The sequence below is a fragment of the Chlamydotis macqueenii genome, chromosome 18 (genome assembly GCF_036417535.1).
Source record: "Chlamydotis macqueenii isolate bChlMac1 chromosome 18, bChlMac1.mat, whole genome shotgun sequence".
NCBI classification, from domain to species: Eukaryota; Metazoa; Chordata; class Aves; order Otidiformes; family Otididae; genus Chlamydotis; species Chlamydotis macqueenii.
In genome coordinates this window covers 575,548-1,056,842 of record NC_141573.1, presented here as the reverse complement: position 1 = coordinate 1,056,842, position 481,295 = coordinate 575,548, and the positions used below count along the sequence as shown (strand labels likewise).

The following is a 481,295-nucleotide window of genomic DNA, read 5'->3' as shown; positions in this document are numbered from 1 at the left end:
CAGGACAGTGTCCTTGGTCTCATTAGCAACAACTCATCAGGGTGTTTATCAACATTCTTCACACCTGAAATCCAAAACACATCAGCTACTGAGAGGAAAATTAACTCCATCCCTGCCGAAACCAGGACACAGCCTGAAAACCAGGGAGACCTCCCGGGCTCCTTTTGACATTTCTGAGGCTGCTGTGCCATTTCTATGAGTGATAAAACTGCAGGAGTCTGCAGTGAGGAAATAGTGCCTGCACAAGCAGCTGCTCACTGCCCCCAGCCCACGGGGTGCGTTCCTGCTTCCCCCAGCCGGCACAGCCACGGGACCGGCGCCGCAGAGACCCCTTCACCTCAGCAGAGCAGGGGCTGCTCCTGCGACAGATCCTGAGACCTGGCTGGGATGACATAATCCATCTGCTAAATACATGTTATTTGTTAACGCACGATGAAAAGGGCATAACATTTAGTTTCAGCAAATCTGTTATTAGGAATTTGTGAACTGACCACAGCCAGTAAATATCAAGTGAAAAAATGTATCTGCACTTTATCAGATCTCTGAGTACACGTCACAAATATCCTTTTACAAAGGACACACGCTGCAGGTCAGCGGGGATCAGTCTCCATTTGAATTCCTAATTTTGCAAGTTTTGATGGAGATCAGAATGAATTGATTTGTTCAAAAATAGCGCTGCCAAGCACTTGGCCCTGGTGGCATCTGCTCTCCGCTAATGAAAACCTTCAGGGTGGTGGTCACGGGCTCTCTGAACTCCTTTCATTTCACTCCATAGTGCAGTGTCAGGTCCTGGGTTCTTTCATGACAGACAAAATTCGGCAGCTTTTACTCAAGCAAAATGTTTCTTCACGTCAATGGGCCACGGCGAGCCCCACACCACTGGAGTATAGAATTTGACTACGTATGTGCTTCTCCTGCTGGGCTTGTGTGGGCTTTCTGAATGTTCTGATTTATTTATTGATAATGTTTCGTTCATATTTCTACAGTATCACAGGCTCTTAAGACCTCCAGTGATGGAGACTACATAACTTCTCCAGGCCATGTGCCCTTGATAGCTAACTTCCATCTTAAAATTAAAGCAGGTGCTTCATTCCCACCCTCAGTGGGCAGAGAAAACAGCTCATTTCTCCATACTGAAGTGAAACGAAATCTTTTTAGATGTCTCCAGTGTGTCCAAACCTTTCTTAATTCCAGTTTCATCCTCTGACATGCTCTAGGCACACTCAGCTTTGGTCTGAGAAGCCAGCCAGCGTGCCTCCTAATCGCTCACCCAAGCCAGCAGCGGGAGTCGCCGAGGCAGCTCCCAGCCCCAGACGGTCTCTAGAATGCCCTGCTCCTCCCGTGCTGGCAGCGGGCCCTTGGTACCTCATCTCGACATCCAGTTTGCTGTCATTTCATCTAGGCCTCGTTTGCTGGACCAGCGCACGCGCCGTGTGATTTTGTGTGCTAGCCAGGTAGGTGTCTGTGCCTAAGCAAGGCGTCTGGCCTTCCCTTGGAGTGGATAAAGATCTCGTCAGGTCAATCACTACAGCTTAGCAGCGCAAGTCATCTGAAGAAACGCAGGGTGAGGCCAGCTGCGTCCCAGGCTTGGTTGGCTGCGTTGACTAGGTCTCTGCCTGCCAAACAAGCGCAACATGACTGTGTTCAGTCTGGAATGCCAGTTATGTTTTAGTGCTCTGAAAATACGACTGGGAGTCCCACAGTCAAATGTCCGGTTGATTTATTCTCCTCTGCATTTCAACACCACAGAAGCTTTCACTGCGAGTGCAGGGAGAAGCTCCAGCTCTGCTCCCTTTCGCGGTGTTTAGCAGGTTTGGTTTTGTTTCCTGCACTCCCACATCTGCTTGCCCACAGGCTGAATTCTTCCCTTTGAATTTTTTGTGGCACTGATTGCCCAGCTGGCTTTGCACCCCCTGAAACGCAGACACACTGGTGCTCGCAGGCATACCTTCACCTACCGTACTGCGTGGTGGGAGCTTACTGGCTTTGGGATCACTGTGTTCCCATCCTGGTTTGTAAAGCTGAGCCCTGGCTTAGCAAATCCCTTCTCAATTGAAGGGGCATTGTAAAACCCTTGTTCCTAGGGAACCTAGGGAGTGGAAACACCACGCCAAGTAAGGCACATTAGGTGATGTCCTGAAAACCAAAACACAGAAGGATTATCTTCCAGAAACACACTTGGACAAATTCTTCCACCTGTCACTCTTTCTAATGAAAAATTCTCCTATCTCAGTCTCCATCAGCGTCCTTTGTTTTGCCTTATTCAGCCAGCTAATTCTAATTCCACTCTTGGGTGGGAAGAAAGAAAGGTATGAAAAAAAATAACGTTATTCAGGAATATCAAGAGAGATTTTATCTTTAATTTTCATTAATCAAATTCACAGGTCATCCAACGAGCCGAAGTCAGATGCAAGGGTCTGTGCCCCTAACCGAAGGGCTGCCTTTCCTCAGGCTTCGGGAGGAGGTGTGCGTCCCTACGCCTGTGCGTGTGCACACGTACCGTCCCCGACGCCGCCTCGCAGCCAGGCATCATGTGTACAGCCGTGGCGGGCTGTTGGAAGCATTTAGGAGCTAACAACAAGGTTTGTTTTAACGCTTCCGTCAGGCGAGCTTTATATCCTACAGACAGTAGGTTAAATATTTATTAGGAAGAATATCTATTTTTAACTAAGTGTGATTTCAGTTCCATTATTTATGCACGTACAGCACAGAGGCTTCCGCATGTGTCTACTTGCAGTAAATGTGACTCGCAGGCTCGAGGCTGGAACCGGGAACTGGAGCCTCGGGAGGAAGGGATCGGGAGGCAGGTGAGAAGGGGTGGCTGATATTACGCGCCAAATCCAATAGACGTCAAAAAATGATTCATAAAATTGACTCTCGATCTTGTAAAAGAATCCCAGTGACCTCCCTCTGCGAGAATGAGACCTGATGAGCCTATTCCCAGCACCGCCGAGCTCTTCCCAGCTCGCTTCCTCGAAACACCTGCGGGCGGGGAGCACGCAGGCGTACAGGCACTGCCCAGCGCTGCTGAGGAGCAGCAGTTGTAGCGTGAAAACTGTCAGATGGGGTTTGACAGAGCCCTGCCCGCCTGCTGCCAAAGGCGTCCTGGACCAGTATCCTCCCGCCAGCGCCGCTGCAGCGCCTGCTGTCCAGGCAGAGCCCCCAGCCCGGGGAGCGGGGCCGTGGCTGGGAGGAACGGACAATCTGAGGCTTTCCCCTGCCCAGCTGAGAGCCAGCTTGAGAAGACTGAGGACAGAAGATGAATCAAACTTGAAGGAGAGGAGACCACCATGGGACTGTTGAGTCTTTTTCCAACGCCTTTTCCTTCCAGAGAGGGGAACGCACATCCGTACGGACGCAGTCCCGCCACTCTGCTCATCACCAGGCCCAGCTGCCCCACGGCTTCTGCAGAGCGGCCACCGCTCTACCCTGTCACACAGGCACAAGTGTCCCTCTGAAAATCCTTTGCCATCTGCACTTGAGCATGCCGCTGTGACACAGAGGAAACTGGCAGCCGCTTCCTTCAAGGGGATGCAGGTGGGACCTAGGAATATGACAGGGATTCTTCTTCTCACCTTGAAAAGGCCAGAATAAATACTAGGTCAAAAATCTCTCCTTGCCCTTTTAGTCGATGAAATGCTTTGGCATCAGGGGAAATTTTTCACCAACGAAAAGGAAAGAGAGGAGGAAGAGGTGATGCAGCACTTCAAAGCAGAAAATTTGGGAGTTGTATCTTTTTTCTTTGCCACCGCTGAATCTATAAAAGGGCAAGTTTCTTGACAAATCAGTAGCTGTGGAGTTCAGTTAATGAGTGTATTTAACATCCTTGGATAAAGGCAGTAAAGAAGTTAGCAGTAATTTAGACAGTGAAGCAATAGCTGCATTTCAGCCCAAAGGTGGCTTCAGTTCACTGACAAACGTAAAGATTCCTGTGTTCCTGCTTGCACAGGGGAGACTGTGATGACTCCGAAGACCGACGAAAATGGGTTACTTAATGGAGATGTTTTTCTCATAAAGCCTGAGTGAGGCTGCACTCAATACGTTGGGGGATACGATAGATTAGATAGTTTGTAGAAGCCGTTAATAGAGTTCTCAAACCACTTTGCTATCCATCTCAGTGAGAGGCGTTACATAAACGTAAACTCATTTGTTATCATTATCTCCCTCTGTCTCTGCAATCGGGATAATTTGCAGGGTTATCAGGCTATGTGTGTTTAAAAACACAGGATAGATGTCACCTCAGGAGATGTTCACCGGTTTTCTCATTATTAAGAGCAGCAATGTTTCCTTAAACACTCAGTGGCTGCCGTAGATCCGTATCAGCTCCGGCTGGGCAGCAGACCCACCCCGCCACGCTGGGAACAGCAGCCCGTGAGCTCTGCCAGCTCCCTCTGAGCCCGTCGGCAGCCTTCAGCCCAAACGCCCTGTTTTCTGGCATAGCTTTCTGCCGCTCCCTCGCCAAGCTCGGCATTCCCTTCAGCCAGAGCTGAGCTGGCTGATAAGCAGCAACCCAGCATTTTACTGGGAGTTCTCGTCCTGCCTTCTCCGGGGCTTGGGAAGGCGAAGGTCATTTCACGGAGCAGCCTTTGGAGGTGTCTGCACAATGGCGTGGAGATGGCTTCAGAATCAGAACCACTACGGTTTGAACTCTTGATGGGCAATAAAAGAGACGTGGATCCAACCAAAGGAAACCCTGAACAGGAAAGGGCAGCCTGGGCTGGCCCCTGTAGCGTTAACCACTAACATCGTTTTGGATGGAGAAAACCAAAAATCTCTTCCTACACCTAAGAAATGTAATTATCCTTGGAATCGGCACGTTTCTCTAGGTCTCTTTTCACCATTCCCACAAAATACATCAGCAGGAACCTTTTCCTTATACCCAGGATATGTCAAAGTCAAATTCCTGATACGGAGTGACACAGTGGTCAACATCTATTTTCTAAGTCTTGGTGGGTTTCGTGGCTGATACGTTAGCTGCTGAAATTCAGCAGGTTTCTAAGAAATAACATGGTTAGTCTTATCATAATTAATGGAAGTGAGATGAACACACAGACAAAGTTCTCTTCCTGTCACTTAGACTGGGGAGCATCCATAGAGCTGCAAAGTAAAGGCTTTTCTACGTGGTAAAATAAGCACTACATAAATATAAAGTGTGAATTTATAGTGCACTAATGAGTTCCCATTAAACTGCTGATTGAACAGTTAGGATGTGGCAAGCATGAGAAGCTTCCTCCACTTCCAAAGCCCATGCCAAGAGTTTCTGTCCTTGGAAGCAGTGTGGCAGAGCCAGCATATTCTGGAGTCACCATTTAATTTAATTTAGTGAAGAAAAGCCCTGAGAAGGAACAGCATAAGGCAACCAGCCCCACAGACCGCATGCTGACAACACCGTCATCAGACACAAGTGAGGCAGGGCAGCGCTGGTGTTCTCGCGTCCGGATGGCGCTGCGGTGGAGGTGCAGAACGCTGTAACAATAAAAGAAACGTGCACTGCTCTGGGCTTGGAGGAGCCCAGGGTTTTTGCAAGCCCGTCATTCACCTCTGAAAGAGACGGTGTGTCAGGGCCTCCACTGCCATCGCAGTCCCGGTTTTGAGCGGGCCGGGAAGGCCTTCTGCTGAGCTCCTGCCATTCCTCGCATCTTCACCTCACAAGTGCCAGCTCCACGTAGCAGCCAAAACGTCTCCAGCTCCGCTTGCTGCCTGGAAGTGGCTTCTATGCCATTCCAGTTACACGACTATCTGTGCGGCTTCTTAAGCCTCAAATCTCAAACAAGAATCAATAACACACCCAGCCCTCACGGCAGCCTTGCCAGCAAAGAGTCTCGGGTGCCCTGAGAGCCCTCTCCCCACTAAGTGCTTCGCTTTAGGTAAGGGTCAGCCCTCACAGCAGGCGAGTGCAATGAATTCCTCTTGCATTACAGCATTTTCCTCTACCCTGTCCTTAAAACCTTGCTGTGTTTTAACCTCGAACCATCACAAACACAAACACAGATGGGCTTTGGCACAGACAATCACATCTCTCACCCACCCCGAAGGACCAGAGCCTTCCTCCCTCCAGGGAAGCTCTGCCTCTCCGAGACCTCGCCGGCTCCGCTCCAGCTTCTCCCAGTTTGGGAGCAGGGGCCAGCACAGAGCTCCCAGCTCCCCGATCCAGGGCTTGCACCCACGCCTGCACTGGCACGCGTATCTGCCCGACCCAGACCAGCCGTACGCTCTCGGACCCCCCTCCAGACTGGTCCTGCCGTACATCCATCCTCCCTTCAACCCCGTCCCAAAGGTGTGCACCCAGCCTCCACAGACATTCACGGAATGGAGCGGAGAGCGTGGGAGAAAGAGAGCAAGAGACTGTGCAAAATAATAAATAACCACGGAAGAAACTGGGGCACCAACAGCGTGGCTGGCTTTTGATGTTTCCCTCTCATCCTGCCCTGCCGTTTCTCCCATGAAAAGGGAACGCTGCAAGGTGGGAAGAAGCACCAGAGCAACAGGGACACAGGGCTGCTTCTATTCAGAAGCGCTAGCAGGATTACAGATAAATATTGAAGCTATCAAAGAAGCTTAAGGGATTTAGGAACCCACTCCCCATTATTATCCTCTGTGGGGGGAGGGGAAGCGATCTTTTGCAGCGACCTACAGCAAACACCAGGATGGTGCTGACTTCCGAAACACCCCGCTCTGGCTACAAATATCCCCTCCTTTGTTGGACGGGGGGAAAAAATGGGAAATGGGGCATTTTATAATAAACAGAGTCACAGTCTGTCCCTTGTGGGTTCCTTCAGTGAGAGGCAAAACACACGGACAGCGCTGCGCTCCCGGGCTGGACCGACCCTGTGACAGAGCCGGGCTGCAGGCAGGGGCAGCGGGTCCAGTCCCAGCGCCGGGCAGGACGGGGGTCCGCGTCCCAATGGGGAACTCGGCCCCGTCACACAGCTGGCACCCAGCTTTCTCTTACTTTTCTCTTCTCCCAGGTAAATCCTGAGGAAGCTGAAAAATGACCTGAGGGCTGGTCTGGAAGGGAAAGCTGTTGGTTCTTCTGACGCGTGCGTGCGCGCAGAGAGGGGTGGAAGTTCCTGCACAAATCAATTCTGAAACGGGGAGGCGGATGTGGGATGTTTTGAACCTGCCTCCATTCAAACCCGCCGCTAAAGCGTCACAACAGCACTCCATTAACAAAACACGATGGCAGCCTGCTCCTCCTCCATCTCCCCGTTCCTGCCGTAGCACAACCTCTCTGATGGCAAGGAGATTTTTAACGTGCACCAGCGTAACGGTGGAGAAGGGGGTGTGTGATCTCTGCAAAGGCACTGGCACCCTCTCCTCACAGCTGATTCCCCAGGAGCCTGCACAAGTCCCAGAGCAGCTCCTGCCCCGCGGCCCCGGGGCACAGCACGTGTTGCTCTGGTTCTGGGCCCCTCGCAGCTTCCTGCCTTCTCCCGCACAAGCTGAACCCCGCTCGGTGCGTGTGGCTGGAGCGGGGGGCACTGAGAACGGGGCAAGGCCTTTCTTGTGCTCACGTGAGGCTGCTAACTAGAGACACCGGTTAATGCCCAATTTTATACCTAGAGAAGCCTCTCGGAGCCGGCAGGAGCCCACCAGGACCCGCTCGAGCCCGAGCTGCCCCCTCTCCCAGCCCAGCCATCGGGTGCCCGCGCAGGGAGCATCGCCGGGGTACCGAGCCCCTTCTGCAGCGCTCCCTGCAATTCAGCTCATGCAAGACCAGTCCTCAGGCAGCCAAAATGGTTTCCCTGCTACACTTTTAAGGGAAAGCTGCAGTTTTAAACCACAAATTAAATTTTTAATGAAACTTCATAACTGTTGTACCCAAATGTAATGTAATATTGATAGGAACTGTGCATCCAGCTAGCATGAGATTGCCCTAGAAAGCTTTTTAGGATGTTATGCAATATATAGCTAAATTAATTATTTGTAATGAAAGGACCTGTGTCCCTACAGCATCACTGAGACCTACTAGTACAAAGAACACGCTCCTCATTCTCACTGGATGTAAATGTCAGGCAATTTAGAGGGAAACTGACTTTTGAGATGGGAACAACGAAAAAAACGGAAGGAAAAATGGGGAGAGACTGAGTGTGTGTGAGAGAGAGAGGGAGAGGAACAGAGGGAGAGATCTGCAAAGAAGGACTGCAGCAAAATGCAGCAAATTTCCAAACTCCAGTCCAAAGTGTTTGTCTGTTACAGAAGGGAATACTCCACCTTACACACGCTGTACTGGTGCTGGCTACACACCGTGCTCAAGCTGCTCTAACGACAGCTCTACATTTCAGAAGGCATTAAAAAAAAAGGATTTTGCCTATGCACTATTCTGCAAACTTGACCACGGAGCAGCCCCGAGATGTGCGCTGGTCTCATCTGGCTGCCCCAGGCAAAGGGGCAAAGGGCCCTGGAAAGGGTCCCGCGCTCTCCGCACACGGGCTCCGCGCCCGCAGCGCCGCTGTAGCGTGCCCAGGGAGCCTGTCCGTGCTGTAGTCTCCCTGAGAACGAGCCCTCATATTGAAAACCCCCAACAAAACAGCCTCACAGCCACTGCCGCGCCCTGCTTTCAGCATGGCGGGGCTGGGGGCGTAGGCAGGGGCTGGAGCGCACGATCCCCCCGGGACCTCAGCGACAGCACGGGCACAACCAGCAGCTCAGCTGCCTACCGGCCTGCTGCACAAACAAACGGAGCCAGGTTTCTCGGTCGGCAAAGTCTACCCCGTTGCCATTTCCCATCGCAAAGCTGTCTCCATCCCATAATGGATCACACTGTTCCCACTCTGCAGAGGAGACTGAAACGCGGCATCAGCACTGCCCCACAGGAGATGTTTGCTGCACAGCGGCACAAACGGGAGAGGAAGCTTCCACTCCCTGCTCCCGAGGGCTCCGGCTCCTGGGATTAAAGAGATTTGTCCACTGAAACCCCATCCTTTACGCACTGGTAACGCCGCTGTTCCCACACGAGGCTGAGCTCTGAACAGGTCGGACACGCACAGCTCGCCCCTGCGCTGGGCTGTGGCGGAGGGCACTGGGAGCGGGGCTCTGGGTCCCGCTGGGAGCACCCTGGGCTGTCCGAAAGGATTCCCGTCCATCACAAATACAAATGTGCCCGCTGGCTCCTGTCCAGAACCAAATCGTCTCCAAGGGTCCCTGAGAGCTGTGCTCAGCTCTTTTCGGCTCCGGAGCCATAAATCAGCTAGCTACGGAGCACGCTTTGGAAGAGGCGAGAGAAGAGTTAAAAATAACAGGGGTTCCATTATTCCATTATACCCGAACAGCTCCTAAATCTGCACAAGCAATAACGGATCCTGCTGCATGATTCAGTGATTCTGGGAAAGCTGAAATCTTGATCGTATTTTCTAGCTCTTTCTTTGCGTGAGGAGAGACGGGGGTTATTTTGCTTATCTGTTGCAGCGCAGCTTTGCTGGTTTCCCACCTAGGTGTTTATTCGGTCTCCATCACCATAGTATCGGCGCGTTTGTTTTATTGCACCTGTCACCTCGGTCTCATCTCACATAATGTACTGTGGATGACAAAAGATTCCTAGTTAAATTTGTTCAGTGACATGAACGGCTTTGTCAATACCGTGCGGCTGTTAGCAGAAGTGGGTACCAATTCAGCTGCCTCTCAGACCAGTTCCACACTGGTGTAACTGAACTGCCTGCAGTAACATTATTTCTGGTTTGCGTTCCTGCCGGTGGCAGAAGAATGAGACCTACAGTCTCTTCAGCCTTTTCCACAGCATCCCTTTTCTCAAAACAAAACAGAACAGCGAAACAAACCAGAACCAACCTCAAAACCAAACCAGCACAGAGGGGAGACTGGTCTGCCCAGTAGAACGCATCCTGCCTGCCCTGCTCCTTGACTCCTCTCTGCTCCGCTCCCATTGCACTCAAACGCTGCACAGCACAGAGAACGAACGGGAGGAAAAGTACCCAGGGCAAAGCAACCGGGAGGGGAGAACCCAGTGGAAATGCAGATGTTCCCCAGAATTTCCCGAGGCAAAGCTTGCAGCACCAGAGGTGAGCTCCTCACGGCTGCGGGGGCTGTGAACCGCTGCGCGGGGGCAGGCTCCGCGGTGCAAACCAGGAGCCTCAGGAAGGCTGTAAGTAAGGAGCCGGCGGACCCCGCAGGCAATGGGACATGTTTGGCGGCAGCCAGCGACAAAAGCAGCGCAGGACCCTAGCGAAGGCACTACTCCAGCGCGGAGCTCCGGCTCACCGCCATGCTTCTTCGCTACTTTTGTCCCAGCACTGCCCTGGAGAACTGGGGGTCTGCCACCCCCAACATCCTCTTTCTGCTGCGCCCGATGACAACCCCAAGCCTCTGGGTTTGGCCACAACCTGCTGTTTTAACCGCAACCCGCCGAGCACTGCCGGACGAGGGAAGGGGCCTCCCAAAGGCGGCCGGGACGGCTTTGAGGAGACGCCTCACGCCAAGGCGGCGTGCCACGGAACGCGGGGCTGCGTTAACGCCTGCCACGGAAAAGTACCAAAGCGCCTCACGGCCACCGGCCCTGCCGCGAGCAGCTCCAGCTGCTCCGGCCCCGGAGAGGGCTCGCCGGGCCACACCGCAGGGGAGACAACAGGACCGTGGAGTGGCCGTGCTTCATCTTTGGCGGCTCCACGGACCAACCGCCTTTGTATTTTACTGACCCGCTTAACTAACCAAAATTAATTGCTTCATATTTCACAGGATAACTGGGCATTATGCAAACCCTCCGGCCGTACGGACCGCTGCGGCGCAGGGCGGGGAGAGCAGGTGGTGAACCCAGCTGAGGGGACAAACTCACCTGCGCTGCCACCAGAGACGCGGTTCCCGAGGCTGGCGGCTGGCTAACCCCCCGCAGCTCCGCGCTGCCCGACGCCGTCCGACCCCAGGCAGGGCAGCCAAGGACCAAACCAGGAGGCAGGAGAGCCCCGGGGAGCCCCGCCGGCGCGGGCCGCTTGGCCAAGGGGAGGCTGCGGGCAGCCGGCGCAGGGAGAAGCCACGCACTGGCTTCTCCAGGAGCGACAAGAAATTGGCCTGGGATGAAGAGCTGAAGGGAGACAAGCGGCGATTCTGTGGCCACCAGCTACCTCCACCAAGGACACAGCCAACGCTACCTGGGGAATTTTATTTTTTTATTGTCCTGATGCAAAAGAAGGAAGAAAGGCAGCAATCGCTCTCCTGTGCCCACCGCACCGCTGTGCGGCTCCTCACCCCGAGGACACGCAGCGCTCACCGGGGGCCAGCAGCCCCGCACCCCCCGGCTGCCGGCATCCCGCGCCAGCCTGAGCATCGCCCTGCCCCGCGCGCACCCGCGTCCTCCCACGCAGCGCGCTGCAGCCCGCGCTCCCCGCCGCGGGGGCTGCGCTGCTCGGGGCAGGGGATGCCCGGGGTGGGGGGAGGGACCAGCCCCGCGCCCCCCGTGCCGGCACCGAGCCCGCGAGGCGGCTGCTACCGGGCGGCGGGGCCGGACAGCACCCGGACCGCCACGGGCGCGGACCCACGGAGAGCGCGGGGCGGCCCCTTCCACGCACCACCCCCCGCGGCCACCCCGCGCACACCTGCACACGCACGCACACCCCGCGCACCTGCACGCGCGCTCACACGCACACGCGGCCCCCCCCCCCCCCCGCACGCCCCCTCCTCCGCTGCGCGATCGCTCCCACGCCCCCGCGCGCATCCCCCCCCGCACACACGCGCACACTCGCGCCCCCCCCCCCCCCCTCCCCACGCCGTCCCCCCGTGCGCGGGGCCGGGATTCCACGCGCCGTGACGTCAGGGCCGCGCGGCCCCGCCCGGGCGCTATAAGAGGGGCCGCGTGCCGCAGTGGGGCCCGGCGGAGCGCGCGCAGCGGCCCCAGCCCAGCGCAGCCATGGCCGCGGGGCCGCCCGGCAGCCGCCTCCCCCTCCTCGTCCTCCTCTTCCTCCTGCTGCTGCCGCTGCTCTGCCTGCGCGGCCGCGGGCAGGGCCTGGGCCCCACGCGCTTCATCTGCACCTCGGTGCCCGCCGACGGCGACGTCTGCGCGGCCCCCGCGGCGGGCAGCGGCTCGGCCGAGGAGCTGCGGAGCGCCGTGCTGCAGCTGCGGGAAACGGTGCTGCAGCAGAAGGAGACCATCATGAACCAGAAGGAGACGATCCGCGAGCTGACGGCCAAGCTGGGCCGCTGCGAGAGCCAGAGCGCGCTGGAGGCGCTGCCCGGCGAGCCCAAGGGCGGCGGGGCCGGCAGGAAGCCCGGCTTCTCCAAAAACACCATGGGCGACCTGTCGCGGGCACCCGCGGCCGAGACCCTCAGCCAGCTGGGACAGACGCTGCAGTCCCTGAAAACCCAGCTGGAGAACCTCGAGGTAGGGGCTCCGTCCCGCCCCTGCCCCGGGTGGGGAGGGGGGAGCCCCTGGAGCGCCTGTCCCGAGTGGAGAGACCCCCTGGACCCCTGCCCCGGGGCGAGGGTGGCTCTGGAGCCGCTGTCCCCGGGCTCTGGAGACCCTGCCCCGAACAGAGAGACCTGCGGGAGCCGCTGCCCCGGGGTGCGGGTGGCTCTGGAGCCGCTGCCCCGGGGTACGGTGGGGGCTGGAGCCCCTGCCCCGGGATGGGGAGTGGCCCTGGAGCCACTGCCCACAGCCGCTGGACCCCCTGCCCCGAGTGGGGGAAGCCCGTGGAGCCCCAGCCCCGGGGTGAGGGGAGCCCCTGGAGCGGCTGTCTCGGGACCCCGGAGCCGCTGTCCCGGGGCGGGATGCGGGGGAACCCCTAGAGCCGCTGTCCCGGGATGGGGGGTGGCCCTGGAGCCGCAGCCCGCGGAGCCCCAGCCCCGAATCGGGGAGCCCGCCAGCCCCAGCCCGGAGCGGAGCGCGGGAGCCCGGCCGGCCGGTAACAGCGCGCTGCCGTGCTCGCCCCTCGCAGCAGTTCAGCAGGATGAACTCCTCCGGCCAGACCAACAACCTGAAGGACATCCTGCAGAACAAAATCGACGACCTGGAGAGGCAGGTGCTGTCCCGCGTGAACAGCCTGGAGGAAGGGAAATTCAACCCCAAGAACGAGTCCGAGGAGCGCGGGAAGATCGAGAGCACCCTCACGTCGCTGCACCAGCGCATCAGCGACCTGGAGAAAGGTACCGGGCGCTCCCCGGCCAGCCCCCGGTCCCGGACCCCCCCTCAGCCGAGCCCGTCCCGTTTGCCACCCTCGGAGCTGTCCCATTCCCCCAGCCTTTGCCGGCCGGTGCCCGCGGGCTGGGAGCCGGGATGCCGCGGGCGCTGCCCTGTGCTGGGGATTAGGGAGCCGCGCGGTGCCGGAGGGATTTGCTCCTCGCTGCCGTCCCGAGGTTACATAATGGGGTGGGGAGGGGGGGACCCCCCCAAGTGGGCAGAGAGGGGGTCCAGCCGGAGCCCACCGCCCCTCCGCCCTCGCAGGGCAGAAGGACAACCGGCCCCCGGACAGGTTCCAGCTCACCTTCCCGCTGCGCACCAACTACATGTACGCCAAGGTGAAGAAGAGCCTGCCCGAGATGTACGCCTTCAGCGTCTGCATGTGGATGAAGTCCAGCGCCTCCCCCGGCATGGGCACCCCCTTCTCCTACGCTGTGCCCGGGCAGGCTAACGAGCTGGTGCTCATCGAGTGGGGCAACAACCCCATGGAGATCCTCATCAACGACAAGGTACGGCGCTGGGGAGGGGGCGGGCGGGGGGCGGCCTGGGGGAGCCCTGCGCCCACCGCCCTGGCCCGCCGCCCTGCAGGTGGCCAAACTGCCCTTCGTCATCAACGACGGCAAGTGGCACCACATCTGCGTCACCTGGACCACCCGGGACGGCGTCTGGGAAGCCTACCAGGACGGCACGCAGACCGGCAGCGGCGAGAACCTGGCGCCCTACCACCCCATCAAACCCCAGGGGGTCCTGGTCCTGGGCCAGGAGCAGGTAAGAGCTGGGGAGGGGGCAAGTTTCGGAGGGGACCCCGCTCAGCCGGGCACACCCGAGGGGACGGATGGAGCCGTGTGCCCGCTGTGACGGCGCCTCCTCCTCCTCCGCAGGACACGCTGGGCGGCGGGTTCGACGCCACGCAGGCCTTCGTGGGGGAGCTGGCCCACTTCAACGTGTGGGACAGGAAGCTGAGCCCCGGGGAGGTGTACGGCCTGGCCACCTGCAGCACCAAGGCGCTGGCGGGCAACGTCATCGCCTGGGCCGAGGCCAACATCGACATCTACGGCGGGGCCACCAAGTGGACTTTCGAAGCCTGTCGCCAGCTCAACTAGGGCCACAGACAAGCAAGAGAAACCCCTCATAGGGTTCTTTTCTTTCTGGGTTTTTTTTGTTTTCTCCTTTTTTTTTTTTTTTTTTTGCGCAAAACCAACTGAGAGCGAAGCCACCCGTCTTATCCCGAGGAGCAGGGATGCCCCCGCAGCAGGGCGCCCGCCCCCGGAGCCCCACGACCCTCCGGTTTCTGTCTTGCCAACGTCCTTCAACGCCTGCGTGCCTTGGCCTGGCGCGGCTGCGCCCCGTCCCACCGCCTCCCCCCTGCTGGGGCAGCCCCGCTCCGGCCCCGCTTTCCCCGGGCACCTGCGCCTTAAAAGGCTGCAGGGCCCGGACTGGAGCCCCCCCCTCAGGGCTCCTCTCTCTCCAGCCTGAAGCCCCCCAGGAGGGTGATGCCCCCGGAGCCAGGGGAGGGTTGCAGCATCCCCCCGCCGGCTGCACTGTAGCAGCCGGGGCTCTGAGGAGGGGGTGACTTCCCCCTTTCCCACCCCTCCAGCTAAGGGACCCCCTCTTCCCTGGCCGTCGCCGCTCCCGAGCACCACAGCCATAGCCCCCGGCTGCGGTGGGCACCGGGACAGCGGAGCGGGACCCCCGCCAGCCCCGCTCCCCGACCTGCCGCACTCAGGTATGTCCCCCGGCCCCGCCGCCTGCAGCCCCCCGAGGCCTCCTACGCGCCGTAGCTGGTGAAAAATAGCCTTTACCGTCCCCTGGAAGTTTAGCTACCACCGAAATGTCTGAAGCCTTTCTGCTTTTGATAATACACTACGTTGTTTCTCTTACTGTAAAGGGAAGTTTATTACCAAGAAAAAGGGTATTTTTATGAAGATAAAAAAATATATAAATTTAAGCAGTGCTCCCTGAGGAAAAAAAGTACTTTGAGATTCTGCAGGAAAAAGAGATAAAGAAGCATATTTTGAAATAATAGATGCATTTTGTATGGTTTCCTTTTCTAAACTCCTGGTTTGTACTACAGATTGCAGAAATCACCCCCCAGCCCGCCCCACCGACCCCCGAGGGCCGCCCTGGGCGGCGGTGCGGGACGCGGCAGAGAATTCACGGGGGGCCCCAGAGCCCCCCCGACCGACTCCAGAGATGCGGCAGAGACGCGCAGAGCGGGGGGGCCCGCGCGGAGCCACGGCCGCCCCGGCCAGGAGCACAGCGCTGGCCCAGCCACCGGCCGGGCAGAGCAGCCCGCGCAGCGACACGCGCGCCCCCAGCCCGAGATCCTTCGTACGAACTGTGGCTCAGGGCAGCATATTTTAAACCGTGCTCTTTTTAAAAAACAAAAAACAAAACCCCATGGTGAGTTAATTTAAGTTCCTCCGCAGAACCTGTTCACATCAGCGAAGCGACAAGCACAACCTGCTGAGACGACAGCCACTGCGCCGGTCTGACCCGTGGCCCCAGGTGCATCGATTTGCCAAAAAACAAAGGGTGTGATGTCAACACAATGTATATAGTGTATAGTAGGGGAGAGAATAAATGTCTCTTGATCTGTCATTATTTTGCTAACCAAAGCTGTACATTTTTCCTACTACGTGCTCTGTCTCTGGGTTTTGAATGGGTTACGATATACTACGCATCCCGTCCGCAGCGGCCGTTCTGACAATGCACTGTTTCTACTGATACTCATGCTTTTTCCATTTTATTGCCAAGATGACATGAATTGTTGACTTTATTTTTACACAATAAAGAGTGAAGAAAGACAGCGGCTTCTCTTCGTGCTGTGTCAGTTCCCCGAGCAGCCGGCGCTCGGGAGCCGATCCTTCTCCACGGGAAGGTTTTTGCCTGCATAAAGCAGGAATCTCTGCTCACTTCCCTCGGAGCCTTGGCTCTGCTTGCCAGGCTCTCTCCTCCTCCTGTCACATTGGACTGCATCTTTCCCTGGTTTATGCAACGCCAACGTACAATTTTCCCCCCCCCCAAGCCACAGGCTGGCAGCGGAGGGGACAAGGATGTGCCGCAGCCCGCGGTGCCCCGTGCCCCTCAGCTCTCCATCGCAAACGTTCCCAGTGCAGGCAGGAGCCGCGCTCGGGGCGTTTCGCTCATGCTTCGCCGAGCCAGGCTGGGCTCGAGCGCCGTTCCTGGAAGGATGGCTCCAGAGGGCCGATCCGAGCGCAGGGGTGACACCGGGCAGCTGGCTCGGAGGGTGGCCTGGCTGCCTGCCACCGGCGCGGCACGGGGGCCTGGCAGCGCAGGGCTGCGCCTCGCAGGGCGGCTCACGCTGTTCCTCAGCCGTTGCTACAAATTCCCGCTTGTTACACATCCGCTGCACAACGGACTTGCCAGAGGAATCGCTTTTAGCGCCAAAGATGCAAGCAGGAAAACCGTTATTTACTCCTTGTAACCAGCCAGAAACAATTCCCCCCCACGCATCCACCCGTAACTCCCGGCATCCCTATGCAGCGGGGAGCGGGTGCCGCGCGGGCCCTGGCCAGCACTGCTTGGGCACCCACAGCCCTCGCTGACTTCGGCGCTCCCCTCCCCTCCTCTGTAAGAGCGGGGACGTGGTGGCACAGCCCGGACGGACGCAGCTGGCCTAGCTCAGCGAAGCCCGAGCCGCTGCCGCGCTCATGGCCGGTGAAGTCTCAGCTCCCGGGGCTGGCGAGGGCCGTGCGGAGGCAGCCACGGCCGCTTCTGCTGCATCTTCCCATCTACGGCCAACGGCAGCCTCTGCTAACAGCGGCCCTCACCTGTCCCTGCCACCTCCCGTGCCTCCGGCCGCCTGGAACAGCCGCCCCGGGGTCCCTCTCCTTCACCCAGCGCCTCCCACCCTAAGAAGGCCCCATTTCCTCAGGAGGGTTTGCTGCTCCGGGTGCTTTCAGGCTGTCTCCAGTCATTGTAACAGAGCTGAGCGGGGCGAGGGACAGAGGGAGGACGCTTCGAGCCAAACCGCAGGGCTCAGCTCCGGGGTCCCAGCACGTTTTCCCACACCGCCAGCCACAGGCGGCAGTGGGACGATGAGAACCGGGCACCCTTGGCAGGGGCTGGGTGGCACGGGGATTCCTCCCGGGGCAAGAGGTGAAACGACACGTGGAAGCTGGTTTGGGGCAACTTGCTGAGCCCTGCAGGGGACAGGCCGAGCGTCGCGTGCCAGCCGTCTGTCACTGGTGCAGGCGATGAGCACACAGGCCATGAGCGCGCAGGCGATGAGCGAGGGCGCCTGGACCAAGGCGGGGAGGTGGGCGCGGGCAGCACGCGGGCACAGGAGCACGGGCAGGGGCGCGGTGCCAGAAGGGGCGTTGGGGAGAACGGCACAACCAGGCGTTTCCCCTCCCCGATTCCCCGCATCCCCCCCGGTGCATGGGTGATTCAGATCAGCATCCCGCAGCCCTAAAGGCAGCAAAACTGCAGCGCTCCAGCCAGAAATCCCCCTCCGCGAAATCCCCCTCCGTGCACTCCCCCCCCAGCTCCATCCCCTCCCCCCGCCCCCGAAAACCAGCTGCTCCCAGGCCGGGCTGCCCGGCTCCGTGTCACCGGGAGCAGCCGACGCCTTTCCGCGGGGACGCTGCTTTCCCCCGGGGACCGGGGGGCAACTCCCGCACTGTCCTCAGCCCCCCCAGCCCCGGGCGGGCCCTGCCGCCTGCGCAGCCCCCCCGGGTGCCGAAACAGAGCCGCAGCACCCACCCGCGGCCGCGGGAGAGGGAAACGGTGCCTGCGGCTTGCGCTGCACCACGATTTAAACCGCGATAAAAAAATTACACTAACAGGCGCTGCTTTTTATTTTTTTTTTTTTCCCTGCCGGTAGCTGGGAACCGCGGCTGCGATTCACGCGGGGCTGCCTCGCTCCCCGGGCCGGCCGGGATGAGAGCGGGGTGGGATGCGGGTGGCGGCCGAGCGGGCTGGAGCCGCAGGAGCCGAGAGCTCTGCGCGGAGGCAGGGGTGACAAACCTGCCGGCTGTCACCTCCCGGGCTCCCTGGGGCAGCAGGGGGACCCCAATCTCTCAGCCCCACAGAACCGGTGGGCGTCGAAGCCCCCACGTCGGGCAGCGGGGCAGAGCAGCCCTGGGGCCACCCCTGTCCGGGCGGCTCAGCACACAGCGGCAGCCCCGGGTCCCAGCAGCGATGGCAGCAGCAGCGAGGGGCGACCCGAGCAGCACCGGCCCATCGGTGCGACCCACCGGCCCCGGCACCTCGCCCCGCGGCCAGGGCCTGCTGCCGGGGCTGGACGCTGAACGGCACCGGCCCTGCCTCGCGACGCTGGCGACAGCCGGCCTGGCATCCCCTGCAAGCGCAGGGACGAGCCGGAGCGTCACCCGCACCAGCGCCGAGCGCGCTAAATCCCGGAGGCTTTTAGAGCAGCGGAGCAGATGGAGATCTTGGGCTGCGTGAGGACAGGCCCCGCGGCTCGGGAGATGGCTCAGAAATATTGACGGGGGCGAGGGAGAGTTCTTAAGGGCAGGATACAGCTGGGATTTACAGCTCTGATCCGACTTCTCGCCGGTGACTCACATGGAAGAGAAACCACTCTCGCGTGGGGGCATTTTGCTCCCTGTTCTCCCCGCTCCTCAGGCACAGGTCAGCTCCACCAAGGGCTTTCAAGAGGTGAGGGGAGGTGATGGGCTGGGCGAAAAATTAAATCAGCTGAGTTTTATAGCAAAACATCCACGAAAAACAGACATAGCACATCCCGAGATGGCCTCTCCCGCATCCCTGCCCGGCGCGGGAGGGCCCGGAAGCACGCATCCCTCCCGGCAGGGAACGGAGCTGCCTGCAGCACCGGGTCCAGAAACATCCCCGAGCATCATCACCTGCAGCGCCAAAGGCACGCCGGGCACGTCATAACACGCACTCAGATTAATTAGTAGCAAGTGTGTCACGCTGCATGCCTGGTCTGCGCCGGCACACCGGGAGCACATGGCTCCATGAGACCCGGATTAAATACGGATGAGACGCGGAGCAGGGAGCTGGTGCGCTGCGAGCAAAGCCCCCAGGAGCAGCGAGGGGGGCTCAGCTCCAAGCCTGCGGCAGGGAAGCGATAGAAGCGTTGGCGCACGCCTACAGAAAACACTCTTTGTCTTCCTTTCACAGAAATTGGGGATGATGGGGAGTGGGGGACAAGGGGGGCCCAGGCTGAAGCATCCTGCCCAGCACAGCTCCTGGCTGGGCTCTGGAGCACTGGCACCAACCTTCCCACTTCAGGGAGCCTTGCAGCGCCGGGGGCTCGGGCAGCGGCTCCAACCTGCACCTAAACACCCTGAGCAGGGGGCCGGGGGCTCGGCCGGCACTGAGCACCGCTGCGGCCGCTCGCAGAGGGTCCCTGCCGCAGCGGGGGCTGCTGAACGCAGGCTCGGGGTCCCCCAAGGTCACGGCTGTGAGCGAGCAACTTGCAGGCTGCACAGCGAGGCACGGGAGGAGGAAGAGCGCGGGGAGGCAGGCAGCCAAGCGCTGTGTTCCAGGGCAATGGGCAGGGCTGCGAGGATTTCCCGACTTGGGGAGGGAAAGCATGGGACCCCTGGCAGCGACAGGGCAGGAGGAGGAGCGGGGCCTGGGACCCACAGGGCACCCAGGGCTGTGGGTGCTGCAGCCGAGCTGCGCGGCTGCTGCGGGAGCACGGGAACCGGCTGGGTCACCGCGGGCGGCTGGATGCGACCCCGGGCACGAAGTCAAGGCCGACAGACCGTTCCGGTCACAGGTGTGAGTCATGGCTGTGACACAGCATCCCTCAAATGCCACTCAGGAGCCTTCACTGGCAGAGCATCGTCTCCCCACACCTCCACAGCGCGGCCGCGGCGCTGCCCGGGGACCCTTTCCAGGCGCAGTTGAGGAAGGGGCTTCCTCGAGCCCTTTCTCCCCGCACAAAACCCAACCAGACCTGGCCAGGGCCCGCAGAAGCGGAGCCGAGATGCCCTGGCTGGTGCACGTGGGCAGGCACGGAGCACGGCCCCAGCCCATCATTCCTGCGCTGCAGGGCCGGAGGAACGCGAAATCGGTTTAGCACAGCGAGACAAGCCTCTGGCCAGACCGCGTGTTTTCCCAGGACCTCGCAGAGACTGCTCCTGCAGCAGAAGTAACGAGTCTGTAACACGAAAATCTCCCCTAACACAACAGCTCTGAGGCCCCGGAGCGAGCCAGGCACGGCTCCTGGCACAGCCGCGCCAGCTCGGACCTCAGCCAGGCTGCAAACCCCCCCGCGGTCCCCGGGCGCTGGGGCTGCGAGCTCCTGCCCACCCCTGTGCTGCGCAGCCGGCAGGTGCCTGGCGGGCACGCGCCCGGAAAGGGCAGCGTCGTCGTCCCACGGTAGCGGGTCAGCGGCTGCGCTGGGAACAGCTCGGCACGGAAATAGTTCGGAGCAGCAGAGGGGAGGCAGCCGCGACCCCGGCAGCAGCGGGATGGAGCAGGGAGGTCAGGGAGGGCTGTTTGCACGGGATGATTCAAACCGGGAGACCCCGGCACCGCTCACCCCCCAGCCCGTCCCTGGCAGCTCGGGCTCCAGCGTACCCCGCGTGCTGGCAGCCGGCTCACCCCGAGACTGGGAGAGCCGAGAGGCACGGGAGGAGAAGCGGCCGAGCTACATCCCACAGAGATCCGGGTTCACCTCCCGGCCATCACCCGTGTCCGGGCAGCCCTTCCATCAGCTCAGCGACGGGCTCGCCCTCCAGTCCCGTTGGCTGAAGACAAGCAGGTCTCCTTGTCCCCTAACCCAGGACACTGGCACGCTGGGGTCACCAGGAGGGGGGAGCTGCAAGCGGCCCCCACGCCGGGTGGGAGGATCGCTCCTCCTGCCAGCCCTGCTGCATCCCGCCCCGAGGGTTCGGTTTAAAGAAATTTTGGAAGAACCCTGATAATTCTGGATCTTTCCGAGCCGCTGCCTCCCCGCTGCCAGCTGCAGGAGAGCTCTGCTCTCCCGGGGGGTCCCACAAACGTTCCCCCTCTTACAAATTGCTTTTGGCCACACGCGTCACAACCCCACCAGTGCCAAAACCCGCAGGGCCAGGACCCCCCAAGGCTGCGGCAGACGTACATATCCCCTTTACACGGCACTTTGCATCTCTCTGCTGAGCGTTTCGGAGCAGAGTTTGCTTTTTGCACCCCGCAGCTCCCTCCAAAGCGGCCCTTCCCCAGCCAGGGCTGACAGCGGGCGTCCCCCAGCAGCGGTGAGACCCCGTCCCACCCCCACGGAGGGCAGGGAGCTGCTGGTGAAGTGGGGCTGGCCCCGCCATCTCGCCTTCTCAGAATATTTTTGCAACCTTTTCCCAGGCTCCTCCTTCTGCGATTTTCCCAGCTGCTGCTGAATGCCGCCTTGGCGGAGCCGAGCTGATTTCCTCCGTCTTTCCCACCCGTCCCTGATGGCTTACGGAGGGGCAGGGATCTCAGCCTCCACCGAGGAGTTTTGGGGGGATGCTCCTCTGGCTGGGGATCCCAGGAGGGATCCCAGCCCCATCCCGGGGGCGCGGAGGGGAAGAACAACTCATTTCCCACCGGAGGGTCCCCGACCGAGCACCGCTCCAGCACGGGAGAGGCTGCCGGTGAGCACGGAGAGGAAGGAGCTGATTAAAAATAGATGCAGCATCTCACTAATTACGCTGCGTAATTAGCATTTGTTTTCTGCTTAGCTGAAACCCGCAGGGAGCAGAGCTGCTGAGTATCTTGTTTGGCCCAGCTTGGGTACCAGAGCCTCATCTCATGGATGGGGGAGCTACGGCGGGGTCACGGCCCACCCTGCGCTGCCCTGGCACCCCCAGCCCCGGGCGGCGCGGGTCCCCGCGCCGCCCGGGGCTGGGGGTACCAGGGCAGCACAGGCCGGGGGTCCCCACGCACCCTCTCCCACATTTACCCCCCCGTCAGCCCATCCGCACGCGGGATGTAAAGCAACAGATGACGAGATCCACGGCGGTGCTGGAAATCAGGTCAGCGACAGCCTGCGGCAGATTTTAACATTTATCATCCCGGCGAGGCTCTTCTGCAACTCCGCGACGGCACCGGGCAGCCCCGCGAAGGGGGGGTGCAAAGGCCTGGAGCACCCCACAAATCGGGGAGAGGAGGGATGCGGAGGGGTACAGCACGCCGCTGACTCAGCGCTTTGTGAAAGCTGGGGACCAGCGGCTTCCCGCACCCCTGGCACCTGCGCACCCTCCTGCCCACCTGGCCTCTCACCCCCGTAACTCCAACAGGGTGGGCGAACCCCTAAGGGGACGCGGCTGTGCCGATTTATTCCCTCCCAAGAGGGGAGCAGGACCCCCGACTTCCCTGCAGAGCCCAGAGCGACTGCGCCCCGCGCCCAGCCCACCCCAGCGCCATCCTACGCCCAGAGACCGGGCTGGTTTGTTCTGCCGATGCTGGATTTGGGATGGGTGGTGCTGCACAACTGGCAGCACTTTCTGCTCCATCCTTCTCCCCCCAGACCACCCGTACGTCGGTGCTACTGATCTTCCCGAGCTCTGTGCAGGCACCCAGGCCTGGGAGAGGAGCCCCCCGCACCAGCCCCCCCAGCACCGCGCTGCCTGCTTGCGCCCAGCTCCCGCAGCCGGTCCCGAGGTGCTGGATCTCCCCCAGGGACGAGCGGGGCTGCCCGGCTCATCTCCAGCGGCAGCAGGGCTCTCTGGAGCCAAACGTGCCCCCAGCCCCCTTGCGCTGGGTTTGGCGCCGGCCAGCCCCGGCCGCCACGCTGTCCTTCGCCCCGCGCGCCTCGCACAGCCATCGCGCGCCCCACATCCAGGGCCCTTCCGAGGGCACTGTCCCCCCGCGTGCTGCCGCAGCGGCTCTGCCCTCGTCACCCAAGGGCTTTTGCGATTTAGGGAGCAGCTTTTGCACCCTTGGCCGCTTCCCTCGCTGCCGGCGCCACAGCCGCGCGCTCCAAGCGCAGCTTGGCAGAGCCCGGGGAAGGCGGCAGGAGAGCAGCGAGCGGCGCGGCGGGGGGAGGTTATTTTCAGCGAAACGAAATCTGTCCGCCTTCGGCTGGCAGGAGAGAGGAGGCTCGGGCCGGCTGCAGGGATGGCTTCCAGCCCAGCCCGACCGCGCGGCTTCGGCCCCCGTGCCCACCCCGGGCTGCGGAGAGGAGCCCCAGGAGGGGCTGCGACGTTATCCTGGGGGGGCTGGGATCTCCCCGGCCCCCCTGCTGCCCCACTGGCCGCTGCCAGCCCCACCGCCAGCGCCGTCGCAGCGGCGTCAGTCCCACACAATAACCACAGCTCGTTAACTGGACGCCAATTTACTGCAAACAAAGAGAAGCCAGGTGACATTTACCTAGCAAACTAATTGATATCCAAGTAATTTGTTGGAGAAACCTTGTTATGTGCCAGCTGGGTTTCCCAAACCCTCCCAGCCCCGCTCGTTACAAACAAGGTTTGTGTGTTAATCAGAGCTTTAATCACACAGCTACGCACCATGATTTGGAGCGCGTTACAAAGCTACCGGATTTATCACAGGCTTTCAGATCCTAAACGCTCTCTTAAGAATTTGTTTGGTATTTTATTAGCGGGCGATAACGCGCTTCGTGAAGGCGACGGACTTTTCTCTTTCAAGCCATGTCACGGCACAGAGCCGGGTCTCAGCGCCGCCTCTCCTCCCCCCCGCCGCCGTCCCGCGCCCCTCGCCACGGGCACCCCGCGCGCCCTCCGGACGAGCCACCGGCCCGGCTGCTCGCATCCCGCAAACCAGCGCGCGGCACGAGGGACGGCTCCGGGCAAACATCAGCCCGGAGATGCCGGTGCCCCTGGCAGAGCGCGGGCGGCAGTCCCTGCCTTCACCAGGGCCTCCCGTGCACAGGGTTTCTCAGGAGTGCTCGATAAATATAACATTAAACAACAAAAAAAATCAATGCGCTAGCTCACAAGCACCAGCAGTGAAGTGTGAACAGCTGGGGGTTTGCAGACAGAGGCACAACGCGCCAGGCAGCGAGTCCAAGAAAAGCAAGAAAAAGCACGTTCCTAAGGAAACATTCCGCATCCAGCCCCCGAGTCGGGAACCCAACCAAGAACTAATTACGGGCTGGATTTACAGCCTTCGTTTGGAATTCTTAAGGCTGATCAGGCCTCTGGAACGGGGACAGACGCGCTCCGAGCATGCCCTTGCGGAAGGAAGCCGCCACGCGTGGGGACCCGCGGAGCACCCGTGCGCAGGGCCCGGGGGGCTGCACCCCCAGGAGAGCAGCCAGCCCCCTTCGCCACCCCACCCTCCGTGAGCCCGGCGCCACGCGACACGGCTCAGTGCCGCGCCTGCTCAGCAGCGACGGCTCCTCGGCCCCCGACAAACCCGGCCGGCAGCCCGAGGTGGAGCGGGCGCCATCTCACATCCCGCTGCCGGTCTCCCGTGTGGGGCAGCCGCCACCCCCTCCCCATCACCTCTCGGGGGGCACGGGCTGGGCCCGGCTCTGCTCAGACACGGCCCCAAAAAGGGGAGACCTCCGCGCGCCACAGACCTGCCGCCTTCTTGGGGCTCAGCCCTGTACGAGCTGCTCCATCACCTTAATGACCCAGCTCATCATTATCTCATTTGCTATTAATTTGGATGTCAAGAGAAATTCCACTCGTTTGCTTTTAATTAATATGGCCTTAAAATAAAACCGGGGGTTGGCAGGGCTCTGGTAAGAGGTGTCTGCATCAGCATGGGAGAGGATCAGCCGAGACCAACACCGGGAAGAGGGCTGGGGTGGAGAACCGTTCCTAGGACAAAAGGAGACGACGGCGAGGGAACAGCGATGCTTCCCAACCTGCCCTGCTCCCTCGGCACGCACAGGCACTGTCCGCCAGCGCCCACCATCGCACCCGGGGCGCTGGAGGCTGCCGGGTGCCCCGACAGGGCTCAGCCGCCCCAGGGAGCACCAACACTGAAAACACCCGGGGGCGCAACCAGGGCCTGAAGCCGAGGAACAGCCCCCCTCCTGCGCGGGACCAGAAGGCGTAGAGCCAACCGCACGCAGCTGCCCTGACCAGCTCTGCACGAGCCCAGCGCGCTGGAACCGGGAGGGGAAGGCAGCCCAGCTGCTTGGTGAACCTTCAGCTTTGGACCAGCAGACACCGGACACACCAGGCTGTCCCGAGCAAGGGCCTCCAGACCCCCCGACCGCCCACAGCTCCATCCCGTGTCCCCACGGGGGTCAGGACCTCACCCGAGAGAGCAGTTGGCCAACAGAGCCTTTGCAAAGGCTACCGGCCACCCAGCCTTCCCGTGGCGGGGCGCATCCAGGCCGCTCCAGCACCGTGACGGCAGCTACCAGCGCTGCCGCGTTTGTTACCACGCGCGCATCCAAACTGCTTCCGGGGAGCCTCCTTCACTCTGCAACACACAGTTAAAGGCGAGGAAGGGGCCGGAGTGAGCCCCTCTCTGGGTGGGAGGCTTTTGGGGCTGGGCAGGAGGCGTCTGGGGAGCCGGCTGGCAGGGAAAGCGGCTTGCGAAGCGCGACGTGTAGTGGCAGGGGCCCTGTAGCCCACGGGCGCGCGCTGCGCTGGACGGCTTGATGCTACCACTCTACAGACGGAGCCGGTCTGGGAAGCATGAGGGAAACCACCCCTCCTAAATCCACCTGACCAGGACACGCCAAAAGGGAAGATGAATGAGCATGTGGGGATGGGGAGGGGGGGAAATCCCAACAAAATCACTTTCCCTGTCCTCAGCAAGAGCATCCCGAATCGCAAGCCTTGAGTCACCGGAGCTCCGTCCTCGCAACGCAAACGGTCCCGGCAGCACCTAGCCTATGGCAAGCTCCAGACACAGAGGTGGGAATTCATCTCACCCAGCTTTAGGCGTCTGTGACTGAGCTGCTCATCCAGACTCCCTCAGTAATGTGGCTGGCTGAGGTCACGGCGAGGAGGCTCCGCGTGGGGTGGCTCGGGTTTAATTAAGCCAGCGCGGGCTGTGTCTGCGGACGAGCCCAAGGCGGGGCAGCCAGAAAGGGCTCGCCAACACGTGCACCTCAGCGGGGCGAGTGCCTCCCTCCGGCCTCCGCGCCAGCCGAGCCAAGAAACGGTTCCTGCTTTAATTACCGGCTTCCCGGGGGAAGGAGGTGGCCGCAGGGCAGCGGCTGGGAGCCCTGGGGGGACACGCAGCCCCCTCCTCGCCTCGTGGCTCAGAAAGCCACGGGGCCACGTGTCCCGCACGCAGATGCGGCGCATGGGAGGCTGCGCGGGCCAGGCAGACCCAAGCGTTCCCAAGGACAGGCCGTTCTCCAGCGCTTTCCTCCTCAGACATCCCCCCAGGCGCGCGCTGCACGCCCCCAGCACGCAGCAGGAACCATTCTGCAGAGCTGTCTGGGTGCCACGTCTCTCACAGAGCACGGAGCTCCAAACCCCCACGGCATATCCCAGCGGGATGGGCCACGGAGCGGCGACCGGAGCAGCGCGGGGGGATGCTCCTGCTACAGCCCGGCCCCACCTGGCAGCACCAGCTGATCGGGACGGCAGCAGAGGTGGCAGATTAGTTTAATCAAAGGCAGCCAGCCTTAATCCATCCTCCAGGCACGCAGCCGGGGGAGGGCTGTGTTGCAGCACACTATTTCGCTGTAGCGAGAAGCTGAAGAACCACCCCAAAAACCTCCTTCTCACAGAGCCCTCACTGTAGCCACAAGCGAGGAGTCAGCCTCCTTCCTCCACCTCTCCACCTCCTTCCGCTTTGCTTTCACTCCATTCTACTTCTTCCTCCCATCCGTGTCCCAGACTTTTGCCAGCGCCGCGTTACTGACGTTTAGCGATCGGCAGCGGGGAACAGCTCTGCCCCAGCTCGCAGCCCTTGGTGCCCGGGAGGCACCGCTGCACGGCCACAGCCCTGCTCCGCGCGCCAGGCCAAGGCTTTCTACCAGTCAGCAGCAGATTGTTGGGAACGGGAGAACACATACGTAACACCCGACAAAGCTCATTCCCAGCAAACAGAGAGTTAAAAAGGAGGAGATGTGTATGGGTTCACTTAGGAAGGACACCCAGGCGCTGGTCTCCGAGTTTCCGTTCGGAGGAGGGCTCATGCAGTACAAAGCGATTTTCCCTTCCCTAGTTTCTAAGCCAATTAGACAAAGACCAAGTTAATCCCTTATTGTGTTCAGAGAGCCACGGGTAGACACCAAACACAGAGATTAGTCCGTTTGTTTAACGCCGCCCCAGGTTTCGGCAGCCAAGAGCACACCGCGCAGAACAGGCAAATCCCAAACCGCGGCAGGGCAGAGCCCTCGGCTCCCGCGGGGTCCCACGGCCAGGCAGCGCCCGTCCCCCACCCACGGCCCGTGACGGGGACTTCAGTCCAAAGCCACCTGATCTCAGGGGTTTCCCTGCACCGGGAACACGAGGAGCGCAGAGCCAGGTCAGCTCACGCAGAGGGAAGTGGCAGTGGACAGCGATGCCGGGGGAAGAAGTGCCACAAGATACTTTTTTTTTTTTTTTAAGTGTTATCTTTTCCCACTCCAGCGAGGCAGGCTGCAGAGCCGGCCTGGCACGCTCCAAAAACCCAGAGCCCAGCAGGAGGAGGCCAGAGCCAGCTGCAGACCCAGTGCAGCCGGCGCCTCACAGTCCGGCCGAGAAACCGGGCTCAGCGCAGCCCAGCTCACGTCTCCCGCTGCAGAACCTCACCGACCAGCACGCCCCAACCCTCGCGGGGTCAAACACCAACCAGGAGCACACGAAATCACCAACACATCGAAAGAGCTTAAAACCACAGACACTCACCCGCTTCCGCTGCACGGCCGGGTCAGGAGCAGCTCCGGTCCCTGCTGCTGAGGAAACTCCTCTGGCAGAGCAACCCAGAGCAGGAGCTGCTGCTCCCCCCGACCCCTCCTCCAGCACAGCTGAGACACATTTGCAGCGGGAGTGGAGTGACCCGGAGTTGGGGCTGCTCCCGTGAGTGGCACCCAGCACAGCCCAGGCCAAGGCCACCAGCAGAACGGGACGGATCCCTCGGGTGTTCTGCCCGTGAGACCCAAGAGCAGCCGCCCCCCGCCCGCAGCGCGTCCTGCGTGCCTCCGTTTGTGAGGGGCTCTAGAAGACCCCGGCCCCACAGTTCCGTGGAGCTGCTGGGGTTGGAACGCGGAATGGTTGAAACGTTTGGTGCCGACAGCGGCACATGGCTCGTGGGCAGAGCTGGGAAAGGTCCCAGACCAGTTCCTCCCAGTAAGAGCTCATTAATACCTCTGCCCCTACCAGCTGGGGGGTCCCGCAGGGCTCGCCCCAAGTCGAACGGTTTTGGCAGAAAGGGAGCGGAGGGTGTTTGTGCTCAGAGCCGCGGGCGCCCAGCCGCGCGCTGAGGCAGAGAGCGCAGGAGGTGTTTTAGGGGCCGTGGGGGTCCCTGCCCAGCAGACCCTGGTGTGCAGACAGCTGTGCGCTGTGAGCCCCTGCTCGTTAAAGCCAGAGCTTCGCACTGCAGGGCCAGCGGGCCACTGCTGCCAAGTACATGGCTAACACTCCTCCCTCACAAGAAGTCGCTGCCGCGGTCCCTTCCCCATCACACCCGGCAGCAGGGAAGCGGCGTTTTGGCTGGGCTAGTGGGGTGCGGGCCCAGCTGGCCATGAGCTCCCGCTGCCTCCCAGACAGCTCTGGGTGCTGTCACAGGGGATGAGGGAGGTGGCACCGCCAGGGGCGGCAGCTCCCACGGCATTCAGCTGTGTCGCTGGTGTCGCACGCTGGCAGGCAGCGCAATCCTGGGGTTGCTTTTCAGGAGGCTCCGTCTCCATGCCGTTCCCATGAGATGGGGACATGGCAGGGTCAGAAGAGGTGCTGCCTCTGTGGCGTTGGGTGTGAGGTGAGAAGGTTGTCCTCATGTCCCTTCGGCCTGGGAGAGCTGCCCACCAGCCTCCCGCACCCCTGTTCCCTGCCAAAACCAGTGTCAGACACAAAACCAGATGCCTCCTCTTACCCTGGCCTGCCAGGCAGCCCCTCTGATCCCACGCACATCACCAAGATCAAAGAAGCACGCTTTCACTGCGACGTTTTTCCCTTCCCAGTCTCTGTCCACCCACATAACAAACTCCCGCGTGAAAACGGCTTTGAGGCTTCCCAGGAGACAGCAGGCTCCTTCCCGGGGCTTGAAAACCGCAGCTGCTTCTGGCTTTGTCTTTTAAAACCTATCAAGGGCTTTTTGGGGAAGCACCCTGTCAGCACCTGCCCCCCTCTTCAACACTCCTGAGGACCAGCCCAAGAATGCTCCCCACACTGGCCCAGGGGAGCCAAGTTTGGTGCTCCCCCCCTTGTTCCCAGCCGGGGGTCAGGGCACAGCGCTGGAGCAGGAACCAGCCCAGACTCCGATCCAGCAGACGCTGCACAGACGTGAACGGGGCTGAATGTCCTCTGCACCCACGGCAGCGCCGAGACTGAGGTGGTGGCGAGAAAAGAGCAACAAAAGCTGGAAGATAAATTTATGCAAAAGTGAAGTGCTTGGCAGGATCCAGAACAGGAGCCCTGACCGGAGCACCCCTCTCCTGTCCCAGGAAGACATCCTTTTTCCTCTTCAGGCTGGAATCTTGCATAGCCATGGTTTTAAAACTAACATACCAGTTTTGGCTGTGTACAAGAACTCAGGTATCTGCTCCAATTCTCTTTGGAAATGGTCAGCAATAACCTGCCGGATACAACCCGGAACCTGCACCTCTGCAGGAAAAGCTTGAGCCCTGCAAATTGGCCAAGACCTGCTGTATTGATTCAGGGATAAACCTGTTTGTTCCGTGCTCTGCTGCTAACGCAAAGCTTCACAAACGGCTGAACGGCCGGGTGCTGGTCCAAGGGTACTGGGCACAGAGAGCTTCCTCCTGACCTGACACGAGTGCTCCCCGTCCACTCAGGCTGCAAAAACTCCAGCCTGGGACCTGGCCATCCTGACTGATTTGTGTATGAGGAAGGAGCTCCCTCCCCATTCCCCTGGATGTGAAATTCTCCTTTCCCCCAAGGTGACCCTTCCTTCAGGAAGAGCTGGTCCGTACTGTGAGCACCCTGCCTCAGCCGCTGCGGAGAGGGTGACAGCGACACCAAGCCAGTCTGGGTACCATAACGCCCTTCCCTCTGAATCGTGCTTCAGCACAACACAGAACAAGTTCCCAAAAAACCGGCAACACCAGAGCACCATGTGCCCGGCACAGATAATGACCAGCACACAGGCACCGAGGTCAGGTAGCTGCTGCGTGGCACCAAGGCAGCAGGCATGCCGAAGCCACTGACACCAAACAGACAAAGCTGCTCAGGTACCGGAGCTGAGACCTCCGAGCTTCTTCCAAAATCCGCAGCAGACTGTTGGCTCCGTCCCTTCTCGTGAGTCACACGCCCACCTGAAACACAGTGTCCTCTGCGCGTCTGTCAGGACCAGCCGGAGCTGCGCACTGGGCTTCTGTTCCCCGGCGATGTGCAGTGAATGGGAGAGGACAGGCTGCAGGGACCGCGTGGAAGCTGTTCCAAAAACGACAAGGGAAGTCTCTGTACCACAGAGGGGTGGTGGGAGCCAAAGGCCAGCTCTGGAGTTTGTTTATAACTACCTTAGGTGCCACAGCATCTCTTTGTAAATTACCTCCCACAACTGCCCAAGTACTCAAGGAAGTTGCTGCAAACTTACAAGCTTGCTTACACAAATATTTTTACAATGCTTAAAAATTAACCCTGAGAAATATGCTCTGAACAGCATCCACGAAAAGAAGCTGGTCTGCCTGCCCACCAGAACCACGCACAGCGGCTGGCACTGTCCTGACCGACTCGGCCTGGCGCTGCTCTCCCCTGGGGTGGCACTCGGCTGTTGACTTCGACAGCACCACAGTCTCGCTGGAGGAGAGGATCCAGTGAAGAGCAGCCCTGCAGCTTCTCCTGGCATCAGTCTAGTCATCCAGTTCAGCCTCCTTTCTTCCACTAGGAAGGAAAACAAGGAAAAGTCACAGACTTAAAAAAAGTAGAAACCAAGAAAATCAAATAACTGCGTCATTTGGAAATAAGGGGCTCCGACACAGGTTTTGGGATGTATGATCACCAATGGAATGAGTTTGGTTCTTCTGTCGCACAGACATCTAAACCAGCCAGCCTTTGGGCAAGCTCTAGCATCCGCCGTGGCAGGAAGGAGTGAGAGGCATTAGAGATGAAGGTCCAGCACAAACGGGGGACACAGCCTGGCACTGTACAGGGCTACTCGTGTGGCCTGGCCACGCTGCGCAACTGCCACAAGAGCAGAGAAAGGCCCTTCACTGCTTCTGGCTGCGTGACTCAAAGAGGAGCTGAGCAGAGCACACTCAGCTGCACCAGGCAGGTGTCCTAAGGGATCCATACGAGCTGCCTCACTCGGTGTAATTCATTCTTCTCTGCTGCCACCGCTACTTCACTCCTTCTGGTCCACCAGGACCCTCAGGGCAGAGTGGGCTTCGAGTCCTGACACACTTCATTCACCCCGAGCAGCCCTTCAGGCAGGGCTATCGCTAGCTGGTATCCGTCCAGGCTGGAACTGGTGTGGGTCTGAGGGAACCCAGCAACAGACTCTTGTGAACTACGCTGGAGAGGCAGCGCGGCCACCGCACAAGGAACTCCTGTGCCTCTGTGGACTTACTACGGATTTACACCGGTAACAGAGCAGCCGCTGGCCTACATTATGTAAGAGTGAGGGAGTGTGACCCTCCCCTTGCTTTCTGGGGGCAGAAACCAGCTCCCTGCGGGATATTTCTGTTCACCCTCATGTCACACCTGTAGGCGTTAGCGCTCTGCTTATCGCAGACACCGGAAACGGACAAAATCCCCAACGACCTTCTCCAGCCTAGGACACAGTGCTCCGCAGAAAAAACGTGTGAAGTAGCATGGCTACAACCACCAGAAATCACCCTTTATGGAGGCAGCACATGTCCTGATGTCACTCGAGCTCACCTTGTTACCCCGCCTGTCCCTTTAATGCCATTACTGAAGATCATTACATGAGCAGATCCCCTTGGAGAGGCAGCTCTTGGGCTGCCCACACACCTACCTCTCCATCCCAGAAGAGACGACCTCCAGCGGTGAACACAGCTGCTTCCGAATATACTCCCTCGATCTAATGTCAGCCTGGAATTAAGGAGGAAAATGAGTGAAAATGGATGGACCAGCCGCTTGGTGTCTCCCCTTTGTGACCTCAGCCTGCCCCTGCGTGCCCTGCGGTCAGGAGATCACAACCAGCTCCTGTACGGCTGCGTTGCAAAGGAACCTGCGTGCTTCTTTCCTGGTTTGGTTTCTGCGCCTCACTGCAAGCTGCTTGGGAGAACAAAGACTTACAATGAAGAAACAGAGGTTCCTGGACCAAACAGCCTTACTGGAGCACAGTCCATGTCAGCAGCAGACCTGACATTCGCTGAACCTTTACTTCTCACAGGAGTACGCAGGCAAGACACCGGGCACAGACAGCTCCTGCCAGCCGGTGCCTAGGGTCTGCTCAGCCCCGACCCACCCCCAGCACGGCAGGATGAACAGCCAAAGCCAGACCCAGACTGGGCCTCAGCAAATCCCAGCTGCAGCTGAGTGCAATCAGCCACCACCAAGGGCCCCATGGGACCCAGAGGACGAACCAGCACAGGCTTCCAGCTCACGCTGCAGTGCTCCGAGCATTCTCCCAGCAAGCACTAACCCAGCTGGAATCCCTCACCTCCCGGCTACGCTGAACAGCTCCTAAGATGCCCTCCTCATCATCCAGGGATGTGACAGGCCAGCAAGGGCTTCCAGAGGCTTAGTGAGGAGAGGTGCTCACTGGCAAAGGGAGCTGCTCAGGTGATGGGCTGCTTTTCCGTTTTGCCCTGCCTGTGCACCAGAACTGCGACCGCCCTTTGACGAACCCTGGCAGCAAAGCCAGCACAGACCTGGGAGTCCGGGAGTGCTCTAGTGCTCCCGTCCTCTGAACCAACCCAAATGACTTCTTCCACATGCAGGCACCTTCAAATGCAATGCAGGAAAATGTAACGAGCAGCTAAGCTCCTTCACAGGCCTTTCCCAGCAGCAGCTCGTCACTGTGTGACAGGAGATGAAAGACTTGTTAGAAACTGGAGGGCAGGGTAAGCCTTCCTTCCTTCCAGAGGAGATATTCCAAAAAGCAAACCAGCTCTCCCATTGAACCAACAGATGCTGCTCCACCACCCTCACTCCACACAAGGCTTGCATGCCGTGACCGCATGCAGCTCTCCACAGCGCTGAGGAGTTCTGCACATCAGCAAAATGCTCACAAAGATGCCCAAAACAAATGGCCCCCCTTCAGCCCAGGACTCTGCCCACTTTTCTATTTCTTGGGATTTTCTTCACCCATGTTGCTCACAGCCATCAAATCCCTTCAGCCTCCACTGACGTACAAAAGCAGTACGTCCCTTGGCCCCAGAAAGCTGCTGGGAGTGCCAAAACCATATGGATGTGAACGCAGATCTCTGCAGCACTGCAAGGCCATTTAGCGTGAGACAGCAGCTCACGGATCCCTCCTCGGAAGGCGAGGAAACACTGCAGCTTTGTACTGACTTGTTCCAGGGCAGCAAAGTGCCCCACGGACTCTGCCATAGCCTTCCCGGTATCGTCCGTGCAGCATGAGCTGCGTCCCAGGACTGTGGTAAGAGGGACTCCACTGGCACTGGAAGCAGGAGCAGGCTGCAGCCTCCAGGCTCACAGCACTCCAGATCATCCATGGTCTTTACAGCTGTGACACTGGGATGTTCCCAGAGGATTAGCTTTTCTGAGAAATGGGACTCTGCCCCCCGTAGGAAGCTGCAGATTGAGACAAGGAAAGGGCTGTGAAGAGCTGGGCAATGTGGCAATCCAGCAGGCAAGTCCTCAAGAGGACATGGGATGAGAAGAGAGAAGCTGGCACTGCACACTCCTGTTCCCATCCCTTTCCCTCCTCCGTCCAGCAGCTGTACGACGCAGCAGCGTCTGCTGCACATCCTTTTCCCTCGGCAAGAGCCTGGCTCACCCTGCCCGTGTGCCTGACGGGCTGGCTGTGCGACGGTGATCACGCAGCTACAGCGGGTAAAAACCGCCACTAAGAGCGAACAGAGACAAGACACAAACACATCCTTGGTTCTATCGCTTCTTGGCTGCAGCTGCAAGGCAAGCGGCTGACACGCCTTCCACACTGTTCCACCTCATGAGTCCAAAGACAAAGCTGCCACGGAAGACAGCGCCGGGCCATATCCACGCTCTGGGCTCTGCTTTCCAGTACCAAAATCAAAAGGACTAATGTTGAAACTCTGCCAAATTAATGGTTTACTGCCCCCCCCTCGTTTGCAATTGAGCTTGGAGCCAAATCTCATCAAACCCATCCTCATGCAAGCATCCAGTTCCTGCCTTCCTCTTCTGCCAGTCTCTCCTGTGACAGGAGCCCTCCTGAGCTCACCAGAACTGGACTGCTGTGTCTTGTCAGCAATGCAGGACAGCACGTCGGCAGACTGGGGCAAGGAGAACACCAACGGAAATCCCAAGAGCTACAGAAAGCGTTGCTGGACATTTGCTGCATGTTCTTGTTCCCCAGAAGTGTTACTGTCCAGCTTCCCAGTGCAGAAGACTCTTAGGTGCTATCACAAGCACGCAGATCTTGGGCTCCTGGGCGACTTTGAGAACTGGCAGTTGATTTTTACATTCCCTCAAAGTTTTTTTTTCTGTTTTAGAAGCTTCCTTTCTCAAAAACACTGCTTCGCTGTGACATTTTAGAACAGCTGCTGAGCCCCACCTCAAAGGCAGAGTGTCTCTCTCCACTTAAAAAGCAGTGTGTGACCTTCCCAGCTGGAAAAGCTTCACAGCAGATGATGATCATGCCAATAAAGTGGGTTAACGCATCCCCAGTGGCTGTCCTTGAAGCATCTGCTACTCTCATCGCTGTTCCACTTCTGAAGAGTCTCTCCGGTACCTCAAGAAGCTCCCCGCCACCCCTCCATCCCAGTCAGACCTCTCGGGTGGAGGCTGTGCCTGCTTACTGCTGGAAACGCGGCTCCACAACTGCTTAACAATTCTGCAAGCTCGAGAAGGAAAAATAGTTACATAAGGGTGGTTTGTTTGGGAGATTTTTTTCCCCTTCTCTCTATAATTGGACAGTTTCATAACTGAACTGACAAATAACTTTGATCACTCTTCAGGATGAGAGATTACGTGATGTATTTTATAACAAGGGAAGGAGGTTGTTCAGCAGAGTCCCTACTGGGAGACCAGGGTAGCAAGAGTCAGATCTACAAACTGTTTTTCGAGGGAAGAAAAACCCCTACCACATTCTGCTGATGACATAAGCTAATGCTTGATTAGGTGGCAAGGTACTGGCCAGTCCTCACTCCTAACGCAGTGCTGAGAGACAGCTTAACCCCGCGTATTAACCAGAGGCTAATCAATAAGATGGATAACTGTCCCGTAATAATCCTCACAGAGTGTTTCTATTTTCAGAGGGGCCTAGTGCTGGCATTAGGGTCTGGAACTGTTGCCTCGCCTATTTTCTGAGAGGCAGTGGTGATCCCTGTGCACACAGCAAGCTTGCAGTGGAGGGCACACCTGAAGGGAGTCAGGGTTTCAAGGCATTAGCTACTGATTGCCCTGCTGGGCAGGAGGAGCTCTTCACGCAGAGGAGAGGGTTGACGGTTTATTTTTCAGTTCTCCAACGGGCAAGTGTTTAATATTTCACACGAAGTGAACTGCAGAAATCCAGGCAGGCCTGCTTCTGCCCTTCTCGGTGGGCTGGAGCAAGCCCAGGCTGTCCCAGCAGCCGCAGCCTGAGCCAGCAGGAACCAGCCGGGCGAGGGGCCAGCTGGAGCTGAGAGGATCAGGGAGTAAGCGGGAGGCTGGTGTGCAGCCAGCCAGGAACCCGAAACAGCCAGCGTGGAAGAATCAGTCCCAGTGCAATCCCTGTCAGCTGCAGAGTGCAAAAAGCTTCTGTTCCCCCGCTGCGCATGGGAATCCGGGGTCTGAGCAGGCTTGGAGCGTGGGCGAACGCCGGAGAGGAGTTCTGACCTCTGCCAAAGCAGGCAAGGGCAGCGGCTCTCGGGAGGGCTTGGTATTGTTCCAGTGCCACTCAGTTTAAATACTTTGCTTATTATTCTGGGATGACAGCTCCCGCCTACCTCAATCCCTGCCTGGGTAGCTCCAAATGACCTGCAGAAGAACCTCAAAATTTCACAAGCTGGCTAGGCAGAGAGATCACCCCCATGCAAGCAAAATTCTCCCAGATCGCCCTTGCGCTCACACGTGGAACGAGGACTAAGTGGGATGTAAATACTGATTGTAGGTGATAATGAACTTCCCTCCGCTTTCTCTGAAAGATCACTTCTCTCACCTGCATCACAGACACAGCTCCTCTGGCAGCACGACCACCCCGTGGGCTGAATGCAAACCAGACTCTGATCACTGCCTAGACAGGGCTGCACGCCCAAGCAGCCCAACACACCGCGTACAGGCTGGCCAGCCGTGCCTCTAGGAAAGCAGAGGGTTCAGGCTCCCACGGCAGTTGCAGAGCACCACACGCGCTGCAGCATGCCTTCCTACAAGCCACAAACACAGCCTCGGGAAGCTCTCTTAAGAGCAATATACTTCTAGGGCTACCAGAACTTACAAACGAAGAGCTAACGATCCAGAACTCTTCCATGACACTGGGAAAGCCAGAAGCACATCACCCATCAGGTTTGCAAGCTTGTCCTGGGGACACACCATAGCACAAAGGCCATGGAAGTCACCCAGGGCAGGACTCCCCACAGCCTTCCACCTCCTGACTCCAGCTTTAGGCGCTCAAGAGCTGAGGCCTCCAGCCCTGCCCTGTGACAAGATCTGTGAGCTACCACCCAGAGGAACTGCAACAGGGAGAAGTCCCAGGGAATGGGACTGCCATCCCTCTACCTCCACAGCAAACACACTCCCTTTTGGATTTTTAATCTCTCTGTAAGGCAAGTGACAATTCATTCCATCACTTTATTTAAAGGTCGCGGTTAGAGAACTGGAAGAGTCTCAGAATATAGACAAATACCGGGGATAGCTGGAAATGAAATTAGGGTGAGGAAAAGCTCCAAGACACCTTTTTGTTTCCGAAGGGAATGCTTTTCCCCTTTCCTCTGAACACGCCGAACTGCAGAGCTAGCTCAGAGCTCTGCGGAGGCATCTGTCCCTTCTGGAAGAGATTGCATAAGATCTCTCAGCCTACTCCCGTCTGGCAGGGAGTGGTTTATGAGAGCAGAAACTCCAGCTCTGGTATGGACACGTCTAGGTTTGTTTTGCTCTAAGGTGTTAGATTTTTGCCTGGTTTGTAACTATAATACTCTGTTTTCAGCAAACGCTGCAGTACCAGAGAGAAGCTCCTGCGTGCAGAGACCGTGTAACAGCCCTCAGCAGCATCACCTCGGTGCTGCTCCGAGGAGCTGCAGAGCAAAGGTGGCCAGACACCTGACGAGCGCGGCGGTGTAGCAATGCGAACGGCGTGTTCCAGGGCTACGCTACGCACACGGACATCTGAACGGGCCCTGCTCCCGGGGCAACCGCTGGGTCTGGCCTGCCTGAGCCACCAACAGCAGGGTGACCCTGAGAGAAGGGAAGCACTTGTCAGGCTGGAAGTCCCAGCGGCTTTACGCTTCTCTAGATCCTTTCCTCAAGCCCTGCTGCGATTTAATTAGTCTGACGCTGAGCCTCGGTGGCAGCTGCGGCTCCTGACAGTGATCCAGTGCTGTCACCTACCGGCTGGCTGCCGCCCAGAGCCTGCAGCTCCTTGCAGTGGCAGGGAAAAGCCCAGAGGAGCAGCACTGCGGTCTGTGCTAGGCTCAAAGCGCCCAGGAAAACGGCATTTCCAGCTCCTGTATATTAACAGAAGTTCCCTGCAGAAAGGAGCCAAGAAATCAGTCAGGCTGGGTCTGCAGAAAGGGCTGTGTGTGCTTCCGGGCACTGCGTCAGAAGAACAAGCGAGGAGGAAGGAAGGATCGGTTAGCACCACGTAAACACCACCACAGCGGGCTGGGGAGAGCAGGCCAGCAAGAAGGGTGCCAGCTGCAAAACTGCCAGTTGCAGATGGATGGCAAGCTGAGGCTCTGAAACATCGCCACAGGCTTGGCATCCACAGCTCCCTCCAGTGCCTGCTTCCCTGCTCCAGGCCTGCCTTCCCCTCCCTCAGCTCCCCTGCTTTGGTACCTGCCGGATGGGCTCCGGGATCCGGTACCTGCAGCAGGACTTGACTAGGCGCACGGCTGTCTCCAGGCAAACCCTGTGACCCACAGAGACGTAAAGCGGCTTACAGCTGTTGTTGTAGCTACGCAGGACCTGCACATTCAGAAACAAGAAAGACCAACCACTTAAAAGGCTTATTTTAACAGATACAGAGTGGCAGATGAATTATAAGCCAGCCAGCTGCCTTCAGAAGGTGGGATGGTGGCTGTATTGGGTAACTCCTGGGCTTCTTGGCCCTCTACTTCCCAGTACCTCCTCCCAGGAACTGTTTGCCCTTTTGGATGCATGGCCCTTCCCCAAACGCCTCACACTGCTCTGGGAAGTGTGAGACTTGCTAATGCAGACTATGTTGAAATAACACCAGACGCAGGAAGTTTCTTACATCTGCCTGTTTCCTGCGCAGCGCTCTTCAGAGTCAGATGATCTCCTACCGCATGCTGGTAAGCTGCGCCAGAACTGGCACCTCTCCTCCGCAAACGGGGGTGCTGCGGCGTGGCACCTCAGACCCCATAGCCATGGACATAAATACATCCAGCACCTGAACTGTCAACTCCTTCCACAGATGTCTGAGCTCACAGGAAGGGGAAAGCAGTGTTGCTGGTCACCTGCGCGTCTCCCTGAACTAGTATCAGGGACAGCCCCACTACAGAGACATCCTCCAGCACTCTCAGCTACACAAAGCTGGAAGACTCGCTGGCCAGGCGACCAGGACGCTCCCCGCAGCTTACCATGGCCAGGACTTTCCCAGAGGTGCCTGTCAGAGGGAACGCATCTCCTTCCCTCCGCAGGGAACGAATCTAGGGATAAACAGACACAAGGGCAGTTGGTTAGAAAGTACCCGTATGCGGCTGTCCCAGCTCTCCTGGGATATTAAAGAGAGGAAATAAGTTCCCAGCCCAGCCTAACCTGCTCTCTGTGCAGCTCATCCCTGACCAAGCCATCCACCTGCAGGAGGTTCTTGGCCACTCCAATGCACGGTAGATCTGTCAGGACTCCGAGGTGACAGGCCACACCAAATCCTGCCAACAAGAAGTCCCTGTAGCTGCAGGCCACCAAAGAACAGGAATCTCAAGCAGCAGCAGGGGCACCCCGGAGAGCAGAGCTCTCCAGTAAAGTCCTACCTCTGGGATGGAGCAGGCCATTCCCATCGACAAGAAGAACCTGAAAAATTCAAAAATGACATTTGCATTTCCTGTGCACTGCGAGCCACTAAAATAGGCAAACAGTGATGCTGGCCCTGTGAGGAAGAAGTCTGTTTCAGTCCTTTTACTTCTCTCTTTCAGGGTACTCCTGAGGTGCTGTCTACCCCTGACTAAAGGGTCGGTGCCCCAGCAGCAGGAGCTCTCAGTGGCTGGCCGTGCTCTTCACTGATGCTGCACAGAGTGGGACTCCCCCTGCCAAGGGAGGCCTGGCTGTTTTGGCTCAGCATCCCTGGTCCCTAAGGAAAGGGGAACAGCGGCTTCAACACAGCTTTGACACCGCACTTTCCACCCCACCAGGGGAAGCCAGCCAGACCGTGCGTTCTCAGGAAAGGGAGCAATGCTTTTCAGCAGCTCTCTGCGCCCTCATGACGCCTCAACTCAGGACAAAGAAATACGCCGCACCTGGGGTTTGAGCCTGGGCTCCTCCTGCTGAAGTCTCTGAAGAGCTTCCACCAGGAAAGGGACCTCTCGGAAGGCTAAGAATCCCGCCACGTACGGGGTGCTCACGGCCACCATCCGGCAATCCTCGTACAGCACCTGGCAGCAGTGGGACAGTGCAGACGCAATCACCTCCAGGACTTTGCCAGTTAGTTCTTGACTGATTCAGAGGCATCTCCTCTGCTTTATGCCCCCTAATATCAACTTTTTAAAAATACTCTGCTTCTGGATCTCTTCCACAAAGCCAAGGCCATTGAGTTGTGTCAGTCTGTCACTCAGTGAGAGGACGTGGACAATGGACTGCTGAGAGAAGAGGGCTGGATGTCACCTACCATACCCAGCTGGAGAGTGAAGTCCTTGAAACAAAATTAGGGCAGCTATTCAAACAGACAGCGGGGCGCCTCAGAGTTCACCGGATCAGCGCACGACCAAAGGGTGTCTGTCCCTGCGCAGGGACAGGCCACAGGAAACCCTGCACAACAGGACAGTAAAACCATTGCGCAGGGCAAGTCAAGAATCAAGGCAGGATTTGAAATTCAGTTGACAAAAATCCCAGCGGTCAATATCAAACTTTATTTCTCTGTTTGTTACGGGTTTTATAGTTAAAGATATTTTTATATCATTTTAAAAGCTGGGAAAGAGACCAAAAATGTTTATTAATTCAAGTAAAATGGGTGTGGGATGTGGGATTCATGGCGGTTTTGAAAATGCCTTTCTATGTCACATCCCATGTCATTAGCTGATTCCCAGCAAGAACTCCCAAACAAGACCTCTGCTGTTTGAGAGCTACAAATGCTGTAGCTTCCTCTCTTGATCAGCGCTGAGTAGCAATGGTCCTTTCTGTCTCCTTCTGGGTAGCGGCCAAGACTGACTATTTCCAATACACACGTGCACCAGCTAAAAATCTTCTGTGCCTGACCACGGGCTGCCTCAGCACGGCATTTTCTCATTTGCCACCTAACCCGAACGCACACTAAAGCCACCTCTCCACGCCTCCTAAGTTCCCAGTAATCCTACGATCTTCTCGCAACTGGGAACAGTTCGCATCTCATCTTCCCAAACCTAAACCTGCGTCTAAACCTTGACAAGCACTTTGTTTGTTGTTCTTGCAGGACACGTGAGCGCAGGCGTTGTTGAACGTGCGTGTGAGAACTCACCGAGGTGTGGCACGTAACGGCCTGCGTGTCAGCTTTCTGTAAAACCGCCCGCGTCAGTGCCCCCCGGGCACGGCCCTGAGCGCACCGTCCTGTGCCGTCCCGTGCCGTTACCTCCAGAGCGGGGTAGCTGAGAACAACCAGCGACGCGCAGGCGCTGCTGTCATCTCCTTTGATGTACGATAAATCCACGCCTCCCACTCTCGCCAGTCCCGTAAAACTCGAATCTTTCTGCCACTCCTCGGTGTCCTCCTCAACCACGCTGGCTTTCAGCCGGGCCTGCTCGCTAGCGAAACACCACAGGGCGCGGTGAAACGGGTGCCCCTGCCCCCCCGGCTCCGGGCCCTGCTCCCTCCCGGGCAGCGCCCCACGGCCAGCAGGCACGGGGGGAGCCCGCGGCCCCCACTGCGGGGGCAGGGCAGCGGGGGGCTCTTCTCGAAGGGCGCCGTGACTTGCGGGGGCGCGGGAACCCCTCCGCTTTCTCCAAAAAGGGCGCAGCTGCCCTCCCTTTGTGCCTGTCCGCACGGGGGCGGGCGCGGACGCCGGGCCTGGCTCAGTAGCGACAAGGCAGGGAAAAGGGGGCGCCGCCGCGGCTAGCCCGGTACCGAGCGGGGAGAAGGGGGGATCCCCGCCGGGCCCACCCCGCCCGGAACCCACAGCGGCCCCGCGGTTGCCATGGCCACGGTGCCCCACCCTCCACCGCGGCGCATGCGCAGGGCGCGCCGCGCCGTTACCGTTCCCAGCGGCGGAGCGTGGCGTCCGGCGGCGCCTCCGCGCAACGCCCCGCCATGGCGCCGCGCCGGAAGCCCGTGTCACCCCCGCACCGCGCCCCCCCCGGGAACGCGGGCGGAGAGCGGCCGTTCCGGGCGCGGCAGCGAGAAGGCGCTTTGTTGGGGAGGGGCTGCCGGGGCCGGAGAGGGGCCTGGCCCGGGACAGGGCAGCAGCGTGCGGTTAAGGCCGCACCCCGGTGGGGGTGGGCGGTTTTCCAGCTTGGTCCCGGTTGTGCGGTACGGGAGCAGCAGGGAAGGGACAGCTGGGAGAAGGAGCCTGCTCGGCTGCGCAGGGACAATAATGCCCAGAGAAATGGGGACAGGAAAAACAAACAAACAAACAAAAAAAACCCAGAAAAAACAACAACCAAAAAAAAAAAAAGACAAAAAAACCCAACAACCACAAAAAAAAAGCACCTTTACCAGCACTAAGGAATGATGCTTTTTTTTTGTAGAAAAAAAAAATCCTTCATCGTTATCAGGTGGCTTTGGGGTTGTTTTCTGGGTTTTTTTTAATGATGCCTTTAAGAGTCTCTGCTTGTATGTGCAGCCTTCTGTTCCTCCACCATCCTTCTGGTGCATGAAAGCATCTCATATTTACATCATAGTTTAATACTAAAGTTAGTAAAAAAACCCCTCAAAGCCCAAGAACAAGCCCCAAAACCCAATGCCTCGAGGCTCCAGCATCTCCCCCACGCCGCGTGTTCGTGGCACTAACGCCCTGCGTGTCAGCGATGGTGTGCCGGTGCTCCTAGCTCTCCCTGTGCTCTCTTTTGAAGAGAGCGGCTGCTTTCCAGGTAGCAGTAGCGTGAGAGAGGAGGATCTCATCTGGGAACAGCTCTTGCAGCTCTGTAGCTAGCTCAGAGTCTTTTGCATCCAGGTAAGGAATGAGCGATTCCTTCAGGCTGGAAAACAAAGAGCAAAAGTAGTATTAATAGACGGTGTACAGCAAACACAGATGCCACAGAGTATTTTGTGTGGTAAACAGTATACAGAGCTTTAATATGTGTCTTTGTAATGAGAAGCATTAAACAGCCGTCAGATTTACAGAGAGGCTGAAGAACCCAGAAAGGGGATGCTGCAGGTCAGAACCAAGCCCTTGGGGCCGAGCTGTGCGTGTGGAAAGCTGAGTGGGCTCATCTGGGTGACTGCAGAAGGGCTCGTGTTTATCTTCACTATTCATGAACAGCAGCTCCTGGTGTATTCTAGCAGCGTTCCCAAAATAGCTTGTGTAAAATGAGGAAGAGTCACACATGCCAGAAGCAGGCAGTGTCTCTTAGAACCAGCTGCATGTTCGTCATGTTGATGGTTGTGCTCCGCGTGCGGCAGGGCAGCGGTCTGCCAAGGGAACTGCTGCCGTCACATGCATTTTCAGAGGCAGAGAAGCTTAAGTCAGTAACAACAACTGTGGGCTGGTTTGGGCTGCGTAACACTTACCTCCACGTGGGTTTGAATTCATCCACAGCTTGGACACGTCTCAGCTGCAGGATGATCATTTCATGGAGTTCCTGCAGGAATGTTTCCAGCCTCGAGTGGACAAGGAAGGTGTTGAGGAGCTTGGCAATGTCTGGACTGAGCTCAGCTTTGTAGACTGTACTGATGTCTGCAAAAGGATCCTGAAAATGCAGTGAAGGGGAGGAAAAAAAAAAAAAAAATCAAAAAACAACCAACCATACACATTTGAGCAACTTCATTTAGAGAAGAAACAGCTGATCAGACACTGGTTACCAGTGCACCTTACCCTTTTAAGGCACAGAAGCTGCTCAGATTTGCGGGTGGAGAGGAGCTGCCATAGGGCTATGTTGTGCTTCAGGTGGCACCGCCTAAGGGCCTGAAAGAAAAACACACATGGAGTGAAACGGGAGATAACGGATGTTCTTGGGAACCCGTCCACACCCTGCCCTGCCCGTGGCAGAACTGCAGAGGAGCACAAGTGCAGGGTTCAGCAGGGAGTTCTTCGAGCCCTTTTAACCCGGGTGTAGAAGCCCATCTGCAATAGGCTTCTCTTTCCCTCTTCCCCATTTTGCCTCCAGTAATCCATCTTTTTGGTATCACGAAAAGGAGTGGGAAAGTGATAGGGCTACTTGTCACAGATACTCGTCATAACACAGCGCCTCTGCCCCCTGTCAGTAAAGGGCCTCTCTTCCCACATCATGAGGAGATAAAACCTTCCCCTGTCACTGCTTTTGAGAGGTAACGGGACAGTTTCAATCCTGCTCAGCACCAGGCAAGCCACTGTCACTGAAAGCTGACTCATGACTTCATGGTTGGACAATCTTGGAGGTCTTTTCCAACCGTAAAGATTCTCTGAATTGAAAGTTCTCCCTTTTCTCAGTTTTAGCATTGGAACTAATTATGCTGACACTCGGAGAATTCACCTTCCTGGTTCTGACAGAAGAGCTCGGATCTGCAAAGAAGAGTTCGACCTTCTGCACATCCTACACCTGTCCTTTCTGTAGGGTTTTGCAAGAACCTGCTGACATCACAAGCTATTAGATGCCCCCACCTTGCAAACACCAGTTGCTTGGGAAGTGAGAACTGTTTCCCCCCCTGCTGTTGAATATTGTGGGGAGGGAATTCCATCACGTTCCTTTTCAAGCTGAACTTTTGCTGGGCATGGATGTAGAATAAACCAGTGCAGATTTTATCCTGTAAGAATAAGAGCTTTGCTCTCAGGACGCACCTGCAGGACATGAGGGTTTGTCTGATCACCCATCTGCAGAACTTTCTCGATGTAGTCAGTCAGAAGCATTTCAGCGTTCTCTCCAGCCATGGCCAGGAATCCCAAGGTAATTTCAGTGACAGATAGTGCATCACAGACATCACTATAAGACTGTAGTTCCCCGCTGATCATGTTCATCACAGAACTGGGGAGAGCACTCTGAAAACCAAGAAGTCAGAGCAGTTGCTAATATTAGTTTAGAGCCATTCCTTATTGCTGCTCAGGTTGCTGAAGTCATGGAAGATGGCAGAGCCCCAGACTTAGGAAACTGAAAATTCTTTCCTTCCTAAATCCTGACTGACAAAAGAAGGACAGCTTGCACATACTCAAGGCATGCCGAGAGATTAGCAGACAAACCTTCAGAGCAGGTGAACAAGGCAAGGGACAGAAGACAAGCCTGACATTTCTTGGGATGTCAGGGGTCACATGCTTGCCCTGTTTCCTCCAATGCAAAAAACCCACCTGATCCAGCTTATTCCTGACATCATTAAACAGCTGTTCGTAATTCCGATCATGTCTGTACACGAGGGTAGGTATTCCCTGTCAGGAGAGAAGCCCATGGTAACCTTTGGTGACACTGCTAACCCTGCGACAGTGCGTGCCTAGCTGCAGCAAGCACTGCAGGGCTCCAACCCCAGCCAAGAAGCTGTCTGCAGAAAACACAGCTAGCTGCTTTCTCCTACTGTTAGGGTGATGAGTGGTTTCCCCTGCAGGAACTTGCTGATGACTTGCTGCTGGATCCTCTCCAGATCGAAGTCCTGCAATGTTTCCCCTCCCTTCTCCATGCTGTACTGGCAGTTGGACAAGATCAGAGGAATCAGGTCTCTCTCAACCTCATAACTGATCAAGTGCAGGTCAGCCACTTCTGACGGACTGATCAAGTATCTGCAGAAGAGAAAACAGTCTCCGTGTAAAGCGAGAAGCCTTGATGAAGCAGGGAAAGCTGATTGTGTGGTAGCAGGTAATACAACAGAGCTCAAAAAAAATGCCTAGCTGGAATAGCAACATACCTGTCATCTTCCTTGATGTGTTTGTTCACTGAGTGGACAAAGTCATTGTGCAGACTAATGAGATAACTGGCTAAGGCTGTGGAGCAGAGGCCCAGCCCCTGGCGACGTGGCAGGAGGACTTCAAGATTGCTGTCCAGGGTCAGATCAGCATCACAGTAGCCTTTAGGAAGCTTAATTTCCCCTGAAATAAAAAGCAGAGAAGACTGCTCGAGGTGGTCCAGATGCAGCCCAGATGAGCACACATCTCCTGAGCTGACCCAGGTCAAGAGAAAGTACAGAACCTGAAAAAAGCAGCACTCTTTCCATCACTTATAAGCGCTACAGGGAGCAAGTTCAGGTAAGAATACTACAAAAGGGAAACACCTAGATCTTCTTAAACCTTTAATGGCCAAGGCCAGTTTTGAGGATGTCTCAGCATCACTGGTGGGAGAAACTTGAACCGTTGAAGGGTGGAAGCAGAGGAGCGTTGTCTGACAGCTGGCAAGCTCTTGCTTCCATCACTCTCAGAATGGTGCTGGGAAACAAAGGTACTCACCATTGGTGTCCAGCGAGCTTCTCAGCTTGTTCCAAACAGACAGAAACACATTCACTCTCCTCTGGAACAGGTCCCTCATCACATCTGAAGAATAAGACAGATGAACCCTTGAAACACCTTTTACTGGCAACACCATGAAACACCATGAAACTTTCAAAGTACACCACTGAACTCTAGGCAACTACTCCAACAGATCAAGAGAGACTCAACAGACATTAAACAGTTCTCTAATGTTATCAAACTGGTCATTTGCTCTGATTGTTTATATTCTTCCATTATTGACTGCTATTGGCCCAGGCTGTAGGGCTGGATGGATTGTTGGTCTGGTTCAGCATGACTTAGGTACTTCTCCACAAGTATTTAAAAACATAAGTAATTGCACTTAAGTACAATTGAAGGGGTTGACACAAAATGTCTGTATGCTGCTCCCAAATGGAAGTGGAAGACATCTGCCCACCCCTTAGGCAGGCCCTGCTCTAGGGTAGAGCTTAAAAATTCAACATACCCACTGCTGCATTCAGGGATTTATCTTGCCTATTTCTGAGCAGAGTTCCCACCCCTTGTGAAAAATCTTCCTGTACTTAATTGTCTTTAAAGCCATCTGATGACTTTTCCAAGCATAACTCCAGGGTAGGGTCTCCGATTCATTTGGATGGGAGTTAAAAGGAAAATAGGAAGGCTTAAGATTGCAAGCTTGAGAGAAGTTTTCACCTTCGTTTTCAACTGGACTATCCAGTGCTCTTTATTTCACTAATTACAGTTTTGGCAGAGGCTTCTCACCTGAGAGGGGTTCGTTGAGGAAGTCTCTGATTGAGCAGTGCTTGGCATCAGCGGTGTTCTGAAATCGCCTCACCAGGTCTCTCTGCAGAGCCAGAATCTCTGGTAAGAATTTAACCAGCCTCAGTTCTGTTTCCTGGAAAAGGAAAGGGGGCCTGTGAGTGAGGCTGTCCTTGGACAAACCAGTTTTGAATGCTTTTATGGAATTACTATTTAAATGTTTAAAAGAAAGAAATATTTTACACATGCAGTCCTCAAGATTACAGAAAGTTATACGAATAAAGACACTATATAATCAAACAGTGGTTTGGTCCTGGGCAACTGGCTCTAGGCAACCCTGCCTGAGCAGGGGGTTGGACCAGATGATCTCCACAGGTCCCTTCCACCCTCAACAGTCTGTGATTCTGTGAGGTGATCTCTGAACATTGCAGTCTCTCATCCCTCTGTTACACTCACCTTCTGCAGAAACTTCCAGAGAAGAGGGACAGTGTCCTTGGCATTCTTTTGCTGGACTACATGGCCTAGGTTCTCCACTGAAATCCTCTTTCGGCAGGTCCACATCTTGGAGTGATGTATGTGACTGTCCTTTGGCAGCTGGGACAGGAAAGTGGCCGGGTCGCCATACACTATTTTCACTACAGGATTGGAAGAAATTCTCTCATCCTCTTGTATTTGTCTATTTAACTTCAGAAGCTTTTTATCCAAATCCTGCATTAAAAAAAAAAAAAAAAAAAACAAAAGAAAAGAAAAAACAAAACTAAAATGAACTTTCAGAATTGGCAGTGTCCTTCACCATGGCACGTTGAACCTCTGCTAGAGTATATTTCCCTAATATCTTGACAAACAATTGACACAGAAATATGTCAAAGAACTCCTAGGGAAGGCATGTAAAACACTCACTGCAATACAGCTGTTTATACCATAGAGTTATTTGTTGTTCTCCAGCTCATCCAACTCACGGGTCTTCCATTCTTGAGGAGATGTACATGGGGGGGAGGGCAGGAAAGGCAGACAGGATTCATTGGGGCAACCATATGCTCACTTGGACAAATACTTTCAGCTGAGCTAAGCCATTTCTGCTTTTCCAGCTATAAAAAGTCATCATAGCACAGTCTCAGACACTCATTTTCACAGGCAGAATGAGGTTGTCTGGCTCTTACAAATTACAGCTAACCTGAAGTTGTGTCACAGATGGCTTTGGCTTTAGGAATAGCTGGGTGAAAAGTGTAGCACAGATATTACAGCAGATCAGATTTCCAAATCAGTGGATTTTGAACTGCTCAACTACGGAAATTTTATACCACAAGTTTCTCACCTCCAACTCAGGAACAATAATTGTATTTGCAACAATTTCTTCCCATTTGTTTCTCTTCTCCTTGGTGGACATCACATCAAACTGACCTGGCCCTGCAACAGGAGTATTTAGTCTTACACCTGCAATATTTCAGTTAAAAGAAAGCACAGATTCCCTAAGCTTCCAGATGTGGCATCCTTGCAAGTTAGATCACACACAGCGTGGGCTACTGTGCTTTGAGTAGCACCTCTGCTTGTGAAGGCTCTCTCAATGTGTCATGAGGTTATTTATCCAATAATTCCTTTTCTGAATTCTGCACCAAACCTTGCATACCCCACATACTCAATGGAAAGAGAAGTAAGCAGCCAAAAATTCTTCACTCCCTACAGCAAGAAACAAGCCTCAAATTTCTAAATCTTCCTCATCAGCTCAGCAACTGCCTGTTGGGAATGGTCTGTTAGCAGAGAAACTAAAGCACTGCTGCCCTTGAAATGCTGGTACAGCTTGCAGAGGTGATATTGCAGGTGGTTTTCCTTACACAGGCCTGGGTGCTGGTGGGGGTCCTTGAGGAGGCTGCTGAGTACAAGATGAAGGATGTTGATAGTCTCATCCACACTCTTCCCCAAAATTTTTGTCAGCTGTGCCAAGTCCTCTCGAATATGCTGCTGCAGGAAACTCCCTGGGTTGTGCACCGGTGGCTTGATAATCTTTTGCAGTGACTGAAGAGAAACAAAAGGGAAGAATGAGCCAGTAACGCCCAGTTCAAGCACAGGGCATACAGAGCTACAGTCTTACCAGAAAGTCTCAGCTCCATCCTCCAGGATTCCTGCCGCTTCAACCCGTAAAGGGTTGCATGCATGCATGCAAGTGCATGGAGGAACCAAAGTCACTCCTGGGCAAGGAGGGAAGTAAATTTGGGTCTCGCATCTTGAAAGACTGCCCTAGTTACTTGGCAGTGTGACGAAAAGGGCCAGCACCAAATAAAGGTTTCACTGCGTTTCATGTGGCCACTTGGAATTGTTATTGGAAGATACCTGAGGATCTTTTATGGCTCCCAGCAACATTGCCAAATGTGTAAGCAAGCGGATCAGAACGAAGACAGCTGGGGACATGGCCCGATCGGACACTCCCATTGTTTTTCTGTGTTGTGCGTCTCCCAGTATGTGGCCAGTTTGAGTTCTGTCTTCACGACTCCTGTTGGAAAGTCTATATATAGTATTTTTTTTACCGTGACAAAAAACACACAAGAGATATCTTTGATACCCACTAATGTCTTTCTCACCCATAGGTTCTTTGAATCCCATAAAGGCTGCCAATTAAAAATGCTACAGGGGAATGAGGACTTCCAGTAAGTTTTGTATAGAAATAAGCCAATTTTCTTGTTTTATTGGCTGATTACTCTTCCTTGGGCATCTCCTCCTAACACTTTTTCTATGAAAGAGGCAATATGCAGCCCTGTAGGGCAAGATTAGCCAAGCTCTGTGCTGGACAGAGAAGCCACTGCTGTTAAAATTAGTAACTTTAACATTCTTATACAAGGGCTGCAAGTGCTGATCCAGAGCATCGAGGAGGAGGGAGCACAAGTTACAGTTACCAGAGCTCTGGAGCTAAGGGAATCCCCACAGAGCACCCTTCAGGGAGCAGCACAAAGTGGTTGGTACCTTTTCCCCTGAAAGCATGATGGGCAAGTACTACATCGTTTAGCGCTGAACAGGTTAATGAATCAAAGCATACCGGAATTCTTGAAAGCCAGGCAATGGTTTATGCTGTTGCCCTCCAACCAGGGCACCACAGTCAAGACAGCGGCTGGTTTCCATGGGGCTGCCACACTAGCAAAAAGCAAAATGAGAACACTCAACTCCAGAGTAAGAGCCTCTCCAGCAGAGGAAGAGAATGAAACAAAAATCCAAGCTGTAAATGTTTAATTTGAAAACTGCTCTATACTGGGCAAAAGACCTCTGCCTCTCTTGCTTCCTAGATTTATGCTATAAACTCTTAGAGCTATTCTAAATTTTACATGACAATGGCAAAATGATTACTAATACAGAGAACTTAAAAATGAACTGCTGTGCAATAGAACATAAAAATCAGTAAATAAGCCAGTTTATTATTGAAAACACCACCTGCTTAAAACCCCACCAATCCCATATTCTTACCTCTCCTACGGTGCAGGGGTGACCGTTTGGACATGCTATCAAGAAAGAGAAACAAACAGGACAGTATTACAAGACAGATTTATAAAGCCCCTGTTACTTTCTTTCATAGGGATCATCACCTTGGAGCAAGAAATATGTTTCAAGATCTAATCAAAAGCACTGACAGTCCCAAAGCTCAAAGGAGCAGTAGGCCCACATAGGAACCCAAGGAATTTTTTCAGTGCTTCTCTCCTTGTGCAAGAAGGAATGGAAGCCTGAAAAATTCTGCTACTGAGCACCAAATGGGCTGGTAGGCATGAACGCTCCCAGCCCCTGGTTCCTCGTCTGCAGTGAGATCCTGCTGTGGAAAGCAGAGAACCAAAAGTCGGCCAGGAAGGTGGCGAAGTGGTCCTCTTCTGCTCACACCATTTGAACATTGTCAGAAGTAACAGGACAGGTCTTCTGTACCCTCAAACTTTGTAAACAGCTATAAACTTGAGACTAAACAGAAGCTCAACGCACTTTAGTGCATTACCCACACAAACCGTAGCTACAAATCTTAACGTACAAAGGATAACTCATGCTGAGAAAAGCAGTGTGTTTGTCTTCACATTTGGAAGAATTTCATTCAAAGCCCAAGGATTCCTTTTCAATTTCTTTCACAGCCAGTCAGGAGCACTTACTGTACCAGCGCAGAGTGGCCACTCCTTCCCAGCCCCTTGCCTGAGCCATTATATCTTCTGGCATTGTAGGCAGAAAAGAGTGCTATGGAGGAAAAAGGAAAAAGAGTGACAGATGAATATATAAATCTGTTCATTCCTGAAGCAGTTGCTCACTAGTTCCTTACTCATGATGGGGAGCAAGAGACACCTGAAAGCAGAGGTCATGCAGATGGTGCACATGCACATTTTCTAATTCTGCCTTTGAAAACCCACTCTTAAGAACTGTCAATATTGTTAAGCTTTGCATGTGCACTCTCTAGACATCCTGAACCAGATTCCTCCTGGGGTGGCCTGATGTACCCTGGTGTCTACCAGCACATTTCCTTACACCCTGGATAGCCAGAAGTAGAGCAGCAGATCCCTCCACCCCGACTCAGCCTAGGGCTCCATGGGTCATTATCCTCTAGCGCACACAGGTCTCCACAGTATGAGCTGCCAACTGCTTTCAGACTGGCTCACTCAAATATCAGCAAAGGATACAAGAAAGAACAATCGATATGCTGAATTGCTATCTGAGTTGAACCTCTGTACCTCCATCGTCTGCGGGCGGAATGCCAGATTCCTCAGGGGCTGCAGGATGGGGTTCTGCCCGCACAGCAAGACAGCTGCGGTGTGGACAGCCATTTCGATTAGTGCTCCATTGTGGCTGAAGCTTTGAGGATCCACTGTCAGAGACAGCAGTGCATTCGTCACAAGAGAAGCTGCAAATTGCTGCAGATCTGGAGAATTCAGGACTTGGGAGTTCTGAATGAACTTAGCCATAGCATCTGTTTGCTGAAAACACATATTTAAAAGAAATAAAATCAGCACAATATTGCCCACCAAACTGAAGAGGACCACCAGCTCGTTCCCATGCTGCGTTGCCCACACTTTGAAAACATCTTCAGTCTGCTCAGATCAGGACATAACCATATTTGGGGCAGAAGGACGAAAGGCTCTTCCACCAATGATTCACATCTCATGCATCCTTATCAATGAGACATGTTTGTCACGAGCATCCAAAGCGAAATCTCTTACCTGCTGTTTGGGATGAAGATTTGAGTCACTAACTCCATAGAGGGCAGTGACCTCTCTGAAAATAGCCAGGAGCAGATGGACAGCTTGTACAGCTGGGGAGCTGCTACGTGCCTGGAAAAGAAGAACTGATGAAATGGCACAGAAGAGGCTACAGTTGTCACAGCTGAAGTTTGACAAGGTTTCAGCTGGTTACTGGATGTGCAGGCTTCAGCAGGTCTGTGGTAAAGCTTTCCCCACAAATGAAGGGGTACAGTGCAGAAATGCCTGTTCAAGCCACAAGTAAATGAGTAATCTGACAGCACTCAAGCTGATGGAGGGTTTTACATCAGAAACCTCTCAAGTATTTTATTCTTCTCACATCCAGTCGGAACTGCAGTCTCACTAGGCAGCAACCCATACATGCCTTCCTTCAAACCAAATCAACACACAAGGGAAAAAAAAATAAATCACAACCAGGGTACAATATGGTACTGAGACATTCACAGGCACATCGTTTGCAAACTTACTTCTGAAGATTTTCAAACACAAGATACACATTGGAAAAAGGTTACATTTACACAGAAATCACCTGTTGATTTCTGCATGGCAAGACACAAGGCTAGGGAGATATGGGCAGGCAGGGAGGGGGCATAAAGCTGCTTTGACTATCTGCATGCTCTCCAGTCGGTTGGCTACAAGGTGCCCGTACTGCTCACTGTAAAACAAACCGCTGCAATATATTACCAGGGGAGAAAAGCAAGGGCAAGGTAACGAACAGAAATAACCTCAGAGTTACGTAAAGAAAAACAAACATAGGTGCATCTGCCAGGAGAAGCCACAGTAATGTTCAAGGAAAGGCAAGCCAGGCATCTCCACTGGAAGAGCACTGTCAACAAGAACACAAAGCTTCAACACCAGCCATCCAGAACCCACAACAGGATTATGGTGAGGAGAACGTGCCCTACCTTCTCTGCCTCTAGGAGACCCTCAGTCTTGCACTCAATCATGGCTTTCCCCACAGCATCTCGCAGGACTCTGTAATTCTCGCCACATGCCAGGTAACGGTCAATGTGATTGGACTGGCTGTTCCGGACCTACAAAGGGAAAAGGCCATGGTGAGCACTGTGGATATTAACCAGCCACTGGACAAGGCAGACTCTCCTCTTCCTCCCATGAATTGTGGCATTTCAGCCTTGGCAAGAGACAGTAGGCAGGCATGGCAACCCAAATGGCTTTTCACTGCCCCAAGAGACTCCATTCCATAGAGAGCAAGGATAAGTGATCTCCACAACCGCTCCCACTGTGGTGAGTCCTCCAAGAGCCACGCAATGGTAGAAGCATCCCCCAAGCAGCACAAACAGAAGACTAAGAGGAAACCAGAGCCATCTCCAAAGAGAGACCTCTTTACCTGTTGCAGAACTTCCACTGGAAACACCCAGTTAAACCGTGCCTCCGTTACAAGCTTCTGAGTAAATTCCATCCCATACTGACTAGTAATTTTCCGGACTAGGTAAACACGATGCCAGTTGTTCTTGGTGAGGCTACAGAACATTCTCACATTTGCCAGGTAACGCTGCTTCTCCTCTACCTGGTCTTGCTCTGGATCAGAAAAAAAAAGGGGAAAAAAAAGGCAAAATTACATCCTACCTTGTAAAACTTTTCTGTCAGCACTAGCTGCAGCACCAAGCTCCTTTTACTATACTGACTAATTACACATGAGAGAACTTGAGAGCACTCTCTTCCTCAGAAGCTTATCTAGAGTGTTTCCTCAACTGGATTCCAGATAATGATTCATTTCTTTGACAGAGGATGACATAACTCTACTTCCATTTCCTTCTCTCAGGGTCAAGTTTTCCTATTTACTGGTAGTTTATTCCCAGAGCTCTTCCATCTTGCTTGAGTGGTACTCCATTGTCTTAACTGCCAATGTGATGGTGCTCCCTAAGAACGATCTCCTGGGATGCATTCTGCTAGCCTGACATCCTTGATGCAAGGGCCAGACACTGACGTCCCCTGGAATCAGTTACGTTACCGATCTTCATGGACTGTGTAAGTATCTGAGACTCTCCACACACTGTTCTCCTTTATTGGGTCAGCAAATCAGCTCAAAATTCATTTTACTTATTTATTTTGAAGTATCTCTTCATCCTTTTTAGCCGCACAGAGCTCTCATTCGTATAAACAATAAGCCTTACAGCAGTTGTGTATCTGAAGCATCATTTATGCTTTACTCATTTATTCATTAAAGTTCAATTTAGTTGGTCCTAAAGAAAATTTCATTCTTAGCACCTGGAAGATAAAATATATCTCCTTCCAAAGGTGCAACTGCTACGTGACTACACCCGAGGGGTCACTGGCAGAGCCTTGCTACTACTTATAGAGCATTGCTAACACATGGTACAGAGTACAAATAACAACTGACACTCCCGATGAAAGAGAAAGTAAAAAGCCTGATGCACTCATTCTTGGCCACGCATCAAAACATGTTCTGGCACACCACAAGTGCACTGACTGTGCCCAGTCCATCTCCCATGGTGACTTTGCTCCATATGCAGCATTTCTATTCAACAGCAGAGCAATCACACTCACCTGTGGGCTCAAGCAAGTCAAAGAGCAGCTCTGCAGCCCTACTCAGGTACAAGCGAACCTTGGCCACTGCCTGCAGGTATTCAACGGATGACTCCTGAGGAGCTTCCTGACTGTTCATTGGGAGATAGCTCTCTGGAAAGCCTCTGTCTCCAGGCAGATGGTTTATATCCTTATATCCGAGGCTGCCCTCAGACTTTTCACACATGGAATCCTAAAGATAGGCCAGAACATTGCATGAGTGGCACAAACACTTCAATCAGATGTCCCATGCATTGGCACTTTATATCTCCAATGCGTCCACGCTGCAGTAAGCACACTAAACTTCCATGTCTCTAGTGGCACCCTCCACCCCAGAACCTCCCTGTGATCTCTCTGGTGCTCATCCTAAACCTCTGCCACGCCACCAAACTCCTTCAGCAATGCACCCAAGCCCTGTCCCGTATCCCCTAAGCATGCAGCTGATCAAGAGAGTTATGAGCATGCTGAGCAGCCATAGATATGCTGAAACACACACCACATGCTCCAGGATGCCAAGCTCCACCTGTCTTTCCCTTTGCAAGAATGCAAATTTTCATCTTATCTACAAAATCACCATTTTAATGAAAACTATATGAAATGAAACCTCTACCCTGCAGTCAAATTTGTTTGAAGTTGTCCAAAGCATTCAAAGTTATGCAAGGGAAGGAAAGGGAACAATCCAAACAGCACAATAATCTAAAGTTCTGCAAGCAAAAAAGTGACTGAAAACAAGAAAGCAGTCCAGTAGTGGACTACCGCAGCTAGAAATCCCTCTGCTTGCTGTGCTCCTGTGTCAGAGTCTGAGTCTTACTGGGCCTCACTTAACACTTAGACACCTGTCCAAGGTGTCCAGGAGAAAGAACAATTTAGGTAATGCTGCAAACACACACAAGCCTTTCTCAAAAAGCAAGGCTGGAGAGCAGGTTCTGACCAGAGGATTTGGTAGAAACTTCCCTCTTGAGCTTTCTAGTTGGGCAGCTAGTTAAGGGCACGGGAAACTTGCGTAAAATTACAAAAAAATTTCTGTTCCTGATTTTTTTTTTATTCCTGAAACAGTTTTATTGCCCAGCTTTTACCTACCCAGCACTCTTACCTCTAAGCAGTTGACAAAAAGCAAGTAGAGTTCTTTTTTATCATTTTTCTCTAGGATCTTGTTGTGCTCTACCTGGGACAGGTAGTGTTGCACATCCTTTTTCACTTCATTGAAGCTACAGGAGAGAGAAACACTCCCTTACCACAACAGCAACTACTTGTCTTCTAAACCATGACTGAACTACTGGTTACGTCCATGCGACAGGCTGGGGTCAACTCTGCATCCATCTGGAAGATGGAAAAGCAGTTGTGCCATGTTTTGCCAGACGTCATCTAGCTTCAGTCTGAGCTAGGCTTTTATCATCAACAATGCCAAATTAGCATTTCTAGGGCGTAAGTCATCTGATCTGTTTGAAGCATCTGTTTTAGGAGATGCTCACACTTGAGAAATGGCTTTGTGTGCACTGACTGCAAAGAGAGGCTGGAGGAGCTAGCGTGAATGAAGATATCTGTGTAAGCACACAAAACATCATTCCTCATTAAATGTCTGTGGCTGAGGAGTATCGCTTCGCTGATCTAGAGCGCATCAATTAGCCAGCTATCTTTAGGTTACCCAAGCCACCCATGTTCAGCACAGGTTTAGGTTAAGAATAGCTAGGTAAACCTTGGCACAGACTGGTCAGGTACTTCAACACAAGCTACATGCAAGCCAGCCAAATTGCGTGACTAATGCAGAGGCACAGGATGAACTTCACCTGTAACGATTCAAATTCAATGAATAGCAGGGAAGTGAGGAGAACAATCAGATCAGTTTGATGAGGTCATGAAAAACAAAGCTGAACCACTCCCTAGTGTAACAGCCATCAGTTGTCTGACTGTGCTCACCTGTACTTCAAGAGGAGCTTCAGCATTACTGAGCGGATAATCGGAGTTTCATCCACTTCATCGTTAAATGGGGACAGAAATTTTGTGTAGATAGCAGGGTGATCTGTGGAGATAAGAAAAATACAAGTTTAGCAGGTGAGAGAATGTGGCAAGAGAATCAGCTCCACAAGGCTGAGCATCAGGATGAAGGGAGCTCACCTGAACCCTTCAGAAGGCTTCTGTGGACAAACAGCAGACTAAGGAGCTCTTGGATCACCTCTGCCTCAGGGGGTTCATTGTCCTTGAAACACATGGTAGTGATCACATCTATGAAGAAATTATTGCATCTCTGCCGGAACAGGGCATTTCTCGCTATGGCATCTCTATGGGAAGGGTGGAAAGCATGGGGACAATGTTGAAATACAGAATCATTGAAATAATGGATGAAGCAAAGCAGATACAGGCAAAAGTCACCAAGGTGACACTTTCCAGCTTCCCAAAAGGCTGCATTTGTGCAACACTTCAGTAGTGTTGTTTGCAGGGGCTGTATCACATTCACAACTAAGATCACAAGAGGCAGTATGATGTCAGACACATTTACTGAGAGTTTTTTGCTAAGCTATCACAAAGCAATCCAAGGTTACAAGCAGTTCCCTCGTCCAGTTCAGCCACTGACAGTGCTTTAGCTTTACAGGGTTTTGTAACTACAGTTTTCTTATGGGGCCAAGGCTATTTCTTCCCTACTTTTGAAACAATAAAGAGAAAGTGGACAGGACCCGTTCCAGTTCCTGAAAGAGCAGAGCAGAGTTCCCTTCACCCATTCTGCTCCTGTTGTCAACTTCAGAGTCGCCAATCAGAATTTCCTCATACAAGCAGCCCCACTGCAATGCGTCCACCTTGGACAGGGTGGAGTACCTGAGCTCCACGGAGACATTTAGAGGAACATCCGCCATGGCAACTCTGCAGTATGGACAATGCATCTGTGCTGGTATTAGCCACGTTCTGATGCACTTCTGACAGAACACATGGTAGCAAGGCAGGCAGACTGGATCCTTTGGCTCTCCCAGGCAGATCAGACATGACTTCAGGCCATATCTGTAATTCAGAAACAGCAATGAGCACGTCTGCTCCAATGTTGTCTTACCAAAAGCCTTCAATAAGATGTTCACCTGCAACTAGACCAAGAGGAGGTCATGTAAGACCTGCCGGCTAACTGCTTAGGCTTTAGGGTGCAAAATGAAATGGAATTTATTGTTCTTCATTTGGCTTTCATTACATCGTGTGCAGCACTGCCTTACGCTGGCAACATATGCAACATTCCTACTAGAGCCTGCGACTTGTCTCAATGTCACTACCTGTAGAGCCTGTTGCCGACTTCGTCCTTACACTGGCACAGTAGTTTCATCACTGAAACAAAAGTTGGATGAGTCTTCATGTCTGAATCGTGCTGAAAACACTGCAGAGGAAAAGGACAAAGCTAAATGACTCAGCTTTAATATCCGAGACAAAAATTGACATGATCAGCAGAAGCAAACAGGGAAGAGGTGAAATCACATCTTTGCTTACCTTGGCAAGAAGCAAAGTATATTTTTTCACTAAATTCTCAAATTCTGGCATCAGAGTGTTGATGCCAACCAACACGTGTTCTACAAACAGAGACATGGCGAAAACCCGGTTCCAGCAGACTCTGTGGGAAGGAAAGTTTGATTTTAAAAAGTACCATTATGAGCTGAGAGCATGGACGGCAGTGCAGTGTCAGGTCAGTCCAATGATCTCACTGCTTTTCATGCTCTTCACTACAGCATTTGTGCACTTCTCATGCAACTTCTTGCTTTGCCCTCTGGTTATCAGCCCTGGCTTTTTGTCAAGGACGCAGCACATGCCAGCAGCTAACAGTAAGCTTATGGCAGAGGAGCCTGTCCTGTGACAGCACTGCAGCAGAATTAAGACAACTGCAAAGACCTTCTCATGCCTCTAACTTCTGTATCAAAGAAGTAACTAAAAAAAATTATTCAACATGGTTAAACTAAAGGTCTGTTAGAAACTCACAGTCTTTATGTACATGGGATGAAGTGGGGAGACATTGCTGGTTAACAGGAATCTAATGGGAGTTTTAAATAACTCCTGAACCCAGCTGGAATGCACTGGGTGATAGTGCCAGATTTACAGGAGAATCTACATGAGATGAGGGGGAAAAAAAAAAATCTGGTTCTTGATCACGTACCACAGCTTGGTACGTGACTGAGCCTAGCAGGATCCTGGGAGGGTTTGCAACGTTTTTGAGAAGAGCAGCATCAAATTAGCTGTCAGCCTGCACTAATATTCTTATCAGTACAGGTCTTTTGCCTTGCAAGATTGTGAGCAGATCTGTGGTACATACTCAAGTTCTTTTAGCAGCTGATGGCACCGACTCCCACTCCGCTGTAATTTCTTCTCTTTACAAAGAAATTCAATGGGCATACGAAGATTCTTCACTTTCTGCAGCCACACCTCTGGAGGGGCCGTCTGCACTTGATTCTCCAGCTCTTCAGCACATATGATTGCAGCTAACACATCTAAAACCTAGAAACACACAGGGTGTAAGCATAACGCAACAGTTGCTCTCCATCTGGTTTGCTACAGCACGTGTTGTACTGAATAGTGTTAGTGTTCCACTCGATTACCAAGCTCTGTAATTCTCATGCTCGTGGCTCAGATCATTAGCACACCCTGTTAACCAATACGAAAGCAGAGCAAACTATTTTAAATCCTGCTAGTAACAATGGTAACATAGCAGATTATTCCTAATGCTGAGGATCCTAACTGAGCTTGTGCTGCCCACTTTACTGCTGCTGAAACCAAAAGAAGACAGAACACTAGCTAATTCAGTGAAGACAGAGCTCTCTGCTAGGGCTGAGGATCACAAAATGCCTGGCAGTGACTCTACCATCTCTGTATGCGGTATTCCATATCCTTCCTGGTTAATAAGGTAGTCAACCACACCGGGGTGCACGGCCAGAATCCTGGAAAAGTTCTGCAGGCGGCTCTTGAACTGATTGTATCCAACGTGGACCCAAGGCAAGGATGGCACTGTCTCCCCTCTTCGCAGAGACGTTGCCTTCCGTTGCTCTATGCAGGATACGAACGCAATTCGCAGACACTGAAAGTTTAGAAGAAAGTTAAAATCAAAATTAAAGAACTTTTATAATTCATTTTGTACTTGAAATCCTGGCAAAATTCTCTGAAAGAAGAGAATGAGTACTTTACAAAGACAGCCTTAAATGATGTGTCAATTTTTATAGGTGCTCCTCTGGAAGTGCTTTTCTAAGTAAGGTCTCAGCAATTTCAGCCACCATTCAGTGCCAAGCACATCTGCTTTGTGGCTATCTTGCTATTAGTCTGTCTCGGGGGGAATTTTGTCTGAGAAGGCAAGACTGATACAGAAGGACACCTTCACAGGCATCATGCTCTTCATCCAAACGGTTTCCAGCCCTTGTTCCAGACACTGACCTGCAGCTCCTCTAGGGAGGACACACCAATGGCCAAGACAATAAAGTCTGTGATATAGCACTGGAAGATCATCTGCCTTTCTTCCTCAGTCAGAGCAGAGATAAATTTTCCCAGTGCAGTTTTCTGGAAGATATCCACAAACTTCTCAGCTTGGTCTGGAAAATGAGAATGCAGAGAAAAGCTGAATATGAGGAGGAGGCTGGGTTTGACACAGCTTCTGTCCCAGAGAAACTGACACCTAATTAATCACCGATCCATGCAGCACTCCTTCATTCAGAGCACTAGCAAGGGGTTCAAGGGCAGGCCTTCCCAGCCCAGGCACCAGTGCCGCATTTACAGAATTTCATCCTGTCGTTAACTCTTGGCAGTTCCACAGCATTTTGAATGCAAGGGCACAGAATAGGTGAGAAAGACCAATAGCGAGAAGCACAAAGAAAAGCTAGTTGCACAAAGCTCTGCTGGCTCACAAGAGCACAGAAGGATTGCAGGTGACTCCAGATCACAGAAAAGTAGAGGCATGGTAGCGACCAACCAGAGTTTACAGGGCAGGTGGTCGGAGATGCTTTGCATCATGAGCTCAAGCCAGGCTCTCACCTTCAGTGTTTTGGATGTATTGAGCTTCCAACCACATCTCATCCAAGTACTCCTTTATCCTCCAGCTGAAGGGCATCTCATTCCCAGCATCAGCAGACACCATCATGTTGTTCTGCACCAGAATTATCTCTGGCTGAGAGCTAGGAGATTAAAAGGTCATTAATACACTGGGCTTTTGCCTGGGAAACACATTCAGACAACAGAGGCAGGAAGCTGCAGAAAGCAAGAACCCAGAAGGGGATGAGGGAAGGGGAAAGAACCAAAGGACTCGTTAACCCGTGTAGCGTTACGACTCAGTAATCGTTCCCTGGCAAAAGCGCTGTAATGACAGGACACGGGGGGTTCAAGGGCTGGGTAAGAAGTGTGAGCACACCAAGAGCTAGAGAGCAAAGCCCAGGAGCACTGGGGATAAGGTAGGAAGAACACATTTCTGAAGTCACCAAGAACTGCCCTGCTGCCTTCGGCACAACACGGGGGAGCAAGCAACAGTATTAACCTCCGCTGTGGATTTAAAGCCAGGGCTGGATTGGTTTCCGTGCAGCCAGCCCAGCCCTCCAGCTGCTCTCTCCAGTGGCTCACCTGTTCGTACCCACACGGTAAGGGACAGTCAGAAGTTTTGTATCACTGAAGATGAACATCCACAGGTTTGTCACCCACTCAGCTGCCGGCCTGGCCAACAGCTCCAGATTGCCATTTCTGTCTACGACAGCAATCAGGAGAGCCAGGAATGGAGTGATCACGTTCTGGACTCGTTTCCACAAGGTGTGCCTTTGGGGGCAGAGAGAGACCAAGAAACCCAGAGGGAAGGTGAGCAACGGTATCTGCAAATCAGGTGGTGGTTGTCCTGAAAAACTGCTGACATTTGCGTGTGAAAAAGTAATAATTCTGCCTTTAATGGGGAAAAACCACCACCAAATAAAAATCCTACACTTCTCTCACTCACGGCTGGCCTGTAATCCCACTGTTGCGCTCAAAGCCCTTGTGCATGTGCATTCCTGTCCCAGTACAGCCCATTTAGCTGTAAGTCACCCTCCCTCAGGAACCAGGAGAGGAAAAAACTGCTTTCAGAGAGTTTCCAGCACAGGCTGGAGTTTGACACTGCAAATATTCAGATTACACAGAACTGCTGTCTCTGCTGCACAGCTGCCATTTGCAGACTTTTCTTGGAAGCCTGCAGGTTATGAGATCTTGCTGCGGTCCTCACCTGAAGGTGCCTGCCTCCTGGAGAGCATTGAGGTTCAAAGCCTCCCGAAGCACCCAGTTTTTTGGGTGAAGGGAATTTTCTTCTTGCTTCTTCAAAAGGTAGCAGAGACGAGCCTTTGTTATCTTCAGGAAAGAGGCTAGAAAACAACAGGGAACTTGCATTTTCTCTTCTGTTGGCATTGGCTCCAAATCCAACTATCACACCAAGCGCAGCATTTTACAATTGTTTCAATAATCAGGCAACCAGGGATAAAACAGACACCAGAGCTAGCGAAGCCAGAGAAAAAGTCACGACCTGAGCTTCAGGAAAAGCCCTACAGCCAAAGGAGTGACAGACTGGAGCACAGACATACACATTCTTGGGAGATTGCGAGGGAGATCCACCTTGTTTACCCTACAGCAAGGACCACTGACCCTTGGGTCCCCAGGGAATTAACTTACATGGTTTGGTGGTCCCCTAGATGCTCAGGGACACTGCCCACTACCTGCTGCAGCCAAGGAACACGTACCTTTCAAGTCATCCTCTTTGGAAAGAAGGCCAAGGAGAATCTTAATTCGCTTTCTGCTTCGGCTAAGATCTTCATTTTGGTCCTGTAGCATCCCCACAGCACTTTGTACACAGGTCCTCAGGAGAACAGTGGTGTCCAGGATTTCACCCTTCCCAGGAACAGCGTGCAACATTACTCTCCAGTTTTACACCCTTGCCCCCAACACATCCATCTTAAAACGATTATAATGCTCTCTAGAAAGTACCCCCTGCATCCCCTCTCCCAGTTTTCTTCTCATCTCAGGCTGCAAATTGAAGTTATTTTTTTGCTATCAAGTACATGATGCAACTTCTGTGGCCCTTTCAAACTGGCATGCAACACAGCATTTGTATTGGTAAGACTCTTAGAGGGGGGAAAATTCAGCAGTTCAGGGCAAAAAGTAGAAATTATAAACATGACTAGGGAAAATATGCCCTCCCTGGGAGATGCTTAGGCACTAGAGGGGCAAAAGCCAGGTGCAGTCACCATCATGTGGTGCATTCTCCAGCTCATGCTGTCAGGGGAACACGAGCCAGTCTTAGCATGGCTGCAGCACAGCAAAGTCCACAGCCAACTCCAGCACAGCTTCAAACACACGCCCCAGTCAGAAAGGACAAACAGCTGGAGCGGCAGGCTCAGAATCACAGTTCTCAGCCTTAGGGTGTAGAAAGACAAGAGAAGCTTTTAAAATTTATTTTTAAAAATTAGGAGTATGAAAGGACTAAGGAATTAGAGGGTCCTTAGAATGGTTTACTTCTTTAGTGATACTGATTGAGCAGTGGGAGGAGGAATTTGTGTCTGATAATTAACATTCACGATGCAAATAATATTCCTGATGGATTTCAAGTGAACGGGGATGCAAAAGGTGTGTTGCACTTATGGATGACAAAGAGCAGGGAGCCACATTGACAGCTGAGAAACAAACAAATGTGTTCTGAACTGACCTCATAGTGCTCTGCTTCTGGCACTGGTGCTTCAGCAGCCACCTCATTTTCCTCCTGTTCTTCTCCATTCACAGGCAGAGCTGCAACTAAGGTGTAGAATTTTTATTAGAAAGAAGTAGTATGCTTCTGCATCAGTTAGATAAGAGTTTATTTAGCAACTGCATCCCAGAGCAGCAGAACATCTGTCAGAGACCCATTATCGCCTGCATGAGTAGCTGAGATCCACCTCTCTAAACACAGCTACAGCTGCGAGGGCTGTCAGGCTTCCTGCAGCAAGAACTGGAAGAAATGACACTCAGAGCCAACGCGCTAAGCTCTGCTAGAATCTTATTTGGCAGTATGGTGAAAGGAAAAAGTGTAAGAAAACATTGAGTGGAAAGAAAAAGTCTTTTTAACCTTCCTATAGGCTTAGGTGAACAGATCTATATTCACACCAGTGACCTATTCTCTGGAGTGACTCCCTGTCAGTGGTCTCTGCCATACAGCATCTGCTGCCTCCTGAGCAGAGACAGAGCACTCGGGGTGCTGAGCAGTGCAAATACCACATTTTTGTCAAAAGAAAATGACCCGAAGTTACAGTAATGAACTGAATAGACATATAAGCTGGTAGCCATGTGGTGATTCCCACAAAAAAAACCAAAAAAAAAACCAAAAAAACCCCCAGATGTTGAGCAAGGAAAATCATTAGATATGTTGTACCAGGCGTAAGTTCCACTAGCACGAAGTCTGGGACTGCATCTCCCCTCTTCCCCACTGGCTTATCAACACCACCGGCTGGCACAGCCGGCATGCCGCTCACCTTTGGCTTTACCTGAATCCTCACAGAATATCTGGCTGATGGTGAGGTTCTGCAGGGCAGTCATATCGGAGATCATGTCTTTGGATCTGCGGAGATCATCTATATGCACTGACTGCCACAGTCCTAAAGACAGAGGGGGAAAAAAAAAAACAAACAAAAATCATTTCATGCCTGCAGTACCGCACGTTCTAGAAGAGCTTCCCAAGATCTCCCAGCACCTGTGGGCTAGCAGTTCGCATTCAGAGCTCGCTTGCTCTCACTTCTTGATGCAGAAAGGGAAAGAGCAATTCACTTTGAACATGCTAATGCACACAACCCAGACTGATGGGATGTGTGCACTACCCGGGCTTTGAGGCTCTTCCAACCCCACACACACAGCAGCAACCTTGCTGCTGAAAGCAGAACATGTAAGCACGTACTTAGGAACCCACTGGAGGACGAGGCTCTGAGCAACCTGATCTAGTTGGAGATGTCCCTGCGCCTTGCAAGGGGGTTGGACTAGAAGACCTTGAAGGTCCCTTCCAACCCAAACCATTCTGTGATTCTATGGTGTGCATTTGCTGCTCCCCAGCTGACTAGAAGAGGACTCATCTGTCAGTGGGCAAGGCAAGGTGCTCTCACAGAGGAGACTAGGAGTCCAAGGTACTGACTCCCCAGGGGCAGTCCTTGTGGGTGAGGGGAGCAGCTCTGGCAACCCTCAGGACACACTGATTCCAGATTTTAAGCATTAAATAGGAAGGTGAACAAGAGAAACGTTGCTCTGGTACGTTTGCCTGAAGCCAGCTGTAGAGCAAGGAGCCACAATGGCCAGACCTACCTCCATGGAATCCCACGTAGGATGTTCCTCCTTCCACCCGGGAAAGCTTCATAATAAAATAAACAAAGACAGAGACTTCTCCCAGGTCCACCTTGTTGATTTCATTAACAACAGTGTATCTGCAACAAAGAGAAAACGCTGTAGAAGATGAAAGAGACAATGGCCACAAAATCTTTCCCCTGTCAGAGGGCACATTTTTTCCCTGTACAGACAAGTGACTCGCTCACCCCTTCCTCCCAGCTGACTGTGCTGAGCCCACCACCTCTAGCTATGCCTTGAATGACACCCCTGATCCTCAGCTCTTCAGGACTTCTGCAGCTGATGGCAAGAACTCAACTTCAAAGAGGATTACCTTCTCATTTGATTCATCTTAGTTTATTTTGAGTTAGGAATTATTATTTTAAATACAATTAGTGCTTCTCAATTCATTCTACCACAGAATAAACAAAGGATCACATTCCTGGTTCTGAAACCCCCAGACCAGCACTAATAATCAAACCGGGGTGAGGCATCACCAAGCAGAACAGCTAGCTGGAAACCCGTCACACGTGACTTACTTGGCTGAGGCGATGAGCTGGGCATTTTGAGAGCCATCTGCAAAGTCTGTCTGAATAATAAGGACTTTATTTCCTGATGTGCCATCAAGGAAATCTCTAAAGAGTGAAAGGAGATTTAAAAGAAGTCACTAGGTATAAAAAGAAAACATTAAAGACCGTAGAAGGAGTCGCTCCATATTAGCTTTGGCTGCTGTCGGCAGAGGAGAAATTAAAGCACCCATTCTATAGGGATGGAATAACGTCAACACCCAACCTCAGCATAATGGAGCTAACACAGCTTGCACCCAGCCCACTATCCAGCACAGCATAGCCTCTTGGCTCCATTTTCCGGATCACTCTGGATGTTCTGCCCACACACCTTCCCCTTGGACAGCGGCCCGTTCAGAGTTCAGAGCAGGACAATGCAGAACCAGACTCACCGGATGCCCTTCAGGAACGAGTACTCTGTGTCAAACTGCTGCAGGAACAGGATTTGAGGCCTTTGCGCTTTACCCTGCACTTCTCTCTCCAGGCAAGCAGCGTCAGCGCTGGTGAGCAGCCTCGAGAAGGTGGTGACCTGGGAGTGCGAGATGCAGCTTGGTCCTTCGCTCGGGAATGCAGCAGGAAGGCAGCAGAGCCTTACTCATCTGTGCTCCCAGACGCTGCTGCTCACCTGCTGCAGAGCTGGCTGCACCCCACAAACAACCGTTTATTTGGCCTGCCCGTAGGCAAAGGGCCAACACGGGCTGTTACAGCAACCCAGGGCCACCGCTGGCCAGCTGGACACAATCTCTGGTGCTGCCAGAGACAGGGCAGTGGGACAGCCAAGGCTTTGAGAAACTTCTTGCGAACCCCTGTAGCGGTCCTTCCCTGCAGTGCTCTCCGGGAGCGGCAAGGAGAGGGAGGAATTCTCCAGACAATCTCAGCTGAAAGTCTTTAGCTTTGGTACTAGGCAAAGGTAAACCAGAGGTATTCCTGTTAAAGGCCCACGAAATCTCTGGCTGTCTGTGGCTTAGCTGGGTTAAAATCTTTGGTATCTTTAAGACTAGAGGCACAGAGGCAAAGAAATGAGAGTTCAAAGGCTCCTGACAACTTTTTCTGCAGCCAGTCGCGTGTTCCGCTGGCTGCGCATGTGGAGACAGAACTACTTTCAAAGTAAAGAAATGCATCAGCTGCCCAAAAACCCCTGCTTGCCAGGGAGCATCACACCCTGCTTTACACGTAGCAGGGGTATTCGGTTCTTCAGGGTGCAAGAACACGCTTGCTGAAACACCCAGCCCTGCACATCTGGGCACCAAGTGGCAAGGCTGTCTTCAGGTTTACTTGGGTGCAGCCGTAACGCAGCCCTAGCAGCGGAAACTAGAAATCTCAGTGGAAGTGCGGAGAGTTTTGAGAGGACTCTGACTCACCTCTGTAAAGGCCGTTTGGTACCCAGCCCCCACGTGGACGTGAGCTCGGAGGAAGTCTGCAAAGGACGTGTGTTGTTGCTGCTTGAAATATACATTGGCCAGAGAATCTGCCATGAACACACGCACCGAGTTGCAGAAGCGGATGACGGAGTCCGGAGTGGCGCAGTTCAGCAGTGCCAGCTGGGCGTCTCTCTTCACGCAGGACATGAGTTCATTAGGAGGACACAGCGGCTTCAGCCTTTCCGTGGTCTGCAGGACCACCGAGGCGCAGGTGTTGGAGTGGTAGCCTACAAACACATCAGAAGGGCTGTATTTCTGGTTGCTTATGAAGTGCTCTTCTGTACTGACTGCAGTGAACTCATGCACCCACTTCTTCAGCATTTCCACGGTTTCCCTTTGCCCCTTGTCCAGGACAGTACTGATATCCAGGTAGTGCTTTTCCAGCCTGTTGATCAGTGGGATGGGAAAATGCTTATATACCACATCTTTCTCCTCGATGACTATCAAACGGAACTTCGGATGCACTCGGCACTTCACTCGGTGCGTGCCCAGTCCCAAGTCAACATACTTCTGGCCAGCAAGGTACACGTAGTATTGATTGAGGGCATCATAGAGGCTTTCATAAAGGTTTTGCAAGTTGAGGAGCACAACCATCTGGCCAGTTTCCATGCAGACCTTCACACGGTTGATGTTCCTGCATATCTGGGTATACTCTTGGTCCTTAGGGAAACTGGAGCCAAAGATAACTTCTGGCTGTTGTCGGGCAGTAAAAAAAGCTTGCTGGAGGATCTGCAGTGCTGCGTAATTCTCAGTCAAAACAAGCAGGTACCTGCAATCACCATCCTGACCAGCGCTGTAAATGTTTTGTCGTATCAGCTCAACTGTACTGATATCACGAGCATGTATTTCTCCTTTTTCTGGTAACTGTGAGGTGAATATTTTCAAGGCATTGACATCATCTTTGCCACCGAAGTTACGAAGAACAACTTCAGCTATGTCTTGAGATGTCGGCTCACTTTTGGAGCTTTTAGCTAAGGCAAAAAACATCTTTATGAGGCTGTAGTAGTCCCGCAGGCCAAAGAACTCCCTGTCTTGGGCCTTGCAAATGTTTTCATATGCATCTGCAAAGCGACAAAAATACGGTTCAACCTTCTGCAAAGCGCCTTGTGCTGAGCCACAAATCCCCTTCGCACTTTCTATGAGCTCTTCTTTGCTGGGGTCACCACGCGAGACAAAAATGCCTCGATTCATTTTAGCGGGGTCCAAAGCCCAGTTGGAAATCCCGATGAAGCCAACCTTTTTGTGAGGAAGGGGGACATCATCTATGCAGCCATCTTCCAAAAGCGGATGCAAAGTCTTCAAGGGCATTTTGGGAGAGTCTTCTGCCAGCCCAATCTCATCCAAAACCACCACTGAAACATACTCCTCCAAGTTCTTTCCTTCCTGGAATCGAGCACAGTGCTTGAAAGTGCTTATGATTCCCTCTGGAGTGGAGAGAGGGCTGCACTGAAAAGACACTAGATGGATCTGCTTCAGGTCCTTGAACAAATCTGAATGAGCTGCTTGGCCCTGCATAGCATCAGCCACAATGGTTTTCGCAAGGGATTTGGAGCTCCCAGGCTTCCCAACAAGAAAAAGAGGGATTTTCAACTCAATGCAGATGACCATCATAAAGACATTTTCCTTCAAGGCCAAGTTTCTTGCTATGGTATCTCGGAGGTGCACACCACTCAGGAATAACTCCTGCATCAGGGAGATTTCTTCCAGAATCTTTTTCTGGGTATCATAAGGTTTTGGAAGGACCTGGCTGATAGCACTCCTATATGCCTCCTTCTTTTCCAAGGACGCGTGGTAGCAGACCCCGACTGCCAGCACTAAGGACCAGATAACGCTGTTTCTCTCAACAGTGCTCTTTGAAGCTCTCTTCTTGGCAAGGTACCTCTCCAGCTCTCTCAGCAGTAGGTTACTGCGCTCGTGAAACCACTTGAAAACTTCCATGCAGCGTTCCACATCCCGCAGGCTGACGAAGCTGCACTCGTCGTCCCTCCGCCTCATGTATTGCTGGGAAGCAAAGAGCACTTCTGTAATTACCTCCGCCTCAAACTGCGTCATGGGGACGTGCTCAGTAACCCTCTGCACAATCTGCTGTATGTACATTTTTTCAGTTAAGTCGTTCAGCTGCCCAAAATCCCACACTAATGGGATCATGCTGGGTGGGAGCGCGTGGACCCGGTACACAAGCTGTCTCAGTGGAATAGATCCAAGCTTATCCTTTGTCTCATCTGCTTTGACACGGTAGCCCAATCCAGCTAATTCCAGGCGTTGAATCATCTTTGGAGAGTGCTTGCGATAAGGGTTGCAAGCTGCTATGATCTGCAAGCCAGAGCAAGAGACCAAAGGCTTCCCCTGTACTGTGTGGTCACACAGAACTTCCTTGATGCTGCTTACAGCCTCCGTTGTGTTGGCTTCATCAAAAAAGAGGACTGTGTCCAAGCCGTGCTGCTCCTTATTGGTTTTAGCAAGGGCTTCTGCTTCTCTGATCCTAGCATAGATCATCTCTGCAGTAGTACCTCCATGAACTTTTACAAGCTTCATGTTCTCTACCTCTACATAGCTTCTGCGTAACTGGCACAGAAACTTTATAAGTCGGGTTTTCCCACAGCCTGTTTCTCCCATGATGACAACTGGGATGTTGCACCTGAATCGCATCTCGATAGCCAAGATTTTTAGCACATTATCTGTTGTGAGTTCATATGTCTCATCAGGGTCTGTTACCCAGGAAAATCCCAGAACCATGCAAAGCTTCTCTAGCTTCTCATGACGAGGCAACTGATCAAATGGTATATTGAAGGGAACTCGTTGGAGTAACAAGCCATTGTACAACTGTGAGGTCATGACATTTCTCTTGATGATGTTACCATTCAAAGGATTAATGGCATCGACACCACCATGGCTATTGGGCTGAAAGTGGAAACCAATGAATGTCATGGACACACGATCTTCATTGAAAAACAAATATGGATGAGGCTCAGACTCCCATTTTTTCCGAATGCGGAAAGGAAGAAGATCTTCTTCTGCAACATTCTCCAGGTTGAAGGACTGCCTTCCTGAACTTTGATCAGAAATGTTTAGGGAGGGTGTTGCAAAATCCCTTGCCATTAAAATCATGAAGGTAACAACAAAGTTTTTGAAACCTTGCAAAGTGTCCTGGACAAAGTCAGGGTTGCAAAAGACAGAAGCTTCACAATCTTTCAACTGGACATTAAGAAACCATGTGAAGTTTCGGAGTTCTGACCAGGAGGGATCTGTGACCCCGCAGTGCAGGAGGAACTGCTGCAGGCATTCTGCCGGGCTCCCTTCCACAGAGTGCGCTTCATAACAGAATGTGTCCAGATTGTACCCCTGGTCAAATCTTTTCAGATACTGGAAAGGTCTCTGGAAAGCCTCACTGCAGAATTCCTCCTCGTCCATCCCTGGGTCTGAAACATCCCCAGACTGGTTCCCAAGTGTCTCCATTTCTAGTACTTCCTTGGGAGACTTGCACATTACTTTAGGGAACACGTCAAAGAAATTATACTTCTGGCTGGATGAAATCTGGAGTAGAGGAAAAGAAAATGTGTCATCACAAAGCTGCAGCCCTGATCTTCTTCAGTTTATTTAATCTGTTCTTAACAGTATTCTTGCCCAAAAATCAGAGACCTTACTAAATAACAGCAGCTAGCTATACAACCATGACTTTTTCCCCCCTGTGCATCACTTCTTCCACTTAAAAGTGCATCAAAACAATTCATCCTATTTCCTCCTACAATCGTCTTCCTGTAACATGAGTCTTCTGTTACCTCCAGATCCTTCTCAGTGCTACCTCGAGGAAAGAGAAAACTAAACCCAAGACACTGTTATTTATCCCCATCACTTCTACACTCTGTTCTTACAGCCGCATATAAACATCCTAGTACTTTCAAACACGCAAAGTAACATGACAAAGATTAGATTTTGCATTTTTACATTTCCTGCAAGTGTTACAGTGGGGCCAGTGAGGCCTTCAGAAACTACCAGCTCAGGAAAACCACAACAGGTATCATTTACTATCTAGTTTTAACAGCACTTCGTACAACACCAGGGACACTACTTGGTAAGGGAGATGCACAGTACACCCTAACACAAGCAGGAACTGCTATGCTATGTTTACAGTTACAGTCTTTACAATTCACGTGCAGTTATATACAAACGTATGTGCCGAATGACTGAGAAATTCAAAGAAATCAAGTATTGCTGTGTACATACATGTCTTGCTGTTTTCTTTGGCGCTGGTGACACCTCAAGAATTTCAATGATATACAAATGGCACTTCTGTCGCAGCCACATATTCCCATTACTATCTGTCAGATACTGCAAAACTAACAGCTTGAACAGAAACTCCGGAATTCCACTTTGTACCTGTCACAAGAAAAGACACAAATGCATTTCCTCTTGATTTACTCATAACTTCCAGAATCACAGAACAGCCGAGGGTAGAAGGGATCTCTGGAGATCACCCTGTCCAACCCCCCCTGCTCAAAGCCCCCCTACACCAGGTTGCCCAAGACCACGTCCTGTCAGGTGTTTAGTATCACCAGGGCTGGAGACTCTACAGCTTCTGTGGGCAACCTGTTCCGGAGTTCAAACACCTTGATGGTAAAGAGTTCTTTATGCTACTCACTGACACAACAATTAGAAAACACATCCTAGTGACGTGGCTTACTAAAACAAAAGCTTTAAAGAAACAACTTCTGCAAGGATCCACACAGAACGTCTAGGACAAGGCACCTGTGGGAGGGATATACTTACTGAAGAGGTGATATCAAAATGGAATATCATGGGCTTTCTCTGGTGTTTTCTCTTCAGAAAAGGCAGAAGAGATTTTAGCACTTTATCTTCATCCACTTCTGGTTCAATTAGTCTGATGGTTTTCAAAAGTTTTGTATAGTCAGGCTGCTCTGCTTGCAGTCTCTCATGTAGCCTCTTCACATACAGAGATTTCCCTGTTACCAGAAAAGACACCAAAAGAATTAAAGCCATCAGCATTGAATACATCCTATTACAGTCATGATAGAAAGAAGGAAGCCCAATGCTTAAGTACCCTATCATCTGAGGCCTCTGAACCTTCCTAAAAGACATTCCAGAAGAAGGAAGCCTAAATCTGGTTAGAGCAGCTGCAATCTAGAACCAAAGCTGCTGCTGCTGCTGGCTGTCATTATCTACACGGCTTGTTCTGCTCAGACTACCTGAGAAAGGCTTTACTTTTTATTATAACTTGAATCTATTCTATGTGCTTGTTTCTAAGTCAAAACATGGGGAGAAAAAAAAATGGTTGTTGCCAAATATAAAAGCACCTTCAAGTTTGCTATCTTATCCTGTAGAAACTAATTTTGCTAGTGCTCAGGCAATGCTAATGACTTGGGTGTGGTGTTTGCGGCTGGCTGTAGTCCGCGTCTGCTGTTCCCCAGACTAACACGGGAATGGAAAGGCTGTCTCACGTCCCCAGCTACACACCATCACGCTCTCAGCTGTATGTAGTGCCGGAGCTGGCTGTGGTAGGTCCGCTCCACAACTGCTTCCCAGTTATGGGTGTCTGGGTAAAGCTGTCTCTTCCAACTTTTTGAAAGCCCCAAACCCAACCTCAACAGTATGAAGGGTTCATAATGCAACGAAAAAGGGTTTGTACAGCTTTCCAGACTGAAGCTAGGGTAACAGCCATTCACAGATAACGCCCAAGAGCTGCCCTGGATTTCTGAAGTTTGACAAAGGATGCAATTTGTTACCAAAACTGTTTTGGATTTTCCCCACTAATCCCTGGAAAATAATGTAGCACACTTTTCCTTTTGAGCCTGGCCTTTTCCGTTGGGGTGGTACTCTATCAAAGCCCAAGAACAGCTGTGGCAAGGAAAGAGCAAGGTCTGATGCAGGCACTAGGAGTACTTCAGACTCAAAGTTTACAGAAGAAACACGCACAGCTGGACAGCCAAAGCACTTACTGGACTACCAGTCTCTAGCAGGGACAACAGCTAAGGAACAGGGTAAGCACACAGCTGACACAGCAGCTCCCTCCCAGTATTTTTTCAGTGATTTGCAGCTCGGGAGCTCCGGTGTTAGAGACAGCATCTTTGTGTTTAATAGCCCTTGATGGATGTTTCTCTTAGGACTACATCTAATAACTTCCTAAGCCTGTGTAAAGCTCTGCATTCCACAGTTTAACTGAGCACTGTTTAAAGAACCACCTTCTTCTGTTTGCTTCTCAGCCTGCCAAGTAGTTTCACTTAATGCCCTCCAGCTTTTTGCATTAAGAGACAGCCAAAAATCATCTCCTGTGCAAGGAAAACAGGCAGGCTTTACAACCCCTGCCCCTCTCACATACATTTTCCTGCAGGCATACTTTGACCTCAGGAGGTCAGATTCATCTTATCCAGCAGGAGCTATCTAGTTTACGTTAATTATCTAAGTCAGCAGAAAGAGACAGGTGTCAGGTTAACAAGATGAACCATCTTTAGAGATGCCTGTCTCAGGATGAGCTGTCCTTACAGCTTCCGCCTCACTCCGCTGACTGTAGTCTGAATCATTCTTTTTGACTAGATGCTTATGAACTGGACAGAAAATTTGGCAAGGTGAATCCCACTCCAGATTTTAACATTCAGCAGACCCCGCTTTGCATGTGACATCTTACCCACGCCAGCTCTTTTGGAGGACACAATCCCAACACACATGTTTTCCTTGAACACAGAGGCAGCTGAGTTTGAAGGCTGAGCAACTCTGAAGTGCTGCTGAAGGTATTGCTGGATTTCAGCTAGCGGCCTCTGGGGTATCATGTGCGCTTTGTACTGGCTGAAGACAGACGGGATGTAGCTGTGCTCCCTCTCGCAGTTGCACAGAATGACTAGGCGATAGGTGTTTTTGTAGTGCTGCAGGTGCTGGAACAGCTCCTCTGCTCTGCAGCTGACATCATAACTCAGCTCATCTGCATACAGCATGGTGTAAATTTTCTCTTCTCTGCCACACGGAATGAGGCATCTCCTGAGGAAGAGCCCCACTTGCTCAGAAGTGGTCTGAGGAGTGCACAGGAGAACTTCATCGAAAGTGGGAAGGGGCTGGTTGGGGCTGTTCATGTAAATAGCCAGAGCGGACGTGAGCACCTCAGAGCGAGGGCACGTGATGAGGTTGGGCTGACCAACACACAGAAGATCCTGTGGAAAGTCTCGTGTGACATGCTCTCTCTCCCAGCTGGCCAGATTCTTCAGCCACTCACCAAGCGTATCAATATCCAGGCAGTTCGGAAGGAAGGAGCCCATGTTGCTCATGTAGCACTCCCAGATGCACTCCAGCTGTGCAGTCAGGTCCTTCTCCCCATCCAGCATCACTTGGAAGTCAGAAATAGCCTTCCTTGAGCTGGGAGGCACCTCGCTCCTGGAGGCTCTCAGGACATCCTGCTTGGTGCAGTTGTGTTTTAGGAATGAAAGCATCATCAGGGCGTCCTGGCTGGGCATCTCCTGTCCCAGTTCTGTGCACAAATAGACCAGCTGCTCAGCAGTGTAGTAGTTCAGGTAGAAATGCTGGAATCGTTTTTCATACATGAAACTTTTCCAACTCTCCAGGAAACTCTCCATCGTTTTGCAGAGGCCTAGAAGCACAGTTGTCATATCTCCTTGCCCTTCTAGCACTGGGATCGGTCCCACAGAGAAGTCTATAAGAACACACGATTCTCTTCTGGGTGAACAATACACATGGGCAAGCCAGGAGCGGAAGAGCATGTTCCCAGCTGAATAAAGGTCTATAAAGGCCTGTGCAAGTCTTTGGACATTGGAAAAGATCTGTGGGAGGGTAGAGGAGAGAATTAAAAAAAAAAAAATCTAAGCTGATTTACTAAGACAAGTCCCGGTCATGAAAGCACAGGAAAGACTTTCAATGAAAATAAAGGCTTTGGTCCCCAGCCAGCTGTGTCAGGCCTTGTACAGGAATAAAAGACACTGTGGCTTTTTAACAGAGGTATCCCCAAGAAGCCAGTAAGGAATCCCCAGCTTGCTATAAAAGCACAGCAACCGTCCCAGCCAGGAGCATCCCTAGTGCAGCCAGAGGATGAGGGTATCAGTCCACTGTCCAGTCTCCAGCTTAGTTCCACCTTAACAGGGAACCAAAGAGGTAGGAACAACCCTCTGCCTGCTACCAGCCATGCCCAGCAACTCAGCTGTAAACCAGTCTTAAAAGCTGACATTCAAGGCAAAATCCAACCCCAGTCTCAACATCAGTAACACACTGGGTTTGAAATCTGACCTCAGAGAACTTTTCCACCTCCAAGCCTTGCTCTCCCTTTGTCGACATGAGCATCAGTTTGTTCTGCAGTTCACGGAGCTCTGCCAGAGAGTATTTCCGTGATGCCTCGTTATCCCCAGAGCTCCCCGGGAGAGTGAAGCGCAGGACGTTGTCCAAAGAAACCTGCCAGAGAATAAGTCATTAGCACCGACGCGCACTGAGGTTCTACTCCTGAAGCAGTGTTATTGCCCAGCCAGGGGAGCCCTTAGGAGGGAGCAGCCCCCTAAAAGGAACTCCGCAGAGCGGGAGAAGAGCTACAGCACATTTCTGACAGTTACCGACATGCCAGCAGTGTTGTCTGCAGGAGGGGAGGGAAAGCCAAACAGGCTCACCTTCTGGCCATCGCTTGGTGCTCTGAGAACATATATTCCTCTGCTGTTGATGGCGGCTGCCAGCGACAGTGACGACAGCTCCACAGACCCATGGCTCTCTTTCACTGTTTTCAGCCACTCTAAGTGTTGAGCTGAAGCACGCTATGGGAAGAGAAGACATGGCATTGCCCTGATCACTCTGACTTGGCACTTCTTTCCAGGATTACATCTGTCTTGAGGACAAACAGCTTGGGCCGGCATAAGAGTTTCAGGATGGGGAAGGAAGAAAGGAGTGAACGCTGGCCACAGCCTGATCTTTCTGTACAGCTGTTCTTTACCAACACCATGGGAGCTGAACAGAGCCCACAGTGCTTCAATGCCTCTTGCTATAGAGACATGCCCTGCTGCAAAGAATAAGACAGTTCTCAGCCATCTGCCTTCCCACTTTTGCACCATCCTTCAAACTCTTGCAAGAGCGAAGCTACACCATGTCACACTTGAAAGCCTCAGCAGTACTCTGGAGAAATCCACACTACACCAGTCGCTGCAGGGAACTTTTGTGCCACAGAAACATAAGATATTTTCCTTCCAATAACAAGAGTTGCTGTGACGTCCCCACACAAGTGCAATTTGCCCTGGGCAGTCAATCTTCCAGTCACTCCTGGAAGGCAGAAACACCAGAGAATGCAGAGAGGACCTGCTCCAGCAAAACTCACCAGTTTCTTGGGAAGATTCTCATCACTGTCCAGGGCTCGCCACAGCTTGTCCAAGCAGTGCACAAAGTCCTGAAACCCTGACTCTGGCCTAAGCTCATAGAGCAGGGAAGAGTAGCCATGCACAGTGTCATGGAAACACGCCACGCGGTCCACATCCATGTCATTCTCCCCAGCAGAGATGGATGCCAAGTCTACAAATACCTTCAGCTCATTTATATCTTAAATGAGATAAACACATGAATGAACAACAAATGAGGCAGCTTTCATGCAATTCCACATCACCACCTTTTACAAGAGATGCAGAAACCATGCCTTTGAACAGCATCTCCTGTGCAACTTCCCTCCTCCCGTCCTGCCAGCAAAACTTTACTAGGTGGCTCATCCACACCCGTGGCCTCCTCGGCCCTGGCTTTTCTCCGTGGTGCCGTGAACAGCGGATTCACAGCCAGGATGGAAGCAATGCAAAGGGTGTGTGCCCCTGCGTGTGTAAGACAGTTGAGCTGGCAGACACACAACTAACCAGACCGTTGCCATCCTGTTAAACGGACGGCCTCTGTTCTCGTAAACAACTGGTCTGAACTGAACAGTATCAGCTATTACAGCCCTGCAAATCAAGCCCAGCTATCAGGCACGGTAGGTACTGGGTGCTGCATGAGACTACAGTGGCATGAACATGTTTGAAGGGACTATGTCATAGCATTCCACACCAAAACCCATTAAGAGATGCTTGTAACTACGAATACCAGAAGCAGTGAAGGCATAAAGCAGATGGGCCAGGGATGCAGCATTCCTCCTGCCCCTACGCAAACTGGCATCCCTTCCAGTACTACCTGCCCAATTCCTAGGTGAGCAGTACACACCTTTGAGTGCTTCTCTGACCCAGCAGACAAACTCCTTCTGCTGGGCTAGCTCCCTCAGACACCCACGACGGTTCACAGTGATCCCCTGCAGCAGTCTCTTGGCACACATAAGCTCAGGGCTGATGGAGTCCAGCTTTTGTGTCTTGTATGATTCAAGCTTTTCTGTCTACAAAGCAAGTGATACAAACATTCAGTCTGGAAATCAGAAATACAACCTGCTCTCTAGCAAGTAAAGGAAAGCCCTCTGCAAAGCCACACCCCAAACAGGGCAATACCATCTTCTTTTAAGAAAGACTACACAAAACCACTTTGTTTGAACACTGAAGTTTTTATCTCAAATAAGCATTTTGGGACAGGGAACGGCTCTTGACAGACTGGGATAGACTTGTGGGAAGGTTCAGATTTACCCAAGCTTTCTAGCCAACACCCTGGCAGTACAGAGCTGAAGTGGATACTTACTATGTCCAACAAGTTTTCCAGGATACTGAAGTCACCAGAGAGGTTTAAACTTTCTTTGACATTGGCAATGATCTTTGCAGCATCAAAAGTTAAATGCATTTCATGGTATTGCTGGATCTGCTGAAATCGCTGATCAATCCAGTCTCTGTCTTCTCCAGGACTAAGCTTACATATGGTATTTAATTCAGCTTTGATATCTTCAGGATGATTTGTGAATTCCCGAAAAATTTTATCAACTGCAGAAAGCGTGAGACTTCCAGATCTGAGATCATCATATAACCTTTCATAGCTCACAAAACAAGGGGAGATTATACTCCTGAAAATATTATCAAGGTCCAGTGCAGGAACAATGTCCTCCTCTTCCTCCTCCTCCTCCTCTTCTGAACTTTCATACTCCCCTCTTGCCTTCCACGCTGCTTCCTCCCAGAACTGCTGGAAGATCAGGCTGTCCTTAAAAACGTGCATTTTCTGGGCAAATTCTTTCAGCTTTGGGCTCAAGCTGTAGTAGGTCTGTAGGGGTCTCTTTCCCACACTCACAACTGTATTTAGTCTTTTTGAGCCAAGATCTTCCAAGTGTTGAAATTCCACTTCACCTACATCCACTTTAAAACAGAGAGAGAGGTCACGGATCAGCTGCCCAGCCCGTGTCCAGCTTACTCCATCTAATCCGCCAAGTCGCAAAATGCCATTGGTCATGTGGACCCCTACAAACATCGTTTGAGGCATACGCGCTCATTTGATCCCTCACATTGTTATCTGACATAAAATGATTAGGCAATATAATTTTAGAACAATACAATTTTTGAAAATTGTAGAAATATTAGGCAGGTTTTGCTCTCCATATAACTGCAGTCACACAGGCTAGATTTCATGTCATCTATTAATCCTTAGAGAGAACTGATTTTAGGATTGTCAGGAAAATTTATTATTCTGTTTGTTGAAAGTTAGCATATCTGGGGTGACTAAGAGGGATGGTAGAACAAAGGTAGGCCTCAAGGATGGAGTGTAAAACAAGCCCTGAGCCAGTCCTTCGGAGGCAGAGAAGATCAAGGACACCCATGACCTGTTCTCAAGACCACAGATGGAGATTTTAAGGAAGGTTCAACCAGCAGATTTGAGAAGGGGATGCTCTGACGACCCCCGGGACCACCAGACAACCCTCGACTCAAAAGACTGAGCATGTGCAAGTGGGTGGGGCACATGGTAACGATTTCTAGGAAAACTGACGATTATGTATCAACATTCTGGGAACTGCTGATGATTATGTATGAAATTACTGAATATATGCCATCTGGGTTTTCAGACCGACACGCACGCTAGGTGGAGCGATGCCCCGCGCATCCTGTGCTGCAATAAAGAATGCCTGCTTCTTAATGCTACGTTGGTGTTAAGGAGTTTGATTCCCAATTTCGGTGACAAAATGCTCTAGGTTTACTTTCCCCACCCCTCCTCACCCTTGCTGTGGTTTAGAATAAAATCTGTTTACAAAGCCTAGTTGTTTTCAAAGAAAGTTATGTTTTTTCTGGAGCTGCCACTTTCAAATTACCCCCCAGAACACTACCTTTCACAGACGCCTGCACCTTCCTACACATGCTCAGAAAGGTTCCTACTGCTTTCTGCTCTTTTCTGAGAAGCGTCACTTCTTCGCGCCTCCTCTGCAGCAATTCTTTCAGTTCTCTCTGGGATAGTTCTCTGTCTTCATATACCAGCTGCTGGTGCTCTGAAAGAAAACTCACCTGTAGTCACAAGGCAGACACGTCCCACCCCCTGCACCCATAACTCAGCTTTGGGATTACAGAGCCAAACACCACAGTGAAATGCGGACAACACAAAGTGGAGCCAGGAGCTCCGTATAAAGGATGGACAAGGGCAGCACCTTATTAGCATTACGAATCACTAAAGTAGGTTAACAGAGCAGGCCATCGATCACTACAGTGATGCCACAAGCCACCTTTGAATGGTGCTCTTACTTATCTCCCAGATACAGGTGAACTGCTTTTCATGCTGGAAAATCTCTTCCAGATGTTTCACAAGGATAGACCCTTTCCGGATGGCATCGGCGACGCTCATAAACACAGAGTCTGCTGTGGCCATTACATTCTTTGCTTCATCTGTAAGTTTTTCGAGGAGCTTTCTGTTTGTTCCTGTTTCAAAACCAAAGCAGGTAAAACCCAGATCAGCCCTGCATCACAAAAACTAGGCAGAATCTGTAACTACTCAGTGTTGCACTACAGAGCCCTTCGATTTCCCATTCGAATCCCTACCCAAAAGCCTGTGAACTCATCACACCACCCTCCAACCCCTCGTGTTTTTTCAAAGAGAAACAGCTAGTATCTCAGTTCTAGCAATTCAGAAACCTTCCCACGGAGAGCCTGTACCCAAAACCTGTGGAGGAAACACAAGCCATTTTAATCCATTCACACGACATACACTTTTACATTTTTGTGTAGCAATAACTTCTTAGAACTCCTGAGAAAAAAAGTTATGTTCTACAAATCCACATAGGTTCAGCAGTCTGGTACAAATCCTGAAGTGACTGCAGTGGATTAGCCCAAGAGGAACACTAGCTCGCTCACCCTTAGCCAGGCTGAATACCTCCAGCTTTGAGATAGGGAATAAAACAAAGCAGGACAGATTTTATGTATTTGTTTGCTGTTCTGCAAAGTGGGAGAGGCAAGGCAGAGAACAGCTTCTCACAGACTCCTATAAATATAACAGACATACCATTAAAGCCAAACATAAGTTTCATGTCAGGCCACGTAAGCATGTGGTGCAAAACCTCATCAAAATTATCCTCAGACTGCCCACTCTTGACTGGCCACGACTTCACAATAATAGTTGATACGAGATGGCTGAACTGGCCCATGTTGCTGAAAGGTATCTTCTCAAGGAGATTGCTCTGGGTCTGCACAAGGCATACAAGACAGAGGGGAGGAAGGCATCAGTGTTTTGGATTACACTGCATTTATCTTTGTCTTGGGATCAGGCACTGAGGTCAAGAAGTCACACTTCCCGTGCTGAGACATAGTCCATAAAAGCCGTGTGATACAACTGACACCAGAAGCCATGATGGCAAAAGCGTTACAAGTATTTTTCATGGACTCTTCAAGTGGATCCTAATTTCCTGATTTCTTCTCAACGTTTGGGTTTTTTTTTTTTTGTTGGTTTAACAATCTTAAACAACGCACAGCAACTCAAGCAATAAGAGACTGAATGTGCAACTCTCCACCACAATGCACATCCCTAGTCTATGCAACTTTTCCTGCCCGGAGGGACAATACAATACCTGGCAAGCCGCGGTTACCGCCTCTGTGGCACAGTTACAGAAACACCAGTCAATGGAAGGGTCAAGGTGTGTAAGTCGGCTGTGCTGACAGCAGTAGGCTAAGATTTGGTTAACTGGGGGCTCCTGTGGGGCAAAAGGGAGATTTCTTATCAACTTAAAAGTTTCCAAAGTGTTTCTTCTGAAAGCATGGAGTGCTGCTATTATTAACACAGTAAAAGAATCTAAGTCTAAAAATTTAAGTTTCCCAGAGGAGCCAAGTGTCAGCCCATTTATCAGGGCCTGGAAGAGAGATGAAACACAAATAAACGCTTGGAAAAATATTTCAGATTGTTTCAGTCTAAAATGCATGATTAGTTAATGTGCATCTCTCCAAGCCAAGCTCACGCCAGGAAATACTTGTTTCCTGATTACAGCACAAAAAGCAATGGCTTAAAGCATTTTGCAACTGATGTAGAAAGGAGTTGAGAAGATATACAAGTTCAATTTAGAAGGGACCTACACAGCATCTGCGTTTGAGAGCCTGGACAACACAATTCCTGCACAATGAAAAGAGACAAGCACCAACTTTGCCTCCGTAAGTCCTTGGGTGCTTACTTTGCACCCACTGTTTCTTAAAACTACAGGGGTGGTAACTGCTCAAAACGTGCAATTTCCTCTAAAGCACCAGGACATCAGTCACTGCTAGAAACAAAGCAGCGCTGCAGCCAGGCTAGCAGGCTGCTGGAGCCTCTGATGCCAAGAACACAGCGCGGTACAGTTTCATGTCCAATTTTTAAGCCTTCAGAACACGGTTTACAACAGCAATGGCAATTTTTATGAGCAAGCCACAGTGTTTTCACATGCCCATTCAGGCTCTAGAAGCTACGCTCTAAGCACAGCAGAAGACTACCTATCTGCTCTGAACCTGGCCCACTGGCACGCAGCGACTGCCCGTAGTCCCCCCTACCTCCTGAATTCTCCTCTCCAGATCTGCAAGTAAAGTCTTCTTCCACTTCTCAGTGAACTGTTCGTCTGGAAAGCTGATCTTCACAAATTCATCCCAGGCCTGCATGTGAGAAGCAAACAAACTCAAAACACTAACTGTTGAGATTTAACATTCAAATAAGGAAATTAAATGAAGTATGCTGAGGAGAGCCTTCAGGCAGTCCGCAGTCCTTTCAGATGTTTCCATCCAGAAGAAAAAGAGCACTCAGAGCTGCAAAAGGCAGCTCCTAAGCCCAAACAGTGTCAAAATGTTCCAGTTGCTAAAGGAGACATCTGGATTAACTACTTCCACCTTGATGCTGGAAACTGTTCCAGGGAGGACTGGGACCAGAGTTAGTCTGTGAGGAGCTGCTCTGTGCTTTGCTTGCTGGAAGCCCTGAAGGACAGCCAGTAAGACATACAGGGCGAGCAAGACAACAGCTCCAGCTAAACACCATCAAGGGGCAGCTCCTCATCCCAGCAATGCCTCTTGGAACAGCTGAGAAAAATGAAAAATAAGGTGAGTTGAGCAGCACCAGTGATAGCCCTTTGCTTTTCAGCCCAATAATGTTTAAAACAATGCAGCTTCTCAGCTTTCGTCTGAACTGCCTGTCCCCATCTCATTCCTTATCCAGTCACAGCAGGTACCGTTGCCAGAAGAGAGCCATTAGACTCAAGACTATATGGTTAATCTATGGTAAAACACCTTTTTATTCATATTATTAGACGATGACAAACCTTAAGTTCTGAATAAAAAGTGAAAGTCACAAGCTCCAGGTGTTCTTTCAATAACTTCTGGTTTAAAGCATTCCTGAACCAGGTTTGAGTGTCTCTCAGAGCTTCACTGAATACTTTTACCACTGGAACTTCCTGCACAGCATCTCTTGGAACCTGCCGCATGCACAGGAGAAGGGAAAAAAAAACCAAACAAAAAAATACAGTTCAAGCAGGAGAGCAACATACAACTGACTTAAATAAATATTTCTAAAAGAGAAGGCCTAAATGCATCAAATGCACAAACATGGCCAGCAACAGAGACCCACAACTACCTGAATAAAGGACAGAGGGAGGCTGGGAAAATGCAGTGCTTACAAATAGTTTGCCCTTAAAAACACTTATTCCAGGAAGTACAGACAACATATGTTTAAAGGGAAAAAAAACCCAGACATAAAACAAAACCCACGACAGCCAACCTAGGCACTTGACCTTGTTTTCCATAAAAAAGAATCAAAATCATTAAATTATTTCACAACTTTTTGGAAGTACCACAATCCTGGTTAACGTAAAGTATTAAGTTGTCTAAACTGAGAATGGATATGATCTAAAACCAGCTTGTTGTACCATATTTGTAATACTTCTAGATACACCTTGCTCATATTAACCCGTGAATGGTTCCTGGGTACTCACTGCTGTGGCCTGAAGTTCGGCAATCTTCGAAACAATTGTGGCAGAAGTGGCAGGAATCGTGAACCACTCCACCCGCCTCGCCACCTTGCAGGCCCTCTTGTGCAGCTTGAGGCAACAGTCCAAGCAGGACTGCCAAGAGCGAGCTTCCAGAGCTCTGAAGGGCAGGAATAAAGAGGAATAATTTATTTTCTGCTCAAAGGGAAAAAAAAAAACCAAACAACTACAACACTCCACCAAATTCAATGCAGTGTGGTAACTAACCATCCCTTCCTCGGATGGATTTAAAAAAAAAAAAAAAAACTGCTATCTGACAGAGCGATAGAAATACACGATTCTTTTATTCACACAGATGTCAGCACACATTCCAGCTACAAGCATGAGCCCACCCCACAGGCATGGTGTGAACAAAAAGGATGACGCTCTCACAGAAGTGCACCTCAGTTACCTGGTCTGTTTCTCATCCAAGCTACACAGCAGCGTCTTTAGAAGATTCTCTACTACCTAAGAACGAAAAGACAGAAATATTAAACTGTGGAAGGAATTTTACAGACTGGTTTCTCATTAGCTGAGGGAACTCTGTGAAACAGGGAATTCCATATTCTTCCATGGCTTCTCCAATGCTTTTATAAATATGCTATAAAATTGCAAAGATTATGTGCTGGATGTCAGAGTCAACATACAGGTGGCTATTATTTGTACAAACAAGGCCTACAATTCTTATCACTTAGGGGTCTCAAATGCATTATTATCAGTTGCAATGTAAGTTCCTGTTGTCTTCACACAAATACAAGTGTTTTGACAACAGGCAGGAAAATCTCTCAAACCAGCACCACGTTGCCCAAACCCCCAAGAGGTGTGCAAAAAAAAAAAAAAAAAAAAAATAGTTTCTGGCAGCCACCTAAGGATCTCAGCATTGAAACATTTGCCATCAGTGACAAAGAGCAAATCCAGACAAGCAGACCTTTCTCTCATCAATGCCAACAACACTTTTTGGTACAGGCTCTCAGCTCCTCTTAGGAGTCTCCTACTTCACAGCATCTATTTGTGCTTTTAGCTTAATTTTAAGCTCTTTGTGCTCTGACTTGCTACCAACCACATTCCCTTAGTGACAGTCAGTTCTGCTAAAAGGCACACTACAAGCTCAATTTCAGCCTTTATCCTTTAGCTGGATAAAGCTGCCAGAAGACAAACCTTAGAACTGCTCCACGAAAGGTCAATGGTCTCTAATCTGTAACAAACACCTTGAAGAGTAGCTAACAAACCGCTGGAGAAGTCTTCTATAAATTCAGCCAGACTATCCAGGGGCAGCACACAGATCCAGGACTTGACCAGAGACCTATCAAGTTCCATCAAGTATTTCTTCTCTTTCATTAGTTGCAGTAGGATCCCCCTGGATGGAAGACAAAACAAAATCTTCAAATTTCCAAGGTACAAAATGCTAAAAGCTTGTTCAGCCCACAGAGGGCCCTTATTCTCAGTCCTGTGCTTTTTTCATTTACAGCTGAAGATCGGTAGAAGACCTCAAGACCCAGTAATTAGAGAAGCAGTGTCAAACTACTGAGCAGAAGCACTCAAGGAAAATAAACTCCAAGTCTTGCTCAGATTCTGCACAATATACCATGAGCTGCTTTAACTCACAGCAGGCACCACCAACCACGCAAGCTGCTCCACAGCCTGCAGAACCAAGGGTTGTTTGCATCTGAAAGGTAACACAGTGCACAGTTTTGCTATACACCATATCTATGAGCAACCAACATGTCTGTGTTCATATACCCCACATATCCGCCATCAACATGCTACGCTTCTTATTTCCTAAAAACAAGAGTTAGAAAATAAAGATCTAAAGGTGAGCACCACCAGCTACAACGTCAAGGCACCAGATATAACTAATAATTTTGGAAAACTCACATCTCTTTCTTCTTCCTTGTTTCAGCAAATGGAAGCCCTTCGAGCCCCGCCCAGGTATCTTCTTCCATTGGCACGTAGTCATACTGCCAAGGAGCAAAGAAACGCAGAAGAGGAAGGATCCACACCCACTGGGCTACTTGCTCATCAATGCATATCTGGCACAAGTTTGTCAGGTGAACCTTCAAACTAAGAAAAAAAAAAAAAAGAAAACCAAAACTAAGACAAACACACACAGTACAATACAGAACAGCTTGAATGTCCAGGGGGTGGGGGAGGAGGGAAGGCTACATCTCAATCTCACTTGTGCACCTTCAAATAACTTCTGGCTCAGTCTTATCTTTCCTGAAGAGTGTATACGGTAAAAGTTTAAGGCTCAGCCTTCTCAGCCTCCTTGGTCGGGCTGACGTACTACCAAGGTCTCCAGTGAAATTTAATAGCTGCAGCTGTGCACGTGAAAAACTAGAAATTCAAGTGCCAGATAAGCAGCTAGGTAGCAGTCTAATAAGCAGGCACTCTGAGGAAACAGCAACAAAAGACATGTGCAATGATGCACGTCACAGGAGATACGGAGAATCAAAACATGGCATCACGTAAACTGAAAGGAGTAAATGCATGATGATCCTGGTCACTGGAGTTTTTAAGTATGAATAGCAAACAGGTAAGAAGCTAGAAACTGCTTGACAGAAAAGGACCACAAATAAGAATTTTATGTATAAAGAGAAGGTAACAGTTTTAACTCAATCTACTACTCTGGCAACAGCGCCAAGCTGCAATAAGGGAAATCCTGTTTGGACAAACATAAAACATCGGTCACATCTAAGCTAGGTGACTGTAAGAGGGCCCCAGAGAGGCTGTGCAATCTTCATCCCTGGACTTCTTCAGAACTCGACTGCAATCTTACCTGGATGTTAGCTCTGCTGTGAGCAGGAGGTTGGAACCTCCAAAGATCCCTTCAAATCTGATTTTTTCCTGATTCCCTGACACTAGAGAGCTGAATTCCTTATTGCTTTATCACAGGCCACTACACTTGTAGCAAAACCAGACCAGTTAGTTACCTTGTAAGTGTTCCAGTAACATACATACCTAGTAAATGCTGCAAAAGCCTTTTTGATATGATTAATTTCATCCAGTATGGCTTCTGGTGACACCTCATCCAAGCACAAGAGGCTACACAGATCAGCCAGATCACTTTTCAGTGCTGGCAGCTGGAGCATTTCAACCACTGTGAGAACGGTGAGCCCCAGAGCTAGTTTACTTTTTACCACTACGTCCTTCTGGGATGCTTTTGCACCTTCTGGTGTAAGGAAAGGAAGAGCTATTTTCCTCATGTATTTCAGCAGCAAATCATTCACCTAGGACAAAGAAGGGAAGAAACAAACCAACAACAGCGTTAGCTCCCCAACTAGTCTTTTTCTTCTGAAGTCACTCCTTCTGCCAGTTACAGTGAGGACGTTCAATAGCCCTGTACACCCCCCCCCCAAGCACCATGGCGGCACTTGAATCCAAGCAGACATGGTACTGACCACCACCAGAACATCAGGTGTCGTACCCCAGTACCTGTGATGGTTTGATGCCTCTCTTTGTGCTCCCAGCTCCCACCGCTCAGCTACTGCTGCACCTTCCCATGAGGAGCATCAAGGGACCAGGGCAGATCTCAGGAAGAGAACGGGTGAGCTGAGCAGTTCTACGCTGAACTCTGCCTTAGGTCACCATCACACACTGCGAGCAGACTCCAGCTTCCCAGGGGACTCAGGCTCGGTTGGGAGCCAGCGAAAGGAGAGAGTTTCTGTCCTTACCCGCAGCCCCCAAAGCTACCCTGAAACCACATCCAGGGAGTCCATGGCACTGTGGTGCTTGGTGGCACCAAAATCACCCTTCTGAAAACCAGCAGTGACATGAAACGCACGTGGGCTCTGCTCAGCTGGGTGGCTATGCCATCTTGTGGCCTCTCCCAGGAGGAGGGAGGCTGCAGAGAGTTGGAAACAGCTCTGACATCAGTCCTCAGCCCCAAAAAAAGACAACATGACATTTCTCCTACATTTCATAATTATGCCAGGTAGGAAATTTAGGACTCCAGAAGCCCTGTCTGCATCACTGCTTAGGAAAAAAAAGCAGCTGGAAGATGAAGAGTGTATAGAGGTTGGTGACAGAGTGACTTGCCAGGCTTCGGAAATTAATATCCAGGCACAAAACTCAAGTAAGAAGTCACCACATCACAGCTCTGCTGCTGATCGATATGGGATATTCACAACGGCAGCTAACTGCACAAGTGTGACTGAAGTCCCCAAGGCAGCCGGTGGCAGTCACCCCAAAAGGATCCCTGCTGGTTCTGTCACACCTGAACTTTTTGACTGGAAAAGCAAAATTAAGCTAACAAGGTCAACAGCAAAATTAAAGTTTAAACTTACATTTTAAGTTCTGTGTTTAGTAACTGTATGTCTGTTTTCTAGGATCTGTTAAAAGAAAACATTACCTGTTGTACGCCAAAGTTTAACTCTGTCCATGGCATTTCCCTGCCATCATACACCCATGGGTTTACGGTAACGTAATAAAACTGCCTCAGCTGGAAGAGGAAGTTTCTCAGGTTGTCAGGACTCCAGGTTCCAAGAATGCTGAAGATATTTTCTAACATAATATTTGCAGCTATTATCTTCCCCTTCACCACATCTTTGTTTTTATCAAGAGAAAATATCTTCCGAATGTTTTGTATTACAGAAGGCTCTGCACACACAATATCATCGTACTGATGCCACTCTAGAATAAGCAACACAGAAAAACAATCATTGGAGAAACAAACACATTTGCTCATGCCTTCACTCTTTCGGCTGCCAAAGAAACATCCCCACTGCCCCATGAAGCTTCCAGCTTCACACAGTGCTGTCTAGTAATACTGCTAGTCCATGGGAACTCAGAGATCATCCCACCAAAAAGCCACAGATCATCCCAACACGCAGACCCAGCCAGAAAGCTCACCTCCATTGCTGAGCAAGTTGTCTCTTATGCATAAGCAGCGATTCACATGATTATTTGCTACTGAGCGCTTGTAAATAAACTCATACTTCCCTCCATCACAGACAACCCAATATTTGTAAGGAATGTGTTTATTGATATTTTCTTTTGCAAGAATTACAGTGCCTTCAATGAGGTATCCGTGTTCTTCTAGCTGCCTAGGAAACAAAAACACAAAGGCAGGCAAAAGGACATGTCAGCTGATCTATGTACTTCATTTGTCATGCATGACTCTTTTTTAATAGAAATGGCAATTATTCTTTCAAGATCAAAATTTTACACTAGTTATCTCCGCTATGAAGATCCTTTGTAGCAATACCCGCCTATGGACATACAGCTGCAGCCCTACATCTTAAATGAGGTACCACACGGCATCCTGTTCCCCAGAGCCAAACCCCTCCTGCACCCGTGTGACTCAGGAGCATACTCACTTGGTGCAGTGCAGCTCACAAACGTTGTCCCTCCAGTGTGCGTAGGAAGAAATGCCTCCAGCCCTGATGAACACTTTGTCGGTCTCAGGGTTTAGCTTGAAGTCTTTGGACAATATTGCATGGAAATACACTGTAACTCCGTCACTTCGTCTCACAGAACTACAAGAAAGAATTAGAAAGAAAACAGATAATTTAATTTTTACTTTTTTTTTTAATATATAAATTGCACAGATCATGTATACACAACAAATATGACTTGAGCCACTAGCTTACTGGATGCAAGACCCATAAGCTCTGTCAGCACTTCACTCAAACTGATGCTACATAGGCGGCCTAGTGTAAAGCCCGGTGAAAAAAAGGAAAAATGGGTTCCTAAAGGCAGCAAGAAATGCTCTGGCCACATGTGTGTGGCAGGCATGATTGACGTGTGAAGCACATGTTGCTTGTGTGAGTAAGAAGTAAGAGGGCAATCTCTTTTTCTTCGTTCACCAGATACTCAAAAAGGTTCAAGTACCAAGCGTACCCCACTACCCGGCACATGAGCTGTGCTACAACTCCCAGTTAGATATTGGGTCTCTTTTGCATGAGCAGTAGTTTAACTCGGTTTTAAGGCAATTCTATTTCCACATATCCAAGATACACGCAGACCTAACCGTCGTGCTTCAATCCCCTGCCTCAGTCTGGAGTCCTCTAGTCCTCCTCACACCAAACCCTGTAAGTGGAGAACGCCGGGGAGCAGCAGCGGTGTTCCCACCTTTCTTTAATCTTATCCACGGGTTCCTGGTTCCTTTCTTGCTTTTTGTCCTTGTGACTGTCTCTTACAGCTGAAGCATAATCCTTTCTAGCAACCTCAGGTTCTTTAGTCTGACTTCTCTTCTCAGTTACTTCACGCACTTTCTCACTCGGGGTCGTCTTTTTCTCCTTTGTGTCTTCATTCTGCGATAGGAAGACAGGCAATGCCCAATTAAACAGCAGACTACGGAAGCACATCTGCAGAAATAACAGATATCCCTTCAGATGCCTGGGAATACCCAGAAATCATAGTAATACCAGCTAGCTTCATACTTCTGGAAATACTAATGCCTCACTAGGGAAGCGATCGCTTAAGGAAAATAATTCATGGACTGCAAGAGGAATTCAATCAACAAATATTGACCTGACAAGAAGTCAGGTCAATAAGTCATCAGTCGCCAGAAGACAGAGTGTTAAAAATATATATATATATATAGTATATATATATATATATATATATATATAAGCAACAGCAACTTACACCTTAACAGGTCTGTCTGTGAGTGGAGCATGGACACCTACAAAGCATGAAGATCTCCTCATCAGAGGAGATCCAACAGAGCTCACCGGAAGAGCTGCCCGGAGAAGAGGCAAGCTCACAGACCTTGGATAACTGAGCAACCACTCAGTGAGAGCGCTCTGCTAGAACCGACACACACAAGAGCAAAGCTCAGAACCCTTCACTGTGTTCCCTGCTCTCTCCCCCTAGCACCAGCCCCCTGCTCGTCAGCTTCACGCACAGCACAAACAAGGCCCAGTTACAGAGGGGAACTCGGCCCAACTCAGCCAAACACCCACCGGAGTTCACTCACACGCTTACCGTGGAAGTCGAACAGCTCACCGCCCGCCCCGTGTCTTCTTTATCCTTCCCAGCCTGCGAGCTTTGGACCACAGGTGGAGTCTTTGTGTCTTGGCTTTGACGTTCAGCACAAGGAGCTGCAGGCTCACTTTCAGTCGCCCCCGTACCAGGAGACAACCCACGGGAAACGCTCGCTCTCTCCCCTGTTGAGGCCAGTTTCTCACTGCTACCCGAGGACTGGGAATCTGGTCTGGTTTCTGGAGGCTGGCCAGTGTCAGGGGCACGACTGCCCCTTTCCACGTTACTCCTGACGGCTTCTCTGCACTCTGTGGTACTCCCGCCCCCCACCTGCTCCTCTGGGGCTGCAGAGCTTGGAGGTGGGGCTGTCACATTTTCCGCACTGCTCTGCTTTGGTGGGGTCATCACACCCACGCTGCTGTGGCTGCCTTCGGCAACCACTTCCAGACTTCCAGCTTCCGTTCCCAAGTGACCCAATGCCCTGTCACTTTCATGTGTGCCTCCGCTGTCACCAGCAAATACATCAGCACCCGGTTTGGTGACTTCACTCCCCGGGGTTTGGATTTCTTGTGGAACAGCACATGTACCAGGCAATTCTGTGGTTCGAGCTGGTGCTGGGCTTTCAGGAGGCAGAGAATCCTGCTGCCCAGAGCTGGAAGGACCTTTCTTTCTTCTTTTCCTCCTCCTTTTCTATGAGGGGAAAAAACAAAAGGGAACACCACAATGTCTGTTTATTCACTGGCAAAGAGAAACTCTTTGTCACCTCCTCCATTGCACCTCGTACCAACATCTTCCTGCTACGCTGGGTCAATGGGGAATGATCAGCAAGAAAAGGGACAAGACCAGCTGCCACCTTCTATAGTAGGTGAAATGCAAGTAACTCTTGAGAACTCTGCAGTTTTAATATTCAAGACTTTCCCAGCAGGAACACAGAGCAGCGCTGAGCACGATGCTCTTTAACAAGACCAGACCAATTACTAAGGTCAATTCTGTACTGTTTCCCTCAACGCAGCAAAGGTGCTGTTAGGGGGAGCTGCACCACTCAGCACATGAGCGCTCCATGTACGCAACACTTAACGTCAGCAGATACATCTACGCTTTGCCTAGGAACACAGCCTGCATCCGGATGCTGCTGCTGGCTAAAGGGATTCGTGGCCATGCAGCCCAGCTGATGCAGCTTTACAAGAAAGCAGCAAGTTACCAGCCACTCCCGCTCCTCAGCACTGACAACCCTCAGCACTGACAACCCAGCACTTACCCTCTTCCGTGACTTCTCAGAAGAATCAGCAGCCATGCACTGAGGTGCAGTCTCTAAGGAAACACTTGGAGCTGTTACATTCTCCAGCAGCGATGCTTCCTCTTCCTCCTCCTCCTCCTCCTGTGTTTCTGTAGAGGAAGGAGGCCCACCTGCAGCGCATTCAGGTGTGGTCTCAGCAGTACTGATCAGAGCTCTTGCATTCTCCATCAGCGATCCTCCCTCCTCCTCCTTTGTTTCAGTGTTGGAAGAAGGCTCACCAGCACCTTCTTCTTTCACATCTCCTCCAGGCTCTGCTTCTGTATCAGGGACTGGAGCGAGCTTCTCATCTCTTCTTTCTGCAATGGGGTTCATTGTTAAGTCAGCGAGTCAGGAAAGAAAACAGTTCTCAGCTTCTGGTGAGCAAGCAGGGTCCGCTACTGGCTAAATGTATCAGCCAAACACACAGGAGCCGCTTTGTTGTTCGCTGTTCGCAGCTACCACTAGCCACAACACTATCCTCCCTAGCGCAGCCTCCTTCCCTCTCCAAGGCCCCTGCAGACAGTAACAGAATAACTGAGATAAGGCAGCGCTGTACTGAGGTACTGATCTGTCCCTACCCTCCCTCCAGCTAACACGCTACTGGCCCAAGCAGCAGGTGCTGGGAACCACAACTGCCTGACGAAACGCTCAAGGGCCCCTGAGATGTGCAGCGACAGTACAGCAGCACTTTCCCAGCTTTCTGGACTGGCTGCGTGACATCTACCACGCAGCTGAGTGTTGTGTCCAGGAAGACATTGGAAACTCCCTTTTTATCCTCAACAGTTTTCTCCAGTCCTTAAAACCTGTGAAGAGGCAGCTCAGATCTGTATCAGGCATCAGAGCACATCTCTACCTTCTGCAGACCTGTTTCACAGGCTCTTCAGCACTGCCTCTGCCCCAATTTTGAGAGCTTTTAACCTCTTTGAGCGTAGAGCAACCACACCAAGACACACTGATTTCCTCTGGACATTTTTGGGAGCAGCAGTACAAAAATCACAGTGAAGGTAGCTCACAGCCCCTTTGAGTATTATAGTGCAAAGGCTGCATCGTGCTTAATGACAGCAGATTGTTTTGTACCTGAAGCAGGCACCCTTTCCAATAGTGTTTCACATCAAATTTACTATTATACCATTATCTGAAGAGTTTAAACTCTTCCCTGAGCTTTTCCTGCTCCTCAGTGACTCTGCTGACAAGGCTCAACCTGCAGACATTTACCTGGTGGAACTCCCTGGTCCCTCAGACAGGGAGCATATTTAACCCACTAGAGTACTACAACTCCTTCCACCACCTTTAATCATTGCCAGAAGCGGGGACAAAGCTTTTGGACCACCAGAACAGATGCTTTGGATGTTTTTCCTACAGCATTTAAGAGCTGGAGATCCTGGGTTTGTTACCTTGCCACTCTGGATTGCAGAGGGCTTTCCTCAGAACTGCTCCTGTCAGAACTACAGCAGCCTGACTCTGATTTAGTGTATTCTTTTAGATTCCTACTTCTTCATATGAACAAACCAAAAGCAATTCTGGTGGCCCAGGTCGTTCTCTCTTTAACCAAATAAAGGATTAGAAAATGTTTCCCCCAGTGTAACTGCATTAATTGTGTATTTCATTCTGTTACTCTTCGTAGAGACAGAATTAGCGTGTTGTCAAACAGAAATTAAGGGAGTGAATTCTAAGCCTAGCAATAAGCTGAAGATAGGAAATTCTGGTTCAAGAGGGATTAGACCAGTCTTTGTAATACAACATTCCATGAAACTGGCACCAGTTCACTGGCGAAACATAAACTAGTTCAACACCGGAGATCTGAGCGCAGAGAATGTGTGTAGGAGGGGTCAGCGACTGACTCGCTTCTCCCTGCATCTCCCACCAGCCACTGCAAGCGAGGAAAACTCCGTTTCTGGCCAGCAGTGCAAGGGAAGGCTGGGACAAGGGCAGCACGTAATGACCGGGCCAGAGCAGAGCTGCCCAGAGCTGCACGAGCACCGGGGCAAAGAGCAGAACCGGGGGACGCCGGCAGCCTGGGGTCACCGCGCAGCCCCAGGGCACGCCAGCAGCCTGCTCCAGCCAGCCCCCCGCACCGCGTCCCCAGCTCCCCCTCACCGCACCCGCCTACCTGCATCCTCGTCCCCGGCGAGGGGAGCCAGCCGCGCCTCGCACCTGCTGCACGAACCGGGAGAGCCATCCCCAGAAACACAGCGGCACGCGCCGCGCCGCATGTCCGCCAGCCGCTAGCTCTGCGGTAAGCTTTTCGGAGCCGGGGAGGGAAAGAAGGACGGGGCAGAAGGAGAAACACAAGCGTTAGCGCGAAGTAACCAACCCGCCCCAACGGCCTCCTCCCGGCTCGGGCTGGCGTCCAGGGAGCAAACCCCGAGGCCCAGCAGCAAGGCCCGCAGCCGGGCCCGCCGTCCCGCAGCCGCACCAGCTCACGGGGAGGGGAGCGGGAAACCACAAACCCTTCGAAAAATAAACAAATAAAAATTGCTACACTACTCTGCACAGCGCTTTGTAAAATTAAAGGCGTTTGGGAACGCACCAGACCCGGCAGGGCAGCACGGCCCAGCGGGCCCGGACCGAGCCATACCCCGACGCCAAGGGCGGGCTCCCGGACAGGGCCTAGCCCCGGAGGTCCGCAGGGTGCGGGTGCGGGTGCGGGTGCGGGTGCGGGTCTCGCCGGGAGCGGGGGGGCGGTGCGGGGGCGGGCGGAGCGGAGGCCGCAGCCTCCCCTGCACCGCCCGAGGCGCGGGCGGGGCTGGCCCTTGGGCGGAGCCTATATGCAAATGAGGTTCTAACTCCCGCCTCTCCCGGGTGGATGGACCAATGGCGTGGCGAAGGGAAGGCGGAATGCAAATGAGGCCCGTGAGCGGCGGGCCAGCGGGCAGGGGGCGGGGCTGCCTGCGGCGCCCAGCCTGCGCGGGGGGGGGCCGGGGGCACCGGCGGGGGGGTGAGGGATGACCATGGGGGTCCCGGCTGCAGCGGGAGGAGAGAGGAGGGGCGCGCCGGGGGGTTGGGGCGCACCGGGGGGGGGCTGCAGCGGGGCCCAGAGCCCGGCAGGCGAGGCCCCCTCCGCCCCGCCCCGCCCGCACCGGAGCCCCCCGCAAGCCCATGCCCCGTGTCCCGGCCCGGCCCGCAGCGCTGCCCCGCCGCCCCCGGCAACGCAACTCACCGCCGGGCCGGGGACCGGCACCCGCAGCACCCGCCCCGCCGAGCCGCCCGGCAAAGTTTCGCTTTTCCGCCGAGCCGCCAAGTTTCGTTTCTGGGACGTCACCGCCTCCGCCCCCACCCCGCGCCCCCCACCCCGCTCCCGGGCCGGCCGGGCCGGCGGTGCTCAGCAGCTCCCAGCCGTCCAGCAAAGCCCCCTCTCTTTCCCACTTTTGGCTGGTGGGCTGGAGCCATAGCGACCCCCCAGCGCTGCCTGCTGCAGGAACCGTCACGAACGGACTGCCGCGGCTGCTGGAGCGGGGGCCGCGGGCTGCTGCTAAACCCAAACGACCCTTCTGCCAAACGCCTGTGGCCCCCGGACAGCGCAGGGACACGGGACAGGGCCGTGCTGGAAGAACGCATCCTCCTGCGGGGTCCAAGCGCCGGAAGTGGGGATGCTACCGTCACCCCGTCCCGCATCCAGCCGGGACCGAGCTGAAGACCTGAGCTTCACTAGCACTCACACGCTCGCTCGCACACGCAGGCCTGAGCACACACGTTATTTACACACGACTGGCCCTTTTTACCCCCGTACCTCTTTTCCCAGTCCTGCTGCTCCCAGCGTCCCCGGGCAGGGGGTTACCCGAGCCCCCTCCTGCCGCCGTCCCGCCGAGCTGCTCTCGGGGCGCGCAGGGCTGCAGCCACCTGCCACGCGAGACGTGAGGAGAAACGGGTCGAATCCGCTCCGGCTCTGCGCTGGTCGCTCCTTGGCCGGGGAGATGGATGGACAGCTGGACGGACGGGAAGAGAGGGCACGTCTGGCCTTCCAGTTCTGCAAAAGCTTATCTGCTACCGGTGCAGCAGGGAACTGGTCACCCCGTGCTGCTCGGCTGCGCAAACAAACGCTCCTCCAGCCGCGGGACCTGCTGGCCCCGGCAGCTTTGTGGCTCCCGGCACCTCTGCTGCCGCTGCAAACCCTTCGACGGCTTTGGCAGGAGGAGCTGTGCCCGAGCGCGCCTCCGGGCGCTGTGCAATTGGGCAGCCTGAGCCTGGTTTCGGTTTCTTTTCCTCGGTTTGCTCAGCAGCGCCCAGAAATTAGAGCCTAATTTTTCCTTCCCACACAAAAAGAAAAAGCTTTCCCCAAAGGACGGCAGGGATCACGCTGACTCATTCGCAATTACTGCTTTATTACGCCCTCCTTACGGCGGTATCAGCCAGGGGCGGGTCAGGAAAACTGCTTTCTCCGGAGCCGTGCCCCACAGCCCCACTGCCCGACAGCTCCGTTGCTTCTGGCACCCATTTCACAGCACGGCTGGCATCACCGCGCCTGGCCCCTCGGGTGCCAGGAGTCGGGCGAGGGATCCGTACGAAGGTAAATCACCAACGCTTTTCCTCTCCCAGCAGCACGAGGTGGGGAGCTGCTCCTCGGGCTTGGAGGGCAGCGCCAGCACCCTTGGAACTCGCTTTGGCAAGAGTATGCTCTGCGTCAGAGTTCAGGAATAAAAAAAAAGTCTCCAGAACTAAAACAGCTGATTTAAAAAGACAGTAGATTCGAGGATGGGGAAGGCCTGGAGGAGGAATGGCTTTTTCCTGGTGACCGTCACAGGGAACGGTTTTGCCCCACTACTCCCTACCGCGGACCATCTGCCCTTGGCCTTGTTCTGCCCTCCTGTGCGTGGGACACGGGACAGTCCCAGCCCCGCCGGGCCTCCCACCCCCGCAGCTGCCCAGGAGGCAGGACCGGGACAGGCGGCTCCATGGAGGCTGCTGGTCGGATGTCAGCAGGGTGTTGGTCGGATGTCAGCAGGGTGTTACAGATGCCACTCTGCGTGGCACAGGACGTACAGCCCCGGCGTGACTGCAGGCGAGAAGGCAGCGAGGAGAGGCTGCCCCTGAGGTGGTCCCGGCGGCTCCTCTGCTCACTGGATGAGCCCCGTGGGCAGCAGCGAGCCCTCGCTGGCGCTGGCGAAGGGGGTTGCCCCGCCGACCCCCGGCTCCGCTCCTCCGCACCGCTCTGAGCCAGGCAGGGGGAGACGCAGGACAGCAAGTTAAGCCAAGGCTTGCCACGGACCCCCGATGCCAGGGTGACCCCACTCTCCGGAGGGGCTTCTGCTCGCCTTCCCAGGAGCCAGGCCCCCGCAGCCCCCGCGCTGCAGCTTTGGGGCCGGAGGAAGGCCAGACTCGCAGGCTCGTCTTCCAGAGCCCCACTCAGCGGCAGCCTGGGGCACCCCAGCCCCGGAGACCGCCGGGGCAGCCCAGAGCCTCACCTGCCTCCTCCCGGCTGGGGAAGTGCTGGAATCCTTCTAAGTCTGCAGACAGCAGGACTTGGAGAACGGGGTCCTGAGGGCAGAGAAACCCGGGCTGGGGGAGGCTGCTGCCGGCCACTTCCCGTCTCTCTGGTGCTGTGAGCCCCCCGCCAGCCCGGGGCAGAGGATGCAGCCCTTCCCCGCCGCCCCGCATCCCACAGTCGGGCTCAGATGCCGCAGCCTCCACCTCTCTGAGGGGAAGGGGCCACCAGAAGAGGCAGCAGCTGCCCCATGGGCGCAGAGCCTCCCCGGGGAGCCGAGCTGCCGGCTGGCACGGGGAGAGGGAGCGGGTCCCGGCAAAGGGCCAGCCGAGGCGGCGTCCCACGTACCTGCAGGCTGCAGAAGGCCAGCGAGAGGCCGTGCTTGCGCAGCTCCTGCAGCAGCTCTGCCAGCCCCACCACCACCGTGTAATCGATGCTACTGATGTGGCGACAGTCCAGGATGATGGAGCGTGGTGGAGATGCTGCTGGAAGAAGAGCAAACGTACAATCACATCCCTGACAAGTCCAGAAGGACATAGCCCTTAGACCCAGAGCCACAGCTGGAAAGGGTGAGACAGCCTTGGGCGGTGGTCCCCACCACAGGGAAGCTGCGCTGGCTCTGCTTGCACCCACAGCTCGCAGGGCCAGGCAGCACTTGCCACCCGCCCCCAAGAAGTGATCCAGGTGGGCACCGGGTTACAGCCGGCCCCCAGGACAAGGCAGCGGGCCGGGGGGCACCGTACCTGCCAGAGCCTGGCTGCACACGGCGTCCCGGAGGCACTCGACGGCTGGGAAGTGCAGGCTGCTGCCCGGCTGCACGAGGAGCACGTCCCCCTCCAGCACCTGCACAAGACCCCGGAGAAGGGGGACAAGTCACGGGGAGCCCGAGGCTGTGACCATCCCCAGGCGGGGACAATTGCCCGTGTGACAAAGCAAAGCGCCATCCTTCCTGCTGGCAGGGGACACGCAGGAGCCCGCATCCCTCAGGGAAAGCCTCCTCCTGCACACACCCCGGCGTCGGCAGGAACAGGGACAGCAATGCCTCCCTCTCCTGCTCTCAGCTCCGGGGATGCCCCTTTCCTCACGCTCCATGAAAGGGGTCCCAGCAGGCTGGGGACACGGGGTAGGGTGGGAGCAGGACAGAAGCATCCTGCCCCCCAATGCCTCGCTGCCCCTGCAGAGCCCTGTCCCACCCCCCCGCTCCCTGGCGAGCCCAGCTGGCCCCGCTGCATCCCAGGGAGGTGTGGATCCCACCTTTATTGGGGGCCTGGCGATGGAGTAGAGGAGGAGCATCCCTGAGACCAGCACCCCGGCCACGATGCCATACTGGACCTCCCAGAAGCAGAGCAGGAATGTCACGCAGAGGGGCACAAGGTCCAGCCCTGCAAGAGACAGGACCCAGCTCAGCTGCGCCTTGTCCGCGCACCACAGGGCCCTCCGGGACAGCGCCCGCTCTTCAGGGAGAGCCGGGTTGTGTCGGGGGATCGGCCGCCCCCAGCTCCTGCCCTCACTCTTAACCCGCCAGAGCGTCCTGAAGATCCCAGCATCGAACATGGGGACCACGGCCGAGATGATGACGGCGGCCAGCGCCGCTTTGGGGATGTAGTAGAAGAGCGAGGTGAGGTACGCCAGAGACAGCAGGACCAGGGCGCCTGCGGGAGATGGGGAGCACCTGAGCCACGGGGCCCCCACCGCCGGGGTGCTGGGGGGAGCAGATGCTGGGCACGGGGCCTGAGGAGCAACCCACGGTGGGGTGGGGGGCTCTACCTGTGACGAGCCCTCCTGCCGGGGTGCAGACGCCCGATTGCGCGTTCACCGCTGTCCTGAAATGCAAAGGAACACGCTGTCCCGGGCTGCACCGGGGCTGGCAGGGCCCGCAGCTGCTGCCCCACCCGCTGCCCACCCAGGAAAACCACCCACCCTGTCAGACCCCACCAGGGAGAAACACGAACAAGCCCGGACGGCAGGGCACACGTGGTGGGAGGGAAGGTTGCCACAGGACCCCTCCCAAGGTGGGCAGCTGGGGACCAGGACACGAGCTCAGGGTCCACACAACCTTCCACCCAAGATCTTGCAGAGCCCCCTCACCGCACAGCCCCAGCGAGCGTCCTGCGGGCTGGGGCTCCGCTCCCCCTCCTGCTACCCACCGGCCAAAGCTGCCCGTGATGGGATACGACGACACGAAGGAGCCCAGGATGTTGGCGAAGCCTGCAGTGGGGAAGGAGAGGGGCTGGGGATGCAGCAGCTACGGGAGGCACTGCCAGGGCTGCAGGGCTGCTCCGTGCCCCGTCATCACCTCCTCCGTCCCCAGGCTGGTACCCAGGGCCGGACCAGTGCCTGTCCAGCCCTGTGAGCCGGGCTCAGGCTGCTCTGGAAATTGCTAAGCTGTGAGAAAGGCTGGGGGGGCACCATGCAAGATAAGAAAAGGTAAAACTGCAGGAAATGTAGGACTGCTGAGCTGGGGATCTCTGGGAGCTCAGGGGCTGCGGGACACACGGATCCCCAGCCCCCCCCTGCCCACTGCGAGCGGCCTCTTACCCATCGCCAGCAGCTCCTGGTTGGGGTCAATCCTGTAACCGTTCTGCGAGGCTGAAAGGAGACAAGCGGCATTGCCCAGAGCTTCCCGCAGGCACAACCTGCCATGCACGCGGAGCGGGGCCGGCAGTGCCCGGGACAGCTGTGGGACCCCGTTCCAGCACCCACCCCATCCTAGCACCCCCCAAACAGCCCAATACAATTCCCAGCTCCTGCGCAAACTCCATCATGCAAACGCAGGACCCCCCAGCCCCCTCCCCAGTCAGAGATGGGGCAGCCGCCTGGCTGGGGGAAGGGGGTCAGCAGCACCCGCAGGACCCCTCCTGCCAGCCCACACAGTGAACTGGGCTCAGCACGGGCAGCCCAGTCCCTCCCACCGCCCCCATGGGAACAGTAACGTCCCCCACACCCCAAGCCCCCTGCAGAGACCCCTCCTGCGGGCGCAGGCGCGGGAGCCTGGCGCAGCCGTACCAAAAGCCTTGGCAATCGCAACGGTCTCCAGCAGGCCCATGAGTGGGACCACGGCCAGCCCGACCCCCATGTCCTGGGAGGGAAGGACACAGTGAGCATGGAGGGACGAGGGCTGCCCCGCAGCAGAGCCTCCTCCTGCTGCGTGGGGAGCCAGCAAACGCAGGAGCCAACAGCCCGCGGGGAGCCCAGCCTCCGCCGGCCAGCCTGGCACCCACCTCCACCATGCTCCCGAAGGGGACGGTGCCGTTGGGTGCAGCCACGGAGAAGCGCGGCAGCCGGAAGGCAGGGAGGCCCTGGGGGATGCTGCCGGTGAGCGTGAGTGGCTGGGAGCCCGTCACCTGGAAGGAGTAAGCAACCAGGCCAGCAAACAGGACTACGAGGGCATTGCGTGCTGCAGCGGAAAGAGCGACCGTGAAAACCCGCCTGGAGCCCAGGGTGGCAGGAGGGACCGCAGGAGGCGGGTACCCAGGCTGCCAAGGGCTTGCGAGCCTTAGGAGGGGGCATGCACAGCAGCAGGACCATCCCTGGGACTTTGTCCTCCCCGACCCACCTCCAGGTCTCAGCTCCTGCTGACCTGGGCTTTACCAGTTTTGGGCTGTCTCTTCCCTGCCCAGAAGAGACGGGACCCCAGGAGGGACGGTGACGGGAGGGGAGAGGGCAGGGATGGCCAACGCACCCGTGGCAGAGGTCCAGACGATCAGGTAGCTGACCCTGGCAGCCAGCGGCTCCGCACGGGCCGCTCGAGGCAGGCGGCTCCTCATGGCCCGGAGCCCTGCCAGCACGGCCAGGCAGGCCAGCCCCAGGATGGTGTCCCCAGCCCTGCAACACGGCACCACAGCGTCAGCCCAGACATGCTGCTGGGCACAGGAGAGCTGCTGCAAAGCCCCGCGGGAGGAAGAGCGCGTGCCCGGGCATGCACAGCGGCTGGCAGGAACGCTGCCGGCACCTCCGCACCACCGCAAAAACGCGTCGCCTCCCTGGGGGCAGCAGGCGAGGCAGGAGGGGGTGTCCCCAAGCCAACGGTACAACGCTGATGGGTTTCTGGGCTCTCCATAAACAGGGAGGAAGGTCCCCTGTGACAGGCAGAATCCGTGCGGCAGGATCTGCCTTCTCCTGCGCCCGCTGCTGCCCCTCACAGCCAGGCAGGGAGGTCTTCTACCGGCTCTGACGAAGCTGACCCTGCTGTGTATGAAATCCAGGCTGCGGCGCAGACCCCGAGCCATGGGTGCAGCTAACAGGAGCAGGCGGGGGGCACAGGCATGCCTGAGCTGCCTCTGGGGCTGTCAAAAATTGGAGGAGGATGCATGACACAGGCAGTCCCAAGGATGTGCCTCGGGCTGGCAAAGCCCTGGTGTACCTAACCGGGAGCAGAAAACTGGACAAGCATCCCCCATCCTTCCCCTTCGGCAGCTTGGGAGCCCATGCCCTCCCTCATCTTCAAATTTCCAGCTCCAGCAGAAATGGCTGAGAAGAAGCACTTGTGTCACAGCCCTGGGCAGGGACCGAGAAACCGGTCCAAGGTGTGACCAAAGAGACGGGGAGCGAAGCAGCAGAGCCCACACCCCACAGCTGCAGGGGGACGGAGCAGCGCTGGCACGAGGACGGTGCTGACCTGGTCTCCCCGATCCTCCGCAGCGTCTCATACACCTGCAGGAAAAACTGCCGAGGGATCCCCTGCAGCCCCAGGATGTTCTGTGCAGGAAGACAAAGCCTGGTGAGAGCCCGGCACAGCCCCAGCTGCCGGGAGCACGGGGGCTCAGCCCTGCCCGGGACCCCGGCAGAGCTCCTCGGTGACCCCGCCATGTTCCCACAGCCCTTTCCCTGCTTGGCTCCGTGCAGGCTCAGAGACACCGGGAGCAGCGGCAAGGGCCCAGCGCCTTCGCAGCAGCCCCTGCTGCGACCGCAGCCATTAGCCAACACCGGCCCGCTGGTTCCTCGCCCAGCCTGACACCATCTCCCAGTCTCTGATTTTGGTTAACCACAAAGGAAGCGTTGCAGCCCCAGAGGAGCCAGAGGGCCCTCAGGTCCCCGAGATACCAGCGAGGGACCAGCGGAGCCACAAACCCATTGTGCCTCCCGTCGCTGCAAACCCACCCTGCCGAGAGAATCACCCAGCACCTCCTGCAAGTGACCAAACCACACGTCCTGGTTTCACTGGTGTCCTCCAGCACCTGGTCACGGGCAGAGGGGCTCAGCTTGGTCTGCTCAGAGCAGAGCGCTCAGGGACGCACTAGAGCCGCTGGCAGGGGGACCCGTGCCCCTTTGGGGCTCCCTCCTCTCACACCGAGCACATCGCCCAGCCCGGTGCTGAACATCCCGGCTCTGCAGCTCACCCGGCTCCAGGAGGGCACGGGCAAGGCGTCAGACCCTACCTTCACCTGGTTGAAGCTAATGGTGATGGAAGCAGCCGATGTAAACCCTTTAATGACCGGGCAGGAAATGAAGTCCAGAAGGAAACCTGCGCGGGACAGGGGGCACTAACCACGCTGCTGGCCCCGACGGGGAGCACAGGGCGTTTGCACGCACACAGAGCTGTCACAAGCCGTAGCAGGACAACCCCAGTGTTTCGGAGAGCACGGGGGGGGACACACAACTATGGGATGTACAGTGATATTCTAACAAATACAACCATGCGTGGCAGCAGCGTCTCACCGAGGTGCAGGAGCCCCATGGCCAGCTGGATGCAGCCGCAGAGGAAGGCGAGCAGGATAGCATAGACAGGCTCGTGGAAGGCGTAAGAGGAGACCAGCAGCGACATGATGGCAGTGGGACCCAGCGTCACGTCCTTGGCGGTGCCCAGGAAGCAGTAGACAAAGCAGCCCATGAAGGAAGAGTAGAGGCCGTACTGTGCGGGGACAACAGCAGCCCTGGCACCGCGCCGGCAGCCGGGAGAGGCCAGACACCTCCCGGCTGAGCGGGGCTGGGCTGCCGTCGGGTCCTCCCGGAGCCCGCAGCCCGCAGCCTCCTGCCCCGGGAGACGGGCACAGCCCGGGCCGGGGGGCTGCCACCCACCTGGAGGGGCAGCCCGGCCACCTCGGCGTAAGCCAGGCCCTGCGGCACGGCGGTGAGCCCCACGGTCAGGCCGGCCAGCAGGTCCAGCTGCAGCCAGGCCAGGGAATAGCGCGGGAGCCAGCGCAGGACCGGCAGCCTCCTCCGCACCCTCGCCCAGAGCCGGGCACCCGGCGCCGGCATGGCCGGGACAGCGAACCCCCGCCCGGCCGCCTCCAGCCCCCTCCGGCCCCGGCCCGGCCCGCGGGGTGCGGGGCTGCCGGCGGTGCGGGGCTGTGCGGGAGCCGCCGGGGCCGCCCCGTTCCCTGCCGCGGCGGCCGGCAGCTCCGCCCGGGCCGGATCTGAGCCGCGGGGGCCGCCTCATGTGACCGGGGCAGAGGAGGAGCCGGGGCGGCCGGAGGAGCCGCCGAGCGCCGCCGCAGCTGCCGGTTCCGGTGGCGCTGCCGGTGCCATGGGGCTCTGGGCGCTGGCGCTGCTGCTGGGGGCGCTCCGCATCGGCGGGACGCCGGCCCGCAACGTCCTGCTCCTCCTGGGTGAGCGCCGGTGCCGGTCCCGGCTCCGCGCCCGCCGCCCCCAGCCCTGGGCGCGTCCCGTGGGCAGGGGAGCGCCCCGGGGGTCCCGCTGTGCCCCCGCTGCTGGGACGGTCACCGCAGCCCAGGGATGCCCCGGTGTCGTCGGTGTCCCCTGGGCTTTGCCCCCCCGCGTGGTTCGGGACACGCCGGGGGTCGGGCCCGGTGCTGCGGGGCTCACCCCGCACCCCTCCCGCTGCAGCAGATGACGGCGGCTTTGAGAGCGGCGCCTACAACAACTCGGCCATCCGGACACCCAACCTGGACGCGCTGGCCCGGCGCAGCGTGGTCTTCCAGAACGCCTTCGCCTCCGTCAGCAGCTGCTCGCCCAGCCGCGCCAGCATCCTCACCGGCTTACCCCAGGTAGGGGCACCCGCGCCGCCGGGCTGGGGGCTGCCGCTCTGCGGTGGGCGCTCGGAGCCAGCGCGGTTACAGCACGGTCACGGGACGCGGCCATCCCCCCGTGCCCACCGACCCACGCTCTCCCCTGCCCCCCGACCCGATTCCCATGCTGCTGTTTTGGGAGCAGGCTGGCAGCCATTGCCCAATGCCTTGTGTCCCCCCGCCTGCAGCACCAGAACGGGATGTACGGCCTGCACCAGGACGTGCACCACTTCAACTCCTTCGACAGCGTGCGGAGCTTGCCCCAGCTGCTCAGCCAAGCAGGCGTCCGGACAGGTAGGGAGCCAGGGCAAGTGACACGGGTGGGGGGACCCCCCGCTCCATGCACCGAACCCCTTTGGGCACAAGAGCCTGACGGGTGGCCCGCCTGCGAGCTAGGCAGCGCCGACGGAACCCGTGCCCATGCTGCGTGCACCTGGGCTTCACTTTGTCCCCCCCAGCTGCTGCCCTTCCGTCCTCGTTACACGTCACTTTCACGTCTGTTCCTCGTCCCGCGCCTCCCTGCTTCCCAGGCTCTCACAAGGCTCGTGCTTGACCCAAACTTCCACCCGGGCCGTTTGGCTGCTCTGTGGGGCAGCGTGGTCCCCGGCTGTCCCATTTCCCAACCAGATGTGCAGGAGCCTCTGCAACCCGCAGAAGCATTTGGAGAAGCCAGCAGCATCCTTCACTCTCAGCAGCATTTGCTGAGCGCAGCCGGTGCTGCGGCAGATGAGCTGCAGCAGCCCCCAGCGAGGATTCGGCAGCAGCAGCCAGCGTCCTGCCCCCGCGCCCCGCTGCTCCTGGCACACCGCGGGTCTGCATTTTGCAGGGATAATTGGGAAGAAGCACGTTGGGCCCGAGGCTGTCTACCCCTTCGACTTCGCCTACACAGAGGAGAACAGTTCGGTCTTGCAGGTTGGGAGAAACATCACTCGCATCAAAGCGCTCGTCCGGCGGTTCCTGCGCAGCCAGGACGAGAGGTGAGACGGACCCCACAGCCCTGGGGCAGGCTGCGAGGGGGCACGGAGAGGAGATGGAAACCGGCTTCACTGAAGATATGTCTCCATGTCCCAGCTGGTCAGAAATAGGAAGGGACACTTTGTCTCTGGGCCAGCCCAGATCCAGCAGCCCAGATTAGGTGGGAGTCCTCCCGCCGACCCCGGCTCAGCCCTGCACAGCCCAGGGAAGGTCTCGGAGAGCGCAGGCAGCCCTTTGCTACAGAACCTCCACTCTTTCCATCTCCAGGCCTTTCTTCCTCTACGTGGCCTTCCACGACCCGCACCGCTGCGGGCACTCCCAGCCCCAATATGGGGCCTTCTGTGAGAAATTCGGCAACGGAGAGAGCGGCATGGGCTGGATCCCCGACTGGAAGCCACAGCTCTACCGGCCGGAGCAAGTGCAGGTGGGAGCCCGTGGGGCCGCGTGGGGCTACAGGGGGCTGCGCGGGGCCGTATGGGGGCTGCGTGGGGCTATAGGGGGCTACGTGGGGCTATAGGGGGCTGCATGGTGCTATAGGGGGCTGCGCAGGGCTGTATGGGGGCTGCAGGCAACTGAGCCTCCGCCAGAGCCAGGGGGGCAGGGGACTGGCCCCCACCTCAGTCGCTGCCATCAAGGTTATGGGGCGAGAGCTGGCGAAGGCCACCCCAGCGCACCCGCAACCTCCTTCCCCATGGCTGCCACGCACCACTTTCCCTTTCTCCGTTTAGGTCCCCCACTTCGTTCCAGACACGCCGGCCGCGCGGGCGGACCTGACAGCCCAGTACACGACCATCGGGCGCATGGACCAAGGTAGGGGCCGCGGGGGCCAGGCTGGCACCGGTGAGCGCTGTGGTCCCTCCCGCCCCGCCTCAGCTCTGCCCCTCCGTCCGCAGGGATCGGGCTGGTCCTGGAGGAGCTGCGGCGTGCCGGCTTCCAGAACAGCACGCTGGTGATCTACACCTCCGACAACGGCATCCCCTTCCCCAGCGGCAGGACCAACCTCTACCGGTCGGGCACCGCCGAGCCCCTGCTGATCTCCTCCCCCGAGCACAGCGAGCGCTGGGGACAGGTCAGCCAGGCCTTCGCCTCCCTCCTGGGTAAGAGCCCGCGACCCCCCGGAGGGAGCAGAGGGGCGCAGAGCTGTGCTGGCGGGGCGTGAGCTGGTCTCCACCCTCCCCACGCCAAAACTCGGGGTCCTGTCCCAGGAGACAGCCTGCAGCCCTCGGCATTGGCACGGCCGGCCCCGGGAAGGGAGAGGAGGCACAACGGAGCAGCAGGGTCCCCTGCAGGGACGTCATCCCCGGGCTCAGCTTGGCAGCTCGTCCCAGGACCCCCCGCAGCCCACGCGGCCGCAGACCCCGGGGACCTTTCTGCCCCTCTCAGGGGCTGAGTTTCCTCCCACAGGCACCAGCCCATCCTCTCGCCCTTTCCTTCCCCTCCAGATCTCACGCCGACCATTTTGGACTGGTTCTCCATCCCCTACCCTTCCTACAGCATCTTTGGCACGAAGCGGGTGCAGCTCACCGGGAAGTCTCTCCTGCCGGCGCTGGAGGCGGAGCAGCCCTGGGCCAGCGCCTTCAGCAGCCAGAGCCACCACGAGGTGACCATGTTCTACCCCATGCGAGCCGTCCAGCACCAGCAGTTCCGCCTCATCCACAACCTCAACTACAAGATGCCCTTTCCCATCGACCAGGACTTCTACGTCTCGCCCACTTTCCAAGACTTGCTCAACCGCACCAGGGCCGGGCAGCCGACGCGCTGGAACAAGACCCTGCACCAGTACTACTACAGGGACCGCTGGGAGCTCTTCGACTGCAGCCGCGACCCCGCCGAGAGCCAGAACCTGGCCACTAACCCCCGCTACGCCGCCGTCTTCCAGCAGCTCCGCGCGCAGCTCCTGAAGTGGCAGTGGGACACGGGTGACCCCTGGGTGTGCGCCCCCGACGCCGTCCTGGAGGAGAAGCCGAGCCCCCAGTGCCGGCCGCTGCACAACGAGCTGTGAGCGTCTGCCGTCCCCCACTGCCGTGGGACGGTCATATCGCAGCCGCCGCCTGGCCCTGGAGCATCCGGGGATCCTCGTGCCTTTATTTTCAGCCAGAGGAGCCGCGGGGCCAAGCTGCTCCCCAATAAAGCCTCTGGAGGAGCGGTCTCCGTGTTCCCCTGGAGCTGAGCACGTCCCTGCCAGCTCCCGGCGCCGCGGTCTCCGTGCAGCCCTGCCCGCTGCCAGCCCTGCCGCGGAGGGGCAGCTGCGCACCCCCGGGGGAAAAGGGGCCAGCGGGTGCCAGCGAGGGGTACGGTTTCATTTAGCAAAACACACAAAGTGCCCAGAGTCCCCGAGGTGCCCAGGCCCAGGGGTGACGGTGTCTGCTCCTTCCCTGCACGGCAGAGGCTCGACCAGAGCTGCACGCTGGGGGCCAGGGCTGGCGGCCCCCGCGGGGCTCGGAGCCAGCAGGACAGAGGGGCCGAGGGGCTCTGCGGCACGGCCGGGGCCGCGGGAGTGGCCAGGGGTCCCCCAGCGCTCTGGGAAATGGGGTGAAGCGTGCACGGGGCGCAGGCGATCCTGCTGGAACGAGCAGGGGGGTCCCAGCCGGGGGGCGAGGGCTGAGCCAGGGCTCGGCAGCACGTTTTGGGACAGGCAGCGGCAGAGAGGGGCACGGACAGGGCCGAGGGCTGCTCCCAGCGAACAGCAGCTTTATTCACCGCAGTGCTCCCCCACCCCTCTGCGCGGAACCCCCTCCCCAAAGCACAGCCAGGAGACCCCTCGCAGTCCCTCCACGGGTTACCAGCTCCACACGTTAACGGCTTTGCTGTCTCACGAGGCACTTGGGTCTTTTTTTCCCCCATTTTGGAGGAGATGAGAGTTTCCCATCCCCGGGGGTTGTGCAAGCCACCGACGCGCGTGCGGTGCACGCATCCCCGGTGAAGGGAAGCCCAGGCCCAGCAGCCGCGCTGCGTGGGAAGAGCAGCAGCAGCGCTGGTTCTACACAGGACGGGACGGATTCGGCCCCAGCGCCGGAGGGAGCAGCATCGCCTCTCCCCGCCGAGTCCCGGGTCCAGCGCGGGCTCAGGACCAAGTGATCACAAACGGCTCCCACATCGGCAGCGACACGGGGACCCTCAGCACCTGAGGGGCAGAAGGAAGGGTCAGCACGGTGAGAACGGGCCGGGACGGAGCCCAGGGGGTGTCAGCGCCGAGGGGGTGGCCTGCCCCCCCGGGGTATACACAGAGACCCCCCCAGAAGGGGGCCCATAGCAGGCAGCCCCAGGAGGACCGTGCCATCGCTGGGGCCAAACCCTGCCGGCCCCTTCCCAGCCGGCAGCTGCCCCCACCGCCGCCCCCTCCCGCAGCAAGGACAAGCACTCGCCTGGGTGTCGCTGCGGTAGGAGAAGTCGCCCACGAGGGCACCGTTGGCCAGGACCTGCTGGGGAGGGCTGGTGACGCCCAGCACGGTCACGGCCTCCAGCAGGACCCCGTCGAGGTGGGCGCTGGCCCGCAGGAGCTGGCTGAGCACGGCACCCTGCGGGGACAGGGGGCTGTCACCTCACGCCCCCAGCTCCCAGCCACCCTGCACGCACCCAGGGCTCCTCGGCGCGCCCTGCCCAACGCGCTGCCCGTCTGCGGGGCACCGAGCCCGGGGGGACGGGTGGTCTGTGCCCACTGGAGAGGGGCAAAGCCCCTTATTGGAGGGATGGGGCTGGAGAGCATCCGCCGCCGTGCGGCACTGCGGGTGCAAGAAGAGAGCAGCCAGCTCCTCAGCGCAGCCTCACCCCTCCTAAGGGGGCTGCTGGGGGGTACAGCCCCCACGGGACCCCAGCACCCACCAGCGCACAGCTGGCGCTCAGCCTGGCTCTTTCGGCAAGCGCAGCATGGCTGCACCAAGGGCCGCGTGCCCCAGGGCCACCGGCACCGCGTGTGGCAGCGAACCCCCCTGCGCGGATGCCCCCTGCCAGCAGCCCCCCCTCGCTCACGCGTGTGGCCAGGAAGAGGATCTCGGTGTAGTCGCCCTTCTCAAAGGTCTGCCAGCTCTCCCCGTCGTCCCAGAACAAGTCTCCCCTGGCGAAGCCGTCCGGCGTCAGCGCCACGACCAAGGCCATCCCCTTCTCGCGGGACTCGGCAGTGCTGAACGCAGGCTCCTGGGGCGCGGGGTCAGGCGCAGCTCCCCGCGCTGCCGGGACCGCTTGCCCCCAGCCCCGGCTGAGCACCACCGGCTCGTTGGGCGATGTCCCGTCTGCCGGTGACTGTGCTGCAGCCCCAGGCACTTCACTGCAGTGTGGAGGAGACTCACCTGCAAGGGCAGGATGTGTCCTGCGCGGACATGGACGTTAATGGTGTCCAGGGGAGCCGGCAAGAGGATCCACTGCCCTTTGCTGCGGATGGTGGAGTCCTAAACGACAACAAAGACAGGGAGGCACAGGGTGCAGCGCACCCAAGGGCGTCCCAGCCCAGCGCCGCGGCCCTTGGACGGCCCTGAGCGAAGGCAGGCGAGGCACCAGTCCTGAACGCAGCCCTCGGGGGCCGGTGCCAGCGGTGGGGTGCAGGAACGCAGGCAGGGCCCCGCAGGGAACCCCCCCGAGCGCCCCGCAGCACGGCGGGCGAGCACCCACCCCCGCGAGGCTGTACCACGTCCCCCTCGGGAAGTAGCCGCTGACTTTGGTCTTTCCTGCCTCCAGCACAGGGGTGACGAGCAGCCCCCCGCCCCACAGCAGCTGGCGGTCCACGGCCCAGGTGTTGGGGTCCTCGGGGAACCTGGGGAAGGACGGGGAGGGGCAGCGCCAGGGAAACCCTGCACCCACCTCCCGCTGAGCCCGGCGGGGACCGGCACCCATCGGCCGCGGCACTCATCAGCACTCACTCGAGGAAGAGGGGCCGCGCCACCGTCTCGCCGGCAGTGTGAGCCCGGTGGAAGAGGGTGTAGAGGAAGGGCAGGAGGGCGTAGCGGAGGCGGAGGGCGTTCCTCATGGCGGCCTGGGCGGCCGGGCTGAAGGCGTAGGGCTCCTGCGGCTGCCAGGGAGAAGCCGACGGGGGATGCTCGGAGCACGCGGGGAGGACGCCGGGCGCCTTTTGGGGAGGTGGGATGGACTCCCCCCCTGCCCGCTGCCCGGTGGGGCAAGGGGCCCCCGGCGCTCACCCGGGCGCCGTGGTCATTGTGATTCCTCATGAAGGGGTAGAAGGCGCCCAGCTGGGTCCAGCGCACGCACAGCTCCTCGGAGGTGTCGCCCAAGAAGCCGCAGATGTCGGCACCCACCAGCGGTACCCCGAAGAGGTTGAAGAGCAGCACCTCTGCAGAGGGAGCGCAGAGAGCATGGGGGCTCCGCGGCACCGGGGGCAGGGAGCCCACGGAGAAGCCCCTGGCGGCGGGGGAGGCGCAGGGGGAAAGTGGGGGCAGATGTGGCCCCAGCGCCCCGCAGCCTACCTGGTATGGAGTAATACAGCTGCTCCCAGTCGCTGCCGACGTCCCCTGTCCAGTGCCCCGCATAGCGCCCGTGCCCAGCAAACGTGGAGCGTGAGATGACGAAGGGGCGCTTGCCCCGGACCCTCAGCAGTGCGCTGCGGGCAGGGTGGGGTCAGCTCAGCACCGCCCGGCCGGGGAGGGGGCTCAGCCCCCTGCCAGCGCAGAGGTGGCACGTGCAGGGGCAGGCGCCCAGCGCCATCTCGCCCACGGCGCAGGTGACACGGGACAGCGCTCAGGACACAATCCCGCAGCCCAGGACCCAGCACGGCCGTACCGCACCAGCTCCAGCACCGGGCTGGCAGCAGCAGGCACGCACTGCACTATAAACCAAACCCTCCCCCACCCCCCGATGCCCCCCATGCCCAAACTGCCCACCGCCGCAGCACGAGGAGGGGTCACTCTCCTGGCTCCCACATCCCCTCCCAGGCTTACTCGTGGGAGGCGATGGCCTCGGTGAGCCCGTACAGGCTGTGCAGGTTGTAGTGGGAGGACAGGTACTGCTGACTGGAGGCACAAATGGTCCCGGCTCGGAGCCGTCCCCCAAACACACCTGCACGGGCGAGGGTGAGCTTGGAGCCCGCTCCGTCCCGGAGCATCTCCCCGGCTCCTCCCGGGGATCCCGCAGCCCCGGGCAGAGGCTGGTACCCGCTCCCCGTACCTGGCACGTAGGGGGGCTGCTCCAGGCTGTTGTTGGGGCAGCCGTCCTGGGAGCCCTCCACAAAGCTGGATGGCTCGTTCATGTCCTGGGCAGGGCAGGGGAGGGTAGTGAATGGATGCCCTCACTGCCGCACTGGGACCCAGTGGAAGTGCAGGGCAGGGGCTGGGGAGCCGCAGCCGACAGCTCTGCAGGGACCACTCACAATCCACATGCCATCGAAGGGCACTTGCTCGTGGAAGTCCTTCACCATGTCATGCCACCACTTGTGAGTCTCTGGGTTGGTGAAGTCCGGGAAGGCTATCGGGCCCGGCCACACCTGCGGGAGGGAGGGAGGCAGCCACAGGCAAAGCCCCCCTGTTCCTGACCACTGCACCCCACGCATCCCACCAGGGCCACCCCCTCCAGCTCTTGGGGTCCTGCTCCCACAGCCCCAGTCAAGCCCCAGGCTGCTCCCCGCACACACCTTCCCAATCAGGGGTTGCCCCGTGGCGTTTCGGATGAACACCCCTCTCTTCAGCCCCTCGTCGTAGGGCTTGTAGGTGCCAGGAGGCCCCGAGCTGCTGATCCCGGGATCCTGGTGGGGCACAAAGCCGGGGCTTCACCAGCGGGGACAGGAACTGGCCTCCCCTGCCTTCCTCGGAGGAGGCTCCATCACCACCCTTGGGGGCAGCCGGAGACCCTGGCGCCAGCCCACCCATGCGGGAGCCGCGGCGCGGCCGGGGGCGTCACTCACCACGATCATGATGTACCTCAGCCCGCGGCGGTGGAAGTCCTGCACCATCTCCGGGTAGTCCTTAAAGCTTTTCTTGTTGTAGGTGAAATCCCTCTTGGCGTCCATGTAATCGATGTCGTTCCACTGCACGTCCTGTGGACCACAGCACTGTGCTCGCAGAGGAGCAGGGACCCCCGCCCCACGGAGGGGTCCCCATCAGCCCCCATGGCCGCTTTCGGGCAGAGGCTCCGGGGAGCAGCCGGGACCTACCAGGGGGAAGCGGGCTGCCGTCATGTTGGCCACGACCTGCCGGGTGATGTCGGTGGAGGAGTAGCCCCAGCGGCAGAGGTGGAAGCCCAGGCCCCAGTACGGGGGCATGAAGGGGAACCCTGGAAGCCGGGAGGGCGGGTGCTTGCCAGGCGGGCACAGGGACAGCCCAGCATAGCGCTGCCCCGCCGCCCCGCTCTGCCACGCCGTGCCGCTCGCAGCATCCCAGCAAAGCCATCCCGGGAGCGTCCACGCCCCCCACGCCTGGCTCGGCCCTACCGACAACGTCCAGGTACTGCCGCACCACGCTCTTGGGGTCGGGGCCCAGGAAGACGTAGAAGTCCAGGATCCCACCCGTCGTGCGCCAGGTCAGGGCGGGGCTGGGCTGCAGGAGCACGTCTGGGGAAGCACGAGTGCCGGGGGAACAAGCTGAGGAGGGGGACGGGGGCGAAGCCCGCACCCAGCGCCTCCACCAGACTCACCCATCGCGTTGCTGTTCAGCAGAAAGACGCCATGAGCCGAACCACCGTCCTCCATCCCCAGGTAGAAAGGGTGGGAGCCGTAGAGGTTGACCTGGGGCTGCAGCAGAGCACAGCGCGGTGCTGGCGAGGCTCCGCTGGAGACCCTGGCACAGCACCCACCCGCCCACCCGCCAGCCCCTAACCGCCAGCCAGAAGCGCCGTCACAGCTCGGGGTGCAAACCCAGGGCCTGCAAGCGTCGATGAGCCGTCTCCCTTTCCCCCAGCCCCGCTCCGTACCGCGGGCGCCATGTCCCGGTTCCAGAGGGTGACCCTGGTCCACGCCGTGTCAAGGACCAGCGGCGTCAGGTGCTCCCCCAGCCCAGAAATGAAACGGGAGGGCAGGGAGGTGGAGATCTGCAGGAACTGGTCTGCGAAGAAGAGGGGCGCGACGGTGGTGTTCAGCCTGCCAGGGAGAAAGGGAGAGTGGGGCAAACAGCCCCGGCACTGCCCAGCGGCCGGGGAGGAGGGGGCTCCGAGCTGGAGGACCCCCGGCCCTGCGTGGGGACACGGGTGCTCATCGCCACGGGAAACAAAACCAGGTTTCGTCTGAGCTCCGGGATCCTTGCTTCCCTTTCCAGCCCCCGAACTGCAGGGGGGGTGAAGGCAAAGCCCCCGCACCCCGTTCCCACACCCAGCGTCCCCCGCCGCACCCCTGCTCCCGTCCCGCCCATCACCGGGGCGCCAGGTCCCGCTCCCAGCCCCGATCCCCCCGGGAAGGCGAGCAGAGCCGGCACCCGGCCCGGGGCAGGACGGGCACTCACAGCACCCGCCCGCCGCGCTGCCGGTAGACGACGAGGCCGAAGGGGTCCTGGTTGACCCGCACCCCGTAGAGCGCGGGGGCTGCGCGGCCGCCCGCCCGCGGCCGGGCCAGGGGCACCTCGTAGCGCTGCCGAGCCGGGTCCCGCAGCTGCGGGGCAGAGATGGGGGAGGTCGGTTAGGGTGCGGGGGACCGGGGGACCGGGGCGGGGGCCGGGCCGCACCGTGAAGCGCAGGCGGGTGGGGGTCTCCAGCCCCACGTCCAGGCGCAGGCTGTCCACCGCCCCCGGCAGGAAGCTGGCGGCGACGCGGCGGAGCTGGGCGCTGTAGCCGGTGGCGGTGACCGTCAGGTTCTCCGCCCGGTAGCTGCGGTAGCCGCGGGGGAAGAAGCACCCGGGCGGGCCGGGGCCGGGGCCGGCGGGCGCGTAGCAGCAGCCCCGCGCCTCGCAGCCCGCCCGCGCCAGCAGCCGCTCGGGGCCGCAGTCGAAGCGGTCGCCCGGGGGCACCTGGCAGCCGGCGGCCCCGGGGCCGCTCGCCGCGGCGGGGACCAGCAGCGCCAGCAGCGCGGCGACAGCGACCCGCGGCCCCGGCCCCGGCATGGCCCCGCCGGCCCGGCCGCCCGGCAGCCGCGGCGCGCCCGGGCCCCGTCGCGCTGCTGCCGTCTGTGGGGCGGGCCCGGCCCCGGCCCCGCGCCTCCCCCTCCCCGGAGCGGGCCCGGCCCCGGAGCTTCCGGAACAGGCGGGGGGAGAGCGGGGCCCGAAAGCCAAGGCTGCACCTGCCGCTAAGCGCAGGGCGGCCCGCCTCTTGCAGCAAAGGTGAAGCGTAAAAAGAAACAAACCACAGAAGGTTGCAACGCCACGTCTTTAATAAATACCACACCGCACACACGCCCACATTTGTTCACTTACGCAGCCGAGAACAGGCCCAGAGGGCTCGGTGTGCTGTGACTGTCAGGCCTCCTGCGAGCCCAGCCTGGATTCCAGGCACTGACCGAGCCACTGCAGGGCCCTGCGGTGCTGGGGATGCTCCTGCCCGACCCGCTGGACAATGGCGCTCACGGCCCGGAGCCGGTCCTGCAGTTTCTGCTGCTCGCGTCGCCAGGCTCCTTCGGTGCGGCACAGGGGAGAGTACTTCCCTTCCTTCAGCGCCTCCAGATGCTTCTGGCGGGTCTGGTAGGCCACAATCTCCAAAAGGTTCTGAGAAAAGCAACAACGGGAATTGCTGTGACAGCAGACTGCACACAGAGAACAACGAAATCGACGCGGTTGTTACAGGTGCTGTAACAAGGAAATCCACGCGGTTCCTGTCCCAGGTGCTGTAACCACCGTGTTTTGAAGTGGAAGGGACAGTGCTATGCACGCCCCATGGTAACAGCCAAACAGCACCCCCATTCCGAGTGTTGCAGAGGTCCCGTAGTGTCACAGAATTCCATAAATCAGAGAAATACCCACGCATACAAGGCAACTCTTGCCAGGACAGAGTTTCACCAACTTAAAAACTTCGCAGGAGGTCACTCAAGACCTTGGGCCGGCTCTCAAACTGGTAACATGCCCACGGGTGGCCGGCCAGCGCTCACAAAGGACAGGTGTCAGGTATTTTCAAGATACAAACAACATCCCCCTGGCTGGCGTTTCCAGTGAGTGCCGCCTCACTGAGCGCAACTGCAGCGTCAGCTCAGGACCACTGTGAGCCCTCAAACTGCGCTCACTGAACTTCAAGTGTTGCTAAAACTACACAGCAAGCGCGCCCAGGTCAGGACGGAGGTGAGACAAAGGGACAGGGAGCTGGCAACAGAAGCAAGGTTCCAGCAGGTTCCAGCAGGTTCCATTTGGCTCCCCGGCAGCAAGGAAGCGGAAGCGCTCACCCATCGTTTCTTGTTCCGAAGCCATTCTGCGTCTGAATCGAGGTCATGGAACTCAGCCTGCAGTCTGCACAGTTCCTGCTGCTTTTCCGAGAAGGAGGCACTAAGGGACGCTTGGGTGCTCTCCAGCTCCAGGATGGTTTTGTTGCAGTCTTGAGTGTTCTAGCAGATGGAGAGAAGGAAAGGGCAGATTTCGGTTCTTTGGTTCAGCTGCATTCCCGGCCATCTTCCCAGACCTGCTGTTGGTTTTTTTTTTAACATGTATAGAGCTTCCAAAGCCCGCCCCCTGTGCAATGCCATACCTGTGCAGGGTCTGTGTTCGGACACCCCATCACAGCCATCACAAGGCAAATTCAGGCTACCTGAACTCTCGCTGCCCTGCTTTACTTGCTCACCTTCTGAGTTTCGCTGATCTTCTTTCTTAGCTCCTGTTTCTTGCGGTGGAAGTCACTCTTGGTGAGATGTTTCTTATCTGTTCTGTTCTGGCCCTCTCCACGAATTGCTATTGCCTCTCTACGAGAAACAGATGCCTCCATATCACGAATCATCTTCTCCTGCTGCTTCATTAGCTGGCCATAGCGGACCTGCCATTTGTCAAGATATAAAATAGGCTGAAAATAATGAATGCTTACAAACGGCATCTAACTGAAGTCTTCTGTGCGGCACATCCTATCAACATAAACCAGATACACGTGAGCCTTGGCAAGCCAGATTTGCTCTAAATCCACAGCTAGTTTGCCCTGTGTGGATCTGGAAGGCAGAGGGCTGGATTATCAACTCGGCTAAAGTCATCTTCAAAATGTTTCACTGGAACTGATAAGCAATAGCCAAAGCCAAAGAGCAGAGGTGTCCTGGGAATGAAAGGGAAGAGCTGCTTTGCCAGAAGACAGATCTAAGCAGTGATTAAGATGATGCAATATTTAGCAATCAACATTCCTTTGCTTATAAATCGAGGTCACAGAATAAGGTGGCAGACATACCACATTTTAAGTAGATTTCTCAGGTATATCCAGATTCTGCTGCAGCCTACGACACAGCACGCCCAGGAACAGATAAAGTGCACGCGTGCTGGATGTACTTAATTGAACCTAGCTGCAGGGTGGTAAGATTTCCAGTCTGCTATGGCCTTGAAGATGCTATTTCTCCAGCCTCTTTCTCATCTCCTGCCTTATGATTCAGCAGCTCCAAAGCCAAATATGTTGTGTGCAGCTTCCCCTCCTCAGTCCTCTTCCCAGTGGCTTACCTGCATCCTATGAATCTCTGCTCTCATGGCTTGGATTTCGCCTTGTCCTGCCTCAGAATCCACCGCTGCGCGCATCTCTTTTGTCAGCTGGATCTTTTTCTCCCACAGCATGATTTGATGCCTTCAGTGACAGAAAGGGAAAACAGCACCCTTGTAAACACCAGAGAGGATGCTCTCTCCCTCTGCATCAGTGGCAGCGTGCTCCCGCGATCGATTCTGAACAGAGCTGAATGGTTCAGCAGAAACTAAGAATTTGCATACAGGACGTTCAATAGGGCAGCAACAGAGCTGCGTGAAATCAGACAGGAAGCTCCGCAATTTAGAAAATGGCGTGATGACTGTAAAAACAAGCAAGCCCAGACTGACAGGGGCTGATGGACCCTGATTAATTTCCCAGTGCAGCATACTTGCTCTGAGTTACTGGTAGAGAAGATAGCATGCAGAGTCTTCCCATACAGATCTTGGCAACATCCAGCACAAGCATACTGGAATCGTGAAATCCTCTCAGCTCTTGCTGGTTCCAGAGACAGCTAAAGCACCTTTCAGTTTCTGCATTTAAAAATTCATTAAACTCGCTTTTATCTTTCCAAGGACAGAAGCACACTTGCTGGTGCTGGTTCAGTTTGATAACTGGAGAAGAAAAGTAACATGGACACATATACAAAAGTTCAAAGACTGTGGCACAAAGCAAGAATCTCTCTGGTACCTACTCTGCTTCCACCAGGCTGTTCAGGAGTCTTTCCTTCTCCTCAGTCAGTTGACTGTGCTTCTCCTGCATCTCAACTGCTTCTTTTTCTGCTGCCTAGATTGGAGAAGCACAAACCAATACAACATTGTCAGACTGAGAAAGATGGGTCACTATTTGCCTCCAATCTCCATGGGAAGTTGAGACCTGGAAATGAGATGTCAAGCCTCTGTACCTTGAGAGAGCGTACAAACTCGTTCTCTGTGATCATGTTGCCATATTGCAGCTCCTCGAAGCTGCTGTTGTTCTTGTTGATCAACACATTCAACTTTATCAAGTCATTGGACATGTTCCTCATGTGACGTTCGATGTCTCTCTGTTCTTTTATTTCCTGCTGAATTTCATCTACAGATGAAAGGAAAAAAAGTCTTAAAATTCCCAGGAGCACTGGGTGGAGTGCAGGCCAGGTGTGACAAACTGCTATTAGACCAGACAACAGTGCATGCAGAGCCACCTGTCCCCCACATACCCAGCCAAAACATTTTTCCACAAGCCCAAAAATCAAACGAGGTTTTGAAGGAGATTACTGTGAGAAGAGTTGGTTTCGGCTAAGGGAAGTACTATCATTGGCAGGGACATTTACCTACCGACTACTTGCAAACCTTATTTAAGAAGTGTAACACGTGACATGGTCACTTTGAGTTCGACTGTGTCAGTTAAGGCAGCAGGATTGATTGTTACAGGAAATAACAACATGCAAAACAGCAGAAGGTGCCTGGCCCTTGGCCCCCGAGGCCCGGACGGAGACCATCTGCATTACTGCTCACATATATACCGGAGCACCGAGGGCATGCTTTGGTGAAGGTCTAGCATTACCCGTCTGTAAGCCTTCCCTCCCTTTTTTCTCCGTTCCTTGATGAACACTTGAAGAACGAGTTAGGGAATGACTTACTCTCAGTACGCACTTTCCTCTGCTGCATTATTGTGATCTGTTTCTTTAACATATCCAAGGAGCCCATTTGTTCCTCCTGCTCGTGTGTTAACTTGACCAGCTCTTTCTGCAGAGTGAGCCAGTACTTCTGTAGCGTCATCACCTCAGAATTCTGTTCTTCTATCTGCTTGGTCAGCCTGTTGATCTCAATTTCCAATGGTGCCAATTCTTGCCCCTGTAGGAGGGCAAAGCTTGGGATTAATCAGGCAGAAGATGCCGGAGCACTTGTTTATAGCATCATTGCAAAAGGCTGGTCCAGCCGCTGAGATGCCTACTAAATACTTCCACTATCCTGTTATTTTGCCAGTCAGTTACCTTCTGCCTCCATTTCCCGTGAGTTCGACGGGACTAATCGTTCCTGGCCTCACGGGAATAAATGCAACGGAGGCCCGAAAAGTTCTCTGGGGTGGGAGGGCCCTGTCAGCTCTTACAACAGGTACCTTGGGACACCCAAATGTTTGCAAAGCGTATACCACAGCAATCATTTTTGCACTGGTATCCATAAAGGTCTTACAGCTCTCAGCGCTAGGGATCATCTGGGCACGATCTGAATGGGGACAGCCATCAAGCGACTTCAGTCACTCTGCATGTTCCATTCTCCCCTCGTCAGTCTTTGCAGGTTTTATAAGGAGATCCTATTTACTCCCAGAGTATTGATGTCATTCAACATTCTCATCAGGTGTAGGCATCTCCCTGCAGAAATCTGTGCCAGGCACACCCTCATTCCACAGTTCCCTGATGCCAGCTCCTCTTTGCATGCGTTAAGAACAGTTTGTCAAATGTGAACATTCACATTAACTAGTGCAGCTTTTAAATCACAATACTGATGTCTGAGAGTTGTAACTATCCAGCACTTATGCAGTTACATTTACCGAGGGCATCTGTGGTCACCACAAAGAACAAAATCAAGTTTGGGATTGAAATGTAAACGTCCGTACCCCCTGCTGAGAAAGCATCATCTCCAGTCTCTTGTTGCACTGGCTGATGAGCCCATCCTTGCTCTCGGTCAGGACTCTGCACTTCGCAATCTCACTTTCCTGGCAGCTGATCAGATCATGGACATTTTTTATTTCCTTGTCCAGCTCACACAGTGTTTTCTGGAGAATTGTCAGCCTGCAGTTGGTATGAGTTGCATTCAGAATAACCTGGGCCAAATCATTCTCAACCTTGGAAGAATGCAGCTCCTAGGAATATCAACAGACAGAAGACAAATCACTGTAACCTACAGCAACTTACTGATTTGTAATGCTCACTTATCAAAGCACAGGAATCGGGGGATTTAGATTCTCCTCAGGTCTCCCAGGTCTGTACGAGTAGCTGTGAGCAAGCTACTGACTCTCTCTGTACCTTTGTTTCTCCATCTATTGACAGAGATAGATAGCAAAATTTACCTCTGCCATAAGGCTGTTGAAAAGCCTCAAGGACCCTAAATGTCCCAAAACCCCTTAGGAGACCACACCCATCACTTCTGTAATTATCTTCCCTGCCTGGATGTCTCTAGTTACCTGGCTAACCGTAGCAGGACTTTCTCCACCACACCTGACTAACACATCCCTCGCCTGACCACCAGACTAGCCAGAAAGTGGGGCTGTGCCCTTTGTTTGAGTGCAGTATGAATGCAGCCAGGCAATTTCCAAGAGCCTGTCTGCTACTTCTGCAGAGCCTGGACCAACTGCGAGAGGTACGCTTTGGTCTTTTCCAAGTCCGTGGTCTCTGCACTACATTCTACTGTGCGACACAGATGTTAATAGGAGTCAACGTGGAGTATCCCCTCGTTTGTGTATCTGTCAGAAAGCGAGGTGGAGGGGCCTCGCACAATGAACACCAACCCTAGATACTATCCTGTATCTTGTTGCTTTTCTGTCTGTACCAGTTATACACTCCCAAAGAGAGCAATCATGCCATAAAGAACTCTGGTCTGGTTTGACTGTTCCCTGGACGTAATCCTTACTCAGAACCTGAGAGCATACCTACATCACATTCCATGATGCAGTACAGAGATACGCTTAGTTTCCTGCAGAGTACCGAAGTACTACTTATCCACTGTCTTCCTCCAATTCATAAGAACTGGGAATTCTTTGTAGTAAATACTCCCAGGATTCATCATTCTGCCCCATTTTTAAGTAAAGAAAGAATAGTATGTTATGTGTCAGGCCTTTTTGGCCAAACTCTCTCACATACACCAGAATCCTGCAATAAGATCACGGGAAGAATCAAACTGGAGTCGCAAACTCAGCAGACCTTCAATTGCTGACCTGAAAACTAGAATGAAGACACTGACGAAACACACTTGAGAAACACTGCTCTAGGCGGTTTCCTTCCCCTGCCCTCCCAAACGGGAGAAGTACCATACCAGATCTGTTTTCCTCCTACGAAGTTTTGCAGCCAGCTGTGAGAACTGCTTTGTGGCTTTGCTGGACATCATCTGGTCCTGAAGCTTTGCCATGATTTCATTCTCCAACCGCTCTTTGACATCAGTTCCTTTCTCTATATCCCTACTGATGGACTGCAGCTCATTCAGATGAGCAGCTTGATTCTAAAAAGTAGGGAAGACAGGGACAGGATCAATACAACTGCTTGGGGAAGGGTATTAAATGCCCGTGTCCATTTCAAAAAGATTCTTCTTCCAAGGACTCTTCTCACCATCTTGGTCCTGTTGAAGGCCTGCTCTGTCTCATGGAGAACGCGAGTATAGGTGCCAGATTCAACCTTCAAGGCCTCCTGCCTTGAAAGGCACTGGGCAATCAGTTTCTTTGTTGTGTTGGCATCATTCTGTGCACGGCTCAGGAGGGTGACAAGTAGCTCGTTCTTCTCCTCCTCTTTCCTGATGGACTTTCTACAGTCATGGATGTCTGTTTCTAGCGACTTGAGGTCATGTCTGCATTTGCTGGAGAGGCAGAGGATGGAAAATCACCACAGGGATTGACTCGTGTGCTGAGCAGTCGTCTACAAATTCCTCTTTTCAAACATGCTGTTGCAGCAATGACTGACCAGGAAGACAGATCTCTACAAATGCTAGTCCGCTGTGACAGTGCAGAGCCACCAGAAGATGGATGGAGACATTAAGATTTAAAGGGAAATGTTAATTCCTCCTTTCAGTCCTGTCCCCACCACCCCATTTCTTACCAGGATGCCACCATATGGCACATTGTTTGTCCTCAGCGAATCAGTCAATCTTTAAGACTCCAGACCAAATAAACACTTCCCTCGGCAACAATAGGAAGGTCTTCCTGAAGATTTCTAAAGGGATCACAAAACCCTAACCAAAAGTGATAGATAAATCCTTCCTGATGTCTAGCTCTTTGGATTGAGAGAGGTTGCAAAGGTGAAGGATCGTTTTTAAAAAAATAAAATATGAATAGAAAAACTCTAAACAGCTTTAAAAAACCCACACATTTCGAGGGCGAGTTGTGTTTTGGATAAAAAAAAATAGCAACAAAGAACTGTGCTTCTTATCCTTTAACCTTCTTATGTGCTTTAGAGCAGTACACTTGTTCTGCCTGACATATCCTGCAAATACAGTAATAATCCTGACAGAAGACATACTGCCCCTTCCAGAACCCCTCCTGTCCAAACTATCTGAGGTCTCTCCCAGGACTGTCTTCAGACACCACACCTCAGCAACTCTTGTGTGGCAATATAAGCCTCGTCTCTTTGCTTCATTCCAGCCAAGCTGCTATTCCAGTGGTTCATCAATCGCTTCTTCTCCATGTTAACAGCCTGTACCTCCATACAAGCCTAGGGAAGAGAGAATTGGTAGACAGGATGAATCTATGTTGTGTTGAAAAACCAAATTAACATTACAATGCAGTATTTTTTTCTGTTCATGCCATGCTGGGCAGGAACAGCTTCACCTAACGTGTCTTTGGTTTACAGTCACACCAGACCACAGAGCACAGGTCTGAAACAAAAAAAAAACACTGAGAAGGTGGGGGAGGAAGTTATTTACAGGCAATTCTTAAGGACAAAGGAGAAAAAAAGTCTTCGTTCCTCCAAACAGGAACAAACCATACAGCTCTGGCCTACATTGTACCTACCATGCGAGCACGAGCCAAAGGGGTTAGTCTTTCCAGAGGGAAATATTAACCAGCAGCTAAAAAAGCACCCTCCTACCTCATTTACTGCTTGCCGAGTTACTTTTGTGTCTTCTGCCTGGGCCACAAGCTGAGCTTCAAACAGAGCAATCTGTTCTTGTAGTTCGTAGGCTTTTCTTGTTAAGCGGTCTAGTAGAAGATCCTAGAGAGTCAGAGCCAAACAGGTCAGGATGAGCAACATAATCTCAGCCTTAACCAACTGTGTTCTGCCAGCATAACATAGGCTAGAAAAGGAATTAAGTTGGCAACTGGATTAGATTTGATTCCTCCTGAAACTTCTCCATTCATATATAAATGACTCATTAATGTGGCAGTGACAACTTTCAAAAGCAGTGAAACCTTCGTTGCTGATTTTTTATTATTCCACTAGCAGTAGTAAATTGAGACGTCAGATCTGCAGCAGCACTCATTCCTGTCAGCATGGATTGTACGGTGCCACCTCTCCAGCAGCTGGGAATCTTAATAATTTATGTTTCAAAATCCTTTGTTAAAAAACATCTAAATCCATTTGATTTCAACCGTTTGCATGCAATTCTGCATTAATAACCGGTTTGTGTCCTGCTGCAAGCAGCAGGCAGCAGAGGGAGCTCCAGCACACCAACTGCCGCAGTTCAATTTCAAAGTTCACTTTTCACTGTGAAACTCACTGTGACTCAATAATTCTCGAGACTTGAACACACGATACTTCTGCACTAAATATCTTCCTGCTCCTACACCCCTTTTGCTTGAGTGAAGAGTGATTTACTATGATAAGGCTAGTCAAAAACCTTTGGCCAGTACATGCCACTATCTTAGTGGTGGGGATTCTTCTCATTTTCAGACAAGCCTAATTTGGAGGGGGTTTGTTTTGGAGTTTTTTTCCAGTTATTTGAGAAACATATCCCCACACATCTTCCACGGTTCAGTCACTACAAGTTCTGACAAGGCAGCGTGTCCTCCAAGACTCACCACTAACTGTCACCTGTATTCATTTATTTATGTATTTGAAAGCTGTTTTACTTGATACCTGTTTTTTCTTTTCCACCTCAGCCTGGACCTTCTCTGCCTCAGCCTTCTTCATCGACTGTTTCATGAGTAAGATATTATGACGCATCTCCTCGTCCATATTCTGCATGTAGAAGAGACGCAAGGCCAGGTTTTCAGCCTGGGTCTGCATTGCAGAAACTGGAGAGGCAGGAAAAAAAAATATTCACAGAAAAGTATGTTTGCAGGACATGCTTTAAGCAAAGATTAAAGGGAAAGAAATATAGAAGCACCCAAAGCAAAACCTGCACACCTACCAGCTAAATCAGCCCTCCCTGAAATAAGAATTTACATCAGCTTTGGAGTATAGCTCCACAAGCAAAGCTAAATTCTTGGTAAGCGATTCCTTGATTCCCAGCACACAGAAACCCAGGAAATCAAAGAAGGGGCCTCAGGAAGCTGTGAATCCACCTCTCTGCCCCAAAACAGAACTGTCTCTTTCTCAGTCTGAGAATGCTTCTCTAATTTTTTCAATAACCTGCAAAAACTTTGTAGGCAATTTATTTTAATGCTTAGCTATCCTTGCTGTTGAAATTGTTTTACTGTTTCTTATCCTGCAACACAAAAAGAACGAGTGAAGTCCATTTCCTTGGCTGGAATGCGCTGCCGCATGGCTGGTGCTCTCATCCTCCTGGATGTCCCTAATGACCTCCAGCCTTTGCAAGCTCATCGCACCCTTACAGAGACACAGGGAAACATAACAGAGCTGCGGGAATTTTCCTCCTGCTAAGTCACTGAACAGCCCACCTGCCAGAACCATTTGTTTTAGCCCTAAAGACCTTCTTAGAAGTACAACATGGCAACATGGTCTTAGAAACAATATGAATTATATGGCAACAAACATCTGTGAAAGTTTTCAATGAGCACATTATTCCTGACGAATTTTACTGTATTTTTCAATACAATGCCTGACTTATTTCCTGTTTCTAGTACTATGTAAAGAAATGAATTTGAATATATTACAAGGACTGCCTCAGTCACCTTTCTTGCGTTCATCATCTGTGTTCTGACGTATTTTCTTGTGAGTCAGCCTGAGGCCCTCCAGTTCCTCATCCAGCTGCCGACGCGCTGCGGCCATCTGAGAATGGCGGTCATGGCTCTTCTCCAGTTCCATCTGCAGATGGGCCAGCTGCTCCTGTGCTCCATAAAGAATCACCCCAAGCTCTTCTCTCTGCACTTTGCTCTTTTTCGTTGCTGTCCTCTGCAAACACAAGAGGAAATCAGCTAGCTCACTTCAGCCCAGACAGGGATGGGCTTCTGTGGGAAGGCAAAGAAAGAATGTCATATACCAGTTCCTGAAGCTCTAGGTTCACTTTTTCCATCTGCTTAGTAAGGTAATTCTTCAGGGCAGCCTGGAATCTTCTCATGAGAGGCTGTAAAGAAGTATGATGTAGATAAACTTTAACATACTTGTGTAAATAAATTATGAAAAAACCTTACTGCTACTCCCACTACTAAACAAAACGTATCTTCTGCCACAGACACTTGCGTTCTGATTTTAGCTACACTCACTGTAGCAAGTGAGAAGAGTTACGTAGCGGGTGTTTGTTGACAGCAGAAGGTGACCACTGAGAATATTTGAAAGTCAGAAACATGTCAGAAGAGCTACATCTGAGAACCCATCCGCTCACTCTTCTCTGTCAGGAGTACTGACGAGTACCAGATTTACCCACTACACTGCTCGCTTCTGAACCTGCAACCTTGAGGCTAATACTGAGGGGGTACACACATTCAGGAGTCAGTACTTCTGCAGAAGCTATTTTTAAACATGTAGTTTTAGCATACAGCTAAGCCACTGCTTACAATTTACCTTGCATAAGCCACTGCTTACAATTTACCTCACATATTTTCTACAAATAAAATGGCAAGTCTACAAAGAAGAATGACAAGATTCGAGGACTTCTCACATGTTCTGGATCCAAGACAACCAGTTCTTTTTCTTCTATGGTTTCTTCACTTCTTCCACTTATTTCATGTTCCCCAGCTCCACGCGGTTGGCATTCCTTTTCCCATCTTTGGTCACCATGCTCACTAGCAAGCTGATCAAACCGCTCAAAGGCAGACTCTGAATAGAGAGAAATGGGTTCTCTAATGTTACCTGGACCCCATCCCCCCAAAAAAAGAAAAAGGCTTAGATTTCATCATATTGTGCCTCCAGTTGGATTAACAATGACCAGAAAGGGAGAAAACTAGAAACTGTGCTTGATAGAGGGTATCAAGGATTGTACTCTTGATAAGGAACTGAACGATACCTGACTCTGTGCGGCTGCTCAACCCCTCTGACAACGCAGGTGCCTGCAGAGGAGCTCCTGAAGATGTGTGGGAAGGGTTTCCTCTGTCTGTCACTGGCTGCTCCATGTCACCCAATTCAGGAGGACAACTGTCAAATTCTACTTTGTCCAAGGAAGTCCCAGGAGATTTTTCCTGAAACAAAACCCATCACCTGAAATAGCTTTTCAATCTAACTTCATTTGCCCCTGAAAATCCGCTTATTTTTGTCATCATGAGACATGAATAATGCAGACAAAAAAAAATCAAGTGCACAGCTATACTGGCTAAGTTGTGGCACTCCCGATTAAAAAAACCCTACACATATAGAGCACAACAAAGGAACCTCTCCAGTTTTGTCAGAACTTTTGTGTACTTCTTGCTTGACCAGTTAGCTTTTCTCTGTTCCAATTCTGTGTTTGTTTGCAGCAAAATACTGCACCAGAAGAACATGAAGTTAGTGGTCATATGTTCTGGGAATGAGTGTATACATGTTATAACAGTGCCTCACTTCTGCAGGACCAGCCAACAGCTCTGTCGCTCCACAGACCTCTCTTCCTGCTGGAGGAAACGTCTCTTCTTGGTCCTCTGGCGGAACAGACTCTTCCTCTTCATTGTCGTTCCGGGCCTCTGCCTCTGCGGCCTCGCGTACAACGCAGGCGAGAAGCAGAACAGCAGCATTATACCGGGCTCTGTACTTTGTTTAACCTGAACACTACAGTGTTGTAACTCTGCTTTTTGTCACAGGGCACAGAAGTTTAATCCCATTCGCAAAAACGGTCACCCAGCTAGCACCAAGAGAGTAAAGATCCTGACAAAAATTCTACATACCACTTTTAATTTCACGTGTCTTTCTAGCTCACATCATTTTTTTAAATGCTCTTAGGGATTTATTAAAGAAAGTCTTCCAGCCTGCACTACATGTAGCCAAATTATTCACTTCTTTCTTTTTAAGATACACTGTTTTATTCCATATCATCATTTCCCAAATTAAAATATTGTGCAGTATCAATGGAAGAAAAGAAACTTATCACCAACAAACCTTAAAAAAAGAGCTTGAGTACGTGCATCTGTGAAATGGGAATAACTTCCTTTTTAGAGTGTCTGCAACAGAAATGTGCTAAGAACTGAGAGAAACACATATTTCAAGATGCTGCTGATGCACAGGACAGTAACTAAATTTACTTTTTAGTGGCTTTTTTTTTAATATGTGGGGCAGGACTGCAATAATTGCTCGCTTGTTTTACTTTTTCCTACAGAAGCTGCTTCCATGAAGGCACCGCTCAGTAAGGAACGCAGGGAACGCGCTGCCCTGTGAACGTTTCAAAGCAAATCACCTCCATAGCCAGATGCGACGGAACTCGGATCACATCCTGCTCAGCGGGGCCCAGTTCCACCCCCGATCCCTCTGCTGCGGCGCCGGGGGCCTCCTCCATGGTGCGGGGCCTAGGGCCGGCCTGTGCCTGCGTCAGGAGAGAGGGTCGGCACCAGCGCCCGGCTGCCCGGGCCCCTCCGCCGCGGGGCTGGGCACGGGCACGGGCACGGGCACGGGCACGGGCACGGGCACACACGGGACTGGGGCGGTGGCGGTACCGGGCCGGGCGGTACCGGGCCGCGGCCCAGCCCCGCACTCACCCGCCGCCGGCCGCAGCATCTTCCCGTTGCCAGGCGACGCGTCAACACCCGGTCACGTGAGCGCTGCGGGCCGCACCACCTCAGCCCGCGAAGGGGGACTCGGGCCGCACCACCTCAGCCCATGGGCGGGGGGGGCCGGGCCGCACCACCTCAGGCCAGGCTCCCTCAGGCCGCCGGGCCCGGGCGAGGCCCGCGGCGTCCCGACCGCGCCAGGCCCGGTGCGCGGCAGCAGGTAACGGCGCCGGAGCCCGGGCGGGGCGTGCTGGAGGCGGGGGCGGGTGGTTTCTCGTTGCCCTTCCCCCGCGGAGGCGGCCCCGCCTGAGGCGGCTGCCGGGCCGCCCCGGGTCCGGCCGGCGGCGGGCGGGGCGGGGCGGGGCGGGGCCGCGGGCGGGCACACCCCCGCCGGGCCGGGCCGGGCGGAGCGGGGCGGCGGCAGCGGCCCCCACGCAGGGCCCGGGGGGGTGGGGGGGGGGCGGTGGCAGCGGTTCGGAGCCCGCCCGCCGCCGGCCCGGTCTGTCCAGCCGCCAGAAGTTTCCCCGGACTCGTCTCTTACCGGTAAAAGCGCCGGGGCCGCGCGGGGCGCCGGTCGCCACGGGCGCGTTGGGCGGCGTGTAACGCCGGGGCCCGGGCCGGGCCTGTGGGCGGCGGCGGGGCCCCGCTGACCTCTGCAGCCGCTGCCCCGGGCCCGCTGCTCGTCACGCGTGTGCCCGTCACAGGGGCGAGGCACCCGGTACCCGCCCGGCACACTGGAGATGGATTTTTTTTTTTTTTTTTTTTTTTAATCCCGCTCTTTGTCTTCGCTTCCGCCGGAGCCCCCCGGGAGGGTCGCGCGGAGTTGTTGAACTTCGTCTGCCGCTGGTTTGGAGCGAGCGGCTCCGTGCAGGCCGGGGTGGTTTTGTGATTGCCGTGCTCTGGGGCAGGCGCTTGTCCCTCCGGTCGCCCCGGTGTCCGGGGGCGACGCCTGCGGGCCCGTTTGCCGGGGGACGGCGGGGATCCTCGGCCGTTGTTCGATGTGCGGCCCTCGGGCGCCGCGGGGCGGGGGGGCCGCGCTGATGTGTTGCTCGCTGCGTTGCCAGCGCTCTGTGAAATAACTGCTTCTTCCCCTCCGGGGTCTGCCCGTCTGCTCTGCTCTCGGGCTGGTAGCTTGGCTCGCAAAGGTGTTATGTTCTAGGTGGCCGCTCGGAATAGGAAGTAATGACAATGAAAGATCTTTTAGGAGAAAATAGCAGAAATGTTAAGACCGGCTGTGCCAAGACAGCTGAGGGTAAAAATGTCAGGCTTGCTGCTTCTTTTGCAGAAGCCTCCTTTAGGTTTGTAGGCTTCGAGGAGCTTGTTCTCACTCTGGTGTAATTTGGCTAAAACCAGAGAAGTCTCCGTGAGCTGCTTTCCTAACCCTGTATTGGATTTGCTGGGTACCTGGGTTTATTCTGCGTGTCTCGCTGCGTGGTTGGCGTAACGCCGGAGAGCCGGGATGGCGCAGAGTGTTGCTTCCTCTGTCGGGCTGGCGAGAACGGAGGGGGCACGGCCCTGCCCGGTGGAAAGGAGACTATTTCAAAGTGTCAGAGCGTGGCAGAGCCGCGTGGTCTGACGTCTGTCGCATTAAGAAAAGACTTTGTGATAAGTTCATCAATTCAGCTGTGAAACCAGGCTCCTGGGATTTTTTAGCTCCTGAGCTTTAGGGATGTAGTACTGTGAGGGTTATCAGGCCACGGCTACAGGACGTTGGAAATAAAAAGCCATGAAAATCTTACCTACTGCACAAGCACTACAGTTAAGTAATATGAAATTATGTTTAACCCTGGGATGGAGGGACATGTGGCACAAATAATTTCTCAGCACTAAAGCGTGTGTTGCGGTTTGACTTTTAGTGCTGGAGGGGTGGTAAGCTTTTTGTTTGCTTTTTTATGCCTGAGCAGGTGTGGCTGGGAGCAGCTGGAGCCTCTGATGACAGCATTTCATTTCCCTTTTTATCTCTGAGTCACAAACTTGCAGTATTTAGTCTCTTGTCCCTTTTTTACCTTCTCAGCTGAGATGCATCTGAGCAAAATCTGTTCCACTGAAGTGACTGGAATTGGAGTTGTGTGCGTGTCGGGATTTCAGCCGGCGCTGGTGACTGCTGGTACTTTCCCTTTGCTCTGTACTCTGTGGGCCGCTGCTGCACCGGCAGGTCAGGAATGAAAGACTTTTTGGTGACCTACATAATTCTCCCCATGAAATGGGATGACTTCAGAATGGCTCCCTATGGTAAACTTTTTTCCTTGATTTGGTTAGGTCAACTTAAATAGCTGCAGCTAATAGCTAGTAGTTTTGAAAGCGCTTTTTTCCCCCCCACCTAACGTGGAGGCATCGCCATACAAAGGGAGGGTCGTTACAAGGGCTCTCATGTATACACAGAGAAGTATAGATCAAGTGAGTGACCAGCTGGGGGTTGCACAGAAAATCCAGTCAGAGGACTGGAAAGAAGCTCCGAGTCCAGACTCCTGGGCTCCTGTACTACATCTCTGGTCGCTCTGCTTCCAGCACGCTCTAACCCGTACTTGAGCTACCAGAGATCGAAACCTGGCATTTGCTCTTCCCAAGGGGAGGAAGAGGCAGGGACTTCTGTGGTGTTTGAGACCTCCCCAGTCCAGTGGCTCTGTACTCCTTAAATATGTTAAGACCAAATTGAAGTTATTAGGGGCAACAAAGAAAAAAAGCCTGTTGCATTTTTCTTACTTAAGGCGTTTCATGCTTAAATTTGGTGCCGATGTTTGACAGCGTGTGTTTCTGCGCTGTGCCCAGACGTACTGCAGGTCTCATGTTTCGCTTCAAGAGCCCTGTAGCTTGGCCTATTTTGCTTGTAAAGCTATTAAATTCTTGCACAGCAGATTTGCCCCTGGAGCCACAGGACGCACTGCCAGGCACCGAGTGCTCAGCGGAGCGGCTTGTGGGCTGCAGCCGATCCCGCGCGGCAGGTTGTCCTGTGTCTGTGAGCTAAACTGATTGTGAGAGGAGCCCTGTTCCCCTGCATGCTCGTGAACCGCCCTGGTGTCAGCGTGCGCCGCACAGAGCGGGAGTAATGCGCTGGAGCCCGTGTCAGCCTGTGCAGGAGTCCTGCGTTGCCCTCCTTTGCCGGAATACAGGAATCTTGTGCAAGCGGAGGCAGCAACATTTGGTCCAGCAGCGTCTGCCAAGGTGAGGGTGCAATCTGCCAAGCCAAACCGGATTTTGTTGTTTATTGGTTTGTGAGAACGGGAAGGGCATTTCTACGGGAGGCCAGCAGCCGGTGTTATTTGAGATGCTGCTGGCTGGAACTGGTCAGGCTCTCGTGAAGAGGCTCCTGGGGTGATTTCAGGAGTTGGCTCCTGGCACGTTTCGGAGTTCCCGTGTAGCTGAGAAGTGCTGGCATTGACTGGGAGAGCAGCCAGGGGCTGTGCGAACAGACTCAATAGCTGCAGCAAAGATTTTTAGTGGCGACAGTTGATGTGTGGGAGAAGAAAATGTATGTGTGCTTAATCAATATTGGCACTCAGCAAGAGCTTATCAGCTTCTGGAGAGCCGGGTTGTCTCTGCCACACTGAAAAGAATCCCTTCAGATCAGGGGATAAATAGAAAATTAATATGGAAAATATGGGTTTTTTGCATGGTGCTAATTTAATGCTGACTTAGCTGTAGGACGGTTCCTGCCTGCCCGCCCAAGCCTGCACAAGAGGCAGCAGCACTGCCTGCTTCTCTTTGTGACCCAGGCCCCGTGGACTGCGTGTGCAGACGTCCTACAGAGAATGCAGCAAACCCTGCAGACTTTTTGTTACTTGCTGGTTTGTGTTGTGTGAACTCCTGCCTTCTGGGAAGGAGAGGCACCGTCACAAGCTGTGTTTCAGAGACTTTTGGGGATGTATGAGTAGACTAGAGGACCTTCAGAGGGCCAGGCCATCATCTGGTCCTAGCTGGGACCGACTGCCTGTCTGTTTCTGTGGCCTGCCTTTGCAACCTCGCAGTGGTGGCAATGGCTTCTTCAGGTTGCCCTGTTCTGGCACACCATCACCCCCGCCATCAGAATGACTAAACTAGATATTCCTTGCCACATTTTAACTGCCATACAACTTCTCCTGTCCTCCATAGACGGCTCTTCCATTTCTCAGCAGTGACAGTTCACATGTATGGACCCTTTTAATGCATTTCCCTTTCTTTAATCTTCCCCTGGCCATCTCTTTCCATGCCCTGTATCACTCTTGTCACTCTCCCTGGAACTGTCCAGTGACTTGCATCTGTTTTTCCTTAATGCTGCAGCCAAAGCTTCACAGAATTCCCCAGCCTGTGACAACGGTGAAAGGATTAATTTGAGCCTTGCTGATTATACTTATATATCCCACTGTATTTGGCTGTTTGTTTGCAGCATCATAGTGGACTCTAATTTCTGTTGCACAGCTCTTCTGCGAGACAAATGCAACCGACTAAACTTCTGTGCTGGCAGGACATCATATTTTTTTACCCCTTGTCTTTTTTGTTGTTGTTTCCTCTTCCCAGCCAGCATATGCCTGTGCGTACCTGCGGCGCGGTCCACCTGCGCGTCAAGGCAGTGCTGAAGCAGCAGGTGTTCTGCGGCATCAAAGCGATATTTCCCTTTAAATTCCTCCTCTTTCCAGGGAGCCGCTTTTGATCTTTTACCTGTTGCTTTGCTCTTTCTCTGCTAGGTAAAAGCTAATTAAATGTTGTCTCAGAGCAGACCTGCACCTCTGCCTCCATTCCTGAGAGCCCCTGGAGAGCTGCAGCAGGACATCACACAAGCTCCTGTTTCATACGTGCATCTCCATCTGCTGTCGTTAGTAGGAAAAGCTCGCTTGTGCTTTCTGAGAAGGCATTCCCTGGTCCACAGCCCCAGCCACCCGATACCGGGTTCCTCCTTTGCCTGTGCAGGTTTTCTGCTTTTAGAGTTCTGATGAAATAGCTGACGTAGCTAAAGGTCTGGAGATCCAGGCTGGTTTCAGTCTTGACAGCAACGAGGCATGGCTGAGCAGAGCGTGCTGCCCACAAAATGTGGGAACAGATGACCCCTCTCCAGGTGTGCCGGAGGCTCAGGGCCTCCAATGCCGTACAGGTTGCTCCACATTGCTGCTTCGGACTGCCTCAATGCTGTGTTGAAACGGCGTGTTGTAACTTGGTGGTGGGAAGGAGAAATTGCAGCAGTTTACTATCCGTATTCTTGCAGGGTGCAATGAGAGGAAAGGTGACTTGGCAGATTACCTTCTCCAAGGTGTAAGCCAGAGCCTGAAACAGTACTGTGTTTTTTGGCAGTCCAGACAAGAACAAGCATATGGCTCCACTGGTGTTTGGTTTTTTCGGCTGAGACGTGACGATACATGTTGTATTTGGTGCTAGAAGGAGACAGGAGTCCGAAGGACTTGTGAAGTAATTATCTGAGCCTGAACACTTGCTGGGCACAGTGCATACCAGGGCTGAGGCTTCTCCGTCAAATTCCAGCAAACCCTGAAACGCAGAAACTGCTTATACTGTGACTGAAGCTGACAAATCTAGCAATTGGCAGTTAAAGCAATAGTTTGTCCTTTAACGAGGGCTCTGTTAACTACTCGGCAGTCTCATTTGAAATCTTGCGTATGTAAAACTCTGTCGGAATTGGGACAGCTATTTTCTTTCCCTGCAGGTTTGACTCTGCTCTTTGAGGAGCACTGCTTTCCGTTCGCGCTTTCTGCCTTCTTGCTTCCTTGTTTGCCCAGCGATACCATTAAACCTGTGTTCAAAGAAACTGGGGCTATGCGATGTTTGACGGTGCTGGCCTTAGGCCCCTACGTGTTTCCTGCATGCACTGCCCCTGACAGTACAAGCCAGGGCTGCCTGCTTTGTTTCTTGTTTCCAGCTACCCCTGTTGCACGCTCTGCAGACGGTGGCGTGGGAGCTGAGCTGGTGTCTCCACGCGCTGCCCCTGGACCTGGCACCGTGGCACTGTGTGGTGCGTGCTAGGTCGAGCTGGCCTGTTCACGAGCAAGTAAGGCCGTGTAAATACAATGGAACAAAACTTGGCGTTTCCTCTCCTTGTGTGCTTCTGGCATAACAGAAGCTGCCGTGCCTCTGATGGTCTGCTTCGCAGGCAGGGACAGCAGCAGGTAGAGCCTGCTCTGTGGTGAATGGTCTTGTGCTATCTGCGGGATTGCTTCGTGCAAGACCCACCATCAAGTCTTCTTCCTGATCTGTCTGCTTAAGAGTTTGTAGCTTGCGGGACCTCTCTGGATTCACTGTAGGCTCCTCATCAACAGCCCCGATGAGGAGCACATCTCACTTGAGCACAGAGCTTACTTGCTGGTTAGCTGGGGATCACACTGCTTTGGAGTCTGCCCACTTTGTTGAACAGGGGTTTCTTGCCAGTTACCTCAGAAAAAAAAAGCTCCGTTTAACTATTACTGCTCAAAAAAACCCAAACCAAAACAAAAAAAACCCCAACCCAAGCCCCTTAAACACACAGCAGGATTGTGCCAGGAATTGGTAAGCACATGGTGAACTTGTTTAGATTAATGGGTTTTTGGAGATCAGTGGTTACTGTGGATGAAGCAGCAGCCGCTTGTTTAATGTCATGGTCTCAGCAGTTTTTCCGTGCTGGAGGAATCCTCCAGGGTCTACTCTGACTCTCTTTGACATCCCCAGGACAGCGATACATCGGGCAGCTCTGCGTCGCTGAGCTATTCCCTTAATGGGCAATTTTCACTGACAACCATTACTTTTCAGTTTCCTCCCCACAGTAACCATTGAAATGTGATTTTTTTGCTGCCTTCATATTTCTTTGTTGCAGAGAAAAACATCCCAGGATTCGGTACTTCAGCATCTCTAAAACGTAGAGGTGATGTTACAGATCCAGAGCATTTTGAGGCTCTTGCTTGAGTTGTAGGATTGATGCAGCGGTGGATGGGAGACCTCTTCCGTCTCAGACAGTGGTCTGTACGTGCTGTGCTGTCATTATATTTGTTCTAACACTGTTCTTTCCCCCTTCTTGGCAGATCTTCTGAATTTGTCTCCTGATTAAAGCTGATAGATAATGGAAACATTTCCTTGGCGATGTCTCTGGGGCGACTCCTCCGACGTGCCTCCTCAAAAGCTTCAGACCTCCTGACCTTGAATGCTGGTAGCGGCAGCAGTTCATCTTCCATATTTGATGGGGAGATTATCTACTCCAAGAACAATGTCTGTGTTCACCCACCTGAGCTGCTGCAAGGCGTCGGGGAGCATCATCCAGGTAACGGGGTGCTGCAGACACTGCTCGCTCACTCTTTTTCTCTCACTTGGGGTGTGTGTTTGTATCGAATTCTACATCTTGGGCTCTAAAGAATGAAGAGGTGCCAGTGAGGGACGGGGCAAGGCGTTCTTATGGAGGACTAAGGAAAGCCATCCAGAAGCTGATCTATTGGCTCTCCTTTTAGTAGGAAAATTGGTGATGTTTCTCCTTTCTTTTCTCGTCTAGCGTGGATTTACCTGTTTTAGTAAGTCCTTTGTATTGCCAGAAGATGGGCAGTTGTCATCTGAGGACAGTAACTTCTGTTGCTCTTTCAAATGTGTGTGTTGTTCAGGAAGGCCAAGTATCATCTTGTAACTGTCATTGCTAGAGTGGCCTCGCAACCACTGGGAAAGGGAAAAGAAAGAAAACCTGATTGTGGCTGCGTGCACTGGAGTAAAGGAAGATAAATACTGCCCTGTGCCTTTATTCTCATCTGTTACTGCACTCTTTCATGTTTTCATCAAAGAGAGCTGTGGCTACTGGCTTAGCTTCACAAAACTAATTATTCTGTGAACATTGACCTACGCTTTCCTTCTTGTGTGTGTCAATTTTTTTTTTTTCTGTTGGCTTTCTGTGAAAATTGTAGTGCTTTAGATACACTACGGTAAATATTCTTGAGAAAGAAATGTTTAGCTGGCACTTTAAATTGTTTAACAAACAGTAGAAGTTTTTCATCTGGCAACATATTTCAGCATTTACTCCTGATTAGTAATCCATCCAGGAAGTTGAAGTATTTGCATGTCATTTCTATGTCCGCTTAGGCCAGAGGGAATTCAGACTATTCAAAAGCCATATGCAGACTTGAAATTATTTGTAAATACCGATTAATGTTGAGCACTCCACAATTCGTTTGGCAGAACTCTCTCCTGGTAAATAAGAGTTTATTTTGCCCATATGTAATAGTGGCCAGGGAAGGGCAGATTTCAGGCTTACGCAGTTTCCTAAGAATAAATCTGTGGCATAACCGGTTGCTCCTTTGCTCTCTCAAAGGCTATCTGTGCCTGTACATGGAGAAGGATGAGCTGCTCGGAACCACGCTTATCCTTGCCTGGGTGCCAAACTCCCGCATTCAGAGGCAGGATGAAGAAGCCCTGCGCTACGTCACTCCTGAGAGCTCCCCTGTCCGTAAAGCTCCCCGCAAACGTGGCCGCCACGCTCAGGGTTTCGGCATTGTCCGGCAGACTTCCCCCACCGAGCAGAGAGGGGCGGTGATCCTGAAAGGAGAAGACATCTTGACTGTGTCACAGCCTGTGAAAGACGGGGCTTACATCAGCTCCCCCTCTTCGGAAGGGGAGAAGCTCTCCCAGTGCTGCCCCGCGGCAGACGGCACCCAGCAGTCCCCCCAGCCTGCCCGCAGTGACTCAGGAATCCTATCGACAGTCAGCTCTCAGGAGGAGCAGAACAGGTCGGAGCTGTCGGTGGAGGGGATGGAGGAAGGTCTGGACTGCAGGCCAGAGCCAGGGGAGGACGAGGGCTCCTTGGAGCTGTCTCCTGATGATGTGAGCAGGGACAGTACTTTTGACTCTGACTCTGACGCCTTCTCTTCCCCCTTCTGCCTCTCTCCCATTAGCGAAGCTCTCGGGAAAAGCAGTAGCTCTGTGTTTCTGGATAACGAAAGCAGGTGAGTGCATCCTTTTCTCTAGCTTCTGGGTGAATAACTGGGGTGCTGGTTGCTGAGCTTGGAGATGCTGAAGGACACTGAGAAGCATCACAGTGGCACTGAGCTGAATATCCTGTCTTGCTTCAGACACCTGTATAATGTACAGGACATTGTTTGCGGCCGGTCCTGCTTCTGCTCGGTGAACCCTGGCCCAGAACATTCAGGGTTGTGTATGTACAGTCTTTCAGGTGAACTGTTTGAGCCCTGGGAGCAGCAGTACTGCATTAAAAAGGTCCTTTGTTGGTCTGATTGGCTCTGCTGAGGAGATGAGCTAGTTATGACTTGTGGAGAGCCACATCAAAGTGTCTGACTTCCTCTGAGCCCTGGGTGCCTCTCTGCAAGGCACCGTGTTGACATGGAGTCTGCGCGTATGAGCTTGTGTTGCTGGTGTTCGGATCACGGTCCCACTTAACACATAGAAATATTAATTCTTACGTGGGGAATCTGGATGTTTTAGTCAGTGCTGGTGTATCTAAATGCCAGCGTTTCTCAATGGTGTCTGCAGTAGACTCTTTGTAGGGAAAGAGGGCACCTTGGCCACGGAATCAGGAACAGCGGGATACCTGTGCCGCTCGCTGTATTGATCTGCAGTGTTTGTGGGTTTCTGCTCTGTGCAGCGCCTCACTCCTTTCCATCTTGGGGAGGACGGGTGTGCTGCGTTCATGCAGCACCATGGGGCTGATTTTAAGGATATAGCTTAACTTTGAAACTGCGCCTGAAATTAGGAGAAACGAGTTCTCCTTTGTGGTGTCAGCAATGGACAGACCACATTAAGACTTGACATCCGAAGAGATTTTGCCTCTTTATTTTATGGGCTAATCTCGAGCCCAGAGAATGCCAGTAAGAACGAGGTTTATGAAGGAAGTACTCTAATTGATTCAGCTCTCTCTGGATATTTTAAAACACTTCAGTGCGGTGATCTCGGATTTTGTATCAGCTTTGCATTTGATATGTGTCCTAGCAGTATGCTTCTAATTAACTGCAAGCCCACAGGGGTTTCTGGGCTTGAGCTCTGCAGCAGCGGGGTGGCAGTGGTTCGAGCAGCGCATTGGCCAGGCCAGCACCGCTGTCCTGTCCGGTCCCATTCCATCCTGTTCTTCCCATCCCATCCTGTCACACCGCAGCTCTCCTCTGGCTGCAGCGGGGCATTGCAGAGCAGCTGCGGAGTGGCCAGCATGGGCCTTTGGCTTCCAGATTGTGCTGAACAACCTCAGTTTGGCAGCGTCCCTTGTAGCCCTCTAAATGTGATGCCCAACAGTCTTTCTTGACAACTGTTGATAGGAACTAAGACGGCTTTGGAAACTACAGAAATGTCGTGAAACACACCTTGACAACATTTAACAGAGAGGCCCTTGAATGACAACGTTTCGTTCCGAATACCTGACTTTGTTGTTGGCTCCCAGGCAGTTTGTCGCACTCGGATGCTGTTCTAGCACTGGGCTGCTGCTTGGCGGTCGAGCCTTTAGTTGCGTGCGCTTTCAGAGAATGTCGTGGTGGTTTAGAAGTTTCTTGGCCTCGGCTTAAAAAAAACAGAAAACCCCCAAATCCACTGCAACCAAAGCCTCTGTTTGTTTAAAGTGTGTAAATTTTTTTTTTCTTGAAGCAGCACTGACAATCCGTGTGTTTGACCTGTCTCTGTCACTCTGAAAAAGGTTTGAGGGGCAGGGTGTCAGCATTTTTTGGTAAATAAAATATAATTAAAATGCTTCTGTGAACATTTCTGCGTTCCAGCAGTAAGATTCTTAAAAGAAAACGCAGTGTGCGTGGGAGCTGTGGCCTCAGCTGCGGGCCAGCTCACCCACACACCCTGAGGAGGGGGTCATTATCCCTTCACTTAGTGGTCAGAGGTGGGAGTAGCGAGGGAGACCTTCCGAATAATGTCATGATTGCTGAAAACCAGGAGATTGGGAAACCCCAGTCCTTGACCTGGGCCACAGGACCATGTGCCGCCCAAGGCGTGCGGCTTCGCACCCGACGGCGCGCCCGGGACAGCGGCTGGGGCAGAAGGGTGCCGGCACGGCGCGCGGGCCCCGCAGGCCGGCAGGGAACCTTGTGGTTTAACTGCTCTGCAGCACTCGCGCTCCGAGCCGCTAAGAGCGGCGGGGAAGGAAGGAAATACAGTTTATTGCGTCTGCACTGCCTCGCCTGTGAATTCGTGCAGCGTTTCCCCGGGTTCTGGCGGCCGGGCTCGGGCGAGCCCTCTGCCGGCATTCCTCACCTGCTGCCCTGGCCACGCAGGGACTGCAGACGCGCTGCCTGTCGCCCTAGCAGACTTCTTCTGCTTTTTTTTTTTTCTGCTTTTTTTTTTTTTTTTTCTTTTTTTCACGTTAACTCCCCTGGCACAAGCTTGAAAGCCTCATACAGTGCATGCAGCACTCCTAACTCACAGCAGATTACTAAAACAGACCTTGCATTGTTTGGGACTTCAAACTCGAAAGGCTTTTGTCCAGTGTGTCCACTTTTTATGCCAATTTGTTCTTCCCTATAGAGCCCCCTTGCATGATATCTTACAAATTATTTGAGTCAGAGATTTTTTGTAGAATACTTTGCAAAAGTCTTGTCAAAAAGCATTCTCTTATTTCCTGTGTTCATCCCAGCGTTTTGGGGGGCGGGGGATGCTATTTCAGAAGTCACTATAAGCATGAGAATAGCTTCCTTGTTTCTTTTGTTGGTTTGTTGTTTTTTTGTTGGTTGTTTTTTTTTTTTTTTCCTGCTGGCTGCTTCCCATCTGAGCCAGAATTGGAGTGCGAACAGAGTTTGTGCTGCTGGCAGATTGTTTCAGTTCTCTTCCCTCCCTACCCCCCGGTCACCACCCCCTCCCTGCAAAGAGGAACGAATGTTTCTGGTTATTTCCTTCTGCATTGGGGAGCTGTTGTAAAGGGAACTCTCCTTTTCCCCGGGGTTGTTTCGGAAACTGAAGCAATGCATTGTATGGGTGTTTCAGTCCAGCCATCTTTCGGTGCAAATAGGTATCATCAGAAATGGAAAAATGTGACGCTGTGGAAGAATTAGGACATACATGGAGGCGTGGATCAGATGAGATCAGGTGCTCAGCTAGCTACTTGCCGAAATACCCGTATGACCAGGAGCCACAGCTCCCATGTGCCCCTTGGAGCATCCTCTGAGAAGGTGGCCTGGCCTCCTGGGCAGAAGGCAGCCAACAGACACGTACCCGTGTGCGCAGGACAGGGAGGAAGAAGGGAGGAAGGCTTGGAAGCAGTTGAGTTGCACAACGAGTCAGTCAGTTTAAGGCAACAACTCGCCTTGTAGGGCACAAGGAAATAAAAATGTATCCATTGTTTTTTGGTTTTTTCCCTCTTTGCTTCTCAGTTTGAAAGGCTGCCAGGGATCCCATGCAGCGATCCATGCTGTCCTCCCATTTGCAGAATTCCTCAGGCACGGAGCTAGGGGAGTGTCCCATCACCAGCATACGCTTTCTTGCTTCGCTTTTTAGACAAGCCTGGCGCTCTGCATAGAGCACGCAGCTCTGGTGGAAAGGTGGCTTTGCTCTCTCGGTTTCTGTGTCCTTGTTAACTCGGGGAGCCCTTTCTGCCCATCGGATGTGGCTCCTGCAGGGAGGGAGCTAATGTGAGAAATGCCTCTGTTGATAGCGGCTTTGTCACTGACTGCATTTCTGCAGGGAAGGAGGGATACTGGAAATAAAATCATTCCATTCTGTTCCTTTTCTCCCGTCACCGTTGTTTGCTGTCTGTCGGGAACCATTTGCCTTGTGGTCTGAAGGGCACTAATTCAGGACAACTGTACTCTGTACCCAGCTTTGGTTTGCTGCTGCCCTGCTAAATTACTCAGCTTCCATTTTCCCCATCAGTAAAGTGAAACTAAAAGCCTTCTGTGACATCCTGGCGACCAAATAGCATCTGACACCTATATAATGTCTTTCAACTGATGCTCCTGAAGTTATTTTAACTGACCGTGACATCAGATCTATACCAATCGGTTGTGGAAGCACTTAGTGCTCTCTAAGTGGGGTTTGGCTTGGGTTTGTTGGGGTTTTTTTGTGCTGTGCCAGAGCGATCCCTGGTTAACAGCAGCTTTCCCTAGCAGTAGGTGGTAGGGCTGCTAAAGGCTTTTCGCTTCGGTAATAAACTGCACTTGCCGTTACCTGCCTAGCACCGTACAAGAACGCTGAAGAGGACAAATAAATGCTGGCACTGGTTCCTTCACTAACTTCAGGTTGGGAAGTTGGTTGATACAGTCAGAATTTGGACTGAGAAGCCTCGGTGGTGGAATTATACAAGTGGAGTTGGGGCAACATCTGGCCGGAGGCTGGAGCTGCAAACAGTCCCGCAGGTGACGGAACAGACGCCAGCTCGCACTTCCAGAGCACTTGCTTTGAAGGACAGGCAGAAGCGATGAGACCAATGTGGTCATGGATATCCATGCAAGAAGGAAACGTCTTTCATAAGAAGGTGATAATTTTAGCAGCCAGTAATAAAAATAATAAAGCATTGTCGTAACGGAGCTAAGTGATGGTACAGTTCCCATGTTCTTCAGCAGACGTGAATTCACGTAACAGAACTATTACAGACGGTCTAGGCAAAGCACACACCACAAGGAGAAACTCCTTTGGCATGGCAGTTGATGCAATTTTTACAGATGTGTTGCACATCCTGTTGTTAAGCCTCTTCCCAGGGAGCTAATCAGTAAATTGCCTTCTCGCGAGGGAGCGGAGGCGCAGCGTTACGGAGGGTGGCAGCAGCTGCAGGAGCAGCCGTAACAGAGCGTACGGTGTTGCATCATGTTGTTTTGGCAGCTCACCTGAAAGGCTTAGTGCTGTTCAGACCTCTGCAGAATAAACAGGAGGCAGAATTATAGGGGAAATGAGCTGAAATTAGTGTGAACTGGCAGGAGCCCTGGAGTCGTCAAGAGGCTGGGAATTCATCGCTGTTGTAACAGAAGTGATTATGTTCTTAGAACCAGGGGAATTGCTCACAGGCTTCCAACTCTCCTGTAACTTCTTGCAGCATCTTGTGTCATGCCATCTTCTGAGGACTTCAGCCTTGGGGCTGAGCGCATGGGGTGCCTCGCCGCCTCTGGGTCAGGCTCCGCTTCCCCAGGCCTTGCCTGAACTAGCGCAATTTATGATGTAAGACACTGAAGCGCCTACTTCCAGTTATACCCAAACCCATGCCCAGGAAATAAGTATTCCTAAATCCTTGTTCCATCAGAGGGATGGTGTTTTTTCCCTTGAGCTGGGGGTAGGTGTAAACTTCATCTAAGGCAGGACTTGAGGTGGTCTGCACGGAGCCAGGTACCGGGAAGAGGAGCCGGCCTCAGCCGTTTGCTGTCAGCCGTGCCGTGCGATCAGTTAAAGTTGTTCCTGGCTGCAAAGCTGAGCAGGTTGGGCAGATCCAAGAGACTGCAGAGGCATACGGCTCTATCTTGCTTTATATAAATATTTGAACAGCAAGAACATTAATTATAGCAGGTTTGTTTTTTCCCTCGATTGGTTCACTGCCAGATTTCTGTGCAAGAAAACAGTGACAGCTAACTCGAGATCGGGAACTGCAGCTAGCGGGATCGTGGAGCTATTAATTTGGGATTTCAGGGGAGGGATAGCCGAGTGACGAGAGCAGGTGACACCTGAGAAGGAGATCCCACGGCCGCGCAAACGGGAGCGGTGGAGGAGCGGAGAGGAACCGCTCCCCCCGCCGCCCCGAGGTGTCTGGGGCGCCAGGCGTTGTTCGGGTCTGGTTAGGAGGACGGGGAAGCTCCGAGCGCAGGCTTCGGGCAGCGCCCGCGGAAAGGGGCCGCGGGGCCGGGCGGGGGGCGCGGCGCGGCCGCCAGGGGGCGGGCTCTGCCCAGCGGCGCCGCTCGGCCCGGCCCCGGGGGCACAGCGGCCGCGGTAGAGCGGCGGGGCCTTCCCCTCCCCGCCCGGCCCCGGGGGCACAGCGGCCGCGGTAGAGCGGCGGGGCCTTCCCCTCCCCGCCCCGGCCCCGGGGGCACAGCGGCCGCGGTAGAGCGGCGGGGCCCTCCCCTCCCCGCCCCGGCCCCGGGGGCACAGCGGCCGCGGTAGAGCGGCGGGGCCCTCCCCTCCCCGCCCCGGCCCCGTGCCGCCTCGGCGGGGCGGCCGTGGCTCCGTCCCTGCCCTTGGTCTGTGGCACCGCCGCGAAGCCACGAGTGAGGGAAGATGACAGCGCGGGCTTGCCCGAGGGGCTTCCTAAGGGAGCACGGGGCTCCGCTTCCCGAGCGGGCAGTGGGTCTGGGTGGAAAGCTGGCGTGACAGAGCGGCCCGGTGGCAGGAGCACGGCGGGAGCGGGGTGAAACACAACCGTGGCCGTTTTCTCCGGGAGGCACTGCGATAAAGTGCCTTTTCCCAGGATATTCTTGCGTCTCTTCTGTTACTTATTTATACCATCGGAACGCCCAGAAATGCTAATTGCGAGTGCAGATAAATGGTGCTGGCAGGTGTCCATAGCTTTGTGAGGGAAGAATTGCGTTAACTGGATCAAAATGAAGAGCATGGCCCTTTCAGAAGTACAACAGTATATGCAAATAAATCTGCATGGCCGCTGTCTCCTTGGCTCGATCCTGGCAATTATAAGAGCATTAAGCATTTACAATAACTCTGAAACATGCTCTTAGCTCTCCTCTTTCCTCTCCCTTTTCTGCTACTCGAAGAAAGCTCTCCCCTTGGGAAATGCGCATTGTATTGTGGAAACAGCGAAATTCTCTCTGGGCGGCGCGGGCTCCGCTGACGCTGGGTCAGCAGCAGCGCGGAGTCCGGGGAGCTGGTTAACTTTGTCTGTCGGTAGAGTCCCCCTGAAATTCCCAGTTCATTGCTTAGAGCCAAGAATATAAGAACAAAGGTAATCTTCAGGGCTTTCAAGGGACCAGGGTTTTGAAGGCTTGATTGTAATTAGCATAATTAGTGTAGAATTTTATTTTTGCATGGATAGAACTGAAAGAAAAAAAAGCAAAATAATCCATTGATTTTAAATATAAAATAAACACTGGTAAGAAAGGTCCCCTTTTCCAGTCTGGAATAGGCTGAAAAGCAAACATTCTTTTTCGGGCTTTGCTGAGAAATCACTTTTTCCATCTAAGGAATTTCTTTTTTAAGTGTTGCATTTCGATTGATTTATTAATGAGCTAAAGCCTAGGCATGAGGTGCCCCTTCTCTGTGTGGATTGTAAAAATCTGCCATTCAGCTTTTGGAATATTTTCCTTCCTTAAAATGAAGGTAACATTTGCATCACTGAGCAGCGTACGCTCGGCTTTAAATGATTTGTTGAGTTTGGCTCCTCGGGAGCTGTGTGTATTTTATTCATAAGCATCGAACTGCTAATTCTGTCCCCGCTACCTCACTGCAACAAGAAGTCACAGAGAAAAGCCTTGCTTGGGCTTCACCTGAGTAGCCTCTACCTGCCTCACAGTCTCATCTGTGAAAACCAGATTGCTTGTCTTTTAACTGAAGGTGCATGTGTGTCACACTCCAGGCTTTGATCGGGTAAAAGAGATTAAAACACACATTAATTCACTACAAACTTCTGATTATTTTTTTTCCTCTTCCCATTTACATTCAAGATACTTAACTCAAGAATTCTCCGTTTATTTTGTTTTCCTTTGGTTTGATTCACAGCAGTTGGGGGAGCCCTTTGGAGGTGAGCAGGGCTGTTTTTCTAATGCCCCCTCTTGTTGGCTAGATCGCTCGGCGTCCCTTCGGGCCGCGAGGGCTTGGAGGAATGAACCGGGAGCAACAAAGCCCGCAGTGTAGTGAGGCTCCTCGCTCAGCTGCGGCCCTCCTCGGCCGAGCGGGGCAGGAAGGCAGCACCCAGCCCCGCTGCAGAGCTGGGTCGTCCCGGGGCGCCGGCCGCACAGCTTGGCTTTTGTCCGCCACGATTTGGGGTGAGGACCCGGCGGCAGAGGCGGATGCTGCCCGTTCTGCCTGCGCTGGGCGGTGGTGTGCGCTGGGAAGGCGGGCAGGGGCTGTGCCGGCGGATTGCGGTAGCCCCATAAAGCATAACAAATTGTTTTGATCTTTATTTCTCAAGGACAAACCAATTACACCTATCAGAAGGCAAAGCTGCATAATCGAGTTTCCTTGAGTCCCTCGTTCCGTCGTGTTAAAATGTTTTATTTGCCAGGCTCGTGCTGGCAGGGTCGGTGTGAACTCAGAGCCCCGTCCCCGATCGTGAACTCGCTCTTACAGCCCAAGGTCAGGGGGTGAATGCCGGAGCTGCTGCCCTCCCCGCAGCGCGTGCCGTGAGGTGCCGGTGCATAGATGGCTGGTAACCGCAAACCTCCTTCTGCTCTTTTCCTGGACGGCGGGAAGGAGGGGTTCCAACGCTTTTAAGATGTAAACAGCTTGTTCTTTGAATATTGCTAATGACATTAGCTACACGAAGAGTGACTAACAATAACGCGCTGAGTTTTAGTGCTGTGGAATCTGCTTCCTGATGCCGAGCATGAAAGGATACAATTATTTTTCATAACCTTTTATTTTCCCTTTACGGCAAGCTAAGCAAAGCAAGTTTGTCAGAGGCAGAGTGCTCCTAATTTGGTCTCCAGTGACCTCTGCAGCCGTGATTGGCAGCCCGGTGTCAGGAAGGAACTTGTGCCTGTGAGATAGAAATGAGCAGAACAAATGCTGTAGGACAGCTTGGGCTCCCTGGAGGACACAGGCGAAAAAAGGTGAAAGAAGTGCAATTACAGGAGGTTTTCAGCACAGAAAGTTAATTAGCTACTAAATAGCATTTAGTGCAGTTCAACGTGGGGAAATTTATGTTTTGAAAGCAAACAGATCAATGGAAAGCCTGTGGAACAAGCTTTTGGAAAGTCCGTGTTGACATTTGCGTACTTTGTACCGTAACGTCCCGGGCAGTTGTTCCCAGGTTTCCCTAACAAATAGGAGGAATTGTTAGATTTGTTTCCATGCGTGTTTCCAGATATATAGGTATGCTTCCATGCGAGGATGCTTTGACATTTGATTTCGTTCGTTTCTGGTTAGGCATTCATCCGGACATCTAACACCTTTTTCCCTTTTTACCAAGGTTGCTGTAAATCAGCTCTGTTCAGGCTCTCTGAGACAAAGGAACTTCAAGTTCCAAATGTTTTCAGCCAAAGGGTGAATTGAACACAGTTCTTAACCTGGTTACTCGTCTGTGCTGATCCGATGCAAGGGGCTGGTGCTACTGCAGTGTTTCCCTGCCAGCGTCTGGCTCTGCGTGGCCACGCTCCTCTGGAAGCTGGTCCCATCCCGCGTGTCCTTCCAGTCCTTCTCTGCAGCGCGACTTGGAACGACCACAAATATTTCAACAAATTGTTTAATCCCAAATTACCAGTCTTTTTCTTTGGCACTTCCTGTGTACGTCGCTGAAGTCGGCGTGTTTCACAACTCATCATATATGTTTATTGTCAAGGACACTTTTTGAAATCAGAACAATAGATCCGGGCTCCAGCTGCGCGATGTTACCTCACCTTGTACAGTCACTGCACTAAATTTTTAGGCGTTTCAGTATAGCTTTGAACTTTTATTGATGGATTATTTGTTTGAAGCTATCATCTGTCTTAGATGCTTGAGGCAGTGGATGCTGCCATGAGCTATTTCACCTTGCTGGAAAGAAGAGGATCCTAGAAGGTCAGTGCCTGTGGGGAACAGTGGAGAAACAGCGAAATGCTAACCCCAGGGGAGGAAAAGGGGCATGTAATTCCCATTACATGGATGCTCATACATTATGATGATACTTATTGTTTGTAAATGATGCTTCATAAGGCAGTGTGCGGGACAGCCCGGGCTGTTATTAGGGAAGGCGTGCGATGGTGATGGAGAGCCAGCTGAGGAGGGGTTGGCTCTTGCAGGGGGCTCGCTGGGAATCGGGTGGTGTGCGCTGACAGCTTAGGTAAGTGCCACGTCACGGCTATAGTCTTCAGCCCCTTTCCCTCTTTTAATTACATTTGTCACATCGTGTTGTAAAATGAGTTATTAGATCTTTGTTGCTGAAATAGTCTTCCCGTGTAGTTGGTGCAGGTCTCTACCCTGGCTCTGCGCAGAAATAATGATCGGTTTGATCTCTCTTTGTGCTCTAGGTGTGTACAAGTGCTTTGACCGAAAGGGCAGGTGCCATTGCGACATTACTGCACGACCAAAGCCTCTCTTGCGGAGTGGGGCTGGCCTGCCCGGACCGGGCGTGCGAGAGGGTTCCCGTGCGGTGGAGGAGGAGGGTGGCTGCCTTGCGCAAGCGCTTGCTGTCGTAGGGGCTGCAAAAGCTCGAGGAATGTAGATAGGGTTGATTGCTGTAGCTGGTTGTTGAGTGGAGAAAATACATCACCACCTGGTCTTGCTCACCAGCAGGAATGAGAGTAATGGGATGTCAGTAAGGGGAAAAGGCTTAAGTGGAATCATGAGTATGTCCCTGGGTTTCCTGCCTCAAGTTTTGCTAATCCTCCTTATTTTTTTTTCCTGTCCCTTTTGTTCCCATGGGCCATTGCACTTGTTCTCTTGGTTTGCTGAGCAGTGCTGTATACTAGCTGGCGCTTTGTTTTTCCTGGATCCCACAACCCAAAGTCTCTCTGGAATGTTCCTCCAGCTATTTGCCTTGCAGTGCTTCAGCTCCCTGCTTTTGCAGGGCACTCTGGTACAAATCCCTCAGCTAACAGGTAGAATAGTTTGACTTTGAGAAATAATAAGTTGGAGAATTCTTCCTTTGCATCTGTGTATCTTGTGTGCATATTTAGAGGACTACCCAAAATCGACCAAATTAGCATTGATCATACTACTTGTTGTTACTTAAGTACAGAATTATCTCAATATTAACATTATTTTTTGAAGTAGTCCAACTGATTGGAATATTTCCTTTTTTTTTTCTCCCCAATCAATACATACAGGAAAAAGTAATGTTAAATACAGTGAGTGGTTTTTTCTTCATTTCCAGTGTCTAAGTATGCACCGGTTTAGAAGGTGGTACTGCACCTAGGCTCTGTATGAACGTATGTGTGTATCAGCCTCTCCAAAGGGCATGGGCTGCACAGATGTCTCTCTCAGATTTCATCTTCTACATCAGTGAAAACACTGGAATTTCGCTGGGCTGCACACTCAGGCACCGTGCTTAGACTGGCTGGCTTTTGGCTCTCCAGAAGGGGTCAACCCACTTACACGCGTTGCTTCAGGTTGCTTCCCCGTGGGCTGGACGCGTGTGCAGGCCTTTAGCTAGTGGCTAAATGTGAACTGCAAACATTTGTCCTGAAGAAGCATTTCCAGAAAACAGAACATTGCCAGCTCCTTTGTGACTGGGCTCTCCAGCCGCTGAGTTTTCGGTAGCTACTTGTGTATCTGGAGCAGGTTTTGGTTACGTAGCAGGAGGAACTGCGGCTGGCAATAGCATTCTGTGCTGAGGAGCTACACCATTCCGGGATCAAAGCGAGCCTGCCCCACTCTCCTGGTAACTGTCGTTTCTTGGCAGTCGTCTCTCTGCCGCTGGTCGTTTGAGATGGTGCTTTTGGAGAATGGGCACGTTGGCTCCTGTGACGAGGGAACCGCAGGACGATGATCCTCGCAGCCAACCCATCTTCCAGCCCTTCGTCCTACTGACCAGTTCATCTTTGCAAGAGTTTCAGCAAATTGGTTGCCACTGCTCAGTATTTGAGCTAGTTTGAGTCATCTCTTCCAGGAAAATCCTGTGTAACCAGCTGTGGCTATTATGAAGTGTTGCTCCATAAATACCAGCTGCTTACAGCAAGCAGTCCAGCACAAGTGTCAGGACTCCTGTTACTTCTGCGTTAACATGAGATACCGAATGTTGTAGGAAAGTGTGACATTTTGCAGCTTTTTCAGAAAGTAATGCTTGATTTTTCACAAAGGTCAGTACAATTTTCACAGAAAAATTCACAAGGTGCCAGTGATGGTGTGTAGCTGCGCTCATGAGACTGGAAGTGTCCCAGTAAAAAGCTGCTGACGTTCCTCTTTGACTGAGGAACCCTCACATGATCCCCGCTCACATGGTGATATTGCTGTGTCGCTTCTAAGGCCTCAACGTCTGCATGGCTTGAATGTAAGTTTTGCTTTGGTGCTCTGTTTCAGAAAAATCGAGCAGCAGAACTTCATGAACAGAGTAGTGAAGCCGCTCGTTTAGCTGCAACAGGCTTCGTCTCATCTACATAACGCTGCAGAACTGGAGAAGGAGGCTTGGGGATTTATTCCCCGTGCGTGTGGGAGCGAAGGTTTTGAGTCATACATTTGAACTGGGCGGCTCGCAGGGGCTCAGTTAAAAATTTAACCCACAAGTAGCTGGGATGTCCGGAGACCTGTCCATTGGGATGCAGTGACCTGAACCACGGGTAGATGCTGCAAGTAAGGCTTGTCCCGCTGGCAGAGGCACTGTAGCCAGGCTTGGAAGGCATACTGATGTGGTGTGCTGCAGATGCATGCTGAGTGTGTGATTTTCAGCGTTCAGTGCCTACATTGTTAGATAAGCGGATTAGAAAACATTGCATAAAGTGACATTGCAGGGGGCTGTCTTTATACCTGCTCCTGGCCTTGTCTTGCAAACCCTGATTTCACAGCAGAACCCATTCAGAGCTTGCGCTGAGATTGTTCACATCTATTGGCCTGTTTAAGAATCAAGGGGTCACAGTTTCAGATTCACTTCATTCTCAAAGTAGTGATATTTTTCTTTTGGGATCAGGGCTGGTGACGGGCATGTGGGGTGTTTTAATCTAAACTCAGTTTACTCTTAAACATAAATATCTGGGGTACAGTGAGCTCCTAGCGCACTGGGAAACGGTTGGGTTCACTTTCTCTGCTCTGTGGTGACTGAAAGAGCTCGTGTGTAATGTCCCGCTCCTTAACTCCGCGAAGTTTCGAGTTTGCAAGTGAAACCATTTGTCTGAAGTTTACACACATGAATCCAGGCTCGTCAGGTCCACTTGCAAAGGCATAATGGGAAACTTGAGTTCAGGGAAAATTCTTTGAATTTTACTGGTCACAGAGGGAATTTGCCAGATGAGATCCCTCGTCCGTACTGCTGTCTGACTGCCCTCACTCCCCCTGTCCCGGCCGGGCGCAGAGCCGCTGAGCCGCGTGCTGAGGAGCTTGCTTGAGCTGTGGGGCAAAAAGTCTCTTCCTTTGGAAGTTACTCAGCGAGTGCCGCTGGAGCTGCTGCAGCAGCCTGTCGAGCTCCTGCGCTTCTGCAGGCGTGTTTTTCCAACAGCCCAACGTATTCCATCCCAAGAGGCCATCAGTCCCAGAGGTGCGCAGGAGTCCTGCAGCTTCGGGCTCTGCGGTGTGGTCTGCAGGGCAGGCAGGTGCCAAAGCTGGTCTCTGTGCTGCGGTGAAGGAGCAGGGGATGGGCCGTTCCGTGGAGGAGTCTGGGCTGTTCCCACGCTGCGCTTCTCAGTTTTGCCTTCTCAAAAGTCACTGTTTTGAGGAACGGTTTTGGCTCTCCCCAGTTCTGTGTGCAATTTAGGAACAGATCAAAAATAGGATCGTTTGTTGAGACAGTAGGGAGTTAATTTAAATAAAATAATTTAACCTCTCACGTGGGCTGTCGGTTAGTGACTCCTTAGACCTGCACTGCATTCCAGTTTCAGAGCTCTGTCAAAGGATTTTTAGCGTGAGCATCTGCGGTTATTGCATGTAACTGCAGTTATCTTTGGCTGATGTCTTGCGGGGCTTTCTTCCTCCACGCTCTTGTCTGCAGGGACACGTGTGACAATCGCCTGACCTGCTCCACCAGCTCTGCCTCCAGCCTCGACACCAGTGCCCAGTTCCAGGAGAATAATGGGCAAATGCAGAGCACCAGATGGGACGAACAGCAGAGAGTATTTGCCCTGGAGCAGGTCTGTGGTGTCTTTAGAGTGGACCTGGGTCAAATGAGATCCCTTCGCCTCTTCTTTAGGTAATGTACTACTGTGTGTGATATCTGTGTGTGCTCTGGGTCGGGGTGTGCCAGGCTCTGGAGGCAGATGGCTTCTGCAGTCCTCCTTGGAATTCTTTCCCTAATGGTTGTCTCCAGGAAAGCAAGTGTCAGCCTTCCCCAGGAGAGCCTCTGAGTTACGGTTATGGGGCCTAAAAGGATTTTTTTTCCTTAGTAAGGTAAAAGAAGGGTGCCATTACCAGGCCTGAGCAGAGCTTCTTGGGGAAAATGGTCACTATGGCCATGTCGTAGAGTCATAGAATATCTCCGGTTGGAAGGGACCCATGAAGACTGTCAAGTCCCAGAGCTGTAAAATTACTTCCATGCCCTATTTTAAGGACAACTTGATGCTACACTTCTTTTTAATTTGCTTTCCTCTCTCTGTCATCTGATGCTCCGCCTCCCTGCTGGGCCCCTCGTTATCCTGGGCAAGAAATGCAGGTTGTTCTCTCCCATTTTGTCCCACAGCGATGAGGCATGCACCTGTGGACAACTGGTTGTTGCGAGCAGGGAGAGCCAGTACAAGATCTTCCATTTTCACCATGGTGGCCTGGATAAACTGTCGGAGGTGTTTCAGCAGTGGAAGTACTGCACAGAGACCCATCTCAAGGAGCAGGTACCTGAGCAAGGCTAATGGGGCAAAGAGGGTCTTTCCAGCAGGTGTTTTGCACTTTGGTTTTTAGCCTGGGGAGTGTGTTGGAGAAATGAAGCTATGAGTTCATGTCACCAAGTCAGGCAGAAGGCTATAATGTGTTGGATGTTGCTTAGGATGCAACTGCGAGTTGGACACGAGATCCCTTTTGTAGATGCTTTTCCTCCTCCGTTCCTGCTCTGCCTGTGGAATACGGGGGAAGGTAATCCAGAAGACCTGCTTAGGTGGTTATTCTGCTAGACGTGGTAACCCGACAGGTCAGCACGGTGCTTTAGGCATGTGAGGTGGCTGGGAAGTCTCCAGTGGTAGGTCTGAAATTCTGTCAGAGTCTTTCATCCATTTTGTGAAGGGTAGCACACTGCATTGGAAAATGTTTTGACAAGGCATCTTGCCATATTTTGTTCAATCTACATACAACTGTGATAAGAGCTCTTTAATTATCTGTTTAAGATACTGTATGCGCTTATTAGAAACAGTGATTTTTAAATTTCCATCCTTCCCACAGAGCCCCCTGCTGCTTTTCTTATTATGGTCGCATGGGCTCACTTTTTGCATTGAACAACCTTTGATTTTTAAATTAAATGTCAGCTGCAGTCTTGCACTGGGATCATGAGTGCCCTTAGAGAGCCTGGCAGTGCGGTTCCCTGCTTGCCTAACAGCAATCCCTTTGTATATGGCCAATCATATGTAATTTATTGCAGGCATTCCTGGCAGGGTGAAGTTTTGCTGTAAGCAGCATTAATTCAGTTTCAGGTCAGGGATAAGATTGGGGGAGGAATGGAAACAATTTTTTTTAAGACGAAGCTGTTTTGTGGTACTCAGATTTTTAATTATTCTAATCACTCTTACTATTGTAATGGCTGGAATTAAAAAAAAAACCTCCCCAAATGCAGTGCCTCAGTGCTTAATCCTACGCAAACCATGCAAAAAGGTTTTTCTGCTCTGAAAATTGCTTGGTTTCATACTCGGCTGCTATCTCTGGCTCCTTCCTCCAGTTTTTTTGTTTTGTTTTCCCCGGTTCAGCAGCTCAGTGATGAGAAAACGTGTATGCAGTTCTCCATCCGCCGTCCCAAGCTGCCCTCCTCGGAAACCCACCCGGAGGAGAACACGTACAAGCGTCTCGATGTGGCTGCCTGGCTCCATCACCTGAATGAATCCGGACAGGTGGAAGAGGAGTACAAGCTGCAGAAGGTGAGGGGGTGGCTGCTGCGGTTTTGGTACTTTCTCTCCTGCCGTGGAGTTCGAGTCCCCAGGTGGAAGCTGCAAGGGTTTGCTTTCGTGCTGAGGGCAAGAACTGGGCGTTTGAGAGTATAAAGACCAGCGCAGTGCTTGGCTGGCGTAGCGCTTGGCTGGAGATCTTGTGGGGCTGCAGAGGAGGCTGATCTGTAGAGCATCTCCCTGACTGAGGAGGGCGAGCTGTCCAGCTTCTGCTGCCAGTTGGAACGGGGACACCAGAGTGCCCAGTGCTAGACATCTTTGCAAAATGTAGTGTGAACAAATCAAAGAAAGAAAAATTGAGATTACTGTATGCAATAATGCAGGGCTTGCAGGGGAGCGCAGGGTCCAGGTCCTGAGAGAGAAGTTTGCAGTGAAATGCAGTGTCTCCAAGATTGGGGATTAAGCCGTGACATGAGAACGACACGTTAATCATAGAGCCTCTCCAGGGGGGGTTATTGACATTGAAATGAGCCCGATTTGTGTCTCGTCTGGGAATAGAAGGCCAGCACTTTCCCTCTAAACATGTGCAAATTGCAGGAGCTTGAATCAGGGCGTCACTTGTCAGGAAAGAACTGCAAAGCCACCGAAGCACAGTAGTGGGCAGTTCCTTGTTGCTGTTTTGGGGAGTGTTAGAACTGTACCAGTCATAACTTCTGCTCCTTCTTCCAGGCCATTTTCTTTGGTGGGATTGATATTTCCATCCGTGGGGAGGTGTGGCCCTTCCTGCTGCACTACTACAGCTACGAGTCCACCTCTGAAGAGAGGGAGGCACTGAGGCTGCAGAAGAGGAAAGAGTACTTTGAGATCCAGGAGAAAAGGTAACAGACCAGCCTCATCCTCGCCTGCTCCTCTCTCCTCAGGGCTGAGGTCGCAGTGATGCCGCTGGTGACGTACGGAGTCCCTGCCTCCTCCGCTGATTGCAGTAGAGAAGTGAGAGGGGCAGCAAGGGAGGTGTACCAGGCAGAGCTGACCTCTTGAGGGGCTGGAGCTGATACCATCTAGCTCATGTACCTTACCTGGGCTCTTGAACAGGCCCATCAGTGCCACGCAGGGAAGCCTGTCTCACAGGCACAACTACAAGCTCAGCGTGCTTGGTTTGGAACCCTGACGGTGAAAATGGGATCTTATGTTTCTGTATAAATACAGCTGGATGTAAAAACGGGGAGGAGGGAGGGATATCTAGTTTGAGGAAGTTATAACTGCAAGAAATGTGCGTTGTAAACTCGTTGTGGGTACATTTGCGTGGAGAGTAACAGTAGTAGTATTAATTGGAAAACAATTGAAACAGAGTGGGAGGTTGTGGTGTGCCACCGTCAAGGAGCAGTGGAGAGCAGAGTCCAACTGCTTCTGAAGTGGAGTTTATTACAGAAAACACATCATGTCATCCCATTTATTACCCAGGAGGCTCCTTCTCATAATCCATTGGGACAGAAAATCTGCTGTTCTGGACAGGTCGGCTTGTCTGTGTTTCAGGTGATGACAAAACTCTGTACAGTAATAGTTTTTCTCTGAAATAAGGCTTTTTAGTGCTTGTGGCAATCATATTCCTCTCTTGCCACACACCCCTGTGCCGCTCTATTTTCAGGCTTTCGATGACTGCAGATGAACAGAAGGAGTTTTGGCGTAAAGTACAGTTCACGGTAGATAAAGACGTCGTGAGGACTGACCGCAGCAATCAGTTCTTTCGAGGGGAGGACAACCCAAATGTGGAAACTATGAGGTGAAGTGTCTGATTCTAGCGTCCCAAACAACTTATCCTACTGAATGTATAGAAAACTCGGAAAGCACCCCTGGCCCAGGCTACCTGGGTCGCTGCCTTGGGAATACTGAAGAGCACCGTGCATACAGTGGCTGGTACCAAGGGATGCAGAAACAAGGACTTCTTCCCCAGAGCTTTCACTGCGGCTTTAGCCACTGACTTCTTGATACACTAGCCGTGCTCCCGTCGCCTAGCTTCCCTGCGCACAGAAGAGGTGTGAGCCTCCTGCGGCTGTGGGAGGGTCCTGGGTGCTACAGCAGAGTTGTGGGCAGTCGCTTGAGTCTCTGGTTCTCCTGACGGGGTGGAGGATGAGCACACCAGAGTCTCCTTCATGGGTGTGTGACTTGTAAATGTGTGCCTACGAAACTGCTGGATTTAATCTGATAGTGTGGCTTGGAGCCTCATGGATGTGTAGGCATCAGCTCTCCTTTCCCGTGGGCCCCTCATTTCTGTCCTCTCCATCTTTCAAATTCTCATTTTCTTTTTATATTTTAGTGTCTGTGTATGCAAATCTTCTGCAGTTCGTTTCACTGGACTGATGTTTGCAGCAGGGTTTATCTGTATGTGTTGAAGCACCTTACAGCAGGGTCGTGTGTCTGAGATGAACTGTGCTGCTTGCTCCCACTGCACCGCTCCCGGTGGGCTGGCCTGCAGCTGGAAAACAGGAGCCTGAGGAGTTCCGTTCAAATCCATTGGGACTTGGGCTCCTGCGTGCTGTTCAGAGCTCTTCCTGCCCGTCCAGGAGCCTCTCTGGATTGACACAAAATGTTGTAATCCTAGAAAATAAGCGTTCCAGTTGGGCATAGCGTTACTGTATCTTTGTTATGCTCCTAGATACAGTTCTTTTAGGCAAAGCGATTCTGAGGGATGCAACATGCTGCACAGGTGCTCAGAAGTTCACAAGCCTCCGGGTGCAATTGCACATTAATCTTCTAGACGGCAGGAGTAATCTGTTGCTCTTTGCACTTTGCCTGACTCAGCCTGTATGGTGGGAGGTGGGTAGAAGGGAAGGGGCGCTGCGCTCAGCAGTGACTGCCCTCTCCGTGTCTCACCTCTCCGTGTGTGGCTCTTCTCCAGGAGGATCCTGCTGAACTATGCAGTGTTTAACCCAACAATTGGATACTCCCAGGGGATGTCCGACCTGGTTGCCCCACTCCTGGCAGAGGTCCTAGATGAGTCGGATACTTTCTGGTGCTTCGTAGGACTGATGCAGAACACGATCTTCGTCAGCTCACCCCGGGATGAGGATATGGAGAAGCAGCTGGTGAGGCTGCATGCTGAGCTCCCTTCTGCCCTGTCTTTAGCTTCTCCTCTCCCCAGTCAAACCAGAAGAATGCCATAAAGCAGTTCTCTAGGCTGTTGGGTTCCAGCATGCCGAATTACACCCCAAAGCCACAAAATACCTGGTGGATAAAATTGATCCTGGGTGATTTGGGCACTCCAGAGGCAGTTATAGCCAATAAATTGTCAAAGTTACTTTGGCTAAGGGGTGCTGATTCAATTAACCTTTTATGATTAAACCTGAGCAACCTGATCTAGTCAGGGATGTCCCTGCTCCTTGCAGGGGGGTTGGACTAGATGACCTCTGGAGGTCCCTTCCAACCCTAACCATTCTATGATTCTATGATCAGATATATCTAGGATGCTGCTTGCTTTGTCTTTGCACTTCTCTCGGGCACTGAAGACTCTGATTCCTTTTTGTCCTGATTCTGGGGCATTTGGTGTGAGTGAGGCAGAGGAGTTGATTGAGCTGCGGCCCTCTTTGTGCGTTTTTTTTTTTTTAAGGTTTTAATATTATTAATAGATGTTTAAGGTTTTGTCCAAGTGAAAAGCCTTCTATATCTGAGAGTTTCTTAAAATGAGGTGATCTTGTTTAAAATTGGGAACTTTTTAGGTTTTAACATGCATGTCAGTTGTGTTCTGGCTAAGATCCTGAAAAATCCATTCTAAAAGTGAACAATTCTGTCTGGGTCATGGTGGCACCAATTTAAAGTGGTAAACTTGTGGTGGGAGGCTGCTGGTGAGGTGCGGTTAGTTATTGTACAGATTTATGCACTGTAACATGCCTGTACAGCCAGGCTTTCCCAAATCGCTTCCGTATTGCTCAGCCTCTACTGGAATGAAACATTGCCAGCGATAGTGATGTCTTTTCTTTTCTCTAGGTTTTTAAGGCTCTGGCTACTTTCCTCCGCCTGCACTTCTCCCCTTCTTTCTTTTCACAGTGTAGCTGTCATGGGATTTTATTTTCAGCCTCCATCCTTTCTTGTGAAATAGCTGCCGTGGCCTGTGAGCTCTGGCCTCTAACGACAGATCCAAGCGTGCTCCTGGCTGTGCTGTAATAAACAGGCCGTAAAGCTGGAGCTTTGTGTGAGAGAGGAGAACCGCAGCCAGCTCTGCGGGACCCCGGGTCTGGCACGCGGTGGGGGGCTCCCCGGGGCGGCAGGTGAGGGCGGTGCGAGCCCTTGCGCGTGAGGCAGTGGCTCAGCTCCGAGCATCTTTTCCAGATGTACCTGCGAGAGCTGCTACGGCTCATGCACCCGCGCTTCTACCAGCACCTTTCTTCCTTGGGAGAGGATGGCCTGCAGATGCTGTTCTGTCACCGTTGGATCCTCCTCTGTTTTAAGCGTGAATTTCCAGATGCTGAGGCTTTGCGCATGTGGGAAGCGTGCTGGGCTCACTATCAGGTTAGACCCCTGGAGAGGGGCGCAGCGCGCGCTGGGCAGCAGCAGTCCTCCTTTGCTGAGTCCTCACCGTCTCAGCAAGTGCTGCAGAATTTTCATAAAGGCACTTAGTAGCACAGTCTCCAAAACACGTGAGTGTTACAGAGGGTGTGTAACCGTCGATGAGATTTATCTGTGTGGCAGGGGCATGGACACCTGCCTCTCCTACTCGAGGATGTCCAGGCTTCAAAAGGAGGTTTTTCAGAAAGTGTTGAACATCAACTTCTGAAGTTCAGGCTTCTCTTAAACAGCTGGAAAATGTCTTCCCCAAAATCACTAGTCTGATTTGAAAGCTATGGTCCAACCCTTGTTCCTGCACTCTAAAGGCAAGAAACTTTGATTCAATATCCACCAGTAACTCACTTCTGAGTATCACTAGGCAAAACTGGAAGGAGCACAAAATCTCTGCTAAGGACATGCCTGTGGAGGGTGGGGAGGTTAAGTCAGACGTCTGCCTCCACCTGCTGTACCCCAGCCCCTCTTTTCTCATTGCAGACCGACTATTTCCACCTCTTCATCTGTGTGGCCATCGTGGTGATTTATGGGGACGATGTCATTGAACAGCAGCTGGCCACTGACCAGATGCTGCTGCATTTCGGCAACCTGGCTATGCACATGAACGGAGAACTTGTCCTCAGGAAGGTGAGTGCCCGTGTGCTGATGTGGGCTGAGTCTCGGGTCCAGGAGATGAGTCAGAGCATTGAGAAAATCAAACTGATGCTTCCGTCTTCCGCAAGGCCTTTATCTCCCTGCCTGTCTGGAGCCTGGGAGGGCAGGATGCTGCCGTTTGCCTGGAAACAGGTTTTGCAGAAGTAAGAGGTAGCTGTAGAGTGCTTAGAAGGTAATGGTATGGTTGGGATAAACCTCGTACATCCTGAGGGAAATGGCAGACAGAGCTGTTCATCTTCGAGCCACAGTCCCCAGCCCATCTCGGGCTGGGAGCGACTGCAGGCCGTGGGATGTGCTGCAGCGTGCGGCGGCTCCTGCGACCTGCGGTGTCCCCAGTGCCTCGTTTAGCCTTGAGGTTTGTGTTCAGGAGGGATGATGCTTTGCTGAAGCTTCAGCCATTCTAAGGTGGCCAAACAGGAGAGTGAGGCAGGCTACCCCTGCTCTCTGTGTTTGTCCTCTAGCGAGGAGTGGATGACTTTGTCTCTCTCTCCCCTCTAGGCGAGGAGTCTGCTCTATCAGTTCCACCTGTTACCCCGCATCCCCTGCAGCCTGCATGACCTCTGCAAGCTGTGTGGGACAGGAATGTGGGACAGCGGCTTCATCCCTGCTGTGGAGTGCTCTGGCCATCACCCAGAGTCGGAGAGCTGCCCGTACGGTGGGCTGGCGGAAGTGTCTTCTCCTAAACCAGGAAGCGAAGGCAAGAGAAGCTTGAAAACACGCGACGTCTTTGCTTTCCGAAAATAGCTGCAGAGGAACAGGGTGTGACAGCGGAAGAGGGAAGGGCAGGAAGGATGTGCATAGGAAAAATGTTGAAGACAAAAATGGAGGAATAGCTCATCAAGACTCCTGAGAAAGCTGAGAGGTGAAGGATGGATGAGGAATGAAATCACTCCTCAGGGCGAGCAAATTCCAGTGCACTGGTGGTGGAACCCGAACGAAATGCATCAAACCAGAACAGTGTTTGCACGTGTTTGGATTTGATTTTGTTAGAAACATGAAGCTTTTCTAGGTCTTAACAAGGACTTTTTATTCTGCCTCTGGGATTGGACTGGTTAGCAACCAGGACTTCGTTCCTGGCTGATGAGAAATGAGAACAGTAAAGAGAGCCAGGTACAACCAGTGCTTGTGGGTCAGGTGGGAGGAGCAGAGCCGTGGCGAGAGCTCCTGCGATGTCCCTTCATCCAGAGCATACCAGACACACGCACTCTCTGCTTCAGCCAAAACCTGCAGCTTAGTGGCTTCTCTCTAAAGCCATAAAGACCATTTTGATTACAATCTGCCAAAAATAAAACTGCAAACTACTGGGATTGCAGGGAAGGTGTCTGCTTTCTTTGTTGGCAAGGAAGAACTGGTCACCTAAAGGTCTCGTATCTCGCCTTGTCTTTTTTATATGCTATACTGGCTGGCATGATTTTTTTACGTTTGTACAGAAAGTGTACAGCCACAGGTCTTAAAGCACCGCTTTCCTGGAGTCAGGATATTTCTCAGACAACTTTCAAAGTTTACTTCTTCATGAAATTGCAGCAAAGCTGTTTCTTTACGCTAACAGCTACAGACTTGAGACACTTGTTTATGCCAGTCTGTTGTTCCCAGGATCTTTCCCGATGTGTTCCCTTTGGCTCTTCCCAGTTACTGGATATTCCCCGTCCTGACCTGCCTTTGCCATAGGCTGTGGCACGTGCACTCTGTGTGGGTTAGGCTCTCCAGCTGGTGCCCGTAGTGCACCCTCTTCCCCATCCCAAAGTGACAATGCAATTGGGTTTGTTGCAGTCATTTTTGCTGAGCTCAGTCTCTGATAAAGGTTTCCCTTTAAGTATTTTTGAAAGGACAGCATGTTTCTCCTCTTGTCTCCTATAAAATTTGCCACCTAGAAGTGGAGCTGGGGCCTCGAGCACAGCCGTGTTGCCAAATGTCCTTACCAAATTCAGTGGCATCCAAAGGTGTGTCCTGAGCCAGCGTTTGTGCCAAACAGAGCCCGGCGAGTAGTTTCCTCGTGAGAATGGAAAAGGACACGAGATGACAGTGGGTTGTGCCAGCTCTGCTGCGTCCCTCTGCATGGTGTAGGAGTCTTGCAGCCTTTTCTGGTTGTCTTGCTCCCTCTCACTTCAACCACGCTGCTTCTCTTACACAGCTGTGTCTTGGTCTGGCGGGGGGAAGTCCATGCTCACTTCCCAGCTTTGCCCGTCAGGCACGTTTGTCCTGTTAGCAGCACGTGTGGAAAACCCCGTGTCCTCGTGCACAGTGCTGCGGCGGGTTCCTGCGCCCGACAAGCAAATTTCTCTAAAAATCTTTCTGCAAGGCCTTACCCGCAGCCTGCTCTGGAGCCCGCATCCCCCATACCTGCTGGAAAGTGAGGCTGGCAACTGGGATGCTTTGTGTGAAACCAACAAAAACCAAGCCCACGCTGCACTCGCAAGGGGAAGAAGACCTGACCCTATGCAGGCACCATGCCAGAGACTGGCTGTTGCGTGGCAGAAGGGCGGTTTGGCTCCTGATTCGTGTGCCTTTAATTAGGAGGATGAAAACCTTCCCCTTGATGAGAGCAGGGGTGAACCCTGCTGCAGTATCACGCCTCCAGAGCAGCCCAGCGTCAAGAGGCGCCAAGGCTGCGGGTGTGTGCTGGGGTTGTAGGGGGTGACACCTCGTGTCAGGGCTGGTGGCTGCGTTGCTGTGAAGCAGGGGTTTCTTTGAGATTGATGATGTTTCAGTGAATAATAAAAGTTTGTGTGAGGCATTCGTGTGGTGCATTGCTGTACAGGCTGGGGGCTGCACCTTGTGCTGGGGGAGCAGCGCTTGGCCAGACACCGTCTCCGCGGACTGAGCCGCTCCTGTTGCAGCAGCACCAAGAGGCGCGTCGGTCGCTCCCCGACCAGAAGATCCAGAGCTGGTTTTGCTGCAGCAGTTGTTCCCGGCCAGTAGAAGACAATGGGAAGAGATTAAGTAGATAATTTTTAGCATTATTTTCCCGCTATTAAAGTGTCATTCAGCAATGTGGAAATCACTCAGGATTTGTTCTGTTAAAGACGACGCACTGCAGTTTTCCAGCAAATGGCAAAAGCTGTTGTTTCTGTTTGAAGCGGCGCTGAGCTGCGTGGGAGCACGTTGCCGGGACCAGCGTGCCTGCCGCCCCTCGGCCAGCTCTCCTGCGCCTGCTGTCCCCGCGGGTTCACTGCCTGTGGGAGATTTCAGGCGTCTCTACTGCAGCAGCCCTTGTGCTCACCATCAGGAGGTCCCCAGCTCCTGTCGTACCCTGACCTCCGCGTCGCTATCGTCGGAGAAATAGAGACAGAGCCCATAACCCGGCTGCTCCCCATTTAGCAGCGGTGGTCACGTCCCAGGTGGCTGGATTCCAGTCTCAGTCTGTTCATTAACTCCCAGTGCCATTTTTAAATTCACACTGGATATCCACAAACTTCCCCGCTGGTTTTGGGTGGAAGGAGGGGACAGGAGGGTGCGTGCAGCCACGCGGGAGCCCTCTGCCAGCAGCTGGGGTAGGGTCACAGCGACCTCAGGATTCCTCTGAGGGACGGAAAGGCAAAAAGCCAAGTGTTGGACAGGCCAGCAGGTTTCCAGAGTCCTTCTGACCTGTCCCCGAGATCTCCTTTCCCTTTGTGACACTCTTTGTCATCTGAAAAAAAACCAAGGAACAAAAAAGAAGCGAGGCTTCTGGCCCCTGCGAAGTAGTAAAGTGGATCCGAGAAACAATGACCCTCATGCGGCTGCTCTCCTGAATTGCTGCCCTGTTCATTGAATTAGCTGCAGCTGAGCAGCCAAAAATAGACCCTCGCAAAGGTAAATAGTCAGCATAAGCCTCTTTAGACTCAGCCCTGAGCTGACACATCCTTCTGCCTGCTGCTGCTGGGGGAAGGGGAGCAGGGGAAGCAGGAAAAAAAGAAAACTGAGTCCTCGCTCCTGGCAGTAACACTACGCTTCGTAATGCCAGCGGGGAACGCGATCGCCTGCATCTGGCAAGCCGAGGAGACCGGGGTGAGCCACACAGCCTGACGCCTCCCGGGATGGGGAGCGGGCCGTGCCAGCCCAGGTCCCGTCCCGCAAGGCCTGGGCTGCGTGGGCACGTGGAGGGGGTCGATGAAACGGCTTCGTTTGGCCCCAGCATTGGGCATTAACCACGCGGGCGGCCGAGGTGGCTGGGGCGGCGCCGGGCAGGGAGCAGCGGTGTGCGGCCAAACCGGAGTCTCCCACGCTGGGGGAAAATTCGCCTTTGTGAACTGGAGCAGAGAGGGGCTGGGTTAGCCTGGCCTGGCCGCCCGGCACGGGCTGTGTTTGGCCGTGGCTCTGGCCGCGGTGTTCCGGGGACGCTGTCTGTGCGATGAACAATTACAGTTCACAGGAACAAAGAGCCTCACCTGAGTCATTCCAAGCACCAAAGAATTCAAAAACCAACTTGGCTTGTCCCCGTGGGCTGGCTGGTTAATCCCCGTGTCGCTCCGCTTGGCTCGTAAAAACAGACCAGTCAGGCCGGCTGAGGTTCCCGGTCACGTCCCGCTCCGGGGCGCTGGCCCAGCCCGGCCCTGCTTGTGCTGGGCGCTCTGGGGAACGCTCCGCACGCCCTTTGTTTCTCCCATCTAAACGTTTAGAAACACGGCGCACGGTGTGGTTTCACATCACCTGGCGAGAACGGCCGAGGCTGGGGGCAGGCCCCCGCAGAGCCCAGCGGGAGCTGTGCCCGTGCTGCCGGCCTGGCCTTGCCGCGGGCTCGCGGTGGCTCTGCGGTGAGGAGCTCCCCTGCGCGCGGCCGGGCTGGTGCTGCCCATCCCGGGGCCACCGAGCTGGGAAAACCTCCTGCGGCAGCGCGTGGCACAGCCCCGTGCCCGGCCCTTTCCCCGCCTGAGTCGCACCCCAAAAGCTGCCAGCCCCCCTTCGCCCTCTCCCTGTCGGCTGCTCCAGAACCAGATTGCTCCAGCTGTGAGGCTGGAAATTTAGAGGAAGCTCCTTAAATATTTTTGTGGCCAATTTTATTGCAGCCTGCGCTTCAGCCAAGAGCTGCAACATCATCCAAGTACCCAAAAATCGCTGCTCGTTGAATTGAGTTCATTTCTTCTTCTAGCTATGAAAAGCAACTCTCTCTTAGGTCGAGCTTAAAAGGGGCTTTGAAAAATGGTTCTGCTGTGAAGGTCTGGGCTCTCCCGCTGCAAAACCCCTCCAGGTCACCGAGCTGAGCTCTGGCCTCACTTTGGGCCGTGCCCACTGCCGAGCTGGGCTTTTTACCGTGTCCCACATCCCTCTCGGCGGGCGTGTGGGGTCCTGCTTCACTTCCCTCCTCCCTAGACTGGAGTTTTCTAAGAAAAAAGCAGGATCTTTTCAGAGCTTGTCTCCTGCCCGCGCCTCGCAGCCCATGGCCATCACCACTGCTCCTGGCCACCGCTGTTGCCATGCGGCTCCCCGCCCGCGGCCGATCTGACCCAGGGCAGAAGGAAGCCGAGCAGAGCGCGAGGATGATCCCCTGAGGTGTTCAGCCAGGGAATCCGGCTCTGCCTCACGTTTCTCAGGCTTTCTGCCTTCGAAAAACAATTTTTAGGCAATTTTGACGCTGTAGTCTGGAAACTGCAGTGGTCAAGTGGTACGTGTGATCCTTTTAACTGTTGAAATCCAGTGTCCAAGCCTGCAGCAGGGGCTCCGTGACGGCTCATGGCCTCACAGCCAGCTTCAAACCAGTTAAAAAAAGGCCAAATTTTTCAGTTTAAAAATACTTATTCTGCTGAACCTGTCTGGAGCCATTTGCCTTGATGTGCCCATAGGGCTCCTTTCTGGCAGCGCGAGGTCTGCAGGACAGCGGCCGCCCACCCCGGACGGCCAGGCCAGTTCACGGCGGGGCGAGGGGATGCTGCGGCGGCTGCGCTGGGTGCTGGGGCAGAGCCGGGGCTCACGGCGGCGCAGAGCACCCCGGGGTGCCGCAGTGCCCAGCCCTGGGCTCCTCCACCCAGCGAGCCGGGTATTTTGAGACCCATCTGAAGGTTTGGAGAGGCTCCGCCAGCCTGGTTTCGTAACCTGCCGGGCGGAGAGCCGTGCGTGTTTGGATGCTGCCAGGTTTAATGAGAAAAGGTTTGGGTAATGTTGCCGTGAAGCGAGCGTTGGTAACGAACCCAGCAGGCTGGTTTGGTTCTGGGGTGAGATGCTGGAACGCACCGAGCCCTCGCCTGGGCCGCGTGCGGGAGGTGCGCTGCAGGCTCGCCTGGGCAGGGCCGGGACAGCGCCTGTGGACCCGCTTCGCTGTAACACCCCTCACCGGTCCGGGGGGCAACGCCAGCCTTGTGCTCAGCCCAGAGGAGTTAAATAAATGTCACGCTTGGCGCTGACGAAGGAAATACGGCTGATGGAGCGGTCGGTGCTGGAGAGATGCTCCGGTGGGTTCTGGCCGCCCGGGACCCTGGGCTCCCCAGCAGCCAGGCGCAGGGAGCGGGGCTTGCAGAGGGGGGCAGGGGCCACGCCGGGGTCTCCCCCGCGGTGGCGGGGTGTGCTGCGCCCCGGGCAGGGGGACCCCTGCCCACCCTCCTGGCCTTGGTGGTTTGTCTAGCCCATCGCTGTCTGCAAACTGCTGCCGTTCAAACCGATGTGCTGCAGCTCACCTGTAAAACAAAGACCCAGCCGGTCTCCTGGGAAGGGAATATCGAAGGGGGTGGGGTTTTTCCTCTCTTTCCCCTTGGAAGCCCGTTCTGTTCTGTTGGGCAGGCTGGCGTCTCTGCAAATAAGTAAATAAATAGAGCCAGCCATGGCGCGATGGTACAAAAAGCAGAAAACCAAAGCGAAATCAAAGTGCATCCTCCTGTTAAAGTCCCCGGGGCCACGACGCGCGAGTGTGAACACACGGGTTGGGGTTTGTTTTCACACCGGGACCTGCTCCGCCTCATTGTTGCTCTGGCTGCACCACGAAATATGCTCGTTTTGCTGGTCTGGGAGGGCTGGAGGCGCACCCAACGAGATGGTGGCAACGCTACTACAGGTGCTTTTTCTAAGCCGAAGTAGCCAAGCAACTGTCCTTGCGCGGGGCCTTCTCGACAAAGGTGAGTTGCCGTTAGGGAACTGGGGTCTGTCTGCAGCCCGGCTGGACGCGCGGAGCCGTCCGTGTCCGCTGGGGCCCGCGGCCGACCCCGCGACGCCAGGCCTGCTCCGAAACCACCGCAGTGAGCACGGCGACAGCTCCGGCAAGCCGGGAAAAGAGACCTGCTGTCAGCTGGCACCTTTACTGGTGCTTTTTGCCAACCAGAAGAGATTCTCGGGGCACCCCTGACCCTCCCCGGCGCCCAGATAGACCGGGTCTCTGTGAATTCAGCCGGTCAGTCCCTGCCAAAGCTCCTGCTTCACACGGGAAGGCAGCAGCAGGGACTTGGAGAAGGAGCAGCCTGAAGACTCTTCCTGGGATTTTTTATTTTCTTTGGCTTGGGTTTGTCTTTCAGGAGCCACAAACAAGTTAAGCTGCTTCTGTCTGCGGCCGGTGCTTGACTAACCTTGGCGATGGCAGAAGTGGCCGGGGAGGTGGCTCGGCCGGCGGAGCTGGACGCCCGCTGCTCCCCAGAGGTTTCCCAGGTGGTTCCAGCGCGGGAGAGGCCAGCGTCCCGCAGAGGCGTGCAGGGCTATGTCCCGCCCGTGCCGAGCCAGGATTGTATCTTGCCTTTCGCAGGCTTACACAACACACAAAAATAGTCTAAAAACCTAATCTCAAAAGCGACCATCCTGGGAGCAGCACTGCAAGCGCGTCCCTCGAGACTCAGCCCGGCGGCTGCCAGCCCCATCGACCCCAGTTTGCCCAGGGACCACAGCCCACTGTGGGCAGAGCCCTCAAATCCCATCCTTGGCCACCATGATGCTCTTCACAAGCCCCGAAACAGCCGGTCCCGGCCAGCCCACGCGCTCAGGCTCTGCAGCCGCAGCGTTGGCCAGGTCTGTGGCCACTCGCATTCCCACAGCTCCTTCCTCCCGCCGCGGATGGAGGCAGAGAGCCCTTTGGCCACGGCTCGTGCCGGGGAGTGAGGGCACCCGCCGGGAGGGCTGCCCAGCCCGAGCCAGCTCCAGCAGCCGGGTCCCGGCTCCGCAAACCCAACTCCCACGTATTGCATGGGAGGGTGGGCACTGAAAGACTTCCAGCGGTGACTGGAAACCCTGGCAACAGCCCAAACACCAGCTGGCCTTCAGGCCCCCGCCAAGGCGATGAACCCGCCCCAACGCCTGCGCTGCAGCGGCGAGCGCTGGGAAGGTGCTGGGTGATTGGCAGCCACCGTGCTGCCGGCTCTCCCGGGGGATCGGGGCCAGCGGGGAGAGCGCGCCCCGGCCCCTGGAGCAGCCCCCGGCCCCGGCTTGGGACGGCGGTACCGCCAGCAGCTTGCGAGGGTGCGCAGGGATGCGGCACAGCCAGGAGCAGGCTGGGAAAGGGGTCCCACACCAAGGTTGCAGAAGAGCTGGGGGCTCCGAGCAGCTTCCCCAAACTGGAAAACGCTACGTCCCCTCCTGCAGGTGTGTGGGAAGGGGGTCAGGCCCGGCTGCCGCAGCCAGAGGGTTGCAGCCACCATGACAAAATTTGCCAGCAGCGCACGTCCGGGAGCAAGCAGCCTGGGTGCTCAGCCGTGGCTCCTCGCAGCTCGGCTGCTGGGCGGAAGGGGTTAAGGAGCTGCCAGAGCGAGTGAGACCAGGGAATTCAGCTGCTGACGCAGGTAGGAGATCTGCAGGGGAAGCATCCCTGCGCAGACACCACAGCGTCACCCGCACCGCCTCAGCGTCACCCTCACGGCTCCCTGCGCCGCTTTGGAGCAGAAGCAGCACACGGGGAGCGTGCGATGGGCTCAGCTCCACGGACGGGCCAGATTGGGGGCTCTCCCTGGGCTGCCACCCCGCAGGGCGCTGCCCGGGTCGCCTGGGACCACCCTGGAGTGCCCACCCCTCTCCTTGCTGCGGCAAGGCTGACCCGGCCCTTCTCCTGCGGCTGGAAGGATGCTCCATGGCACCTGGACCTCATGGCCATCGCGGAGGCGCGGGGCCGAGCCAGAGCCCCACTGGGAGGGTGGGCGCCGCGGGGCTATCACTGAGGGTCCGCACACCCTGACCTTTCTGGTCTTGAAAAATCACTTGTCAGCACTTCGGGTAATAAAAGGACTCGGAACAAGCAAGGCTGAAATTGGTGACACGGGAAGGAGCGGCCACCCAAGACCTGGCACTCTCGGGCTGTTCCCCTGCACAGGACAGGAGGGGACGGGGGGGGGGGCCGTGGGACCCCATCACTTGGCTTCTGCCGGGCTTCACAGGCAACAAATGTGAGAGGAAGAGGCAGTGCTTCTGCCATGGCTGGCCGGGGGGAGCAAGGAGGGGAGAAGGGCGACCTGGGAGGGGATACGCCCCACAGAAAGCGGGGGGCAGAGGGTACACTGCCCCCCAGGCCCCTGCAAATGCCTGGAGCAAGCCCCAAGCTTCCCAGAGCTGGGATGGCCCCCGAGAACCCTCCGGGGACGGGGGGGTCCCCTGAAACAGGGGCAGTTTCCCTCGCGGGTGCATCGCCGCTGGCATATGGGGCAGCAGCTGATGCGGGGCCACGGAGCCGGCGTCACCGGGGTGCCTGTGCATCTAGCTCAGGGCTCGGAGAGCAGGACCGAGCAAGGGGCTGCTTGCACCGAGCCCCGGCCAAGGCCACCCGCTGCCCCTCCAGCAGCCGACTGGGAAGTCAGGCCCGATGGAAAAATAATGGGATAATCGATGGCCCATTGTTGCTGGGCTTAATTTAGTGGTTAGGCAGGGAACGAACAGTGCGAACGTACCTAAGTACAGACGCCAAGGAGAGAGATGAATCAGCCCCGTGCGCTCTGCAGCCCAGGGTGCGAGCGGGCGCAGGCAGCCGGTGCCACCCGCACCTGCCAGCCCCGGGGTGCAGCCCCCAGACCCCCTGGCAGCCTCCCTGGGGTGCAGGGCGGTGGCATTAACGGGGATTTACTTTGCTTTGCCTAATGCCAGGTCTAAAATGGCTGCAGCTGGGCTTAGTGTTACACGCCTGCACTGCCAAAAAAATGCCTTGCAAGCTGCAGCAGGAGCAGGGAAGCTACTGGGAGTGCTGGGACGGAGGCCTGAGGGCTCAGGAAGGGCACGGCTGCCACCGCAGCCCGGGAACACTGGCAGCACTGTCCTGGGACACCCTTCCAGCCATTGCCCAAACCAACCCGAAAGGCCCTGGTAAGCGCCATTTAGGGAAAGTGCCCCGCACCCGTCCCCCTCGCCGGCTGGAAGCACGTCCCAGCGCGCCGCCCCAGCTTTCCAGCCTTCACGCTTCACCCCACTGCTCGGCAGCACCCACCCCGGTCCCTGGGGAATCGCCCTTCCTTCTCACTGTTCACCATCCTCACATCCCGCCGGGCTGGCTCGCAGCCCACCCTGGCTGGCCAGTGGCACCGCGGCACATTTGGGCTTTCCTCAGAAATCAGTCGCTGCTCTGGGACGGGGCTGTTACCTGCCCACCGCTGCCGTTCGCTCTGGGCTCTGGTCAGAGTTCCAGTCCCTGCCGGTAAGGACGTCCCTGGGGTCAGCCCGAGCAAGTCCCCAGAGGGAATGAGTCCTCCTGCAACACCCCAAAAACTCCCTGCCCCCATCATTGCTCTCTGGAGCTGGCTGGTTTGACTGCATTTACCACACAACTGCTGGACCTCAGCTCACCGAACACCTCCCAGCTCTGCTCCTCAGCTGGGTCACAGAAAGGCCTACATCAGCTCGGTTCAGCCGAAACGCTTGCATGGAGATCACCATCCCCGTTCTGCCACCCCAATGCATAATGAGCTCTCACGCTCACTGCTCCTTCCCCTCTGCCTCCGCTCCTGCCCCACCATCTCCCCTTCGAGACTCCTCCAAGCCCAGTGAGCATCCCCCAGGATGGATAAGCAGCGCAGCTTCAGCCTGGATTTTGTTTCAGTGCTTTCTGCCCATGCCTGTCTCTTCTGGTCCCTCTGGTTCCTGTGTCTCAGCATCTGCAACACCTCCTGCGTTAGTCTGAGCTGCAAACACCCTCCCTGTGCCGCTGCCTCTCCGGGAAGGATGGCATCTTATCTCGGATAAGAGCAGGGCTGGCTGCCCCGCGCTGGGGAGGGCCCTTCAGACTGAGCCAGCAAGTCTCTTCCCGGGGCTGGGTGACCGGCCGGGGCACGGCTGCGGCTCTGGCTGTGCCCACGCAGGACCAGCTGGATGCGCTCGCCAGCACCGTGGGCACCCATGGGTGCTGGGGTGGGGGCCTGCCCCCCTTTCCCAGGGCCGGCAACATACAGGCTGTTCTGCAGGGCAGCAACGGGCTGTAGGGGGCTCAGAGCATCCCCTCCTCGGGGCAGCCCCACAGCCCCGGCCCCCATCCCCCAGCCCCAATTCCCGGTGGGCGGCAGCTCCCTGGGACGCCCCCAGCGCGGCGGCCCCGATGCCGCGGGCGCAGCGCCAGCGCCCTCCCCACGCTGCCTTTTATGGCCCTGCTGCAGCCGCGGCCCAAACATGGGCTGCGGGAGCGGCGGGGCCGGGAGCCTCCCGGGATGCCCCGGCCGGACCCCAGCCCGGGCGGCCGCGCTCGGGGGGGCTGGGGCTGGGGCTGGGCGGCGAGGCGCCCCGTGTCGGCAGCACCCCGCTTCCCCGGGCGTCCCCGGGCCCCCTGCAGCTCTGCATCCCTGTCCCTGCGCCCCACGCAGCCCCCACTCCTGCCCCGGACCGCCCTGCATCCCTGCCTCATGCTGCGCCCCGTGCCAGTCACTTCGCACCTCCCGTCCCTGCCAAGCCCCGCGGTCCCCACGGCCCTGCCGCGCCCCAGACCCACGCGGGACAGCTGGCAGCGGGCCGGGGCGGAGGCGCAGCCCCGGTTTTGCTCCCAGCGCTGCGGGGCAATGAGCTGCCAGGGGCAGAGCGAGGGGATGGGCGGCACCCCCTCCCGCCTGGCACCCGGGCGAGCTGGGCTCCCCGCCGGAGGAAGGGGTGTTCCCCGCCGAGCGATACGGGTGTGTCGACACCAAATGACTCGGCTGTCCCCACAGCGTCAGCCCCGAGAGCAGGCTGCTGCCTCTCGTCGCGAGGCTCCAGCAGCTCCCCACCTGTTTCACATCCAGCCAGGCCTGAGCTGAGCCCGAGCTCCACCACAGCTCATCACAGGCTGGGACACGTGTGAGACCTCGCCGGTCAGCGCTGGCTGTGCCGGGGCTCAGAAACTCAGCATGGGCTCAGCACGGACGTCGGGGCAGAAAAGGGAGCGGGAGGGGGGCAGGTGGGTGCGGCTGGGCAAGGGAGGGTCTGGGGCTGCGCCTGGGCTCTTCGCTGTCCCGTCCAGCGTGAGCCACACGAGGAGGCTGCGTTTGCTGTATTCCTGGCTGCGGGCAGTAAATCCCCGGGGACTAGGACGGTGGCTGTGCTTTTAATGACAGAGCTCCATGAATCAGCGTTGCAGGCGCCCGCACCCCCGCGATCCCGTCTGCCTGCCCGGATCATCCGCACCGGCACAGCCCCTGAAACCCAGGCTGAAGCCGCAGCCCTTCCCTCCGGCAGCACTCACCCGTGCCCTCTGTGCTCCCACACAGGGCCCAAGCTGCATTGCTTGGCTCATTTTGCATATTTTCCTGACTTTTCCTGGCTGCTGGAAGCCTGAGAGCGTCGCAGCCCCGAGAGCCTGGTGTCGGGGGTTTATCCCAGCAAGAGGCGGGGGTTTATCCCATCGTTCCCCCTGCTTGGTCACAGGGGAGCGATGCGGCCCTGACCTCAGCCTGCGCTGCCAACCTGGATGCTCACATCCTTCCAGCGTAACACTGTGCAGGGAAACCCAACAGCTGGAACTTGAAATTGTCCCGGTTGTGACCAGGAACAGAGAGCATGTTTCCAGCAAGAGCTCCTGACCTCTCCCGCAGGGCTGGCGGAGCTCCCCACTGCAGAGAGTTCCTCTCTGAAGGTCCGTGGCCAACCAAAAAACCTCTCCGCTGCCCAGCTGGGTGAGGGGCTGTGCGGAGTGAGACGGGAGGGAGCACTGTGCTCCCTTGGGTCCTCAGCACCTGGCTCCCCAGGCACCATGGGGGTGTTTTGGCACCAGCCTGGGCCGCCCCGGCACGTGGGCTGCCCTCGGATGGCACAGTGACGTGGTGCGAGCATGCGCACATGGCAATGGGAGCTGTCCCAAAGGGCAGCCCGCGTGTCCGTGGGTCAGCGGACCCTCATGCGCACCCCAGAACAAGCACAATGTACAAAATCCAGAAGAGCCCTGCGTTGGAGAAATGCACTTGGGGTGAAGTTCAACCCCCCATCCATGGCCGGGGCGCTGCCGGCTCTGGCGAGGGGCGTGCGGGGAGATGTCCAGTGCCAGGCGGCTGCGGGAGAGCCGCAGAGCTGCTGCACGTGTTTGCCCAGGAAGCGAAGCATCTCTCACGCTGCCCGAGAGACAGCTGGAGTTCCCAGAACCTGCTCAGCATCCCCAGGGGAAACCAGACAGCGAGCAGCAGCGTAAAAATAGCTGCCCAGGGCACACGCACTCGCCCGAGAGAAGGGGAAGTGAGAAGGAAGATGCTCTGCAGCTTTCCAAGGAACAGCCCCCAGCCCAGCCGCGGCCTGGCCCCGCACAAGGAGGGACCTCTCCACCCTTCGCCCTGTCCCTTCACCCACTGACCACTCTGCCGGGACGTGCCAAGGTCGCTCCTTGCCCCTTCCCGTTAAAATATCCCGGTGAATGACAAGCAAAAGGAGGAGACGCAGTGGAGAGGTTCCCCTGCCCAGGGAGACCCGTGATGGGGGTCTCGGGCTGCAGGGGTGGGATGGGAGCACCCTGCTCTCACCGCGCTGCTCTGCCACTCTCCCGTCTGTGAATTGCAAAGTCTCTCCTGCAACGCCTTCACCTGAACATCCAGAGTGAAAACGCACCCGAGGGTCGGGCACCGGCACCCACAGAGCCCAGGACAACGGCACCGCGAGACAGGAGCGCTCTGCCCGGCGGGGGTGGCGCAGGATCCCAGGAGTCCAATTTGGGTCCCTTAGCAATCGCTGGGCTGAGAATAACCAAACACAGGCAGCCCAAGGAGGGGCAGAGGCTGCAGGACCTAGTCTAACCAGTCAGCGACCAGTCTGTGTCCCCCCAGCAGCGCTCACGCAGCTCCTGCGTGGCTGCTCCCAGTCACCTACGCTCGGCCTCGTTCAACACACACGCAGCGGACCCCCAGATCATCTGCCTTTTGGTGTAAGGAATTGACACGCCGTGCAAATCACATCCAGGCCCAGGGTGGAGCTTTCTGCCTCAGGGGAGTGCCCCGCGCTGGGTGCGGGTGGGTGCTGAATCCCGCGGGTCGGCAGGGGCGGGCCCCCACGCTGCGTGATGCACGGCCGGCCGCTGCCGTGGATTGAGGCCACCGACCCTCCGGGCTTCTGCCCCACAAACACAGATGGGCTCCCACCCCCAGGCGGACGTCTCCGCTTCCTAATGGGTTTAATGGAGTTTGGCTCGGGTCGGGCTAAGCAGCTTTATAGCGGCGAGCTCTCCGGTGACAGCGTAACGCACAGAGGGCAGGCAGCATGGCCAGTAAATCTTTCCAAAACCTTGGAAAACATAAACACTTGGTGTAATCCGCTGAGAGGATGAAGTGTTTGGGCAGTTGGGTTGGTGACATCGTCTTGCGATCAGCCACGGGCTCCGGCTAAACCTGTCGAGGCGATGCTCGCCGCGCGGCGCGGGCGGAAGGAAGCCAGCCGGAGGGAAGGGCTGCTGGGGCGCCGCACGCTGCCTCGGCTCAGGTGCAGGGAGGATGGAAACTGCCTGACCACAGAGCCGCGCACACTTCCTCCCTCAGCCTGCACCCAGCAGCCCCGCGCACGCGGGCGAGGCTCCCCACCTCGCCACTCGGGTGTGAACCGGCAGCGCCCTTTCGAAACCGAGACGCCTCTGCCGAACGCTGCATTGTGCGGCCACTGGACGCCAGCGGTGCATCTGCTGGAGGGGAGAGGCACGGAGGCCACCGCCCCTCACTCCCGTGCAGCGGCATGCAGTCGAGTTCTGGCTGCCGGATCCGTCCCAGCAGCTCCCACCTTGCTCCCGAGGGAATTATGTGCCTGGAACAAGAATCCCGTAGCCAGTCATGTAAGGAGAGACACAAGAGTGCAGCCCTGAACCCGCCTGCTGCACAGCCACAACGCCGCGTGCCGGCTGCCCCATGTTTGCCACTGGCCCGGACCCTGCAGCCCTGGGGACCCTGGAAGGCCCCTGGGTGTTTCTCAGCCCCCGGAGCTGCAGAGTCCGAAGGTCCCCGTCACCGGCTGTGCAGAGGTGGTCGGCAGCTCCGCAGGGCTCAGCTCTGCCGTGCTCGGGAAGGGCTGGGCAATTTGCCACGACCACCAGCGCTCTGCCGTGTGCCGTTCCCGGACCGGGACACGTGCCGACAAGGCCCTCGCCTGCTCCTCTTCCTGCAGCTGCCCCAGCACAAACCAGTAATTATCACTTCTGTCTGTGGGCAATGACCAGTCTCATCTCCGTCCTGGGGAGGGGAGGCTGGGGCGCCAGTTTGGGCCAGTGCCACAAGGTGTTTAATGGCTCTGCCGGAGGAACTGGTCCTGGCACGGGGTGGGAGCCGCAGCCGCGGCTCATTGGTGCTGGGTGCTACACGAACGCTACCGGGTGCCCACAGGAGCAGAGCCCCTGCGTGGTGCGGAGCACCGGTGGAAGCTCTGCTGCCAGGGGCCCGCGTGGTTCTCACCGCACCCATCCTGGTACCGGACGGCTGCAGCTTTCCCCGCTTCCCTTTCTCTCCCTCCTTCCCCCATCCCATACGCCGGGAGCCCCTCTCCATGGGGCTGCCTGTCACCCTGCCTGCCCAGGTGCAGGCATGCTCTCCTCAGCTGCAATCATAGCAAATCAATCAATCAATCAATCAATCGACCTCTGTGCTTAAATAGCTTGGCAGGAGCAGCTCAGCCCCCTCTGCAGCTGGGGGGGGCCTGGCTGAGACATCCCCTCAGGAAGAGTTATTGTGTGGGTGGGAGCCGGGAGAGTTTGTGCGTGGGACGGGGTGGCCGGGCTGTGCATCTGGGCTTGCTGTGCCCCGGAAAGCCCAGCTTGAAGCCCTTTTTCCAGCAGCTTGGCCCAAACCCTGCCCAAGAGGGAGAAGCAGGACCAAGCGCCTGAAGGGTGAGTGGGGAGGGATGGGCGCGGGACCCTCGCCGCTCTGGGGGGCGGGTGTGTGGGTCAGCGAGCAGCCCGCTGTGGGGTGAGCGGGGGCCAGCGCTGGCATCCCCGTGGGCACGGGCAGACCACGCTGGCTGTGCAGCAATGTGAGGTGGAGGATCGGGTTCTGCTGGCGTGTGTTACTGCTGGGGCTCAGGTTTATCTCCCAAGGATGTTGCTGGGACTGGTTTTCCCTGTGCTTAATGTTCTCTGAGAGTTGGTGCTTTTAAAAGAAACTTCAGGCAGAGCTGCTCCGATCTTCCTGAATTAGTGAAATGTCAAGGTAACACTGCTGTGGTTTCTAACTGCAGCCCTTCCAGCAGCGCTGGGTCCCTGGAGCAGACCTGAGAAGCTCTGGCTGAAACGCTTCCCCGGAAGCTCCTGTTAAACTGTCCGGCAGCGCAGCCGCGTCGTCCGCCCTTATCCTGCCATCAGATTGCGCAGGGCAAACCCTGCGCCTGTGACTCCTCTGTGTGGCCAAAACTTTGTACGAGATAAAAATCTCAGATTGCCTTCCTAGAAAGGGATAAGGACCCCGGAGGTGTGTGCTTTGACTCACTTGGTCAGGAGCAGTTTGGTGGTTTTGCTCATTAAGGAGCGCAATCCCAGGCTTCTGTTTGCTGGGATGGTGGCGGCGTCTGCCCGGAGCCTTTTGTCCTTGCCCCTTCGGTGGGAAACGCGCTGCAGCGTCTCAGCCTGGCCCCTAAAAAAAAGGGGAATTTCTTGCTCCTCTCTTGAGTGTGTTGGAGTCACGTAGGGGAAAGTCTCTCTGGAAGCCCTGGGAAGCCGCAGAGGATAATTTCTTCCCAGTGCCTCCATGGATGGCATTTCCAAACCGCCACCCAACCTGCTCTCCATGGCGAGGTGTCCCGCAGCCTCCAACTGTGCCCGGCCCTCGGCAGCGGGCGCGGGGCAGGCGGCAGCGCAGCTCCCCTCTACCTGGGGAATGGAGGGGGAGAGGGGAGGGAAGGGAACCCCACAGCCCCCTCCAGGCCCGGGCTGGGGCCAGCCGCAGCCGCTCTGGCCTCCGGTTCGTGTGTGGGACTGAGGTGTTCCCTGCGCGGCTGTTGTTGCAGAGGAACCTTTGTTCAATGTGTTTTACTTGGGGGTTTGTGTCCAAAATTAAGTCTGACTCCAGCAGCTTCTTGTTTGATTTTGCGGAGGGGCTTGAAAGTTGAGCTGTCTGTGGCCTGCAGCGTGTTGGCACTGTTTATTTTTTGATGGAAGTTTTTTCTGATTCCAGTGGATGGAGAAGACGGGAAAAGCTTCCACAAAACGTCTCAATCCTTTCACAAGTTGGGCAGCTGAGCGGCTCCTCGCTGCTGCCACCAGCAGATCGCAGCCTCGCCGGGAGACATGCGCAGACCCGTTTCTGATGGAGAAAATCTCCTAATTACGCTCGGCAGCCAAGGAACAGCATCGGCTTAGGCGATAAGAGGGGGAAGAGAGTGCAGCCCTCCCCAGGGCTGCTGGAGGAGCCGAGGGGGATGGCAGAGAAGGTACGCGGCAGGGGGAGGCAGATGATGTGCACCAGGGAAGAGATTCCCATCTCCCTCTGCTCCCACCAGGCAAGGAGATGCTTCCCGTGTGGGAATGCTGAAACACTTCCCCAGTGCCCGCTGCCTGGTGACCCAGCAGCCTGCGTCCCTCAAGGGATGCAGGGCGGGCAGGACCCACTCCCACAGGCGGTGTCACGGGAGGAGGGTCACAACCAGTGCCCAAGGGACTTCAGTGCCTCTTCCCGCTGAATTTCTCCTGGCTTTAAGAAGATTAAAGACAGATGGTCTCCCAGGCTCCCTCGCTGGCACCCGCGCTTGAGGCTGGGGGTGAAGGCACAGCGGGGAAAGGCCCTGCGGAAGGGGGGTTATTCCCCTCTGAGTCCTCGAGGGATGGTATCCTTTGGGAATCTGCTGTTGGGTGCTGCCCCCCTGGCTGCGCTGGCTGCAGCTTGACAGAGCCGGGCTCTGGGTTGAGGGGAGCCCAGCCATGGCCCCAAAACGATCGCTCTGGGTGATGGTGCCATGTGTACCCAATGTCTTGGCCCCTCCATTGCCCACACGAGAGCAGGCTGCCCTGTGCTCGGTTAAACCGCTGTGGAAGCGTCCCGCGTGCTCCTGACAGAGCCTTGTTCGTGGGGATGTCGCACGCAGCCTCCTCTGGCTTGTGCTGACAGTAGCACCAGATGAGAATTTTACTGTTGCGGCTCCGCGTGCGCTGGCAGCAACTGCAGCGACGCACTTGTGAAGCCGTTTGAATTTCCACGATGACCCAGTTCGGGGCGGTTTTGCCTCTGGATTTTCCCACTGCGGCTGCCCGTGGGTGAGTGGTGGCAGCTCCAGACCCCGCTGCTGTGCTCAGGATTGAGGCCGCCACACTCGCCACACGCCAACAGCCCCGGCCCCGAGTGCATGACTCTTTACGGCGCTTTCCTGAGCGTCACGAAATGCTGGGCATGCCGTACGCTGGTTGTCCTCCTGCAGCAGAGCGTCTGCAAACACTCCCGTGTGCTCCATGGTCCTGCGTGTTGTACCGAGAGCTCCGCAGGGTAACGGGTTTGTTGCAAAGGGGGGTTTGGGGCTCTAAAGGCGGTTACGCTGGGGGCAGGGCACGTGTGGCTGCGGCTGCTGGAGCGAAGGTGGTGGGGATGCTCCGGGGGTTTCCAGTGGATGTGCTGGAGAAAACTGCAGCCCAGCTTCCAGCGGAGCGGACTCTGCCCTCGCCGTTTTAGAACAGCCCCGGCCAGCAGTCACTGAGCTCCTCAGCACCAGCGCCGGGTTTGAGCAGCGAGGCAAAGGGGCAGCTTGTATTTAGGAGGAGACAATAATTGCAAGTCAGATTTGCTTGTTCAATAGTCTATTGACAGATTTGCCTTGGCAACCTGGAACAGAGTTTCATTGTTTGCATCTTACCTCATGGCATCCTATTGATTGGGTGGGTGGGTTTTGGTTTTGTGGGTTTGCTTTTTCTTTTATTTTTTTTTTCCCCAGGCCTACCTACTCATCCTTTCCTTGTCCTTCTCCGGCACGCTGTTGACCTCAGCAAGGGCTATATTACAATCTGGTTTTCAGACTGGCCCCAACTTCAAACACGGTGCAGAGCTGACAAAAGCAGAAGGGCGAATCCCGGAGCCCAGCCGGCCAAGGCTGCAGGCGGCCAGGTAGGGATGAACGGGGCCCGCGCCCTCCCCCTCTGTCCAAGGACACCTCCTGCGAGAGAGTGGCAAAGTTCGTGCCTGGCCGCCCGCGAGAGCGGCCTTGAAGGAAATGCTGTAACTACGCACGAATTAACTTTCTGTTACTATTTGGCGCTTTGCCCCACGTGCTCCTGGCCTGTTTGGGCTCCAGCGGGAACGCCTGGCCCTGCCAGGGCAGAGTGGGGGAAAAGCCAAGCACCCACACCACAGCCTCGCAGTCTTTGTGCTGGAATTGGAGGGTTACAGCAGGAAAAGAATTGCTGGTTTGAATTGCTAATAATGATCCAGACTAATGAGCAACATCAGAAATGATGGCATGCGTAATCAGCGCTGCCTGATAGCAAACATGCTGCTGGCGTACGAGGCGCGGGGAACACGGAGCATCTTGTGCTTTGGAGGGGCAGAACCTGTCCCGAGCCAGGCACTGCCACAGAGCTGGCTCTGTCTCCGGGGTACTAACTCTGTAAATAATGACGAAAAGAATTAAATAATGCTGAAACCTAGACAGACATCAGCTCGGGGTAGTCAGAGGGAACATGGCCAGCAAGTATTTGAGGGGAAATTGCCTTGGTGCGCTTCCTAGCACCTGCAGGAAGCCCATCTGTCTCTGGCTGTTAGAGGTTTTGTCTTACAGCTGCACCCCGGATCCTGCCACTCAGGATCGGGCCCCTTTGGGGGCCCAGGGGCCTGGAGCCCCACACTGGCTCTGCCCCGCGCCTGGGCCGGGATGGGGCCCCGCTGCCGGAGGAGCAGTGTGCTGCCAGCCATGCTTTGCAGAGGAAGAGGAATCCGCAGTTCTGCACAGGTGTGTGGCGGGGGCATGACGCCCGCAGAATGCGGATCTGCACCTCGAACAGGCACAGCACAAAGTGCGCGGTGTCAGACAACTGCCAGCCGGGCTGTAAAAGGCAGGTTGGTGCCCATTTATTTTGGTTGGGAACCTTTTTTTTTCTTCCCCCTAATCCCTGTGATATGCCCCGACCAGTCGGGAAGGGGCAGCAGTTTCCTGCTCTCCTTATTTAGGATCCCTGATGTGGTTCAAATAAGGTGTCCCCTTTCGAATCAACAAAGGGAAAGATGTGTCGGTTCACGAACTGCCGTCTGAGCAAGGTAAGAGACAGAAAATCACCACCATTACCCTCATTACTGCAAATCATGTGCAATCAGCCCAGTAACAGAAAGCAGGCGAGCATCCTGCAGAACGGTACAGGACAGGGGCTGGTGCTGAGCTGCGGGAGCCAGGCAACGATTAAAACGCTTTTAATAGTGGTTTCCAGTGTTGCTTTCACTTTTTTTTTTTAAATACATATTATATTTTATCAATGGCCTCTCATACTGCTTCCTGAGGCAGGTTCTACAAGGATGCCAAGGATGTCTGGCCACACTTTAAAATTAGATATATATATAAAATATACACATGCAGCTGGGCACCCCTGCCTGCCCTCCCTGCCGTGCCGGGGAAAGCCGAGCCTTCCCGGCCGGGCTGGGCGTGCTCGGCAGCTGTACCCGGATCGGGGGAAATCGCACCAAATCCTGCTCGTCCCCGGGCATTTAGTTGCATCGCGAGCACTAGCGGTTTGTGCTCGGCTTGTCTCCTCTGGCAACAGGAGAAGCTGGAAATGTCAAAGGGGAGGGTTAACAAACTCTGCTGGCATAAATTTCAATGAATGTATGTTTCTTAGGAAAACCGCTAAGTTAAAAAAAAATTTAAAAAATTAAATCTTCCTGTCTGTGCTTTCTTTCGGCTGCTGCTCACAATGGATAATAATTCTTACATTAAGCCCCTTCGGCCCTCCAGGGAAATCAAAATTGTAATATCAGTTTGCTTTTTATTGGCTCGGCTCTGCCATCGCGGCGGCTCCGTCTTTGTTCCGGTCTCGGGCGCGGTGACATTCGGCGGGACCGGCCCCGGGGGGCGCGGGGAGCGTCCTGGGGGTCCGGCCACCCCACCCCCGGCCAAGGAGCCGCTCCGAGCCCCGGTATTGCTCGGGCTCGGCCCCACCGCTCCCGCACCCCCTCCCCAAAGTTGCCGGCGGCCCCGGGCACGGAGGGTCCTGGCCTCCCGGGGAGCGGCCGCCCCGTCCGTGGGCCCGGGGAGGTGGATGGTGGGGGGGCCGCGGCGCCAGGACCCCCGCACGCCCCGGCCCTCGGGAGGCCTCGCTGCGCACCGGGCGCGGTGGCTCCGATCCTGCCCGGGCCGGGGTTCCCCTCCGCGGCGGGGACTGGGGGGCACAGCCCGGCACCCGCAGGGACCGAGCTCGGCCAGCCCCGGGACCCCTGGGAGGGTCAGGGAGAAGCACGCGTGTCCGAGGTCCCGCGGCGGCGGGGAAGGCCCGGTGGTGCCCGCCCCCACGGAAGGTGCCCGGCTCGGCGCGGCCGCGGTGGCCCCGCTCCACCTGCCCGGGGGAAGGTCGCTTTTCGTTCCGGCACCGCCGCGTTTCCTGGGGCAGAACGCGGAAGGGCTGCGGAAAGTCGCCCACTGCTAACACAGGGACCGGCGCGGACACGCGTGGGCCTCTGCCATCCGCTCAAACGCGAAGCGAGGGCGCGGAGCCGCCCGCCCCGGGCTCTCCCCGGTCCCCGCCGCCGTTTACAGCTTCCGGCACCGGGCGAGAGAAGCTCGCTGCCACCTGCCCCGGGCCCCGGGCTCACTCCCCGGGCGCTCCGGCCATTTTGCAATACGGGTGGGCGGCGGGGGTCCCCGCCGCTGCGTGCCCCCGGGCCGCAGGGACCCGCCGAGCAGCGGGGCGAGGGCCCCCCCGTGCCCCCTCCCCCGCGCCCGCCGCGGGCCCGGCCCCACGCGAGGAGGCGGTGGCGGCGGGCCGGGCCGTGCGGGGGGTGGCACCTCCGACCCCGTGAGCCCAGGGCAGCGCAGCCCCCCCGAGGGCTCGCCCTCCGCCCCGACCCCCTCCCGTCGCCTGACCCCCTTCCCCGGGCGGCGCACCTGCCCCGCGGGCTCTGCCGCCCCCCGCCGGCCGTGGGGGCCCGTGCTGAGTCACGCGTGGGGCCGAGGGGGGGGCGGGCTGCTCGCGCCCCCCGCCTCGCTGCCCCCCGCCCCCTCCCCGGCAGGTCTGCGCCAATCCCCCGGCCCCGCCGTTGACGGGCAGCCGGGCCCGGGAGGCGCCGCCTCCCTGACGTCTCGCTCCGGGATTTGCACGGGTGGCGGTGCCGCGGCCGCCGCCGCTCAGTGTCTGCGGGGTCGGCGGCGGGAGCTGCTGGAGCCCCAGCCCGGCCCGGCCGCAGCGGCGGAGCCCCGGCCCCTCCCGGGCGCAGCATGGAGCTGCCGGCGGTGGGGGAACACGTCTTCGCGGTGGAGAGCATCGAGAAGAAGCGGATCCGAAAGGTGCGGGGGGCGGCGGGCGGGCGGGCGGGCGGGGGGCGGCCGGGCGGGCGGCGGGTCCAGCTGATGCCGTGTCTTTGCCTCCCGCGCTCCGCAGGGCAGAGTCGAGTACCTGGTGAAATGGAGGGGGTGGTCGCCCAAGTGAGTACCGAGCGGGGACGGGGCCGGGGGCCGGGGACGGGGCGGCCCGGGATGGGCCCCGGTCGGGGCGGGCGGGCGGCGGCGGGGCCCGGCGGCAGCGGGAGCCGAGCAGGCGGCGGCTGATGTGCACCAGAAAATGGCTCCTTCCCCCCTTCCCTCCTCGGGAGCCGGGCTCCATATTGCAGAACCGAGCGGGGAAAGGAGGAGGAGGAGGAGGCGGGGGGGCCGTGGAGGAGGAGGAGGGGTGGGGGGGAAATAACCGCAAAAATCACCCGCGCCGCCCCGCAGCCCCCGAGAGCCGCCCGCGGAGGCGGAGGTACCGGCCGCTGCGGAGTATTCGGGGTTCGCATGACAGCGGGGGGGGGGGGTGCGGGGAGCACGGGAAGGGGGGGCCGCGCCGCTGTTCCGGACTGGGCGGCCCGGTCCCTCCCCCGCGCCGCGGCCGCTTTCCCGGGTTCGGGAGAGGGGGTTTGGCAGATCCCATCGCGGCATGCCTAGAATTCCTCCGGAATAATCACCGCGAGGGATAAACAGGGCCGTCCCCGTGCTCCCCCCCACCCCAGCCCATCCCCCTCCCCCGGACCCCCGCCCCGGGCGGGCCCGGTGCTGCGGGGCACCCCCGCCCGGGAGCACGGCCCGTTCGCGGCGGGGCCCGCGGCTGACGGCCGCTCTGCTCCCCTCCCGCAAGATACAACACGTGGGAGCCGGAGGAGAACATCCTGGACCCCCGCCTGCTCATCGCCTTCCAGAACAGGTGAGCGGGGGGCGCGGGGGGGGGCGGCGGGCGCCCCGCGCCCCTCTCGCCAATTGCAGATGCGTCACGGGGCCGGGGGCCGCGGCGTGGGGCGGGACGGGCCCGGGCCCGGGCCCGGGCTGGGGGGCGCGGCCCCGGCGGGGCGGGCGGTGCGGGGCCGTCGGGCGACGCCTCCGGTTCAAGGTCCCCACGCCGCGCCCCCCCCACGCCGCGCTCTCCCCCCCCCGCCCCACGCCGCGCCTTGCGCTCCTGCCTGCCCGGGGATTCGATGCCTGCGAGTGGAGGAGGCGGCGCTGCTGCTGCTGCGCTTGGACGGGCTTTTGCTTTTTTTTTTTTTTTTCTACCCTTTTTTTTTTTTTTTCCGTGCATTTATTTCCTGTAGTATTTTGGCGCAAACTGTAAACTTCAGCCCCTCGCTGCAGCAAGGGGAGGTGGGAGCGGGGAAGTGGCCTCGCCAGGCGCCCGCTGCCTCAGCGGGTCAGCCGTGCTCCCGTCCCATTGCCTCCTGCGGGACCCCCGGCCTGCGGCTACACACCTGCGGGCCCCCACTTCCCCCCTCGCGCCAGCTCGCTGCACCCGTGTAGGGTCGTCGGCACCACAGGAGCACCCACACGTGGGGCGCAGGCGGGGGGCACACCAAGGGTCCGCGTGCCAGCGCTCGGGCTTCGCCGTGACTCTGTGTTCCCGCAGGGAGCGGCAGGAGCAGCTGATGGGATACCGCAAGCGGGGGCCCAAGCCGAAGCCACTGGTCGTGCAGGTGAGTGCGCGGTGAAGCCAGCCCCGTGCCTCCCGGCAGCCTGTTTGCGGCGCGGCCGCGTCCCCAGGGAGCCGCTTTCAGCAGGTTTCATCATGCTGAGGAGCCATGTGCGCAGCCCGGGCGCTTCGCGGTGCCCCAGGGACCCCCAGGCCCCAGCACTGAGCTCATCGGGCGGTCCCAGCCCCTCCGGGCCGGCCCGCTGCGCCCACGGCCGGGCGGCATTAGCAGGCTGCTCGCGGGCTCGGCCGCGGCGGTCCTGTTTGGCCCCCGTTCCCAGACAGCTGATTGAAGGGTGCTTTTCTTCTTTTCATTGCTTCATTAATCTGGAGCAATGCACGCCCTGTAAGCGGGAGCGGGCTGGGGCCGCCGGCTCGAGGACGCGGCATCCCGTAAGGAGAGCCGCCGGAGGGGCGGGGGTTTTGCCGGAGCCTTCGGCACCTGCCGGAGCACCGGCACCTGCTTCTCGTACCCTGGCTGACCTCAGCCCCTGGTTTTGTGTTGCAGCTTCCCTCCTTCGCCCGCCGCTCCAACATCCTGACGGGGCTGCAGGACCCTGCCGTGGACAACAGGCCGAAGCTGGACCTCGGCTCCTCCGGCAAGAGCCAGCCGCACCAGTACGAGCTCAACAGCAAGAAGCACCACCAGTACCAGCCCAACGGGAAGGAGAGCAGCGTGAAGCACCAGTCCCACAGCAAGGGCAAGTATTACTACCAGCTGAACAGCAAGAAGCACCACCACTACCAGCCGGACCCCAAGATGTATGAGCCCCACTACCAGCCCAGCAGCAAGGAGCCGCAGGGCCAGGCCTGCTTGGACAGTACCAAGAGCCCCCTGGTCGCCCACCCAGACAAGTGGGCTCATGGCACGGCCAAAAACCTGCTGGGGCCGGTCAAGAACCTCGCTGCGGAGAGCAAGAACGGGGCAGAGAAGAACCTGTCCAGTGGTACCGGCCCTCCGCCCCGGGACAGGGTGACCAGCAATGGCCTCGGGGGCAAGATGAAGATCGTCAAGAACAAGAACAAGAACGGGCGCATTGTGATCGTCATGAGCAAGTACATGGAGAACGGGATGCAGGCGGTGAAGATCAAGTCCGGGGAGCCGCCCCGGAAGCGGGCTGCGGAGGAGAGGACTCCTAAGAAGGGTGGGGAGGAACAGCTGGAGGCTTGGAGGAAGCCGGGGGAGGAGAGGGTGGCGGGCAGCAACGCCCTGAGCAAAGCAGAGGGCGAGGGCCGGCAGCCCCCCGCGGAGCTGGAGGAAGGTCCCCGAAAGACTCCCCTGGCCAAGGAGCCGCCCCTTCCTCCGGCGGAGCAGCCCCTGCAGCTCACCACCAAGCCGGACCTCGTGCCCTGGTCCCTGGGTCCCGTCTGCGAGCACAGCCCTTCCTCCATGGGACTGAACCTCTCCAGCCCTGGCTCGCGGAAGCGCTGCCTGTCAGAGCCGCATGCGGAGCGGGAGCCGGGCAAGAAGCGCCTGACCTCCCGCAGCATCAGCGCCCCCACCTGCCTCAGCCCCCCGGCCCCGGAGCGGCCGGAGCCGCCCGCCCAGCCGGAGGTCATCCTGCTGGATTCGGACCTGGACGAGCCCATAGACTTGCGCTGCGTGAAACCGCGGGCGGAGGGCGAGCTGGCCCTGGCGCAGGTGAAGCCGGAGGTGCCTCCGACGCCGTCCGAGACGCCGACCGCCGAGCCTTCGCAGCCCCGGGAGGCCGTGGAGGAGGAGGAGGAGGCTGAGTCCCTGCAGGAATTCAAGCCCTTCTTTGGGAATATAATTATCACGGACGTGACCGCGAACTGCCTGACCGTGACCTTCAAGGAGTACGTGACGGTGTGAGGTGGGACGGCGGCTGCTCCCCGTGGGAGCTGCCTGCCCGTCCTGGGGCCGCCGGCCCCACAGCCTCCCTCTAAGGTACTGGTGCCCCTTCCCCGGAGCCCGCGTGCCCCCTGCCCGCGCCGCGGCGGCCCAGCCTGCCCTCTCCGCCGAGGGGACGCCGGGACGGGGCCGGGCACGGCGGCTGCCCCTGCCACGCGGGGTGTCCCGCGCCACTGCCCTTGCCCCGCGATGGGGCCTGCCCTGGACCTGCGGGTGCGGGGAGAGGCGAGGACGGGACCCGCCAGTTACTCAGAGTTATAGTATTATATTTTAACAGTGCTAACTTGTCAAGTGATTCTTGCTCCCGTTTGTACGTGGTGTTCTTGAAATGTATTGTTTGAGCTGAAAGCTGGTCGCCCTCCGGCCACGCTAATATATTTATTTGTAGGTATTTATATAATGAAATATAAAGCCTAGATTTATGGAGTCCCTAGATCACCTTATAAACTATATGAAACGACTATTTTCTGTTCTCCTTTTTAACCATTCAGCATTTGTTAGTCTCGTCCCCTTGCCCTCCTTACGGCCCGCAGGACCATCCCCGGTATATATTTTTTGATACTGTACACATGTGGTGTTTCTATGTGCAAAAAAAAAAATCGTTATCTAAAGCTAAACAAGCTATTATAGAAATTGCTGCTATTAGAAATGTCTAAACTATAAGCTTCCAATTATTAATTGCTTGAATGTAAATATTAAATGGAGATGTTCAAAGTGCATTTGGTGTTCTGCAGCTAGCGTAGATCGGATTGCAAAGCCCGGCTGCTGGGAGGTGGAGCGCGAGCCCTTCCTGGTCCCAGGGCTGCGTCACGGGGGCAGAAATGTATCCCGCGATCGTCGCAAAGGACTATAAACCGTTACCAAAACTACCGGGGTCGGAGTGCCTTTGTTACTGCGCACGGACGGCATCCCTGCCGCGCAGGCTGTGGCTGGGGACCCCGGCACAGGCGCTTGCAGGTTACGGCCGGCTCCCAGACACGGCGTGCTGAATGCAGTTCTGGCGTTCCCCCAAAAGCGCAGACGAGAGCGTGCCGCCTGCGGCGCGTGAGGGCACCCCGGCTTCTGGTGTGGGCGCACGAGGCCCTGGGAGCCGGTGCTTCGGTGTTTCCCTCTCCCCGCGGCGCTGAGGCAGGGCTGGGCTTCTGCAGACTGCGATGGGAAAGCCGGACGGCTCCTGGGAACGCGGGCTGGGAAGGTGGCTGCCATGAAGGGACGGCTGCCAGTTCTCAGCCCGATGCTGCTGCCCCTCTGGCGTTATCCCTGCCTGGGGATGGTGGTGATTAGACAAGGAGTTGAACTTCTCCAGAAAGCAGGATGGTCCAAATTCCACAAAAAAGCCTGCAGGCATCTCTGAACTAGATTAATAATTGCTGGAGTCCGCTGGAAATACAGCGCGGGGCTGATTCCTTACAAAATGGCTCACGCAAAGGTGGTGACCTCGCAGCGTGCCCGTGGAGCCCGTCTGCGCACGGCTGAGATGCAGCACCCCGTCCCTGCTCCCCTGGGATTCCCTGGGGCGTTCCCGGAGTGGCGCGCTCCCCCAGCCGCTGCCCTCTGGATCAGGCGCTTGCCCAGCTGGCGCCGCTGCCAGCCCTCCTCGTCTTGGGCTTTTCTTCAAGTGGATTTCCAGAAAAGATCTTACTATTGATGGCACGTTAACGTGTACGGACAAGAGCCTCGAGCTGTGAGGAGCAGCAGTTGGTCTGGGTCAGGCGGACCCTGCGGTTGTGCTGGAGCTGCCCGTGGCCGCGGGCGCGTCGCCCCCGCCGTGTGCGAGACCCAGGGGGTGGGCAGCACCCTGCCGGTGTGGGCAAGGCCAAGGCCGGCAGCTGCGTTCATCCCTCGCGTCGGCTGGGGCTCCATAGCCGATGGATGCTCATGCGATGTGTTCAGTGCCGGTGACCCTCACCTGTCTGCGCGGGACCCCAGAATCTGATCGTACGTGCGCGGAGAGCGAGTGGAAGGAGGTGAGCTGTGATGAACGTTGCCATGTTGCCTGTTGGCTGTGCTGAACCTCGAGGGTTTTGATTGACGCCGCGTGCCGGCGGGGCTGCGCAAGGGACAGTGGAGGCAGCGGCGGCCGAGGGTGCTGGAGCGCAGGTGACCCCCAGCCCCGGCCGGGGGATGCGCAGGGGTGGTTCGGTGGGAACCGTTTTCCTGCTGTCCCAGGCTTAGCTGGCAGAGCAGACAATCAGAAATGATGCATTTCCCTTGATTAATTAAGCTAATGGTTATCTGAAAACAAAAATGGCATGGAAGAGGAGACGCATGCTCAGAATGCAAAATGTGATTTATGAAAGGGGAAGTGCCGCTCGACAGACAGCGCCGGAGCTCGCAGGCGCGGGGCTGGGCAGGCGGCTCGCGCCGGGGCAGCACGGCCACGGCAGGAGAACTTTCTCTTGGGCCAGACGCAGGGCGCCGGAACCGGCGGGGTTTCTCGCTGGCAGCACTATGTGCCTGTTAAACGCGGGCCCCCGGCCCGCACCTGAGCATCGCTGGCGCTGGCGCGAGCCGGGCAGGCAGCGTACTGCTCCGGTCTGTAGGTGAGCGAGGCTGGCGGCAGTTAAGAACCGCGTGCAGGTTTGCAGCGAGCTCAGCCCATTAACGTTTTTACAAAGGGCCTGTGCTGCGTTGCCCGTTTTTAAGGAAGCAGCGCTGCTCTGCACGCGTGCTTGCTGAGCCTCCTTTCCCCACGCCCACCGCTGCTCTGTAGAAGCACCTGAAATCTTCTCTCTGCTGGCAGTCGCTGCGGTTGGTTTGAGGCGCCGTTTCCCGGAAACCGCATCGCCAGATATTTCTTATTTTAAGTGTTCGATCGTGTTTATCAGCGCTCCAGCAGCTTCCTGCGCAGCGAAAGGTGCGGTGGTAGTCGCTGGTTTAAAAGACGCACCCTGCCCCTGCCCTGCGCCAATTGGCTGGGCGCGCTCCGGCGTGCGGGGCGTGAGTTACTCGTTCCGCGCTCTCCCCGTGTGAAGTGCAGCAGACCTAAGTGCCTGTTACTGAGCAAATGAACGTGAAGTCTGCTATGGCTTCCAGCGGTTATCAAAGCGGTCCAGGACGAGATGGAGCGTCGCCGGGCTCCATTAGGAAGACAGGCGCGCGCTGCGTTTAATGTGTTTCCCAGGAATGCGTTAACCTCTGCTTGCTTTGGATTGATTCCAGAGAAACATTTGCTGATTTAAAAAGAGAATCTGTGTTTGTGGGTTAGCTCTTACAAAAGGGCCTGATGCACCCACCTGTACGTGGCCGTGCGGAGGGGAGGGACCGCAAGTTTCTGCGGTAAAGCTGCTCCCAGGTTCTCCCCCTCCAGCCGTGGTGTTAGCGGTGCCTGCACCAGTGCTGGGTTTGAGTCTGGCCACCAGCCCTCCCTCGCTGAGCTCCGTGGCCAGCCATCGCGGTTTCGGCAGGCGTCGGCGCGGTCCCCGCTGCGTGCGGGGCGAGAGGTGACAGAAACGCCGTCCCAGGGGACGGCCGCAGGGCAGCCGCCAGCGTGGGCCCTGAGGCACGGTAGGAGAGGTTGCATCCCTGGGGGGAGGATGCAGTGAAGGAGAAGGATGTTAAATAAACGCACGACACAGAGCTGATGTCTTGTAACCAAGTCCCAGTCCTTGCCTCGCGGGGACTGGGAGACTTCCAGGTCCAAACTGGGAATGGGAGAGGAGCTGCTCTCTGGCGAAGGGCAGACAGTGTAAGCAGCCGTATGCAGTGAGGAAGAGGAGGATTTCCCCAGCAGCCGGGGCGCTCCGTGCTTTTGCTCGTACATGGGTGGGGACAGCTCCTCCAGGCAGTCACTCGCAGGCGTTTTGGGGGGGGTTTTCCTTATTTTTCCCATTCTTCCCTGTCATTTTGCTGTGCGACATCGGGAGCTGGCGGTGTGACTTTGCTGAATGCAGTGGCCTCAGCACCTCTTCCCGGTTGGAGACGGCAGCAACAAGGTAAAGCATTCATGGGCGTGTTGGGGGATAAAAAAGAAAGAAAAAAGCCTGCTGTTCAGGCTGCGTTTTTCCAGGCCCGACCCCTTGAGCATGGCGGGGGCTGTACAGCTCGGCCGCTCTCATGTTGGCTGCACCGAACCGTTTTCACCAAACCTGTATCCGGTGGGACTGGTCCAGCAGCAGAGGCCTGCCACAGAGGGGTTTTGCTGGATTTTTGGTGGGACCGGTGTTCCTCTGTGTGGGAGGGAGAGACCAGGGCACAGCTCCCCGCCAAACTGGGGCAGCTGGGCGGGGGGGGGGCAAGGGGGCTTCCCCCAGTTCTGCTCCATCCCCTCGCCCCCTCGCTTCCCCCGTCCCGCGAGGCTGCCTCTGGTTTGAACAGGGGAAAATGGCGGGCGGTGGGAAATCCTCGGTCTCCGCCGCAGATAAGGTCATTTGGATTCAGCCCAGATTCGTGCGAGATCTGTGTCAGGAGGAGACGACCGCAAGGACACTGCTCTGTTTGCGTTTTCACCAGAAGAGGAAAAAGGCTCTGCAGGGCTGGGCACAGTCCAGAGCATCTCCAGGCGCTTCCAGCGCCTCGGCAAGCGGCTCCGGAGGGTCCTCAGCCTGCAGGAAACCCCCTGCCTGCCCCTCAGCCAGGGAGAACCCGGCTAAACGCCAAACGAAGCAGCTCGCATGGGCACGAGGTGGCTGCCACCAGCGACGTCTGACCCAGCCGCGGCTCTGCGGCGTAGCCAGCCTTGGGCAGCATCGGTGCGGTGAGGAGGAACGGGTGCGTCAGCAGGACGTTGGATGGAGGAGATGGGGGCTCAGCGCCTGGGCCCCAGGGAGGGACCCCCAATTGCTGCCAGCAGTGACAGGGGAGGGGGACGGGGGTGGATGACAGGGGAGGGAGATGGGGCAGAGGGGCTGTGGTGGCTGTGGCCGGCGCTGTGCCAGCGCTGTGCTGGTGGGAGCCGGACCTGTGCCGGCATGCGGGCTCCCGTGGGTGCTGAAGGGGCGTTACTGCGTGAGCGACCTTTGGGTGCAGACGGGAGAGAAAGGAGGCTCTCGTAACACTGAGAGTCAGGGGCAGCGCAGGTGAGGGCTGCAGGCGGCCGGGGTCCCCTCTGCCGCGCTGGGACCTGCCTGTGCCGCCCGTCGAGGGCGAGAGCCCGGGCTCAGCGGGGAGCGATTTGCTGGCAGCTCCTGAAGTCGTTTCTCAGAGGGAGCTGTCAGTGCAGCTGACACCTTGATGGAGTTTAAAGCAAACTGCAAACACAAAGATTTATTTTTATCAGAGGAGCAGGCACATAAAACACGCCGTGCAAGGCGGTGCAGCCTGGCAGGAAGCACCCTGAATCCCAGGAGCCGTGACTTCGGCATACCGAGCCGTGTGCCGGCCCCACTGATGGCAGCCCCGTGGGGTTTGAGGGTGGGGAGAGAAGGAAACTTAATCACCAACTGCCAGACCCTCCAGCATCTCCGTCAAACACCAGGACCCTTTCGTGAGGGATGGCACTGGCACCCGCTGGGACGATGGATCCTGACCCAGCCGAGTCGCGGGGCAGAGCTGCGACGGTGCATTTGATGGTGGATGTACAGCCGGTGCTGAGCAGAAGTTCTTGCGCCAACATAACACCGCATCTCCCGGTCTCCTGGGAAAGCCGCGGGAAGCTCTGTCTTCATCGGCAGTGGGGACGAGCCTGGGGTGCACAACGTGAGCAGCGGTGCTGTTTGGTGAGAGGAGCCGCAGCTGGGTCTTCGCAACGGAGCAGCTGCCCCTGCCGGGGGTCGGCCCGGAGAAGGGCTCCGGGTCACTCGGCGTTGCCTCTCGCGCAGATGCAGTGCAGGGACGGTGTTGCTTTCTGTTAGGAAGCACAGGACTAGGAAAACCAGGATAACCCCAGCCTCAAAGGTTGCCTCTCGGCTGGAGCCGAAGGTGGAAAATTGCAGCCCAGGAGCTGTGAGCAGCAGAGGCCGGGGTGGAAAGTCGGGACTCGGCATTTCACAGCCGGGCGAGGGCAGGGGGCAAACCCCAGCTCGGGGATGGCCGGGTGGGACCAGGCTGGGCCAGCCCTGACTGGGGTGATGTTCCACCCATGTGTCACCTACATGGGCCTCGCCACACCAGCGTCACGGCAGGATCAGGCCCCAGTTGCTTCAGGGGGTGACAGAGCAGCCCTGGGGCTGGGGACAGAGCCCACCCCCCAAAATGTCCATGCATGGCTGCAGGCATGGACTCGCCCCCCAAAAAAAGGGATGGCACCTCTGCACCCAGAGGGGTGTGCAGGGACAGCTGGAAAATGCCCTTGGGGTGAGCCTGGGCATCGTGGTTGCGGAAAATGGGGGGTTTGGAGGAGTTCCCCCCCCTTCCCTCTTGGCATCGAATTCCTGCGAGGTTTTCCCTCCTCTTGGCACCAAATCCCTGGCTCCCTGCACTGGCATCTCCATCTCCTGCACCCGGGGGGATCCCGCTCGCGCCCACGCTACTGCCACAGAGGGGAGGACGCCCACGAGCTCACGGAGCTGTTCAGAGCTCACAGACACAGGGACTTGAGAGAAGAAATCATTTATATTTTGGTTTTAAAAAAATAAATAAATAAAATGGAGCAGCAGATTCTTTTAAGCAAATAAAAACTTTGGGGAGGGAAGGTTTGTTCGTATCAGGGAGCCACCGAAGCCTCTCAAAGCACTAACTAAACGGTAATTTTCACATCTGCTAGTAAATGTTAATTTTCACATATGTTAGTAATTGCACATGGCGTGAAAAACGCGGGATGAGCCCTTGGCCCTGAGCGTGCCCATCCATTTGCAGCACGGCGCGCTGGGCTGGTGTTCTAACATCATGAACGGGATTTTTCAGGCGCAGCCCTCTGCGTGCGCTGGGCCCGGCTGCGTCCCCGTGGCCTGGCCCGTGAGGTCACCGGATGACACAGGGTGACCCCGCTGCGGGCTGTACGGGGGCGACAGGGGACCCGGTGGGGTGATGTGTGGGGTTGGAGGGCTCAGCCCGACCCCGAGCCCTTTGTAACCTGGGGTGGGCAGAGCCTCCCTGCATGAGAAACCCCTCGCTCGCCCCACACTAGCTGCTTTCGTCGTCTTCTCCAAGTTTGTACCCCCACAACCCAAGCAGCCCCACTTCCCAGCGTTGGGTGCTCTGCTTCTCAAAGATGCTTCCACCCCCAGGACTCAGACATCGCTCCCCGCCAACCCGACGAGGGGCCGCCGGTCTCACCGCCCCATTTCCCCAGTTTGTGCTGCCAGCAGCGGTCGGTGGCTCAGCAGCCGCGGCGAGCGGGGATGAGCATTATCGCAGGAATTCCTTCCATCCCTCGCCCGAGCGTGTGACAAATAACTCCTGGCTGTGACATTGTCTGCTCTGCTCTCGGACTGGCAGGCTTTTTTTTTTCTTTCTCTTTCCCCGGAAAGGCAATTTTACCTTTGCCTCGTGTATCTCCATCCCCAGAATTTTTTTTGCGTGGCATCATGCTGTGTGCCCGGGGACCGTGGTCCATGGCGGGCAGTGGCACAGAGAGGCCGTGAATGCGGGGTCGGGGACTGGGGGCCGGGGGAGCGGTCGGCTCGGAGCCCCCGGGCCGCGAAGGGACGCGGTAACAGGAGCGGTGCGGTGCGGCGGGGAACCAGCCGTTCGTCGCGGGGCGGGGGATGCGCACCGGGGAGGGTGGGTCCCGCCGCGCCCCCCCCGCCCTTCTTCCGCAGAGGGGCCCGGGAGAGGGGCGGGGAAGCGGCCCGGGGGGCCCGGCCAGGCGCTGCTGCGGGGGTTGTGGGGTCGCTCCGTGCCCGCATCCATCTCTCTGCGGGGAGGGTCCGGGCTGGGGGTGCCCCGGTGCAAACCGCCGGGACAGGGGCCGTCCGTGGGGACGGGGACCGAGGATGGGAAGGATTCCCCGTGATTGTTCGGGAAATGCGGGGCGGGGCAGGCTGGCGGTGCTGCCTCGCTGCGTGGCACTGGCGAGCCCGCTCTCGCGTGTCGCAGCCTCCAGTGGCCCCGCGGACACCAGAACGTCGGAGAGGAGGCGGGGGGACACGGGGGACGTGGGGAGGGCGGGGGATGGTGCTCAGCGGACGGTTGGGGACACTTTGATCAGCCCGCAAAGCCCCGCACGGGGAAGGGATTCGGGGGCTCAGCCCGGCGGTCACCAGCGGGACGGGGACACTGCTTGGCATCGCCCTGAGATTTGCTGCCGTTCACACGGCGGGACTGAAACACGCGAGGGGTGCAACCCACAGCCCGTGGGGCAGGGGCGGGCAGTGGGTGACGATGCTGTGTGTGTCGTTCCCCCCCCCAAATCTTACACCCTCCGCCCCCGACATTTTCCGCACTCCTCCGATCCGCCTTTGCCGGCGGTGGCTTCTATGAAGATGAATTTTTCCTCACCAGGGCGCTCGGCCGTTCCGCCGGCAGCCGTGCCCGCACCGCACACCCACACCTCGGAGTGCGGGGCAGGCGGCTGCGGCGTGGGGCTGCCCCTTCCCTTCTTGGGTGCTCCCACGCGCGGCCGCAGCGCTGTGTGTCCCCGCGATGCGTGTCCAAGGGTCAGATGCCAACCGCGGGGAAGCGGAGCCCCCCCCTCCCCCACGCCCGAGGTCCCGCGTTGGGACTCGCAGAGCTGTTTGCAGCGGGATCATGGGGAGGGGAGAGCGGGGACGCGGGGAGGGCGGAGGTAACGGGGCGGAGGGGATCCCTCGGGAGGAGCTGGCGTGGCCCGTGAGCGCCCAGTGCCGGGGCAGGACGGCCCCCCCCCGCAAACAGCGGGCCCGGGAACACCGGCGGCAGGAAACGTCCCGCGGCCCCGGCAGCAGCGAGGGGAAAACGAAACGGGGGCGAGAAAAGGGCGGAGGGCCGAAAGCCCCCGCGGGCGGGGCGGGGGCGGCCCGGCGGGGCAGGGGGTGCCCGGCGCGGTGCCCACACCCGCACTGCAGCAGCGGCGGAGCGGGGCCGGGCCGGCGGGCTCGGCTCTCGGCGCGGTGCTGCATTGCAGCACTGCAGGAGCCCCCTCCCTCCCCGCTCCCTTCTTCTCCCTCCGCCGCCTCTCGGCTCCGCAGGCCGCGGATCGGCTCCTCCGCGCTGCGCTTCCAGTCACACTGGGCATCTGCCCCACCGTGCCGCAGCCGAGACCCCTCCCCGCCGCCCCGCGACCCGGGAATGCAGCCGTGGGGGCGGGGGACACGCACCCGCTCCGCTGTGTCCCCTGGTTGGTGTCTGTCGCCGGTGTTCTTCAACCCCCGCGCACGTGGAGGGACCAGCCCGCCCCGTCGGGGCATCCGCCGTCCTGCCCGCCCTGCCCCACGCCCCCCGCACGGCCCCGCTACTCGGCCCGGCCGCCCCCTCCGCCCCCTCCCACGCCGAGTTGCCCGCGCTGTCCGCCCTGCTGAGCCCACCCGGCCGCGCGTGGGCGACGCACTGCCCCACGCCGTCCCCGCGGGCTTCCCGCGAGGGCGTTTGGGCTGGTCCCGCGGGGAGCCGGGACTGAGACCAGGACCGGGCAGGGGTGAAGGGTGCTGTACCGGGCGACCCGGCCCCGGGGCGGCCCCTCCCCGACGATACGGTCCCCTTCGGCCGTCGGGGCACATGCGCTGCCCGTGGGGCGAGCGGAGGGAGCCGAGCAGCCCCGCGACCCCGGCCCGTTGGGAAGGGAGGCTGGTGGCCGCGCTCCGGGCTCCATCGGCTAGGGACGGCAGCGCGGAGACCGCTGCCGGCCCCGCGTGACGGGGTCCTGCGTGGACCCAGACACCCACGACCCGCGGCTGCTGCCTGCTCGGGGCGCGAAGGGGGAGCGGGGAGATCCCAGTGGGAAGGAGCCGCCGGCGGCCGGGCGTCCCGGGACCTGCCCCGCCGCTGGGTGCGGGGGCGGAGGGGTGCGGGACCCCGGGCCGGGGGTTGGGGGGCCGCCCCCCCGCCCCGTCACAACGGGGGCCCGTTCCCAAGGCTCCCGCTCTTGTCTCTGCTTTGGGAAAACGCCAGCACGGTAACAAAATGGCGGGGAAAAGGGTGGGATTGTCACGGCGAGCCCTGCCGCGCGGCCCCGCCGGCCCCCGGCATCGTCCGGACGGGCCCGGGGGCTCCGTGCCGGCGGCAGGAGCGGGGCGGGGGGCCCCCCCCCGGGGCTGTGCCGCCGCCCGGTCCCGCCGCCCCGCAAAGCTCCGGTGGAGCCGCAGCTGCAGAAAATGGCTGCTCGGCGGAGCCCGCTGAATCCTGCCATGGCGGGGGGGAACGACCGGGGGGCACGGCACGGCAGCAGCGGGACACCCCCCCCCACCCCGGGGAGCCCCGAGACAGCCGGGGCGGGGGGCGGCCCGAGCCCCTCGGGGCGGCGGGACCGGTGCGGAGCGTCCCCGGCGGGGCCTCACCTGCGGCGCGGGGGGGGCGACGGAGGGCAGCCCGCCCCGATCGCTCCCCGCCCGCCGCGGCCCCGGGACGGTGCGGACCGGCAGTCCCCCCAACCACATGCCCCCCGAGACGGTGGACCCTCCGGTGCCCGCCTAGCCGGAGACGCCTCGCAGCCGCTTCCGCAGCGCCTGGATTGAAATAGAGTAAAAATAAAATAAATATAAAATAAAACCGGGGCGGGGGACGCGGTTCGGCCACGGCGAAGCCGCAACGAAAACTCGGCCCCGCGGCCCCGCGCCGTCCCGCCGCTCCCCGCCCGCCACGGCGGCGGCTCCCTGGTGCCTGCCCGTGGGGCCGGAGCGGGCACGCGTGGGTGCGCGGCGGGTGACCGAGCTGCCCTTTTCTCCTCGCGCACCCGGAGGTGCGCTCGGGTTTTTGTGGATGTCCGCGGAGCGAGGAGACGTCCCAAAAAACGCGAGTGTGAGAGCTGGGCTGGGGTGATGCTTCCCCCACGGGAGAGCCGCCGCGGAGGGGATCGGGGGGGCTGGACACGGGACGGGGCTTTGCCGTGGCCCCGCCGCGCACGGTGCGAAGGGCGCCGGTGCCTCCCGGAAACCCCCCGCCCGGCGCAGCCCGTGCACCTCTGCGGGAGCAGGAGGGGCCCGGCCACGCGGGGTTTCCGCACGCCGGGGTGCGGCAGGGCACAGCGAAGCCCCCTGGTCCGTGTGCCCCGCATCGGGGTCACCCGTGTCCGTGCATCTCCCCTTGCCCACGCATGGTCCCGTGTCGCGGCTCGGCGGAGCAAGGGGCCCACCCCGTCCCGCCGCCTCTCCTGGCTCCCGGCCCCGCGGGGACCCTCCCGCCCCGCCGCGAGTGGGACGGGCGCGGTTTCCTCCGTGACCCGCGTTGCGGGGACAAGGCAGGACCGTCGTTCCCGCCGCACTTCGGAAGCTCCGTGGGCACCCGCGGTGCCGTTGGTGCCCACGGAAGACGTCGCAGAGCGCGGCGGGGCGGCCCGACCGGGACCCACGGGGCGGGGCGGCGAGGCAGCAGCAGGGGTTGGGCGGGGCAGGGGGTCCCGGGGTGTGTGTGTGTGTGGGAGGGCGTCCCGTCGGGGGTGACGCCTGGGAGCGGGGGTCTCCGCTCCCCCGGGGACCTTGGCCTCGCGGGGGGGCGAGCGCGGGGCCGTTCCGCTCGTGAGAGCCGGTTGCTGCGATACCGACGGGCCAATGAGCGCTCACCAGCTCACCGCGGGCTCTGGCGCCGCTTCCTTATATGGTGCGCGCCGTCCGCGGGGCGCCGCGCTCATAGCCATATATGGGCATGGACCTAAATACAGCCCCTACCTTGGGCGGGGCGGGCGGGGCCGCGGCTGCGGGACGGGGCGGGGGGCGGGGGGGAGCGGGGGCTGGCGCTGCTCGCCCCGCCGGGCCGGCCCCCGCCGCGGATGCCTCCCCCCGCCCCGGGGGAAGCGGCCGCCGGTCGTTAGGTGAAATGTAAATGGACCGCGTTTCACCTCTAATTGCTTTTGTTAAAAACGGCGCGGCGGGGCGGGGGCGGGGCCGGTCCCGTCGCGCCCTGTATCGTCTGTCACGTCCCAGCTGAGATCTTCCCCCCCCCCCCAGGCCGGGACTGGGCACTGCGGTCGGTCTCGCCCCGTCGAGTGGTCGCTGTCCACTCGTGGCGCTCCCGCGGCCGCGGCAGCCGCGAGGGAGCAGATCCGTCCTGGCGGGCCCAGCGGCGCCGTTAGACGGGGCGGGGGGGAGGGGCGTGGGGGGTGCCGAAACACCCAGCGCCCGGGCCCCCCGCTGCGAACCGCTGGTGTCTGTGTTCCTGCGAAGACCCGGCAAATTCAGAAACCCCGCAAACAAAAGCTCCTTTGTGCCGAGCGCCCGCAGCCGGGTGCGGGGCGATAAAGCGGCGCCCCCCGCCCCGCCGCGCCCCTGGGAGCGGCACTTGCGACATGGGGCGGGGGGAGGGGGCTGCGCGGCGGCGAGGGGGGCGGCTTGGGGGGCCACGGGCGGCTCTCGGTGCGTGTCGGCACAGCTGGAGACGCGAGGTCGGTACTTTTCCGTGGGCGCTCCCCGCAGGAAGACGTCCCACCGCCTCCCGCTCTGCCTCGCCAGGTCCTGCTGGGGATCGTCCACCAGTGGCTGCGGAGACACGCGTGGGGCGGCTCCCACGCCCAACGCCGACGCGGGAGACTCCTCGACGGTTCGCGGGTGCCTGCTCCGGCGGAGGACGGTGGCTGCGCTCCCCCGTGGGGACGGCGGAGGGGAGACGCCCCCGCCCCCCCCCCCCCCCGGTTCTCCGCGGGCGCTCCCCACTGCTGAAGCCCGGGTGCGCGGGGTCGGCGGAGCCCACCGTGGGGCGGTCACAGGCCGCGCGGCCGCCGCCGCCATTTCCAGGAGGACGATGCCACCTATGGAAAGCACCTGGAATTCGTCCGGGCGGCGGGGCCAGGACGGGGGGGCCTCGCCGTTCCCCGCGACGCCCTGGGGACGAGTCCGGGCTGCTCGGCGGGGCGGGACGCGGGTGAGGGATCCCGGACGTGGAGGCTCCACGGAGCGTGTCCCGCGTCCCACGCCGCGGCTCCATCCCGGAGCGAGAGCAGCGCCGGGCACCCGGACGGGGCGGCATGGGGGGGGCTTCTACAGGAGGAAGGCGAGGGGAGCGCGGACGGGCCCGCACCCGCGTAGATCCGGGCCCGGCCGCCGTCCTCGGGGGCGCCCCCCTGGTCCTGCCTGTCCCGGCACAGCCCCCTCCGCGCTCCTGCTGGGTCCGGTCGCGCCGAGCTCCCCTCCGCGGCCCCGCGGGTCCCAGGGAAGGGGCCGCAGCCCTTCCCGTGCCCCACGGGGGTCCGCGGACCTAAGCCCTGCCCCCCGCCCGCCCTGGGCTCCGGAGCCGCCGAGGAAGCCCTGCCCGGGACGGAATTCGATGTCCAGCGCTTCCACAAGGAAAAACTTCCTCGCAGGGGATTCCTATGCTGGTGGGAGTGGGTAGGAGTGGCCCCGCGGGGCCCCTTCCTCCACTGGCTGCAGCCTCGGCGGCACCGTGGGACGCCACGGATCGGGGCCCACGGGGAAGAGGTGGGAAACGCGGTCCCGCGGCAGCGACCCCACGCGTGACCAAAGCTCCACGTACGGCCCCGTCTCCAGGCCCGAGGGGGGCCAGTCCTGCCCCGGCGGCCCCATCCCGCGTGGGGTGCAGGTGCCGGTCGTTGCCTCCCCGCTTCGCCCTGAGCTGCTAGGAAACGCGTGGGCCCCCCACGCGTTTTCGGGGGCCAGACCGACCCCAGCCCAGGGCCGGGGGTGCTGCGGACTCCCCGGGTCCGCGCCCGTTCTGCCAGGACCACCCGGCACCGCCCCGGGGAGGGGGTCGTGAATCTGTCCCGGGGCTCCTCCCGGCTCCGTTCCGCCGCCGGTGGAGGGAATCCTTATCCCGGCCGGGAACGGGATCGGGTTGGGAGCCAGGCTGGACCCAAGCCATCCCGTGCGTAGGTATGCGGAGAGGGGGGAGCGGCACGCTGGCCGGAGCGCACGGGAAACCGCGGGGATGCGCCCGGCTGTGGCGCGGGGCCCGATGGTGCCGGCGGTTGGGTTGCGGCTAGCTCCTCCCCGCCCCGACGTCGGCCCCCGCCCCCGCGGCGCTCGGACACGCGTGGCCGCCCCGCCGCCCCCACGCGCGTCCCTGGGAGGCGCCGTAGCCTCCCGGTTTCGTTGCAAAGTTCGCTAGCCGTGGAAGCCCCCCCGCACAGCACGAAACGAGGAAGGGGAGCCGGGCGCTCTGCCCCGCGGCGGCCCGCTGAGCCTCGACGAGCTCATCGCACCGGTCCGGGCCGGAGGAGCGCAGATCCGGTGGACCGCAGGCGGATTTGGGGACAAATGGGCGGAAACGGGGTTTGCCGCGGCGGCGCACGCCCTCGCCGGGCCGGAGCCGACCCCGGGGCCGCACCGACCCCCGAGATCCCGGGACCCCACGGCAGCGCTGGGGCCGGCGGGGACGAGAGGCTCCCCCCAAGTCGAGAGTCCGGGGGGCTCCCGGGCCGCTTCTGCCGTTGGCCTCGGGAGGGCAGAGGGCGGCACGTGCCCGCGCCCGGGCTCCACTCCGCTCCCGGTGCTCCGGCCGGACGGTAGGCGCCCACGCCGCGCCCCTGGCCCCGAGCGAGGGGTCCCGGACCCCTCCGGTAACGGCGGGACCTGCCCGGGGAGAGGGAGGGCGGTCCCGCCCGCCGCTGACTCGTTCTATGGCGCCGGGCGGCTCCGGCCACGTTTCTCCTCCCAGGCCGAGACCCCCACGAGCGACCGCGGCCTCGGCTTGCCCACGGCCCGCGGGCCCCGGCCGGACCCCCCCACGTAGCGGCCGGCGCTCCCCGCCACTTTCCCCGCGCAGTTCTCGTTTGCGTCTTCCTGCCCCCCCCCCCGTCCTCCTCCCGCGCGTGTCCCGCGTGGGTCACGGTGAGGGATGTAGCGATTCCCTCTGCGACGGACCCGCACCCTCTCCGCCCCCACGCGTGGCCATGGGGCTCTGCAAAGCCGCGTAGCTCCACGCAGGCGGCGGGGCAGAAGCGGCTGCGCAGCCGAGAGCTCGGGTGCGGGGTAGCTGCAGGGAGGCTCGGCCCCGGGACCGCGCTCCCCTGCGACACCGGCAGCCGAGGTGCGGGGTAAACACCCAGTTCCTGCCGCACGTCCACGGCCACGGAGCTGGGCTCCGCTCGGCCCCGCGTGGACGCTGCCCCGGGGGCCCTGAGCCGCGGGCGAGGCGGGGGGGCAGCATCGTCGGGGCCCGGAAGGACAATCTGCCCCCCCGTCCCGTCCCGGCCCCTCGCCCCCCGGCCGGGCTCCGCTCGCCCCTGGGTCTCTCTCCCGCGTGACACCTTCCCAGGAGCGGGAACTCGGCCGCCGCGTCCACGCCGATTCACGAGCTGCCCCTCGACCTGCCTTAATTAGTAACGATTAATTCGGCATTAACGAAAAACTTCCCGGGACGCCGCTCGCCGGGGGCCGGGAGGGGGCGGGGGGGACGATCCCCCCCGCCTGGCCCCGCCGCACCCACGCCAGGCCACGCATGCCACGCAAAACCCGCCGGGACGGAGGAGTGGTGCTGGAAGCCCGCAGGAGCCGCCGGGTGGAAATGTCCCGCCTCCACCCGTGAGCGCGGTTTCCCCTCGGACAGCGGCGGCGGGAGGAGGGTTTTGCCCACAGACACCCGACCCACGCGCTCCACGAGTTCCCCGTGGGGTCGCGGAGCTCCAGACCTCGGTGCTGCCCGCGGGGGCTCAAGATCCCCACCCGTGTGCCCCCACTGCAGCGGAGCCGTGTTCCCCGCGGGACTGGGCAGGGTCCGCGGCGGCAGGCGAGAGCCCCGTTGAGCCAGCGATCCCCGCGACGGGGACAACGCCGGGGTCCTTCGGTCTCGGTGTACCCCGATGCCCGTGGGTCCCCCCGGGCCGCGTAGCCCCCGCACCGAGCAGGCGCATGGGGGAGATGGTGGCCCAGCCGCGCTGGCCTCGCCGGCCCCGCCACGCGTGACCTGGCGCCCCCCTCGTGGGCAATCCGCAGCCAGACCGGAGCCCCAGGGCGAGGCAGCCGCGGTCGCGTTTACAAGAGAGGAGGCGCAGACAGATCCTCGGAGCCCCGCCCACTGTGGGGTCTCCCACGCGTGAGCGCGGGAGCCGCCGAGGCCCACTCCCACTTGGCTGAGAGCTTCTTAGCGGAGGAGAGCGGCGGGGGGAGAGGGGGCAGGTCCACGAGAGGCCTCGCCTGGCCTTGTCCCGCGTGGGCGGGGCGGCAGAAGCCCCCTCAGCACCGGGCCGTGGTGCGGCGAGTCCCACTCGCGCGACAGCCCCGGGTGGCGCTGCTGACCCGGGACTCGGCAGTGGAGTCCCCCCGGAGCCTCCCCCGACGGCAGCGGGCGGGGGAATCCGTCTCTCGTGACCTCTGTGGCTGTTCCCCGTGGCTCCTCCACGCCCGTGTCTCGGTCTCTCGTGGCTGCCTCGGGGCAGGAGAAGGCGACGGCTCCCGGGCGGGATGCGGGGAGGTGGGGCGAGCGGCAGAGCCGGGGAGAGGATCCGGTACCGGCTGGCAGCCTCGCGGTGCCACCCGCACACCCACGCCACTTCGCTGACAGGTGGCGCGGGAGGAGCAGGGACCAAATCCCGCATGGGGAGCGGAGCTGGGGGCTGCCGGCGCGGGAAAGCGGAGGCCGCTGAGCCCCGCTGCGCCCGCGCCGTCGGGAGGAATTCCCCCCACTCAGGGACCGCGTGTCTCCTCGGGCACCTCCTCGCCACCGTGGGCCGAGCCGCTCCTGGTCGTGCGTGACCGCTGCCGCCTGTGACCCCGATCCCTTTGTCCGGGCCGGGCCGCAGAGCGCGGGGAGCGGCCCCCCCCCGCCCGCCCCGTCCAGGCGCTGCCCCCGACCCGCGCCGCCTTTGTGTTCCGCGCCCCCCGGAGCCGGGCGGGGCGTGTGCGGGGGGGGGGGGGTGGGCGTGGCGGGGCGTGGCATCCCCCCGCGCGCGCCCCCCGCTTTGAGCCCCGCCCCGCGCTCATCGGGACGCGGCTCACGTCGGGGGGGGCGGGGCGGCGGCGCGAGCCAATGCGGCGCGGGCGGAATATTCCATCCGGCTCCGCCGGCAGCGAGCGCGGGGGGAGACGGGGGGGGGGGGGGGGGCGGCGGCGCTGACGTCAGCGGGCGGAGTATTATGGTCTGGGCTGCGCTGGCGGCTGCCTGTGTGCTGCGAGCGGCCCCGTAAACATGGAGCTCTCGGCCGTCGGGGAGCGCGTCTTCGCGGCCGAGGCCCTGCTCAAGCGCCGCATCCGCAAAGTAGGTGTCTCCCCTCGCTCCCTGCACCCCCCCACGCGGCCCCACGCGCCCTCCCCGGCCCCGCCACCGCCCCGCCACCGCCCCCCCGGCCCCACCGGCCCCGGCCCGGTTGCGGCTGGGGGCGGCTCTTTCTCCCCGCCGCATGCCCGGGCGTGCTCCGCCGCCTCCGCACCCCCTCCCTTTCGTTTGATGTTTTAATAAATCGCTATTATTTATTCTCGTCGCATCCCCCCCCCCCCCCCGACCCCCCCGCGCTCCCCTTCCCCTCCCCCCGCGTGTTTTTGCAGCGCGCGCGCGTGTTGCACGCGTGGAATCGCGGGTGTACCTTTGTGGCGGGCGTCTGTGGCCCTTTCCCCTCGGCGCGTCGCTTCACGCCCCTCCTGCCCCGCTTCCCCCCGCAGGGCCGCATGGAGTACCTGGTGAAGTGGAAGGGCTGGTCTCAGAAGTAAGTGGGCCGTTTGGCGGGGGGGGCTGCGGCGGGGGGCTGCGGGGGGATGGGGCTGCGCCCCGCGCTCCCTTTGTACCGGGGGGCGCGACTCGGGTCCCTCCCTCTGGGCCCCGTATTTTTGTTTTGTTTTAATTTATTTTATTTTGTTATTGTTTATTCTCCCTGGCCCCTCATGCTGTTCCCGCTCCGCCCCCAGGTACAGCACCTGGGAACCCGAGGAAAACATTCTGGATGCCCGGCTGCTGGCGGCCTTCGAGGAGAGGTACAGGGCCTTTGCTGGCCGTAGGCCTCGCGCTTGTAAATCTCGTGCTGTCTTGTGGCTATGCTGAATTGAAGCTCTGGTTTTTTTAACACCTCTAGGGAGCGAGAAATGGAGCTATACGGGCCCAAAAAGCGAGGCCCCAAGCCCAAAACCTTCCTGCTAAAGGTAAGGAGGCCAAAGCCCCGCACGTGCCGGTGCCGGCCAGGGCCGCGTCCCGTGGCGGGGAGTGTGGGTCCCTCTCCGGCCCCCACGGGGGACGCTCCTCGCGAAGGTGGCCCCTCGTCTCGCGGGTTGCAATTATGCAGCCGGCTGGTGGGATAATGAAGTCACCGGTTGATTTCTCTTCTCTGCAGGCCCAGGCGAAAGCGAAAGCCAAAACCTACGAGTTCCGCAGCGATTCTTCCAGGGGGATCCGGGTGCCGTATCCCGGCCGCTCCCCCCAGGAGCTGGGCTCCACGTCCCGGGCCAGGGAAGGACTCAGAAACATGGCCCTGGCTCCCCAGAGCAGCTCCAGCACCAGCACCCCCAAGGGAGACAGCATCCGCGACCGCGTGATCCGCATGGAGGAGAAACCCGGGGAGACCCCCAAAAAGAGGGGCCCCAAGCCCCGGAAGGAGCTGTACAAGGACCTGGCGGAGACTCTGGATGCCTCCAAGAGGAAACTGGGGGACCCTGGGGACAAGGTGGGGGACTACCTGAAGGCCAGGAAGATGGAGGAGGCGACGGGGGCGGCCAAGTTTGGCTCGGGACACAGCGTCATCCAGCTGGCCAGGCGGCAGGACCCCGACCTGCCCGGCGCCCTGCCCGGCCCCAACCGCGCCGAGGTGGGTGCCAAGCTGGGGGCTGCCGAGACCTACCCTCCCCGGCTGGCCAAGCACCGGGCTGACTTTCTGGACGCCAAGGGGCAGGGGGGGCTGGACCCCGGCGGGCCCAAGCTTCTGCACAGCTCCGTTAGCTCGGGCTCCGTGGGCAGCCTGTACCGCGACGGCGTGGGGGGCCAGGCGGGGCGACCCTCCCTCATCGCCAGGATCCCCGTCTCCAGGATCCTGGGGGACCCCGAGGAGGAGTCCTGGAGCCCCTCTCTCAACAACCTGGAGAAGGTGGTGGTGACTGACGTGACCTCTAACTTTTTGACCGTCACCATCAAGGAGAGCAGCACGGACCAAGGATTCTTTAAAGAGAAGCGATGAGTTTGCTGGAGGTGGTGCTGGGGTTTTCTTCGGTCAGATCCAGACAAAAGCTTGGTTAGAGCTTGGTGGGCCTTCATTTTTTTTTTTTTTCTAATTTTTTTTTTGTTTTGGTTTTTTTTGGCCTGGAGAGAATTTAGAAACTGCCCTAAATTCATGAATTCACTTTTTTAAAAATTTTTTTTAATTTTTTTTTATTTTTTTCCCCACGTCTTACATTTCGTTGGAAAGATTATCTCTAGAGTTATATTTTCTATTAGATGTAAATATGTTATTTAAGAAAAAATGCTTATATATATATATATCTATATATATATATTTCAACTCTGAGTTGTTTTATTTAAATGGAGACAACAGTGACTGCTCAGTTGCTCTTAGAAAGGACAATAAAACTGAGAACTAACAGAGTTCACGCATCTGTGGCAGGAGCCGGTGTACATAACGAGCGATGTTCATAGCTGATTATGTTCTGGGTTTTTTTAACTATTATTTTTCATATGACGCCATGGACGGTGGAGGGGGGAAGCGTTCCTCCCTCGGAGGGCGAAGCGCCCTGGTTTCTTGGTTGCGGTCTAAGGTGTTGCTTGTACAATCAAGTGTGCTGTGTCCAGGACTGCCGCCCGCGGCGGCCGCAGCGAGCACTCGGATTTACAGTGTTGTTGGGGAGGGGGCGTTTCCAGTCTGAGGGGGAAAAAAAAAAATGTTGCTACAAAGTCGGGGCAGGGAAAAGCAGAAACCCATAAAAAGGCTAAAACTGTTCTCGCGGAGTATTGACTTGAATCACCTTTTCTTGCGCAGGAAGGGGAGGTTTGTGTGCCAGGTTCCTGAGGGGGTGATACTGAAATGCACTTTAGTAGAGTTGTAGCAGCTGTGGGAGACGGGACTGAGCTGAGAGTCTGTTTTCATTTTTGTCTGGTCGCTTGATTCTGTTCCCCCACCCACTTGAAAAAAACAAAACAAAACAAAACCCCAACAAACCCCCCCTCTGTTTACATTCCTGAAATGCCAGAGAGGTTTGGGAGGGTAGCATGTCGCTGCCCATATTTAGATGCTTTATCCTGCTATAGAAAGTGGATGATGATTTTTTTTTTTTTTTTTTTTTTTTTTTCCTTCCCCCAAACACGGTTGACTTCAGCGTGTTGGAAGACTCCAGATAAAGTGTTCTGTAATACCCACATCTCTGACAAATCCCAGAGCCACCTTTATGCGTTCAGAGACAATAAATATTTCCCTCTTCTTACGCTAGTTAAACAATAGCCAAGAGGCAAAATATTCCCGCGCGCCAGCAGCCCTGCTGATGCGGACGCCTTTTTGCGTTTCCTTGCCTGCGTTATTTCTCCTGGCTCTGGGGGTCCCTGCCCTTTCGCTGCCCGGGCTGGAGCAGGGTGCGGCCGACGGGTTTCTGGGCGGTGGGGGCGCGGCCCCCCGCTCTGCTGGCTCCTTCTGCCCCAGCTCGGTTGCAGCCGCGGCGGGCGGGGAGCGGGACCTTGGCCCGTGCTGTGTTTGCAGTTGAGGTGGAGCAGCGTCCCCGTCCTGACGCCTCGCTCTGAGCATCTCTCTGGGTTGGAAAGCACAAACGCGTCCGGCAGCGCCCGCGGTCAGGCTGGGCCGGCTCGCCCCCGTCCCTCGCCGCTGCTCTGGCCCAGCTGCCCGAGGCTCCGCGTTCGGCACGCGGGGAAGGGGCTGGGGCAGCCCTCTGCTCATGGGCCGGCTGTGCCTGGTCCCTTTCCCCGTCCTTCTTTTGGGACCTCTGTCAGATGGCCTGGCGGGAGGACGGTGGATTGGCTGTACGGGAGGAGCCGTGCCTGTCAGTTCTGGGTTTTTTTGTTGTTTCTATTTTGTTTTTCTTTTTTTTTTTTCTTTCTTTATTTTATTTTATTTTAATTTTTTTTTTAAGGCATACTTTGTAAAATTGAGATTTTAAACTTGGTTTGTACGAAGAGCCAATGTGCTGGCTTCGGTGCCAGGGTGGCGGGAGCTGAGGCTGGAGGGTGCCTCCCCTTGCGAAGGAGCCAGAGCCGCGCTCCTGCCCCGCTGGCGTGCTGTCGGGGCTCCGCGTGCTGCGCTCCAGCCCTGTGTATATGTGTGCGTCCTGACACACGTATGTGGCGCAAAAATACATGTGGGTGTATATGTGTGTATGTATATAGCGACGTATATACCGAGTGCGTGTGCGTGGGGGTGCGTGTGCGTGTGAATTATTTAAATCTAAGACTTGTACAAAACTGATTTGGCTAAATCTCAGTCTCAGAAGTGAAGCTTAACTACGTGTCTTCTGCCAGCCGTGAATGTCCATATGAGACCTGCTTTTTATGTCAGTTTAAATATATACTTTGTAAATAGAAACGTGTCTGCCTTCCCTTTCTGGGGCCCGGGAGCACGGTGGGGTGGGCACTGGGGCCTCGACGGGGTGGGTGGTTCCGCGTTTCCCGTCACCCCTCCGCGAAAGCGGCCCGGGAGCCTCGGCCGTGCGGGGCAGGGGCCAAGCCCCCGATGGGGCAGGGGGAGCTCGGGGCGCCCCCGGGCACAGGTGCCGCCGGGCCGGGCCGCGCCGCCGGGGGTCCCGCGGTGCCCGGACGGGGCTGCGGCAGGCTCGGCTCCGCTCCGAGACAGAGCCCCGGGGTCACGGCTTCGCCCCCGGGAAGGTGCCCGGTTAGCGGGCCGGGCCCCGGCGCTGCGCCCTTCCGACGGGGCGCGCAGGGGTGGGGGTCCCTGCCGCCCCTGCCCGCCGAGCCCGGCCTTTGTGTTCAAATCCGCCCCGGCCGCGCAGGATGGGCAGGGGGGTGGTGGTTTTGGTGGGTTTCCCCGAGCGGTGGCCTCATTAACCTCCTTTCTCCGCTCCCGCGGGTGAAAGGCGCGGACCCCGCATTGTGGGAGCTGTCAGCGCGGGCGCGGAGAACCAGCGTCGAGGCGGAGCGGGGACAGGGCCGCACAATGGCGGCTTTCTCCCCCGGCCCGGCGGGGGGGCCGCTCGCACGGGGGCCCTGGCGCGGCGGCGGCGGCGGGGGGACCGGCTGGCAGAGCCCCAGGCCGCGGCCCGCAGCACCCGACCCCCCCTTCCTGTGCCGGGACCCCCCGCCCCGGGGCTCGGCTCCCTACCGACGGCAGCCCCGACGGCGAAGCCCCGGGGGCCGCTTGCCCCTCTCCGCGGTCGCCGGGCCCGGGAGCCGCCGCTGCCCGCGGCCCCCAGCGCTCCCCCCCCAGACCGGCCCGGGGCCGCAGGTGGGGGCGGCCGGGCGGGGCGGTGTTAAAAGGAGGCACCTGGGACCTTTCCGTTACCTGAGGCAAGCGCAGCGGAGCCCGGCGGACCGGTAGGAGCTGGGACCGGGGAGGGTCGCGTCCTGCCCGGACCGTCGAGGTGGGGGCGGAGGGTCTCCGGGTCCCCCCAGCCTCGCCCCTCCCGGGGGCCCGGCTGTAGCCCGAGGCGGGGGTGGGAGTACGGCGCCCCGGGGGCGGGGGGAACGCGGTTTCGCAAAGCGGCGGCAGCGCCGGGCCCAGGCCGTGCCCGGGAGTGGGGAGCTGGGCTCCCCCCGGAGCAGTGACCACACCAGGCGGAAAAGTTTAAAAAAATATTTATTGATACACTAAAAAAGAGCAGTGAAAAACTTATACAAAACCAAAACCCAACCCAGAACCCACCCGCAATAACCATCTCCTAGTGTTTTCCGGCAAATAAATTAAAAGCAGCCTGGAGGTGGGGGGGCTCCGCGGGCGCCAGTGTCCAGAACCGGGGAGAACGCCCGCGCCGCTCGGGGAGGGGACCCCCGCCTGGGGGGCTGGGCCCCCCTGCTCCACAAAGCCCGCGCGCTTTCCCAGGGCAACAACATCTCCGACTTTTGTTCTCGGAAAATAAAAGCAAACAAACAGCTGTAGTTTAAAGCAATTATAAGTGTCATACAGGAACGATTTGGCTCTCTCTTTAATTAAAACATACAAATCAGAGCAGTGACTGGCACAAGTTACAAGAACAATTGTTTGCTTTCACCCATCCCTCAATTTCTGTCAGTAAAATCCTTCTCCCTGGCTCTGGAGCCCTTCACACCCAGCTCAGAAACTCAGAGCGAACCGAACGCCCTGAGCCATCCCCCTCCCTCCACAAACTCCAGGTTTTTGTTTTTTTTTTTTTTGGTAGAAAAAAATATATATAAAAATAGACTAAGTTCTAGGGAAGATGGCTGAATTGGCCACCTCTTCCAGTCCAATGGAAAACAACAAGTATACTTAACCAGATTATGCCTGGAGAAAATATCCATTCAATACACAAATGCTGCAGGACTTTCCACATCGGAAACCCCTTAGAAAATGCCAAGTGACAAACCGTTAATTGGCTGTTTGACACACAGCTGAACACTCAACCCATAGCAGCAAACTTAAAAAAAAAAAAAAAAAAAAAAAAAGGAGGAAAAAAGAGAAAAAAAAAAAAGGTAGACCTTGAATACTAATGGCACTGACTGGTGAGCAGGGTCCGCAGCGGCGCTCAGCCTGACCACAAAAGACGGCAGTGAATCACTCGCGGACTGTGCCTTTGGGAGGCAAACCCCACCGCAGCCGCGCGCGCGCACCCCAGCGCGGCCGGGAGAGCGATCCTGCAACGCGAGGTGGGGAAGGGGATGGGAAGGAGCGCAGGATGAGAGGAAGGTCAGAAAAACTTCTGGATTATCATTGTCACCATCCACAGACCTTTGGAATTGAACAGCGGGTGAGCAAAAGGCACAATAGCGAGTGGCGACGGCAGGGCCCTGCCACCACCGGGAGGGGACACGCTGGGGCCAGGCAAGCGATGGAGCACAGCCGCTCGCCATGGGACGCGTGTTCCCTGCCAGTCTTTGCCCGGCCGGGAGGCAGGAGCAGGCCCCCGCGCGGAGAAACACATTTGAGCCTCGAGGGGGCTCTGGAGGAAGCAGGAGGCGGGTGCAGTGCCCACTGCCGTGGTTCATCTCCTGCACCCTCTGCGACGCGTGGTGCCCAAACCCTTCTCAGAGCATCCTTGGAGCTTCTCCCCCTTAGGGACGCCAGCTCCGCATCCTATTGCTCTGGGCGAGAGCATCCTCGCTGGGCTGGCTCGCTCCGGGTGAGCATCCCTTGGGTACCCTCTGCGCTGCAGCAGGGCTCCACATGGCGGCTGAGCATCCCGCTGGGGACCAGGGCACCTTGGTGTCACGGCCGTCCCTGGGACCCTGCCACCAGCCCGCTTTGCATAGGCACAAACCCGTCACGGAACCGGCGTGGCAGACAGGGCTGAGACGAGGACGGTCGGAAAGGCACATTGTCGTTGAGTTTGGATTTGCAAAGGCCAAGTGGCAAACATTTGGTGTGCAGGGAAGAGCGTCACCCTGTGCTCCCTGATTCCTTGATTCTTCTCCCAAAACGCTCAGAACCCCAGCACAAAAGCAGAGACTGTGCCCGAGCATCCGTTCCTGCCGGCGCAGGCTCACGTTTCCTCAGACTGCTCAGAGCAATGGTGGCTTGTTTGGCAAAGTTAAAGACGAAAAGGTGAACAACCCAGACTGGGACATTTTGGCCTCGTGGAGCTCGACGGAATCACCCCCACAGCCATCGCTCCCGCCTCTCCCTGGGCCCTTTGCCCGGCAGAGCCCGCGCAGGGCTCCTGCTGCCAGGCGTTGACATGCTGCTCTCAGCTCTGTAATGCAACGACCTCAACGCCACGGCCGAGAGGGCGGCTGGGGATCCGATCCAAAAGCCGAGCACCCCTGGAGCGTGCCCCAGCGGAGGCTGCTGCGTGGGACCCTCCACCTGTCCCTCGAACAACCGGGCAGCGCGTGCAGCCGCGCCAGCGTGTCGTTTCACCTGAGAACCGTGGTGCCAGAGGCGGCCAACACAACTGCCGTGGGCTGATGTGGTGGGGGGTCAGCAGTACCTGTGCCCCCAGTTTGGTCCCTTTCTCTCTGCGCTCCCGTGTGTGACGACGGGGCAAGTGTCCCCGCCTGCGGCAGATCAGTCCCCTCGATGGGTGACCCCCGAGCCGTGCCTGTCCATGCCGCCCCCAGCAGCCACTCTGGAGATGCTGGCGGGACAGCGCTTTGGGATGCCTCCTCCCCACACACCCAGACCTGGCAGACGGCGACGGCAGGCTTCCGATCTGCTCTGGGAAAGGAGTTCAGCATTAACGGAACTGGAACGACCTCGAACGCTACTAAACTCTGCCTGAACTCCTGCTGCCAATTTTGCCTTGTAACAGTAACCTACAGGGAGAAAGGCCTCCGTACAAAAGCCATTATCGGTTGCCATCAGAAGCCAAAACGAACGCCCCGGCTGCTGGCACAGGATGGTGAAATGAAGGTGACCGGCTGCCGCAGGCCCTCAGGAACAGCGGAGTGAGACACGCGCTGCCTGGCCCTGCGCCGTCTCCCTCTCTGCTCCAGACCACCCGAGCAGGGTCCCCGACCAGCTCCTGACCCTGCGGCTGGAGGAAGCCGTGGGTGATCAGCGCCATTCAAACCCGGGGAACGCTCACTCGCCCCCGGCGCTGCTGTTCGGCCAAACTCCAGCAGCGACCCCGCGGATGCCTGGCAGTCCGAGTGCCAACCCGCCTGCCACCGGGAGGATCCGCGTGTTCTGCAAGGCTTCAAAAACATCCCCCAGCCCGGACCCTGTGAGAGCCTGGCGCTGCTGCGCGGGAGGGGAGAGGCTGCTGATGCTGGGGCAAGGTGGAGGAGCAGCGCTGGGGATCCCTGGGAAGCACAACGATTCGGGCTTCGCTTTCCTCTGAAAGTCAAGTCACTGCGAAGAAGCCAGCGGCTCTCGCCAAGGCAGGACCTGCCCTGGGCGGTGAGGAGATGCCCGCTGCCCGCCTCCCTCGCTCTGAGAGCGGCACCTTCGCCCGACTCATCAGTGGCACCCAGGATTCAGCCTTCCCTAGACTGGGTGTATTCCCCTCCCTCAAAAGGAGAAAAAAAAAAAAAAAAAAGGATTCTTTCTTAATTAAAAATGTAAACAATATTTCCCTATCGGCTGGAAACCACGACAGAAGCGTTGTGGATTTCACCGTCATTGGACGTGACCTTGCCCAGGGGGGTGCTGGGCTGAGCGTACCCTGAAAAGCCCCCAGATGCAGCCACTCCCCAGCAGCCCCCCGGGGCTGGGAGCAGCGGCTGCCTCATTTGGATTGATTTGCGGTTCCCCTCGGCTCACAGACAGATTCACGGGAGCCCAGAGGAAAGAAAAGGCTCTTTTCCTCTCCCTAGCGTACGCCTGGCCCATCGCAGCTCCGCGCCCTCTCCCTGCTGCCAGAGCGCCGCGGACCTTGCAATCTGCCGCGTGATGCTGGAGAGCAAAGAAACCCGCGCGGAGAGAAGCCTGGCTCTAAACCTGCCAGCCCGCCCAGCCGGCAGCACCGGCACCCCTGCTCCCGGAGAATGGCAGCGGCCTCCTCCGCTTGGGGCACCGGCTCCGGAGAGGATGGAGGAAAGCCGGGAGGGATCCACCAAACCGCTGGCCGTTCAGAGCGGGTTTCACCGCGTCTTCCTCGAGCCTCTCCGGACACGAGTCCCAGCAGGTCTCATGTGTTCGTTTGAAGAAAGAAAAACCTGATGGAAGGACTGGGCAAAGCTGAGGGAGAGGCTGAAGGACCCTTCTCCCTCCTCGTGTGCTCCCGGGCTCAGTATTGCCGGAGGTTGAAGAACCCGACGCTGGTGGGGGACTCCTTGACCGTCACTGTGATCAGGTTAGCAGTGACATCGGTGACGAAGACGTGCTCGATCAGGCTGCGGGTGGGTTTCCAGTCTTGGCTGGTCTGGATAGAGACAGACATATTCTGGCCCATGCCTGGGAAGGAAGCCGAATCCCGGTCCGAATCCGAGCTGGTCTCATCGCCCGTGCTCACTTCGGAAAGGGCGGCCGCCTTGCGGCTCTCCGCGACTGCATGCCCCTCCTGTGTGCCGGCTGTGCTGCTTTTGGCCGAGTCTCTGTCGCCTGCCCGGTGGTGTGCCTGCTTCTCGCTCTTGCCACCATCTCCCCCCGAGAGCGTGCCAGCGCCGGCAGCATTCAACCCGGCACCCGCCGTGCTGCCCTTCACGCTGGTGGCACCCGCGCTCGCCGCCGTGCTGCCGCCGGAGCCTTTGGACAGGGCGCTGCAAAGGTGGCGAGGGAGGCTGCTCCCGCCGGGCACACCTGGCCCGTTTTTGACGCTCTGCAGGTTCAGAGCTTGGAGGTTCAGCTCCTGACTGGAGGCCGGCTGGCTGCCGGCTCCGGACGAGCTTGCCGGCATCTTGCCACCGTTGTGCAGCGTTTGGCCTCCCGCGGCAAACCCCAATTTCTGGTCCCCTCCAGCACCGCTGCTAGGAGCCTTGGCAGTCTTGGGTCCCTGCGTACTCGGCCCAAGCTCCCCGGATCCCTTCTGGTTCCTCATTTTTAAGTCCAGCCCTAAGCTGCTCTTACCGGAGGCCTGGGACTTCAGCGCCAGCCGGCTCAGGGGCGAGGTCTCTGCCAAGTTCTGGCTCTGGGACATCCGGTTCATGTAGTGCACGATGGAGCTCTGCCAGCTGATGGCCCGGTTCGGGCTCGCGGAGCCACTCTTCATCATGTTGGGCAGGCTTTCTGCCGACGAAGCCCCCGAGCCGAGCCCAGCCAAGGCGCCCGGCGCGTCCTTCAGCACAGCCATGCCCGAGCCCTGCGAGCCATGCTGGGGCTGCAGCTTCCCCATCAGCTTGGCGCTACCGCCCGCCTCCTTCCGGGACGTTTTCAGCACCTTTGGCAGGTTCACAGTCCTTCGAGCCGCTTTCTGCTCTGGGGGAAGAGGTTTCCGCCCACGCTTCTTCCTGGAAGCGTCCTTCATGTCGGGCTTCGCCACCAGGATCTGAGCCTTCTTCTGCGGCACCGGGTGAGTCTCTCTGCCACGGGGACCTCTCTTTGCTTCCAGGTCACTCTCGTCCTCTTCATCAGAGGAGGAGGAAGAGGAGGATGTGGAGGAAGAGGAGCTACTTGACTTAGATTTTGCAGGCATCTCTGGTTCCTGCGAAGCAATGAAGACAGACGGGGAAAGAGTCAACACAGACTTTCAAAGAACCGTTATGAGCACTGCAAATCCCCAGCGGTGCCTGGCCAGGTGCCTTGGGCACACAGGGGCGCTTTCCCCATGTTAGCTGATCTGCTCGTCCTCTACTTCAAAATGTGTCAGAGAGCACAGGACAAACCCGACCAGGCTCAAATACCAGGCGGGACCCTGATCTTCTGCCTCCTCCTACGCCATCGCGGTGACGACGAGACATCCTCCTCGCAGGCATCCCCATCGACCCACCCAGCTCCAGCATCTTCCAAGCCCTCACCCGGGCTCTGCAGGCGTCACTGTGTCCCCACCGCCCTCCAGAGCCCCAGCATCCACCACACCCTGCGCTGCTGCCTCCGAAGAGCAGAGCCCCTCCAGCGCCATCGTGGCCATGGATTTCCACCACCACTCACCACGTGTTTCCTGGGCCTGCCCCTAGGCCGCTTCCCCCTCTTCCGATTCTGCACTTCTTTTTCATGTTCCCTGAAAAAGCAACGATTAAGGACAATGTTTGCAGGGAAGAAAAAAAAAATCTACCCAACATCACCCTGGTCCCTTTCCCTCTCATTAAACCCCTTTGCCCGGGATGCTGTAGGCTCAGCTCCTGTCCCGGCGCCTGAGCAGCGGCTGGGAGGGCTCCTTATCGTCCTCTGACGATCTTACAGGCTCCCAGCACATCACCTTCTCAACTCACGCTGTTAGGGCACAGCACACTGAAATGCAGTCAGAGCCTCAGGAACCAAACAGAAACCAGGGACTGGTGCGGTTCAGCCTCCCCCACGTGGCACCCGGACCCCTTACCCTGCGGGACTGGCACCGGGCACTGGGAGGCTCAAGCCATGGATGCGATTCAGTGCAAGAAAAAGAACCACAAAGTGAGGGAAGGGTTGTAAGAACAGCGGCCTCGGAACGCAGGCAGCTGTCGGGACACGGGGGTATACAGCCAGCTCAGCAGCAGGCGCCTGCCCCGATTTACTGGAGGAGAGGGGAAAGAGAACCTCCCTTGCATCCAGCATGGCACTGAACTGCAGGGGTGGCTGAAAGAGCCACCAAACTGCTCCCAGGGCCAAAATCCTTTGCCATGCGGGTCCTTCCCGCTGATTCTCCCAATCCCGGTCTCTTTGTCCCACTGGTGCCGGTCACAGGCCTTCCAGAGGGAGGCACTGGGTTTTGTAAAGCCGCTCCTGAGAGCGGCTCTCTGCTCTGCTGGCGCCCGGGGGAACTGAGACGCCGGGCAGTGACGGGAGTTTGTCCCTGCGTGTCCCGCTAACATCCCACAGCAAGCAGCGGCCGGCGATGGGCCACACGGCGTTACCCATCCGGGCTCTTCCCGCGGTCAGATTTGCAGTGACCGTCCGGGGAATGGTTTCAGGTCCCTATGCTGTCTTGCAGTCCTCTGTTTAAAAAAGCCAGCGTTAAGCTGTAATACTTATGGTTAATTAAACACCGTGCCGTCTGCGCTAGCCACCAGATTCCATTCTTGAAAAAATGGATCCAGAAATGAGCTCTAATTAAATCCTATCATAAACTTTAATGATTTTTATTAATATGGAGCCAAAATATCTGGCAGCGCTGTGTGTACCGTAGCCAGCTGGCTACTTTTGCACCTCGGTGCGTGACTCCGGGTGCGTACGAGCTGCAGAACGACTGCTGGCCCCGCTCAGCCTGGGCAGTAGCCCTGGCCCTGACAGACGACACCATTTTCTCCCACACTTCCTCGCCCACTCATTGCTGTGCCCTCCAGTACAGCTTGGTGCCCCCCGAGCCCACCGTTGCCCCCCCGATGGGACCCAGAGCCAAAGGTCTGGGCCGGGCGCTGCCGCGTTCCGGTCACACGACCAGGGCGCGCAGCGGGCCCGGGATTCTTGGTGTTTGTGCGGGGCGAGGTGTGCTAGGTGGCCCTGAGCCCTGGGGGCGAACAAAAGGGCCGGCCTCGGCCTGCCGCCCCGCCGCGCGGCCGGTTCGACGTGAAGGGACTTTCTCGGTCGCCCGCAGACCTCCCGCGTTTGCTCACTTCTTTTGGAAGGCGAGGAGCAGCCTCGGGTCGAGGATGTTCTCCTCGGGCTCCCAGCTGTTGTGCCTGCAAAAGAGAGGGACGGGGCAGAAGCGGGGGCCGGCACCCCCCCGCCTCCGCCACCGGCGGGTTCACCGGAGGACAAACGGGGCACCCCCGGACCCGGGGGGGGGGGTCGGAGAAGTGAGGCGAGCCCCGCACATCCCGGGGGGTCCGGATTCGGATCAGGGGAAGGGTGCCGGGGGGTTGGGGGGCTCCGGCGGGGGCGGGGGGGGGAGCGGAGCCCCACGCGGCGGCGGGGAGGGCCGGGCCGCGCTTATTTGTAAACAAAAGGAGCGGCCCGACCCGAACAAAAGCGGGCGGCAGCTGGGTGTCCCGCACCGCCCCGCAGCGCGCCCCGCACCCCCGCTCACTTGGAGGACCAGCCCCGCCACTTGACCAGGTACTCCAGCTTGCCCTGCGGAGAGAGACGGGGAGAGGGGCGTTAGGGGGGCGCGGGACGGGGGGCGCGGGGCGCGGGCGCGGCGGGTCCCACCTTGCGGAGCCGCTTGCTGAGGATGCACTCGGCGGCGAAGACCTGCTCGCCCACGCTGCTCAGCTCCTCCATGGCCCCGGCCCCGCGCACGCACGCACAAGGGGAGCCCCCCGCGCCCCCCCCCATCCCATCCCAGCCCCGCGCGCGCGCGCGCCCCCGGCGCGAGGTGGGGCGGGGAGGAGGGGTGGGGATGTGGGGAGGGTGGGGAGAGCTCCCCAAATTCCCCGCTGGCCAATGGGGAGCGGAGGGCGGGGCGCGGCGCGGGGGGGAGGCATTGTCTGCTCGCGACCCCGCCCCTTCCTGCCCGCGCCGGGGGGCGGAGGGGGGGCGGCTGCTGCCCGGCCCGAGCGGGGACAATGGGGCCGAGGCCGGTGCTTTGTTCCCTCGGGGCGCGGGGCCGGCGCGGGCTGCGGGACTCGGCAGCGTGGGAGGGGCTCGGCAGCGTGGGGAGGGGGGGTAGCGGCTGCGGGATGCGGAATTCAGTAGCGTGGAGGGGGGGCGGCTGCAGCATGCGAGACTCGGCAGCGTCGGGGGGATCCCGACAATGTGGAGGGGGTCCGGCTGCGGAACGCGGGGCTCGGCAGCGTGCGGGGGGCTCGGCTGCGGGGTGCAGTGCCCCCCAGCCCGGCCCTGCGGGGCTCGGTGCCGGCACGGTTCCCGCAGTCCCCCGCCCGCGCAGCTGGGGTCCCTGCCGGGGACAAAGCAGCTCCCGGGGGCCGGCCCGGGGCCGGGGGGCAGCCCCCACGCAGCCCCCGGGGGTCGGAGCGGACGGCAGCGGCGCGGTTTTGGTTCTGACCCGGTTTGTTGTGACGGAATAAAGTGTGTTTCGTTGTGTTAATAACCATCGCGCGGTGCCGGCTCACGCGCTCAGCGCCAGGTACAGCCCGGCCCGCCGTCGCCGCCACGCCACCGGACGCGCGGTGGCACCGAACGTGTGGCGGTACCGGCTACGCCGCGGCACCGCGCGCCGTCGGGGCGTGAAGGCGGCGTGAGGAGCTTCCCCAGCGCGGCGGTGGGCGTGGAGCGCCGGAATATGGTGCTTCGCAGGCACGGAAGGAGATGAGTCAGCACCGCGGGGAGTTCGCAGCCGCGGGCCCGCAGCCCGCCGTTAGCCGTGCCGCAGCCGGAGCGAGGTGAATTCCCGCAGCCCCGGCGCCCGCAGCGCGCAGCGACCGAGCGGGAGCCGGACGGGCGATGGGGCCCCCTGCGCGGGGCCTCGCGCGAACCCCGGCGGTGCCGTGTCCGGTAAGCGATGCCGGGCTCAGAGCGGCGTTCTGAGCTGCGGGCTGGCGGCCGCCTCGCTGCTGGGGAGCCCCTGCATGAGGGAAGGGGAAAGCAGCGGCTTCGCCACCGGCGCGGGGCTGGTTGGGGTCCGCAGCACGCTGCGTGTGCCTGGGGTGCCGGGTCAGTGCTGGGTAGCTGCCCGAGGTCGAGCGCTATCACGGTTTATCGTTTTATATTTTACAATCACCGCGGTTGTTCGCTGGCCAGGAGGACTGTTAGAAGCAGGTTTTTTTTTTTTTTTTAACCAAAGGTGACAGAGAAAGGCAACCCGGCTCTGCACTTTTTCTTTCTTTTGTTGACCTTTTGTCTGCTCTGCTCTTTGCGTGCAGCGCATCTTAAATTTTAGTAAAAAAACGTGGGTGACTTTCCGTCCCAGCGTCATGAGCCGTGTGCGCGCACAATACGGCATTCACGGCGGTGAGCGAGTGACCAGCGTGCGGGGCGAGCAGCGCGTGGGGCTCTGGCTCACGGGTGCTGAGCGATCAACACCCTGGGAAACAAGCCCCGCTTTGGAGAAGGTTGGGTGCACTGACCTGCCCGCTGTCCCTTGGTGCCGGTGTTCCCGAGCATCCTGTGAGGATGCAGGCGTGGAACGGCTGACCCCCGTTTCTTTAACGCTGTTCTAATTCCTGCTCACGCCTCCGTGCCAACAGGGACCCGAGTCCCCTCCGCCTGTCTGGGGGAAAAGGGCTGTGCTGCTCCAGGGACTGGAATTCTCCTTTATATCCCCGGGGATTTACTGGGAACCAGTCCTGGTCAGCACCTGGGCCACGGCGGGCTCCGTGCTTTCTGCCAGTTCTCCCCAGTTTGGAGGTGCTGGTTATTTCACGCAGTTTGGAAGCTGTGTGCGCTGGCCGGGGCAGAGCGGGTGTTTCCTTGGCGTGCTGAGCGCACCAAGGCCTGGCTGTCGTCCATTCCGGGGTGGCAGCTTCCTCAGGCTGAGCGCAGGTTTCCCATTATTTGATGTCTTTAATGGACCCCTGTGCTTAAATGAAAACTCTCCCTTTTTCTCAGAAAAGAGAAAGGAAAAGCAAGAAAATAAATCACTCTAAGTATTAAAAAAAGCCTGAACTCATGGCTTTGAAGATTTACGAAAACAGGAAGTGAATTAAAAAATCCTACATTTGTTTATATGTTAAAATCTCGTGAGCTGTTACGCTGCCATTCAGATCTTTTGCCCTTGGGCTCAGCAGTAGCACAAGGATCTTGCGGGAAGCATGGCTGCCTGCCCCTTCCCGGTGCCGGCCCAGCATTGCCTGGCTTTCCCCTTGGCATTTCGGGATGTTTAGTGACGGGGAAAAAAAATTAAATTGTCCGTGAGTGCCGTTGGCCACTGCCTCTCTGCCTTCTGCTGCTGGCTCCGGCTGCCCCGGGAAGGGCAGGGACGGCGTCATCCCATGAGGGACCGAGGGCACGGAGGGCTGGGGCTGTGAAGGGAAAGCCCGGGGCACTTACAGGTCCTGGCGCAGTGCGATGTCCACTTGGTGCTGAGGGGATCGGCCCAGCGACGGCTCTTCCCTGGGCACTGCCGGCCGGAGCCACGGCCGAGGCTGCGGCACAGCTCCCTGGGCAGGGGCAGGAGGGGACGCCCGCCCGCGGCTGCTGGAGCTGTGTCTCTGCCTGTGAACGCCTTGGGGCTGAACTCCGCGCTCTCCATCCCTGATGTCACCTTCCCAGAGAAACTTGGGAACGCACGGTAACTAGCTTGGCTACGGGAGAGCTGGAGAGGGGCTTTTGACAAGGGCCTGTAGTGACAGGACGGGGGAATGGCCTTAAACTGGGAGAGGAAAGGTTTAGATGGGATGGAAGGGAGAAACCCTTCCCTGTGAGGGAGGTGAGGCTGTGGATGCCCCATTCCTGGCAGTGTTCAAGGCCAGGTCGGACGGGGCTGTGGGTGACTTGGTCTGGTGGAAAGTGTCCCTGCCCGGAGTGGGGGGCTGGAACGTGGTGGTCTTTAAGGTCCCTTCCAGCCCAAACTGTTCCGTGATTCCCCAGATCCGGCTGAGCTACGTGACAGTGGAGACAATAAACCCAGCAGCTGCTGAGAAAACCTTTGACATCTTAAAAATGAGACTCAGACTCCTGAGCTGAGCTGGTGGAATGCAATTTTGTAGCTCTTCCCAAGTATGCCAGGCATCCCAGGAATGCCAGGTATCCTGCGTTAGCAGGGGGCTGTTGGAGGAAGGTGTTCACCCCGAGACCAGGCCTTCTCGATGAAACCAGGGATGCTTCCGGCGGGACAGACGGTTTGGACCACGCGCGTCAGGCAGGGCTGCGGGACCGGGAGCTTCGTACCGGCAGCGGGGGACATGTCCGCTCCCCAGGCACTCGCAGGGCAAAGAGCCCTGGCTGCGGGGGTGCAGGGTGGGAGTCAGGGCTGTGGCTGCTTCCCCGGGGCGCTCGGCCTCTGCCGTTGTGCCTGGACCCACCAGGAAGAAGGAGCACAGGATGGGTGCCCGGCGCTTCCCTCCAGCGCTGTGGGCTCGCGGCTTTCCGGGCTCAGGGTTGACAGTGCTAAGGCTTGCAGGACGGAGCGACCAGCGAGCGCCGTGTCCGGGCCCGTGGCTGCGGGCGGGAATTGCGGGGGCATGCGCCATCCCCAGACCGTGCAGTTTGAGAGGCGGCAGTTTTCCTGCAAACCGGGTGTGCCATAAATAAGTACACGTACGTGTGTGTTTGCTGTTCGGTTTCCATCTTGGAGCAGCTGGGACCCCTGGGTAGCAGGCGTCTTTCTAGTGTGGGAAAAAGAAAGGGAAGCAAATGGTGTGGAAACGCATAGCAAATTGGGATGCAATGCAGAGCGGGGCTCTCCCTGCTGCGTGACCCCCAGCCCCGGAGGGGGCGGTGGGCAATGAATTGCTCGGGAATGGGAGGGCGGGGGGAGCGCGGCGCTCGGCGGAGCGGGGATCTCGGCTGAGCCCAGCGTGCGTGGGGCTGCGACTGCGTCCACCAGCACAAACCAGTGCTGGGTTTGCCAGCAGGGCCAGGCAGGGCTTTGTCTGTCGGGCAAACGTTTGGTGGAAGTTGTGGCGAAAGATGTGACGGGAAGGGCTGGGAAAGGACAGGCAAAATTTGACAGGGGCTCCTGGATTCCAGGGTTCGCCTAGGGAGAGGCTGGGGCGGAGGCTGGCCCGGGCTGGGGAGCAGGGGGTGGGCAGCCGGTTGGGGCTGTCACAGCTCTGCGTGTCTGTGGCGTTAAACCTCCGCCGTCGTTCCGGGGCTGCGTTGTCAAAGGGAGGGAAGGACAGGAAGGTTTAGGGCCGAGTGTGATGTCTCCGGGGCATCACTTGGAGCTGCCCCCATGCCCCGCCGGTGCCGGGCTCTCCCGGGGGCACCGGGCGGTGAGAGTGGCTCGGGAGCCGCTGCCTGCCGGGACTGCAGCGGCTGGAGCAGGAGCAAGGGCCGGTGCTGGCAGATTTGTCAGACGTGGGTGATGAGCGCTGCGGGCTCTGACTGCCAGGGCCTCGGGGACAGCAGCTCCGCAACCGAGCCGGCCGCCCCGTCCGTAAAACGGGCCCAGTTGTGCTGCCTGGTGCGGAAAGCCCCAAGGTCGCCAGCGGGGTCAGCGGGACAGTTGTGATGCGCTATTATTATTAATATTATTTTAGATAGTATTTGCGGTGCTGACCCATGGGGGTCCCCGTGCAGAGCCTCCGTGGTGTCTGCTGCCAGGCTGACCCCCCCACCCCCAGCACCGTTTCAAGCCAAACATTTTCTTCCTGTTTTTCGGAGTGGAGCATGCGTCTCTTGTTTCATCTGGTTGGGTGATGCAGGGAAGGCAGCGCGAGCGGGTCTCTATGGCAACATGTTTATGGAGCCCCTGAGCTGAGGCACAGGGCTGGGGGAGGCACTTCAGTGTCTGGGCTGGGGTCCGGGGCAGCCGCCACGCCAACGCCCGGCTGGATGGGCAGGGACCCGGGCTGCGGGACGGGGGTGGCCTGCTCCCCGCCCCCTGAGCCCCAGCCTGGCTGAGGGGTCCTGGGCTGTTCCCTGCAGAGAGAAGTTTGGCCTCGTACGAGGGCCTTTCACGGCCTTTCATCAGCCCCGCTGCGGAGCGAGGACCGGACAGGTGGCACAAGCCAGCACCAGCTCTGCGTGGCCCTGGGCTCGGGGACCGCGGGGCTGGGTGTTTGCTTTGAGCTGGGGCATCCTGGCCGTGCCACTGCCGTGTCCCCTGTCTCTCCAAAACACATCAAGGATGAATGTCCCGCTCCAAGAGCTCCCAGGGGCTGAGGCAGGGCTGCAGATGGGTTGAGTCTCACGAGTGCTGCTGTGGAGCAGCGCAGCCAGGGCCCATCCTGCCTGCGGGTTTTGAGCTCGGGGGCAGGTAGGGGGGTATTTCCCATTTTTCTGACAGCCACAAGGGACAGAAAATTTTGGTCAGACAAGTAGAACGGTGCTCAGGGCACCCAGGGCTCTCAGGGCAGGGGCTGGAAGCACTGGTTGACTTTGGGATCCCTCCGAGGCGCCGGGGTCGGGTGGCTGCCGCTGCCGGAGCAGAGCCGGTTCTCCCAGCACTGCCGCAGCCAGCCCAGCCCTGCAGCCGGCAGAAACGAGCTGGGTGAGAGCACAGCAGCGTTTGCAGGAGGCTCCCTCAGAACTCGGGTACGCTTTTAATTGCTTTAGGTGCTCAACAGGTGTTCACTGTCCCAAACGGAGCCGGAGTTGTGCCTCGAGCAGGCGGGGAAGTCGGGGTAGCCTCGTCCAGGTCAGGCTGGGCATTGGTGCCAGCTTCCACAGCAGCACATCCCGGTGTGCGCCCCAAGGCTTGGGACAGGCATCCCCCCTCGGGACTTGGTCATTCTGCAGGAGCGTGGATCAGTAATTTGGGGACGTTTGGGGAGCTCTGTACAATTCTCTGAAGCTGGGACTGGTTGTCTTCACGAGATGCGTCCTTCTTCATCTGGCCATGCATTTCTGGTAGAGCTGCCTGGAACTCGGAGCTGCCAAAACAGGAGAGCACAGCGCTGCTGTTACACATTTCACCTGCATGCAGCCTGTGGATATCGGTTTGGGGAGCGCAGTGCTGGAAAAGCCAGGAAATTAAATTGAGAATTACTTGTCCTGATGGGTCTCCAGGCAGATATGCACAGTGAGGGCAAGCAAAAAACTTATGTCCTTATTTCTCTTGCAGTCGCACCCAGGCACACGCAGAGCCACAAGTGATGAAGCGTTCACCCCGATGCTGACGCAGCCGCCCTCCTGCCCAGAGCCAGCTGCATGCTGGGGCCAGAACACGGCGGGATGGTTGGGCAGTGGGGGGCAGGAGGCTGGAGAGGTGCCCAGCCCCTCTTTCCAGCCCAGCAAATGCCCTGGGTGGTGTCAGCGCTTGACCCGGGCGGTGAAAACCCAGGGTCCCTCAGCTTGGGGTGCGCGGGGTCCACTGTGCCCCGCCGGGAGCGGCTGGTGGGTGATGCTCAGTGCAGGGCATCTTGGACCGAGAGCAGATGCGGCGCGTGCGTGCGTGGACGAGAGCGGTTCCAGGGATCTGGGTGAGCCGGTTACCTGCGGGTTAGGGTGTTCCTCCCCGGCATCCCAGAACCAGAGCGATTCCCAGCATCGCCAGCAGCTGCTTGGCAGGAGGGCAAAGAGTGCTCGACCCTGCAGCGTAGGGAGAAGGAGGTCAGCGGCGCCCTTCCCCGGGCAGCCCGGGGTGCGGGGGCTGTGCGGGGGATCCGCCCGCGGTGACGCTGTGCAGGTCTCAGCGAACCGGGGTTGGGGGGGGGTGCGGGGACCTTGGCTTTGCCCTCGGGCGCGTTCGGACACCGCTACAGTGAGGCCCTCCCGGCTGCCGAGTGCGGGGGCTGGGAGCTGCGGGGGGGCGGGGGGGGGGCGGCGCAGCGGGCGGGGGTCGGGGACACGGGGTGGGGGGGTGCCGGGCGGTGGCGGGAGGGGTTGCGGGCGGCTACCGCCAGGTGTCGCTGTTCCCGCGAGAATCCCGGTGGTCGCGGCGCTCTGGGCGCTCCCGGCGGTGCCGGTGGTCGCGGTGGTCTCGGCGGTGCCGGGCTCACGCAGCATGGCCTTGGTGGGCTCCAGGGAGCCGTCGTGGGGCTCGGGGGTGATGGCCAGCAGTTGGCAGAGCAGCGCGTAGACGTGGACGCTCTCGAAGGGCTCGACCTCCAGGCCGCGGCGGAAGGCTGGCCCCGCGGCGCGGAAGATGGTTTTCATGTTCATGGCCGCGTTGTCAAAGCCGTGCTCGCCTTTGTTGAACTGCACCTTGTATCGCTGAAAGAGAGAGAGCCCCTGGGTGCCCCCGGCCCCGGCAGCGCTGCCGGCTGCCCCCGTGCCCCGGCGCCCCGCTGCCGCCCGCCCGCCCCAGGGTTGATGGTCTGTTGGGTGTCGTTGGGGTGTTGAATTGATCTAAGGATGTCAAACTTCGCCGGAGTGGAGGGTGCTGCTCGGACGCGGCTCTCGAGCAGTTGCACCTTGCAGGCTCCGTCCCTAAACGGCAGCACACCCGAATTTTGTTGTGCTGAGGAGCTTCGCGAGGGAAAGCTGCTTGCTGGCTTTGGCTTCGGGCTTTCCCTGAGTGCCAGGCTAGCAGCGGATCCTGCAGCCAATAGTTTGTGTTCACTCAGTTCCTGCTCCAAGACCTCTGGACCGCTTTTCATCTTGACAGCGGAGAAGGTCTTTACACAAAGAGCTGGAATTTCCAACTGTTTGTAGGGAGACCAGTCAACATGAGGGCTGGGTAGGTACTGGGGTGCCACGAGAAGGGCAGGAGGAGAGAGGCAGATCCCCAAAAGACAGCGAGAGATGTCCGCGCGTATGTCTTACCCCATGGATCACGTATCCTGGATCGCCGTACAGCAGGAGTGGGGTGATCCGGGGATGGTTGGCGTAGTGGAATCTCTTCGGAAAGTCTTCTTTCTTGTACACGTGTAAGTTTGGGTGGGCATTTTTTAGGACCGAATACACGTGCTCTAATTTTCCCTCTTTTGGCACCAGTAGTCCATTTGGTCCGTAATCTAAGAGTTCGAACTGGATATCTTGGAACGTGAAGTTCTCTACTGTCCTGATGTGAATCTCGTTGGTCTTTATGACCGTCTCCATGCCATGGTCGGACGTGATGATGAGGTTGAGCTTTGATTCCAAGCCGCTTTCCCGGATACGCTGCCTCAAGTAACCGATGGTTCTGTCCACCTGCTTGATCATGTTCTTCCTCTGCGTGGATTCAGGGCCGTACTTGTGTCCTGCCGAGTCCGGCTCCCCGAAGTAGAGGGCGATGAAGTCCAGGTTGTTCACCGTGAACCATTCCATGGCGGTGTCAATGTTCTCTCTCCAGTTGGTTTCATTGCTGTAGTTGAACAAGAGGGGCTCCACCAACTTCATGTTCACTTCTTCCCCTTGATACTTTGCTCTTCCTCCGGGGAAATAGATAGAGCCCGTCTTCAAACCCTGTTAGTGGAGACATGGCGTAAACTCACCTGCCCTCGCTCTGCAGTGTCTCTCCGTCCGTCAGTGCAAATACATACCGATGCGGTTAGGTCATTCAGCCCCCTGATGTCTACCTCTGCCTCTAATGAGGCTTTCTTACTCATTGCCAATTAAAAGTGATTAATGGAAAGCACTGTCCTTCCCAGAACTCCTGCACGCTGGTTTTCTCACTGTGTCGGTGACACTAGTTACAACTGTGGGAACAGAGACCCGTTTGTACCTTGCACGGACCGTCCGGCTCTTGACCGTCACGACGTGAGGGTGCGTTTTACTGCAATCATGAGCGCTCACCCTGGAGTCAGCGGGGCTGGTTTGGCAGGTGAATACAGGCAAAAGTATTTATCTTGGGCCAGGTCTCGGGTCCTGCCTCAAAGCCAGGTTCAAAGCCTGCTGGGACAGCCTTGCTCAGTGAAGAGGGGACCAGCTCCTGCCGCTGCCGCCCAAACGGTCCTGGGTGAGGCTGCGGGACTGGGGTTTGTGCCTTGGAGCGCACGAACGCTCATGAGCTCGCTAAGGAATCCCAGGAAAAGGATAACCTGTTTTACTAATGTCTCAATGAAGCTGAAATGCATCTATTATTTTTTGGTATTTTTAACAGAATGATCGTAATTATTCCTGCCCATGTGGGGGGATTTCATTTTTTTTCTGGTCTAATTAGCCGGTCGGTTGCAGTGATGCTGTTAGCTCGTGGCCACTAGAGATCGTGGCTTGCGCATGGCTTTCGCCACAGCCGTGCAGGCAGGAGGGGTCTGGGGGGTGTGCGGGTGGGAGGGGGCCGCGGCACTGGCCTGTCGCTGCGCGGTGATCCAGATGGGCAGGCTGCCGTTGTCCCACCAGCTGTCCACGCCTTGCGTGCTGTGGTAGGGCAGCTTCTGGCCCGTGCTGGTGTTGAACCACATGTTGTGAATCACGCCGTGGTTCTCCAGGTACCTCCCTGTCAGGAGAGAGGGGCAAGGTGGGGGTCAGCGGGGCTGCGGCCAGGGGGGGTCTTGGCCCCGTGCTGGCCGTGGGCTGGCCCCGGGTCAGTGAGGAGCTTCTCCCCCTCGTGCCCCGTCCCAGCTCTCCCTTTGCCTCCCGCCTCCCCCCGCCCCGCACATGTGGGTTCCCAGGGCAGGGAGCGAGATGCTGGGGGGATGCTGGCTCCTCAGGCGGGTGGGGTGATCCCAGGGACACCCCGTTACCCCACATTTAACCAATTGCTTTGGTGTTCCGCTTTCTCTGCTGTTCACAACCGATGAGGCCAGCGCGCAGCAGGAGTTCCCGTTAGGAGTGAAGGACTCGCACGTTTTACTGTCACGTCCCATGCTGGTTTTGTTATTCTGGTCCTGAAGACTGCACAGTAACTTCTGCACAATATCCTGTCCTCCGCTGTACTGACAGCGCCTCCCTGCCTCTTCTCGCCAGCAGATTTCATTAGCATGTCCCACTCTTTTATGCCAAGGTTGTGAATGCAAATCTTAAATAAGGTTGGCTCCAAAATCGATTCTCCAGGAATTCCCCTGGTGCCCTCCCTCCATCTTGACAATCTCCTCTCAGCATCACCTGCCGTCCTCTTCCCTGCAGCCCACGTTGGAGAATCTGTACTAATCTTCGTCTTCTCCGTCTTAACTAATGATTTCCTGCGTGGCACCGTATCAAATACATTCCTAAGTCCAGAATCCCCCTCGTCTAAAAAATCATTTATCTTATCGAAGGAGGCTATCGGGTGGGTCTGCTGCGGTTCACCTCTGATAGATACGGGCTCAGGTCTGTCCCTCTCTGCAGCTGTTGCCTTGTCTCTCACTGACCGGGGACTCTGGATTAGGAGAATATTGTATGGGATGTTATTTTGTGTCTGTGCCTGTGTAATTACATTTGTTTGCAATGTTGAAGTTGTGCTGTACTCAAATATGTACACAGATTAGAGGCTATCGATGTCCGTCACCTCTCCAGTGTAAATAATGCGGGTGTGCTAATAAAACCAGGGAGGATGCTGCTGTGAGACGCTAATTTGTGCCGGAACTTAGCACTAGTGAATAAAGTAAAGGAAGCCTTCGGCTGCATGAACTGTACTTTAATCTTTGTTTTGTGATAGGGAAGGATAAGTAAACTTTAATTGCAGGCTATCCTGTAACAAAAGAGAAGGAAATGTCTCGAGACACTGACAAAAAGCTGCGAGAGCAGACCGGGAGGAGACCCCAGAGCCTGCGAGCAGGGCTGGGTGAGCACAAGTGCCATCAGGGAATCAGGGACCTACAGAGACGCGAAATCCAGCGACAACCGACAGGCACCCAGCCCGAGCTGCGGATCGCGTGCACTGGGAATAAATCTATACAAAAGGGTTGATCTGGTCTGTTATTCAAGCGGAACGTAGGGATGAGCCCTGTTGGGGTGGCCTCTGCGTCACTCCTACCATGGTCTGGGTGGTGGCTGCACAATTCCTATAACACCTGGTGCGTTTACCTCTGGTAAATGCGGGTTCGGTTCCACCCCTTCCTGCAGCTATTGCCTGGTCTCTGTTCTAAAGCTTCGTGTGCTGCTGAGGCTGGGTGGCTGCGTGACTCCGTGACCTTCGCTGGCGCCTAAGCCTTAAATTTGCCCTTCCCCAGCCTGCCCCCCGTGCTCGGGGCCGGCGGGCACTCACCGGTCAGCAGTGTGAAGTGGCATGGGCTGGTGATGGTGATAAAGGCAGGAGTCATGTACCGCGCCTTCACCCCCTCCGCAGCCATGGCGTCCAGGTTGGGGGTGTCCACATCCTGGTCGTAGTTCCACCGAAAGCCGTCGAAGGACACCAAGAGGAGTTTGTTGCGGCTGGATACCTGCCGCACGGGGACGCATCCCGCTAAAGAGAGGGCAGCAAACAGGAACGCCGGTGAAGTGAACATCTTCACACCCTTGAACCGAGTGCCCCAGACATCCCGGGAGCTCGCATTAATACCTATGGGCTGGGACTAAGGTCAGCCCTTATCTAATCTCGCAGTTGCTGAGCAGGTGCATGGCACTTCGTATCAGACTGAGCCCCTCTGGTTTTTGTCTAAGCTGAAGCTTAGATTTCCTTCGGAGACAAACACCAAATCTGCCTCCTCCATCGCTGGTGTCCAATGGTATTTCAGAACCCGTGACTGGGAAGAGTTGCTCATGGAGGCTCCTTGCGCAGGCAGCCTGTGCCCCTGCACTGCCCCGTCCCCCAGCGCCACCCTCCACCCCGTGCTGGCTCCCTGCAGCCCGTTGCGGTGTTCCTGCCGCACTCCTGGCTTTTGGGACCCTGCCCTTTGGTCAGCAGCTCCGCTTCAAAAGGCAACTCAGCCCCTCCCAAGGCCGCCCGTCCTCCTCGAGAGGGGTGCTCAGAGGCTCAGAGAGGAGCTCGATTTCCCTGAGGTTCCCGAGTGTGGCTCTGGAGCTACGTGCTGGGGAAGGAGTCTCTGTCCTGGATCCTGGCTGTGCCAGAAACCCCCAGAGATGCGCCAGAGGATGAGTCCAGCGTGGAAGCCCCATGTCCCACCAGCCTGGCTCTCGCTGCTCGGGCTGTGCTGCTCGCAGATGGGTGATCCTCATCCGCTCGTACGCGGCTGAGCTTCTCCATATCAGCATCCCACTTTATCAATATCTGTTGGTTTTATGACTTCTTTGGGGTTTAATCATTGCTGACGACACATTTCTCAGCAAAATGGAGTTTAAGGCTTTTGTAGCCTTATCTAACAGAGGCTGACTGGGTTCCCCAGGGTCTGAACTCTCAACCTTTGTGTCATTGCTCATCTCCCTCTGCTCAGGTTCCACATTTATTCCTTGGTGCTTTGCTTCCTAGTTGTCCAGCCATCCCCTCCCTTGCTGAGCATGGCCGTCTCCAGTGCTTCCCCAGTCCTGTCTGGGGTCACTCCTTGGCTGGACAGACGAGTCTCATGCATGTGCCATGGTTCACCCTTCCTGGCCCACGACAGTTTCTGTGTAAACCTGAGCATCCCCGTGTATTCCCATCGGGACGGATTCCTCAGGATGCATCAAGTCTCAGCCGCCTCTTCCCCCGTGCTTGTGTTTCCGAGGTGTGACATGGGAGAATGGCACAAGGACACTACGGGAGGATCCCCGCTGGAGATCTCACAGCCGACACAAGCCAGGAGCGCAGCCTTGGGCGCTCTGTTTGTACAGGGGAAACGAGCCCACGCTGTGGCGGGATGGAGCCCGCTGGGCCCCGGGCTGAGCCCTCCTCCTGCTAACGGAGAGCAAGAGGTGGGCGTTGGTCTGACGGCAGCCCAAGGGGAAATCCCTTTGCTGGGAGCTGGGGCTGTGGGGCTGCGTGGGGCTGTGCTGGGTTTGGCCAGGCTGGAGTGGAGCGGTTGCTCTGCTGGGGTCACGTCTGTCCGTCGCAGTAGCTGCTGCGTGTCTGGGGAGCGGAGAGGAGCTGCTGCCGGGCAGCGCGCTCTGCCAGCCCCGGCACTGCATGTCGCTCCGGAACCGTTCTGTTGTCAGCATTTGCTGCCCTGGGTCTGATTCTGTCCTTTCAGCGAGGACAGAGGGGCCTGCCAGGCACCGAGGGTTTAAAGGGCTCCCATGATAAAGATGTTATTGCCTGCCAAGCTCAGGGAACATCCTAAATACCCGGCGTTGTTCTGCAATGGGTCGCTGAGTCCCCATGCCACTGCTCACGGCACAGGGGAAGGTCCCGATAACTTATCACATTCATCAGCTCTGCTGGGAGGGAAGAGGCTGGAGAGGAGGAAGCACTGCTCTAATCTCGGAGGAATATTTAATAGCAGGAGTGTCCCAAGGCCCATTTTGATATTCGGTATCTGAGGAGCATGAGGCACAGATAAAGAACACCACCTTTGGCCACCCTGCCTGGGGACGCTGCCGATCTCCAGTTAAAAAGGCTGATGCGGTTGATCCCGCACCAGGGGAAGGGGCTGGAAAGTAGAAATGGCGAGCACAGAGACGTCATCCAGCAGTGGCACTGCCTTGTTTGTCTGAGATGTGCTGCTCGGGGGCCCAGCCTGTTTCCAGCCTTTGCAAAACCCGATGTGCTGAGCACCCTTGGGTGAAACCCCAGCTTCCCTGTGGCGTGTGAATGGGCATGGGCAGCGCTGGGCAGCTGTGGGGCTTGCTGCTGGGGGAGCAGTGTGGTCAGGCAGGGGCCGGGCAATTTTTCCTCTTTGTTTTCTTATTTTCAAATGGAAAATCAAATTGCAAATTCCTCAAGGGTGCCACTTGAATTTCAGTGGGGAATGTCATGCTGTGCCACACATGCGGTGGCTCGGCTCCAGGTGGGATCAGGGAGCCGTTGATGCCTGGGCAGGGCTCTCCAGGTGAGGCTGGACCGAGAGTGATTGGGCACTTTATAAAAGCCCTCCAGCCCCCAGGTGCCCCTCTGGTGCTGCCCTGCATGAGTGCAGTGGGAGGAAGTGCTGGGACGTGGAAGGACGGCGGGGACCTGGGCCTGAGCTCCCTCGGGAGAGGTAGGATGGGGAAGGTGTCTCTGGGTGGCGGGGGGTGGGCGGCTGCTTCCCCTGCAGAAAGGCTGAGCTGCGGCTTTGGGGCTGCCCAGGGACCCCCGTCCCAGGTGTGCGTTGGAGGGGTCGCTGCCGGCTGGAGGTGGTGTGCGGGACGGGCCGCAGAGGATGAGCGGCTGGGCAGGCAGCGCGGGTTTTGCTCGCCTGGCCGTCCCGGCCGGGGTGGCTCCGCGCTGCGGATGGGTTGCGCTGTCCCACCGCGTACGCAGCCCACGGGGACGGGAAAAGGGGAGCGAGAAGGGCGAGGGGAGAATGGACCCGGCAGCCGGCGGTGCCCGGCTCTGCTCTCCGCGCGGAGCCTGCCCGCACCGGTGCGGGGTGGCTCAGGCTCGGTGAACGCCTGTGGCGCCTCTCGTGCCTCCTTTGCATCGCTGCCCGGGGTGCGAGGCCCCGAGGAGCTCCTTGCCATCGCCGATATATCCCGCACCGGGGCCTTGCGGCTGGCGTCCCGGCGCTGCTCCGGGAGGGGCTCCGCACCCTGCAGCTGGGGGGGTGCGGGGCCTCGGGTGGCGCGGGGAAGCTGCTGGGGGCCGGGTGCGCCCGGGCCGGTCGGGGGTGTCGGTGGGCGCGGGAGCTCCGCGGTGTCACCGCAGCTCCGACCCCCGAGCTCCGCAACCCCCCCCGCCACCAACCCCGCGGCCGTGCGCCGCGCGGGGCCGCCAGGTGGCGCTGTTCAGCCGGGGCCGGGCGGGGCAGCGGCGGTGCTGGGGAGGTGGGGGATGTCCGTTCCCCCCCCCGGGATCTGTGTGTCCCCCCGGGGTCTGCTTGGTTTGCCGTCACCGGCCGGGACGGGCAGTTTGTCAGCGGACCCTTCGCGGGGCTGCCGCGCTGGGAGCGGGAGGCTGAGCTGGCCCGGTCCACCCACGCGCACGTGGCACAGCACTGAGACCCCCCCCAGCCCACGCGTGGGTCGCAGGGCAGCCGTCCCCGCTCGGTCTGGGAAGGGGGATGTGCAGGGTGGGGGCACAGCCCCTGTTCCTGGGCTTGGGGCTGGGATTTCAGCCCCGGTGGGGGAAGGGAGCCCACCCCCGGAGGGAGCTCTGGGGACAGCTGCTTTCCTCCTCGGCACGGGCGCGTACAAAAACTCTGCCTGAAGCACAACCCCAGGCTCTAACGCTCCGGAGACACTGTTGGCTGTGGGCATGGGCCCCCCAGACCTCTGTGTTGCTCCTCTGCTGGCTCCGCTCGGACCGGGCCCTGGCCATTGGGTTTCTGCAGGCGTGGGCAGGGGAGCAGCAAGCGTCAGGATTGAGGGTGACAGCCTTGGGGGACATGTGAAGGGAGTGGGGAGCTGGAGCAGTTGGAGTTGGGCGCTGGGCTCAGGGCTCAATGCCAGGCTTTTTGGCAGGACATGGCCTGGGCTTCTCTTTCTGCTCCCTGCTGGGGTCCGGGCCCCGAGGATGGAGCAGGCTCAGCCCTGTCTCTCATGGCTCTGCTCTCCACCGGGAACCCTTCCTCTGCTGCTCGGTTAAACCCGCATCGACCGTGCCATCGGAGCCCGGGGCTCCTTCTCAGCTTTCTCAGCTAATGGCCGTGTCTGCCTCCCATTGATCCCCAGCTCCGAGCTCATTGATTAAGTACATTTCTTATTACACTTAGTGGTATTTCACTCTTTTCTGTGCTTACCCTGTGCCAGATGCTCACCCCGTGCTTCTGCCTGCCCAGGGGAGAATTCCTCTGGTCGGAGAATTGCCCTGCCCTCGCCACCACCACTGCCCTCCGCCCGGCTGGCCCAGCTCTGCCTTCCCCGCCTGCACTGGCTGGGGCAATCCCTCTGCCATCCTGCTCTTTGTCCCCTGTTGCCCCTCCTTGCAGGGCTGGTTTTTCTCCCAGCAAAGCAGCCACAGTTCCCAGTGCCCTGGGAGGGCTGGGATCCTCCTGGGATGCCCTGTCCCGTACCCTGCCTCCGCGTGCTCCTGCTGCGTCTCACAGATGCAACTGGAGCAGCCCGGCGCTGCCAGCAGCCGCGGTGAGAGGCCCCAGCCAGGGCGCAGTGCTTGGCTTTGCCCCCCGCACACCCTCACGCTCGGCACGCGCTGTGTGCTGCCTCGCTCTGCGCCTCACCTCCCTTCAACTCTCCCGCATGCATCATTCAAAAGCCGTAACATTATTGGGCATAAAATATTTACTTAACTGAGCTTTTTGCAAATATTCCCCTCCATTATTTTTCTTCCTTTTGGAAGCCCACACTGCTTCTCCTGTTCTCTCAAATGGCTTCTCTTAAATAATACAGCAATAACATACGAGCACCCAGTAGCCTTTTTCTTTCTCTTGAAATATCCATAAATACAACGGTGTCACTGATCCCTTTTGGCAACACCAGGGCCGTGGCACAGGAGCACTGGCAGCATGGGCCCAGCCTGCTGCTGGGAGAGGGACAGGAAGGGGCTCAGTAAGGGAGCGTAACTACGTGAGGAGGCCTGACATGATGCGGAGTGTTAATTGTTAATATTAATTAAGAAATGGGCCTTTTGGAAGGGATGGCTGAAGCTTAGCAGAGGGAGTGTAGGGCTGAGCACTCCCAGTCTGCTCCCAGCTAGGATACTGGGCCAGCTGCTCAGAGCAGAATTCCCGACAGCGGCGGAGCAGCTGGCCCGGCCTGTGGCGTGGGGACACCGAGCCCATCCCGCTGCGGGCAGCAGCCCCGGTGCTCCCCAGCAGCCCGTGAAGAATGGGACAGAGTCTTTGAGCAGCTTGGGGCGGCCGGAAAGGGAGGGCGTTTGCTCAGCAGTAGGTGTGCGTGTCGGGTGGTCAGCGTGTCTGCCCCGCGTGGGAAGCTGTCCGGCTGCGTGGCCGCAGCTTTCCTTGCCGTGGGCTGGCGCTGGGTGACGGGGGGGCTCTCCCCACAGAGGGTGCTGTCGGGGCCTGAGCTGTGGGCTGTGCTGTGCCCTGTTTGGGGCTGCAGCTCCCAGGCGTGGGGTGTGCCGTGCCTGATGCGGGGGTGGGTCCCAGGCACGGGGGTCTGGCTCCCCGTTCGCGGGCCCTGCCAGGCCTCCCCGTGCGGGTGGGCTCGCGGCTGCGGGGCGCGCCGTGCCCGTGCGGGGGGGCGCTGGCCGGCGGCTGCGGGGTGGGCGGGGCGTGGGGCGCCCCCGCCCGTGGGTCCGGCCGGCGCTGTCCGCGGTGCTGACGGCGGCGGGGCCCGGGGCCGCCGCGCGCTCCGGCTGCGCGCTCCCGCGGGCACCCCCGTAGACAGGTCCGACCCCATTGCGCTCTGCCCAGAGCCCTCCCCCCCCCCCCTTTTAGCCCCCCGTGAAGGAGAGGAGAGCGCGGGGGGCAGGCGCAGAGGCCGCAAAGGCTCGGTGCTGGTCTGTGGTGCTGGCCAAGCGTGCGTGGGGTGCTTGGGCTTTCCCTTCTCTCTGGCAAGGTGTAGAGTCATCTCAGAGGCAGGAGAGCTGCAAACGGCAGGAAAAAGCCATGTGGAGAGCACTGCTGGAGTAAGGAAAAAATAATCAAAGGCCACTGTTCCCTTACACATGTGTTGTCATTGTCCTCGCGTGATCTGTGTCTCTGGGGTCTCTCTGCCTACAAAGAAACAAGGAGTGGAATAAAATGCGCTGGGAGGAGGACACGGGGCTGTACCTGGAGTTGTCGCCCACCCAGGAGAACCGGGCTAGCGAGCTGTGGGTTGAGTGTCGTGCCTGCCTGCAGCAATCGCGTTGGCTGAGGGAGCTTCCGCGTAAAGCTGATCGGGCAGGGGGACGGGAGAGCCGCGCTGTGCGAGTGGCTGGGTGGCAAAATGGCAGAGGAATGTCACTGAGTCCGAGTAACAGAGATAAGAGCACATCCTTAACTACAAAAGCACAAAGCTGGCCTTTAATTTAATACTTCCTACTCAGGAAAAGAGACCTCGCAGTTGCCGAGGGTAGTTCTGTGAAAATGTCATCTCCGTGCCCAGCGTCAGCCAAACGAGGCAAATTGCTTGTTAGTCGTTATTAGGAAAGAGACTGAAAACAAAGCAGCAGCAGCAGCGCGCCAAGGTGCGATAGCTGTGTCGCACTGCAAATGCTGCGTGCGGTTCTGGTTGCCCAATCACAAAAAGCAGGTGGTTGAACTAGAAAAGGTAAAGAAAAGGACGGCGAGGCTGATCACAGGCGCAGAGCAGTGTCTGTGTGAGGAGAGACTGATTGACTGGGATGGCTGGGTTAGGAGAGGGACACAGAGGGGTACAGGACAGAGCTCTGCCAATTCAGGTGCGGTGTAAAGGTGAGAACAGGAAATGAATATTCGCTATTTCTTATAAATGGTGTCAAGAGAAACAATTGGGTAACAGGTTTAAACGTAAATGAAGAAAAGGTTTTTCTCTTTCTCATGCAGTGTTTAATTGTGCTGTGGAGCTGGGTGGTTCAGAGACCCGCAGCCCCTGGCCCAGGCAGTGATCAGACAAGTTCGCCGACGACTGATGCGTTAGCAGTGATGAAGCGTGGTGGTGCGGATGCGGCATCCAGCATGGGCAGCTGCTGGCGGCCTGGCAGAGGGGTGGGAGGGGGCCGCCTGGCAGTGGCTGTGGCTCACGACAGAGCCTGCGCACGCATCCTGTGAGCCAGTGCCCTGCTCTGCCCCCGCCACCGGGACCCCTCCGCCTGCACCCAGCTGGCCTCCCCTCCTCTCTGGGGGTGGGAGGGTTGGATGTGCGGGCTGGGTTTGGCCCCTGGGCAGTGCAGAGGTGCTGGGATGGAGCCTGAGGTGGCTCTGCCCTGGGCTGTGCGGCCGGGGCCGGGCTATGGGCAGCTCCAGTGCATGCAGCCGTTGCTCGTCGCAGTGTTTCCCCGCTACCGCCGAGCGAACAGACCTTTCCTCGTAATGCCGGCAAATCCCCATTCCTGAGGAGCCGTTAATTGATTTCCCTTTCCATCGAGCCTCCTGCCCGCGGCTGCGCTGACGCTTGCCTGCCCGCGTGCTCCCTGCCTGCGCTCCCAGTCAGCGGCTGCGACAGGCAGAGCCTGAAATTATTGATAAACACTCATTGGGGCTGGAGCCTGGGAAATTGCCAGCAGCCCCAGCGGATTTCTCTCTTGCCAGCATCATTTTTCTTGATGACAGCACGTTCTGAAGTTTGTTGGGGAGGGGGCAGGGCCTCCTGGTAACTTTTTTTCAGTTTTATGCGTCGGTTGTTAAAAGATCCCTGCATAGACCGAGAGAGGAGGGGCTGGGGCACGAGTGCCTGCGGTTCTCTGCCCCTCAGCCTGTCCCCAGAGCGCTGGGCTGGGCTGATCCTGCTCGGAGCTTTGCCCAGGTCTGCATCCCCCACTGTGGGTCACGCGTAGTGCCTCCACGGGCTTGGCACTCCCGGATGGGGACGCGCTGTTACCCCGTGCCAGGGCACGCAGATGGGCAAGGCCACCGGACCGTGGTTGGAGCAGGGCAGGGGCCAGCGTGGGCGCAGTGGCTGGGGCAGGACAGCACAGCCCTTTTCTGAGCCGGGACGTCCGTGTCGCGAGAGCGGGGCCGGAGGGCAAACATCAGCTCCAGCGTCTCCCACCACCCAGCCCCTCCAGACTGGTGCGGCTTTGCCTGGGCGGTGCTCTGTGCCCGGCTTACGCAGCGCAGACAAACGGCGTGCGGCGCGCTGGGTCTCTAGCTGTTGCTCTTTCTAGAGCTTGGAGCGTTTTTCTCTCTGCTAGGTCTGCTAATTAGTGGGAGGTTGTGGATGAGGGACAGAGGGAAATGTCCTTCTGTGGCTCTGGCACTGGAAATAATTGAGCCATTTTTCACCTATGGCCAATCTAATTCTGTCCACATCTTGATTTTTCTCTTAATAGCTTGGGGATGCTGCTGGCAGCCGTGGGACTCGCAGCCATGTCCAAGCTTTTCAGTAATCGCCTGGATTTTGTGCTCTCATGCTAACCGGTTACTGGTGGTTGCTTAGTTTTTGCTCAGGCTCCCCCAGGGATGGGGAAGGAGCTAATTTTGGCCACGCTGCCTTCTCCTCCGCACCGATCCCCCTCAGCCCCTCTCGCAGGGCAGCCAAGCGGGACGGTGCACTGGTGTGGCCCCTCCGCAGCCAGGGGCTGCGCGTCCCCGGAGCCGTTGCTCAGGCTCCCATCCCGTCCCGTTCCCGCTCTGCCCTGACTGCAGGCAGCATTCCTGGCTCCGTTTGGGCAGGGACTCCTGTCGTCCCCAGACCCTGGCCTTGGTGCACATCCCGTGGCGGGCCATGATGGCCAGCGGCTCCTTGGGCTACCGTGGCACGGGGTTAGCGCAGACCTGCGCTTGGGGCGGCTTCGTGGCAGCGGCTGATCTTGCTCCGTGCCTAATGAGTGTGTTCCTGCGCTCCCAAACCAGCAAATACCCCATTACAGTTGTCATGGAAATTAGAAAGTGTGTCTGCTCGAGTTTCCTTGGCACAGGGCTCCTGTTCCCAGCGGTTCGTACATCGGAGAGCCTCTCGCCGCGCTGGTGTGGGAGCAGCTCTCATGAGGCGGCCGGGGCACTGTGGGCAGCCGCCGCGCCCCTCGCCGTGCTGCCGGGAAGGTGAAGATGTTCACGGCGAACTGGAAGGTGCAATTTATCAATGCTCATCCCCAGAGGCTCGGGGCCTGCCAGGCACCAAAAAATCCCGTACACCACAAAGAGGGTGCTGCTGCCTCTTTTGGGATTTTTTTTTTTTTGGGCCATTTTATTTTTCTGAGAGTGCCGGAGCACTGCGAGGTGAATGGTGGGGCAGCAGCGTGGGAGCTGCCCCCGGGCACGGGAGGTCTCAGGGCTGCGGGATGATGGGCGCAGCTCGCCCTGCCCTGCCTTACGGAAATCGCCCCACCGCCTGCGCGTTTGGAGGCTGCAGCGTGCGCAGGGGCCCAGATGCTTCCCCGGCTTCACCCTGCCCTCCGTGACTGTCCCTCCGCATGGCGTGCATGCCTTTGTGTGCAGATTTGATGGTTTTCTTCTTCAGAACATTTTCTTTTCCCAGTGTTTACGGGCCATGGGATTGGAAGTGAAGCATCTACTTCGTTGCTGTCAGGCAAGGAAATGGGTTATAAAGCTACTGAGGGGAAAAATAGATCACTGTGGGGTAAATGCTGGGGAGCAGGGCTGGAGGAGAGGGAGAGGGAGCGGGGCTGGGAAGAGATGGAGGAGGAGGAAGGGATCGGCAGGCAGCCGAGGGAGCTGGCTCAGGAGGGGACGTGGGGGCTCTGCTTGCCCCAGGCTGAGACAGCACCTTCTGTGCCGGGCATCTCTCCTGGCGCTGGGGAGACGCTGCCCAGAAGGGAAGGGATCATGCGCGGAGCACCCCGAGGCTGCCGGAGTGCTTTGCAGGGGGGAAATTGGGAGAAGGGAGCCTTCCCTGTCCTCCCCTCCTCCCCATCCCGGAGCCTCCTGGCTGCTGCCGCTCCGGTTCCAGGCTCTTAGCTGGCGACTCTCCTCGTCTGCGCCGCTTTCGCGTTCCCTCGCTCTCCCAGTCTAACCCTCCACCATGTCATCCCTGTTGCACGGCTCCTCCCTCTCCCCGTGCGCCTCATCCCTGCAGCCAGGACTCGCGTTCCCGTCTTTAGTCTCAGTGCCGTACATAAAAGCGCTCTGATGGCCGTGGCGTGACAGCAGAGACAGAACTTAATTTCACAGCACTTTTGCATAATACTTCATAAAACTGAGCAAATTTGCTGGAGCCCAAATCCATCTCATTATGCGGAGTCACTGAAAGGGAGGCTTTTACATTGCGGGGCTCGTGCTCAGCTGGGGGATGGCACCAGAGAAGAGGAAAATAATTAATTAGGTGCTGCTCTGGATCTTTGATCCTGCCTTGCCAGGCACGTTAAATAAAATGCCTGGCTCGTGAGCAAGCGCTACTCAGAGCCCTGTTTGTCTGACCCCCCTTGGAAAACGTGCAGCGAGGCTGAGGGGTGCGTGGGGAGATCCCCGGCCCGGGTCTGTGCCCCAGGAGCGGGGCAGGAGCAGTGGGCTGCGGTCACAGGGTGCTGGGGATGGGATGGGGGAGCAGCCAGCTTCTCCAGAGCCCCACTGCTGTCCCCAGTGCTCCCAGAGACCCTGCCCGGCTGGGAGAGGCTTCGAGGCGCGGAGCCGTGCCCGCTGCCGTGTGCCGGGGTCCCTCCGGCTGCCCCCATCCTGCTGCATCCCTCACGTCCGAGTCTGCCCTGCGCAGGCGGCTGCAGTCCGTCTCTCTGTGTTTGTGAGCGAGCTTGAGCTCTGTGTGGCGTTTGTATTTTTCGAGTAATGTGATTTGTGAGATGTAAGGGCTGAGGATCCAGCTGTGCCAGGCGGGTGAGTGGGCTCGGGGTGCACTGGGTGAAGGGGTCCCAGGGCTGGGGCTGCACTTGAGTTTATTGAAATAAAGCTTGGCTTTATTCACCGGTGTCCCCAGTGTCCCAGGATGGGAACGAACCCTGGCCGGGACTCCTGTGCCCTGATCCCCGGGCCGTGCTGCTGCTCCGTGGCAGGGCAGTGCGATGTCCTCAGCGGCAGCTGCGGTGCCAGGCGGGTGGGTTAAACATGCGCCCACAAAGCAATCCTGCAGAGGAGAGAGCTGGCTTCCCCTTGCGCTGTTAATTAATCTTCAAGCCAATGAGGATGCTCTCATCTGGTCTTTACTTAATCCATAACCCAGAAATCCTCAAATTATGTCATTTGTTCAATACAGATGAAATTAATTACTCTGGGAAACAGGCAACAAGTTGCACTTCTGATGCCCCTGATTGCATAATCAAATCTACAAAGTGCTTTCCCGCAGCCGTGGTGGCAGCGGTGGGGCCGCCTGCAGCAGGCACGGAATAGCCAGCGGCATCCGCTGTCAATGGCACGGGAAGGTGATGACCGAGCCAGGCTGCGGGTCTTGGCAGGAGCAGGGCGGCCGTTGCACCCACTGCCGCTCTCCCCGCAGAGCAAAGCCGCCGAGGAGCCTCCGCCAAGGCCCTGACCACCCCACCCGCCTTGGCCCCGCTGCCCCTCCTGCGCCTGCCGCCAGCCTCCCTCTTCTCCATCACTGGGGCAAGAAGCAGGGTTCCTGGGGGGTGCAGAGGGATGTGCCCCTTCCCTGGGTGCCTTTGGGGGAGCTCCTGGTCAGGCTGGACCAGAAGAGCTGGGTGCTGAGTAACGGCGACGTACTCTTCCTCGGGGTTGCCGCGGGGCGGGAGAGCTGGGGCGCGAGCGGCGCAGGCTGCGGCAGCGCGGTGCCGACCCCGTGGGTGCCAGCCCTGCACCCCGGGGGTCTCTGCAGTGCAGGGGGTGGGCAGGCCAGGCGTCACACCCAGGGACACCGCACCCCATTTTTCTGGCTGGGGGTTGGCAGGGCAGCCCCAGCCCTTGCCGGTGGGCTGGCTCTGGCGGGTCGCTTTTCGGGAGGGAAAGCGTTGCTGCATGCGGCTAGGGCCGGTACCAGCTTACACAGCGCTAACGAAAAACCCGCACTGGTTGTTTGCTAAAACGGCAGTAATGAATTGAAAAGTGTTACCAGCTGCTCGGGGCAGCTATTCAGCCCAGCTCTCCAGCTCCGTGGGGCTGCCGGACGCAGCCCAATCTGTCCAGAGGAGATAGAAATGTGATTCTCTCTGCCCTATCAATTTAAATAAATTAACTATTAGATTAGCTGCACTTAAAACAAAACAAAAAATCAATCCCACCAGCCTCGACTGCTATTAAACTGTGTTTTGCACCAGTAAACCTGTAATTGCCAGAGGGGAGCAGCCTGGTGCGGGGCGCTGGGGCTGGGCTCCCCGGCAGGAGGAAGGGTGGGGGGGCACAGCCGGGGGGCGGCCTGGCTGCCCAGAGCCCTTCTGCCCCGGCTGCTACAGCGGGGCCTGAGGCGACCTGTGGGCGAGCTCCCCCCAGCGCCTGGGCTCACGCGGGCGCCTCGCTCCCGGCCTGTGAGAGGTGCCGAGGGATTGCCACTGTGGGATCACCAGCAGGGATGCAGGCTGGGATGGCGGCAGGGATGCAGGCTGGGATGGAGGCAGGAGGCTGGGATGCAGGCTGGCATCCTTGTGGGGAGCTGGGGAGGGCCAGAGTCCCGGGAGGGAGGGCAGGTTTCCGAAGCAGTGTTTCAGACGTGGCTGTTCCCTTTTTTTTTCCCTGCTGAAGCTGCTGCCTTGTGCAAACCTGCTCAAGCTCTTCGGATAAATTAGCATCTAGGGGATTTTTTTTCTTCTACGTTTTGTGCAGTTGGCAGTTGCATAAGAGGGAGGAACAGAGGAGCCAAGCAGCAGATTGCGTTGTAGAGAAGCACGGAGCTGCTGTCTCCCTGCTGCTGACAGATCTCACGCGTTCAGCTGGATGCAGCGCACGCGATCTGGGCATAGCTGGGATTGTCTGGGCGAGTGTGCGCAGGATGGGGGGACGTATGGGTGGCGGGGAGCTCTTCCCGGCATGGCTGCTCATCTCCCGGCTGGGGCTCGTGCTCCCAGTTTGCGGGATGGCCAGGCCCAGCGGCTGCTGCCAGCCCAGCCCGGTTGCTCCAGGAGCTGGTGGCAGCCAGGCCCTTGCCAGCTGCTGCTCCCCCTGCCTCTTCTCCGGCTCTCCCGGGGCATCGGGAAGCCCCTATGCTGGGGGGCTCTCGAGGTGCGCCTGTGCCGGAGCCGGGGAGGCTGCGGGGCTTCCCAGCGGGTGCCCTTCCTGGCAGCAGGAGGAGGAGGGTACCGGTATCCACTCCGCTGCTCTCTCCCTGACCTGACCCCATCGATTTGTACCGATCGAGTCTGACAGACGTGTGAAGCGATCAATGCACCTGCACTCTGCAGCTGGATGTGGGAGACAGGGGATGGGGGTGCAGGATTTAACCCTTCCCGTCCCCACTGTGGGTCCTGCGCCCCCTCGGCTGGGGGATCCTGCTCAGGTGGAGGCCGGGCCGCGTGTCCTGTGTCCTGTCACTGCCCCAGGACAGACGGGTGGCTGCAGCGGCATCACCCCGAGAGCCTGATCATACCCCGAGCTTGGCCGGGACGGCAGGGCAAACACCTGCATGGAGCGGTCCTCGGCAGGCGGAGAGGCCGTTCTCAGGACCTGGTGACGCCGTGGCTCCTGGCGAGCGCAGAGCTGCAGGCGGGCACGGCTGTGTATCGCAGTCTGTTTTCAGTGCGACGTGAACTGGGTGTCCCGCGTGGAGTGCTCGCTGTGTGTGCGCAGCAGCCTGAGGCACAACTGTGGCTCGGGCAGGGCCACGGAGCGAGCTCAGGTACCGGATCCACGGGGCTTGGCCGGGAGAGGGGCTTGCGCCAGGACGTGACCGTGCACGGGTGGAAGGGAGCAGGTCTCCAGCCCGGGTCCCTTGAGAGGAGGTGGGGAACTGGCCACCGCATTTCCCTCCTCCGTCCCAGAGCGATGGGAGACCCCTCCAACGGGCAGGGGTAACGAAGCGGGTCCAGGAAAACTGAGAGCAAAGCCGTGTCCAAGGGGCGCGAGGCCGTGGCCGGGGGGAAGCGCTGCCTGCGTGCTCCCCATGCTCGGCAGCATCCTCGTCAGATGCTGCGGGAGCAAAGGCACAGAAGTCCCCCTGGCTCTGTTACGGCGATGGAGATGGAGCCTCCTGTAGCGGGGAAAGGCTCCTCAGCTGCGCTACCAGGCTGGGATCTGATGGGGAAGATGAAAAGCATCACTCTCCTCCACAGCGCTCACTTGCGCTCTGTCAGACCTGCCACAATTAGGAAAATTCACGTGGAAGCCTCGTTTATAAAGGACCGAAACAAGAGAAAACGTTTGGCCCGGAAGGAGGCAGAGAAGGAATTTAAGCCGCCTCTCATCTTTCATCATTTGCCTTCTCCTGCTCCTGTCTTGGCAGCCCCAGTATTTTGCTTTGTCTCCTTCAGGTGACTAATCATTAGACTAATTAGTTGCTAATCAATGTTTAATTAAAACTTAGTGGTTAATTACTGGTGGTGCTACTGTAGGTTGGATATGAGAAGTTATGAAAATGTTTTTAAGGGCGGTTTGTAGGCAGCTGGCCCCTCGCCCCTGCCTCCGCTGTGTCCCTTGGCCGGGGTCCCCTCCCCGGGGGGCTGCTCTCCCAGGGACGGGGCTGCGTGCGCGACGCATTCGTACGGCGCTGCTGCTGCCCTGTATGAGCGTTGGGATGCCGCTGGGCATCCTGGCAAAGCCACGCACAGCGGGGGAGCTACCGTTCCGGGGGTTTTCCGCGCACAGTCCCGTTGAAAAGAGCCGGTTAAATGTCCCCCCAGCCATGGATCTGTAGGGCACCCAGGTGTGCCGCTGCCTCCAGGTACCCGCTGGTTTCGTTCCATGGCAGGGAGCCTGCGTCTGCTCGTCAGCTCCGCAGGGACCCCCGGGAGAAGCTCCCGGCCTCTGCGCTCAGTGCGTCCCTTATCCCTCCCCTGCAAACCAGCACCTCTTCCCGGGACCGCTGTCCCCAGCTGGGTCCCTGTCACCCGGCCGGCGCAGCGATGGGTGCTGAGGGGCGGCTCCAGAGCTCTGCAGGACCGGGGAGTCCCAGATGCTGCCAGGACGATGTCCCCGTCCCGGGCTGTCCCTGGGCGATGCCCCCTCGTGCCCCCGGCTGCAGGCCGGGACCTGCCTCGCTCCCCACTGTGCCATTTAGGGCCAGGCGATGTACTCTGCCCTGCCGGGGCGCAGGGAGGGTGCTGCGGGGTGCGGAAGGCGAGACTGCGGGTGCTGTATGTGTTTGCTTGCTTGATGCCACTGCATCTGAGGTTTTGTGTGTCTTCTTCTCAGAGAAAGCTGCTGACAACGGCCCAGGGTTTCGGTAGTGTGGCTGGTGACAACGCCGGAAAGGGAGCTATGTTTAGAAATAATTGCTTTGTCTTTTGCAGAGGTACTGGTGCTTCCATGCTGGCAGTTGCAGGAATTTGCTGAAGGCATTGGTGACATAAATACAGAAGCAGAATTATTGCTACTCATAATCGCTTTCATGTGTGAGAGAGATACACGTTACCAGGGCAGGGAGAGGAGAAGGGAACCAGGGAGCAGAGGGGCCGGAGCTCTGGGGTCCCCAGCACAAGGCTGACCCCTCCTCGGGCTCTGCCCTGGGGGCCTGAGACCCTGCGGCTGCGGGGCCGGGGGCTTCGCTGTGCCGCTCTGCCGAGCGATGCTGGCTCTGCCGAGGCTCCGGGGACGGCGGGGGTCAGTCGGAGCAGGGACCCACAGCGCCTGGGCTGCCAAACTGCACCTTGCCTGTAGCTGGGTTTGGCCCGAGGGAAGGTGGAGAGGGGCTTGGGGGGCTGGAGGGGTCCCCATCCCGGCAGAGACCTGGCCCCATCATTGGCCGAGTGGCACACGGGGCCAGCACTGGGGGGCCATCCAGGCTCCACGTTGGACAGAGGCACAAACTGGGGGGATTTAAGATGTCACAATGTTCTGGCTGTTAAAATGGGACGAGCAGGTACGGCCCCACGCGGATGCGGGTGCTCACCGGGGAGCAGCAGCTGCGCGATGAAGCGGCCGTGGATGGGATCCTCGCGCAGAGGAGCCGGCAGAGCCCCTCGGGAGCCTGCTCCTCTCTGGATCGTGGAGCTGCTGCTCCGCCGGGAGCACCCGGGGACACGGCCGCGGCTCCAGCGCCGCTCTGCTTTCCCGCTGTTTGTTTCTCCGCGGCTCCGGCAGCGTGGTTCCTCGCAGGCAGCGTCCTCCCCCGTCCCTGCCTGTCCCTCAGCGGCGGGGCTGGCTGCGCAGTGTAAACTCAGTGTTGGGAAGGAACAAGGCCATTCATGCTTTCAGATATTAAATTCTACGCAGAATATTAAATAATTTCCTCTTCAGTGATCCCAGTAAATTTAATTAGCTCTTCTTCCCCTGATAGAGTTGTCTCCGTGATCCTGAAGCGCTGCGTTTGGAGTGAAGGGGAGCTCGGCTCCCGCTGAAAGCGCTGCCTCCCTGCAGCGGGCACGTGGTGGCCACGGCTGGAGGCCAGCGGCCCTCGGTTGCCGCTGCGCTCAGGTTCCTCCCGCCGCCTCCCCGTTCCGTGCCGGGGCTGCGTTGGAGCGGGATCCCGGCTGCGGCGGTGGGGAGGATGGGACGGGCGCAGGCGCTCCTGGCAGCCTGGCTCGGGGACGCTGGCTGGGGCAGGTTCTGCGGATGGAGTCGTCGGAGGACGGCGTGAGCGTCCCTGCCCGGAGAGTGAGGGTCTGGGGAGGGGAGGAACCTGCTCCTGGCGAGCCGGGGCTGGGGAAAACCAGCGGGGATTGGGTGACTTGTCCAGAGCCTTTCTGTGGCCGCTTCAGAGCCCGGTCCCAGGGGAGGGATGGAGGGAAGTCACCCAGGTGCTTGGCTTTCAGTAGGGATGTTTGCTGCTGAGGATTTGGTTGGGTTGGATTTTTTTTTGTGTGTGTTTTGTTTGATTTTTACAACTTTTAGAACCTCAGAGCAAAAAAAGGGAAAAAACCAAATCTCTTCCTGATGGAGGTGGCTAAGAGCAAGTTACAGACGTGTCCCTGGCACGGTTCATTAGCTGCTGTGACACACTGAGAGCTATGAGCGGTGCGGTACCAGCAGATCAATCCAGAGCTTAATCTGAGACAGAACGTGGCGGGGTCAGATCACGCAACACGCTGCTGAACGCTTCTGCCCAGCCGAGGCAGAGCCGCTCGTCTCTCCCGGCGCTCCTCCTGCCTGCTGTGCAAACCGCGAAATAAAGAAATAAACAAGGGCCTGATTTACTGATGATTAATTTGCATAATTAGTGCTGTGTCAAATCACCTCGCTGAGGTGCGAGGCGCGCTTCGCTCGGGGTGTTTGCATGGACACCTTTCCAGGTTTGCCCGGGCTCGCCCGATTTCACCTTTAACAGCCTGGTCAGGACGGAGCGCCCGTGCTGGTGGGATGGCACAGGGTGGGGATGGGAGCTGAGAGCCGGGGGCTGGAGGGCGAAACCCCTGCCAGCCTTCACGTGCCTCGTCCTGCTGTGGGAGCAAATGCTCTTCCATGGAAATACGTGCCGTCGCGGGTGGCTGCGGTCCCGCGGCCGGGAACGAGCTCTGCCCTGCAGTCCCTGCCGCACGCCAGCTCCTCGGGGGCGAGGAAATCCCAGTAGCGAGGAAATCCTGCTGGGCAGGGTCCTGGGCTCCGCGTGCAGGGGTGGCCTCAGCCCCCTGCCCACCTGCTCCTGGAAGAGGGGAAGAGGCTGCGTGACACCCGTGGGTGCGGCGTTGCAGTGCAGACGTGAACGCGTTTGGCATTTAAAACGCACTGCGTGTGCCCCCGGCTGCCCGCCCCCATGCCGTCTCCCCCGCCGTGGCTATCAGATTGTTCTCCTGAGCTTGGCATCGCTTTAGCGATCGACTTATGCGGTGCAATGTTCCCTGATTTAATAAGTTCGTTAGGATAATAGAGGTTCGGGATTTTGCTGTTAATGTGCAGTGACAATTATGTTCTAGATTTGCTCATTAGGTTGCATAACTCAGCTATGAAATATATCGTAAATTATATTTTAAAAAGCATTATTTCAGAGCGCATTAGTGTGGGTCTCCCTTCGCCTCTCTCCAGCGCTGAGCGCGTTCATGACCAGACGTGCCTTCAGCTCCGCGCTGGCTATTGCACGTTCCGCTTCAGGTTTTTTGGGTCAGGGCATCTGACACTTGCCGGAAAAAAAAAAAATAATCTGGGTCCTGCCATGTCATCCCCCCGTCTCCATCACCACAGCCAAGGACGGCGCAGGTACCCGGTGTTCCGGCAGCGCTCTGGGGAACGCTCCAGCTGGCCCCGCGCCCCCGGCCCTGGTCGTGCCGAGGGCTCCCTGCCACCCGCACCGGCAGGACATGCGGGGCTCGAGCTGCCGGCGCTGCGTCAGAGCTGAATGCGCTGCTGCCGTCCCCTCTTTGGGCAGGACCAGACCTCGTTTGGGCATCTCGGAGGCGAGGGGGCCCAGGAGCCCCAGCCGAGGCCTTGGAGGGGCCTGTGTCCCGCGCCTCCTCCTGACACAAGTGCCCGTTGCTCCTCTGAGGTGATTTCTGCGGATGGGGCCGGGCTGCTCGGCACTGTTCTCGCTGGAGGGAGGCATGGGGACCAGTCCGTGGGGATCCCTGGGCACCGGGGTCTTGCTCCGCGTCCTGCTTACGGCGCCTGCCTTCAGGAAAATCCCCTGCCAGAGCCGCAACAAGACTTGTCTCTTTGCTCCAGCCACAGTTAGGAGAAGGAAAACCTTGTTGTCGTTAAGGATAAAAATAAAAAAGCAGCAGTAATTTAGCAGGCACGGCTTCCTCCAAAGGCAGGCTCTAAATGGCAAACAGGCTGTGAAATAAGCGAAGAAAAACAGAGAAAAATAAATATTTTTTTTTTCCAGGTTAATATTTGTTCCCCCTGGTTCCCCTAAAAGCCTTGTCAAAGGCAGGGGGTTGTGGACTTGTGCTTTTCTAACGGCTTCCCTTCCCTCACCGTCGCTCTCGCGCGCTCTGCCATTATCTCCCGTCTGCTCCTCCTCTTCCTCCTCTCCCGCGGCCGGGTTCAGCTGCTCGCCCTCCTGGAGACCCACAGGCGCGTTTCCCGGGTGGGTTCCCCTCCCGGCGTTTCCCGGCACGGACGCGAGCCCCGCTGCCAGGCTGGGGTCTTTTCATGCCGGGCAGCGCGTGGCCGCCTGGCAATCCCGCAGCGTCACCTCCGCTCCGCTCCCCTCCTGGTTGGCAGGGCTGCACCTCCCGAGCGGGCACCAGTTTGCGTTTCTGGGAGCAGATGTCGGCAGGGACCCGGATGGCAGGCTCGAAACGCGGAGAGGATTCTGCCGAGCTGCGCTCTCCTGCGTTCCCCGTTCCTCCTTCTCCAGATCTGCTGCCTAAAGCGCCGCCAGCCTCAGCGAAGCGTGAGAGCGGAGCGCAGCGGGGCGTAGCGCGGAGCCTTCCTGGCTGAGCGCTGCCTTTGTCTGGCAGCTCCCGAGGAGAAGGGCTGCTGCCGCTCGACAGCGTGGCCGGGCGCGGGCGCTTGCTGCTGCCGGGAGGGCTAAAAATACCCCCGCGTGTCATCCGAAGGGGATGTCGAGATGGATGAGGTGCTCTGGCGTGTCTCGCAGCCCTCGCTCGCGTTGCGGCTCTGCGTAACCCTGATGGTTTTCTGCAGCGTTCCTCAGGGCCCTTGGGGGGAAAGTGAAAGTGGGGGGGGGCAGGGGGAGCGTGCCCGTTCCCGGGGGCTGCACTGGGCTCTGTGGGATCTGGCTAAGCCTTGTTGATGGACCCTGTGCCAGGTTCACAGTGAGCGAGGCTTCAACAGGCTGTGGGTGTTCAGGAGAGCTTGGCGGGGGGGGTGTCACTGTAGATTTGACTGTTGGGAGCCACAAATGGATCACGTCAGCCCGAAAAGGGTGCTGAGCCCCTTGCGGTAACACTGGCAGGGAGCAGTTTGCCGCCGCTGTGCTGTGTGACTTTGGGGGGCTCGGGCGCAGGGGACGCGGCACTGCCAGGGCAGCTCACAACCGTTTTGGAGAGATGGCATCTCCGAGCCAGGGAGGAAGGGCAGCGCGAGGGGATGTCCAATGATGGGCAGGATGCGACAACGCCGGCCTGCGCCGCCTTCCTGGGTGAGAGAGAGCTCAGAGGCCCGCTTTTGTGTAATGCTCGGGGAAGGGCTCTTGCTTCCAGCTGGGAGCACTGGGATTGCTGCCCGGAGGCCTTACACCAGATTTAGAGAGAAGGAAGGGCGAGGGGCTGACACCCGGGGAGCCGTCGCGAATCCGGGGCATGCGGCAGACCTGTGTCCCGCGGCTCTCCTGCGCTGCCTTGGGTTTCCCAGCGTTTGCAATGGGGAATGGAAACCTCCTTCCTCGAGTGGGTGTCCCACCCAGCCGTGGGGTGTCCCACCCAGCGCTGGGATCACCGAGGGCTCTGCTCCTTGCCCGTCCGCAGGGGGATGGAGGGAAGGCCCTTGGGGCCGCTCCCTGCCCACTCGTGGGCAGCAGCCAGCGTGGGAAAAGCCCCCCGCGGCTGCGGAGTGCTGGTTTTCGGGGGAGAGTAGGGGAGGGAGAAGCTGCCTTTTTTCCGGAGGAGAGGTGGGAGCGTGTGCCGGGCGGGGGGCCGCCTCACCGGGGTGGGGCCACGCCCTGAGCCCCTCGGGGGTTGCGGGTCCTGGGCACCGGGCGAGCGTGGGAGCGGGAGGAGATGCGCGTCCTGAGCGTGGGGCGAGGGCTGAGCGCGCGTCTCGGGTGAGAGCGGAGGGGGTGCAGTGCGGGTCTCAGGGGGAGTGCGGGCTGAGCGTGGAGCGGGAGGTGGGGTCCGGCCTCAGGCAGCCCCCCCCCCACTCGGGTCTCCCCGGCAGCCCCACGGCGGGGGTCGGAGGGGCGCGGGGGGGAGGACCGCGGGCGGGGGGCGGGCGCGGCGGGGCGGCACCGGGGCGGGGGCGGCCGCACGCGCCCCCTCCCCTCCACCCCCGCGGCAGCCGGGAGCGGGCGCGATCGCGCGGCGGCTTCGGGGGCGGCGGCGGCGGCGCGGGCGCAGCCGCGTGCGAGGCTGCCCGGCCCCGCGAGCCCGGCCCCGCCGCCTCCTCCTGCCGCCCCCCGGCCGCCGCCGCTCGGGAGATGCCGCTGGGCGGGCGGGGACCCGCGGCTGCCCTGCGCCTCCGCCGCGGCGGGGACCTCTGAGCGCGTGAGTCACTGGGGATGGGGGGGGGCGGGCGGGCACCGCGGCATCCCCGCATCCCCGCCCGGCGGCACCGGGAGCGGGGAGCGGCGGAGGAGTCTGCTCCGGGGGGGCGGGGGGCCGTGGGCAGCTGTCCCGATGCGCTCCGGGATGGGGTTTGGGCTCGGCGGGCGGCGCCGCTCTGGGAGCCTGAGCTCGGGTCCGGTAACGGAGCCCACCCGTTAACGGCGGGGGGGGGGGCGGCGTTCGGCTTTGCTGCGAGGGCGTTCCGGCACAACTTCTCATTAAGTTTGCGTTATAGGTTCTTAACAGATGTCTTAATTAGGTGCTGTTGTTAGCAGGGACGCTGCGCTAATTAAAATCACAGCCTCCAGGTGAAGGTAAATGGTGAGAAGAAGTTGGGCGCGGTGGCGTCTGGATTAATGAGGAGGAGGAGGAGAGGCTCCCGCTGGGGCTGGGGGCGAAGCCGTGGGGCCGAGCGCGGCCCCGCTGCCCACGGGCGGAGCCGGGCGGTTTTCCTGGGTTCCCCCCACCCTTGCCTGTTCCAGGAGTTCCCTCGCGAGACGCGCTGGCCGTGCCGCCGCGGTAGGGACTCGCTGCATGGGGACGGCGAAGGCCTTTGGGGTTTGTTTGTGATGCGGGTGGCAGCACCCAGCGCCGTTATCCCAGCGCCGTTGCCCGTCGGTGTGGGTGCCAGGAGCCCACAGCGTGCCCTGCGAGCGCTTCCAGGGAGATGCCCGGCTTCCAGCCTGAAATCAGCAAACGCGGCCGGGGATCCGGCAGCAGCCGCGCTGCTGAGGCATGGGGCATCGGGACGGGCAGCGGGGCGGCAGGGGCTGGGGGCGCGGAGCTGCCCCTCGCGCTGGAGCAGCCTGGGGAGGCTTTGCTGGCGCCTGTGCATGCGCGGGCGGAGGGATGAGTGGGGAGGCAGAGATTTCTCAGCTTCTCACTCCACTAAGCATGACATTCACATCACCGACTGTTTTCGGTTGCCTTTCGTGAGGGTTTCGAAGTCACTGGCTGCCTCTGCGGAAGCTGGGCAGGGGGGCTCAGTCCTGGGGGGCGCAGCCTGGGGCGGCCCCCGGTCTCTGTGTGCTGCAAGGTCGGGGAAAGCCTTCCTCTTTTTTTCCCCCTGCCAGTTCTGCCTAGCGTTCTCCGGGGTGTCTGGGGCTGGCGGTTCGTCGTGCAGTGCTGCCAGGACACATTCACCACCCCGATGTCATCCGCGTTCCGGTGGCGCCCGAAGGCTGCGGCCGGGCCGGAGGCCTCGCTGTGCGGGTGCTGCACAGGCACCGGGGAAGGCAATCCGTCCCCCAGAGAGATTCCTGGTCTCAGGCTGAAGCGGTTGAGGCGTGGTAAAGCCTCACAAAGCGAGATGTGAAGGCTGTGTTCCTGGGTAATAGATGCAGCGAGAGCCTGGGGTTGATAATTTTTGCGGAGGGACGGTTGCAGCGGGTTGGGGCTGTCAGGGCTGCCCAGAGCTGGCGTCGTTGGGAACTCGTTCTCGGCTCCGGGAGCTGTGGCGAGGCTGCTGGTTGTTTCACAGAAAATACAGGAGTGTGGGTTTTGATGTTGGTTCTTCCCCCCCCCGCCGCCCGACCCCTTCTCCTTTGAAGCAATCTGTGGGATGTCCAGCACCACAGAGCCTCGGCACAGGCGTGCACGAGGGCTCTGCGGCAGCGCTGGGTGACCCTCGGCTGCTCTTGGGGCTCGGCTGGGGCTCACATGGGATGTGACCGCTGTCGCTGAGGGCCGAGCCCCAGGCACCCGAAGGGGCACAGAGGGAGTGGGACGGGACGGAAAAGCCCCTAGCCCGGCCATCTCACCTGTCCCTCCATCCTGCGGTTTCGGACCCACGTGGGGACAGATGCCACAGAACCAGAGGAGCTGCCACTGCCAGACCTCTCCCTGGGAGCCGGCTCGGTGTGGGGCAGCGCCGTCGGGGCGCGAGGCTGGAGTCACTCGTGGGCACCCCCGTGCTTGGGCGCAGGGCTGCTGCGGTGCCCGGCCCTTCCCCTCCCGCCGCTCCTGAGCGAGAGGGGCCCAGGCAGGGTGGGGGGCGTTAGGATGTTTTAGGATGCTGCCCCTTGCTCTGGGTCATGCTGCCTTTGGAAAACTGGCTCCTCAAGCCTTTGTTTCCCAAACGCGGCCAGTCAGACGAACTCCATATGTTCCCCGCATACGCAGTCCCTTTTTGGCGAGGGCTGGCAGTTCTCCTCCTTTTCAAGATCTGGGGCCTCTTTCCCAGCCGCGCTCCTGTCTCTGTCTCCTGTCACTAGAACGCGTCGTCCTCAATCTCTCGTCCACGTCCCGGTGGCAGGACGGCCGCGCAGCCTGCGCGCTGGTGGGGCTGATCTCGCCGCGCTGGCAGCTGATGCTTGGCCACCCCGTCCTGCGCTGCAGGTTTCTCCTCTCTGCCCTGGCTGGGACGGTTTTGCTTGTTTGCTGCGGTGCCCGAGAGGGATCCCCAGGGAGCGCAGGAGCGGGGCTGGGGTACGTGGGGCTGGGCATGGGCGTGCGGGGGGACACACGTGTCCCCACCAGACTCGCATCTCGAGCAGCTCGTCCAGCACGGGCCATTTTTGCTCATTCAGTGTCTAAATGAAGGGTTTGAAGCGTGTGCATTTACTAAATTAGTTTGTCGTCACAATTTTTCAAATGGATCAGCTGACTGTGGATGAATGCCTCTGAAGGTTATTGAGATAATAAACAGCGTGGGGGAAGTTCCTTAATTTATTTGAGTTCTCTTTTAATTTATGGTCTTATGGGGTGAGAGTACGCTGAGTAATTAGTTCTTGTGAACGATTTGCTCTTTTCAAACGACGGTGGATGTGGAAGGGGAGCCAGTGGTGAGGTCTGAGACGGAGCTCGGTGGAGGCGGCGTGGCCGTGGACGCGCGCAGCGGGCGTCGCATGGCGCTGGGAGCCTGGGGCTGCTCGGGCGTCCCCGTGGAGCAGTCAGCCGGGGGGCGGGCGGTGGGTTGGTCGGCAGCATCTCCCCTTTTTGCCCATCTGGAACGAGAAGGTGGGGAGGCTGAGGCGCCTTTCCCGAGGCGGCGGGGTGAGCCGGTGTCGCAGCCGGGTTGGAAGCGATGCGCGGAGCCGCCTGCTTTTGGATGGGCCTGAGCGCCTTTTGCCCATCGGCGACGAGTGCAGCAAAGGGGGAAGGGGATGTGTTTTCACGTGTGTGGGCTCACGGCGCGTGGTGACCCTCTGCCACCCCAGCCCCTCTCCTGCCCCGCTGTTTGCAGTCGGCTCCGGCCGCTCCTGGGGGAGCACCTGCACCCCGAGCTGCAAGCTCAGGCGCCTTCTCCTGCCGGGATGCTGGGCTGGGATGCTCGGGGCTGCTTGCAGCAGCTGCTTTTCCCACTCCTGCCTTGTGCCGTACGGGCAGGTGCTGGTGTCCCTGCTGTTCCAGGGCTTTCTGCTGGGATCATCTGAGGTATTTCGGGATGTGCGTTCTTGCAGATTAATTGACAGACTGAGATACCAGATGAGGAAGCAAAATTTTATTCTCTGTTATTTCATTATTTATTGAGATTAATTTTTTTTTTGAACTTTATTTTTAATAAACCAGTCTGAAGCTAGCTCTCTGCTTTGCTCAGCTCGTGCTCGGATGCTCCAGGCATCGTTGTGTCTCCCCAATGAGACAGGATTGAACTTCTCATGGGTAGAAATGAGCACACGAGCGCGGGATCCCTTTTCGTGTTCCGTTATCTGATGCGTGCGCGTCTCGGTGACACAGCGGGATCTGTGCAATTTTAAATTCCTCTCTGTGTCACTCCCCACGTCCCGGTCCTGCCAGCCGTGCTGGCCCAGGCTCCCTCTCGGGCTGCGTTCCCCTCTGTGGCTCCAGCCGTGTTCCCTGGCCAGCGTGGCCGGAGAGCCGTTAGTTTATTTCCAGCCGTGGCACGCGGCCCTGCGATAGACCCCGACCCGGGGAGTGCGGGGGGAACCGGGCTGTGGCAGCTCCACAGCTCTGATGCTGTGGAGGTTTTTTTCCCCCGGAGTTATTTTTTGGCTTTAGTGCTCAAAAACTGAAGCTGTTTCTGCTACTGGGAGCTTCCCAGGTGGAGAGTGGCGCTGGTGCTCAGTCCGGCATCGCTCTGGGGGCTCCGAGGGGGGGTCCTGCAGCGGCAGGGAGGGGGTCCGGAGGGTTGGGGTGCTGAGAGAAGTGGTTTCTCCAAGTGCTTTGCTGTTGCTTTTTCCCGAGCATCGCAGGAACCCTGTGCTGGTGTGGGCCCTGCCGGGCTGCCTGGGGATGCGGGAGGTGCGTGAAAATGGGATTTAGAGGAGCCGGACTCGGTGGGGTTCGAGCGGGACCACAGGCGCTCCCCGGGGCAGCCCGATGGGTGCGGGGTGTCTCCCAGCTGAGAATCGGGGCGCTGGCCCGAGCTCTGCGGTCTGCTGGACCCCGAGGAGCCGGCGAGCAGGGCGTGAGCGTGGCCGGGGAACCCAGGATCAGGGGACCAGGGGCAGGGAAACCGGGATCAGCGGACCAGGGGCAGGCACTGCAGCCGGGATTTATGGAAGTGATACAACAATGGGCTCACCTCCTCTGCCGCTGGGAGAGAGTGTTTTCCTCCTGTCGGATCGATAAACAATTAATTCTAAAGCAGGGAGCCAGAGAAAAAGGGAGAGTTTTCCAGATTTCTAAACTCTTAATCAAGCTCTGGGTGAAACACAGATGTGAGAATCGGAGATAAAATCTCGACCGTGCTAGCTGGTTTCTCAGTTCCTGGAGCACAGACGATACTTCCTTCGCTGAGTAAATCCACTTGAAGATACAGAACTTGTTTCTAGATATCTATGCTTCCAGCGTGTTCAACGTAGCTTTACTTAATAATCTGCTTCAAAATGCTCGCTTTCCCCCTACATTTTAATTGAATATTAATTTCCATTCAGAATCAGCTTGAATTAAATGAGTTTAAGAACGCAGTAAATAATACACATAATTCACTTCGTCTTAGCATGAACTGTGAAAATAAAGCATCCAAGTGCCTGTTTAAACCTGCACGCGGCGCACCCTTCTCGTTGGCAGAAGGCCCAGCATCCTCTTGTCCAGTGTGACGTCTCGCGAGTTGGCCAGTAAGAAAGAAAAATTCGTTTTAGGCCGGCAACCACAGTCCAGATGGACGCACGCTAATGTGCTGGGGGCTTTCAGCGCCGTGCTGGGGGTTTGCGCCGCGGCGGCAGTGCGGGCTGGGGTTGGCCACGCTGAGAGGGTGCGGGCAGGGGCTGGGGTGGGCGGCAGCCGGCTTCTCCCTGCCCCACATCCCCGGGGCGGACGGAGGGCGCCCAGGGCAGGACGGGCCCCAGAGCGCTCCCTGCTCCCCACCCTGTGTTTGGGGGGCCTGGGTCAGTGTCAGCGCTGCCGCTGCGTTCGGGAGGCTCTGGCAGTGCATGGCGCGCGGGTGTGCTGGTGGCGTGGCGGCGATGCTGGTGGGGGTCTCCCCATGCCCCCCGCGCGAGATGGGGTGCAGCAGAGGAGCCGTGCGGGCAGGCCTTGTTGGGGGGGGGGGGGGGGGTCTCGCAGGCGAATCCGCCTGGGAAGGTGCCTGGTGGGTGTGCAAATCCCGGTGTGGAGAGGCCCTGAACTGCTGTACACACAGCCAGGTTTTTAAATAAAGCTATCTCCAGTATATTGCAGCAGTAATTAGGAATCCTGAGCTGACTGCATCTCGATCTTTATAGCAGCAGAGCTGATAAAGCATGATTCAGGGACCTCGTTATCTTTTTTTAAAGAAGTTTTTATTTAACTTCCGTGAAGTTGCCATGGTTACTCCTGTGCATGGCTTCCCTGCCTCCTCTCGCCTTAAGTGCAGCTGCTGGTGTTGAGGATTCAAACATCTCTGTTCGGAGCAGCCCTGGCCTCCCCCGCCACCGCCATCCCAGCCGTGCTTGCAGGGGGAGAGGCTGCGGTGCAGGAGCCCCGTCCCGTGCCGACCCCGGGAACGGCGTTCTCGGCTCCTTCAGCCCCCCCCGAAGCAGATCGGGGACCGGGGGCGTGCTGGTCGGGCACTTCTCTTGCAGGGGACGTGCCACTGTGGCCCCCCCATCACTGTGCAGCCCCCGCGTGCCGCGGGACGGTTTTCCGCCGGGGCAGAGGGCTGCTGCGCCACGGGCCGTCGGTGACGGGAATTAACGGGCTCGCAGCGTGCGAGGTCCCTGTGGTGTGCCGCAGACACGCACCGCTGTGCATCCGTGCAGCCTGGGACGTTCCCCGCTGCGTGACACGAGGCACCTGTGGGGTGCGGGGGCTGACTACCCGGCCTGAGAGGGACAGGAGGGGAAGGTGGCGAGAGGTGCTGGGCGCAGGGACTGGCACACCGGGGTCCTGGCTCGCTCTGTGTTTTGGGTGACGGGGCCTCGATGTCTGGGAGCTGACAGGGGTTTAACGAGCCCCAGTGAGCCCTCTCCCCGTCCTGCGCTGGGCAGCTGGGGGTGCAGGGCAGGGAGCCGGGTGGGTGTGAGATCAGCCCATTTCCATGGCGATGGCTGTGGTGTGAGAGAGCGACGGGAGATGTTTTGCGATAGCGCATCTGGAGCCAGGCAAGCCCTAGGAGCTGGGGAGCTGAGGAGGCAGAACCCTGCACCCTGACCGGCCATGGGGCTGGGCGCTGGTTGGGACACAGGAGGGCAGGGAGCCTCCGGAAGGGAAACCAACATCCGACCAGTTGTGTTCGATGGGAACGAGAAGCCGTGCTGCCGCCTCCTCCTGCCAGCGAAGGGCTTTGGTTTCTGCTGGCAGGGGCATTTGGGTCTCGTTGCCGCTCCGTCCCCTGTGCTGCTTCCCGTCCCCGCGGTGCCGGGCAGGTGACCAGCAGCCCCGCGCCGGGCTGGGGACGCCGGCCAGCCAGGGCAGGGCTGATCTCTGTCCTCATTATGTCTGTCAAAGTTTTGTCAAGCTTCCCCTCCTGCTCCTCTCGGCATTTTTAAGCAGCGGAGGGTGGGAGGCTGCGTGGGAGGTGAAGCTGCACCAGAAATAATTCTGCGCGTTCGGGGGTGCGCGCGGCGCTGCGGGAAGGCACCTCTCCCCGGCAGCCCCGCTGCTGGCCTGCCGGCGGCTCGCCCGCGTCCAGGAGTCCCCGGGATGAAGTGAGCAGCTTTTGTTTGTTTGTCTCCCCTTCCCCCCCCCCCTTTATTTCTCTTCTCCCTTCTCTGTTTTCCTTCCCGATGAAAGATTTTCTTGCGGTGTCAAGGCAATGTGACCTGGTTCCGTAATAAAGAGGAGGCTTATTAGAATTAAAGCCCAACAGTGTTAAAAAAGCAATCTTTGCAAGATTGAGGCCATGGGGGAATTGTAAATTCTCCGCAAAGACCTCATTTAAAGCCTGGTATGGAAACACATGCGCGCGCGCACCGAAGCCTGGCTGCACGAGGGGACATCTGGTTTTGAGGTGAATTTAGGGTGGGTGAGGGTGCGGAGCGGCACCCAGGTCCTGTTGGATGTGCGCGGGGTCTTCCCGTTGGACGGGCGTGCTGGCAGCTGCGCTCGCTGCTCGGCCGGGGTGGCTCCGTGAATGACTTGGGTTTGGGTTTCTTTTCCTTGTTCCTTCTGGGATGCGCTCCCCACAGCCCCCGCCCTCCTCCCGCATCTCTGCTCCCGCTGCCCCCACAGCAGTTTCCCTCGGGGTGCAGTGGGTGCTGGCCTGGTGCCGGGCCGGGGTGTCCCTCCCGGGGGGCCATGTGGACCCCATGGCCCGGCGCTTGTGGTGGGTGCTGTCCCCGTGCCTGTGCACGGGGCTCGCCGTGCTCCCAGCGCAGACCAGTGCCCATGGCACGGCTGCGGCTTTGGCCTCGTCCTGCACGGAGCGCGTTGCCTCCCGCCTGCCTCTTTGGGAGCATCGATGGGAATTCTGGTCCGTGCCCGCAGAGCTGCCAAGCGCCTTGCGGTGCCTGGGGAGAAGGGCTGCAGTGGGGTGACCCCGCTGCCCTCGGCAGCTTCCCTCTCTCCCTCCTCCTCCTGGGTTTTTCTCCGGGGACGGCTCCGGGGAGCGTGCGGAGGAGCGGTCGGAAGGCCCCGGAGCTCCCGCTGTCCGTGAGCAGCGGTCCGTGCCGTTCCCCGCGGTGGTCTGTTGTCGTCGTTTGCCGTTATCTGTCTCATTACAAGGTGTGCTCTCCTGGCGGGGAGCGGGGCTCCTTCTCCGGCGCTCAGAGCCGCGCACGCCTGCGGTGCGGTAGCAACGAGGGCATCGCAAGCAGCAAAAGGCAGGGCTGCGACGTGAGGGTCCATCAGCCATCCTGCCCGGGCTCGGCGCCGCGGAGCCCACGCTGCCCGGCCGGCGCGAGGGACAAGTGCCCGGGTGCAGTGTCGCTGCTCTGCTGCCGCCTGAGCAGACAAACGGTGTTTGGAGCCTGTGGTGCATGTGGACCCGCGCTGGTGTCCCGCATGGCTGCACCCCGCTGCGTGGCCATAGCCCGCTCTGTGGCCGTACACTCATCCCGTGCCGGGAGGAGCAGGGTGGCTGGGCTCTGAGCGTTGAGGCCGGTGGCACGGCTGAGAGCTCCTCGGAGACGCTACTCGGCGTGGTGCGCGCTGTAACCGGGATCTCTGCACAGCGCACGCTGTCGCCTGGGTTTGCTCTACCCTGCAGCCCCCGGCTCTGACGGGGGGATGAGGAAACTCCTGCTCCAGCCTCCGAAGCCCGTGGCTGCTCTTTTGCTCCTGAAATTGCCTGGAGCCGCAGGGTTCAGGGGACGCTCAGACGTCACGCAGGCCAGAACTTGCGGGCTGCTCCCTCCTCCTGCTTTGGCCCTCGTGCGATGCGCTGGCGGTCTGGTCTGTGTCTGGAGCTGCGTTTGTCCTGAGGCGTGACTCAGAATTTGGGGTGTACGGTGGGATTGGGGCAGACAGGCTTCACGAGCATCCTGGTCCTCTCCTGTCCTCTGGATCCGCTGCGAAGACCCCGAGGAGCAGCCGGGGGGTTGCAGAGGGGTTTCTTCCCAAAGGGGTCCGAGCAGACCCCTGCCCGGGGCAGGGCTGGCGCTGCCAACTCTCCCTAGCGCGCCGTTGATTTAATGTCTCACCTTGGAGCCTTTTTGTGCGGAGCCTGCCTGAGCTCGTCTGACGTTTCGCTCCTGAGTTGATGTGGGTTGGGGGAGAGCTGGGTGCTAGACTGGGCGGTCGGCAAGGGAAGCCATCGCTGGGAGGCCATCGGTGTGGGTTCAGCTTTGGGCTGGGAGGTAGGGTAATCACCATCCTTCATTTTGGAGAGGTAAGAAACAAGTCAGCTTCTCTGTAGATGGTTACAGCTGCAGCAGGAATGGCTTCCACCTCAGCCATGGGCGCGCATCCCCGCAGTGTGGGAAGGTGCAAAGCCGGAGGAGCGAGCCGGCTGCGGCAGAGCGCGCTGGGGCAAAGGAAGCTGTGGGGGTGTGAGCCACAGAGCTGGGCACTGCACCCGGTTTCCTTCCCGGCTGGGACGACCCTGCCCTGGGTCCGGCTCCCTCCCTTGCTCCCGCGGCTGCAGGGTGCTGGAGCCAGTTGAGGTGGGCGACGGGCGCCTGGGCTGGGGGGAGCCAATGGGGGAGGCAAACCCCCCTGGCTTCCCGGGAACCTGGATCGGGACCTGTCCCGGGATGGGGTGGGACAGGACAGGAGGGGGCCCAGCCGCTGCTGGGCTCTCTTTGCACAGCATCCCCCGCTTTCCCGGCCTCCGTGGCAGGAGCCGCAGAGCATCCCCAGGCCTGCTGACAGCCGCGCTCGCCAGGCGTCCTCCTGCCGCCCGCGCACGCCCACGCGCAGCCAGCGATAAAAGGCTCAGCCCCGTCAACAAGGGGGAGAGGAGGAGTGATGAAATGGAAATGGGGCAGCGGTCTGCGGCGGGGGAGCGCGGGTGCGAAGCCTGAACCAGCCGAGCTGAGCTGGTGGGGCTGGTGCAGCTGGTGCGCTGCCTGCGCGCTGCCTCTGGCCGCGGTGGGGAGATGCTCGCGGGCCAATGGGGAGGAGAAATCTGTTTGGGACTCGCTGAGCGGAAGGCCTCTCTTCCCTTTTGTTTGTACCTTTTTTTTTTTTCTCTGTATCTGAATGCTTCATTTTCCAGAAGCTGTCATTTTACATAAACCTCTCGGCGAGGTACATCCATTCCCACTGCCAAAATCTCCATATCAAACACTTGTAACATGCCGCTGAACTGACAGCCGTGACTGTACGCGCTCCGTGCCTTTACAAAGGGATGCTGCGTCGCTGAAGGATATAAATACACGCATTGAAATGACGCGCAGCGCTCTTGCTCTCCCCTGCTCTCTTGCTGCCCAGTTAAAATTTATCTGCAGCCTGGGCGCAGGGGCCCGTGGCCCTCCCGGCAGCACCGCTGCGCCCGCCCGCGCCAGGGCGGGCGGAGGGGACACGGGGCGGGCGGCTGGCGTGCCGCGCAGCGTGCCGCTGCAGTGGGCGCGGGGCTTGGGGCTTGCACGGGGAGTGGGGTGCAGGCGGGCAGCGGCGTCCCTGGCGCTGTGGGAGGGAGGCAGGAGCCCCCGCGCAGCGATGCCTGCAGCCACGGGGTGCGCGGAGCCGTTGCTGGTGCGGGGCCCTGGAGCTGGGCACTTGGTGCTGCGCAGGATGCAGGATGCTCGCAGGATGCAGGGTGCTCACAGGATGCTTCTGCCTGTCCGGCAAGGGGTTGAGCTGCTTGTGCTGAGGGGAGGGGCGGGGGCACCAGCAGTGAGGAAACTGCTGGCCGAGCTGGAGTGGGAAGGGCTCCTCCATCCCAGCAAAGCACCCGAGTTTGCCTTTTTTTTTTTTTTAAAAAAAAAAGAAGGAGCCAATGGAAAGGTACCGAGGGAGCCTGGCACCCCGGGCAGCGCTGCGCAGGGCTGGTAACACGCGTGCAGCTGCAGTGGGGTCAGGAGCCCGTGGGCAGGCTGTGCCCCGGGTCCCGGGAATCGTTTTCCAGCCTGGATGCAGCTCTGTCTGCATTTTCCGCCTCGAGCGGCTACCGGCTGGAGCGCGGCCGAGCTGGGTGTGTGAGCACAGGCGGTTGCTCTGGGATGTGGCCCGTCCCCACCTGGTGTGCCCTGAGCCCCCTTGTTGGGCGAGGGGCGGCTCCACTGCAGTCGGGGTCCCGTGCCGGTGGGGCTGAGGGGAAGGTGCGCGGGGGCTGATGCTGAGCCTGCGCCAGGGGCTGCGTTGCCCCAGCTGCGCGTGGAGGGGGTGCGAGTGCAGCCGGATGCCCCACGGTGCGCGAGCGGAGCGGTGGGTGGGAGGCCTCCCCTCTGCCTCGCGTCTGCGGCCCCTTCCAGCCAGGATGAATCCGCCTTTCCCAAGGACCCGCAGGCGATCTGCTGCCACCGAGGCCTGGGGTCTCTGGGGAGAAGCTGGGGAGCCGTGGAGGGCGAGGACGGCGGCGGTGCCAGCTGCCGTGCCATCTGCTGCCCTCGCTGGCGGATGGGCACGGACCTCGTGTCCCCAGACTGTTCTTAGAGGAGAGGAGAGCGCCCGGCTGGCAGCGCTCCTGGGAGCCCGTGACCCGGGCAGCGCCGGGGGGCTGTTGTGCCCCCCGTGGGCTCAGGGCAGGCCCCACACTGAGCCCTTGTCCCATTTGGGAGGGACCCATGTGGGTTTGGCCACTGGCTCTGGCCCGTGGCTCAGCCCTGCGTTCCCTGAGGGAGCAGCAACCGTTCATCCCGGCGCTGGGACGGGCGCGTGGCCGAAGGCTGTGTGGGTTGGTGGATGGCTGCTTGGGGTGCGCCCGGCTGTAAAACCAGGCGAGCCCCTGGAAGGATTGGATCTGGCTCTGCGCTCGCGTGGGTGGCTGGCGTGGCGCTGCTCCGCTGCCGGGGACGTTCCCGGTCTCTGATGTCCCAGGAAGGGGACAAACCGTGGTGCGGGTTGAGACGGGGCCCTTGGGTCCGTGGGTGTGGGGCAGGGTCCCCTGGGCCCTCGAAGCCCTCAGGGTGCTGTGAGTCCTGGGGGCTGGCTGAGGGGTGAAACCCCAGCCCCGCTCCCCTCTCCTCGCCGCTGTGGTGCGTGGGCTGGCGGGTGGGTGAGTGCGGTGGGCGGCCGTGCCGGTGTTGCCCGTGCCCCCTCTCTCGGTTCGGTGCCCACTCTCCCGCTGCGGAGCGCGGCTGGGCGCCTCGGGGCTGCCTTCCCTCTTCCCCGCTTTGTCGGAGGCTTTTCCCGTGCTGCCCGGAGCGCTGGGTTGGGGGGTGGGCTCCTGCCGTGAGCCGCGGAGGGGGGACAGTCTCTGCAGGCAAAGTTCACGAGCGTTCATCATGGGCGAGGGGAAGTTTTTGTAGGTGCTGGTTGACTGCCTGCCTCTGATGTGACACGGCGAGATAAAATATGAGCGGCTGCGTTCTTTGACTTAAAACTTAATTAAAACTATATATCAAAAACGTGAGACCCTAGGCTTAATAAAACCTGATAAAATTATACTAATACACTTCAATTTCAGTCCAAGGCTCCCTGATGGAAGAGCGTGAGAGGCCGACCCCATAACTAGATTGGAAACACCTCCTGTGCAATATTTATGGTGCTGTCCTGCCTGAGATGCACGGCCCCTGAGGAAGGCTGGCACCGTGATGAAGAGGAGCTGTCAGCCCAGCGTGTGTGTAAATAGGAGAGGGCAGGACCGTGCAGCCTGCTCCTGGCATGGGGAGCGACGCTGGGGATGCTGTTCCCCCCGCGCGCCGCCATGCCCTGGGGACGCTCGCCCAGCCTTTCCCTGCTGGCGCCACGTCCCCAGAATTTCACTTTCAGGCGGAAATGTCCTGGGTTTGTGCCGGGGCAGGTGCCACGCAGGGCCGTTGGGTGGGTTTGGGGTTACCCACGGGGCTTGGCATGGCTCAGCCGGCAGCAGGGCTGCCTTGCCGGGGCGACACGGGCGCGGGCTGCTGGGCGCTGGCGGCGAGGGCAGAGTGGAAGGAGAAGGGACAGGTGTCTGCGTGCCGGTGCCCACCTCCTGCCCGTCCCTGCCCACCCCACTCCCCCGGCTTTGCCCCCGGTTTGCCCCCTTGCGCCGTCCCGCTCCCAGCCCCGCGCCGGACGGCGGTGCGCGGCAGAGCTGTATTTTCAGAGGCTGCGGGGGATGTGGCGTGTGTAAAATTAGCCCTGCCTTGTTAGTCCTTTTCAGGCTAATTCGGAGCGAAATGCCTTAGCGGTGGTGGGCTGATTCTATCAGGAGAACAAGAGCTAATTAAATCCGCTCTGACCATCAAGCGGTGAATTATTTATACCCAGACAGATGCAATCTCATCTGTGGCATCCAGCCCCTCTGAACTCGCGTCCTCCCTGGTCGGGGCCAGGAGCAGATTAAACGTGCGGGGGGACGGAGGGGGCAGCCGCAGGGTGGAGGGGCAGAGCAAGGGTGGCCAGGGAAGGCAAATTTGTGTTCCCCGCTGGTGCCAGCGCTGCGGCCGGACCCCGCTGTGGGCACTGTGGCCGCTGGCCGTGCCTGGGAGCTGGGGCTGCGAGGGTTATGTTCTCCACAGGGATTTGGTTTTGGTTATGTGACCCGCTGCCTGGTTAGCTCATCCTCAGTCTCGGTGCTAACGGGAGCTTTGCCTGCCTAAAGGCTGCAGTTCGGGCTAATTGCTATTGAGCCGCCATCCCGCTCCTTCCCTCGGATCGAAGGGAAAGTGAAAAATCATTAGCTGGTCCTTCAGGGGGCTGTAAAGGATTCCGGCAGCCTGGGAAACAGCTCCGGCTGGGTTGGGTAGAACGGCACGTTAAGAGTTATCCAGCCATTATTTCCATGAGAGGAACGAACTGCAGAGCTGCCAGGATGGCGCGTAGTGTGCTGGCCCTCGCCCTCCCGGGGAGGGACACCTCCATCCCTTCCCTGGGCGGGCGCGGCGTTGGGACGGCCGGTTTGGCGGCGGAGAGCTTGGCACCCAGAGCCCCCCGGTTCCGCGGCGGCCGGGGCGGAGCAGCCAGGGACGCACTGGGACTCAGCGGGTCCGTAGCGGGATTCGCGGGGCTGGGTTTGTGTTTTCTGGCCATGGTTCCCCGCGGGCAGGGGCGCAGCCCGGAGTGCCCAGAGCAGCCTGCGGTCCGGTTTGCGTGAGCGCTCGGTGGCTTTGCGCTGGTACTTTCCCCAACAAATCTGTTTTTCCGTGATACTGAAGGTAGACACGCTGACAGAAGGTTTGCCAGCGTTACGCGTCGCAAAGCCCCCTCGGCGGGCGCGAGCGGCAGCGCGCTCCGCTCCTCTCCAGCTGCACCGTGGTGTGGGACGGCTGAGCCCAAACGGTGTTGGCGTGCGTGCCAGTGACTGATCTCCGTAGCAGGGGAGGGAACTCCTGTTATGAATCAGGCTCATAACTCTCGGCGTGCGCGTTTCCAGGCCCTGCTGAACTATTAATCCTGCTGGCTCCCTGGCGCGGGGAGGACGGCGCGGGAAATGTCACCTTGCGGCGGGAGAGCTGTGATACGCGGCCAAGCCGGCCGGCTCCATCTCGGAGGCGGCTCCCGGTCTCCAGATCACCCCGACGGACCATGTGGCCTCGCAATTGATTTAAAAAGGGAAAAAAACCAACAAAGGCAACTGCTTAGCTCTGGCTCCGCTGCTGCTGAGAGGACAGATTTGCCTGCTGGCAGCTCGCTGCCGTTGAATGGCTGAGCTGCGCGGTGTGGGCTGTGGATTTAGGATCAGCCTGGCCGCACTGGAGAAGGCACGCGGCGCTGAGCCCAGATGGATGTGTGGTTGGGACGGGGCCCGGGGGAGCTGACGCGCTCTTTTTGGTGGTGGCAGAAGCGGGGATGGAGAAGCCCTCGCCGGGAGCAGATGACCTTGCAGAGGGCAAGGAGCTCCTCCAAACGCCTCTGTCCGCGCGCGGGCGGCTTGGCCGGGTCCCCTCCCGGCTGTGCGCAAGGGGGATTCGCCGGGCGGGGGTATGTGCACTGTGGGTGCCACCGGCAGAGAGGCTGGAAGGGGAGCAGGAGAGGCGAGCCCGGGGTTCGGCTCAGGGGCTGGTTAAACAGGTTCCTCTCGGAGGAAGGAATTGGGAATTTCCCTCTGGGTTTGGTGAAGTTGGCTGGAAAGGACCACGGGCTGCGCGTGTGGCAGCGCTGGGGGTGAGGGGCTTGGACGCGCTGGGCGCTGAGGCTGCAGCGTCCCCATAACCCGCGGTGCTGCAGCCGCGCAGCACGGCCTGCAAAGCCACTGCTGAGCCCGGCGGGCGAGCTCCCGGCTTCCTCAGTGCCCCTTCCCCGTGGCGAGGGTGCTGCTCTGGGCACCGGGGCGGCTCACCGGGATGGCCAGCAAAGCCACCGCCGTCCTCCTCCCCACTGGGCGGCTCCGGGAGAGGAGCCTTGCTTGACCTGAATGTTCCAGAGTCCGGGAGCAGCTTCCAGTCTGCAGATATCCCTTCACAGCCCCAAAACTGCCGCAAAAATCCTCACTGCTCCCGCAGGCAGCAGCACGCGTGGCCCTGGTGTCCGTGGGGATGGTGCAGCAGCGAGGTAGTGAGCCGGAGCTGCTCCTGCCCCGCCGATAGCCAGCGAGGAGAGGGACGTGAGTTTTTGGTTGTGGCTCCCGGGGATCGCTTATGCGTTGAGCAGGCAGAAAATGAAGCAGGAGGAAGGCGTCTGCTCGGCGTGGGGCGGGATGCCGCATGCTCACAGCGCGGGGATGCGCCCGCGGTCCCAGCGCCGCCAGCTCCCGTCTCCCTGGCCCACGGACGCTGCGGAGCACAGGCAGCGGGTGGAGTCCGGCCCGGCAGCGCTAACACAGTTCAGGAAACGCGAGTGTTTTAATTATTTTTAATTTTTATTTTCCATTTTTGACTTTGTTCCCCAACCCCTCTGTCGCGCTCCTTGCTAAGCTGTTAAATCACTCCGTTTATTTAGCGCGAGCGTTGCTGAGAGCTCATTTTTATCTCGGTGAAAACCAGGCTTGCTCATGGGCACATAATGAAATTGTATAAATACACCCTTAGCCGGGAATCTAATTTATTTTTCCTGTTCATTATGGGGTAGAAGGCCATTATGAGATGTATAACTTTTTTTTTCCCAGTGCTGGAATTGAAAGGCTGGTGCGGGCTCTTTTTATACCGATGATTTTGTCCTGATTCAATTTGAAGCTGGTTAGAGCTCAAATACTGTGGCATAATTGACAAAGATCGGTGTGGGCTGTAATGCTAATGTCTGCGGCTCCGGCAGCAGTGCTGGGCGAAGGCGGCTCGGAAACCGCGGCCGGGCCGTGGCGTGCTTGGGACGGGCGCGAGGAGCGGGACGGAGCCGCCGGCAGCAGCGCGTCCGCCGGCATCCCGTCCGAGGCACGGGAGCGCGGAGCTCGGCTCACCCCGTGCCTCGCGGTCGGCAGGACGTGAGTGTCCGTTTGTCCGTCAGCGGGGTTGATTTTTGACGGCTATAAAGCCGTGTTTATAGAGCTATAATTAAGCGGGGCCATTTAGCAGGCGGCGCTCAGTGCCGAGCGGATTTACGGCGTGGCTCAGCCGCTGCGGTGCTGTATTTCACCATGGAGTGCAGCGGGTTTTTCTGCGTTCTGCCATTGTGTTCGCTTGACAGTGATCAGGATAATGGGGGTTTCCGGGGTCGCGCTGCCAAGCTAAGGAAACGGCAATTACGGTCCCGCCGCAGGATCAGCTTAATTGCATCCACTCACAAGCGGCGCAAGCCCCCGTGCCCGGGAGCAGCTGTGGGGTGAGCCCCGTGCCCGCCGGCCCCGTCCTGCGCCGGTCCGGTAGCCAGGAGAAGGCGGGGAAGGGAAGGGCATCTCCCGTGCGGGCACGTGGCGTTGCTGCGGGGGCACGAGGCTTCCCGGACAGGTGCGCGCCTTTCCCCCGCGCCCGGGAGCTCCGCAGGCGGAGCGGGAGCCGGGAGTGAGGAGAGCAGAGGGCGAAAGCGGCAGCGGGGAACCTGCGGCGGAGCAATTAGAGCCGACCTTGGCCTGCGCTCGTCAGCCTTTGCTTTGAATGCTTCCCCAGCGGCTTTCCTGAGATCTAGCGATTCGCCGGCTCGGCCGTTCGCCGTCCTGAGTTGCAGTGGGGTTTTGCGGAGCGGAGAACAGAAACGCGGCGAAGGCAAGGGAAGAGCCTTTCCGGAGCATGGGGAACATCCGTGCCCTTCCGTGGGCAGGTCCCGTCCCTCGGCCGGGCGCGGGGAGCAGCTGGGGTGCCGGGAGGGAAGCGGCCCTGCCGGAGCCGGGAGGGTGGGATGCGTGTCCGAATGCGTGTAGTGCTGCGTGTCCCTCTGCGTGACACCGCTCCCTCGCCTGCTGACCTGGAAGCAGTGGAGTGTCACACGAGGCTCGCGGATGCGTTGCCATGAGCGCAGCGACCCCGTCTCTCTTCACAGGCAGAGAGCGGGTTGGGAGAGGGCAGTCTGCCTTGCTTTTGCCCTTGCTACGCGCTCTTTCCCAGCTAACTGCAGGAATCAGACGGGCTTTTGCCGACTAAGAGGTGTTAAACGGCTCTAAATACTCTTCACGCCGCAGTATCTCCACCACAGCGTTTAATCGAGTGCCACAGCAGTGCCTATAAATAAATGCAATATGCCTGCGCTGGCGCCCTCCTACCGCAGCTCGCGGCTCGCAGGCGTCGACGAGGGGCTGGTGCGCAGCCGCCGTGGGAAGCGCCGGGTGCCCGGGGTGTCAGTGCCGCAGGGTGCCCCCACCGCGCGGTCCCCTCCCTGGCTGTGCGCGGGGCTGTCCCCATCGGCACCCCCGGCCAGGCTGGGCTGTGAGCGCGGGTGGGCGCTGCGCGGTGCCGGGGACCCCCCTGTGCTGGGCAGCCCACCGGGTCCCTCTCATTGCCAGGGAGCCTTGGGGCCTGGCTGCGCCAGCGGAGGTCCCTAAATAGGATGCTCAGGTTCGTTGTTTGGCTGCCTCTTCAGCGCTGATGAGCCACTCTGAGGTTGCTATTTAAAATCCTAATTGCTTTAATCAGCTCGCCTCGAGCTGCGGCTCAGCCAGCACAGGCCAGGGCCTGAGAGCCCTCCTGCTCCCCTTCCGCCGCAGCCCCCACGCGCTCCGGGCGCAGCTGTGGCCTGGGCACCATGCGGGGACCCGGCATCCCCCATCGCGGCACCCTGCAGCTCTGCGCGGGCATGTGTGGTGGGATGGCGGCGGGACAGCTGGGTGGGATGGCGGCGGGACGGCTGGTTGGGATGGCAGCGGGATAGCTAGTTAGGATGGCGGTGGGATGGCTGCAGAGCTGAGTGCGGGTCTCCGGGGGAAGGGGAGGACGAGGACTGTGATAGATGAGGAGAAGAGGAGCTGCTGTTACCATGGGCTGAAAGATGCCAACTCTTTCACGAGCTGGGAATTCGCTGGGTCCTCTCTCCTTTATCGCCATTCCTTCCCTTCCAGGGTAGCATCCTCCTGTCCGGTGGGACTGAAGATGCTCCCCCGTCCTGCTCCCCCTTCCCACGCAGCGTGCGGCCAGACCCCAGGAGAAGGAGGACGTGACCCAGCCCGTGGCTGCAGCTTTGTGCTTGCAGCTTCTCTCACGGCAGAGGTGGCAGCGGGTGGGCTGCAGCCAGCCCCCTCCCCAGGTTTGGTGCCCTCCAGCCCCCTCCTGCGTCTGGCTTGGTTCCTCGGGGTGTTCCTCTGTCGCTGGCCGGCTGCGGGGCGCGGGGGCAGAGCTGTCCCGGGGCTGCGCCCACAGCCGGGCTCGCTGGCACGGATGGCAGAGCGCCGGCTTAAAATAGCGCGGCGCTTCCCCGGCCGGGGAGCCTTGCGGCAGGAGCGCGCGGTGGGAAGGCGCCCACGCCGCTGTGCCGAGGAGGAGGAGGAGGAGGGTGCCAGCTGATCACACCTGACACCGGCTGGGCTGGGCAGGAGATGAGGAGACCCCAATCTGGGGGTGCAGCGCTGCCGCCCGGGGGCCCCCTTCCCGCCTCCGTTGCCCTCTGCGGTTCTCTCCGTTGCTGCGCAGGGTGGTCCCCAGGGAAGCGCCCCTTCCTTGACTCGAGGTTTGCGGCTGCGGGAGGCCGGGCTGAGCGGGAGAGACATCTCTGCCCCGTGCCAGGAGGGACAGATGAGGGACGGGCGCGGGGTGCTCAGCGCTAGCAGGGCCGCGACCTGCAGGCGGGCTGGGAGGAAATGAGCAGGAAGCTGCCCGCTGCGGCCGGCGATGCCCGCTTCCCCGCCGGGGCTGGCGACCTCTCCGCCGCGGCTCCTCCGTCCTTGCCAAGCCTGGCAGCATGGAAGGCGTTCGCGAGGGGATGGTGCCGGCACCCCAGGCGCGAGTGCCAGCTCTCGGGGCCAGGCTGCCCCTCGCCTTCTGTCGCGCCGTAACTTGGCTTCTCCGCGGCCGTGTGTCCCGCTGCAGCCCCTCTGCCAGCGCCAAGTAAATCCCCAGTCCTCGTCCCGCCAGGCTGGGGCGTGTGGCTGTGCCAGCCCCTGGATGAATCCCTGCGGGGTGCCGGTGGCCGTGGGGAGCTGGCTCCTCGCCTCCCCTCATGCCGGCTTTGGGGACACAGCGGTGACCCCCAGCCCTGGGAGTGCCCTTGGTGCCTCCCTCGTCCGGCACCGCGGCGGGCAGCCTTCACGTCGCCAGGCTGCCTAGTGATGAGCAGTGCCGGCGCTGGATGGGCGGCGTGCGGCAGCGGCCCCGGGGCTGCGTTGTCCCGGGATGTCCCTGGGTGAGCCGAGGACCTCGGGCAGTGGAGCGTACAACTCGCAGCAGGTCCCGGGAGGGAGGACATCGCCGCCGTCACTCAAGGACATCCCTTCTCAATTAAATCCCGGCATGGCCTGAACAAATGGGCTGCTGAGATCAAAGGGTTCTTTTGTTTTCCCACTTTTTTTCCGAAATCATTGAAAAGATGCATTGGAGGGAGAGTGTTGTGTTTGGCTTCCGTTTGCCTGGTGAGGAGGAGAAACTTCCATTAAATTCGTGTGAAGGCGTTTGCCTGCGTTACTGTAGAAGTGGTGGAGCATTTGTGAGCGTTGGCTGTGGGGTGACGGCCCTGGGGGACTGCGGCAGCTGGGGCTGAGCCCATCGGTGCGGGATTGCCCACGGGGTCCGGGGGGGGGGGCCCTGCCTGGCCACGTGCTGGGGCTGGAGCCCACGCGTCCCCCAACTCTGCATCGGGCTCCGCGGGGATTGATGGTGTCTTTAAAGCGTCAGGCTGGCCCGTGGCTGGCCCCGCTGCTGGCTGGGATTTATGGTGGAATCTGCCTCAGCGAAGGTTTTATCGCAGCCGTGCAGCAGCTGAGCGTGCGCTGGGGGCGCCGGGCGGGGACTGGCCTTGTTTACTGCGGGTGAGCGAGGGTCTGCTCTCGCCATCATCGTTACTGATGGGGGTTGCTCTCCTGGGGACCCCTCGGGCGGGGGCTGGTGCAGGTGGAAGGGGCGAAGCGCTGCTGTGGGCGGTGGAACCCGGAGCCGGGTCTGCGGAGGAGGCCAGCTCTGCCCCAGGCTGTGGGGTCTGCCGGGCTGTGACCCCCACAGCTGGGTGGGCGCTGGGGCTGTGCTGGGCCGGTGGTTATCCGCTGCTGCTGCTGCCGCATTCGCCGTGGCATCTTCTGCCGATGGCTGGGTGGTCGCGCGTGGCCTGTGCCGTGCGGGTCCCTCCCGTGGGCATCCTCGCTACCCAGCGCCGGCTCCCTGCTGTTGCTCTGGCTGTCGTCCCAGCTTTGCGCTCTCCCCCCGCACCCTCGGCGAGCGCTGGACCCCCAGGAGATGGGAGGGCACGCTGGGGCAGAGAGCCCATGCAGCACCGTGGGGGTGTACACCGCGTCGGAGTGGCCGTGTCGGCAGCGGGCTCGTGGGACTGCGCGGGGTGGGAGTCCCACGCTCAGCGGTGGCAGCCCCAGCTCTGCTGCGGGGCGGTCGGCTGCGCTTTCGGAGGTGTGGGGCACAGGGCTGTTCGGCCGTGTGCCACCCCGGGGTCCGGCTGCGGCCCCCGCAGCTGTCCCGGCGCAGAGCCGCCCGCGGGGGCTGCGACGCGCGGGCCTGGCCTCCCCCTGCTCCCTCTGCCACGGGTCCGTCTGGTGAGAAATCGATCCCTTTGCCACCAGCGCGTCTCCTCTCTCCCTTTAAATGGTGTCACTCTTCTGTTCCCTGGCCTCGCTCATGGATTTTTATATAATCACTACAGTGCACTTTTAAAGAGCGATAGATCACGTTCATTGCTTTTCCCCGTGATTAATTTCCCATAATAGTCCTCTCTAACGCCGAGGCAGAGAGAGCAGAGAGAAGAAAACCCCCACATTATCCACTTCGCGCTCGGAGTATAAATGAATTAGATTTAATTTTTGTTTAATTGTTTCCATAGCTCAGCCTCTGCTAACTTTGCAGAATAATTTATTTTGCAGTCTTGGGGAGAAGAAGGGAAGAAAGTCCCTGCGGGCGGGCGGCCCGCCGGTGGGTGGTGGTTAATCACGGCCCACAGCCTGGTCTGCCTGTGACGGCCGGCGTGGCGATGGGCGCGCTCCCACCGGCGGCTCCCTTCGCGCGCCCCGGGTCGATTGCGGTGTGGCTGCGTGCGGGTGAGCAACGCGGGGTCCGAAGCCGCGGGCGAGCTGGGGACGTGGGATGTTCTCACGCGTTCTCACATCCAAAAAGCGCGGGAGCCCCGGCCGAGGAGCTGCTGGGCTTGGGAAGGGGGGCGGCTGGGCGGCAGTGGGACCCGCGGCCCGGGAAAATGGCCCCGCGGCCAGCGCGCCAGCCCCGTCCTCCCCTCCGCTGCAGCCTGGTCCTGTCCCGGTCCTGTCCTGGTGGGAGCGTGGGAAGAGCAGCGGGGCCGGAGCCGCTGCACGTCCCGCTCGCCCAGCTCGCGCATTAATCACAGGCTGCGGGGCATCGGCCCCTGCTTGGCATGCGCCGGCGGTGCCGAGGTGAGAGTGGGAGCTCGGAGAGGCTCTGCTGATCCGCTCCCTCGGAGACGGGCTACCTTCGGCCTGTTAATCAGCTGCAGTAATTACAATCCCAACTTTACACGTGGAATGTTAATTAAAGGATGGGGCGTGGGGACCCGCCGGCTGGCAGCGAGGGGTCGGGCCAGGCTGGGGGCTGTGGGGGTAACCCCTGCACCCCTGGGCTCCTCTGCATCTCCCAGCAGCCGGGGACAATGCCGGGCGCTGGCGATGCCGGGCAGGGGCCCAGCTGGCTGCGGCTGCCGGCAGGTACCACTGCGTCTGCCCTGTGGCTCCGGGATGGCGGCTGCTGGGGTTTCTGACCCGGGACCGCCGCGGTGACTTTGCGTGGCAGGATGCTGTGGGGAGGCAGGATTTTGCAGATGGAGGTGCGCTCTCTGTCCCGCACTGGAACCCGCGCTGCTCTTGCTGCGGCTTCAGCCGCTGGCGGGCTGCTCGAGCCGCCGGGTGCCGGCGTGTGGGCAGCTGAAGCTCCAGGTGCTGCCCATCCTGCCCCCGTCCCTGCCTCTGCGCAGCCCCGTGCCACGGCGCTTTGGGAAGCGTCGGTCCGACCGACGTGGGGCTGCGGTTGTCCCGTCCCCGTCCCCGAGGAACACGTGGTGTGCCGTCAGCCTGCGGCCCCTCTGGCTCGGCTGCGTCCTGCCCTTGGCTGCGCTCGCCTGCCATGGGGGGCCGGGAAGCCCCACGCTGCTGGGGTTTTGGAGGGGGTGACGCGAGTCCCCAGGGTGGCTGGGAGCCCGGGCGCGAGGCGAGCGCAGATCCCGGGCTGAGTGCCCGCGAGCCTGTGGAGGTGATGGGTGCCCCTCGCTCGGCCCTGCCGCGTGCCCGGGCTTCGTTAGGTGCAAGCGTTTCACAGAGGAGGGAGAGGGGGAGACCCTTGCTGGGTGCTGCGGAGGGGGGATCGGCCCCTGCGATGGCCGGCGGCTCATTAGAACCCCGGCCAGCAGCAGGGGGGGAGCGGCACGGAGCGATCTGCGGGCGGTGGTGCCCTGGATTACTGCTACGCGCGGCTGGAGCGGAGCGGAGCAGAGGCGTGAGCTGAGAGGAATGACAAAGAGGGGAAGGGGAGGAAGGAGCCCTGGAGGAGGAGGAGGCGGCGGGGGGAGGCTGGATCCGTGCCGCAGGCAGCGCGGGGTGCTCCAGCAGCGATGCTGCGCTGTCCCGGCATCTGCCTGGTCCCCCTCCCTGCTCAGGGATCCGGTGTCCCAATGTGTGCCTGTGGCCTGGGGTGCCCGGCCCTTGGCAGCCCCCTCCCCTCGGTCCCGAGGCTGCTGGGCTCCTTTCCCATCTCGTTGTTGTTTTTCCCGTGGAGGAGCGAACTGGCCGGGTCCCTCGGATCTCTCTCTGCCGCTTTCCCATGGGATCTTAACCCGGTTCACTAAAGCCTTCTGTCTTTCCTCCACGCCAGTCGTAAATCTGGGGCTTGTCTGGCCGGGTCTGGGCTGTTGCTGGTCTTCAGCTGATCCGGCTTCTCACCATGAGGAATGCTTCTCCTGGCATTTCTAGCTCCCTCCCATCACCGGCGGCGTTGGAAAGGGCAGGGGGGAGGACGCCTGCGCTGCGGCAGCCGGCTCCGAAGGCAGTGCCGGGAGCCGCATCCGCGTGGCGGCCGGGAGGGCTGGCGAGGTGCGGAGCTCTGCGCAGCACCGGCACTTGGGTGGGTCCAGGGGGTGCCACCGTCCCGCCTGCCCGGCCCGGAGCCTTGGCCGCCGAGGAGCCTCGGCAGCATGAACACCACGCCAAGGTAAGGAAAAACAGGCTGGTGCTTCCCGGAGCAGAGCACTGTGCCGGACGGGCTGGCCTTCCGCCGCCATGGCGGAGGTGGGCACCGGAGCCGGCCACGCGCCCGCGTTTCACCGGTGCGGCCGACTCGTGTGGTGTTGGGCTGCGGCTGGCGGGTGAGCCCAAGCTGCTGTAGCTCTCGCAGGAGCGGTGCTGGCAGTGGGCATCGCTCCGGGAGGAGGCGTGTTGTGTATTCACTCTCCAGTTTGGGACCAAGGGTGGTCCCTCAGGGTCTCGCTGGCCCGGAACAGCAGGGCTGCCGCCGGCGTAGGACAGAGCGTCAGTGTGGTCGGAGCTGCTGGTGTGCCGGGGCCGAGCGCAGCTGCCATCCCATGGGGCAGCTGAGGGACAGGAGCGCAGCTGGAGCCAGCACGAGGGATTCCCCTGCTCCCTGGTGCCTGGCCCCGTGGGGTTTCCAGCAGCTGATCGCGGGGAAGCTGCTTTAAAATACAGCCAGTGAGCAGGGGATGGCGAGGGACGGGGTCTGAGATCCCTAAGGAGAGGAGGAGGGGGATGGCAGGGCTCTCCCGCTGGTGGGCTGGTGCCGTGGGGTGGCTGGGACGGGAGCCGCGGCAGAACACGACTCTGTGACCTGGGCAGTCCCCCTCTCCAGAGGCTTCCATGCAGCGTGAGATTTTCCATCCCATTTGTTTTGGGGATTAATTGGAGTGTTTCTCCTCCCTCCCTCCTCGCCCGTTACACACAGCTGCACATGGGCTTTAGGGTCGTGCCTATTTACAGCAGTTTTATTTACATTACTGGGTGTTTGTTTTAGGAAAACCAGCAGAAATCCTGTGAAAGCAAATGTTCTGTGCCCCACAACCGCCACCGCTGCCCCGTGGGATGACGGCTCCGGGGCGGGTGCCCGGACAGCCCCTGCCCGGCTGCCCCTTGCCCACCGCAGTGGGTACGGAGAGCTGCAGCGCAGGCATCCACGGCCTCCAGCGTCCCTCGGGTACCGGCCGTGAGGCTTCGCTGCGCAAGGAGCAGCACTCTGAGGCGGGCAGGTGGGCTCGGAGGGTTTTGACGCCCCGGCAGCAGCAGGAGCGGCTGCGCACGCTTGCGGGGACAAACCCCGTCCTGGCGCGGGGCTGCCGCTGAAACCTCCTCGGCCGGGGCGGGCGATGGGGTCCATTCATCAGGAGGGGACGGGGGAGAGCGTTTAAGAAGAAGAAAGAGGAAGGGGAGGAGGCAGTATAATTATTTTCTCAAACGGCTCGGAGCTGCTGGGTGCCTTTGCAGTTCCCTTTGTGTTCCCGTGGGTCAGGCTGGGCAGAGCCGGCCCCGAGCGGCGCGGCGCGGCCGCCTTTGTTGGCGTGTCTGCGGTCTCGGTTATTAGACGGGATATGGAGACCCAAACCTCAGATCTTCTGTGCGGCTGGTGGGGGAAATAAGCAGAGCTGCCTTATCGCACTCATTTAACTGGTTAATACGTCTTCAGAGCAAATAACGCAGGCTGGGGGCGAGCGCTTAACCAGCCTCATTACCACCGTGCGTTTAGCAGCTCGGAGGAAGATAATACCTTTCAGGTTTGACCCAATTTTAGTTTTTGTTGTCATAACCATGGAAAATCGACCTTCAGAGACCCTCAGCAGTGAGCCTGAATAGGAAGTGATTTGCAGCAACAGTGCTGTGCGGAATACTTAATGGGCTTGTGCGGAAAAACAGCCTGCAGCCCTGGTCCTGGCATCCCCTGCCCCGCAGCGGGCGCTGCCCGCACGGGACGGGCTCCGTGGCGGCTCGGCGGTACCGCCGCCTCACCGTGCGCTGCCGTGCTTCCCTCCCCGCAGGGTGAGCCGGAGCGCGGCTGAGTGGGCCGCCGGTGCCAGAGCCGCTCGCCGTGGTGCTGTGGGACATTGGGGGCTGTCGCTGCTGTCTGTTCCAGAGAGCTTGGGGGGTGCCCATGCCAGATCTCAGGCTCGGTGGGAGCCGTGCCGCAGCCCCTGGGGTTCACAGGGCCGTCCCAGAGGACTGGGCACCCGCAGCCCTGCCTGGGCCCCCGCTCCGAACGCAGGAGGTGGGTGGTGAAGCATCCCGGCCACTCACGGCCGCTGAGCGTCAGGGGACGAACCACAGGGCAGCGGGTGATGTTCCTGACTGCAAAATGTAAAACAAAACTGCAGGAGAATTGTAGAGCTGTGGACCCCGGGGCGCTCGTGCCCCACACGCTGCCTTCCCGGCTGGCGGGGGCCGGGGGCGGCTGATGGATCCCCTCTGGCTCCCGCCCCACGGCTCCGGCGGCCCTTCCCGGGATTGTTTTCTCCATCCTTTTGTTCAAGATGGTTTCTCCTTCCATTCCTTGCCTGTCTTTCCCCTCTTTCCCGGCTCTTTATCTGATAGCGATGCACCTCTGCTGCAGCAGGGCTCTTTCCGAAGGCTGCGATGGCTCCTGTTCTGTGCCGCTGGGCTAGGAAGGGCGAACGCTCCGAGTGGGACGCGTCCTGCTCCCCACGTGCCTCAGGTTTCCTCCCCGCCTCGCTCCTAACGAGCACTGCCCTTCCGGCTCGCTCCCTCACGCAGCCTGTTCCAGGCTTCTCATGTGCCGCGTGCGCTCCGTGAGCCGCGTGCACCCCGCGAGCACCCCAGCGCTTGTGCTCTCAGCCGATGGACGGCCTGGCCTTGGCCGCCCTTCCCTCTCCCCGCCGCCACTTGCGGGAGCTCGGAGCTGCCAGCCCGGAGCTTTTCTGCAAGTCCCCTTCGTCCGCCCGGTTTGCACCGTGGGAGGCGGTGATGGCCCTGATGCCGCGCCGGCAGCGTTCCCACGGGTGAGATGTCACCCGCGCCCGGCGGGGGTGGTTCCCGTCCCTTTGGTTTTGTCTGTGGCAGGCAGAGACTTTCCCAGCTCGGCAGCGAGGGTGCGTGGGACCTTCCTCTCGCTCAGACGAGGAGGAGGGTGGCAGGGAGGTGACAAGCCTTCCTCCCCTTTCCCCGAGGCAGCTCTGCCACCCAAGCTGTGCTGCTGCTGCCGTGCGTGGGTGGTCCCACGGCGCGGGATGCAGCTGACAGTGGAGCACGGGGAGGGGATGATGCCCACAGGTGCCAGCGGTGGGTGGCTGGGCTGGTGCCAGCCCCCAGCGCAGCCCCAGGGGCCGGGGGGCTCTGCCCACTCCCACGGGGGTCTGAGCTGGAGCGGCGCCGCAGCCCGTGGGGTTGGCGGTGCTGCAGGGATGCTGCAGCAGGGACGTGCTCGTCTCCCTCCCGCCCCGTGGCTGTGCTGGCGCGGGGGCATGAAGGGGCGGCTGATATTAGATTGCTTTAATTCTGCTGTTTTGCAGCTGAAGGAGAAGCTGCTCCCTCAGCGCCAGAGTTGAAACTCTTTAGCCTTCCTCTGTGTCCCCTCCGTGGCCGCGGATGCCTCCAGGTGTGACGTAAGTGAGATTCGGGGAAAAGCATCTTCTGCTCAGCGTCCAAATCCCATTTCCCAGAGCTGTGTTCTGCTGCGCCGGTGCCGGGCTTGGCCCGGATCAGCGGGAAGCAGCTCCTGGTCGGGGCTGGCGCAGGAGCTGCATCTCGGGCCGCGCAGGCCCGGGGCGCTGCCTCAGCGCGGATCCTGCTGAAGCGTCCCCATGCTCCCCCTCCTCCGCAACTGAGGGAGAACCATTGCGGGTGTTCCCATCACAGCCCCGCGGCTGTCCCCCCCGGCACTGCCCTGCTGAGGGGGTCTCTCCATCGCCCCACTGCTGCAGTGAGGTCCCACAGCGCCGGGCTGGGGCCAGGGCTGAGCATCCCCCTGGCAGCATCCCCGGTGTGGGGCTCAGCCTCCCGAAAATGGGTCCTGTGCCCCCGCCCGCAGCAGCAGCCGCCGCGTTGGGCGTGGGAGTGCGGATGCTGCGGGCAGCTGCACTTATCGTTCCTCTCCTCCCCGGGCGCTGCTGGCTTTGGTAGAGCCTCAGCCCCCCGGGTCAGTGTGTAGATGTAGTCGCGATGTTTTGCTGGGCAGTGGAAGCCCGGTGGCTCCTGGGGGAGATGCCCCGTGGGGGTCGGCGGTCGCTCCCCCACCTCTCCGGGGCTGGACCGCTCTCCGGGGCCAGGGCTGGAGTGGGGCCGCTGCCGCCAGCGAGCGTTGTGCCGGGTCCCCGTGCGCACGTGGGTTTGCTTTTGAAAACAGAAGGTGTTGAAGAAATGTGACTCCGTTCCTCTTGGTTTGGGGACACTGTTGGGTTTTCCCTGTGTTTACTGGGTCCCTCACGCTCCCTGGGGTTTTTCGGTCTCGGGTGAACCCGGCAGCGTGAGCGTGGGAGCCGTAGCTAAATGGGTTCATGCTCAAAATACGGTGTGGGGAGGAAATCCGGGCTGCTGCCTCCAGTTCTGCCCAGCGCTGGGCTGGGGTCTGGGGGGAGTGGGCTCTTGGGAGCCCCCGGGGAAAGGGACTGGAGAGAAGTCAGGCTTAGGCAGGAGCTGCCATTTCAGGGATTTCTGGGTGAAGATTTTCACCCTGTGTGGTGTGGGAGCTCACAGGAGCTGGTTCTTGTGCTTAGCCCTCGCGCCGAGCCCCTCGCAGGCTTCAATGCGGCTCGTGCCTCGGGTGCCGGAGGTGCCGGGCTTGCCGGCTGCCTTTCCGGGGGCCGTGGGGTGCCTGGTGCTGCCTTAGGCCATGGGGACGTGCCCGTCCCGCCTGCCCGCTCTGTTCAGCGGCCGCCTGGCGTGGCGAGAAGGCTGGGGGCTGTGGCGGGGGAGCGGAGGGGAGCGTGTGCGTGGTTAGACAGGCCCTCGGGAGCCGGGACGGCTGGATCCCCCCTGAGCCCCTGGTAACCCAGAAAGAACCCGAGGTGGAGAGAAGAGGGGCTGCGAGGGCAGCTGCCGTCGGGAGAGGCCAGTGGAGGGGCTCCTGCACCCGGGGTCGGGGGTCCGGCCGGCTGGGAGCATGGGGCTGTGCGGAGCTGAGCTCTGGCTCTGCGCCGAGCGGGAGCAGAGGGCTAATGAGGCGGAAGGGGAATTCCAGCGAGTTTGGGGAGGCTGGGGAACTCCTGTGCCGCTCACGCTCTCTGGGGGCTTTCTGTAGTCTCTCCACAGCGGCGGTGACGGGTTCCTGTCGCGGGGAGGGTGCCTGCTCCTGGCCACGTGCTTGGCGTGCCTGGGTGCCGCGGCAGAGCCTGACAGCCACACCCCAGAGCCTCAGGCACCGGTCCCGGCGTGTCCGTGCGCTCCAGCTCCTGGGGCCGGGGGCAGGCGTGGGGTCAGGGATGCTGGAGCCCACAGACTGGAGATGGGTATCACCATCTTCCTCCGCACCCTCCCCTGGCCAGCCCCTCGGGCTGCCATCGGCGGCGTGCCGGCTCTCCGGCCCCTTCCCAGGGCTGCTACGCTGCTGGGAAGCGGCATCCCCGGCTGGGTGCTGCGCTGCTTCGCCTATTGGGATGCTGCTGGACGGGTGTTTGGGGAATGCTGCTGGCTTCCCTAGGGATTGCTCCGGACCCAGCCCGGGGGCTCCCGGCTCCCTTTCCGCTTCCCTCTTGGTTTTGGCTGGTTGGAAGGCGGGAGAGCGATTCGTGAGCCACAACACTGCGGGTATTTTTTTTTTTTTCTTTCCTGTTCTCCTTGGTTTTTAATGAGCCAACCTTGGGGGACCTTGAGAGCCGCTCCTGCAGCTTTGCTGTGACTTATCTCCCGGCCTCTGCCCCCTATTCCACCGAGGGGATAAATCTCGGCTCCCGGCGCGGAGCCCATCCCGCCGCGCGGTGCGGGCGTCGTAACTCACGGCGGGCGGGGAGGCTGGTGGCGGAGGTCACAGGGTGGACGTCGGCGCTGTGATGGATGGGCTGCCTGGTGGGGAGCGGGGAGAGAAGTCCCGTTACGATGGGGACAGGCTGTGGAATTATCTCCCATTCAGTCTGGGCTGGGGAAAACCAAACCAGACCCTCTGAGAGCGATGTGGGCCTGCGGGCTGCTCTGAGGAACCTCTGGGGGGACACGGGTGGGTCGGAGGTATTTCAGGGTATTTTTTCCCTTTAGAAGAAGCCTTGGCTTTTCCTCGTCTTCATCTGAGGCCAGGGCTTGTGCTCGCCGGGGAGGCGGGGCAGCCTCAGCGTCTGGCATTGGTGTGCGGACTGGGATGTGGTCCTGCTGGGGACCCCTGAGCCAGGGACCCCCTTGCAGCCCAGCCCTGTTCCCTGGGGCCGGACACGCTTCCCCCCGTCCCAGGGCTTTGCCGAGGGCAGGGTCGGGCAGCTGGCCCGCGCCGCAAAGCTGCTCTGCGGCCGTGAGAGAGTTGTGCTGTGAGGGGAGTGGGACAAGCAGCGCGTGTGTCCCTGGCAGCCGCGGCGTTCCGAGGCGCCGAGCTCTGCCGCGTCCTCCTCCGTTATTAGCGGTGGTGCCTACACAGGGACGGCACTGGAGCCTCTCCCTCTCCCTTGCAGGCTGAGCGGCTGCTGCTGTGAGACCCCAGCTCTTCCCGACGGCTCCGAGGGACGGACGCCAGCGTGAGCTCCCGCCTGCGACCACGGCACGAGGCGCCTGCTTTTGGCCCCCGCGTACGTCGCTCCCATTGAGCAGCCCAGGTAAGCGGGGGCGCGGAGATGGATTTTGGTGGAGGGTGCAGCTGCTGCTTCCCGCGGGCCGTGCCTGGGGCTGCCCGTGATTCAGCCCATCGTGTGCTTCGCACCAGCGCTGGGCACAGACCCCGGGCCCGCCCGCGGCGGCACAGGTGCCCGGGGTCCAGGCTCTCGGGGGACACCACGCGAGCGTGGCGCGCGCACGGCCCTGCGTGCCACAGCCCGGCCGAACACACCGACACCCGGCTCTTGGTGCAGACCGTGCTGCAAAAACACGCTGCGGCTGCCCGTGCGGTTCCGTTTGGTCTGGTTTGACCGCGGCCCCTTCAGTCCGTGTTACGAGGATGGAAAGCCCGCCTTGTGCTGACACCAGCCTGCATGGAGAGCTTGCGCCGGCCTGACGAGCGGTTAAACATGGCAAAGGCAGCCCGACTTTCTCCTCCAGCCCTCGGCCGGTTTCCTCCCAGCACTGCAGGTACCCGAAGGCGCGGCGGCTGTCGGAGGGGCTGCGGCAGTTCTGTCACCGCTGTGCTTTTGGCCAGGCCACGCGGCGCCGTCTGCCGCCGCATGCATCTCCCGGTGCGCTGCCCTGCCGGCTGCTGCTCCCGGGGGACCCCAGCGCTGGGACCGCTCTTCCCCCGGCTGGCGTGAGCGGAGCGGGTGTCGGGAGCCGCGCGTGGCCGGCCGGCTCAGCGCACCGCAGTGTCCCGGCACGGGGAGCCGCGCGTCCCTGCCTCGCGGTGCGGCTCGCTGCACGCCAGCTCCTCTGCTTGGCCCCGGCCCCGGTGCCTGCTCAGAAATCATCAAAGAGGGAGCGGGATTTGGAGAATCCTTGTCCCTGGGCTGGGGCAGAGGTCGTCCCGCGCTGGGGATTAGAGACGCCTCGCCTCTGCGAAGAGGCTGTGCAGATGGATTTCCCCAGCTGCATTAATCAGTTTGAAGGCAGCGAAGGCAGCCGAGCTCTGCGGATCACCTTGAAGCTTTTTTTTTTTTGTCTTTTAGAAAACTTTGGGTGGATGTTATTGCTCATGAAAGCAAGGGGCTGATCATGCTGGGAAGGAGCAGGCGTAGTGTGGGCTGGCACTATTATGCAAGCTTCCCACACGCTGCTCTGCCAGCGTGCTCCATTCCAGAACAACAGCACGCGCCCGCTGCCAGCCCCGCGCCCGCCCCCGGGTCTGCCGGAGCACCGCGGTCCCGCTCTGCCCACGGCGCCCTTGCCGCTGGCCCAGCCGCCGCTGCCCGCGCCGCGCAACCCGCCTCGGACGCAGGGCGAGGGGCGTGAGCCCTGCGAGCTCCTCCTTGCAGTGTTATGGGGCACGTACGGGTTTGGGGGCTGGGGCTGCGCCACTTTTTGCGGGGTCTGCGGTCAGGCTGTTACCCGGCAGTGATGCGCGTCGTGCCCGCGTGCAGGGAGCAAGGTGCGGGGCCGGGGGTGATGTGCCTGGTCTGGCCGGGCTGGTGTGGCTCCTGCTGCTGCTCTGCGTGCTTGGGAAGGGGTGGGGTCACCACCGAGCCCCTTCCCCAGCCGTATTTTCTCCTTGCTGCTTTCTCCTCTGCCCGTAAACCCCCTTGTCCCACGAGCTGTCTCCACTGGGGTCTCGCGTCTTGCCGGCCGTGACCCTCCAACAGCGGTGCTGGTCCCAGCTCGCCGGGGTGGTGGGGAGCTGCCCGGAGCACGCGCTGCTGCGGAGCCCCCGCGACGAGGCTCCCCGTCATCCCAGCCCCGCTGGAGCCCCCCGGGAGGAGGGCGCTCCTGGGAGGAAGGCTTGAAGATGAGCAGCGGAGAAACATGTGAGAGGGGAGCCCTGGAGGCGCTTGCGTTCCAGCGAGTGGGAGTGCGAGAGCCGCTCAGACATGAAAGGCTGCATGGCTCTGTCCCCAAAGTCGTGGCGAGGAGGAGGAGGACGGGGGGTGCACGGCTGCACGGGGAGGTCATCCCGGGAACGCCTGGCGCCGGGATCCCCGCTCCCCCCCCTGCTCCAAGCGAGTAAATTAGGTCACACTTGAAAGTCAGTTTCTTGGCTGTGGATTTAATTTAGCTTTTCCAGGCTAGTTATCGTATAATAAATTCCAGGAGATTTATAGAAAACATGCCCAGGGAGGCTTAGCCAGCGTGTAACGAGATTTGTGCCTATTTCCCACTGTCGAGCAGCTCCAGCCAGCGCGGTGCTGCTGGCAGACACGCGGGCAGGGCGGCAGCCCCCAGGAGGGTCATCGCTCCCCGGGGCGCGGGAGGGTCCCGAACGCAGCCATCCTCTGCCCCGGCTCCCCGGCAGCACCAGCCGCTGCCGTACATCGCCTGGGCGTGGGTGCGTTCCCCGCCGTTAAACACTTGTCCTCACGCCTTTGCTTGACCTGAGTGATGTCGAGCAGGAGCCTGTCCTGGCGCTGCTGGCACGCGAGCCACGGGCAGGCGATGCCGCTGGTGCTGTGAGGACTCAGCAGCCCTGGGCTGAGTGCCAGAGCGGAGCGGTGGGGGCTCGGGGGCCACCGGACGCCTTTCTGTGGGGATGTCCCCCCCAGAGAGCCTCGCATCCTCTCTCCCCGTGCTCCCCCGGGGCGCAGGCAGCCGTGATTCGGAGCTGAAATCTGCGGCTCCTCGCTCTCGCCGCTGCTGGAGGCGGGTTTCCACCGAGGAGGGAGAAGCGCCCGGGCTTGCAGTGATTTATGGTGCTTGCGGCAGCCGAGCGGCTGGGAGAGCGCTGGCTCGGCGCAGAGGGCACTGCCGCCGCGCTCCCCGCTCTGCCGCTCGCTGCTAGCGCTGCCCAATTAGTGTCTTATTAGTCACCGCGCGTGTTGAGACATTAGGAACAATTAAGGGTGAGAAGAGTTTCCAGATGTAGCAGCAAGCGCTGGAGCTGGGAGCTGGCTGCTCCGCTATGGGAAGGATCTCCTGGCACGGTGGGGCTCGCTGTGGGGCCGTGGGGACCGGCCCGTGGGTGCTGGGGCCGCCGTGGGGTCCCGGGGCTGCCAAGGTGCAGGCGGCTGGCGAGCGACCCCTCTGTGGTGATGCCTGCCTGTGCCGTCAGCAGAGCTGGGGTAGCGCCACGGGGGTTTGGGGGTGAACGCGGGAAATGGCTACTGGGGTGCTCGCTGCCGGGGGAACGGCCGGGCACTGCTCCTACCCCCGTGGCAGAGGCAGCCGTGCTGCGCCGCGTACGGGACGCACCTCCGAGCACCGCTCAAGCACCTTGGACGCGCTCCCCGATGTTAAGTTTGCGAATGAACTCAAGTCAAATATTTATTTATTGGCTGGGCATGAGTCAGAGTCGCTCTGCGCGGCGCCCAGCCGTCGCTGGCAGCCCCGCGCCATGCTGTGCCTTTCCTGGCGAGAAAACAGGGCTGGGAAGGTGCCTGGCTGCGAGTGGCTACGAAAACGCATCTGGGATGCGGTGTGTGGGGGCCAACTGCCTCGGTACAGACAGCGCCCGCATTGTGACGCCCTGAAGCGCGGGAGAAGTAGTACAAGCAGGGACGAATGTGACTTCATAGCTCGAGTGCGAGTGACTCTGGCTCTCCGTCGATCGTTCCCGGGCACCCTGGCAGATCTCGTCGGCTCCTGGGGGCTCTGGGAGCGGAGGCTCTGCTTCTGGGCGCTGCTTGCCCAGGGCTGTGCCGCCGGTGCGAGGGGCAGGGGTCCAGGGATGCTGTGGTCCCCACCAGTTGCAGCCAGGGCCGAGCGAGTGCCGCGAGATGCTGGTGTGCAGCCGGGGCGGAGGAGAGGAGGGCGGTGGCCTTCGGCGTGCTGGCATCATTTCTCTCCCGCTCTCTGCGGGGCGAGGAGCGGTGCTTGGACAGATGGTGTTTGCGAGTGACCTTGCGGCTCGGAGCGATTCCCTCGGCTGCCGGGCAACGGTGGGAGCCACGGGAAGCGAGCAGCGGTGCTGCAACCTGCTCTCGCCGGTGGGGCTCTGTCAGGGAGCCAGGGCTGGGCAGGGATGCGGGGTGAGCGGGGACGGAGCCAGAGCCCCGCGACCGGGACGCGGTGGCTGCAGGGAAACGAAACGTGCGCCGCAATCCCCGCTCCCCTCGGCCGCGGGAAGAGCGCGGCGCGGCTGGTGAGGCTCTTCTGGCGCTCCCTGACAGCTCCTCTGGCCCGCGCCCCATCGCCTTCGCCTCGGCAGCGAAATCACTGCTCTTGCTCTTGTTTGGGAAGAGCCTGGGCTTTCTCTGGGAGCCGAGGCAGTGGCGCCTGCGGTCAGGGAAGCCCCCGCGCTGCTGCCGTGGCTGGTGCTGTGGGACGGCATTGCGGCTTGCACTGACCCCCGGGAGGAGCAGGGGTCGTGGGGAGGCATGGAGAGGGAGGCCGGGTTGTGCCCGGGAGGGCTGAGCCGCTTGGCGAGGGATCTGGGTGCTGGCAGGGGCGCTGAGCCCAACGGGCAGGGAGGGACGGTGCTGTGCTCCCTCAGCGCTGGGATGCGTCCGCAGCGGCCAGGTGAGTCCCCCGCTCTGCTCTGCCTTGGCCCCAACCCAGCAGCTGGGGTGGGATGTGTCCCCCGTGAGAAACGGGGCTTTCTGTTCCCCGGGAGTGTGACGTGGGGTTCACTGTCCCCCACCATCTCCGATATGGCGGGGGGCCAGGTCTGGTGTCCCCGCTCGACGCACAGCCCCGCAGCCGGCGGAGCAGCAGCGCGCAGAGCCCGGGGCTGGGCCGTTCAGCCGCTGCTCGCCGTGGTCCCCGCTGCGGGAGGTCAGGCTCCACCCCGGCCCGCTGACCCCCAAAATTAGAGGGAACAGCATCTGAAGGTCAGTGTTCCCTGCGACAGTGCTGCGTCGGCCAGCCAGCAGCTGGAGCTGGCTGGGGATGCAGAGGTAGAAGGTTTTGCAAGATGAAGTTTGTCTCCCAGCTGCGCTCCGGGACGGCGATCCTGAGAGAGGAGCCCTCAGCGTGGACAAGCTGGCGCTCCGAGGGTCGCCTTTGCTGCCGAAGCGGAGCCGCTCCGGGGTGGGCCCTAGCACGCTGCTCTGGCACCCGTGCCGCTACCCGCCAGCTGCGCAAGGCTGCAGCACGAGGTGTCCTAAATTGAGGCAGGAACAAGGAGATCTTGGCACCCGCCCGGAGCATCGTTTGCATTCCGGCACAGCTCCGTGCTGCGAGGGAGGCGGGGGCCCGGAGCGCCTCGGGGTGAGCAGCACGGCCGGCTCGCTGACTCCGGCTGTGGGAGCATCCCTTGGGAGCGCCGCGGAGGGAGCTGTGTCTCGGGGATCGCCACGCTCCAGGTTTCTTGATTTTGTGCTTCTCTGCTCAAGTTTGCATCCGAGTTTGCCATCCAAGATTGGTTCCTCTGCTTCAAAATGGGAATTGCTGTCTCTCTTTGGCGGCCGGTGCCCCCAAGGGAAGATGCTCCAGGTGCCGTCCCAGCTCACGGAGCCCGTGGGCTGCCGGGGCTTTGGGCGAGGAGGGGACCGGGCCGTGTGTCCCCGGGGGCTGCCCAGGCGCTGCTGGCGTGGGTTTCTCCAGACCTTTCCCTGCAGCTCCCGTAACCTCTGCCGGTAAGCCGCGGCGGGGCCGTTGCTATGCTTGCTGGGGACGGCGAGCATCTCGCCTGCCTGTAGGATGGACCACAAGCACCAGCCCTGCTGGGCGATTCCCAGCTGGATTGAAGCTGGGATTCGATTCCCAGCTGGTCCGTCGCGGTGTCCCACAGGGCAAGGCGCTGCTGGCCCCTGCCCGGGCTGCGTGGAGCGGGCAGCTCCTGCCTGGCAGCCTGCTCTGCCGCGTGATGGGGACTGTGCCCCTCGGCGTGCCCCGCGCCCACGGCAATGCCGCCCCCGGGGGACAGGGCTGGCTGCGATCGGGGGGCTCTGCCCAGGACGGGGCAGGCTGGGAGGACGGGCCGGGCCCTGCTGCGTCCCCTGCCCCGCACGGCGGGTGCTGCCGGGGAAGGCCGGGCGCTGCGGGCGCTCGGATGTGGCGCATCGCCCGCAGCCGCGGGTGCCGGGCTGCCCTGCAGCATCTGAGCAGCTCCGGTTACTTAACATGCAGCAAGTGTTGTACTCGGAGAAATTTAGACGTAATTTTTTTGTGCTTGCATGTAAATGTGGGTAGGTGCTGTCCTGATTGATGGCAATTAGCATTTTCTAACGGTAACAGATGTTCAGATTGCCAGGAGGCTGGTACCTAACGCCCACGCCGCCATCTGTTCCGCTGGGCACGGCCTGGGGAGCGGCACCAGCGCCGCGGACCTGCGAGTCCGTGGTGGGGTGGATTCAACTGTGTTGTGCAAGGGTTGGGGGTTTTTAATTTTTTTTTTTTACTGGGGGAAAATAATAATAATAATAAAGACGTTTTCAGGTTTATAAATAGTACACTGTTTATTATGGGATGGAGGCTCTCCATCTGATCATCAGGCTGGGTTTCTGCGCAGAGCTGAGGAACAGCACGCGGGGCCAGGGCGCTGGCCCGCGCTTCTCCAGGGCCGCGGTGGGACGGGGCTCCGGGGCGGCAGCAGGTGACCCTGCCGTTCCCTGCCCGCTCCCCGCGGGGCCCATGTTCCCATTGCTGCTGAGGTCTCCCCCAGTCTCCAGCTGGGCTATGGGTCGCACAGGACGAACTCTTTCTATCCCGCCCGTGCCCCGGGGCAGCGCCCAGTCCCCCGCAGCCCCGTCCCGCTGCTCCATCCCAGCGCCTCTCCTGCGGCGGCGTCCGGCCGCGTGGATCGGCCCCAGCGCGGCGTTGTGCTGCTTCCTCCTGGAAATCCCTGCCGGGCGGCCTGGAGACGCGCTGGCTTTTTCCGCAGATGCAGGCGACGGTGACTCACAGTCAGCTCCTAACTGAGTAATGCACCTAGATGCTTCTCTGGGTGCTTTTCCAGGTTAGAGCAGCGATTCTCGCCTGGTCCTTATGTTCGGCGGTTTGAACTTTGCGCTGTTCGGTCCCGAGCTCTGCCGGCCCCCGGGGCTGGCCCCTCTCCCCCTCAATGCCCCCCGCTCGCTGCGGGGGTGCCGGCCAAGCCGCTGGCGTTCCCCCGCCGAAGGAAGACGCCGGCTCGCGCGGGCAGGAGCTGCCTTTGGTAAGGCAATGCTGCCTCGTGCTGTTCTTCACGCGTTTCCACCCTGGTTTCGCTGAGCTGCTCTGCATGCCGGGAGCTCTGGGGTCTCCCCCTGCTCTGGCTCCGTGCTGCTAGTTGTTCAGCGGGTTTTCAGGCAGCACCCAGGTTAGTTTTATCTCTGCTCATCCATGCTGTGTAGCAGCCTCACTTTTTCCTGTATTATCTTTTTATTTGCGTAACTAATGAACCTGTTATTACTTTCCCGCAGCGTCCCGTCCAGCCCCCGCAGTCCTCGTCCAGCCCCCGCAGTCCTCGCCCTGCCCCGTGCGCCTAGCACTCGAGGTTTTCGTGCCGTGGCCGCCTGCCCCCGTTCCTCGCAGGCTCCCTCCCCTCAGCCTGGGCTCTGCCGGCGCAGTTATTTATCCGCTCGGTTCTGCTGGCCTCACAGCTGCAGGCTGCTGCCTCTCGGGTCCCCTCCTCCTCGCTCCTGGAGCTGGCCCTAACGTGCAGATGTGTTTTTGTTTGATTTTGTGTTATTTAGGCTGTCCCGACAGGCAGCCACGCGAGCCGGGGTCGCTTTCTGCAGCCGTTCCCCCCGTTGCGCGTCCGTGGCAGGAGGCTCTGTGCGGCAGCGTGCCCGGAGACGTCGGGCTGCAGAGGGGTGCGGGCGATGCCCGGCATCGCCAGCTGCAAACCGCCAGAGAGGCGTGGAAAGGTCGCTGCTGGAAGCCGCGCTGCCCGTCAGGGGAGAAGCTGCAAGACAAATGGACGCAAAATGCTGAAAAACTCAGAGATGGGATTTGCAAAACCTGAGCTTTTTTCCCTTAAATTGTGCATGACGTCAAGACCATCCCCAGGTGATGTGGCAGCGGGAGCTCTGCTCGCCGGCGTGCGCCGCTGCGGCGCGGGGGCATCCGGGAGGCGACACGGGGCTTTGGGGAGCCAGCGCGTGCTTCCCCGCGGCCAGGCTCGGGGTGCCGGGTGCCGTGGCCGGGAAGAGGTGCCGGTCACCGGCGCAGGGGGAGGATGGCTCCCCCCGGCACTCGCCCGCCTGTTCCCCTGTTCTGGTTTTTGCAATAAGGTAATTTGGGTGATGTTCCGCGGGAGAGGAGACAGCTGCTGCCCCCAGCTACGGGAAGGGGCTGGGAGGCTCTCGAGAGCGCTCGGTTGCATCCCACGCCGTGCTGGGCTGGACGGGTTGCTCCGTCCCACGGTGCGCACTGGGTCCTGCCGGCCGAGGGAGGGGATGGTGGTCTCGCCTGGATCTGGCAGGGCTGGGAGGGAGCATCAGGTGCGCGGGGCCATCCCCGGACACCAACGACTGCCCCACAGCCTCCCTGCGGTGTCACCGTGGAGGAGCCCGGTCCTGCGCTCACCCACGGCCCCCGTGCCCCCCGGCTGCCCCGCGGACGCTGGGCCGCGTAGCGCGCTGCCTGACACGGAGCTGTTCCCGTGACACATGATTAGCTCTTCCCTGGGCATCATTAACACTGCTCTAAAAAGACGCTGGCGTTGCGCCAGCTGTGTCGTAAGCGCCTTCGGAGGAGAGGAAATCAGGTCCTCTCCGTGGTGAACGGGGCCGGGGATGGAAGTTTTCCGATGCGGCCCGGTGTTCGGGGCGGGAACCGGCTCACCCGCGGGAGCGAGCGTTCCCCAGGCCCCGCTGAGGGTTTCCCGGCACGCGGCCATTCTCTGGCCGCACGGCTCGGCTGCGGCAGCAAGAGGGTTGGCGATTAGATGACAAAGGTGAATTATATAGAAAGTGCTTTCCTCCTCTCCGGAGAGCTCCCACGCTTTCTCTGAGGTTCGACTCTGAGGTGTTTCTGTACAGTTTTTTTTCTCTCCCCCCCTCCCAGTTTTCCTTTTAAAAACATGAGCCAGTTGTCCTGAGCACAAAGGGGAATACCGGGAGCCTGCGCGGGATGCTGTGAGCTGCGGAGCCGTGCTGGAATAAATCCCGTCCCTGGCTCTCGGCAGCTCCGGCTCGGGAGGCTTTGTGGGGCTGAGGGGCGGCCGTGCCCTCTGGCTCGGTGCCCGGGGTCTCCTCTGCTCGGCCTGGCCGGGGGCAGCCCTCAGCGCGAGCTGAGCCCCGCGCCTTGCGGAGCCCCGGGCAGGGACGAGCCGTCGCTTTGCCCGCGTGCTCCCGCGTCCCTGCCGACCCGTGGCTAGCGCGCTCTGCCTCCGGTGTCTTTTCCGTGTCCCTGTCCGATGTTCACGGCAGCGGGAGCAGAGCGAGCTGCGCCCGCGGAAAGGTGACCCCCCGTTTTTAAATGACTTCGTAATTTCTGCCGGAGCTGGACCCTGGCCCAGCCGTTCCCCTCGGAGGCAGAGGGGAGGCAGGCTGAGGGTGGTGAGGTGAATCCGGTGATGGATCGACTCAGGGCCAGGCTGAGGGGTTTGTCCGCTGCCGTCGCGAGGAGTTTCTCCAGCTGCGGCAGCACGGCGGGGCTGGGGGTGGCAAGCGGGGTGGGCGCTGCGCCCCAGGACCCCGCAGTTCCCATGGTCACGTCCAGCAGCCCGGGGTTTGGGAATGGCGCAGGAAAGGCTCTGGGGCGGCTGGAGCAGGTGGGGGTGAGGCGCAGGGAACTACAGGCGTTTCTCTCCCCTTTAACTGCTGGGCACAGTGCGTGGTGGGGGACGGGGCGCGGGTGAGGCCAGGCGGCTGTGGGACGAGCGAAGCCTCACCCAGCGCGAGCAAGTTCACCTTGTCAGCCCCGCTGCCGAGCTGGTCAGAGCGCCTGGGAGACACGAGCTGGGGACGCGGTGAGGGGCTAGGAGTGCGGGCGGGCTTCTCCCCTCCTTTCTTTCTGTTGGAAAACAAGTCTGCTTTGCTGTCCTTGTCGTTCTTCCCCTCGCTTGCTTTTCACGTTCTTCTGGGAAAACTTCCCCGAGCGCTCGCATAGGTGTCACCAGCCCGGCGGCGTGTGCTGCTCTAATAAAATGGCTCCCTAGCAGAGGGTTTGATCTATTTTTAAAGCGAGCTCAGCGCTGTCTCCTCCCGCCCTCCCACAGCAGGCTCAACGAAGCCCGAAGGCTCTCGGGAGCGCGGCGGCGGTGCGGGGCGGCTGGCGAGCCCCGGAGCCTTCGCTCCCCGGCCATGCCAGCGGCGGTGGCCATGGCTGCGGTGGCCGGCCCCAACTCCTGCTCTGCGTGGCCAGGAGATGCTCCGCATGACGGGAGCAGAGAGCAGGAGAGGGCTCCCTTCGCTGCTGTGTCGGGGAGAGGAGCTCTCTGCGTGGTTTCTGTCCCTTCAGGCGGTGGATGTGCTGTATAAATTAGCATACGGAAACTTCGCTGCACTTGGAAGTTTGGTATTTTCTCCTCGTTTGATGCCCTGTTATTAAAACTCAATTTTCTACGAGTAACGGCCTTTAAATAGAACTCGTCTTCCAGCGATGACTCACATCAGAGCAGCAGCTCCTCGCGGGAGAAGGCAGGCGCGAGGGCAGGTCTGGCGCTCGCAGCCCTGGGATTCCCCGGCTGCGGTGCTGCGCCGCGCTGGGGAAGCTGCCCCGGCTGTCAGAGATGCCCAGGGGCTCGGCACGGCGATGGGACCCCCGGCGTGGGCTGGGGCGACCCTGGAACCCGCAGAGCTGGCCGGGAGCAGCAGGATGTGACCGTGCTGCCCCATGCCTGCCCACCCGCCTGTGCCGCGGTGCAGCCCGTGGTGGCACCGTGTCCCTGCCTCCCATCCCCGGTGCTCGCGGTGTGACGGGCTGGGGGTGAGGGGGGCTCCTGGAGTGGGACGCGATGGACCGCCAAGCAGGGCGGCTGAGCCGGACCTTGCCCAGTGGAGGCTGGGGGGGCCCGGCGGCAGGACCTGGGGCACGCTAACACACGGCGTTTTCCCTTCCACTGCATCTGCATCTGTGCTCGCCTTCGTAGCCACACTGCCGCTGAGCAGCGGGCGTAGCCGGGTGGGCGCACGTACGGTTTATTCCTGCTGAAGGCAGAGAAACCTCAGCGGGGCCGCGTCTCCCGAGACCCCCGGCGGGCAGGGGGCGGCCAGCGGGCGCTGGAGTTAACTGGGAAGGCTGTGGGTGGAAGGAGTGGGCGGCAGGGTGCTCGGGGGCATCGCTCAGTGCCCGAGCGTGGGCGAGGGGAGCGCGAGGTCGGGCGCTTCGCCAGCCGGCACCGAGCCCTTCGGCAGTGCCGTGCGTGGGGTGCCCGGGGCTGGGGGAGCGACGGGGAGGGCGAGGGGTGTCAGGGACAGAAATAGCGTGGGAATCGGGTCAGGGAGCGAGGAGGCGTTTTAGGTGCTTACTGGGGTGGGGGACTGGTCCGGGGGCAGGGAGGCAGGGTGCACGGGCTGGGGCCGAAGGGCTCCTGCCCAGAGCTGTGTTCCACCAGCGGCTCCGCGCGCGCCCATTTCCCCGGGGAGGAAGAAGAGGGCACAGGCGGATCCTGCAGCACCAGTGGTGGTGGGCTGGGGCGGCTCAGAGTGGTCCTGAGCTCCTGCATAATGAGTTTTCTGCCACCTCCCGCCCCCTTTCCCGGGAAGTCGCTCGCTCCGGTTCAAAGTTTCCTGCCAGGATTATTATTCTTTCTGGCCTGGCATCTGTTACGGTGACAGCAGCCAGGGAAAGGGAAGGTATTGCAACAAATTTCTCATAAAAAGTCGCTAAGTTGATGAAACCATTATGGTGCCTGCATCCTGCACTCAATCATCGTGACACAGCGAGGAGAGGTGCGCGTTGCCGTACGCCGAGCGTTCCTGCCGGGGAGTGGGGCCAGCCCTGCCTTCCCGCGGCGCCTGTCCCACGCCGGCCCGTCCCCTCTGCCCGTCCTGTGTCGGCCCATCTCTCCTCGCTGGTGCGAATGCCGGTGTTTAACGGGGGGGCCCCGCCAGCGGGGTTCGGTCGCCACGGCAGAGCAGGGCACTCAGCTCCGGCAAAGCGACAGCGCCGAGACGGTGTCCGACAGCTCACCCCGCATTGGGCCGTCGGGTGGGGCGAGCTGGGGCTGGGGGAGCTGGGGCGGCCGGGGAAGAGGCGACGGGGCCGCGGGCTGGGTTTCCAGAGCATTACCTGCTTTTATTAAAAATCAATGATGCGCTTGAGCGGTTCCACTTTGTCTCCCTGACAGCGGGGTCTCTGCGCCAGCCGGGACGCGGGGTCTGGCCCTGCTCACGGCTCCTCTTATCACTCACTCCTCGCCGCTGCTCGCCCCCCCGAAAGGCAGCCAGCTCATCTCCAGCCCCATCAGTGCCGGGATTTACAGCCGGTCTCTGCTGATTGCCCGTCTCGCCCTTCTCCTGGTGTTATTCCCGCGATCCATCACACCCAGCTCCTGCTGCGCAGCCCCCGGGACGCCCTCAGGCAGACCCCTGCCTCCCCCCCTGTTCCTGCAGCAGGACCCAGGGCTCTCCGGTCCCTCAGCCGTCCTTCCGAGCAAGCGTGATTTACTTATTTGGCTTTTTGTGTTTCTGGAGCAGCAGGGCTGGTGCGCGCGAGCCGCTGCGTCACAGATACGTGGGCAGGCGGCGGTGCCCGGTGCGGGGTGGGCACGTGGAGGCCGTGGGGCTCCGAGAGGCTGCCGGCGGCTGGGTGCTGCCTCCTGAGAAGCGGAGGGGCTGTGGCCGCCTCGGGCACCCTCGACTGTGCCGTGCATCCGTGCTGCCAGAGCGTGAGGCACCCCCCATGCGCACCCCCAGCTGGCCGGGACATATCTTCGGTATGCAGTGTCAGCTCTAGGACGTGGCATCTGCCTGGCAAAGTTCGGTGAGAATCAGTCTGCAGGCCCCGTCCCGGCAGCCTGTCCCTGTCCCGCCAGGCTCGCCTGGGCGTTAAATTCTGCAGGCGCCTTTTCCCGCGGGGGTGCTGCCCCAGGGACCATAAAGAGCCGAGGGGACTCCAGAAATGGCAGCTTATCTCCAGAGCAGGTCTCAGATTTTTTTTAATGCCTTTTCCACCCCCACAGCCCGCTTCGCGCTTGGCTTGAAGTGGTCGCCCGTGTCAAGTGCTCGCTCCCAGCCTGGGCACGGAGCTGGTGGAGGAGGCGCTGGGATGCGACAGGAAAACCCTTTTTCCTGGAGGCGTTGAGCTGTTCCTCCCTCTGACCTAGATGTCGGGTTAATGCTCCGGCAAGTCCCAAGACTCGCATACGAAGTTGCCCAGGGGAAGATGATATTTCGGGAGCACAGAAGCTTCTCAGCGGTGGTGCAGTGCACGAGCTCTCCCTGGCAGGAGCCCTGCAGAGCCTCCGTATGCCAGCGCCTGCCGCACCAGCCGTGGAGCCGTGCCCCGCTCTCCTCGGGGTGCGCGCGCAGTGCCCGGGCGCAGGAGCGTGCGGCGCTCGGGAACACGATGGCGGCCGGGCAGAGCCTGCGGTGCGGCCGGGGCTGGAACGTGACGGCCAGCGTGCGTGGTGCCCGCTGCTGCGCAGCGTTGCAGCGGTGCCGTTCGTGCTGCCTGCCCGGTGCAGGGCCCCGTCCAGAGTCCCGGTATTCCCAGCATTGTCGCGTGGATCCGCAGCAGAGGCTGTGAGCGGGCTGCCGTGAGGAACGCGGGGCGGGTTGAGGATGCGCGCTTGCCGTGCTGGGTAAATCCGCGTTTGCCCGCTCGCCCATCGCTGTGGTGTCAGGGCCGATCTCCCACGTAGGGCCCTGCAGCCAGCGCCGAACACGGGGAGCACCGCACGCCTTCGCCTCTCTGTTCCCCTTGTCCTGCCTCTGTTCGACTAATTGCTTTAATGAGGGGCACTGTGTTCCCCCAGGCACCCCCAGCCGGAGCCCTGCTCGTGCCCAGGCTCTGAAGGGTCTCAGCACGCACCCGAGTGCCGAGAAGGTCTGCGCGGGGGAGCCGTGGGGGGACAATGACTCTGTCCCCCTGAGGTCATGTTTGGGAGCGCTCTGAGGGGTCGCAGAGCTGCCCCCCGCTCTGTCTCCAGGCACCGGGACAGCTTGAGCTGGGACCTCAGGAGGTTTGGGGGGTCGGGCTGATTCCCTGCAGCGGGATCGGAGGCTTCGGCATCCCCGCTGCAGGACGGCCCCGCGCCCCGTCCTCCTGCGTGCTGTGCCCTTCGTGTGGGTGATACCACAATAAATCACCGCCAACGGCCCGGGGCCCGCGCGGCGTGGGCTGGGGGGTCTGGAGCTGGGGGCCCAGAGGGGCTGGCGGGAGATGGCTCTGCCGGTGTCCGATGGCATCGCGAGCGCTGGGCTAGATTGCACAGGTCAGCTTTGACAGGTCAGTTTGAAAAATGTGGCGATTTCATTCTGGTTTTCTTTCTTATTTATCTTTATTACGCTGCGGCAGCTGCAGGTGGGGAGAGAGGAGCAGGGACTCCACGCAGCGCAGCCTGCTCGCAGCCGTGCCGGCCGTGGGGATCATCCCCAGACGGGTCCCCAGCGCATCCCAGCCCGGGAATGGGCTCAGAGCCCTCGGCTCCCGGGACATCACCTGCTGCCCTCTGTTCCCTGCGGAGCATCCCTGGCAGAGCGGGCAGCTGCCTGACCCAGGCACCCCTCGTTTTCCGCAGCCGGGTCTCTGCCTCGTCAGGCTCATCTGCGGGCGGTTGTAGTAACGAGGGCTCGGGGTGGGGAGCAGGGCTGCTGCCCTATAAGAGCCCCGGGAGGGGCAGGGGTCTGGGGTTTGGCTGCTCTGGAGCTCTGTGAGTGCAGCAGCGTGGAGAGGAGCTGGAGAAGGTTAGTGGGCTCACGGAGGGGGTTGCATGCTTGTTTAAATTGCTCAATAGCTTTTTTATTTTCCCTTCCCTGCTTTGTGCCTCGGTTTGCCTGGCTGTTAAGCAGCAGTGGGGTTTAACGTCTGTCTGCAGAGCGTGGTCGGTGTTTGCTGTGGGGTGTCCTGGTGAGGCCAGAGCCTGTCCCTGCCTCCCCTCCTGCCCCGGGCTCCTTCTGCGTTGCCCCCCTGATAGCTGGGGGCAGGCTGCTCTAGTCTGGGGGTTTGTGATCCCCCCAAGTGCCCCCTCTGTGCCTGCTGGGCTTGGGTGTGTTCCTGGGGTCTGCTGGGGGCTTGTCCCACCATGTCCCCCACCCATCGCTGTTGCAGCCTTTGTGGCACCCGGTGTGACTGGAAAGTTGGTGCTTCCATCCCTCGTTCCCTGCACCTGTGAGTTCCCCGTGGGTGATTTAGAGCCGAAATCCTGTGCTCTGGCACTGGGAGAGGGTTCCCGAGGTGGAATAATCTCAGCCAGCAGCTGAAGTGACAGCAGCCCCATTAACAGCAGCATGTGCCTGAAAACACACACGCAGTGCGAGGGAGGGGGAGCGCGGCAGCCCCCAGGAAGGGGGACGCGATGGTAATTACTCTGCTGCCGTGGGACGCTCTGTGCTAATTTGCAGCGTTAGTGCAGTCGGGCTGCGATTCTCCCTCCTGAGCCCGGGCAGGGCCGTCCCCTGGCGCAGGCAGCGTAATTATCCCCGTTTAACAGAGGGCTCCTGAAATCTGTTTGTCTAGCGGAGTGCGAGCGTAATTGCTGTGGATTAAGTAAGGATGTGGCGGTGGCTGGAGCGGGACCTTGCCTGATGGAGAGCGGGGGAGGCTGTGTCCCTCCGGGCTGCTCCCCAGCGCCCTGTGCCGGCGGGGTGGGAGGCTGGCGCTGGGGGGGTTTCGGGGGCTTCTGTGCATCTCTGCGTCCCCAGCGCAGACCCTTCCTCCTGTGGCTGGTCTGACTGGAGCGGGTGTGCTGATGGGAACCGGGCGGCCTGTGAGTATTCCCTGGGTCCACTGGTTTGTCTCTGCTCTGACCCTCGAGCCGGGGCTGTGCTGGGTTTCTCTCGCTCGCCGAGCACGTTGGCAGGAGCCTGTGCCCGCGCGTAGCGGCTTTGCTGGGCCGTTCCTAAGGCACAGGTCAGTGTGCTGGAGCTTTTCCCTGGGCAGCCTGCCTTCCTTCCGGCTCCTGCCCTCCCCATGGTCGCAGCCCCGTGCCGTGTCCCGCAGTGCGGCCGTGCTGGCGGCCTCGGGGTGCGGGGGGCATCCTGGGGCAGCCGGGGGCTCAAGCCCCATGGAGGCTGGGTGCTGCTCGGTGGGCATCGGTGTGGGTGGCACTGGGAGGGCTGGTGGAAAACCAGGTGCCCTGCAAGGTTTGGGTGCTGTACAGGTGACCTGCGCTGGGTCTCCTCCCTTCTGGGGGCTGAGCCCCCCAGAGAAGCTTCCGGGGTGTTTTGAAGGTGTTTGGAGCTCCGTGAGGGGCCGTTTCCTCCTCCCAGAGTGGCAGAGGACCTGTGACTTGGACCTGCTGAGCCTGGAGGAGATGGCGCTGGGGTGGTAACGGCTTCGTCTGCGCCCTCAGCCCGGGCGCAGGGGCTGGGGGGCTGTCCCGCTGGGAACCCAGCTGGTGGGAGCGGGGAGGCAGGCGGCTGTGTTCCCCCCACCCAGGCACTGGGGCAGGGTAGGGTGCTGAGCATCCCTCTCCTGCGTTAGGGTGACGGTGGGTGTGATCTCCTGATGGCTCTGTTGGAACGCTTCCCGTTGCCGTGAGGAGGGGTGCATGTGTGATGGGAGCACTGGGATGCTGGGACCGCTCTTGGTGTCGGTGCTGGAAGAACACTGGTGGCGTGGGACACGTGCAGAAAAGAGCTGCAGACGTGGCTCACGCTCTGGAAAACCCGCTCTGCTGTGGGATGTGTCGCCTAAGTAGGCTGAACTTTTCATCCAAGAGAAGTGACAGAGGAGGCTTTGCGACGCAGGGCGGTTTGGGCTGTGATCAAGAGGTTTCTGCGGGTACAGAGCGCTCTAATTGAGCAGGGAAAAGGCATCACAAGATGCAGGCACTGGAAGCTCCGGCTAGACAAATGTTGCCTGGAAATGAAGTGCGTATTTTTGTCAGGGAAGGTAATTAACCATTAGAACAGCTTAAGCCTGTGGGGGATTCTCCATCACTTGACATCTCTGGATCAAACCCGGATATCTGTCTGGCAGGGATGTGGGATCTCGAATGAATGCGGGATGAGAGCGCCGCCGTCCCCGGCCCGCGTTCCTGGGCACTGCGCTCGCCGGGTCTAATGGCCCTTCTGGCCCCGAGCTGTGATAAGGGATGGTGTTTGGTGTTGATACCTGGGGCTGGCTTAAAATTTGGGTTACGGCAGGAGAGACTGAGCACTAAAGCACTTGAGAGTAGGAACGGAGAAAGCTTGTTGCTGTAGAAGAGGAACGTTGTTTTCTCTGGGGATTTAGAACCCCAGGATGGTTTGGGTGGGAAGGGAGCATTAAAGCCCACCCAGCCCAACCCCCTGCCAGCAGCAGGGACATCTCCAAACAGATCAGATTGCTCAGAGCCCCAGCCAACCTGGCCTGGAATGTTTCCAGGGATGGGGCATCCACCGCCCCTCTGGGCAGCCTGCCCCAGTGGCTCACCGCCCTCACAGGGAAGAATTCTCCCTTCCATCCCATCTGAACCTGCCCTCTCCTGGTTTAAGGCCGTTCCCCTGTCCTGTCACTGCAGGCCCTCGCTCACAGCCCCCCTCCGCTCTCCCGTAGCCCCTTTGGGTGCTGCAGGGCTGCTCCGCTTTATTTACCAGTGCCATGTCAGGGGGGACTGGGAACTTTCTGAAGCCAGTCGTGTCCCCTCCTGTTCTGAGAGCCCCGGTCACCTTCTGGGGGGATGCCATTCAGTTGGGGTGTCCCTGACACCTCGATGCTGGCTGTTGCTTGTATGGCTCCTCGTCTTGAGCTGGGTCCCTGTGGGCGAGCGGACGATGTCTGTCCCGCAGCCCCTCTGCTTTGGGACGGGCGCGGGGCTCTGACTTCTGCCATCGGCTCGTGCGGAGCCGGCAGCGCCGCGTCCGAGCGGGCAGGACATTTGCTCAGCGTGCGTTGGGAGGGTTCCTGGGGCCATCCATCTGCTCCTCCGTGGCAGCGTGAAATCTGCGCAGAGCCAGCGAACGGATGGCCGCGGGCCGGGGCCAGCCTGCGCGGGAGCCTTCCGCCCGGCCCGCGCGTGCTGGGGGACGTAGGCGTCCGCTGGCGGGCAGGCCTGGGCAGGAGCTGCCCGCGGCGCGGTGCTGCCAGGCCCGCAGCTGGCACCCAGCGTGGCACCGGTGCCTGACTGCCTTCCTGATGGAGGAGCATCCTCTCCCGCTGGCCGGGGCCGCAAATAGCCGCTGAGTCAGGCTCTGGAATGGGACCATCTTCCCAGGTCCCATTTTTTTTTCCAAATAATTTTAAATCTTTCTGCTGCACAGAGACCAACTCCTGTACCGGGGGTTGCCATGGGTGTTCAGGGGGATTTCTGTCACTTCTTGGTGGACAGGAACCCGCCGTGCCCCGTCCCCGTGGGGCAGCGTGCCCCCCTCCTTGCTTGCGATGCTCACCCGATGCCCGTAGCTTGCTCTGCAGAAGTTGCGCTGGCCTTCACGTTTCTGAGCATCCATGATTGCTCCTGTGAAGGCAAAGCTGCTCCCTGCCACGCGAGTGTCTGTCACGCAGTGCCTTAGGGGTGGGCATGCGTGGCGGTGGCGGGGCTGGCAGGGGACCACTGCGCCCGGCTTGTCCCGGGGGCACCCTGGCCTTCCTGGCTGCAGAAAGGGGGAGAAAAGGGAGTCTGGCACGGGAGGGGTTAATGCAGGAAGATTTTTACCCTGTGGCGTAAACACTCCAGAACGCATGTTTGCCTTCATTTGCATATTGCAACATATCCTAAAGGCCCCTCGTTTGGAAAGTTCTGTTTTTTACTCTGTCTTCCTATAGAAGGGAGGAAATTATTCATAATTAAAAAGTAATAATAATGTGGAATGAAGGAACCCAGCTGTATAATACCCAGCACAAAAGGGGGAGCATGGGGAATCTATTTTTAATGGTTTCCACGGCAACGGAGATTTTGTTTACAGTGATTTTCCTCCTGTGCTGTGAGGCTGTTCCCGATTTACATTTATGAGGAGCTCTGGCATGGGCAGCCCATCGCTGGAGGGTGCTCTGGGTGCTCGGAGGGTGCTGATGCGGTGGGATGCAGCTGTGGAGAGGCCGCCTGGCACTGGTGGGATGGGGTGTGACCAGCAGGACCCCGGGAGCCGGGCACCCAGATGGGCATCGCGCCCTGGCGCGTGGTGTCCCCGCTGTCCCGGACAGGGCTGCGCGCGGCTCTGGTGGCTGCGTGGCGCAGATAAACTTCTGCAAAGGACCGGCCTCAGGCTTTGGGATGTACGACTGCCTCCAGGAGCCGGATGGTGACCCTGCCGGCACGGGGACCCTGCGGGTGGCCTGGTTCCCTTGGGAAGGCTGTGGCTGTGCCAGCGCTGGAGGAGCGGGGAGCTGGGCCCCTGTGGAAAGCAGGGTGATGCTGTGCCCACCCCACGAGCGGTCTCTCGTGTCTGCTGAGCTGATCTGCGTGCGCTGAGCAGCCCTGGGGGCTGGTGTCCTGGCTGTAGGTGGGATCTGGATGCTGGGGCGTCCCTCTCGCTGCGGTGCCGGGGAAGGGAGGACGATGTGCGCTGTCGCCTGCCCAGCTGGGCCACGGCTTGCCCTGGGCGATGGAGAAGCCCTGTGCCCGGCTGGGGTCTGCGGCCGGTGCTTCCCCAGGGCCGCAAGCTCCGGAGCGGCCCGCGTGTCGCCGCTGCAGTGCTGATAGCGGAGCAGAGGTGATGCTGATTAACGAAAGCTCCGTCCTCAGCCCAGCGCAGACATGACGAGATCCAGTGGCTGGAAGTTGGAACTTGCCTGATGGGTGCGGGTTTTAACGGGGGCTGATAGACCCGTGGAGCAACGTGCTGAGGGCTCACTGCTTTCCTTGGCACTGCGGCTCCTTCGTGGCTCCCGACAGCAGGCGTGAAGTAGTTTACCTGCAAGTGTTCCGATTGCCGCAGGAGCAGCACAGCGGGAAGTGCTGGCCAGGGGTGAGGGAGGTTTGTCCGTGGTCCCTCACGAAGTCTGCGGAGGATGCCCTTCCTCTGGGAGGAGGGGGCAGTGAAGAAGGGCTCCTGCTTTTTTAGGCTTGCTCCCTGTTTCCATCCTGGGGTGGGTGGTGACAGCTCTGTCCCTGTCCTGTCGTGCTTTAGCTGCGTGTCCTGAGGGGTGGTGGCTCGGCTCTGCCTTGGGATGGTGACAAGCACGCCAGCCCCGAGGATGCTGGGCCAGGACTGGCCTTGGCCCCGCTGTCACCATGTGGGAGTGTCCCACGGGTACCCCCCGCGCCTGGGTGGGCTTTGCTTTAATTACAGACTGATTTTCATTAGTAGAAAGCAGGGCTGGCTCTGACTTGGTGCGTGGTTTGGGTGTAAGCACCCACGGGAGGGTGAAGCTGGGGCCGGAGCAGTGGCGGTGGAGGGGCGTCGCGAGCAGCGTGTGGTGACGTTGCCAGGCCGCCTGCCGAAGGGTGTTGCTCCCTTCCAGCCGCCCGGCAGGGAGCTGCAGCCCGGAGATCAGCTCCTTTTATGAACCAATAAAAGAAGGGTTTTATCACCTGTTCCAGCTAATTTTCTGTGGTTTGAAATGGCTTTGGGAAGCAGGTAATTGCAGCGATCGCATTACGTGTGCAGGCATTAAAGGGAATTGAGGGGACTGTTTGTTAATTAGCTGTACTTGTGTGGAACCCGAAACATATTAACCTTCGTATAATCCCAAACTATTAGGGATGAAGAAGGGATTTAATGACGGGAGAAGCAGAAAAACAAAAAGCAATTAGGGCTCTTTTTCCCAGCATTGCTGGTGTGTGGAGGGGGGGTGGCGGGCAGAGCGGCCCAGGAGTCGGGGGGCGGTGGGGGATGAGAGGGGCACGCTCCTCCGGCAGCAGCATCCCTGGGTGGGACGACGAACAGGGAGACCAGGGCACCTGTTTAGCCTCCTGATGCCGCTGGTCTCCCCTGTTTTCAGCTTTGCACCACCTGAGCTGGGGCGGGGATGCGCAGTGGCAGGCGTGCGTGCCGGGGGGCAGCGAGCTCTGCTGTGAGTTGCCTGGCTTTTCCCGAGCAGCTCTGCCAACACCCAGCTCGGCGCGCTCCCCGGGCTGCGGCTCTGCTGAGCACGGGGCGGCCGGGTGGGCAGCGCTGGGTGCCCTGGGGCTGCGGCACCCGCGTGGGACAGGGCAGGCTCCAGGCCCCGCTTCCCTTTAAACTCCCTGGAGATGCTCTGGGATGCGGCTGCTGCCGCTGGCATGGCACCCCGGGGCCGTGGGGTCCCGCTGGCTGTTGCGCAGGGGATCGAAGTGCAAGCAGAGCGAGGGGGTGATGGAGACCCCGTAGTGGGGCTGAGCGGCGGCCGGGGTCAGGGATCCGGGATCTGGAGCGGCAGGGAAGTATAAATAGTGTTTCCATGGCAACCGCTCAACATCAACTCTCTCCTCCCCGAATTCTGCTCCAGCGATGTTCCCATCGGCCGGGGCTGCTCCCCCCCGTGGCAAAACCCTTCTGTTGGATATTTTTCACGCTCCTTCGCTGGCGCGGTGACGGTGGCTCCACGTGCAGGCACCGTTCTGCGTGGTGGAGCCGAGGTGGGGAGAGCCTTGGCTCCCCGCTCGCTTCTGGCGCTTTGGGGGCCAGGCACTGTTTAACCAGCCCCCGCTCCGGCTGCGCGGACACGGGACAGGCTCCTTGCCCGCCGCCCCAGCGGGCGCTGGTGGCTCGGTAACCGGGTGCTGGGCCCTGCCGCTCAAGGGGTGCGAAGCTGGAGGGGCCCGGGGTCCCTGGAGCCGCACACCTGGCTGTTGGCCCGTGACCGCCGTCCGCGGGTCGAGGTGCGTGGAGCAGTCGGTGCCTCTCCCTGGGGAGAGCCCGGCTTCCCTGCCCGTGCGCCGTCACTGCCGTGGCACCGCTGGCCCAAAGCCGTCGCAGCCTGGCCGGGCGCGTGAGGCCACGAAGACAGCTCCGCGTTCCTGCTGGGAGCTCCGGTGCAGCCACCGGCAATCGTTAATATCCATCAGCGCCGTGCAAACAAACTCCCTGCTCCATTTATTCCACACAGCTCCCGATTTAATTAGGTTTTCCAGTTTTCTGCTTGTCCTGGGCCGATCACTCCTTAAAGCAGTGGAGAATTAATTTGCACCTGCTGTCAGAAAGTGTCTCTCCCCAGTTAGAAAAATAATTAAGCCATCATCACACATCAGGGGTAATGAATCACTGCGCTGCATTCCCTTCACAGGTCGTTTGTTTCCTTCCACACTGGCAAAGAAGGTGCAAACCAAATGTGAGCAGCTGCCGAGTTATCCCTGTTCCCTCTCTGCCCGAGTTCAGCCTAGCTCCGTGGATTTTCCGGCTGAGCTGGACCGTGGATGTTGGAAAGGTGCTAGGCAGGCAGGCGAGCGAGGTTTCCCAGGGATGAGAGCGCCGGGGTTTGCTCCGTCCCGCGTGGCAGGGCCACGGGCACCCCCAGCCTGCGGGGCTGCGCGGAGCTCGCGCGGGGCCGTCGCTGGCGAGCTGATGTCCGATCAAACGGGTTTGAGTTGTTGAGATGGAGATGCTGTACTGCTGGGGAGAGGGGTGTGGTTGTTGAGAGAGCACGGTGAATGCCCTGTATTTGCACGACGTGAGGTAACTACTGGCTTGGGTGTAAACGCGCCCCTGGATTTGGGGTCAGGAAGAATTTTCCTCTGGATCAGATTGACAGGGGGTTGCTGGAGGGTTTGTCCCCTGCTGTGGCTTCTGCTTATGGTGACAAAGTGAGGACTTCTGTGAGCCATCTCCAGGACCTGTGTCCCCATCTCCCCTCCCTGTGCCGTGTTGCATTTGTGTGTTTTCACCTTTTGCTCGGCGGCAGGAGCTCCCGGCGCGCTCCTGGGGCAGCCGTGGCGGGATGTGCCTGTGACGGAGCCGCGAGGAGACCCCGCGCGCCTGAGAGGTCCCAGATCTCTGTGGAGGCCGTGCTGCTAGCCTCCTTTCTGTGACAGGCGTGTTTTTGTCTCTTGCTGAGGGTCACTGCGCGCACTGGGAGCGTCTGAGCCGAGAGCCGCTGGGCTCGGGGAAGTTGCCTCGCATTTGGGTGAGGCAGAGATTTTGGAGGACGCAGCACAGATGGCACCTTTCCTCCCGTCTCCTTTTCCAAGTGCCAGGCTGGCGCTTCCCCCCCTCGCAGCAAATCGATCTGTCACCTCGCGTACGGGAAGCTTTTGGGGGGACGGGACGGTTTCATCAGGGCAGGAAGGGGCTGGGAGGTGGGTGAGCTCCGTGCAGCCGCTCTGAATGAAGCCGCTGGGTCCCTGGGTCGGCTCCCTCCGGCTCCTTCCCTCCGAACAGCGCAGCCTCGGCTTCGCAGCGCTCGGGGTCTGCAGGGTGCTGGTGGGGACGAATGCACCTGCGCGCGAGGCCAGCAGATGCTGTCTGCTTGTAACTGGTGCCCCAGCTGGTCTCGTGTTGTCAGCAATGAATTGTCCCTCTGTGCCGTGGTTCCCGAATGCTGGGGTTACTCAGGAGCTTTCCCAGTGGAAGCGCTCCTCGGTAGCGGATGCTCAGGCGTGGTGCGAGTTGTGCCTTGACGCTGGCCGCACAGCACCGTTAGCCCCTGTTCTGTGGGCTCGGGGGGCGGAGAGAAACCCTTGCCTCTGCCTGCACCGGTTTGTGCTCACACCTGCTCCCATGAAAGCCCGGTGCCCACTTCAGTGCCAGCTGATTAAATTAAAGTCGTAGTGAGTTTGAATAATTTTCCCTGTGAAATGTGGCAGATGGCCTCCATTAGGCGTCTGCTCCCAGCATCTGCCAGGATGTGATCAACCCCTCTTTGGAAAACGCACAAAAGGGAGTGGAAGTGGAGAGACCTGGGAATGGGAGCCCATCCCTTCATCCGCAAAGAGGGAATTGGATATTCTTCGGAGCAGCCAGTGTTCTGGAGGAGCAGCATCCCTGTGTTCTCACGCCGTACCCGGCGATGGCAGGGGCGGGGATGGGGCTGCTGTTCCTGGCCCGCCCATCCAGCTCACCCCGGGGTAAGGAGAGCCCCAAAATGGGGCTGTGTTGTCCTGTGTGGGGCTGCGCTGTGCCCCAGCATTGCAGAGCGGGGTGGGTTCCCAGGGTGCCTGCCCTCGCTGCTCTCCTGGCCAGGACAGCCGGGGTGCGCTGCCGGGCTTGGCCGGCCCGCGGGAGTTTGCCCTGAGCCAGCGTCTGGGCCCTGCCATGAGCCCTCCCGTGCCCTCGCCCCGTCGGTGTTGCAGAAGGCGTCTGGTGTGTGCGTGAGTGATGGAATCACAGAAGGGTTTGGGTGGGAAGGGAGTGTTAAAGCCCACCCAGTCCAGCCCAGCCCCGCTGCCAGGAGCAGGGACATCTCCAACTGGATCAGGTTGCTCAGAGCCCCGGCCAACCTGGCCTGGGATGCTTCCAGGGATGGGGCACCCACCGCCTCTCTGGGCAACCCGGGCCAGGGTTCCGTCACCCTCAGCGTAAAAAATGTCTCTGATGTGCAGCTGCACGCGTGTCCCTCTGCGTTGCGATTTGGTTACGAAACGTGCAGGACACAGGGAGAGGTATGTGCGTGGGGGTGTCCCATCTCCCAACGGGACGGGGGTGCTGGGAGCCGTTGGTGCGGGGCGGAGCGGGGCCGGGGCCTCCTGTTTGTGACGGGGGGACGGGCCGTGCCCGGGGAGACACGGGTGGGGGGCACTCCTGGGGGGCGGCGGGGCCGTGCCGCCGGCAGGGGGCAGCTGCTGCGGGGAGCCCACGCGTGGCCGAGCCCCTCCCGTGGGGCGGGGCAGCGCTCTGGCGGAAATCGGAACCAATTAAGTTGGTTTCCCTTAAAGCAGCTTAATGAAGACAAAAGACAGTAAAGCGGCGTGCGGGACGGAGCAGCTGAAGGGGCTTCGTGCTGCCCCCCGCGTCCCGGGCTGTGCCAGCCGTTCCCTGCCCCCGGGACCCTGCAGTGGGATGGGGGGGCTGCGGCCGGCGGTGGGGAACAGAAACCCGGGTGGGGGGCTGCCGAGGCACGGGGACGGCTGCGGACCGCAGGGTGAATCGGGGCAAGGAGCCCCGCACGCTGGGCACCCGCAGCCGGACCGGGGGGGGGAGGTGGTCGGCCAGCCCCCGTCCTGCAGCCGGGTCTCTGCCGCCCGGCCTCGGTCCCCCCGCTCGGTGTTTGTGCCCTTGCTGCAGATGGGTGTTCTCCACTTGCTCTTTTAGCTGTCGTCGTGTTCTTTTAATTAAATTAGCATCGTTTGCACCTTGTCCTGCCATCGCCGCTTAGTGTCTCTGCCCAGCTGCGGGGAGCTGGGGCTCCCCGGGGCCCGCGGTGGGCGCAGGATGAGCCCCTCTCTGGGATGACCGCCGGTAACCGCCTGGGGGTCCCTGGGGGTTGTCAGGAGGGGAGTACGGGGTGCTCCATCCTCACCGGGTGGCTGATGTCCCTGCTTGCAGGGGAAGGGTCCCTGGGGGCACCAGGGCCGGCGTGCTGTGGGGCTGGGCAGCTCGGGGCAGCCGCAGTGTTGCTGGGACCTGCGTGTCCCCTGCCAGGCGTGCTGCCCACTTCTGCGGTCCTGCCCCTCCTCGCTCCCACCCCGCTGCTCCCCTCGGAGATGGGGGTCCATGCACCTTCTGGGCACGGGTGGGGTGCTCAGCACCAGGGGTCCATGCTGCTGCACGCTCTGCACCCCATCACGGACGCAACGGCGTGTCTGTGAACACTTTCACACGTTTTCTCATCCTTAAGAGTGATCCCTGAGCGGTAACTGGCTAGTGGTGGATGCAGAGTGCTGGCAGGACCAGTCCCTGTCCTGGTGGGCTCCAGCCCTGGTGCTGCATTTTGGGGACTGGTGTGCTCCTGGGGGCTGCACATGTGGGTGCCCTGGGGACTGGGCAGCGACGGGTTCTGGGTGCTTGTGTCTGCACAGTTTCATCCTGAGGAGGGTGCCCCCAGCTCTGGGTGGGCACCTTGGGGTCCCTGCAGCCACAGGCAGGGCATGGTGTGGCACCGCTGGCTCGTGGCTGACTGGCTGGCCCCTGGTTTGGGGTGACAGTGTTTCAGAGACCGGGAGGGTGTTACAGCGGCGTTGGCACGGGTGCTGCGTGCAGGATGATCCCACCCTGTTGCGTTGGCGTCCTGGCGAGGAGAGCAGCTGGTCCATCCCCAGCTGCGGAGGCGAGGGTCCAGCTGTGCTGCAGCGAGGGGCTCCCAGCGCTGCTGAACCCTGCGTGTTTGCTGCGGTCGTTTCCTGGCTGGGTGACGGGGCAGGCGGAGGCGCGTGCCGTGGTGGCCCTGCCTCGCTGGAGCGCAGCAAACACCTCGATTGCTGGTCGGGGCTTGTCAGCTGTATCGCAGGAGCACCGGATAAAGTGTTCCAGCGAAGAAGATAATTGAAAATCAAAAAAGACTTTGTTAATTCGATTAGGCAGAGCCATAGTTGAATTGTTCTTCATCAAAAGAGATTTAATTTTGACATGCAATTAAATCCTTCTGCTGTACGGGTGCCCTGTGTGTTCCCAGAAACAGGGCAGCCTGGGCGGGGGGTTTGCAGGACAGCAGAGCTCTGAGGGGTGGGGGGACGGGGGACAGCGGGTCCCTGACAGACGTGACAGGAGCGCGGAGAGGCTGTCGCAGCAAACGCCGCTTGTTCAGCGCTGGCTTTGGGTTGTGGTTTGACTGCCCTAAGTCATTGCATCCATGCAGACAGCAGCTCTGCCCCTGCTCGGCCCCCTCGCCCCGGGGCTGTCCCCTCTCCCTGCCAGTGGGACCCCCTGGAGTAAAGCCCTGACCAACGGGGCTGTCGCTGGGAGAAGGCAGGGTCTTCACTGGCGACTGGGTCTGGTGCCGTGGCCGGAGCAGGTTTCCCACAGGATGGGCACCCTCCGGCCGGGCAGGAGCTCCCTCCTGCTGCGGGGAGCCGGGTGGGCGATGCTGGCATCGGGGCCCCCGCGAGCTCCAGCCGCTCCCCGCGCTGACGAGGCAGAGGATGGTGGCTGCGGCTGAGCTGAGGTGCTGTGATCCCTCCCTGCCGCGCTGGCAGGGGCGGTGGCTGGGTGGAAATCCCCCAGTCGGGGCTGTGGATTTAGAGCTGGTGGTGAGAGAAGGAGCTCAGTGGGATGTGACAGAGCTTTAAAACGTGCCAAAAAAAAAAAAAATGCCTGTGTGCCTCCCTGGGTGGAGCGGAGAGAGGCCCTCACAGTGAGAAGGAGCTTCAGGAAGAATCGTGGGAGGTCGGTGTGCTGCGGCCATGGTGTCGCGCGTTTGGTGATGGCAAAGCCCGCGGTGCCGTGAGCTGCCCACGCACCCTGCCTGCACCGACAGCCAGGCTGGGAGCCCTTGGCACCGGGGGATTTTGGCTGCTCTGATCAAATTCTTCTTAGACTGGGTGGAGCCGTGCGGAGATTTTCTATTACGACCTCGCTCTTCCACTCGCCAGCCCAGAACGGCTCGGAGAGGTGATGGCCTTCAATTCCTGCGCTCTCTGCGCCGATGGCCGTTGGTGTGCCTGGCACAAGCTCTGCGCTGGCGAGGCAGCAGCGGGGCCTTTGCTGGTTGCTGCTGCGAGGTCAGGTCCCCTTCCCCCAAAGGGCTGGCGGAGCCCTGCAGCCCTTGCGCTTCTCCCGTGGGACAGGCCGGGGAGCGAGCAGCAGGACCGGTGTCAGGCGGGTGTGGAGCGTGAGGTGGCAGGTCCTGCCCGCAGCCCCTCTCTGCGCCCGTTGCCATCCGTTTTGCCGCGGTCTCCTCTCTGTTCCCCCCTTCTGCTTTGCCATCTGCCGGCTCCCCCAGCCCTGTGCAGCTCCCGCTACACGTGCCGGTATTTCCCGCTGTTTTCCATGTTGACCAGCCCAGCTCCATCCAGCTCACTGAGCACCGGACTCTCCCGCACCACAGCTGCTCGGCTCTCACGGTCGTTGCTTTTGGCAGGGGGAATTTTCCTTTGGGTCCCTCCATCCTGCACTCCAGATGGCAGCGCCCAGTACCAGCGCAAATGGTGGCAGGAGGACGGAGATCTGCCGGGGATGCTCGGTGTCGGCTGCGGGGGGCGGCAGGGCTGAGCCCTGCTCCAGCAGCTCCAGGGTGTGCTGGGCAGAGCGGGAACTGGGGGTCCCAGAGGCCCCTCGGTGCCTTCCCAGTGGGACTGGGCACTCGGCTGGCTCGTGGTGCTGCAGAACGTTTCCACCTGCGAAATGGGTGCAGCCCTGCCCATCTTCCCAGAGCTGCAGGGGTGTATTGGGTATTGATCTGCCTCACCCCCCTCTCAGTTGCACGGGGCTCTCCTCCGGCCCCTGCGCTGAGGTGGGCACCTTGAGCAGCAGCGGTGGTGTGACAGCATCACCTTCCCGCACTGCCTGGCCGCTGGAGCCAGCTCAGGCTGCTCTGACTGCATTTAAAATGCAAACTGAGAGCCAGGGACAGCGTGCGAGGGCAGGAAAACACCGCTGCCCATGGCAGCCAGGAGCCTCTGCCCGCTGGAGACGTTGAGGAGGATCAGAGATCTGCCCATGCCACAGGACGGCCCCGAGGAGACCCGGAGCGTGCTGCCGCACTGGGTGCCAGGAGCGCCGGCGGCTCGGGCAGTGCGGCGGATGCTGGGGGCTGTGCTACCACCTTGGGCGCAAACAGGGTTGGGGTGCTTCTGCAAGGCTGGGAGGGGACAGCGTGGGTCTGCGTCCCCGTCCTGCTGGGCAGTGGCCTCGTCTCAGGGAGGGGAAGGTCCTGGAGCGGCCACAGAGCTGACACCACATCTGGGTAACGTACCACGGCACCGCCTGCGCCCTGAGCTGCGGGTCCCAGGGCGGGTGCTGCGCCCGCTCCGGTGGGTGCTGGCCTCCGCGGACCCGGCAGCGTTGGGGCAGGAGCATCCCTGCTGGCAGCCCGGGGCCGGCAGCGCGCAGGCAGGGAGCGGGTTCGGAGCGGGTGCCTGCAGCCGCCTGCGGTTTGGGCGCAGCAGCCCCTGCGAGCCCGGTGTGGTGTTTACCACTTCCATCTTGGCTTCTTGCCTTATTTGTTCTCCTCTAATTGAGCAAATGCGCTGCAGGCAGCCAGGCTCGGCCAGCATTGACTTTATTAGGGGAAGGCATCGATACCGTGATGCGTGTTAGGAGGCTTAGTCTAACGCTGTCAGACTGCTGGAGTTTTAAAGTTGCACTTTATTCATGATGTTTTGATTTCCCGTGCTCTGGGGACTCCGGCTTTGATAGATTGTGATGCGGTACCAGCACAATATGATACACGAGAGCAGCTTGCTTCCAAAACAGGCATTTGCCACGAGAGCCCGACGTTTTCTTGAATTTGTTTGGAGTGAAAAATGATGGCATAAAGAAATCTTCAGCTTTGCGCAGTTCAATCATCCAGAATTAGCAACCAGCAAGTTGATTTTCCTGCTGACTGGGAGGCTGTGAGAGGCAGTTACGCCAAGCTCATTCCTGGGTTCGTTTTGCTGCTGCGGCAGCGCTGGCAGGAGCTGCTTTCGCTCCAGAAGCTGGAGTTCCTGGCTGCCGGGTACCAAATTCTTCTTCTGCAAGCAAGCGCCTACTCTGCTGTTGTGCTGTTGCTGCCTCTATCCCCTGCCCCCAGGGTCCCTTCGTGCCCCCTATCCCCTGCCCCCAGGGTCCCTTCGTGCCCCCCACTTTCCCGCTCCTGGCAGCTGTGAGTTTTGCAGCGGGGATGCGGGTGGAAGCTGCAGGCGCAGGCACCGTGCGTGTGTTGTCAGGGTGCTGAGGAGCGATCCATCCCTCCGAATCCTCTTCTGGAGGATGCGTTCCCGATGTGCCCGTGCTGCGCGTCACGGGGTGTATTTTCTGTCACGGGGTGTATTTTCCGTTAATGCGTTTCTCGTGTATGACCGCGCCGGAGCTGTCGGGCGCTCGCTGTCTCAGCGCTGAGCGCAGCCCGTTTGTCTGCTCGTCGTCTGGATGCCATGGGGGCTTCTGCTGGAGCTCCCCTGGTATTCCATCTGAATTAAATGTGCCATTGAAATAAAGTGTTATCACAGCCCTTTAACGAGCTGGAGTCGCTAACAGCTTCATTTTCCTGCATTTGATGGCCCTGCCCCTTCCTATTTCGTTGGATTCTCACCGTTCCTGTTGAGGGGCACTCGTGTTACTGACGCACGCGCGGCGTCTTCCCAGCCCGGCGCCGGGCCCTGCGTCGTGTGGAGGGAACGCTCTGGCACGAGGCAGGCGGGGTCTCTGCTCCCCGGGGGTGTCCCGGCCCCGCGGCAGCTCTGGCCCGGGGTGAGCCAGGCGCGTGCCGCGCAGCCTGGCTTTTGGGGAGCGCTGTGTGCTTTTTACTGGAAGGGATGTGTTGGGGAACCGGCTGCCCCGCCGCAGGATCGGACCCTCCCGCGCCAGGGGGGCTGGGGAAGCACCAGCATGGGCGCGCAGGGGCTGGGCTGCATCTCGGCGCCTCGTCCCAGGGCTCTCAGCAGTGCTTTGCGACTTGGTTTTCCTGGCTTATTCCCTGACTTTGTGGGGAGGGGAGAAGGACTGGCCACATCATGGTGCGGGGTGCCGGAGCTCCAGGCGGGGCTGCCGCTGGGCGCCGGGAGGTGCGGAGGCTTCCGAGCGTTAGGGACGCAGAAGACTTATTTTTCTTAACGTGTCAAAGCAGCATTTTTCCACAGCCTTGTTCTCAGAAATGTTTGAACCGTTCTCGCTAAAACTTCCCTCAAAACTTCAGCCCTGGGCAGATGCTCGATACGGGGAAACATCAGAGCAAAATGACTTGCGTTGCACAAAGGCACAGGCAAGTGGTGACGGGGGCGTTGCTGAGCGCTGGCACCGCAATCTGCGGAGCGGGCTGCCTGCACCGCCGCTGCAGCCCGGTCCCTGCGAGTGGGTTCGGCCCTCGGAAACGCAGCACCGACCTCCCAGCTCGCATCCATGCGGGGCTGGAGGTCTGTCTCACCCCTTAGTGGGTGACCCTGCGTGCAGCGGAGCGTTCGTGGCCTCGGCAGAGCCTGATCCGGTGCCCGCAGCACCTTCCAGCGGGGTCAGGAGGCTGCGGTGCTGCCTGCGCCGCCGGGGATCCCGCGGGGCTGGACAGGGATGCCGTGGGATGGGGGGATCTCTGAGTGCTCTGCCGAACACCCCGCCCCGGGGGTGGTGGAGCAGAAGCCGGTCTGGAGGAGGTGCGGCGGCCGCTGCCCCGGCCAGGCGCCGGTGCCGTGTGAATATACCGTAGGCAGCGCGCGAGCCCGGGGCGGCTGCGTTATTTACAGAGAGGCTCAGGGAGTCTCTGAGGAGAGCCGGCACAAGTTGCATATTAAAACAGAAATTGCAATTAACAACAAAAAACGGGCATTTTTATAACATTTTTATTGAAGTTTTAATGAACAAATAAAGAACCGGGGCAATCTGCATATGCGTTTGTGAGACATAAAACTGCCTGAATCGAGATGAAGCAGCGCGAAGCCGTGGCTGCTGTCATTTTCTGCTGGATCAGTAAAACAAAACTGTGAAGAGGAGAGAGGGAGGAAAACCGTAGCGTGTGATCCGGGAAGCAGGAGGCCGCAGCGTGGGGTTCCTGTGACCCCGGTAAGGTGCAGGAGGGTGGCTCAGCGGAGCCGTTGGCGTCCGCCCCGTGAGCTCTGCCGAGGGGATTTGGAGGGATTTCTGAAAGCCTGTTGGAAAAGAAATTGGAAGCTGAGAAAAAGTAGAAAAGCGTGGATTTGGACCTAGAATCTGTACAGGCGGCTGGTGGCGGGCAGGCGGCCACAGTGCCGGCGAGGGCGGCTGCACCGGGACACGTGGGCATGGAGTTGGCATGCGGTGGTGCCGGGGCTGGGGCCGGCCCAAGGGGGAGAGGTGGGGGCCCTGCTCAGAGCAGGGGTGAGGGGTTTGGGCGTCGCCTTGAGGTCTGCACTGGGACACCGAGTGCTGGCTTTGGCCCCAGGATCCTGCACGCTGGGTCGGGGGTGCTGAGCGGGCAGGGAGAGGAGGGCGGGCAGGGTCTGGAAGGCTGGCGGGATGTCCCCAAATATCAGGGGCTGCAGAAACGCTTGTGTGAAGAGGAGTGTGCCTGGCGCTGCGGGCAATGGGGCGCGTCAGTTGGTGTCACAGATGTATCGACAAACCGGTCAGCGTATAGACTGAGCAAACCACAGCGTGCGCCGGGCCGCTGCCGGGGGAGGAGAGCCGCTGCCAGGACCGAGCGGGAGGCCGGAGCCGCAGCCAGCTCCCGGGAGAGATGGATCCCTGCACACCCTGTCCCGGGAGCAGGGATCCACGCTGCTCTGGAACCGCTCGGCAGCCTTTCCATGGCTCAGCGGCACCCGGTGCAGCCGGGCCTCTCGCCTCCCTTCCCAGTTTCCCAGAGCACGGCAAACCCCCTCTTCCTTTTCGGCACAAGCGGTTCCAGTGGGACTTCTGCAAAATACTCCCCAGAATGATTTACGATGCTCCTTCAGCTAATTTTTAACTCTGATTGCTTCTCCTCTTCAGTAGAATTTAACTAGTTTGCCTGCAATATTAATAATTAAACATCAAGGAATTATATCCCAAGCAGTCTTCTGAGACGAACATTTGTGATTGTTTTAAAGTGCGCGGCACCGGGTTTTAGTGGCTCTTTGACAGAATTTTTCTTCTTTTAAACTGCTGAACCAGTAACCCTATAAATTAGCAGATGATGGTGGGAAATCTCCTCGCTGCTTCTGTTGGTTTTTGTAGTTTGATTTGGTAATGGGGGTTTTGGGTCACAGCCAGGAATTCCGTAACCGGCCCACGGAAGGCTTTGCCCCGCACCCGGCTCTGCCGCGCTGCGCCCCGCGCGTCTGCCCGCCGCCACGTCCCTGCGCGGGGAGAGGTGTCTGTGGGTATGTGGGACTGCGTGGCTGGAGTGTGACAGCACCTCGGCTTTGTGGTACAGCGGTGGTCCCAGGTGGGACGCCCTGGACGCGTGTTCCCTCCGGGAGCGGCTGGGCAGGGCAGCGGGGCGCGGCTCGCCCGTGGCGCGGCAGATCTGCCGCAGCGGGGACTGGCTGCTTCAGCCCTGCCCAGCCTGTGCTGCGTGTCTCCCGCCCGTGGGATGGATGCTGGGGGGTCCGGGAGGGACCCTCTGCCCCAGGGTCCCGCTCTCGCACTGTCCCCTGGGGCTGGGGGTCCGTGCCCGCCCCTCCTGCTCCCACCCCTCGCCGTAAAGCTGGAGCCTCATTTATTCTGAAGGGAAAAGAATTCACATCTCCCTGACCAACGCGAACCCAAATACAAATAAATTTCCCTCAAAGTGCAGTCGTTGGAGAAAACTAAAGGCCGTTAGTCAGGCTGACATCAGAGGAGCAGTGTTCGCTCTGACAAGCAGCAAAGGCTTATGTTTTATTCACCAGGCCTGAAAAATACCTTCCCGAGGAGGGGGCCCATAAATAAACCAGCGTGATGAATATTACACGGGATAAAACCGATAAAGCAGGGGCCCTAACCGGGAGATGCACAGTGAAGGTTGGGAAAGCACGCGGCATTCAGTGCCCCTCACCCTGTGCAACGGGCTGGGGAGGGGGAGCCTTCTGACCCCTGGGGGGAGAGGGGAGGCAGGACGCGCTGAGCCGGCCCCAGTCCTGGCCATGCGTCCCCGGGCAGGGCTGGGGGCAGAGGGAAGGGGTTGGGCGGCTGCGGGGATGCTCCCAGCCCTGCCTGGGACGCCTTCCGAGAAGGGTCCTGGCTGCCGTGGTCTGTACCTGGAGCGCTTCTCCTGGCTGTGAAATGTCCTGGTTCTTTGGGATCCCAGGAGCCCTGGTTTGGGAGTTCCCGTGGGGCTGTGCCAGGATGCTGAGGCTCAGGGCAGAGCTGGGTGCGGCTGTGGGCCAGTCCCTTGTGTGCGCCGTGTTTCCTCCCCGTCGTTCTCCAGCCGTGGGTTTGCCAGGGCTTCGCCGCCGGGCCAGCCCCGCAGCACCCACCTGCCCGGGGTCCCAGCAGAGGTGGGCTCAGCCCCGTGGGGGCAGCTGGGGAGGGGGCGCAGGCGTGAGGAGAGGAGCTCGGGGTGCCGCTGGCGTCGGAGGGACGTCTCCCGCTGTTGTTTTTCTCGGCGTGAAACGCCTCTCGAGTAGATCGGTTTTGAGAGCAAGTCGTGGATTGTGAAGGCTGCGATCGCTGAGAGTGTCGCTGCTGATGAAGTCTCCATGTTTGGAATGGCATTTCAGGATGTCGTCTTCCCCGCTCTGTGCCGCCACGCGTGGCTGCTGGTTGTGCCCCGGGTTATCGCAGAGTCCGTTTGGGGCCGCGGTGCAGTGGCCCCAGTGATGCCTGTCGGGCACCCCTGACCCCGCCGGCACCGGGGGACGCTCCCCATCTCCACGTGTGGCGGTTCCCTCTGTGCCCCAGTGCGTCGTGAGGTTGGGGCAGCAGCGCTTCGGGGTGAGAACCCTTTCTCCAGGTCACGTGTGTGGAGTCAGAGCCCAGCTGTGGCCGGGGCACCTTCCCTGCCGGGACCCCGGCTCCCGGCGCTGGCGTGCTCCTCTGAGAGCCGCGACCCTCCCGCCCCCCCGAGCGATGGGCAGGATCAGGCCCTGTTGGAGCCTGGGAGCAGCCGGAGCCCCCGAAGCTTTGCCGGAGGGCGCGTGGAGGCGGTGAGGCTCCCGCAGAGCTCGCTGCCCGGTGCCGCGCTCCCCCTGGCTTCGTCCGCCTTGAACTTTGGGGAACATTTGCCTTTCCCTCTCTCCACCCAATTTAAGCAAAACAAACGCGGGCTCCTCAGGAAGCGGCTTGGCGGAGGCCGCTCGGTGTCTCCGAACAGCAGGCCACAGGCAGCGCGAGGCGTGTTTCGTTCAAAGGCTGCAGAAGGAAGTTTGCATGGATTTATGCGCCGTAATCCTGCGTTTGGCAGGGTATGTGTAAACTGTGTGCAAGCCCCCTTGGAGAAGTTCCTCTGTGCTTCCTCGGGAACCTCCGGCTGGACCCCGGAACAGCCCCCTGCCCTGCACTTCCCCGCAGAGCGGGAGGCAGGAACCTTGAAATACGAGCACTTGGATTTTTATTGCACCGTTTAATTGCTGCCTGACAGTCTAATCCTCCATTAAAAACACCAAAGCTCGGGGGACTTCACCGTTGTTACTCAACGCGTATCTCGCTCCTCCGCCGCACGGAGATCCCATCTGCTCCCTCCTTCCTCCCCGCTCGCTCCCGGGACGGCGTGCTGGCTGGCGGTGAGCGCGCAGCTGCGGCACGCTTGTCCTTGCTGGTGGAGAGCGCGGTGGACACGGTGGGTGCCGGTGAGGGGGATCGGAGGGGCTGCGGGGCCGACCACCGCTGCTGGTGCAGGGAGAGGATGGGGCTGTCATGCTGTCCCGGAGCCTCAGCGCTTACGGGCAGCGCGACCGGCGCGGGAGCCAGCCAGTGAGCCTCCGTGGGGCTGCAGGGCCGGCGCTCGGCGTTCCTGGGAGCGCCTGTGGTAGAAGGGGGGTCCCAGCTGGAGCCGGCTGCGGGGCACAGGGGGTTCCTCCTTTGGGGCCACCCAAGTTGGGACCGGGCTCGCGCTGCCGTGCTCGCATATTCCCTCCGCAGCTTTCTCCTCGCCGGGGCTGGGTCCTCAAAGGGCTGCAGGACCTGACCACGCGCTCTGGGCCTCGTCATCACCGGGCACGGGAGCGTCCCGTCCCTCCCTCCCTGGGACCCCGCTGCTCCTCGCAGGAGAGAAGGGCTTGGCTGCTTCTCTGAGCGGGTCTTGCTCGCGCTCTCCTAAGTAATGATTTGTCTTTTTTTTTTTTTTTTTTTTTTTTCCAATTCTGTTGTGTAAAATATAACGGTGCCGGCTGCCGTGGGAGGATTCATTGATTGGGAAGCTCCTGGCTGCCAGGGGGACGGGGGCAAGGAGTCCCCCGACAGACCCGTCGTGAGGGGAAGCAGCCCCGGGTGGGCAAGAGCTGAGGGCCCCTCTGGGCTGTGACCGCCGCTGTCCGAAATGACTGGTTTGTCCCCCTGCGTTTGGGTAGAGGGGCTGGCTCCCCAGCCCCCTTCCTCGCGCTATCCCCAGGAGGTGACCGTGGACGCTGCTGGCGGGGGCACAGGTGGCCCCAGACCCTCTGTGAGCCACAGCCGAGACCCCTCGAGGTGGGGCTGCCGCGGATGTCGTGTTGGACCCGTGTCTGCTTGGCTCCCGAAGCCTGGTCCTGGTCATGCTCCTGGTGCAGGTCCCGGCTCCGGTATGCCGCTGCGCGCAGGACCAGGAGGTGGGAGCTGCCCCCCTGCCCTGGGGCTGCCGCGGGGAGCGGGGTGCTGCGCCAGCCGGGCCCGTGGCGAAGGGGAGCGGCGGCGTTCTGTCAGCTGAGCTGCCGTGCTCCGTGCACTGCCGGCTCTGGCTAACTGGCACGGATCAGCCTCACCAGCGCTTGCAGCCCGGAGGGACCTGCGCCGCCCTTTTGGCACAGCGAGGACCAGGCCGCTGTCCCCATCACAGGTGGGCGGGTGGGGCCTGAGGAGCCCGGCGGTTTGCCCACGGCCACTCAAGCTCACGTTAGCAGGGACGGCGAGGCGGGGTCCCTGGTCGCCGGTGCTGCGCCCCGGCCGCGTGACCCCGCGCTGGCAGCAGAGCCCCCCGCCCAGGGCTGCCCTCCCCTGCCTGCTGCCAGCGCTGTATTAAAAAAACATAATTGATTTTCCTCCTGCCAGCGCTTAACCTGGCCTTTCCCGCGGCGGCGGCAGAGGGCTCTGGTTGCGGTATCTCTGAAGAGCCCGGTGAGTTATAGTAATGGACACTCTTCTCGCTGTCTGTGCCGCTCGTAAATCTATCCGCTCCTGGAAGTGCAGATGGTCCATAATCGTCCATCATCCCGTGCCCAGCGCCGGCCAGCGCTGGGGTGGGTTTCTCCTCCGAGGCTGCATTTTCTGCAAGCTAAACGGAACTGCGGCGCGGCGTGAGCTCTCTCCGTAATGGAGCGCGAGCAGCCCTGCCGTCAGCCGTGATTTAGGAGGGAGCGAGCAATAAATATCCCGGGGCCAGAGCTACGGGTGGGGGAGCAGCAGGGCTGGGGGTGTTCCTACGCACGGCTCCGGCATGCGTGGGGTGACCCCGGTGAGGTGGGGGCTCACGGGGCTTCCCAAAGGCGTTGCCCCACAGCAGTGATCTGAGGGGCAGAGCATCGGCTGAAATTCCAGCTGCCTGGTGCCTGTGGCTGGTGCTTTGTGACTCTGCCTGGGAATACCGCCAGCTCCCGGCAGTGGCCATGCCAGCTCCCGAGGCCCCGGCGGGCAGGAGGGCAGCAGTGTGCCGGCACAGCCCTGCTGCGGGCAGGAGGGCTCCGATGCACTGCCCGCGTCGGAGCGGGTCCCCAGTGCCTCCCTGGGGCTCGTCCTCCCTTCGCCCCGCCGCTGCCCACAAGCGTGGGCTGCCTTGCCCCGAGCTCTGTCCCCAGGTCTCGGGGGCTCCTCGCTGGCTCCTGCCCGTCCCGCTCCCAATGGCGGAGCCGGCAGTACGCAACTGTGGAGCTAAATGTCTGTATCGACTGCCCCAGTAGAGTCCGTTCCGCTGGGTTATGGTGATTTTATTTGGTATTTAACATCTGAAACGCGTGTGTCTGTGCCTGCGCGGGGACGCGGGTGGCGGTGGGCTGTGGTGGGCTTCCCTGTGCCGGCACTGTGGGCCTCACCCCTGCGTGGGGAGGGTCACCAAACCCTCTCCCACGGGGAGGTTTGTCCCCCTCCACCGGTCCCGGGAGCGGGCAGGAGAGCAGACGCGGGGCCAAGGACAGCAGCAGCATGGCCCCTCGCCCTCCTCCTCCTCCTCCTCCTCCCAGCTGCAGCCGCTGTCCCGGGCAGCCCCAGGGGTGCTCACCAGGGTGTTGTGAGGAAACACTCGGGCTGCTCTCCCAGGAGCCCGTCCCACACTGACCCGGGGCTCCGAGCGCCTTTCATCTGCGCTGCCTCGCAGCCGCGCCCAGGAGGCTGGCCCGCCGCGCCGAGCGCCCTCGTTGACAAGGATCCCCCGGCATGGCCTTTAAGCGCTGCCATCAACGTTTTTGCATCTTGCTGATTGCAAGCCCGGGCCCAGCGAGAGCTGCGCGTAGCCGGCAGGAGCGCTGGGCTCGCTGTAATTGGTCTGGAGCGCTCGCCGCCGGCCGTGGAGGGGTCTCTTTCCTTGAGTAATGACCTGGAATTTGATCGTGTGGCTTTTTTGAGGTTGTGAGGCTGGGAGCGGGACTGTACGGGATCAAAGCAAAGCGGGCACCGCCGTGAGCCGGGACCCGCGGGGCTGAGGGGAGGGGAGCCCCTCGCCGCCAGCCAGCCTGGCGAGTTAAACCACCCCAGCACCCCGCTAAGGGCTCGAGCTGCTCGGGATGGAGCCGCACTCATGCTCCGGCGACCGCATGCAGGCAGCGCAGTCCCCAGCTGCTGGAGGACAGCGTGCTCCTTGGCTGAGCTGCCACCATCCCCACCTGCCCCGTGCCGCCAGCCGGGACCTCTGCGCTGGGTGTCGGACCCGCTGGAGCTCCGTCAGCCCCGGGGAAAGGTCCCGGGGTGGCCCTCGTCAGCTCCGGCCGAGCGCAGTGCTGGGAGCCACGCGGGATGGGGCAGGGAGAGCAATTGCGGTGTGATTAATGGCGCGCTGGCGGGAGCTGACAGCTCGCCGTGCCCGCCGTGGCCGTGAGCAGCTGGATCCTCTGCTCCCGACAAGCTGTTCCGGGCCTTCGGGGCCGTGCCCTGCTGAGGGTAGCCCCACGCGGGCTCGCGGTGGCAGCCAGGCTATGACAGACCGCGTCGCCGCCGCTCTCCCTGCTCCTGCGGCGCAGAGGGCTCGTGGCTGGTTTGGAGATTCTGGCGGCATCGGCAGGGTTTATTAAGCTAATAAAACAATGTTAAGTATCCGCGCGCCGGAGCCCCCTGAGGTCTCTTTATGTGCAGAGAGGAGCCGGGAGATCCCAGTGCCTCCGTGCAGATGATTGCTCTGTCACGCTAATAAATAGAGAGGAGCAGGTAGCACTGCACCAGGATGCGGGGCGGCCACCGCACTGGGGACGGGGAGCGTGCCTTCGCCTCTCCCGACGTGCGCACTACGCCGGTGCTCGGGCACCCCGTGAGGCGCCGTCCCCTCTGCGCTCTCGGCAGGCAGGGAGCGAGCAGCGGAGGCCGCCGAGCCCCCGAGGGGCTGCGTGGCTTCGGGGATGCTGGTGGCATCTCCCCCCACCCGTCCCCTGGTGTCCGTGGCTGCGCGGTGCCGGAGCTGGGTGAGCACCGTCTTGCACCGCGCCTGCACGCAGCCTCTGCTCCCAGCGCCAAGGCTGGGCTGTGCCGGCGGCACGGAGCTGTTGTATCAAAATGGGCTGCAGACTGGCGCAGGAACACCCGATCCCTGGGGGGTGTGAGGGGTCCCGGAGCGCGGCCGCGCCGGCCGGCAGCGCTCCCCACCGCAGGGCATCCGTGCGGGGTGCTGGTGGTAGGTGACGCAGGGGCAGCATGCAAAGCAGGCCGCGTATAATAGATAATAATTAATAGACTGCTCTGGCGGCTAGCTAGGTAAGTAGATAAATAATTTTAATTATCCTCGGGGAGGCTGTAAATTCACACACAGCCCTTTATTAAACTCTCTGTTTACAACAGTCATTTATATTGTGTGTCATTTTGCATAAAACCCCCCTGGGGCCGAGGAACTCTGTGTAATAACGGCTCCATCGCCGCCAGCGCCTCTGCCCGGGAGCTGCGGCGTGTGGGAGCGCTGCGGGCAGTGAGCGGGGGCTGGCGGCCGTAGGACGTGGGTGCCCCGGCCAGGGGCCACTGTGGGTGTGGGGGAGCCCTTTTTGCGCCGCTCCTGAGGGCGAGCAGCCGGCTGCTGCGGACCCAGCCCTGCCGAGCTCTGCTCCCCGAGGGATGCCCCGGACCCCGCTCCTTCCCCAGGGAGTTTGTTTTTGTGCTGATGGCAGGGTATTTTCCCCCCCTTTTTTGCGCATGTCTCTTGGAAGAACCATAAATTTCGAGCTGTGAAATCCCGCTGCGTCAGCAGTCTGTGAAATGAATTGATATTAAACGCGACCAAAGTCTCTGTAATTCACCCTGGCCGGTCCCCGCGTCCCTCCCCGAAGAGGTAATTGAAAAGCGGCAGAATGGAGATGGCCGTCCTCCCTGCCCGGAACACCGAGCTGTCCCTTACCGAGCATCTCATTAATTAAGGATTATTTACAAATAACGGCGCTCTCACAGTGCCGCCCATGCGTGTGCCCTCCCTGCCGCCCACCCCTCCCGTCACACGTGTGTGCACACACGCTCCCCGACCCCGCTGGCACCCGTGCGTCGCTCCGGCTCCCGGGGGGCTCCAAGAAGCGGGCAGAGGGGGGCGGGGGCCGGCGAGCGAGCGGGGATGCTCTGTGGTCGCAGAGCCACCGCTCGCCGCAGTGACCTGGCTCACGGAGGACCGTGCTCCGTGGGCTGGTTTGGTTTCAGTGGCGGGTTCTGCCGGCAGCAGGACACGGGCTTTGGGGTTTAAAGTCGCTTTTCCAGGAGCAGCGCTTGTTTCTCCGCTCCTGGGTGGGTGTAAGGGCTTTTCCAGCGCAGGAGGGGCCGGGGGCTGCCCCGCGAAGCAGCGGCCCAGCATGGCGTGCCATGGGCGGCCGATTTGTGGCGCGGCGCGGTGTGGGAGCGGCTGGGGAGCCGTGCTGGCGCTGCCGCGGGGTCGGGACAGCGGGGTCGGTGCACCCTGACGCGCAGCGGTGTTCCTGCCCGCGCTGACTCCAGGCCCGTGCGAGAGAGGGGGCTTTGCAGAAGGCGGTCGATAACTGCGTGTTTAATGTCGCTGTGACCAGGGCTGACGTTTGCCGTTAATTTTAAACACTTTATTTCTTTTCTGTTAAGTTAGACTCATTTCCAACAGGCTGAATAACTCTGACCCTAACCGCGGGCTGCTGGTTGGTTGGTTCCTTCCCTCTTTGGTCTTTGTTCTCTTCCTGGGAAGCTCGGCAGGGAGAGCGCCGTGTGGTGTTGCCTGTCCTGGAGAGCCCGGGTGTCCCCGCGGATGGGCTGCTCCCTCCTGGGGGATGAGCCCCAGGCTCGTGCACCGCCGTCCCCTCGACTCGTCCTGCTGCTCCAGCGGTGCCAGATGGCTGTGCCCATCCTCATCCTCACTCCTGGCGGACAGACCCGTGCCCGCCATGTGCGGGGTGCAGTGGGGTGGTTTCGGGACCCTGTGCGGGGCAGAGCACTCCCGGGCGCGCCGGGCCAGGGTTATTAGTTATTTTTAGCAATCGATGTTATTGATGCCGTGCTAGCTGGAGGAAGCCACTGGAGGGCTGTTCTTCCAACTCATTACATTTAGAGCTGAACTATCCCCTTTTTGTATAAATCCTGACACATAAAGATAAAATACACCGCTTCCCATAGAGCTGCAGCCCGGCACTGGCTGGGGCCGCCCTGCGCACCCGTGTCTTGGGGAGGGTCCCTGGCTCTGCCGGCGGGAACGCGCTGGGCTGAGTGGGGCCGGGAGGTGCCAGATGCCAAAAACTGTTCTGGAGGGGCTGTCGCCTCAGGGTGCTGCGTGTCCCCTCTGCTGCGCCCTCTCCGGGGCTGGGAGACCTCCTGGGGTTCTCTCCGTGCTTCGCGTTCTGGGACGCACCCCTTGTCCCGGCCGACTTTAGGCGGGTCAGAGCTGCTGGCGATAATGAACAGGGGCAGGGCTGGCAAACGTGCCCTGGACGCCGGTCTGACGCCTGCGCGTGTCCTCTCTGTCTGGCACCCGTGTTACCGCGCGGGGTGCGCGCTCTGCGTGGCGGCTGGGGTCCCCAGCCCCTCGCGGGCTGCGCTGGCCGCTGCTCACCGCGGGCTGGAGTCTCCCGTGGGACGGGCCCGGGCCTTCGTGCGCAGCCGGCAGTGACGCCGTGCCCGACCGCTGCCCCGCGTGCTGTGCCCCCTCCCCAGTTAGGTGGAAGCCCCTTGGAGGGGCTGGGCTCCCCCTCACCTCTGCCCTTGGCGCTGGTGGTTGGTGCTGCGGGGGGGCTCCCCCACCCTGCGAGAGCCGCGCTGCTGCTGCTTCGTTAGCATTAGTATCTTGCCGATCTCTTTGATTAATGCACTGGCTCGAGCAGGAGAAACCAGTGCGGAGATGACATGGAAACCCCAGGCTTCCTCCCAGCTCGCTCAGTGGGAACTCGGTCCCGGCTGAAGGGGTCGATGCTAACGCGCTCCCCTCCCGCACTGAGCCGGTCCCGGGGGCCCCCACGAGGCATCGCCGTTGGGAGCGCTGCCAGCGCGCCCACCCCGGGGGCCGCACCTCAATGCGGGGATGCCCTGGACCACCGCCCGCGCGGCTGGAGGGCGTGGGGTGGCCTTGGGGACAGCCCTGGACGTGGCTGTCCTGACCGCGTGGGCGGGTGAGCAGGAGCAGCCCGAGGCGCTGGGGAGCGGGACAGTGTCCGGGTTTCCCTCGGGCCGGTGCCCCGCTCCTCCGGGGTCACGGCAGCGTGTCCGCCGGGAGCTGGGCGCGCAGAGCTGCCTCCCCGGCTCAGGGGACGTCCCTGCCCAGGCATGGAGCAGAGCGTGTCCGCGTTTCCAGCAGTGGCCAGGGGGCCGTCCAGGCTCGGGGGAAGGGGCTCTTTCCATTTACTTTTGTAGTTTTTCATTTCAAGATGAAATTAAGCTACAGAGAGCAGAAACCAAACCTTTTTTTTTTTTAAAGCAACGCATCAGCGCATCCCTTAAGGGGAAAACACTCTCACGCGGAGGTTCTCCTGCGCCGCGCTTGTCCCCTGCGTCTCCGTTCTCCTGTGCTTTCAGAACGCTCGCCCCTGGCCACTTCCCCCTGTGCTCTGGGTTTTGCTGGTTTGATTTTTTTTGTTTCCTTTTCTGCTATTGTTTCCAATCAATTTTACGGTACGTTTGTATTTAGGATAAAAGCCTCCGCCGTCCTCCGCTCGCCCTGCCGCATTCCGTGCCCCTGTGCCTCCGCTGACGCAGCCCGGGAGCCGCGGGGGCCGAGCGCAGCCCCCGCGCCAGGCGGCTGCCCCCCACCCGCGGGTCGCCTGCCTCCGCTTCGGGGCTGGCCCCGCGCCTGTGCCCCCCAGGTGCCCACGGCCGGGGACACCCCGACACGCACGGCTCTTCCTCCGCGGTCCGACCCCGCTTGCAGGTACCGTAGGCCGCTCGGCATTCCCGCGGGCTCCTCCGGCCTCCCTGGTGCCCCTGTCCCTGCCGGCCCGGTGCTGGCCGTCCCGCTGGCCGCCGTGCCCCTCCCTGGCTCCACGTCAAGCGATCTCGGAGGTGGTCGCCGGCGGAGCACAGCGGTCTCCGTTTGGCGTGTCCCATCAGGTTCCCACCAAAGAAGGTGAGCCGCGGGTTAATTTATGGCGCTGGGGAGCCGGGGACGGGAACAGCGCCTGCCCTCTAAATAAGTCATGAGGCAGGATCCCAACAGCACAATTAGAACCCTCCGTTAATGATTATTTATGGGTCTGGGAATGCTTATTTAACCTGGCTGTATTAAATATTAAACCAAATTATAATATTTATAACTGTATTTACAACAAAAGGGAGTGGCATGTTGCCGGGGCCGCGGCGCGAGGTGAGGGGCGTACCGGTGCAGAGGGGCCGCGGGCAGCGCACGGTGGCTTGCGGGGACTGGAGAAGGGGTCTTGGCTTTGTCCCCCATGCTAGCTTGGCCCACGGCTTGGGAATGGCTTGTCCAGAGCATCCCCATGGCGCAGGGGAGCCCGCCATCCCTGCTGGGGAGGGGGATGCTGCCGGGCACAACCTCTGCCCGTCCCCGTGCCTGCAGGTGCCCAGCAGAGCCGGCAGCCCCATCCCAGGAAGCGCAGCTCCCCACAGGGCTCCTGTCCCGTAGCAGCGGTGAGGCACGAGCCGTTTGCCTTCTGCTGGCCATGCCACCCCCGTGATCGGCCCTGGTATCCTGGCGAGGGGCTTGCGCTCCCCCTGCCCCACACGTGGCCCGTGGGGCAGGAGGGCAAAGCCGCGTTTGCCCTGGCAGGGCTGGTGGAGCGCGATGGACTGCGGCTCTCGGCAGCCGCCGAGGGAAACGGGCAGGGAAATAGGCTGCTGCTGGCAGAGTCCGATCGGGTGAAACACCGATGGAATTGGTTTCACTTGCCGTTGGAAAGTCCGTTGGCGAAGCAAGCGGAGTTATCGGCCCGCAGTGAACTGAGCAGGCGCTCCTCTGAAGAGCGCGCTGGGGCTGCACTGCCCGCCGTGCCCGTGCTGCCCTGGGGGCTTTTTGCTCTCAAAACCGGAGCGGGAAGGAGCCGTCTGCTGCGTTGGGGTGCGCGGTGTCCGGCTGCCCGGTGGCTGGCAGGGAGGGTGGGCTCGGCTGGCCCTGGGTTGCTTGCTGCGCGTCCTCCCCAGGATACTGTTCCCTGCGGGAACCAGGGGTCCCAGCAGTCGCAGGAATCAGTGAAAATCCCCTCCCTGCTCCCGACGATGGGGTGATGGCCGGCCCCGCAGCCTATTGCAGGGAAAACGATGATTAAGGGGTCCTACCCTGTGAGCAGACAACCATGTTGACCTTATTTAGGCTCCTAATCAATTTGCACCTGCTGTGATTAATTGAGATGCTTGCCATTGATTTTCGCGCGGCAGGAGCGGCTGAGGTGGGATTCGCAGGGATGCCTGCGGGGAGATCTGCGGGTCTGCACGGCGGCGCGAGGCTGAGCCGTGCCCAGTGCTCTGCCGGGCAGGGATTATCCCGTCTCTGCCGCCGCAGCGCAGGGGGCGAGGGCTGGGCGCAGCAGGGCCGCTGACGGAGGGCTGGGTGGGGTTTGGGCATCCTGGGAGCCCTCTCGCAACTGGGCGCGGTGGATCAGGGACGCGTGGAGGGATGGTGCGCTCTTCCCCCCGCATGAGCTGCCCGCCCGAGGCAGAGCCCGCGCAGCCGGTGCCGCTGTTGGTGCCTCTGTCCTGACCTGCCCGCTGCCCACATCCCTGCCCGCTGCTTGCCTGGACGCCGACCGCCCAGCGCACAGGTGCGCAGTTTGGGTTTCCCCTTGGTACCGCCCATGGCAGTGCCCATGAGAGGGTCCCTGGAGCGTGGGCTTGGCTGGGGCGTGCTGCGAGGGGCAATGTGACCCCCTGTCCCCGAGCATCATCAAGCGCTGGGGCCCCGCGCCAGCGGCCAGCAGCTGCCGGAGTGGGAGACGCTCTGCCCAGCACGGCGTGCCGGGGGCTAAGGACCAACAGCGCGGATGATTGGAAAGGATTTTCTAGCTAAATTGCTGAGCAGATGGATTTACCCTGGACGGGTCCTTGTGGACTCTGGAACATTTTCTCTTCTGTCGCGGTTCCGTTTTATGACCTGCCATTTGCTCCGGCAAGCGAGGAGAGAGCCCTTGGCGTCCAGCTCCCGCTCCGGCTGCCGTTCAGGAAAGCGTCGGCATCGCTGCCGGGAGCCGCTCGCTCCTTTTCAGGAACAGTGCCGGGGCCTGGCAGGGCCTCCTGCTCCCGACCGTGCCGAAACCGGGCGCGTGGGGGCCGTGCTGCTCCCCGCTGCCTGCGCGGCCGGGGCCGTGCCGGCGCCTCTGCCCGGGTGCCGCAGGGGTGGGAAGGGGCAGCTCCTGCTGAGGCAGGAGGGGCTGGCAGCTGCCGGCTGGTGCTGGCGGGTGCTGTGCCAGCAAAACAGCGCTGGTTTTATCGCGAGCCATGAACCGTTAGAGCGACCACCTGCGGGGTGTGCGGCCGCCAGCTCCTGCTCCGGCTGGCGGGGGGCTGCTGCGCGGGGAAGAGCGGTGCCCCAGCCCCCCTGCCGCCCCGGTGCCGGGATGGAGGGCAGCGCTGGGTCTGGCCGGAGGCAGAGCCGTGAGCCCTAGCGCTGCCGGGACCGCAGCGATGGCGGCAGGCTGGGGAAGCGCTCCCCGCCGCGCCCGCATCAGGGCTCAGCCGTGGTCAGGGCCAAACGTGGTTTCTCTCTGTGCCCGGGCGCCCGTCAGCTCCGCTGGTCACAGCCAGGCCGATCGCAGCCGCAGGGGAGCTCGGCACCCCGGACGCGCTGAGTGTGTTTTGTGCCCCTCTGCTGTCGCCCCAGCGATGGTGACCGTCCTTGGGGTTGTTTCCTGGCGGACCCCTCCGTGGTGGCCCTGGGAGGGGGTCTGGGTGTGCCCCTCGCTCCACCGTCAGCCCATCCGCGCGGCGATGCAGCCGGTTGCTGCTGTTTCCACTGCCCGTGCCTGTGGCTGGGGTTTCTCTTTCTTAGAAGAAGGGGGAAGGACACGCTCTCCCCCACCAAAGCCCTTCCCCTTCCTCCGGCAGCGCTCTGCCGTTTACATTAGAGGCTGTAACGGGCTGGAGTAAATGGAGCAGGTTTGCAATTAGTTTTCAAAGTACTTATCTCATTAAAGTAAATGAATTATTGATTTAGTGACACTCATGCTTTTAGTGAGCGGCACGGTGCCATCACCGCTCCCTTCCCTGGCTCGCAACGGCGGTGGCCGGCCCTCGCACGCCTGCCCCTCGCGTGCATGCCTGTGCGGTTGCGTGGGCAGCGAGCGGCTCCTCTGCCTCTCACTTGGCTCTGTAGCCAAGGCAGCCCCGCGCTGGCCGCAGGTCGTGGCCGTGGCAGCACGGGCACGGCTTTGCAAGGGGCGCCCGTCGCGGTGCAGGCGGGTGGTGGGCAGCAGAGCCTCTGCAGAGCGCCGGGCTGGGGATCCGCGCTGCATGCCGGGGGCTGTGCCCAGCACCGGCTCCGGATCCCGGTGCCCTGACGTGCTGCTGTGGGCATGGCGGCCACGCTGGGACGCCTCTGCCAGCCTGTCCTCACAGTGACAAGGATGGGGAGCGAGGGAGGGAGGGAGGCAGCCCACCCGTGCCAGGGGACGCTCGAGTCGCTTGGTGCCCAGCGGTACAGCACTAGTGGGGGCTGCCAGGAGGTCCGAGGGGGCCAGGGCTGGTCCTGTCCATCGCCCGAGCCGCCAGCGGCTCCTCTGGCCGGCCTGGCTCTTGCCGGGGCAGAGAGAGGGATGCATGGGGTGCGTGTTGGGTTCTCAGGGCTGGACGCTGCACGGCAGAGCGCGGGCGCGGGAGGGTGAAGCGCTGAAGCGCTGCGCTGGAGCCAAACGCTTACGGCTGAGTCTGCCACCCCCCAGCCAGCTGCTGACTCAGCGCTTTCGCGCCTCTCCGTACAGAGATTTAATCTCTCCCGTAAGATAAAATACTCCGTTAATGGGAACCTGCCTCCTCAGAGCCGCCCCTCTCCGGCTTCCAGGCAGGAAGGGCTGTGCTCTCCCGCTGCCAAGAGCCCAGGCTGCCGCTGGCACCGAGAGCGGCCCAGTGGTGCCCGGCCCACGCGGGCCGGCTGCGCGGCTGGACGCGCTCCCCCTCACTCCTGTGCCCCCGCATCTGATGTGGGGTGGGACGAGGGCTGCGGGAGGGATGCCAGCGGGAAGAGCCGGGAATGCCAGGCTCCTCCAGCGGCGCCTGCCGTGTGAGCGGGTGCTGCGCGGCTCTGCGGCGGGTGCTACGGGCGACGCGTGTGTCGGAAGCGCTTTGTCGTCCTTGGGCGCGCTGGGAGGACGGAGGTGGTGATGCCGCGAGAGCCGCCGTCACCGGGTGGGCAGGAGGGAGTGCCGGGAGCGAGCGGAAATGCAGCAGGGATTTGGGTTGAGAGGTTCACCGCGAGTACTCGGGCTGGTGCTCTGGTAACCGGGGTCAGGATGAGCGATGCTGGCAGGGGCCGTGCCGAGCAGGTCGTGCCGTCCCCTCCCCGCAGGCTCCGGTTGTCCCTTGCCAAAGGTGATGGTTCTCTCCGGATGCAGGGAGCTGCAGGTCGCTTGGCATCACCTGCGCTCGTGGCAGCCCTCGCATGCGCTGCGACACTTCTGCCCCTGGCCCGAGGAGCCGGCGGGCAGCCCCGTGCCGGGGACCCTGCCCATCCCCGGGCAGGGGCGAGGGGTGTGCGTGCCCCTCCACCCGCACCCCACCTGAGCGGTTCTGGGCCCCGCAGCCATCGCGGAGCCAGCCCCTCAGCCAGCCCTGCCGCCACAGCGGGCATTGCCCGAGCGCGGCGCAGCCCGGCTCTGTGGAGCAGGACGGGTGGGACGTCCCACCAGCTGTGCCGCGGAGGCCAGCCCCGCGCCCCAGCCCGCTCCTGCCAGCGCCTCCGGGAGCTGCTGGGAACGGGGCGTTTTATCGTTCCTAGCTTAAAAAAAAAATCCTTCTCATTTAATTAAAAGTGTTGACATTGTGCCTGGCCATCCCGCCCGCCAGAGAACGCGGTTATAAATTAAACATTAAACCTTTAATGGCCCATAAAGAAATATTCGCTGCTGCTTATGTATATAGGGGATATAAATAGAGAGGGCTGCTGGGGGAGGGGCAGGATATTATTTTTCCTCAGCCAGATAATCTTTGCTAATGAATTTAATTAAAAGCGAAATTAATTTAGGATTTTTGGTGGAGGGAAGGGGGGTCAAAATGTACTTTGAAAAACTACTGAGAAGTTTCCCAGCGGAGCGGGGCTGCTCGCCCGGGCCTGGCACGGGGTTTACCCCATGGCTGGGGTGTGGGGACGGGGGCGGTTGGGGTGCAGCACCCGTGGGGCCCTGCGCGGTGCCAGGCGGGCTGGCACGGGCTGTGTTTCTAGGGAACCCCGTGCTTTGGATCGGAGTGGTTTTAGCTGAGTTGCATTTTGCTTGTGGACCGGCTGGCGTTGGGCTCGCCCGATCTGGATGCGTGATCCACGGCCGGTAACGCCGACACCCGCAGCCCCCCGCCGCTCCTCGCCCACCTCCTGTCAGTGCTCTGCCGGGGCTTTCCCTCTCCCACGCTGGCGGGACAGGGAGGTTTCGGCTGAGCGTCCCAGTCCCTGCGGTGCCCGGGACCCCCTGAGGTTTTTGCTGGGCTGGTGCCACACAGGCGAGCGCCGCGCGTCCCGGCTGCCGGGGAGTTCTCAGACGGCGCCTTCCTTGGGAGATGCGTTTGGGAAATGAGATTTACCCATCGCTGTGCTTCCCCGAGGAGAGCGAGCGCCCTTCAATTATTCATGGCCAGCCGGGCTGCCTGGGCTCCCAGCACGCCCAAACCTGCTGGAGCCGCTCCAGAGCTCCCTGCTCCCGCTCTGCCGGCTCCCGCCTTTGCTGCCGGGGCTCCGGTGAGCGCTCCCTGCGCAAAGCCGAGGAAGACTCCGGAGCGGTTGCTGCAAGGCGGGAGGCTCGGCCGGGTCCGTGGCCATGCGGGGATGTCCCCTCATTGCCGGAGACCGGGGAGCTTCCAACCAACTTTGTTAGGGCGCCCACGTCCCGCAGCTGAGTGTGCCCTGGGCCGGGGGGCCGGGCAGGGGAGGCCCCTGAGCCCGGAAAACTCGTTTTGCTGGGCGCGAGCTTTCTGGAGGGTTTTTATCATAAGAGCGCTAATGGCAGTCAGTACCAGCCTAATGAGCTGTGCTCCTCCACGAATCTGATTCATCGAGGCAGGAATTACCATAATTGATTATCCTGCTGTGCGACGGGGAGCGGTGTTTGCTGACAGAAGTGCCTGGGAACCCGCTCCGCTCCTTCCCAGCCACCGCCGCGCGGCTGCGCCTCCGGACAGCCCTTGGGCCGCGTTCCCGCCGGGATCCGGCCATGGGTTTGGAGCACCCCGGGGTGCCGTGTCTGGGGGTGCTGTGATCTGGGACCGGGGTCCGAGGGGCCTCGCAGCTCCGGCGTGGGAGAGCAGAGCTGTTGCTGCCCAGCGCGGCGGGCAGAGGCTGCGGGGCTCAATGCCGCCGGGTCCCCAGAGAAGCCGTTGACAAACAGACAGCCCTCCCTTGCTCGATTTAGAACCTCCCGTGATGTATAAGCTGTGCTCGTTATTTCTGAGGGTCTGACATGATTTATTAACATTTGGGTTGGCAGAGCTGCAAAAGCCAATTAGGTGAAGTGCAGCTTTCAGGAAGTTTTCTTTGAAATTCGGTGATCTTCTCCAAGAAGCGCCTGGAGCCGGGGCGGCAGCGGCAGAGCCGTGTGCCGCAGGGCTCGCTCCTCGTGGCAGCACAACACCGCGCCAGGGAGCACGGGGCCGGGACGGGCAGAGGCGCAGGAGCATCCCTGGGTGCGTGCAGTGAGCGGGTGGGGCGGGCAGAGAGCTTGGGGCTCACCAAAACGCCGGGGTGTCCGGCCCCGCTGAGCCGCAGGGTCCCTGGAAGCCAAGGAGGGGGCCCGTGGTCCAGGAGCTGGGCCAGGCTCAAGGCGTGTGGGCAGGGGTCCTGCTCCATCGCCCCGTGCGCAGGCGCTGCAGCTGCTCGGTGCGGGGGCTCGGCCGCCCTGGGTTGGACCCCCGGCTGGCTGCTGACCCCTATCCAGGGCGGGTTTCCCCACGCGCCTGGGGAGATAACGCTCGCCCTCGCGCGCGTATCCGAAGGCTTTGCCAGTCGGTGAGCGACCAGCATTGACTGTAAGCAGGTTAGCGATGATGATCATTGATTTTAATTCTGCCTCCTTTCTGTCTTTTCTTAGAGAGCCCAGCGCGAGCGCCGCAGGAGGAGCTGCGCTGCGTGAAAGGTACGGAGGCGTTCGTTGGCAAGGGGCTGCTCTGGGGCTCGGGCAGCGGCTCCTGGGACCCCTCGGCTGCGCAGCCGGACCCCGTGCCTGGAGTCCCTCCGAGCCTGACAAAGCTGCATGCCAAAATCTGCATGGCGGGGGCAGGCGGTGGGCGCCGCTGCCCGAGCTGCGTGGGGCTGGGAGGGACGGGGCAGCACCTGGGCCCCGGGGTCGGGCAGGCACGGAGACACGCGCCGGGGAGGGCCGGGAGGAAGGCTGCCCGCTCCGCTCTGCCAGCAGCCGCTGGCACCCCCAGGCGCTGAGCCCCCCGCGCAGGCGTGACGTGAGTGGCGTGAGGGCTGCGGTGTCTGTGAGCTGTCCGTATGTGCTGGCGTTGCTGTCTGTCTGTCTGTGTGGCGCCCGGGAGGTCCCGGGGGGAGGCTGCTGAGGGGACCCTGCCCCTACCAGGGTGGCACCGGCCCCCGCCCTGGGGTCCGGCCCTGACCCGGCGGCTGTGCGCCGTAGGAGGTGTTTGCCCCGGGGCCCTGCAGCCTGTGCCTTGGGTGTCACATCAGCTCACGGCGTCCCCTGGGCTGACACCCAGCTCGGGCAGGCGATGGCTCGTGCGTGTGAAAGGTGGAGGGGCCAGGCCAGGTGCCCCCCGCCAGCCCGGTGCCCACTGTGCAGACGGGGGTGGCTCCTTCCCATCGAAACCTCGCGTTGCTGGGCGTTGCAGTGGTGGACTCTGGTCCCGTTACGGGGTGGGGGGACCACGTGCCCCCAAGGGCCCGTCTTGCTGAGTACAGCACAAACCCGTGCTGCCCCGGTCTGAGCTGGTAAAGCAGAGGAGCGAGGACAGGACACGGGGCTGGGATGAGGATGCTGATGCGGCCGTCCCTCCATGCCCTGGCTCTGGTCCGGAGGGACTTGGGGGTGGCAGTGGCGCTGGGCACCGGGGAGTTGTCACCGTGCACATGTGAGGAGGAGAGAGGCGTTTGGGGGAGCGCTCTCGTCTCAGTCATCGGCAGGACAAGGGTGCAGGTGAACCTGCTGGGAGGGTGTCATGGTCCAGAAGGGTCCTGAGATGCCGTGAGAAATGTGGAAAGGGAGCGGGAAGGCTGTGGTGGGAGTTGGGCCCGCAGGTGGTGAGAGTCAGGAGCCAGGATTAACGAGATGAAGGCTGGGCTGGGGAAAACGTGCGGGTCGGCAGCGGTGGTGTGGGCTACAGGGCCGGGGCTGCTGCGGGGCTGGGGCTGCTGCGGTGCCGTGGTTCATTGCCGTGCGGCCCTGGCGCGGCACGGGCAGGGCATGGTCGATCGGTGCAGGGCGGGCAGGGAGCTCCCAGGGCTCCCAGTGCCTCTGGCACTCGTGTCTGCACTGATGTCCGTGTCTGCTGCTGTGGCTGTTTGCAGGGCACAGGGAAAGGGGAGAGGGTTCTGATCACCAAGATGTAAGAGGCAGTGGGAAGCCCCAGTGCCTGCAGTGGTGGCTGCTCGGCTTTATCACCCTCTCCCGGTGCTGAATTATTGAGAGTGTTGCTGGTTTTTATGGCTGTGCTGGAGGAGTGCCTCGGCTCCGCTCTGCTTTGGATGCGACTGTGGGGCTGGAGGTGTCAGAGCCAGCTGGGCCCCAGAGACCAGTCCGTCCCCCCTCGCTCCTGTGCCTTCCCTTTCCCTCATTTATTCCCTTGCTCCTGGGTCTGGTTCAGCGCACGCGGTTCCTGCGCTCTCCTCCACCCGCGGTGCCCAGGAGGACGAGAGATTTAGCAGCTGACAAGCAGCGCTGCCCGGCTGCCGCGGCACGTGCCGGAGGCATTCGGAGCTCGGTCCCCACGGCCGGGGTCCCTCTCGCCCCAGGAGCCCCGCTGCCCCGCGGTGCAGGAGCTGCGCTGCTGCCGAGCCCAAGCAGGGCTTGTCCCCCGCTCTGCACCCAGCTCTCCGCCTGCCTCCCACGCGGAATCCCAGCCGGTCTCGTGGCTCCGATCTGTGGGACAAGGTCTCCATCCCGGAGGTCTGCTGAGGTGCGATGCTGGGGCTCGAGGGATGGCACTGCCCTGGTGTCAGCGGGCACCGGTGGGTGCCCTTCCGATATAGACTGCGGCGGCCGCGTCCTGGGCTGCGGGACAGCCGGCGCAGGGACCATCCCCATTGCTCCTGCGCTGGGGGACGGGGGGCTGCTGGCTCTGCTCCCCCTCGGGACACAGCCTGGCCATGTCTTGGTGATGCTGGGCCCCCCAGGACAGCCCGTCCCAGCAGGGCCCGGTGGGAGCAGAGACGGGGAGCGGTTGGCCAGGGTGCCGGGAGGTGGCTGGCACCTCGCAGGTTAACCGCGCCAGCGGCCAGATCCCTTATTGACAGGGTAGCTTGAAAAATGCTGAGGCAGGACATCGGCTCCTCCAGAGTGTCAGCGCCGAGCCCACGCTGCGCCGCCAGCGCGCCTGCCACCGCCCCAACGCCCAGCCCGCGCCCGGACCCCCACCCGAGCACCCCCAGCTGGGGAGCGGGTCTGGCTGCCCCTCGCGTGCTCGCCCTTCCCTTGGCTCGTAAAGACGCCAGAGAGGGTTTCATTTCTATCCCTGCCTCTCCCGTTATTTCTCTTCCCCTGGGGTGAGCAAGCGCCCGGCTGCGCACCCCGGCTTATCCCCGTGTCCGTCCTCCGGTCCCGGCTCTCCGGCCAGCCCCGCGGCAGCATGTCGGACGCTGGCAGCCAGCTCTGAGGCGCACGGCGGCCCATGGCGAGCGACCACGCCGCAGCAGGGAGGGAGGCGAGCACACAGGGCACCTGTCCACACCGGCCCTCGGCTCTGGAGCCGGGGAGCGAGCACCCGAGGGGAGAGAACCCGCCAAGGGGGAGCAGCCCACCACCCTCCCGCTGATCCCACGGAGCTCCTCAGCGCCCCACTGCCGACATGATGATGTATTTTTGGGTAGGTGCCACCGCTAAGGGTGGGCGTTTCCCTCCCTCTCTGCCGGGGTTTGGGTCGGGGTCCTTCCTTGCCGTTGTTGCTTCCCGGCCGAGCCGCCAGCCCGGGAGAGCGTTCCAGCTCCAGCAAGGTCCTGCTGCCCTGCGGCGTTGGGGGGGACAGGCTGCGGTGCTGGGGGCCTGGTGTCGGGGAGGGACGGGGCAGCGGCAGGCAGGGGTCCCCGCCTGGGCACTGCGGCCTTGCCCCTGTCTGAGGGCACCCCCCAACCACCATCCTGCCTCCCCTCTGAGGCCCCCTTGGCACTGGCTGCAGGCAGCAGCCCCCTCGCCTGCCCACCCAGGGGCTGCCCGGACCCTCCCCCCCCAGCCCATCCCTTCTCGGCCATGCTGGGTCGGTGAGTGCTGGGCTCCAGAGCCTGCGCTGGGGGCTGCACTGCAAGGGGACGGCGGTCTGTGGTGGCAGCGGGGCGCCCAGGTGATGGGTCTGTGCGGAGCGGCAGCCCCCGCGCTTGAATCCCAGACTTGAAGTTGGTGGCTGAGGCCGCTGAGATCCGCCCCCCGGCCCCTCTGCAGCCAGGGTGCCACAGGCCCCGTTCGGGTGGTTTGGAACCCGTGGGGCTTCACGGAGCCAGGCAACGCGGCCAGGTGGGAGGTAATGAACACCGCAACAGGCTGGGGTGCCAAAGCAAAATGTCTTCTAATTAGCAGTAATTGCTAGTGTGGGGTGAGGGGAAGGAGGGCTCTATAAATATTACGAGTTTTAAAGTTGGCCCTGCAGTCCCAGAGCCTGTTTAAACGCTGACATCCTGTCTGTGTGTTTGAAGAGCCCTATAATGAGGACTGAGTCTGTTCCCGGAGCCCCCCCTGCCTGGCACTCGCCCTGTACCCACCTCACCGGCCTGCCGCTCCCCGTGCCGTCCCGGCGCAGGCTGCCCCGCGTCCGGCACCAGCAGTGCCACTCTTGCCCCTGCTCAGGGACGAGCGAATCCCCCAGGGCAGCCTTGACCGTCCCATCCTGCCCCTTGGCTGGACCCCACGGGCTGCTGCCACAGCCCCCTGCTGCAGCCCGTGTGCCCGCTGTGCGGTGCGGCGCCAGCTCAGGAGAACGTTTTCCTGGGAAACCAGCAGCAGATCTGACGTCGGGAAAGGTGGGGCTGTGGGAACGTGGCATTTCGGGTCCCTGGTCTGCAGGTGTTTATTCCTCGCGTCACCCTCCGTCATTTCTGTGTCACCTTGACCCCGCGCCGGGCCCTGTGCTGGCCGTGTTACCTGCCCGCCCGACCCAGTCCCAGTAAATCCGGATGCTGCCCGTGCGCAGAGGGGGCTGGTGGCGATGGTTTGGGGGCAGTGGGGCGCTGGGCAGGGACCTCCCTGCAGCGGGGCAGGGCTCGCTGGGACGTGGTGCTCTTGCCGTCGCCTCGCTCCGTCCCCTCTCGCCGTCCTGGTCTGCGCCCAGTGTCGGGGTGCTCCTGTGGCCCAGGCAATGGGGCGCGCGGGACCTTCCCCCCACTTCACGCAGCTCAGATCCATCAGCGCCTTCATCTAATCGCTTTGTGTCTATGACTAACTACTAATGAGCTTTTAATTAATGAATGCCGTGGCTTGGGGGCATTCTGGGGCGGGTGGGAGGAGAGGACTGGGTGGGTGCCTGCTCCCTGGGTGCTGCGGGGCTGCCGGCGCTGCGCTCGCAGGCTGTGACCCCGCGGAGGGGGGAGCACCCCGCCTCGCTGGTCCTCGTGGCAGCGGCTGCGCCTCGGCCTGACCTGCGCCCCTCTTGGCGGCTCTCCCGAGCGGCAGCGTCCAGGCTCGTGCCCCCGGCTGTGGAGGTGTGCTGGGGGTGCGCAGGGGTCCCGTTAACACCGGACACCCCCAGCCCAGCCGTGGCTGTCCTTTGCGTACCCTTGGTGCGTCCCTGGCGGGTCCGTGGGCCGGGAGAGGGTGCGGAATGGCGTCCCGGTGAGGACAGCAGTGCTGGGGTCTGGGGTTTCCCGTTGCGTCCCGTGCAGGGGTGGGCCGGGGAGCTGGACGTGGCGTTTGGGGCAGCCCTCGGCGGCAGCAGGTCGCGTTTTCCCCAGGGGCTTGCTCGGTGGTGCGGGGGGTTCGTGCCCGTCAGCCCTCCCGGCGCGGGCTCTGCCCGTCAGCTCCGGCGCCTCGCTGGGCTCCGGACCGGCGGCCGACACTGCTCCCATCCTGGTGCCGTGTTGTTCTCCCTCTTCCAGAAAACAAAACCAAGGAGCCCTTAAGGGTTCATTTAAAATAAATAAAAAATGAAAATAGTGCTGATTTGAAGGAAAGCCAGCCCCATCCTGTGCATGGGAGCGCGTCGCCAGCCCGGCCCCGAAGGGCAGAGAGCGATGTGCTCAGAACTGCAGCCCTGTGCAACTCCTGCCTTTGATCGTATATCTTACACGTGCCCTTTGCTTCCCCTCCTCTGATATTTATTGGGTTTAATTTTACTGGGACGCGGCTGTAAGTGAGACAGATGGAACGGGGTCTGTGCGCCTGGTGAACACATCTTAATTAAACAGATAAATAAACTTTCATTCCAGGAGACTTCAGTTTCACAGGGGTTCCTCTGGGGCTGCGGCTCCGCGGGGCTGGGCAGCCCTGGCCGCGGGTGCCGTGGGCACGGCCCTGGTGCCACCGCCGGTGCCATTGGCCGGGGCTGCAGCACGGCGTCAGTGCCAGGACGAAGGGAGCTGGCTGGGGACGCGCTCCCCACCCTGGAGCTGGCTGGTGAATTGGCGCAGCCCGGCCATGCCGGCGTCCCCGGGGCCTGCCCGCTGCGGTGGGGCCGTCTCTGCTGCCAGGCGGGTGTTGGTGATGGCTGAGGAGGGAGAGGGGGGACTCGCATGCTCCTCGGGTCCCAGAGCCGTGCCCCGTTCCCCCGCTGCCGGGGTGTTTCTCCTGGGGAAACACGGCCGGTCCCTGCCACTGACGGCGGTGCAGAGGGTCTGCCCGGCGAAGGGGTGTCTGCCAGGCACGCCGTCCCGTGCACTCGCCCTGTGGAGAGCAGCGTCTCCTTGCCTCGCGGCTGGAGCCAGCCCGGACCTCCCCGCGACGCGGGCTGCTGGCGCGCGGCAGTGCCAAGGCTCGCGGTGCTGCCACCGGCCAGGAGCGCCTTTGAGTCACCCTGCCCGGAGCCAGGCTCCGGCGCGGGGGAGGACGGGCAGATTACCTCATCCTGGAGCTGGCTCCCAGCTCATGTGGGTTGCTTGTTGGGCACCGCGAGCCCAGCGCATTGGGCCATGCCCTTCTCCTTTCACCCCTGCCGGAGAGCGGTGCGGGAGCTGTGGTGGAGCCAGCCCAGGGCCTTTGGAGATGCCCATCCCCTTCCCCAGGGTGTCCCCACCCCACGCCGGGTGCTGTGCGGGGCTGAGGTGCGTGTGGGTGCCCTCCTCTCCCAGGAATGCCCGAGGGGCTGCAGGAGGATGCACTTGTCCCCTCGGTCTTGCAAAGCTGCCTTGCATCCTGCCCTGGGCACTGGAGCATGCGGCACCGGGGCCTCGGAGCCCTTGGGGAGGGGAAGCGGAGGTGAGCGGGGAGCACGGGGTCTGAGCACCGGGGTGTGCAGGACGGGCCGCTGCGTCGGGATCCCTCGCGGTCCCTTGGGAGCTGGAGGGCGAGCAGTTGTGGTGGGACGCGGGGGCTCGCTGCAGCCCGCGCTGCTCACGGGGAGGGTAGGCCGGAGGATGCTGTTGGTAGCGGGTGCTGGTGCCAGATTCCTTTCGGCTCTCGGCACCGTGGGGTGGTGGTGATGAGAAACCCTCCCCCCAGCCCGGCATCCCCTCCCCAGTTTGTCACCTTGCGGTCCCTTTGGCGCGAGGCCACCCCAGCAGCAGGACCCCGCGGGGGGCTGGCACCCCCTTGGCCCGGCAGCTGCGTCTCCAGGACGGCTTTTCCCAGAGCTGTTTGTTTGCTCCGGGTTTGCCCGGTGGCTCCGGGAGGCCGTGCCACACGCCGCTGCTGTTGAGTGTCTGCAGCAGAAGCGGGAACCGCTGCGAGTGTACCAGGACACTGCAGCGTGTCGCTATGTCTGGGGATACTGTGGAAAATCCCAGCCTCCGAACAGGGCTGCTCGTGTGCGGGAGGCTCCGGCGGAGCCGGAGCATCAGCAGCTGCTGGCACAGACCTGCCTTTGTGCATCACATTTGGCCAAGATGGAAACTGAACCGAGCCCAGGTTTTGTTTCCCACATACCCAAGCAGAAAACCATCCCGGCTGCTCCGTCGCTGGCTGCGGCTCTGACGTCGGGCGCGATGCAGCGCGGGGTGCCGGGGCAGGGACCCCCGTGCCAGCGCTGAGCCCTGCGGTACCAAGGGTGCCGCGGGGCCGTGACAGGAGAGCCGCAGGGTGGGACTGGGGACCCGAACGAGCACGCGTGTGTGCCCACGCTGGCTGTCCCTCGCGGGCACCGGCACGGAGGCTATTGCCATGGCAGCTGTGACAGGCGTGCGCGCTGGTGATGCGTCGGGGCTGCTGGCATCACCGCCAGGCCGGTCCAAAAATGCCAAAAGTCTCTCGAGCTCTGCTGGGGCCGACCCCTGCCCGCCACTGCCGGCAGGTGCTCGGGGCAGGGGGTCCCCATCACTCGGAGACTACGGGGAAGCCGGTGCCTGCGGGCAGGGCCCCTCCATGTCACCCCAGGGTGCCCGGCTCCCCGCAGCCTTTGCGGCTGGCGGGGCCGAGCTGCCGGAGTGCAGGCAGTACTGTGGCACGGGGCCACGTGTGCTGTGGGGCCACAGGCGTGAGCAGGTATGTGCCTCTCCGGGGAGGCGGAGCTGGGGCTGCTGCATGGCTCCCTGCGCATCCCTGTCTGCGTGTGTGTCTCCGAGAGCGTGGTGCATGTGCACGTGTCCGGCTGTGTGTGCGTGGGGGAGTCCCGCGGCGAGGCGCTGCCATCGCGGGGGCTGCGCAGCTGGAAGCGACGGCTGCTCGGCACGGCTTCCCGGGGCGCCTGTGTTGCGTCCCCAAAACTCCCGGTAAGACCCTTCTTCCCTTGGGAGCCGGTGCCGGGAAGGGCGACGGTTCTGCCCGCTCGCCCATCCCGCCCGCCTGCTTCCCCTCGCGGAGGCATGCGGCCGGGGGCTGTGGCGGGGCTGCCCGGAGGTGGGGAAGCCATCTGCGAGCGGCGGCGGCGGAGGGGTTAAGTGCGGGATCAGCTGTTCTCATGTCATTACGGATTCTCTTCATTTTATACAGAGCTCTGTTTGATGTCTGAATGCACAGGGGACTCCCCCTCCTCCTCCAACTCCCACCCCTTTTATTTCGCTCCCTCGCCCTCTCTCCCTTCCTCCTCCCCTTCCTTTCTCTCCCGCTCCCGCTCTGGCTCACGCACACCCTTTGCAGACCGCGCGCTCGGTGCCAGCATCTAATGGCACCGGAGTGAAGAGCGAGCGCAGCTCCCGGCGCGCGGCGCGGCCGGCCTGCCGCAGATGAACCCCTCCTAACTCCGAGGGGTCGGGAGGGACCCGAGCAGGGGAGAGCCCGAGGGGCCAGCCGGGAAGACGAGGATAGCGGTGTGCGGAAGAGGACGGACCGCGAGCGGCTTCACAGCTACCTGTCGACACATGCTGTGCTCCATGGCTAACTCGGGCTGCCTCCTTGTCTCCAACTCAGGCATGCTTCCTCACTCTCTCCCCTGTCCTCCAGCCTTCCTCTACCTCCAACAGGTAAGCCACCCTCTCCAGGGGATTTTTTTTGCTTTCCGGTTCACACGTGTTCCCTCTCAGCGGAGGGTCGGAGCTTAACTGCTTCCCTCCCGGCTGCGGGGCCTCTCCGCCGGTTGCGGTGGTGGCTCTCGGTCCTCGGCCGCCAATTGCTCTGGGGTCTCTCCGGTTTCTCGGCCGGGGCTGGAGAGCGGGTTGAGACGCGGGCAGTGCGGCAGGCAGAGCTGCCGGCGCGGGTCCAGCGCTTTCCCTGCCTCGGCGCAGCTGCTGTTCGGCAGAGGCGAGGGGCGATGGTGGATGCAGGGATGGAGGAAGGAGGCTCCTGCCTGGCCTGAGCAGCCTCCAGGGAGGAGGGAAGGCGACGAGCTTGTGCATAGACACGCGTGTGCATGTGCGTGTGCTGTTATGTTGCGCGTGTCTGCAGCCGGGCCGCGGGGTCGGCTGTGCGTGGGTTGGTCTCGCTCTCGATGGGAAGGTGCTGCAGAGGGGCCGGGGGGGCGGCGGGGGCGGGCGAGCCCCGGCGCTGGGCAGCCTGGCTGAGGGTGTCCGGGCCGTCAGTTTGGGCTTTCACTTCTGGCCAGGGTGTCCTGCCCCGCGGGGTGTGGGTTGCACGCTAGACCCAGCGCGCGCGGGTTCTGGGCCCGTCGTCCCGGGGGAGGTGCAGCTCAGGAGAAGCAGCGTTTTATTCAGAAGCCTCTTTGCTGCGTCGGAAATCCCGTCTCCCAGCCAGGCGAACCGCTCCATTTGTGCTTTCAGGAGTTTAAAAATTCATGGCATCCTCAGCGTGGCCTGGCTCACCCGGCAGCCGAGGACAGGCGGCACGGGCGCAAACCCTCCCGCCCCAGCAGGGAAGGGGCAGCGCGTTGGTCCCTCAGGACATCTGTAGCCCATGTCCAAGCGGGCTTCGGCCGGCGCGTGGCAGTGGGGACGGCGAGGCCGGGGGTCCCTCCATCCGGCGCGCTGGCGATGGGGCTGGCCACGCCGGTGCTGCCGCAGGTTATACAAGTGCAGCGACGGCCGCGGGGCGCGCGTGGGGCCGAGGCTCGCGCGGGGGCTGCTGCAGAGGCCGGCCAAGACGGGCGCGTGATTTATTGCACCCTCCTGCAGGCAAAGGCTGGGAAAGCTGGGGCTGGGCTGCGTCTCGGTCTCGGCTTCCCGAGGCTGCGCCGGGTCCCCATGGCCGCTGCTCAGCTGCCCAGGCACGTCTGACACCGAGCAGAAACCGTCCCCGAGCGCCCACCCATCCCCCAGGAGCCTTGCTGTCCCTCTGACGGGACCGCGTGGATGCTTTGAACTGGGCACCAGCGCAGGGCTCGGAGCCTCCGTTAGGAGCAGGCGGCAGCGTGGGAGAATCCCCTCTGCAGCCGGCATCCCCTTGTCCCCCAGGATCCCCTCGTCCCCTGGCATCCCTCCGTCCCCAGGCCGCCACGAGGGTCTTGGCTGTGCCGCTCGCCCCACGGAATGCTCCGGCGCGGACCGGCTGTGCTTCCTGCTGGGGCCGCGGCCGGAGGCTGCTGGGGCCGGCGGCGTTGCAGGCAGGCGAGGGCTGCGGCTGCCAGCGCCCGGCTGGGCCCTGCACAAGTGGGGTGTGGGGTCCCCGGGAAGGAGCAGCTTTTCCCCGACGCGCAGCGTGCTGCACCCAGCAGCTCCTGGTTCCCCGTCACCCTGTTTGTTTTAGTTTGGATGTCATGTTTAGCGTCTCTTCCCCCCTGCTCTCCCAGAAGCCTCCCGCTCCTTGGCAGTGGGTCTGGGCTCGCGGGCCAGCAAGGAGGGTTTTATTAAGAGATTTGGAGTTGGATTTTCACCCAGCTAACGAGCACGGTGGAGGCCAAAATCTCTGTCCTCTTCCCAGGGCTTGTCCCTTGCCGAGGTTCTGCGCCCAGCACCCGGGGACGGGATGTTCCTGGTACACGTTGCGACAAGGCGTCAGGCCGAGGGACGTCACTGGCAGCCGTCACGTGGGGAAGGGGCGCGGGGTGTGCGCTGCCGCCGGGCCCCTCGTCCCGCCCGGCTGAGCGCTGGGCCTGCCTGGCGCAGGGTGCACGCTCTGCAGCCATGCTCTACCCCAAACTCGCTCTGGATTTTGGGTATGCGCACCTTCAGCACGCCCGCGCCAGAGCGATGCTGCCCCTGCCTGTGGGCGCATGCCCGCCGCGGAGCTCCCCGCCGCCAGCCAGCTCAGCGCCCCTGCGCGTGGCCAGAGACGCCTGGAGGGGTTTAACCAGCTCGCGCTGAAGCTGTTGTGGCATGGGGTCTGTGGGGGCTCAGTTGAGCCCCCCGTGTTACCATTCCCTGTGCGCAGCGAGGCGTGTGTCTGTGTCGGACCTGGGCTGGGCACATACGCGTGGATGGTGCCTGAGCCCCACGGCTGCGGGGGCCCATGCTGGCCGCCGGCTCCTCCCGTGCTGGGACGCGCGTCCAGCTGCGCCGGGCTGGGCTGGATGGGGGGCACAGGGTCTGTGCGCAGTGACTGCCCTGATCCCCCTCGGCACGTGCTCTCCCCGCTGGGAGCTTGTTGGCATTTGCTGTATTTGTTCCGGGGAGGCCGCTCCCCGCTATTTTCAGCAGTGGCGGTATTTGAAGGAATGACCGAGAAGTGAAGCTGTCTGCAGAACTTTGTTTAGGCCAGCACCGGGTCCCGGCTGCGGAGCCGTGGTTCGCGGCGCTGCGCGTGGTGCAGCCGCAGTGCGTGCAGGAGTCGCCCCCGGCCCTGCCACGCTCCAGCAGCGGGGCAGGAGCAGGGGTCCCGGGGAGCCGTGAGGGGAGGGGGGCTGCAGGGAGGGTGGTGCGTGCCTGCGGCGGGGCTGCCCGCGCTGGCGGGGCAGGTGGGAACGCTGCGTCCTTCGGTGGGGCTTGGTGTCAGCGTTTGGCTCTCACTCTGGCTTTGATGGCTGCATTTCGTTAACAGAAGAATCGGTGGCTGCTTAAAAAGCGTCTCTGCTGTAATTATAAGTGAGCAGCTAATTGCTCCAGGACGAGGCACGGCGCGGACCTGGGGCGGACCTGGGCTGTGAGGCTCAGCATCGGTGTTTGAGCGCGGCGCAGACCTGGGCGCAGGCGGTGACGTGCGTGCGGGGCCGGATGTGAGCGTAGGTTGATGTACGGGTGGGCTCAAACCCCGAGGCCCCGCTCACAGGGGCATCCCCGCGGTCGCACCGCGCTGCCCAGCCCACAGCGCAGGAGGCTCGGCCGCGCAGCACCCGGCCCGCTGGGAAACAGCCTCTGCAGAAGGCTGCTTGGAAAATTCCTTTCCAAAAGGGCGGCTGCCAAGTTTAGCATATTGTATTTTTAGGGAGCAGGTCTATTCCGAGCGCTGTTGTAGCGTCTTGCAGCAGCGGGTTTGTTTCAAACCTGGTTTTTCCCCCTGCTCACGCGTCGCGCAGATGCGAGACCCGGCGCGGCGGCTACCGGCTCCGGCCGAGCGCCCGCACTGCAGCGGCCGCCTTGCCGGCGCGGCGGAGGACAGGCTTTAAAGCTGAAAAAAACATGCTTTCCTTTTTTTACATATATTGAAAACTCCGACGTTAATTTTAGCCTTGCAAAGCTGGTTTCCCCACGATCGCTGTGATTTAGGCCTATGGTGCCTGGCGGTGCTCTTTTTATAGGTGTATTCCTATTTTAGTGCCGCGGTGATGGGTGAATGAGTGGATTAAATTAGATTTAGTATCTATCATTCTTTAAAGCATTGCAGGCGGTCGGTGGAGGGGTACGGTGCAACAAAGGCGGCTAATTAGGAGAGCAGGCGCAGGGTGCCCACGCCGGCTCCCACCGCCCCCAGCCCGCAGCCGCCCTCGCACAGCGCTCGGCGTGAAACGGGAACGCGCGCTTGACGCCAGGCGTCCCTGTGCTGCCCTGGGCCGGGACGGCTGCGGGGTTCACAGCCGGGGCCGGGCGCCCCGAGCTCCCTGCTCCTGCGGGGATCTGCAGTCACGGCGGTGCCTTGGCTTCCCGGCTGCGTTCCCCACGGCCGAGCGCTGCCCTCAGCGCTGCGCGGGTCCCGCTGCCGGGACGCCTGTGCCTGGGCGCGTTGTGTCTGTCGCACCGGAGGGACCTGGCAGCGGGACCCTGCCGGCACCAACCCCGGCGTGAGCGCGGTGACTCTGCTGGCAGCGGGGAGCGGTGCTGCCCTGCTCCCAGGGCTGGCATCTGCAGTGACGGAGCCGTCGAGCTGCGGTGGCACTGAGGGTGCCCCTCCAGAAAGGGCGCTAGTCCCTCAGGTGCAGCTGGCTGGCATCTGCAGTGACGGAGCCGTCGAGCTGCGGTGGCACTGAGGGTGCCCCTCCAGAAAGGGCGCTAGTCCCTCGGGTGCAGCTGGTATTGGCAAGTAGTCACACCGGGCAGGCACGGGGCTGGCGTGCTGGGAGGCCTGGGAAAGCGCCGGCATCAGGGAGCACTGGGAAGGACGCTGTGGCACAGGAGGAAACGAAGCATCCGAGGAAGGAGCTGGGTCTGCCCAGGCTGGGGCAGTGGGGCAGAGGAGGCTCCAAGCCTCCGAAAGGCCCCGTCCCAGCGGGTGACGGGGTTTGTGGTGGCCGTCACAGGACAGGCATCCCCCGGGCTGTAGGCATTGCCTGCGGGGGAGTGGGGTCTGGTTCCCAAATCCCCTTGCAACCCCGCTGTCCCCAGCCACTGCCCCCACACCAGGTTCTCACTTTGCTCCCCCCGACAAAGGGCCGGGGGATGCTGTGGGACGTAGGGGTGGTCGCTGCTGGCGTGCCCAGCGGTGGCTGCACGGCAGCGGGGTGAGGGAAGTCTGGCTGCTCCCGCTCCCCCTCGCCGGAGCGCCAGGCTTGCGGCCGTTTGTCATGATTTTCCCCCGTCTCCGAGCAGCGATCCTTCACCGCTCGCGTTACCCGAGTAGAAAATGACACATAAGCTGACATGATTGCTGCGGCTCCCAGCGCCCCGTGGCAGCTCCTCCCCGGCGGCGCGGCGGCAGGGCGGGTGGCACGCGGCCTGGCCCTGCTCCTCACCCTCTGCTCCCCCCGCCATCGCGTCCCCTCCAGCAGAGCTGTGGCAGAGCCCGGGCCAGGCCGGTGTTTTCTGGCAGGGTCCTGTCCCCGTCCTTCCGCGCAGGCTGGCCGGGGACGTGGCTGGGGATGCGCTGTGCTGGTGGGGCCGGAGCTCACAGACGGGGTCCGCGCTGCCGGCTGGGGCTGTGCTGGCTGCATCCTGGCTCTGGCTGCATCCCCGCTCTGGCTCCCAGCAGGACACGCGGGTACCGGCGGTGCGGCCAGCTTGTCCCTGGCAGCGCGGCTGGTCGGGGTGCGTGGGCAAAGCCCCTCATGCGGGCAGGAGCTGCCCGGGGAGGGAGGCAGGGTAAGGCCGTGCGGGTCCTGCTGCGGTGCAGGGGTCGGAGAGCCCGGGGTGCGCCAGGCTCTGGCTCCGGGACGGGGTCACTGGGGGAGCGGCAGCAGGGCCACCCCTGAGCATGTCCGGAGGAGCCCTGGCTCTGGCTGTGGAGGGGAGCAGCCCCCAGCCGGGGGGATCCCGCGTCCCCCCACTGACTGTGCCCACCCGGCATCTCCCCGCCGCGGCGCCAGCCGCAGCCTTCGCACGGCTCTTGTATAAAATTGAAAATGGGGAGAGAAGAGCGGGAGCAGGCGACAGTGGCAGCTTATTTGTGATCTGCATTGTGTGGGGAGCTCTTAATTAGAGCTAATTAGACTAATTAACTTGCAAATGAGAAACTCGTCTTTTTCTCCTTTTCTTTCATAAGAAAAAAATAAAAAAGACGAACAACAAGATAAGTATTGAGGCTAATTGCTTTGTACCTGCTGCAGACCCCCTCCGGCTGGCGGGACGCCCCTCTCCTGACCAGCGTGCCGGCCCGACGCAGCATGTCTGTCTGTGTCCTGGGGTGGCTGTCCCTGCTCAGGGCCGGTCCCGCTGCCGGCTGTCCCCATCCCTGCGGTCCCCGCTGGTGGAGCGGGACCACCCACCATCCCCTGCACACCCTCGTGCCCAGCCAGGATGGGGCGCGTGCCCGGGAGATAGTGGGGGCGGTGGGCCGTGGCTGCCAGGTCCTGGCGATGGTTGGTGCCGCAGGCGGCCTGATACCGGCACTGTGCCCCGGCACCCTCCCCACCGACCCCGTCCTGTCCCGCCCTGGGACCAGAGCAGCGGGGGTCCCCTCCACAGCGGTGCAGGGTCCCGTCTGTTTTCCACCTCTTCCCTCGCAGCATCTCCGGTTTCCCCTTGCTCTGCTGCCGCAACACCCCAGGGGCTTTGTTAGCACAACTTGGTTCAAATGTCTGATTAGTCTTTAGGAGATGGAGGGGTCAATTTTCCACAGCTCCTTCCTCTCCATTTAACTAATTTAACTGCGCGATTGTTACAAATTTCATTTTATTATAGCCCTGCTTCTCAGTCCAATTGAATTACCAAAATCTCATTTTCTCAGAAGTGCTGAATACGTAATTAGAGGAAAAATTATGCTCCTGACTGCCTATTAGAGAGGGCTGCGTGAGAGCGCGGGTCCGTGGTTCCCCCCGTGCCCGTGCTGGCTGGTGCGAGCATGCGTGCGCTTGTGAGGCTGCGCGTGAGCAGGCGCCGCGTGCAACTGTACCACAGCCCCGGTGCGGTGGTGGGGGCGGCACAGGGCGGCAGGTGGGCTCCTGGCTCTGAAGGGCTTCGTAGAAGCGTGGCCAGGGTCAGGCGGCGCTGGCTGGGCTCCTCCGGGAGCTGCAAGCTGCTGTGCGAGAGGAGCGGGACAGGCCGTGGGGACGGCAGCTGGAGCTGGCGTGGTGCTCGCGGGGAAGGCGCGAGGCTGGCGGACGCGGCCGTTCATCCTGCTCCTCGCTGTGCCTTGAGCTGCCTGGGTCTGGCTGGGCTTGGCTGCGGCGGGAGCCGCGTTCCGGCAGTGCCACGCAAGGACCGTGGCGGCCAGGGAGCTGGCGGGGGGTGGCCCCACCAGAGGAAGATGCCTGCTCCTCTCCGGGCCCTGCCCGCCGCTGCCCGGGCTGCGATGGCCGCCTACACACCTCAGCTCAGCGGCGCGGGCTGGGACGCTGAAAGGCGCCCCGTCCCCTCCGTGTCCCCAGGCTCTGCAGCCAAGCTTGTTCCTCGTGTGCTCGCCTGTCTCAAACCCTTTGGTGGCCGTTGGGGACCAGGCGCTGCTGAGAATCCTGGCCCACGCTGCGCACGCCGGGTCTGCGTTGCTGCGGTGTGCCGGTAAGGAGAGAGCTGTGGCGGGGGCTGGCCTGGCTGCTGCCCCCCAGCCTGGGGCCGGGAGCTGTGGCGGGTGAGCGCTGGCACCGTCGGTGATGCCGGGCCGTGCTCAGGAGGGAGAAGAGTGCCGCGCATCCCAGAGCTGCGATCCTCCCGCTCGCTGCAGGCCTCATCCCGCGCGTCTCCGGCGGTGACGCCGCCCGGTCCCGCCCCGCGCAGCGGCACAGGTACGCACGAGGCTGGGAGGTGTCAGCGGCGCGCACGTGGGGGTGGCCGGGAGCCCCCCCACACCCCGTCTCGCCTCGGTTACACAACATTATCATTTCATAATACCCTGAAATATACATGAAGTTGGCTGAATGCAGATGAAATTGCACCATTTACTTCATGAATATTTCATGCAGCCTCAGCTCCGGAGTTTCCGGCTGGCGGAGCCAGGAGCCGGCGCTGGACCCTGCTCCCCCCCTGCCCCGTGCGGGAGGTGACGGGGACGTGCGGGCGGGTCTGCGCCCAGGTTGGCGCCTCGCTGGGTGTCGCACAGCCGCTGGCAGCCGCATCCCTTCCTCCCCGGCTCCCGCGGGCAGAGGGGCGGCAGCGTCGGCCCCGGCCGTGTCCCGGTCCCTGGCAGCCGTGTGCACGGGGCTGAGGGCAGGAGCTGGCCCTGCTGCCCTCGCGCAGGGCCCTGGTGCAGAGGAGGGGGCAGAAGGTGCCGGGACAATCTGCGGCAGCCGGGAAAAACGGCTTTTTTCCCACGCCAGCAGCCTGTCCTGCCTCCCACCCCGTCCTCTCCTCCTCCTCCTTTTGCACCGTCGCCCCTGCCCCTCAGGCCCTGCCAACTCTCCCCAGATGCGCTGCTTCCCGCTGGAGCATCCCTGGCAGAGGCCGTTAGGCTCTCCCCTGCCTCCTCGTTAACGAAGACATCAACTGCGGCGGCTGCTGCCTCCGGCCTCCACAGCTCCTCGCCTCTCTCCAGGGCTCCTTCCTGGGGGCGATCCCCCCGTTGTCCCCCCGGTTCTCAGCGAGGCCGCAATGGTCTCCGTCCCGGGGAGGGAAGACGCGACCACCACCACGTCCTGTGGGTCCCGGGGTGGGCAGGCCTCGTCCCCCCGGGGCCGGGGTTGTCCCCGCAGCGAGGGCCCCCGCCCCGCTCCCCCGCTGCAGCCCGGGGCTCAGCGCCTGGTGCCTGCTCGGGGCCGGTGCGCTGCTTTGTATGGATGGCACAGCATTTTGGGTAATGAAATATTCACAGGTCAGTGGTTCCTTGAGAAATGACGGGGATCAGTCAATTCCTTTTCAGGGAGTAATTTTCTTCCCCTTCACGGCCTCTGTTTCATGTTGACAGTCATTAGCATGAGCGAGCGGCTGGATCGAAGCGGGGACGTTGTGGCTGTCACGCAGATGAGCCGCACCGGGCACGGCCTCGCGGCAGCCTGCGGTGACGGCACGGCCGCATGGTCCCTGGGTGCCCGGAGGGTGCGTGGGGCCGGGCGAGGCAGCGGGCGCGAGGGCGGGTGCTCCCATCGGCCCCCTCTGCGCTGCCCCTCTCCGTCCCCAGCCCCGCGTCCCGCTGCCACGGCGCATCCCGACCTGTTGCAGCAGCGAGCAGCCACAGGCTCGGCGCCCTTGGGGAATCGCTCAGCACCCCTCTCCGCTTGGCCCTGGCCTCGGGCTGTCGTGCTGTGCGGCATGGGGATGCCCCGGCAGCGAGCGGGCGAGCAGGAGCCAGTCAGGTCAGGGTGATGCGCCCGCTGCCTGCACTGCCTGCGGGATGTGCTGCCGTGGAGGCTGTGCCGCGTGGCGGAACACCCGGCAGCCTCCTCGGATGCTGTGGTGGGGTCAGGACCCCGGCTCGCCTCAGAAGCTCTGGGCACATTTGTGGGGGTCGCGGGGGGGGGGGGGCAGCCTCAGGACACTGCCACCTGCGTGTGAATGGTGACCAGCGTGTGGCAGAGGCTCTGGCTGGGCACGGGCACGGCTCGCCGGTGGCCTCGCGGGGCCAACGCAGGGCCACCGCGCTGCCGTCTGCAGCCGGAGGCAGGTGGCAGCGGGTGACGGTTGCTGGTGAGCGGTTGATAACCGGGGAGCTCTCATGCTGAGCCTTTGCGCCGTGCCGGCAGGACGCCCGTCGCGGACAAGGTGTGGCGGCACGTTGCGGGGTGCCCTCTCGTTAGCGCAGGTGCTCTGCACTCGGCTGATTGCTCAGATGCGTCCTCTGCGTTCGGTGGCTCCTGGCGCGTTATTTTCTTAAAAAGGAGCAAATGTTAAAAATGGCGTCGTCAGCCCCGAGCTGACAGGCACAATCACCAAAGTGCGGCGTCGGCAGGAACCGGCCCCACGCGCTAAATGACTTGAAAGGAAATGGCCTGGATTGTGCTGAGGAGGCAGAGTGCGGTGGGGAGACAGCAAGTGGAGCAAACCAAAAAAACTTCATTAATTAAAGAAACTTGTTAATGAGGGACATTTAATCAGCTAAAGATTATATCCACCCCCTGCCTGCTGCGGCAGCCGCTGCGCTGGGCTGGTGGTGCGGGGGGCTCCCCTGGCCCCGGGGCTCCCCGGGCTCCTTGGTGCGGTGCTGTGCCCGGGAGCCAGGAGGCAGCGGGATGCCCTGGGATGGGACGCAGCAGCGTGTGCCGCGCTTCCCAGGGCCGCTCGTCCCCTTGGCTCCCCATCCCAGCCTCTCTGCTGCCGGCCCCGGGGCCACGGTGTTTCGGCGCAGGGCCGTGCCGCAGCCTTGCCGGGGGGTCCCACCCGGGCAGATGGGCAGCACGGGTGGTAGGGTGCTGCTGGTGCCCCCCATGCTGTGTTAAATCCAGCCCAGGGATGGGGGCAGCCCAGAGCAGCTGGCAGGGCAGGACGCGGGCAGTGTGGGGTGTGGGGCCGAGCAGCAGCCGTTTCCCCGCGACATCCCTGAGCGTGGCAGAGCCAAACCCGCCGCCATCCCCCTGCCCGCCGCAGCCCCCCGCCACCGAGCCGCCCCAGGGACGGACAGGCAGCGCTGGTGGGAGGGAGGCGCTGGGAGCCGTAGATCTGCGCCTCTGCAGCACCAGCGGCCACGAAACAGGGGAACCTAATGGTCCCTGAATGAAATAATGCTGGGGCTGACAGGCGCTGCAACAGCCCCAGTTAATAAAGGATATGGCCATGGCTGTCGGGGCGGGCTGGCCAGGAGCCAGCGGGACCGAGACCTGGGCGGGTGGGGACGGTCCCTACCCCGGCACCCGTCTGTGCGCCCCTGCCCGCTGGCTCCTCTGCCTGGGTGGCAGAGCCCCTCCCCGCTGTGCCCATCCCCGCTGTGCCATGGCTGATCCTGGCTTTGGGGACAGCATGGATGAGCGTCCAGCACGGAGCATGCGGGAGTGCTGCGAGCTGCTTCTGCTGCTGGCTCCATGCGTGCGGGCAGGGAGGGCCGGGCGCTAGGAGCACGGCCGCTGAGTCTGTGTGGTGTCCGCTCGCTCCCCAGAGCAGGCTGGGGCGTCAGAGCCGGGCTGAGCGCAGGATGGACACCCTCCAGCCTGCCAGGCACGGTTTGCACCAGCAGCGCGGGTGGGAGCGGGGCAGTGCCGGGGATGGGGCCCTGCTGTCCAGCAGCATCGGCAACCCCGGTCCGCGCTGGCAGGTGCCTCCAGCTGGCGCGTCCCCAAGTGGCTGAGTCAGCATGCGAAGGCGCTGGTGAGCCCGCCGATGACTTGCAGATCTGTAGCGGGATTATTCACGCTGGGTTTGCATGTGGTCCCCGCCATGCCCCCGGCACGGGCTCCGCTGCCTCCCTCGCAGGCGCGACGGCCTTGCCGGCTGGGGGACGGCGGCTGGCAGTGGGGCCCCCCCGCCTGCCCCCCGCACCGTAAATTGGCCATGCACACAATTAAGGAGCTTGTCTCCACGAGCTGAGCCGCAGATGTATTTCATGGGCGAGAGGCTGCCATGACAGGTTGTAAAGCATCCGAGGGGCTGCGGGCGCAGCCCCGCGCACCGGCTTAGGCGTTCGCAGCCTCTCAGCGGCCAGTGGGGGCTGCTGCCGTGCGCCGCGGTGGGCGTCCGTGTGTGGTGGCGGGTGCAGCACACGCATGCCAAAGGGGGAAAGCCCATGGGTGCACACGGGGCTGTGAGGATGGAGGGTGACTGAGCGTGAGTGTGTAGCCCCGCGCCGCTGCCCCCAGCCCCGCGCCGCTGCCCCCAGCCCCGCACCACCCCTGGGCAGGCAATGGGCAGCCCTTGGCGCGTGGCGCGGGTGCAGCTCACCCCATTTGACCAGGGCAGCCAGGCTGGCTGCGTTAGAGCAAAGGGCCTCATCAAATATTTAGCAGTTAATTGATCCCTGTCTGGTGTTTGCCAAGGGGCCGTCAGCATCCCTTCCTGCCTCCCCATCCCGCTCCCCCTCGCTGTCACCAGGACGCCGGGTTTGCTGCTGGCGGGTGCTGATGCTGTGCAGCGCCCCGTGCGATGCTGCCAGCCTGGCTGTGTTTTGCCCCACACTGGGCTCCGAGCCACAGGCAGCGCTGGTTTCCTGCCCTGAGGAGGGGGCGATGTGCAGGGGTCCTCTTGCTGAGCCCCCCAAAGGAGGCTCCATCCTCCAGCTGCCCAGCACCCAATGCACCGAGCAGGCAGGGCCCCGGAGCAGGAGAGGATGGGGACTCGGCTGCGGGCGATGCCACCCAGGAGCTGCTGTGGCACAGACAGCCCTCGGTTTTGGGGGGACACCAAAGGCTGGGGCGTGGTGGGGCTGGGGTCCTGGGTGTGACTGGGGGACCAGGACCCTTCCCTGGGGCAGGTCGCAGCCCAGGCGCCCCGGGGCCGTCGGTGGGTAAGGGGAACGCGCCGCTGTCTTGGCAGGGTAACCAGGACGCCACGGCTCCGCCGGACGCGATGGCCCAGCCCTACCCCCCGGCCCAGTACCCCCCGCCCCCCCAGAACGGGATCCCCGCAGAGTACGCGCCGCCGCACCCCCACCCCACGCAGGACTACTCGGGGCAAAGCACAGTACCGGAGCACGCCATGACCCTCTACACACCAGCACAGAGCCACGCCGAGCAGCCGGGCACCGACGCCAGCACACAGTCCATAGCAGGGACGCAGACGGTACCGGTAAGGGCGCGGGGCGCGGGCCGGGGTCCGGGCGCTGGAGCTGCCGGGAGGGGTGCCAGGGCCGCAACGCGTGCCTGGCTGCAGTCCCTCGGGGTGCCGGGCTGGGTGCCCCCGCCGCGGCCCCCCCGTCATTTCTAATCGCTCGTAATCTACGCGCTTGGCCGCCTGCCCACCAGATAGCTTCAATTACGGGGTGTAATGCAGCGCGGGGAAAGTGCTGAGCCGAGCGCTTCCCAGCGCCGCCGCAGCCCCGCATGCGGGGTCTGCCGCCCCCCGCCCTGAGCGCACCGTGCGCTGCGGTCATGGCCCCTGGGCACCGGCTGGCTCTGCAGCGGGTGTCCCCTTGCCCTTTCCCAGGCCTGTCCCTCCCTGGGGTGCGCTCCCTGCGCCCCCACAGTGCTCAAGCCCCCTGGGGCATCACTCAGGGGGACAGGTGATGCCCTGGCCCCACTGTGACTGGGCAGTGGGCTGTGTCCCCCGGCTGGGCTTTCCCCAACACCCTCCAGGCAGAGAGCCCCCCCAGCACCCCCCAACTCACTGGTCTGTGCGGGGTGGGGGGCGCTGGGACCCCCTCCACACCCCTCCAAGAGCAGGGCTCCTGCGCTGTGCCGGCTGCTGGCGGGAGACCCGTGAGAGGCGGCCCGGAGCTCGGGGGCTGCGGGGTCCAGGCTGTCCCTGGGGCGGGCAGGGCCGAGTGCAGGCGAGGGGACAGCCCCCAGGCCTGGGCCCCAGCGAGGCTGGGGGCTGGTGGGGCCGGGGCTGGCAGGCCTGGGGGCTGATGGCGTGCTCCCTGCAGCAGACGGACGAGGCGGCACAGACAGACAGCCAGCAGCTACACTCCTCAGACACCACAGACAAGCAGCAGCCCAAGAGGTTACACGTCTCCAACATCCCCTTCCGATTCCGGGACCCCGACCTGCGGCAAATGTTCGGGGTGAGTCCAGCCCCATCCAGCCTCCCGCGTCCCACTGCTCTCCGCTCAGGCACTGCCCCGTGGCACCCCAGGGACCCAGCACCGTCCCGTCTCGAGGGCCCTTCCTGCCCAGCCCAGCGTGTTGAGGAGCCTGCGTGCTGCTGCTGGCTGGGAGCGATGGTTTGCAGGATTTGCCCCCCGGTTAAGGGTGGGGGGGTCAGACCAAGGCCTGTGCGGGACACAGAGCCCCTGTCCCCTTCCCGGCCCTCATTGGGTTTCAGAGCAGTGCAGGCCGATGGGATTTTGGGTGATGCTGCGGGGGGCACGGGGGCTGTGCTTGGGCTTTCCCCTGTCCCTGGTCAGGCCCCCGAGGCAGCCCCCTGCCCGGCCCTGTGCCAACAGCGTGGGGGGCTCTGTGGGTGCTCACCCCTCCGCTCTCTCTGCTTGCAGCAATTCGGGAAGATCCTGGACGTGGAGATCATTTTCAACGAGCGGGGCTCCAAGGTGGGTGCTGCCTGTGGCCGGCACCATTACAGCAAGCCCCGGGGAGGGGGCCAGGTGGGGCTGGGACGCCTGGGGGCTCCTCTGCCTGCTCTCCCCTCCTCTCCTGCCCCACAAGACCCAGGCGCGGGGTACCCCTCTCCGGGCAGCCCCGTCCCGCTGCCCTGTGCTGACTGGGGGGCCATGCGGGTCCCTGCGCCCCGAGCGCGGGAGGGAGGGGAGGGCTCGCTCTGTCCCCCCAGCACAGGCAGCTCGTGTCCCTCTGTGTCTGGATGTCTCTGTCGTATCTTCCCTGCTTTCTGTGCCCCTCTCCCAGACTCTTCTCCCAGCTCGCGGGCGATGCTGGGGTCTCAGGCAGGACCCCCAGACCCAGCAGGGGCCCCAGTCCGGGCTCTCCGACTCTGCACTGCGGCAGCCTCCTCTCCTGCGCCAGCTCTCCTGATTCACCCCCTCTCTCTCTCTGTCCCCGCACCCCCTCTCTGTCTCCTCTGTCTCTTTCTCTCTCCTTTTCTCCTCTGCTCACAGGGTTTTGGGTTTGTAACTTTTGAAACTAGCACAGATGCCGACCGGGCACGGGAGAAGCTGAATGGCACCATCGTAGAGGGCCGGAAGATTGAGGTGCTCAGATAAGTGTGCTAGTGCCATGCCTGCGTGTGCGTGCGTCCCCTCGCCCCGCCGGGGGCTGCAGGCGGGGGGAGCCAGGGCAGGGGGCACCTGGGGGCAGCCCCGGCTCCCGCCCCTTTCCCACGTGCCCCCCAGCGTGTGCATGCATCCCTCAGTGCGGCACGGGAGCACGCGTTCTAGACGCTGGGAAGGTCGGCGCACGGAGCGCCCAGCTCAAACGGGCCTCCTGCGTGCGGGGAGAGCTGGGGCACCCGCCCAGGCTGCGGCTGCCTTTTGCCGCTTGCAGAGGGGTCTGGTGGACCCCGGCTGCCCCCGTGCCCGCCGCGCAGCCGCCCTGGGCTCCGCATGGAGGAGAGGGGCTCTCTGCTCCGCGTGCCGTCCCCACCTCTGCTGCGCACGGGAGGGAAGGATGCTGCGCAGGGCCCCCATGCCCGCTGCGCCGGCGGCTGCCGCGCTGCCCAGCACCCAAGGCTTTCATGTCCTGGAGGCGAGCAGGGGACCGGGCTCAGCCTGTGGGTCAGTCGGGACCTTGCCGGTGAGCGGTGGAAAGCAGAGCAGCGTGCGGCAGAGAGAGCGGGATGCAAGCGTCCCCGGCGATGCCGAGCGCAGGGAAGGGCAGGCTGGCGCAGCGCTGCCCCGTGGTCAGGCCCTGCCTGTCGGGCAGGAGCTCGCAGGAGTGACCCGGGCTCCCGCGTCCTCCCCGCAGGCAGGGTCAGGCCTGGGGTGGGGAAAGGCGGCAGCCAAGCCTGGCGGCAGCACGTTGGGACAGCCTGAGCCTGGCACCGCAGCGGTGGGGGCATCGGCCACCCACCCCATCAATGCTCGCTGCTGGAGCTGGGGGGCACGGGCTGGCTTAAGGGCAGGACTGCGTCACGGCGGCGTGGCTGCGGGCAGAGACTCGCCCCGTGTCTCCCTGCACGGCCGGCGTCCTTCGCTCCGGCATCGGAAGCAGCAGCAGCGCGCGCCGAGCGCGCCCTGGACCGCCACCTCGCCAGCCGCGCGGCCCGCAGGCGCTGAGCTCCCGTCCCCTCTCTCCGCAGGTGAACAATGCCACGGCCCGCGTCATGACGAACAAGAAGGCCGCCAACCCCTACACCAACGGTGAGGGCCAGCGCCAGGAGCGCCGCAGCTGTGGCGGGCAGGGGCGTCCCGGGGCACCTCCCACGCTGCAGCTGCCCGGGGATGGGAGCTGTGGCCCCTTGGGGCCCAGCTTGGGGGGCAGAGGGGGGTGCGGTGAGGGTGCCCCCGGCCTCACCGGCTCTCCCCACCCACAGGCTGGAAGCTGAACCCGGTGGTGGGCGCGGTCTATGGCCCCGAGTTCTACGCAGGTAACGTCGGGTGGGGGTCCCCGGTCCCCCCGGCATCAGCTCCACACCGTGTCTGACCCCGCTGCCGCTCTGAGCCGCGGGCAGCCCCCAGCCCCTCTCCCCATCCTGCACCCTGCGGTCCCAGCTCCCTTTGCCCCATCCCCTCTCCCTGGCATCCCCTCAGGGCCGTGTCCCAGCAGGCGCAGGGCACAGGGGCAGGCTCTGGCATGGGATGCCCCGCAGCCGCTGCGGGGTCCCAGCCATGCGCGGTCGGGAGCTGCTGCAGAGAACCCATGTTTGTCCCCTCCCTCCTGCAGTAACGGGGTTCCCGTACCCCGCCACGGGGACGGCCGTGGCCTACCGAGGGGCACACTTACGGGGACGAGGACGCGCCGTCTACAACACCTTCCGGGCTGCACCGCCGCCACCGCCCATCCCCGCCTATGGCGCGTGAGTACCTGGGTGGCGGGGGGCACTGCCCGCCTCTGGCTCGGGGTCCGTGTGCTGCCGTGCTGCTGCGATTCTGCTGCCAACAGCGGCGGCATGGCCAGGCTCTCGCACTTCAGAAACGGGCTGCAGCTCCCCCAGCACCGCCTCGGGCTGTGCGAGACCCCCAGGCTGCCGCCCCGCAGGGCGTCCCACGTGCTCCCCGACCTCCTGTGCCCCACGGCAGGAATGGTTGGGCACGGCCACGGAATCTGCGGCCGCTCTGTCGCTCCCAGCAGTGGATGTGCCCCAGCCTCCCCCATCCCTGTGCCACCCCCTGCCCTTGGCCGTGCCCTCGCCCGTCCCCACGTCCCTGCCCTCCCTACCAGGAGTCCCAGCTCGGGACGTGCCTTGGGCCGCCTGGGTGGGTGCCCCTCGACCCCTGGAAGCAGCTCCCCCCGTTCACCGCCTTCGCCCCGTCCCTCTCAGCCGGTGACACGGGCCGGGCGCTGACACCCCTGCCTCCTTTTTGCAGGGTCGTGTACCAGGACGGGTTCTACGGAGCCGAGATCTACGTGAGTGCCGCTGCACCTGGGGCTGGGCCGCGCTGGGAACCCTGTGCCGGGGCGGGGGGCGAGCGGAGCCGGGCGGCTCCGCGCTGGGGTCTGTCCCCTGCCAGCCCCTTCCCCTGGGGAAGGCAGCTGGAGCCTGGGCACAGCGCGGGCGGGAGCGCGGATCCTCTGGAGCGAGCGGGGTGGCACCGCGCGGGATCCTGTGCCCCCGCCGGGCCCCTCGCGGGGCCAGCACCGTGCAGGACGTACGGCCTGGGCAAGCGCTCGCACGCTGTCTTACGCCGGAGTTTAACCTCCATATTTAAGAATCCACTGGCGATATTTCAGGCGGGTGGCTGAAGGATTTATCTAACGTGACACCTCATTAAAGCGATGGGGGAGGTGACATTCTCTCCTCTGGAAATCTAATTTTTTAAGGTTAATGTTTGTGAAAGCCCCTGGGGAATGGCAATGAGGCTGGTGTGTGCCTGGTGGCACGGGCACCGGCTCCCCGCGGGGTCCCACCGCCGCTCCGCAGCCCCCGGGGCAGCGCCGGGGGGTCCCAGCTGCCCCGGCCCGCCGAGGCTCCCCGGCGGGTGCTGCCCCCCACCCTGACGGCAGTCTCTCCTCCGCTGCAGGGGGGCTATGCCGCCTACAGGTACGCCCAGCCCGCGGCAGCAGCGGCAGCGTACAGCGACAGGTAAGCACCGCGGGCATCGCTCCTGGAGGGTGGGAGCCCCATTTCACCCCCTACACTGCCCGGTCCAACACACCCCGGCTTCTGTGCCCTGCGGGATGAGGACGGAGCCGGGCACGAGGAGGGTGTCCTGCAAAGCGGGGCCCCTGCGTGCCCCTTAGGCTTGTTCTGAACAGGATGGGAACCGGGCTGGGAGAAGCGGGGAGGTCCCGGGGGCTCGCAGGCGCAGCAGGGGGGAGCAGTGGCTGCGCAGGGGGGCTGCTGAGGGGAGACGGGACCCCGACCCCAGTCACTGACGCCCGCCACTCTGCTTGCTCCTAGTTACGGCAGAGTGTACGCAGCGGCAGACCCGTACCACCACACCATCGGCCCCGCCGCCACGTACAGCATCGGCACCATGGTAAGAGCGGCCCCCGCGGCCTTTCTTTGCTTCCTGGCGCGAGCTGCAGCCAGCTCGGGGAGGGGGTCCAGCACGGCGGCCCAGGGAGCCTGCGGGGTGCGGGAACCGGCAAGGGGTGCGGGGGCCATGGGACGGGGAGCCGGGGTCAGCGGCAGGAGCAGCGCGGCCCCTGCCCGGCTCTGTGTGCAGGTGGGCGAGGGAGGAGGCCCCCGCACCCCCACCCTGCGAGCCCCTGACGCCCGGCCAGAGGCTCAGAGCAGTGCTGGGCTGGGCAGTACCCCAGGGATCCCCCCTTCTCCCCAGCACGGGGCCGTGCCCCCAGGCCCCAGCGCGCAGCCATGTGCAGGGCGCACGCGTGTGCGCCCACGCCTGCAAGCCCACCCGCTCCCCACGGCTGTTAGCTTCACAACCAGCATCAAAGATGAAAAATCCCACAAAGCCAAACGCCTTTTTCTTCCTTTTTTAAGCCCCTACCCCCAGCTGGGGCCAGGCTGCCCAGCACCCCTCGGCACCCCGGCCCCGGGCAGGCGCTAGCGAGGGGCTGTGGCCGCTCCATCCCGCGGGGACGGGCAGGGTGGGTACCAGCCCAGCGCCGCAGCGGGGACAGGGACGGGACGGGCTCCTCCACCGTCACTGCAGGTGGGAGGAGGCCTGGCCAGGGTGCTGCTGTGCTGGGGACATTGGGGCTTGGGGGACCCCCCCGCCCCCAGCCCGCGCACCCCCCCGCCCCCAGCCCGCGCACCCCCCCGAGGCAGCGCCCGCGGCCGTCCCTGAGCCCGGGCAGCGCTGGGCGGGCACCCTCGGCCCTGCCCACCCCTCACGTCCCAAGGACAGACGTGATTTGGTGTCGTTTCAAAGAGGAAAAAAAAAATTAAAAGGAAAAAAAAAAAAAGGGAAGAACTGAGCTTTGCCTCTCTCTCGAATACTGATTGGCTTTTTTTTCATCTTTGATGTTGCAGGCTAGTCTATACCGAGGAGGGTACAGCCGCTTCACTCCCTACTAGCAAGAGGCACAGCCCCTCCCACCACTAGCACTGGCCGCCCAGTAGCGCCAGGCAAACCGGGCGGGCAGAGCCGAGCCCGGGCCTCCGCAGCGACCGCGGGCCCTGCTCGGCTGGGGCCGGGCCGGGCCGGGCCGGGCTGCGCTGAGCCTCCGCGCCCCGCACCCCTAGGGTCACCCCGAGCCGCCCCGTCCCGCCGCCGCCCGCCCGCCCCGGCACCGCGGGCAGCCCCCTGCACCCCCTTCCCGCAGCCGGCTCGCGGGGTCCCCGCGCCCCCGCCCAGCCCCCGGCCGGCGCTGCCCTTGCTGGGTGCAGAGGGCTCGGTGACGGAAGCCCCTGTGCCGCCGCTGTGCCCCCCGTAAGAGAGAGGGGAGCCGGGGGGGCTGCCGCGTGCTCCGGGGACGGAGCCGGGCCGCGGCGGGTGCGGGACCCCGGGGCAGCCCCCCGGGCTGGCTGCGCGGGCGTGGGGCGCGGTGCGAGGCTCGGGGGGCCGGACTGGCACCCGCGTCCCCCCCGGCCGGCGACTCGGCCAGGCTGCCCCGCACACTGCTCCAGCGAAAGATCTGCCTCTCTGTTTCTGTTGTAGTGAAACCGCGACCGTTTCCTTCTGGGACCAGGAAGGGCAAAAAAAAAAATCCACATACACACACACACAAAAAAAATAAAAAATAAAAAAAATTAAAAGCGAAGCAACAAAAAAAAAAAAAAAAAGCAAAGCGGCAGCAGCCAAGTGAAAGTCCCATACTGTCCACACGCGCACCGAGCGAGCGAGTCCCGGAGGAGCGCCGCGGCGAGCACTGACCGGCCGGACACGCCGGAGGGGCCCCTCGCCACCCCGGCCCCGCGGCAGGGAGGGAGAGCCGGCGGCACGAGGGCGTCCGGAGGGGCCTCTGCCCGCCGGGGCGCAGGCCCTGGGCACCACGTCTTCCTTTCAGCCCCGGCGCGGCGGCGGCGCTGGGGGTGCCAGCGGAGCGCAGCGACACGCCGCCCCTTCCCTGGCTCTGGGGACTGGGCACTGGAGCGGGAACCCGGCTGCGTGTTTCCCGAGCTCCGGCGCTTGCCGGCCATCAGCGTGTCGAGCGTGCGAGGCCTCGGCTCCCGCGTGGAGCTGGGGTGGCGGCGCGGCCGCTTTGCTGAGGCGCTGGGTGTTGCAGGGGGACGAGCCTCTGCCTTTTAAAGGGAATTTTTGTTAAGAGGAGCTTGCAACTCGCTTGCGATCCCTTTCCCCTCCTTCCCCTCCCCTCCATCCCCTGGCGCACCCGGGGCTCCCACCCTGCAGGGAGTAGCCCTGACCGACGCCGCTTGTGGCTCCCCGCGCTGAGCCGGGGTGGACGCTGCCCCGATCCCGCTGCCCTTCCCGCCTGCTCCGCGGCGCAGGACATGCTCACGGCCATGTCCCTGCCCGAGACAGCGGGACCCCGCCGGCCCTCGGTGCGGGCCCTCGGCCGTTGCATCGCCCAGGACTGGGGCCGGTGGCACCCGCGGGGACTGGCCCAAGCCCCGGGGTCAGCCTGCAGCGGCCGGCGTGCCGGGTGCGGTGCCCAGTGGCACAGGGTGCCGCGGAGCCCACCCCAGAGTGCAGCCCTGTCCCGCGGGGCCACCTCGCGCTCAGCCCCCCGCCCCTCGCCCCGCGTGGCTCCGCCACTCCTCAAACCTCACTTTATAGTCTGCAGACCCCCCGACGCTGCGGCGACGAGCTCCCCCTTTTCTATTCCCGGTGTACATAGCCCTGGCCCCCCGCCCCGCGCCCCCGCCCCTGTACAAAGCTCCTTCCATCGCTGTACTGGCTTCTTCCTTACAGCAACCCCCGCGCCGGCCGCCGGCGCGCAGGCTGGCGCCGGCCCATCCTGTATGCTTCAAAGGTGTGACCATTCTAATAAACAGTATTATTATTATTATTATTATTATTATTATTATTATTATTATTATTATTACGAGGATTATTATTATTATTGAAATTATTAATAAAGATTTCTTTCTTCAATGAGGGCGACTCAGGTTTTGACTGGGGTGCTGGCGCAGGGGCGTGGGGCTGTGGCTGGTACGGTGGCTCTGGCCGTCCCAGCGCGCCACTGGGCAGGGGGCTGAAGCCGCGACTGGCGAGGGGGAAACGTGCTGGGGTCCCCGGCCTCGCCGTCGCAGGGGAGGGAGCCAGCTCCCCTGGGTGCGCCCAGCCCTTCATTTCTCAAACCATCGGATAATTCATGTCAGAGCGAGTGCCCCGCCGGGGGAAGCAGCAGTTTAACTGCTGACATATTAATTTTCCTGACCGGGAGCCAGCATTGTTTGTGGGACCGGGGCCGGTACCCGGGGGGAGCTGGGGCTGGGTGACCCCGCTGCGCGGCGCGCTCGCCTGCCTCCCTGCCTGCTAATTGCTTGCTCACCAGACTGTGAGAAAATAATTGCTGCTATAAATTTTCTCTCCTTCTCGGTGTAAGATATCCCGGGGAGGCGGCACGGGCGCAGCCGCTGCCTGCCAGCCCGCGGAGAGGGCAGGCGGTGCTGAGGCCGGGTCGGGGGCTGCTCCTCGGGGCTGAGCACCGCAGCGGGGCCGGTGCTGGCAGCTGTGTGCCCACGCCAGGCAGATGCAGGGCTGGGGGGCGCAGCGCAGGCACCCCCAGCGCGGATGCACCCAGCTGGCAGGCAGCCGGGGCTGCAGGAGCTGGGGGGGTCCCTGGGCAGCCCCTCGCAGGGCCCCGGCCAGCGCTGGGAGAAGAGGGTCCTGCTGAACCAGGGCGGCGAAGTGCAGCCTCCACCCTCAGCTCCCCAGCCCTGGCTCTTCTGTGCCCCCTGCCCGCAACCCGCCCAGCGGCACGGAGGAGACAGGGACACAGCGCTGCACCACGCTCGCCTTTAATGCCCGTCTCAGCTGGTGCCGCTGGCCGGCGCGGAGTAGACCAGCACCAGCCGGCCCCAGCGGTCGGGGTCCATGGGCAGCTCATCGCGCGGCACCGGCTCCACCAGCAGCTCCAGCCGGCAGGACTGGCCGGCCGCCGGCCGCGGCACCACCAGCCCCACGGCGCGGTACAGGCAGGCGTGCGCCAGCCCCAGGAGCTGCGGCGTCGTCTGGCCGCGGCGGCAGCGGGCGCCCTGGCTGAGCACGCGGAAGCAGCTGGCGCGGCCGGGCGGGAAGGCCCAGCGCAGGGTGAGGCTGAGCGAGAGCTGCTCCGCCTCGGCGCCCTCCCGCCACCAGAGCTGCGAGGCCGCCAGGCTCTGCACCTGCGGCGGGGAGGCCGCCATGCTGGCCGCATCCAGCACCTGCGGAGGGAACCAGGGCGGTGTTGGGGCTGCAGCTGAGAGCCACCCTCCCTGCACGGGGTTGTGTGGGGCAGCGCCAGGGCGGCGGCTCGCGGCTGGCGGCGGCTCGCGTCTGGCAGCGGCGCGCACTCACCCGGAGCTCTCCGAGGAGGCAGGTGAAGGGCGTCTCCTGCGGGCTGGGCTGGTGGCGGGACACCAGCAGTGAGAGGTCTCGCAGGCTGCAGTCCCGCAGGTCCAGCTCGAAGCACCTGGGAGCCAAGGGGCAGAGCGGGCATGCTGCCGGAGGGCCTCGGGGTGCCCCCACCCACCCAGGGGCGCAGGGTGCTGGCAGGGCACTCACCGGCTGGTCCAGCCGTGGGAGCCACCATCGCAGGCGGCGAGCAGCTTGGCGAGGCCGGGTGGCGGTGCCGGGAGGAACCGGGGATGGTGTCGGCCGTTGGGCTCTGCCGGAGGGAGCGGCATCAGGGCGAGGGGCTGAGCTGGTCCCGCGCCCCGCAGTGGGCGCTCACTGCGGAGAGTACGGGGGGCAGGGGCCTCACCGGGCAGGGAGGTGGCGTTGCCCTCGAGGCAGGTGCCTGAGTCCCAGGTGGCGAGCTCCAGCGCGACGGAGACCTCGTCGGGGTGCGGCCCCTCCAGCTTGTACAGCAGTGTCAGGTAGAGCTTGGGGGGCGCCGGCATCTGCAAAGAGAAAAGGCTGATGACCCCAAATCCACCCGGAGAGACAGAGACAGAGAGAGGAGAGAAAGAGAAGATGCGTCAGGTTAGGTTTGCTGGGCAGCGCGGGCAGAGCCCCGCGGCACGCTCACCGCGAGGCCCGGGGCCGCACGGCTCTGCCTGCGCCATGTGGGCTGCGCCGAGCCGGCACGGTGCCAGCCAGGTGCTGAGGGGTGGCAAGGGGGCTTCTCCCCGACTCACCGGATGGCCACGCGCTCCTCACCGGGGGGGATGGTCCCCTGCACCCGCAGGGAGCTGCCCCCGCACCAGGCGTCCTCCAGGCAGCAGCTGGTGCTCAGCCGCCCCTCGAGCTCCGGGTAGAGGGGCTGGATCTCCTGCGCGCTCAGGTCGTACCAGGGCCCGGCCTCTTCCTCCTGCAGGACAGGGTGAGCCGGGCCAGGCGGGGGTCTGGGAGCAGGGAGCCCCCGTCCAGCCCACCCCTGCCCAGCCAGAGCCGAGCCAGCGCCCCGCACCCACCTTCCCGGCCAGGAACCTGCGGGTGCCCATGCCCAGGCTGAAGGAGGTGGCGAGGGGCAGCGTGCAGATGCTGTGCGTGGGCAGGTACTCGGCCAGCAAACCCCAGAACCTGGAGGAGGAGGCGAGTGTCCGAGCAGAGACCCCCGCGACGGCCGCTGCCCTGGCACGGCATGGGGCACTGCCCTGGCAGGGGCAGAGCGGGGCCAGCCTGCTTCCTGTCCCACCGCCCCGCAGCCCACCCAGCCAGGGTGCTGCCGGCCGCCGCCCCGCCAAGCTGCGCTCACTTGTTCTCATTGCGCAGGAAGTTTTCCTCCCCCAGGTGCTCGTAGACCCAGCCGGGAGCGAAGATGGCTGCGGAGAGGCCGTGCTTGCGGATCAGGCGCAGGGACTGCGGAGACCAGTGGTGAGCGGCACAGGCGGGGCCAGGTGGTCACCTTGCCACCTGCCCTGTGCCCACCCCCGGGTCCCACTGGCCCCACGGAGGGGCAGGACAACACCGTGGGGATGTGCTGGGGCATCTCCCTCTCCAGGGACTGCAGCACCGGAATCCCCCAGCTCCCTCTCCCCGCATGGCAGCAGCCCCGCAGCTCCGGGCTCCCCCACTCCTCAGCACTGCGTCCCAGGGTTAGCGGCACAGCGCTGCATGGCACGGCACAGCGCAGCACGGCACGGCACAGCCATCAGTGGGAGCTCAGAGCCCAGCATGGGGGGAGGCCCAGGGTCCCGCTCTGGTCTGGCCCAGCACACCCACCTTGTCAGTGTCAAAGCCACCACCGATCACGTCCCCGCGGGCAAAGACGTCGATGCCGACGTAGACGTCGGTGTGGCGCGTCCCGGCCAGCCCACGCGTGCGCTCCAGGTGCTCCTCCTTCCAGTTGTAGTTGGTGAACAGCCCATCGCAGGCGTTGAAGAACACCCTGGGGACGAGGGTCAGGGTGGCAGCGCAGGCTGCGGCTGCCCCACTGAGGGCTGTGCAGGCCATGCCCTGACCACTGCGAGCGGGTTTAGGCTCGGCTCACGCCCCCCACCCGGGGCAGGTTTTGACCGTGCGAGGTGGTGGGGCAGGGCCTGGCCTCACCTGTTCTCCTCGTTCAGCTCATTCTGCCATTTCAGCGTGCCGTTCTGCAGGACGCTGTCGTACCAGATCACCAGCCCCCCCGGCACGGCGCTGTGCACCCGCGCCGTCAGGTGCCGCAGGAAGGGGGGCAGGTTCCCCACCGCCGCCGCCTGGCAGGAGGGAGCAGGGACAGGTCGGCACGGGGCGGGCGAGGGGCCCCGCGCGGGAGCGGCACGAGGGCAGGGTAGGAGGCAGGGAGGGCGCAACTGCGGCTCACGCTCAGCGTGTTCTCCATGTTGACCAGCCAGCCGTCGAAGTGGTAGTGCTGCGCGATGCGGGCTAGCTGCTCGCCCACGGCGCGGTACGCCTCCTCGCCGCCGGCCAGAAACGCCTCACACAGCTTCTCCCCGTCCGTCCACTCCGTGATGAACGTGCCTTGGGAGGCGGTGAGAGCAGCGTCGACCGCGTGCCCTGGCAAACGCGCCGCACAGCTGGGGCTCGCCCGGGCCTGGTCCTGCAGCCGCCAGCCCTGCAGCTGCCGCTGCCCTCACCCAGCACGGGGACGCCATTCCTGTGCGCCGCGTTGGTCCAGCACACAGGCGGGATGGTGACGGTGTGGTGGCTGAAGTAGACGAAGATGTCGATGTACCGCCAGTGGTAAAAGACGTAGGGGTTGCGAGCGGCTGAGCCCTGGATGAACCTGCAGCGGTGAGAGGGAAGAGGGTTGGGCAATGCGGGAAGGACGCCGGCAGACGGCTGTGGGGCTGGGCAGGAGCCTGACTCATGCCCCGGGAGCTGGGCAGAGCTGTGACCCTGAGTCACCCCTGCGGACCCCGGCTAGGGGCTGGCCCAAGCAAGGCTGCCATGCTCCGGAGCCAAGAGCCAAACCCCTCTGTCCCTGCCCACCCACCGACAAGCCGGCAGGAATGAAATCAGGCAGAAATGAAGAGGTTTGGGGTTGGAGATGTTGAGCCCCGCTGCCGCATCCCCTCTCCGCCCAGCACGTACCTGTCCTCCAGGTACCCGCCGCGCATGTCGTGGCACACCAGCGTCCGGGGCCTCTTGCTGCGGAGCGGGGGCTGGCGCTCGGCCAGCGGCACGGCGGAGATGTTGAAGTCGTCGTTGCCGTCGGGCTGCCAGGCCAGCAGCTCCTCCAGGCTGGACAAGAAGAAGCTGACGGGCTCCGTCGTCCTGGTGTCGAAGTTTCTCGCTGGGGCAGGTGGGGAGATGGGAGAGGGGATCAGTGGGGAGCGGGGGCGCAGCGGGTGCCCTCGCCGCGGCAGGTGCCTCACCTGGCAGGGGCTGCGGGCGGGTGCTGACGGTGTCGTGCAGGACCGTGGTCCCCCGGGGCTCCGCCGCCGGCTGGAGGCTGCCCGGGGAGCGCGGTGAGGGCCGGGGGCAGCCGGGCCGGGCCGGGCCGGGCCAGCACCGCGGTCAGCGCCCGCCGAGCCCCGAGCCCGGCCCCGATCCCAGACAGCATCCCGGCTCCGATTCCGATCCCGGCTCCGATCCCAGCCCCGATCCCGGCTCCGATCACCATCCCAGCCCCGATCCCGGCTCCGATCGCAGCCCCGATCCCGGCTCCGATCCCCATCCCAGCCCCGATTCCGGCCCCGATCCCGGCTCCGATCGCAGCCCCGATCCTGGCTCTGATCCCCATCCCAGCCCCGATCCCGGCTCCGATCGCAGCCCCGATCCTGGCTCTGATCCCCATCCCAGCCCCGATCCCGGCCCCGATCCCAGCCCCGATCCTGACCCCGATCCCGACCCCGATCCCGATCCAAGCCCCGAGCCCAGCCCGCCGCCCACCTCCGCCGCCGCCGCCCGGCCCGCTCCGCCTCGGCCTCCGTCAGCCCCTCCGGCCCGGCCCCGGCCCCGGCCCCGGCCCCGGTCCCGGCCCCGGCCCTCTTCCCGCGCCGCGCGGGCCCCTCCTGCGCCTCCGCCATGGCGCCGCTGCCCGCACTGACGGCGGGGCCGGCCCCGGCCTGGCCCGGCTCTCCCGGGGGCGCGGCCTGCGGAGCTCCGCCCGCACCGAGCCCGGCCCCGGCCCCGGCCCCGCACCGCCCCCAGCGCCCGCCCCGCCCCGGCCGCGCTCGGGACCGCCTGGACCCGCGTGTCCCGGGGTGGGACGTGTGTCCTGGGATGGGACCCGTGCCCTGGGATGAGGCCGTATGGCCCAGCATGAGCACGTGTCTCCCAGGATGGGATATGTGTCCTGGGACAGGGCCATGTGTCCCGGGACAGGCTGTGTGTCCCGCGATGGGACGTGTGTCCCGGGGTCGGACAGGATGGGACGCGTGTTCCGGGGTGGGACGCGTGTGCTGGGATGCGACGTGCGCCTGCTGTGCAGACTGGGCCAGAGCCGGTGCCGGGGCTGGCGGCCGCCCCGCAGCAGGCAGCCCTCCCCTCGCGCCCCGTGCCCCGAGGGGCTGGGTGCTGCCGTGGGGCTTTGCCCCCACCGTGGGGCCGGGCCAGGGCCCTGCGCTGGCCGTGAGCGGGGCGGCTGCCCCCACCCCTGCTGCGGGGTCCGTGGGGCCGGCCCCGCGGGGACAGCGGTGCCGGTGCCCCGGAGGCGTTACCAGCCCTAAACAGCCTAAGCAGCCCCACCTGGGCCCCCACCCCTGGGGTCGGGGCTCTATTTAAGCTCAGCCCTGAGCTTTCCCTGCTGTGCTGGGGGCTGCAGCTGGGCTCTGCCTGGTCGTGGATCTGCTGCTCCGAGCCCTGACTGCTGGCTTCCCGGCTTGACCCCGGACCTGCCTCATTGCTCGGGATTTGCTGGATGGTCTGGACGGTTGGTAAACCCAGCCACCACCCCCACTCGCAGCCCGATGGGGCTGTCACTGCTCCCTGGCCCTTAGGGACCAGCTGACCCTTGCAGAGCCTGGCCCGGGTCTTCCTGGCTCTCTGGGGATGGTCTGCCCTGCCCACCAGCAGCCCGGAGCACCGTGCCAGCCCCCAGCTCTCGGGGAGCCCTGTGCTCCAGTTGGAACCTGCCCTGAGCTGCTTGGAGCTCCTGCAAGCACAAAGTGAGAGGATGCACGGGAAGTGTGAGTAGGACTCAAAGTCGTGGGGTGTTTAATGTGGTCACAAGCTGTACAGAGAGCAGGGGGCAGCATGCTGCCCCAGACCCTGCACTGCTGTGGCATCTACAAAAATACAAAGCCTGGCCAGCAGATAACCTAACCGCAGAGCGAGCAGCTGAGGGCAAAGGCCCCGCACCCAGGGCTGCCAGTGGGGAGCCAGCCCCTCCTCGGCAGCGCCCACAGCAAGCAGAGGCTGTGGTGGGGAAACTGATGGGCCTTACAGAGGGGAACTGGTTCTGCTCCCCCATGGAAGCGCTTGGGGGAAGCATCAGCTGAGTGGGTACCCAGTGCCGTGCTGCAGCACCCACGCTGCTGGGACCCAGCTCTGCAGAAGGGAACGGGGCCTTAGTGGTTTTATTGCCTTTTCTGCTGCATGCCAAGCACCCTCTGCCCTCTTCCAGGAGAAGGAGCCTGCAGAGCACGTCACAGTGTGAGTGGGGCGAGGGAGGCACACGATGCACACGTCTGCGCTGCCTCGCATCAGAGCACCGCCAGTCAAACCAGCTCACAGCCAGTGCCATGGATGCCTGTGCCCCAGCAAACCCAGCTCTGAAGTGGGTGTGGGGGGATGAGCCATGCATCACGATCACCTGGGGCGAGCGGCCGCTTCCCGGGTCGCAAAGGCAGCAGAGGCTGGAAATGGCTCCAGCTGCTCCAGGTGCATCCCATCGGCCTTGAGGAGCTGGGGGTGGGGGCATTCACACACCGGCGCAGCTGCAGGGGGTAGCGGCACGTAGAGGGGCTGACAGCCTAAGGGAGGGTGGCGTGCCTGGGGTGAGAGGGCAGCGGGAGCTCCTGGGACACCACTTCAGGGGAGGGGGAGCAGGCGCTCAGGGGTCTCCGCTGTACTTCACGAGGTGGCCGCTGAAGGTGATGTAGGTGTCGTACTCATCGCTGAAGACAGCGTTCTCGCGCTCGCCCTTGTAGAGCCGCACCCAGACCTCGTCCTGCTCCCGCAGCTCCAGCATGACGCTCTGGCTCTGCATGATGCTGCGGTCGCTCACCTGGGCGTAGAGGATCACCACCTCTGCCCCGTTGTGCATGATGTGCAGGTACGTCTCCTTCTGGTTCCAGGTGTGCACGTTGAGGCTGAAGTAGTAGATGCCGGGGACGTAGCAGTAAAACTTGCCGGTGAACATGTTGAAGTGGTCGTAGAGGTTGACAAACTCCGTGTCGAAGATGAGGGTCTGGTAGTAGTCGTTGCTGTGCAGGGGTTTCTTGCGGCCCACCGAGAAGGCGGCGTAGTGGCTCTTGCAGCGCTCCCCCGGCGCGCCCACGCTGCCCTTCTGTCCCTTGGGCCCCGTGTGGCCCCTGCTGCCGGCCACCCCTGTCTTGCCGAACTTGCCCTGCATGCCTCGCTCGCCGCGGTCCCCCTTCTCACCTGGGTGGAGCGGGAGGGACAGTTGCGCTGTCAGAGGTGGGCACCATCTCTAGAGGCAGTGCCCTGGGAGCACGGGGATGCCCTTTGCCTGGCAGAAGGGGAAGGAGGCAGCAGGGACCCCCAGCCCCGCTCCCTCCCTGGGCTCTGATGCTGCCCCCAAAGCTGCTCAGGGCCACCAGCGCAGGAGCAGCTCCTGCCCTGGGCTGTCTCCTGTGCGCTGCCGCCCTGCCTGCGCTGGACCACAGGCACCAGCCCCAGCTTCTGGCTCCCAGTATGTGCCAGACTGGCACCTCAGAGAGCTGGTGCTGGGAGCCCAGCTTTGTGCTGCTCCGGGGGAGACGCTGGCGAGCGCAGGCTGATGGTGCAGGGTGAAGTGCGGTTGCAGGCAGAGCCGCAGCGCAGGGCCCAGCCAGCCCTCACCTTTCAGGATGGTCACGTTGATCTGTGGCAGGGGCTGGTACTGGGGGTAGGAGAAGCGCGGGTCGGGCGGCTCACAGCAGCGGACGCAGTGGGGCTGTGGGGGCAGTCCCTCCTGGGCACTGCCAGCCTTCTGCTCCTGTGTGGTCCTGCAAAGTGCAACAGGGAGCTACGGGTCGGGGCTGGGGCCCTCTGTGGAGCCAGGGCTGCCCCGGCCCCTGCCGTGGGACGCCCCGGCCCTGGGGTCCCCTCACCTGGCAGCGTGGTGCTGGGACGGTGCTTCCTCGGGGTCTGTCTGCAGACGCCGCTCGGGGCTGGGGCTGGTCTGGCTCGCCGTGGGGCAGGGCAGCAGGCAGGAGAGCAGCAGGACTCCGAGCGCCCAAAGCCCCTCCATGCTGCGGCGGTGCCCTGCGAGACGCCGGGGATGGCTGAGCGGGATGGTGAGGGCTGGCAGAGCCAGGAGCTGCAGCGATGCCCCGCAGTGCGGTGCCAGCCTGACTGCGCCCCGCGCTGTCCCCCAGATGGGACCCAGTGCACCCACAGCTGCAGGCAGGGCACAGCTGTGCTTCCATCCCCAAAGGGTGCTCCTGCCACAGCCCTGCCCCGGCAGAGCCCGCGACGTGGGCACATGCATCTCTTGCAGCCGCAGGGACCCTCTGTACCTCAACAGCTGCTTTCAGCTGGGCCCTGTGCCTTGGGGACGCTGCAGTGGGTGCCTGGGGAGACCCATATCTGGGGCTGGGGGGGACTCTGGGGTCACCAGGGAGCTGGGGCTGTGCAGCCCCCAGAGCCCTGGTGTGCATGGAAGGAGGGGTTACCTGGGGGAGCTAAGGGTGGAGGGGAGCAGCAGCCTCCGGCCGACTGTCTGAGTCCTGGGCCAAGCACCGCTGCTCCTGCTCAGCCCGGCTCCCCATGGCTGTTAGCTTCACAACCAGCATCAAAGATGAAAAATCCCACAAAGGAGACAAGACCCGCTTTTCCGGAGATGTGGATGTGCGCAGCCAGCTGCCATGAGGAGAAACCTGTGGGAGCCCACATCCTGCGTGGGGCCAAAGCTAATATTTGTGGTAGCCAGTGGCACTGTGGCCCAGCCCAGGCAGCCCCGCTGCCCTTCCCTGCCTTATCACAGCCGTATCCGGCTGAGGCGTGGGGCTGGGCACACAGTACCTCGCCCCGCGGCCCCGAAGGCGCTGGGACAGCCGTGGCCAAACACGCCTGCGGCACTGCCCAGCCGCTCGGCGTCCCACAGCAGAGGGTCCGAGGCAGTGTTGGAGCATGACCGGATGGGCACAGGGCTGCGGACGCGGGCTGCCTGGTCCCGCACCCCGTGGTGCCAGCACGGGGAAGGGTGCTCGCTGGGCTCTGCCTCGGTCAGGTGCCCCCCCCCCCCCACCCCGTGAAGGGGTACGGCCTTTACCGTTCTCCCCTCCCCGTGCTGTCTGGCCATGTCCAGGATCCTGGAGTGCCTGCCCAAAGGGGTGGAGGGCCCTGCACAGCCCTGTGTCCTGGGGATGGGCCAGGCCCTGGGGAAGGTGTTTGGGGTGGAATCCTGCTGTTTTGGTGAATGCCTGCTCTCTGAGCACTGCAGTCCCTAGTCAGTGACTGGCAGGCTGTTCCTGCTGTCCCCTGAGCACGGGGGCTGGCGGGGTCCCGGGGACCTGATGGGCGTGCTCCGGCACTGGGCGCGGAGGGTGTTTGAGGCTGGGATGGATGCCTGGCTTATGAGTCACGTTCTCCGGGGTGGGAAGGGGCGGAGGGATGGGGATGAGCTCCAAAGGGCTTTCTCCCTGCTTGCACCCTCTGAGAAGGGCCCGTCCCCTCGCCTGCTTCCCGGGTGCCTGTGTCCTCGCCGTATCTCAGCCCGCGTCCCGCTGGTGTAGGGGGAGGCAGGGCTGTGGGCACTGCGTGCGGGTAGCCTGGTGCCACATCCTTTCCGCTCGTGCCCTGGCCTTGTGCCCACCGTGCTCCACTCTGCGGCGGGGGAGAAACGGGCACAGGGATACAGGCCTGAGGAATGGAGCTGCCCGGCCAGGGGCTTGGGAGCAGATTGTGACCTGGGGGAGCCTCCACCCTGCCTGGCCTCCAGCTGTGCCAGCCATGTGCTGGCAAGCGTGGCAAGCAGGCCCTGGGGGACTTGGGAAGCCCTTGGTTTTCCCTCAGCTCTGGGACCCACAGCAGGCTCAGCCCTGGGGAAAATGCAGCTTTGCAGGCAAGTGCTCCGCAGGGAGAAGAAATCCTTCACCAGGAAATCCCCGCCAAGAAAGGCAGCGTGCCTCCCAGGCTGTCGCAGGGCTGGCAATGGAGGCGAGCGTGCCTCAGAGCGTGGGTCTCGCCCTGCACCCCACCAGCACGTGGAGCGGGAGCTGCCTGCGTATGCACAGGCGTATACAGTCCTGCCGAAGGGACGCTGTTTTTCCTGTCAGGGTTGGATGCTCTCCAGGAGCGGTTTGGAGATTTAAATTCAGTGGCTGCTAAAGCCCTGGGACTGCAAGTTGAAAACATCCTGAAATGCATTCCAGGCGGTGACAAAGACCAGGAGGAGAGAGAGCAGACGCCGAGGTGGGGGATGAGGGGGCTCAGAGCAGCGGGGCAGTGCGGAAGCAGCAGGACCTGTGTGCCCACCTTGCCTTCCCCACTCAGAGTGGTAGATACAGCCCTCCCTGAGCCGCAGCAGCCGGAGCTGGGATGCCCCTGGTGTCCAGGGACGTGCTGGTGGGACGGCTTGCCCCATCTTTTTCTGCAGCAGCTGGGACAGTTGCAGAGCTGTTTGCACCCCCGGAGCAGTGCAGGCTCAGTGGGCAGCAGGGTGGGAGCTGTGGTTGAGGACTCACAGGGAGGTCACAGCCCTCCAGCTCCTGTGGCACCCGGCAGCACCATTGAGATGTTGTGCTGGGGACCCCAGCAGCCACTGCGTCCCCCACAGACATGCTAAGGGGCGGCCCAGCCCTGCTTTGACGTCCTCGTGGCACTGGCTTTTTGGGTGCAGGGCTGGGGGAGCGGCAGTGGATCTGTGGCAGGCCGAGCCCGCGCTGCAGGCTCCAGCACTGACCCTGTCCCTGCCTCTGCCCCCCGGAGCTGCTGTGGGTCGGGCTGTGCCCCCGCAGGGCCGTGAGGCTCAGCGCCGGGGTCCCCACCGCAGGCAGGGCAGGGTGCTCACCCGGAGCAGGGGGAAGGACGCGTCCCCCTCGCTGGATGTGCCCCAGGGCACCCCTGCGCCCGGCGAGGCGGGGCCGGCTCCCGGCTGAGTCCGCGCCCCTCCCGCAGCGCCCGCCGCTGGCGGCACCCGCAGGTTGGGTACCCGAGGTGCTGGTCCGCAGGCCTGCAGGGCCCCCCAAACCCGCCCCCCGCCTACCTCTGGGGCAGGGCTGCTCCTCCCGGCGCTGCCTTTCCTTCCCTAGGGCATCCCCGGTGCCGCCCTGCCAGCCCCGGGCGCGGGGCACAGCTGCCTCCCGCTCCGACCGCCGCCTCTCCTCCCTCGGCCCGGGCGGAAATGCGCTTTCGAGAAAGCAGAGGAGGCAGAGAGGAGCGAGACGGGGCGCGCAGCCCTCCCACTGCCAGATGTGAGCCCAGCGGCGCGGGCGGCCGGCGTTAACCATGTGTGCTCCCCGCACCGGGCCCGCAGCCACGGCCGGCGCTGGCCCGAGGTCGGGGAGTGGGGCTGGTGCGTGCCGGGGGCTTCACGAGAGATGGGGCCGGGGGCTGGGACCCCGGCGGCTGCGCCTGCACCCCGGGGCACGGCGCTGCCCCGCGCCGGGAGAGCCGCCGGCCGTTCCCCAGCCCCGGGAGCACCGGGCCCTGCCCCGTCCCCGGTGGGATTTTTGCGGGTGGCCGCTGGCAGCCGGACACGGACACGCGTCCCACAGCGCTGGGCAGGGTCTGGCCCCGCTCGCCGCACTTCAAGGGGTGGGGGGGGGACGGGACACGGGGCATGTCCCGGCCAGCGCTGGTGTGGCGGGAGGAGCCGCGGGCTGGGGCCAGCCTGCACCGGGGGCTGCAGCGGGACCGTGCCCACCGGGCATCCCGCAGGGCCGCCTCGGTCCCCGCACTGCGGCCGCCCCGTCGCTCTGCTCCAACCGCCCGTGCGCGGAGGGTCGGTTCCGCTCAGGACCGGCCGGGCCCGGCCCGCTCGGGGTGCAGAGCAGGCGGCGGGGCGGACTGCAGGCCCCAGCGGCCCCCGCGGCGCGGCGGGCGGGGCGCTGTGGGGCGGGCCGGCGCCGAGGCTGCTGGGAGTTGTAGTTCCCTCCGCCACGCGGCGGTTTGGCCGCTGCCGGCTGCCGTGGCGGCGCGCGGGGCCCGCCGGGAGCTGTAGGCGGCGGCGGCGGCTGCGCGCGGCGCAGGGGCAGGGGCAGGCGGGCGGCTGCGCTCGGGCGGCGCCGCGGTGAGCGGGGACACCGGGACACCGGGGGGTGCGGGACGCGGGGCTCGGGGCTCGGGCGGCGCCCTGGGACCCTACGGCCGGGCCGGGCCTGCAGCACGGGCGTCCCCGGCGGGCTGGGGCGGGAGCACGGCGGGCCCCGAGCACCCTGCTCGGGCGGGAGCAGCGGGGCTGTGCCCCGGGCGGGGGCGCGGGGGGTCCCGGGGACCCTCAAGGCCCCCCTCAGGCCGGGAGGTGCGGCGCCTTCCGGGCAGCTCGCTCGGGGAGGGGGCTCGGGGTCCCCACGGGCGCGACCAGGGGAGCCGGGGGGGTCCCCGAGTTCCTGCCCGGGGGGCCAGGGGGTCCCGTGGCGGTGTTCGGGGCTCCCCTTGGCCGTGCCCGGAGGTCGGGGGTCCCGTGGCCGTGCCCGGGGCAGGTGCGGGGGTCCCTACAGCCGCGGTGGGGGCCGGTGCGCGGGGCGGGGTCCCCGAGGGGTCCCAGCGGGACGGAGGGCCGCTCGCTCCCCGCGGGGTCCGTTCCCCGCTGCAGCGGGGCCCCGGGGCGAGCAGCCGTCCGTCGTGGGCCCAGCCGCGGCCGGGAGCACCCCCGCCTGCCCGTGCTCGGCCCCCCACGCTCAATGCAGCCTCTGTTCGCGCCCGGGGCCGCTGAAAGGCACATTGAGAGCCCTGCGGGGAGCGCGGGCCGTGCCCAGCGCCGGGCCCGGGGCCCGCTGCAGCCGTGGCCGGCCCTGGGGGACAGCCCTGGGCCAGCGGCTGGGGACCCCTCTGCCCGGGGGGGGTGTCCTTGCCCCGTGCTGCGTGGCACGGGCTGAGAGCCGGTGGCACCGGGGCAGCTTGCAGTCCCGGGGTGCTGCTTGCTCCCCGCACAGCCTGGAGCACCCGTCTGCAGGAGCCCGGGGAGCCTCCGTGTCCCCCGCGCTGCCCGGAGGGAGGTGGCAGGGAGAGGCCCTGCGGGTGGGCACGGCCCGGGGTGCGAGTCCTGCCTGGACGAGACGCCGTGACCGTGGGCAGGCCTGGCAGGGGTGTCGGGGGGCTGCTGCAACTGTAAGGCTGGGCAGGTCAGGGTGTTTGTCCCTTGGACCCAGGCGTTGTGCTTCCTGCTCAGGCGTTGGCATCCTGCTCGGGCGGAGCTGCCACGTGTCTCCCAGTGTCCCCGTGGGGCCTGGGGACACACCAGCGGGGACGGTTCCTAGGGGATACGGGAGCTGGGCCAGGCCAGCCGGCCGCTCTGGAGGCAGCAAGAGTCGCCCTCGGCACCGGACAGGAACCCCCTTCCTCCTGGGGCTCTGCGGGGACGCTGCTCAGCAGGACACCCTGACACGGGTGCCAGGGGCTCGCTCCAGGCCGGGGTGCCTGGGCACCCTGCGTGGGCTCCTGCGGACCCTGGGGCAGGTAGAGGTGCTGAGCAGGTCCCGCGTGCCTGCTGGCACATGCGGCTTGTCCTGGTCTGGGAGTGCAGAGCGGGGATGAGAAAGGGCTGGGAGTGGCTCCAGCAGCAAAGCAGCCCCCTTGGCCTGCTGGCTCTTTGCTGCACGAGGCAGCAGCACCTTCTCCTGCTGCAGGAGATGATGGGGCCCCTCACCCCTCCCTCGTGGCTGTGCCCTGCTGCCCTCTGAGCTCAGCGCAGCGCCAGGCTCCAGTTCCTGACCTGCTTCCTCCTCCCTTTGCACCAGGTTCTCCTTGCCCCCGGTCTGATGCCCGTCCCACCCTGCCATGAGTCTATGAGCCCTCTCCGGATCAGCGTGAGCGGTCTGCCTGTCCTCGCGTCCATGACCCAGGGTGCTGACCCCCGCTTCCGACTGCGCTGGAAGGCCATCGTGCTGTCGTCAGCCTGCGTGGGGTTTGTGCTGCTGCTCTTCTGCCTGCACCGGTCCTCCCCGGCACGGCCCGTCCCGCCCAATCCTCACAACTGGCAGCTCAGCCTGCAGGCAGGGGACCGCTACAATGACACCTACCCGCTGTCCCCACCCCAGAAAAACCCCGAGGGCGTGCGCTACCGCATCGGCGTCATCGCGGACCTGGACACGGAGTCCCGGGCCTCTGAGGAGCACACCTGGTTCAGTTACCTGAAGAAGGGGTACCTGGTGCTGTCGGACAGTGGGGACAGCGTGACGGTGGAGTGGGACAAAGACGAGAGCGTGCTGCAGTCCCACCTGGCTGAGAAGGGCAGGGGCATGGAGCTCTCCGAGCTGGTCGTCTTCAACGGGAAGCTGTACGCCGTGGACGACCGGACTGGAGTGGTCTACCAGATTGAGGGCAACAAGGTGGTGCCCTGGGTGATCCTTCCGGACGGGGACGGCACGGTGGGGAAAGGTGAGCACCCCGTCCTGCCCTGCAGGCTCAGAGCGGTGACGCCCTTGGCCCTTTGCGGCTCTCTGGGGTGGGGTGCACCTTTTCTGTGACCCCATAAGCCTGGCCAGGATGGGGGCAGTTCCGTCCCGGGGATCGGCTGGCTGCGTGGGGAAGGCTGTGCCCAGCGCCGGGCTGTCTGGCGTGGCATTGAGGGGAGTGGAGCCAGTCTGATGGTGGTGTGCTGGCCGAGCCCCGGCTCGTGCCCTTTTCTCCCTGCAGGCTTCAAGGCGGAGTGGCTGGCCGTGAAGGACGAGCACCTCTACGTGGGAGGACTGGGCAAGGAGTGGACCACGACGACGGGGGAGGTGGTGAACGAGAATCCCGAGTGGGTGAAGGTCGTTGGCTACAAGGGCGACGTGGGCCATGAGAACTGGGTGGCGAACTACAACGCTCTGAGGGCTGCGGCGGGGATCCAGCCCCCAGGTACTGCGCGAGGCTCCCTCCTGCCGTCCCGTCCCGCACCCGCTGCAGGCGCTGGGGCCGAGGTCTCCCTCCCCACAGTACTGGGACTGGTGTGAGACTTAAAGGACGCTGGAGGCCAGAGAGCTCCCCCTGTCCTGGTGGAGAGGCCAGAGCCTGCCCTGGCCAGTTTTCTCCCCCGTCTTTGCCACAGGAGGGTGGCTCAGCCGGCCCTGTGCCTGCCAGCCAGGCCCCTGGGCAAAGGAGGCTGTGCTGGGGTGCCCCTGCGTGGCTCTGGGAGGGACTGGGGGGGCTGCTGCACGAGCAGTGGGGCAGGAGGAGGCAGAAACGTTCGCAGTGGGGCTGTGACCTCCCTGGCCGCGGTGTCTTTTGGAGTGGGGAAGGGTCCCGCCCCAGCCTGGCGGGTGCCCTGTTTGCGCCGCGCCATCAGACGCCGCTCCCTGCCACAGGTTACCTGATCCATGAGTCGGCTTCCTGGAGCGACACCCTGCAGCGCTGGTTCTTCCTGCCGCGCCGCGCCAGCCACGAGCGATACAACGAGAAGGCGGACGAGCGGCGGGGCACCAACCTGCTGCTGAGCTCCACCCAGGACTTCGGGGATGTGACGGTGGGACATGTGGGCGAGGTGGTCCCCACCCACGGCTTCTCCTCCTTCAAGTTCATCCCGGACACGGACGACCAGATCATCGTGGCGCTGAAATCAGAAGAGGACAACGGCAAGATCGCCAGCTACATCATGGCCTTCACGCTGGACGGGCGCTTCCTCCTGCCTGAGACTAGGATCGGCAGCGTGAAATATGAGGGCATTGAGTTTATTTAACTGACTTTTGGACTGGACCGAGGGGCGAGGGCGGCCAAGGGGCGCCGGGGCAGCCCTGCCAGCGCGCTCCCAGCTCTGTACTTGGCCTTGGCGTCTCCCGTAAAGCGTTGGCTCTGCTGCAGCAGGCGTGGTGCGAGTGTTTCGGCAGTGGCACCTGGTGGCAAGGGGCTGCCACCACAGGGTGCTGCGAGCCCCAGCGCAGGAGACAGAGAGCGAAGATCCCGTGCACGGGTTCCCCGGGAATGCCCTGCACTGCAGCCCGTAGCGCCCAGCCCCTAATTGCGACAGAAACCCTCTGTGGTGAGCGGGTGGCTCTGGTGGCAGCCGGGCTCTGGGTTTGCAGCCTAAGCGCCAGCTCTGCTGCTGTGCCTCACGTCCTGCCGTGCCGCCGTGCTCCCCGGCTGGAGGAGGGGGTGTCCAGCGGGGGCACCAGGCCCATGCCGGTACCTGGGGGAGCGGGTCTGCCCCGGGCCCTGGAGCCCAGCCATGCTGGCAGCCTGTCCCGGGCCACCCTCCAGGAGAAACTCTGATCCCTGTTCCAGCACCTGACTGGGAGAGCACTGGAGATGGGACAAGCATCCCTGTGGGGAGGAGCATCCTTGAGGGTGTGATTGTGTGTGAGGGGGGTCAGGGTGACGGTTGGGGGGGGACGAGGCCACGGCAGGGCGTCACAGCCAGGGCAGGCGAGGGCCAGCTGTGGTGTGGCTGCGGGGGATTTCATCAGGCTTTTCCCCTGACGCTGTTTCCTTCCCGTTTCCCGTAAGCTGGGTGAGGTGACCGTGGTGACCGCCGGGTGACGGGCAGCCCTGGGCGCTTCCAGGGAAGTCTCACATGGGAGCAGACTGTGGCAGCGTCCCTCTGCCCCATCTCCAAGGGCCGCAGCAGTTCCCGCGGAAGAGGGAGGATTTTAGTGGCCTTGAGCACCGGCAGCTGAGGCCGGGGCCGCTCCTGGCACTGCTGTACCGGCACAGTGGCTCTGCCCGCGAGCGCAGCCCCGAAAGACACGGGGCCAGCAGCCGTGGCTGGGCGTAACACGGCCACATCCCTGCGCCTGGCCCCGCGCCGTTCCCAGCCCGCACCCCAGGAGCTGTGTGGGTTGCTGGCTGCACGTCTTCTCGCAACCCTGGCTGTGCCCGGCTCGGCCCTGGAAGCACCTCTGGATCCGGAGCTGTCAGCTCCGGGAAGAGCCGGGGCCTGGACTGAAGCTGCTGGGAGCTGGCAGGCAGCGCGGCCGTGCCTGCTCCAAGGGATGTCGAGCTCGGCGCGGGAGAGAGAGCCAGACGCACCGGCTTGGCTTCCCAGGGCCCGCAGCAGCTGGGACGCGTTCGCAGCAGCCGCAGGCTTGGCTGGCCCGGGAGCCCTCCACGGGCTCGCCAGCGGTGTTGTGAAATCGCAGCAGCAGCCTGCGCGTCCCTGGGGCCTCCTGCCCCCTCTGCAACCGCAAGGGCTGCAGCTCCTGGCCTGGCCTGCGCTCCCCCGGCTCGGCCAAGCCCCTGCCCCGGTTCGCAGGGCAGCACGGCTTCACATCAGGTGGCTGGGGCCAGCGTTTGGCTCCGCGGTGCCCCCCGGTTTGGCAGGGGAGCTGCCGGCGCAGGTCAGCCAGCGGGGTGGGGTTTCTGCGGTGCCAGGACCCTCCACAGCCCCCACGGAGCTGGGCTGCCGTCCAGGGATGGGTCCGGTGCGATGCCGGGGCGACCCCTCGGCAGCCGCGGGTGCGGGGATGCTGCTGGCGGAGGGGCCCTGTGCCCGGCGCGGGTGGGAGCAGGCAGGGCGCAGCTTGTTAAGCGGCTGCCTCGCGCTCCGGGCACAAGCCTCAGCCGACACCAACGCACGTATGGGCTCTCCGGGTGCGTCCCCGCGGCTGGGGGTCCCCGTTGCCACCGGGCCCCTCGGGCAGCTCTGCCGGCAGAGCTGCGACTGGCTGCTGTGGTTCAGGGGCTCCTTTGGCCTGGGCCCCCCGTGCCTCCCCTGCCTGCCCCGGCGCTGCCCCGCTCGGGGGGACAGAGGGGGCCTGCTCCTGCGGCAGAAGGGCTGTGGTTTGGGTGGGGGGCTCCACAGTGAGGAGAGCTGGCGGGGATGGGGGCCCTCCCGAGAGCCCAGCGGGCTGGCCCTGCTCCCCTGCGCCTGTTTACAGCGTCCGGCACCGCCGCGAGCCGAGCGAGCAGCGCATACGAGGTGGGACGTGTGTTTTTTTCATTAAGCCCAGACAATGACTCACGCCGGCGCTGGGCTGCGAGCAGACGCGCTCACCTCTGCGGGGCGGCTCTGGCCCGGGCACGCACCCGTCCCCAGCGCCGTGGGCAGAGCTGGCCTCAGCCCGTGCACGTGGCCCCTGGGGCTGAGCAGCACCCGGGGCGCGTCCCCAGCCTGCGGCGGGGGCCAGCTGGCCGTGGGCCACATCGGCCGCTCTGCATCACCTGCTCTTCACTTGGCACAGCCTCTGCCAGCCTTGCTTGCCCTCCGGCCCGGGGCTGGCAGCTCCGCAGCACGTGTCTTGGTCCTGGGGCTGTCCCTGTGGCTGTCCCTGCCGTGTGGCTCCTCCTTGTCCCGGGGCCCTCCCTGTACTGTGTCCCCCTGCGCCCCCAGACCCTCCTGCCAGCTGCCCTGCCAGCCTGCCCTGGCCCTTTTCCTAGCGAGCTGCCAGGCCCCACCTCGCCCCTCCTCGTGCAGGCAGGGCCTCAGGGGTCTGCGAGGCTGCGGGCCCGGGGCGGCGTGAGCAGCAGGACGGTCAGCCCCTGCCCTGCCACAGACGGGACGGGGCTGCCGCGTCCCTGGGCCCCCAGACCTGCAGTGCCCTCGCCCAGCAGCACCGAGGCATGCGGCAGCAGCCGGTGCCTGGGGCAGCCAGGCCTGCAGGACTCCCGGCACCTGCTGCCAGCGCGTCTGCAAGCCGCGTGCCCTGCAGCGGGGCCGGGGATCCGCAGCCCCATCTCCAGCATCCCAGCAGGATGAATGCCGTCACCTCCCACAGGCTCCCTGCGGGCTCAAGCGGGGCTCGGGCTGGGCTCGGCTGCCCGCGTTTCTGCTGTTTGTCCTCGTCCTAAAGGGCAGGCGGCTCCGACAGCTCCCTCAGCCGCGAGCGGCCGTGCCGGGGCAGCTCTGTGGCCAGAGGCTGGCTCAGGAGCAGGTTTTGTGGCCGCAGTGCTGGCTGTCCCCGCGTGCTCAGAGGCCGCGTCCCTGCCCGCTTCGCTGGGACGAAGGCACTGTGAGAGAGGTGGCGTGCGACGGCATGGGCGCTGGGTGCAGCCAGCCGGGCACGGCGAGAGCGGCGGCGCCCTGGCACCCTCCGCGGGGACACAGCCGGGACAGGGACAAGGTGGGGGTTTTGGAGATGCGCTCGAGGGCAGCGGCTGCAGGCCAAGGTCAGCGGGCGCAGGACCCCCGGGTGAGCCCAGCCGTCGGCGCGGGGCGGTGGGATGAGCTGGGCCCAGCCGGAGGGGGCGGGAGGGGGGCAACGCTGGGGCACGGGCACCGCCGCAGCCCCTCCGCGCCCCCCGCGCTGCCCTCGGCGCCCTCCCCGTCGCGGCGCGGCCCCTCCCGGGCGAGGGGGGCGGCGGGGCCGGGCCGGGCCGGGCCGGGGGAGGCGGGGAGAGGCGGGAGCAGCCGGGCTGGCCCCGCGCCAGGCAGAGGAGGAGCAGCAAATCCCCGGAGCGCGTTAAAACGCGCGGCTGAGCGGCAGCCGGGGAGGGGAGGACGGCGAACGGCTCCCGAGCAGGCGGCGGAGCAGCGCCCCGCAGCAGCGCCCCGCAACGCCGCGCAGGGGCCGCGGCTGCCGGCCCCGGACCGCCGGGCGGTGGATGCGGGTTTCCCGGGCGGGTCGCTGAGCCTGCAGCCCCCCCCCCCCCCCGGCACGATGCGCGGCGCGCTGCCCGGCCCGCTGGCCTGGCTGGCGGTGCTGCTGCTGGGCTGGGCCCGCCCGGCCGGCGCCTGCAGCTGCTCGCCCATCCACCCGCAGCAGGCCTTCTGCAACGCCGACGTAGGTGAGCGCCGCCCCGGCCCCGGCCCCGCGGGGCCCCGCCAGCTCGGCGGCGGGGGAAGGGGCGGAAAGTTGGCGCGGGGCGGCCGCGGCCCCCGGCACCTGCCCGCGGCCCCGGGGGTGTGGCGGCGGGTGCGGGTGCGGGGGCCGGGCGGGGTGTGTCCGGTCCTCCCCCGCGCGGCTCGGGTGGGGTGCGGGGAGGGGGGGGCGGGGGGGATCCTCGCGGCCGCGCCCGGCGGCGCTCCCCGCGCGGCCCCGGTGGCTCGGGTGGGCCCGGCCGCTCCCCGCCGCGCTGGAGCCGCCGTGGTACGTGGCAGCGCGGGGCGCCGGCGGCCCGGGGGGGGCCGGGGCCCTCCCAGCCGCTCGCCGGGTACCGGCCCGGTCAGCTCCCGTCTGCTCCCTGTTTCCAGGCATTTCCTCTCCCCCATCCCACTTTGTTCGGGTTGGATGCTGCTGAAAGGGAGGGCTTGGCAGCGCCGGGGTCCGGATTCCTCGTTCTATGAATAATGCCCTTATTAAATGTTAACGTATGAAACAAACAGCCCGGCCCCAGTTCCTGCCGCTCTCTGTTGCGGGGCCGTTCCCCGGCCCAGCTGGAGAGGTAACATTCCCAAACGCTTAGGCGGCCCCGGCCTCTGCACGGCCCTGCCCCGTCCCCCGCTCCCGGGCCAGGATGCTCCTGACGGATTCCCGGGCCGCCCTCGCCCCGCCAGGCCCCGCTCCCGGTGTCCCAGCCGCACGGGGCCCCTCCCGCGCCTGCTCCGTGCGCCCCGGCTCCGCTCGGCCTCGCTGCTCCGCACGCTGTGGGAGCGCCTCGGGGACGGGGAGGGTTCCAGACAAAATGGAGCACTGCATTTTCGGAGCCGCTGCTCGAGCCGGCGGCTCTGGACCGTGGGAGCCCCGCGCCTGCTCCGGGCCGTGGGGCTGCGGCTTCCCGTCACGCTCTGGCCGGGCCCAGCGCTGCGGGACACCCGTGACTCGCTGCCGTCGCGGGTGCCGACTCAGCCGTGACTCAGCTGCTGAGTCACCGTCTGTCGCTGCAGCCCCGGCTGGCTCGGCCGTCGCAGCGTGGCTGGCAGCGGTCACCTGTGGGTCCGGCTGTCCCGCTGCCCTGGGCAGCTGTCCGTCCTGCGGGCGCCCGTCCTGCCGCGGCGGCCTCCTCCTGGGCTGCGCGGCCCGCAGCGCTGGCACCTCCCGGCTCCCGGCCCAAGTCCCCCGTGTCGCTCGTCTGCGGCGGTCTCGGCTTGTGTGACCCCGGGTGGGGACAGTGCTGGGCTCGGGGGAGCAGGGTTCATCCCGGCAAGGGCTTTGCTCTGCCAGGGCTGCTCGGCCGCGGGAGATGCCCGGGTGTCGGGTGGGGATGTGGCCAGGCCGGGGGCGCAGCAGGAGACCTGGCTTCTGTTTGGTGTCCCCTGGAGCAGCGTGGGGATGCGGGGGCTGAGGGAATTGGTGCTCAGCCCTTTGGGGCACGGCGGTGGCTGTGGCCTCATGCGTCAGTGACGATGGGGGCTCGGTGTGCCGCCTGGACAGAGCGCACCGAGGATGCGTCCTCCAGCAGCGTTGTGCCAATACCAGTTGTCCCAGTGCTCGGTGCCTAGGGATGGGGCACAGGGAGCGCAGAGGTGGGGGAGGAACGGTGGGGTCTGGCGGCAGCTGGCAGGGACCAGACCGAGGGGGGGGGGGGGGCAGTCGCTGATGGGGTGGGGAAGCTGCTGGCCCCCGGGCCGCCCCGCCGAGCTCTGTCGGTGGGATCCCTTCCCGAGCGGCTGGCGCGGAGGGGCCGTGGGCTGACGGCTGGGGCTGCTGCTGATTGGGCTCCATCGCGCTCCCGTCAGAGGCCAGGATGACGCACGCGGCCATGGCAGCGCTAACCCGCAGCTCCTGCACAGGCCGGCGGGCAAGCAGGGCCTGGTGTCCAGGCGCAGCCTCTCGCCTCCCGTGGGCGCTGCCATGCGCCGGGGGAGCCCCCACGGCCTCCGCCGCTTCCCCGCTGCGGGGCTGCCATGCTCAGCTCCGTGTCCCGCCTCAGCATCCCCAAAACCGCCCTGCTGCTGCGCTGGGGCGGGGGTGCCCGCATTCACTGCTCCCGTCCGCTGCCAGGGTGCAGGCAGGCGCCTGGGGACCGGTTGCTGCGCACGGGCCAGGGTGCGGGAGCCCTCCCGGGGCAGTTTGCTGCTCCATCTCTGCCGGCCCCAGCGGGGTGGGAGCGGCCGCGGGGCTGCCCTCGCTGAGGGGATGGGTGCCGGCGCGGCAGTGCCGGGCGGGCAGCACTGGCACTGGCAGCCGGCCCCTTCGCTCAGCCGCCTGCCAGCAGCCCCGGAGAAGGGAGCTTTGTTCCCTGGCCACTCTGCCCGGCAGCGGCCTCCGCAGTCTGTGGGCACTAGCGCTTCCCAGGCAGCCACGGTGCTGGTGGGGTCCGGGGTGGGGTCCAGGGTGGGATGCCGGGGGAAGGGGCGGCCGTTCGGCACAACTCTGGCCGGGAGGAGGGTGCCTGGCCGAGGCTCCTTGCGCATGATGCCCCTGTGCCCGTGGGGCACGCGCGGGCAGGCTCAGCGCTTTCCAGCAGCTCCCGCGAGCTGGGGTGGGTGATGACAGGGTCGCCCTGGCTGCAGCTTCCCCTCCTGGCAGGGCACCGCTTCCAGACCCCATTTCCCCCTTCCCCAGGGAGAACGTGGGGCTGCAGCATCTCCCCGCTGGCTGCCCACAGTGGCTCCTCTGCGATGGCAGCTCTCTGCAGCAGGAGCCCTGCTGGGCAGCCCAAACCAGGGGGTGCAGCCCCAGGGCTGGGGCAGCCGTGCAGCGGGGCCGGGGAGGACAGCGTCCCACCATCTGGCGAGCTTAGGGAGACATCGCGGTGGGTCTGTGGCGCTGGGTGACTGCTTGCCCCCAGCTCTGCTCCTGGAGCTGCCCCGCAGCCCCAGTCTGTCCCAGTTGGTTGCGTGCTCGCAGCCCAGCCCGGGGGCTGCGGTGCAGCCGGCTGGGCCTCAGCGCCGGGCTCTTCCTCCTGGCACCGCTGCCCACCGTGGCGTGGGGACCGCTCTGCTGCGGGATGCTCTGGGCTCCTCGGCCCCAGATGGCCAGGGTGGGACGTTACCACCCCTGCCAGCTCCCCCGGGACCCCCACCGCACAGCCCGGCTCGTGCAGCAGCTTCTGTTGGAGCTGGGGGCAAACGGGCGTTTCTGCCCCTGCAGGGGCAGGAGGCAGCCGGCAGTCCCGGCACAGGGGTGAAGCCCCGTGGCTGCCGAGGTGGTGGGACCGACCCCGCTTGCAGAGGGCGGATAGGGGACCCCTGGCCTCGCAGGGGTCTGCACCCGAGGGCTCCAGGTCCTCATTCCAGGGTGGGGCCAGCACAGGAGTTGTCACGAGTGGGGCTCCCACCCTGACACTTGTCCTGCCTGGGGAATGAGCGCTTCCAGCATCGCCCTGGTCGGGCTCAGTCTTCCAGTGCCGGCGCCGCGCTGTGCCCGCCGTGCGCTCCGGGACCTGGGAGAGCCTTGGCTCAGCTTCACCGAGCCCCTGGCTCCTGCGGCCGGTGGCAGCGGTGGTCGGTGACGCAGCAGCATGGGGGCATTTGGGGAGGTCTGGCTGCCGGTCCCTGAGCACGCGGGGGTTCCCTCTGTCCCTCGGCCCCGCCGCCTCATCCCAGCGATCTCAGCCCGGCTCCCCTCCGCCGTCCCTGCGGCTCGCCCTCCTCGCCGCTCCGGTTCCTGGCGGGCGCGGAGCAGCTTGGCTGCGCTGCTGGGGTCTTGGCGGGGAAAGCGCAGCGCAGCCGTCCCCTCCACAAAGCCGCACTGTTCAGAACAAATCCGCCTAGAATTGGGCTGCATTTTTGTCAAGTGATTCATCAGCACGTGAATGGAAAAGGCTGGAGCCCACTGAACCAGTAACCGTTCCCCGCGCCTGGAGCCACGGGGCCGGCGTTGGCGCGCGGCTCTCCAGCGCGGTTGCACCCAAGTTACACGGCAGGCGGGCACGGAGCGGCGAACGCCTGGCGCGCAGGAGGATGCAGCAGGCGCTGGGTCGGGGGGTGAGGGGTGGCCCAGGCGCGCTGCTGGCACAGGGACCGAGTCCCCGCGTGCCAGGCAGAGCTCACCAGGCTGGGTGAGGGATGCCCCTTCCCCAGGGGAGGGGGGCGCAGCCGGGAAAGCCCTCGGTGCAGCGCCGGTACCGGCAAGCGTTGTGTCTGCCTGTCCCGCACCGAGCGAGCGCCCACGGTGAGCAGGGGCAGCTGTTTTGGGAGGTCTCTTCCCTGGCCCCTGCTCGTGCTGGTGGCTGCTCTCTCATTCCTGGAGTCAACTCAGCTGACACAGCGGAACCCACGTGGGGCCGTGCCCCGACCTTCAGCCGAAATAGCCCGTCCGCATGCCCCCGTGCCCCGTGGTATTTATAGAGCGCGGTCGGGTTCCCTCGCCACGCTGGGCAAAAGAAGGCAAGGTCGTCTGTGCCAGGCTGGCAGGCGGCCCCCTGCGCGTCCCTGGCTGCTCCCAGCCCAGCACCTTTCGGTGGGGGACGTGACCCGGGTCCCCAGCTCGGCTGGCGCTTACCCTCCCGCCGCCCCGGCCAAAGCGCGGCTCCCCGTTCCCCATCCTGCAGCGTCACGCGGAGCGGGGCTGGCGGGGCACCGGGGTGTCCCTGGGGGATGGCGCGGAGCCCTGCGAGCCCCTGCCCCGCAGCCAGTGCCCCCCGGCTGTGGGGGTGCTGGGCAGGAGCTGTGGCTCTGGGGCCGTGGGCGTCCCGGGCGCTGCCTGGGGTCGGCCAGGAGCTCCCGTCCCCGTGCCAGCCGAGGCGGCCAGGCAGGGCTAGGACCCGCAGGTCTCGGCGCAGGGACGCAGGCCCTGCACGCCTGAGCGGTTGTGTCCGCCGCATGTGGCTGCGACCCGCACAGCGCGGCACCAAACCAGCCGCCGTGTCCCGAGCTGGTGTGTGAGGGTGAGCTGGCCTGCCCTGCCCGCCCGGCGCCCCGCAGGTCACTGCCACGTGCCGAGCGCTCACATGCCAGCGCGTGTCCCCAGGCTCTGCTGGCAGCGGACCCTTCCACGGCAGAGCCGTCCTCGCGCCGCAGTCCCCAGGCTCCCGGGTGCCGTGGCCTTGCTGGCCCTGGGACACCCGACCTTGTCCCTCGGCACCAAGCGCTGGGACCCCCCAGAGCCGCGCGGAGCCGGGAGGGCTGCGGCTGGGCTGCGGCTGGGGAGCTCGCTGCCTCCCCTCACCGGGTCGTGTTTTTCCACTGCTCCGGCCCCCGGCATCCCGGGTTGTTTTTGCAGGCGGCAGGGGCAGGAAGCGACACCGCGCGGCCCCGGCCCAGCAGGATGTGGTTTCTGCGCCTGCACGGCGCGAGGCTCCGCGCGGCGGTGGCTGAGGTCTGGCAGGGAGTCGGCAGCCAGAGCATCGCCCCGCGGCAGCCGGGACCCCTCCGAGGTGGGACGGGGACCCTGTGCTCCGGCTGTGGGCACAGAGGCAGCCTGGCCGTAGGACCCCCGCTCCCCCCGTGTGGGGTGTGGAGGGGTTGGCCAGGGTGGTGCCGTGGGGACGCGGTCCCTGCCTCCCTCTGCACCCAAAGGTGACCCTCCACGGAGCCCCCTCTGCCCTCGTCCCCTCTGGCCCTGCCTGGCCCCTCGCCAGACTGGATTCATTGATGACAGTGGGACAAATACCGCCGAGCTCCCAGCTGGCTGCTGGCAGGTTTTGGCTGTCCCGGTGCTGTCCGGGTGACGGGCGCGCGCCCGGGCAGGGCCAGCCTGCACCCAGCTCTCCGGCAGCGGCTGGGCCGAGGCCGAGCCAGTGCTGGCCAAGGGTGACCGGTCTGGCACGGGGCTGTGCCGCGGCCGAGCTGTCCTGGGGTGGTCTTTCCTCATCACCCCCGTGGGAGCGCTGCTGCAGCGCTGCCTGTCACCGTCCCGCGCTGCCAGCGCCCCGTCCCTTCAGGGACAACGTGACAGCCAGCTTGGTGGGCAGCTGGGCGGTGGGTGCGGCGAGGGGCGCGGCGGGGTTCGCTGTGGGCAGCGCAGGCAGCCGGCCCCGCGCGAGGGCGGGAGCCGCTGTGGGGTGGGGGGCTGAGCGGGAGCGCCCGCCGGGGCAGCACCCCCGGTCCCCGGGCAGCCCTGCTGAGCTCGACGCCTCTCCATTGCAGTGATCCGGGCAAAGGCCGTCTCTGCGAAAGAGGTGGATTCGGGGAATGACATATATGGGAATCCGATCAAACGAATCCAGTACGAAATCAAGCAGATCAAGGTACCGGGGCGCGCTGGGCAGGAGACGGCGGGCGGGCAGCCTCTGCGCCGGCCGCTCACTCCTGCCCCTCCTCCCCAGATGTTTAAGGGCCCCGACAAGGACATAGAGTTCATCTACACGGCTCCGTCCACCGCCGTGTGCGGCCGGCTGCTGGACACCGGCGGGAAGAAGGAATATCTCATCGCAGGTGGGTGGGACGCTGTGTGCCCGCTCCCTGGGCGAGGGCCCCCTCCTCCTCCTCCTGCTCCCACCACCGGCCCTGGGTGGAGCCCCCGGCTCTGTCCTGGCCGCACGGCGGCCTCGGGCTGCAGCAGGGGCGGCTGGGGGACGGGGCTCTGCTCCGTGGGGTTCACCGGGGCCAGCACACGGCGGGAGGGGATGGATTGTAGCGGCCTCCAGCCCCCCGGCCTGGCTGAGCCCCGGGCGCCCCACCCGCCCCACATCGGGTCCCGGGGCACCCGGGGGACCCTCTGAGCCCGCTGTCTGGGCTCTCCGCAGGGAAGTCGGAGGGCAACGGCAAGATGCACATCACGCTCTGCGACCTGGTCTCCACCTGGGACTCGCTGAGCCCCACGCAGAAGAAGAGCCTGAACCAGCGCTACCAGATGGGCTGTGAGTGCAAGGTGAGCGCCGGCTGCCCCGCCAGCCCCGCTGCGAGATGCTGTTCCCCGTCCCTCAAGGACGATGCCGTGCAGGGGCACAGCGCGCGGCTGCGGATGCGGGAAGGGCGGCCGAGCCTCCTGCTCTCTCCAGCTGGGAAGCGAGGCCGGCCCTGGGACCCGCACCCAGTGGTGCCCCCAGTCCCCCCGCATCGCGGTGGCGTCCCCGCCGTGCCCCGCAGGGATGGGGCAGCCAGGCGTCGCCCTCCAGCGCTGGACCACCAGCCCCAGCCGCCCTGGGCCGCTGCCTCCCGTCCCGGCGAGCCCCCCTCGGGGTGGTTGGTGATGGTTCCTCTCTCTCTCTCGTGCGCAGATCTCGCGCTGCCTCTCCATCCCCTGCTTCGTCTCCTCCTCGGACGAGTGTCTCTGGACAGACTGGGCGATGGAGAAGAACAACGTGGACGGGCGGCAGGCGAAGCACTACGCTTGCATCAAGAGGAGCGACGGCTCGTGCGCCTGGTACCGCGGCATGGCCCCCCCCAAGCAAGAGTTTCTCGACATCGAGGACCCCTAAGCCAAACGAGCGCATTCCAGTAGCCAGTAGAAAAAACCTGCGAGATGTTAGACTGGTCCACGCTGACATCAGTTCCTGGAGACAGCATGAAAATCCGCTCGCCCGCGGGGGTGCCCGGGCCGCAGCGCCTGCCACGCGCGTGTGGGGGGCGGGGACGGGGACCCGCTCTGTCGCAGGCACCCGGCAGCCCGTGGCTGGGCCGGGCGTTCCTGCGCTGGTGGCGGGGCTGAGCGGGGCACGGGGACACCCCCCCGCTCAGCCCTGGTGCCCCGGCAGCTGTGAAGGAATCAAACCCTCGTGAGTGGCGGGAGCTGCCCCGTCTGTGTAGCAGGTCTACCAGTGCCCCCGCCACGGGGGCCGCCCCGGCAGCTCCCGCCAGACAGCCCTCCCCACCGCAGCGTCCCCCCGCCGCAGCGCCGGGGACCTGCTGTCCCCCTCTCCACCCTCCGCCCGTCCCTCCCCTGGGGTGCAGGGTACAGCCCTCCGGGCAGGGGCTCCGGGGGGCTTTACCACACGGCAGAGCCCCCGGCTGCGTGCGAGGGGCTTTCCTGGGGCCCGACAGCTCCTCAGCTGCCTCGTCCTGAGAGCCGGAAGGGCACGTTAACGTGGCTGGGGTGACCCCCGCACGCAGCCGGGCGCTGCTGCCCCGCTCTCCCCACGGTGACCTGGAGGTGAGCGCAGGGTTCACCCCCTGCCCCAGCACCGTGGCGGGGTCCTTTCCCCCTGCTCCGGCAGCGCGGGCGCGGGGCGTTCATCATCGCCTCGTGCAGCCGCCGGCTGCGCCGCGGCCTTGGCAGCGCTGCGGCATCGCGGCCGGCTGAGCTCCACGCTCTGCGGCGGCGGGGACGGAGCCCGGCACCCGGCCGGGCGCAGGCGGCCGCGCAGCCGCGGGAGCACCCGTCCCGTCCGGTGAGCCCTCCCGCGCACCACGGGCCCCGCTTTCTCTGAGCCATTCCCGCGTCGCAGCGGCGCCGGCGCGCGCGCCCGCCAGCCCTTCCCGCAGCCTTGGGCGCGTGCCGGCCCCGCTCCGGGGCGTTTTCATGCTGTGCGTCCCCGCAAGGTTTAAGATGTCGTACTGGACCAGTCTGGGCAATTTCAACATATTAAAGAGAAAAATTAAACAGAAGGAAAAAGGAAAAAAAAACCCCAACCTCTACTCAGTCCCATATACGACGCCCGTTCGCTTACTGTATGGTTATATCATATGTGCCATTTACTCCTGCCTGCTGGTAGTGTCTGTGCGTTAATATTGCCACTCTTTGCCACCGGCTCCATGTCCCTGTGCTCTGATTTCTGTCCTCGGCCGCCGCCGCGCTCCGGCTGCGCGCGGGGCTCCCGGGCACGGCAGGGCAGGGCGGGGCGCGGCGGCGGCTCGGCCGGGGAGAGGGGGGGGTCCCCGGTGCTAACGGGGTGGGGGGGGGTGCGGGGCCGCGCCCCAACGCTCCGGTAGCGGCGGCCGCGGGGCCCGAACGGAACGGGCCCGCGGCGGGGCCCCGCGCGCCTGCGCGCAACGACGCGCCACCGGCCCGACGGGCCCCGCCACCGCAGGCCCCGCCCCGTCGCCATTGCAGCCAGCGCGCAAGCGCGGCCTCGCCCTCGGTCGGCTGCGGGCCGCGGCGCGGGGCCGGTGGGCGGGGCGGCGAGCGGGCGCGGAAGGAGCGCGTGCGGGCGGCGGGCGTCTCCGCTCCCAGGCCGCTGCACGTGCGCGCGGCGGCGGGGACCCGGATGGTGAGTGCGGCGGGGCCGGGGCCGGGGCCGGGGCCCGGGCCCGCGGCGGGGTTGGGGCCCGCGCCGCGCCGCACCGCCCTCCTCTTCCCCGTCGGCGGGGCCGGACCGGCCGTGGCCGGTACCGGGCGGGGCGCACATGGCGGCGGGCGGACCGAGGCAGCGCGGCGGCGGCGCTCAAGGTCGCGGGCGGGCGGGAGGGTGCGGCGCCCGTAAGCGGCGGCGGGCGGGGACGCGCTGAGGCCTGGGGGTGCGCGGCGGCGGGGCCGGGCCCGCGGCGGGCCTAGGCCGCGTCCCGTTGCCCCGGCAACGCGCGGCCCCGCGCCGGGAGCGGGGCGGAACGGAACGGAACGGAACGGTCCGGCCGCCCCCGCTGAACCGGCCGCCCCCTCCCCGCAGCCGGGGCCGCCGGGCCGCGCCATGCCGATCGTGGAGAAGCTGAAGGAGGCGCTGAAGCCGGGCCGGCGGGAGGCGGGCGAGGACGGGGAGCTGGGCCGGCTGCTGGCCGCCTCGGCCAAGAAGGTGCTGCTGCAGAGGATCGAGTTCGAGCCCGCCAGCCGCGGCCCCTCCCGCAGGCCGGAGCTGCTGCGGGGCAAGTACCTGCTGCTCAACCCCCGGGGCCAGGCCGCCGGCCGCCAGCGCGGCCCCGAGGAGGGGCTGCCCGGCAAGCAGGGTAGGTAGAGAGGGCGGGGGGGCCCTCCCCGCGCCCCACAGCCCCGCGCTCCGCACCCCCACGCCTCACCGCCCCTCTCCCCGCAGGCAGCAGCCGCGCCCCGGGGGGCCTGGGGGACGGCATCCCCGTGCCCCAGAAGGTGCTTTTCCCCGCGGAGCGCCTCTCCATGAAGTGGGATCGGATCTACCGTGTCGGCGCCGGGCTGCAGAACCTGGGGAACACCTGCTTCCTCAACTCCACCATCCAGTGCCTGACCTACACGCCGCCGCTCGCCAACTACCTGCTCTCCAAGGAGCACAGCCGCACCTGTGAGCGGGGAGGCCCGGCTCGGCGGGCGGCAGGGCTGGGGCGGCCGCACCGGCGGGGAGGAGGAGCGCCCGCCTGTCCTGCTCCCGGCGCCGCGCTCAGCACCTCTGTGCGTGGCTCTGGAGAGGAGCGCGCGGGTGTTGGGACGCACCTGCTCTGCTGCCTCCTGCCCGTTTGTCTGTCGAGAGGCCGTTCCTGTGTACAGCCCGCTTCTCCTGGCTGTAGTCGGGTTCCCGAGCTCTGTGTCCTTGTGTCTGGGGAGGCTTTGTCTCTGCTGGGCGTAGGCAGGACTGAGATGGGTCCAAGGGGGTCTGCTGGCTTCCTGGGGGCTGAGCTGGGGGTCCCACACAGCCCCTGCCTGCGGGGAGTGCGTGAGGGCAGGGCCCAAGGCTGCGTGCAGGCAGCAGCTGCTGTTGCTGGGGAGCTTTAAAAGGGAGTCCGGCGGGCACCGCTCCCAGCTGTGCCCAAGGGGAGCATGCGGGGCTCGCAGCCCTGTGTGTAGGGCTCTGGTGGGGTCTGCCCCTCAGGGCCAAGCGGTGGGCTCGCCAGCGCGTCCCTGTGACCTGTTGTCCATGCACGTGGATGCTGCCTTGTCTGGGGGGGTTGTGGTGGCTGGTACCATGACTCGGGCTGCGCCAGCTGGGGCAGCGTGTGCTGGTCCCTGTGCACCCGGGATGCCCCAGACCTGTTCCGTAGCACAGAGCTCCTTCTGAGCGCGGCTGAGCTGTGTTGGACCAGAGATCCCCCGTCCCCTGTGCTGCCTCCATCCGAGCTTGTCCTCAACGTCCTGTGTTCTCCTGTCCTTTTCCAGGTCAGCAAGGAGGCTTCTGCATGATGTGCGTTATGCAGAACCACATGATCCAGGCCTTTGCCAACAGCGGCAACGCAATAAAGCCAGTGTCCTTCATCCGAGACCTCAAGAGTAAGGATGGCTGCCCTCCCCTCCCGTAGCTGCGCAGAGAGCGGTGACTAAGGCGGGAGCAGAACCTTTGAGATCGGGGCAGGTCTTGGCAGACGGCTCTTCTGTGATGACTCACGGAGCCTACCAGGGACTGGTGACTTCATGGGCTGCGTGGAGCTTCCCCCGTGGCCCGCATGAGTCTGACGTCTGGTTTGGGTTGAGGGGGCTCAGACCCCGGAGTCCCTGCCCCGAGGGAGGGAGGGCTGCATGCGTTGCAGCACGTGCCGGGGCTGATTCCTTCCTCTCCTGCAGAGATTGCCCGGCACATCCGCTTCGGCAGCCAGGAGGACGCGCACGAGTTCCTGCGCTACGCCATTGATGCCATGCAGAAGGCCTGCCTCAACGGCTGTACCAGGTATGTGGGGCCGCTGCTGGCCTGTCGCTGTTCTCCGCTGTCCCCTCGCTGGTCCCCTGCGCCCGCGGGAGGGGACTGTGGGGTGAGCGTGTCCCCCAGTTCGGACTCCAAGAGGGAGGTACTGTTTCCAGGGGCCCTGGGTGGATGGCTCCCCTCTCTGGGCCTCTGTGACATAGCTCTGGGCTGTTGTCTGCCTTCTCCTGACCGCTCTGCCCCAGCACAGCTGTGCTCCTGTCCCCAGATCCTGAGACTGCTACGGGTTTGGATGCTGTCCCAGTGGTTGAGGAAAGCAGGCGTGCTTGCAGCTCTGTGGCTGTGGGTGAGCGGCTTTCCCTGGGCCCCCTGTCCCGGGCAGCCTGCGTGGCCTCTGTGTGCAGCGCCCAGCTCTGAGCTGCGGCCAGGAGTTTCTGCTCCTTCTAGAGGAAGGTGCGCGTGGGAGCCCGGTGTCACCCTGTGAGCCCCGGCACTGGGAGGGCATCCTGGCAGAGGCTGCGACTTCCCTCTGCTCCCGCAGCTCTGCAGCCCCTTGGCTGGCCGGAGCGCGCAGGGTAGCTGCCCTGAGGAGACAGCGGTGGCCGGCGGGGGCGGCCGTTGTGGAGAGTGGTGCGTGATCCGGCGCTGCTGTCTCTAGGTTGGATCGCCAGACCCAGGCCACGACGCTGGTTCACCAGATCTTTGGCGGCTACCTGCGGTCCCGTGGTGAGTGCTGGCCGCCAGGTCCTGGGCCTGTGACTCTTGGCGCTGCTGCTTCCCTGACAGCCTTGCAGTACAAATCTTTGGGAAGATTGCTGAGCTGTGCAAATTCCTCAGAGCTGGGTGTCTGCAGTTGCTCAGTCTCGTGGTACCTGTGGGTCGTGGCCCCTGTTGGCTGCGGGTCCCCGGCTCCCTGCCACCAGCAAGGGAACCTGTGTTGCCAGCTTTCCAGCAGCACTTGCTGTCCCAGCGCACCATGGAATGGCCAGCCTTCCTCCTTGCCAGGCTGTGAATCGCGGTGCTGCCGTCCCAGAGCCCACACCCACAGAGCAGGAATACTGCAGCTGCCTGCGCTGCGCTGGTGGCGGGTGCAGGTGTGGTGCCAGGCTGTGCTCACTCCTCTTTCTGTCGCAGTGAAGTGCTCGCTGTGCAAGAGCGTCTCGGACACCTATGACCCGTACCTGGACCTGGCGCTGGAGATCAAGGTACTGCAGCAGGGTTGGGGACAGGGAGGAGCTCTGCTCCTGCGGGGATGTTCCTGCAGCTGCCCCGTGCCTGCTCTCAAGGCTCCTTCACCTGCCAGTGCCAAGGCACGCTGCAGGCCAGGGGGAAGCAGCTTCCGTTGTTGCGCTGCTTTCTGTGCCGGGCAGAGCAGCGCCCGTTGCCTGAGCGTGAGCCACGACTCCTCCGCCGGGGCTCTGTGGTGGTGAGGGGCAGTGGGGCCGTCCCTCGCGGCATGCTGGCCAGCGGCTAGCTGGTGGCCAGCTCACAGGGTTGGTGCCGTCCGTGGCCCTGTGCTCACATTCTGGGTTCTGTCTTGGGGCCGGCGTCTCGGCAGAGAGCTGGGCTGTCGTGTGGACAGGCTGCTCGTGCCCTGACCTCTCCTCTGTCCTTGCAGCAAGCCGCAAACATAGTGCGTGCGCTGGAGCAGTTTGTGAGGCCAGACGTGCTGGGCGGGGAGAACGCCTACATGTGTGCCAAGTGAGCGTGTGGGGCTGCGGGCGGGAAGGGGCCCACGGGTGCGCTGGTGGGAAGCGGGTGGAAAGCCTGCTGCGCTATGGGAGGGCTCCTCTACCTGCTCCGTGGCCACACCGTGAAGTACGTGGCCACGGAAGCCTGCGATGAAGCCCACAACTCCTCAGCTCCCTCCCCTCATGAGGAGGACGTGGGCCAGCAGACGTGGCCGTGAGCAGGGCCCTGGAGCGGTGCTTGGTGTCGGCAGGGTCGTTTCCGTGGGGTTTGCCGCTTGGCCAGGGCTCGCAATCATCTGGGTGGTGGAACAGCTTGAATAGCTCCAGCTCTTCCTCTGCAGATGCAAGAAGAAAGTGACAGCAAGCAAGCGCTTCTCCATCCACCGCGCCTCAAACGTTCTGACGCTCTCGCTGAAGCGCTTCACCAGCTTCGGTGGAGGCAAAATCACAAAGGTGAGTGATTGGCAACGCCGATGTGGGGCTCTCCTGGCCCCAGGCCCTGCTGCCCAGGGCAGGGTGGGAGGGGGTCCTGTGCACAGCGTGAGCTCTGCTGCAGCCCTTCCCCAGCTGTGTGGTGCAGGGGGAGCTTGGCTCATCCCAGCATCTTTCTCAGCATGACCTCTGCCTGGGGAGAGTGCGTCCCCCTCCCTCGAGCAATGGGATGCGTAGGACCGCTGAGCTGCTCTTGCTCTGGCAAGAAAGCAGTTTGCTGTGCAGCTCCCGAGACATCCTCTCTCTGCAGGACGTGGGCTACCCCGAGTTCCTGAACATCCGTCCCTACATGTCTCAGAACAACGGGGATCCTATCATGTATGGACTCTACGCAGTGCTGGTGCACTCTGGGTACAGCTGCCACGCGGGGCACTACTACTGCTACGTGAAGGTGAGCCTGCAGTGCTCTCTTGGCGCCCGTCTGGGCTGGGGGCTGCTGGGTCCCTGTCGGGCGCAGGAAGGAGGGTGCTCAGCAGATGGAGTGGTGTGGAGCAGTGGGTGGGGGGTGCAGGCTGTGCTCTGCCACAGAAGCGTGGAGGTCTGCTCTCGCAGAGTCCCCTTGCCTGCCCTGGGCCGCCTGTGGGTTTTGGCGGGAGGAGCTCTGCTGACGGGCGCTGTTCCTGCTGCTCTTCAGGCCAGGAGGGTCCCCGGACACAGCCCGACCCCCTTCTCTCTCCTTCCGCAGGCCAGCAACGGGCAGTGGTACCAAATGAATGACGACCTGGTCCGCCCCAGCAACATCAAAGTGGTCCTCAACCAGCAGGCCTACGTGCTGTTCTACCTGCGGTGAGCGCGCTGTGCCTCCCGGCCCCTGTCCCCTGCTCCCAGCATTTGGGACAGGGCTGGTACATGTGCCTGGCTGTTGGAAGGAGCTGGGCCCACGTAGCCCCTGTGCCCGTGCTGGCTCGGAGCAGGGTGGCAGGGAGAGACCCAGATTTTGCTGAAAATCAAGGGCACCTCACCTCCTCAGAGCTCCTGGCTCCCGTTTCTTGTGTGCATGTGACGAGAGCATTATGATCACGCAAACCCTCGCAGTTAATGCCTACGCTTCTCTGCCTTCGCCAGAATCCCCAGCCCCAAGAAGAGCCCGGAGGGGCCCATTGCCAAAGCCGCCTCCAGCCTGCCTGGCCACACGGGTGCTGTCTCCGATCAGGTCAAGAAAATGGTGACCAACGGGCCCCTGTCTTCCCCGCTGCTGGGCCGGGTGAGTCCTGAGGGCTGCTCTCGGCCAGCGCTCCTGGGAGCTGGGAGCTGCTGCCCCTCTGTCCGCTCTGCGCAGGCGGGTGGGCTGCGGCTTCGTGGGGACGCAGGCGCGAGGGAGGAGGGTTTGCAGGAGGGATCCTGCTGAGCCAAGGGGTTCCTGTGTGGGCCTGGGAAGGGATGGGGAGGGCAGTTATCGCTCCGTGTCCTTGGTTGCTTAAACTCTCTCCTCACTGAATTTCTCTCTTTGTCTAGAGACCAGACGAGCTGCCGGGGAAGAAGCTGCCGGGGCCAGAGGAGGTCGGAGTCCCTGTGGCCCGCAGCTCATTTGGGACGGGGCCGAAGCTGCCAAACGGAACTGCTCCGCCAAAGCTGCCCGCTGGGTCCCTGTCGCCCAAAGTGCCCCTCAGAGCCACCCCCACAGCCACAGTGCTGCCTGGTGACACAGCCTGGAGGCCCAGGAAGCCGCTCTCCTTCCCGCAGCTGCCTCCCGTGCCCGGAGCAGTTCAGGGCTTCAGCGACACCAGCAATGCACGTGGGGCCAAAGCAGAGCTGCCCCGGCAGAGCTCCTGGGAGAGCAAGCAGCCACCTACCTCACCCAAGCTGCTGCCGGAGCCCAGCCTCAGTCAGGAGCCCGAGAGCAGCGGGGAGAAGGCCGGCACCCTGGAGAAGGACTCCTGCAGCAGCAGTGCTGCCAGCCCAGTGTACGGCTCAGGGGGAAAGCTGGCCAAAGTGTCCCAGAAGGACAAGAGCGGAACGGGCAGCTTCTGCACCTCTGAGGAGGCAGACTGTGGCACGGCCCTCCCTGCTGGCCCCAGCACCAAGCCGGCTGCCCCCGAGGACTCCAAGCCAGCAAAACCCAAATCCTGCCTGCTGGCCAGCGCTGCTCTGGAGCTCAGCAGCACCACGTCACCACCACCGGCCAAGAAGCTGGCGCTCTGTGCCAAAAAGGTAAGTGAGCTTCTGCCAGAGTCTTCAGCAGGCACCTCGTGCCTTCTGACCTGGGCTTGTGCTGTGGCAAGCGTGGAGCCAGCACTGGGGATCTTGCGAAGCCGGCGGTGGGTGGGGAGAGCCCCCCAGCCCCAGGGCTGTGGCAGTGTCTCTGCCCTCCCTCTGGGTCGGGGCGCGGGGCCAGGCCCCCGCTGTCGCTCACATCCCTGGGTGGTGCAGGAGAAATGGGTCCTGCCCTCTCGCTGAGGACACAGGGGTGGCGGTGCCAGTCCCTCTGGCGAGGTGACCTCGCAGGCTGTCGCGGGGTAGCGCGTCCCCTGGGGTGAGTGGGAGCAGGTGAGGCCGCAGCTGGAGGGCTGGGGAGCTGCCTCCTCCCCGGGCAGCGGCATGGGACCGGCCCCCTGGGTGCTGCTGTGCAGCCGGGGCTCACGACGGTGCGCGGGGTTTCTGTTCTTTACATTTCCTTCCTTCCTTTTTCCTCTGTGCTTCTAACTGAAAACACTTCTGATTCTTCTTCTACCACCCCCCACTTCCCTCCCCCTGTCTGTATCTGTTCCCCTCCCCTTTCTCTGGGCTCCCCTTTTTATTTTCTCCTCTTGGCTCACGGAAACCTCTTTTCTTTAGACCACAAAGTTTTTATTTATGTCAATAACTGCAGGGGAGCAGCCCGCGGAAGGCGAGCAGAAGTGACCACCATGCACAACCTCACCCACAATTTTCTGGCCACACCTACCCCACGAACACCACCCACCCTGACTCCGCTCCCTTCGGGAAGTCGAGGTAAGCGGTGCCGGCCACTCCCAGCTCCTGCACTGCAGCGAGGCCAGCAGCAGCCTTGGGGCCAGCGACAGCCTCGGGGCACTCCACGAGGCAGCTGTCCGGCATCGCAGCCGGCTCGGGGTGATTTTGGCAGCCGGCTCTCCTGTTCTCCTGGCCTGGCAGGGCTCGCTCTGCATCCTAGAAGCAGGGCAGCTCCTCTGACTGTGGGCATGGGGTGGGAGGGGGCTTTGCAGGCTCTGGCCACACACTGGTGTCCTGTGGGATCGGGAGGCCCCAGCCTGGTCAAGATCGTACTCTGGGTCTCCCTTGTAACCTTCACCATTGCCACGTGCTGCAGCAGCACTCACTCTTTCCTAATCCCCCGCGGGATGGCGTGTGCCCCGCGCGAGGCGGGCACTGGGCAGGGGCAGGGCCACCACGTGTGCTCGCAGCTGCTGCTCTGAGAGCAGGGTCTGACTCGTTCATGGCTGAGGCGGTGGCAGTGGGTGCTGTGCTCATGCACCTTGGGGTGGGGAGGAAGAGAGGGGTTCTCGCTCCTGACTTGGCTTTCAGATCACGTCAGCCTCTTTTCCTGTCCTCCAGGCTGTCCTCCTCTGCTCTCAAACTGCCAGACCCTGAAAAGCCTGCCTTCAGCTTCATCCTCAACTCAGGCCCTCGGCTTCCAGCCTCCCCCCTGACCAACAGTTCCACTGCCCGCCCTTCGCACCACCTTCCTCCCTGCAGCAGGGAGGTGAGGCCCAGCCATGTCACCCCTGGTTCCTGCAGAAAGAAGCAGCGAAAGCGGCATCGTGGAGCAGACGGCGGCCCTCGTGCTCTGGCTGTGAATGGCAAGGATGAGGTCTCCAGCCCTGCCAGGAAGAAGAGGAGGAAGAATCTCGCTCAGGAGGGCTCGCTGTCCCTTGCGGGGAGGGAGACCACAGGCACGGGTCCCAGCAGTGGCCAGGAGGAGCCAGGCTGTGGGGACCTGGAGAGCAGACCCAGGCAGCAAGTGTCAGACCTCAGTACTTATGTGGAGACGGAGCCCATCTCCCCCCTGAAGAAGAAGAAGAAGAAGAGGAAAAAGAGGAGGATGGAGGAGACGGAAGAGCGCTGCTCTGGGACGCTGTCCTCGGGCAGGTGAGGGGCTAGGGTCACGCAAGAGTCCCATGCACCTCTGCTCTGCCTGAAGTCAGGCTCCCTGGGCTGCAGTCGAGTGCCTCGTGTCTTTCTGTGGGTGGGAGGATCCTTGCCAGCTGAAGCGCTGGCTTGCTGGGGGTGGTATCACCCCTCCCTGAGTGCAGCACTGGGGCGTGGGTGTCCCTGCGTCCCGTTGCCCTGTGGGGAGCTCAGACTCTTCCCCCTCTGGTCTGGTAAGAGTGAGCTGACCTGCTGCCTTCCGCAGCTCTAGGACGGCTGAGGCAGAGCCCAGGAGGACAAAGCGGTGTCGGAGCGTGGAAGCTGGCGCTGGAGAGAGCGAGCACCGCAAGCGAACGCGGAGGGAAAGCCTGAGCAGCCCAGCCGTGGAGCAGCCGGCTGCCAGCAGCGTCCACCCCACAGATGACACCCCAGGTATGACCGTGTGCCTCCACCCTCCCTGGTGCCTGGCAGGGCAGAGTCGGCTGCTCGTCTGCCCACGCAGCCTCAGAGCACTGGTGCCCAGTCCATGCTGCTTGCTGGTCCCCACAACGGCCTGGTGGTGCCCATCTTCCTGACCCCGTCCTCGGCTGGCCTGCCCGCTGCTCGTGCGGGAGAGCTGCCTGGTTCTTCCCTGGATGAGGGCGTGCTCCCCTCCAGACTCGCGGGGACGGGCCCCTTGAGGGGTGTATGTTTGCCCCCAGCTCCTCCCTGCGCAGGATGTGCCCCGGTGTGCCCAAACGCTGCGCCGTCAGGACCTTGTTAATCCCGACTCCGTGTCCTGGGCTGAGATCTGCCTGGGAGGTGGAGCGACACGGGAGCTCCCTCTGCTCCCTGCAGCTTGTCCTCACCCCTCCTGTTTCCGCAGCGGCAGCGTGCGCCTGGGACCACCAGCCTGGAGACGGCTACAGGTGCTGCCCGGCTGCCCCGACCCCCGAGCCCGGCCGTGGGGCTGGCACAGCACCTGGGAGGCAGGAGGGGTCCAGTGTGGTGGAGGAGCTGCTCAGGAACTCCTTGGACAAGGCTTATGGCACACAAGGTGAGCCCTGCTCGCCTGGGTGGGCGAACAGCCACGCGGCTCCCCTGCCTCGAGCCCTCTGTGCTCTGCCAGGGCCTGAGCTGCCCCAGCACCACCACAGGGACTCCTGGAGCCCGGCCGAGGGGCCGCGGGGTGCTGGAGCCAGGGGCCCTGCGCAGGAGCGCAGCACAGTGCTCCCTGCTGACCATCCTGCTCTGCAGTCCTGACCTGGGAGGGCGAGACCTCGGCCGTCAGCCAGGACGCCATGCGGGACGCAGCGTGGGCCCGGAGCAAGACCGTCATTGATGAGTGGGACGAGGAGTTTGACCGAGGGAAGGTGGGTGCCGGCTGCGTCCCGGGCTGGGGCGGTGGGGCGGGCAGGAGACTGCGGGCTGACCCCAGGCGCCTTCCTGCCTCCGCACAGGTGAAGAAGACGAAAAAGCTGAAGCAGGAGCGCAGGCGGCACTTCAACCCCTTCCAGCAGCTGCAGAGCAAGCGCAACTTCTGGTCGGTGACGCACCCGGCCAAGGGGGCCAGCCTGAGCCATCGGCTCTGAGGCCCGGGACCCTCCTGCTCCCTGTCCGGCTCTGCCCCCCTCCCCCAGTCGCAGTGGAACTGTTGGCCCCCCCGGCCAGTGCCCCGCTTGCCCCGGCCCGGCCCCGCGCTGGGCGCGGGAGATGGCGGCGGGGTCCCCGCGGGCGCGGGGCGCTGTCGCCGTGGCGACGGGCAATAAACTCTCGTGTGCGGGACTGGGCTCGGCTCGGCTCGGCTCGGCTCGAGGGGCGGGGCAGCGCAGGGGGCGGGGCCCGCCTGGCCCCGCCCGCTCCCGCGTCACGTGCCGGCGTCCGTGGCGGCCTCGGCGGCGTCGTCACGCGGGCGGGGCCGGAGCGGCGGCGGCGGGATGGAGGAGGAGAGCGGCTACGGTCAGTGCGGGGCGGGGGGGCGCGCCGGGGGGCTCCGCGGCGCTCACGGGGCCGGGCCGCGGCGGGGCGAGGGGCCGGGGCGGGCCGCGGGGGGGGGGGGAGGGGGCCGGGGCGGCTCCCCGGGCGGGCGGGTTCGGGCAGGGCCGCTCCCGGGGGCGAGAGTGGGGTCGGCGGCGCCGGGCCGGGCTGGGGTTCGGGGACGGCGGGACCCGCGCCCGCAGGTGGCGGGGCGGCTGCTCGCCCACGCGCGGCCGCGGCCTTGGCGGTACCGGGTGGGGCCCGGCGGGCGGGGGAGGAAGCGCCGGGAGGAAACCGGCAGCTGCTGCCCGCAGCCAGCGCGGGGAGCCGGGCCGCGGCACCCCCGGGGCTCGGCCCCGCGCAGCCGGGAGCCGCCGCCCGCCCTCCGCCGCTCACGGCCTGTGCCCGGCTGCCGTCCCTGGGCTCGGGCTCTGCGGGGCCGGCTCGCGGCGGTGGCGTCCGAACACCCCGCAAACCGCCCCTCCCTCCCCCCCCCCGGCGCGGGAGCGCGTCCGCCTGGTGCGGGAGCGCCCAGAGCCCGCGCCCAGGGTGGGCCGAGCAGGGCGAGGCGGCTCGGGGGCTGCGGGACCCCGCTCCCCTGCGCCCGCAGCGCCTGCCCTCCCGGGGCCGAGCTGGGCGGCTGGCAGGTGGGCTTTCCTGCTGCGGGGTGGGCTGGGGTCCGTCTGGGTGAGCTCTGAAACGAGATCCCGGCGCTGCGAGCCGTGCTGGGGACCGCTCTTCCTGGGAGCTGGTGGAGATGCTGCTGCCGGCAGCGCTGGCTCGCGGGCCGGCGTCCCGCCTGCCGCCGTCGTGCAGCGCAGCTGATTAGGAGGCTGCTGTTCCACCCTAGGAGCCCTGCGCTGGGCGGTGGGGAGTTACTGTGTGAGATAAGGTGCTGCTGCGCGGCGCGGGCATTGCCAGACGCAGCCCATTAGTGGGAGAGCGCTGCGGGGAGCGATTCTGCGGGCAGCCTCTCGCTGCTTCCCAGAATCGCCTGGAAGATGTCCCAGGTCATTTGGCAGCATTAGAAATTGCCGGCTCACCACGCTGCAGGGCAGCACGCGGGACGGGCGGCACAACCACCTCCAAATCCCCACCGCTGTCCTGTTGCGGGGGCATTACGGTCTGCGGCTCTCCCGAAGCTGTTGAGCTCTGATGGTTTTGCGGAGGACGGTCCGCCGAGGCCTCGGCGCGGTGGGAGCCCGACGGGGAGGCTCTTGCTGGTGGGATTGTGCTGACGCCAGTGTCTGCCCCGCGGTACGCGGCCCCTCTCCAGCCGTCTGCCTCAGCAGAGAGCAAATCCCAGGGCGAGCAGCTGGCGGCACAGATGCGGGCTCCCCCCGCTGCGGCCAGGGTGCGAGGCTGCGCTCCCACCCCCTTCCCAGCATCTCCCTGCACGGACGGCGGTGAGACCAAACCCCTCTCTAGACCGGAGCTGAGCGAGCGCGGCGGTGCGGGGGCAAAGGGCTCTGGACGGCAGGGTGGCGGTGTGGTGGCAGGGAGGCGGCCCGGCTGCTCCCGTCCTGCCGAGCTGCAGCACCGGTGAGCGCTCTGCTGCGGGGAGCGCGATCCCATCCCGGCACCGTGTCCGCAGCTGGGCCCTGTCTCAGCTGAGGCCCAGCCCCAGGGCGAGCGGGATTGGGCAGCGCTGGTAATCCCGCTGCACCCCAGGGATTACTGCTCGCTCTGCCCTGGGGGATTAAGGGATTTCTCTAAGCGGGGCTGATGCAGCCTCCCGCAAAGCGGCTTGTGCCGGGGGGGCCTCGCTGTCTCGGGCGGAGCGGCTGGTGCCAGGAGGTGGGGTGGGCTGTGCGAGGTGCGGGAGATCCCCGCAGGAGGGTGGGCTGTCAGGTGCCCCCCAGGCTGAGGGGTCCCTGCCCTCGCCCCGCTGCCGGGCTGCACAGCCCTGTTTTGCCGGCAGGCCCCTTGGCACGGGCTCAGCTGTTTTGGAGGCAGCCTGGGACCGCGGTGCGCATCTCTGCACCCAGGGGACCAGGGCTGGGGGGCACACTGACGGGGGGCTGCTGATGACACACCATCCCTTTCCCCGGCGTGGCGCAGGGGGGAGCTGGGGCGAGTCACTTGTTCTGGAAGTGGGGGAGCAGCTCTCCCGCAGGGCTCTGGGGCTGCCAGGTCGAAGGCACGGGGACAGCGCAGGGATGGCACTGGGCTCGGAGAGCAGAGCGGGGCTGGCAGGGCTCGGGCAGCGCGGCGTTGGGCAGAGCAGTTAGCCGGTTCCTCTCCTGAGGTGTGTGGGAGCAGAGCTGCTGCTGACGCTCAGCGTTACACGTCAGGGACGCAGCGGGGCCCGTGTGTCCCCAAGCAGCTGCTTCCCCCCGGTGCCGTGGTTAACGCAACCCCGGGGTGTTTGTAAACGCCCCACTTCGCCCGCGCAGCGTGCAAAGATCCAGCTGCGGGCCTGGGTCGCGCAGCGTGGGAGGTGCCGCCTGGCCCTGCTTCAGGCCGCTCAGAGCACCCATGGGTGCCCTTGCCGCACGAGGATTTCTCTAGACCCCGGTTCAGACCCCAGACAGGCGCTGGCCACACCACGTGCCTGGCCCAGTCACTGTCCCCCAGTTCTCTCGCCTGCCCTTGCGCCTCCCGGTGATGTGGCAACTGCCCGTTCGGCCCTTAGCAAAGGGGAAGCGGTGCCGAAACCAGGTTGATCACGTAAGTGGCGAGCACCTGGCTGCCCTCGCAGCCCTGGGAGCTGCCTTCTCCTCCAGCTTTCCTCCATCCGCAGTTTCCTCCTTCTGCAGCCGCGCTGCTGCTGGGAGCCAGGGTCCCCTCCTGCCCCGTACCCTTCTGCCCGCGAGGGCGGCTTCCTCCCAGGGCGCCCTTCCCCGTCCGGGCTCCTGCCTGGCTCTGGTTTCTCCTCGCTCAGCGTGTCCCAGCGCTTGCTGGCGCGGGCCAGTGGAGCCTGCTGGCTCCTGGCAGCCGAGCGCCAGCAGCTGGACTGTCCGCAGGACGCTGCCTCGTGCCCCGACAGGCTCTGGGGTTTGTTACTCACGGCCGTGCTCTGCGCGTGGGGACGGCTCCTGCTTTGAGGGACAGAGCTGTCCGTCCGGTTTGGGTTTGCATGGCACCCCTGGGGCTGGGGGGCGGGAGGGCTGCACCTTCCCCCCAGCTCCGCAGCTGGCCCCGAGGCCGGGAACCCAGGGCGAGACCCCCCAGTTCCTGCTGCAGGAGCCCCCCAGCACCCCGGGGCTGCGGCAGAGAGGGAGGCAGCTGAGCGCTGCCAGGGCTCACCCGGAGCTCGGGGTCTGACCGGCATCGCGGGGCGCTGGCGGAAGGTGCAGCGTGCACGGCGCGCGGGGCAGGCTGAGCCCGCCGGGGCCGGGCTGGGATGGGTGCCCGGGCCCTGCGCCGTACGAGCGGGGGCCTGGCGGCACCCCCGCTCCCCACGCCTCGCTGGAGCCGCGTTGTGTCTCGTGGTGCACCTTCCTGATGCAGTGCTGGTTGCTACGCGACCGCCGGCTCCCGATGCTTAACGCTCTAATACGGAGGGATAAAACCGCTCTAAAAATACCCCGCTGCTGGCCCCCCGCGGGGACGAGGGGGCTGCCAGGGGTCAGGTGGCCCGGGGGGGCTGCCGCGGAGTTCCCAAACTCCTTGTCCTCTAAGTGGCTTTGAGGCGCCGGCCGGAGCGCGGGAGCAGAGCGCGCTGGTGCGCGGGCAGGGAGCGGCGAGGATTGGCTGGGGCTGGTGCGTGGGCTCCTGCGGCTGGAGCTCCCCTGCCAGAGCCGCCTTCCCTGGCTCCAGCCGGAGCGGGGAATCCTCCGGCTGCCCTGCCTGCCCGCGGGCGCCGGCACCGGGGAGCCTGCCGCCGAGCCGCGTGGCGCCTTCCAGGCCTCTGCCTGCGCCATCGGAGCTGCCAGCGTCCTGCGTGGGACCCCCGCGGCATGGGGACGGTCAGCGAGCTCTGTGCCTCCAGTTTCCAGGCCTTCCTCTGCCCCTCGGTGGCCACCAAGGCAGGTAGGCGCCTCGCGCCCTCCCCTCTGCTCGCCGCAGGGTCCCCGTCCCCCCAGCAGACGTGGCGGTGCCCGCAGCTCTGGCTCCGTGTGGCTCCTACCCACAGGCACAGAGAGTCCTCGCCGTCTCCTTCCCCCGCGCGCCTCCGGCCTCTGCAGGCTGAGGCTTCTCCGAGTGCTGAGCCATGGCAGGACGGCCGGGCGCTGGGCTGCCTCGCGCGGCACTGCCCCACGCCCGTGCCGGGTGCCGTGCTGGGACAGGGGTGCTTGGGAGCCAGTGGCAGCGGGGCCGGGGGGATGCACGCAGCCCGGTGTGCCTCTGGCAGGTCGTGTCCCAGCCCCTCGCCCTCCTGCCCTGTCCTGGGCGATGCCCGAGCGCTCGGCCGCCCTCACCGCTGCAGGGGCATGGGGCTGCGAGCGCAGCTCGGGGCAGCGCTCTGCAAACCGAAATCTGTGCAGGGCAGCCCAGCGCCTGCCGCGTCAGAGCTGCCGTCGTGGGCTGGCCCCTCGCGTGAGCCGCCGCTGGCTGCTGTTTCCCGCCCCGAGCGTGGGACCAGGGGCGGCTGTGCCGTGGGGCACAAGGGCGCGAGAGCCGCTCTGGCCAGCCGTGCGCCCCGGCGGCAGCGGAGGCTGAGCGCGGGCGGATCTGCCCCTCCTGAGGCCCGGCGCAGTGAATGGCGCGGGGCGCAAGCGAGGTGCCTGCAGGGCAGCGCTCCCGGCTCCTGCACGGTGCTCGGTGCGTGTGGACGCGGCCAAGCCGGTGCTCGCCTGCCCGTGCCGTGGGCTGGGGCTCCGTGCATGGGGACGTGGGAGCCTGGAGCCGCCGGGGAGCGAGGCAGCAGCTGCGGACGCGGGTTCCCTGCCGGGCTCTGGGCAGCAGGAGCCGGGTGACGGGCAGGGCTGCGCAAAAAGCAGGACAAGGGCCCTGGCCGGCGCTGGGTGCGGAGCCTGGCCGCCCGGGAGGGTCTCTCCTGGAGCCGCCTGTCTCCAAACCCTTCCCCTGACGCACCTCGGCTGTCGGTGGGGAAGGATGGGGCTGATGCAACCCAGGATGCGCGCGGCGCGGTGAAAACAGGATGTGGTGCGCTGAGACGGGCAGGAAGCGTCTCTGGGCCCCAGGGGCCCGCCAGCCGCGGGGCACGGCGGGAGCGGGCAGTGGTGCCCCGCACCAAAGCCCCCTGGCAGCACCCCGCGCTGGTCCCCGCGGTCTCCTAAACCCAGTGCCGTGTCCCCTCCGGCGCGGGCCGGCACAGGCGCGGTGTGGGCCGATGGGAGGCTGGGTAGCCATGCGGCACAGCCGTGGGCCAAAGGGCCGGTGTGAGGCTCCCGAGCCCCTTCCTCTCCTCGCTGCGCAGTCGGCGTTCCGGCGCTGTTTCTCCATCTCACGCTGCTGAGCAGGATTTAGCTGAGTCAAGGTGGCCGAGGCTCACGCAGCCTCTCCAGGCGGCTGGCGGTGGGACGGGGACGTGTCGGGGTTCGCTCCCACTGCAGGCACGGCCCTGTGGGCTCTGCGCTCTGCCGCACAGGGGTCCCGTACGGAGCGGTGGGGTCCGTACAGGAATTCCAGAGCCAGGGCGTGAGACAGCAGGGAGCAAGCTCCCGTGGGGACCAGCGTCGCTCCTGGTCCCAGTCCTGGTCCCGTCTGGCCTTGTGAGCTGCCGTGGGGTCTCCAGAGGGCAGGAGGCACCGGTGGTCCCCGCAGCCCTCCCGGTCCTGCCCGGGCTCAGGCCTTCAGCCCGCGAGGGGTCTGCTGGGGCGGGGGGCCCTAGCTGGTGGGGGGGGAGGGACCCCAGCATTGCGGCAGCGAGCTCAGGGTGTGCCGGGTCGAGTGTCCTGGCAGCCCCCAAGGAAGGGCTGGGCCAGCCCCCAGTGCCTGCCTGGCTGGGACCCCAGCACGTCACGTCCCCCATCCCAGGGCCGAGGAGGGGGAGCAGGGCCCGGGTGCCCCGCTTCCCCGCCCGGCCGGGAGCAGAGGAGTTAAGGCGCTGGGCCCCGGGCTCGTTGCGGCAGGAACAGGGTGTTGCTGGTGGTGGCTCCTGGTGAGGCTGGGGTGACGCCCAGGCGGCTCCGGAGATCATTGGCGCGACGCGGCCCTGAGTCACCCCAGGAAGCACCGCGGCAGGCAGGTGTCCGCGCCCCGAAACAGCAGCCCCAAAACAGCAGCCCCTCTCCGGAGCCGCGGGCAGCACGGGCACGGCCGACGCAGCCGGTGGAGAGGATCCCGTCAGGATGGTGCTCAGGGAGGAGGGCAGCGGTGAGCCCGGGCTGGGGGCGCGAGGAGGCTGGGGCGAGGGCTGGGAAGGAGCGCGGGGGGCGAGCATCGCGGGGGCTTTGTGTTCGGCACGGCGGGGGCGGGGGACATGGTGCTGCCGCTCCCGGCTGCCGCAGGCCGCAGCGACCATGGAGCCCGGGACAGATGGACAAATCCTGCCCGTACCCCGTGCTGCCCTCCTGCTGCTGGTGTGCAGGGTCCTCGGGCTCGGCTGTTGGTTGTGCAAGCCCCCGCGCCCCTTGCCCTGGGGCCTTGGGCTGACGGGGTGCAGGTGCCAATGCAGGGATCCCCACAGTCCCGTGGGTTGCTGCGCCCCAATTCCTCTGGCGTCTGCGCCGGCCTCCCCCTCCCTGCAGCTGCAACGAGGCTCGCCAGCCCCTCGGGAGCTGTGGGCGCTGTGCTGGGCGCTGTGCAGAGCGCTGGGGAAGGGTTAACGCCCTCTTCCTTCCCCAGAAAAGCTCTTGCGTCTGGGGTTTCTCTTCCTCTGGCCGCTGCTGACATGGCTGGGCTGGTGTCACGAGTGCTCGTCCTCTGCCGCAGCAGCGCGGGCGGGGAGGGACCTTCCCGGGCTCCGGTATGGCCCCCTCAGCCCCCTCTGCCCTGCAGCATCCTGGCCGCTGCCGCGCCTGCCCCTCGGCCAGCTCTCCCGCGGGGGTCCAGCTCCGGCAGTGGTTTCCGCTCCCCTGCAGCCAGACAGGAGGGTCCTGCAGCGCACGCTGCAGCCTAGGGATTTGAGGGGTTGTGTCTGGCCGCGGGCGAGTGATGCAGCTCGGCCCCCGCGCAGCGAGCCCGGGCTTGCCGGGTGCCCTGGGCACTGGGCAGGAGGGGCCGAGCGCCGGCAAACGGAGCTTGGGTGTATCAATAAGGCAAGGCCTCCGGAGTTCTACGTTTAAATAACTTTCACTCTGGTGCCACGGGGCGGGCTGTCTGCTTCACGCTTCCCAGCAGCGGAGGCTGGGAATATTGGGAAGCGTTGCCGTCGCGTCTGGAGGGATGTGTCGCAAGCTGCTGCCGACCTTGGCGGTGGGGATTTTTGTGCGGGAGGAAGCTCATCAGAAAGCCCGAGCGGGGCCGGGGAAGTGCTGAGTTCAGAGATTCAGTTTGCGTGGTCGCGGTCGCCCCAGGGGCACGTGCAGCTCCCACGCAGGCAGCGCTGGCTGGGGAGAAGCGATGCGCGGGTGAGGGCGGTGCGGGTCCGAAGGCGACGGGTGTCCCTGGGCGCCGGTTCAGGGCAGGCGGCCGCCCCGGGACGCTGCGGGTGAGTCCGGGCTGGCGGCAGCGCCGGCCTGGAGACCACGGCGTGGCGGCGCGTGAGGCCTCGGCGGGACGCAGCGGTAACGCGTTGGGAAGGAGAGGGCAGCGCTGCTGCCGCCTCCCTGGGCACGGTGCTCTGGGGGGACAGCACTTCGGTGGCCTCACGGGCGACCTTGGCGCGGGCTGTGAGGGAGCTGCTGGAACCCGCTGCAGAGGTGGGAGACGCAGGCGGGAGCGCTGCCGGAGGAGCGGGTGACCTTGGGGATGGGAGGGAACAGGAATGGGACGCCGTGTCGCTGCGGAGCGCGAGGTCACGCACCGGGGAGCGCTAGGAATGTCCCGGAGCTGCGGGGCGCGGGAGCAGGGAGGGGCGCGTGGCGGCCCCAGGCTTGAGCCCAGGGATGGCGTAGGGGCGGGGGTGCCCGGCTCCCGCGGGGTGACAGGGAGGTGTTTCTTTCCAGGGCTGACCCAGCGCGTGGTCTCTGGGGCCGAGCAGCCCGCAGGGCTCCAGGTCTGTGCGGAGCCCGGTGCCGCAGGGCACGGCAGAGCCGCCCGGGCACGGCAGGGACGAGGACAGGCACCGACACCGGCCCGGCTGGGGTACAGCGATGTTAAACGGGACGCGGCGGGGTGGCAGGGCCGGGCAGGGGGCAGGACTGCTGGAGCTGGTCCAGGGCTGTGCTGGTCGTCGCTGCCCTCGCGGCTGAATCAGCAGGAACCGGCCGTGCCCGGCTCCCCCGCTGCAGCCGCTGCCCAGCCAGGCGATGCCCTGGCCCTCGCATTCCTTGCGTGCCGTCGGTGGCGCTCGGCCGCTGTGCGGGGCCGGGGGCACTGCTCGCCAGCCCCGCTCCTGCGGGCCCCCGGCAGCTCCGCGCCCAGCTCCTGACGGGCCGCGGGCTGCCAGCCGGAGCAGAGGCTGCGCCTGGAGCCTGGCGAGGACGATTCCCACGGCCCCGCGTGCTGACCTGACCGTGTCTCCGCTCAGTGCCCAGTGACCTGACCCCGGAGGAGTGCCAGGAGCTGGAGAACATCCGCCGCCGCAAGCAGGAGCTGCTGGCTGACATACAGGTGCGATGCCCAGGGCCGGCGCCCGCACGCGCGATCCCCCTGTCCCGGACACGGCAGCCTCTGGCTTGGGGCTGTCCCCTGGGAGGCACGGGACAATCTGCCTGCCCCCGCTGCTGGGAAAGGGGAGCGTGGCCCGGGCGCGCGGTGCCCCAGAGCTGCAGAGCCCGTGCCCAAGCAGGGCCGGGGGTCGGGTTTGTGCTCCCATCCCCTTTCCTCTAAACCCCCCTCTCCGTGTGGCCCGCAGGGGCTCTTGGGGACCTTCTGGGGCAGAAGACGCTGGAGCCACAGGGCAGGGCGAGCTGGGCCCGAGGGGCTGACGCCAGCGGCTGCTGCCGGGAGGCCGTGATCCGCCGCCCCGCTGCCCAATAGCGCTGCCTCTGCGGGGCCCCAGGGCCGGGAGAGTCCCCGCGGGGACGCGGGCCTGGGCTGGCGGCCGGGCTGAGGCCGCCGCGGTTCTTCCTCGGCCCCACCGAGCTCCGGGCTGCGTGCTTGTGCCGTTCCCTGCGACCCGGGGCACTGGCGTCCCCGTGCCGGCCCCTCCCTGGCACGGGCAGGGACCGCGTCTCTGGGCCGGGCCAGCGCCCCGGCCAGCGAGGTCAGCGCTCATCTGGGACGCTCGTCAGTCGTGTCCCCGATTAAGGCAGCGGAGGCTAATTACTGCCATATGCTGGCCATGATCTGAAGGGCTTAGGGGATAATTTTGTTAACCTCTGAATCTCTTCCTTCCTGTGCGCCTGGAGCGCGGCGATGCTGCAGGGGGATTAGCAGGGGGTGCAGTCAGCCCCCTCTTGTCGCCTCCCAAGCTGGCTCAGCCCCGGCAGCGCTCGGGGCGGGGGGAAGGAGGAAGGGAAGGAGGGCTCCGGGGGGAATGGCCCCGGGGCTGGCTCCTGCCACCTTGAACCCCGTCGGCGGGGATGCCCTGCCAGCTCCTGGGAGCAGGAGGGAAGGGCGGTGCTGGCCCCCAGCCCACCGTCAGGGCTGGGGGGTTTGGGAGGGAGGGAGGCACCCCTGTCTGACTGCGCTCTGTCCCCTCAGCGGCTGAAGGATGAGATAGCAGAAGTGACGAATGAGATCGAGAACCTGGGGTCCACGGAGGAGAGGTGAGTCCTCTGCTGTCGCAGGGTCCCGGCAGAGCCCGCGGCCTCCACCGAGCCCCTTCCCCCGCGGCGAGGCCGACCCCTGGCGCCAGCTCGCTCCTGCGGTGCGGGAGCCGTGGGCAGCTGAGCGGTGCAGCCCCGTCCCGTGGGCGCTGGGGCGGGCGACTTTCCCAGGCGCTCTGAAATCCTTGGGGCGGCAGCAGGGCCCCAGTCTGAGCTGCTGCTCCAAAGGTCTGTTTTTCCAAGCCTCAGCCCCTCTGTCTGGCCACGGCCACTGCGGGACTTTGTTATTCTGCGCTGGCGCAGGCGGTGCCAGCCTGGGATTAGGGAGGTGGCTTGCAGCGTCGGTTCCAGTCACCCACTGGCGCGTGAAGGCTGTCGCCCTGACGCCGGCCCCGCTGGGGCCTGGGGGCCGCTCCCCCCTGAGCCCCGCTGCTCCCAGCTCGCCCCCGCCTCCCCCCGTGCAGAGGGGACCTGCCGATGCTGTGCCCAGCGCCCCTTCTGCGCAGGGTGACCCCACGGACCAGGCACGGCGCCTTCCCTTTGCTCCGGGGCCCGCAGGCCAAGAGCAGCCCCGTGCCGCTCTGCCGCAGAGCGGGGTGGATGGGGCCGCGTGCTGGCTTCGCGCGGTGCAGGGGCCTAGCCCTGTGCGAGCTGCTCGGCTCCCGTTTGGCCCGGGCTGACCCCTCCCCGGCACGCTGTGCCCGAGGCGGGCGGTGGGAGGGAGCCAGGTCCCTCCTGGCGCTCAGAGCTGCTTTGTGCCTGGCAGGAAGAACATGCAGAGGAACAAGCAGGTGGCGATGGGCCGGAAGAAGTTCAACATGGATCCCAAGAAGGTACTGTGGGGTGGGCCGGCGGGGAGCGGGACGGCAGGCTGGAGGGTCGTTCGCCAGCCCATGGGGCCGTGCTGGGGCTCTGCCACCCCGCAGTCGGGGTGCCTGGCACCCGCTGGGGCAGGGGCTGGGGAGGCCGCAGGCGGGCTGGCGGGGCGAGCGGCAAGCCCCAGAGCAGCACCTCTCGCACCGCTGCAGGGCATCCAGTTCCTGATCGAAAACGACCTGCTGAAGAACACGTGCGAGGATATCGCTCAGTTCCTCTACAAGGGCGAGGGCCTCAACAAGACGGCCATCGGTGACTACCTGGGCGAGAGGTGCGCTGGCCTGGCACGGCTTGGGTCCCCCGAGGGCGCCCGGGGCTCTCCCCACCTGAGAGACGGGACGCTGCAGCTCTTTGGGCTCACGGGGTGGCTGAGTGGGGGTGCACGGGGCGCCCCGCGTGCCAGTGCCGGCTGAGGGGCTCTTCAGTCCATGGCTGGCGCTTGTGAGGGGCCGGTGTGTGCAAATGAGCCCAGGACTCGAGAGGGGGTAGCTGCGGGTTCCCCCCACAAACGAGCGGAGTCTGGAGCGGGGCAGGGAGGTGTGGGGCTGCCCGGCAGTCACAGGACCTGCTGATCACGCATCCCTCGTGCTCTGGCTGCGTTCCTGCAGGGACGAGTTCAACATCCAGGTCCTGCACGCCTTCGTGGAGCTGCACGAGTTCACCGACCTCAACCTCGTGCAGGCGCTGCGGTGAGCGGGGGGCCGGCAGCTGAGCCGTGTCCCGCTGGGGCAGACGGGCAGGGGGCTGTGGCGGTGCGGGCGTGGCCGGGGGGTGCGCGGAGCCCCCAAAGCAGCGCGATGCCTCGCTCTTCGTAGGCAGTTCCTGTGGAGCTTCCGGCTGCCTGGGGAGGCGCAGAAGATCGACCGGATGATGGAGGCGTTCGCCCAGCGGTACTGCCAGTGCAACCCCGGCGTCTTCCAGTCCACAGGTGAGTGCCTGCCCCAGCCCCTCACCCCGGCGTCCTGCCTCACGGCTGACGTTCCCCTCCGCCCCCACAGACACCTGCTACGTGCTCTCCTTTGCCATCATCATGCTGAACACCAGCCTGCACAACCCCAACGTCAAGGACAAGCCCACGGCAGAGCGCTTCATCGCCATGAACCGTGGCATCAACGATGGGGGCGACCTGCCTGAGGAGCTGCTCCGGGTGAGGGAGGGGACGCGGAGGGGCCGGGGCCTGGCTGTGGAGCTGGCCCGTCACAGGGCCCCTGGGCAGAGCAGTGCTGACGCCGTGTGTCGTTGCACCAGAATCTCTATGAGAGCATCAAGAACGAACCCTTCAAAATCCCCGAGGACGACGGCAATGACCTCACCCACACCTTCTTCAACCCGGACCGGGAGGGCTGGCTCCTGAAGCTGGGTGAGCGCTGGCAGCCGCGCGGACGCGGTGCGAGGCAGGCAGGCCGTCCCCAGGGACAGCCGGGCTGTGGAGGCGATGGCCCTGGGCTGCCTGCCCCTCAGCTGCCGGCCTGGCTCCCGGAGCGTGGCCCTGTGGAGGGGCAGGAGGCTGCAGACAGGGGCTCAGCCCCCGCGGGGGAGGCATTTGTACATCCAGCCACCTTCATCTTCCCTGGCTGGGTGGCAGGAGCGGGCTCACAGCCCTGCGGTGCGGCTGGGTGGGCGTCCCAGGGGATTCCCCTCTGGGTTGGGCAAACCTCAGGGTGCAGAGCTGGTGCCGGGGTCTGGTATCGGAGCACGGGGACCACGAGGCCCTCCTCGTGACCGAACCGCGGCAGGGTCCTGTGGGAGCAGGCCCCCGGGAGCGAGCGGCGAGCTGCCCCAGGCTGAGTGCGTCCCCCTCCATGCCACAGACAAGTCCCTGCCTCACCTTCCCACGGCATTATCACCTCCGCATCCCGGCTCCACGTGCAGGCAGCGTGCATGGCATCCCCGCTGCACGGCCCGGCTCCCGCGGCCGGCCAGCCCACCCCCCGCCCTGGCTCCTGTGGCTTCTCCTCCCGGCAGCTCTGGGGGACCGTGTTAGGCGAGGGGGACGGGGTGCGGGCAGGAGCAGGGGCGGTGGGGGCCTTTCCCCGGGGCTCTCGCTGGGTCGGGACTCTGTTCTCACACTGGGGGGTGTTTCTGCCGATTCGCCACCCCCTCGGGATGGGAGAGGGGCCTTACCCCCGCCCTGCGCCCTGGCCGGTGGAGGGCCCAGCTCTGGGGCTGAGCAAAGGCCATCAGCTCCCAGCTCTGGGGTGGGGGAGCGCGAGGGAGAGCCCGCACCCCTCTCTCCTGTCCCTGGCGACCCTGGCGCCCCGCTGGCGGGACAGCCCCGTGGACGCAGGCCGGCACCCACTGCCGCCGGGGCCCTTGGCAGCTGGGGGGCAGAGGTGCAGCAGAGCGGCTGTGGGCCCCAGCCCGGCTGCGTAGCACAGCCTGCTCGTGGGGCAGGGGGGACCGCGCAGGGAGGCCCTGGGGCGGGGGGAGCCCCGCGTCCCCCGCCGAGGAGACCGTCCCGCAGAGCCACAGCGAGCCAGGGCAGGTCGGCCCCGCGGCGGTGCTGCCAGCCCGGCCCTCACGGCTTCCCTGCTGCAGCCCGGCCCGCTGACCCACGCAGGGCAAGGGGGGGTTCTCTGGGGTTTCCTCTTTTTATTTTTTTTTTCCCTTTTTTTTTTTTTAATTTTCTTTTCTCCCTCATTTGTATGTTTCCATGATTTTGGCTCTTCCTTTCCTTGCCCCCAACTCCAGGAGGTACGTACCCCTCTTCCCCGCTCTGCTCACGCCACCACTGGGGCTTCGTTTCCTTTTCGTTTTTAATTGCTGGTGATTGACAGTCTCATTGCTGCCGCTGCTAACCACGCGCACCGCACTAGGGACCTCGCCTGCCGAGGGGACAGCCCCGCTCCTGCCGCCGCCAAGGCAGGGACGTGGGGTGCCGGCCCCACCGATGCCAAACGCTCCCTGAGGCCTGCTGGCCCCCTCCGCCGCCCCACACACCTCACGGCCTGGGGCGAACGGGGCCGCGGCGGCTTCTTGCCCAGCCGCTGGCAGGGGCCGCCCGCCCGCCCGTCCGTGTTCCGCCGTGTCCGTGCCAGCTCAGCCCGGCCGCCCTGAGCCTTCGCCTCCGTGCCACGAGGGATGGGGATGGGTTTGGGGTGTCCTGGGGAGGGGCCCCAGCCTGTGCGCAGGGCTCAGGGGTGCTGAGCGCCTGGAGCGGGGCGGGAGCAGGCAGGAGCTGGCTGCGTGGTGCCCTGTGCCGCTGCGGCTCCACGACCTGCAGCCCCGGGGTGCTGAGCGGCGTTGGTGCTCCCTCCTGGGGCTGCGCTGGCCCCCGGTCCCAAACGGCCATGCAGGGCCTGCCGACCCCGCAGAGCCCTGCACCCCTGCGCGCCGAACCCCGGGCTCCTGCGCTCCCCGTGCTGCAGGACCCTGCTCTGGCACCTGGCCTCGTCCCGCCCGCAGCGCCGGGAGAGGAGCTGGCCCTGGGCAGGGTCAAGCCCTGGGTTTTGGGGTGGCTTGGCTGCAGGGGGAGGCAGGGGGGCTTTTTCTTCTAGGGAGTGCTGGCCGCAGCCTGGCTCTGGGGCAGGGGCTGGGGTGGGCGGCCAGCTGGCACGGGGGAGCGGGGAGGGGATGAGCGTGGCCCCCGTGCACGCAGTGCCTCCCCGCATCCACGCTGCACCCGGGCAGCATGGCCTGCGTGCCTGCCCCGCGGGAGCCGCACAGCGCGCACTGCTGCGATGCCCAGAGCACGCTGGCACGGTGGAGGGGGAGCTGGGCCCGGGGGTGAGCGGTCCCGGAGCCTGGGGGAGCAGCTTCTCCCTCTGCAGCGGCGGCTGTGAAACTCGCTCCGACCAAAAGTCCGTGAGCCCCTTGCCCTGGCACCAGGCTTTGCTGGCCGGGACGCAGCGGGACCGCAGCCAGCGCAAAAAAAACCCCTGCGTCCCCGCGAGAGCTGCGTGGCTGCAGCATCCTCTGGCCCTGCTGAATTTGTGTTTTGGGTGGGAACGGGTGCAGCGCTCCCGGCCCGGCCCCCCGCCACCCTCTGCTTCCATCCTCATCCGTCTGCTTTCCGCTCCCGCTCGTGCTCTGCCCGGCCGGTGTGTGCTGCCTGCTCTGCTGTGCCCGGCGAGGCCGGGCTGCCTGGCTCTGCTTGCGCCCTGGCAACCGGTGCTTGTCTGTGTGTGTCCGCGTGGGCCGCAGCTCTGCCGTAGCTGCCGCCTGTTGCGAGCATCCGGGCGCGTGCCCCGGCCACGCTGCGCCGCGGCTGTGCCCAACCTCTGCCCCTCTCTGCTCGCAGGCGGCAGGGTGAAGACGTGGAAGCGACGCTGGTTCATCCTGACCGACAACTGCCTTTACTACTTCGAGTACACGACGGTGAGTGGCCTCTGCTCGGGCGGGAAGGGCGCCGGGTCCGGCCCAGCGCTGGTCTCCCGTGCAGCACAGGCTGGGCGCAGCGTCCCGGCGCGGGCCTGGCGGCTGTAGGGATGCGGGACGCAGGCCTTGGGCTGGGCTGTGGTTGATGCCTGGGGAGAGGGGGCGCTGGGGAGAGGGGCATTGGCAGCGTCCAGCCCTGCCTGGGGCACACGGGTGGGGTGTGGGGGTGTCCAGCCAGCGGCTGAAGCCTCTGTGTGTGTCCCCCCCAGGACAAAGAGCCCCGTGGCATCATCCCCCTGGAGAACCTGAGCATCCGCGAGGTGGACGACTCCAAGAAGCCGGTGGGTGCCGTGGCAGGGTCCCCCCTGGGCGGGGGGGCAGCCCTAGGGCCTCGGTTGGGGCAGGGAAAGCCGGGGGGTGCTGTGGCCCTGAGGGGTGACCCGGGAGAGGCAGGAGGGCCCAGAGTGGGCACAGACCTGGGACCGGTCACCACAGTGTCCAGGGCTGGTGGCGGGGCCGTGGGGTGACGGTGACAGCACATCCGTCCCGCTGCTGCGCTGGGGGTGGTGGGGGAACGCCTGCAGCTTCGGTGCTCCGCCTCGCCCCCCCCAGCCTGGGGTCCCCTGTGGAAGCGGGGGCTGCTTCCGAACGGTCTCCCCCCTGGCAGAACTGCTTTGAGCTCTACATCCCCGACAACAAGGACCAGGTGATCAAGGCCTGCAAGACAGAGGCGGACGGGCGGGTGGTGGAGGGGAACCACACCGTGTACCGCATCTCCGCCCCCACGCCCGAGGAGAAGGAGGAGTGGATCAAGTGCATCAAGTGAGTGCTGGGAGCGGGCGGCGGGGCGCTGGGCTCGAGGGGAGCACACTGGGGGGATGGGCTGTCCCAGGGGCACGAGGGGCTCTGCCCGGCGGGTCAGGCCCCAGCCGGCAGCAGTTTGCACCTGGCCGTACGGCTGGCTGAGCCCTCCCTCCCCTGCCAGGGCAGCGATCAGCCGGGACCCTTTCTACGAGATGCTGGCCGCCAGGAAGAAGAAGGTGTCCTCCACCAAGAGACACTAGCAGCCTGCGCTGGCCCTGCCCGGCCCGCGTGCCTCCCTTCCCCGGAGGGCTGCGGGGCTGGGGGCCCAGGACCCAGCTTCAGCTTCGCAGTTTCTTTACCATGGGGGGGAGGGACGGGGCACGGCGTGCCAGTGGCTCTGGACCCCCATCACTGCCTCGTCTCCAGGACAGTGTCTTCGCGGGGCTGAGCTGGGCCACCAGCGCCGCTGCGCACAGGGAGCCCTGTCCTGCCCCGGCCTCGGCTGCAGGATGGGAAGCGCCGTGTCCATGCTCTGTCCTCCCCTCCCGCCTCAGCCGGCCGGGCAGCGGGGACCACTGGCACCCTCCCTGCTCCCGCACCCCCGGCATGTGTGCAGCCGTGCATGCTGCTGGGTGCCCCCAGCGCCCGTCCTGAAGCACTTGGGGTGTCCCGTCGGGAAGGTGAACGGCTGGCGGTTTCGGGGTGCTGCTGGCGCCGGGTGAAGGACGGCAGCCCCGGGGCGGTGGGGGCCCGTGGAGGCCCCACTCCTGGCCCTCGTTGTAGCGGGCCTGGGTCTGTCCTGGGCTTCCCCGCTCTGCTTCTCAGGCGCTGCCGGCTGGGACGGCCCTGGGCACAGGGCGGGCTGAGGGGCAGGGAGTTGTCCCCGTCATGGCGTGCGGTGGTGCCACGTGCTGGGCACGGAGCTGTGCTCGCCCAGCCGCGGGGTGCCAGAGCTCGGACGAGGGCCCCGGTCGGCAGCGCTGGGTGGCATCGCCCTGGCGTGTCCTTGTAGCACAACCCCCTCGCGAGCGGCCGGGCGGCCGTGCCGTGGGTGGCCGTTGTCTCCTGGCGCACGAGCCCTTGCTCCGGAGCAGGTGGGGGATGTGCCTGGAGCCTGCGCCAGGGACAGCCGCTGGCGGGGGGTCCGGTCGGGCCGGGGGCTGCACCCCCTGCCTCTGCCTTGCAAACGCCTGTGTCTTGTCCTGTCCCCCGGCCACAGCACGGCGCGGAGGGAGGCGCCCGGATCAGTATTAGTCTATTTATCAGAGGTGTAAATACTCCTGTATAGTTTTCTCCTTTTAGATTATTTTGTATGTCGGGTCGTTCTGTGCAGAGGCCTCTCCAGAGGGTGGGGGGTGGCAGGATTTTTTATTCTAACTTTTTTTTTTTTTTGCCATGGCCTTGTAAACTAGTGCTGAGGATCTGCAGCAAATAAACACCGAACCGCGCTCAGCCTTGGCCTCCTGTGCTCTGTGTGCGGCTCGGGATGGGCAGGAGCCCCCAGCCCCCCACCGGCAGCCCCTGCCCTGTGCCCCGGCTTTGCCACTGGGTTCACGCGTGTCGCAGCCCCAGGATTTCGGTGCCCGACCCTGCAGCAGTGCCATGTTGGGTGAAGCTGGCAGCGCTGCGGCCAACGTGGTCCTGGTTTGAGCCTGCGCCTGTCCGAGGTTTCTCTGCGCACTGGCAGGTGTTCTTGAGCCCTGTGCCCTCAGCTCCCCCCGGCCAGGAGCAGCCTTGGGGACCTCGCCGCAGGGCACGGGGGTGCCATCCCGAGCCCTTTATCCTGCGTCCTGCGTGCAGCGGGGCCGGCACCGAGCGGGGCGGGGCAGGGGGCAGCTGCCCGCTGACAGGGACCTGCGGACCGGACCCTGCGCTGCAGGACCCCCGGCTGCCCAGCAGCACGCGCTGTGCCGGGGCGAGGGGGCTGGGACACGGCGGTGGTGGGGCACCTCCCGCTCCCATCCCAGCTCTCGTCTGGCAGCTGCCGGGGGGCCGGGCACCAGGGGCGGGCCCTGTCTGCGATGGGGGCTGCGGGACCACCGCACCCGCCCTGGCCCTGCGCGGGGCTCCGGGGTCTCAGACCTCCCCTGGGCGGTGCCGGCCGTGAAGGGGCTCGGGATCGAAAGCCGCGTCGGCGCCGAGGGCGAACCGGGAGCCGTAGAGGCCGTGCTGCTGCCGCCGGAGCCGGGGGAGGCACAGGGACCCGGGGGCAGCTCCTGCTGCGGCCCCCGCCCGCCCAGGGGCTCGGACGGGGCAGCCCCGGCGCCGCAGCGTGAGCCCGGCCGGGCCGGTGGGCAAACGGCCCTCGCCGAGGGTCTCCGGGCAGGGCTGCGGGGGGCGGGCACAGCCCTGCGGTTCTGAGGCGGCCAGGCTGGTGCCGGTGTCCGTTGGTGCCGGTGCCGGTTGGGCTGGTGCCGGAGTCCGCTGGTGCTGGTGCCGGCTGGTGCTGGTGCCGATGTCGGTGCCGGTGGGGCTGGTGCCGGTGTCCGTTGGTGCCGGTGTCCGTTGGTGCCGGTGCCGGTGCCGGTTGGGCTGCAGCCGGTGGCTGGAGGCTGTTGGAGGGCTGAGGGGTGCGACAGAGCAGGGGAGCGGCAGGGCCAGGTGGGAATGGGGCGGGCTGGGGGGCGATGGAGCAGGCTGGGGGGGGTGACGGGACCGAGGACGGGGCAGGCTGGGGGGCGGTGGAGCCGGGGGGGCGATGGGGGCAGGCAGGGACGGGGCCGGCAGCTCCCTGCGGGGCTGCAGCGTGCAGAGGAAAGGCCGGGGGGGGGGGACTGTGGGGGGGGACAGCAGCGAGGCGTGTGGAGGGGTCGGGGTGTGGGGTCCGCACAGTCCCTGGCTGAGCGGGGCTCCGTGTGCCCCCTCCCAGCGCTGGGGGGCCATGGCCGAGCCCGGTGAGGATGGGGCGGCGGCCGCGCGGGACGAGCGGCACAGCTTCCTGGAGAACTTCGCCACGGTGCTGCTGCGGGTCCGGCCGGACAAGTGGAGCAAGTTCGTGGGCAGCGAGGAGGCTGCGGCCATGCTGGACGAGTTCTTCAAGCAGCCAGATGTGCTGGAGCTGGTGCTGGGGCTGAACGCCGCCGGGCAGCTCCTGCCCTCGGCCAGCTTCCCGCCCGCCCTGCGGGGCAAGAGCGTCTACTTCGTGAAGAAGAAGAGGGAGAACATCACCCGGGAGAACTGCCACAGCAGGCTGCTGGTGGGAGAGATGGGCCCCTCGCCGGTGGAGCAGCTCGGCGCCGTGGTGGAGGAGGTGGGTCGCGGGCGGGCGGGCACCAGGGGCAGGCTCGGGGCGAGACGGGCTGTCATCTGGACACCCGCTGCGGTACCTAAACTGTAGGTGGGCTCGAAAAGCAGCGAAGAAAAATTGCCCCAGGTGCTGGCTCTGGCCTCGCAGCGGCTCCCAGCTGCCCGCCCCACTCTGTCGGTGGGCGACCGAGCCCCACTGGGATGCAGCACTGGGTGAAGGTCACAAGCCCAGTTCTCTCCCGAGGAGAGCTGGGTCACTTCCTCCCTGTGGTTTTAAAAACTCAGCGTAATTCCCCCTTCCCCACGCCCTGCAGCTGGGAAATGTCTGATTGGATTTCTCCCAAACTTCCCACAAATATTCCCGCTCAGAGGACTGCCAGCCCAGGGCAGCGGAAAGCTGTCGGGCCCCAGGAGCCCGGCGATTCTTCCCCCTCGGTGCCAGGGGCTTTTGCTCGTGTGCCAGCCCCTGACCCTGCTGGGTGCCCTCACTGCACCTCTCCCAGCACTTCAGAGCTGGAAACCCGCTGCAGGGTGAGGGATTCCTGGTCGCGCTGATGAGAAAAACATCAGCAAAACCCATCCGTGGCTGCCGGAGCTGCGGCTGGGCTGAGACTGCGCTCAGACGGGCAGCGAGAGGGGACGCTGCCCAAACCAGTGTGGCTGCACACTGCCCCTCACAACGGGAGAGCTGCTGCTCCTGACCGAGCCCCCAGCCGAGCCCTCTCCTCCAGGTCGTGTCCCCGCTGCTCCTGAGCAAGGAGAACGTGGCGGAATGGCCTGCAGTGGTGGTGGAGGAAGCTGTGCAGGAAGCCCACCAGCTGAAGAATGAGATATTCGTGATGGGCGGGAAGATCCAGGGGAAGCCGCTGCTTCCGCTGCCGAGACACCTGGACGGCCTGGACAATTCCAGCACCATCCCGGACTGGTGGGTGCTGCTGACGCCGCTCGGTGCCAGCAAAGCTGGGCAGGGCCCGGGCAGCACGAGTCCATCTGGGAGGGACGGGAGCTGGGGCGACAGCTCGGCCCCTGAGCATCCCCGGGCACAGCTGCCCCTCAGCAGCAGGGCACCAGTGAGCATCTCGTACCAGGCTGCCGTGCTGGCAGAGGGGGCCGCAAGCAGGCACGGGGGCTCCTCTGGGGCAGCAAGACTCCCCCCCAGGGCGGTTCGGGGCCAGTCCCGCTGCTGGAGCTGCACCCTGCTGCCTTTCAGCCTGGCAGGGCCTGCGGATGTTTCGGTGCTGCATTCCATCGAGCCCTTCGTCATTGAGTGGTCCCACCAGATCAGAGACATCCTGAGCAAAGACTCGGCACGGCCACTGCTGGAGGGGCTGCACCCCCTGCCCGGGGCAGAGTTTGAGTTCTGGAGCACCAGGACCGTCAGCCTGCAGTGCCTCAGCGACCAGGTACTGCCTTGCCCGTGAGCAGCCGGCGGCTGCGTCCCCGGCGCTGAGCCCCCGGCGCTGAGCCCACCGCCTCTCCCCTGCTAGCTGCTCTCGCCCCGAGTGACGGCGCTGGCCCAGATACTGGAGAAGGCCAACAGCTGCTACTGGCCGGCGCTCCAGCGCTTGTTCAGGGACGTACACACCGGTAAGCCCCAGGTGATGCGGCGGGAAGCCGCCTCTCGCTGCTCCGGCGAGGCTTCCCCGTCCCAACGTGGAGTTTCTCCCCTGGCCCAGGCCTGGAGGAAGCCAAGGACGTCAGCCTCCACCTGCAGCCGCTTCGGATCCTGCTGGAAGAGATGGAGCAAGTGGATTACACGCAGGTAAGCTGCGTGTGGCAAAGTAACCACGCACCGCCTGGCTTCCTTGTCGGGTGGAGGCGGCGGCGCTGAGCCCCAGGGGCTGGGTGCGTGTGCGGGGCCACCCTGGCTCTGCCCGACCCTCATTAGCGCGGCCGCGGCCCTGCACTAACGGGCTCTGCTCCGCAGCTGCAGCCGTACGTGGACAGGGTGCTGTGCACTGTCCGCCTGCTCCGGGCTCGTTGCCAGCACTACAGCTCGCCCGCCCGCGCCATCGTCCTCCTGCGGGAGATCTGCAACCTCCTCCTGGAGATGGTAGGGCCCCGGCCGCCCCCGGCCTGCGTGGGACGGGGCCAGGCAGCACCGAGGGAGGGGTGACGCAGGGCAGGCGTGGGGTGACATAGAGGTGTCCCAGTCGAGGACAGGTAGGGCTGGCGGGGCCGGGGGCAGGCGTGGGCTGCGGGCACCAGCGAGCCCGCGGGGCCAGGGGGTGGCCGGCAGCGGGAGAAGCCCCCTTGCTCCCCTTTGCCGACGGCCCTCGCCTGTCGCAGAGCCGCAACTTCCTGATCCCCGAGGAGGTGCTGAAGGGGCTGCAAAGAGAAACCGAGGAGACCCTGGCGAGAGTCAGCCTGAGCATTTCCACCATACAGCAGCTCTTCCAGTCCTACAGCACCTACTGCTCCGACCTGCTGCCTGTGGTGTTCCCGGTGGGTGCGGGGGGCGGTGCGGGTGCCCCTGCTGCGTCCACACCAGCCCCGCTCACCCACAGCCCCTCTCTGCTCGCAGGAGGAGCCGCAGCCCTGGGAGTTCCCCCCATCCCTCATCTTCCGCAGAACAGAGTCCTTCCTGCACAGGCTTCAGACCATCAAGGTGACCGCACAGCGCCTTGGGGCGCGGTGCCGGGTCCGCGTGGGGATGCCAGGCTGCTCCCCTGGAGCGGCACAGGGCAAACGCCACGCTGGCCCCGGGACGGGCTGGGGCCGCCGGCGCAGGCCGGGAGCAGAGGGGAGGTGGGAGGCCAGCAGTGGGGCACGGCTAGGAGCGCAGCGGCACCGTTTCCAGCACAGCACTCGTGCCCCCGTGGCCAGACGGGCACCCCCATTCCCCGGGAAGGACGCTCCTCAGGAGCGGTGACCTCGCAGAACGCGGTCCTGTGCCGCTGCTGCAGCTCCTGCACCCACAGCGCCGGGGCACGGGGAGCTGGGGTTTGCCGCGGAGAGGAGCCGGGCGAGACGGTGGCTTGCGCTCGCCAGGAGCTGTACCAGACCGCCATCCAGTTTCTGAAGCTGGAGAAGGCAGAACTGGGAGGAGTGAGAGGAAACATCCTGGGGAGCCAGATGGTTCAGATCTACGAGGAGGTCGCTGAACTCATCAAGCGTTTTGCTGACCGCGAGTATGATCCTCTAGATCTCGCGGAAGAGGTGAGTGGATGCTGGTACGGAAGGGTGTGCACTTGCTGATTAAAAATCCGCTTGCCAGAGCACGCTGGAGGAGCTGCGTGTAACGCTGTCCCATGGCAGCACGCGTGGGGCGGGTCACGGCACTCGGGGGTGTCCGGGTACAGCGAATCCTTCAGGAGGGGTTTGGGAAGGAAGCACAGCGGCTGCACCGGCTTACGTCGTTTTGCTCTTACTGGCAGCGGTTGAACGAAGACTTCGCAGAGTTCCAGGAGAAGATTCAGGACATGGACAGGCGACTGGCCACCATCTTGCGCAAAGCCTTTGATGACTGCAACTGCCTGCTGTCCGGCATGAAGGTGCGCGTGCCCCTCGGCTCAGCGGGTCCTGCCCTCAGGCGCGGGGCATCCCTGCCTGCGCCCCAGAGGCTGCACCTGCACGCTCTTGGCCGTGACGGCGGGGATGTCACCGGGCCGTTGCGGTGACGCTCGGGAGCACAGAGGCCAACGCGCCTTTCTCCCGCAGTTGGTGCAGATGTTTGCCTTCCTGCTGGAGCGACCCCTGATACAGGCTGAGCTTTCCCCCTGTTACTCGGCCCTGCTGGGGATGTTCAGCACCGAGCTGGATGACGTCAAGGCGCTGTACGACGCGCAGACCGCTTCCCCGCCACGCAGCGGGGGCCCGCACATCAACAAAAACATGCCGCCGGTGGCCGGGCAGCTGAAGTGGGCTCTGGAGCTGCAGCAGCGGCTGGAGGGGCAACACAGGGACTTGTTTGCCATCAGCCACCCGTACGTGCAGGTCACCCCGTCACCCCGCAGGGACGCAGGGCGGGGTCCGGCCCCGCGCGTCTCCTCCCGTGCTCTGCTGCAGCAGCCCCCTCTTTATCATGGCTCGGCAGTGTGATGGTCAGCGCTGAAGCTAGACTGGTGTCCATGAAGTACGAAGAAATTATGAAACTGCTGCAAGAGTACCGCGAGAAGGTGTACGAGGAGTGGGCGAGCGGAGCCGGCCGGGACTGCCACTTCAACCTGGAGCAGCCCCTGATCCTGAGGGACCCCAGCTCTTCCCTCCTCAGCGTGAACTTCAGCAGAGAGGTCGGTGCCGGCGCAGGGGAACGCCGGCGGTCCCTCGCCTGAGCGTGGCTCTGACTCCGCAGCGTTGGGGTGAGACGGTTTGGTTCGGTAACAAGCCTTGTGTCTGGCCGTTGTGTCGCGCAGCTCGTCGCCGTGCTGCGCGAGGTGAAGTACTTGACCTTCCAGCAGCAGAAGGATATCCCGGACAGCGCCGAGAGCCTCTTCGCTCAAAAAGAGACTTTCCAAAAGTCTGTGGACAGCCTGGACCTGATCGTGGGCTGGTACAACAAGGCAGGTTGCGGAGGGGAGACAGCCCGGCTGCTCTTCCACACCCTGCACCGGCAAGGCTGAGGCCAGCTGGGGAGCGGCTCTTAGGAACGAGGTGCTGGGTGCAGCGGGGTGGGGGATACGCTGGGCACGTCACCGGCACCCGGGTCCCTGCCCATCCCATGGCTCCTCCTGCCCCCCGAGCTCCATGTGGGTGGGGCAGGGACCCCCTTCCTCCGTAAAGCCGGTGACCAAGCGAGCGCGTCTCGGCCGGAGCAGGGTCCCTCCGCCCGCGGCGCTCACCTGCGGACGTGTTGGCTCCCAGGTGAAGCGCAGGCTGCTGCCGGCGGAGCTGCCGCTGGTGGCGGAGGAGCTGGAGTCCGTGGACAAGCGGCTGGCCAGCGCGGAGCACACCCTGTTCTGGCACCACGAAGGTACAAACCCACCCAGGGCCACCCGAGGCCAGAGACCCTCTGGGTGCATTTCGGGGGCTCCCAGCTGCCATCACACCCAGAGTGCGGACCCCTCCCCACAGGTGGGGGGGGGGGGGGTGTGGCCGGACAGTGTCCCCCCGGAGTGCACAGCCCCAAAGTGCCCCGACCACAGCGTGCCGCCTCGGAGGCGTCCGCGTGACCTGCCCAGCGTGGACGTGCGTTTTTCCTGCCAGGCGTCGTGGAGTACATCCTGGAGATGAGGGAGATCCTGGACGACTTACATGCCAGGGTCCAGAGAGCAAAGTTAAACTTGGAAACCATCACCCAGCTGATGGAGGTAGCGTTGTGTGCTTCCCGAGTGCCTTCCCAGGAAGCCTCCGGCGGAGATTCGCCCTTTCCCGGCGGAGCGGAGCAGCCCTCTCCCCCTCTTCCCGCAGGAGTGCTCGGCCGCTCCCTTGTTCGAAAGGAAAGACAACAGGGAGGCAGCGCTGCTGGACCTGGAGGGGAAAGCAAAATCCTTGCCCAAGCGCTATGCTGCCATTATGGAGGCGGGCATACGGATCTGGGGGATGGTGGAGGTGAGACGCTGCCCAGGACGCTCCATGGGAATCGGATCAACACGGAGCACGTCTGGCGTGCCGCGATGCTCTGAACCCAGCGGTGTTCCCGCTTTGCTAGCGGCGAGCGCTGGCCCTGAACCCGGGGTGCGCTCCTCCGGTCTGCGCTGAGACCGTGAAACGCCGCCCGCGGACTCCGGCCATGCGCTGCCCGTGGGGTGAGGTCTGGGCTGCGCGTTCTGCTGTCGGATCGCTGGGGGAAGGGAAGGGTGTGGGATCGTGCCGCAGCCAGGCAGGGCAGACCCGCGGGGCCGCGGGAGGGGGCTCGCTGTGGCGCTGGGAGCTGCTGGCTTTGCTGGGTCCCTGTGGACAATGTTAGCTGGGCTTTTTCTGTTTGCAGGAGAACGCAGAGCTGTTTAAGGCCAATAGGTCATCACAGATATGGCTGGACTACGTGGGAGCCGTCGACAGGATGGTGCTGGATGGACTTGCCATACTTGTCCACAAGTCACTGCAGCTGCTGCTCACCAACATGGCCCCTGACGTAGGTCCAGTTTGCCCTGTGGCGCCGCGCCCTGGCTTTGCCCGCGCTGGGGATGTGGCACCGCTCACCGTTTGCTGGCCAAGCGTGCCCATCCCAGTGCTCACCGGCACCTGGGCAGCGAGCGTCCCCCCGCGTCCCTGCTGTGGGGAGACCGTGGGGCTGGGGGGGATGTGGGGCGTGAAGCAGCACGCGGGGCGCTGACCCGTTTCAGGCCCAGGTGGCCCCGCTGTTCGAGGTGCGGATGGAGCTGTGTGACGGCAGCGTGCGGTACCATCCCTCGCTGGACGTGGGAGACCACGACAGCTTCCTGCAGCTGGTGGAGGGTCTGCTCAGTGACACCTACGCCTCCGCCGCCTGCATGCCTCGGCTTCTGGAGGGGAGGCTGAGCTACAAGGTCGGTGCTGGCGGGGGGCAGCTGCTGGCTTAGCTGGAGGCGGGTGAGGACGCTGGATCCGCTGAGCCGGTCCCGAGGGCTCTGCGCGTCCCTTCAGACCACCCTGGAGGAGCAGGCGGAGCTCAGCATGATGCAGGAGGAGGTGATGTCGCTGGTGGTCAGCGCCATGACGGAAGGCGAGGAGTACAGCGCCGGCTTGGAGCAGAAAACCCACCTGTGGCTGGAGGACCCCGAGAAGTTCCTGCAGCGCTTCCTTGCCTCGGGCAGTGACTCTGGCACTGAGGAGCCAGAGTGGCGGCCGGAGGAGCCCCCGGCCCATGGGATCCCGTCCCTGCAGCTGTTTCAGCAGGAGGTACGGGGCGGCTGCCTGGGGAGGTGCTGGGTGCCCAGGGAGGTGCCGGCTACGGGCTGTGACCAGCTCTCATCCCCAGATTGACGCGTGCGAGGCGCTGTGCGAGGAGGTGTCGGGGTTCATGAACACCCAGGTGTTTGGGGGGTGGCTGCAGAGCGACTGCCGCCCCTTCAAGCATGCGCTGCTGGACATCATCAAGCGCCGGGGCCTGGTGCTCCGGCAGCACCTCGCCAGACATGTCACCACCAGGTAGGGGCCGGCACGCCCCGGCGCGGCCATGGGGCGCTGCGGTGACGCGACCCCGGCCGGGCTGTGCCGACAGCACGATTGCGTGCTGTGCGCCAGGGCAGGGCTGGCCCCCAAGGAGAGGGGCGTCTCTTGGGGCGCAGAGGTGCGGGGTGGGGCTGCGGGCGAAGCTGCCGGGCACCCCCACGGGGTGGGGGCGAGTCCCCAGGGGGCCGTGCCCCACAGAGCGAGCCCTGAGCAGTACGGGGGCGGCTGTCGGCCCCGGCGGGGACACCCAGTGAGCGCCGGCGCCTTCCTCCAGTCTGCAGGAGCTGCAGGATTTCATCCGAGACACCGACGCTGGCCTGAGCAAACCTCTGGAGGAGGGAGACTACGAGGGGCTGGTGGAGGTGATGGGGCACCTGAGGAGGGTCAAGGAGAAGCAGGTGTCGGCCGACGGCACGTTTGAGCCCCTGAGGGAGACGGTCGCGCTGCTCAGCACGTACGGAGAGGAGATGCCGGAGGAGATCCACCTGCAGCTCCAAGTGAGGCATTTGGGGCACAGGGGGCCGGGTGGGGGGTCTGCGGGGCCAGGCCGCCGACGCCGTGCGGTGCTCGCCGCAGGAACTCCCCGAGCAGTGGGACGGCACCAAGAAGCTCTGCCTGCGCGTCAAGCAGAACGTGGCGCCGCTGCAAAACAACGAGGTCAACGTCATCCGCAGGAAGTGCCAGCAGTTCGAGGTGCCTGCCCCACGGCGCGGGGGCAAGTGAGCAGCTTTGGGACGACCCCGCTGCTCTCCCCAGCTGCCAGCTCCGGGCTGCCCCCCCTGACCCCCGTTGTCCCCACGCAGGCCCGGCAGCACGCCTTCCGGGAGAGGTTCCGGGAAAAAGCCCCTTTTTCGTACAGTGACCCGAACCCCTACAAGTCCTTGAACAAGGTAAGGACGAGGAGGGCACCAGGGCCACCGCTGTCCCCGCCGGCGCTGCCCGGCCACCCCAGCCCCATGCAGTGGGTGCTGCTGCGCAGTGCGGCCGGGGACAGGCGGCCCCTCCGGCTCCCAGCTCCACAGGGAGGGTGCGGTGGCAGCGACTCTCCTGTCCCCACCACGCCGCAGCAGGGACGGAGCCATCGCCGGGGTAGGAGACGTGTCCCCAGCACTGGGGACACTGTCACTGGCTGAGACCTTTTCTTTTTCTCCAACCAGGAACAGAAGAACATCGCCGCCATGGAGAGGGACGTGGCAGCGCTGGCGCAGGCAGCCAGGCTGTTCGAGGCCTCGGTCCCAGAATACCGGCAGCTCCAAGCGTGCCACAGGGAGGTGCGCCTGCTGAAGGAGCTCTGGGACATCATCACCCTGGTATGGGCCGCGGTCATGGGCAGCGTGGCGGGGGGGCAGGAATGGGGGCTGCAGAGCCGGCTGCTGGGCTGCGCTGGGCTGCTCCTCACAGGTTTGATGTTCCTCAGGCCGTGACGAGCTGCCTGGTGTCCTCAGACCGTGGCTGCCGGTGGCCATCTGCGGTCGAGCCTGGGGCTCGGTGCCGGCCACTGTGCCAAGGCACAATGACCAACGCTGCCTCCAGGCACGGGCTTGGCCGGCGTGGGCACCTGGCGCCAGCTGGGCCAAAGGCACAAAGGGGCTGCAGCTCCTCTGAGGGTCTCCTTGCCTCAGGGGTGGGGTGAGACACGGGGCGGGTTGTCGCAGCGTTAGAGTGGTCTGCTGGCGTGGGGGCTGCACACCCCTGCGCGGGTGCAATGAGCGTGCGGGCGCTGGGGATGCTGCTCTTCATCCCCGGCGGGAATGCTGCTGCCGATTACACCTCCTGTGCACATGTGTTCCCGAATCCAGGTCAACACGAGCATCGACGACTGGAAAACCACCAGGTGGAAGGATATCAACGTGGAGCAGATGGACATCGAGTGTAAGAAATTTGCTAAAGACATTCGGAGCCTGGATAAGGAGATGAGGAGCTGGGATGCGTTCACAGGGCTGGAGAACAGCGTGAAGAACATGATAACATCCCTGCGTGCCGTGAACGAGCTGCAGAACCCGGCCATCAGGGACCGGCACTGGCAGGAGCTCATGCAGGCTACCAAGGTGCCCCCAGCCCTTCCACCCTCCCCTGGCTCCGACCCCAGACTCGGGAGGCTCCCGAGATTTGCATCCATGTGGGGAAGCATGCAATCTGGTTTAAAAGCTGGCCATACACAAATATTTGTGTGGGGTCTGTAAACGTGGGTGTTGATGAGCTCGTTTGGGCCAGCTGCTCTCCGCGGAGGGGAGTCCGTGTCCCGACGATGTGGGTTCTGCTCCAGGTGAACTTCACCATGTCCAAGGACACAACCCTGGCGGATCTGCTGCAGCTGAACCTGCACAAGTTCGAGGATGAGGTTCATGACATCGTGGACAAAGCCATGAAAGAGGCAGGGATGGAGAAGGTAAACGGGGCTCAGTTCCTACCCGGCTCTGCTGAGAGCCCTGCTCTGATGTGGCTCTGTGGCTGCCAGCACTGGTGTTCCTGCTCCTGGAGGCTGCAATCCCCACCTAGCGTGGCATCCATGGAGCTCGTGCTCCAGAGGAGACGTTCCTGGTGCTGCCTTCCCTTTCCATGGGCTCTGGGACTCGGCACCGCAGAGTCCATCTCGCTTCTCACGCCCCGTCTGCAGGTGCTGAACACCCTGGACGCTACCTGGGCGACGATGCAGTTTGAGCACGAGCCCCACGCCAGGACCGGCATCATGCTGCTCAAGTTGGATGAGGTGCTCATCGAGACGCTGGAGGACAACCAAGTGCAGCTGCAGAACCTGATGACCTCCAAATACCTAGCGTTCTTCCTTCAGGAGGTGTCGGGCTGGCAGCAGAAGCTGTCGACCACCGACTCCGTTATCAGCATCTGGTTTGAGGTGCAGAGGACATGGAGTCACCTGGAAAGCATCTTCATTGGCTCCGAAGACATCCGCAGTCAGCTGCCGGAGGACTCGAAGAATTTTGATGCTATCAATCAGGATTTCAAAGTGCGAAGCCCGTCCCTCCCTGGGCCCCGAGAGCTCGCCGCCGGCTGGGGTAGAGCTGAGGCGCTTCTCTTCCCGCAGAAACTGATGGCCGATGCGGTAAAAACTCCCAATGTGATTGAAGCTACGAACAAGCCTGGTCTCTACGACAAGCTGGAAGCCCTGCAGAAAAGGTGGGGTTTGAGTTGTCCTGGTGAGGCGTTACGGAGAGACCTCCAGCCGGTCGAGGGCCCAAAGGAGAGCTGGAATTCTCCTAAGTGGCGTCTGCCTCAATGCGACGAGGACTTAGCAAGAGTAAAAGCTAACAAGTGGGGATTTTAACCACGGTTTTTCCTCTGTTTTCTGTCAGACTGGCGCTCTGCGAGAAGGCTCTGGCGGAATACCTCGAGACCAAACGACTGGCTTTTCCCAGGTTCTACTTTGTTTCCTCTGCAGACCTGCTCGACATCTTGTCCAACGGCAATGAGCCCGCTGAGGTACGGGCTGGTGGAGGCAGGTCCTCTGTCCCTTACACGCTAACTTGTTACAGCAGCTTTAAGATATTTCTACCCTAACGGACGGAACGCCGTCCCCGGTACCCCTGCTCAGGGATGCGGCGCCCTGAGCCCTGCGGGATGGGGTCCCTGACGCCGCGCCCCTGCTCCCAGGTGTCCCGGCACCTGCCGAAGCTCTTCGACAGCCTGGCTAAACTGAAGTTCCAGATGAGCGCGGACAGAAAGCCCCTGAAGGTCGCCCTGGGGATGTTCAGCAGGGACGAGGAGTACGTGCCCCTCGACGCAGACTGCGACCTGTCCGGCCAGGTCAGCCGAGCTCCGTTGAGCCTCCGCTTGCGGGGAGGGAGACGGGCAGGGTCAGGACGGGACGAGCCTTCTGCTTGCTGTGCGCTAACAGCCTGCCAGTACTGTTAAAGTGCAATAGTGCAGCCTTTCAGCAAAAATAAACCAAAACCAGAAACGGGACCTGCTTTACAGGTGTAGAGCAGCGCCGCAGCTGTACCGGAGTCATCCAACCCCCTCAGCCCCGCAGCCCCCGGGTGGTCGCGGTGTGGTTTTCCTCTCTCCATCAGCTGCCGTGGGAAGCATCCCGCGGGGCCACGCGCCGGGGTCTTGCACGCAGCTTTGTTACGACGCGCAGGGAGAAGCTTGTGCAGCGCTGGGGAGCCGCCTGCACGCTGCCACGGCGTCACGCGGCGAGGAGCCGCAGGTCAGGGTTTGCGGGTGTGCCCTTCTAGGTCGAGGTGTGGCTGAACCGGGTGCTGGCCAGCATGCGCTCCACCCTGCGGCACCTCATCCCCGAGGCTGTGGTCACCTACGAGGAGAAGCCACGGGAGCAGTGGGTGTTCGACTACCCGGCGCAGGTGGGGGCTGCCGCGCGGGGCTGGGCTGGCCGGCGGCTCCGTGAGCGGCGTTTTTCCCTTTACGGCCACGTCCTGTCGCTGTGGTTTGCTGCAGGTTGCTCTGACGTGCACCCAGATCTGGTGGACCACAGAAGTCGGCATTGCCTTCTCCAGGCTGGAGGAAGGCTACGAGAACGCAATGAAGGATTACCACAAAAAGCAGGTTGGCATCCCTCCGACCCCACCTGCCGCCGTCCTGCAGCTGCTCAGCTCCGGAGAGACCTGGCCGGGTCCCGGGAGCCGCCGGGCGGTGGTCAAAGCCTGGTGTCGGTTTTCCGTTCATGGTCTCTTTGCTCCCTCAGGTTGCTCAGCTGAACGCGCTGATTTCCCTGCTCATTGGGAACCTGACTGCGGGAGACAGGATGAAGATCATGACCATCTGTACCATTGACGTCCACGCCAGGGATGTTGTGGACAAAATGGTCCTCGCGAAGGTATTTGTTACAAGAGGATGTCTTTCTGCTTCACTTCTTGGCACTTCTGAGCAAAGATTTCCTGTTCTTTTATTATTTTCCCACACTTCTCAAAGTATCCACGTTGGGTGAGGGAGGTCGGCAGAAGGAACCCACGCGTGAGGTGTCAGGGCTGCCCGGGGAGGGGACGGCAGCGCAGGGTCGGACGAGGCTGGGCTGGGTCTCGTGCGAAGTCGGTCCCGGAGCCGTTTTGCGGGTTCCTGCTGCGCTCAGGGGCAAGGGGCGGGCTGGGCCACGTACAGGGTCGGTCCTCACCGACCCCGGCATTGCACTGGGACCTGTCTGCACACCCCTGTGAGCCATCCCGACGGGCGCTGGGGAACTCGCGGGAGCTGCTGCTCCTTCTCCGCAGGTGGAGAACGCGCAGGCCTTCACCTGGCAGTCCCAGCTCCGGCACCGCTGGGATGAGGGGAAGAAGCACTGCTACGCCAACATCTGCGACGCCCAGCTGCGCTACTCCTACGAGTACCTGGGGAACACCCCCCGGCTGGTCATCACCCCCCTGACGGATCGGTAGGGGCTGGGCTCCCCGCACCTCCCACCGCCCGCGCCCATGACCGCGGCTCCGTGGCCGTGCCGCGCTGCCGGCGCAGCTCAGCCCTGCCGTCTCCCCGCCACAGGTGCTACATCACCCTGACCCAGTCCCTCCACCTCTTCATGGGGGGGGCCCCTGCCGGCCCCGCTGGCACTGGGAAGACGGAGACCACCAAGGACCTGGGCCGGGCGGTGGGCATGATGGTCTACGTCTTTAACTGCTCTGAGCAGATGGACTACAAGGTAGGGCGTGGGGAGCGGGACGGAAGCACCGAGGCAGAGCCAGGACAAGGCGGGGACTGTTTTGGGAGGCGCCACTGCAGCGCACGTGCCCGTGTTTGGCCGCAGCGCCTGTCGCTGATGCCCTGAGGCTGCTCCCCTCTCCCCGGCTCGGCAGCCCGTAAGAAAATTGTGGGTCCAGCCCCCGGTGCCGTCCTGCACCTCTTGCTCCCCGCGCAGCTCTGCCCAGCTCGTGCCCCTGGCACCCGGGGTGGCTGTCACGCTGCAGGGCGTTCTGCCGGGAACAGCACAAACCACGAAAGCAGGAGCGGCTCCCAGCACGCGGGCGTTCGCGAGTCCCCGCGTTGCAGCCTCCGCGGGAGCTCGGTGCCTGAACCCCGTCTCTGGTGCTCTCTCCCCAGTCCTGCGGCAACATCTACAAGGGCCTTGCCCAGACCGGCGCCTGGGGCTGCTTCGACGAATTCAATCGCATTGCTGTGGAGGTTTTGTCCGTGATTGCCGTGCAGGTACCTACAAAACCGGCGGCAGCGCAGTGCCGCAGGGGCTGGACCAGCCTCTGGCATCTCCAGTTCACGTACTGAGCGTTGTCCCAGTTAAACCTGGCTTTCCGAGGGGTGGTCTGCAGCTGTTTCCAGCGTCACGCTGGGAGGCAAACAGAGGGACGCGCGGCGATGCGGAGGCTTTGGCCGTGTTTCAGATCAGTGTGGAGGCTTTGGCCGTGTTTCAGATCACGCAGCCCAGCTGCGTCCCGTCCCGGTGACCCGTCGCCCCCGCCGGCACTGCCATCGCCCCGGGACAGGGTGTCCTGAGCCCGGGCATGGCTGCGCTGCTGCGGCTCCGGCAAGCTCTCGGTGTTATTTCTAGCGTTGCCCATGGCACGACCTCCCCTCCGGGCTCGCTGTCCGCGGGTGGGCGCTGAGGGTGGGCCGGGGACCTAGGGCAGGGCGCGGCGGGGCTGCCAGCACTGACGCCTCCGCTCGCCTGCCAGGTGAAATGTGTTCTGGATGCCATCCGCACCAAGAAGAAAATGTTCAATTTCCTTGGAGAGATGATCACTCTGATCCCGTCGGTTGGGCTGTTCATTACCATGAACCCTGGCTACGCAGGGCGGACGGAGCTGCCGGAGAATTTAAAGGCTCTGTTCAGGTACCCGTGGGCAGATGGGTCAGGGTGTAGCCGGCAGGCGTTACAGCGTGTACCTCTCTGGTATCGCTCACGAGCCCCGTCCATAGCGTGACCTAAGCCTTTGCTGGCGCGAACGAGGACATTGGTGTGCACTGGCGGCCCTGGTGCAAGGGAAGCCTTGCACCGCGGGACAGCCCCGCTCCGAGCCCCCGAGCTGGTCAGAGGCCGGGAGAGCTGGGCTGCCCCGCCGGGAGAGGAGGATGCGCGGGGGGTCCAATTCCACCTTTGGCCAAAATCCGATTGAGAAGTTAAAAAGGGGCGCAAGCGCTGGAAGGGGTGGCCCAGGGCAGCTGTGGATCCCTGTCCCTGGAGGAACTCAAAGTGTGACCAGAGAAGGCGCAGGGCGACCTGACCCAGCTGTGACCTGAGCCCTGCTTGGAGCGGGAGGGTGGGCAGGAGACCTCCAGAGACCCCCGCCGGCACGGGTCGCCGCCCGCCTCGCTGACACTAAGGGCAGATTCTTGCTGGCTGCGGGAGGGCGAGGGGCGCGTGGACGTCGTGCACAGCCCTGCTGACCTGCCGCTGCTCTCCTCCAGGCCCTGCGCCATGGTGGTCCCCGACTTTGAACTGATCTGCGAGATCATGCTTGTTGCAGAAGGCTTTATTGACGCTAAGCTGCTGGCGAGGAAGTTCATCACTCTGTACACACTCTGCAAAGAGCTACTGTCTAAACAGGTGATGTTGGTTCTTTAAGGTGAAAGCCTTAATTCGAATTTCAAACCTGACGGATGATTTAAACGTCTCTCAGCTGGTAGTAGCGTGCTAGCAGGCTTCCTGCGCAGTCCACCTGCGTGAGGGTGCATCACACGGCGTTTCTGCCGTCTGGAAGAAAGCAAGAAATCCAAAAATAGACTGGAATAGAATATATCCAGTTAAGATGCGAGTGAATAGATATTATTCATCTCAGCAGAAGGGATTTACAGTACAAACGTGCTTTCAGGAAGCCAGCCGGCCGTTCCTCGCGTGGCTCCCTTTAAGCCCAGCCTGCCGGGCACGGTGTGGGTAACCCGGCTGTGGGGACAGCGTGCTCCGCTGTAGTGTTGTTTAAAGCAGTTCTCCCACCAAAGTGAAATGTCATACTTTGCTGCCCGTTGGCAGGACCACTACGACTGGGGTCTGCGGGCTATCAAGTCCGTGCTGGTGGTCGCTGGCTCCTTGAAGAGAGGGGACCCCGGCTGCGCCGAGGACCAGGTTCTGATGAGAGCTTTACGAGACTTCAACATCCCCAAGATCGTGACAGATGACTTTCCCGTCTTCATGGGGCTGATCGGAGACCTGTTCCCAACCCTGGATGTCCCCAGGAAGAGGGACCTCAACTTTGAGAAGGTGCGAGCTCGGGCGCGGCACCAGCACCATCCCAGCCCTGGCCGGGTCCAGAGGCTGAAGGTCCACTTGACACTTCTGGGGGCGGCTGGCTCGTCTCCGGGGCCTTGCCGAGGCCGCGATGGCTGCTCGTGGCCAGCGCCCGCTCTCCATCCCAGATCATCAAGCAGTCTGTGCTGGAGCTGAAGCTGCAGGCGGAGGAGAGCTTCGTGCTGAAGGTGGTGCAGCTGGAGGAGCTGCTGCAAGTGAGGCACTCCGTCTTTGTCATCGGCAACGCCGGCTGCGGGAAGTCCCAGGTAGCGGTCAAGCCATCCCCGAGGACACAGCTCCCGTCCTGCCCTGGCCAAGCACATTCCAGGTCCCCCAGCTGCGCAGACCCCCGGCCGCCCCAGCAGCAGGGTCTGGGTAGGGACGGCAGCACAGCCGGCACCCGCGGCCACCCCGGGCCTTCCAGCGCCACACGTGCCAGGCTCAGCCCGTGGAGCTGAGCAAGTTTGGGATGGGGCTGTCCCCGCGCCGGCCAGCACGGCTCAGGGGCTGCCCAGAACGCCCTGGGGAGAGTGGGGAGGAGGGTCTCGGGACGCCCTGTGTGCCACAGGGCTGGCAGGCTCTGGGCTCCCACAGCAGCCTGGCCAAGAGCCAGCACCGCAGATGGAGGTCTTGGAGCCTTCCCAGCGGCTGTCCAGGCCACTCGGCAGCAGATGGGAGCAAGGCGCAGTGCCCCCGGCTGCGGGAAGGGCTGCCCAGGGTGCAGCAGCCGCGGCTGCGCGGTTCCGCTCTCCGCAGGTGCTGAGGTCACTCAACAAGACGTACAAGAACATGAAGCGGAAGCCGGTCACCGTGGACCTCGACCCAAAGGCTGTGACCTGTGATGAGCTGTTTGGGGTTATTCATCCGTCCACGCGAGAGTGGAAGGACGGTGAGACACCAACTTGTGCCAGCCACCTCAGCGGTCGCTTACCCCGGGTGGGACCTGGCACAAACCATCCTTCAGCGGCTGGTGCATAGGCAAATAGCTTCATAAAACGTGAATCTATAAACACTTTGTGATGTGGTGGTGCAATGGGAAGAGCTTTCCTTGGACCTTTTTACTGGAGTGTGAGGGAGGAGGAATGTGTTTCAGGAAAGCACGCAGTCCTGCGTGTTGCTCAGCAAAGCTGCCGTGGGTGGAAAGAGCCGGAAAGGACAAACCCACGTGTCTCTCTGTGGGGCAGGTCTGTTTTCTTCAGCAATGCGCGACCTGGCCAACATCACACACAAGGGGCCCAAGTGGATCATCCTTGACGGAGACATTGACCCCATGTGGATTGAGTCCCTGAACACGGTCATGGATGACAATAAGGTCGGTGCCGTCGCAGCCCAGGAGCTTTGCTCACTCATTGACGCGGGATGATTAGCTTGCATTCATGCCTGGGCCCCAAGATCAGAGCATCCCCTCATGATGGGCTGCTTTCCGCAGGTCCTCACCTTGGCCAGCAACGAGCGCATCCCCCTCAACCCCACCATGCGGCTCCTCTTCGAGATCAGCCACCTGCGGACCGCCACACCAGCGACCGTGTCCCGGGCAGGAATCCTCTACATCAACCCCGCAGACCTGGGCTGGAACCCGTGAGCCTGGGGAGGGAGATGGACGGGACGGGATGGGACAGGACGGGCACTGGCCGCACATGGGCTCACCTGCAGCCGTGCCCACCACCCGCAGCATTGTGATCAGCTGGATTGAGACGCGGACCGTGCAGTCTGAGAAGGCCCATTTGGTGATCCTCTTCGACAAGTACCTGCCGGTGTGCCTAGAGAAGCTCAAGACTGGATTCAAGAAGATCACCCCCGTGCCCGAGATCACGGTGATACAGATGCTGCTGTACCTGCTGGAGTGCCTCCTGACGCCGCAGACCGTCCCGCCGGACTCGCCCCGGGAGCTCTACGAGCTCTACTTCGTCTTCGCCTGCACCTGGGCCTTCGGCGGGGCCATGTTCCAGGACCAGGTACGGCTGCGGAGCCAGCCGCTCGGTGCCTGACGCTCGCCGGAGCCTCCTGCCCGGCTTCGTCCCACAGCCACATCCCTTCGGGAAACACCAGCGTAGCAACATCGGCCAGTTCCTGAGTGTTTCTGTGTTTGGTTCCTCCCAGCTCGTGGATTACCGCCTGAAGTTCAGCCAGTGGTGGGTGAAGGAGTTTAAAACCATCAAGTTTCCTTCTCAGGGGACAATTTTTGACTACTACATTGATCCGGAGACAAAGAAATTCGTTATATGGACTGAAAAAGTGCCGAAGTTCAAACTGGATCCCGAAATCCCATTACAGGTACTCCCACGGGCTCTCTGCATTTGCGCTTTGTTTGTTTATCACCTCACCGTCCTCCTCCAGGCAGTGCTGGGCAGGACCCAGGGCTGGAGCGGCTCGGGATCCGCGCTGGCTCTGCCGTGGCGCTGCGCAGGCTGGTGTTTTAGTAACTGGCATTTCTGCCAGTTCCTATTTTGGTCAGAAAGTGTTTAGAACAACAGAGCACCTCAGACCTTTTGCTTTAGAGAGGGACCAGGTTTGTACGGAGAGAGAGCCTCTTCCATCAGAGCCGCCGGCATTGCCGGGAAAAGCGGGAAGGGCCTCCGGCACCCTGCCCGCTGCTCTTCGGGAAGATCCCGCCTCTGCCCGCGGCTCCGGCAGCAAGCGGCGAGCTCCGGGACTGACGGCGCGATTTCCCCAGGCCTCCATGGTGCACACGACGGAGACCGTTCGCCTGCGCTACTTCATGGACCTGCTGGTGGAGAAGCAGAGGCCGGTGATGCTGGTGGGGAATGCGGGGACGGGAAAATCCGTCCTGATGTGGGACAAGCTCGAAGCGCTCAACGCAGATGAATACCTGGTGCAGTCTGTGCCCTTCAACTTCTACACCACCTCGGCCATGCTGCAGGGTAAGGCTCCGCGCCGGGCTGCGCCGCACAGCCCCGCAGCGCCGTCCCACCGCCCACCTGCTCCTCTCACTGCAGCTGTGCTCGAGAAGCCCCTGGAGAAGAAATCTGGGAGGAACTTCGGCCCACCCGGCACCAAGAGGCTTATCTACTTCATTGACGACGTGAACATGCCAGAGGTGGACAAGTACGGCACGGTGGCCCCGCACACGCTCATCCGGCAGCACATGGACCGCGGGCACTGGTAGGTGCCCGGGCGGCCGCCCCGCTGCGAGGGCTCGGTGACGCTCTGCCGGCAAACCCGTGCCGTGCTGGAGCCTCCCCCGACCCAGTGGGGCCGTGCCCTGCCCGTGCCGCCGCCTGCACCACGCTGCCAGCGGAGCCGAGCCAAACCCCCAGCCCGCCCATTCCCGGAGCTGCGGGGAAGGCTTTGGCAGGGGAACGGGAAAACTCGCTGCTGGTGACTCCAAACCCCATCCCACGCAACACCAGCCCCGCTGCCAGCACTGGCGGGGATCCCCATGCCCAGCAGCACAGCGCGCGGCATAGATGGCGGGGGCGGGAAGAGGTGACGAGTGCCGGCTGCTGCAGGGCCGTCTGGGGCCAGGTGGGGCCACGGGGCGCGGGAAGGGCCCCACGCAGCATCGCCGAGAGCAGTGCCGAGCACGGGGGAAATGGGGATCCCCACTCCTGCATCCCCCGCAACCCCACGGGGTGAGCGGGGTGCAGCCCGGCCGGAGCATCCCGGCCCCGGGGAAAGCGTCGCGGTGCCGATCCCTGCACAGGTACGACAGGAACAAGCTGACCCTGAAGGACATTCACAACTGCCAGTACGTGGCCTGCATGAACCCCACCGCGGGGTCCTTCACCATCGACCCCAGGCTGCAGGTACGCGGGGGCTGGGGGCTGTGCCCCAGAGGGTTGGGACCGGAGCCCAGAGCGGGTGGGATGGGACGGGATGGGACGGGATGAGGTGGGAGACGCAGTGTCGCTGCCTGCATCGGCCCCGGGGCTGAAGCTCCCACCTGAGCGGTTGCCCTTTCTGCAGCGCCACTTCTGCGTCTTCGCCGTGAGCTTCCCGTGCGAGGAGGCGCTGGTGGCGGTGTACAGCACCATCCTCGCGCAGCACCTGGCCCTGCAGAGCATGCCGATGCCTGTCCAGAAGCTGCAGCCCCAGCTGGTAGCGGCAGCGCTGGGTGAGCCCCTGCCGCGCTGGGACGGGGGAAGGCAACGCGCGCCGGTGTTGCGCCCGCTGGCACCGGGACAGTGCCGCACCTCTGCATCGCGGCACGATGCAAACAAAAGCTCCGTTCCTCCTTTTCCCCTGTTCACGCTCAAAATGCAGCATTGCGCCCCTAGAAATCGTCAGCCTAAAACCGCAGGGCTGTCCCGCCTGCCCAGGGTCACGGGGGGAGGGCGAGCCAGGCTCAGGGGTCCCAGCGGAGGCTGCCATGGTCCCTGGGGCCCTGCCGCCCGCTCACCCCCTCTTCCTGCCGACAGCCCTCCACCAGAAGGTCACCTCCACCTTCTTGCCGACGGCCATCAAGTTCCACTACCTCTTCAACCTCCGCGACCTCTCCAACATCTTCCAGGTAGCGGGAGGGCTGTGCTCTCCGAAACACCCCCATTCCTCTCCTTCATCACATCCTTGCGGAGCAGCATGTCCCTGAGAAGTACCACGGCCTCTTCCCAAAGCCAGCCCTTAAACTCAGCTCTGAGTAACGGTGAAATAAACCCCCAGGACTGAGGGGTCCACGTGTTTGTCAGGGTTTGTTGTTCTCCACCCCCGAGTGCCTGAAAAGCCCCGTGGACTTGGTGCGGCTGTGGCTCCACGAAGCTGAGAGGGTGTACGGGGACAAGCTCGTCGATGACAAGGATCAAAAAGGCTTCAAGAAGATACTGGTGGAGACCTGCAGAAAGTTCTTTGACGTAAGTCGTGCTGGAAAATAAGGGAGGGCACTGCCAGGCTGAGCTCCCCAGCACGGGCTCAGCAGCGGCACGGGCAGCGGTGCCCCCGGCTGAGCCCCGCGGCTGAGCCCCGCTCTGGCCTGGCCTCTCCCAGGAGCTCGGCGAAGACCTGCTGTTCACCAAGCCCAACATCTACTGCCACTTCGCCCAGGGCATCGGGGAGCCCAAGTACCTGCCGGTGCCGAGCTGGCCGGCTCTGAACAAGCTGCTGGGGGAAGCCTTGGACAGCTACAACGAGGTGAACGCGGCGATGAGCCTGGTGAGTGCCCCGCCGCCGGCAGCTCCGCGCCAAAGCAGCGCTGGCGCCGCAGAGACGCGGCTGCAGCGTCGCTGTCGCTCGGGACTGTGCGTTACGGGGCTGTTCCTGCTGTGGCTCCGAATGTCAGCCCTTTCCCTCCCGTTTCCTTCAGGTGCTCTTTGAAGATGCCGTGTCCCATATTTGCAGAATCAGTCGCATCTTGGAGTCTCCGCGGGGCAACGCGCTGCTGGTGGGGGTGGGAGGCAGCGGGAAGCAGAGTCTGGCGCGGCTGGCAGCGTACATCAGCAATCTGAACGTGTTTCAGATCACGCTGAGGAAAGGCTACGGCATCCCGGACCTGAAGGTGAGAGCAGCCTTGCTCCCGGCCTCCTGGGCCGGTGCTGAGCCCCGCAACGGCCGCAGAGCCTGGGGTGGGTGCGCGGGGCTCTGCTCGCCTCTCGTCACTGCGTCTGGGCACCACACGCTGGGCTCAGAGGCGCTTTCTGGGCACCCGGGAGCCCTGCCCCGAGCGGCGCGGCGTTTCCCTGGCCAGGGACGGGCAGGAGCCGCTTTGGAGGGAGATGATGGGCTGCTCTTCCCAAAAGCTCCTGCTCTTCCCAAAAGCTCCTTCCCAAAGGCACCCTCCGGGATCCCGAGTCAGCCAGGGGGCACCAGGCTGCACCAAACCGGTCACTTCGGGGAAGAGCCGAGGGCTGGAGGGAGCGGGGTGACGGTTCCTCTCTCCTGCCCCAGCTGGACCTCGCCTCCCAGTACATCAAGGTGGCCGTGAAGAACGTCCCCACCGTGTTCCTGATGACGGACTCCCAGGTTGCTGACGAATCGTTCCTGGTCCTCATCAATGACTTCCTGGCGTCCGGGGAGGTGCCCGGGCTTTTTCAGGACGATGACCTAGAAAACATCATCAGCGCCATGAGGCCCCAAGCCAAGTCGCTTGGACTGCAAGATACAAAGGAAAACTGCTGGAAATTATTTATCGAGAAAGTCAGGCGCCAGTTAAAGGTGGGTGTCCGCCCAGGACGGGGCTTTCGCAGTAACCTGCCTGATCCAAACCTGTTTGCAGACCGGACACAGGACACCGCGGTTTCGTCACACGGTGGGGGTTTGGGCGAATGATCTTTTCAAAGGCTCCCAGCCGAGGGTGCACCCCAGCCCCGGGGCGGAGGGGGGCAGCCCTTCCCACCCGCGCGGGGCACAGCGTGCTCAGCAGCCCCCTCGGCCGCCAGCCAGGGCCGGGCCATGCTGGGCGCGCGCGGGGCCGCCGATGCTGGCAGCGTGCTCGGCCGCTGGCTGCAGCCTCCGAAAGGGCCCCGACCCCGCTGAGAGGCGCAGGATGCGCAACCACAGAGCATCTCCCGCGAGCTGGGAGGGGCGTCAGTGGGCGAGAGGCACAGTCCTGACCTCAGGCAGATGCGGAGCCCGCAGCGATGCTCCTGCTGCCGGCACGGGCTCAGCCCCAGCGGCGGGGACGCCCCGCTCACCCGTGGTGCTCTGCCCCAGGTCGTTCTCTGCTTCTCCCCCGTGGGCTCCACCCTGCGGGTGCGGGCGAGGAGGTTCCCCGCTGTGGTCAACTGCACGGCCATCGACTGGTTCCACGAGTGGCCGGAGGATGCGCTTGTGTCCGTCAGCAGCAGGTTCCTGGAGGAAACGGGGGACATCGAGGTGAGCTGGGACCCCTGGTCCGGCCCCCTCTGGCCCGGGGCTGGGGGAACCGGGCTGCTTTGGGGAATCACCTGCGCCTCTGCTGCTCTCTGTGCTGCTGTGTGCCCAGGGATGGGGGCCTGGCGTGAGCCAGGGGTACTGGGGGCAGTGAGTCAGGGACGGGGTCTGGGGTAAGTCACAGCCGGCTCCAGCGTCGGAGCCTCAGCCCCACACCCCACAGGTGGGGACAAACGTGTCCTCGTTTCCCATTTGTCCCTAAAACACCACAAACCTGGAAGGAGCAGCTTTTCCCCAGTGCAGCATGGGTTAACCCGGGGAGGTTCCCCGGGGGGGGGACTGCAGCCGGGAAAAGCAGAGCTGGGCTTCAGAACCAGCATCGTTAGTGCCGTGGCCACCCGCGTTTCTCAGCCCACGTTGTGCTGTTTCACCACGGCTGCGCAGCGCGGGAGCTCACTGCCTGTGCTCCCGGTGCAGCCCGAGGTGAAGGTCTCCATCAGCCAGTTCATGTCTTACGTCCACATGAGCGTCAAGGAGATGTCCAAGAGCTACCTGGCCACGGAAAGGCGCTACAATTACACCACACCGAAGACCTTCCTGGAGCAGATAAAGCTCTACCAAAACCTGCTGTCGATAAAACGGAGCGAGCTCACCGCCAAGGTTGAGAGGCTGGAGAAGGGGCTGGCGAAGCTGCAGAGCACAGCATCGCAGGTACCTGCCCTCAGCATCACTTACGCATCGCGCCTGCTGTGGGGTCCAGCGCGGGGGGCGAGAGGCGACGCATCCTTGTAGAGCGGTCATGGTGGCCACGATGTCCCCGAGCCGTACCAAGCTGCTGCTGCGAGGCTGGACAGGGCTTGGCCAGATCAGCCCTCTGATCCTCTCTGTTTCTCCCCCCATCAAGGTGGACGACCTGAAAGCCAAGCTGGCAGCCCAGGAGACAGAGCTGAAGCAGAAGAACGAGGATGCGGATAAACTGATCCACGTGGTGGGCGTTGAGACAGAGAAGGTCAGCAGGGAGAAAGCCATTGCTGACGAGGAGGAGCTGAAGGTCCAGGCCATCAACACGGTGTGTGGTGCTGAGCTGGTGCCCACAGCGCCAGGGTCCAGCACGGGATGGGGCAGCACGTGCTCTGGCAGCTCCGTCCGCTCAACCCATCCCGTCCCCTCGCCTCCACAGAACGTGGCCGAGAAGCAGCGTGCCTGCGAGACCGACCTGGCGAAGGCGGAGCCGGCGCTCATAGCCGCGCAGGAGGCCCTCAACACGCTCAACAAGGTGAGTGACGCCCCCGGCTGGTGTGGCGTCCCTGCGCCGGGGCGATGCTCAGCGGCCCTGCCGTCCCTTCCCAGAACAACCTGACAGAGCTGAAGTCCTTCGGGGCCCCACCTCAAGCAGTGGTGAACGTGACGGCAGCTGTGATGGTCCTGACGGCCCCCAACGGCAGGATACCGAAGGACAAGAGCTGGAAGGCAGCGAAGGTCATGATGGGAAAAGTAGACGCTTTCCTTGACTCGCTGAAGAAGTTTGACAAGGAGCACATCCCCGAGGCCTGTCTGAAGGCGTTTCAGTGAGTCCACGGCCAGCTCCTGCCCCTGGCCCAGCCCCCTGCCACCCGGCCGCCCCAGGAGGGACCCTCACCCAGCGAGCGCAGCGGGGCTCGAGGGGCAGGCGTGGGATCCAGGCGTTTGCTCCGCTCTCCCACCCTGCCGCCCGTCGGCAGCCTGAGCCCCGGGGGCAGCAGGACGGGGCCGCGGCAGCCGCAGCACAGTGTCCCAGCGCAGCGCATTCTCCCGGTGCAGGCCCTACCAGTCGGACCCCAGCTTCGATCCGGAGTCCATCATGTCGAAGTCGACCGCCGCCGCGGGTCTGTGCTCCTGGTGCCTGAACATCGTTCGCTTCTACGAGGTGTTCTGCGAGGTGGAGCCCAAGAGGCAGGCGCTGGAGGAGGCCAATGCCGAGCTGGCAGAGGCACAAGAAAAACTCTGTCGCATTAAGAACAAAGTTGCCGTAAGTGCGTGCCCCCCGCAGCCCCCGGCCGGGGCCAGCTGCCCGAGCCAGCCGCTGGTTCCCTTGGCTGGCACCCGCCAGACCCCATCAGCCACCACCACCCCGGCTGCGGGTCCTGTCCAGAGGCCAAAAATGGGTGAGAAATACGCTCATAGCTCACGCAACCTGGAGCCCAGGGGCTGCTGCAGAGCTCCATCGGGTCCGCAGGGCTCTCCGGGCCGAGCAGCGCGGAGCGCGGGGCGCAGGAGGTGGCTGCAGGTTTGTTGTCCTTTGCAGGACTTGAACGCCAACTTGGCAGCTCTCACTGCAGAATTTGAGAAAGCTACAGCTGAAAAAATCAAATGTCAGCAGGAGGCCGACGCAACCAACAGAGTCATCACGCAGGCGAACAGGTACGGTGCGAACGCCGGCTCTGGAGGCGCTGGGACCGGCCCTGCTGCCTGGCATTGCCTGGTGACGGTGACACAGGGGCTGTGGAAGCACCAGAGCCCCCCTCTCCCTCCCAAACGAAAAAATCCTGAGTATGAACGGGGCCAGGCATTCGGGCGGGGGTGCACCACAGAGCCGTGTGCCCCGGGCAGGGCAGCCCCTGCCCCGGCAGAGGGAGATTCGTCCCAGCCGCGTGGGACGGGGCATCACAGCCCAGTCCTCCTCCCGCACAGCAGCCACCTCACCCCACCCCACCCCACCCCACCAGGCTCGTCGGGGGCCTGGCGTCCGAAAACGTGCGCTGGGCTGAGTCGGTAGAGGAGTTCAGAGAGCAGGAGAAGACGCTGTGCGGCGACGTACTGCTGATCTCCGCCTTCGTGTCCTACGTCGGCTACTTCACCAAGAGGTACAGGGCCGAGCTGCTGGAGAAGCGCTGGACCCCCTTCCTCAGCGAGCTGGCGGTGAGTGGCCGCAGGTCCGTCCCGGGGCACCGGGGGCTCCTCCTCCCCACGCCCGCTGGCACCGAGGGGCTCCCGCTCCGCTGCGGCCAGGCGTCCAACGGCCCCTCCTCGGCAGGTGCCCATCCCCATCACCCCGGGGCTGGACCCCCTCGGCCTCCTCACCAACGCCGCCGACGTGGCCGCCTGGAGCAACCAGGGGCTGCCCAGCGACCGCACGTCCATCGAGAATGCCACCATCCTCTGCAACACGCAGCGCTGGCCGCTGGTCGTGGACACCCAGCTCCAGGGCATCAAGTGGATCAAGAACAAATACGGGGAGGAGCTGCGGGCCATCCGCCTGGGCCAGAGGAGGTGGGTTGGGGGCTGCAGGGCGGCTGCAGGGGTCCTGCCGGGGCACAGCGGCCGCAGGGCACACGCGCACGCTCGCCCCACACCGCGCCTCCTCCGCTCTCGGCCGCAGCTACCTGGAGACCATCGAGCAGGCGGTTTCCGAGGGACAGACGCTGCTGATCGAGGACGTCGGCGAGACGGTGGATCCGGTGCTGGATCATCTGCTGGGCAGGAACACCACCAAGAAGGGCAGGTCAGCACACCTATCCCTGGGGCCAAGGAGCTTCACCTGCTCCGAGCTGCCGCTGCTGCCCTGAAATGCCGACCGACTTACGCCCCTTTGCAGGACAGCAGCTGCGGCCTGATCCTTCCCTGGCCTCTGGCCACATCCCCAGTTTTCTCCCCTGTTTCCCAGGGGGGATACTGGTAGCTGATGTGACGCTTTGGACAGCGTACAGAAATGAATTTGTTTAATGAACAGATACATCAAGATAGGAGACAAAGAAGTGGAGTATCACCCGCGCTTCCGCCTGATTCTGCACACCAAATACTTCAACCCGCACTACAAGCCGGAGGTGCAGGCTCAGTGCACCCTGATCAACTTCCTGGTGACCCGGGAGGGGCTGGAGGACCAGCTCTTGGCTGCTGTGGTGGCCAAAGAGCGGCCGGACCTGGAGACCCTGAAGGTACGGCCCCGGCGGTGGGCGAGGCGGCAGCAGAGCGGCCAGGGGAGCTGCGGCGAGCAGTGAGGTCTCGCGAGAGCTGCGCGAGTCCCGGTCAGAGCCTGCCAACCGCATGGGCGGCTGTGCGTCCACCACGGCCCCGCAGAGCCTGGCGCTGCCACGGGTGCTTCGCCCCGCGGCTGCCAACCCGTCCCGGGGAGGGCCATGGCCACCCTGCTCCTGAACCGGCGCTTGGGTGACAGCACGAGAACCGTGGTCTCTCAGAAGAGAGACCCATAGCCAGCGGACAGGCACCTCAGCCCATCGCCTGGGCTGCAGCTGTAAAGGGAGAGTTTATAACTAGTAGGAGATAAAGCCACAGCCTGTGGCACGCAGCTCCTCAGGGAGCGCCCGATGCCAGAGTTTCGCCATGGTCTCGGGCATGACCCGCGTCTCGGGGATGCTGCTCTTGTAGGCAAACCTCACGAAGAGCCAGAACGAGTTCAAGATCAAGCTGAAGGAGCTGGAGGACTCCCTGCTCACCCGGCTGTCCGCTGCCTCGGGGGATTTCCTGGGGGACACGGCGCTGGTGGAGAACCTGGAGACAACAAAGCGCACAGCCATGGAAATTGAGGAAAAAGTGAGTGAGCTCCCGGAGCTGGCGCTGCGGTGCTGCGGGCAGCGGGAGAGCTCTCCTGGACCGCGCCGGGCACCGGCGCTCAGCGGGAAGCTGGGTGCTGCTTCGGCACCTGGCAGGATCCCGGATAACACCCAGCTTCGTATGCCTCAAGGTGAAAGAAGCTAAAGTCACTGAAGGTCAAATAAACGTCGCTAGAGAAAACTACAGGCCGGTGGCAGAGAGAGCATCCCTGCTGTACTTCATCCTGAGCGACCTCAACAAGATCAACCCCATGTACCAGTTCTCTCTAAAGGTAGACACGGAGCGAGGAGGGCGGTGGTTTGTACGGGCAGGACAGAGTTTGGGGCACCTCAGAGGTCCGGTGTTCCAGCATTTACTGCTCACAGAGCAGCCAGCAGCCCAGGCGCTGAGCTGCCCGCCCGGCTCTTCCGCAGGCATTCAACGGGGTCTTCGAGAAAGCCATTCAGCGCACGGCCCCCGACGACAACATCAAGCAAAGGGTGCTCAACCTGACAGATGAGATCACCTACTCGGTCTATATGTACACCGCCCGGGGACTCTTTGAGAGAGACAAACTCATTTTCCTGGCCCAGGTTGCCTTCCAGGTAACGCGTGGGGCTCTGTGGTACCATACCGTGCATGGGTTTGTTGGCTTGGACAGGCCCTTCTGTTACCTCTTTGCTGCTGCTGGATCCTCGGCAGCTTCTCGCCAGCACGCAGCCCTCGCGCCGAGGCCACGTGTGCCAGGGCCGTTGTGATGCTGCGCTCTCAACTTGCCAGGTCCTGGCCCTCAAGAAAGAAGTGAACCCAGTGGAGCTGGACTTCCTTCTGCGCTTCCCTTCCAAGGCCAACGTCGCTTCCCCCGTGGACTTCCTGCAGCCCCAGGGCTGGGGCGGCATCAAGGTTGGTCCGCACAATCGCCCGCTGTGCCGAGGCGAGGCCAACGCGGCCCCCAGCATGGCAGGCCCGGCGTCAGCTGCAGCGCCTGGGAGGGTCCGCAAAGCCCCCCCATCCCTGCGGCTGGTGAGAGCCAGCACGTCCCGGCCCCTGGGAGTGATTTCCCCGTCTCTGTGGGACCCGAAGGTGCTCTCGGAAATGGAAGCGTTCAGGAACTTGGACAGCGACATTGAGGGCTCAGCAAAGCGATGGAAGAAGTTTGTGGAGTCCGAGGTGCCGGAGAAGGAGGCGTTCCCCAAGGAGTGGAAGCACAAGTCAGCCCTGCAGAAGCTGTGCATGCTGCGGTGCATGCGGCCGGACAGGATGACCTACGCCATCCGGTGCGCCCGCACGCGGCACCATGATCTCCTGGCAAGAGCCCCACGGCGGCACCACGCCAGCTGCGCCCAGGGACCGCAGTTGTTCCTAACTCCTGGTATGGTTTTGTTTTTCCGTAGCAACTTTGTGGAAGAGAAGATGGGGAGCAAGTATGTGGAAGGAAGAAGCAGTGAGCTCGCCAAGGTGTACAAGGAGAGCAGCCCCTCCACGCCGCTCTTCTTCATTCTCTCCCCTGGCGTTGACCCGCTAAAAGACGTGGAGGCCTTGGGTGAGCCGCTGTCCCCTCCTCAGCCGGCACCAGGCCACGAGGGCTGTGTGCTGCCACCAGTTTGGCCAGCGAACGGCCCGAGCTGCGCAGCCCCATCTTCCCGTGAGTACTGACAAAGGCAGCTCACGCCGCGGCGGGTTCCTCCCCTCCCCAGGCAAAAAACTGAACTTCACCATCGACAACGGGAGGATCCACAACGTCTCGCTGGGGCAAGGCCAGGAGGCCGTGGCAGAACAGGCGCTGGCGGTGGCGGCCGCAGAGGGGCACTGGGTCATCCTGCAGGTGGGTGGGGGGCACCCGGGTGCACGGCGGGGTGCTCAGCCCTGCCAGCAGCGGGGCACACGGGGACAAACCGCAGGGCGCTCGGCTCAGGGCGTCCCCCGACGCTACGGCGACACCAGGCATGGCTGCAGCTCGGGGAGCGTCGGCAGCTGTTCCGCTCCCCCCCGGCCCAGTGCCGTTGCAGCTGCACGCGGTGTCCTCAGCGGGGAGGGGACCGGGGCAGCGGCACCGCCTGCAGTGGGAAGGCACTGTGGCACCTGGAGCAGGGGCAGCGGGCAGGGAGGGGGGCGGGGGACTGCCAAATTGGGCAGCTGCTCCCTGTGGAGCCCCAGTAGGAGCTGGGGCAGAACGAGCGATTCCCGAGCAGTACAGGAGTGGCTCCCGTTGCAGAACATCCATCTGGTGGCCCGGTGGCTGGGCACGCTGGAGAAGATGGTGGAGCAGCACAGCCTGGGCAGCCACGCCGAGTACCGGCTGTTCATGAGCGCTGAGCCAGCCGCCAGCCCCGAGACACACATCATCCCGCAGGGACTGCTGGAAAACTCCATCAAAATCACCAACGAGCCACCGACGGGCATGCACGCCAACCTGCACAAAGCCCTCGACCTCTTCACCCAGGTACCCGCACCGCGCCGCACAGAGCCGCGTCTCTGCACCCCTTTGGGTCACCCTGTCCCCGGGGCTCTGGTTTCATGGGCTGAGCGTCTCTGGGGCGTCACTGCGCCAGGAGCACCTCCTCCCGGGGGTGCCCAGAGCCCCCATTCCAGGACGCGATTCAGGGATAACCAGAGCTGCGCGAGGGCTCCCGCAGAAGGGAGGGTGCTGAGTTACTGGTGCCTTTCCCGAGGCTGAACGGCCAGCTGCTGCGGCTCCGTGCCCTGACCAAGCAGCCTCACGTGTCAGCAGGGTGTGCGCCTATGGATTCCTAATTTACTTATAAACAAATGAGTGAAAAAATTAAGCAACTAGAAATCTTTAAAAGATAATTTTATGGGTTTTTATAAACAGCCCTCAGTTCTCCTTCGCCATCGCCCGTTCGTTTTCTTGGCCAGAGGGATGGCCGACAGCGACGTTCACTATTCACTTGCAAACCCACTCTCACTTTTTCCCCACTGCAGGACACACTTGAGATGTGCAGCAAAGAAATCGAGTTCAAATGCATCTTGTTTGCGCTCTGTTACTTCCACGCGGTGGTGGCGGAGCGGCGCAAGTTTGGCACGCAGGGCTGGAACAGATCCTACCCCTTCAACAACGGCGACCTGACCATATCCATTAACGTCCTGTACAACTACCTGGAGGCGAACCCCAAGGTGAGGGGCTTGCGAGGTGACTGCGCCTCTATGCAATACACACTGCGACAACCAGCCTTCTTCAAAAAAATCCATCAGTTTGCTGCATAGCACCTGCGCTTGAGGAAACAGCGGTGCCAGCACAGTTCCCCTCCTCCCCGGGGAGCTGCCGGCAGGCTCTGGCAGGGGAAGGCGCAGAGTCCCCAGTGCGACTCAGCTGGGTGCAAAGTGGGCGTTCAGCACGCGGCTGGGACAAGTGCCTGCTCTGCTGCCTCGCTGCTCGGTTGGGTTTTTTTTAAATATTACTTTCCACCTAAAGGCAAAGCCTGCCCTGAGAACGAAGGTGAAACGGCACGGTGCGCTCTCCTTGCAGGTGCCCTGGGACGATCTCCGGTACCTCTTTGGTGAAATCATGTACGGGGGGCACATCACAGACGACTGGGACCGCCGGCTGTGCCGCACCTACCTGAGCGAATACATCCACGCGGAGATGCTGGATGGGGAAGTGTACTTAGCTCCAGGGTTTCTGATCCCTCCAAGCTTGGATTACAAGGTAAGAAAGCTCAACATTACAATTTGCTGTGGAAAACCACTGCTCTGGATAAATGCACCCTAGTCAGCGTTCCCTCATGCTAACCAACGGGGAATGCAGGGGGAAAAAAGTTTAAATCCTGTGGAAGCATGCAGACTCACTGCAAAAATAATTCCTGTGGCTGGGGTGGTGAGGGAAAAACTTAGGTAAGACATGAGTAACAAACCATCTTGAACAAGCACCGCCAGCTAGCTGTGACGCACCACCTCCAGAAAGTGATGGTGTATTTTCAAGGCTCAGGCAAAATTCACCCTCCTTTGTCTGCACCTGCTAAATAACGCCAGTGCCTGCCCTGCGCTTAGGGGTACCACGAGTACGTCGACGACAATCTGCCACCAGAGAGCCCCTACTTGTACGGCCTTCACCCCAACGCAGAGATTGGCTTCCTGACCGTCACGTCGGACAGGCTTTTACGAACGGTTTTGGAAATGCAGCCCAAAGAATCGGACGCCGGAGGCGGCTCGGGTGTCTCCCGGGAGGAGAAGGCAAGCGCAGCTGTACACCACACGACGAGCGAGGGGCTAGCAGGGGCTAGGTGGGGAGAACAGCTCTGCGCCCACACACAGCGCACAGAATTAGGCCCTGCAGTGATAACTGATCTGGTACCAGCGCAGGGTAGCGCAGACATGCAGGTAGCTAATGCTACGAGCTGTCGGTCTGGAGAAGTGGGGTGCTCACGCGGAACGCCGCAGCCTGCGCTCAGGGGACACGCCTGCCCAGGATTTATTTCAGCATGTTTGCACTTGGTCTCTCTGCGACCAGGCTCTCCCGTTTCAGTAACCCGGCCACACTGGCATTGGTAACGTAACGAACACCAGCAAACGCTTCACTGCTCTGCAGCCGCTGAGCAGGCGGCACGGCTACCGCAGCCCAGGGCCGACAGAGCACAGGGCTGCCCGTTTGTCCCCGTCCCCTCCGCAGCGGCGTCCCCTCAGCCCTGCTCCTGCGCCAGGCTAGACCGCAGGCAGCTACGCAGACCACAGCCCCTTAGCTGCTCTCCTCCAGCACCTCCGAGAAACCCCCGGGGTGGAGAAGGGGCTGAAATGCTGCAGTTTCTTTGTGTTCGCTCCATTTGAACACAGTGCAGTTCCAAGAGCCAGCAGCATTCACAGAGGTTACTCTGTGGTGGGCTTGAGACGTGCCGCTGGCAAACGGTGGCTCACCTGCCATCTCCTCAGCAGCTGGAGCAGGCTTGGGAATTTCCATTCATGAGGGCAACTACTAAAAATACAGCTTTTTTTTTTTTTTTTTTTTTTTTTTAAAAAGTCTTCCTCCTGACTTCTTGTATTTTACACTTGAATTTCACAGCCTCCATGGCTTCAGTTCTTACCTTCCTGGCTACTGAAAAAGAGCTGCAGCTTGTTAAGACCCAAGAGTAGTCAGTAAAAGAATAGAGTACTGGCACCAGAGGAGGGCACAGGGAAAGACGAAGGAAGAAAAAGAAAAACCCTACCGAGTTAATGAACTGTCAGCTTGCAGCACTTTTCCTTCGATAAGAGCAGTTTCCTGGCGTATTCTTCCCAGGTGAAGTCAGTCCTAGACGAGATTATGGAGAAGCTGCCAGAGCCATTCAACATGGCAGAGATCATGGCCAAAGCGGTGGACAAGACCCCGTACGTCGTAGTCGCCTTCCAGGAATGCGAAAGAATGAACATCCTGACCCAGGAAATCAGGCGCTCCCTGAAAGAACTGGACCTGGGCCTGAAGGTAGGCGCTGGGTGGCTGCCTAGAGAGCTCCTCTCCCTGCCAAATGATTTCCCACGATCTGCAAAGGGCTGGTGCTCGTTTCAGACCTTGTCCCGTGCAGAGCACCCCTGCCCGCACAGCCCGCTGTGCCGGGGCAGCCGGGCACCACCAACCTCCTGCTTCAGACCCGCTCTGAGAGCAAATACTTCACTCCTGCTTTCTTCAGACGAAACTGCCCAGACTTTTCTCTTTTTTAAAAAGGGAGAGCTAACGATTACACCAGATATGGAAGAGCTGGCAAACGCTCTGTTCTACGACAGCGTTCCTGAATCCTGGACACGCTACGCCTATCCCTCTCTCCTCAGCTTGGGAGCCTGGTACGCAGACCTGCTGCTTCGGATTAGGGTGAGCACGTTTCCTGCGACAGTTAAAGCTTAGGGAGTGAGCAGACACCACAGAAGACCAGGAATCACCTCCATCAGTGTGCAGGGGTTAACTGGTTTATTTTTCTTGTTAATTTAAGCAGTTTGAAGTACCTGAAATGGCTTGTCACCCCAAGAACGAGAGCAGAAGTTTGCAAAGGGTCTATCATTAGAGTACACCACTGTTTGAAAAGAACATTAGCTAACCCCGTCATAACTTTATGCGTCTCAGGAGAAAAAAAAATATTTAATAAAACCATCTATTTAAAGTGTGGCTCTGTTAAAAAAAAATAGCAGCAGTATTTACTGCAATCCCAATGAGCAGTTTAAGTTCCATTGCTGCAGTGGACCCTGCTGTTCATTCACCACAGCCCACCTCCATCCCCGTCCCCCCAGACGATTACCTGACGCTCGTGCAGGCACAGGAAGCATCAGCTCTTCGTCACATCACACCTCAAAGCAGTACGCCGCTGCTCAAAGGCCGTGCTTCGCTCTGAAGTACTTTGCTGTTTTTATTTTCCAGGAACTGGACGTCTGGACAACGGACTTTGTGCTGCCTGCCACAGTGTGGCTGGCGGGATTCTTCAATCCCCAGTCCTTCCTCACTGCCATCATGCAGTCCATGGCCAGGAAAAACGAATGGCCGCTGGACAAGATGTGTCTTGCAGTGGAAGTGACCAAGAAAAACCGCGAGGATGTAACAGCTCCACCCAGAGAAGGCTCCTACGTGCATGGATTATTCATGGAAGGTAAAAGAGTGCATCTTTTATGAGATGTCCCAGACATGGAGAAAGCCCAGTTCAGCCTTAAAAATTCTTGCAGCCAGAGCTGGTGTTAGTACCCACGGGCTCCGCTGAGTGGTACGGCTTGTGAAAAGCCCCAAGCAGCAGAGCCTTTATCCCACGCCAATGCCAGACACGCCAGCTGAGGGCAGCACCCGTCCAGTTCACAGGCAGCGTTTCACAAACCAAAAACTGGTTTGTGAACATTCAGACTGCGTTCGGACCTGAGGACGGGGCCGTCTGAAGCTACGCGGTCTAGTGAAGAAATACATTACACTTTTATTTGATGTGTGAGAAAGAAAAGCAGGAAACGCAGAACCCAGCATAATTACTGTTAAAAATGAGGGGGAAGGAGATGGCAGGTATCAGCAGCACACCGAGGGGGCCCACTTCAACAAGAGCACAGACCACAGACAACAGCTGTCGCAGCTCCCGCCACGGCCAGGTTCTACCTTCAGCTGTGCACCTTCCATGCAAACCCATGCTGAAGGGGCGAGCGGGGACAGAATTTACTCAGGCATCCCACAGACAGTAAGGCAAAACGCATTCGTGAATCACAGTGAGATGATAACGTGTCAGCCCCAAGGACTACTGAGCCATGGCCACCCAACCTTCACACTCCATCCTCAACTGTGCTGCCCCTTCCCACGCAGTGGTAGTTCTGACAATGGCCCCCTCCAAGTGAAAAAGCCCTTGGGCAGCCGGTGCTCTGACACTCTGATAACGTTGCAGGCGCTCGGTGGGACATCCCTTCTGGTGCGATCGCAGACGCTCGACTGAAGGAGCTGACGCCCATGATGCCAGTCATCTTCATCAGAGCCATCCCCGTGGACCGCATGGACACCAAGAACGTCTATGAATGTCCTGTCTATAAGACACGGATGCGAGGTCCCACCTACGTCTGGACCTTTAACCTAAAGACAAAAGAGAAAGCTGCTAAGTGGATCCTTGCCTCTGTTGCTCTGCTCTTGCAGATCTAAACTTCGACTGTGGAAACCAGCAAATGCGTTTACTTGCCAAAAACCCCTCAAAAGTTGTGTAACTTAGAGCAAGTTTGACTGTACCAGAGCTACTTCAGCACAGTATCAATAAAAGCATTGCTGGAACTGCTGTCATGTGGAGGCTCTCTTAAAATACAGAGTTGCTCATGACAGATACTGGTTGTTGACTGGTGCTTTCTAATCAAGTGCTGGGTGAGAGTCAGGCCACCAAAGGAAGCCAAGCGGAACAACTGCATGCAGCTATGCAGATTCCTTTCCTTCTCTGTCGTTTCACAGCTATTTGTTTGATCCCCTCCCTAGCTGAAACTCACCAAGCCCCTGCACAGCATACTCCTGCGTGGAAGTACGCATCTGTTAGACCAGATGGGAGAAAGGCACAGATTCAGCCCAGTTCTCCCACACATCAACCTGTCCAACACAGACCTCTCTGCAGCTGCACTTTTTCTGTCTGTGAAGTATGTTTCATTTTATTTCTAGGTTATAGAATCTGCTCTACCATTTCCTTCACAACAAGTTGTTTGTATCAGCAGTAACACCTATTAGGGCGATTACATCAGCTCTGGCCACTGTATGGAAGCCAATGCCTGTCCCTTCAGCATAAAATAATTCATCAGGGCAGATAAAACTGCCCTCACGGCTAGTGGGAAGAAAAGCCACAAGGGCAGGCACGTAGAGCTGCTTGTTTCTTTATAAAGTAGCAGCATTTACAATAAATTACCCTTAAGCTTTACACTTTCCTTCAGCCTTTTCAGGTGCCAGAAATCCCTTTTGCTGGCAGCAGGAGACCAGAACACGCTGCACGCCCTGCACCAGTGAAGCTCACAGGGCAGCCCAAGCCCGCACTCCAACACATTTGTACCCAGCTTCCCACCCAACTTCTTTGCAGGGCATGTGTTACGGTTTGAGCCTCCCACTCAGCAGTGACACACAGAAATCACACCGGCACCAGAGTCCTCTCGTGCCCTCTCCACAGCTCATGAAAGGCACTCCTAACCCAACATGAAGGCGCTACACAGCCCCAGAGATGGACGCGTGAACACCCAGCGTCAAGGGCACGGGCTCAGGTTCAGCTGCGCAGACTACCTGCACAGCACGGACAAAACCCAAGAGCGACTCCGTGAAGCTCCGCAGGGTCCAGTTACCGGGCAGCTGAAGAGCCAGGCAAAGCCAGGGCACTGCACAGGGCGGAAACGCAAAAACAGCTGCCCCCAAGTAACCAAGATCTACAGGGTTAGAGCAAAGCACTGACCAGATAAAAGAGACAAAACATTTTAAATATTCCAACAGGGCTCTCTATTAGCTAGGCAAGATAACAAACACAGTCCCCACAAAATTCTGAAAGGGGCATTGCAGAAACTGAAGTTTTATTTCTATGCATGGGAAATGCCTTGTATGGGTTTTCTTTCGTTGCCCCTTCCAGAAATTCTAGTAGATGAAAGCCAACACAATGATTCTGAGCAATGATTCTGAGCAATGATTCTAGTCAGTGGCAAGACAGCTGCTTGTTTTTTCCCCTACATCATGTGTTTCCATCACCTATTTCTTCCATGCGATAAAGAGTACTGCACTTACTAATTGCAGTCAGCACAATACAAATTCCTCATGAGAATGGCAGAAAACTCACCCAAAGCAGCAACTTTTCTTTTTTCAAAAGAAATTCTTGATCAGAGGCGTTACCAGCTTCACCCACAGTTTCACGTAACGATTTGGCTGCTCAAACGTTGATGATGAGACTACGCCTGAGCAGAGGTAAAGCTGCTCCTGCTCCTAGACAGGGAAAGAAACATCCCAGTAAATCCTAGCTGTTACAATTACATAATGGTCTTTAAGAAAAGTGAGTTCTCAGATAAAACCGGCCACTGCTCCTGCCCAAAAGGATGGATCATTTCTCCCACAAGCCTGAACGCAGGAGTCTCATTCCACGGAAGACAACTCACAATGCACCACGGAGCTAGCACAGGATCTACTCCAGCCTTTAGTGACTGTCAGCGCGCTAAGCAACCGCACCTCAAGAATTAGCCGTCTAAACTCCAGAAAGAGCAACGGTAGAAGGCTTTGCCTTTTTGTGCCTCACAGCTGCAAGAGAGCTAAGCTTCCATTTCAGGAAAATCCTAAATCCCTCGCTGTAATTGCCAGAAAAGGAAACCCTACCATAATCTCAAGAGACCGGCTTACGTAGCTCTTTCTAGACACAGCTCAAGCGCCGTGTTTTCAAATGAATATGCAGTCATGATTTCAACTAAATTACCAGAAACACTGAGGCTTCTCCAGTGTGCACACAATGCCGCTGCAGGAGGAAATGAGCCATCACGGTGATGATACATGCTGGCATTGCACGTGAAAGCAGCTGTTTGACCAAAGGTGGAAGCAGTTTTCTTACCAAAGCCAGTGCAGGCGAACAAGCAGCAGACCATCTACTCTAGGTCTGCTCACAACCCTTTTCTCATTAGCTGAGCTGTCACAAACAACAGAAAATACCCTGCACTGTTTAAATTCAGGGTGGAACAGGGAAGTAGGAAGCAAGCACTGGAAAGTAACACCAGAAAGATGAACCAACAGCAGCAGGAAGACATTTGCGTGCCAAACCAGTACAGTTTTAGAAACGCCAAGTGCTCCAAGGAGCTATAGTTAGCCCTGCTATGAAGACTCTGCACCGCGGCCATCTGACACAGTGAGGTCATCCGATCACTGGAAGCAAGACCGGTTATCTGAACTGACGTTCATTCAGCGGAGCACCCAAAGGCACCCAGACCATGCCAATTTCTTCCCAAATGTCATCACACATCTTCAAAATGGAACTGAATGTTACACAGCCAAAGTGACTTCATGGCAGCGTACCAGTAACGTATTAAGTCCTCTAAACAAAGATCACGGAACAGTAAACAAACAGCCAACCGCAGAACCAGCTTCCAGCAAGTGGGAATGGCGTAAGGCCCTTCCAATAAGATCACTGCCGCACTGTTTGAGAAAATTCCTTTGTCATATTTTCATTGATTCTCCCCTTCCATTAGAAACAAGTAGAGGCAAGACATGAATTGAAATATTCAAGCAACTCTTCCAGTAATAGCATTGTTTTTGATTAGATACACTCTGACTCATCCCGTGGAAGAGCCCTGATGCAACAGGGCAATTCCCATTGATCCTGAAGGCAACCGTGGCTTCTTATGCCAGCACTTGGCTTAACAGAGTACATTTGTGAGATCTCTAAGTCACACACAGAGGCACCAAACCAGTCGGCTCTGTATCAGAGCACAGTGTGAGAAATTACTCGGGACAACGTCAGCTCCAGCAGAAGATTCAGAGTCAAGACAGCTGGAAAACCAGGCAGGATTTAGAGAAGCAGCACAAGTGCTGGCCAGTCTGAGCTGCCTGACAAGAGGGAAAAAAAAAAAAACAAAAAAAAAACCAACCACAAAAACCAAACCTGCGACACTGAACATTAAACCACTGAAAAATGTTTCTGTCAAGATTATACAATTTCTGATTATCATTCACGGTTACATTATGTCATATAACTTCACTGGCAACCCAGCCAGCCCAGAAATCCTCTTCCTGCTGAAACTACCCGGAGCCCCCTGCTTTCGCTCACCTCCCCGCCTGCGGGCGGCCGCTCCAGAGATAACTGACTGGCATTTACCTCCCTACACAGGATTTCCCAAACGCCTGAGAAGTACAGTCTTGCAGAAGTCCGAGATCAGCAATTCAAAAGGCCTGACCTCATTCTCCTAGAGCAGGACGGGACCGTGGCAACGCCCAAATACTGGGGATAAGGGCAAGACCACGCTGCGTGAGGAGGGAGCAGAGAGCCAGCAGATCCTCTCTGAACGCCGTGCCTCTCAGCATCCAGCGCCGGAGCGCTCCCGGTACTCGAGTTCACTGGGGACACGTGTTCTTTCCCGTTATGGCCTCCATTTCCCAGAAACAGGCACTTGCAGCAGGCATCTCATCAATAGTCACTTAACTGACAGCTCCTTGAGACTTCCTACGCTCAAGAAGGTTTTGAATTATTGTAGCTGTAGGTTTTTATTGCAACTGCGTCATCAGCATTCCCTATGTGACCAAGAAGGACAATATCCACGTTCCCTCCCCGTAATCAGCCACTTACCCGATGGAGCTGCTGCTGCAAAGCTTTGTTTTCTGTCACTATCGCAACCTGAGCTTCCAAGTCACGATGAACCGATCGATATCCGAAATTAGGAGAGCCGATCAGAGTTAGGCAGGGAAGATCGCTGCCTGCCAGGTACAGCCAGAGGCCTGCAGGAGAAACAGGAGAAGAAAGGAAGCATGGCAGACAAAGGAGATGACCGGGGTAGCCTCGCACGGCCACTTCACTTGGAAGAGATGAACTAAACACGTTCGATCACAGTCACTGCCAAAGAAGGCAGCACAAAGCGCGCTCCCTTGCTGGTTAGCACGTCTCGTACAGCCTCACAGGAACCTCGGGGTACCCCTGCTCCGCTGGCACTGGCCAAACCTGTGCTCTTAACGGGGGCTACAGCACGTGCCCTGCGCCCTGGGGACACAGTCTTAATGCAAATACACTGCAATGTACAACAGCGTCTGCTTAATGGCAGTGACTCCTGGGTTATTTTGGGGACCCTCCATGCAGTGTATCTCAGAAACACCGAAACAAGACAAACAGTTTTCAGCAAAGGAAAAGCTACACCAAGCAACAGCGCGCCAGGCCCGGACCAGCCAGCCCCACAACTGGAGGCAGCGCAGTTGCACAGTGCCTAACCCCCTTCCCGAGATGGCAGGACAGCGACACGAGTCCCTGCCCCGAGGTGGACTCACACGAAATAAAGGCTCGTCAGAGAAGTGCAAATTACCACACCCACTCACTTCCTGAGGAGCCGTCCGAAGACGAAATCAAACCCTTGCCAGGATCCAGGACTCCCAAGTCCATTCACCGCTGCAGTTCACACACCGCTTTGCCAGCAATACAGCCAGGAGTGTTTTTCCAAGCACAAAACAAACACCATCCTGTTCCCAAGCACAGCACTGCAGCTCGGCCAGAACGAACAGCTCGGGCGCTGAGCGGGGGAGCCAGGACTGCAGCCGAGGACGGCCTGCACAGCCAGCCCCCGCGCGCAGAGGGACCGAGCGGTGCTTGCTCTCCACTCAGCAAGGCACGAGCGCTCGCAACAGCCTGGGCAGCTCCCTGATGGACAGCTTATCCCTTCTGCAAGTCACACAACTGCTACAACAAAGAAACCCTAGCATAAAAACCACCTAGTCCTTAAAATAGAAGCAGGTTTCCTAACTCAGCCCCAGAGCGGTTCCAAGAATGCCTTGAGTAAGAAGTTGCCGATTCACCGCTGGTTCCTGTAACCTCCTCCCCGCCCCCACATCACACACTCAGCAGCTTCGCCGCCACTTTCGGTTACACCTCCCGGCACAGAGCTGGCACTGCCCATCACTCAGCGCGCCATCGACTCCTCCGCAGGCCCACCCTCACCCACAGAGGGGCAGGAGTGCCAAGGCGGGGGGCTCGGGTGCAAAAAGCACCCGAGTGGCGCAGAGCGTCGGCAAGTCCTGCCGTCAGAGGACGGCTGCCACAGGCCGCACGGTGCCCAGCCGCAGCCCCCGGCCCCCAGCAGCGGGCCAGAGCTGTGCTGAGGCAGCAGCCACGAGGAGCACGCGTCCTCGCTCCTTCTAAGCAGTCACGCGGCAGCCCTAAAGCCTTTATGGGGCCTCTGGCTTTATGGCTACCTGGCAGGATCTGCTCAAACAGTGACTCACCTTTCCAGCAAGGGGAAGCGCGGTTTCCCAGCACCACTCAATAGCAGTCATGTAGGTTTATCTTGGAGCAAACAGACACCTGCCCGGCACCCTGTCACCCGATGCTTGCGTGGAAGGGACCCTAATCCTAAAGGAGGTACCTGTGTCACCCACACGCCACACCCAGGAACGCAGCGGCAGGCGGGTGGACGTGCAGTGCCGCAGGCGGGTGGATGTGCACTGGCGCAGGCGCGCCTCACGACGTTACACCCCGGAGAGCCCCTCACTGCAGAGCTCCGCATTTCCTACCCACGCCTGCACGACGGCCGCGCAGCGCTCGGAACTAAGGGGCTGCGACTGCCTTTGCACCAAACGAGCCCCAGGACAGCCGTAACCCTGGCAGGAATACGCGCTGCAGGGAGTTGTACATGAGGATTCCAAACGTTTCAAGAGGAGCTGGCAGGGTTTCCAAAACCGCAGCCGCGGTGTTTGGTGTACAGCAGCTAGATCCTATAGCAGACTGACGGGTGTCTTCTCCCGGCCCGAACAGGAAGCATCAGCAGGCACTATTCGCTGCCAGGGATCCCGCGTCCTCCTCCAGGAGCCAGACTCTGCGCAACTGCCCTTCATCTGTCTCCAGAGTTTCCTCCTTTTCCCCCTCTGCCCTGTCCTCTTTCACACACACTGCGTGACTGCTGCAGAAGGAAATCGGGTGAATTAAACACGTGCCAAAGGGCGGAGCGTGCCAGAGAAGGCAGCTACACGCTCATCCTTCCAGCGCTCCGAAGGGGAAACAGAAAGAAGGCAGTAAACATTTCCGACCGTCCCTCCTGCCAAGCACGAGAGCTGCTGAGCTCCTGGAGCCCTGTACCCCGCTATCAAAGAGGACACCGCACAGCAGACGCAGCCCAAAGCGCTCCCACAGAAGGCACGGCTGGCCCGAAAAGGAATTGGCTGCCATGTGCACTTTGGTAGCTTGGAAAAGCAGCCCATGCCAAACCGCAAAATCCCACTCGGAGTCAGCAGTGCCCAGCAGGAGGAGGAACTTGCGAACCGCAGATCACTCCAGCACGTGCTTCCAGGAAGACAGGCCACACACGACTTCCCAGCCAGGCCGGCACCTCCCAAAGGCTGCTCTGGATGAAGATAAGCGCTTCACCGCACTGGTTACTGATCGCGCTGCAGGAGAGGCACAGCGCTTAAAGTCTGTAGTTTCGACACAGAGGCAGCGAGTAACGCTCGGGTATTTTCTTCAGCCTAGAGAAGGCCGACTCAGCAGCTTTCTTCCCCTATCAGCTCCGAACAGCCCTGCAGGAAGCAGGGCAGATAGAGGCATTCCCACAATCATTAACAGCTGCTCTCCTTGAACAAACAACGGGAGATCAACTCCGGAACAGGAACGGGCCGGAGCCCAGGGGCTGCATCCTTCCAGTGTCCAAATCAGACCCTGCTGCAAACAACGGACGTGCCCCCAGCACACGGCAATGGCTGGGGAACCGGGCCAGAGCGGGCACCGCTCACAGAAACAGAGCTGTCCCGCGGGACCGCGCGCCATGGCGGGAAGGGACACGACCCACGGCACAGCTCTGCCTGCAGACCAGAGCAACAGACGCTGTGGAACAGGGCACAGCGCCCAGCTCAGCCGAGGGCCAGGCCTGACCGGGAGACCAAGTCATTTCCCGAGGTGTTCCATGGTGCACCGCCACGTGGGAAGGCCGTAAGAATGTAGATATTTATAGAGTGCCACATGTGTCACACTTCTCAAAAAAAAAAAAAAAAAAATCCTCAACTAAGTAGACTGCCTAAGCTACTTGCATTATTAGTCTACTAGTGAGCAATCAAATACTTAGTGCTGTGTATAAAGCAGAACATAAGAGTCAAGGACCGCACCTCCTGGAAGGAAAATTCAGAGACACAACCAGCAACAACCAGTCAGGGGAAGATACTCGTGCTTTGGTCAAGGTGGCACTGGGCTTGTGAAATCTGTACACAGTCTATCAAGCAAGAAAGAATCCGGGGCCTTCTACAGAAGGCCATGATGGCAGTGTTAATTATTTTTGTTTATTATTAACTACCTTTGTTAAGCAATATTAATTTCTCAGCAACTTCCCCCCCAGCTGCCTGCAGCTCCCAGAAGGCACACGGCTGCATTATTCACTGCGCTGCCCTTTCCTGTGTGCTGCAAACAGAAGCTGGTACGGATTCCTCTGCACCTGGATCATCCCCACAAAGACCAGCTGCCAGGAGCACGCGGTGTCCAGCACCACTGGGCAGCCACCAGGAGCAAGCTCCCGTCCCGCTCCACCGCAGATCCCGCCGGGAGTCCCGGGCACAGTCACCGCTTCTTGTCGCCGAAACTGGCAAGAAACTGAATCGCAACTGCCACTGCAATCGGAAACACATCCAGATGCTTCCTGCTCTTTCCCAGCAAGTTTTACAGCAAGATAGTGCCCGACTGTCACCACGGGGACAATTCCTGTACAATCTCTGGGACTACAACAAAGACAGGCAAGACTCGGCTTTGCGTGGCTGTCCCCTGAGCGATCCAAACCTTCCAGGTTTATGCAAGCAAGACGCCTGAGCGTTGGATGAGTACTCTGCAGATGAAGTCTGGACTCAGCACCCAGCCATCCCCTCACTAGTTGCGCAACCCAAATACGCACAAGTCTCAAACGTCTTCTGAACAAGTCCTCGGACGCCTTACCTTTGGCATGGAAGGTCCACCCAGCCCGAGAGTACTCCTGCAGCCGGACCCTCTCCTGCTGGTGGAGGCAGCAGACCTCACTGTAAAACTGCTGTTCAATGTAAACATAGGCAGCAGGGATGGCACCTGCCACCCCTTTGGCACCAAAAAAGCCGTTCACCTCCGGTGAGGCCAGAAGAATCCGATACTCAGCCCTCGTGCCCAGAATGAGGTCCATGTAAGCCTGCGTCAGGTTGAAGTAGCCAGTGGTAAGGTATATCCTGGCGTCCCGTTCAGCCTCGGTCAGCAGCGTCTCTGTGACCATCTCATCTATCTGAATCCCAAATGGTTTCATTTGGATTAAGGGATAGATCCAGGTGTCAGGTTCTGGTTTCAGACCCCCAGACACTCGAGAGCCTTGCTGGGATAACAAGGAGCTGCCTTGCTGGCTGCTGTGGAAAGCCTTCGTGTGAAGGAGTTCCTGTCGTGTCCTGGCGGAATTGATCACCTCCATGACTCTTCGATTTGCTATCTCACAGTAAGCCATCTTGTCTCCTGCAGGAAAACCACAAGAGATCACATTCGAGACCTAAAAGTACAGAGCTACACATCACCTACTCTGCAGCAGGGAAAACTATGGACAGGACACCGATATCAGAACAAAAAGGAGCTAACAAAGACCACACAACTTTCTTCCCTAAGTCTCAACATCAGATGTTTTAAGGTTAGCAAAGCTACGTGACAGAAGAAAAACATCCAGCTTTAAGAGAGGTAAGAAACGTGACTAGCAGCATCTTCAAGAATTCACTGAGAAATGAAAAGACCAGGGCAAAGCTAAAACAGTAACCAAGAATGAACTGGAACGAACAAAAACTACTGCCCACAGTCCGGGCTTACATCATACAGCAGCGCACAAGGCCAGGACAAAAACTTCTTACGATGCAATCAGCCTGACAGATAGATGCCCTTCTCCACCCACTTCAGCAACTGCTCTCAGTCTTCCTAATTCAATATTCACTTGATTCCCAGAACAGACTTGGCCTCAAAATACTAATTACCAAAAATAGCACTACATTCATGATACTTTCAGAACATGTACACGCAGAACATGTAGAATTATAAACATTAATATCAAAAACAGGAAGGATCTTTCAAGGAATATGAGCTCGTGTTTAAGGTCCTAAGCAGCAGAATTATGAAGAAGCAATTAGGTAGTTACGGAGAAAATGTCAGCCTTTGCACTCTCCGCCAGATGAGCGGGTGATAGTCACCATGCTAGGAACGCTCTGGCAGATCCAGCTTCAAAACTCTAGTGATCTCGATTTTAATAACGGACGGCACAGCAATGGGAAACTGCAGTCTGTAAACAATGGTCAGACACTCAGCAATTCACAAACGGATGGAGTTCAAGTCATCATAACCCTGGCTGTCACTCCTCTCCTCTGGATCACACTACCCAACCAGGTAAGACAACTCCCTCCTACCTTGGTACGGGTGCACCATCCCCTCCATCATCTGGACCGTATCATCTCGCTGCAACTGCAGAGACACATCTCCAATCGCATCCACTAGCTCCGTGAAGAAGTCTGCAATCTCAGGAGAGTCCTGCAGGAGAACATAGCGGTCCTGACGATTGGTGAAGTACAAATCACTCAGGTTTGCGCTAGGAGAGAAAAAGAAGAGTTGAGTTCCAGAACAGAGCACAGGCATATCACCCCGAACGCCCCAGCCTAGGTTACGGATGTCGCTCTGCATATGAATGGACTAAAGTACAAATTGGCCATTTCCCTTTGGATCATGAGAAATCTTTCTTCCTCTTGAGAAAGACTCTCCCTTTCACATGAGAATCCCATGTGGAAGAGCTATGGTTGCTCTTCCATCTCAGAAGAGCATTGATACAATCACCATGGAAAGACCAGATGTAAATAATGAAGTTCAGACAACACCGGCAGCATGCACACCTGGCCTCAAAACCTCAGCTAAATAAACCGCGTAAGGGCTCGAAGAGGCAGGACTCACCCGCTCAGGATCACGTTATCATCAAAGAGATAGACCTTGATGTGCTGCAGCCCAATGGTCTCATTAAAACGCTCTGGAATCAGGAGCCTGAGAAGTCCACGCAGGTTTGGAGTGTGGAACAGGGACACACGGACTTGCTCCGGGAATCGCTGCAGCAATGGAATTAGCATTGTTCGGGAATTCTTCCTACCTGGGAGACAAGGGGAGTGTCACACACAGGATCACACCAGACAGGGATACACAGAATCATGGCATGGTTTGGGTTGGAAGGCGTCTGTAACGGCCATCAGGCCAACCCCCTGCAAGGAGCAGGGACATCACGGCTCGGCGCCACAGCTCCTCAGCTAGAAGCTGGATACAGAACGAGCACCTGTCCCATCTGCTGGCACTTAACATGTTTTCCTTTTTTTTTTTTTAAGTCACTTTCAATCACTTTCACTTGCACTACAGCAATATGGAAACTGACAGCCCGCACTGTAAGTTCTTTAGTGAATGGGCCCTGGAACCGGCCACCGAGCAGGTCTGACACCATTCAGGCTTCCTACTCGGGACACAGCTAGCACAGTAACACATGCTACACAGTCACCAGAAAAGTTCCTGGTTAAGTGTACTGCTACTTCCAACAATTCCCACTTTCCTTTAAAAATGGAAATCTAAAAGAGCGTTATGAATAAGGGCAGATGTACTGACAAGTGAACTAAGCAAACAAGAAAGCAGAAGTTGCATGGAGTAGAGCTTGGCCCTGCTCGCTTCTACCACCTTTTCTTGGAATAAAGCTGCTCAGCTTGAAGATTTTCTGTGAATAAGTAGTTATTGGTACACAAAAGGCCAGTTTTCAAGAGTATATGATTTAAGCAAGTAGATCCAGCCAACGAAGACTCTCTCTGAAAAAAAATGTTTATCCAGCCTAACTGTAAAATAAGCCTTTGAAGAACGCAAAGCCCCATAATATCTACCCCGAGATCCCCTGGTGTAGTCAAGAAGAATGGAAACTCTGAGGTTAGATGATCCTTTTGCTTGCAGTGATTTCTCCAGTGTTTCTTCTAAGCAATCCACCTGCAGAGAGAGATTTCTCATGACAGAAGGCAAGTAAAGCTTTATAAGGAAAGTGTTCAGCAACCAGGAGGCCGGTGGGCATGAAAGCTTCCACACCCTAGTACGAGTCTTTCCTACTCATGCAAAACACTGCTGGGTTAGACTTTGCATCTCTCAGGCTGGCACCTTACTCTATCAGCCTAAAGCAACACATGAAAGCGCACAGATTTTGCATGCACGCATTCTTCAAGCCTCTGAACAGCAATTGGTTTTCGCAGGAAGAAGTCCCAACATAATTCCCAAATCACAGATCTGCATTACCAAAGAGAAACATCAGCAGGAGCTCACAAATGATGCAGAGGCAGTTTTATTCCCTGACTGCGAGCCTGTTTGTCACAGGCAGATTCAAATCTCATGTACAAGCCCAGACAAAGCCAGGCACAAACCTTGTGCAGGGCTCTGCCCACCTCTACCCTGCTGTGGAATTTGCATTCTAACATAAGAAACTGGCCAAGGTCAGGCTTCTCCCTAAAGGTCTTGGGTAACGCTTTTGTTTCTAGAGGGAAGGGCAGGAAACAGGAAAGGTAAACAACATGGAGCTAAACTGACCTCTGTCTCGAATGCAGAGCGCTAATACCGCATGTGCGTACTGTACTGGGAGGACAAAACAGCACTACGCACACACAACTTTAATCACGTTCCAAAAAAATGAAAGAAAAACCTCATGATCCCACAGCTCCACAAAACCCCTTTGACCACCAAGCCAGTAATCTCTAACAGTCTGAAAGATCCAGGCTCATTATCCCATTAAAAAAATCCGTAGTTCCATAGCTCTGGACTAGGCCTAAAGCAGAAACTCCATACACCTCCCTTCCGAATGCCTCCCTCTCCCACTCCACACACAAGCACACACACGCAGCCAGGAACTCAGAAAGCTCTCAAAGAGAGGGGGAAACCCTTGGAAAGTGCATCTCCACATGAAAGTTTCAGGGGCATTACAAGCTCACAAACCGCGGCTCACAGACACCTCCTGTCCCCGCAGAACAGGACGCTTTTTACGAAGGCAGGCGTTTTCTTTCCGCATCCGCTCTCTCCCCTTCCCGATCCCTTCCCACACTCACCAGCTCCTGCTCAAGGAACCCCGTTCCCAGGTAGAGCGAAGCCATCACCACGCGCTGCTTGGCTGTCTTTATCTGCACCTGAGAGGAGCAGAAGGGAAGTTGAGTGGCATCCTCGGGCTCTGTGATCGCTAGGAGCTAACGATCCAGACCACAGATCTCCGTGGTTCCCCCGCGGAGAACCATTTTAGGCAAATCACAGCACTGTCTCCCTTGCCTCGTAGAGGGAAAGGCACAAGGATAATCCACTGACAGTGAAGACGGAAAGCACACAGGTCTTTACAGAGCAACTCCAGCACCATTGATTCATCCAAAAATCAAGGAAGAAATCAATGCTTTCTGGAAAACTGAGAGCACATTCCCTGCATATAAATATCAAACTGTTATACTTAAGAGCAGTTACCACACAGCAGCTGCAACACCGGGATTGTGTCAGCACTGGCAATCCCAGCTTTCATTCCGCAGCTGCTGCAATCCTTTGTACCCCATCCTGGGGACGCAGAGACCTCGGAGCTCTCCTCCTTTCCCCCGTGCTGCCCACCGACACGCAGGGCTGGCAGCTGCTGCCTTCGTGGCCCACCCAAGCCTTGCTCTCCGACAGCTTACCACGGCGACCTAACGTCATGTTTCAGGAGTACTGAACTTGCTTTAAACACGCACTGAGAAAAGACTCCAGCAACCGAGTTAAAGAAAGGAATCCTCACCTCAGCCCCACTGCTCGCCCAAGAGATGCGCCGTTACAGGATCCGCACTGTAACGACCTGAAAGAGCTTTGGGTGGGACTGCAGGAGCTGCTTGTTCCATATCACAGAGGGGGCTGGAGGGTGATTTAACAGCAGCCTCCAACTACTTTTAGAGCAGTTACAAAGACAACAGAGCCAAAGTTTTCTTGGTAGTTACAGCTACGCAGCAGCCACAAACAGCTCTGACACCAGAAAAAAAATACCCCTGTAAAGGACTGAGATGGCGCAGCACTGGAACTGCTCACCCAGAGGCAGGACCTCCACCCTCAGCCGTTTTCCAGACTCAGCTAAACAAAGCCTGCCTGACCTGATCTAGCACTGACCACAATCCTGCACAGTACAAGGCTGGACTAGCAGCCTGCAGGTGCTCCTTCCTAACAACTTGTCTATGATTCTCCACAAGCACTGCGGCTCCCAGCCCCAGAAACCGTTCCCACAACTTGGAACACAAAACTCACCTTCAGGAGCTCATAGAATTCAGCTGGGGATGAAAGCACCTTGACGTGCGAGCTGGAGATCCCAAACTCTGGAACCAGATTCCTGATCCACTGGAACCTGTGTGCTCCTTCTGGACAAAGGGAACAAGGCGGGGCTGTGATCACAGGAACAGGAGGGGTGAGCAATGGGGCTAGAAGAAGCCATGATGATCTGTGAAAAGAAAGACAGAGAAATTCTGTACGACGGAGCCTTTGCTTCCCACAAACAGCCTCCAAGCAGGAAAAGAGCAAGCTGCAACCAGGGACAACACATTGTGAGGATCCACAAGGGCAAGAATGCCTTTCCCATTCCATCATCCCAGCTGAATCGCCAAAGCCAAATCCAGAAATAGGCGAACACAAGGAAAAGGTGGGAGAACAGATCTTGACATCACCAGCTCCTTCCCTTAAGTGGCAGGGGAGATGAGGGCAAACAACTCTCCCGTCAGAACAGGAACACCGGAGAGGAAACAGGCTGGAGGCTGAAGAAACCGAGGATGGGAACTCTCCCAAACACCCACAGTTCAGATGTCTGCTGGTGCCGCCGTGGTACCAGCTATCCCTGTAACCAGCCACTTCCGAATTATCCTCATCACATACACCCCAACTTTGCCACGGCTAACAGTCACGCTTGTGTCCAGCTTAGTTCTCAGCCGGCCTAAAGATCAGATGTTTCTGTTTCAGGTAAAGATGTTTTAAAAATCAGGCTACTCTAAAAATTCCTTAACAAAACAGAAGAAGACCTCAACCTCTCAAACTTATCCCCAAAAATAAAAACCTACAACACGCAAAGTGCCCGAGTGCCAGTCCTAGCGAAGGCAATGCAGTCATAGCACCAGGACGTACCAAAGCATGGAGCGTGCTTCAACAAGCACGAGCCAAGAACCACAACTGTGAAACACCAGGCAGCCCTCCCCGCCGCCGCTTGCATTCTGCACAAGTATTCAAAGAAGGTCAAGATTTCTCTTACAGACTTCAAAGTGACTGCAAGGGAACCAGCAGGAAGCTCACTCTTTAAAAAGAAATTTCAGAGCAAAGTTAATTCCTTTGAAGTCACTCAGGGAAGAAACCATCTTACTGCTAGCAGTCATACTTAGGGGGTGACAAGAAGCAAATGGCATCTTTTCTTCTCTGGAGGCTTCAGGCATGCAAATTCATCAAGTCATGCAATCACCCCTGGGAGGAGGACATCCACATGACAAAACCACGCTCCAGCACAATTAGCAGCAGCAGCTCCCATGAGATCCAGGAGTCGGCGAGCAAGGGACTGAACTACATCCCCAGACCTGACCAAAAACCCGCTCTGCAGATCCTTCTGGCAGGAGTCAGGCCGGAACCGAGGCAGCTGGTCTCCTCCCGGAGCAGCACCAGGCCCTGGGGCCAGCAGGCAGCCACCATCCCGTGACCCGTCCCGATGCACTCTGCCACCACCACATACCAAGAAGCAGCTTGATTAAGACCTTTACCAGAATTTGTTACGAGGAACTTTTAGGTTTTACCACAATCCAAAGCCTAAATGACCACAGATTCCAGGAAGATGATTTCACTCATTTGCTTCATGATAAAAGACTGGATCTTCACAAGGTTTCCGAACACCCCTACACAGAAGCCAGACAGCTTGCAGTTGCATTTCCTGGAAAATCCACTAGTTTGTCACTGACTATTCACCACAACAGAAATCTGAGTCAATTTGCGCAAGAATTCCTAGGACGGCAGTTTTCTACAGATCACGTGGACCAGGCTCAGGCTTGACACCCAGAAGTTCTACAGATGACCAACGCAGGCTGTTAAAAACAGTGGGAGTACTCCATAGGGATGTTAAAAAAAAAAAAAAAAATCAAAGCAGAAAATAAATAAAAGAAATACTGTTTTTCAAGCACGTTCTAGTCAATCTCTACAGAACCTGGGCAGGACCTTTGCACGCCACGGGGAGCAGAGACCCACAGCTCCGTTACCACCAAGAGAGCGTGGCAAACAGAGCGAGTGAGATCGAGCTAGATTAATTCAGACTTCCACCCAAAAATACTTTTTAAAAAAAACAATGAAATTCACGGTTTACAGAGCAATAACAAAGTCGGGGCTATAACGCAGCCCCATAGCTTACAAATTACATTCTCTGGAATTACTCCCACTGAGGTAACAGCGGCAATTTAAGCATTTTATGACAATAATTAATCAGCAAGAGAAGATAAATATTTTCCCTATTATCCCATCGGTCAATCCTGGCCAATTATATTTCCAAAAGCCAGTACAGTGGCTGAGAAGCCACTTTCCAGAAATGTGATTCCAAGAAGCCCTTTTCCGGCGAAGAGCGTGAAAAATGCAAGTTAAACTGCGTGCTCACTCTGCGTGGCCAAACGGCCGGTTTATGGATTGACGAGGCGCTCTTCAGGCAGCCCCTTCCCGGCGCTGCGGCGGGAGTCAAATCGATCTGCATTGCCCGCGCTATTTGCTTTCGGCGTTCAGATTCACGCTCTGCAGGTACTGACATCCACTGATTCTACACTCTGGACTTCTCACTGCCTACGCAATTTACAGTATGTCTACACTCTTTGATCTTTTAATCCAGTACTGAAATTGTAGAATTTATTTAGTGTTGGGAGCCTAAGGCTTTTATAATTATCCAATAAATCTGTATTTTGCTCCAGGCAAGGGTAACAACGGCACAGCAACTGTCTACCAAAGCAGCAGCTTCTACCCACCGGCGACTGAAAATAGCTCAGGCGGCTACTCAAGTATAACACAATCCCTTCAACCGTACGCACACAACAATCAGAAACCGTGAAGAAATTATCAAAATTCCATACTTCAACAAACCAGCTTTCAGAGAAACAGAAAACGGGGTGAGGGGGAGCCTTTCCCCTGTACTCCACATCATCGAGTTAACCGGAAAGAGAAAACAGAACTAGAAGGAACCACCTCAAATCTCTTCTGCACAAGAAGCTGACCCTAAATATAAACGAGGGATTTTTTGAGTCTGTTCTATTTTTAAAAGTTGTGGTTTTGGCACACAAACTCATGATGGAGCCGAAACACTCTTATTCACTGTAAAACCTCATCTGCAGAACCGGAGGTGAAGTGAAACTGCAGGATACGGCACTGTCCTCTCACCCACGCGTACGTCACCTCGCAGGGGGATCTACAAATGGCTCGTCTTCGAACTCAGTTGTCTCTTGCCAGGGCTCAGTCTAGTGCTCTATCTACACTAAAAAACACTGGGGAAACCAAAAGAGAAGTCTGAAAAGACTTTCCCTGGCTTAGCCAAGAACGTACAGCAGAACACGGGCTAACACAGAGCTCCGAGGCAGCAGCCAGGACCGCAGCACATCTGCTGTCGGGGGGGAAAGGAGCGTGAAGACGTAGCCGCGGCACGAGACGCCGCCCTTACAGACACCAGTTCAGCTCGTTCTGAGGTCGTGTCAGGCACCGTACTACAACGGAATCCTTCCAGAGCTCTTACCAAGTACAGCGCAAAGCGATGCCCAAAGACTGGGGAACAGACCTTTTCTTTAGACTTCTTCAAAGGGTTTTGTTTGACCATGCCTGAACCCAGGACGTGGTTCGACAGAAAGACAATCATCTCTGCTTTTTTACTGTTTTGTTTTCAGCACGAACTGTACTCCTGAGCGCACAGCCCCACAAAAGCGGCAGCATCAGTAAAACCAAGGAGAGCAGAAGGCGTTCGGGGGAGCGCAACTGGGGACCGACTGCCCGGAGGGACCGCACCTGAGGCCGCAGCTGTGCATCCGCTTTAGCGCGGCACGCAGCCGGCCTGGCACCGCGCGGGGCAGATCTCCCTCCCCGCAGCTGCGCCTCCCCTGTCCCTTTCGCTCCCCGAGGAAGGAGAGAGGGAAGGGAGAGCTCAGGTAGTTTTCGAAGAGGTCAGCTCCCGGGTCCCGCTCACTGCGCAGCTGCCCAGGGGAGATGTCAGGAAGGAGCTGTGGGAAGAGGAACGAAGGCCCGCTCCCTCCCACAGCGGCCCACTCAGGTCCGTTCAAAGCGAGGGTGAGAACACCCGCTGCGCGCCGCTCGATAGTTCACCCGCTCCAGCACAATGGTGAGCATCGCTGGCGGGAGCGGCGGTGCCAGACACGGCACGGCACAGCCGGGACGGAGACCCCTTCTCCTTTCTTTTCTGACGGGGCGCAGGGACCTGCCAGCCCCCGGCCCGGGCGGGTCGTGGGCAACGCCCGAACCGCAGCCAGCGCCGCGCGGGGGCTGACCGGCCCCGGTGACAGCCGCGCCATCCCTAGCAAGTGAGAAATACGGTTTAGCACCTGAAGGCCAGCAGCAGCAAAGGAAACGAGACAGGGGGAGGACACAAGGCACAGCCCCTGCCCTAGGACAGCCAGAGCTGACTGACGGCCCAGGGCGAGCTGAGGGGGCACAACCGGCCCTGCGCCGCCTCTTCAGCTCCGATCCACCGGGGAAACAGCAGCCGCTTCCGGGGAACCGGGGCGGGCCGAGGGGTCCCTCACGGGCAGGGCCGCCCCTCCCCGCGCCTCCGGCCCGGCACGGGCGGCGCAGAAACCCCCGGGCAGCGCCGCGCCCGGAAAGGAGAAGCGGCGAGCGGGGGGGGGGGGCGGCGCGCTTCCCGCCCGGGCGGCCGGGCCTTCCCGGGTAACGCGAGACCGACACCGGCCGAGGGCTCCCGCCCGGCGGAGGGGCGGGGCGGGGAGCGGAGGGGAACGGAGCGGGGCCGCTCGCCCGCCGCGCCGGGAGGCGCCCGGCCGGGCTCGGCTCCTTACCTGCGGGCGCGGCGGTCGCGGCCGCGGGACAGCCGGTCGGAGAGGCGGCCGAGCAGCGCGGCCAGGCCCAGGCGGCCCCGCGGCAGCCAGGCCGACAGCCGCCGCCACAGCGCCGCGCCCCCCGCCGCCGCCGCCATCAGCCCCGCGCGCCTTCCGCTTCCGGCCGCTGCCATGGCGACGCGCGCGCCCCGCGCTTCCGCTTCCGCGCGCAGGGATCCCGCCCCCGGCCGGGGTGCCCCCCGCGGGGGGGAGGCGCGGCCCCGGCGCCGTCGGGGGCCAGAGCCCCGGCCGCGGCGAGTCACCGCGGTTCGGGCGGCGGGGGGGGCTCGGGAAGGGCTGGCTGTCCCCTGCCCGGCCCCGCGCCCACGCAGGACGGCTTCACACTGGCAGCCCCAGCCCCGGGAACTCGGCCGCCGTCGCGGCGGTTCCACCCCCGCCATGTCCCAGAGCCCCTCTCCTCCCGCCGCCTCGGCGAGCCCGGCCCCGGCGAGCGGCTCCCGCGGGACGGGCACGGCTCCTTCCCGCGGCGGAACGGGCGATCCCCGCCCCGGCCGCCCCCCCGCGCGTTCCCGCACCGGGCAGGGCCAGGAGGGGCCCCGGGGGGCGCGGGTCGCACAGCCGCGTTCCCGCCGCCCGGCCCCGGCTGCGGGGACCCCGTCCCGGCCGCGGCTGCCGCTCGCCGCCCGGGTCCCCCCCTCCGGCCCGGGCCGCGTTCCAGAGCTCGTTCGCGCTGCAGCCCCGCCGGTTCGCCGCAGCCGCTTCCCAGAACTGCGCGTGTTTACTCCTGACGGGCAGCGGCGGCGGCCCCTCCAGGGCGAATTAAACTATTTAAAATAAAATCCACCGACAAAGCCTGGTTTGTTTTCGAGGCCCCAACTGACAATTGCCAAACGAAAACGCAGGGAAACCAGGTGGGGCGGGGGGAGCCCGCTGCCCCCTCGGCTCCGCCGCCTGCCCGCGCCGCCGGGCCGGCCGCGCTCCTCTCCCGGGGCACCGGCCCCGCGGCCGCCGGCCCCGCGCCAGGGCGCAGGGATGAGGAAATCCCGTGGGGACCGAGCCCCGCCGCGCGGGGGGCAGCCGGCCAGGGGAAGGAGGGCCCCGGCTCCGCGGCCTGCCAGCGGCTCCCCACTGGCCCACGCCGGCCCCGCAGACGGGCGCCTCGGCCCCCGCCCTCCGCACGCCGGCTGCCAAGGCACCGACCGCACGGAGCCGTCCCCGAGCCAGCGCCGTCCCCGGCCGCAGGCACCGTCGGGGCCGCCACCGTCTCTCGTGGGACATGGCGGCCCGCGAGCGGGGCTGCAGGCGGGGTGGGAGCCCCAGGCACGGCCTCGGGAGAGGACTGGCCGCTCGCTGTCCCCAGAGGTGTAGATGAGGGGGGGGTTGTTCCCCACTGGCCCCGGGAAGCGCAGCCGGGGCGGCGGCAGCCCGGCGCCTGGTGCTGGAAACAAAGGCCGGCGGCCGGGGCCGCTCGGCCCGCGCCCCTCTGCGTGGCGGCAGCCGCTCTGCGGGGCCGGGCCCGCGCCTCGGCCCGGCCAGGGTCCAGGTGTCCCCACCGCCGAGGGGCTGGGGGGGGCAGGGCTGCGGGGGGGGTCACGGTGCCCTCCCGGGGCGCGGGCACCCCCAGTCCCAGCGATCCCCCCTGGGGAAGCGCTCCCGCCCCGCTGAGGGTGTCCCGCGGCCGGGGGCGGGGGGGGGCCGTCGGGGCGGGCAGGGCGGGGGGGCCGCGGCCGGGACTCTCCTCTTCTTAGAAGGAAAGAGTGTGAAGGGGAGCGGGAGGGGGCGGCCGCGCTGCCCGGAATGGGCCGGCGGTGGCTGGCGGCGGGCCGGGCCGGGCGGGGCGGCGGGAGGGCGCCGGGGAGCGTTACAAGAAGCCGCGCAGTTCCAGGAACCTGAGGGCGGGCTCTGCGCCGCTATAAGAGGCCTCCCCGGGCGGCCCCGGCAGCTCCGCCGCCGCTCACCGGCCCCGCTGCCGCCGAGACCGGCCCCCGCGCCCCAGGTACGGGACGGGACGGGACGGGGCCCCGGGAGGGGGAGGCCGGGATCGGGACCGAGGCCGGGATCGGGACCGGGACCGGGATCGGGACCGGGATCGGGACCGGCGCGTCCCGTGGGGACGGGTGGCCGGACCCGGGGATTCGGGTGCCCCCGGGAGGGAGGTAGCCTGGGGCCAGCAGAGCCGGTGCTCCGCGGCGAGAGGATGGCCTGGGACCGGGGATGCGGGCGCTCCCCGGGGAGTGGGATAGCCGGTACCCCGGCAGGGCGATAGCCGGGCTCGGGGATGCGGGTGCCCTCCGGGAGGAGATAGCCTGGGACCGGGGATGCGGGTCCTCCCCCGGGAAGCCGGTAGCCGGGGCCAGCGGAGCCGGTGCTCCGCGGCACAGGGGATGGCCGGGGCCGGGGGATGCCGATAGCCCAGGAGCGGGGGTGCCCCCGGGGAGGGAGAGCCGGGAGCGGGGCCGCCGGGGCTCACTGCGCTCTCCGCCGCAGGTGATGGTGTAGCAGCGGCTGCTCCCGGCAGCAGCAGCCCGAGCGCGCAAAGCTGGCTCCCTGCGCCATGGTCACCCACAGCAAGTTCCCCGCCGCCGGGATGAGCCGCCCCCTCGACACCAGCCTGCGCCTCAAGACGTTCAGCTCCAAGAGCGAGTACCAGCTGGTGGTGAACACCGTGCGCAAGCTGCAGGAGAGCGGCTTCTACTGGAGCACGGTGACGGGCGGCGAGGCCAACCTGCTGCTGAGCACCGAGCCGGCCGGCACCTTCCTCATCAGGGACAGCTCGGACCAGCGGCACTTCTTCACCCTCAGCGTCAAGACGGAGTCGGGCACCAAGAACCTGCGCATCCAGTGCGAGGGCGGCAGCTTCTCCCTGCAGAGCGACCCTCGCAGCAGCCAGCCCGTGCCCCGCTTCGACTGCGTGCTCAAGCTGGTGCACCACTACATGCCACCTGCGCCCTGCGCCGTCCCCGAGCAGCCAGGGGGGGCCCTGCACCCCAAGCGCACCTACTACATCTACTCGGGCGGCGAGAAGATCCCCCTGGTGCTGAGCCGCCCGCTCTCCTCTAGCGTCTCCACCCTGCAGCACCTCTGCCGCAAGACCGTCAATGGGCACCTGGACTCCTACGAGAAGATGACTCAGCTGCCGGCTCCCATCAAAGAGTTCCTGGACCAGTATGATGCCCCCCTCTAAGGGGCCGGCGGAGCCAGGTCACACGCTACAAGCACAAGAGCAAGGGACAGGCACAATGCCCCACCGGCGCAGGGACTCGCAGGGCACGCCAAGCCTCTCCCTCTGGGAAGGAGAGGAGGGGGACTGGGGCGAGCTGCCGTGGGCCCACAGCTGTGGCCAGCACAGCCTGGTGCCCTCCGTGTGGGGGGACCCACCGAGGAAGCGCGACACCCCCTCTCCGTGGGGAATGAGACTGCTCCGATTGGACTGTGGATGTTACAGTGTGCCAGTGCGGAAGCCTCTCCATCGCGGCCGGGGAGAGCCCGTTGGCAAAGCCTCCGCGGGCTCGTGCGGCCAGGACAGCACCCACGGCACGGGGGGACGTGTGCCCCAGCAGCCGCATCCCCGCCGCCGCGGCAGGACCACACGCGGAGCGTCCTGGCGAGAAGCCCCCTCTGCCACCAGAGAAGGGAAAGCACTGGAGTCCAGCTAGTGCCTGATCGCTGTTCCTCGGTTTTCAGGGGAAGGTGTTTTTTGCCCGTACCGTACTTTACCTCTTGCTGCCTCCTTGTGGGTGGAAGCTCCTTTCACACCAGGCCCCAGACTTGGAGGTCGCTGCCTTTTTCCCCTCGTTGCCATTTTCCGGGGGACTAAGCCTTAATATTCTCCCTGCCCCGTGGTCTGGGTTACTGCACATCGTTTGGTGACACTGCGCCGTAACGGTCCTGGTGACGTGCCATGAAGCCAGAGGGGAAACAGCGTGTCCTGATGCTGCTGAGAGCCCCACGCGACGGCATCTGCATGGAGCACCCCGGGGACCCGGTGCTGCCGCTGGACCGTTACTCCCGAGTGTTGCACCCCACCTCTGCCCAGCCGCTCCCCGCAGACCCCGGCCACACCGCTCCGTGGGGGCTGGGAACACGGCGGGAGGATGCCCTGGAGCGCGTCGTCTCACGAGTGCTTTTCTGTGTCCGCCCGGAGAAGCGGTTGGGTTTTTCTGGCTTTTTTTTTTTTTTTTTTTTTTAACCAAAGGGATGTTTACAGGCCGACGTGAATCACTGTCTTTTATAAAGATTCCATCTTCACCTCCAGCCTCGAGGGCTGAGCAAAACCATGCTTGAAAACTCAACCAAAACAAAACTCAGATGAAACTTTGCACATATTTATATTTATACTCAGAAAGGAGATGTTTCCATAATTTATAATAAAGAGCACTATTTTTTAATGAAAAAAAAGCCCCAGGTCTGGTTTGTTTCCTCCCCTGCACCCCCCAAGGCCGCTCGGGCGCCCCGGCATGACGCACGTCCCTCCCCGGCCGCTGCCCTCGCTGAGATGCCGGGATGGTGTTTACACCACGTAAGCGCCGGCTTCCCGGAGCTGCTCTCTGTGCCGGCGTGATCCCGCCGCGGTGACTCACAGCCCGGCGTGCCTCAGCGCTGCCCCAGCGCCTGGGAATGTCTGAGCCCCGCAACGTCGCTCATGGCTGCGCCGCAGGGCGCTGTGGGGACAGGACCCGCTCCCGGCTCCAGGCACATGGTGCGGCTGCCCACTGTCCCCAGACCGTGGGATGTGGCCCTGGGCATGGACGAACTGAGTTGGTGGCCGAGGGTGGCCCGTGGCACAGCCCCAGGCGCAGCCGCGCTCTGCAGCGAGCCTGGCCTGCCTCCCAGCCCGGTTTTGGGAGAGGAAGGTGGAGGCGGCGCGTGATGGGCTGAAGAGCTGCGGGAACAGGGCACCGAGAGGCGCGGGGTTAGAAAAGGGTCTGTGGTGCTTCCGCTGCGGGCGCAGCGGGCTGAGGGAGTGGGGGTTACACAGGGAGGCTGAGGTCCTGCTCGCCCCATGGCACGGAGTTAAAAGCCCCCGTTCCCGAGACATCGGGGCTGTCCTGCGCAGACCCCCGCTCGCAGAGCCAGCCTGGCCCAGAGCAGATGCCTGAGGAAGGGCACGAGAGGAAGAGGAAGACAGGGATTTCCCCAAGGGTCTCCTGGCCCCCTACTCTCGCCTCCCGTGGAGGCAGCGGCCATGGGGGTGTGAACCAGGGAATAAACCCGCAGCGCTGGCTGGCTGGAGGGGAGCACGGTGCCTGGCTGGAGAGCTGTGTCTGGGGGCCGTGGGGGAAACTCCTGGGAGGGGGCCGGCCCCCGCAACCCGCAGAGCCACCAGCAGCGAGGAGCAGGCTGTGCCCGGGCGCCCTGTGCCCCTCCAGCACCCGCTCAAGCCCCCGCAGCACCCCCAGCCCCGCACCGTGGGCATCGTGTGCCGGGCATCATGTGCCCTGCTCCTGCCTGGGGAACCCCAGCTGCTGAGAAAAGGCTCCCCTCAGGAATCGCCCCACAGCCAGGGATGGCGAACGCGCCCCGCTCTGGCTGCGGGCGCAGCACGGTCCCAGTGACTATTTTGGTGCTGCTCTCCGGGGCCGCAGCTTGCGTGCTGCCAGGAAGCGCCGCGCAGCCTGCCTGGGCACCCGCCGGAGCTATGCGAGGAATGTCCACGCGTGCGGGTGGCCGCCCGCCAGGCCCTGCCGAGGCACATCCCCGACGTCAGGGCTCCCGGCAGCACCGGTGACTCCCGGCCTCGTGCCAGGGAACGGGGTGGGAGCAGCACCGAGGGCAGAGCAGCCCCTGGCCGGGAGCATCGCCCCCACCGCAGTGCCCGGGCAGGGGCTGGAGCTTCGCAGCACTTGGGCAGAACAAGGCTCCACAGGGGATGGGGAACCGGAGCCCTGGGGCCCTGAGCACCTCCAGCCCCCCTGGCAGAGTGAGGCCGTTTGCAGGACCCCACGGTGGGGCAGAGAAAGGAAGCTGACCCCTGGGAGGGCAGCCGGGCTGCCTGCAGCCTGCCCAATGCCCCTGGCCGGACCTCAGCCCTCCCGTCCCTGCGGGAACAGCCCAGGCTTCGCCCGCACCACCGTTCAGGGGCCTCTTCCCTCCTGCTCCGGCCGCAGCGGTGCTGCAACCCGCTGCTGAGTCGAGAGTCCGGGAAGCTCCGCCAGCCCCACGGGTTTCTTGGAACAGACCCAACTTCACGGCAGCGGTGACGTGGTGGCTGGCGGGCAAATCCCTGCCAAAGGTTTCACAAACCTTCTCCAGAAAAGCCGAGCGGACTTGGCCCCTAGTTTCGTAAGCAGCCGATCGAGTGTGTCATGGGCAGCCAGTTCCCCTCTGCCCCACAGCCAGGGCTGGGGCGGGCTGAGCTCACCCCACGGAGGCTTCCTGGATGGGGAAGGCATTCTTGGCGGTGATTAGACCCTGTCATTGCATGATGGTACCGGGAGCCAGACGGGAAACAGCGCACAAGCACAGGGAACTGGGAATGCGGCCGGGATGCCACAGTCCTGCGGCTCCCTGCACCCCATGTTTCCCACTGAGGCTGCTCACTGAGGCTGCCAGTGATGCGCTTGGGTGACCAGCTAGCATCCCCAGACAGGGACGGGGGCAGCCCAAGGACCAGCCAACAGCGAGCATGGAGGTGGCCACCATGAGCCCGGTCCCCTCACTGTACCACACCAGCCCCGGGATGGACTAGGCACCGGCACCGGCACGGCACCCCATTGGGCAGCGGCCACAGGCGCCGTCCTCCCCAGGCTGGCTGGGCAGCACACAGCTGGAGGCTGAGGCTGCGCTGGGGCTTTCCTCCACGATGGGGCTGAGCCGGAACCATCAGGGACGAGATGGGATGGGACAGGTCGGGATGGGATGGGACAGGGCCGGATGGGTTGGCTGGTGGCTCTGCTCTGCCTGCTCCGAGCACGAACCACCCAAACCTGGCACGGCCGGGCTGGGCAAACCAGCGCTGGCCCTGCCTGGGCACTTTTCGGACACTGCAGCCCCCCGCACTGACCGGCCGTCCCGCCAGGCTGCACGGGGCTGCGGGGCCCCTTCCCAGGGTGGGGGGACTCCTGGCTCTGGTTCTGCGTCTCAGCTGCGGGCTTTGGCCTCGTGGCTGTCACCGGCACCCTCCTGCTCACCTGCACCTCGTGCCCTGGGGACAAGGGCCCAGGGCCAGCAGCGGCCTGGGAACAGACGTGTTCACCTCCCCACAGCTTCCCCGGGGAGCGGCTCTGTCAGGCGTTTCCTCCGGCGCCTGACCCCTCCGGGGCCTCTCCTCTCCTTGCACCCAGGACTCAGTGGATGTCGCCCCGAGGAAGGTGGCAGTGAGCGGCAGCACCGGCGGCCGCCAGCGCAGCGGAGCCGGGCAGGGAGCTCGGCACGAACACCCTGGCCTTGCGGCACAGCCCTCGTGCACGTCCTCCTGCCGCGCTCTGCTGCGCCGGGACGTTCCCACATCCCCCACCGCGTTTCCCAGTAGGATGCAGGAAAGGGCTGTGCAGCAGCCGGGGACTTACTGTAAATGGCACCACCTGCTCCTTACATGGCAGTTCCTCTGCGGGCCAGGGCCGCGGGGACGGTCAGGAATGGGGATGGAGACATCTGCTCCCCGGCGTGCTGCTGGGAAGCAGGAGCCCAGGCTGGTGGCACAGCCCCGGTGCTGGCACCGGCTGCGGGCTCGGGATGGGCAATGGTTCCCTGGGCTGGAGGGGGAGCGGGGCTGCGCAGCCCTGCAGCTCGACGTCTCCCGGGCCTGTGGGAGCCCCCTGGTCCCACGGCATCCCTCCGTCTCGCCCCTCTGCCCCAGGCTGTGGCACGAGATCCCTGGCCCCAGCAGGGGCTCGGCCGGTGGCAGCCGATCCCATCACCGGTGCGGAGGAGGCAGAGCCTTGGCGGCCAGGGGAGGCCCGGGGGCTGCCCCCAGCCCCTTCACCGCCCGCCCGGCTCGGCTCCTGGCTGCTCCCGGCCCAGGCAGGCGAGCAGGCGGGGAGCGCAGGGCGGCAGTGGGACCCCCATGCCCAGGCCAGGGCCTATTTCGGGATGCAGAGGAGCCCAGAGCCCTGTGTACGTCCCCATGGAAACCTCTCTCTGTTGCTGCTTCTCCAGCCAGAGCCGCAGTCAGCTCGGAGGGAGCCAGCAGCTGCGGATTCCTCACTCCTTCCATCAGCAGCTCTGTGGGGCTGCGCTGCCCCAGCCCCCTGCCCAGCCGCCACAGCCCCCAGTTCCCCGCTCCCCCTCGCTCGCTGGCCAGGCTGGGGGTCCTGCTGCCCTACCAGCCAGCACCACCCCGAGCTTTGAGAGACGCAGACCCCTCGCCGCCCCACGGGACCCCATGAGGGGGCAGCCCCACCACCACCCCACAGCCCCTGCCCGCCCCCTGCCCACTCCAGCACTCAGCCCCACACCCTGGGACCACCGGCTACGGCACGGGGCAGAGCTCTTGCTGCCCACGCGGACACGGGCGTTCGGAGTGGAAACCCCCCCAGCGCGTTTCCACAGCCCAGGAGGAAGTTTTCATCCCGGCAGCGGCAGCTGGAGCCTGAAGAAAGTCTTGACATTTCAGAGGAAGGTTTCAAACAAAGCGGCGTTGCTGTGGCAATGGCAGCCGCAGGCCCCCCCGCCCCATCCCGTGGCTGGGGACATGGCCAAGGTGCAGGGAGCAGCAGCCCAGCACCGGCAACGCTGGGGCTGCTGGGCAGGCGGGTGGCGGTGGGCTGCACCCTGCAGCCCCAGCCCTGCCCCTGTGCCGGGACCCCACTGCCATCACCGTGCCATCGCCGGGAGGGCCGTGCCTGGGGCAGGCAGAGGGTGCCGGCACACGGGAGACTCCGTCCCGCGCCCTCCCCGCGGTCAGCCCTCTCCCGCTCCTCGGCCACTGACCCCGGCCCCGGCCCGCCCTGCTCTTGCACCTGCAGTCACACGCGAGGCGCCTGTGGCCACTGCTGGGCACGGGCATGCCGACGGCACGTCACGGGAGGTCCCCACGGGTGCTCCGGGCAGCAGGCTGCCAGCTGCCTTGGGTGTGTTTGCCCAGCACGGCACAGAGTCCTCGGATGACCCTGGCAGAGCAGCCGTGGGCAGGCGCCAAACCCCAGCCCTGGAGCATCCCTTGGCCTCGCATCAGCCCTGGCCTCGGCCCCGGCACAGGAGCAGGCAGCGGCCGTGCCACACACGTGGCTGGGGACGGGGTTCCCGGATGCGGGGCCCTGCATCTGCGGGGCTGGCGCTGTTGCTCCCCTGCCCGCCTGCCCCTTCCCCACCGGCACACGATGCCAGGGAGCCCGAAGCTCCCCGTGAGCCTGGTGGGCTGTGCCCGTCCCACGGCTCCCAAGGCCCTTCGGCAGAGAGCGGCTCCAGCCTGCACCGGCCAGGGTGGGGGCGATGGGCGGAGGCGGCGCTGCACTAGGCGAGGACAGGACATATGGCTGGCAGAGGGCACAGCTGGAGCAGATGTTCCCTGGGAGGACCCAAGGGCCTCATCTCAGCATTTAACGAGTGGGAATGGGAGCACTTTACTGTAATTCCAGCAATTACATTGTTCATCCTTGGCAGCTGACACCAGTTGGTGTCCAACGCCATGGGATCACGATAAGCCACCTGGCACGGAGACTTGGCGGTGCGCCGTGCCGCCGGGCAGCCGGCCAAGGCCAGGCAACAAAGGGCTGCAGAGCGAGGTGCGAGGTACGGTAAGGGCCCGCCCCGGGAGCGCCCGTCGCTGGCAACAGCCCCAGCACACAGGTGCCAGCCAGGAGGGCCGCGGTGCCCGGGGCGCCTGCCGCGCCCGCGAGACCCGGGATCCCCAACCCTGCGGCTCCGGGGAGCCGAGCTGCCGCCCTGCGCCGCAGCAGCCCCTGTGCCAGCGCGGCCTCGCCGGGGCGCTGAGCTGGTGCAGCCGGTGGCGGGATGCTCCAGCTGATGAGCGGCGGGAAGGGCTTGGGGCAGCCAGGTGCTGGCGGGGCGGGGGGGACTCCCCACTCGCTGGGCACAGGAGGGGGCTTGGGGACGGGGCAGAGGCTGCGCTCGAGGGCCCATCACCCCGGGGACCCCGGGACCCGGCATCCCAGCCAGCCAGCCCCTCCCCAGCCCTGCTCGCCCATTGCTCGCCCCGGGCTCTCCTTCCCTGCGCCGCCCGCCCCGGGCCGGCGGCCACACCCACCGGGTGGTCCCCACCGGTGCCCGGGGCCGCGCGGGAGCAGGGGACAGTTGGCACCCAAGGGACGGGAGTGCGAGCCCTGCTGAGTCATCACTTTGCTGTTCTCGTTTTTCCATGGTGCTGTTGTGCAGTTTGCTGGAAGCCAGCTAAGAGCCATGACTAATCTGTTCTCAAAACAAGCACAAAGAGAGCAGGGAGGTTTGTGCAAACCCCGCGGGAAGGGGGGCTGAATCACGGCGCGGGGCCGGGGGGGGCGGGCGGCCGGTGGCCGCTGCAGTGCCCGGCCACGCAGCAGCCGCGCCAGCAGCACCTGCGCAGGGAGCGCGGGGTGGGCGCAGCCGGGGCTGGGCAGGGGCGGCAAGGACCCCCGTCCGCCCCGTCCCCCCCTCCTGTCCCTGGTGCAGCCAGCCGGGCAGCGTCGCGGTACGGGGCTGCGCTGGGGCGCGGCGAAGCAGGCCGGGCAGGCGGGCGAGGGCCGTCGGCGCTGGGAAATGCACGTGCAGCGGCCGGGGTCGGGGCTCCGTCCCGGCCCCTTCTGCCCTGCAGGGAAGCCAGCGGCCTGGGAGGCCGGGGAAGGAAGTGCAGGAGTTTGCTCTGGCCGGAATCGGGCATCCATTGATTTACTGTTATTAAAAGCAGAGCTGCTGTCGGGAACTCTGCAGCCTGGCTGCCCTCACGTGCGCTTACCAGAAAGGGCCGTCCCGTGCGCCCTCGCCGGCGGGGCACGGTCCACCCAAAGCACCTGCCCGCGGCACTGGCCCGTGCCAGGTGCCGGGATGGGAGCCGGGATTCAGCTCTGCGTGTGGCGCCCACAGCCCCGCTGCCCCCGGCCCTGCTGGGCTCACCCGGCACCCCTGGCCGTGGCCGCCGGCGCTGCCCGGGGGCTCGGGGCAGCCCCGTCACCCCACAGCGGGTGCTGGTGCTGGTGAGGGCGCAGCGGCGTTCGCTGCCCCTTTCGCCTGCTGGGCTGAAGAGGGTTTACTGGAGAGGCAAAGTCATCACTTCCAGCGGGGATGAATCACCCCTGTCAGGAATTCTGCCCAGGGGCTTTTCTGTAAGAGCTGGAATTTCGACACCGTCGAGGGCCGTGGCTGCCGTGCCCTCCCGGCCCTGCGGGTCCCTCCTCCTTGCACAACCTCCCCTCGGGGTTCCCGTTCCCGGCCCCAGCCCCGTCCGGGCAGCCGCAGCAGCTGCCGAGGGGGCAGGCACGGGGACCCCGGCCCGGAGGGTCCCCGCCTCTGGCGAGGAGGAGGGCCCTGGGAGCCATCCGAGCCGTCGAGGACGCCAGCGGGTGCCCCCACCCATGGAGCTGCGCGCCCCGGCACCCCACACAGCTGCCCCAGCCGCAAGCGGGTCCCCACGGGGCCGTGGGCTCGCCGGGCCACCTGTGCTCAGCACCGCGTGGCACGCTCTCGCCACGGCAGTCGGACGCGGTTGGGGGCCCCCAGCTGCGCTCGCACCCACAAGCAGGTGCCGACAGAGGGGAAGTGGCGGGTCCCAGCTGCAGCGGGTGCGCCGTCTCGGCAGCATCTTCCCCCTGCTCCGACCGGGCACGTCCCCCCGGGGGGAGTGCGGCTGTGGACGGAAAGCCATCTCCTGGCAGACACCCACCCCCTGCCCCCACGGCCATCTCGGTGCCATCCTGCTGTGGGGTCTCTGCAGGGGGACCCCACTGCTCTAGGGGGACCCGGCTCAGGATGCTGCAGCCCCAGGGCCAGGCTCCAGCTGGAGGGCAGGTGGGGAGGGACCCGGGGGCCAGGGCTTTCCCGGCAGCCAGCGGTGACCCCGTGGGAGCCCAGCCGTCAGCGAGGCCGTGCCAGCGCTGGGGTTTCTCTCGGTTTCCACGTGCTGCAGAAAGTCTCTTTCAGAGCGAGAGCGGAGGGGTTTCTTGATAAGGGGGAAAGCACACAGAGCAGGAACTGAAACGTCACCGTTGAGACAGGCAGCTCTTCCCCAGGCCAGCCGCTCTGCCCGCAGCTTCGCGGGAAAGGGGGCTGCCGCAGCGGGGGCTGCCGCTGCCCCGCACCAGTCCAGGACCCGGCGCTGGCTCCAGCCGTGTGCGCAGTGTGGCCCCGCTCTCTCCAGCACCCCGCTGCAGCCCCCGCACGCACGGGTTCCCCCCGCGACGGCCTCCCCAGAGCCACAGCCCCAGCGATCCCTGCGGCCGCAGCCCCACTGATCCCTGCGGCCGCAGCCCCGCAGCCTTCCTCGCTCAAAGCCTCTGCTGCCCAACGTGCCCGCTGCCCCCGGGGGCTCTGCCGCAGGCTCTGCCAGCGTGCTGAGGCCGGCCCCCGGGGCAGGAGCAGGGGGACATGATGGCTGACAGGCAGGGGAGGTGAGGGGCCTCAGACAAACCCACCAGGCAGACGAGGCCAGCAGGAGCCCCTGCGAGTGAAAGTGAGCCTCAGCGCGGGCTGCGGCCGCAGCAGCTGTGCTGCAGCGAGCGCGGCGCAGGGGGATGGGCTGCTCTGGTTCCCCAAACAGGCCGTCCCGCAGGTGAGGAGAGCAAACAGCCCCCGGGCCCCACTCTGGCGTGGCTGTGGGAAACCAGAGATAACAGCCCAGCTTCCCGGCACCTCCTTTCCTGGACACAGGGCTGCCGGGAGCAAAACGTGCGAGAGAGCCCGTTCCCAGGGGGCCCTGCTCGATGCGAATCTCCTCCGTGCCCCACTCCCGACATCCCGGCGAGGTTCCCGGCCGGGCACAGCCCCGCACGGCCAGCGTCCCCAGTGGGAAAGGGACGGCCGCTCTGGGCAGGGCAGGGCAGCGCTGCGCAGGGGTTGCGGGACGCGCAGTCTTTGCAGCCTCCCCACGCCAGCAGCAGCCGGGCACATCTGCCGCAGGCAGCCTTGGTGCAAGGGGCCCACGTGCGTGCCCGGCCACCACGGCGCTGCTTCCCGGCAGGGCCCAGCCGCCCTGCGGTAGCCACCAGCCACAGCTGCAGCGAGGCTTCCCGGAGGGCCGGGTAATTTGCCTGCCCTGCTTTGCATGCCTGAGGCTGCCAGGGGGCAGGGGGACGTGGGGCGTGCAGCGTGCCCGGTGCGGGGGGCACAGCCGCAGCCCCCACCCCGCGGCACGGGGACAAAGCCGCCCCCAGCGCTCTGAGCGCCCAGCAGCCTCTCCAGGCCTGGAGGAAGGAGGTTGGGGATGTGGGGGAGGATCAGGACACAGCAGGACCTCGGCTGTGGGAAGCTGCTTTATTTTGCTTTACACTTTCTGCCATTCCTGGAAACAAACAGCTGGAGGGGCCGCTCTGACCTGCCTGCTGGGAAGCAGCCACGGCCCCCTCGCCCCGTCCCTCCCCACCCTGCCAGGGTGCTGCGTGCCCAGGGGCTGCCTGGGAGCCACTCCTTGCCCAGAGGGGCTCCTACGGCACCCATGGGGCTGCAGCCGCCGAGCCCAGCCCATCCCCGAACCTGGGAGCTCATCCAGCTGCCCCGAAAGCGGGGGGGACATTGGTGCCTCGGCATCACAGAGCAACCCCAGCCCCGCAGGCTGGGATGGCCGCGCTCAGCCCCCCTTCCGCTGCACACAGTGCCAGTGAGCCCGCGAGCTGCGGTCCCGCACGCTGAGGCTGAGCAGCTCCATCGCAGCCGCGAGCCACCCGTGGGCTGCGGTCCCGCATGCCGAGGCTGAGCAGCTCCATCGCAGCAAGCCCCACGCATTAGCACCAGGTTGATTTATAGAAATCCAATGGCTGGGGCTGCCGGTGCCTCCTGCCAAACCTCATTAACGGCTGGCCTGGGAGCAAGGCAAACAGCTCGTGCAGCAACAAGGAAATCCTTGTTTAAGCATTTCTGGCCATGCAGGGCCCTTCCCCTCACACCCAGGGGAAGAGGAGGAGGAGGTGCAGGCCACTAGCCCCAAGCTGGCACCACCTTGGCACCACAAGGAAGGAGGCACAACGGGACGTAGCGGGGTCTGCACAGGGAGGGAGCTCCCGGGACGGGCTGTGAGCCGGCAGGGAGCGGGAAGCCCCAGGCTCCCACGCCGCAGCACCCGGGTCTGGCCCCCTTGCAGCACCGCAGCAGCACTGGTACCCAGCAGGGGCTCAGGAACACTGGGGTGCCAGCAACGCTGACCGAGGGCTCAACGGGGCAGGACTGCTCAGCTGGCAGCTTCAGGCAGCGCAGGGCCTTGCG

General features: G+C 61.3%; 22 protein-coding genes across 42 annotated transcripts; 12 read left to right on the top strand and 10 right to left on the bottom strand.

The window, feature by feature from the left end:
* The first annotated feature begins 11,834 nt into the window (after positions 1 to 11,834).
* Positions 11,835 to 15,929, top strand: NPTX1 (neuronal pentraxin 1). 2 transcript variants are annotated; one of them, XM_086762714.1, is made up of 5 exons: positions 11,835 to 12,325; positions 12,882 to 13,086; positions 13,385 to 13,629; positions 13,709 to 13,888; positions 14,002 to 15,929. In XM_086762714.1, exons 1-5 carry the CDS (start codon positions 11,855 to 11,857, stop codon positions 14,221 to 14,223), a joined length of 1,323 nt encoding a protein of 440 aa, XP_086618840.1. In that variant the 5' UTR covers positions 11,835 to 11,854; the 3' UTR covers positions 14,224 to 15,929. The 2 variants fall into 2 exon arrangements, with proteins under 2 accessions (XP_086618840.1, XP_086618839.1); XM_086762713.1 differs by having other exon boundaries at positions 12,879 to 13,086.
* Positions 15,930 to 30,799: 14,870 nt separating this feature from the next.
* On the bottom strand, positions 30,800 to 41,817 carry ENDOV (endonuclease V). Its single transcript, XM_086762731.1, has 9 exons — positions 41,746 to 41,817; positions 41,126 to 41,297; positions 39,822 to 39,956; positions 39,339 to 39,378; positions 39,124 to 39,236; positions 38,946 to 39,014; positions 38,182 to 38,310; positions 32,057 to 32,133; positions 30,800 to 30,963 (listed from the first exon to the last, which is right to left on the bottom strand). The coding sequence occupies exons 1-9, from the start codon at positions 41,799 to 41,801 to the stop codon at positions 30,933 to 30,935; spliced, it is 822 nt and encodes a 273-aa protein (XP_086618857.1). The 5' UTR covers positions 41,802 to 41,817; the 3' UTR covers positions 30,800 to 30,932.
* Positions 41,818 to 42,185: 368 nt separating this feature from the next.
* Positions 42,186 to 91,684, bottom strand: RNF213 (ring finger protein 213). 2 transcript variants are annotated; one of them, XM_086762670.1, is made up of 65 exons: positions 91,351 to 91,684; positions 90,096 to 90,782; positions 89,238 to 89,419; positions 88,484 to 88,642; positions 88,017 to 88,210; positions 87,517 to 87,797; positions 86,127 to 86,395; positions 85,044 to 85,229; positions 84,327 to 84,525; positions 83,581 to 83,636; positions 83,136 to 83,289; positions 82,467 to 82,619; positions 81,712 to 81,810; positions 80,766 to 80,888; positions 80,204 to 80,384; positions 79,450 to 79,623; positions 79,041 to 79,199; positions 77,480 to 78,081; positions 77,021 to 77,186; positions 76,161 to 76,378; positions 75,466 to 75,606; positions 75,095 to 75,256; positions 73,494 to 74,634; positions 71,621 to 71,814; positions 71,078 to 71,230; positions 66,794 to 70,387; positions 65,825 to 65,961; positions 65,406 to 65,501; positions 64,849 to 64,967; positions 64,032 to 64,154; positions 63,233 to 63,318; positions 62,271 to 62,418; positions 61,763 to 61,898; positions 61,138 to 61,326; positions 60,559 to 60,698; positions 59,965 to 60,119; positions 59,402 to 59,614; positions 58,856 to 59,037; positions 58,042 to 58,162; positions 57,831 to 57,931; positions 57,391 to 57,570; positions 56,695 to 56,858; positions 56,497 to 56,599; positions 55,673 to 55,787; positions 54,562 to 54,772; positions 53,381 to 53,571; positions 52,938 to 53,066; positions 51,994 to 52,104; positions 51,508 to 51,750; positions 50,938 to 51,019; positions 50,276 to 50,310; positions 49,854 to 49,948; positions 49,154 to 49,313; positions 48,658 to 48,838; positions 48,141 to 48,232; positions 47,282 to 47,533; positions 46,829 to 46,961; positions 46,049 to 46,132; positions 45,514 to 45,694; positions 45,187 to 45,388; positions 44,966 to 45,043; positions 44,465 to 44,662; positions 43,523 to 43,612; positions 43,219 to 43,397; positions 42,186 to 42,686 (listed from the first exon to the last, which is right to left on the bottom strand). In XM_086762670.1, the coding sequence occupies exons 1-65, from the start codon at positions 91,555 to 91,557 to the stop codon at positions 42,533 to 42,535; spliced, it is 15,423 nt and encodes a 5,140-aa protein (XP_086618796.1). In that variant the 5' UTR covers positions 91,558 to 91,684; the 3' UTR covers positions 42,186 to 42,532. The 2 variants fall into 2 exon arrangements, with proteins under 2 accessions (XP_086618796.1, XP_086618797.1); XM_086762671.1 differs by lacking the exons at positions 42,186 to 42,686; positions 43,219 to 43,397; positions 43,523 to 43,612; ... (1 more) ...; positions 44,966 to 45,043; positions 45,514 to 45,694 and having other exon boundaries at positions 45,252 to 45,388.
* A 3,986-nt stretch (positions 91,685 to 95,670) lies between these two features.
* SLC26A11 (solute carrier family 26 member 11) lies at positions 95,671 to 103,109 on the bottom strand. Of its 2 annotated transcripts, none has more exons than XM_086762699.1 (16): positions 102,809 to 103,109; positions 102,449 to 102,641; positions 102,169 to 102,254; positions 101,409 to 101,488; positions 100,473 to 100,615; positions 100,012 to 100,187; positions 99,797 to 99,869; positions 99,329 to 99,379; positions 98,938 to 98,998; positions 98,558 to 98,613; positions 98,302 to 98,442; positions 98,045 to 98,172; positions 97,534 to 97,633; positions 97,139 to 97,275; positions 96,771 to 96,843; positions 95,671 to 96,517 (listed from the first exon to the last, which is right to left on the bottom strand). In XM_086762699.1, the coding sequence occupies exons 1-16, from the start codon at positions 102,986 to 102,988 to the stop codon at positions 96,423 to 96,425; spliced, it is 1,773 nt and encodes a 590-aa protein (XP_086618825.1). In that variant the 5' UTR covers positions 102,989 to 103,109; the 3' UTR covers positions 95,671 to 96,422. The 2 variants fall into 2 exon arrangements, with proteins under 2 accessions (XP_086618825.1, XP_086618827.1); XM_086762701.1 differs by having other exon boundaries at positions 97,139 to 97,272.
* Positions 103,110 to 103,179: 70 nt separating this feature from the next.
* Positions 103,180 to 106,882, top strand: SGSH (N-sulfoglucosamine sulfohydrolase). Of its 4 annotated transcripts, none has more exons than XM_086762698.1 (9): positions 103,180 to 103,338; positions 103,577 to 103,737; positions 103,947 to 104,052; positions 104,585 to 104,735; positions 105,001 to 105,157; positions 105,462 to 105,543; positions 105,627 to 105,830; positions 106,228 to 106,333; positions 106,427 to 106,882. In XM_086762698.1, exons 1-9 carry the CDS (start codon positions 103,257 to 103,259, stop codon positions 106,632 to 106,634), a joined length of 1,257 nt encoding a protein of 418 aa, XP_086618824.1. In that variant the 5' UTR covers positions 103,180 to 103,256; the 3' UTR covers positions 106,635 to 106,882. The 4 variants fall into 4 exon arrangements, with proteins under 4 accessions (XP_086618824.1, XP_086618823.1, XP_086618821.1 ...); XM_086762697.1 differs by having other exon boundaries at positions 106,176 to 106,333; XM_086762695.1 differs by having other exon boundaries at positions 106,176 to 106,882.
* A 525-nt stretch (positions 106,883 to 107,407) lies between these two features.
* On the bottom strand, positions 107,408 to 113,699 carry GAA (alpha glucosidase). Its single transcript, XM_086762688.1, has 19 exons — positions 113,325 to 113,699; positions 113,106 to 113,251; positions 112,582 to 112,747; positions 112,306 to 112,402; positions 112,103 to 112,222; positions 111,827 to 111,945; positions 111,578 to 111,709; positions 111,308 to 111,418; positions 111,047 to 111,160; positions 110,845 to 110,929; positions 110,619 to 110,736; positions 110,148 to 110,281; positions 109,863 to 110,014; positions 109,587 to 109,735; positions 109,339 to 109,480; positions 109,020 to 109,118; positions 108,703 to 108,867; positions 108,099 to 108,251; positions 107,408 to 107,857 (listed from the first exon to the last, which is right to left on the bottom strand). Exons 1-19 carry the CDS (start codon positions 113,697 to 113,699, stop codon positions 107,798 to 107,800), a joined length of 2,637 nt encoding a protein of 878 aa, XP_086618814.1. The 3' UTR covers positions 107,408 to 107,797.
* A 243-nt stretch (positions 113,700 to 113,942) lies between these two features.
* On the bottom strand, positions 113,943 to 127,032 carry CCDC40 (coiled-coil domain 40 molecular ruler complex subunit). Of its 2 annotated transcripts, none has more exons than XM_086762683.1 (20): positions 126,901 to 127,032; positions 126,603 to 126,728; positions 125,777 to 125,908; positions 125,250 to 125,421; positions 124,905 to 125,062; positions 124,287 to 124,370; positions 123,979 to 124,198; positions 122,981 to 123,138; positions 121,994 to 122,116; positions 121,497 to 121,618; positions 120,524 to 120,767; positions 120,234 to 120,416; positions 118,819 to 119,064; positions 117,842 to 118,055; positions 117,125 to 117,294; positions 116,915 to 117,006; positions 116,205 to 116,325; positions 115,357 to 115,545; positions 114,965 to 115,123; positions 113,943 to 114,296 (listed from the first exon to the last, which is right to left on the bottom strand). In XM_086762683.1, exons 2-20 carry the CDS (start codon positions 126,699 to 126,701, stop codon positions 114,051 to 114,053), a joined length of 3,132 nt encoding a protein of 1,043 aa, XP_086618809.1. In that variant the 5' UTR covers positions 126,702 to 126,728; positions 126,901 to 127,032; the 3' UTR covers positions 113,943 to 114,050. The 2 variants fall into 2 exon arrangements, with proteins under 2 accessions (XP_086618809.1, XP_086618810.1); XM_086762684.1 differs by having other exon boundaries at positions 125,816 to 125,908.
* A 4-nt stretch (positions 127,033 to 127,036) lies between these two features.
* TBC1D16 (TBC1 domain family member 16) lies at positions 127,037 to 159,447 on the top strand. 4 transcript variants are annotated; one of them, XM_086762690.1, is made up of 13 exons: positions 127,308 to 127,455; positions 128,927 to 129,144; positions 133,887 to 134,122; positions 135,152 to 135,782; positions 149,480 to 149,677; positions 150,164 to 150,311; positions 151,371 to 151,538; positions 152,235 to 152,383; positions 153,151 to 153,285; positions 154,402 to 154,588; positions 155,829 to 156,008; positions 156,540 to 156,686; positions 157,212 to 159,447. In XM_086762690.1, the coding sequence occupies exons 3-13, from the start codon at positions 133,945 to 133,947 to the stop codon at positions 157,455 to 157,457; spliced, it is 2,367 nt and encodes a 788-aa protein (XP_086618816.1). In that variant the 5' UTR covers positions 127,308 to 127,455; positions 128,927 to 129,144; positions 133,887 to 133,944; the 3' UTR covers positions 157,458 to 159,447. The 4 variants fall into 4 exon arrangements, with proteins under 4 accessions (XP_086618818.1, XP_086618816.1, XP_086618819.1 ...); XM_086762692.1 differs by lacking the exons at positions 127,308 to 127,455; positions 128,927 to 129,144 and adding an exon at positions 127,037 to 127,132; XM_086762693.1 differs by lacking the exon at positions 128,927 to 129,144 and having other exon boundaries at positions 151,374 to 151,538.
* Positions 159,448 to 179,216: 19,769 nt separating this feature from the next.
* Positions 179,217 to 183,777, top strand: CBX4 (chromobox 4). Its single transcript, XM_086762712.1, has 5 exons — positions 179,217 to 179,390; positions 179,485 to 179,528; positions 180,217 to 180,282; positions 180,973 to 181,039; positions 181,544 to 183,777. The coding sequence occupies exons 1-5, from the start codon at positions 179,322 to 179,324 to the stop codon at positions 182,867 to 182,869; spliced, it is 1,572 nt and encodes a 523-aa protein (XP_086618838.1). The 5' UTR covers positions 179,217 to 179,321; the 3' UTR covers positions 182,870 to 183,777.
* A 16,124-nt stretch (positions 183,778 to 199,901) lies between these two features.
* Positions 199,902 to 202,044, top strand: CBX8 (chromobox 8). Of its 2 annotated transcripts, none has more exons than XM_086762728.1 (5): positions 199,902 to 200,002; positions 200,404 to 200,447; positions 200,647 to 200,712; positions 200,787 to 200,877; positions 201,066 to 202,044. In XM_086762728.1, exons 1-5 carry the CDS (start codon positions 199,934 to 199,936, stop codon positions 201,900 to 201,902), a joined length of 1,107 nt encoding a protein of 368 aa, XP_086618854.1. In that variant the 5' UTR covers positions 199,902 to 199,933; the 3' UTR covers positions 201,903 to 202,044. The 2 variants fall into 2 exon arrangements, with proteins under 2 accessions (XP_086618854.1, XP_086618855.1); XM_086762729.1 differs by having other exon boundaries at positions 200,811 to 200,877; positions 201,066 to 202,001.
* A 7,444-nt stretch (positions 202,045 to 209,488) lies between these two features.
* On the bottom strand, positions 209,489 to 213,524 carry CBX2 (chromobox 2). Its single transcript, XM_086762711.1, has 5 exons — positions 213,453 to 213,524; positions 213,331 to 213,374; positions 212,918 to 212,983; positions 211,317 to 211,386; positions 209,489 to 210,870 (listed from the first exon to the last, which is right to left on the bottom strand). Exons 1-5 carry the CDS (start codon positions 213,522 to 213,524, stop codon positions 209,518 to 209,520), a joined length of 1,605 nt encoding a protein of 534 aa, XP_086618837.1. The 3' UTR covers positions 209,489 to 209,517.
* Positions 213,525 to 214,593: 1,069 nt separating this feature from the next.
* On the top strand, positions 214,594 to 355,568 carry RBFOX3 (RNA binding fox-1 homolog 3). Of its 6 annotated transcripts, none has more exons than XM_086762722.1 (15): positions 214,594 to 214,697; positions 276,055 to 276,195; positions 326,292 to 326,336; positions 334,587 to 334,909; positions 346,910 to 347,161; positions 347,958 to 348,095; positions 348,525 to 348,578; positions 349,101 to 349,193; positions 350,240 to 350,300; positions 350,474 to 350,527; positions 350,824 to 350,956; positions 351,468 to 351,507; positions 352,122 to 352,183; positions 352,502 to 352,580; positions 353,540 to 353,703. In XM_086762722.1, the coding sequence occupies exons 4-15, from the start codon at positions 334,808 to 334,810 to the stop codon at positions 353,582 to 353,584; spliced, it is 1,113 nt and encodes a 370-aa protein (XP_086618848.1). In that variant the 5' UTR covers positions 214,594 to 214,697; positions 276,055 to 276,195; positions 326,292 to 326,336; positions 334,587 to 334,807; the 3' UTR covers positions 353,585 to 353,703. The 6 variants fall into 6 exon arrangements, with proteins under 6 accessions (XP_086618848.1, XP_086618851.1, XP_086618852.1 ...); XM_086762725.1 differs by lacking the exons at positions 214,594 to 214,697; positions 353,540 to 353,703 and adding exons at positions 246,026 to 246,132; positions 354,168 to 355,568; XM_086762726.1 differs by lacking the exon at positions 214,594 to 214,697 and adding an exon at positions 246,026 to 246,132 and having other exon boundaries at positions 334,857 to 334,909.
* ENPP7 (ectonucleotide pyrophosphatase/phosphodiesterase 7) lies at positions 220,249 to 225,037 on the bottom strand. Its single transcript, XM_086762642.1, has 5 exons — positions 224,797 to 225,037; positions 222,962 to 223,107; positions 221,514 to 222,134; positions 220,748 to 220,961; positions 220,249 to 220,337 (listed from the first exon to the last, which is right to left on the bottom strand). Exons 1-5 carry the CDS (start codon positions 225,035 to 225,037, stop codon positions 220,249 to 220,251), a joined length of 1,311 nt encoding a protein of 436 aa, XP_086618768.1.
* An 850-nt stretch (positions 355,569 to 356,418) lies between the features above and the next one.
* ENGASE (endo-beta-N-acetylglucosaminidase) lies at positions 356,419 to 361,038 on the bottom strand. The gene is made up of 14 exons (XM_086762694.1): positions 360,897 to 361,038; positions 360,380 to 360,456; positions 360,096 to 360,297; positions 359,639 to 359,787; positions 359,365 to 359,522; positions 359,109 to 359,257; positions 358,782 to 358,947; positions 358,315 to 358,418; positions 358,031 to 358,139; positions 357,755 to 357,927; positions 357,379 to 357,533; positions 357,180 to 357,282; positions 356,973 to 357,087; positions 356,419 to 356,839 (listed from the first exon to the last, which is right to left on the bottom strand). Exons 1-14 carry the CDS (start codon positions 361,031 to 361,033, stop codon positions 356,447 to 356,449), a joined length of 2,190 nt encoding a protein of 729 aa, XP_086618820.1. The 5' UTR covers positions 361,034 to 361,038; the 3' UTR covers positions 356,419 to 356,446.
* A 1,101-nt stretch (positions 361,039 to 362,139) lies between these two features.
* On the bottom strand, positions 362,140 to 367,666 carry C1QTNF1 (C1q and TNF related 1). Its single transcript, XM_086762730.1, has 4 exons — positions 367,321 to 367,666; positions 364,223 to 364,376; positions 363,972 to 364,117; positions 362,140 to 363,551 (listed from the first exon to the last, which is right to left on the bottom strand). The coding sequence occupies exons 1-4, from the start codon at positions 367,562 to 367,564 to the stop codon at positions 363,001 to 363,003; spliced, it is 1,095 nt and encodes a 364-aa protein (XP_086618856.1). The 5' UTR covers positions 367,565 to 367,666; the 3' UTR covers positions 362,140 to 363,000.
* A 561-nt stretch (positions 367,667 to 368,227) lies between these two features.
* Positions 368,228 to 372,055, top strand: CANT1 (calcium activated nucleotidase 1). Of its 2 annotated transcripts, none has more exons than XM_086762719.1 (4): positions 368,228 to 368,346; positions 370,016 to 370,655; positions 370,914 to 371,117; positions 371,564 to 372,055. In XM_086762719.1, exons 2-4 carry the CDS (start codon positions 370,037 to 370,039, stop codon positions 371,932 to 371,934), a joined length of 1,194 nt encoding a protein of 397 aa, XP_086618845.1. In that variant the 5' UTR covers positions 368,228 to 368,346; positions 370,016 to 370,036; the 3' UTR covers positions 371,935 to 372,055. The 2 variants fall into 2 exon arrangements, with proteins under 2 accessions (XP_086618845.1, XP_086618846.1); XM_086762720.1 differs by lacking the exon at positions 368,228 to 368,346 and adding an exon at positions 369,646 to 369,665.
* Positions 372,056 to 375,641: 3,586 nt separating this feature from the next.
* Positions 375,642 to 384,585, top strand: TIMP2 (TIMP metallopeptidase inhibitor 2). Its single transcript, XM_086762733.1, has 5 exons — positions 375,642 to 375,914; positions 382,042 to 382,142; positions 382,221 to 382,329; positions 382,641 to 382,765; positions 383,115 to 384,585. Exons 1-5 carry the CDS (start codon positions 375,788 to 375,790, stop codon positions 383,313 to 383,315), a joined length of 663 nt encoding a protein of 220 aa, XP_086618859.1. The 5' UTR covers positions 375,642 to 375,787; the 3' UTR covers positions 383,316 to 384,585.
* An 860-nt stretch (positions 384,586 to 385,445) lies between these two features.
* On the top strand, positions 385,446 to 395,180 carry USP36 (ubiquitin specific peptidase 36). The gene is made up of 18 exons (XM_086762681.1): positions 385,446 to 385,713; positions 385,800 to 386,021; positions 386,831 to 386,941; positions 387,233 to 387,335; positions 387,967 to 388,034; positions 388,443 to 388,513; positions 388,927 to 389,009; positions 389,341 to 389,452; positions 389,742 to 389,882; positions 390,177 to 390,277; positions 390,557 to 390,695; positions 390,947 to 391,642; positions 392,301 to 392,422; positions 393,005 to 393,538; positions 393,804 to 393,970; positions 394,404 to 394,574; positions 394,775 to 394,890; positions 394,978 to 395,180. Exons 1-18 carry the CDS (start codon positions 385,461 to 385,463, stop codon positions 395,107 to 395,109), a joined length of 3,342 nt encoding a protein of 1,113 aa, XP_086618807.1. The 5' UTR covers positions 385,446 to 385,460; the 3' UTR covers positions 395,110 to 395,180.
* Positions 395,181 to 395,416: 236 nt separating this feature from the next.
* On the top strand, positions 395,417 to 412,608 carry CYTH1 (cytohesin 1). 4 transcript variants are annotated; one of them, XM_086762717.1, is made up of 13 exons: positions 395,417 to 395,476; positions 403,977 to 404,059; positions 405,095 to 405,159; positions 405,926 to 405,992; positions 406,188 to 406,306; positions 406,644 to 406,724; positions 406,851 to 406,963; positions 407,034 to 407,182; positions 407,284 to 407,395; positions 410,276 to 410,352; positions 410,622 to 410,693; positions 411,020 to 411,174; positions 411,338 to 412,608. In XM_086762717.1, exons 1-13 carry the CDS (start codon positions 395,455 to 395,457, stop codon positions 411,414 to 411,416), a joined length of 1,194 nt encoding a protein of 397 aa, XP_086618843.1. In that variant the 5' UTR covers positions 395,417 to 395,454; the 3' UTR covers positions 411,417 to 412,608. The 4 variants fall into 4 exon arrangements, with proteins under 4 accessions (XP_086618843.1, XP_086618841.1, XP_086618842.1 ...); XM_086762715.1 differs by lacking the exon at positions 395,417 to 395,476 and adding an exon at positions 399,282 to 399,469; XM_086762716.1 differs by lacking the exon at positions 395,417 to 395,476 and adding an exon at positions 401,593 to 401,719.
* Positions 412,609 to 414,037: 1,429 nt separating this feature from the next.
* Positions 414,038 to 448,537, top strand: DNAH17 (dynein axonemal heavy chain 17). The gene is made up of 80 exons (XM_086762641.1): positions 414,038 to 414,406; positions 415,134 to 415,327; positions 415,613 to 415,805; positions 415,890 to 415,989; positions 416,079 to 416,164; positions 416,330 to 416,455; positions 416,692 to 416,847; positions 416,927 to 417,010; positions 417,394 to 417,561; positions 417,780 to 417,896; positions 418,063 to 418,328; positions 418,439 to 418,634; positions 418,758 to 418,904; positions 419,206 to 419,314; positions 419,548 to 419,651; positions 419,752 to 419,892; positions 420,272 to 420,415; positions 420,627 to 420,809; positions 420,907 to 421,161; positions 421,241 to 421,410; positions 421,709 to 421,931; positions 422,011 to 422,127; positions 422,238 to 422,324; positions 422,592 to 422,744; positions 423,234 to 423,482; positions 423,701 to 423,823; positions 424,052 to 424,399; positions 424,478 to 424,569; positions 424,746 to 424,872; positions 425,044 to 425,196; positions 425,628 to 425,753; positions 425,848 to 425,955; positions 426,095 to 426,226; positions 426,618 to 426,778; positions 426,886 to 427,042; positions 427,441 to 427,545; positions 428,028 to 428,185; positions 428,761 to 428,899; positions 429,323 to 429,550; positions 429,706 to 429,843; positions 430,334 to 430,466; positions 430,762 to 430,889; positions 431,007 to 431,155; positions 431,250 to 431,532; positions 431,678 to 431,851; positions 432,252 to 432,459; positions 432,535 to 432,700; positions 433,242 to 433,344; positions 433,505 to 433,652; positions 433,957 to 434,048; positions 434,224 to 434,385; positions 434,519 to 434,683; positions 434,835 to 435,026; positions 435,416 to 435,682; positions 436,181 to 436,342; positions 436,817 to 437,050; positions 437,244 to 437,408; positions 437,520 to 437,615; positions 437,690 to 437,907; positions 438,140 to 438,347; positions 438,624 to 438,739; positions 439,045 to 439,237; positions 439,353 to 439,588; positions 439,698 to 439,820; positions 440,049 to 440,253; positions 440,705 to 440,869; positions 441,021 to 441,161; positions 441,304 to 441,474; positions 441,650 to 441,772; positions 441,953 to 442,146; positions 442,264 to 442,412; positions 442,567 to 442,694; positions 443,085 to 443,312; positions 443,813 to 444,004; positions 444,357 to 444,536; positions 444,878 to 445,060; positions 446,100 to 446,282; positions 446,523 to 446,666; positions 447,207 to 447,432; positions 448,198 to 448,537. Exons 1-80 carry the CDS (start codon positions 414,038 to 414,040, stop codon positions 448,443 to 448,445), a joined length of 13,413 nt encoding a protein of 4,470 aa, XP_086618767.1. The 3' UTR covers positions 448,446 to 448,537.
* Positions 448,243 to 467,182, bottom strand: PGS1 (phosphatidylglycerophosphate synthase 1). Its single transcript, XM_086762702.1, has 10 exons — positions 467,010 to 467,182; positions 462,244 to 462,433; positions 461,046 to 461,123; positions 459,846 to 459,945; positions 458,890 to 459,079; positions 458,355 to 458,533; positions 456,892 to 457,425; positions 452,572 to 452,720; positions 450,091 to 450,233; positions 448,243 to 448,379 (listed from the first exon to the last, which is right to left on the bottom strand). Exons 1-9 carry the CDS (start codon positions 467,180 to 467,182, stop codon positions 450,114 to 450,116), a joined length of 1,713 nt encoding a protein of 570 aa, XP_086618828.1. The 3' UTR covers positions 448,243 to 448,379; positions 450,091 to 450,113.
* A 1,733-nt stretch (positions 467,183 to 468,915) lies between these two features.
* SOCS3 (suppressor of cytokine signaling 3) lies at positions 468,916 to 471,399 on the top strand. The gene is made up of 2 exons (XM_086762301.1): positions 468,916 to 469,005; positions 469,497 to 471,399. Exon 2 carries the CDS (start codon positions 469,564 to 469,566, stop codon positions 470,191 to 470,193), a length of 630 nt encoding a protein of 209 aa, XP_086618427.1. The 5' UTR covers positions 468,916 to 469,005; positions 469,497 to 469,563; the 3' UTR covers positions 470,194 to 471,399.
* Positions 471,400 to 481,295: the final 9,896 nt, after the last annotated feature.

Excerpts from the sequence above, each read along its gene's own strand:
- NPTX1 (XM_086762713.1), top strand. The coding sequence starts at position 11,855 with ATGGCCGCGGGGCCGCCCGGCAGCCGCCTCCCCCTCCTCGTCCTCCTC. Across the intron at positions 12,326-12,878 it reads CCCAGCTGGAGAACCTCGAG|CAGTTCAGCAGGATGAACTC; the intron begins GTAGGGGCTCCG and ends CGCCCCTCGCAG. Across the intron at positions 13,087-13,384 it reads CATCAGCGACCTGGAGAAAG|GGCAGAAGGACAACCGGCCC; the intron begins GTACCGGGCGCT and ends CCGCCCTCGCAG.
- ENDOV (XM_086762731.1), bottom strand. The coding sequence starts at position 41,801 with ATGGCGGGGCGTTGCGCGGAGGCGCCGCCGGACGCCACGCTCCGCCGC. Across the intron at positions 39,957-41,125 it reads TCAGCTACCCCGCTCTGGAG|GTGCTGTACGAGGATTGCCG; the intron begins GTAACGGCACGG and ends CACTGCTGCCAG. Across the intron at positions 30,964-32,056 it reads GTCTCTTCTGGGATGGAGAG|TGGAAGAAAGGAGGCTGAAC; the intron begins GTAGGTGTGTGG and ends TTTCCTTCCTAG.
- RNF213 (XM_086762670.1), bottom strand. The coding sequence starts at position 91,557 with ATGGAGAATGCAAGAGCTCTGATCAGTACTGCTGAGACCACACCTGAA. Across the intron at positions 59,038-59,401 it reads GAATACCGCATACAGAGATG|GTTTTAGATGTGTTAGCTGC; the intron begins GTAGAGTCACTG and ends GTGTGTTTCTAG. Across the intron at positions 55,788-56,496 it reads AAGCTCCTCTTGAAGTACAG|CTTCAATGAAGTGAAAAAGG; the intron begins GTGAGCACAGTC and ends TCTCTCCTGTAG.
- SLC26A11 (XM_086762699.1), bottom strand. The coding sequence starts at position 102,988 with ATGCCGGCGCCGGGTGCCCGGCTCTGGGCGAGGGTGCGGAGGAGGCTG. Across the intron at positions 100,616-101,408 it reads CGGAGGATCGGGGAGACCAG|GGCTGGGGACACCATCCTGG; the intron begins GTCAGCACCGTC and ends GCCGTGTTGCAG. Across the intron at positions 97,634-98,044 it reads TCGCCAGGCCCCCAATAAAG|GTGCTGGAGGGGGACGTGCT; the intron begins GTGGGATCCACA and ends GGTCTTGTGCAG.
- SGSH (XM_086762695.1), top strand. The coding sequence starts at position 103,257 with ATGGGGCTCTGGGCGCTGGCGCTGCTGCTGGGGGCGCTCCGCATCGGC. Across the intron at positions 105,158-105,461 it reads ACCGGCCGGAGCAAGTGCAG|GTCCCCCACTTCGTTCCAGA; the intron begins GTGGGAGCCCGT and ends TTCTCCGTTTAG. Across the intron at positions 105,831-106,175 it reads GGCCTTCGCCTCCCTCCTGG|ATCTCACGCCGACCATTTTG; the intron begins GTAAGAGCCCGC and ends CTTCCCCTCCAG.
- GAA (XM_086762688.1), bottom strand. The coding sequence starts at position 113,699 with ATGCCGGGGCCGGGGCCGCGGGTCGCTGTCGCCGCGCTGCTGGCGCTG. Across the intron at positions 112,748-113,105 it reads CAGCGCGGCGGGCGGGTGCT|GCTGAACACCACCGTCGCGC; the intron begins GTGAGTGCCCGT and ends TCTCCCTGGCAG. Across the intron at positions 109,481-109,586 it reads GCGCGGCCCCTCTTCCTCGA|GTTCCCCGAGGACCCCAACA; the intron begins GTGAGTGCTGAT and ends GTCCTTCCCCAG.
- CCDC40 (XM_086762683.1), bottom strand. The coding sequence starts at position 126,701 with ATGGAGGAGGCCCCCGGCGCCGCAGCAGAGGGATCGGGGGTGGAACTG. Across the intron at positions 125,063-125,249 it reads GAGCAGCCGCACAGAGTCAG|AGTCTGCCTTTGAGCGGTTT; the intron begins GTATCGTTCAGT and ends CTCTCTATTCAG. Across the intron at positions 117,295-117,841 it reads GAGGAAAGTGCGTACTGAGA|ATGAAATTCAGCAGGAAATA; the intron begins GTAAGTCATTCC and ends TTTCATCTGTAG.
- TBC1D16 (XM_086762692.1), top strand. The coding sequence starts at position 133,945 with ATGTCTCTGGGGCGACTCCTCCGACGTGCCTCCTCAAAAGCTTCAGAC. Across the intron at positions 149,678-150,163 it reads TCCCTTCGCCTCTTCTTTAG|CGATGAGGCATGCACCTGTG; the intron begins GTAATGTACTAC and ends TTTGTCCCACAG. Across the intron at positions 150,312-151,370 it reads AGACCCATCTCAAGGAGCAG|CAGCTCAGTGATGAGAAAAC; the intron begins GTACCTGAGCAA and ends TCCCCGGTTCAG.
- CBX4 (XM_086762712.1), top strand. The coding sequence starts at position 179,322 with ATGGAGCTGCCGGCGGTGGGGGAACACGTCTTCGCGGTGGAGAGCATC. Across the intron at positions 179,529-180,216 it reads TGGAGGGGGTGGTCGCCCAA|ATACAACACGTGGGAGCCGG; the intron begins GTGAGTACCGAG and ends CCCTCCCGCAAG. Across the intron at positions 180,283-180,972 it reads CTCATCGCCTTCCAGAACAG|GGAGCGGCAGGAGCAGCTGA; the intron begins GTGAGCGGGGGG and ends GTGTTCCCGCAG.
- CBX8 (XM_086762728.1), top strand. The coding sequence starts at position 199,934 with ATGGAGCTCTCGGCCGTCGGGGAGCGCGTCTTCGCGGCCGAGGCCCTG. Across the intron at positions 200,448-200,646 it reads TGGAAGGGCTGGTCTCAGAA|GTACAGCACCTGGGAACCCG; the intron begins GTAAGTGGGCCG and ends CTCCGCCCCCAG. Across the intron at positions 200,878-201,065 it reads CCAAAACCTTCCTGCTAAAG|GCCCAGGCGAAAGCGAAAGC; the intron begins GTAAGGAGGCCA and ends TCTTCTCTGCAG.
- CBX2 (XM_086762711.1), bottom strand. The coding sequence starts at position 213,524 with ATGGAGGAGCTGAGCAGCGTGGGCGAGCAGGTCTTCGCCGCCGAGTGC. Across the intron at positions 213,375-213,452 it reads TCAGCAAGCGGCTCCGCAAG|GGCAAGCTGGAGTACCTGGT; the intron begins GTGGGACCCGCC and ends CTCTCTCCGCAG. Across the intron at positions 211,387-212,917 it reads CTCCTCGCCTTCCAAAAGAA|GGAACATGAAAAAGAAGTGC; the intron begins GTGAGCAAACGC and ends TTGCTTTTTCAG.
- ENPP7 (XM_086762642.1), bottom strand. The coding sequence starts at position 225,037 with ATGTTCACTTCACCGGCGTTCCTGTTTGCTGCCCTCTCTTTAGCGGGA. Across the intron at positions 222,135-222,961 it reads GGATCACCGCGCAGCGACAG|GGTTTGAAGACGGGCTCTAT; the intron begins GCCAGTGCCGCG and ends CTCCACTAACAG. Across the intron at positions 220,962-221,513 it reads CAGGATACGTGATCCATGGG|CGATACAAGGTGCAGTTCAA; the intron begins GTAAGACATACG and ends TCTCTCTTTCAG.
- RBFOX3 (XM_086762722.1), top strand. The coding sequence starts at position 334,808 with ATGCTGTGCTCCATGGCTAACTCGGGCTGCCTCCTTGTCTCCAACTCA. Across the intron at positions 347,162-347,957 it reads CAGGGACGCAGACGGTACCG|CAGACGGACGAGGCGGCACA; the intron begins GTAAGGGCGCGG and ends TGCTCCCTGCAG. Across the intron at positions 352,581-353,539 it reads CGTACAGCATCGGCACCATG|GCTAGTCTATACCGAGGAGG; the intron begins GTAAGAGCGGCC and ends TTGATGTTGCAG.
- ENGASE (XM_086762694.1), bottom strand. The coding sequence starts at position 361,033 with ATGGCGGAGGCGCAGGAGGGGCCCGCGCGGCGCGGGAAGAGGGCCGGG. Across the intron at positions 360,457-360,896 it reads GCCGGGCGGCGGCGGCGGAG|CCTCCAGCCGGCGGCGGAGC; the intron begins GTGGGCGGCGGG and ends CTCCCCGGGCAG. Across the intron at positions 358,419-358,781 it reads GTGGCTTTGACACTGACAAG|TCCCTGCGCCTGATCCGCAA; the intron begins GTGGGTGTGCTG and ends TGGTCTCCGCAG.
- C1QTNF1 (XM_086762730.1), bottom strand. The coding sequence starts at position 367,564 with ATGGTTAACGCCGGCCGCCCGCGCCGCTGGGCTCACATCTGGCAGTGG. Across the intron at positions 364,118-364,222 it reads TCCCAGCACCACGCTGCCAG|GACCACACAGGAGCAGAAGG; the intron begins GTGAGGGGACCC and ends TGCACTTTGCAG. Across the intron at positions 363,552-363,971 it reads CAACGTGACCATCCTGAAAG|GTGAGAAGGGGGACCGCGGC; the intron begins GTGAGGGCTGGC and ends CGCTCCACCCAG.
- CANT1 (XM_086762719.1), top strand. The coding sequence starts at position 370,037 with ATGCCCGTCCCACCCTGCCATGAGTCTATGAGCCCTCTCCGGATCAGC. Across the intron at positions 370,656-370,913 it reads GGACGGCACGGTGGGGAAAG|GCTTCAAGGCGGAGTGGCTG; the intron begins GTGAGCACCCCG and ends TTCTCCCTGCAG. Across the intron at positions 371,118-371,563 it reads GGCGGGGATCCAGCCCCCAG|GTTACCTGATCCATGAGTCG; the intron begins GTACTGCGCGAG and ends TCCCTGCCACAG.
- TIMP2 (XM_086762733.1), top strand. The coding sequence starts at position 375,788 with ATGCGCGGCGCGCTGCCCGGCCCGCTGGCCTGGCTGGCGGTGCTGCTG. Across the intron at positions 375,915-382,041 it reads CTTCTGCAACGCCGACGTAG|TGATCCGGGCAAAGGCCGTC; the intron begins GTGAGCGCCGCC and ends TCTCCATTGCAG. Across the intron at positions 382,766-383,114 it reads AGATGGGCTGTGAGTGCAAG|ATCTCGCGCTGCCTCTCCAT; the intron begins GTGAGCGCCGGC and ends TCTCGTGCGCAG.
- USP36 (XM_086762681.1), top strand. The coding sequence starts at position 385,461 with ATGCCGATCGTGGAGAAGCTGAAGGAGGCGCTGAAGCCGGGCCGGCGG. Across the intron at positions 388,035-388,442 it reads CGGCTACCTGCGGTCCCGTG|TGAAGTGCTCGCTGTGCAAG; the intron begins GTGAGTGCTGGC and ends TTTCTGTCGCAG. Across the intron at positions 393,539-393,803 it reads GGGACGCTGTCCTCGGGCAG|CTCTAGGACGGCTGAGGCAG; the intron begins GTGAGGGGCTAG and ends TGCCTTCCGCAG.
- CYTH1 (XM_086762715.1), top strand. The coding sequence starts at position 399,397 with ATGGGGACGGTCAGCGAGCTCTGTGCCTCCAGTTTCCAGGCCTTCCTC. Across the intron at positions 405,160-405,925 it reads CTGGGGTCCACGGAGGAGAG|GAAGAACATGCAGAGGAACA; the intron begins GTGAGTCCTCTG and ends TGTGCCTGGCAG. Across the intron at positions 410,353-410,621 it reads ACTACTTCGAGTACACGACG|GACAAAGAGCCCCGTGGCAT; the intron begins GTGAGTGGCCTC and ends TGTCCCCCCCAG.
- DNAH17 (XM_086762641.1), top strand. The coding sequence starts at position 414,038 with ATGGCCGAGCCCGGTGAGGATGGGGCGGCGGCCGCGCGGGACGAGCGG. Across the intron at positions 433,345-433,504 it reads CCATCGACCCCAGGCTGCAG|CGCCACTTCTGCGTCTTCGC; the intron begins GTACGCGGGGGC and ends CCCTTTCTGCAG. Across the intron at positions 442,147-442,263 it reads AGGATGACCTACGCCATCCG|CAACTTTGTGGAAGAGAAGA; the intron begins GTGCGCCCGCAC and ends GTTTTTCCGTAG.
- PGS1 (XM_086762702.1), bottom strand. The coding sequence starts at position 467,182 with ATGGCAGCGGCCGGAAGCGGAAGGCGCGCGGGGCTGATGGCGGCGGCG. Across the intron at positions 458,534-458,889 it reads GATAACGTGATCCTGAGCGG|CGCAAACCTGAGTGATTTGT; the intron begins GTGAGTCCTGCC and ends TTTCTCTCCTAG. Across the intron at positions 457,426-458,354 it reads GATGGTGCACCCGTACCAAG|GAGACAAGATGGCTTACTGT; the intron begins GTAGGAGGGAGT and ends GTTTTCCTGCAG.
- SOCS3 (XM_086762301.1), top strand. The coding sequence starts at position 469,564 with ATGGTCACCCACAGCAAGTTCCCCGCCGCCGGGATGAGCCGCCCCCTC.